This window comes from Canis aureus, chromosome 8, assembly GCF_053574225.1.
Source record: "Canis aureus isolate CA01 chromosome 8, VMU_Caureus_v.1.0, whole genome shotgun sequence".
Lineage (NCBI taxonomy): Eukaryota > Metazoa > Chordata > Mammalia > Carnivora > Canidae > Canis > Canis aureus.
This window is the reverse complement of record NC_135618.1, coordinates 20,216,126-20,745,177: the sequence shown is the minus strand read 5'-3', so window position 1 is coordinate 20,745,177 and position 529,052 is coordinate 20,216,126. Positions and strand designations below refer to the sequence as shown.

At 39.9% G+C, this 529,052-nt stretch overlaps 5 protein-coding genes, 7 long non-coding RNA genes, 1 other non-coding gene and 2 pseudogenes across 25 annotated transcripts; 7 read left to right on the top strand and 8 right to left on the bottom strand.

Moving 5' to 3' along the window:
• Positions 1 to 11,796: 11,796 nt before the first annotated feature.
• On the bottom strand, positions 11,797 to 50,288 carry EPHX4 (epoxide hydrolase 4). Of its 2 annotated transcripts, none has more exons than XM_077905407.1 (7): positions 49,996 to 50,285; positions 47,748 to 47,833; positions 37,737 to 37,894; positions 35,880 to 36,008; positions 32,033 to 32,136; positions 25,676 to 25,824; positions 11,797 to 13,352 (listed from the first exon to the last, which is right to left on the bottom strand). In XM_077905407.1, the coding sequence occupies exons 1-7, from the start codon at positions 50,224 to 50,226 to the stop codon at positions 13,121 to 13,123; spliced, it is 1,089 nt and encodes a 362-aa protein (XP_077761533.1). In that variant the 5' UTR covers positions 50,227 to 50,285; the 3' UTR covers positions 11,797 to 13,120. The 2 variants fall into 2 exon arrangements, with proteins under 2 accessions (XP_077761533.1, XP_077761534.1); XM_077905408.1 differs by lacking the exon at positions 11,797 to 13,352 and adding an exon at positions 19,371 to 19,520 and having other exon boundaries at positions 49,996 to 50,288.
• LOC144318450 (uncharacterized) lies at positions 49,575 to 60,621 on the top strand. The gene is made up of 4 exons (XR_013384350.1): positions 49,575 to 49,682; positions 52,488 to 52,528; positions 58,110 to 58,295; positions 60,165 to 60,621. It is a non-coding gene; the product is annotated as an uncharacterized LOC144318450 (long non-coding RNA).
• Positions 60,622 to 66,885: 6,264 nt separating this feature from the next.
• BRDT (bromodomain testis associated) lies at positions 66,886 to 125,924 on the bottom strand. The gene is made up of 19 exons (XM_077905406.1): positions 125,627 to 125,924; positions 113,666 to 113,799; positions 113,261 to 113,500; positions 112,183 to 112,320; positions 110,691 to 110,805; positions 100,375 to 100,547; positions 99,490 to 99,843; positions 96,283 to 96,411; positions 95,400 to 95,588; positions 94,630 to 94,799; positions 94,262 to 94,551; positions 94,063 to 94,176; positions 93,801 to 93,941; positions 86,759 to 86,817; positions 84,240 to 84,411; positions 77,250 to 77,350; positions 69,473 to 69,678; positions 68,709 to 68,880; positions 66,886 to 67,298 (listed from the first exon to the last, which is right to left on the bottom strand). The coding sequence occupies exons 3-19, from the start codon at positions 113,447 to 113,449 to the stop codon at positions 67,230 to 67,232; spliced, it is 2,781 nt and encodes a 926-aa protein (XP_077761532.1). The 5' UTR covers positions 113,450 to 113,500; positions 113,666 to 113,799; positions 125,627 to 125,924; the 3' UTR covers positions 66,886 to 67,229.
• LOC144318448 (protein S100-A11 pseudogene) lies at positions 79,153 to 79,521 on the top strand (annotated as a pseudogene).
• A 48,008-nt stretch (positions 125,925 to 173,932) lies between the features above and the next one.
• On the top strand, positions 173,933 to 368,638 carry TGFBR3 (transforming growth factor beta receptor 3). Of its 6 annotated transcripts, none has more exons than XM_077905403.1 (17): positions 173,933 to 174,237; positions 196,461 to 196,628; positions 254,655 to 254,839; positions 294,617 to 294,754; positions 314,814 to 314,997; positions 319,430 to 319,598; positions 321,798 to 321,945; positions 326,925 to 327,114; positions 329,125 to 329,459; positions 329,883 to 330,035; positions 332,463 to 332,603; positions 332,785 to 332,943; positions 337,196 to 337,495; positions 340,390 to 340,504; positions 350,370 to 350,411; positions 352,932 to 353,036; positions 365,182 to 368,638. In XM_077905403.1, exons 2-17 carry the CDS (start codon positions 196,541 to 196,543, stop codon positions 365,298 to 365,300), a joined length of 2,571 nt encoding a protein of 856 aa, XP_077761529.1. In that variant the 5' UTR covers positions 173,933 to 174,237; positions 196,461 to 196,540; the 3' UTR covers positions 365,301 to 368,638. The 6 variants fall into 6 exon arrangements, with proteins under 6 accessions (XP_077761529.1, XP_077761527.1, XP_077761525.1 ...); XM_077905401.1 differs by having other exon boundaries at positions 340,390 to 340,510; XM_077905399.1 differs by having other exon boundaries at positions 340,390 to 340,510; positions 352,929 to 353,036.
• Positions 213,007 to 225,933, bottom strand: LOC144318446 (uncharacterized). Its single transcript, XR_013384348.1, has 3 exons — positions 225,767 to 225,933; positions 222,015 to 222,201; positions 213,007 to 213,425 (listed from the first exon to the last, which is right to left on the bottom strand). It is a non-coding gene; the product is annotated as an uncharacterized LOC144318446 (long non-coding RNA).
• On the bottom strand, positions 220,560 to 221,979 carry LOC144318443 (etoposide-induced protein 2.4 homolog pseudogene; annotated as a pseudogene).
• On the bottom strand, positions 270,679 to 279,417 carry LOC144318444 (uncharacterized). Its single transcript, XM_077905405.1, has 3 exons — positions 279,181 to 279,417; positions 278,447 to 278,516; positions 270,679 to 271,697 (listed from the first exon to the last, which is right to left on the bottom strand). The coding sequence occupies exons 1-3, from the start codon at positions 279,400 to 279,402 to the stop codon at positions 271,561 to 271,563; spliced, it is 429 nt and encodes a 142-aa protein (XP_077761531.1). The 5' UTR covers positions 279,403 to 279,417; the 3' UTR covers positions 270,679 to 271,560.
• LOC144318445 (uncharacterized) lies at positions 279,249 to 284,039 on the top strand. The gene is made up of 3 exons (XR_013384347.1): positions 279,249 to 279,532; positions 280,535 to 280,742; positions 282,990 to 284,039. It is a non-coding gene; the product is annotated as an uncharacterized LOC144318445 (long non-coding RNA).
• Positions 368,639 to 382,665: 14,027 nt separating the features above from the next.
• Positions 382,666 to 382,772, top strand: LOC144319870 (U6 spliceosomal RNA). Its single transcript, XR_013385557.1, has one exon. It is a non-coding gene; the product is annotated as a U6 spliceosomal RNA (small nuclear RNA).
• Positions 382,773 to 383,547: 775 nt separating this feature from the next.
• LOC144318440 (uncharacterized) lies at positions 383,548 to 432,719 on the top strand. 4 transcript variants are annotated; one of them, XR_013384341.1, is made up of 6 exons: positions 383,548 to 383,943; positions 384,989 to 385,130; positions 418,073 to 418,132; positions 421,123 to 421,186; positions 426,603 to 426,709; positions 429,757 to 432,719. It is a non-coding gene; the product is annotated as an uncharacterized LOC144318440 (long non-coding RNA). The 4 variants fall into 4 exon arrangements; XR_013384342.1 differs by lacking the exon at positions 418,073 to 418,132 and having other exon boundaries at positions 383,550 to 383,943; XR_013384339.1 differs by lacking the exons at positions 418,073 to 418,132; positions 421,123 to 421,186 and having other exon boundaries at positions 383,557 to 383,943.
• Positions 415,008 to 417,029, bottom strand: LOC144318441 (uncharacterized). 3 transcript variants are annotated; one of them, XR_013384344.1, is made up of 3 exons: positions 416,703 to 416,936; positions 416,032 to 416,149; positions 415,008 to 415,200 (listed from the first exon to the last, which is right to left on the bottom strand). It is a non-coding gene; the product is annotated as an uncharacterized LOC144318441 (long non-coding RNA). The 3 variants fall into 3 exon arrangements; XR_013384345.1 differs by having other exon boundaries at positions 415,008 to 415,141; XR_013384343.1 differs by lacking the exon at positions 415,008 to 415,200 and having other exon boundaries at positions 416,004 to 416,149; positions 416,703 to 417,029.
• A 25,893-nt stretch (positions 432,720 to 458,612) lies between the features above and the next one.
• On the bottom strand, positions 458,613 to 463,356 carry LOC144318438 (uncharacterized). The gene is made up of 3 exons (XR_013384336.1): positions 462,904 to 463,356; positions 460,680 to 461,151; positions 458,613 to 460,003 (listed from the first exon to the last, which is right to left on the bottom strand). It is a non-coding gene; the product is annotated as an uncharacterized LOC144318438 (long non-coding RNA).
• Positions 459,384 to 499,703, top strand: LOC144318439 (uncharacterized). Its single transcript, XR_013384338.1, has 4 exons — positions 459,384 to 459,710; positions 460,776 to 460,899; positions 465,322 to 465,412; positions 497,266 to 499,703. It is a non-coding gene; the product is annotated as an uncharacterized LOC144318439 (long non-coding RNA).
• On the bottom strand, positions 484,446 to 510,706 carry CDC7 (cell division cycle 7). 2 transcript variants are annotated; one of them, XM_077905397.1, is made up of 12 exons: positions 510,553 to 510,706; positions 509,652 to 509,849; positions 501,087 to 501,170; positions 498,822 to 498,957; positions 495,555 to 495,648; positions 495,327 to 495,469; positions 493,947 to 494,199; positions 493,232 to 493,327; positions 492,306 to 492,484; positions 491,413 to 491,495; positions 489,103 to 489,252; positions 484,446 to 486,240 (listed from the first exon to the last, which is right to left on the bottom strand). In XM_077905397.1, the coding sequence occupies exons 2-12, from the start codon at positions 509,767 to 509,769 to the stop codon at positions 485,846 to 485,848; spliced, it is 1,731 nt and encodes a 576-aa protein (XP_077761523.1). In that variant the 5' UTR covers positions 509,770 to 509,849; positions 510,553 to 510,706; the 3' UTR covers positions 484,446 to 485,845. The 2 variants fall into 2 exon arrangements, with proteins under 2 accessions (XP_077761523.1, XP_077761524.1); XM_077905398.1 differs by lacking the exon at positions 493,232 to 493,327.
• Between the last annotated feature and the right edge of the window lie 18,346 nt (positions 510,707 to 529,052).

Here is a 529,052-nt window from a genome sequence, read left to right as displayed (position 1 = left end):
ATGCATCTCTAAAAAAAGTGGATTTTTCTATCCACTAACTTCTTCCTTACAAATTAACAATAATTCCATTTACTACATAACCCATTATAAAATTTTCCCAACTGTCCTAAAAAATATCCTTTATAGTTGGTTTGAATCAGTTTTCAAATGATTCAGAGGTTGTGTTTGGTTCTTATGTCCCCTCTGTCTCTTTTAATCTAGAGCAGTTTGCTCTCCCATTTTTATCTTCATGCCATTGATGTTGTAGAAGCCCAGCCAACTGAGAATTTTAAATTTTACTGTTTGTGTCCTTGTAGTATCACTTACTATGTTCATTTATACTGTACATTTCCTGCCATTGTTAGTTTCAGAGACTTGATTAGATTCAGGCTCAATTCTTTAGCAAAAAATACTTAACAGGTGGTCTATTAATTTTCTATTGCTGCTTTAACAAACTACCACAAATTTAATGGCTCAAAAACAACACAAAATTTTTCCTTCAGTTTTGTAGGTTAGAAATCCTACATGGATCTCACTGGGCTAAAATCAATGTTTGAGCAGGACTGCATTCCCTTATGGAGGCTCTAAGGGAGAGTTTCCTTTTTGCAGATTCTAGAGGCTGTCCATATATCTTGGCTCTTGACATCCTTTCTCCCATCTTCCAAACCAGCAGGCTGAGTTCTTCTCACATTGCATTATTTTGACCTCTTCTTTTGCCTCCATCTTTCCTTTACATTCAGTCCAACTGGATAATCCAGGATAATCTCCCTGTTTTAAGGTCAGCTAATTAGCAAACCTAATTTTATTTGCAACCTTAATACCCCGTTGCCATGTAACCTGACAACATATTCACAGGTTCTGGGATTAAGACATGGATATCTTTTGGGAAGGTGGAGGCAGGCATTAATCTGCCTACTACAAATGATAATTTACTTTGTATCATATTAGGGGGCACATAATGTTTGGTTATTCTCCTTTTAATGTTGCTAAAATGTATCATACATTTTCATCTGGTAGTTTATCTGTTGCTAATTCTTGTTTGAACCAACTAGGCATTGCAAAATAATTGTATAATTCTATCATTATCTAGATTCATTTGCTGGAAATCTTCCTTAAAGAAGAACCATTCTTCATCAGTTAGAAATACTGGATATCCAGAGATACATTTCACACTGCAAAAGCAGGATAAATACTAAATTCTCTTATTTAAATGATCACTTTTCAAAGAAAGGAGTTGGTACCCTCATTAATTCCAATGTGTTTGATTTATTATTTTTGTTATTTTCATGAACTCATTAATTTTTATATATGCAAAGATTATTTTTATTTATTTATTTATTTATTTTGATGCTCAAATAGCCTTATCTGGCCAATGGGAATTCCTTGGGAATTCAATGGGAATACTGGCTCCTGTGTCCTTTTGACACATTCTTTAATCTGTGATAGTTTCCTTGCTCTCTGGCACAACCAATACCAGATACCTTGTTTATTTCCCACCCCAGCTATTCCTCTAAAGAGCTACAGTTCATTTTACTGTGGAATGGTAGGTATAGGCCACAATCTGGGTGCTAAGTGTGCTCACCGATATTGGAAGGGTTGTTTCTAAGCAATACACATTTCTATAAAAAAAAAAGTTGCTGAATTTATACTGTATCTGATTCAAATTTAATATTATGAGATTTTTAGATTTTTTTGTTTTTAAACTCTGTTCTATTTTTTTTCTTTCACTGAAAAACTCTTGGCTCCTAACAACATTAACAGAATAACTTATCTATACATTCCTATAGAAGTTATCAGAGTATCATAAGATAAATATTACTAATAACAATTAGACTATATTCAATTTAAGGCATTTTGCATTATTATCATGGAAATATCAAGTTGGGTGGGTACTAAGGATGACTATTTGTGTCCTCCCAAAATTCATATGTGGAAATCTAATCCTCGGGCAGCCCCGGTGGCGCAGCGGTTTAGCGCCGCCTGCAGCCCGGGGTGTGATCCTGGAGACCCGGGATCGAGTCCCACGTCGGGCTCCCTGCATGGAGCCTGCTTCTCTCTCTGCCTGTGTCTCTGCCTCTCTTTCGCTCTCTCTGAATAAATAAATAAATAAATCTTAAAAAAAAAAAAAAAAAAAAAGGAAATCTAATCCTCAATGTGAAGGAATTTGGAGTTGGGGCCTTCAGGAGGTAATCAGGTCATGAGGATGGAACCCTCAATGAATGCGATTAGTTTCTTTATAAAAAAGACCCCAGAGGGCAGCCTCGATGGCGCAGCAGTTTAGTGCCGCCTGCATCCCGGGATGTGATCCTGGAGACCCGGGACTGAGTCCTGCGTCCAGCTCACTGCATGGAGCCTGCTTCTCCCTCTATCTGTGTCTCTGCCTCTCTGCCTCTCTCTCTCTGTCTCTACCTCTTGTGAATAAATAAGTTAAAAAAATTTTTTAATTTTTATTTTATTTTATTTATTTATGATAGTCACAGAGAGAGAGAGAGAGAGGCAGAGACACAGGCAGAGGGAGAAGCAGGCTCCATGCACCGGGAGTCTGATGTGGGATTCGATCCCGGGTCTCCAGGATCGTGCCCTGGGCCAAAGGCAGGCGCCAAACCACTGCGCCACCCAGGGATCCCCTAAAAAAAAAATTTTTTTTAAAGACCCCAAAGAACTCCTTTGCCCCTTCCACCATAAGAGAACACTGTGAGAAGACAGCTGTTTACACACCAGGGAGCAAGCTCCTATGAGACACCATTTGCCAGCGCATTGATCTTGGACTTCCCAGCTTCTAGATCTATAAGAAATAAATGTTGATATTTTAGGCCACCAGTCCCTAGTATTTTTGTCATAGCAGCCTGAAATAAGACAGGATTATAAAATATCACATATCCTGTCCTTTCTCAGGTGAGAAATGCATGGAAATGATCTCAGAACAGTATTTAATTTTTTTCTGTCACTTTCCTTAAACTTTCCTCCTCTGCTCACCTCTCCCTCACTCATCTCTTTTTCCTTCCATCTCAAAATACTAGGAAGCTAACTAATGAAATGTAAGCTTTAGGGGCCCCACTTGTACAAGCCCCTCCCAAGATTCCATTGGAAGACCCTAGAATTTATTTCCTTTCTGCAGTTTTGGGGGTATGTTTTTGTAAATTTTGCAAAGGTAAGCAATTATGCCACATTTGATCAAGACTTCCTTCTTAGCCAAGTGTCCCCTCATATAGTGGCACTGAGTGCCTACAGGCATTTTTGGGATATGGCCATAATGAAACTAAGTTGAAGATATAGTAGTTTGGGTTAGAAAGGCATATTTTTTGGTTCACAATCATTTCCATATCTAGATATGTTGTTTCTCCCTGTTCTGGTGCAGGAATGGCTTCCAGGAATATTTCATTGATTCATCCTGCATAGTGACATGAAGGGATAGGGCCCAAGGTCCCATCACATCACATGTGAAGATGTCTCATAGCAAAGGGTGCTAGAAGTATATCGGTAGTTAGGAGGTATACAACAGTAAGTAGGGGCTTCAGTTCTCATTGGTGTTTAGTCAGAGTGAAAGGGGCATTATTAGTAATGCAGAATATGCAATTATAAACACAAATTTCCCCTTTGATGAGACTCATACAAAGTAGAATTTGTCAAATTCCTGTATTTATAACTTATATTTGCAATATTAGTCAGCTTTTCAGAAATTGTACTCTGTTGTAATTTCTTTACTCATTCTGAATCACTTTCAGGGGTTCAGTTGGTTAAGCATCTGCCTTTCAGCTCAGGTCATGATCTCAGGGTCCTGGGGTTGAAGCCTCTCATTGGGCTCCCTGCTCAGAGGGGAGGGAATCTGCTTCTCCCTCTCCCTCTGCCCCTCACCCTGTTCCTTCTCTCTCACTGTCTCAAATAAATACAATCATAAATAAATAAATAAATAAATAAATAAATAAATAAATAAATAATAACTTTCATAACAAAAACAACAAAAAACTTTAAATGGCAGCCATACCATTTATAATTGTTTCAATGGTATTCCCAATATTATATCTTTTCATTTTTATTATTTCCACCAAAAGGGTAAGAGGGTTCCCCTTTCTCTATGTCCTCACTAACACCTGTTGTTTCCTGTGTTGTTGATTTTAGCTATTCTGACTGGCATGAGGTAATATCTCATTGTAGTTTTGATTTGTATTTCCCTGATGATGAATGATGTTGAGCATCTTTTCATATATCTGTAAGCCATTTGTATGTTTTCTTGGAAAAAAAGTCTATTCATATCTTTTGCTCATTTTTTAACCAGATTTATGTATTTGAGAGACAGAGTATATAAATGCACAAGGGATGGGGGAAGCAAAAGAAGTAAGAATCTCAAGTAGTCTCCATGTCTAGCCCAACATAGGCCTCAATCAAATGAAACTGAGATCACAACCTGAGCCAAAACCAAGAGTTGGACACTTAACCGACTGAGACACCCAAATGCCCCTGTATTAACTCTTCTTTAAATGTTTGGTAGAATTTCCCTGTGAGGCACCTAGCCCTGGACTTTGGTTTGTTGGGAGATTTTTTTATTACTGATTCAATTTCTTTGCTGGTTATTGGTCTGTTCAAGTTTTGTATGTCTTCCTGTTTCAGTTTTGGTAATTTATATGTTTCTAGGAACTTACCCTTTACTTCCAGATTATCCAATTTGTTGGCATATAGCTTTTTATAATGTTCTCTTATTTTTTTTTTTTATTCATTTATGATAGGCACACAGTGAGAGAGAGAGAGGCAGAGACACAGGCAGAGGGAGAAGCAGGCTCCATGCACCGGGAGCCCGACATGGGATTCGATCCCGGGTCTCCAGGATCACGCCCTGGGCCAAAGGCAGGCGCCAAACCGCTGCACCACCCAGGGATCCCTATTCTCTTATAATAATATTTCAGTGGTTTTAGTTATTATTTCTCCTCTCTCATTTTTTTTTTAAATATTTTTTTAAATTTTTATTTATTTATGATAGTCACAGAGAGAGAAAGAGAGGCAGAGACACAGGCAGAGAGAAGCAGGCTCCATGCACCAGGAGCCCGACGTGGGAATCGATCCCGGGTCTCCAGGATCGCGCCCTGGGCCAAAGGCAGGCGCCAAACCGCTGCGCCACCCAGGGATCCCTCTCCTCTCTCATTTTTGATTTTATTTATTTTGGGTCCTTTCTCTTTTCCTTTTAATAGGTCTGGCTAGGGGTTTTTATTTATTAATTTTATTAATTTTTTCAAAGAACGAATTCCTGGTTTCATTGATCTGTTCTATTGATTTTTAGTTTCTATACCATTTCTTTCTTTCTTTTTTTTTTTTTTTTTCTTATTTTTTTAGAGAGAGAGAGAGGAAGGGAGAAGGGGTAGGGGGAAAGGGAGAGAATCTTAAGTAGGCTCCACGCCCAGTGCAGAGCCCAATGTGGAACTGAATCTCACAACCCTCAGATCATGACCTAAACCGAAATCAAGAGTCAGATGCTTAATCAACTGAGCCACCCAGGTATCCCAACATACCATTTATTTCTCCTCTAATATTCATTATATCTCTTCTGCTGGCTTGAGGTTTCGTTTATTGTTCTTTTCCTAGCTCCTTTAGGTGTAAGATAAGGTTGTTTATTTGAGATTTTTCTTAGTTCTTGAGGCAGGCCTGTATTGCTATATACTTCCCACTTTTGTTGCATCCCAGATGTTTTATACCATTGTGTCTTTTTCATTTGTTTCCATTTACTTTTTTTATTCTTCTTTGATTTCATGGTTGACCCATTCATTATTTAGTAGCATATTATTTAACCTCCATGTATTTGTGGTGTTTCCAAATTTTTTATCGTGGTTGACTTTAAGTTTCTTGTGTTGTAGTTGGAAAATATGCATGGTATGATCTCAATCTTTTTGTACTGGTTGAGGCCTGATTTGTGATCTGGTATGTGATCTATACTGGAGAATGTCCATGTGTACTTGAAAAGAATGTGTATTCTGTTGCTTTAGGATGAAATGTTCTGAATATATGTCAAATCCATCTGGTCCAGTGTGTCATTCAAAGCCATTGTTTCCTTGTTGGCTTTCTGATCTGTCCATTGATGTAAGTAGGGTGTTAAAATCCCCTACTATTATTGTATTATTATCAATGAGTTCCTTTATGTTTGTAATTAATTGTTTTATATATTTGGGCACTCTCAAGTTGGAGGCATAAATATTTACAATTGTTAGATCTTCTTGTTGGATAGACCCCTTTATTATTATGTGCTCTTCTTCATCTCTTGTTATAGTCTTCAGTTGAAGACCTAGTTTTTTTGATGTAAGTATTGCTATTCCAGCTTTCTTTTGGCATCTATTTGCATGAGAGATGTTTGTCCAACCCCTCACTTTCAATCTGCAGGTGTCTTTAGGTCTAAAGTGAGTCTCTTGTAGGCAGTATATAGATGGGTCATGTTTTTTGTTTTTTTTTTAATCCATTCTGACACACTTACATTTACAATCAGAGTAATTAGTGATAGATATGTATTTAGTTCCATTTTATTACTTGTTTTATCATTGTTTCTGGAAATTTTCTGTGTTCTTTTCTAGTCCTTGTCACTTTTGGTCCTTCTTTCTCAAAGAGTCCTCTTTGATATTTCTTACAGGGCTGGTTTAAGGTCATGAACTCCTTTAGTTTTTGTTTGGGAAATTCTATCTCTCCTCTATTCCGAATGACAGCCTTGCTGGATTGAGTATTCTTTTTCCTTTCAGCATGTTGAATATATCATGCCACTCCCTTCTGGCTTGTCAAGCTTCTGTGTAGAGACCTGCAGCTAGCCTTATGGGTCTTCCCTTGCAATTTAAGTACTTCTTTTGTCTTGCTGCTTTTAGGATTTTTTCTTTATCATTATATTTTGCAAATGTAACTATAATATGTCTTGGTGTTGGCCTGCTTTTGTTAATTTTGATGAGAGTTCTCTGTGCTTCCTAGATTTGGATGTCTGTCTCCTTCCCCAGATTAGGGAAGTTTTCAGCTATAATTTTCTCCAATAAACCTTCTGCCCTTTTTTTTTCTCTCTTCTTCTAGGACTTGGGTGATACAAATGTTACTATGTTTGATGAAGTCACTGAGTTCCCCAAATCTATTCTCATGATCCATGAACTATTCTTCTTTCTCTCTATAGTTTTTTCTTCTTTGTTCAGCTTCATTAATTTTCATTATTTTATTTCCTATATCACTTATTCATTCCTCTGCTTCTTCCATCCTTATGATCATTACCATGTTTTTTTTTAACTCTTTTATTTATGTGGTAAGAGTTTCTCTGATGTCTTCCATGCTTTTCTCAAGCCCAGAGATTATCCTTATGATTACTCCTTTAAATTCTCCAACAGGCATATTACTGACAGCTGTTTTGGTTAGATCTCTGGCCGTGATCTATTCTTGTTCTTTCTTTGGGGATGGATTATTTTGTCTTGATGTTAGAAAAGCCTGGAGAGTGATGGCTTTATGAAGAAGAGGTCATATAGTGTCAGTGTCAGGCCCTTGTGCTTCAGGAAGTGTCTCTGATGTGTGCTGTATGCATTCTGCTGCTGTGTTTTGCCAACTTTATCCCTCAGGTCAATCATCTGCAGAGGCTCTCCATGCCTACAGTGGGCAGTGTTTGGACCTTAGCCAGAGTGTGGTGAGTTTTAACTAGGCATGCTCTGGTCTGCTTGTTAAATAAGACCTGATGTTACTTCCACTAGAACTGAAGCCTTGCAGAACTCTATGATCAGTAGACATTGTGTGTGGGGGGTTTGTGCTGATCTTCTGGGGGAGGGGGCCTGCTGTGGTCCTTAGGAACACTAGCCCAAGAAAAGCAGCACCAGCTGAGTGCAGGGGGATAGGACTTGGTGTAAGCAGGATAGGTAGCCAGTGTTGGTGCTGTGCTATTTACTGAAGGAGGGAAATGGTGCCAGCCAGCTTCTTTGTCCCCTGGAGAGGGGTCTCTGTGCTTGCTGCTCTTGGGGAAGCATTCCCAGAAGAGCACATAATTTCCCCTCCTGTGCTATTTTCATGCAATCTGTCTCTGGGTTCCTCACCTGCCTGGAGCAGTGCAGTGCCCATTGGCTTTATCACAGCCAAGCCTGCTGACTTTTAAAACTCCAAACTTTAGGGACATGCTGTGGCAGGGGCCTGAACTGGTCTTGTGGGGGAGGTTTACACTGCACTGGGATGGATGCAGGTTTGACCAAAGAATTTTCAGTCATGCCAGAATATAGGGGCATAGGATTTGGAGCAAAGCAGGCTAAACAGCCAGTGTCCAGATTAGGTACCCTAAGCAGGTGTCTCTGTGCCTATGCACAGAGGTAAGTGGCACATGCTGGCTCTTTTGTCCCCAGAGAGGTGACTCTGAAAATGCCACCTTTCACAGGTATGCTCCAAAAAGAGCAAACAGTCCCTCCCTTTGCTCCTTAGGTGAGCCTCAGATCATAATATCTGCCCTGGCGTTGCTTGCCTGCCTTCTCTCCAGGAGTAAGATAGCGCCTTCAAGACTATTGTAACCAAACCTGCCAACCTCTAAAACTCCATTCTTTGAGCCCCCATTGGTTGCAAAAACAAGAAAATCAGCTCCTCTCACTTCCCCAGCCAATGGCTTTGGAGAAACATTCTCCTTGTGTGTTCCCCTCTGTGCTCCACTCTCTCTTGTCTTTTTCTGTGACCATGGCTCCCCCACCTCCACAGCACTCGCTATCCATTTCTCCCCCAAACTGAGTCTCTCCACCTCTCGCCTTTCCCAGTGTGGCCTCTTCTCTCCCTCTGGTTGTGCAATTTGTCCTATCAATCCTCAGGTTGATTTCTTGGGTATTCAGAATGATTTGATAATTATCTAGGTGTGTTCCAGGGACAAGGCAAGGCTAGGGTCCTCCTACTATACTGACACCTTAACTCCCCTTATAAATAGATCTCTTATTCTCTAACTTTAGTCATGTTGATATAAACATATCTTAAGAAAAATTGGTACTATAAGATCTAATTGAAATATATATTTCTCAAGCACATTTTACATATCATAATTAAGTGCTTAAGCCACCTAGAATAAAAACTATTGTGTTTTTTCTTCAAGGATAATTTTATTTCAATCATAGTTTCTACTTGGAAAGTACATTCACTATTTTCAGGGCTGACTTTAAATTTGAATACAGCAATTAAACCAGTACTTAATGTGGTAATGAATATATAGAGGATGTCTAGAGGTGTAACTATAAATTATATAATTTGGTATATTCTGGATGCTTCAAGGCAAATTTCTTAAAGTTTTTGTATGAAATGTACTCTGAATTCTGTCCAGATATTTCCTGAGTCTGGAAATATCAAGATCTGACTCTCCAAACTCTGTCCAAAGTATAGCAGCTAACTCCTGCTCTATCATGAAACCTTCCTCAACAAGATCAAAAAGCTTAAACAACACTTGCAGAATATTTTTCAGTATCGGCAGGATTGCATAGGATAGTCAGATCTGTCACATATTCTCTGAATTCTATGCTTCCATCATTATTCCTGTCAAAGGGAGCAAAAATATTGTTCCAAGGACTCCGAAATTAGGACTTTTAAGTAATTTGCAAATTCTTCAATTCCTATAGTGGTGACTCCTTTAGGAGGAACTGCAATTGCAGTATATTTATCCAGTTGCTAATGAATATTATTCCAATCTAATTTCAGTTTCTGGCTAATTTTTGTAATTCCATTAAACTAGCTTCCATGGGTAGTTGAAGGTTACATATGAAAATCATCAGTCTATAATCTTCATAAGTGTGGTCTATCAAAGACAACCCCCAAAGCATTTGCATGTTGATCCTCAATGTATTGGCAAAAGAGATGGGTCTTTTTTTTTTCTTGGTCATTTGGTGTATAAACAGGCATAAACACAACTTTTCTTCTGGCGAAGAGCTGACTGAAGATCAACATATAGACTTAAGAACCTGGAAACCCCTGCCAGGCCTAGGTCACTGTGCCCAGTATGTTTGTAGCACCCACTACACAGGAATACCTGGAGAGAAGTCCCCTAGTTTAAAAGTGACCAGAGAGGAGCAGTTGGTATGTACTCCTTCCAAGAAAATCAGTATCTGTGGCCATGTCCTCTTGAATGTCACTTCCTTCAGGATTTCATCCTGGGTATTCTTCCTGGAATTTGGGGTCCTCTGGGATCACAAGCACAGGCCATGCTGACAGTAGGAGCTTTCCAGCCACTTGAATCTGCCTATTTTGATTTGCCACCAATGGTAACCCCACCACCACACAAGTGATTTGGTCAAAGACAGTGGAGTGAGGGGCTGTAATACAGATGAGAGGGCCTCATCTCAGATTGCTTTTTCCTTTTCACCTTAACTAGGAATGCTGCTAAACAGAACATTCCCTGAAACATGAATTTGAGGGGTGATTGCACCAGTTTTATCCCCTAACTGTTCGTGGAGTTGACTGGTCAAGCAGAACCGCCCTTGGTGGAAAGTGAGGAGAATTGGCCAGAGGATGATGAAGAGGAAGGCAGTGCAGGACTCACAGATTGGCGTCAGCACAATCCCAGTGAGGTTGATGTAGCCCAGTGCCATGGGCTGATGCGCCTCTGCTGCATAAAGGGGTTAGCCACTGCAGGCATTAGGACTTGCTCATCCTGTGGCAGAAGGTGGACTCTCACACCTTCATCTCAAAGTTCAAGGATGGCTAAGTTATGAGGCCAACTTCTCAGTGATCTCGGGATGCCAGTAGATTAGATCTGAGGGCAGCCCCTAGAGCACACCCCTTCCCCATATTCAAGTACTCTTCCTATTCACACATAATTAGAACTCTTGGATACAACATGGGTTAATAGGAAATGAGGATGTATTACCCTTAATTATTTTTTAAAATCAGAAATATTAAAAATGATAAATGGCATGATAGAATCATATCAATAGTACAATCTTTTCTGCTTTTTGTACATGTCTTACTTTTGACATATATGCTTAATAAATTATCTTCACATGATTTCTGATGTTTGTATTAAGGATATATTATATACTACTAGGAATATATTAAATAGATGAATATTAATTACAACTTTTTCATTTAAATGCCATTACCAGTAAAGTTTATGTACTGTGAGATGCTTTGGGACCTGGTAGTCAAATTCATTTACTCTCCCTACAAATTGATCTCTACAGAGACCATAATATCTCTTTATGCTAAGAGGTTTAACTGATGGCACCCTTGAGCCTTTATATGTTACAAGCACTTTCCACATGCATAGAAAATTAGAATACATCCATTAACGTTGGCCAGAATAAGCCATGGCACATTTGATTCATATTCTTAACATGAGTCCACATGAACCAGTTAGCATTCAAAACTGATGTAACAACAATAAACCTTAAAATCACCTTTGTCAGTAACCTGTTTTCAGTAAAATAAGTCAGGATTATTTTACTGGTTCAAAATATACAAAGTCCTATTTCTCCCTTTGTTGCTGCCCTTCAGAAATGATCAAGAGGGAAACATAATCCAAGTTGGTGTGAACCAGGCTCTCTTTTTTCTATACCTTGTAACATTTGCAATTCTGACAATGCTAATTTGCTAATTACTGATTTAAATTGCTTTCCCCAGAATTAAAAGTCAAATTGTAGGTTTCTGAGAGATGTTTCTATTTATTGGAGCACACCAGGTTACCAATAAAATAGAGCAGTGTATATATTAGAGCCTGTTATCTTAGTGGAAAAAGTAGAGGCTTTAAAACTAGATGAATTTAGATCAGATTCTGGTTCCAACAATTATACTATGGGCATTGGCCAACTTCATTTTCACATCTATAAATTAGTAATACTCTCTACCTTGCAATGTTATGAGGCACAACACAATGTATATAGAAAATTGAGTTTTTATTAGTAAATACAAGTTGCTTACAATACAATGATGAGAACTCTTAAGGACATTCCACTTTCTTCTGTCACTAGCAGAACTACACTTAGTGAGAGAGACAATTTTTTTTTTTTTTTTTTTTTTTTTTTTTTTTTTTTTTTTTTTTTACCAACTTAGTCTTATTTGGGAATACAGTTGTAGTCTCTAAGGAGCCATGATTTGGCAATGCTACTGGTTATCACCCATGCCAAATGAGAGCAACCCAAGACAATGAGTATTCCCTTGAGCTTGTATCAGTCTCTACTCTGTAAGTCTTCCCACTTTTATTTGTAATGTTCGTTACCACTCTTGAATCCTTGTTTAATTTAACTGCATGCTGTGTATACTTCTTACGGAAAAGTTCCGTATTACCATCTTTCCTTTATATTTCCCTCACAGTGCCTAGCAGTGTGTCAGATATGCTATTTATTCATTAAGCAAATATGTGAGTGCCTATAATCGAGCAGGCCCTTATTCTAGATGTTGTATATATGTCAGTTAATAAAACAGTAAAAAAATCTATGCTTTGTGGAGATTAGATTCTAGTGCACATAGGAAGTATAGAATTCAATTCTGACTGCAATAATGGGTCAAAAGGATATTTTGATCTTTTGTTTCAATCTCTCACCGATTTAGCTAGAAAATGAAGACAAGTAATTTGATGGATGTGCTTTCCTATTTTGTATATGTATTAAATACGTATGTGCATACGTATTAAATATGTACATATTAGGTATGTACATATGTATACATATATGTATATATATGTATTCATGAAAATCTCTACATCATCTCTTGTTAATCTTTCCAGTATAAGTAGTATTTATGGCCTGTTTTAAGAATCATATTCTTCTAATCATATTTGCCTTCAAACTCATAAATCTGAGAGATTTGACAACATAATTTTTAATGAAAAATAGTAAAATGAAAATTTATACCATTGCAAGTTTGCCTTTTTTAATATGGCACACCTAATCTTTAATATACATTTATAAAAGGCACCAGATAACAGGGCAAGAAACCAAAACTGAGCTACTTTCCCCAACTTCCTTTTTGTACCAATGTACACATTTTAAGGCAGATGCTTTTCTGTGCAAAATTCAACAGAAGAAAATCAACATCATGTTACAAGTTCGCACATTCTTAGATTTTTTTAATATCATTTGTCAGAATATTTATGATAAAGCATATTAAAACAATTTTTTCCTAATGAAGCTTAAGAGGTTGATGAACAATTATTAAAAATTTAGAGATTCATTACAGACCCCTCATAGAAGATATAGAAAAGTCAATCTCTTTTTCTGGTTTCTTCTTTCAGAAATGTCCATATCAGTTTGTTCACTATGTCAGGTTGTTCTTGCTGAAGCCAATGACTAACTTCTGACAAAATAGTCAGCCTGAAATAATTTTTAACATAAATCTTTGTGACTTCAGCCATCTCAACCTCCATAAATGCGTCTTTCTCTCCCCAGAGTAGTAGTGTTGGAATGGTCACCATGTGATGTTTGAGAGGCAGGCAGCTATAAAAACAAAACACATGGACTTGAGACTCATTGTAAAAGCTAAAATAACATTTTTCCATAATGTTCTTTTAAGCCATACATTCTCAAAAGAAGCAATATCACCACCAATGGAGTAAAAGTTGATTCTCGGGACAGTGAAAAAAAATTACTTTTTTAATGTATAAGTCATGTATATGCACATAGTACCTAAGCAGGTATTAAAATTTCATAGGGTGGGGGGGCAATTAAGCAAAAATATCTAAAAAGGCTCCTTAAGGAAGTGATGATGAAAAAATGGTTGAGAAACACTGCATTAGGCAATCAATCTATACAATAAAAAATTTAAAAGGCTATTTAAGAAAGGGCTCAATAAAATTTTTAATTGGATGAGGTTAGCAAAATTTATACTGAAGGTTGTAAATTATATATGAAATTCATCACTATGAGGAATGACTTGCTTTAAAAAAATACCAGAATTTCTGAATGGTGTAATTAGAGTTTAAATGGTGTTACTTTAAATATATTCTAAATTGCTTGTTAGATAACATAGTACATTTTATGTGAAACTGGAACTAAAAATTCAGAAAATATATATGGACTGAACTTTACCATTAAATGATACTATATTTATTTTGCAAGAAGATTGTTTTTAAACAATGTTCTATTATGTATTTTCTTAAAGAAGTATAAAGAATAAAACCATGCATAATTCCATCATTAAAAAACAACCTTTTGGTCATTTTCTACATATATAGTTGAAACCACACTATAAATAAAATGCAGTAAACACACACAATTTATATATAGTATCCATACTCAAATTTCATATTGAATTATAACTTGAAAATGTTCTCATTTCATGTTTTTAAAAAATAATTGTAAAATATAGTATAATAACCTATAAATGACTATTCTCCTATACCTGAATATTAGATTATAAAACAAGGGAATGTTTTAGGTAATGCTATAATGAAAATTTTGTGCCTAGCTCTTTTTTTGGCATTTTAGATCATTTATTTCAGCTAGAGCCCTAGAAGTGGAATTCCTGAGCTAAAGAGTATAAATATTTTTAAAGCTTTTTGACACCTACTGCTACACTATTTTTCAGAAAGGTGGGATAGTATTAATTACATATACTTATACTCTTGTTGATTAAGCATAAGAATGAACCTACACCTAAACACTCTCGAGCACTAACTTCTATTTTTGTTAGTTATCAAAACTCATGACTCATGGCTACTTGGGCCTGATAGAATGCTGCTAGAATGTGTAGGATATCACATATGTCCACTAAGGGCTTAACTTTTGACTCCCATGTATGTGGCCATCATTTGGTCATAATGCTCCCCAAAATTAAGTCCTTTGTGAATGGGTAAACTGATAGAAAAATATATTCTATACTTAATTTCGATACATGGATTTCTATGTAAACTTATAAGTCACCCAAATTCTAGAACTCGTAAAATACTCAAAAGTAAAACATTTTCTAACTTATCTGCATATTTAACAATTTATGAGCATGTAATAATTGAATCAGTAAGGTGAGGGGGAGTTAAAAGACAATTAGTCAAAAAACAAAGAAAAATATAAATTCTTCACTCATATGTGGAATTTAAAAAACAAAACGGATGAACAACAAAAAAAGAGACAATCAAAAAAACCCAGACTCCTAACTATAAAGAATGAACTGGTAGTTACCAGAAGAGAAGTGGGTCAGAGAATGGATGAAATAGGTGATGGGGATTAAGAGTATACTTGTGATAAGCACTAAGTAATACATGGAATTGTTGAATCACTATATTGTGTACCTGAGACTAAAATAATTACTATGGTAATTATAGTTGAATTAACACAATAAATAAATGTTTTTAATTTTTTAAAAAGAAGAAAGCAAGAAAAATAAAACTTCTTCACCAGATCAAATTGGGAAAAAAAGAAAATAAAAAGAAGAGCATATGGGGATCCCTGGATGACTCAGTGGTTTAGTGCCTGCCTTTGGCACAGGGCATGGTCCTGGACTCCTGGGATCGAGTCCCACATCAGGCTCCCTGCGTGGAGCCTGCTTCTCTCTCTGCCTATGTCTCTGCCTCTCTCTCTCTCTCTATCTCTCATGAATAAATAAATAAAATCTTAAAAAAAAAAAGAAGAAGAGTATATTCTTGGGTCCTGAGGTTTTAAATTGCTAAACTTCAATGAAATGTTATATGTATATATATTTTTTAAAGATTTATTTATTTTGGAGAGAGAGTGTGTGTGTGCATGATTTGGGGGGAGGTGCAGATGGAGAGGGAGAGAGAGAATCTCAAGCAGATTCCTTACTGAGCACAGAGCTGGATGTGGGGCTTGATCCCACAGCCCTAATATCATGAACTGAACCGAAATCAGGAATTAGACGCCTAACTGACTGAGCCACCCAAGTGCTCCTGAAATATGTTACATGTAAAAGAAAGTATGCACCAAAAAATTGCTAGAATTAATACATGAATTTAGCAAAGTCACAGGATATAAAATCAACACACAGAAATCTGTCGCATTTCTATACATCAATAATAAGCGGCAGAAAAAGAAATAAAAAAATTGATCCCATTTATATTTGCACCAAAAACAATAAGATACCTAAGAATAAACCTAACCAAAGAGGTAAAAAGATCTGTACTCTGAAAACTATAGAACACTTATGAAAGAAATTAAAGAGGACTCATAAAAATGAAAAAATATCCCACACTCATGGATTGGGAGAACAAACATTTTTAAATGTCTATACTACCCAAAGCAATGTACACATTTAATGTAATCCCTATCAAAATATCACCAGCATTTTCACAGAGCTAGAACAGACAATCATAAAACGTGTATGGAACCACAAAAGACCCCAAATAGCCAAAGCAATCTTGAAAAAGAAAAACAAAACTGGAAGCATCACAATTCCAGATTTCAAGCTATATTGCAAAGCTACAATCATTAAGACAGTATGTACTCGAACAAAAATAGACACACTGATCAATGGAACACAATAGAGAACCCAGAAATGGACACACAACTATATGGTCAATTGATCTTTGACAAAGCAGGAAAGAATATCCAATGGAAAAAAGAAAGTCTCTTCAACAAATAGTGTTGGAAAACCACGACAGCAACATGCAGAAGAATGGAACTAAACCATCTTCTTACACCATACACAAAAATAAATTCAAAATGGATGAAAGACCTAAATGTGAGACAGGAAACCATCAAAATCCTTGAGGGAAACACAGGTAGTAACCTCTTTAATCTCAGCCGTAGCAACTTCTTGCTAGACACATCTCCAGAGGCAAGGAAAACAAAAGCAAAGATGAACTATTGGGACTTCATGAAGATAAAAAGCTTTTGCACAACAAAGCTGTGTTCCTCTATAAAACGGGAGAAGATATTTGCAAATGACATATCAGATAAAGGGTTAGTACCCAAAATCTGTAGAGAACTTATCAAACTCAACCCCCAAAAAATAAACCATCCAGGCAAGAAATGGGCAGAAGACATGAAGAGACATTCTTCCAACGAAGACGTCAGATGGCTAACAGACACATGAAAAGGTGTTCAACATCACTCATCATTAGCAAAATACAAATCAAAACCACAATGAGTATCACTTCATATCTGTCAGAAAGACTAAAACTAACAACACAGGAAACAACAGGTATTAGTGAGGATGTGGAGAAAGGGGAACACTCTTACCCCGTGGGTGGGAATGCAAACCGGCATAGCCACTCTGGAAGACAGTATGGAGGTTCCTCAAAAAGATAAAAATAGAACTACCCTATGACCCAGCAACACAGATTCAAAGGAGCACATGCACCCCAATGTTTATGACAGCATTATCAACAATAACCAAATTATGGAAAAAGCCCAAATACCCATCAACTGATGAATGTATAAAGAAGATGTGGTATGTATGTATATATACATACACATGAGAATCTCTACATCATCTCGTGTTAATGTATATGTATATATGTATACATACATGGAATACCACTCACCCATAAAAAGGAATGAAATCTTGCCATTTGCAACAACATGGTTGGGCTAGAGTATATTATGCTAAGTGAAATAAGTCAGTTAGGGAAAGAAAAAGACCATATTATTTCACTCATATGAGATTTAAGAAAAAAAACAGATGAACATATGTAAGGAAGAAAATGATAGAAATCAAACTGAAGGTTAATGGGGGAAGGTGGGTGGAGGATGGGTTAGATGGGTGATGAGTTTTAAGAAGGGCTCTTATTGTTTTGAGTACTGGGTGTTGTATGTAAGTGATGAATCACTAAATTCTACTCCTAAAACCAATTTTACCATAGATGTTAACTAACTAAAATTTAAATAAAAGCTTGAAAAGAAAACAAAATCACAAAAGAAAGTATGGACAACATGATAGCTATAGTTCATAATACTGTATTGCATATTTAAAAGTTGCTGGAAGAATAGATCTTAAAAATTCTCATCACAAGAAAAAATGTGTAACTATGTACAGGGACAATGTTAACTAGACTTGTGGAGATCGTTTCATAATATATACAAATACTCAATCATTACATTGTACACCTGAAACCATTGTAATGGTTGAAGTCAATTATACTTCAGTATAAATAAAATAAGCAAATAAAGTAAAACATAATTTTAGGAGAGTATGCTAAGTCTCATTTTACCATGTTACTTTTCTAAACTCTGAGTTATCAACTGATGTGTAAGTATCAAGGCAGCAGTTTCCAGAGTGTTGTATACTCCACATAACTTTCGTATGTGGAAATATTTTAATACTTTAAGAAGACAATGTATAAAATAATCACACCCATATGCTCACCACCAGCTTGAGAAATAAAGCACTGCAAACATGGTTACATCTTTCTGCTGACCTTATCTTGATACCATTTTTCTTCTATTCACCCTAAGGCAGTGGTTCTCAAAGTGTGGTCAATAGAGTGGCAGCATGAATATCACCTGTGAACTTGTCAGAAATGACAATGCTTGGGACCCATCCTAGACTGACTGAATGGTGGGGTCCAGACATCTGGAGCGTGTTTTAACACGCTCTCCAGGTAATTCTGATACAAGCCATAGTGAAGAACCACTACCATAGGAGGAATGACTAGTGAATGTAGTTCTTACCCTCCCCATGATGTTTTTAAACTTTTGTTATATGTATTAAGATACCTCTCCCCCATTCCTATGGTTTCTTTGAGGAGTGTTTTTCCTTAAGCCTCCCCACATCCTTGTCCCACCCCTAAAGAGTGAGTGACATTTGTTGGTTCAGGGTGCTGAACTAGGTGTGTCTATCAAATATGTCCTGAGGGTAAGACATTCAATCTCTTTCTCCTCCTCTCTCTACCAGATTTGTGGCAGGTGACCTGAGAGGCAGGGGAAGTCAAGTTTGTTCTGGAAACCTTCTCACAGGTGATCTGTTCTAAAGTTTAGACTGGCACTAGGGAATTAGCAAGACCATTCTGTTTCTCATATTAAGCCATAGTCTTCAATCTATCCTTTATCAGTAATGAAGGTATATTTTGGTTTTCATTTGCTGACTCTTGTTTTATTTCTTAACTGGTCCAGAAATTGGGCAGGAAAAATGGGGTACTATTTGCCAGACCTCCCCAAAACAGTACATATATTTCTATAAACAATATATGGAGGTGTTTTGCATTTTTAGAACTTTATATAAATGGTCTCATACTGTACCTATTCTTCCAAACTTGCTTTTGTGCCTATTATATTTTTAATATTATCCATTAATGATACATTTAGTTCTACTCCATTTTCACTCCTATATAGAATTTCATCTTATGATTATACCACAATTGATCCATCTTCCCATTAATGGCCATTAAAATTTTTCCAATTATTTTGATAATTCAAATAATATTGAACTTATTATTATACATGTCCACTTGTGCACACAGGGAAAGGCTTCCTTACAGAATATTCCCTAAAACAGAATGGTTCCTCAGAGAGTATGCACATCTTCAACCTTATTGTCAAGTTGTTTTCCAAATTGATTGTATGCTCCAAAGCAGCATGTAAGAATTCATTTTTCTCCACACCATTGCCAACACTTGTTCTCAAAAGATTTAATTTTTCCATTCGAATGAGACTGGAATACTTTTCTTTTACCTGATGTGGTAGAGATTGCTCCGTAAAATTTCTTCCTTTCCACTACAGTGATAGAAAATCCAATTTTCATTTGGACCAAGGGCCACCCAGAATAAAGACTGGTTACATTTACCAGAATGCTTGCAGCAAAGTGAGGATATGTGGCTTATCCGACACTATGTGCACAACTTCTAAGCTGTGCCCAGTATGCCCTCCCTTCCCGTCTTCCCACTGACTGAAATGTAGACATGGTGGTAAACCATCTTGGACCACAAGAACAAAGGCAACACCCCAGGGATAGCAGAATTACAAGACATAAGGTGCCTAGGTCTCTGACCAAAGAGTGACCTAACCATTTTGATGATTTCATGCAGCACAGCCAACACACCAAACTAGACTTTCACTTGTGAGAGAAATATCTTCCTTTCTTTCTGCTACTGTTATTTTAGGTCTCTATTCAAAGCGGTAAAACCTATGTTCTATATCTGACTACTAGTAAGGCTGGGCATCTTTCATGTTATTGACCATTAAATTCCTCTTCTGTGAATCACCTTTTTATATCCTTTATCCATTTTTTTGATTGACCTACCTTTTTATCAATTTGGAGGCATTCTTTATAAAATCTAGATATTATTAATTCATGATTGATTGTGTATTGCAAATAACTTCTCCCCATCTAAGATCGCCTTATCATTTTATGATATCTTTTGATGTTTTTAATTTTAAAGTAGTCAAATTTATCAGTCTCCTTCATAATTTAAGCTCTTTGTGTCTTATTTAAGAAATCCGTCCTACCTGATGTCATGAAAATTTTTTCTTATCTTCCAAACATTTGAAAGTATTGCTTATCATGTTTAGGTTTTTTATTTCCCTAAGGTTTATTTCTTGTATAGTAAGAGAGAGGAATCTAATTTCATTTTATTCTATATGAATATCCGATTGTTTCAGCAACATGTACTGAATATTTTTACTACTGGTTTAAAATGTTCTCTGTTATAGCAAGTTCCTATATGTGTGGTTCCATCTTGAGGCTTTCTTTTCTGTGCCATTAATCAACTTGTCTAACCCAGAGTCAACAGCATATTTTATTAATTTTATAGTCTCATTACAAGCCTTAATATCTGATAGGGTTAGGCACACATCTATCCTTTTCTTTAAAACTATCTTGGCCATTCTCAGCCTTATGCTCTTCTATAAAAATTCAGAATCAGTTTTTTAAGTTTCATTAAAATTTCTTACAGTTTTGATTGAAATTTGATTGAAATTAATCAATTGAAATTGATTATAGATCAATTTGAGGGGAATCAAGAACTTTGTGATTAAAAAAGAAAACTTTGTGATATTGAAGTTTTCCAATCATGAACATGATAAACCAGAGCTAATTTTCACTAGTTTAAAACAGCAAGTCTGTATGGATTGTTAAAATACTTTTTAAAAGACTTTATCTATTTATTCATGAGAGACAGAGAGAGAGAGGCAGAGACACAGGCAGAGGGAGAAGCTGGCTCCATGCAGGGAGCCCAACATGGGATTCGATCTCAGAACTCAAGGATCAAGGATCACGCTCTGATCACGCTCTGATCCTGTTAGCACAGCCGGAGGCAGGTGCTAAACCACTGAGCTACCCAGGCGACCCTGGATTGTTAAAATATTAAAATGCTTCTCTACTGATTAGTAAATAGCTACTGCCTTGACCCTATATTCTTTACTACTTCCAATAAATTTTTAACACATGCTGGATTCAGCTTGAAAAGATTTCATTTTGCATTTCTGGATCTGTTTATAACATAGTCTGACCTATAATTTTCCTGTTTTATATAATCCTTGTACTGAAAGTTATATCAGCTTCACAAAATGAGCTAAAGTATATGTCTTCTTTTTTTTTTTTAAGATTTATTTATTTATTTATTTTCATGAGAGACACAGAAACAGAGAGAGAGGCAGAGACAAGGCAGAGGGAGAAGCAGGCTCCCCACAGGGAGCCCGATGTGGGACCTGATCCCAGATCCCTGGATCACGACCTGAGCAGAAGGCAGCTGCCCAATGGCTGAGTCACCCAGGCGTCCCAAGCATATGCCTTTTTATAATGTCTAAGTATGTTTATTAAAGAGAGGGATTCCTGTGTCAGAACTTACCTTTAAAACCACCTAGGCCTGTTTGTACGGATGGGTATTATGTTTTTGTGGATGTGCTTTAAATTAATAATTCCATTTCTTTAATGGCTATGTTTATTTATTTAGGTTTGCTAATTCTTCATGAGTCAGTTTTGGTTGCTAGATTTTTCTTAAAAACTGCCCATTTTGTCAAAGTTCTCCAGTTTGTTAACCTAAATTTATATTTTCATCTGTTATGTTTATATTTATATCTATTTTCTGCTTCATTTTTTAAAAAGATTTTATTTACTTATTTTATTTAAAGATTTATTTACTCATGAGAGACACACACAGAGAAAGAGAGAGAGAGAGAGAGAGAAAGAGAAAGAGGCGGAGACACAGGCAGAGGGAGAAACAGGCTCCATGCGGGGAGCCCACGTGGGACTCGATCCCGGGTCTCCAGGATTAGGCCCTGGGCCGAAGGCAGCGCTAGACTGCTGAGCCACCTGGGCTGCCCTATTTTCTGTTTCTTAATATTGTTTATTCATGCTTTTTCTAAGCCAATCTTGACAAAATTTTACCTACATTAATAATCTTAAAAGAATCTGCTATTGATTTCTTTGACTCTGTGGTGTCTTTACTTTTGATTGCTTTAATTTCTGCTTTTTGTCTAATTTAAATTATTTTCCTTCCAGTTTATTTTTGTTTACATGTTGCTCTATTCCTCCCTTTTCAAATTGGACTCTTAACTCACTAATCTTCTTTTCTCTCTTCTTTCCTAATATTAGCATTGAAAACCATGATATCGTTCTAACTATGGTTGTAACTGTATTCCACATGTTTTGATATTATTTTTTCTAAGTATTTACTACTTTCCATTATGACTTTTTTTGATCCATGAGTAATTTTTTAAAAATTTTTATGTAGGCTCAATGCCCAGCATCGAGCCCAATATGGGGTTTGAATTTATGATCTTGAGATCAAGACCTGAGCTGAAATCAAGAGTTGGATGCCTAACCAACTGAGCCACTTGGCATCCATGAGTAATTTTAAAAATTTTTTAAAGTTTTAATTTAAATTCCAGTTAGTTAACATAAAGTGTAATACTAGTTTCAGGTATACAATTTGGTGATGCTACACTTCCATACGATACCTGGTGCTCATCATGACACATGGACTCCTTAATCCCTATCACCTATTTAACCTTTTTCTCCACCCACCTCCCATCTGGTAACCATTAGTTTAAGAGTCTGTTTCTTGTGTGTTTGTGTCTCTCTTTTTTCCTCCTTGCTCATTTGTTTTGTTTCTTAAATTCCACATGTAAGTGAAATCATATGGTATTTGTCTTTCTCTGACTTATTTCACTTAGCATCATACTCTCTAGGTTCCATCCACATTGTTACAAATGGCAAGATTTCATTTTTTTTAATGTCTGAGTAATATTCCATGGTATATGTAAACCACATCTTCTTTATCCATCCATCAGTAAATGGACACTTGGGCTATTTCCATAATTTAGCTGTTGTTGATAATGCTGCTATAAAAATGAATGTATTCCCTTGAATCACTATTTTTTTATTTCTTTGGGTAAATACCTACTAGTGCAATTGCTGGATTGTAGCCATGAGTAATTTAAGTTTTTAAAATTTCTGGATATATGGAGTTTTCTAAAAGTTTATTGTTATTGTTAATTTTTAACTGTGTTATGTTCAGAGGATACAATCTATACAATATTGATCCTTTGTTATTGGTTAGGATTTGCTCTGCAGTCCAGTATGTAATCAATATTTGTAAACATTTCTATGTACTTAAAAATATTTCATATTTTCTAATTATTGGATGCAGGATTCTAGAATTATTCATCAGATCAAAGATATTAATTGGGTTGTTCAAATCTTCCACGTTTTTTTAAAAAAAGATTTTATTTATTCATGAGAGACACAGAGAAAAAGAGAGGCAGAGACATAGGCAGAGGGAGAAGCTGGGGACTTGATCCCAGGACTCCAGAATCATGCCCTGAGCCAAAGGCAGACAAACTCAACCACTGAGCCACCCAGGTGTCCCAAATCTTCCATGTCTTTATTATTTTTTTTCCTGCTTCACTGATCAACTTTTAAGAGAGGTGAGTTAAAATTTCCAGTAGTGGGGGGATCCCTGGGTGGCTCAGCGGTTTGGCGCCTGCCTTTGGCTCAGGGCACGATCCTGGAGTCCCGGGATCGAGTCCTGAGTCGGGCTCCCGGCATGGAGCCTGCTTCTCCCTCCTCCTGTGTCTCTGCCTCTCTCTCTATCATAAATAAATAAATAAATCTTTAAAAATAAATAAATAAATAAAATTTCCAGTAGTAATTGTGGATTTGTTATTTTTCCTTATTTTTGGTGCTCTGTTATAAGCTTAGACTTGTTAATCTTTTTGCAGCTTAGATCCTATAGCTAATCCAATTCCTAGTTCATTTTGGCTCCTTAGCTCCAAATTTTTGAGAGTCCTTGGATGAGTCTATGGTCCTGAGGAATCTTAAGGTGACAAATGAGGATGATTTCCATACCCAAGTATAATGTACTATACTTTGTAGTCACTATATATTACATAACAATTTTTAATTATGTACTTGGCCTTAATTATTCTAATGTAAAGAACCATCAGAAGAGGTCAGTTGAGTTTCCAGAAGGTTTGATGTGACCTCAACCCAGCTAGATTTACCCTATAGCAATCTAGTTCAAAACTGTCTTTCACCTTTATGTAAAATTGTAAGTTTTGACCTTCACAGGCCTGTTTCTTTTTCTCTCTTTCTCCCTCCATGCTAATTAGCAGGATTCTAGAGTTTACTCTTGGGAATGCAAGTCCTCCTAATGAACAATTTTTAGTAAAAGAACCCCAGTAAGATGAGAATATTTTCTCTTTCCTTATAGCTACTTGCTTTGTATCACAAAGCTAGCTTTGATAAAGGGATAAATCAAGAACATTTAAAAACTATCATTTTAACTCCCATTTAAAATTTGACTTGTATGAAATTACATCATTCTCTTTATTTTCCCTTGTAATTCTCTTTACCAATGTTATTTGTAAAAAACAAAAAAAATGACAATACATAGACTTGAGACAACGTTGCTATATCCTAAGAGATACAACCTGTAACCTCTGCAATGTCAGTCTGCCTTTCTATTCATTGCCCTACCTGATAAATGGGTACCTAAAAATACCTTTTAAATTAACATCTCTGTTTTGCAAAGATTTTTACATTTATACTTGTAAATTTTGTTGTTTTTGTTAGTCACAAAAGAAGGTTTGGGTTTACCTCTTCTTCCCTCATTCACATAATCTCATGACTCCTCTTGGATTTTCTATTCAAAGAGTTTGAGAGATTTTATTTAAAATAACACCCACTATAGGGGTACCTGGCTGCGTCAGTGGGTGGAACATGCAACTCTTGATCTGGGGGTTGTAAGTTCAAGCCTCATGTTGGGTGTAGAGATTACTTAAAAATAAAATCTTAAAATAAAATACACCCAGTAAAACTTTTTTTCCTTCCTCCTACTTTCAACCTTTTTTTGTCCTTATGCTTTAATTGTAACTCAATCCAATCTGATATTTAGTTGTGGGGTTTTTTTAGTTGTGTTTTTTTTTTTTTTAAGATTTTGTTTATTATTCATGAGAGACCCAGGCATAGGCAGAGGGAGACACAGGCTCCCTGTGGGAAGCCCAATGTGGGACTCCATCCCAGGACCCTGGGATCACGACCTGAGCCAAAGGCAGATGCTCAACCACTGAGTCACCCAGATGCCCTACGGATCTAGTTTTAAAAGAAATTTCAAATGAATGCAAAGGGGGGAAAAAAGCAATGCAAACCAAGAATCAGACTCTTACTATAGAGAACTGAGGGTTACTAGAGGGGAGGTTGGTGGGGAGATGGGTTAAACAGGTGATGGGTATTAGGGAGGGCATTTGTGATGAGCCCCAGGTGTCGCATGTAATTGATGAATCACTAAATTCTACACCTGAATCTAATACTGCACTGTATGTTAACTAGCTGGAATTTAAATAAAACTTGGAAAAAATAAAAATAAAATATTGGCTCTACAGGGAATGAATATTTTACTCATTCATTTCTAAAAAGAAATTATACTGACCTGAAGATATTTCGGTAATGGTTAATTGGGCCACTTAATGCTCCAGGCTGGGAGAAGACATAAATATAAGCTTCAAGATCTTCTGTTGTTAATCGACATCCTTTTCTTCCAATGCCAGTCCTTTGACTGGTAAACAGATGTTTCAAAGCCTAATTTAAATGAAAAGAATTAAAACTTTTTAGTTACCTAACAATGGACTAAACCTTTGAGTTTTGAAAGAGAATAATGGTCCGTGTCAGTGAAAACTCCTCTTCAGATAGAATACCTCACTATATACGGACACGTGAGACACATTTTACTTTCCTGGCTTTACTTTTGAGAGCTTCCCTTCTAATCCCCCATGGACACATCACCCTTATGAAGAGCAACCTGTCTTCTTGGTACCTATTCACGTTCCACAAGGCTAAGCTAAGACACTATCACCACCCTAAAGTCTTCCCTAATATTCTAACTAAAGTAGTTTATCTGTTTACTGACAAACTATCTACTCTCCTCCCCTCACAATTGTTTGAATTTTTTTTGACCACAATCCAGAGTAACAAACACCTTTTATATCATGATCCAGTCATACTCCCACACATATGTTTCCGAAACAAAAGTTTAAAGAAATATCCCTTACTCTTATTACTGTGTATAGTGATATTTTCAATTCACTTTTGTTCTACTTTATTTAAAAAAATTAAATTGCAAGCCACTAAACGGATTTCATGACCCACCAATGGCTCCTCACGTACGATTTGAAAAACATTGCTCTATACCAGCATTTCTCAAAACGTAGATCTAAATCACCTGCATCAGAATCATTGGAATTCTTCTTTAAAATGAAAATCTCTTGGGGAGGCTGGGTGGTTCAGTTGGTAAAGCATCATCAGTCTCTTGGTTTCAGCTTAGATCATGATCTCAGGGTCCCGGGATGAGCCCCATCATCTGGCTCCACGTTTAGAGGGGATCTGCTTAAGGATTTTTCTTCTCCCCCTGTCCCTCCCCCTGCTTGCCCTCTCTTTCTAAAATAAATAATCTTTAAAAAGTAAAATGCAGATCCCTTAACCCCAAAACACACCTGTAAAACTATGAAATGATTTATGCAAGGAGTGACTAATTGAAACATTATTTGTAATAGCAAAAGACTGGAAACAAAAAATATCCATCAGTGGGGGGTTGGTATGTGTTCTGAATACTGCAAGAGAAGATGGAGATGATTACATGCTATGGAGTGGCCAATCCCCAAGTCATATTTTTAAGAGGAGGGAAAAAAAGAAAGGGTGGAAAATAGTATTTGTAGTATGTTATCTTTTACATAAGAAGGAGTAGACAAATATACATATGCTTATATTAAAAAAAAAAAAGGAACAGTAAAGAAAATGAAACAAAAACAACCGAAGTGGTTTCCTTATGGAGAAGGAGGAAATAGGATGGAGCCAGAGAAACAGGAAACAGAGAACTAAGTAAGACATCTCTTTACCTTGTTTTAGAGTTTTGACTAGCACCACATAAATGTTTTTACAAAATATAAAAGTTAAGTAAACCTTTGTAGTCTTAGTTTTGCTTTGGAAATATGAATAAGAACTCATTACTTTTTTCACTTTAAAAAATATGTATGTACAGTTGCTGTCCAATGGAAAGATCTAGAAGCAATAAAAACCCAGTAACAATGATCACCTTGACACCCAGACTGTGGTTTCTAAATACAATTCCTACTAATAGAAGCCAAAGTTCCTTCAATAAATAACTAATTCCAAACTTGTGGCAGGAAATAAAAGATGAACCTAGGAAGTTAAAGAGGCAAGCTATCAATGACTGAAGATTTATGTCAAAAGGACACAGGATCCAACCTGAAGGAGTTTCCACTTGCCTAATGTGAGACAATCTTAGCATCAAAGACAATGACTGTAATTGATTGATACACATCAAATATATATTTAAAACTCATGAGCTCGGGAACCCTGGGTGGCGCAGCGGTTTAGCGCCTGCCTTTGGCCCAGGGCGCGATCCTGGAGACCCGGGATTGAATCCCACGTCGGGCTCCCGGTGCATGGAGCCTGCTTCTCCCTCTGCCTATGTCTCTGCCTCTCTCTCTTGCTCTCTGTGTGACTATCATAAATAAATAAAAATTTAAAAATAAAATAAAACTCATGAGCTCATAGTAATATGGAAAAAATACTTCATTGGTTATCATCAGAGATTTCTAGGGCATCAAATCATTATTCTGGAAGTTGTTTATAAAGGTAAAGAATGGGGATCCCTGGGTGGCGCAGCGGTTTAGCGCCTGCCTTTGGCCCAGGGCGTGATCCTGGAGACCCGGGATCGAGTCCCGCATCGGGCTCCCGGTGACCCGGGATAGAGTCCCGCATTGGGCTCCCGGTGCATGGAGCCTGCTTCTCCCTCTGCCTGTGTCTCTGCCTCTCTCTCTCTCTCTCTGTGTGACTATCATAAATAAATAAAAAAAAATTTTAAAAAAAGGTAAAGAATGAAGTGTTTATCCTGCCATTCTTGTGTGAACTGTATTTCAGAATAACCAAACAGTAGATTGGACAATTTCAGTTAATAAAAGGAAGAATTCCAGTTAATAAAAGTAGGGGGAAATGATAGAATTAGGAAATCACCATTCTGAAAATCCTAATGAAATAATGGACCTAGGCAGTGATGATCAAGGTATGCTAAAATTATTTGGTGACAAGTTGTTAGGAAATTTAGATAGGCTGACAATTCATGAGCCCCCTGTTCAGTAAAACTGAGAGAACTAGACTTTATGTGGTTCCCTGATGTGATTCATTAGGAAATACACAGCACCACCTACAAGTATTCTTGCCAAATTAAAAATCAGTCTAACTAAGCCTCTAGATTAATAACATCCATGAAGTAGGAAAAACAAAGGTTAGCAAAACAAGTTAAATAACACCATAATGAAGGAGTTAGCCAAATCTAAAATGTGGATCATTCCTCAGGACAAATGACCAAATTTCTTCAATAAAAAAATGGTGTTAACAAAGGAACTGTTATAGACTGAAAAAAAAAACCATAACAATCACATGCAGTGTGTGGACCTTGTTTGGTTCCTGATTCAAAGTGTGCAAAGACAGTTGAGACAGTCAATAGGGAAATTTGAACGGGAATTAAATGATCGTAAGGAGTAATTATTCACTTTGTTAGGTTTGATAGTGGTACTGGAGTTATGTTTTTATTTTATTTTATTTTTTAATGTTTTTATTTATTTATGATAGTCACACACAGAGATAGAGAGAGAGGCAGAGACATAGGCAGAGGGAGAAGCAGGTTCCATGCACCGGGAGCCCGATGTGGGATACAATCCCGGGTCTCCAGGATCACGCCCTGGGCCAAAGCCAGGGGCTAAACCGCTGCACCACCTAGGGATCCCTGGAGTTATGTTTTTAAAAAAGCTGGGGCACCTGTGTGGCTCAGTGGTTGAGCATCTGCCTTTGGCTCAGGTAATCCCGGGGTCCTGGGATCAAATCCCACATTGGGCTCCCCACAGGGAGCCTGCTTCTCCCTCTGCTTATGTCTCTGCCTCTCTCTGTGTGTCTCTCATGAATAAGTAAATAAAATCATTTAAAAAGTCCTTAACTATCAGAGATTTATGCAAAAGTATTTGTAGGCCCAAAAGACTCCACCCCAAGATTGCTAGAACTCATACAGCAATTCAGCAGTGTGGCAGGATACAAAATCAATGCCCAGAAATAAGTGGCATTTCTATACACTAACAATGATACTGAAGAAAGTGAAATTAAGGGATCAATCCAATTTACAATTGCATCCAAAAGCATAAGATACCTAGAAATAAACCTAACCAAAGAGGTAAAGATCTATACCCTAAAAACTACAGAACACTTCTGAAAGAAATTGAGAAAGATACAAAGAGATGGAAAAATATTCCATGCTCATGGATTGGAAGAATCAATATTGTGAAAATGTCAATGCTACCCAGGACAATTTACACATTTAATGCAATCCTTATCAAAATACCATGGACTTTCTTCAGAGAGTTGGAACAAATAATCTTAAAGATTTGTGTGGAATCACAAAAGACCCCGTATAGCCAGGAGAATATTGAAAAAGAAAACCAGAGCCAGGGACATCACAATGCCAGATTTCAAGTTGTACTACAAAGCTGTGATCATCAAGACAGTCTGGTACTGGCACAAAACAGACACATAGATCAATGGAACAGAATAGAGAACCCAGAAATGGGCCCTCAACTCTATGGTCAACTCATTTTCAACAAAGCAGGAAAGACTATCCACTGGAAAAAGGTCAGTCTCTTCAATAAATGGTGCTGGGAAAATTGGATAGCCAAGTGCAGAAGAATGAAACTAGACCATTATCTTACACCATACACAAAGATAAACTCAAAATGGATGAAAGATCTAAAATGTGAGACAAGAATCCATCAAAATCCTAGAGGAGAACACAGGCAACACCCTTTTTGAACTTGGCCACAACAACTTCTTGCAAGATACATCTATGAAGGCAAGGGAAACAAAAGCAAAAATGAACTATTGGGACTTCATCCAGATAAAAAGCTTCCTGCACAGCAAAAGAAACAGTCAACAAAACTAAAAGACAACCTACAGAATGGGAGAAGATATTTGCAAATGACATATCAGATAAAGGGCTAGTATCCAAGATCTATAAAGAACTTATAAAACTCAACAGCAAAGAAACAAACAACCCAATCATGAAATGGGCAAAAGACACGAACAGAAATTTTACTGAAGAAGACATAGACATGGCCAACAAGCACATGAGAAAATGCTCCACATCACTCGCCATCAGGAAAATACAAATCAAAACCACAATGAGCTACCACCTCACCCCAGTGAGAATGGTGAAAATTAACAAGATTAAAATTAAACAACAAATGTTGGAGAGGATGTGGAGAAAAGGGAACCCTCTTGCACTGTTGGTGGGAATGTGAACTGGTACAGCCACTCTGGAAAACTGTGTGGAGGTTCCTCAAAGAGTTAAAAATAGACCTGCCCTACGACCCAGCAATTGCACTGCTGGGGATTTACCCAAAAGATAGAGATGCAGTGAAAAACTGAAACACCTGCACCCCGATGTTTCTAGCAGCAATGTCCACAGTAGCCAAACTGTGGAAGGAGCCTCGGTGTCCATCGAACAATGAATGGATAAAGAAGATGTGGTCTATGTATACAATGGAATATTACTCAGCCATTAGAAATGACAAATACCCACCATGGGCTTCAATGTGAATAGAACTGGAGGGTATTATGCTGAGTGAAGTAAGTCAATCAAAGAAGGGCAAACTTTATATGGCTTTATTCATTCAGGGAATATAAAAAATAGTGAAGGGGATTAAAGAGGAAAGGAGAGAAAATGAGTGGGAAATAGCAGTGAGGGTGACAGAACATGAAAGACTCCTAACTCTGGGAAACGAACAAGGGGTAGTGGAAGGGGAGGTGGGCGGGGGGATGGGGTGACTGGGTGATGGTCACTGAGGGGAGCACTTGACGGGATGAGCACTGGGTGTTATACTATATGTTGGCAAATTGAACTCCAATAAAAAATATACAAAAAAGTATTTGTAGGTAAAATAATATTGCTTTTTTAAAACCTCCCTAAATATCTAATACCATATTAGGTATACAAGAAGCAGTCGATAAGCTTTCAAGAAATAGATACAACACATGACTCCTGGTTGTGCGTGTACACCAATTCCTGCACTTACTTTGTTTCAGGGTTTTGTTTACACCCACAGTCCTCCACTTCTGCTGTGTCAAACTCTCACCTGGCATTCATATTCCCTTGTCTCCCCATGGAATGTTCTCTGAAAAGAGGTATGCCTGTAGGGGTACAGGCTCTCACAAAAAATTGAACAATAACCAGGCACTCAAATATACAGGGCCTACAAAAATAACAAGCCTAATATGAGCCTAATAACAAGCCTATATATGAGGTCTTAGAAGCATGTATTAAATTTTAGCATTTGCCTATTTTTATTTCTGTATGATGAACTTTAATACATTATTCACTTGACTTACCTTTTTTTTTGCATAGGAGGAAATGCCTAACAGTGGACAGCATATAACAATAATCAATTAATGATTATTTTAAACAAATCAAATAACATAAGCCAACTTTCTTTTTCTCTTTTATTTATTTTTTTAAGTGCATCTGTCTATATTTTAGTTTTAACTTCCTAATTTTGTCATCTTCTTGGGCTCCAGTTTTTCAGTTTTATTGAGGTATAGTTGACATATAAGATATAAATGACATATAACATGTTTCTGGTATACATGATGATAACAATATTTGTATACAATGCAAAATGATCACCACAATAAATCTAGTTAACACCCATCACAATATTTGACTTACCTTGAAATCATTTATTGAGAACATAAATTCTGGGAACCATGGTATTTGGAAGAAGTAATAATGGCTGGATTTGAACAGCTGGGCAGGGTGTCGTAAAATATATTCTGAAATTAAAATGCCATGTTAGACCTTATCCAAGGAGTATAAATTACTTACTATAGAAAGAACTCCTTTTTAAGGCAATTTCACCTCTGAGATGAGAAAGAACCCACAAGTAAGCCTTGTGTATATTTCTCTTTGGGACAATTTCTGTGTTCTTATATTTTGTTATAGATATTTCAAGTATTTAGAAAATGTATAGCACTTTAGATAGAAAAGAAAGTCTCGTTTTATGAAGTCTTGACTAAGGAACAGGAAACCCAAATAACACTGCTTTCTCTCCAAGGTTATGATGATTGACCTCACACTTTTCCTAGGGTTATATGGCAAGGTAATTTTCTGTTGTTTACATGCAGATTTGAATACCTTATTCATTTGGCCTCAAACAGACACTAAAGTGTATCTTTTAGTTCATTCATGTATCTAGAAAACATTCAAGGAATATTTGAATATGTACTGTGTGTGAGGGGTTTAGCAATCAATAAGACAGAAGAGGTTCCCATTAATAAGGAACTTATACAATAAATAATCAATACTTTAAAAGATCATTTTAGATAGCAATAATACCATACAGAATATTAAAACAAAGTAATCTGATTGAGAGTAATGCTTGGGTGCTGTGGAGGGACTATTATTTAGCAGAACTGATCAGAATAGGCTTCTGTGGGGATGTAATATGTAGACTGAGTCTTAAATGGTAAGAGGGAGTCAGCTATGCAAATATCTAGGAAGAATATCCAGGAAAGGAAAGTAGGTCCTGGGCTTGGCACATTTAAGAAGCACAAAGAACGTCAGTGTGACTGGTGTATAGTGAATGAGGGAGAGGTGGCATGAGATGAGTCAGAGAGCAAAGCAGAAGCCCAGTCAATGAGGGCCAGAGGAGATGGATTTTAAGTGTTTTGGGAAGACACTAAAGCTTTAAACTGGAGAGTAGTGTAATCACACATATTAAGTGTGCATACTTGTTTCTTGTGCACTATATTTTTATTTTCTTTGCTAGAGAGCTATTTTTTTCTTATTTCTAATTTTGTAACTAACATGCTAGTGTTAACACAGTTGGAATTTTTAGAACTATAATTCTTAGGTAAGTGGTATATCATTATGCTATACTTTTTGTAAAGTCATCACTGGACAAAATTTACTCAGCCCTGCATTAAGAGATATCAATATAATTAAGGAAAAAATAGAGGCATATTAGTTGAAGATCTTATATTAATCTGACTAGGGTTGAACCTACTCTGGATAAAACAATTCCAGAAATATTTCAAGAATCTTCTTGCTGAAATGACCAATTGAAATTTATTCATTTAGCAACATCATAAAAATAACGTTTACTCAAGGATCCCAATCAATGGAACAAGCATGTAGCACAATTTTTGCTACCCAATGCAACAGAAAAATACAGTGAATCTCAGTTTAATATTTGAATTCTAAGCATCCATGCTATCACCTCAACAGAAATAGGACAGATATATATCTAAAATTCAACTCTCAGAGCACCTGGATGGCTCAGTTGGTTAAGCATCTGCCTTCAGCCCAGGTCATGATCTTAGGGTCCTGGGATGGGGCGCCACAGTATTGGGCTCCCTGTTCAGCGGGGAGCCTGCTTCTCCTTCTTCTCCCTCTGCTGCTCCCCCTGTTGTGCTCTCGCACCCTCTCTCAAATAAATAAAATCTTTAAAAAAATAAAGAAATAAAATTAAACTCCTACACTTATAATGTACAATACTTATGTAGTCATGTTCCCTTTCTTCCTTTTGTGTATCATGTTCCCAACATAGAATTTTTTCTTTCCTCGAGGGCTGCTGTGGGTCATAGCAGTACCTGAGACTCAGAAAATCTGACAAAGATAGTTAAAGAGGACTAGATTATCATTTTTGTCAAAACCAAATAAAAATGTTCATTGGTCTTTAAGCATTCTGAGGATTTTAAGAGTTCCCTTTACAGCAGAGGTTCTCAAAGTACAGCCCACTTGGACAAGTTGGGATCCACTAGACCCTTTTAAGCAATCCAGACAGTCAAAATTATTCCATTACAATACTAAGACATTATTAGCTTTTCTTTTTTGGTTGACATTTGTGCTCATGGTACAAAAGCAATGGAAGATAAAACCATTGCTGACTGAACACAAATCAGGTAGTGACACTAAACGATACTAGTAGGCATTGTATTCTTCACACTACACATTTGCAGCAAACAGATACATAAATACATAAAATTAGGTGCCAGTTTCACTTAGGAATGTCCTAGATAAAATAGCAAAAATTATTAATTTTATAAATTTCAACCTTTGCACACACATCTTTTGAACATGGAGATGAAACAGAAAGTATACATAAAGCAATTCTGTTGAACACCCACGTACAGTGGTTGTCTCCAGGAACAGCACTTCTGCAATTCTTTGAGTTGATTAGTTGAATTAGCTGCATTTTTATGGAATACCATCTTTACTTGAAAGGATGACTAACAAACTATTATCAGCCAGACTCAAGTATTTGACAGATATCTCTTGAAAATGAACGAAGTGAGCCTGTCATTTGAGGGAAAACAATCAACAGTATTTGTTGCCAATGACAAAATTCAAGCTTTCAAATGAAAATTAGAATTTTGAAGATGTGTATTTGCTACTGTGAGCGTGACAGCTTTGCAATACTCAGCTTTTTGATGAAACTGGGGCAATATTAATGAATGTAATTCTTTGATATAATAAAATGTGTCAACTTATGAATAATCTGCATAACTCCATGAAACAGGGTCTTCCAATGCATGATGATGCAAAATCATGCATGGGTAAAAAATCCATTCAAAGTGCTAGGGAGACTAATGGATTTTAATGTAATAGAGTACAAAAAGTTCATTAATATGACATCAGATTCTAAACTGTTACTAATCTTTAAGAAACACCAATTTTTGAGTTTGGTATAGTATTAAAGAAGAAAATCCACAGTTATCTGAAAAGGCTATTAAAATACTCCTCCCTTTTCCAATTACAAATCTGTGTGAGGCCAGATTTCTTAATACACTTCAATTTAAACAACATATTGCAACAGACTGCAGAAGCAGATCTGAGAATCCAGCTGTCTTCTATTAAGTCAAAAATTAAAGACGTTCGCAAAAATGTAAAACAATGACATACTTCTCACTAAACTTTTGTTTGGAAGATGTAGCCAAATCTCATTTAAATGTTATTCATGTTAACAGGTATTGGATTTATTATATTTTAAATGAATTAATATATAATTTAAATGTTTTCTCATTTTTAATTCCTAATACAGTAAATATGTTTATATATGACCTATGTAAACAAAAGCTCATTTGGTCTTTAATAATTTTTAAGAGTCTAAAGGAGTCCTAAAAGTCAAAATTTGAGAACTATGGCTTTAAAGAATGCTGTCATTCCTGATAGCCTAAGCAGTCAGGCAAGAGGAGAATTTATTTCTAGGTTGTCAAAATTCATTACTGTCAAAGTAATGTTACTGCATATTTCCCCTTTATCACTCTCCAAGTTAGCAGTAAAATGTTCTCTAAAAAAATAATAAAATTAAGCAAGCAAATATGAAGCTACAATTTCTCAGACTCTTATGGAATATTTAAAGCCAAAATATCTGACATTGTCATTTGCTAATATATTTTAGTCTTTAATTTAAAAAATACTGTTATTTAAATTTTGCTGTTTTTAATTCAAAGTGTCAGTAACCATAGCAAATTGTCACATTAGCAAAGATGTTTTAATTAAAATTTAAACTCACCTGTAAATACATTTGGATGAGGGAAGTTAATAACAATAAGCTTCATCACCATTTCGGGATAACAGATGGCGATTAGCCAAGCAATCATTCCCCCCCAGTCATGGCCAATAAGAACACATTTGCTATACCCTGAAATGAAGAAAAAAAATGTTGATGTCATTGAAGGTGGATGCATCATCACATCACATAAACTGAGTACACCTCTGAAACTAATTTTCCTATAATCTGACTCTAATTATGTATTTTATGTAGATACTGAGTTTGGTGTTTCCAAAACCTGTATGTCCGAATCACCTAAATAGCTTTTTAGAAAATTTAGATGTCCAACCTCCATTCTAGACCTACAGATTCAAAATCTCTCCCAGAAATCTATATATATATATTTTTTTACAAATCTGAAATAGCTAGCTCAGCTTTTGTCCCACGAACCTGAGTAAAGATTACACATAATTAAGTCATAATCAAGATTATATTATTGATTTGCCTAGAAAATTGCATGAAGACAAATTTAGGCCAAATCTGACTGAATTACCACAAAAGAGGAACAAAATATGGCTGCTGAAAATCAATGTCTTTCAGTCTATTTTATTGCAATCAGACTAAATGACAACACTGCATTGACACCCCCAGACCTCATCCATTTCTTTTTCTCCTCTTAGAATATTGGCTTGATCTCTGCTCTCATCAGATTACTGTAGAAAAGGCCTTTAATTTGATTTCATGGGTTTCTCACTATATTAGCTCCATTAACGTACCATGGTAGCAGCTGGGTTTTAATCAAAAGCAATGTGGTGGATTCAATTATTATTATTTTTTTTTAGATTTTATTTATTTATTCATGACAGACACACAGAGAGAGGCAGAGACACAGGCAGAGGGAGAAGCAGGCTCCATGCAGGATGCCTGATGTGGAACTCGATCCCAGGTCTCCAGAATCAGGCTCTGGGCTGAAGGCGGCGCTAAACCGCTGGGCCACCAAAGCTGCCCAGTGGATTCAATTATTGTTAAAAAATATTTACTCCCCCGCTCTCCCCACTGCCATAAAAGGAGTATACCTTGCTACCCCTTTGATGTTAGACTTAGCCATGTGGTTTGCTTGGGTCAGTCATATGGTGGGAGTATAACTTGACTTTGGACTCAGGCATATGACTTGCTTTGATGAATGTGCTGCAAGCAGAAACTTGAAATACACTTCTGCAGCTGACCTCATCATCTAGCCATTTCTGCCATTGTCAGAAGACGAAGAGCTATCACTAGGTAGTTATTCCCTTTTAGCTTGGGTTCCAGCCCAACTCAGAGGGAGAAGTCCAGCAGGACCTGTAACCTGAGGCAAAGACCCAGGGGTCGAGCCCATACTTGATCTGCATACTCCATAAGCATGTGAATGAATGAATGCCTATGGCTATAAGCCCCTGAGTTTGGCAAGTCTGTTACACAATAATGTTGTAGCACCAGCTGATCAACATAAGAAAGATAGTGCAAGTGCTTCTGCAACTTATAACATTTTTAAATGATTTAGATGTGGGTTCTGAAGAAATGAATCTTCTGAATATAAGGATCAAATTTCCAATAATTAGTTCTGAAAATAATAAATTTCACACATCAGAAATACTTTTAAAGGCAAATTTTCAAAGTCATTCTTGGCTAGTGGACTGAATAGTCGTTCTGGATGTATTATTTTCTACTTCCCCTGTAAATATTTTCAGTGGTATACCCAAAACCATGGTGACAGGATTCAAGTAACAGCTCAGGTAAATGGAAAACACCTCCTTCCAAGAAATGAAGTCACCAATTCACAATTTGTTGAATGTTAGTTCCTTAAAAGGGATTAATACTATTTCTTTAAAACTGACCTACCTAAAGAGTCTAAAATATCCTTTATATCTGTAATTAGACAGTCCAATTTATAATTCTCTCGATGAATGGGAGCATCCGTTTCTCCATAGCCTCTCAGATCAAGGGCTACAACTCGATATTCACTTTTAAATTCCCTCAGTTGGTGACGCCAAGAATACCTGCAGGAAATAAGAAACATTAAAAAGACCACAGTAGCGAATCCAAAGAGTAACATTACAGCTTTTCTAAGTGGGCAACTGTAAGAAACTATCTATTTTGAGAAAGGTTATATAGCTGTGTGTGAGCCAGAGTAAGGGATGTATTTCAAAAGGGAGCACTGACATTCTTTATAAAAATTTATTGTAATGTTTTTTACCAGCTCCAGTGGCGTGTAACAAAGGGCCAGTATCTACAGAAACTACAAAACATCTGATACTAAAACCAATATACTTTTGTATGTACTTGAGAAATTAATCTTGTAGGCTTTTCTTTTCTTTTCTTTCTTTCTTTTTTTTTTTTGTAGGCTTTTCTTAAATAATGCTTACAGCTATCAGGGAATCCATACTTACAAATGCTTCTGTACCGCAAAACCATTTGATTCTCTGAAAATATTTATGAGATGAAAATATATTTCCCTAAAAAGTAGATTTTACTCACTTTACTCCATTGTAAATAGGGCTCTGAGATTTTAGTAATAACAGTTTACTTATGGATGAAAAAGGTCAAAGATTTTTAAGAAGATGATCACTGAAAGAATCCAATAAAACAGCTGCTGAAGATAAACCTCTGTTAGCTAAAACAAAATTCTTCTGTAGAGAAGATCCTGAATGAGTATAAGCAAGTGTGATATTAAAAACATTTAAGGGGCAGGCGCCTGGGTGGCTCAGTCAGTTAAGCGTCTGACTTCAGCTCAGTTCATGATCTCACAGACTCCACATGATCTCACAGGCTCTATGCTCAGAGGGGAGTCTGCTTCTCCCTCTCCCTCTGCTCCTCCCCAACCACCACCCCACTTGTGCCCAAATAAATAAAATCTTAAAAAAAAAAAAAAAAAAGAATGGTCAGTGGGCTACAGCCAAGTCCTGAAGGCCTGCACAGGACCAGGTATTCCCTCTGTGCTTGATCATAAAACTGCAGAATTAAATGAAATTCATGAGATTTTCTTCCATGAGATTTCTTCTCTCTCTCTCTTTTTAAAGATTTTATTTTTAAGTAATCTCTGCACCCAACATGGGGCTCAAATATATAACCCTGAGATTAAGAATTGCATGCTCTCAAAAAAAAAAAAAAAAAAAAAAAGAATTGCATGCTCTCCCAACTGAGCCAGCCAGGCTTCCTGATCTATGAGACTTTCTTCTTCAAACAAATAGGATAACAAATAGAAAAAAAAAAAAAAAAAAGATGTGGATTTTTCAAAGTGACTATTTTTCAAAGTGACTATTTTGGAACTCCAAATATGCATTTTAAAAAATGAATCTGCATGCACATCTGTTCATGGAAACAGTGTAGAGAATTATCTGACATAAGCCAAATGGGAGATAATTGTCTGAAAACATTTTTGGAGTGCAATAGGCAAGGGTACACAGGGATCTCAGATATAAACCAATAGTGAAAGAGACTGCAATGTGAACTGTCACAAAGCAATAAGATCAATAAAACAAAGCATGCACTTTCCATCAACAGGTCATCAGGAAGAGTGTCAGACACATATTTGTAATAATGCATGATTACAAAATCTTTGATCTGTTATTAGGATATCCATGATTTGTGAAAATCTGCAAAAGCATTACCGATTAAGACAGATTTGAAAATGTTTATTAAAAAGTATATTTCTTAGCAAAGTCATAGCAATCTTATTAATCTTGTCTTTAGGTTGTAACAAATAAAGCAGTTGGTTTCCTTAAAGACACTCATCTGTCGACACATGTGATATTATTTTCTCATTAGCTTTACTTAAAATTTTCAATTGATTTTTTTATGTCCTTGTAACTGGAGCCTAGCTCTTCCCTCTTCGGGGATTACCTCATGCCCAATCAATAAAGTTCTACAGATTTAACCTTTTAAATATTTATTTAATCACTTTTCCTGTCCATCCCTACTATCATTACCTTAATTCAGGCCTCCATTAATGCAACAACCTATTGATTGGTCTATATGCATTTCATTCCCCTCAGCGCTATCTTATACAACACCAGACTGAGGTCGCAAAAACACAAACTCTGTCATGTAATTTCGCTGCCTAACATCTTATCTTGAATCCCTAATTACAGACATAATCTCAGACATATTGCAGGTTGGGTTCCAGACTACCACAATAAAGCAAATATCACAATAAAGTAAGCTAAATGAATTTTTGGTTTCCCAGTGCATATAAAAAGTTATTGTTTACATTGTAGTAAATTAAGTGTATAATAGCATTATGTCTAAAAAACAATGTATATATCTTAATTTTAAAAGTATTGAGGGCAGCCCCGGTGGCTCAGCAGTTTAGTGCTGCCTTTGGCCCAGGGCATGATCCTGGAGTCTCAGGATCGAGTCCCACGTCAGGTTCCCTGCATGGAGCCTGCTTCTCCCTCTGCCTGTGTCTCTGCCTCTCTCTCTCTCTGTGTCTCTCATAACTAAATAAATATAATCTTTCAAAAATAAATAAATAAAAAGTATTGCTTGTATAGAACTGTTGAGTCACTGTATTGTACACCTAAGACTAATATAACACTGTATGTTAACTACACTAGAATTAAGATTAAAAACATAATAAAATTAAAAAAAGAAAAAATACTTTAATGCTACAAAAAATGCTAACCATTATCTGAACTTTCAGCAAATTGTAATTTTTTTGCTGGAGGGTCTCGCCTCAGTGTTGATGGCTGCTGACTGCTCAGGGTGGTGGCTGCTAAAGGTTGGGGTGGCTGTGGCAGTTTCTTACAATGAGATAACAATGAAGTTTGCTACATTGATTGACTCTCTTCCCTTCACAAACCATTTCTCTGTAGCATGTGATGCTGTTCACTAACGTTTTACCCACAGCAGAACTTTTTCACAATTGGAGTCAGTCCTCTCAAGCCCTGCTGCTGCTTTATCAACTAAATGTACGTAATATTCTAAATCTTTTATTGTCATTTCAACAACCTTCACAGAATCTTTACAAGGAGTAGATTCCAGCTCAAGAATCACTTTCTTTACTCATCCATAAGAAGCAACTTCTCATCCATCAAAGTTGGATCATGAGATTGTAGCCATTCAGTCCCATTTCAGGCTCTACTGCTATGTTTAAGTCCTCTTGCTGCTTCCACCACATCTGCAGTTACTGCCTCCACTTCAGTCTTGAACTTCTCAAGGTCATCCATGAGGGTAGGAATCAACTTCTTCCAATTCCTGTTCACATTGACATTGTGACCTCTTGCCATGAATCATGAATGTTCTTAAAGACATCTAGAATGGCAACTCTTCCAGGTTTTCAACTGACTTTGCCCAGATCTATCAGAGGAATCACTATCTATGACACTATAACCTTATGAAATATATTTCTTAAATAATGAGACTTGATGCAAGGTTGCACAATGGATATTGTGTTAGCAGTCATGAAAAAAAAAACATTAATTTCATTGTACATCTCCATCAGAGCTCCTACACCAGGTGACCAGGTGCACCATCAATGAGCAGTAATATTTTGAAAGAAATCTTTCTTTTTCTGAGCAGTGGTTCTCAACAGTAGGTTTAAAATATTCAGCAAACCATGTTGTAACAGATGTGCTGTCATCCAGGCTTTGTTGTTCCATTTATGAAAACAGGCAAAATGGATTTGATATAATTCTTAAGGGCTCTAGGATTTTCAGAATAATCAATGAGCATTGGCGTCAACTTTAAGTCACCTTAATAAGATTGTCTGCCTGTCTTTTGAAACTTTGAGGCCAGGCATTAACCTCTCTAGCTAAGAAAGTCCTAGAAAGCATCTTCTTTTAATATAAGACTATTTCATCTACATTGAAAATTTATTGTTGCCACTTTCATGAATTGAGTTACATCTTCTGAGTAACCTGCTGCAGCTTCTACATCAGCACCTGCTGCTTCACCTTGCACTTTTCTGTTATGGAGATGACTTATTTTCTTAAACCTCATGAATCAACCTCTCCTGGCTTCAAACTTTTTTCCTGCAACTTCCTCACCTTTCTGAGTATTCACAGAATTGAAGAGAGTTAGGGACTTGCTCTGGAGTAGGCTTTGGCCGAAGTATGTGTTGGCTGGTTTGATCTTCTGTCCAGACCACTACAACTTTCTCCATCTCAAAAAATAAGATTATTTCACTTTCTTATCATTTGTGTGTTCACTGGAGTAGCACTTTCAATTTCCTTCAAGAACTTTTTCATAGCATTCACAATTTGGCTAACTGGTGGGGACAACTAAAGTCCCCAAGTTCCCGTTGGGGAATTTATAGTCAATATGCATTGTTGGGGATCCCTGGGTGGCTCAGCAGTTTGGCAACTGCCTTCAGCCCAGGGCCTAATCCTGGAGTCCGGGGATCAAGTCCCACATCGGGATCCCTGCATGGAGCCTGCTTCTCCCTCTGCCTGTGTCTCTGCCTCTCTCTCTATCTGTGTCTCTCATGAATAAATAAATAAAATCTTTAAAAAAAAAGAAAATATGCATTGTTTTAATATCTTAAGTATCTGGGTCTTCATTTAGATTTCATGTAGTTAGAGATTTCAAGGTAGAAATTTGACTCAAAGTAGTGTGTAGAATCCTGCGATATTTTACATTTAAAATCGCATTAGAGAGTATGCAAACATAATACCTGCATATTTCATTCTCTTATTAATAATTTAAATTGCCTTACAAATAAATTCAACTATTGATATTATCCATGAGAGGAACCAAACAATATCTTAAATATTTCTAAGAAACGGGGCAGCAGATGGGATGCCTGGGTGGCTCAGCAATTAAGCAAGCGCTTGCCTTTGGTTCAGGGCGTGATCCTGGAGCCCTGGGATAGAGTCCCACATCGGGCTCCCTGCATGGAGCCTGCTTCTCCCTCTACCTGTGTCTCTGCCTCTCTTTCTGTGTCTCTAATGAATAAATAAATAAAATCTTTAAAAAAAAAAAAAGAAAGAAAGAAACAGGGCAGCTATTATAATAAATTGCCAAAAATTCTTAAATGTAACCTTTCCAGAATTCATAAATAAATTTTTGAGCACATATTTGAATTCATACTTTCTTTGCATATTTGATTCACACTTTAAACTGAAAAAGAGATCACCCCAGAGATAGACTGATGGGCATTTCATTCATATGATATTAAACAAAATCGAACCCCTGACCCAGGAATGAAACATCTTGCAAAATCAGTAACTCAGGGGTGCCTGGCTGGCTCATTCTGTAGAGCATGCTTGATCTCAGGGTTGTGGGTTCAAACCCCATGTTGGGTGTGGAGCCTACATAAAAAAAATCAGTGACTCTTAAAAATATGACAAATAAAGCTAGCTATTTTCATCCATTTTTTTTCTAGTACCCTTAGGTAATAGCAGAGACACTGCTAAAAATAACCCCCTTCCTAGTGATTACTCTTGACATAAGAGGGCTTCCGATTTACCATGATAGCCACCTTCAAATGTAGAATATCCTTTTCCCCTTCACAACAGAGAAAAGGGCCTAGTCATCAGACTATGCTCAGCTGTGTGTACCAAGAGCCCTCCCTGGCCTCAGCACTTGAGTAATGACGAATGCATTCCATACAGCTGGTGATGAAGACAACTCAAAGAAACTGCCTGCATCAGCTCCAAATATTTTTAAAAGCGATGCAAATTGAGGTGGAGAGAGAGTGGGAGAAAAAACCATCTCCTGACAAACAACTTTATTTTGGGATAATTTAGCTAACAGTCTCAGAGATGCAGATCTTGTTTGATGTTTCCTTTAGATTTTAAGAAAGAAGACCCAGAATTTCATATTGTTTCCATGTAACATCTAATATTAAATGTCACCAATTCTCAACAGCTATTCTTAGGTGTTGATGATAAATGCAGATCATATATTGCATTTGTATAGTGCTTTTCTGTTTATTTTTTAAAGACTTTATTTATTTATTCATGAGAGACACACAGAGAGAGAGGCAGAAGCAGGTTCCATGCAGGGAGCCCGATGCGGGACTGGATCCCAGGACCCCTGGGCCACACGCTGAGGTGAAGCCACCCAGGCATCCTGCGCTTTTCTGTTTAAAATCATTTTTACATACATTGCCAATTGATGACTACTTTTTTAAAGTATCAAATATTCTGACCTACTTGGTCTACAAATAAGCTCATAATTTAATGTGTATTTAGGCAAAACTTGATTAATAGGATAATATTTACACTTAAAAGCTTAAATTGGTTTGAGATTTTTGCTTTGCTTTGTTGTTTTGGCTTTTAAAGGAGACAGAAATGAAAGAGAAGGGGATTTTGAAAAAAGAGAAGCCAAGAGAGAGACTTGAAGTGGCTTAATCAAAACAGCTTTATCCTAAACTCTGATTTTATTTGACTTTTTCCTGAATGGAATTGACTAGACTCCTAATAGGTGATAGTGTCACTCCTAACAGGTGACAGTCTGAATGGAAGGAAAGACAAAGGTTCAACATAGTGGTCTTGGTTTAGGGTATGACATAGTTAAACAGGATTCTGATTATCAGCAATCTCCATGTAGCTGCTTTACGACTCTCCCTAAACAAATGGGTAGCTTTCAGATTAATGGCCAGCAGAGCTTAGTTAATTCGATATGCTCTTTGAGTAACTGAGTTATGAGGGTTCATTGTTGTTTTTTTTTTAAGATTTTATTTATTTATTCATGAGAGAGAGAGAGAGAGAGAGAGGCAGAGACACAGGCAGAGGGAGAAGCAGGCTCCATGCCGGGAGCCCGACGTGGGACTTGATCCCAGGACTCCAGGATCACACCCTGGGCCAAAGGCAGGCGCTAAACCACTGAGCCACCCAGAGATCCCCTGTTGTTTTTTAAAAAAAAATCATAGCAAGGGTGTTCCTGGAGTAACACAACCAAGACTTAACTTTGCTAGAGCAAATGGGGCTGATGTCCAGGGACAGGTGCTGGGCCTTTCCCAGGCTGCCCCATCCACTGAAGATTAAAGGACACGTACAAGAATCACCAGGCATTTCTATTTTGCAAAAGGGCTCTTATGAAGAGTAAATGATGAGACAATGCTGTGAAAAATGTACAAAAATATTGTTCTTGGAGTGCCTGGGTGGCTCAGTCAGTTAAGCGTCTGCCTTGGCTCATGTCATGATCTCAGGGTCCTGGGTTCGAGCCCCACGTCAGGCTCCCTGCTCAGCAGGGAAGTCTGCTTCTCCCTCTTCCTCTCTCTCTCTGCCCTCACTCATGTGCTCTCTCTCTCACTCACTCTCTCTTTCAAATAAAATATTTTTTAAAAAAGTATTCTTAAATATGACAGAAGGTATCAACTGTCCTATATTAAAAGGATATCATTGTTATTGGCTGTTTCTTAGAAACAATTACCAAGTGGCTGAAGTAATTGTAGGTTTATTTTTATCTTCATGGTAGACTGTTCCACATGTAATAAAGTGAAGTTCCAGAAGAGAAAAGAGCATGGACAAGTATCAGGGTTTGTATGAGGCTGAGAGACACAATAGCTTTTAAATCTTTTCTTTCTAAAAAGTTAAATATCGGGGCACGTGGGTGGCTCAGCTGGTTAAGCGTCTGCCTTTGGCTCAGGTCATGATCTCAGGGCCTGGGATCGAGCCCCGAGTCGGGGCTCCCTGCTCAGCGGGAGCCTGCTTCTCCCTCTGCCTCTGCTGCTCCCCTTGCTTGTGCTCTCTCACTCTCTCTGTCAAATAAATAAATAAAATTTTTAAGAATTAAAAAATTAAAAAGTTCAATATCAACCACCACACCCCAACAGATCATGAATTTTATTTAGAATGATGATCCAAAATGTTAGAGTGAGGTGTTCTTACATTGTTAGCTAACTTTTAACACTCTCTTGAATGTTTCTGTAAGGTGTGAAATTTGAAGGGTGAAAATCAGTGTGTGATATCAGACTGTCATTCCTATATACTGAAGACAGCAGGAGAGGTCAGCCCTGAAGCTCAAAAATGAAGTGTGCCTTACTTTCTGATGCTGCCAATTTTAGAAGGGTAGCTATGATGTTTAAATGAGATGATGTATGTAAAACACTTAGAAGAGTGCCTGGCACACAGTAAATGGTCCGTAAATGTTAATTAGCAGGAGCAGCAGCAGAGTCAAGAAATTATTTTTTTATTGGTGGGACAATGGCCTATCTCCAAATGTCTTCATTAGTATTACTCTTAAAACTAGAATTCTACTATTACATATTCTTCATCTCCTTTAGAGTTGAAGATTTTGTATCATCCAAAGTCCTGATGCAGCTAGCTCTCAAAGAGATATAATCTCAGTGCACTTTAGCTAATACTTTATCATTGAAAGGCACTGTATCAATAAATGCATGGCGGATGCTAGTGCTGGATTTCCACACTGAGTGAATGGAAGTGAAGGAAGAAAATGACCATTTACTGAGTATTCACTGGGGCTACATGTAAGGCCTTCTGCATATTTTGACTCTCTTTATCCTCATGACAACACCGCAAGATTATTGCAGATGATTGTGCAGGATCCTGCAGAGTAAGTGATTAAGCCAGAATTCACCGCCTACATTACTTTATGCAGATTTGACTAATGCTTCAGACTTACATTTTATTGTGAGCCAATCATGTCAAGCACTCCACTAAATGAGTCCACATACATATGCCTGAATTGCACTGGGCTGTTTACCACCTAATTAAGTTGTCTCCAGATGGAAGAACATATAAAAGTTTAACATGAAAACGACTTATGTTTATTCATGCAGGCGAATACAGAGGGGAGAAAAATCTTCATGAGGGGAAAAATCTCAGAAAAAGACATCTATAGACTTTTTGCTCTGGAAAAATGATGAGGTTGCCATGCTCCAGTCTTTTCTTCAATGCCTAATACTTCCTCATGCACTAGCATTCTCAATGTATTTACTATAAAGTCTCTTTCACTGATAAAGTATTAACTAAGGTGTATCAGGATCAGATCTTTTTCAGAGCTAGATGCATTTTAAATCAGGACTTTGGATAACACAGGATCATTAAAACTGTGAAGGAGGTGCAGAATATATAATGGTGAAATTCTAGGTGTTAAGAGTGATAATAAGGGAGAAATCTGGGGACAGGGCATTACCCCAGGCCTTTCAAAAGATACCACATATCCTGCCTTGCAGTCGGCTCAGAGAATAGGATTATTTTTCATCAATTTCTTTACATTTAGTTCGTGAACTATCTCAAGATCATAGCACTGTTACCAAAAATCTAGTCTTCTTTTCACAACCATAGGCAGCATCTTTTAAAAAGATATTCGTGTTTTAAAAGTTTAATCGTATGTTGTTTTCATTTGTACTTACTTGACTCTGCGAGGTTCAAAGGAGAACAGAACATTTTCTCTTAAGTACCTAGCAACTGTATATTTTTGGTTATAGGTTTCTTCCTAATGTGAAATATTTAGGTCCTTAATTTATCCTGCATTCATATGAGCCTATTGCTACATGCACAGAAAATAGTTCATCTTCAGTCTCCAAGAGTCCTCTTCTTTCTCCACCTCCCCTTTACCTAAGGCTTCGCTCAGACCTTCCAGATAATAGGCACTCTATACATTTGGTTTCTTTTCAATTTCCTTTCCCTACCCAATGTGGCATTTGGTCCACAGTAAATAGTATAAAAACTGTTTTGTAGCTGGTTCAGAAATCTGAAACATTAAACCATACTTCTTTTAATTCTCAAAAAGAAAAAGAAAAACAAAAGAAAAAGAAAATTAACCTGGTACCATGCATTGTTCTTTAGAATAGAAGGCAAAGTGTTCCTGTGATTCAGGAACATTTGGGAAGGATAATTGGGTAAGAGATCACAAAGTAAGGTCGATTAAAAGTCATAAGAAAATGACACTGTGATAAGCCAAGTCCTTAATGCAAAATCAAAAGTTGGTTGGTAAGTTTACCAGAATTCTGGAAATCCATGAAGCAGCAGCATAAGTGGTTTGCCTCTCTCACCAGCAGCAACATAATGAAACCTTAACCCCGAATCCTGCAGTAGAAAATAGAGGGTATGGAATTTTAGTGTTATTTTGCCAAAAGTAGTGCATTTAGCATTTCCACTTGATTCAAGAAGAAAGTACACTTGCGTTATCTTTAATATCATGAAATAAAATAAATATTAAATTTCAAAAAGAAAAAAAACATGATTTATTAATAGAGTAAATTATATTTACTTTTGTCGGCATTCCCTTTATAGTACCTTCCCTTCTTGTTCTACTTACAAGGTCAATTTATATGTTACAGGCCTCTGGAACAATGTCACAATTTGTGACTTTCATCTTCCTGATGTGTCACATTTCATCTCATCCAAATTCCACAGGACATGTAAATAATTCTGATCTGAATTTATATTCCTGCCATGTTTACCTCCTAGTCACGTACTTTTCTCAGCTTGCCCGTCAAGAGCTGTGCCATCAGTTATATAATTCACACCTCCTTTTCTTATTTTTAGTTCTCTCCTTCCCACATTATTATTTTAAGTTGGGAGTTGCATGTACAGCTCCCCTTGCTTCCTGCTCATGTCATGTCAATGTATTTCTAACAGCAGAATTCTCTGAGTGCTCAAGACTTCTCTCTGCATGTGGGAGACAAGACTGCCCAAGGAAAATAAACAGCATGGGGGTGAGACAGGAATACAGCAGATACAAAACAAACTATAAAGAAGAAAATGGAGAAAAAACCAAGAAGAAAACCAAAAAAAAAAAAAAAAGAAGTGAAGAAAGAGACCAAGAACCAAAAGATGAGCACAGAGACTGAGTTTTATATCAGGTAACCCAAGCAAGAGGGTTTTCAGATGTAAAAAAAATCCTAAAAGGTCATTTAATGCAACCCCATCATTTTTACGTATTTGGAAACTAAAGTCCAAAGATATTAACATGGCTCATAAAGGTGATTGTGTGCAGGGCTGTGACCAGAACCCCATTTTGTCCTACCTTACAGGACAATGTTCTTTCCACTCCTTGGTTCTGTCTCTGGGGAAACTCTTTAGGTGTCCAGAGTAAGAGGAAAAGAGCATTACAAGGAATTCCAGATGGCTCTTTTTTCCTGCTCTTCCTCCTCAGGTTGGAACCAAGATAACTAACCTGACTTTGCCCTCAACTGCAGAATGCCCTTCCAGAAGTTCAATAACTTCTTTTATTGGTGATGAGTCTCCGCCACTTGATTGGATTTAGGGAACGAATACCTTATTGCACTTACTGTGTGCACTAGGCACTGCTCTAAGGTTTTATTTGTTGTTGTTGTTGTTGTTTTTGAAGCCTCTCGTTTTACAAATATCAATTCATTTCATTCTCATACCAACCGCAGGCCGAATAAGGATAAGAAAAATGTGCCCTTGGTCTTTTGAACTCTAGCAGCTGGACAATTAGCTCCTAATAGGAATCCTGCACTTGGTGACATAAATATCCCCTCATGTGAGGCTACTTTTGAAAGGCCTGTGAGTCAGACTGCAGGGTGCATCATGAAGGGCCATATCCCGTCACCACCTGGAGCCTCAGGAAATGGAATATCCGTGGGCTGCCAGGTGGCTTGGGACAAGCACGCACGGTTCCAGTCTCAATGCATGGTTGACATTTACTTTTTATTCCATTCCTTTGGTCTCTGGCTTCCCACGTCTGTTTCCTTGCCCACAAACGTACACCATGTATTTATTGTTTCATGCTGGTTAGGTCATCCGTGAAGGCTCCCTTCTGCTACTCTGAATAAAGTCCTATTTCCAATGACTTATTCTATTTACTCTTTCAGCCTCTAGAAGGTGGGCAAGGCAGCCCCAGGAGACAGTACAGGGCACCACCAGCACCAACTCCCTACCGCCGGTCTGAGCTCTAAAGGGCAAAAAGGTGACAGGAGAGCGCTCTGCCTTACAGGGGGTTGCGGCGGAGGGGGGGGGGGGAGGCAGTAGTGTGTCCCGAGGACCCCGCTGGGGAAGCTCTCGGGCGCTCCCGCACAGGCGCGCGCGCGCGGCCCCGACCCCTCCCGCGCCCCGCGCCCCGCGCCCCCCGCGCCCCGCGCCCCGCCTGCCCCGGGCGCCGTCCCCGTCCCCGTCCCCGCCGCGAGCCCCGGGAGCGCCGTCTCGGCAGGGGCAGCCCCGCGCCCCGCGCCCCCGGCCGCCGCGCTCCCTCCCGGCCCCGCGGGGCCCGCGCCGGCCTTCACCTTGATCCGCACGTAGCAGTGGGTGCCCAAAGAGGGGTCGTTCAGACACGCGGGAGGGTGTTCGCGGGCCGCCCTCCGGAAGGTCTGCGCGGGGCCCTTGCCGATGCTCCACAAAAGTTTGAGCAGGTGGATGGAGGCGCAGAGCCCGCAGTAGCAGTAGACCAGCGACCAGAAGAGCAGGGACCGGATCGCGAGCGCCAGGCGGAGCAGGCGGTCCCGCAGCCTCGCCATCGGGCGGGGCCGGCGGCGGGGCCCGCTGCCCTCCGGAGGCGCGCGAGCAGCGGCGCTCGGCCGGGCTGCGGAGCCGGACAGCCCGCGCGGCGGCGCGCCAGGCCCGCCACCGGTCGGCGGGAGCCGGCTCCGCGCGCGCCTCCCCGCGCGCCTCCCCGCGGGCCCCGGGCGGCTGCGCTCGGCCGGCGTCCGGAGGCCCCGCCGCGGGCTCCCGCGCTCGCGGTGCGCGCTCGGGGCCGCCGCGCCCGGACTGGGCGCGGGGGGAGAGGGGCCTCGGCCCGCCGGGTGAGCGCCCGGGGCCGCACGGCCCGGCTGCGGGGGAGGCTGGGGCCGAGACTCCCGCGAGTGCTCCCCGGAACCGCGCGCGGAACGGCCGCTGCCACACGGGCCGGGGTTCGAGTCCTCGCAGTGCCCTGGGAACTGTTGGGAGGATTTCATTAGGGCCTTTTTCTGGATCATGGAATTATGGGGGGTGAGGGGTGGGGGGTGGGGGGCAAGAGAGGCAGGGAAGGGTTTCCCTTCCGTGGGACAGATGCTGTTACTTTCTGCATTGCTAACAATCTTCTGAAGTTGTTGATCTTCAGCAAGGTTCAGAAGGGTGATCAGCCCAGCTAGGCCTCTCTGGTGCCAAAGGCAAGCCTCTCGAAACCCCTGGTCTCTTTTCCATCCCTCTAAGTTTTTCCTTTGCAAGACTCTTCCATAAATGGAATCATATAATACGTAACCTTTTATTTTTGGCTTCTTTCACTCAGCGTAATGCATCTGAGATTCCACTATGCTGTTGCATATATGGTCTCCTTTCTATTACTTGTGTTTGGTTGAATGCAGGTGTCCTATTGTTTATCCATTCTTCATTTTGAGGACATTGGAGTTTTTTTCCAGTTTTGTGGTTACGAATAAAACCACTATAAACACTCGTGTGAAATCTCTGTGTGAAGCTAAGTTTTCCTTTCACCTGGATAAGTACTTAGAAGGGGGGGGGGGGGGGTTGCTGGGTCACGTGGTAAGTGTGCATTTAACTTTATGAGAAACTGCCAAACTGGCTCCACAGTGGTTGTACAACTTTGAATTCGTAACAGCGATGTGTGAGAGTTAAGGTTAGGTTATATTCTTGCAAGAACTTGGGATTGTCCAAACAATCTTAATTTTGGCGATTCTAAGAGATATGGAGCATCTCACTGAGATTTTAATTTACGGAAATGTAAATGTGACTATAATGTGACTAATAATGTGTGACCATCTTTATGTACTTTTATGCCACTCAAATATAATCTTTGACAGTGTCTGTTAAAATCTTTTACACATTTTTTTAAAAATTGTGTTGTTTTCCTACTATTCAATTCGAGAGTTATTTATGTATTTTGGATATAAATCCTTTATTGTACATCATGAGATTTGCAAATAATTTTCCAGACCGTGTCTTTTCATTCTTATAACAGAGACTTCTGAAGAGCAGAATTTCTTAAAATTTTTAAAGAATTATTTATTTATTTATTTTAAGTAGGCTCTCTGCCCAATGTGGGGTTCAACTCACAACCTCAAGATCTAGAGTCACATGCTCTGCTCACTGAACCAGTTAGGTGCCCCCCAGATGACATCCAATGTATCACTTTTTTTTTAAAAAAGGCCTTTATTTTTTTAAAGATTTTTAAAATTTATTTATTAGTGAGAAACACAGAGAAAGAGGCAGGGACATACGCAGAGGGAGAAGCACTCTCCCTGTGGCGAGCCTGATGCAGGGCTTGATCCCAGGAACTCTGGATCACCCCTGAGCCAAAGGCAGCCGCTCAACACTGAGCCTCCCAGGTGCCCCCGCCTTTTGGGCCTTTAATGTAAGAAACCTTTGCATAAGTCAAGGTCAACAGGATTTCTTTCCCTTATGTTTTCTTCTTAAAGTTTTATGGCTTTGTTTTATTTATTATTTTTATTTTTATTTTTTTTTAATTTTTATTTATTTATGATAGTCACACACAGAGAGAGAGAGAGAGGTAGAGACACAGGCAGAGGGAGAAGCAGGCTCCATGCACCGGGAGCCCAATGTGGGATTCGATCCCGGGTCTCCAGGATCGCGCCCTGGGCCAAAGGCAGGCGCTAAACCGCTGCACCACCCAGGGATCCCTATTTATTATTTTTAAAATCTTAATTCTAGTATAGTTAACACAATGTTTTATATTAGTTACAGGTGTACAATATAGTGATTAAACAATTCTGTATATTACTCAGTGCTCATCATGATAAGTGTACTCCTTAATCCCCCACAGCTATTTCACCCATCCTCTTATTCACCACCTCTCTGGAAACCGTAAGTTCTCTAAAGCTAAGAATCTTTTTTTTTGGGGGGGGGGTAATCTCTTTTTATATTTGTTCATTTGTTGTTTCTTAAATTCCACATGTGAGTGGAATCATATGGTATTTTTCTTTCTCTAACTTATTTCGCTTGGCATTATACCCTGTAGATCCATCCATGTTGTTGCAAATGGTAAGATTTCATTCTTTTTATGGCTGAATAATATTCCAGTGTGTGTGTGTGTGTGTGTGTGTGTGTGTGTGTGTATCACATCTTTATCCATTCATCTATGGATGGACATTTGGGCTGTTTCCATACTTTGGCTATTGTAAATGTTGAAATAAGCATGGGGTGCATGTATCTTTTCAAATTAGTGTTTTCGTATTCTTTTTTTTTTAAGATTTTATTTATTTATTCATGAGAGGCACAGAGAGAGAGAGGCAGAGACATAGAGGGAGAAGCAGGCTCCATGCAGGGAGCCCGATGTGGGACTCGATCCCAGGACTCCGGGATCATGCCCTGAGCCTGAGCTGAAGGCAGATGTTTAACCACTGAGCCACCCAGGCATCCCTTGTTTTTGTATTCTTTGGATAAATACCCCAGAGTGGAATTACTGGATCATATGGTAATTCTATTTTTGATTTTTTGAGGAACCAGGTCTATGATCCATTTTGAGTTAATTTTTGTATAGGGTACAAAGTATGGATTGACATTTAAGTTTTGCGTGTGGATATATAATTGTTTTGGCACCATTTGTTGAAGAGTGTTCTTTCTCCGTTGAATTGTCTTTGTACCTTTGTTGAAAATCACTTGACATATGGGATTATTTCTAAGCCTCTAGTCTGTTTTATTGATCTTTATGTCTATATTTTCTTTAATACCACATTTGTCACACTTTTGAAAGCAGTACAGTAGGTCTATAATTCAGGTAGTATGAGTCCTTAAGCTTTATTTTTTTTCCATATCATTATTTTTAATGTCCAACGTTTATAAGATGAGGGAAAGGGCTTTCACCCCAACTCAAGTTGATAAATTTTCGATTGGCTTGTGAGTCCGATAGGGATATTTCTTCTTGTCTAATTTGGTTTCTGTCTAATTTTTCTTGTCTTGTCTAATTTTCAGGTCCTCAATGATCATCTGATCAAATGGAATTATGTTCTTCATCTTCTCCAGCTCTTTTTCATATTCTTCAATCCTGGCCTTTGAGAGAGACAAAAACTCAGCACAGCTTTTCACATCTTCTTTTTCCTCAGCATCCACCTGGACAGTGTATTTATCCTCTGGCACAGGAAACTTCAGGGCATTAAACTTCTCAAAGTCATCTACCAAGTCAGCCTTTGCCACATTGGCCTTGTTGTAAGCCCAGTCAATAGCAGGTGGTTTCTCAGGAAGAGTAGCCAACCTGGAGGTAAGCATCTCATTCCAGAATTTCAGGGAGTTGGCAATGGCCTTCTGGTTTCGGGGTATGATCTCCCCAAAAGCTACCCAGTCAATGGTTTTTAGAGCAAGTTTTCACCCAGTCATCTTGAGATGTTTCACCGACCCCGGTGGCCCACAGTCCACAGCAGCAAGGCTTAAGCTTTATTCTTTACACAAATTGTTTTGGCTATTCTACTTACTTACCTCCCCTCTGCCAAAAAAATTATTATTAGTTATTTTAGGGAAAAGTTGTTAATTGAAATGCATTGAATCTCTTAACCATTTTGGAGAAAACTAGTATTTTAATAATATTCTGTTGTTCAATTCATGAACATGATGTATCACTCCATTTTTTAGATCTTTGTTGATTTCTATCAGTTTTTCATTGTTTAAAACATACAAATATTGCATATATTTTGTAACATTTAGACCTAATTATTTATTTTTTTATTATTGTAAATGATACTTTTAAAAATTTCCAGTTGCATATTACTAGCATAAAGAAATATCTTTTTTTTTTTTGTCTTGGACCCTGAGACCTTGATAAACTCACTTATTAGTTCTAGTAGTTTTTTAAAAATATTTTATTTATTTATTCATGAGAGACACACAGAGAGAGAGAGGCAGAGACACAGGCAGAGGGAGAAGCAGGTTCCACACAGGGAGCCTGACATGGGACTCGATCCCGGGCCTCCAAGATCACGCCCTGGGCCAAATGCGGTGCTAAACCGCTGAGCCACCCGGGCTGTCCCCCCCCCCCCCGTTTTTTTTTAAAGATTTTATTTATTTATTCATGAGAGACACATACACAGAGAGAGGCAGAGACACAGGCAGAGGGAGAAGCAGGCTCCATGTAGGGAGCCCAACAGGGGATCCAATCCTGGGTCTCCAGTATCACACCCCGGGCCGAAGGTGGCACTAAACCCCCGAGCCACCGGGGCTGCCCTGAATAGAGATAGTTTTATTTCTTCCTTTCCTATATATTGGCCTTTTATTTCTTTTTCTTGTCTTATTGCACTGGCTAGGACCTGAAGTACAGTAATGAATAAGATTAATAAGAATGGATATCTTTAGCTTATTTATTCCTGATCTTAGGGGGAAAGCATTCAGTCTGTCACTATTAAGCATAATATTAGCTAAAGATGCCATTTATCATGTTGAGGAAGTTCTTGTCTATTTCTAGTTTCTGAGAAGTTTCTTTTTTTTCATAAATGGAGGTTAAATTTTGTCAAAGAGCTTTTACTTCTCTTGGGATAATCATAGTTTTCCCTCTTTAATCTTTTAATATAGTTAATTATAAAAAAATTTTCAAATTTTTTATTTAAGTTCAATTTAATTAACATACAGTGTATTATTAGCTTCAGAGGTAGAATTCAGTGATTTATCAGTTACATATACCACCCACTGCTCATTATATCAAGTGCCCTCCTTGATGCCCATCACCCAATTACCCCATTCCCACCAACCTCCCCTCCAGCAACCCTCAGTTTGTTTCCTATAGTTAAGATTCTCTACATACAGTTTGGTAGAATTCTCCAAAAAGGCCACCTAGGCCTCAAGTTGTTTTTCTAATTATTTTTTTAAGGTTTTTAAATATAATTCAACCTATTTTAAAGTTATAGAACTATTCAGGTGATCTGTTTTTTCTTTGCTGGTTTGTATCCTTTAGGAATCTTATGCATTTCATGTTAGTTGTTGAATTTATGGCCCAAAGAGCTCTCCATGCCTTTATTAACTTTTCACTGTCTATGGGTAGGTAATGTTCTTCCTTTTACACTTGACATTTGTAATTTGTGTCTTTTGTTTTTCTTGTTGAGTCTGGTTAGAGGCTTATCAATTTTATTGTATTTTTTTTTTAAAGATTTTATTTATTTATTCATGAGAGACACAGAAAGAGAGGGGCAGAGACACAGGCAGAGAGAGAAGCAGGCTCCATGCAGGGAGCCAGATGTGGGACTTGATCCCAGGACTCCAGGATCATGCCCTGGGCCAAAGGCAGATGCTTAACCACTGAGCCACCCAGGCATCCCAATTTTATTGTCTTTTTAACAAAGAAACAGCCTTTGATTTTATTGGGGTTTTGTTCTCCTTTTTTTTTGCTTTTAATTTCATTCATTTATGTTCTTATTCATTTCTTCTGCCAGATTTAGGTTTAATTTGCTTTTCTCTAGTTTCTTTTTTTTTTTTTTTTCTCTAGTTTCTTAAGACAGAAGTTTAAGTGATTGGTTTGAAATTTTTGTTCTGTTTTAATGTAAACATTTAATGAAAAAAAATTTCCTCTAAATGCTTCCACAGCAATCCCACAAATTTTAATATGTTGTGCTTTTATTTTCATACAATTCAAAGTATTTCCTAATTCTTCACGTGATTTCCTCTTTTACCATGGGTTATTTAGAAATGCTTAACATCTAGATATTTTGGAGGATTTTGCTGGTATCTTTTCATTGTTAATTTCTAGTTTAAATATGGTATGTTCCAAGAGTTTACCTTCAAAACTGCCTGTTCCTTTAAATTTGTCAAGGTTTGCTTTATGTCTCTGATTATGGTCTATTTTGGTGAATGTTCCAACTGCATTTGAAAGTTGTTATCTGGAGTGTGGTATAAATGTTGATTAGGTAAATTGATTGGCGATGCTGTTTGGGACTGTTAGGATCCTTACTGATTTTCTGTCTACTTGTTCTATCAATTGCTGAGAGAAGAATATTGAAATCTATATGTAATGATAGATTTCTTTCTTCTTGCTTGCTTATTTGCTTTCTTCCTTTCTTTTGGATCTACCAATGCTACTATTTTTGCTTTAGGTAGTTATATTTTGGGGCATTTGTAAATAAGATAAAATGAAATTTATAATTACCTCCATTTCTACCATTGTCAGTGTTTTTCGTTAATTATATAGTTATAATTTCTGTCTGGTATCATATTCCTTCTACCAGGGAACTTCCTGTTTTCTTTGCTGTTTTGTATTTCTCATAATTTTTGTTGAAACACATTTTGTGTGAGACAATAGAGACAAAGGTATATAGTTTTTGCCTGTAATTGATGTTTTCTTTTGCCTAACTTTTAGTATGGAGGTTGTGTCAATCTAGTCAGAAGTTGAGTTAGAATTGAATTTTATTATTGCTATGGTTATCTTCAGCACAGCACAGATCTCAAATCTCTCTAGTGTTACCTTGTGGTTAAGGTGGAGACTGGTTTGCTGGTGAATTTTTCTCAGTACCTGCTACATGCTCATCTTTAAGTCTTTATTTATGCTTGGTGATAAGTGATACAGACATGGCCTTTCTCCATGCTTTTGCTCCTCTGATAGCAGTAAACTGCTTTTGTTATTGAATGTTTATTACCCTGTGGTAGGAAGTGCAGAGGGTAGAGGGGCATTCTCTGCTGTCCTGTTTCCTCCCAGACAGGCACTGTGGATATCAGGATATCAGGGTATCTTGGATAGCAGTTGGGATTTTCTCAATGATCCTTTCCTGTTCCCAGTGACAAGGTCTTTCTAATGGTGTGGACCCATGATGTATTTCCTGCTCCTGTCCTAGATTAGAAGGTTTCTGTTTTCTTCCCTCCTCACTGCAGTAGATCTTCATCAGTGCCCTGTCTAGGTGACAGGGTTTGCTATTCTTCCCCCAGAAGCTTAAGGCTGGTATTCCTTAAGGAAGATAGGGAAAAAGGATCTGGAGAAACCTCTCTGTTTTTCTATATCTGGTACTATTCTCTTCCAGGCCTGCATCAGGAGAATAGCTTTCAGGCAGCCCAGGTGGCGCAGCCCTTTAGTGCTGCCTTCAGCCCAGGGCGTTGATCCTGGAGACCTGGGATTGAGTCCCACATCGGGCTCCCTGCATGGAGCCTGCTTCTCCCTCTGCCTGTGTCTCTGCCTCTCTCTCTCTCTCTCTCTCTCTGTGTGTCTCATGAGTTAAAAACAAAAAAAAAAAGAAAGAAAAGAAAGGAGGATAGCTTTTTCAGAACCTCATCCTGTCACTCAAATCCTTCTTGTAAGTACTGATGAGGTCTATACTTGAAGAAGAATCTGCACGTGGTTGCAAACTTCTTATGTGCTGTCAGGGGTTCTATATTCTCAACTAGCCCACAACTGGGCTTTCATAATTGTTACTTCTAGATGATTTCATTTGCTTGGCTTTTTTGTTTGTTTGTTTATTTATTTATTTGTGAGATAACACAGAGAGAGAGGCAGAGACACAGGCAGAGGAAGAAGCAGGCTCCTCACAGGCAGCCCGATCTGGGACTCGATCCCAGGACCCTGGGATCATGCTCTGAGCTGAAGGCAGCCGCTCAACCACTGAGCCACTGGGACGTCCCATCGTGTTTTTATTGCCACATTATATGGCATTGGAGACATCTGCCTCAGGTAAGCCAGTACTTATATCCTGTCTCTCCTTTGATGAACTTGTCTTTTCTTAGATTTCAGGTTATTGGTTACCCCACAATCTCAGCCCTCAGATTAATTTAAGAAACGTAAATTTAAAGATTTTCAGGATGCCTGGGTGGCTCAGCAGTTGGGGGTCTGCCTTTTGCTCAGGGCTGATCCCGGAGTTCTGGGATCGAGTCCCACATCGGGCTCCCTTGAGGAGCCTGCTTCTCCCTCTGCCTGTGTCTCTGTGTCTCTCATGAATAAACAAATAAAATCTTAAAAAAAAAAATTCTGGCTTTTCAGATTGTTGTAATGGTGAAGAAATGCTTTTCCAACTTTCTTTATCCCAAGTGGAAGCCTGAATTTCCTAATTTTTAAAAATTGAGATACGATTGGCATATATCATTGTATTAGTTTTAGGTATATGACATAATGATTTGATATATGTGTATATATTTTATATATATTATAAAATGATTACTACAATAAACTTTATACTTTTTTAAAATTTTGAGTATTTTTAAAATTGAAAAAAATTTTTTAAAAGATTTTATTTATTTATTCGTGAGAGATACAGAAAGAGGCAGAGACACAGGCAGAAGGAGAAGCAGGCTCCATGCCGGGAGCCCGATGCGGGACTCGATCCCAGGACTCCAGGATCGCGCCCTGGGCTGAAGGCGGCGCTAAACTGCTGAGCCACCCGGGCTGCCCTAAAATTGAAATTTTAAATGAGATGATTAGAAATTTATATGCACTCATGAGAAATAGAGAAACTGTGTACACTTCAAACAGTGTACTTTACACTTTATAATTTTGTTTATAGTGTAGCTTTGTTTACCCACCACCAAAGTCAAGTATATAGAACAGTTCTTTAACCACAGGGATGTCTCATGTTGTCCTCTTTTTCTTTTTAAGTTTCTTTTCTTTTAATATTTTATTTATTTATTTATTCATGAGAGACACAGAGAGAAGGCAGAAACAGGCAGAGGGAGAAGCAGGCTCCTCGCAGGGAGCCCGATGTGGGACTCTCCCGGATCCCGGGATCACAACCTGAACCAAAGGCAGGTGGCCAACCACTGAGCCACCCAGGTGTCCCTCATGTTGTCCTTTTATAACCATGTTCACACCTTATCCCTCACCTCTGGTAACCACTAATGTGTTTTCCATTTCCAAAATTTTGTCATTTCAAAACTGTTATAAAAGTGAAGTCATGAAGTAGGTAACCTTTTGGGATTAGTTTTTTTCACACACCACAATTCCCTAGAAATTCAAGTTATTGCAAGTATCAACAGTTCATTCCTTTTTGCTGCTGATTAGTATTTTAAATTATGAATATGCTGCTACAACTTGTTAAACACTTACCTACTGAATGACATCTAGGTTGTTTCCAGTTTTGGGCTATTACAAATAAAGCTGCTATGAACCTTTGTGGGTTTGTGATCGGAAGCTTTCATTTATCTGGGATAACCGTCCAGTAGTGCAATTGCCAGGTCATATGGCTTTGTATGTTTTGTTTAAAAGAAGTAACAACTGGTTTCTAGTGTGGCTGTATACCATTTTACACAACCAGCATTTTGTGTAGTCACTATTTTATTTTAAACCTTCCTGATAGATGTGCAGTGCTATCTCATTGTGGTTTACATTCGTATGTCACTGATGGCCACTAGTAGTGGTGAACATGCTTTCATATGTGTGTTTGCCATATGCATATCTTCTTTGGTAAAATTTTGTCCATGTCTTTTGCTCATTCTAATTGTTTCTTTTACTGTTGTATTTTTTGAGTTTTTAATATATTCTTATATACTATTTCTTGTCAGATATGTGGTTTGCAAATATTTTACTAATCTGTAACTTATCTTTTCACAGAGCAAAAGTCTTAATTTTGACAAGATCCAACTTACCAGTCTTTCATTTATGGATCATACTTTTGGTATCAAGTCTAAAGCCTTTTTGCCTAATCACGGAGCCTCAAGGATTTTTTTCTTTTTTGTATTTTACATCTAAACCCATGATCCATTTTGAGTTAACTTTTGCATACGATGTAAGTTTTAATTAAGATTTTTTTTTGGCTTATGAATATTCAATTGCTCCAGCACCATTTGTTGAAAAGACTACCCTTTCTTCATTGAATTGCACCTTTGTCAAAAATCAGTTCAGGATATTTGTGTGGGTGTCAGTTCTTTATTCTGGGGTCTACTGCTTTACTAATACCACATTTTATTGATTACTGTAGCCTTATAGTAAGTCTTATTATCATACAGAATGATTCCTCTCTGTTTTTTCAGTATTATTTATTCTAGTGACTGTGTCATTCTGAGTTTTATTTTTTTTTTCATTCTGAGTTTTAAAACAAGCTTGTCTATGTCTATGAAAAGCTTTGCTGGGATTTTGATAGGAGTGCATTAAACCAGATCAATTTGAGGGGTACTGAATCTTTCCTATGTTGAGTTTTCCCAATCTATGAACATAGTATGTCTATTTAAGTCTTTCTTCTTTAACTTCTTCCATAAACATTTTGTGATTTTCAGCATACAGATCCTGTACATTTTGTTCAACATAAACCTAAGTATTTCATATTCTTTGGAATGATTATGTTAATGTTTTTAAGTTACCATATGTTCATTAGTAATAGAGATCAGATTGATTTTTGTATGTTGATTCTATATCCTGTGACCTTGCTTAAATCATTTGCTAGTTGTAAGACTTTTTTGTATATTCCTTAGGATTTTCTACATATAAAATCATGTGCAAAAATTCAACGGCTAGTCCTTAAAGCTAAATTGATTCAGAAACTGCTCAAACATTAGTTATCAAAAAAAAAAAAAAAAAAACATTAGTTATCAAAACAAAACAACCTCCCAAACAGCTTATGGTGAAATCCTGTGGCCATTTACTTTATCTTTTATTTTTCTTTTAGAGAGGGAGAGAAAGAGAGAGAGAGAGAAAGATGGGATAGGGGGAGAGAATCTTAAGCAGGCTCTATGCTCAGGGCAGAGCCCAGTGCAGGGATTGATCTCACAACCCTGAGATCATGACCTGAGCTGAAATCAAGAGTCAGACACTTAACTGACTGAGCCACTCAGGCATCCCATTCACTTTAAAATTGTAAATGAGAATGACTAGTCTTGCTTCCATTATTTGGTACTATTTTAGGATATTATAGCTAATGAAATAAAATTTAAAAACCCAACCAAAACAATCGGAATGACTTTTCTTTTTTTTGCTGTATTACATTGGGTAGAATTTCTAGTACTCATTGAATAAGAATGGTGAGAGTGGATATCCTTGCCATGTTCCCAAATGTAGGGGAAAAGCGTCAAGTCTTTCACCATTAAGTGTAACATTAGCTGCAGATTTTTTGTGGATGCTCCATATCAAATTGAAGTAATTCCCTTGAAAAACTTACCGAAGTTTTTTGTTGTTTTTAAATGTGAATGTGAGTTCATTTTGGATTACACTGATTTCCAAATGTTGAAACTGCTTTGTATACCTGGAATAAATCACTTAGTCATAGTATATAATTATTTTCATACATTGTGGGATTTAGTTTGCTAACATTTTGTTGGAAGATTCTGGTGTCTAAGTACATTAGAGATAATGGCCTTAAGCTTTTTTCCTTTTAAATATATTGTCTTTGGTTCAGTATCAGGGTAATACTGGCTAGCCTTATAAAATGAGTTGGGAAGTATACTTCTTCCTATTAATAAAATTTGTCCTGGGGTGCCTCAGTGGCTCAGTTGATTAAGCATCTGCCTTTGGCTCATGCCATGATTTCAGGGTCCTGGCATCAAGCTCCACATCAGGCTTCCCTGCTCAGTGAGAAGTCTGCTTCTCCCTCTTCTTTGCTCCTACCCCTGCTTATATTTTCTTTCAAATAAATAAATACAATCTTAAAAAATATTTTTGTCCTTTTGTGGGGTGCCTGGTGAGCTCAGTCAGTGGAATATACAACTCTTGATCTTGAAGTGGTAAGTTCAAGCCACATTGGGTGTACAGACACCTTGAAAATAAAATCTTAAAAAAATGTCCTCTGTATCACATAACAGACCAATTTCTAGAAGAAGCATTTTCTGGAATAGATTTCCTGGAAGAGACTTAATGTTAATCCTTCTTTAAATGTTTGGTATAATTCTCCAGTGAAACCATATGGGCTTGAATTTCTTTTTCAGGAGCTTTAAAATTATCAATTGAATTTTTTTAATGATACATGGCTGTTTGGATTATTTCATATTGAAATTTGGTAGTTTATCATTTTTGGCAATTGGCCACTTATTCACATTTACAAATGTGAAGTTATTTATAGTATTCCTTTTTTTCTTCTTTTTTTTCCTTTTTATCTTCTTAATGGTTGTAGGATCTAGTGATATTCACAATTTCATTCATTTATTTCATCCTCATTTTAATAGTTTTCCTGGGTACAGAATTTCAAGCTGATAATTTTATTGAATCAAAGTCTAGTAAACATAAATTCAGCACAATTACCTGCTTCTCCCTCTGCCTCTGCTTCTGTGTCTCTCATGAATAAATAAAAACCTTAAAAAATTATTTCTAATCTAATCCCAAACAAAATTCCAATGTTTAATTTCACTCAACTTTTACAAATTGGATAAAGTGATTATGAATTTCTTACAGAATGACAACTGTTGCAAATCAGAGGGTCAGTAAGTAACTTGTGGCAGCATAACTGAGAATTCATTTAGAAAAAAGAAATCTGGTTCCCTGTCTCTTATTATATACATAAAAATGTCTTTGATCCATCTAGAATCTTAGTGTAAAAATTATCTGGATTTTAAGCACAAAAGAGACTTTTATCATTTTGATGTGGGGGGATACAATGTAAAACAAGGCTGAATAGCCAGATACTATAAAGGAAAATCCAGACATACAGCTACATAAAATTTAAAATTTTATGGAAATTTTATGGAAATGGAAAAAAAGGCCATAAATCTCAGAAGACAAACAACAGATTGTGGGGAAAAAAATGTTTCTATACCACCTAGAAAAAAAAAAAGGCTTTGTACAAACTGATAACCCAAAAGGAGGATGACTAAAGGATGTTGGTTACTAGGCAAGTCACACACCTAACAAATACAAGTTAGCCCCCTTGATATCCAGGAAGTAAAGATTAAAGTAACTGAGTACAACTTTTTCATTTGGATTAGCAAAGAATATGAGGGCAGTAATATCCAATGCTGGTGAGGATAATGAGAAAGAGGCACTTTCAGACTCCATGGAATGTGACCTGCTCTAGCCTTTTTTGGAAATGTCTTTTGGTACCTCCTATTAAAATAAAAACTACTCCCTCTGACTGTAACTTCTGACCCAGCAAACCTTATTTTAGGAGCTTTACTCTTTAGAAATAGCAATACAATTATGTAAGGCTCTATACGTGGTGTATTTACTGCAGCGTTATTCATGGTAGAGAAAGACTGGAATCAACTGAATCAATAGGGGGATCACATAAATCATGATATATCTGTTCTAATTTATGTCATGCAGCCTTCTTAAAAAGAATGAATCAAATCAATCTATATCCGTTTAAAGATCTATACAGATGCTCCTGATGCATTAAGAAAAACTCATTTGCCAAGTAACATGTATAGAGGATCATGTTTTTGTAAAAACAATCCCCTCAAAGTCCTGACATGTCAATTTTTGAGCATAAAAAGACTGAAAAATATACAAGCTTTGATCTCTCAATAGTTGGGATAGAGAGGGGGGAAACTTATTTCTACATTGGTAGTAAGATTTCTGGGCAGCATTATGGCTAACTTGAGTTTATGCTCATGAATTTGAAGTGAGATTGGTTATCATAGTTGCATGTGTTTCTGTAACCACAAACAACTTATGGGTGCAGAGGAAGCAGTCAGACTTAATAAGGATTTTTTGCCAAGTGAATACAACAAAGAAAGGAGCAATGGAGTTGAGGGTATATGCAAGGGAGTGGTATAAATAATGCCAACAAACTTGCATAAGAAGTAAGGGCATGGGGGGGATCCCTGGGTGGCGCAGCGGTTTGGCGCCTGCCTTTGGCCCAGGGCGCGATCCTGGAGACCCGGGATCGAATCCCACATCAGGCTCTTGGTGCGTGGAGCCTGCTTCTCCCTCTGCCTATGTCTCTGCCTCTCTCTCTCTGTGACTATTATAAATAAATTAAAAAAAAAAAATTCCAACCCTCAAATTACAAGGCCCCCATCCCCACCCACATCTTAAAAAAAAAAAAAAGAAAAAGAAAAAGAAGTAAGGGCATGGGGATGCCTGGATGGCTCAGCAGTTGAGCATCTACCTTTGGCTCGGGCCATGATCCTGGAGCCCCAGGATCGAGTCCCACATCGGGCTTCCTGCATGGAGCCCACTTCTCCCTCTATATCTCTGCCTCCCACTCTGTGTCTCTCGTGAATAAATAAATAATTTTTTTTTAAAAAGGGCATGATGGGGAGAGGTACTATGAAAAGCACTAGGATTAATGAGTTGTAAGGTCATGGTGAAGCCTAATGATTGTTGGAGTCAAGGGCCTATCTAGAATAAACTAGAAAAAAAATATGGGAAAGTAGTAAGAGACTAACTTGCTTGAAACTGAGACTAAGGAAAGATTTTAGTTATTGACAATGATAAAGGAATGGTTAAAGTTGATTAGCTATTAAGATAATTAGCAGAGTTCAGGGACTGAGAAGTGTCAATTTAGAGAGAAATAGAGACTAAAATCTCTGGGGAACAAGACGGTGTGAAACAGGGATGGTAAATGATTATGGGTGGTACAGTCTGGTGATCATGAAAAAGGGAAGGTGGCAGGGGTGGTGGGGGTGGTCATGGTGGTCTTCAAGTGGCACCCCAAAGGTAAGAAAAACATTAGTGAAGAAAAGAAACAGGCACTAAATGAGAGCCTGCAGCAGAGTGCCCAGGTGGTTAGAGCAGTGGTTCTCAAACTGTAGTGTGTATTAGAATCATCTGGAGGGAGTGTTCAGCTAAAGGTTGCTGAACCCTACACCCAGTGTTTCTGATTCAGTAATTCTGAAGTCTGAGAATTTGCATTTCTAAAACATTCTCAGGTGATGCTGATGTAGCTGGTCCATGGACCACACTTCCAGAACTCAAGAACAAAAAATGGGAAGAAACAAACAAAAAGTTTGATCATGTAGGGAATGTTTTGGATGAACAATCATGAATCCCAGAAAACAAAATGAACAAGTTTTAGAAACTGGAAAGTAGTGACAGATGGACAGAAAAGGGGTCCTCACAAAACAAGAGTTCAGTTAAAGACAAGTTACATGCAGTATTTCATGCATAAAACTAACAGAAGTAAACTCCACAGAAGTCAAGAGAAGACAAAAATCTTTTACTAAAAAATAAAGCATAATATAGGAAGGATCAGTTATAAACTGATTATTTTGATTGCTAAGCTGACTTCAACCAACCTACCAAAAAGTTTGTTGACTGAACAAAGGCTTAAAGTGTTAAGCTGGTTAAACAAAACACTGACAACCATAACACAGCTCTATCAGGGCTCTTCTAAATGTTAATAGGAAAACCTCCAAGTAAGCCATTATTCTTTAATATAAAATGATGTTAACAAAACTGAACTTTTTTTAGATGTAGCCAAAGCTCACTGATTCATCAGTTTTATTAGTTGTTCAAAAGGCAGCTGTTGAAAGATTTAATGTGTATTTGATAAAAATCCTTACTATTTTCATTCTCTCTTCAAAATGGAAAATTTCCCACAGATCTTAAAAGTATTACATAATATTAAAAAGAATGAGAAGGAAAAAAAAACACCTGTAATTCCATCACCTAAAGCTAATCACTATGTACACCTGATATATCTTCCTAAAAATACATATTCTAGAATACATAGAGATCTATCTAATCTGTAGATAATCTTTTAGGAAAATAACAATGCATACTATTTAGTATATACACACTAATCACTTGGTTAATAATAGTTGTAGTTAATGAGTATGACAGCTACTTTGATTCTAGCTATGTTTCATGAAAGTGTCACTATCATTTAGCCACTAGTTGATATTTTTTAAATGACTGTAGTTTAGATAGTTCAAAAAATTATATTGAGTATAAAAACAAATGAAGTCAAGAAAACTTTCTCTTTTGCTCTAAAACACACACATACACACACACACACACAGAGTTTTCACTTTAGATGGTATCATAATAGGACCTGAGTCATGTTACACTTCAAGAGTCCAAAATGCTAAAATATATGAAGTGGATACACATGATTTATACATAATTGCAACTTGAGAATGATGAAACAAAAATAATTTACAGATTTAAAGACTACATAGTTAAGTAAAAATGTAAAACATTCATTACTATCACATATGCATATAAGAATTGTATAAGTTCCTATAGAAACTTACATCATAATATTTACTATTATTTTGCTCAAATTTAACATTATCCAAACCATACATAATACTCTTTAAACTAAATTTCAATATAAATTTTGCATACAGAATCAGCAGAGAATATTATATAACCTGACAAAGAAACCAAGTATTATTTGTTAGAAGTTCAAAATATTTTAAGGCAGATAGATATTTGTTTTAAAAGTTAAAAACAACAGGAGCTGTTTTTGATACACTTTTATGTATTTTTCATTTTTAAACAAGGGTCTCTTTTGGATTTTTACTGCTTAGACAGGGACTATAATACATAGCAGACAATTATTTATAAAATAAATAACATCTGGGAATTTATTCAATTTTTAGGGATCCAAAATTATAAAATTTCCTGTAAATTATGTCATTTAGAAAATGAACATATAGCTATTAAAAATATATGTGAAAATTGTTTAATCATTTTAGAGCAAGTACAATATAAGATTGGTATCGTGGTGTTTTAAAGCAATCATTTTACCATATACATTTTAATCTTTTATATCATTCATTTTAAGTTGATGGTTAATTTAATGTTTTAATCAAAGTTGTTTTCAAACATTGTCATAATGTCACTTTGAAGAGTCATATCAATGGTACCAGCCATCTGTAGAAACAAGGAAAAAAAATTCAATGTTACTTTAAAAATATCTATGCCTTCATTAGATATATATAAAAATGATCAAAACATTTAGAACAGAATCTACAAAATGAACACAATTTATTTAATGTAATGAGTCTAATTTTCTATTTCTGTTCAAATACTGATTTTTGTTAAATTATTGTTCATGTGATAAATAAAACTTACAGCTTACACAAACACTAAATTAAACTTCTCCAAATAAGAGAAAATTATCAGTGTTGACAGACTATTAACAAGGACATGAACTGAGTATATTGTTTCATTTATCTCTATAATCAAAATAGTGCTAGACACATAAAATTATTTTCTGAATGAACCAGTATCTTTAACTATTTGAGGAAACTAAAATGCATAGCAATAAAGCTACAGGCTTTTCTTGACTCTGCCACTTACTGTGTAACCTAGGGCAAATTATTTAACCAAGTTTATTTTATATATAGGTATTTATGAAAATTAAACCAAATCGCACGTATAACACTCAGTATGTTCATTAAATGCTAAGAAGCCATTAAAAATAAGCTAAAGTAAACAGAATTCTAATTAAATCAAAAGAAATAGGGATGCAGGGGTGGTTCAGTCAATTAAGCCTCTACCTTTGGCTCAGGTCATGATCTCAAGGTCCTGGGATGGAGCCTCCCATGGGGCACCCTATTCAGCAGGGAGTTTGCTTCTCTCTCCCTCTGTTTTGCCCACCCCCACCCCACTTGTGCTCTCCTTCTCAAATAAATAAAATCTAATAAATAAGACAAAGGAAATAAATGTTTCCTATACTCTGAAGCCTTCTCTAAATGTTCATGTTGATGACATCCAAACTGACACCAATTATGAAATTTTTTAAATCTATTTATTTTTTTAAAAAGATTTTATTTATTTATTTATGAGAGACGCAGAGACACAGGCAGAGGGAAAAGCAGGCTCCATGCAGGGAGCCTGACGTGGGACACGATCTCAGGATCCCAGGATCAGGACCTGAGCCAAAGGCAGACGCTCAACCGCTGAGCCACCCAGGTGCCCCCCAACTATGAAATTTTTTTTTTTCAGCTCAGGGATGTGAGATCAAGCCCCACTTTGGGCTCTGAGGTAAGGGTGGAGTTGGTGAGGTAAGGGTGGAGTTGGCTTTGAATCCCCCCTCTTCCCCCTGCTCCGCCCCCCACTCTATCTCTAAAATAAATAAGTAAATCTTTAAAAAAAAAAAAAAGGGTTTATTTGTTTTTAATTTGTAATTAGTTAACAGCCCAGAGTGATAGGTAAATGTACCAACAATGTAAATTCACTGTCACTGAAAATCACCCTGAATATATCTTTGAACCTGTAAAAGCCACTGCTTTGTTAAATCTTTCCTTAGTTAGATTTAGTAAAGTAAAATTTACTTACTGCTTCTCTCCTCCTCCGCTCTTGCTCTTTCTCCCTTGCTAAATTACGGTCTTTGAGAAGCCAGAGTTTGTATTTATCTTGAGCTTCTGAAGACTGCTGATGGTCTTTCTGTTCTCCAAGGTACTGATTTTGCATTTTGTTTGAAAAAGATTCTTGAGTGAAGCCAAGGTCCCTTAAAGAAACAATATAGCTCAAAGTAGGTTTCAAATTCCTTAAAAGTTTTTATTACAAAGATATGTTAATTCAATTATAAGCATAAAGCAATGTTTTAGATCCCTCCTTTCATATGTTATATCATTTTTAAGTTTGACTTTTGATGTCAAATTTTGCAAAGGCAATCTATATTAACAAAGAGAAGGTTATGGAAACTAAGCAAGTATATTGCTACGTTCTTACACATAGAATGGAAACAAGACATTTCTTGAAAATAATGATGTCTTTATGATTTAGTTATATTAGTATCTTTAATATCTTAATCACTTGATAATTTCTATCCTCTTCAAAGTAGATACTACTTGTCAATTAAAAATATCAATAAAATTTACTTTTTACAATTATAATTCGCTTTGTATTCTACTAAATAGCTAAATCATGGTCACTTGACAAAAAAGAAATATATTTAAAATTACATGTCCACCATTGGGAATGGAGATTGCTATACATAGTCAATGCATGCAGACATGAATGAATACTTGAACAAAAAGAAACTGAAATGAAAAAAAGTCCATATCTCCTAGGCTCCCTTACTCCAGTAAATGACTGACCTCTGATTTTCTTGAACTCTTTTTGGTTCCTTTGTATTCTGTTCCATATGTTTCCGTATTAGTTCCTGTGTTCGAGCTTTTACTTCTTTTTCTATTGCTGCTTTTCTAAATTGGTTGAAGAGCTCATCTGAGGATTTCAGTACACCTGATGTTTTGACTGGTTTGCCTAAACTTTTCCAAGAGTCTGCATTCTTTATCTTTATATCCTAAAACAAATATATCTGATTCAGTATATGTCTACAGATGTCAACTATATACTGGAAGGAAAACAATATTTTTGATACAATAATAGATCAAATTAAGATTCTAAAGGTCTCTATGTAATCTTACTTAAAAATTATTTAAAAATATGAAAATATGACAACAGATAAGCTATTCATTAATCATTTAAGACCAAATTAAAATAGAATGCTTACCAATTATTTCAATTTAATGTAAAACATATACAGTTGACACTGAACAACATGGGGATGAGGAGTGCTGACACCTGCATAGTCAAAAGTCCATGTGTAACTTCAGACTCCCCCCAAAACTACTAATAGCCTGTGGTCAACTAAAGGCTTTAACCAATAACATAAGCAGTCGATTAACACATATTTTCTATGTTATATGTATTATATACTGTATTCTTATAATAAAGAGAAAATAATACTGAGAAAATCATACTGAAAAAATATGTTACAGTACTATACTGTATTGAAAAAAGCTGGGTTATAAGTGGACCCAACAGTTCAACTCTGTGTTGTTCAGGGGTTACTCTATATTAAGAGTATGAGAATCTTCAAGGAATATAAAAATAAGTAAAAAGATATTTATGGTCCTATATGAAAACTAAATCAAATATACAAATTATTAATAATGAAGGAAAGATGATGCCATAAGAATGACATAGTAATTTGCTGGGAACCCTCTGACATGACTTTATCTTTCCTTTCTTAAAAAGTTAACTGATTGTGACACTGTTCTTAAATGATCACGATCTAGATCAGTGCAACCCATAGAAATATATGTATTTTAAAATTTTCCAATACAGAGGTGCCTGGGTGGCTTGGTTCATTGAGTGTCCAACTGTTAGTTTCAGCTCAGGTCACAATCTCAGGGTCATGGGGTCAAACCCCACTTTGCACTCCATGCTCAGCAGGCAGTGTGCTGAGATTCTCTCTCTCCCTCTGCCCCTCTCCCTGCTCATGTCCATGTGCTCTATCAAGTGAATAAGTAAATATTTTAAAAATAAAATAAATGTATAGGAATTATATATAGAAGGTGGCAAAGGAGGAGGATCCTAAGCTCACCTTGTCCTGTTGATACAAATAGGTAACATACACATCAGTGTAAATAACTCAGAAAATGACTCCAAAGATTGGTAGACTAGACTTTGCACAGCTAAATATACAGAAGAGGCCACAATAGGGTAGAAAGGACCAAGGGTGGTGAGGAGCCAAACAGACCCACTGGACTCTCTATGAGACTGTCTGCAGGAGGGAAGGATGCTGAGCATGGGCAGGAGAAAGAAACAGACACCCACCCTAGGCACAGGAAGGTTGATGACCATAATATCTGGCTTTGGAGACCAGAGAGACTGAATTTCACAAGTTCTTACAATCAAATTAGCAGGTCTTTAACACTTGGAACATTAAAAATTAGAAGGCTCTATGGGAGAACTGGGAGAGTGGAGTCCAAATCCTTGGAAGAACACAACAGCACTGTGAAGATACAGCAATAGAAGCACTAGTTTGAAACAGCTGGTGTATATGAGAGGGAGATGTGTTTACTCCTTTCAGATTGTGTGCTGGAGATGAACCAGAGGGGCAGGAATCAATGACAGACTTCTCCAAGAACAAAGGAAGTGGTGGATGCCATTTCCCTCCTCTCACCCTCAGCTTAGACATTGGAACCAGCATGACCTCAACACTCTCCACATAACTTATTAATACCTCTTGCTCTGCCCCCATGCTTCCACAAACCTGTGCCCTAAAACTTGGTTTGCCTTGGTCCCGTCCAGTGAACTGAAGTGGCTCTTGCTGGCACTGTACTCCACCCTGCATTCTCCTATGTACCTGTCCCCTCCAATATGCTCTTGGCAGGAGAGTGATTCAAAGTGATGCCATAAGCTGGGCAGTGTTCAAGCAGCCCTGACAGGAACCAGTACCACTCCAAAGTGACCACTAACTTGGAGAGAAGGAAAGATAAACACACACACACAGCAGTCCAACTATAGCCCTGGCTGTGGGCTGGGGGGCAGACATCTAGTCCGGCTGCAGGACTCAACCACCAATGAAAGCTTATTGAGGCAAAACACAGGGAGAGCACTCAACAGCTCTGTGCTACTGCCTCTATGGCAAATGCCTGGTATGACTCAACTCAAACCCGGAGAAACTGAAGACTGGCTCACTAATAAAACTGGAGCCAAATCCTGCCTACAACAGGCAGAGAAAGCCATTGCAGATGAGGAGGCTGAAGGCAAAAGTGGCTTAGCCACAATAGGGCTCACATGACACACACAGGAGATACCCCTCAACCCCAGGTTCTGGTGAACAGGGGACACTGCACTGCAGGGCACCACAGGACCTTTTTTCGAAAGCCCAATACTTTCATGTATAGGAGACATAGCTGACTTTCATAACAGAGAAACTGACACAGAGAATTAGACACAATCAGGAGACAGAGGAGTAAGTTCCAAATGAAAGAAGAGGACAAAAATCGTAGCAAGAGACCTAAATGAAACAAATAAGTAATATGACTGATGGAGAATTTAAAGTATTGGTCATAAAAATACTCACTGGAATTCAGGAAAGGGTGGGAGACTTCAATGAAGCCACCAAAAAAGAGACAGAAAACAGAAAACATAAAAAAGAACCAACCAGAGAAACATTCAAATTATAGGAATCCCAGAAGAAAAAAAAAAAAAAGACACAGAAAAGGGGGGAGTAACTTTGTTTGAAGAAATAATAACTATAAACTTCCCAAATCTGGGGAAGGAACCCAAATCCAGGAGGCACAGAAAACCCCTAATAAAATCAATCAAGGAAGTTCACTCCAAGACACATAGTAGTTAAATGGCAAACTACAGTTCTAAAAGTTTCAGGAGAAAAGAAAACATACTAGGGAAAACCCCATAAGGCTATCAGCAGATTTTTCAGCAGAAACTATACAGGAAAGAAAAAAGTGGCATGATATATTCAACATGCTGAAAGGAAATTTAAAAAAAACCTGCAATCAAGAATACTCTATCTATCTAGCAAGCCTGTCATTCAGAAAAGGAGAGTTTCCCAAAGGAAAGTTAAAGGAATTTATTACCACTAAACCAGCCCTGTGAGAAATATTAAAGGGGATTCCTTGAATTAAAGACCATAAGTAAGAATAAGAATAGGAAGCACAAAAGCAGTAAAATTAAGTATAGCTATAAAAATTAGTCAAGGGATTCACAAAATAAAAAGATGTAAGGTATGACACCATATACCTGAAACATAGTAAAGGGGGCAGTAGAGGTGGAGAAGAGTAAAGAATAGGTCAACTTACCATCGATGTAATAAGGACTGCTACATGCATAAGCTGTTATATATACAAACTTAACAGTAACCAAGAATTAAAAATCAGTACTAGATATGTAAAAAAATAAAGAGAACAAATCCAAGTCTGTTACTAAAGAAAACCAGCAAACTGAACAAGAAAGCAAGAAAAATCAATAACAAGGAATAACTACAAAAACAACCATAAAACAAGCAACAAAATGGCAGTAAGTACATACCTATCAATAATTACTTTGAATGGAAATGGACTAAATACTCCAATCAAAAGCTACAGGATGATGGAATGGATAAAGGAGCAAGATTCACCCATGTGATGTCTCCAAGAGACTAATTTCATACTACAGACACATGCAGATTGAAAGTGAAGGGATGGAAAAGCATTTATGCAAATGGAAGAGAAAGGAAAGTCAGGGGAGCATTACTTGTATTGGACAAAATGGACTTTAAAACAAAGACTGAAATAAGAGACAAAGGACACTATATAATCACAAAGAGAACAATTCAACAAGAAAATATAACAATTATAAGTATTTATGCACCCAACATGGGAGCACCCAAATACATACAGCAGCTAATAACAAACATAAAGAAAGTATGGAATAGTAATACAATATACTAGGGGATTTTCATCCCCCACTTACATCAATGGATAGATCATCCAAACAGAAAATCAACAAACAGTGGCTTTGAATGACACATTGGATGACCAAATGGATCCAATAGATATATTCAGAACATTCCATCCTAAACCAGCAGAATACACATTCTTTCCAAGTGTAAACAGCACTATCCAGTATAGATCACATTAGGCCACAGAACAAAATCTCAATAAATTCAAAAATATCAAAGTCATGCCATACATCTTTTCTGACAACACTATGGAACTAGCAGGGAACCACAAGAAAATAATCTAGAAAGAACACAAGTACATGGAGGTTAAATATCATGCTACTACTGAACAACCAAGGGCTCAAGGAAGAAATAAAAAAAATAAAAAATATCTTGAGGCTAATGAAAATGGAAATACTACTAAATGTATGGGATGTGGCAAAAGCAATTCAAGAGGAAGTTTACAGTGATAAATGTACACATCACGAAACAAGAAAGATCTCATGTATAACCTAATTTATACATTTCTAGTTCTTACAAGGAACTAGAAAAAAGAAGAGCAAAGCCCAAAGTTAGAGAAAGAAGGAAACAACAAAGATCCGAGCAGAAGCAGTTTTATTTTATTTATTTTTTTTTTTTTTAAAAATGCTTTAAATCGCTCCTCAAGTTTTATTTTTTTAATTTTTTAAATTTATTTATGATAGTCACAGAGAGAGAGAGAGAGAGAGAGAGAGGCAGAGACACAGGCAGAGGGAGAAGCAGGCTCCATGCACCGGGAGCCTGATGTGGGATTCGATCCCGGGTCTCCAGGATCGCGCCCTGGGCCAAATGCAGGCGCCAAACCGCTGCGCCACCCAGGGATCCCCAGAAGCAGTTTTAAATGACAACAGAAATAATCAATGAAACTAAAAGCTGATTTTTTTAAAAGATAAAGAAAACAGACAGACTTTTAGGTAGACTCGTCAGAAGAAAGAGGATTCAAAAAGTAGAATCATAAATGAAAGAGATATTACAACTGATACCACAGAAATACAAAGATAAGAGACTACTATGAACAATTATATCAAAGAAATGAACAACCTGGAAAGAAACGGATAAATTCCTAGAAAGATACAATCTTCCAAGACTGAATGATGATGAAACAGAAAATCTGAAACAGACTGATTACTAGTGAGGACACTGAGTCTATCATCAAAAGCCTCCAAACAAACAAAAATCCAAGAACAGATAGCTTCACATTTTAAGAACCAATACCAATCCTTCTCCAACTCTCCCCCAAAATAGGAGAGGAACTCTTCCAAACTCATTTTATGGCCAGCATTATCCTGATACCGAAACCAGATAAGGACACACAAAAATCATAGGCCAATATCCCTGATGAACACAGATTAAATATGATACACCACATTACCAAAATGAATAAGAATCATATGACCATTTCAACTGATGCAGAAAAAGAATGGGCAAATTCAACCCTTGTTTTTTTTAAAGATTTATTTATTTATTTTTGGGGGAGGGGCAGAGGAAGCAAGAAATCCAAGCAGACTTGTGTGCTGAGCACAGAGTCCAACGTGTGGCTCAATCGCACGACCCCTGGACTACGACCCAAGGGTCAAGATGCTTAACTGACTGTGCCACCCAAGCACCCCAACAGCTGTTTTTATATGATAAAAACTCTCAACAAAGTGAACATTGAGTTAAGGTACCTGAGTTAAGGTACCTCATATAATAAAAGCTATATATGAATTAATAAAAGTCAGACATTATCAGTGGTCACCCAGATGTCCTTTGGAAGTGTTTCCCATATGTTGTCAATAAAACCTATTTTTGTTTTTACCCATGGAATAAGCTAAATACCCACTGTAGAATTCATCTGACTACTCAGTCATTTAAAGCATACCATCTTCAGATAGAGGTTTGAAACAACTATGGTAATACCCGATGGTATATATTAAACAGGGAATAAAGGAAGGATAAAAATTGGTCTCTAGCTTTGTGCCTGAAATTTCTACTTAACTGCAATGAAATTTTGGCAGATGCTAAAATAGTAAACTTTGTATGTGGGTTTGGGAGTATAGGACAGTTTTTCAGGAATAACAAAGAATAAAACAACTAGAAAGGTAGATATGAGAATGGCAAGCATTCCTCATTAAGAATGAATATAATTAAAGGCATAAATAGGGATAATCTGGAGAGAAATGAATAGTTCAGTTGCAATGAGTTATAAGGCATCTAGTTCAGATTGAAAAGTTAGTTTCGGGTCATAATGTAAAGGTGTTTAATCTTCATTCTGGAGTCAAAGTTGGAAACCAGTGGTGGTTTCATACAGATGAGTAATGTCATCAAGAGAACACATCGGGAAGAACAACGTAAGAATGTTAAAAGTGAAATGGATTAGAATAAGGAGGGTCTCAAGTTAGACCAGTTATGTTAAAAAGAGCTCAGATTAAAAGAGTAAGTACTGGTTTATGAGGTTGGAAAAAAAGGAGACATATTAGAAATAAATCAAAGAATTGTAAAATGCTGAACAGGAACCTTAGCCTCCCTCACTGGATGCTAGCAGCACCCTTTCTCCCACCCCTCCGTGGCAACTCCTAGGCTGCAGAAGACCGAGAAGTCATCAAAAATGTTTATCATAGGAAGTCAGGACTAGAAATACGTATTTGGGTCATTTACAGAGAGACTAAAACTGAAATCACCATAGTGGATGTTCAATTAGATAGAGAAGTAGTAGAACGTTCTGGCTTCTCACTGTATCAATTTTGGGAAGGATGTAACAATTTTAGAGGTCACTGGTTCCTCTGATAAGCCAAATAATAGGGATAGGGGAGCAGCTAGGCAAAATTAAGGCACTGATTCTCACCTGGGGGTGATTCCCCTCTGTCCAGGGAAGACATCTGGCAATGTAAGTGGATGCTTTTGGTTGCCACACAGGGGTGGGGGAAAGGGTACTACTAGCATCCAGTGAGGAAGAGGCTAAGGTTCCTGTTCAGTATTTTACAATGCATAGCCCTACCCCCAATACAGACTTATCCAAGCCCAAAATGTCAATAGTGCTAAACTAGAGAAACCCTGGCCTAGTGGAAAAATAAGACAAAAAGGAATAATAAAGATTTTAGAGATGGCAGGAGACCTCCAAAATAAATCTGCTGAGTGCAAAAGAATTAAGAACAGAGATGAATTGGGATGCCTGGGTGGCTCAGTGGTTTAGCACCTGCCTTTGGACCAGGGTGAGATCCTGGAATCCCAGGATTGAGCCCCGCATCGGGCTCCCGGCATGGAGCCTGCTTCTCCCTCTACCTGTGTCTCTGCCTCTCCCTCTCTCTCTGTGTCTCTCATGAATAAAATAAAATCTTAAAAAAATAAAATCAGGATAGTTGGCAAATACCAGCATTATAGAACTTATAATTAAATACATGCATGAGAACTGATGGTAGAGGGTACAGGGGAGGTGTTGCTCACAAATAACTTTTTTTTTTTTAATTGAAGAGGCCAAAGAATATTTATTTTTAATTAAATAAGCTTAGAGATCCAAAATCTCATTCAAGATAAGGCTTAAAATACCCCTTGTTCCACTTCCATATTCAATTTTAAAACCCTCCAAGATCTGTGAGGAAAAAATAACATCACTCTCTTACCTTCTGCACAGGTACTTGACATTCAGATTCTAACACTCTTGTGTCATTATCATCAGACTGATGCATCACAGTTAGGGCATTCAAATGCTGTTCAGTATCACCTAGATGCACACAGTTTTAGAACAGTATAATGAAGTGATTTCATTTTGTTTGTCCATAATTTGACATTTTTCCCTACCCACCCCACCCAGGTCAGAAACTATGAAAACAAAGTGATTAATTTTTGATATTGTTTTAACTTTGGAATATTCTTAGTTGAGGAACTGTAAAATAAACATTTTTTCACTTGAAATTTGTCCTCTTGTTTCATCTCCATTATAGTTGACACCGTGACTCACCTACCAAAATCCGTTTTATCTGTCCCTTTGGTCTAACAGTCCTCCAGTGTGCAAACTGATGCTCAGCTCTAGAGACAGGTTTTTATTAGGCCAAACCAATCATGGTAACCCTACAGACACTAGTGAGTCATTCAGGAAAGAGCAGTCTGAAGCCAATGCAGGGCTCCCAGGGAAAGATACTTCTTGGTGGCCAAATTAAAAACAAAGAAAACACAAAGAATGGAAGAACTAAGACACTAAATACCTATAATAACTAGTGAGGAGATAAGAGTACAAAATGTAAAAGGTTGGCTTGACTCTGGGGTGAAGAGAATAGACCATGTAATCCTATTTGTTAATTTTTCATACAAATATTTCACTTATTATTGATAAAGATAACTACAGAAAAAGAGCGTAAGCCTTGGTCAAATCATGCCTAAAGACTAACTTATCTTTGAACTATAGTGGTTATATATGCTAACAAAATTCCTTATATCCTTTAAGCCATCTTTTTAAAAAATTATTATTTTTTTAAATTTTATTTATTTATGATAGTCACACACAGTGAGAGAGAGAGAGAGAGAGAGAGAGAGAGAGAGAGAGAGGCAGAGACATAGGCAGAGGGAGAAGCAGGCTCTATGCACCGGGAGCCTGATGTGGGATTCGATCCCGGATCTCCAGGATCGTGCCCTGGGCCAAAGGCAGGCGCCAAACCACTGCGCCACCCAGGGATCCCTAAAATTATTTTTTAAAGATGTATTTATTCTTCATGAGAGACACACACATAGAGAGAGGCAGAGACATAGGCAGAGGGAGAAGCTGGCTCCCTGCAGGGAGCCCAATGTGGGACTCTATCCCAGATGGCAGGATCAAACCCTGAGCCAAAGGCAGACGCTGAACCACTGAGCCACCCAGGCATCCGTCCTTCAAGCCATCTTGAAGTGACTTTTCTGTCATACACAACCATGAACATCCTGATGCATGAACTTATTTGGGTCATTTCTCTTTTAATTCTCCCTAGTTCTTTTCTACAGGGCTTAACAAGTAGAGCAAGGACAGAGGAGATAAATGAAAACTAAGTTGCTATCTTTGTTAATTGATTCAAGCTCACAAAATCCTAGCCATTTACATATTGGAGGAACTTACATTTAAGCTCCTACTACCCATCAAGTCCTTGACTGATTCTCTGGCCAAATCCTACTAGTTGAAGTTGAGGCTTGAAGAAGAGAAGAAAGTTAAGTGATGGGAGTAAGCAGAGAAGAGTGAGAAAAAACAGTTACAAAGGAGTCATGAATGAAAAGAAAGTTTAAATTTGTATATCCCTACATAGCCCAATGGTACCTATGTTTTCTCCGTTCAACAAGGAATGGAAAAATAGGGAGTTAAAACTATAAATTTAGAACTATATCCATTTTGTGCTTGAGGCCAGATAGTATTTAAAAAATAGAGTATATATTACAAGAGAAGTAAACTCTAAATAACTCTCAGTTTGCTGAGATAAGCGGTGGCAATATTATTATCAAGAATTAAAGAGGAATAGCACCACCGCCACCTGGTCACAGGCTCCATGCCTCCTCCAAGCAGGTATGGCAAAAATGTCCAACCCTACTGAAACTGAGCAGTGCATCGACTCTCTGATGGCTGCTTTCCAAGTGTGCTGGATAGGAGTAACAACTGCACACTCTCCAAGACAGAGTTCCTAACCTTCATGAATACAGAACTGGCACAAAGAACCAGATGGACTCTGTATCCTTCATTGCATGATGAAAAAACTGGACCTCAACTCTGATGGCCAGATAGATTTCCAGGAATTTCTTAATCTTATTGGTGGTATGACCATAGCTTGCCAGGACTCCTTTAAGAGGTCTACATATTGCTGGAAGTGAAACTGCAGGGCTCTTGTACCTGGCCTCCAGATCACCCCTTTCCTTCAAAGCAGCCACCCAATCATTATCTCCTCCTCACATCCTACACATATCCTCAACCCAGTGTCCACTGCCCCATGCAGGGCAGTCCTGCTGATAATAAAACAATAGTTTTTTTTAAAGAAAACAAGAAAGATTAAAATGTGGGCATTAAAATAGGGAAATTCAATTTTGGAATGCTGTGTTTGACATGCCTATGTGATATTTAAGATGTTCAGTGGAGTTGTATAAATATGCATGAAGCCTGGATGCTTGATTTGTAAAAATGAGACTAGAAGTCACAGACACTGAGATCATTCAGGCAGGATGTATAGATCATTGCCTTCCAACCTTTTACATGTTCTAATAAGTAGAAATAATCAATGTATGGCAGAACTGGGTAAATGGGAAGGCTGTTCCAAGAATATTGCTATAAAGCCGAGGGGATCACTAGCTTAGTAAACATAGGCTTTGGAACATGGCTGGAATGCTCTGAAGTAAAAAGATAAAGGCTTAATGATACAACTCCGTGTTATCAGCATTTAAAGCTAGGCAGATACAGAGATATCTGTAAGGAACATTCAAAGAGATGGGATGACAAAGGAAATAGAGTGACAGAAGCCTAGAAAGTGTGTCAAGGGTCTCTTTGAAAAATGTTTTTAGGGGGATGACCCTCTGGTCCTACAAAACTTCTCTTCCTCAGACTTATGTTTTCCAACCTGTACCAGTATCTAGCCTATATTCTGAGCCACTTAAGCTTGTAATACTTTGTTATTAAAATCTAGCACATATTCAGGTTTTACAGACCTGCTCATTCTGCCCTTATCATTTTTTTCAACCTTTCCCTTTTCTTTCTTTCTATTACTTCATTTTTTTTCCCTACTACTGCAAAAGCCCTGTTGGTCTCTTCTTTCTCAGATCCTTATGGCCCAGTCCTCCAACTGGCCTATATAATATTTGTAAATTAAGTAACTTGAGGCACACCCTTTACTCAAAAAAAAAAAAAAAAATCTTCACTGGCTCCCTACTGACTATAGCATTAAGTCCAAAGTCTGTAGATAACACGGTTCTTTATGATCTGAACCTGGTGTACCTTTCCAAATTCATTCTCCCACGTGCCTATTTATCCAACCAAAGCTTTACTCACATTAAATTATCGATTGCCTAAATACCTTCATGCATGTTGTTTCCTCCATCCAAAATGCCTTTCAGTCCTAGATATATATAGATAAGTCTTACTTCTTCCTCCAATATCCAGTGCAAATGATACTTAATCTGTAAAATATACATCTGCCAAAGAGATGGGGTAATTTTGCCTTCCTCAACTCCTTAAATTTTGTTTTGATTCTTTTAGGGAACAATATTTTTTTACTTTGTATACCAGTTGTTTATTTCTCCTACTAGATACCAAACTCTTTGATTTACCTTTTCATTTGCTATGTTAATTCACAATGATATGACAACATAAGCATTTGATTTTTTAAAAAATTCTTAATATAATTGAGTGAAGATTTATAAGCTGAGAAATGAATCTGGGAAATGAAGAAGTTAAAAGGATAAGGCCATTAATCTTTTGTAACTTAAGACCAACTTATTTTAAGGAAAAAAGGCATTTTTCAGTTCATGTGGAAACGATGGCAGTAATTTTGAAATAAACTGCTAACATGTGATTCAATTTCTTAAAGCTTTTATGTACTCCTAACATTGACAAAAGTTGACATTTTGTCAAACTTTTATTAAAACTTAAGTGAAAAAACTCATTGTTTAAGAAGATTTAACTAAAACTTTATTTCCATCAAGATTAAACTCCAGAAAAGTAACTTTAGCTTTTATACATTTGCAGTTTCCCTTGGGCATTGTGCCACCTACAGTTGGAAAATGCAAAACACTTGATTCTGAAAAATTTGGTAAGTGCAATAGAATAGCCACTCTGGCATTGTCCAAACATTCACATTCCTTTTATATAATAGTCACACAAATTCCTTTTACTCACAATCACATATAAATAAAAATTTAATCCATACAATAAAATTACTCCAACAGAAGGCTTCGATTTTGAAAGCCTGACTTTCCATAGATAAGATGTTTTCTTAAAATAGGAACAAAGGACCATCTTGACTGCATTATTTTCCACTATCTACTTCTTCAGGGCTATGCCTACCAATATTCCATGAATTTACTATAATAAAAACAGTTTCTATATTATGGCTCTTTCTGATCAACCTTTAAACATGTCCAAATCTCTTTGATTCAAAAACTCAAACATAATGAAACAATGTCTCCTCATCTAACCAATAAACTCCCACCAAAAAAACGCCCCCAAAACTATTTTTCTGTTAAAGCCATAGCTATCTTCTCTACCAATAAACTTACTGGAAGACTGGTGTACATCCACATTCCATTATTTCTCAACTTAGAAAAACTGTCTTCTACCCCAATCACAATGGCTAGTAAAAAAACCTTTTGCAAAAGCAAAAAAAAACTCACACTGCCAATTTTTATTTTTTTAAGATTTAATTAATTGGGCAGCCCAGGTGGCTCAGCGGTTTAGTGCCGCCTTCAGCCCAGGGCGTGATCCTGGAGATTCAGGATCGAGTTCTACGTCGGACTCCCTGCATGGAGCCCGCTTCTCCCTCTGCCTGCGTCTCTGCCCCCTTCTCTCTCTCTCAATAAAATCTTAAAAAAAAAAAAAATTATTCATGAGAGACACATGGAGAGAGAGAGAGAGAGAGAGAAAGGGAGAAAGAGAGAGAGAGAGGCACAGACACAGGCAGAAGCAGGCTCCATTTCATGCAGGGAGCCTGATGCAGGACTTGACCCCGGGTCTCCAGGACCACACCCTGGGCTGAAGGCAGCGCTAAACCGTTGGGCCACCAGGGCTGCCCTCACACTGCCAATTTTAATCCTCTCTCCTCACTTCTCATCTTACTTTAATCCATTGCAGTATATACTCTTGTGGTATTTTTATATTCTTGTGATTTGATGACATCATCTTTTAACCTTACTTTTTTCTATTTTAACTGAGGAAGTTTTGTTTCTTAGAATTTTGTGCTTGATCTTTCTCTTCCTGCTCTATACATTTTCCTGGGTGTGTTCATTCATTATCAGTTTCAAGTAGCTTCTATGCACTGGTAATTCCTAAATTATAGTTCTCATTATATCCTGTTAGTTTCAGAAACCTATTTACGGTTGTAGATTTCCAATTAGATACTCTAGTACCTCAAACACATCCAAAGTGAGCACAACCTCTTCTTTTCTTTTTATTTTTTAAGATTTTATTTATTTATTCATCAGAGAGAGAGAGAGAGGCAGAGACACAGGCAGAGGGAGAAGCAGGCTCCATGCAAGGAGCCCAACCTGGGACTTGAACCCGGGTCTCCAGGATCCCGCCCTGAACTGAAGGTGGCACCAAACCACCCGGGCAGCCCTACCTCTTATCCTCAATCCAGCTATTGGATGATACCTTGGCAAGATATTTATTGTAACAAAGCCTATCAGCTGCACCACAAAAATATTTTTATAATTTATTCATTTCCTTTCCATACTTACTGCCTTAGTTGTGGTCCTCATAATTTCCTTCCTAAACTACAGCACTCAGCTTCCTTACTTGGTCCCAACTACTCCAGAGCATCTTCACTTTAATCCATCCTCTATATAGTTAAGCAACAACCACTTCCTAATATAAAATCAGATTTCACTATGCTCCTGTTTGAAGCTACTTGTATACAAAATAAAAGACCCAAATGGAACACTTGTATTTAAGGTAATTCATGAATTACTACATTTTCAGTTATGCTCCTGCATAATTTGAAAACTTTTTTCCACAAAAGGATGGATGTAAGTATTTCATACTTTGGATTTTTATCTTTATTTCTGGGATGCCCTCCAGTGTTGCTTTGGGAAGAGCTATAATTTGAGTTAAATACAAAATGAAATACTTAAAGAACAGTAGGGAGCTACCACTAGAAGCAATAAAGGAGTATCAAAATTTCTCTGTTCCTCCTAATCTGTGTTGTAAAACAATTTAGAAATTTCTTCTGCTTTGGAGAAACCACTGTCATTGGAAGGCCAAATACAAACCAGTGAGCAGCCTAAAGGGAAGGAGATGTGGATAAGGAACATTCATTCACATCTGCCTTTAGGTTAGACCTGAATAGTATCTTAAGGTTCAGGTACTCCTAGGCTGAGTTCATCAGTATCAGAGAATTATCCTTTGTGCCAAACACTGGCAGGAGAATCAAGATGAGACAGGCAATATTTTCACTTCTGACAAAACTAACAGACAGGATATTTAGTCAAATGAATCTAACAATATAAAATGTTCGAAGATGTTTTGGCAAATGGGAACCACTGCTAGGCAAGTATTTCTAGCCCAGGTTTCCTTAGTTTTAAACGATTTCTCATGTATATAACTTAATTTCTCTACCTATATAATCTCTATCTTTTCCATATTCCATCCTACCTTTCCAATTCAAATAAGCATCATGGAAGTTAGAGCAAAATTCTAAATCTGCTCAGAACTCAGTAGTAGTAGTAGTAGTAGTAGTAGTAGTAGTAGTAGTAGACTGGCAGTGGAAGGTTTTAATATATGGCATATGCCAATGCCAATGTACATAATCTACTTGAAAGTAAGCTGCATGTGAACTGTACACATAATTTTCTTATTCAAATGTAATGAGTATCTTAAGTATAAAGCAGATAATCTCTAACAATGTGCTTCAGTGATTTTTTCTAACCTGGAGTTTATTATTTACTAATTAACTTTTTACCTGAGGGAGGTGGAATTTGTAAAGGTGAAATGTTTTTTACACCCTGTAAATGTTCTAATTCTTGATGATTCAATGCTGACTGATGGTGATTTGGTGGTGTTTCACACGAATATGAAGTCTGACAAACAAGGGTAGTTTTTGCAGAGGTTTTATCTTGCACAGAACGCTGTATCTGTTAAGACAAAGATAAATAAAATTGTCATTCAGAGTTTTAACCACACAAGTAGTTTAACTAAAAAAATTTAAAACACAAGAGGAAAAAACATAACAATACTCTTAAAAAATGGTATTACTTAAGTTACACAAACTTATAAGGTATAATTATCCCATTCTTACAGATGAGAAAATCAAGATGTGGAAAGATTAAATGGCTTGGCCATCCTATAGTTTTAAGCAGAGTTAGTTGAAACAGATAATCTTAATAATACATATAGCCTCAGGCATGTTATTAAATAGTGCTGCTTATTTTGAAATGCTTTTCTGTGAGCTATGGAAAATAAAAACTGAGCTTTTATACCCAATCTAGAGGCTAATTCACTTTTTTTTTTTACCTCCTATCCTTACTGAATTATAGGCATAATGGGAAGAATGGGTAAAAGTCACATGATAGTTAACCTGTAGACTATCAACAAATTCTGATTAATTTATTAAGTAAAAACTAGTATAATAGCTAACACTTATTTAATGCCTATAATGTATGAGGTACTAGGCTAAACCCTTCATATAGTTCAATTCTCACAATAATCTCTTGAGTTTGGTAGAACTATCATCCCCATCTACAGTTTACAATGGGACTTAAATATAATAAAAGCAATTTACCTAGAATCTCACATCTACTCAGTTGCAAGCTAAGATACCAAAGCCTAGGTACCTTATCTACTAAGCTTTAAGTTGTAGGTAGTACAGAGATGAGTAAGACAGTCTTTCTCCTCCATCTAACAAAGGAGTTAGGGTGAATGAAAAGACAAGGCAAGTGTATGAATACCTATGCTAGCTTGAATAAAACTAATGCCCTAGGAATATTTATACCTACAATAATATAAGCCCAAGCTCAATACCTAAAGTCAAATGCTGAGGTTTAAATCAGAAAAAAAAAATCACTTTCTGAAACACAAAAATATATGCATTTATTCATATTCCTAAAAATATATTCCCTTTTTTATTATCAATGGGCATTCTGTTCCTCAGTGAGGGGCACTGAAAAAATTCTGGCCACAAGCAGATCATTAAGACAGCATTCTGTAGGTATAAAATTTCAAAACTCATTGATATAATTTTGATTCCTCCAATACCTATGACAACAGATTATGTTTCTTGTTCCCACTCAAAAGCCTTCAAGAACTCGTTCTTGCCTACCAAATCAGTCAACACTTCACCTAGGTATTCAAAATCCTCCCTATTCTATCTCCCAAGCCAACTAATCCTTTACAAATACCCTCTGTTACCACATTTCCCTGAATACACCACCTGTGTTTTGCCTCTCTTCATGCTACACCTTTAAAAAAATAAGTCCTTAATCTGAGTCAATGTAGTAACTAACCATTCCTTCCTTTTCCCTTTAGTTAACCTGTTTTAAGCATTCTCTCCTTCAGGCAGTGTATATATTCTTCATTTTCTCAATAAATTATGAATATAAATTACAGCACTAACCATGCAACCTCTTTTTTTTAAATATTTTAATTTATTCATGAGAGACAGAGAGAGAGAGAGAGAGAGAGAGAGGGGGGCAGAGACATAGGCAGAGGGAGAAGCAGGCTCAATGCAGGGAACCCAACGTGGGACTCTCTCCCAGGACTCCAGGATCACGCCCTGGGCCGAAGGCAGGCGCCAAACCGCTTAGCCACCCAGGCGTCCCTCATGCAACCTGTTAACCATGTGATTATATTTCTTCTTACAACTGAGAGCTCCCTCAAAACAAGTATTTATGTTGAACATCCCTAATCTAGTTAGATGTTAAAAATGTATAATTTAATAAAGGTATATATACTTATAATTCTATATCTGAGAAGAGTTCAGAAAATTAAAATTTAATGAGACCAACCTGAATTAGTAAGAGATAAAATTACTTCTATCCTTTCCAAAGCACATCAACTACTAATCTTAGATGTCCTAAAATTAATAGCTGGTAATTATGAGCTTCATCTTAAACCCTACCATTTTCCTCCTACCTTTAGAAATTTCACCTGACTGTGCATACCCTACCATCCTACTGTGTGCATATAGAAAAAGCAAGGCCTTCCCTCTGTATTTAGACCTCAAGACTAATTCCATACTTTTATAATTTGTTCTACTGTGTTTTATTTATAGAACAGTTATATCTTTTTAGAAAAAATGTAGCCAAACAGTTCCTGTGTTCAATATTCTTGAGGAAAACATCTTTCAATATTTAGTTGACAAATGGAAAAAGAGTGACAGCTCTTCATTGTAAATAAAATCAAAACAAATTTTATATGATTGCTACACCAGCGACATAACATACATTTTAAAATTCTAAGATAAAAAATGAAGAATTAACTTACCTTTACTAGTTCTTTAGGAGAATCATTCTGTTTTACTCCAGTAAATTTAGGAAACATTTCTGCAAATGTATATAAAAAAAGATTTCACTCTTTGGCAGCTTAAAAACTTACCATTTAAGTTATAAATGTTTTTCATATTAGAAATAAAATGGTCATTTCAAGAAAATACTTTTAATACCTTAGATCAAGAAATTATTATAGTTACCAAGTTTTGACCTTTCAATCAGTCAAAATTATAAAGCGATACTTGCTTTTTAATAGGGATATTTTCTTTTCCATATAATGGAATAAATATCCACTCGCAAATTTCAATTTGGGTTATTTAAGCAAAAAGAATAGCATAGCAAAGAGTCTGAATAAGTAATAGTTTAAAAAGGAACAAGTTACAACACAGATAAGGTTTTAAACAAGTAGGATGAACTATAGTAAAATCTTTTATCAATTAGCCATAAATAAAGCCATAAGGGACTTAATTAAAATAATTAAGAATACTACAAAGAGAAGGATATGTCACTTATCTGAGTCTTTTATGAAAAGTGAAGCTTCAATTTCACGGTAAAGTTTGCTCTGCTTACTAAACATTATAGGAAAGACTCCAAATAATCCTTTATTTACTTTCTAGCTATTTGGCAGCCTCAACTATGTAGCAAAAAATGGTTTTTACACTACCTTCTTTACCTTTAGAAATACCTTTATAGTGGACACTGGTGGTAGAATAGATATAAAAAGATCTGACATGGTGCTCATAGGTTCTTCTTAATCTTACAGTTGGTTATGGTGCTGTTCTCCCCAATCATAAGCCTAGGTCAATGTGGTAAAGCACCAAATAGGCAGTTAATGCCTTGACCCATCTCTCCAGGTCAGCATTCATGAGCCACCGGAGCTCATTTGCTTCAGGCCCCAGGGCACCAAAGCTGGTTTAACATAAAATCTTATTCAAACTTTAAACATTCTAATTTTAATAATTACCTTCTGCCTCCTGAAATGCCATCAGTTTCCACTGGATGTGTTACTGTTCTTTCCTCTCCTAAAATGTTTGATGCTGGACATTGTTAAAACTGCTAAATGCTACTCAATGAAGTGCTTTAATTTAAAGAATTCAAATATTTGAAATGACACAAACCATCTTAATGTCACTCCAGTAAGTATTATTTAAGTGTTGGGGTTAGATGGAAGGGAAGGGAAAAATACAGACAGCAAAGATTGAGGCTATAGATCCAGGTAGCTCTCACATTTAGGGAATACATTATGGTTTTGGCTTTGAACCAAAAAACAGACTTAATTAATATGATCATATACTATATGCACATCTACACATCCATCTTAACTATTCAAATATGCAGCTAAACTACATTATTCTATGATCTACATAAACTCTTTAAGTACAATAAAATATGACATACCTCATTAGTGTTCTACTAAGAAATTGAAGGGCATTATTTTTCTGATACATAAAAATAAAACTCAGAATTTTAAAAATTACCATCTCCAAATCTGAAGATAGTAGCAAAAGGAATCAAAGAATTTTTAATTGAAAAAAATCAGACTGGTAACTAGACTTATTGTAGTCACTATTTTGCAGTGTATACAAATGCTGAATACTGTATTATATACCTGAAACTAATAGGATATTGTGTGCCAATTATATTTCAATTAAAAAAATGTCAAAACCACCCAATACAGAATGTTTCATAAAAGTCTTACAGACTATGGAGAGATGAATAATGACAGACTAAAACTCAGCCTTTTGGCTTATTCTACTCTTACATAGTTGACCTTCCAGAAACATAGTAAAGTTTAAGCTGTTTATTTCTATTTATTTATGAGTTCCTGGACTTTGCAATTAAAAGGCCAACATACACATTTGTACTATTAAGCTTAAGATCTCATTTTAATTAGTGAAGAAGCCCCACGTTTTACAATCATTAATGAAATTGAGCATTATGGTGTCAACTGATTCTCTGGGGAACTGTGATAATATGCATACCTACCTTAAGAAGATCAAATCAGGTATACGTGTTATGCAAATATGCAAATGAATATTATGCGTGTTATGTAGTAATATGTTCTATTTTCAAATCTTTCCCAGAACTTCAATATAAAACTTTGATTGGGAAGTCTTCATTTTAAACTAACGCAAAAAATTCAATCATAGAATAAAAAAAGAGAGCTGCAATCAAATATTAAACCAATCCAAGAGTTGGTTTAATAGCATAACCTATGAAAGCACTGAGATGAATGCTCTAGAGACAGCAAGATAGTATGGCCTAAAAAACATAATAAGCTAAATATAAATATAATACTGTAGTGCAAAACCAGAACTTTATGCCATATAAGCAGGAAAAAAATACTTTTAAGTTAGAAAAATAAAACACACTGTGTTACTTAGTACAGGATTTAGAAAGGTAATAGGAATTCAGTACTAGGGTTTGCTACCTTATTTTGTAAGAAAGAATGTCCAGAGATGTTAAATGATTTGCCCAAACTTATGACCAAAGATGTATTCTATTGATTAAAAGAAAAAAGAAATCAAGCATTTTGCTTTTGAACTAAAAAATTTGCTTGCTTGGCAATTGTTATTGAAGCATTTGGTGCTTTTTTAAGATAAGAGAAATACCCAATTATTTTTTTGAGGAGCGAGAATGAGCGCAAACACATACGTGAGGGTGGAGCAGAGGGAGAAGCAAGGTTCATTACTAAATACACTGCTGTTCCTTTTACTAAATTATTAAAACTAGAGCTGAAAAGTGGAAACAAAAGGAAAAAACCCAAGGCCAATGGTTCTCAAGCGTGGCAGCACATTAAAGTCACCTGAGATACTTCTAACATCACATATACCTGGCCCCATTCTCCATTCAAGTTTTACAGGTGATTCTAATGTACTGAGATAACACTATTCTACACAGCCTGCTTATTCAGGCAGGAAGGCCCATATAGGACAAAAAATTTTAAATTCACAAGACAAAATTCATCACTAATTTCTAAGACTCAAGGCTCACATATGGACCTCAATATATACAAGTATATATCAAGCTTGGGTCCTTGAATTTATCACTATGGTGCTTTTGCTTTGAAAAAACTTTAACTGATGAGGATGTCATAAAGTCTTAAAAATTTATATAATTAACTCTGATCATTTCTCCTAAATGGAAAAGATTACTCTACACTGTCATTTTATTATATCCTACATTCACTAAACCATCCTTCTCCTAAAGGGGTAAAACAAAATCTAGACTTGAACCAAGTCCTTTTTGTCCTTTTCCCCTTGTGTGGAAAAAATCATATCCTTGTCATTTCTATAGAAAACCTAGGTTGTAGAACTAAAAAGAAAAATTGTTGTTTTGTTCGTATTTGTAATTCATTCATGATTAAGGAAATTTTTTAAAAAAGAACCTGTTAAAGAACTTTATAAATTTCATTCTCTGAATATTACCCTGAAGCCAATAAAAGCAAGAAGTCTAATAAATGAAGCGACAAATTAACCACTGGGTTCCTTTGTGTGTTAAATATTAAACAATTAAAAGTATAAACATTCCTGGAAAATATTCTACTCTACACTAATCAAGTATTTGAGCTTACATTTAGACAGTTCCAAAGTTGTTTCCTATAAGATTTCTATCAAAAGCATTACTACCAATGAGCTACTCCCATTTGATTATTTCTCAGTAATATTATCCACAGGACTGAATCTATTAATTATTATATTCCTCCCCTGTTATATCACTCAGGATAGCCAAAATTGTTGAACATTAGAAAACTCTCACCAGGTTATATGTATATACAAGCAGACCCCAGCAAGGGTATAAGCATCTGAAATTCACTTTATGGTCAAACCTGTCTGACAGTTGATGACATTTTGATGGTTATGAAAAAATAATTTAGGAAGGTTTTATATTTATTCCAATGTTCAATAAATGTTCTTGACTAACCTGTACATGACAATTTGCATATGCCACTGTTAATCAAGAAAATAAACAATAAAACCAAATTACAACAAATCTGCACTCAAGTACTGTTTCTACCCCACAGATATCTCGTTTATATTTTTCAAAGATTTGGGCTTTCATTCCAACTCTATTTTGGAACTGACTTAATATCTTGTTTGAAGTGTTAAAGAATTTTTAAATCAAACTTGCCTTGGAAATCACAGCTCTGCCATTTAATCCTATTTAGCAAAGCAGAATTGAGTCTGTATTTTTCAAAAGTGCATAAAATAAGTTTGAGAATACATAGAAGATAATCATTTAAATAATGTGGAATAAACAACTGCAACACAGTTTACAACACTTAAATGTTTTTCACAGATGTTACCTTTCAAACATTTCACACACACATTTTGCACATCTGAAAAGAATGCTACTGCAGTAAAGACAGACCAACTCATAATACAGGATAACTAAAGAACCATATGAGTCAATAATATTGGAGGATTAAGAAAAGTTAATGTAGAGCTCCATCCCTGATAACCAAAATTACAAAAGATTATGACTTGGTTAAGAAGACTGTACAGGCTGCTATAAAAATTCCAGAAGGCCGGTATAAAAAATAGATTAAGAAAAAATGGCTTATGACAATATCCTTCTATCAAAAAAGAATTTCTCACCAAAGCTTCCAGAAAACTTTCCTCTATTAAAATTTTGAAGAAATGAACTTCTATTCATATCTCCTATCTTGAATAACTGAAAGTCTTATTAACCAGAGTTATGGTAATAAAGATATTCCAAATGTTAAGTTTTAGTTCTGGGCGAATCATAATAAATTTTAAAGCTACAATCTTATGCATATTTTCAGTTAATTTTTACTTATATAACAGATAAAGCGTTTGCTAATATTCCTGATTTTCACAAATTGTATTTTCTCAGTAAGTAGTTCCATTTCCCTCCACCCTGAGACTTAGACTTGGGATTTGTCATCTGCTCCTTGAGAATGTCATGTACACAATTAGGAATGGTAGATGCTTTACTTATTTTTACTTTAAGTATTGCTATTGATACAATTTGACTTAATTATTTTTCATCATTTATAATCCTTTTATTTACAGTTTTTGTTGTTCAAGAAAGTAAAAAATGTTCTTAGATTACACACTAAAAATTAAGAACCTCACAGCATTTTAATGCATGCAATTGAAGTTAATATTTAGGACAGAGGTCCTAAATTCACTCACTAATTTATTTTGTGAAACAATAAAACAAACAAAAACTCAAACAGAACTTAATGCTCATTGGAGGTAGGCATTGTGTTTGCAATTTATAACAGTGTTTTCTCAATGAAGTACACAGTTTCAATGTCCATAAAACAAAAACTTCAAAGGAAAATGCAAATTCATACTATCATGTTAGAAGACAGACTGACCTTAGTGTCACAAACCTACACACTATCCATAATGTCAGCTGAAATATAAAAATGTGCTACTCTGATTTTAACAATGTTTTCAAAAACAGTCCATTATTGAAAAAGATGACATTAAACAAGAATGCCAGTCATAAAATAAAAATTCAACACAAATATGATAAAAAATTATAATTTTTTCAGCTAGAAAATTAGGGAAACATATATTACACCATTTTAAGAACACAGTGGATAATAAACCTCTTCAAGCAATGTAATTGAAAGAATCTATCAGAAACTAATTCCAATTAAAATTAAGGTATTTTTGAACACCTTTATTGAAGTACTCTGTATAGAGTACTTTTCCACTTTCCCACTAATGCTCAAGGCATTTATTAATCAGTAGTCAGTACATAATTGGATAACTCAGTTTTACCCTACAAATAAAAGACAAAGTGCTCTAACTTATTAGGCCACAAATGCTTTATTAGATGAAATTACAAATGCTAATAACAATTAAAATACTAAATGCAACTTAGAGTTTTCCAGCATTGTTTTATGCTTTAAAGTCAGATATATGGAAATAATGTATAATCAGAGCCCTAAATTAATTTAAAAATTTTCTATGACAAATTCCAACAAAAGTAATTTTTTTATTCTAACAAAAACGTTTACCACTATATACTTCAGAAATGTAAAAACAAAATGCAGCAATCAGTACCGCGTAAATGCAAACTAAACAGAACCAAAAGTGAAACATAGTGTACTTGCAAGCCAGCAGATCCTTACTACACATTGAAATGAGAGATATTCTTACAAATGGTAAGAATCCCTGATATGACAATATTCTGTGTAGGATTTTTTTTTTAAAGAGAACTGAATTTCAGGACAAACGAGAAACATCTCATTTAAAATAAAGCAAAATTTTGGAGACAAAAGTGCCCTGTATTCTGAATGTGCCTTTTGGCAGACAATAATGGAATGCCACTGCCAAGTTGGTATCCCTGGGACAGTGATTACTTGTCAATTACATAACCATCAATGAAAGAGCACGAAGAAAACATGAATGAATTAAGCTTGATACAGCTGATGATAAACTACTAAAATAATATGGTACCTTACTTTAGCATAATTGAAAATTTCTATTTGAAGTACATTTTTCTATAAATGGAAGATAATATTCTATAGTGAAGAAAACACAAAAGTGACTAAGAGTCTGCTTTAAACATTTTCTGGGATGACTGGTGTCTTAATTCAAAGTGATTATTCAATTTAGAATATATTGTCACAACAGGATATACTTTGCAACATTAGAGTGGTCTAATATATCATGGGGAGTAAAGTAAAAGATGTCCTCAAATAATTATTTTATAAAAAGAAGTGAAGATTGGAATTTTATTATTTGTTATTTTCTCACATGAAGATCTGGCATTATGTATTAAGAAGGTATCTCCCACCTTTAGTAAACTTCTTTTCAATATTACAAACCTCTAAGTCATATACATATATTATGAAGTTTCATTTTACACAGTATCTTTTTTAAAGAAAATAGTGAGATTGTCAACATGTAATGAAATAAGTGTGGCATCCAAACCATAGGTTCTGGGTAAGTGACAAACATTTCTTAAAAGTTTAAGTCTCAATAATACAAAAAAAAACAAAAAAACAAAAAACTGCTCCCACAAACAGAGGCACACGTAAAGGGCCAGCTAACCTGATTCGGAATCACTGCTGTCTGAGGAGCTCGAGTCACTGCTACTACTCTCGGTCTCCGATGAGCTGCTTGTGCTGCTGCTGCTGCTTTCACTGAGTCGGGAACCACTTCCAACAGCCTTGGATGACTGAGTTTTCTCAGCTACAAAACATGGAAACACATTACGATGCCAGTATAATAAAATAATCACAAGAACATTTTTTTTAAAAAACTGCCATCCTAAAAAACAAAAACAAAAAACACATAAAAAACTGCCACCTACATTTTGTTTGACATTTTCTAGAATTTAACTGATTATTGACATCCAGTAACCGCTTTTCCAACTCCTGTTTTTTCTGTGAATGAAATTCCTCCTTGGACTTTGTTATTTTCTTACCTATGTGATTTAAGAGTAAAAAAGAGTATTACCAAAAAGTAACACAAGTACAGACTGATTTCTACTGATACACAGTAATACATACCATGAAGCTTTAGCGGTCTTTTTCTTAGACATGCAGCAACGTACTTTTCCAGTTCTCTCAGTGTTGATGCTTTCAGTGTTTCAAAGTCTATCTCTATCTCATCAGGGTTGGAATTTCTCAGTGAAGGCTCTCTTGATTGTATTATATGAACAACTCGCCCAAGTTTATCTCCAGGGAGTTTGTTTATATCCAAGCTCAACTGCCTTTTCTCATCATAGTTCATAGGCTTAGCATTATCCTCATCTTCAGGTTTCGAAGTAAACACCTGTTGTTTCCTCTTCTTTGGCTGACTAAACAAAAATTAAATTTAGTCAAATTTATTTTAGATAATATTATTATATGAATAAGGCATTATAAATGATACTTACTTGTTTTTGGACTTTTCCTTTGATTTCATTTGCTTAAACTTTTTTCTTGGATTTTCATCTCTGCTATTAATCTTTTCTTTCTTCTTTTCCCTTTTAGACTTACTCTTTTTCTTTAGCTTATGGAAAGGTACTTGAGAGAGAACCTGTAGCTGTTGATGAACAGCTTTCAGCTGATAAAGAAAAAAAAATTCTTTAAACATTGATAGCTCTAGATAATTAAAGACATTAGAAAAAAAATGAAGGCACTCAAAAGTTAAACGTATCCTGAAATTCATTTTATATTACATTTCTGTCAGGGTCTTATTTCATTCCACAAATTCATTATTTTGAAGGCATACATTAAATCAAAATACTATCATGTGCTCAACCCATAAATTTAGATATTCAACTAAAAACAGACCATGAAAATTAACATTTCCAGATAATGTTAATTATTTTTTTCAGGCTTGAGCTCAGAGTAAGTTAACATTTTCTCACAAAAGGTAGCAATGTTAAAAATCTCATCCATAAAATATCCTGGATTATGTCGTATAAATCATTTCAATGGAATGAACTCATGATGGTGAGGAATATAAATAACAGAATTTAAAGATACATAGATATTTGGGTAGGGAAAGAATATTAAGCATTACAAATGTGCCAAGAAGTAAATGCCATAGATGCTAAGTGATCTTAATGTAACGACTTTTAATCTACAAAAAGGATTTTATAATAGATTTGCTGCAACAACTCATAAAAATACAAAAAAATTTATCAATACAATTAAATACCTGCTCCTGAAGCTTTGTAAGACGTTGAACTCGTTCATCTTCAGAATCACCAGAAGAGTTATCTTCAGAGGAAGCTTCACTACTGCTTTCTCTACCAGGGATTTTTGTGGTATCTGTTTTGATGTAGCAGACAGGCATACTCTCGATAGGTTCATCTGGGATCTTTGCAAAATGCATTTCAAAAACATCCTATAATGGAAATTTAGATTATAAAGATTTTCTGTATTTTCAAATACATACAGCAATAACACCCTTTAACAAAAGTCTCATATTTTGATAATAATTCTACTTTCCCTTGTGGTAATCACTACATAATATATACATCAAATCACCATATTACATACCTTAAACTTATACAATTTTATATGTCAATTTTATCTCTATAAAACGGGGTGAGGATGGGGGGTATTTACCAAGGAAGAAACATAAGACTCATGCTTCCTTGCCTGCCAACCATAGCAATTTTTCTCCTCTCTTCTATGTAAGACAGACCTTTCAAGTTGTAGAGAGGAGGACCTTTCAAGGATTTCTTGCCCATGACTAGTGCATCATTCCACTACCTCCCACTGTGTCAGCCTCAAAAATCTAGAGCTTTACCTTAAGAGGGACATGGACTCTAGTCAATCCTATCTAAGATATCTATTAACCCCCTCTTCACTAATATTTCCCCAATATCCTCTATGTGTAAGGCAGCCTCCTTAAAAGATTTGCAACTAATGTGTGCTATACCTCAAAAAACAACCCCCACATTTTAATACTCTAATTAATAAATTACACTTCATACTTGGGAAGTGGGGCATTCTTTATCTTTTGAGTTATGGCTCTAAAGTCTCCATACCATGTTCAGAGGAAACTCACTTTCAGAGCACAGCTATCAACTTACCTGGAGCATTCTTGCCATTGTCACTACTTCATGATCTGGAGGATTGTATTTGTAACAATTCATGAACATTAACCTAACATCTGCAGCGAATTCATATGCATCTTTGTATTCTTGGTTGTCCATTTTTCCCTAAATTAAGGAAAAATTATAGGATTCACAAATAGTATAGTTCAATAATCACTTGAAAACTTCCATTATTTATTTATATTATGAAATAGTTAAAATATACAGAAGAATACAGGTAATACCAAAAACAGATACCCACCCTCCAAATTTGACAAATGTTAAAATTCTGCTTGTTTCATATTTTTTGACTTTGAAAATATCCAGTGAAATTTGACAAGTAGAGATAAGGAAGGAGGATATTCTGAATTAGAAAAAAAAAGAAGAGGAACAAAATCACAAAAGCAGGAAAACAGTGCATTTCCAGATCATCTTAGACAAGTTTGATCTTAGGAAAGCCATGAAAAGATACATTCCTTAAACCAACCTTGAACATTTAAATGAAAGGTTTTTATTAAAATTCTCCTCTAAGTGAAAAGACATTTGAAATTGAACAGAATTAGTAAAAGGAAGGAAATAATAAGGATCAGAGCTGAAATAAAGAGACTCAAAAAAACCCAAAACGACAGAAAAGACCAATGAAACCAAGAGCCAGTCCTTTGAAAAAATAAAACAAACTTGATAAATGTTTAGCCAGATTCATCAAAAAAAGAGAGGAACTTAAAAAAAAAAAAAAGAGAGGACTTAAAATTAGAAGTGAGAGGTAATAACATATTCACAGAAATACAAAGACACTTGCAAAAACTAATAATAATAATGACAGCAAATTAAGATAACCTAGAAGAAATGGACAAATTCCCAGAAGCACACAATCTTCAAAGACTAAATCATGATGAAACAGAAAATCTGAACAGACAAATTACTAGTAATGGAATTGAACCAGTAATCAAAAAAACTCCCAAGAAACAGAAGTTGAGGACCACATGGCTTCACAAGCGAATTCTATCAAACATTTAAAGAGTTAATACCTAACTTCCTCAAACTATTCTAAAAAATAGAAAAGGATGAAAAACTTCCAAATTCCTTTGATGAGGCCAGCATCACCCTGATACCAAAACCAGACAAAAACACTACCAAAAAAAAAAAAAAAATCACAAGTCAATCAGTATCTCTGATGAACACAGATGCAAAATCCTCAACAAAATATCAGCAAAATTCATTCACCATAACCAAGTGGGATTTATGCCAGGGATGCAAGGATGATTCAGTATCTGTGAAAATCAACCAATGGGACACAACACATGGAACAAAATGAAAGATAAAAGCCATACAGTCATCTCAATAAATGCAGAAAAAATCTGGCAAAATTCAAATTTCTTCATGATAAAACTCTCAAGAGTGTGGGTTTAAAGGGAACATACTGCAACAAAATAAAGGCCATATATAAAAACCCACAGTTAACATCATAGTCGATGTTAGTAAAACAAAGCTTTTCTTCTATACTAAGAACAACAATGTCCATTCTCACTTTTATTCAACATAGTGCTCAAACTTCTAGCTGCATCAATCAGACAAGAAAAAGAAGTAAAAGGCACTGAAAGCGGTAGGGAAAAGTCAAACTGTCACTATTTGTAGATGACATGATAATGTATATAGAAAACCTTAAAACTCCACAAAAGAACCATTAGAATAAAGAGACAGTCTCTTCAAATGGTGCTGCAAAAACTAGCATACATGCAAAAGAATGAAAACTGAACCACCTTCTTATACTATACTCAAATTCAAAACAGATTAAAGACCTAAATGAAATCATTAAAACCACAGAACTAGAAGAAAACATACACAGTAATCTCTTGAACATGAGCCTTAGCAACATTTTTCTATCTCTAGGGAAACAAAAGCAACAATAAAGTACATCAGACAAAAAAGCTTTTACACAGTGAAGAATATCATAAGACAAAAAGGCAACCAACTGAATAGGAGAAGAGATGTGCAAATTAAGTATCTTATATGGGTTACTATCCAAGATCTATAAATAATTCATATGAGAAAACAAAAATACTAACTCAAAAAGATATATGCACCCCTGTTTATTGCAGTATTATATACAACAGCCAAGATATGGAAGCAACCTCAGTGTCTATCAACAGATGAATGGATAAAGATGTCGCTCTCTCTCTCTCTCTCCACACACACACACACACACACACACACACACACACAGAGTAGAATGGATGAGATCTTGTCATCTGCAACAATGTGGACTGATCTAGAGTATTATGCTAAGGGAAATAGGACAGAGAAAGACAAATAGCACATCATTTCACTTGTATGTGGAATCTAAAAAAACAAACACTCATATACACAGAAATAGTCTCATAAGTACTAAGAACAAACTGATGATTGCAAGGGGGACGTGGGAGATGAGTGAAATAAATGACAGAGATTAAGAGGTACAAACTGTTACTTAAATAAACCACAGGGTTGAAAAGTATAGAATAGGGAATATATACTCAATAATATCATAATAACATTATATATTGTGACAGATCTATACTTTCATGGTGAGCACTGCATAAAGTACAGAACTGTCAAATCATTGTATTGTACATCTCAATCATAACATTGTATGTCAACTATATGTTGATTAATTCTTGATCTTGGGGTCACAAATCTGAGGCCCACGTTGGGGGTCAGTTTACTTAAAAAAAAAGTAAAAAAAAAAAAAAGAAATTAAAAAGATAATAATTAGTTCAAAAACCCGGATGAAGCCAGCAAACAACCAAAAATTAAAAAAATGTAGAGAGGCCTGGAAACTACATAAATGCCTTATCCCCTCCAAAAAAACCAAAAAAAAACAACAAAAAAAAAACCCAAAAACACTGCATCAGAATCATGCAATTATTAAAAATATAATCTTGAATATGTAAGGAGAAAATGTTCATAATATACTAAGTGAAAATTCAGGGTACAGAGTTATATTATAATACTGTAACTCAAACATTGTGGCAAAGAACCATGGGTATGTTTGAATAGAAGAAAAAGAAAGAGATTTAAAAATTTTCCTATGACTCATTCCAGGTGATATGACTTACTAACAATTTTAATTTTCTTATCTTTTTCTGAATTAATACAATTTTTTACAATGATAAGGTTACTTTTATAATCAAGAAAAGAGGTTCCTCCTATTAAGATAACATTTACCTTAATAGTTCCAAGATCCATTGGATTTTTCACAATGTCATAGTAGTTATGGAGCCCCAAAGCATGAACATCAACAGGATTATAAAAGGGCCATGCATAGGACAAGTGTTTCTTTGCAAGCATTTCTTTAAGAATCTCACTACAGTGCCTTAACTGTTCGGTCACTTTAACATTCTTTACAACTTTACATTGTTGCTGAGAATCTGGAAAAACAGTCTTCAGCACATTTTCTTTTAGAGGTGGTGTTTTCACTGATTTTTGTTCTGTAAGTGTTGGGGAAGATTCGCCACTTGCTTTAACTACTGCAGCTGTAGGAGTTGTGGTATCTGCTTTCCTCTTCACACCCCTTGTAACCTGAAATAATTCAACAACAAAAACTATAATTACGGGGATATTCAGAGCAAGTTTTCAACCTTGCCAGAACCAAGTCTTCCCCATACTAAATATTAGTAAAGGCTAATTTCTCTTTTGTAGGTAAAATAAAATAGTTTAAGTATTTTCTTCCTAATATCCAAAGAATTGTCTTGAATAAACCTTTGAGATAAATGAAAGATATATGAAAAAATCAGTTAAAAAAAAGTTTCTGAATACCTGAAATCAGCTAGAGTATACAATTTTAAATTATCAACCCAACAGAAGTTGTATAACACACATAAAATAGGTAGTTGGGCAATCAATATTAATACTAAAAATATACTAAACTAGTTCAAATTCTACCAAGAAATCTCTAAAATTTGGTTCACATCCTAGGTCTCTGTTACAAAATATACACAGACAAAAAGATTGACTGTGGTATACCGAAGACCAATTTTCATATTAACTTAACAAAGGTTTAGTCACAACAACCCCTTACACTGAAATTTTTTAAAGCTACAATGAACTTACTTGAGCCACTGTTTGTGAGGTAGAGTTGAGTGGAGTACCTTGTGCCATGTTTGAAGGAGACATAGATGTCTCAGGAAATACAGAGGGAATCACTTGCTGCTTAAATACTTTTTCCAGTGCTTTGGGGGATTGTTTTTCTTTAACAGAAGGAACCGTTACATTATGTTGAATGCCTATTAAAGTGTGAACCAGAGTCAATATGAGTAAAATGTAAACTACTTTTCCCTTAGTATTCTACTTTAATTCACTTAGTTCAGTTTTTTAGCAATATAAACACAATATTCCCATTCCCCTTTGAAACCCTCCCATTCATACTTGTAACAGTTGTTAGACCAATTTCGATATAATACTAGAGACTCCAAACCTGCTATTAATGGTAGACTTATCAATTTTATTCAAAAAGGTGTCTGGCTTATTAAACTCACACTAATAGAGCTCTGTGATTAGTTTCAGGTAGCTGTGAATACAAGCAAAAATTTGAGACATCCTGGAGACAAAGTAAATACTACTATGTGAGGTCTCCAGAATGCTCTGTATAAATATCCAAGAACTTTAAAATTGTGACAGAGATTGAGTGACACAAAACAGATAGGAATATAATTCTCTCATCTATATATCCTTCAGGTGATTCTGCCAAAAGAACAATTGTGTATGTTCTTCCACCCTGTATGTTCCCAGAGAAAATATGACTTAACGACATTTGGATCAACATCACTCTGGAATCTATTATTTCAAAAGTCTATCCTTCTATCAAGGTAACTCTATTCTTTTAATTTTTCAAGCCAAAAACCTTGGAGTCATCTTTGACTCCACCGTATTTCAAATCTAATATCCCAATCCATCAGCAAACCCATTTGGCTCTATCTTTTTATCCAGAATCTGGTTACTATTACAAGTGGTAATCACCCTGGTTCCAGGCATCATCAATTCTCTTATTGCAAGTAGCACCCTAGGAGGCCTTCCTTCTTCTGCTTTTACATCCTGTAGTCTATTCCCAAAATAGCAAAGGGATATTTTTAAAAAGATTTTATTTACTTGAGAAAGAGAGAGTGAGAGCACGAGCCGGGGGGGGGGGGGGGGTGGACAGAGGGAGAGGGACTTGCAGACTCCCAGGGAGCCCAATGCGGGGCTTGATCCCAGGACCTAGGGATCATGACCTGAGCCGAAGCAGAAGCTTAACTGACTAAGCCACCCAAGTGCCCCACAATCAAAGTGATATTTTAAAATTCAAATAAGATCATAACCCTTCTGCTCAATGCCCAATGACTTCTAATCTTACTAAGTAAAAGCCAAAGTCCCTACGATGGCTTGTAAGAACCTTCATGATGTCTCTACCTATGCATGCTCCCACCCCCACTCTTCCCACTCTCATTTCCTATCACTACCCCCTACACTTATTTCACTTCAGCCTATTGGCTTGCTGCCCTCAAATTTGGTAAGCATAGCAGACTGTTTTCTCTGCCTGGGAGATATCCTTATGGCTCATTCTAAATTCCCTTTATACCTCTACTGAAATATTACCTTCTCGAGCCATCCTATGTAAAACAACCCTCTCTTTTGACCCCCATTACTTTCTTGTTCTCTCATTCTTATTTTTTTCCTGCCATTATAACATTCAACACACATCATATTGGTACTCCAGACTCTCCGAATTCTTAACAAACTCAGGAACCAAATAGATATGAATATATTTTAAGATAGAGTTTGTATTCCTCAATCTCTGAGTTCTCATTATCTACTAATTAAAATTTAAGAAACAAATAGATTGAGATAACCTCATATCTTTTGATAGCCCAACTGTGGCTCTTTGAACTCAAAAGCTAAACAGCAAAGCATAATGAGGAATCCTGACATTTACTTAATTTTACCAAGTTCCTTAACTAGAACAAAAAGCTCTGTGACGGGGAGGGATTTTGTTTTGATCTCTACAATATTTCTCATGCCTCATACAGTACTTGGAACATAAGAGGGCCCTGTGAACATCTACTGCATGCCAATTATGTATCAGGCTACCATTCTCGGTGCTAGGGCACAATAATGAACAAGATACATACAAAGTTTTTGTACTTGGTGAGGACATTGTCTAGTTTAATAGGGAGAAAAGCAATCAAACTGATTGCAAGTGATGTTAAGTGCTAGAATGGAAATAAATGGGGTGTTGAAAAAAATAAGGCAGAGAGCTACTATAAACAGCCAATGTAGACCTCTCTGAAGAGACACCAATTAAGATGTTACTGTAAAGATAAGAAGTAGCCAGCCAGAGAATGGGGTGGCAGTAAAAATGTATTTTAAGACAATCAGTAGGGAAAACTTCAGTGAGTGAGAAGTAGTTCAAAAGGAGAATGGAGAATTAGGCAAATACCAGATCACAAAGGGCCACAGTAGGAAGTTAGATTTCATTTTAACATGGGAAGCTAAAGAGAAGCTTTAAGCAGGTTAATGATGTATTCTAGTTTATTTTTAAAATACTGCCTTAGCTCTTGTGTAAACAACAGACCACAGAAATAATCAGGATCACAGGGAGTAAGAAGATGGTAGCCTCAACTAGGATCATTGCAAAAACAATTTGAGGGTTGAATACAACTGACTTACTAATGAACAGAATGTGAGAAAGAATCAAAACAAGGAAGGAATCAAGGACAAATTCTACTATTATAGCTTAAATAACTGTGTATTAGTACCATTTTCAACTACACAGAAGAATCTGAGGAACATCAGTGTTTAACTGTGAGCCAGTTAAATGTTAAGATGTGTATAAGACATCCAAGTGAAAATGTCCAGTGGCTTGAGGATAATAGTTGGTTGCTCAGAGAAGACTATATTAGAGATGTAAATTTGGGGATTAATAGCACACACATGGAATTTAGAAAAAGAATACCTAATATCAAGCCCTGAAAAGAAAAATCTAGTATTTTAGAGATTTAACAGAAAAGGATGATAATGCCAAGAGATACAGAATGGGAAATAAATTCACAAAACTAGAGTGTGCACCAAGAATAAAGGAATTTCAAGAAAGAGTAAGTTAAAAGGATTATTCACTGTGACCAACTGGGATTTTTATTCCTGGGTTGCAAGGGTGACTGAAAATCCATGAATCAATCAATGTGATACACTAAATTAATAATGAAAGGACAAGAACCTCATGATCCTCTCAATAGATGCAGAAAAAGCATTTGATGAAAACTTTCACAGTGTAGGGACAGAGATAACATACCTCCATCTCATAAAAGCCATATATGAAAAGCCCGCAGCGAATATCATTCCCAATGGGGAAAAACTGAGAGCTTTTCCCCTAAGGTAGGAACACAGCAGGGATGTCCACGTTCACCATGGTTGTTCAACATAGTACTAGAAGTCCTAGCCTTAGCAATCAGACAACAAAAAGAAGTAAAAGGCATCTGAATTGGCAAAGAAGTCAAACTCTCACCCTTCAAAGATGACATGATACTCTATGTAGGAATAAACCTAACCAGAGAGACAAAGGATTTGTACTCAGAAAACTACATAACACTCATGAAAGAAATTGAGGAAGAGACAAAGAAACGGAAAAGCATTCCATGCTTATGGAGTGGAAAAACAAATATTGTGAGAATGTCTACGCTACCTAGAGTAATCTATACATTCAATGCAATGCATATCACAATACCATCAACTTTTTTCACAGAGTTGAAACAAATAATCCTAAAATTTGTATGGAACCACAAAAGACCCCAAATAGCCAAAGTAATGTTGAAAAAGAAAACCAGAACTGGTGGCATCACAATCCCGGACTTCAAGCTCTATCACAAAGTGTATCCTCAAGACAGTATGGTACTGGCACAAAAACAGACGCATAGATAAATAGAATAGAGAACCCAGAAATGGACCCTCAATTCTATGGTCAACTAATCTTCCACAAAGCAGGAAAGAATAGCCAATGGAAAAAGACAGTTTCTTCAACAAATGGTGTTGGGAAAATTGGACAGCCACATGCAGAATAATCAAACTGGACCATTTCCTTATATCATACTCACAAATGGACTCAACATGGATGAAAGACCTAAATGTAAGAAAGGAAACCATCAAAATCCAAGAGAACAGAGGCAGCAACCTCTATGACCTCAGCTGTAGCAACTTCTTACTAGACACATCTCCAAAGGCCAGGGAGACACTGGCAAAAATGAACTATTGGGACTTCATCAAGATTAAAAGCTTCTACACAACAAAGGAAACAGTCAACAAAAACAAAAGACAATTGACAGAATGGGAGAAGATATATGCAAATGTCTTATCAGATAAAGGGATAGTATCCAAAATCTCTAAAGAACTTATCAAACTCAATACCCTAAGAACAAATAATCCAATCAAGAAATAGGCAGAAGGCATGAACAGACATTTCTTCAAAGTAGACCTACAAATGGCCACCAGATAGATGAAAAAATGCTCAACATCACTCATTATCAGGGAAATACAAATCAAAACCACAATAAGGGGATCCGTGGGTGGCGCAGCAGTTTAGCGCCTGCCTTTGGCCCAGGGCGCGATCCTGGAGACCCGGGATTGAATCCCACGTCGGGCATCCCGGTGCGTGGAACCTGCTTCTCCTTCTGCCTGTGTCTCTGCCTCTCTCTCTCTCTTTGTGTGACTATCATAAATAAATAAAAATTAAAAAAAAAAACACAATAAGATACTACCTCACACCAGTCAGAATGGCTAAAATTAACAAGACAGGAAACAACAAATGTTGGCAAGGATATGGAAAAAGGGAACCCTCTTACACTGTTGGAGGGAATGTAAGCTGGTGCAGCCACTATGGGAAACAGTATGTAGGTTTCTCAAAAAGTTAAAAATAGAGCAATTGCTCTACCAGCTATTGCCCCAAACATATAAAAGTAGTGATTTGAAGGAGCACTTGTACCCCAATGTTCATAGCAGCAATGTCCACAATAGCCAAATTATGGAAAGAGCCCCGATATCCATCGACAGATGAATGGATAAAGATGTGGGGGATACACACACACACACACACACACACACACACACACACACACAATGACTACTCAGCCATCAAAAAAATAAAATCCTGGGCAGCCCGGGTAGCTCAATGGTTTAGCACCGCCTTCAGCCCAGGGCGTGATCCTGGGGTCCTAGGATTGAGTCACGCATCGGGCTCCCTGCATGGAGCCTGCTTCTCCCTCTGCCTCTGTCTCTCTCACTGTGTCTCCCATGAATAAATAAAATCTTTTAAAAAATTTTAAAAGGAGTACTGGTCTTAAAAAAAAATGAAATCCTATTTACAACAATGTGGATGGAACTAGGGGGTATTATGCTACATGAAATAAGTCAATCAGAAAAAGACAATTATATGATCTCACTCATACATGGAATTTAAGAAACAAAACTGAGGATCATAGGGGAAGGGAAGGAAAAATAAGACAAAATCAGAGATTGAGATAAACGATAAGAGATTCTTAATCCTAAGAAAGAAATTTAGGTTTGCTAGAGGGGAGGGAGGTGGGAGAATGGGGTAATGGTTGAATGACACTGAGGAGGGCACATGATGTCATGAGCACTGGGTATTATCTAAGACTGATGGATCACTGAACTCTACCTCTGTAAAAAATAATACATTATATGTTAATTAACTGAATTTAATTTTTTTAAAAAAGGATGAACATAGCAAAGTTTTCTACAACCGTTATGATAAGTATTTAGCTATTTACTAATTCCTGCCTTGGCTGAATAAAATTTGATTTTGTGAGAAAAAAAATCAAAATCATAATAAAGTAACATTCTATTTTTGGACTTATGAAAATAAAATTTATATTCTCTAATCAATTGAAAAAAAAAGAGTAGCCTTCTAATGCAAATACTGATAGAGGTTAAATAAAATGAGAATAGAAAAAATTTACTTAAATTTTGCCACATCAAAACTGTAAGTAACCGTAACTGACAAGAACTTTTAAAGTAGTGTGGTTAAGAATTTTCTAGGTGATATAGTGAAGCTAGAGCTTATATTGAAATGAATTCATGAATGTATAAGAGAAAAGCAAAAAATGGAACAGCAGCCAGAAAGAAACAAGTAAAACACAAATTTTTTTTAAAGATTTTATTTAATTTATTCATGAGACACATGCGCGCGCGCACACACACGCACACACACACACAGGCAGAGACACAGAGAAGCAGGCTTCACTCAGGAAGCCCGATGCAGGACTCAATCCCAGGACCCCATGATCACACCCTGGGCCGAAGGCAGGCACCAAACCGCTGAGCCACCCACGGATCCCCAAAACATGAATTTTAAAGGTAAGATACAGGATCCCTGGGTGGCTCAGTGGTTTAGTGCCTGCCTTCTGCCCAGGGCGTGATCCTGAAGTCACAGGATCGAATCCCACATCAGACGCCCTGCATGGAGCCTGCTTCTCCCCTCTGCCTGTGTCTCTGCCTCTCTCTCTGTGTCTCGAATAAATAAATAAAATCTTAAAAAAAAAAAAAAAAAGATAAGCTACTACAGCTTGTTTACGAGTAATGAGACTAACTCTACAAAAGAGAGATTAAGGATGTTAGAAACAGAACCAAAGGAATAAAAATCCTTGACAAGGTCAAGACGGAAGAGAGAAGATCCAGGTCATGAAGGCAATGTCCCAAAGTGACAGAGGAGGAAAGGATCCTGTTTTTAGACTTTTGCTCTAGCTGATCCCTCTGCCTGGAATTTTGTTCTTTGTTCAAATCTTAACTTCCTAATGAGGCCCACTCAGAACCCATAATATGTATTTGCCTCTTTCTCTACTAGAACGTAAACTCCAAGGTGGCAAAATTTTTTGTTTCATTCATTGATATATGCCGGGTACGCAGAACTATGCTGTAGCACCTAAAAGTTACTCAAGTATTTCATCAATCAATAAGTCAACACCGGGGATCCCTGGGTGGCTCAGCGGTTTGGCGCCTGACTTTGACCCAGGGTGCGATCCCGGGATCGAGTCCCGCGTCAGGCTCCCGGCATGGAGCCTGCTTCTCCCTCCTCCTGTATCTCTGCCTCTCTTTCTCTCTATGTCTATCATAAATAAATAAATAAATCTTTAAAAAAAAAAATAAGTCAACACCAATTCAATTTACTGTACTAAATTTTAATGTTTTCTTTTTCCATAAAGTAGCAACATGTAACCACATTATTTGGACTCCCTACTGTCATAATGACAGCTTCCCTACCACTGTGCATAAAAATGACATGACTCTGGCAGTAGAATGCTCCCAGAAAAAATTAATTGGAAACCTCGATTTTTACTCCACAGCCAAATCCCACTAATCCCTCAAGGCCAGACTCAAGTTCTATCACCACTAAAGCCTTTCCCAGGTTTACCAGTGTGAATCAGTTTCCTACATTTTTGAACCAAAGCACATATATGCATAATATTCATCTGACTTTTATTATAACATTTTCTCACTGTTATTTTAAGCTATATTTACTTTTAAAGATATATCCATTTTATTTTATTAAAAAACCTCTTTTTTTTTTTTTAAAGATTTATTTATTTATTTATGAGAGAGAGAGAGAGGCGGAGACACAGGCAGAGGGAGAAGCAGGCTCCATGTCGGGAGCCCGATGCAGGACTCCATCCCAGGACTCCAGGATTGTGCCCTGGGCCAAAGGCAGGTGCCCAACCGCTGAGCCACTCAGGGATCCCCCCATTCATTTTATTTTTAAAAAGATTTTATTTATTTATTGGAGACAGAGAAAGAAAGAGAGAGAAAGAGAGAGAGAGAGAGAGAGAGAGAGCACGCACAAGTGGGGGAAGGGAGCAGAGGGAGAAACAGACTCTTCACTAAGCCTGACTTAGGACTTGATCCCAGGACCTTGGGATCATAACCTGAGCCAAAGGCAGACACTAAACTGACTGAGCCACTCAGGCACCCTATTCCATTCATTTTAGAGAGACAGAGACAGAGTGGAGGAAGAGACAAAGGGAATCCTGAAGCAGACTCCTGACTGAGCACAAAGCCCTACACAAGGCTCTATCCCAGAACTCTGAGATCATGACCTGAGCTGAAATCAAGTCCCCTGGTAAACCGAATGAGCCACACAGGTGCCCCTCAAATTTTATTTGAAACTAAAATGTAAATTAAACTTGAGAGTTAGGGTGGTAACCCCATAAAATGGGCATTATAAGGGACAAACATCCAAATACATATTGACAAACAAAGTCAAAGAAATTTTGTCTGAGGGAAACTTATGCTTTAGCAGTTATCTGATCACCCGAAAATGTAGCTACAACTTAAATATCAGGAATGTATTAAAGTGTTTTTTTAAGGGAAGCATGCTAGAAATAATATTTTAAGTCAGCAATGATTATCACTCTGCTTTAACAATTTAAATTGCATACTAATCTATATATTATCTAACTTAAAAGGGTTTGTTTTATTTTTATTTTATTTTTTTAAGATTTTATTTATTTGAGAGAAAGGGAGAGACAGAAAGAATGTGCACACAGGCACATGAGGGGCAAAGGGAGAAGCAGACTCTCCCCCCAAGCAGGGAGCCAGACTTCGTACTGGCTACTGGGAGTCCAGGATCAAGACCTCAGCCAAAGGCAGATGCTTAACCGACTGAGCCACCCAGGCACCCCTGTAAGGATTTATTTTAATTTTCTTTCAGAACCCTAGGCCTTATATTTTCAGACTTAAGTTCAATCTTTTCCAAAGGTGAGAAAAAAAAAATAAAAACTTTAATAAAAGAGTGAATATCAGGGCACTTGGGTGGCTCAGTGGTTGAGCATCTACCTTTGGCTCAGGTCGGGATCCCGGGCCCTGGGATGAGTGCTGCATCAGGCTCCCTGCAGTGAGCCTGCTTCTCCGCCTCTCACTGTGTCTCTCATGAATAAATAAATAAAATCTTAATAAAAATAGAGTGACTAGGGCAGCCCCGGTGGAGCAGTGGTTTAGCGCCACCTGCAGCCTGGGGTGTGATCCTGGAGACCCAGGATCAAGTCCCACGTCAGGCTTCCTGTGTGGAGCCTGCTTCTCCCTCTGCCTGTGTCTCTGCCCCTCTCTCTGTGTCTCTATGAATAAATAAAATCTTAAAAAAAAAAAAAAGAAAGAAAAAAAAAAGAGTGGCTATCTCACAGGATTAAGTAAAGCTTTAAGTCATGACCCATCTTAAAGATCTACCAACAAGGAAAAAAGTATACATTACCAATAAAAACAACGTTTGTAGTGGGGTAAGTCTCCTACATCCCAGCCACTTAACTTTATAAACATTTACAACCATGAAAGTGAAATATTTTCCTAACATTATACAAAAAGAAACTAACATGGAATTAAGGAATTTATCTAAAATGTACACCATGACTGATCCAAAAATAAAACATTTCATCTATGACAGGATTGGTTAACCTCTACAATAAATCCATTTGAATACTTAAGATTATTTTGTAGCTCATATTAAAATATTATCAGCTGTAAAGTGGTTTTTGTTTGGTTTGGTTTTAATTAAGAAAGAGAAAAAAGGAGGATATTCAGACTCAACAGTAACATTTCATTCTTAGCTATGGGATCTTTTGGTACAAGGAACATTGACAATTTTGGCCCTCTTATTAGTACAGTACAGATACAAAATCCACTAAAAATACTAATAAAATTAGGATACCTGGGTGGCTCAGCGGTTGAGCGTCTGCCTTTGGCTCAGGGTGTGATCTTGGAGTCCCAGGATCAAGCCCCACATTGGGCTCTCTGCATGGAGCCTGCTTCTCCCTCTGCCTGTATCTCTGGCTCTCTCTCTCTCTCTCTCTGTATTTCTCATGAATAAATAAAATCTTTTAAAAAATACTAATAAATTTATAAGTGCCTACTGTGTGAATGGCACTATATTATACTATGGCATTGGAGCCATAATCAATACAATCCTCCCTAATCTTGCATGATAGCCATCTTTCTTTTCAAAGTTTGCCTTATTGTTTAAATGGACATTTTATACGAATACAATAGGATATAGAAGGATTTTTTTTAATATATTTATTTTGAGAGAGAAACATGCACATGGTAGTGGTGGTAGATAAAGGAAGAGGGAGGGAAAGTTCGAAGCCAAGTCTGCACATAGCCTAGTGTGGGGCTCAATCCCACAGCCCTGAGATCAGGTCCTGACTACAAAACAAGAGTCAGACACTTAGCTGACATGCCATCTGGGTGTCCTAGCATATAGAAGAACTTCTGAATGTCTATCTCCTTTGAAGGATTTATTATTTAGTTCTAGTCATTATATTTATACATGTACTTACATACATTCATATATAATACAAAAGACAGAGAAAGTAAGAAAACTTAAACCTTTTCTGTCTTACCTTTCTTTACTCTTTCCTTACCACCCACAATTTGTTCTTCTTGTGGCATCTGAGATAATTTCTGCCTAAACAACTTCTCTAGAGCTTGTGCCATAAGAACAATGTCATCTCCAGGCTAGAAAATATATAAACATAAGGTTACACAATATGGTCACTGTACCAAATTTCAACAATTCAGGCTATCTTAGAAGGGCAGTGACACAGTACTCTTCGACATTATTAAACAGTATTTACTGTTTCTAAATTAAGTGTAAGAAGTAGAAGTATCAGTTCATATTTTAAATTCTAACATTCTACCCTTTTAACTTCTAAAAATGACCCAGGTAACCTTTCTTAGTACTAGAGGGTTACAATCCAACCAATCCTACTAATACGAAAAAGTAAAATTTCTACTTCACAAATAAGTTAAAACAAAACATGTTCATGGCTGTGCAAAGTGCATGATTTGACTTAATGTGATTCACTTTTCAATTAACTAAGTGACAGAATGATGCTGCAAAGCTAACTCAGTTTTTAAATCTAACTATCTGTTTAAAAGTCTTTGGCTTGCTTTATTCACCACTGATAAAAAACTAAGTAAATTACAAAGCGAAAGCCTAAAATAGAGAACACTTATTTCAAAGTTAGGTACCTTAGTCTCCTGAAGTTACTGAACTTCATTTTAAAATGTTAAATGTAAAAGTTTACTTGGAACTGTTAAATTAAAATTAAGTTACCAATGGCACTTTCAGAATCCCATTATTTCTGATATTTTAAAAAATTCATATTGGCGAAGTCTTAAATTTAAGATGGGACTGATAGTTTGGGAACCAAAATTTCTATTACATTTCAGCATCACTAGTGACTTTAAATAGATGGGATATAAGTTAAAAAATGTTTAGATATATAACAGCTTAAAAAGAATGCAGCACTCTAGAAAACAGGAATACTATTTGGAGAAAAAGCTGAATATATAAATCCAGTTTTACAGATGAAAACAAAAGTTAAAGTTAAGGTCCAAATGTCCACATATATTATCAGACAAGCCAATGCATGAACACAAATGAAAATACTACTACTGGAACATAACAGAATGTGTCAGATCTTTAAGTTAAATTGACACAGAGTTCATATGTATGTAATTTGTTTGAGTCCATACCATGCACATTTAACTAAGATTAGTATATAATAAAGTTTACCATTTATAACTGAAATGGTAGAAATATGGTAGAGAACGCTCTGAAATGATACTCACAGAAACCAGCTATCATTGGTATTTCATTTTTCAGAACATAACAAATCGTTACAGCTATTTAGGCAAAATGATGGTAAATGGATTGAATAAATACTGATACATGAAAATCATGAAATCCAGTAAAAAATAAACACTATTCTTAAAAATATGTAAAATACCCCAAATCAAGATTTGAAATCCAAAATCAGCACACTTTTTATATACATCTTCTATAAATAAGAGCAAAGAATTATTAAGTATAACATAAGGCTTACATACCTTGTTGTATAAATAACAATTTGAGAACATTATGTTGAAGTCTTCTATACATTCTGAAGCCCTCACATAATATTTATGTTCTAAGCGCTTCTTAATTGTATTTAAATCCATTGGGGTCTTTATAATGGTGTAATAATCCTACAGTTTTTAAGAAGAAATTCTAAATGTTAGTAAGAACAAATTCACTGCAACTAAATTTAAGTTTAGACCAAAATTTTTGTGTTGAGAAACTAAGCCATGGCTTTTTTTTTTTTTTCAGAGAAAATATAACAAATAAAGAATAACAAAGACAATGATGTAAAAGTAGAACTATCCTGGAAAATAAAAAGTGAAGGACATAAAGAAGTAAAACCTAGAATTTGTTGAATCTGACAGATCCAGAGTATAATCCCAGTGCCATGACTTACTAACTATGCCATAAATTACTTAACCATCCTGTTATCAGATGGCTGAAAATACCTAACAGAAGACCTAAAGTTGAATTCTATACATGATGCACATAAGTCTACCAAGAAGTGTCAAGAGCAACTTCATGAAGGTCATCTTCATGAGAACTTGCATCAAAAGGTCAAGCGAGAGCCCCCTGGGTGCCTCAGTTGGTTGGGCATCCAACTCTTGGTTTCAGCTCAGGTCACGATCTTGGGGCATGAGATCAAGCCCCATATCAGGCTCCATGCCCTGCAATGAGTCTGCTGGAGATTGTCTCCTTCTCCCTCTGCCCCTTCCCCTGCTCACACATGCACATTCTCTCTCTCTCTCTAAATAGATAAATCTTTTTTAAAAAAGTCACATTCAAAAAAAAAAAAAAAAAGAAAAGTCAGATAACACATTCTATAACAAGAAAACATGGACTATTATAATGTACCAAACTGTTAAAATAAGATTTTCAATGCTCAGAAAAATGAACTTTGTTGTCTAGGAAAAAATACTCATTGGGAAATTCTTCAGTGATACAGAATAAATTAGAGGTCTTTATTAAATTCAATATATTTTATAAGATTAAAGACTAGTTTCTTTCTTTCAGGGGTTCACAAGGGTTTTCTCTTTTACAACCAACATAATCATAAGATATACTTACCGGCAACTTTAGTTTCACAGCATCCACAGGCTGCTGAAAAGGCCAGGAAAAGCTATGCTTCCATAAAGCCTTCAGAACAATTTTTTGTAGATACTGCAGTTGATTTGTTAATCGCCCATTTTTCTTTGTATTTAGATATTCTGGTGGTGGAGGGTTAACAATGGCTGTTTGTCGACTTGACAGAGACATTGTCAACTGGGTCAAATTCTGATATTACAATGTTGCCTATAAATACATGTCCTTAAAACACAAAAACAAAACTTAGTTACCTTCAAAGCACATTTGAAATGGTTTCTATAGGAAGTAAAAAGTGTTAAAGAGTAATATTATACTTTATAGCACATCATGATTAAAACAACAAAAAAGCCAAATGATAAATAAATCCATTTGTAAACAAATACAAACCTTTGTCTGTATAGGTAAGAGTAGTTTCATTATGCCTTAGTTTTGGATGATTTAAGGTATTTCAAACTTTCACAGTATTACTTCTGCCTTTCTAAAACACAAATTGAGGTCTCAGCAGGGAAAGTCTTACGTTTCTGGTAAAAAATAATAGGAATGTTAAATGTAACAGTAGTATACAGTTACTCCAAAATAATTGATTCACTGAAAGCAGAAAAGCAAAATAAAGGATTTTTCTAGCTAACTTAAAGTGATTTATTTACTTAAGTAGGCTCCACCCCCAATGTGGGGCTTGAACTCAGGATCCTTGGATCAAGAGTCACCGACTCTTGTTTTATCAACTGAGCTAGGCAGGCACTCCTAAGGCAATTTACTTTAAAACCTATTAGAGGGATCCCTGGGTGGCGCAGCGGTTTGGCGCCTGCCTTTGGCCCAGGGCGCGATCCCGGAGACCCGGGATCGAATCCCACATCGGGTTCCCGGTGCATGGAGCCTGCTTCTCCCTCTGCCTGTGTCTCTGCCTCTCTCTCTCTCTCTCTCTCTGTGTGACTATCATAAATAAATAAAAATTAAGAAAAAAAATTAAAAAAAATAAATAAAAAATAAAACCTATTAGAAATATGACACATGCTAAATGCTACTCTTTAGTGCATATTAAAACATCTAAAAAATTTTTTAAAACATCTAAAATTAAAAACAGAACTTTGTATTTCAGACAGACAGTATCTAACATTCCTAAACAGCATTATTAAAGGATAAAAAAGCAAAGGCACTACCAAGTATATCAACATAATGAAAAGTGCAATTACTTAATAGATCATCTATTTTGAGAATAGTGTTATTTTTAGCCAATATATCTTTGTTTCCATTAAAACAGTGTTAGTTCTCAACTGCATATTAACCAGTTCTGAATCTTCAAAAATTATGATAAACAGGGCAGCCCTGATGGCCCAGCGGTTTGGCGCCGCCTTCAGCCCGGGGTATGATCCTGGAAACCTGGAATCGAGTCCCTCGTCAGGCTCCCTGCATGGAGCCTGCTTCTCCCTCTGCCTGTGTCTCTGCTTCTTTGTCATGAATAAATAAAATCTTTAAAAAAATGATAAAATATGTAACATAAAATTTACCATCTTAACCATTTTTTTTTTTTAAGTAGGCTACATGCCCAGCATGGAGCCCAACTTGGGGCTTGAACTTGCAACCCTCAGATCAAGACCTGACCTGAGACAGAGCCAGACACTTAATTGACTGAGCGACCCAGGTGCTCCTATCATCTGACCATTTTTAAGTGTACAGTTCAGTAACGTTAAGTATATTCATTTTTGACCAGTTAATCTCTAGAACTTTTCCATCTTGCAAAACCAAAACTCTATACCTACTAAATAACTCCTCATTCTCATCTCTCCCCCAGTCCTGGCAACCACCACTCTTACTTGATTCTATGACTTTAACTACTCAGGGTCTCTTATAAGTAGAATCATATAGTATTTGTCTTTTTGTGTGACTGTTTATCTTAGCATAATGTCCTCAAGATTAATCTATACTGTAGCATATGTCAGACTTTCCTTCATTTAATAAGGTTCAGTATTTCATTATATATATATACCATATTGTGTATCCATTCATTCATCAATAGACACGGGTTAACTTCCACCTCTTGGCTGTTGTGAATAGTGCTATTAACATCGGTGTATAATTATCACCTCAATAACCTATAATTCGTATGGATAGACCTCAGAAGTACAGAAGTGAGAAGTGAGGGATCATATGGTAAGTTGTTTTTTTTAAAATCTGGTACTGTTTCCCACAGCACCTGCAACACCACATTCTCACCAAGAGTCTACCGGGTTCTAGTTTCACCATATCCTCACAACCCTTTCCATTTTGTTTTTTTAACAGCAGCCGTTCTAATGGGTGTGAGTTACTGTGGATCATTTTAAAAATAGCAATGTCCGGGCACTGGAGATAAGGGTTGCAAATCCGCTTGTTTTTTAAATTTCCCTAGTGCCTGTGATGTGTAGCCAGGATCAAGAAACACTATGCTGAAATCAATTAACTTGGAGGTGATTATCAATCTTGTAATTCATCACACTTCATTACACTCTTCTCATGTTACACAAACATAAAAACTATTTTTTAAAAGATTTTATTTATTTATTCATGAGAGACACAGAGAGAGAGTTAAAGACATAGGCAGAGGGAGAAGCAGGCTCCCCACAGGGAGCCCGATGCAGGACTCAAACCCAGGACCCTGGGATCATGACCTGAGCCAAAGGCAGACGATCAACCACTGAGCCACCCAGGCACTCTATGAACTAAAACTTAAAACTCTTAATGTCGTTAAGAACAAAGATATTTTAGTCTTGCAACTGAAACTGGTTCTTACTGTTTTATAATTATTTCAAGTTGGTCTATCTTTGGAGTGTCCCAATCACTATATCCTCCCTCTTTCACAAAGATAACCACTATGATCAATTCTATCCCTTTAAATTGTGATTATTTTGACCTTTACATAAATATAGTATTTACTATATATTACAGTCTGGCTTTGCATCAATGTTATGTTTGTGAGATTTAACTATGTTATTCATTCATCTTCATTGCTGTATAGTATTCTATGATTGAATTATACCAGTCTATCCATTCTTGTTGTAACTTTTGGGTTGTGTCCAATGTTTGATAAATAACGCTTCCATGAACATGACTGTAATGAAAATGTGCTTGCATTATGTTGAGTATAAACCCAGAAGTAAAATTGTTGGGTCTGAGGTTATATATGTGTTCAACTTTAGTAGCTAACCAGTTTTCCAAAATGTACCAATTTTTTTTTTTAAGATTTTATTTATTTATTCATGAGAGGCAGAGAGAGAGAGAGAGAGAGAGGCAGAGACACAGGCAGAGGGAGAAGCAGGCTCCTCGCAGGGAGCCCAACGTGGGAGTCGATCCCGGGACTCCAGGATCACGCCCTGGGCTGAAGGCGATGCTAAACCGCTGAGCCACCCGGGCTGCCCCCAAAATGTACCAATTTATATGCACAACAGAAATCTGAGAATCCTACCTTCCCCACATTCTTGTCAATATTTGGTATCAGTTTGTTCCATTTCAGTCATTCTGGTGAGGGTATAATGGGATCTCATTGTATTTCACTGAGGATTCATATGAAACACCTTTTTAATATGTCTATTTACCACATGAATATCTTCTTCAATCACCTGTTGAAGAGTCCTACCCATTTTTCTTTTGGATTGTCTGCTATTATCTTATTTTTAGTTCTTCATATAGTCTGAATACAAAGTCCTTGTTGCGTGTTCTAAGTATCTTCTCCATGCTTTTCCCTCACAACCTCATTTTGAGTAGGTATTCTTATCCCCTCCTTCCCAATGCTAATCCATCAGCCATTACTCTGCTTCACCACTACCATGTTTGTCTACTTGTTTACAGTCTCTCAACCACCCCTCCCTCCTTCCCAGAATGTAAGAGGATCTCAATTTACAAGAGACCCTTTAAAAATTAACTTTCCTTAGCTTATTTCCTTTTCTGTATTTCATAAGTGCCTCATCTCTTTTCCATGAAGATCTTCTGTCCCCTTTTCCAGAATCTGTATTTCATAAGTGCCTCATCTCTTTTCCATGAAGATCTTCTGTCCCCTTTTCCAGAATCCTACTATTTCATTAATTATTCCTTTATTTCCATTATTGTTTCTTCTTTTATTAGGTTTAGGAAGGCTTTCCTCTACATAAAGATCATAAAATACATAATTTTATTTCCTGCTCTTCTTAAGACTACATTTTCTGCACTTAATTCTTTTTTTGTAATTAATTTTTGCTGGTATTTCTGTCTATGGATATGCTTTAGTCTGTGTCTTAAATTTTTTCCCTAAAAACACTTTTCCACACAAAAACCTGCACACGGATGTTTATAGCAGCTTTATTCAAAAATTGCCAAAACTTGGAAGCAACCAAGATGTCCTTCAGTAGGAGAATGGATAAACTGGAACAACATCCAGACAATGGAATATTATCAGTGCTAAAAAGAAATAAACCATCAAGCCATGAAAAGACATGGAGGGATTTAAATGTATATAAGTAAAAGAAGCCAATCTGAAAAGACTACATACTATATGACTCCAACTATATGACATTCTGGAAAAGGCAAACCTAAGGAGACAGCAAAAAGGTCAGTGGTTGCCAGGAGTTGAGGACAGGGAAGAATAAAAAGAGAACAGAGGATTTTTAGGGCTTGTGGAAAGCCTGTATTAGCTCATGATGATGGATACATGCCATTATATATTTGCCCAAACACTTAGAATGTACAACACCAAGAGTGAACTCTAATGCAAACTAAGGTCTTTGGGTGATAGTATCATTGTAGGTTCATCTACTATAACAAATGTACCACTCTGGTGGAGGATGTTGATAAGGGGGAGGGCAGCATATGTGGGAGTCAGGAGGTATATAGGAAATCTCTGTATCTTTCAACTTTGCAGTGAACCTAAAACTGCTCTAAAAAATAAGGACTTAGGGGTGCCTGGGCGGTGCAGTAGGTTAAGTGTCCAACTCTTGATTTTGGCTCAGATCATGATCTCAGGTCATAAGATCAAGCCTCATGTCAGGCTCTGTGCTCAGCATTGAATCTCCGGAAGATTCTCTCTCCCTCCACCCCCACCTCTTAAGAAATAAGGACCTAAAGAAAACACCTTTCTTGCTACATGCTTATTAACATAGAAAACAGTCAACCAACCAGCCGTAGGTACAAAATATATCCATCTGGTTTCTCCAACCCCCTTATGAAACTGCATTTCCAAAGATCACTAACATCTTGAAATATTCCAAAGCCCTCACTGTCTTCCTCAATTACCTTCCCAAACTTCTCTGTAGTATTTAAAATGGCTAACAACTCTCTTAAAATTCTTCTCCTAGGGCACCTGGGTGGCTCAGTGGTTGAGTGTCTGCCTTTGGCTAAGGTCATGATCCTTGGATGGAGTCCCACAGCGGGCTCCCCACAGGGAGCCTGCTTCTCCCTCTGCCTGTCTGTGCCTCTAATGAATAAATAAAATATTTTTTAAAAATAAAATTTTTCTCCTCCTTTATATCCTATATATCCTTTTCTATTTATACAACCTCCTCATATGTCCCTTATATTTCAAACCCCACTTGTCCTTGTTTTCTTGTTTCTGGTACTTTGATCAAATATCTGCACAAAATTAGTCAAATCCCCAAATTAGATTTTTGTAGTACCTATAAGATAATACTAACTAGTAAAAACTTAAGATAGCATGTATTGGGGGGCGCCTGGCTGGCTCAATTGGTGGAGCATGTGATTCCTGATTGGGGTTGAGGGTTCAAGCCTCATATTGGGTATAGATTACTTAAAAATAAAATCTAAAAGGGCGCTTGGGTGGCTCAGTCAGTTAAGCATCTGCCTTCAGCTGATGTCATGATCTCAGGGTCCTGGGATCAAGCCCCGCATTGGGTTCTCTGCTGAGCAGGGAGTCTGCTTCTCCCTTTCCCTCTACATTTCCCCCTACTTGTGTTAACTTTCCCTCTAATAAATAATAATTTTTTTAAATCTAGAAAAAAATGAGGCACCTGGGTGGCTCAGTTGGTTAAGCCTCTGCCTTCAGTTTAGGTCATGATCCCAGAGTCCTGAGATGGAGCCCTAGGTTGGGTTCCCTCCTCAGCAGGAGGTGGGGGAAGAGTCTACTTCTCTCTTTCCCTTTGCCTCTCCCCCTGCCAGTGCTCTCTCTCTCAAATAAATGAATAAAATCTTTTTAAAGTTCTAAAAAATAAAATAAAAAGGAGCCTTTATTTTCAGTTGGTTAAGTGTCCGATTCTTGATTTCAGCTCTGATTATGTTCTTGGGTCATGAGATAGAGCCCCACATCAGGCTCTGCACTCAGTGCATAGTCTGCTTGTCCCTCCACCTCCCTGTGTTTTCTCTCTCAAATAAATAAATAAATAAATAAAATCTTTAAAAAAAATAAAATGAAACAGCATGTATTGGGATAAAAGACTGTATGTCTCCTGATTAGACAAAATACAATATATACAGTACCTATAAAGGCTTTTGGCCAAAAATATGTAACAAGCTTTTAGACTTAACTTACATGTAACAGGAAATTAAAGGGCTAGGTCTTCACTGTCCTATATGACAAGCTCTAGCCACATAGAACTATTTAAGTTTAAATTAATATTACTAAAATAAAAAAACTCATCCAAATTTCAGATGCTCAATAGCTTTATATGTCTACTGGCTACTGCATGGCACAACGCAGCTATAGAGCACTGCCATCACTGCAAAGAAGTTATGTGGGACAATGCTTGAGAAAATGAAACAAAATCTTAAGAAAACAGACAAGTGTACAATATAATATCCTATAAGACAAATGACCTAAAACAAGTTTAAAAAAAAGATGAAAAAAGACAAATGGCCTTTTATACAAAGATTATATAAGAAAATGTGGAGTAACTGCTCTGAATTAAGATATAACTGAACTCAATTTATCATCCTAGATCATATTTTGGTTTGAAATCAGCTATTAAAGACGTTTTTGGACAACTAGGAAAATTTAGGAAATTATTCATTATGACTGTTGTGAGAACACATTGAAAGGTATGAGAATAGTATGGTGATTACGTAGAAAAAGATGTTTAAATCTATGCTCAACAAATTTGATGTCAATAGTAACATCTATAAAATAGGTTAAATGGTGTAGGAGAAAAACCTATATACACAAGCAAACTTGGCAAAATATTGACAATTGTTGGTAGATATATAGGTCTTCTTCGTATCTTTTTCTTTAGGTTAGAAATTTTAAGCAATAAACTTACAGTACATTGTGCTTGAGAGCTGTAGATAGACTATGAGTAAGAGCTGTGATAATTATCACTGGGCAAAGCAAAAAAAAGTTAATATTTGATAATCTGATAAGGATCTCAGAAGTATGCCTGCGTTCTTTGGCTGGAGGTCCTGGATTCTAGCTAGAGAGCTTACAATAGAGGACTAGGAATCATTTCCTTTATAAAATATTCTTTGTAACTAACTGTCTTTCTGTTCAATGTAATCTTATTTAAAATTCTTTTTAAAGTTTTTTTTTTGGCTTTTTATTCTTGGCAAATTTCTGTGTTAGTTGCCACTATTTTACTTTCTACAGAGTCTTTCTTTTATTAATTGTAACTCTTGTTCTTAATTATTGAAAAAGGTTAATAGAAAAAAACAGAAAATACCAGCATAATGGTTCAGCCACACCCTTCAAAAGATTTTCAACTTATTTGATATAATGGTGGGTCATAATCAGCTGAACAGTGTCACACTTTGTCATTTATTTAAGTGGATTGGTTACTTCAAGGTTTTCTCTAAAATCACTTACTTATATTCAAACATGATTAAACTATGGAATTATAAGTATACAGACAAATATATATAACCTATAGCCTATTCTGTCTCTGTGAAAGTCTACTGTTGTTTTGAATGTTTATGGTGAGTTGTCATTTTATTGTTACTTTTGCTTTCAAAAGTTTTTACCTGTGGATACATTTCTACAAAGACAGATAGCATGGGCAGATGAAATCTGATGTCAATAAGAATTCTATATTATTCAATGGGTGTTATATAATAATCACCCATTACAATTGCTCAAAGACAATGTACAATAGGTTAGGAAAAGTTCTGGTTTACTTTGATGAAGATAATCACATAACTAGCATCACCATGTCATATCATTCTATGGTTCCATGAGCAAATTAACTGAAAATCAAATCTGTTTTGCCCACTCAATAGTTCAATATAAAGGTAATAATCTGTAAATAATATAGAGACTTAATAAAACTTTTACTTGAATTTTAATATCCATGTAGTATGAATGGTATACAACAAAGTTTCCTTTTTCTTTTTTTGAAGACTTTATTTCTTTTATAGAGAGGGAGAGAGGCAGAGGGAAAGAGAAAAGGAGAGAGAATCTTAAGCAGGCTCCATGCCCAGCTTGGAGCCTGCATGGGGCTCGATCCAATGGCCCTGAGATCATGACCTAAGCCGAAACTAAGAGTCTAACACTTAACTGACTGAGCCACCCAGGCACCCCTCCTTTCTCATTCTTGTCCCCTAGCCAACTAGAACCCCTCTTTACTGCAAGTAAATTATTTTGTTAGCATTTTTTTTTAAGATTTTATTTATTTATTCATCGGAGGGGGGGCGTGGGCAGAGGGAGAAGCAGGCTCCATGCAGGGAACCTGATGTGGGACTTGATCCCAGGACTCCAGGATCACACCCTGGGCTGAAGGCAGGTGCTAAACTGCTGAGCCACCCAGGAATCCCAGCAATTTCTTGTGTATCCCTCTAGCAATAGTGTTTTTTATACTTAATTCATATTAGAAATTGTCCCAGGGCAACCCCCTCTATTCCTAATGGCTGCCCAGTATATCATATGAATGTGGACATATAGATATTAAATACAATGTTGCAATGAATATCCTCATAAATACATCATTGTATACATTGTATACCTTGCTAAACTCCATACATAGCCAATACCTATTGGATATATACATTTATTGATTTATTGAATTTGGTCTGGCCTTTTGGATATATTTCTATTAATTTCTAGGACAGGAATGCCTGGGTGGCTCAGCAGTTGAGCATCTGCCTTCGGCTCAGGGCCTGGTCCTGGGGTCTGGGATCAAGTCCCGCATCGGACTCCTTGCAGGTAGTCTGCTTCTCTCTCTGCCTATGTCTCTGCTTCTCTGTATCTCTCATCAATCAATAAATAAAATCTTAAAAAAAAATTTCTAGGACAATGCTTTTAAATGTGGCTACATGTTTATTTTTTTTATTGTATTTATTTATGTATTCATGAGAGACACACAGAAAGAGAGGCAGAGGCAGAGGGAGAAGCAGGCTCCATGCAGGGAGCTCAATGTGGGACTCGACCCCAGGACTCCAGGATCACGCTCTGAGCCGAAGGCAGACGCTCAACCGCTGAGCCACCCACGCGTCCCTGGCTACATGTTTAATTGCTGTCCAGAGATTATTCTAATTTATAGCCTTACCAACAATGTACAAGAGTAAAAATTTAAACTTCTAAGAAAAAAGTCATTGAAGTGTTTGTGAATATTTCAGTCATCCTTGCAAATACTTACAAACCAAAAATTTCCTGAAACGCACACACAAGCTAAAACATGTTTTTAAAAATGTTACAAGAAACATACAAGTTCACCTCTAATTCAATGCACATAAAGACACTATTAGGAAGAGTCTGATCTCTTTGGCAAAGGTTTTACGCTTTCAAAAACCACCAAGACCAATCAATTTCTTGAGTTTGCCAAGAAAAAACTTTACACAATTTAATTTTTACTAATTTAGTAGTGCAAGTATTAAATTGTGTTGCCCTAGGTGCTTACTGAAATCTCAAGGAATTGAGCTGATTAAAATAGAAAAATGTAAATTAACATATCTTGAGCCTAGAAGGCTCTTTTAGATAGAGTGAATTTTGAGTTTTTTTTTTTTTTTTTTTTTTTTTTTTTTTTTTTTATTGAGAAAGAGAAGCAGAGACACAAGCAGGCTCCATGCAGGGAGCTTGACGTGGAACTCCATCCTGTATCTCCAGGATCACGCCCTGGGCTGCTGGCGGCCCTAAACCGCTAAGCCACCAGGGCTGCCCCTTTTTGAGGTTTTGAATAAGATCATTTAAGAATTTTTTTTTTTAATTTTCCCATCATTTCAATAAATGGAAGAGAGTAAGTTATTCTGCTGTGTGGTGGCACTTCTGGTTGAACTTAAGTAATAGATCTTACACATGCAGGGAAGCAGTACAGCATAGAACTAAAGAGTTTGGATTCTGGGGATGCCTGGGTGGCTCAGTCAGTTAAGCATCTGGTTTCAGCTCAGGTCATGATCTCAGGGTCCAGGGATCAAGTCATGTGTCAAGCTCCCTGCTCAGCAGGGAATCTGCTTGTCCCTCTCTCCCTCTCACTTGTGCTCTTTCTCAAATAAATAAATATTTTTTTAAAAAAAAGTTTGGATTCTGAACACCAGATGGTTCTAGGGCTCAGAAAGGTCAAAAGCAATCCACCCAGTGTGAGCTCAAATACTGATTCCAAATCCTGCATCATCAAATAAGCTGTCTCTAATTCAAGGGAGAAAATGGTTTATTCAAAATAAAAATCAGGCTGCATTTAAAGCCAAATAGATAATTTCTAGAAAATGTGTATTCTTCACAATGATTCAATCTTCTCACCTACCCCTCCCTTCAGTCTAAAAATGCGACACCCTCCCTGTCTAAACTCTTTTCCCAGGGACTCTAGGTAACAAAGGACCTTGATCTCTCTTGCCTATATTGTCAGCATTTCTATACTAGCTTACCCTCCATATACACTTTCTCAAATCTCCTTAAAAATTCTTCTCTTGATCCTATTGTCTCCTTGTAGCCTCAATCTTCGCTCTTCTGTACCTCACACTAGAGCATCCTAAAAAATGACATTGTCTTTACGCCCCACCTCACACTCAACTTTTTCTGTCATTCCTCTAAAAGTACCCTTTATACTAAGGCTAATACCATACTTAGTTGTTAAATGGATTCTTTTGAGTCTTATCTTACTTGACCTCTCAGCAACATCTATTACCAGACTATCGTGACTCTCTTGAAACTCTTCTCTAGTTTCCAGGATACCACTTTTTTCCCCAAATTCCATTTGTTCATTTATTACATACTTATAAAGCACCTACAATAGTGCCAGGCACTGAACTAGGAATTGGGGATAAGGTCTCTTTATAGAGACTTACAAGTAGGTAATTACAACAGGATACATACAATTACTGCTTTGACAGAGATAGAAACAGGTTGCCAAGAAAACAAATAGAATCAGATTGGAAATCCAGAGTGAGTTATCTCCCTCATAATCTCATCTTCTGCTAATCCAATAATATCCCTCAGGGTTCTTCCCTTGCTCTTTTTTTAAAACTCCATCAACACATTCCTGAATCTGGAATATAAATTTACATTTACTGAATACTTAATAAGGTGTTTCTATTTTCTACCCCCCAAACCACATTTTTTTTTTTTTTTTTTTTTTGCTGTTCAATCACTTGTTACTCCCACCTCAATTGATATAATGGTGAGGTTTTGGTTTGTTTTGTAATTTACAATCGCTGTTCATGATAGACACATATATAAACCACTTGCCTAGTTCATTAAACTTCCGTTGCTACTATTCCAATGCCCAACACTGCCCCAGCCACACTCAAAAACTTGCAGTTCTTCACTGTTCCACCCCACTCTGTGCTCACACATGTCCATGCTTTTGAAAATTTTCTCCTGCTTATCAGAGCTCCTCCCGTCACTCTTCTGACCCAATTTCTGTCTTTCAAGACCCAGCTCAGTTATCACCTCTACCTGGAGGCCTCCCTCACCCCCTTCCACCCACCTGGGTCCTTCTCATGGGTCCCAAAGCACCATGTACATACTTCATCTGAATTCTTAACCTAAGCCACTATGTTGAGTTCAGGCCCAGGTTCTGCAGCACCCAACAGATGGGTAAGCATGGCCCAAGAGGTTAAACAAATGTATCAATCAAGGGTGGGACATTCCCTGTCCCAAATGAAGATACCACCCCCGCCCTCCAAAAAACCAAAAAACAAAAATGCCAGCCACTGCTAGAGCTCTGTTACTCTCTCCTGCGTTCCCCAAGTTGCAGTACATACACAATCTGCCAATCCTAGACCCAAGAGAACCCCAAAGACCATGAACGTTTTTCAGGTTAGGGAGTAGGCAGTTGTATAACTGGAACCTCACCTCCTCGCCCCAACCTCCTCCTTCCCACCGCTTCCTTGCAAAAACAAAAAAACAAAAAACCCCCCAAAAAGCAAAAAACCAAACTCAAGCATTTAAGAGAAAAGCCCCCAAAATTTTAAAAGGTTTCACTGGGGCAACAGGCTTGCAGATGGTAAGCCAAAGGAGAGCAACTGGCAGCTCACCTGGGCAGCAAGGCACGCAGTGGGCCGGCCTCCCCAACCGCCTCGTCGGTCTCAGGGCTGATGGGGGAGGGGAGAAGAGGGAAAAACGGTTGTTTCCCGCTCAGCGTCGCACGGAGCGCCCGGATCCAGGGCAGCAGTCCGCGCAGAGGCTCCGCCACGTCGTGTGAAAAACGCCTTCTCCGATCGTTCCCGCCAGCTTGCACAAGGCGAAGCGGTGCGAGGCAGCAGCTCCTCCCCGTCCGTCGCCGCCAGCTCTCGTCCTAATGGCGGCAGTCGCTGGCGGGCAGCGGCAGGCGGCTTTATGGGCGGCGGGGGGCGGGGCGTGGGCGGGGCGTGGGCGGGGCGACGGCGGGCGGCCGTCCCATTGGCCCGAGCGCATCACGTGGCCAGGCCGTGGAGCGGGATGCCCGCAAGGTGCGTCAGGTCTCGGCTCCGCAGCCCGACGTGGACTGGGGCTCGAAGGTCTTGCGAGGGGTGAGTGCACCACTGTTGAGCCTTTACTGAGCGGCAGGAACGGTGCAGACCTGGGGGTTAGGAGTAGGAGCGCCACCCAGGAGTTTACCATTAAAACAAATAAATGAATTAGCCCCGGAGGCACCTGGGTGGCTCAGTTGGTTAAGCGTCTATCTTCAGCACAGGACATGTCATGACCCCGGGGGTCCTGGGATTGAGCCCCACGTCGGGCTCCCTGCTCGGCAGGGGGTCTGCTTCTCTTTCTCCCTCTGTCCCACCCCCCTGTTCATGCCCTCTGTGTCTCTATCTTAAATAAATAATCTTTTTTTTTTTAAATAAATGAATGAATGGATGAATTAGCCCTGTGCGATGGTGGGGGGGGGGGGGGAGTAGTTCATGAGTTTTGGCTTGTGTTGTTTTTGTCCTTTTCTTACTTTTCTCCAGTGCTCCCCAAAGCTCCCATCTCTTGCACGTAGTCAATGCTCAGTGTTAGATAGCAGCTAAGAGTTGGAGCCCGCATGAGCTCATTGGGTTTAAAATGACATTCGAGCATTTTCACAGAAGCTGTGTGAAGAGAGTGATTTAGGATTTTGAGTCTTGATGACTACATCTTTATTATTTGTGGACGTGTATTAGGAAATGTATTAGAATGCATAGAAGACCCCCCCCCCCTCTCTCTCAAATAAAAAAAAATCTTTAAAAAATATATTTGTTACCTCGATGTTGCTAAATCCAAAAGTCAGCTCTTGCTAATTCCTTCTTTTCTTTTTTTAAAATCTTTTTTTTTTTTATTTTTATTCATGATAGGCACACAGTGAGAGAGAGAGAGGCAGAGACACAGGCAGAGAGAGAAGCAGGCTCCATGCACCGGGAGCCTGATGTGGGATTCGATCCCGGATCTCCAGGATCGCGCCCTGGGCCAAAGGCAGGCGCCAAACCGCTGCGCCACCCAGGGATCCCTAATTCCTTCTTTTCAATGTTGGAATTATCCGATGCTCACTCCTTGGAACTTCTCCCTATTGAAACACTCCTAGGAGCAGCACATACAGTGTCAAGGCTTATCTGCTCTTGACTCCCAAATTTACTTGTCTATCCTGAACCCATTTCTTAAACTCCAGATTGATACATTCAACTGTCCACTTGATGTCTCCACGTGGAAGTTTAATAAGCATCTTAAATTTGGCGTTTACGTCCAAACCTGAGTTCCTGACAACCCTATTTAAACTGCTCTACCCCCAGTCTTCCCCATCTTGGTACATAGCAACTCCAGTCTTATAGTTACTCTGGCTAAAAATTTTGGTTATCCCGTCTCACATCTTGCAGCCAATCAAGTTTTTTTTTTTTTTTAAGATTGTATTTATTTATTCATAGAGACACAGCTAGAGAGAGAGGCAGAGACACAGGCAGAGGGAGGAGCAGGCTCCATGCAGGAAGCCCGACATGGGACTTGATCCAGGGTCTCCAGGATCACGCCCTGAGCTGCAGGCGGCGCTAAACCGCTGCGCCACTGGGGCTGCCCCAATCAAGTTTAAAAGGATTTGATTCATTAGCAAGTCTTTGTGCCTACATTTTCAAAACCCGTTCAGAATCCAAACTAGTCCAAGTCAATATATACGTTTCATCTAGTCTTTTGCAACAGACTGATCTCCAATTCTTCTGCTTCTCCCTTTGACTTCCTTCAGACTAGTCTCAACAAAGCAACAGAATGATCTTGGTAATCAGTTCATGTCACTCCACTCAGAACTTTTCATTGGCTTCCCATTTCCCCCATAGTGAAAACCAAAGACCTTGCAGTGATCTTCAAGGTTCTACATTTTCTACCTATTGTTGACAAAGCATGAAAAAAAGCTTTGGAGCAAATAACACATACACTTAAATAAAAAATAGGTATGACTCATCGTTCCCATTCTTGCTTTCTCCCTATTCAATTTCATAGATTGAAAATTTGAACTTTAATTTACTTGCCTTAGATATCAATATTTTTATTAGCAGCCTGTCCATTCTCTTTTATTTTAATTTTTATTTTTTTCCCTTTTTTTCCATTCTTTTTTTAAAAGTAAAGTGAGTTTTTAAATTGTGTTAACAATAAAATGTATACTGTTTATCACTGGTATAAACTTGTAATTTCATTTATCAAATTCATTTAGTTCAGAAATAGCATTGAATATAATTATATATATATTCCTCATATATAACTTAAATGTGTAGAAGATCCAAATTTGGATGTAAATGAATGTGTATGGGAAACAATGAATTATCTTAATTTAATCATTTCAAATAAGAGAGATGGGCAGTAAACATGCACCCCATCTGTGAGGGAAGAAGTCATAAATTTTATATATCCTACCACAAAATATGAATCTAATTGATCAACTTAAGAAGATTTATTTATAAAATTTTTTAAAAGATTTATTTGTAAGTTTTGGTCCCATTAACTGTCAATCAAGATTTTGTAAGTAATAAAATAACATTGGAAAACACTAAAAGTTAATTTTGCATCTTGAATGCTGAAACTCTGTGACCTAAAGAATTTCTGTTAGCATAAAATATATAAATCAGATATAGTAGGAAGTAACAGAGAATGTCTCTATGAAAGGGCTATAACTGAATCTGAAAGTCCTCAGAAATTCCTAGCCCTCTTGAGTAACAAGGATGCCTGTCTGACCTTGATTGCATTTTCAGGCTCTTTATGAGAAGAAGACCCATTGTGAAGGAGTGTCCATTTGCCCAAGTTTAGGTTCCGACAGGGCTGAAGAGGGGTGTTGGTGAGTCATACACTCCAAAATAAAAATGGAGGATCAATGGGGCTTCCAATTCCCATCCCTGAAGAGAATCAGGAACTTGTAGATTCCAGCAATCCTTCACTTCCACCGGAATCAGTAACCCATTAACCCTACCACCTTTTCACTATCCCTCACCTACAGTCCCCTCTTCCCTTCTTACAGCTTTCATACTAAAGTCAATCATGATAATCCCTTCTTGCAATCACTCTCAACTCCTCTTCCTTCTTACTTCATGCTTGGCAAGATCACAACTTTTATTAAATCCTTATTCAACTTTAAATATAACCACTATTAGGTCTACATCTACTCTTTGCCCTGTAGCTCACTGTGACTAAAGGAAGAAGCACAACTGTGTTGTCAACTTGTCGCTTAAATGAAAGAGCAACCAACCACCACTGCCAGCCCCACACTCCCTAACCATTTCCCCTATCATTTTCTCCACAGAACATATAACCATCTAATACATTACAGAATTGTTTATTGGTTTAATCTATCTCTCTCTCCCTAGAATGGAAGCTCAGGGAAGGGATTTTTGTCTATTTTGTTCACTGCCTTATCCTCAGTACCTATTAGAGTATCTGGCACAGAGCAGGTGTTCAATTAATAGTGGCCTAATAATGAATAAATGATTTATGCCTAAAGACCCACTTCACCAAAGAGGAAAAATATGTAAAGGGATATATATTTCTCAGTTGAAAAATCTACTAGCCAAAGTAAAAAGTAAAAGATGGCACCCTGACTTGTGCCTGAGAAGAGGCCTGAAGTTCTCTGACATGGCTCTATATTGAATGCAGGAGGCTGTCTTGTACTGGAGTGGATTAAGGAGTTCCTAAATATTTGCTGGGGTTGTCCAACAATTTAAACAGGGTACCAGCTCTCAAATATCATTGAAATTATAAAAATTCTATGGATCTGAACCCCTATTAATTGGCTGGAAATTGACATGTATATTTTCTATTGTACTGAAAAGGCAAAGAGACCAAAGGAAAAATTTATGCATGAAACAATGACTTCGTCTTCTGGCCACTTATAGCAATTATAATTCATGTTAGGAAATTAAAGAAGAGAGCTTCATTGATCCAGTGAATCTTTCCCACATCTGAGTTCTTTGATCAGAACTAAAATAAATTGTTCAAAAGGGGGAAAGTCCCCTCTGACAGAATCAGGGAAAGCACAATAATAGTAAAATTAGTTAGAGAATTTAAAACAAATTCAAAGGAAAACAAACCTGTTTGTCAAAATTCCTCTGTTGCCTATTCATTGCTTATTCATTGTTTCTTAGGAGGCTTTGTGTTAATTTTAGTGAATTCTGGCCCCACTGTCCTGACCTAATACATTCTAAGGATACATTTCTATTGGAGAATTACACATTGTAACTCAGCCACTTCCTAAATTGTTACTGAACATAGGTAATTTTTACAGATGTACACAAAGGCTCCTCAGAAACAAATACGCAACAAAAGAATTTTAGTTAGACAAACTGGAGCACAGATCATGAAAGGGGAAGAAATTCTTGTCCATTCATTTTGGTTTATTTCCCTTTTAATTGTTTTACTGTGCTTTGAGAGATGATTATTGATGTATAGGTAAATTTTTACATGCTTTTAGTGGTAAAAAAGGATTTTGACTATGTTTAAAATGGTAAAATTATTTGATTTAAAACTTTTTATAGGGATCCCTGGGTGGCTCAGTGGTTTAGCGCCTGCCTTCAGCCCAGAGCATGATTCTGGAGTCCTGGGGTCGAGTCCCACATCGGGCTCCCTGCATGGAGCCTGCTTCTCCCACTGCCTGTGTCTCTGCCTCTGTGTGTGTGTGTGTGTGTGTGTCTCTCATGAATAAATAAATAAAATCTTTGAAAAAAATCAAAATTTTTATATAGCTAGGTCTATAACTTCTATGTATTTACTAGAAATGCTGAAGTTTGCAGTAAAGAATTAATAATGATTTTCTTTTCTTTCTTTCTTTCTTTCTTTCTTTCTTTCTTTCTTTCTTTCTTTCTTTCTTTCTTTCTTTCTTCTTTCTTCTTTCGGATTTTTTTATTTGTAAGTAACTTCTACACTCAACATGGGGCTCAAACTCAACCTGAATATCAAGAGTTGCATGCCCCACCAACTAAGCCAACCAGGCACCCCAAGAATACTTTATTTCTTTAAGAAATTTTTGAGTATAGTTGGCACACAATGTTACATTAGGTTCACATGCACAACATAATGATTCAACTCATCTCTATACGTTATGCCAGATTCACCACAAGTGTAACTGCCATCTGTCATCATACAACACTATTACAGTATCAATGCTTATATTTTTTGATACTAAGTTTTGCCAGAATGTGAAGCAATTGAAATTATAAGTGATGAGAAAGTGTGTTATAACCTATGATCTTTTTTTTTAAAGATTTTATTTTATTTTATTTATTTATTCATAGAGATGCAGAGAGAGAGAGAGAGAGAGAGAGAGGCAGAGACACAGGCAGAGGGAGAAGCAGGCTCCGTGCAGGGAGCCTGACGTGGGACTCGATCCAGGGTCTCCAGGATCACGCCCTGGGCTGCAGGCGGCGCTAAACCGCTGCGCCACCGGGGCTGCCCTATGATCTCTCAGACTAATAGAAAAAACAAATTGTCTCTCAAAACTACAATAAGGTAGGCAGCCCGGGTGGCTCAGCGGTTTAGCACTGCCTTCAGCCCAGGGCATGATCCTGGAGACCTAGGATCGAGTCCCACATTGGGCTCCCTGCATGAAGCCATCTTCTCCCTCTGCCTGTGTCTCTGCCTCTCTCTCTCTCTCTCTCTTTCTCTGTCGCTCATGAATAAATAAATAAAATCTTTTTTAAAAAGTACAATAAGGTAATATAGTTTCAGAGGTAATTAATGCTACCCATTTGAAAAACGTATATGCCTTTCTACTTTAATCATTGTTGTTGCTTTCTTTTTGATAAAAGTAAGTCTCCAATACAATAATTATTGAAAATGAACAGCTTTGTATTTTTTCACTAAAATCTATTTATTTTTTAATTTTTAAAAAAGATTTTACTTATTCATGAAAGACACACAGAGAGAGGCAGAGACATAGGCAGAGGGAGAAGCAGACTCCCTATAGGAAGCCCAATGTAGGACTCAATCCCAGGACCCCAGGATCATGACCTGAGCTGAAGGCAAACGTTCAACCATAGAGCCACCCAGGCACCCCTTCACTGTAATCTATTCAACAAATACTTGAGTATAGAATCTAATTGGTATATCTACCTTTTTATACTTTTGAATGGCATTCAAGGAACTTATTCAGTTCAGTTTTTTAAAAAAATCTTAGAATCCCAAATAAGAAGTTTCAGCTTTACGGCTTTGGATTGTGTCCCTGGGCTATGCCTGTGCCAAAGTGGCTGTCCTATGAATATAGGGAACCTCTAACCAGACTCTACAAGGCACTCTGAACAAAAAAATGAGGTCAGTAGCATGAAGGACTCTGGATTCTGACATTTTATAACCTTTATAGCCCAATATAGGTCCTTTTTAGGCTAAAAATTAGGGAAAAGGAAACTGGAAATGAGGTCATCCAGCTGGGAAAATAAACAAGAGAAGGGCAAGGGACCAGAGTTACAAGAAGGAAAAGCAGGTCAACAAATTCAGGCAATGAGGAAAGAAGAGGGATGTGATCAGAGAAAACAAACTCTCTTTGAGGCCCTGGAGGTCATGCAGTTCTGAGTGAGGACTAGGTCTGAGGTGAATGGATGAAAAGCAGTGGAAATGAAAGTCTCTGGAGTTTAGGAGCTTGAGAATGGGGAGGCAAGAGTGTCCTGAGGAAGAAAGGGCCATCTCTGCTATTCTCTTTCTAGCTATATTCATTCAATTCCTTCTATCCATGGCTCCTCTATCTCTAGTTTCTTCCTTTTGTTCACTAAGTAGACAAAAACCGTTAAATAAAGTAGCTGATGGCATAAAGTCTAGGCTTCTCATTAATACTGATTTTACTTAATGTGGAACCTATGTTGAAACACTGCAAAATCAATGCATTAAAGTGTGGGAAGCATTTCACCAGTGTCTTGAGATGCTTCACAGAGAACAGATAAATAACAGGGAATCACAGCATCATAAAATTATTCTATGCTTGATTCTCTTTCACTTATTAAACCCAGATGGATAGGTCAGGTTAGTGCTGATATGTCTTGACTACAAGGCTCAAGCAATAGCATTTAATGCGTATTCTGGGGGTTTCTTCTGTAGAGTTCCATAGATAACACTTGGAAAAACCCTGATTGTAAACCAGTCCAGTTTTTGTGTGTATATGATCAAGTAAAAAATTTAGCATCTACCCACAATATTTAATGTAATAAGTGATATAGTGAGAGTAATGCATTTGCATATGTTTGTTATTTTTAAATTAATTTTTAGATAATTTTTTCATTAAAAAATTGTTTTAAATATTTTATTTATTCATTCATGAGAGACACACAGAGAGAGAGGCAGAAACACAGGCAGACAGAGAAGCAGCCTCCATGCAGGGAGCCTGATGTGGGACTTGATCCTGGGACTCCAGGATCACGCCCTGGGCCAAAGGCAGGCACTGAACTGCTGAGCCACCCAGGTGCCCCTTCTTTAAAATTTTTTTTATTGTAGTATAGTTAACACACAATATTACATCAGTTTCAGGTACACCATAGTGATTTGACACTTCTATGTGTTATGCTATACTCACCACAAGTGTAGCTAACATCTGTCACTATACAACATTATCACAATAGCATTGACTCTATCTCTAGGCTATATCTTTTACCCCTGTGGCTTATTCATTCCATAACTGGGGGATGTAACTTCCACTCCCTTTCACCCCTTTTTGCCCATCCTCTCAATCTCCCTCTTCTCTGGCAACCATCAGTTCTCTGTATTTATGTCTGTTCCTCCCTTTTTGTTTGTTCCTTTTTTTTTCTTTTTTTTAGATTCCATGTATAAGCAAAATCATATGTCATTGGTCTTTTTCAGTCTAAATTATTTCACTTAGCATGATACATTCTAGGTCTCTCTGTGTTGTTGCAAATGGCTAGATCTCATTTATTTTTGTGACTGAGTAATATTCCAGTGTGTGTGCACACGCGCATGTGCACACATGTGTATGTATCACATCTTTATCCATTCATTTATCAGTGGACACTTGGGTTGCTTCCATATCTTAGCTGTTGTAAGTAATGCTGCAGTAAACAGTTGGGTGTATCTTTTCAAATTAACATTTTCATTATCTTATTTTCTTAAGGAAATCAGTCCTTTTTAATTTTTTTTCTTTTTATATATTTTTTAAAGATTGTATTTATTTATTCATGAGAGACACAGAAAGATAGAGGCAGAGACACAGGCAGAAAGAGAAGCCAGCTCCATGCAGGGAGCCTGATGTGGGACTTGATCCTGGGACTCCAGGCTCACACCCTGGGCTGAAGTCAGGCGCTTAACCGCAGAGTCACTTAGGCATCCCAGCACTTTCATTTTCTTTGGGTAAATACCCAGTAGAAGAATTACTGGATCATATGATATTTCTATTTTAATTTTTTGAGGAACCTCCATACTGTTTTCCACAGTGGCTGCACCAGTCTATATTCCCACTGACAGTGCATATAGTTAGTTTTTTTCTCCACATCCTTGCAAATACTTGTTATTTCTTGTCTTTTAGACACTAGCAATTCTGACAGGTGTGAGGTTGAAACCTCATTATGCTTTTAATTAGCATTTCCCTGGTGATTAGTGAAGTTGAGTGTCTTTTCATGTTTTTGTTGTATGTGTTCTTTGGGAAAATGTCTGTTTGGATCCTCTGCCATTTTTAAATGGGATTATTTGGCCTTTGGTATTGAATTGCATAAGGTCCTTATATATTTTGAATATTAACCTTTTTGAATATATCATTTGCAAATATCTTCTCCCATTTGGTAAAGGTTGCCTTTTTATATTGTTGATGGTTTCCTTTACTGGGTGAAAGCTTTTTATTTGCTTAGCTTATTTTTGCTTTTGTTTCCCTTGTGTGAAGAGGCATATGTAGAAAAAGGTTGTGAAGGTAATGTCCAAAAGAGATTACTGCCTTTGTTTTCTTGTATAGTTTTATGGTTTCAGGTCTCAGCTTTAAAGATCTAGTTCAGTTTATTTTGGCATTTGGTTTTAATACAATTCTAGTTAATAAAGATATCTCACCAAGATACAAAGATTCTAATGGAAATACACTATTATCTGCATTTACTAGGTCTTGATACTCGTTTTTAATTCAATACACCAATTTTTCAGTTTTTGTTAAGACCTAGCTAGTAAATTTCTTTTCTTCCTGATGTCAGTCAATGTTTTTGTGAACTGGGAAATTTTGCATTTTTAATATTTTTAACAAATAGTTTCAAAACACTGAAATTTTAAAATAAATCATAAATTGCATCTCCAAATCTTTTTACTATGCAGGTGAGACTTAAGAGGTAACAGTTATATCATTTTGGGGAAAAAAATTACCAAACAGTGGAAATAATTTTACACATCCACTTTCAAAATGTTTCTTCCACAGCATGAGTTCTTAAAAAGCAGATGTTTCTTCCTCATTGTATAACTACTTGTAATATCTAATCTGATTGCCACACTGTTTTTACCTGGAAAACTTAAAATGTGTCAGTCTTGTCATTTTCTTTTCAGATTCTGTTTATATTATTATTATTTTCAATATGTATTCTATTTGCAGGAAAGTTTTAAAGTCAAACTAGATAATGTGTGATTTTTCTGACACCAACAACCAGGTCTCCAACAACAGCTGGGTTTCTGGTAATTTAATTCCATTCTGACAATGTCAAGAATAAGCACAGACCCAACAGGTTCCACAGTTCCACAAGACTGCCGATACTTCAGATAAACCATTCATAAATGGGGTGTCCAGGCCACCCTCCTTAGATGCCTAATTTGCTAGAATGCCTCACAGAACTCAGAAAAACATTTTTCTTACATTTAGAGGTTTATTATAAAGGATTAAACTCAAGAACAGCCAAAGGGAAAAGATGCAGAGTGAGATATGGGGTGGCAGTTGGGGTTGCCGATGCAGAACTTCCATGCTTCCTCCTGGCAGCCACCCTCCCAACACTTTGGTGTGTTGACCAACCAGGAAGTTCTCTATACCTTTTAATGAGTTGTTGTGGAATTTAACCTCTAGTCCTTCTTCTCCTTCCTGGAAGTCAGGGATGAGGCTGAATCGCAACCCACTCCCCAACGTTTATTTTTATACTGTGTTGATATCTCTTAACAGAGATTTAACATTAGACCTTATTTATTTTATATAGTTCTCTGATATTAATATTTATAAGGCAAAGATAGCACCAAATGCATAGTTAATGGTCATGGTCATATTCCTATTAAAACATAACTGAGAAGCAGAAATTTAAGCTGTTGTTAATAGTGAACATATAAGAAGTTATAAGAAGGGGTGCCTGGGTGGCTCAATGGTTGAGCATCTGCCTTTGGTTCGGGTCATGATCCCAGGGTTCTGGGATTGAGTTCTGTATCGGGCTCCCTGCAGAGAATCTGCTTTTCCCTCTGCCTGTGTCTCTGCCTCACTCTCTGTGTCTCTCATGAATAAATAAATAAATCTTTAAAAAAAAGTTTTAAGAAGCCTAGGTACCCACACTTCTTGCCCAGCAGACCAAAATTTGGGGGTTTCTGTGGCCCCACCCACCCACCCACTCAAGTATGATAATTCCCAAAAATGACTTACAGAGAACAGAAAAAAACACTTTATTGATGCTTACCAGACTATTTATTTTTTTCAAAGATTTTTATTTCTTTATTCATGAAAAACACACAGAGAGAGAGGGGCAGAGACATAGGCAGAGAGAGAAGCAGACTCCTTGCAGGGAGCCCAATGTGGGACTCAATCCCAGGACTCCAGGATCACAATCTGGCCCGAAGGCAAGTGCTCAACCGCTGAGCCACCCAGGCATCCCTTGCCAGGTTATTTTAAAGGATACAACTCCAGAACACCCAAATTGAAAAGATGCATGGGGTAAGGTTTTGGTGGGAGAGGGGACTATGTGTGCACAGACTTCGCATGCTCTCTCAGAGCATAGTCTTCTCCCAGCCCATCATTGTGTTTATCAACCTGGAAGTTCCTGGAACCCATCATTTAGGGGCTTTTTCAAGGTTTCAGTACATAGGCACAACTGATTAAATTATTGGCCATTGGTGATTGGATTATCTCCTGACTCCTCTCCCCTAGCTGGAGATCAGGGAGGTGGGGCTAAAAGGTCTAACCCTTTCATTACCTGGTTGGATTTTCTGATGGCTAGCCCCCCATCCTGAATCTATCTAGGGGCGTCCACCTTGAAACATCTCATTACCACAGAGAAGATACTTGTCATTCCCAAGACTCCAAGCATTTTAGGAACTCTATGCCAGGAAGTGGAACAAAGACCAAATATTTAATTTTTATTATACCACAATCTCATTTTAAAAATACAAAATTTGGGGTGTCTAGGTGGTTCAGTAGATTGAACATCCGACTCTTGGTTTCTGGTTGTGGAATCAAGCTGCATGTCATTCTCTGCACACAGGAAGAAGTTTGCTTGAAGATTCTCTCCTTCTCTCTTGCCCCTCCCCTCGCTCTCTCTGTCTCCTCTCCCTAAAATAAATCTTAAAAAAATAAAATACAAAATTTACCATGCTTCTGTAAATGAAATTTTCTCCTCTAAGATTTATCCTTCCTGTTAGAAGTGAATGTTAACAAATGGCTTATGTAATAAAAAAAGTTTAGATGTAGTGATTTGTCTGTCTTCCTTTCTACTGATTCACACATTTTTATCTAAGCCAAGTCCTTTTTTTAAAAGTAGAATGATGATGACTAACATATCCACTCTAGCGTTTCTTGGAGAGTCCAAATAAAGCATCATAAATCCAATCAACTATCTCTGTACTTGGGTCTTGGTAAAATACATACATACATACATACATATGTACATACATAAAATAAAAGCAGAATGATGAATGAAATTCTAGAACAGAAAGAAGGCAGAAAAACAATCAGAAAACGTAGTTGCTTCTGTGTCTGGGGGTGGGAAGTGAGCAAGAAGTGGCATGAGGAAACCTTCTTGGGTAATGTTAATGTTCTATATTTTGATGGAGTTCAATGTGACATGGGTGTATCACTTGTCAAAACTCCATGAGTGTTCATTTAAGATCTGAACATATTATTGTATATAAATGCTACATCAAAAGAAATTAAAACTCTGAAAAATACTTGACAATAGTCAACTATACAAAAATTGAAGTATTTCGGGAGAAGTATACTGATTTTTCAAATTTACTTGGAAATGCATCAGAAAATTAGATGGATTAATGGATCAATAGAGGAATGGATAGGTATGTGATAAACAGGTATACAGAAATGTTAATGGGAATGGTAGATAGTGATATATTGGTACTCAAATTTATTTCATCTTTGCTATTTGTTTGAAAAGTTTCATAATAAAGTATTGGGAAAGATAGGCATACACACAAAAAAAGCAGAATGAATGTTTACATTGCATACCTTTTTAGGGATACAATGATAAGAAAATTATTATTTTCATGGATCAACTTTTGGGCTTCCTCTGCTCATTGCACCACATTCTTTTAAAAATATTTATTTATTTATTTATTTATTTATTTATTTATTTATTTATTTATTTTTATGAGACAGAAAGCACAAGCAGAAGGAGGGGCAGAGGGAGAAGGAGAGAAGGAGAAGCAGAGACTGACACAAGGATCAATCCTACAACCCCAAGACCATATAACCTGATCCAGATGCTCAAGAGTCAGACATTCAATTGACTGAGCTACCCAGGTGCCCCTGCACCCCATTTTAAAAGGAGGGGCACCTGGCACATATTCACCTTTAAAGGAGAACATGCAACTCTTGATCTCAAGGTTTAAGTTCGAGCCTCACATTGTGTATAGAGATTACTTAAAAATAAAATCTTAAAAAAAAAAGTAGAAAGGAAGGAAAAATGTCCATGTCCATGGATTTGAATTTTTGCTTTTAAAAAAACTTTTTTTTTACAAGATAGCAAACTTAAACTATGTACAAAATTTTTTTTAAAAGATTACCAAATTCAGGGGCGCCTGAGTGGCTAAGCGATTGAGCATCTGCCTTTGTCTCAGGTCATGATTCCAGGGCCCTGGGATCAAGTCCTGCATTGGGCTCCCCACAGGGAGTCTGCTTCTCCCTCTGCCTCTGCCTCTGTCTTTCATGAATAAATAAATAAAATCTTTTAAAAAATAAAACTTAAAAAAAATAAAAGATTACCACATTCAGGAATAGGCTTTTATTTTACACAAATTAAAAAATCTTTTTCTGGGATCCCTGGGTGGCGCAGCGGTTTGGCGCCTGCTTTAGGCCCAGGGCACGATCCTGGAGACCCGGGATCGAATCCCACATCGGGCTCCCGGTGCATGGAGCTTGCTTCTCCCTCTGCCTATGTCTCTGCCTCTCTCTCTCTCTCTCTCTGTGACTATCATAAAATAAATAAAAATTTAAAAATAAATAAATAAATAAAAATCTTTTTCTTGCTTTGTGCTGATTATAGGTATAGGGGAGGAAAAATAATTTTATCTTTACCTTTCTGTGTTCTTAGCTGAGACACTGTAATAAAATATTAACAGATAAAAACAAACAGGTTTAACAGCATGTATGCCTCATGTATGAATGGAAGATACCTAGGGGAAAATGAGTAATTTTCTGAAGTGGCTTAGAATTTAGACTTAAATATCATCTTAATAAGGAAAGGGGAAGGGGTTATGTAGGCCTCTTAGGGAAGAATAACTGAGTTTTAGCAAAGATGAATGAGCTCCTGGAAGAATAGATGGGAGGTATGATAGCTTGTGACAAAGTTTGTCAGGGATTGGTGTTGACTTCTGGTCTCCTTTCCTGTGATAAGAGTCAGCCCTCCCTGGTTGATGAAACTTCTGGGGATGGGATTTATAACATTGAGTTCCTTTTCAAGGATCTGTCTTTAGGCAGATATAGGAAGATCGGAGAAAGCCTCTCCCAGAATTTGATGTTTCTCAAGTCAAAGTAATCACTATACCAAAGGGCATATTTTAGAGTGGCATATGTTGCTCCTCTTCATAGGCTAGAGGGATAAACATGAAAGAAGAGCATTAAATAAGTTTAAATACAGTATACTCACTTTTATTAAATACATTAAAATTAGCACATATGAAAATAATAATCACATTGGCAGGTTAAAAGAGGAAAACAACATGATCTTACCAATAGATGCAAAAAAAAAAAAAGCATTTGATATAATCCAACATCCATTCACGTACCAACTCTCAGTAAATAAGGAATAGAAGATGTTATAAGCTGAATAATGTAACCCCCCACCCTGCAAAATTCATTTGTTGATGTCCTAACCCCCAGTACCTCAAAATGTGACTGTATGTAGATACAGAGAGGTTAAGTTAGAGGTGGTTAAGTTAAAATGAGTCTGGAGGGAACATAAATTGGTGCAACCACTTTGGAAAAGAGGTTGACATTATTTTCTGAGGTTGAAAATTCACATACTCCACAACCCAGCAATCACACACATAGGTCTATCTCCAAAAGAAACTGCAGCACGTCTACACTATAAAATGTGTAAAGAATGTTCATAACAGCACAGTTAACAATAGCAAACACCTGGGAGTAACTCAGTTGCTGACGGGTGTGAATGAATAAACTGGCACATATATAATGAAATATTATATAATAGATAAAATTAAGTGAAAAAAGAATATGCCCCAAATGTTTACAACATGATATTCTTTGAGGAAAATCATAGACAACTAAAAGGTACTTTTATGGAATATTTCTCATCTATCTGTAAAAACAATGAACAAACAAAACCTATAAAAAAGAAAAGTAAGGAAATTAGGTAGACAAGATTGAGGAGCATGATTTCCCCTGGAGGTGTGAGGTAGGGGGATAGGAAGGGAAGCATGCATAGATAGAACAAAGCTAGGTGGTAGGTTTTGTGATGGGGCTGGGTTCGTGGATGTTTGCCTTAAACTAAATCATAAAAGATAATCCAATGATGAGGGTGTGTCATGAAACAAGTATTATTCTCAATCCATTTCTGTACACCTGACATTCTTTAAATAAACAAAAATAATGAAAACTTGGGATGCCTATGTGGCTCAGTGGTTGAGCGTCTGCCTTTGGCTCAGGGCGGAGTCCCGGGATTGAGTCCCCCATCCGGCTTCCTGCAGGTAGCTGGCTTCTCCCTCTGCCTATGTCTCTGAGTCTCTCACAAATAAATAAATAAAATCTTTTTTTAAGCAAATAATGAAAATTTATTTGCCATACAAGACTCTTCAGTTTTTCACCTACTTTTCTCATTGATTCATTGATTCGTTCATGTTTTCAAGGACAGGAGAACAGCTTATAAACAAGGCAGAAAGGGGGCACCTGGGCAGCTCAGTCAGCTAAGTGTCTGCTTTCATCTCAGGTCTTGATCTCAGGCTCCTGGGATTGAGCCCTGCATCAGGCTCCCTGCTCAGCAGGGACCCTACTGCTCCCCCTCTCTCTGCCCCTCCCCCTTGCTCCTGGTCTTACTCTCTCTCTCTCTCTCTCTCAAATGAATAAATAAAATCTTTTTTTAAAAAAACTAAAAGTCCATTTATAGAATTTTCATTAAATAACTAATGCATTAAACATTTAGCATTCTATTAAAGCTCTTACTTAATCTCTTCATGTTTAAGATATTTGCCATGAGTAATCCCACCCTCCCATCAGACCCAGAGCAGGACCTATGTCACATTCATTTTTTCATCTCCCACAATACCAGAGTCTGCTTGGTGTGAGTTCGATATTGTTTAATGAATGACAATGATGGAAGAGTGGAGAAGTGAAAAAGAAACGAGAGAGGAAAGTGGACATAGTTGGCCTTGATTCTTTCTCCTTTCTGTGTAGGATAAGATTTGGCTTTCTGCTCACTTTCCACTCTTGCCTCTCTTGGGTGTGACTTCCTTCCACAGTAGTGAGGATAGGGGCATGACTAGCTCATGGAAAGCTGCCTTCCTTGCTCGATTGGGTGGGTGTCTCTCTTGGTCCACGAGAAAAGCCAGAAATTCCCTTCTCTCTCAGAGCTGGATCTCTCTAGTAATCTTAATAAGATTGGAAGATTGACTGGAAACTCACATTAAAAATTTCTTCCAGTTTGAAAGTTGCTGAGAGGAGATTTTAGTTTTCACCACCAGAAAAAAAAAATTGTAACTATGTGAGGTAATGGATGCTAATTAAATGTACTGTGATAATTGTTTTGCACTTTCTCTCTATTTGTGTGTATATATATATCAGATCATTATGTTGTACACCTTAGAGTTATACAATGTTGTATATTAATTATGTCTCAATAAAACTAAAAAAAAGGCCTTCTAGAACAAAAGTGACAGATATACCTTATTAAGTATGAAGAGGATGACACACCTTCATATCCCCAGATAGTTTAGTTCCATCTTTTATTTGCCAGCACTATCCATGTAGGAGTTGTATCTGACCAAACAAAAAAAAGGGGGGGGGGGATATCTTTTAAAGAGAAAAAAAAAAAGTCCAAAACATATCAATTTACAGCCATCCTCTCCCTCCCCTGTGATTTCTTACTGACATGTTCCTGGGCTCCTCTCCACCTCTTGTAATAGTGTGAACCCTCAGTGTCAGTCTCTGTGAGCATCCTGCTCAGATTTGCAGGGTGAGGATTTCTCACCCTTGCTCAGTGTTACACCCACTTTATTGATGCCTCAAATTACTGATCAGTTATTCCCTGAGGCTTAGTGAAGCTAGCCAGCCAGCTGTCTGAGAATTTACCTCAGTTCTGACATCTACCTTCTGACAGCATCAGATTCCACAGGCTGAAGGCTCAGTCCTATAAGACTGTCCCCTCCACCTCCACGTCAGAAGCTAGTCACCCACACAGGTTGTTATCTGTGCTTCTGACAGACTGGCAGTAAACCAGAGGATCTCACAATCCTTGCTTTGGGTTTGACTGCTTTGCTAGAGTAGCTCATGGAATTCAGGGAAACAGTTAACAGGCGTTTACTAATTTATTATAAAAGAATTAGGATAAAGGATGCAGACAAATACCAAGATGGAAAAGATGAGAAGGGTAAGGTATGTGGGAAGGGATGGGGAGCTTCCATGCCCTCTCTAGACATGTGTTCACCAATCTGGAAGTTCCCTGACCCCTGTACTTTGGGGATTTTTTTTTTTTTAATGTAGGCTCCACACCCAGCATGGAGCCCAACCCTGGGCTTGAACTCATGACCCTGAGATCAAGACCTGAACTGAGATTAAGAGTTGAATGCTTAACCAATTAAGCCACCCAGGTGCTCCTACTTTGGGGATTTTTCTGGAGGCTTCATCCATAGGCTTGATTGATCGTTAATTCCATGTTCAGCCCTTCTTTAAGAGAATGAGGGCGGGCTGAAAGTTCCAAGCTTTAATCATGGCTTAGTCTTTCCAGTGAACAGCCTTCATCCAGGAGCAAATCCAGAGTCACCTTCATAAAACAAAAGGCACTCTGTCACCCAGAAAATCACAAGGATTTCAGGAGACCTGTGTCAGGAGCCAGGATCAACGACCAATTATTAGAACAAAAGATGCTCCTAGTATTCTTATCACTTGGGAAATTACAAAGATTTCAGGAGCTCTGTGCCAGGAACAAGAGGCAGGGACCGATATATATTTTCCATTATCCTACATCTAACTACTTCTTCCCAGCTTGCTAATCACTTAGCTCCTAGGTCTGTATCCTTCTAACCACCACATTAGCCATGTTCTCCATGGTCCCATGAGGCTCATTCCAACCTTGGCTAATAATTTTAAGAATTCCATAAGCTCATTATCATTTTTCTGGTGGTGGTGTGCAAAAGCAATGGACTAAAACTCAACAGCCTTAGTTCTAGGTCCAGATCTGTCACTAACCATTAGGATCTTGATCTGTTTTTCCTCTTTTGTAAAATAAGAATGTTAGAGTCAATCATCTCAAATTTTCTTTTTTCTTTCATGTAACATATTAGTTTCAGGAGTATAATGTAATGGTTTAATGTTTGCATACAGATCTTCTTCAACTTAGGGCAGGATTATATTCAGGTAAGCCCATTCTAAGTTGAAAATATTGTAAATGGAATGCGTTTAATACCCCTAACCTACTAAACATCATAGCTTAGCCTAGCCTACCTTAAATGTGCTCAGAACACTTACGTCAGCCTATATTTGGGCAAACTCATCGAACACAAAACCTATATTATAATCTAAGGGCTAAATATTTTATATAACTGAATACTGTATTGAAAGTGAAAACCAGGATGGTTTATGGGTACAGTGTAGTTGTAGGTGTATTGGTTGTGTACCCTTCTGATCGTGTGGCTGAGAGCTCTGGCCTGCTGCCCAGCATCACAAGAGTGTTGTACTGCACATCACCAGCCTGGGAAAAGATCAAATTCAGATTTTGAAAGTGTGTTTTCTACATATCACTTTTACACCATTGAAAAATCATAAACCGAACCATTGTAAGTTAGTGACCGTCTGTATATTGCAAAGTGATCACCACCGTAAGTCAACATCTGTCACCATCCATACAGAATCATTTTCTTGTGATGAGTCTCTTCCAGTTATAAAACTCTGCGAGTCTCTGAGCCTAGGCATAGCTTCTTGACTTTCTTGAGTTTTGTGCAAGACCCAGGCCACCTCTCCTAGAGCCTGTGTCCCTCTAAAGCTCATACATGAGCACAGCCCATTCTCCTATAAACTGTGGCCTTGGCACCAGCTCCCCTTCAGCATTCATACATTGCTTTGCGTTGTCTTTTATGTGCATGTGTTTTATCTTCTCAGATGTTTTATATGTGCTTTTAGGGTTAGAGCCCTGTCTTGTCATCCAAACTGAACTTGCCAGGTGACTTGCCTATAGTGGACATTCAGTAAATATTTATTTTCTGCATTGGAGAGAGTATTAAAATTTATGCACCAACGCTTTTTTTTTTTTTTTTGACAATCCTGAGAAAAAGTAGCTTTGGCTTTCCTGATTTATTTCAGTGTAAAAATGCTATGCATTCTTCTTCTATAATGTCCCCCCTCCCCCACCCCTCACATGAGTTCCCTTGAAAGAGCTGTTTTTATACAAGTTTTGGGGAATTTTTGTTCTTAGGGGAATCATTTCTCCCCAAGCATTTCGTTAAACTTGTCTGTCAGGTTATTTGGTATTTTATTTTGTTTGTCAGAAGATAACTCAGAATGATTAGGTCATTCTGCTGTCAAAACCCTTCAGTGCCTTCCCATTGCACTTAGAGATCCCAATACAAAATATGAATTCCTAACCATGCCCTATACCAACTGGCATCCCTACCACCTCTCTGGCCTTGTCACCTACCACCCCCTTACTCTCTGCTCCATTGGCCTCCTTGCTGTTCTTCAATCATGTCAAACTTACCCCACCTTTAGGATTTTACCCCTTCTGTTCCCTCGGCCTGAAATACTCTTGCCCCCCCCCCCCAATATTAGCATGGTTTTCCTCTTTCACTTCCTTTAGGTTTTTTTATTGAGAGACTTTTCCTGATAACTCTGAGATAGAACACATACTGCCTTGCCAGTCACTCTCAATTCCCTCTACTCTGCTTTGCTTCTTTTCATAGAACTCATTATCAATTAACATATCTTATATTTATTCATGGATTGTCTCTGCTCCTATGATGTAAACACCATTAAAAGCAGGAACTTTGATTACTTGCATGTGGTAGTCTTGGAACAAAGTAGCACCTGACAACCACGCTCACGTTAAATGAATATATGCTGAGGGAGAAAAACAGACCTGAATTGAAAAAATGTGATGTTGGGCAGCTCGTAAATTTTAGTTCAAGTAAATTAGTCATGTAATTATGTATCTGATTACTGTTCATTTCTGCTGCATCAGTAATATAAAATTCACAGAGTCAGTAAACCTGATGAAAAATTTGATAAATTGAGATGATTGGTCCAAAGTTTCTAAAAATATCGACAAGGTTCATTTTATTATTTTGACCTTAAAACTAGGAGAGAAATTAAAAACAATTTCTCTGTTTAGCCACTAGGTGGCAGGATGTGCACACACATACTTTGCAAACGGAGGTTATTTCCTCAGGTTCACCTTTTGAGAGCTGCAATCAGTCCCTTATAGAGGAGGAATACTTCCACAGACGATACCTCACGGTGTCCCTGTGAAGTAGGGACGACAGATACTTTTTCTGTTTATTTTTAATCTGTATTCTTTTTTAAGCAGGGAAAATAATTTTTAAAAATTGCTTTTTAAGAGGCTCAAGAATAAGGGATTTGTCCGAGTAAACAGCAGAGCTTGAGCCAGAACCCAAGTCCTGGGCCTCATAATCCAGGCCTCTTCTCATAGTTTCACTCAAATTGGGGAAAATGACTTTCCTGGAAATTTGCTCCTTGGTCTAAACTTGCCCTGGTGAAAGAGTCTGAAAATACAAATCCTTTTTAGCTTTTAAAAACTAAACAGGGATCCCTGGGTGGCGCAGCGGTTTGGCGCCTGCCTTTGGCCCAGGGCGCGATCCTGGAGACCCGGGATCGAATCCCACATCGGGCTCCCGGTGCATGGAGCCTGCTTCTCCCTCTGCCTGTGTCTCTGCGCGCCTCTCTCTCTCTCTCTGTGACTATCATAAATAAATAAAAAATTAAAAAAAAAATAAAAAAATAAAAACTAAACAAACCATAAAAGCTTTCTGACCTCCACTTTTGACTTGGGATAGACCCTGAAATGCATCTTTTTGGATCTTCCCAAACTTCAAAATATATTTAGGGGGGAAAATAGTTTTTAAGTTATGAAGCTTGTACACTATGTCCGCAAACTGTCTCTGTGGGTAGCAGGGCGCCCAGTCACATGACTACTTGTGCCTGACTCTTGGAAGTTTCTGCCTCTTAAATGGTTGAGTGCTTTTGGGTGTGTTTCCTGTAAAGCGCTGGCGTGTGCAATTCACATTAGTATTAATGAGAACCACACATGCACTGAGCCCTGGATGGATCTAGAAGAACGCTACAGTGGAATAGCAGAAACTGTCACTTAAATTCATCAAATAATTTCTCTTAGGTTTTCTAAGTTTACCATAAACAACCTATTGGTGTATTCTTAGCTTAGATTTTTACTGGCAGAAACGTGACTCAACACTGAGCCAGCCAGTGGTGGAGCATGCAACTCTTGGTCTCGGGGTGGTGAGTTCTAGCTCCACGTTGGGTGTAGAGATTGCTTAAGGAAAAATCTTTGGGGCCCTTGGGTGGCTCAGTTAAGCATCTGAACTCTTGATCTTAGCTCAGGTCCTGATCTCAGGGTCATGAGTTTAAGCCTCACGTTGGGCTCCATGCTGGATGTGGAGCCTATTTCAAAATAGGCTTGAGTGAGAGTCATAGCAATAAGGCTGTGGAGCATGGCATCTTCATAGCGATCGATGGCAGAGAGATACAAATTGAGGATATGTTTTCCAGAATGTATCCATGAATTGGCTGTGAAGGGTAATGGAGAATGTAGGGCGTTGAATGCTGGCCCCCTAAAAGGTATGTCTATATCTCTCCATTGCCCCTCCCTCAAATTCCTCCCTTCTCTGCCATAGATAGCCTGGAAACTCACCACCAGATTGCCTTCCCTTACCGCCCCCCCCCCCAAACCGGTGATGGAATCTGAGCTGACAGATTTCTCCAGAATGAGAAGAAAAGTGGAGGAAATACTGGTGATACACAGCAGGTGGCTTTCCACTATCAGGAGAGAAAATCTATTGCATGGATTTGCAGCATTTTAAGGACTGTTGTGAAGTTTCTGCTTTTTCCAAGGTGATGGTTATATTCACTGCCCTGTTTATATTATTTCTCTTGTCACCATCGCTCCCATGAGTTTAGCACCAGCCCCACTGTGACTCTCCTGCAGCAGAAACACTGCAAGAGATCCCCACACCTAGCCAGACTCCCCACATCCCTCCACCTGGCCCAGACCCTCCTGTAGCCCTGTTGCCAGAGTGAGGATTTCAGTAATCCTCAAATCCTCTCTACCCTTCAGTGTCTTCCCATTGCTCCTTGGATAAAAAGTGATCAAGTTTTTCTTGATCTAACGATTGCCCGTATTTCTGGCTTCATCTCCTCTTCCATCCCTACCAGCTTTGCAGCTGAGATCCAGCTGCACTGACATTCATTCAGTTTCTCCAGCTCCTGGAGCCCCCTCCTCGCTGCTTCCTGAGTCTGGAATACTTTCCCTCCCCATCTTACCATCCCTCCCCCCACCCCCATCCCGGTACACACACATATACATGTTATATACATTTGGGGTGTGTGTATATATATACAGACACATACACATATATACACACACATATACACTGTGTACAGACATATGTGTATATATAATATAATGTTACCTATCGCTTTCCACTTATGAACATCAGTTCCCACACCCAATGGAAGGAGACAAATTCTTGCAGGCCCTCGGAGAAATGGTGCTGCTTTTATGATAGCAACTGGCAGTACTAATTTCTCTGTGACTGTCTTTTATGAAGAGAAAGCCCGGGGAAGGGTGAGGTCCCTGCCAGCATACAGACCAACCCTCACCCCAACACTCACACTTTAATAATGCACATGGCTATTTGACAGTGTGTGTGGGTTCCCTAGAAGAAGAAAGACGATAGTCAAACTCAGTTACTTCAAATAAAAAGGAGAACACAGAGACTAAGCTTGATAAAATTACCAAAAAACATCAACTTAGGAGAAGATTCAGTAACATGTCTCAACCATAGTTCAGTTGTTGTTTCTTTTGAACAATAAGTCCCCAATACGTGGCTCTAGTCTTCAGAGTGATGAAAATATGGTATACATCTGTACATTTGTTTTCTCATGGCTTGTGTTTAATTATCCACAAAGAAAAAACTGCACAAAATGTTTCATGTTTTTCTCTTTTAACTGCCAACACTGGAACTTCTGAGACCAACAGAATTGGTTGCGATCCCTTTGAAAGCTTTATTAATGTAGACAGAATATGTTTTTAATCTTTTGTATTTTGATCACCAAAATGCATTTTCTATGATTTGTTCATGCTTCCTTCTACCATATTTTAAGTAAACAAGGAGTCAGCAGTTTTACCTTGTAAAATATATTGGGCTTTTTTTTTCTTTAATGCAGAGCTATGATGATTCATGAACAAACTAAATATTAAATCAGAAGACTCTTCTATGTCTAGGACAGAAAGGAAGTCTTCAGATTCTTTGAGAGATTAGTATCTATATTCATTTAATGTAAACATTAGAGACATTCCACTGTGAAACTTCTTTCCTCTAAAAAATAATGCTGTATATGGATGCTGTATTTTTTAGGTCTTTCTATGTATTTGTAGATGTAGAAATATAAATGAATGAAAGTGCTTACTTTTTTGTTTCAATTGATATTCTGGGTAGGCAAACTTATAGCAAGAAGTGTTTGAGTAGATTGCTTTCATTTTTAACTTTTATTTTTTTTTAAGTAGGCTCCATACCCAGCATGGAGCCCAACATGAGGCTTTAACCATGATTCTGAGATTAGGACCTGAGCTGAGATCGAGTCAGTTCCTTATCCCACTGAGCCACCCAGGCACCCCTTGAGTAGAGTAATTTTATTTTATTTTATTTATTTTATTTTATTTTATTTTATTTATTTTATTTTATTTACCTTATTGTATCTTATTTATTTGACAGAGAACAAGAAGAGTAAGTAGGGAGGAAGAAGCAGGTTCCCCAATGAGCAGGGAGCCCATTACAGGGCTCAATCCCAGGACCCTGGGATTAAGACCTGAGTCCAAAGGTAGATGCTTAACTACTGAGCCACCAGGTACCCCATCTTATTTTTTTTATTAAAGATGTTTTAGAGAGAAAAAGACCACATGCAAGTGGGGGGAAGAAAGAGAACCCCAAGCAGTCTCCCTGCTAAGCAGGGAGCCCAACACCAGGCTCAATCTCATGATCCCAAGACCATCACCTGAGCTAAACCAATAGTCGGGCACTCAACTGACTGAGTCACCCAGGCTCATAAAAACATAAAAATGTGCATGAGAACATATCAAATGCTTACTACAGCTAATCTTTTACCATAATTATGACCCAGCAATTGCACTACTGGGTATTTATTCCAAAGATACCAGTATAGTGAGATGCCAGGACACCTGCACCCCAATGTTCATAGCAGCAGTGTCCACAATAGCCAAACTGTGGAAGGAGCCACAATGTACTTCGACAGATGAATGGATAAAGAAGATGGAAGAAGAAGAAAAAGAAAAAGAAGAAGAAGAAGAGGAGGAGGAGGAGGAGAAGAGGAAGTCTGTATATACAATGGAATATTACTCAGCCATCAGAAAAGACGAATACCCACCATTTGCTTCGATGTGGATGGAACTGGAGGTATTATGCTGAGTGAAGTAAGTCAATTGGAGAAGGACAATCGTCATATGTTTTCACTCATATGTGGAATATAAGAAATAGTGAAAGGGATTATAAAGGAAAAATTAGAGAGGGAGACAAACCATGAGAGACTCCTAACTCTGGGAAACAAACAAAGGGTTGCAGAAGGGGAGGTGGGAGGGAGGATGGAGTGACTGGTGACAGGTATTAAGGAGGGCACTTGATGAGATGAGCAGTGGGTGTTATATGTTGGGAAATTGAATTTAAATTTAAAAAATTGTAAAATCTTTCACCATAATTATCTCATTATTCATATTTTTCAAAGCTTGATTCCAGTTTCAGAGATCTCGTTGTCTGGGGTCTGTTTAAAGTGGAATATAAATAACTGGCTATTATCTGTATTTGCCTGAACAGAAAACAAGATATCTTGTCTTTGAGATGAATCAGTAAGAAGGGTTTATCTCAAACAAAGTAGAATTCTGACGTTAACAGTCTCGTGACATACAGGTAGTTTTACTGCAATGCCCAAACAAGAAGTTACTTTAGTAAAAATAATGGTCAAAACATATTATTCAAAAAAGGGAATCTCATCTTTTTTAACAAAAAGTTTATTTTCTAATTAGTGATCTTGACCCTGTAGAGTTAAAACCTCAGATCCTGGGATGCCTGGGTGGCTCAGTGATAGAGTGTCTGCCTTTGGCTCAGGTTGTGATCCCAGAGTCCTGGGATCAAGTGTCCCATATCGGGGTCCCTGCATGGAGCCTGCTTCTCTCTCTGCCTATGTCTCTGCCTCTCTCGGTGTCTCTCATGAATAAGTAAGTAAAATCTTAAAAAAAAAAAAAAAAAAGTAACTAAAAACTTAAAAAAAGAAAAACCCTCAGATCCCAATTTTTTTTCTTGTTAAAATTGCACTATAATCTGTACATAACGTAAATGTGTAAAACAAACAAACAAACCCAGTACTTGACCAGTCTTGCCTGTGTTACTAGGTTTTACAGAGATGTGAACCCTCTAGACTAACATCATTTAAGGATTGGAGAAAATGCTTAGAAATGGAAAATTACCCAACAACTTCTAAACATCAGGCAATCTTAGATAGGAGCCCTGATTACATTCATAAAGAACCATTTTCCATCATCCTTTTGTTCACTGGTTGAGCAAGTGTTATAGGGCTTCCCACATGCCAGGCTTTGCTCACAGTATTGAGAATACCGAGATGGCATTGGGGAACTTTTATTTTAGTAGGTAGAAGTGAAATGCTTCACATTTAACCAATCTCAACCTAAGAATAAGTCATACACTGTCAAAATATTCTCTTTATCTTCATCATAGATTAAGTTCAAGAACACCTATGGAGAGGTGCCTGGGTGGTCTAGTTGGTTATGTGTCCATCTCTTGGTTTTGGCTCAAGTTATGATCTGAGGATTGTGGGATTGAGCCTGTGTCAGGATCCCTTCTCAATGGGGAGTCTGCTTGAGATTCTTTCTCCCTCTCCTTCTAACCCATCTCCCAAGTGCACACACTTTCTCTCTCTCTCTCAAAATAAATAAATAAATCTTTTTTTTAAAAGAACACCTATAGAATAAATATATCATGATTTATTATTTTTCTTGATTTAAAAAAGTATGAAAGTTCATAATGTTAGCTCAAAATTTACCATATATAAGTGATTGTTTTCTCTGTGATTAATTAAATCTGCATACATCGCCGTAGAAAATTATGCTTTTCTCTGTTTTACAAAGGAGAGCCAAAAGTTTAAGATTACCCAGCTAGTTAGTGGCAGAGCTGATGATAGATTGTGATGTCTTAGTTGCTACTCTTTGATTTTATTAGTCACTTTATCTTAAACTTAGAGCCTCTTAGTGATCTGTTCTGAATCAAAGAGAAAAAACTGACTTTACATTTAGATTGCCCTTTGAATCCAAAATAGAGGTAGTAATCAACATTAAATTAGGGTGTAACAGGTTCTAATGATAACTAACACTCATGAAGCACTTACTGTGCTCGATACTTTCTATGGAGTGTATCATTTAGTGTTCACAGCAACAATTACTAACCCTGTCTCACAGCTGAGGGCACTGAGGCTTAGAGAAATTTAACGGCCCAGGATTCAAACTTGAGATCATTCCATGCTAGAGACCAGACTTTTAACCCATTTCTTCAATAAATGTCACCAAAAGGAAGTGGTGAGGGGGTCAGGGGAGGGGGGCAACTGAGGGTGCATGGCTTCATCCAGGACAACATCACAGGTGCTAAGAAAACCTCTTCCCCAGTAGCAAGGTCTCTAATAGGATGTGCACTGAAGTGAACTGTCCCTCTCATTCCCCTTGGATTCATTGACCTAACTCAAGGGGACCTGAAGGCAAGAAACTTCAACTGGAGACTTGCTGTTGTTGTAAGTTGGGGCAGTGAGGTGAGGGCCTGCAGTGGGTTTTCCTGCAAGGGAATAGGAAACAGTAATTCTCTGCTTGAGCCATGAGCATTTCCTAAATGCACCAGTGAAAGAAAGAATGGTTTCCTCACACTCGTTCAGTAAAATGGAAGTTGGCAGCGTAAATGCTGGCTAAAAATACATGTTGTGGACAGTAGCTCTCTTTTTTGTAACTTTTCAGGGCTTTTGGTCCTTCATTTAAGGAATACTTTCTGAACACCTGGTGTGTAAATGGTGCTATCCTAGGCAAAACGCGGGACATGAAGGCATACTTTGAAGGAAATTAGAAGTGAATCTAATCTACAATAGAGTGAATCTTAATCCAAATCTAAATGGATTTAGAAGTCTAAATAGGGGTGCCTGGGTGGCTCAGTTCGTTAAGTGTCTTGATTCTGCTCAGGTCATGATCTGGGGGTTGAGCGGGGAGTCAGCTTGGGATTCTCTCACTCCTCTCCCTCTGCCTCCTCACCCCCTACACACTCTCTATCTAAAATAAATACATAAACAAATCTTTAAAAAATAAAAAATAAATAAAAATCTAAATTAAAAAATGAAAGAGGGAGTTTACAATGAAATTAGAACATTAAGAGAAGAAACCCCACAATTCAAACATAAATCTAAGCTAGAATTATGCAGAATAGAATAAATATCTCTCTCTTAATTGTATTGATTGAATAAGCTATCCAGTGTACCTTTCTCATTTTGTTGTATAGACATAATCCTAAAGGTCAGTGATGTTACATTATGCCATATTTAGGTAAATCAGGAAGGTACTGAAACTCTTGCGATACAACTTAGTAAATATTTTGGGAATACTAGGGGAAAAATTAGATTTTCATAAAGTGATACTAGTTACTTACCATGTATGATAGGGCATATAATGTCCATTCTCCTTCAAAAGGGCTCTGGAGATATAACAAAAGTCTTTATGTTCAACTCATTAGTTACAAAAACTTTCCTCATTGCAATATTTTATTTCTAAGATACCAGTTTATTACATATTAATTAATAAGTTGATGTTTGAATGTGATGCCTTTCAGATGAGATTTTTTATGTAATATTCTGATGATTTAGAAAGACACTCTACAGTAGATTGATACGAAAGTGTCAAGTTTTGGGCCTATCACCCTTGGGAATATATCTTCAGATGGCTCATCTCATTCTTTTTCATGTTTACATGGCAAAGGATGATGGCTTTTATTCTAACCTCTTCCCCATATTCTGTGACTATTCCCTATTTGGATTGTATCAGAAAGTTTATATATATAGCATGGATTTCTTTCTGATTTTAAAAAAAAGTTGTATTATGGGGCTTATGTAAATATTTTCCTTTTCTTCCTCCCTGATCATAAACTTACCCTCACTCCTGGATTTGGAACATAACCAAGCTGAAAGATGAGATCATGTTTGCAGAGCAAAGTGAGGTCTCAGCAAGAATCTTCTAATTTGAGAGGCATCAGTATTTTATGAACTTGTGTACTGAAATGCTGGAGAATGAAATCAGGAGTTTAAAAGTTATTTTCATCCTTGAGGCTAAACAAAGAAAATAAAGTTTTCTTTTTTGCATTTTTTTTTGTATGCAAAATGACTTATTTTCTCTTGCAAATATAATTGTTTTACTTAGAAAAATGGACTCAATAGTCATTTGCTAATGCAAGTAATGCTAATGTCTTCCTTTTGTTTTATTTTTGGTATTATGTAATTTGGTTATAGAATGTTAACTTTTTTGTTCTTATTTTGAAGCTGGCTAAATTTTAGACTATTATTTATTGATTGCCCTATGTGCTTTTTTAATATGGGGAATTTTTTTCTTTCGTTTCTTTTTCATGTAATTGTATATGATTATTATTTATTAATAGTCTTATTTGGGGCGCCTGGGTGGCTCAGTGGTTGAGTCTGCCTTCAGCTCAGGTCGTGATCCTGGAGTCCTGGGATTGAGTACCACATCAGGCTCCCCACAGGGAGCCTGCTTCTCCCTCTGCCTATGTCTCTGCCTCTCTCTCTGTCTCTCATGAATAAATAAATAAATAAAATCTTTTAAAAAAATCTTATTTACTTTTGCAATATGGAAAAATAATTTCCTCTTTTTTTCATGTAATTACACACATACTATACTGCTTAGGATGCAGAACATATGAGGACAACAAATTTTTTTTTTTGCAGATGTTTACCACATGTGGAGCTTAGCATGAAGAATAAGCATGAGTCAAGAATGTCCCACCCCAATGCCCTTTGAAACATTTTTATGTGGTTCCACAAAATAGTGTATATTTTAATAGATACCATGATGGCCTTGCTGAGATCCTTGTTTTCAGCCAATCCAACTAAAACTATCTGCTGTGGACATCTCTGGTTTTTACCTACTCACTCTATCATCCTCCTTTGTCAGGAATCAGATCTTGATTTTCTTCTGGAAACTTCCTCTCCCTAGGACATGTGGTCCTAGGGGAATGACCACATTCCCTCACCTACTCTGAATTAATAAGCATCTTCTCTAAGATTTGTTTCTCTAAAATGTATAGCTGCTAGGAGAGAGAGAGGAGCTCCTTTTTTCTGTGCTGTCAAGCTGAAAGAACCACATAAGCCCTAAGCTTATGATCCTAACCCTAGGCTTCATGGAAGAAGCTCTCCGCAGAATGATGCCAACACACGGAGGGAACCAGAACTCTGGCAACATTTAGCACCATCTGAAGCTAAATCGACTCTTAAACTTTCCACTTGCTAGAGCCAATACATTCCCTTTTTCTTAAGCTAATTTGAGTTACATTTCTATCACTTTCAACCAAAAGAGCTTTGGATATTGTTTTCCATCTAGAGGTGAGAATGATCAACTCAGTACAAGCAAAAGTAACTCGTCAACAGTTCTGAGTAATAGAAAATCTTATCAAAATTTCTTTTGGATAAGTAGTAAGTTTTTGTTGGTTTGGAATACTAAATTTAGAAAGCTCAAATAACTAACATTTTCTTGTACCCTAGAGACAAGTGTTAAATAAACTAACTGATCCTAAGGATTATTCAAATATGTAATTCCAAGTTATGTCAGAGTGTCATTATAGATTCAACTTAATCACCTACATTTTCAACATTAATAGGATTATTCTATAGGAATTGATGCCAAAAGAAATGAAACCAAGGCTCTGTGCTAATAAGAGTTACAATGTATTGGCACATTCTATGTGCCAGGAAATGTGCAAAGCCTGTCATTATTTTATATTTAATTTTCATAGGAATTCTAAAAGGTAGATGTTATTATTTCCCTCTTAGAGATCAGGAATCTTAGAGAGGTTCAACAGTATGCTCGAGGTCGTACAGCTGGCAAATAGTAGAACCAAAATCTAAGCCCATGTCATTCTGATTTCAAAGCCTAGGCTGTTAACCACTGTTCTCTCTTTAAGTTTCCAAAGTTCATAAGAATTGGTTCAATTTTCAAAAATTTCAACATATTTTGGAGATATTCCTGGCTCCTAGTGGGTATATCTATGTCTATATGTAATTATATAATATGTAATATATGTACTTTACCCTAGATATTTATATATCTATAAGTTCTTATGCTTATGAACTTGTAATATAAATATATATACATATATTTATTTTTGTATCTACTATGAACCAAGTATAAGAATTTATAATTTACATGGGAGCCATATTTCAAAACTTTTGTGGATAAATCATGATTTGCCATCAGCAATTCAATATCTGAGTTTTATTTGTTTATTTATTTTGCATTATATCTGAATTTTAAATTCTTTCTCTTATGAGACAAAGAGGCCTAGGCTAGCATAGAAAACAAAACAAAACAAAACAAAACAAAACAAAACAAAACAAAACTGAGGTAACCAATCCAGAAGACTGCTATCAGAACCTGAGTTTGCTGCTTTTTCCAAGGATGCACAAATTCTCAGTAATTTTGGAAGACTTAGAAGGCATCTCTGCTGACCTAATGAGATCTTAGGCATAGCAGGCAGGCAGGGAGTGGAGAAAGCCTGGCACTTGTCCTCATCTACAACCTTCTTTCATGAGTCAAGCCTCCGGTATGGATGTGTGCTGCTGAGCCCCATTATCTGGATGTTTGACAACAACTTGTGTTCATGTCGACTCTTCATGAAACTGGGAACTGTATTGCATTGCATGTTTGTTTTAACTTCTCACACACAAACTAAGTTCAAAATGTAATTAATTGAGCCCTTATTTGAAAAAAAAAAACTACATGTTCCGTGTATTTAGAGACTCCAAAAAGATGTGAAAAAATATTTTTAAAATTAAACTAATCCAAATAGAACCGTGTTTTCTAATGGTGGAGTGAAAAGAGGTAGGGATTGGAGAGAAAACATTCAGCTTCGAGGTTCAGCTAACTACTTATTATATATGTGTTTTTGGACAGATAATTTGTAGCTCAGTTTTTCAGTAATTATATTTAGCCCAAAGGATGTTGGGAAGATTAAATAAAATAACATGCATGCAGGTACTTTGTAAGTTTTAAAGCACTAGTATTATTGTAATAGACCCTCCTAACATTGATAGTAAAATTTCCCAGAAATCTCTTGAGTATCAGGGAAACACACACCATTCATCATGATATGGTTATGTCTATAAAATTTCAAGAACAGTTGAAAAAGGCAGCTTAATATCTTTAAACACAATACAGTATACAATAGAGTCTGTAATGTTCAAATATATACAATAATATTATTTGAACGTATAGCTGAGTAAAAACAGACTCAAATCCTTGTCATCTTAATCATATAAGAGATCAAACAATTGCAAAAATTATTCACTTGTTTCATTCTGGCTTTTAAATGTAGTTTACCTTAATTGAGTATTTATAATTTTGGTTCTTACTGTGATTTCCTTTTAAACTAGAGAAACTACTTATTTTTCTTTGGAGACTACTTGTATGTGTTGCAGATAATCAAATATTTGGATTAATGAAGAGTTGTTATATAATTTTCATAAAATAAAATCCAATAAAAATACACCTAATAACTATATAAGACGATCAAAAAAAGCCCAGAAAATAAGGGTTGTGAGGATGTGGAGCATCCACATCCTCATGCACTGTTGGTGAGAATGTAAATGATGCAGGCACTGTGAAAAACAGTATAGAAGATCCCCCCAAAAATAAAAATAGAATTACCATAGGGTCCAGCCATTCGAGAGAATTGAAAGAGGATCTCAAAGAGATAGTTGCACACCTGCATTCATTGTAGCATTATTTACAATAGCCAAGTGTTGAAAGCAAATCAAATGTTTATCAATGGGCAAATGAACAAAATTTGGTACATGTATAATGGAATATTATTTGGTCTTAAAAAAGTAGAAAAGCCTGTCACATACTATAATGTGGATGGACTTGAGGACATCAGGCTAAGTGAAATAAACCAGTCACAAAAAGACAAAATACTGTATGATTCCATTTACATGGAGAATCTAAAGTCGTCAAATTTATAAACACAGTAAAAAGTAAAATGGTGGTTGTCAGGGGCTAGGGAGGGGGAGGGAGAAATGGGGACTTGTTATTCAATGAGTATAGATTTTCAGTTTTATAAGATCAAAAAGTTCTGGAGATCTATTGTGCAATAATGTGAATATACTTAACACTCCTGAACTACAAACTTAAAAATGGTTAAGATGGCAAATTTTGGGATGCCTGGGTGGCTCAGCAGTTGAGTGTCTACCTTTGGCTCAGGGCGTGATCCCGGAGTCCTGGGATCAGGTCCTGCATCAGGTGCCCTGCATGGAACCTGCTTTGCCCTCTGCCTATGTCTCTGCCTCTCTCTCTCTCTCTCTGTGTCTCTCATGAATAAATAAATAAAATCTTAAAAAAAAAGATGGCAAATTTTATGCTATGTGTTTTTCACCACAATTAAAAAGACTGTATATGTGGGCACCTGGGAGGCTCAGTCAATTAAGTATCTGCCTTTGGCTCAGGTCACAATTCCAGGGTCCTGGGATCAAGCCCCATATCAGTGGGCTCCCTGCTCAGTGGGGAGCCTGCTTCTCCCTTTCCCTCTGTTCCTCCTCTTGCTTGTGCTCTCTCCCCCACCCCTCTCAAAATAAATAAAATCTTTTAAAAAAAGGCTATATATGAACCCAGCTTAATTTGGGGGGTGATTCAGAATGCTCCTTTACTTTCCTAAGGCCTGATGGTAATTCATCTTCACACTGGAGGTCAGGAGAAGCTCAGATATTTGACTCAGATTACCAGAGACAGAGGTACAGTAGTTTTCAAACCTAATGTTTGAATTGAGGTGGGGGGGTAGGCAGCATTTCAGGTCAGATAGTTTCTTACCGTTTTTTGAGGACTAAATAGAAGGCCATTTGTAGGGCAAAAAGGCAGACAGGGGAGAAAAGGGCCTGAATATTGGTCTGGGACTCTTTCTCTGAAACATGTGACCCAGGGACAACATTCTGGAACCTCATTTTGGCAGATATAAGTCACCAGTAGAGGAAATATTTGTTGCTGAAATATACTAATGAGATGCATAACTGTTTAAATCAAATAACAAATTATATTTGTTATCTTATATCAGAGTTTTCCAAACTATGTTCTGTAGAACATTAATTCTATAGATATTACATTTTATTTTTTTTTAAATTGTTACTTCTTTATTTATTTATTTATTTATTTATTTATTTATTTATTTATTTATTTATTTATGATAGTCACAGAGAGAGAGAGAGAGGCAGAGACACAGGCAGAGGGAGAAGCAGGCTCCATGCACCGGGAGCCCGACGTGGGATTCGATCCCGGGTCTCCAGGATCGCGCCCTAGGCCAAAGACAGGCGCTAAACCGCTGCGCCACCCAGGGATCCCCTAGATATTACATTTTAAAAAGGACTCTTTAAAGTTTAGAAAATGTGGGGTTAAACATAGTCAAAAACGGGGAGTGCCTGGGTGGCTTAGTCGGTTAAGGATCTGACGTGATCTCAGCTCAGATCTTGATCTCAGAGTCATGAGTTAGAGCCCTGTGTTGGACTGCACACTGGGTATGGAGCCTACTTTAAAAAAAAAGTTATGGGCAGCCCTGGTGGCCCAGCGGTTTAGCGCCACCGTTAGCCTGGGGTGTGATCCTGGAGACCTGGGATTAAGCCCCATGTTGGGCTCCCTGCATGGAGCCTGCTTCTTCTGCCTGTGTCTCTGCCTCTCTCTCTCTCTCTGTCTGTCATGAATAAATAAATAAAATCTTTAAAAAAAAAGTTAAAAATGGGATTTGTTTTTACTCTAGAACTGAGAGACTTTACAACATTAATATTAATGTAACTGTGCCAACATTAAATATTACATGTAATATTTAATTTAATGGTTAGTATGTTGACATTAATGTTAATTCATTAATTAATATCTCTGTTAATATGTTAATGTGCTTTTCCTAATCCCATTTTACCAAGGAAACAGTCCTTGGCATACCAGTGTGAGAATGCTGCCCTCTATCATAAAAGGCATGATATTTTTGTTAGCTGCTTTCCTTAAGAGGCTAACTTTCTTTCATTTCTCCTGAGTTTGCTGTGAAGCCCATCTCTTCACCATGTGCATCACTGGGGAAATAAAGAGAAGCAGTTCAGTATTTATTATTTGAGATAGTAAAGCAATATGATGATTCAGCTTTCCTGTAACCCTAACTATTTTCTAAACAGAGAGCTTTGATATTGGACCACTTTGTTGATTTTGCAAAGGTGTCAACATGAAAGAGCGAGTTGAGAATACATATTGCAAGGTGAAAATGGTCCAGGTATAGAGTTTCTTATATGGGAAACTTCACTGTTTTGTTTTACAAGGAAAAAACTAGCTACTGCATTAGGAAATTATAGTTGGCATTATTTTGAATTCTTAGTACTAGATATTTTAAATGTTGCTGTTACTAAAATAATGACAGTTTAGAAATGGCCCATTTAATGGCTAACAGATTAGATTTAAATAATTAAGCTTGGTGGGGGTGGAGAGTGATTTCTGGGAGTATATTTCAGAATCCTAAAAACAAAAACAATAAAAAACAACCCTATTACAGGATTAAAAACCTAAATGTGAGACCTGAAACCATAAAAATTCTAGAAGAGAACACGGGCAATAATTTCTCTGACATTGACTATAGCAACTTTTGTCTAGATATGTCTCCTAAGGCAAGGGAAATAAAAAATGTACTATTGGGACTATACCAAGATAAAAAGCTTCTGATAGCAAAGGAAAAAAAAAAAAACAGAAAGGCAGCCTATGGAATGAGAGAAGATATATGCAAATGACATATCATCCGATAAAGGATTAGTATCCAAAATATACAAAAAACTTATAAAACTCAACAACACCTGAAAAGCAAATAATCCAATTAAAAAAGAGGCAGAAGACTCAAACAAAGATTTCTCCAAAGAAGACATCCAGATGGCCAACACATACTTGAAAAGATGCTCATCATCATTTATCATCAGGGAAATGCAAATTAAAACTACAATGAGATATCACTTTGCACCTGTCAGAATGGCTAAAATCAACAACACAAGAAACAGCAGGTGTTGGTGAAGATGTGGAGAAATAGTAACCCTTCTGCACTGTTGGTGGGAATGCAAACTAGTACAGTCACTGTGGAAAACAGTATGAAAGTTCCTCAAAAAGTTAAAAATAGAGGAGTGCTTGGCTGGCTCAGTCAGTAGAGCATAGGACTCTTGATGTTTAGGTTGTAAGTTTGAACCCCACACTGGGTGTAGAGATTACTTTAAAAAAAAGTTAAAAATACAACTACCTTACAATTCAGCAATTCCATTACTGAATATTTTCCCAAAGAATACAAAAATACTAATTCAAAGGGATATATGCACCCCTATGTTTATAGCAGCATTATTTATAATAGCCAAGGTGTGGAAGCAGCCCAAATGTCCACAATAGATTAATGGATAAAGAAGATGTGGTGTATGCAATAGAATACTATTTATTCAGGCATAAAAAATAATTAAATCTTGCCATTTGCTACAACATTGGTGGAGTTAGAGGGTATAATGCTAAGTGAAATAAGTCAGAGAAAGATACCCATTACACTCAGATGTAGAATTTAAGAAACAAAACATACAAGGAAAGGTGAAAAAAGACAGAGAGAGACAGAGAGAGACAAACCAAGAAAGAAAGAGACTCAATTATAGAGAACTGATGGTTACCAGATAGGAGGTGGGTGGGGGATGAGTGAAATGAGTTGATAAAGCTTAAGGAGTGCACTTGTTGTGATAAGCACCAAGTGATTAAAGCCAGGGCACAAAGAGGAAAGACATGAAAGCTTTCTGTGTAAGCTTTTCATGGTGAGTCCCTGAACGTCAACTTGGTTAGGGAATAGTCAGTGTAACAGTGTTGTATGGTGACAGATGGTAGCTACACTTGTGGTGAGCATAGCATAATATATAGACTTGTCAAATTACTGTGCTGTACACCTGAAACTGATGTAAACTTACGTGTCAACTATACTTGAATAAAAAAAAAAAATCACTTTGCGTAAGACATTAGCATTAGAAGCATTTGATTTTGAACCTAAAAAGTGGACCCATCAATCTAAGTCATTACATGAGATAATGTGATTAGGAGATAGAAGTATGAACTGTATTTTTAACTGTTTTTGTATATAATTTTATCTTTAGCAGAGCGCTATTTCTGAAATTCTTCTTCTTAAATTACCTCCTACCTTAGTCCTTACATTTACTCATTGAGCAGGTATTTATTGAGCACCTATCATTTGCCAAACACTGGGTTGAACACTGAAGGTATTTGGTTCACTATCATTTCAAGAAGTATATTTTACTTGCATTAAGAAAAAATAAAATAGGTCATTCCACATGATGCACAAAAATGAAAAAAATATTTGAGAAAATATTTTAAGATACCAGCTTAAATATTTACTTATGCCAAAATTTTAGTAGGCTTGCTTTTTTTTGGGGAAACTGGGTTTTAAATTTCTTTTAAGATTTGCTCAGTCTTAGGGGCACCTGGGTGGCTTAGTTTGTTAAGCATCTGCCTTTGGCTCAGGTCATGAACCCAGGTTTCTGGGATGGATCCTGCAGCAGGCTCCCCACTGAGGGGAGCCTGCTTCTCCCTCTCCCTCTGCCCCCTGCCTCATGCTCTCACTCGCTTTCACTCTGTCAGATGAATAGATAAAAAATCTTAAAAAAAAAAAAAAGATTTGCTCAGTCTAGAAATTGAGCACATATCACAGAGAAGGAAAACTGAGTGACTAGTATATGACAGTAACATTTGACTTTACTAGGATTCAAGACAAAGCAAATCACTTTTTAGATTAAAAAAATTGGAAAGTCAGATAGTATTAGTGATTGGACAAGTAGAATGAATGTGGACAAGTAGAATAGTTCATTACGATAGAATCTAAATTAATGCAATCCCTATGGAATACATGTTGATAGTACTTATGAAATTTTCATTGTTATACCTTTCAACCCAACAATTCCAATTCTAGTCATGCTTCACAGGCTAGAGAAATTGTTGCCCATGTAAACTGAGAGACAGGAATGAGAATCTCTTGGGAGCGTGTGGGGCATGCAGTAGGTTAAGTGTTTAGCTCTTGGTTTCAGCTCAGGTGGTGGTCTCAGGGTTATGAAATCAAGCTCCATGTTGGGCTCTGTGCTCAGCATGGTGTCTGCTTGAGACTCCGTCCCCACTCTCTATATATAATATAAATAAATAAATCATTAAAAATACTGTAGAATATTACTTAGCAATTAAGAAAAATGAACTCAGTCCACATATACAGTACAGAAGGATTTAAAAATCATAGCTTTGAATGAAAAAGCCAGTATAGATTATGTGCTACTTATGTAACATTATAATATAGACAAGTACATTCATTTTATAAAGCATAGCTCTCTGTATATAAACATACACATATGTACTATATACAAACACACATATATGTATATGTAAAATTATAACAAAACACTCTGGAAAGATACACACAATTCATGAAAGTGAGGAGACTGGGAGGTTAATCAGTCTGGATTGGAGGTGAGGGGGAAATCTAGGAGACTTCATCAGCAGTGTTTTATTTCTTAAATGCAAAGACAAAGAATTTATTAAAATGTTAACAATGATCAATTCTGGGTGTTGATACATGGGTGTTTGTTAGAAACTTTGTATTTTTCTACACCTTGAAAATCTCTTATAAATAAGAACTGTTCTTTTTTTTTTTGGAGATCAATCATCTACATTGTGCCTAGGTTTGGTAAATTGTGCACATTTCAACCCACACAATAGTAATAAATGGGTCTTGGAACAAAACATGCATAATCCTCTGCATAGCTGCACAGCACATTCTCACCAAACCAACCTAAAAATAACTGAAGAGTGAAAGTATTATTGGATAAAGGGCCCCTCAGTTGACCTTCAGGACTTTTGGATTGTCCATTCAGTTAATCTTGTCACAATCACATAATTATGAGGTTGGTTTGAGCTTAATGGACCAGTATATACAAGGAAAATACGCTGTAACCAGAACTGTGCCACATCAAAGCCCTTGGGACATGATGCTTTTCTAGTGTTTCTAGTGTTTCTACATGAGGTTTTCCTAAAGATAACAAAGACTTTAAAAAAATATGCTTTTCAGGCATATCACCCTTTCCAACTAATGTGCCTCTCCCCACGTCAAGTTATATATCCCCTCCAAATATGTTGATGCTGCATGTCCACCATATAAATATCCAAATCCCATACCATACCTTAGTGGGCTACAATAGTTTGACAGAACAATACCTATAAAAAGCAATAGAGCTGCAGAATTCTATTAAGAAGACCATTATATCCTCCTCTGGAAGATAAACTTATAAGCTAAAATACCAGTTAGTAAAAATACAGGAAAGAGAAAAGCAACCAGGCAAGGATACAAGTACACTCAAGTGTTGCTTGAAATTCCAGCTGAGTTGAAGTTGGAGTTATTTAAGAAAAGTCAAATAACTGAAGAACCAGTTTGGGAGGCTCAGTCTGTTTTTTTTTCCCCCTTTTCTTTTAAAGATACACACCACTTAGCTCTCTGGAAAAATAATGTTGAAAGAGATTTCTATCCAACAGAATGAAATCTGAGACCATCCCAGGTCAAATGCAAAGTTATAGATTAGCATTCCCAGTGAAGTTTTTCTCCCTCTCAAACTTCAGATTTTGAACAATTTTGGGCTTTGAGAAAAGTTGAAAGAGTACCTGGTGAAGTTTTGAAGATACTTGGCACAATGAGAGACTGGATAATAATTCATATGAGAAAAATCTATAAAATTTACTAATTTATATGTTAGTTTTTACAGATGTGCATGAACTCTACCCATGTATATCCTTTGTTTATGCATTTAAATTTAGTAAAATTACATTTAAGGAAAAGCAACAGAAAATTTGGTGAAGATAAAAGAGAAAAGAAAAGAAGAGAAACAAAAAGCCTTAATTAAAGAATGCACAAAATCCTCCGAAACTTGATTTTCAAAGGAGGCCTGAACAATTGGTTTGCTTGATTTTTGAAACAGAGTTGAAGTTGTTTCAGCCTTCCGTAGAGAGAGCCAAAAGGAGTACTAGGGGGACAGTGTCTCAAAGGGGACCAGAGGCAAAAAAGGAAATATGTTGTCCTTTCTCCAAGGGAAAAGGTAAGTGGGGAGGGAGGAGACTTGAAGTTAATGAATGCTTCCTTCCTTTCTGTCACACTTGGGGAGTAGCCAAAGACCCTTTATGTTCCGTTTTTTTTTTTTTTTTTTCTCTGTTAGTATTAGTGCCTTTAGCATTTCAAGATGGCCAGATAGTAGTGTGGTAATTTTTATCTCTGTCTCTAAAATTTTTATCTCTAGATCTCTAAGATTGATATGCAAAGGCATTGGGTATTATTTCTACTTTTCATGGCAGTTAACTCTCTCCTTTCAGCTAACTTTAGTAGGTACGCTTATGTGCTCCAGTCTGGGGGTTTGGTTTTTCTGCTCTGTGTTAACAGGTCTGGCTGAGATCAGGAAACCCCTTCCTCATGCTAGAATCTCTGGCTTCCAGGTTAAGCTTTAGTCATAATGCTTATATCACATGCTTGCTTCCTATCTGCACAAATCGATGCCAATTCTTCCACATCCGATGTGTTCTGCTACCTCTCAAGTCCTGGCCTGAATAACACCCAAAGCCCTTGGGTCTGTGTCTTGTTAGCCTCTAGAGGTGCATCTCTCTCAATGGTTGTTGCAAAATTTCACTGTTCTTAGATTCTCAACTGTGGGTTTCTATCTCTGGAAAAGCCATTCGTTAATTTGGTAATGTTTATGGATACCTGTTAGATGCAAGACATTATGGCAGGAGCAGGGAATACAGGGTTAATTAGGATAGCCATGGTTCCTGCCTCATGATGCCTATAGCCTAATGTGATCTTGCATAGGAAGCCTGCTCTAAGAAGGGGCCAGATTATTCACCAATGTGAACTGTACATAGAAAGTACAGACTAAGTATGTGTCTGTGCATGTATGTATGTTGATGCGTGGGAAGCAAGGTCAGAAGCAGGGAGACTAGAGTGATCACAATTGTATAAGTGAGAAAAATGGTATAGTTTAGAGATTATGGCATTTAACTGCAGTAGCAAGAGTGGGAAGTAATAATTTGAAGGAAGAGCAAACTTTAGATTTTTCTACTGAGGAAATTGATGGGAGATGTGGAGATGTCAACTAAATACATGAGTTTGGAGTTCAAGAGAGAGGCCTATGCTAGAGATAAAAATTTGAAAATCAACAATGTGTAGATACATTTAAAGAGATGATTTTAGATGATAACACTTTGAGAGAGAGTCTCAACAGAAGAAAAGGAGATCAAAGATCCTACCCTTCGATAAGCCAACATTTAGGTTCTGAGAGCAAAAGAGAGCCAGCATAGAAGGACTAGCCAGTGGAGTAAGAGGGAAAGCACCAATGTTCCATAGCCCTGCAGCCAAATAAAATGTCTTAAAGAGAGAGTGAGCTCCTAGGTCAAAGGTATTAAGCGGTTAAAGAGATGAAAAGTGAGAATTTGCCACTGGTCTGGCCACAGGGTAACCTTGGCAAGGGTGATCTGATTGGAGCTAGTTGAGGAAGAAATGGTGAGTAAAGAAGTATGGGCAACAAATGCAGATAACTCTTTTGAGGAATTTTACTACAAAAGGAGTAGAGAAATGGGGATGAGATGTATATGTGGGGTTAAGTAAGATTTTCTAGAATCAGAAACATTATAGTATGTTTGTAAGTTGATGGGAATGATATGAAAGGGAGAAATCTGAGAATACAGGTAAAATAGGAATTACTATAGGATGAAAGTCTTTAAGTAGTTAAAGGAATTAAATCTAGGGTGCAGATAGAGCAGGACTAATTCATGCAGAGTAAAAAGAAATAAATTGGAACAGAGACCTATAGACACATAAATAGGCAGATGTGGTGGTTGGAAGGTGAGGTATTTTCTTCTGAGGGCTTTAATATTCTAAGTAAAATATGAAGCAAGGTCATCAATTGAGTTCAAGTAGAGGGTAAAAGGTATGAAGATTTGAGGAAAGAGTAAGAGAAATATAATAACCTCTTGGAGAATAAGAGAGTCAACTGATAAGGAAAACACAGTAGCATTAAGAACCCATTGAGGACGGTGGTCTTAAATTTAAAGTGAGATTACTCATGGAAAAAAAAAAACAAAAAAAACAAACAAAAAAAACCAAAAAAAAAAAACAAACAAAAAAAAGAGATTACTCATGGTTGTGGACAGTGGAGAAGGGACAATGGGTTGGAGATCCCAGCGAGGGTCAGGAATTGTTGGGGCCAAGATACTAGGGGTCATGAGTTGGAACAATAAAGACTAAAGGTCAGAGAGGAATGCTTGAAACGGAGATTCAGGAGATGGAGCCGTCATTTCTGTTGAAAAGACCTGGAGAGTCTAGGCACCTGGAATAGGATGGAAGAGTAGATCACTAGAAAGGAGAAAATCAAAGACCTGAGGGCCCAGAGTTTTCCAGAGGTGGAATATATAAGACATTTTACTGCTAATTTGTCATAAATTTCAGAGGGAAGCTGGAAGGTTGAGAAAGGGAGAAAGATTGAATTAAGTTAGGGGCTGCTAAGAAGTCATATGATGATAAGAATCCAGGTGATAAGCAATGACTTAGAAGCCTTGACTTGCTTGCTTGCTTTTAGATTTATTTATTTATTTTAGAGAGAGAGTGTGTGAATGGGGAGGAGTAGAGGGAGAAGGAGAATCTCCAGCCAACTCCTTGCTGAGGGTGGAGCCATCCTGGAGCTGACATGAGCCTGACTTGGAGCCCCGATCTCAGGATGCCAAGATCACCACCTGAGCCAAAACCAAGAGGCATTTTCTCAACCAACTGAGTCACCCAGATGCTCCAGAAGCCTTGGCTTTTTTATGGAGACTAATGGAAATAGGATTGTGAGGCCCCCATAGTCTCTTACAGGAAAGTGGATAATTTATTCTTATTCTAGCTTCTTTCTCAGGACCAGTCTCTCAGACACTTTGTAGCTTTGTAGCCTTAGCATTCCTTTGTCATTGTTCACAATGTTCTTTCCATTGTCTGCACCCACTAAATCCTCAGCTCACTTTTTACCTTGCTTTGATCATCTCCATTGTTCTAGCACTTACAGTCACATTTGATAGCTAACATGTAATAATTTTCTGTTCCTTAGTTATCTTCTTATTATATTTCCTATCACCTTTATATGCATCTTTTACCTCTTAATATGGCTTAGCAAATTTCAATGAATACTGGTTGGGTTTTGGAACATAAAAGAAAATAATGTCTTCCAGAAAGCAGCATAAATTGTAAGAGTAAGCTGGGGAAACTTTAAAGGAAAGTTTATTTTATTTTATATTTTAAGATTTTTATTTATTTGAGAGAGAGTGCGTGACAGAGAGAGAGAGAGAGAGCACACAAGAAGGGAGGAGGGAGGGTAAAGGGAGCAACAGACTCCCTGCTGAGCAGGGAGCCTGATGCAGGACTCATCCCAAGATCCCAAGGCCCCCCAGGGATTGTGACCTGAGCTGAAGGCAGATGCTTAACTGCCTGAGCAACTCAGGCACTCTAAAGGAAATTTTAATTAAAAATTAATTAATGTCACCAATGTAAGGACTCTTTTTAAAAAAAAAAATTCTCAGGGACCCCTGGGAATAAGTTTCCCACTTTGAAAAACACTGACTTAAACTGAAGTCTTTATCATTAAAACAAAAATATAAAATAAAAACAAATTTCTTATTGAACTCATTAGTGAAATCAAAAGAATGTGTCTGCAGGACCCAGTTGAGAAACTCTCCTGCTTAGATTACATATTAAAAGAACAGTGAGTGACTTAAAGAAATGTTATAACAGATAATTTTGAAATGAACACATGGAAATATTCATTTTCAAAATATGTTTGGAAATGAATCTTATAAGGCCATTCTTAAAAAACAAGGCCTTGGACAGAGGAATGCTCGATATTAACAACAGTAATAACAATAGCAATAATAATTTTAAAATTTGGGTATTTTTAGGAGAGTTTCTTGTATTTGTTAAAATGAAAGCAATGAGAGTTATAATATACCCAGATGGTAATATATGTCATGGGTCTTCCTTGTCTTTTTTTTTTTTGGTTTCCCACATAAACTAACATGCCCTGGTTTGTGACTTTTTGTTTCTTCACTAGGCCAAAACAAAAGAGATCTGCAGGGCAGCTGTGGTGTGGGGGCCAGGGTGAAGTCTTCCCTCTGGAATCCCTGCTCCCTGAGACAGGGGAGCAGGCCCTCCACCCACATTCCCCTATGGAGGTAAGACCACAGGGGGTTTGCTGTGACTTGGAAATGGTGTGAGGTTTCCTGCTTTGTCAGAAGCCCTACTGAAGGTGAAATTGAAGGTGCATTGTGGGAGCGTCCTTTGAAGGTTCTGCGTGAGCATAGGAAATGACAAGTTTGCAGGACTCTTTTTACTATAAGGGAATTTGCTTTGGATTTTTATTTCTAAATTCTCTGAGGCATCCCCCAGGCCTGAATCAGGTGTCTGTTTTGGGCTCTGCTCTGCAGGCAAGACAGTACTTTTCCCCCTTCTTTTGAAATTGGCCAGCTGCAAATTTTATCAGTGAAAACCAAATTCTAATCTTGGTTATAGATATAGAAAATGTAGCTTTAGATTATGTCCTTAGATTGTGTTGATATATAAAACACCTGCAGGAATGAATTGGAACTTTATAGCAATTTTTAGAAATAAAGTAGTAAATCTGTCTGTAGTAATATGTCAACCACGCAGAAAATAGGAGCACATATTGTAGTTTGTAGACCAGTATCCTGTCACAACACTTTTGGAACATTTGGTTCATGTTCTGTCACACGTTCTTTAGGATTGTTATGCAATTGCCTCTAAGATGTTGGCTGTTTTAGGCAACCTTTAAAGTTAGGGTCCTTCTGCCCCTCTTTATTGGGGCAAAAGTAATCTATTTTTATGTGGTGGTGGATAATATTTCTCCTAAGCAAACTTTTGTTTTTATCTTTTGAAACTTTTAAAGAATTGAGCCTTAAAAAATCAGACTCTCTCTGTGAGTGGAAGGGGGCTCTCTTTCACCTGCCACAGTCCAAAGTGGACGTTCAGAGCAGATTCTGGGGCTAGGGGACCTGGCTCTGCTACCTGCTGGGCATGCGACTTTGGACAAGTTACTTAAGCTCTCTGTGCATGTTTTCTAATCTGTGAAATAAGGATACTAGAGCTATTATAAGGATTTAGTGAGTTAGGATTTGTAAAATGCAAAGCATGTGCAAAGTACTATAAGGACCTGTTAAAAAAGGAAACACCCAGTGATTTTCTAATGATATAGTTTTTCAGAAATTTGAGGTGTTTGCTTCTTTAAGGAACATAAACAGGTTAGTATGAATTTGTTCAGCTGTCTGTTAAGCAACAGTATCTGCAGATAGGTCACTAAATACGAATTCTCATAAAACAAGTGGTTCTGCCCCCGTAGGAGGGATGGTTCCTTGTGAGAAACACAGCCTTAGTAAATTACTGAGACTCTGGCTGTCAAACAGATTTATGCAAACGTGGTAAAGTGCACTGCTTTATTTTAGCCCTCTGCTTATAATTCTTTTTGAAAAATTTCAGAACAAATGACCAAGACACCACCTTGGACCAAAGGAATTTTGTATCTTATGGTGACAAATTCTATAACTTGGATACAGTCCTGATTTGTAGCCAATGAAAGGAGAGGATTCATCCCCCCCCAATCAGTTAATATTGCCATTAATAAAAGGTAGGGGAATCCTTTTATTAGAACTTTGCTGGGGAACCAAAAACGTAAGTTTATTTTAAAGCTTGGCTCAGGGCAGCCCCGGTGGCTTAGAAGTTTTGCATGCCCAGGGCGTGATCCTGGAGACCTGGGATCGAGTCCCACATCGGGCTCCCTGCATGGAGCCTGCTTCTCCCTCTGCCTGTGTCTCTGCCTCTCTCTTTGTGTGTGTCTCTCATGAATGAATAAATAAATAAAGCTTGGCTCAATGCTTTAGGCTTCTGGATTTATGAAAATAATATCACATTATTAGTATAAAGATATAAAGAGAAAATACTTCCAGACATTGTCAATTTTGTAAATACCTATATAATTTCTTGTTTTTCCATATCATCTATTTAAGCTGAACTGAACTAATTGATAGCCCTGAATTTTAAAGATGTTTTGCAAAAACCCCCACATAACCCCACAAAAACCCAACACACACACACACACACACACATCCCAAAACCCAACCAATCCCAAATATCTCAAACCTTTCATTCTGCCAATATGTAAAGCTTTAGGGGGTAGTATGCTCTGGTGGTTGAAGATTTGGGCTCAGAGCTAGATGGATGTGGGTTTGAATCCTTGTCCTCCCACTTATTAGCTATGCTATCTTGACAAATTACAAGGCCATATATGTAGTATATGTGTAGGTTTGTACACAGGCCTTAGTTTGTATATAGCCTTATAGGGCTGTGAGAAGTAAATATATTTACACGTATAGAATGTTTTTGACTCTGCTTGGCACAGGGTAATTGTTCAATAGATGTTGATAGTTACATTACTGAGAATCTGGCTCCATTGTGAATAGTCACTTCACTCTTTAAAGACAAGACACTGGGGCATCTGGGTGGCTCAGTCATCTGCCTTCAACTCAGGTCATGCTCCCAGGGTCCTGGGAATAGGGCCGTACATGGGGCTCCCTGCTCCATGGGGAGTCTGCTACTGCCTCTCCCCCTTCCCTGCTTGTGCTCTTTCTCCTTCAAATAAATAAGCAAAATATTAAAAAAAAATCATACCAGCAAACCAATAAAAGAAGTAATTATGAAAATTAAAAAAAAAGATAAAGAAAAGTCACCCCTAATAATTAAGTTACTTAGGACTTGGTTTTTTTCTCTCTTCTTCTACCATGTAAATTTATTTATTTATTTATCTATCTATTTATTTATTTTTAAAGATTTCATTTATTTATTTTGAGAAAGATAGTAAGAGAGAGCCTGAGCAGAGGAGAGAGGCAGAGGGATAGGGAGAATCAGACACTCTGCTGAGCAGGGAACCTGAGGAGGGGCTCAATCCCAGGACCTGAGATCATGACCTGAGCCAAAGGCAGATGCTTCACCTACTGAGTCACCCAGGTGCCCCCATGCCATTTTTAGAAATTAGAAAGCCTTAGAACACCTGGCTGGGTAAGTCAGTAGAGCATGTAACTCTAGATCTTGAGGCTGTACAGAATTAGGGTAGAGTTTACTTAAAAAAACAAAACAAAACAAAACAAAAAACCAACTTAAAAAAATTAGAAAGCCTTAACATGATTGATACATTTGAATGCAGGATTAGATATTCACACCCAATTCAAATGTTCATGTCTGCACTTGAAACCAAAATTTGACAATGTGAGGCAATGAATACTGTGTAATTTGAGTCTATGAGAAATCTAAGGCCTTAAATCTAGGGAGACTATATCAAAGCTTAGGCTAACTTCACCTAGGGTGTTTTCACCTTCAGGATATTATGGCTATGTATATCTCCAAGGCTTAGTTCAACTCTCTCAAGTAGTAGGTGCTCAATAAATATTGATAAGGAAGGGATAGTTCACTGAGGTTTTAAAACTAAGCCAGGTAATCAAAGATGATCTGACCTTTATCAAAGTATCTCCCGGATTCCCTCTCTATAGAAGAGAAAGAGGACAAGAAATCTTCTTGTCTCAAAGTAGGGAAATCGAGTAACTTTCCAAGTAATAATATACGCAATAGGATAAGAAACCTCCCTATTCCCTTCCAGTATATTAAGGGCCTATGACTAGAGAACTTTCAAGTTGGGAGAGGAGGTCTCCTAGGCCACGTTCCTAGTTTTAAGAGGAAAAAACCGACTTCGAGGGTTCCAGTTGTATATCTAACGGGAAGTCCAGTCTCAGAAACCTCTCAGCACACCATCATTTCATCAGCCCGTTGGTAAAACTGTGACTTAGGCATGTCTTTTAATAGAAGAGCGAGGTGTGGGCAGGAGTAACAGAGTGGGGTTCTGCTTCCTGCGTTCGTCACCCTTGCAGGGCACAGTTCACAGACACAGGTGCGCAGAGGGTGCACCTTGGTTTCCACCGCGCCGACGTTAGGCCAGCCTGGGATGAAGCTGACCGAGCTCCTTCCCTTGTATCTATTTAGTGAGCCCAGGAGTGCGTAGCGCGCTCTGCGCTGTCAGGAGGAGGCAGGACGCCCCTGGCGCCCACCGCCCGAGGCAGGATCGGGAGTGGAAAAAACAGGGAAGAATGACTGTGTACGGGGTGGGTGCTGCGTAGGCTTTGCTCAGGAGGGGGCCACAGGGTGGGATCAGCTGACTGGAGGATTTAGACTTTTTATTATCAAGACTGAGGTGACCCAATAAAACCCCCACGCCTCCAGGGACCCGGAAAGTTTGAAGGACGGAGTTTGAGGGAGCGCATCCCCGCGGCTGGCGCCCCCTGCACCCCCCGCGCCCCCCGCGCCCGGTGCCCCCCCCCCCTTGGGCGCGCCGCTCCTCTCCTCCTCCCCCTCCCTCCCAGCCCGGAGGGAAGGGCCGGCTCCGGCGGCGCTCGGGACTCATCCATCAGCCGGGGAGGAAGAGGGGGAGGAGGGAGGAGGCGGGAGGCGGGCGGCGGGCGGAGGCGGTCCCCGGCCGCGCGGCGCCCTCGGCGGGGCGGCGGCGGAGGGCGCCCTTCCCCCCGCGCGCTGATTGCTGTGGCGGCCTGCCCGTCCCCGCCCGCGTGTGTGCGAGCGAGCGCCAGCGCCCGGGCCGGCCCGATGGGGGTACTCGAGGCTCTCGGGGACGCCGGGCGGCGCTTTCCTCTCCGCGGCGAGTGAGGCTCGGAGGTCTGCGGCCCCGCGCCCGGCAGTGTCCGCGGGCGGCCCCCGGAGCTGCCCCCCTGCAGGAGGCGAAGGGCCCGGCGGGGCCGGATGGCGTAGCTGTGCCGCGGCGCTGCAGCTGCCGGAGCTCGCCGCCGCCGCCGCCGCCGCCGCACGCTGGGCGGGGACACCGGGCTCCGCGGGGCTCCGCCGGCCTCCGACTTGCGGCGGGGGGATCCGCGCCCGACGCGCCGCCTCCGAGGTACGTGCGGGCCCGGCCCCGCGGCGCCGCCTCCGCGCCTCTGGCCCGCGGGCTCCGTGGGCTCCGTGGGCTCCGTGGGCTCCGCGGGCTGCACCGCCGTGCGCGCTGCGCGGGGCTCGCGCCTGCTCGCGGCCCGGGTCGCTGCGGCCGCCGGACCCCGCGCTTGGGGGCGGCGTTGGTCCACGCGTGTCTCCGCTCCGAGGAGCGGCCGCCTGGGTCGGTGCGCGGCGCCCGTGGCGATGCGCTGTCCGGGGCGACGGCCCCGCTCCACTCCTCCTCTCCCTCGGCGGTTCCTCCCGACCCCCCGGGGCGCGCGGGCCACTTGCATGCGGGCGCGGGACGGCGGCGGGCGCAGGCTTGCTGAGGGCTTGCGCTCCTCGGCGCTTGCAGAGGCTGCGCCCTGGACCCGCGCGCCCCGGGAGCCGCGCTGCCCGCAGCCCGCGCCCGGGGGTGTCGTGGGGAGGCGCGGAGCGCTGCAGCCCGCAGCTCCGCCTGTGGCCGCTTACCCGCTACCCGGTTCGTTTGGAACGCTTCTCTTAGCATGTCCATTTGGTGAGAACAAACTGGAAGTCTTGGGCTGTTGCTAGCAGAATCTGCTTGCAGACTTCTTATTAGGGCATTTGCCCACTTTTCCAGAATCACGTAGTGTAGGGAGCCGGCGTTGTCAAGCGTGAATGACCTTGGCATAGTGGCACTTAATGGGTTCAGTTGAGAGAAGAGTTGAGAGAAGAAGATCGTTCGAGTCCCTCAGCTGTGAAAAGCGAGTAATAATGGGTCTCATAAAGTCACTGTGAGAATGGAATGACTTAACGTATGTTCAGGTACTAGGAGGGTGTCGCACGGGTGTTAGAGCTGTTGGTCCCGAGCGCACAGGTGATGCGGAAAGAGCAAAGAGGGTAAAGGATGGTAGGAGTGACAGCCGGAGATGACGGGAACCAGGCGTCTCCTGAACATCTCCCTTAGAAGAAAAGTTAAGGGAGCCGTTTGGGTGGAAAGAAGTCCCTAGAAGTAACAAAGCACAGGTCAGGACCTTTTAATTATCCTGAAATGGTACTTTAAGGCTGCTAACAGTCATTTCACTGTGAGATTTGCTATTTCTCTCGAATAGGAATAGCTAACGTTTACTGAGCCCAAACTGTGTGTGTGTCACTGTTTCCTATGCCTTTCGGACCACTTAAACCTCACACGGACTCTGTGGTTAAAACACTATCAGCCCCATTTCACAGATGAGGCGGTAGAGGTTAGTTACTTGCTCAAGCTAACACATAACTTTCTGTTCTGATTCCAGAGCTAGTTTAGTCACTGAGGAGCATCAAGTGCAGTCAGTTTTCTGTGCAGTGAGCCCAGGTGTCTTCTCCAGTTCAACTTCCCATTTTGGCTGGACATATATCCCTTGAAACAGGAATCAGGTATCTGTAATGAATTTAGGTAATGTCCTTACTGGGGTGCCGCATTACAGCTCTGAAGCTAGATCCAAGTAATTATAAACAGAACCCTGATGGGTATTACCATGAATCTTTATTCTTAATTTCTTTTATTCTCTTCACATTGTCAGAGTTACTTGGCTTCCTTAGGAAACAGCTTGGGGTTGGCACAGGAGGCAGGGAAATAATTCTTACCCCCTTAAGGGCTATTAAAATGAAATTGATTTCATGCCATTGTGTCAGTTAAAGGATGTTGCTCTGTTTCTTGGTGTTCTCTGCTTTTGGCTTTAATTCTGCATTGTTTAGTGTTTCAAGGCTTCAGCATATTTTCAGCCCTTCAGTTTGTCTTTGTCATTTGTCAACTTTAATTTTTCCTGTTTTGATGGAATCTGACCATTACATGGCAGCTTTGCTTAACAACTGTTGATCTAGCTCATGTTTTTAAAATTTTTTTTTTTATTTATTTTTTATTTATTTATGATAGGCACACAGTGAGAGAGACAGGCAGAGACACAGGCAGAGGAAGAAGCAGGCTCCGTGCACCAGGAGCCTGACGTGGGATTCGATCCTGGGTCTCCAGGATCACGCCCTGGGCCAAAGGCAGGCGCTAAACCGCTGCGCCACCCAGGGATCCCTAGCTCATGTTTTTAAATATAAAAATCACCAACTTACTTTTGAACCCCAGCACTTCAAAGGCAACCCCTGGGGAATTTATTGTTATTTTGAATATTAGCCAATAGGGGGAGTCTAACACACTATTGATGTCTATCAGGCACTTTTAAACCAGTTTTTAGGGTGTTAAGCATACATTTCAGAAATGGAAAATATTACGGCTTTATCTAGCAAAATCACCAAGTTGCTTTCTGAGTTTATGGTGGAAAACTAGGTTTAGTTTCAACTGATTACTATAAGAATGACTTTGAGGATCAGGCCTGTATATTGGATATATGTCAAGAACTTTCTGGTAACTGGACAGGTATTAAATACACATGCATGTAGTTTTTTCCATTTGTTTCTCTTAAGAAGTGAATGTAAGATAATTTTGTACACTTGAATAATATTTCAAGTTATCCAAGAGAACTGGGAGTCCAAAGAGATCCATTGTTCATCCTTTTGTAATGATCCTCATTTGTCTTTGGTAGACAAAATTGGATGTAGTGAATTTGTTCACAGGGAGGTTGGTACACTTACAATCCTATCATTATCATTCTTCATTAACATCTTCCAAATGCAAGACAATGAGAGATTGTTATCCCGAGTAAGAGCAATTCTAGGCATTCTTTAGAGGCTTATATTTTAGTAAACAGTAATAGTTCAGAAGTATCATATTTGTTTAGAAGTGTGATGTGTCTATAACACTCATTCTTGTCAATATAATATAAACATTAAGAATTAACATGCTTGGAAAAACAGTGATACTGAGTTTTAAAAAAGGTTTTCAGTCTTTGCTTGCAGTTTTTATAGGCTAGTTTCCTTGTTTCTTGTGTATCAGGTAGTTTTGACTTTATTTCATTTAACAACCTAGGGTCATATGGATCCTTTTTAAAAATAACTTTCAAATTTAGTCCCTTCTTTCTCAATCTCAGCATTGCAAAAGCTACTTCAGGGGAGCATTTTACTTAGGTTTTAATTTAGTCTTCCATACTCTAATGTAGTTTATACTCAGTGGGCAAACATTTTAATTTAGTCTTCCATGCTCTAATGTAGTTTATACTCAGTGGGCAAACACTTTTCAGCCCCCTACTCCTAATAGGATTCTGATTCCTGGTCTTGGAGTTCAGCAAATGAGCTGTCCTCTTTCAAACCTCTGATAGCAGGGGGCCAAGATGCCTTAAGGCTTCCTACGGCTTTGTCTTGGAAAGTCTTTATAGATTGACAAAATTGATTTGCTTAAAAGAAGGTATTGTCCTATTCCTTTTAAGCCTCAAAGGAATTATTAATCTTTGCCTTTTGAATGCAAACTTAGTCGCTTCTTGTAAAAGTCAGGTGACTTTCTAAAAGGCAGAATCTGAGCCTAAGGGACGGGGGACCTCAGATATCCTTTTGAGCTTGGTATTAAGAAGGTGATCACTATTGACTTCTTTAGTGCCTAAGGGATCATCAATTTCCTGGGATGATAAATCTGGGAAGATCTGACTTTACATTTTAGTTTAACAACAGAATTTAGAGGATGACTGGTAAGTACTAATATTGCTGTAACATTTTTTTTCTGGGTTTATATGCTGTCATCTTTTTGAATTGCCCCTATTCTTGATAATCCATCTTGAAAATGTGTGTGTGTGTGTTTAAGATTTTTATTTATTCATGAGAGACAGAGAGAGAGAGAGAGAGAGAGGCAGAGACACAGGCAGAGGGAAAAGCAGGCTCCATGCAGGGATCCCAATGTGGGACTCGATCCTGGGACTCCAGGATCACGCTCTGGGCGGAAGGCTGGCGCTCAACTGCTGAACCACCCAGGCGTCCCCAAATATTTTTTTGTTGTTGTTGCTATTGGACAAAAACTAATTATAATTGTCAGGTTCATTAGTTAATGAGGACAGTTTTCTTTTATCTTTTTTTGCTCTTCACAGCTATTTGAGACATGATTTTATCACTTTTATTTTGTACCTTGGAGCATTTTTCCTTGTTTTTAACTTTTGAAATCTTGAAACTTAAAAAAAGTATTAACTGCCTTTTGAAATTTGCGTAACTCAAGTAAGTAAATGTGTTTAAGGATCTTTAACTTATAAGTAATCTTGTATCACCTCTAGGAATATAGACAGTTTGGAATGTAGAAGAGCAAATATAGGTTATATGAAAAGCTAGCCTTCCACAAATTACAGCCTTTAACAATTTCTGTGAGAGCTTGTGTGGCTTTGAAAGAAAATTACTGCACTAAGATCCATGGCAGTAATTTCTCTGGTTCCACATCTTTAGAGTTAACACTTGGAATGATAACATTGTCTCTTTGTAGCATTTCATAAAACACAAGCTATTGCTAATTTGTTTGGTTTCCAGTCAAGCTGAAATAAATCCACACAGCTTGGAAGGACTTTATAAAAAATGATCTAGGTCCATTTCCTGGGATCTGTCCCTTTCTAGATTTCTTGTTTTATATCTTTTGAAATAGAACATTTGTTTGGTAAGTGACATTGAGCTTTATTTTCTCTGTTTGCAAAGTCCTTGCTTAAGATTTAGTACAGATTTCTGAGCATTTTTTTCCTTCTTTCAGAGAGAGTAATGATTTTTATCTCTCAACCAAGAAGTGTGCAATGTTTAGTGTTTGAAACAACATTTGTAAACATTCTGCATGAGGCCGTTCTGATTTGAACGTCATGCGTTTTTTATTCTTTAGTTTTCTAGGCCAACCATCAAGACTCAATAAAAGGATAAAAAAAATAATTGGGTCTATTAGTAAAAAAACTTAATAAGAAGATAACTCAGGGCATACTTACAATGCATGGTACCTTTTTAAATTGGGATTATTCCTGAAGGTCTGAAATAAGAGTCTTAGCCATCTTGATATGTCCTGCTTAAGGTGATAGAGGAAAAAGAAGATTAACACCTACATTTGTGCCGAAAGCTTTTTCAAGTCTGGCAAGAGGACTCTGAATTAGAGTAGAGTGTGGCAAAGTTCATTTTTAGGATTTATTTTTTTATTTTATTTTTTTTAAGATTTTATTTATTTGTCAGAGAGAGAGAGAGAGAGAGCCCACAAGCAGGGGGAGCGGCAGGCAGAGGGAGAAGTAGGCTCCCTGCTGAGCATGGAGCCTAATGTGGGGCTGGATCCCAAGACCCTGGGATCTTGACCTGAGCTGAAGGCAGACGCTTAAATGATTGAGCCACACAGGTGTCCCAATTTCTAGGATTTAATGTTAAGTTGTTGCCATAGTAATATTTTAGAATTAAATCTAAAATGTTATCTCTGTCCTTACTTTATGAAAAAGGATGGTAATTCAGAAGCATATACTCTCCCCATCTCTTGGACACTGAATTCTGGGAGGGGGGGGTGCATCCGAGTTGGGTGCTGTTTGCAGAGGAAGAAGCACCTGCTTGTTTGTCCTTATAAGTATATAATTCATTTCCCTGTACATGCTGAAGGTGTGGATTTTGTGTGAAATTGCAGGTGGAACATATGTAAAAACAAATTTAAGTTGATTAGTCCTTGAAAAAATGATCTTTAGAAAACAGTCTTTACAGATACTGCTAGTCCTTGGGCTTTCCTGTTAATTGGGTTGCCCTGGGAGAAGGTCTGCAGTTTTACAGGTATGATGGCTAATCGCTATTGATGGGTAAGAACACCAAATTGATCAGGTGGACGGTCCAGTGTAACTTTGGATTTCTTTTTTTAATTCTTATTTACTATTTTATTAATGGAATCTTGATGAATTACTTAATTTCAATTTAGTGTGTGAAAAGACTCCCTTTGGGGAGTATGGTTCTGTTAGCATTTTTAGTGATTTATGTGTTTTGACAGTATGCCATTGGTCTTTGGATGCAAAAATACACTGCTGCCTATTTGCAAACTTCATTTCATAATTAACTGATGATTGCTGGAGCAGAATGTGCTTTATTTTTCATAATTGGGAGGTCATTTTAAGTGAAATACTTAGATTCCAATCTCAAAGCTCTGTGTTCATGTTATACCCTAAGTACTGTTGTGCGACACTGCCTGTGTTGAGTTATCTCTCTTCTATTTTTCCTTTAAAATAAAACATACCCAAACACAAAACTCTCTTCTGAGTGTCCATAAAAAAAATAAACGTCTCATTTTGTCATATTAGACTTTGTGCAGTTGGCTGGCAAATTAACTTCAACTTTGAGGGAAAGCACCAGTGACTCATTATGTACGTTTTGCATTAATTACATTGTAAGGTCTTCCCTATCTGTGTGGGAGAAGTTTCTGATCTTCTAAATGGGCATGTTTACTATTGCTGGTCTATCTCTTTTTGTCAAAGCCTTTCTGAGCAGACAGACATCCCTTAGTATTATTATTCTTCTGTCTTTATAGAGATTGTTACTTGTCGTGTATGCATAATATACCATCTGAATCATGAAAAAATTATTTAGGGTAACAACGGACTTTGTGAAGACACACCTTTTTCTTTTGTTTCCATCTTATTCATCCATTACAATCATTGCACAACCATTGGATGCATCATGTTTTTGGAGCCAGGGGAAGGATGACCTACTTGATACATTTTGTGTGTGAGTGTGTGTGTGTGTGTGTGTGTGTGTGTGTGTTTATGCCTTTTTCAGTTTGTGGCATCTTCGTTTTATTATTACAGTGGTTGCTTTCTACCATATTCAAGATTTTAATTTCATTCAGTGTGTGGGCGAATAAAGTTTCCTGTAGAACCAGTCCTACTAAATTCTTCAAAAAAGTTCTAGAAAGTATCCCATTTAGATACCTTGCTGGGTGTAGGGCTTTTGGTAATGTTCGAATGGGAGATAATTGAACACAAAGCAGGATTCTGTTTTGCTTAACCACGGAGAAAAAAGAAGGTAGCATCTAATTCATTAGGACAAAATTCACTCTTGTGTAATAATGAGGCATTTAACTGTTTTCTTTGGAATTAAGATATATTTCAAGTAGGTATATAGGTAAAAGATTTGCAAAAGAAACTTTGCTAAGGCTGAGGTTCTGTAGTTGGCAATTCCTGTAACCCCGAAGATCCTGTTCTCTGAAGCCAGGAAAAAGCAGTCTTTTTCCAATTATATATCACAAAAATAGGGAAATTAAGCCAAGAAAAATGATCATTTGGGGGTTGGGTTGCTTTTTTGTGGAGGGTAAAGGAGAAAGTACTCTAGTTGCACATTTAAAAAAAATCTGTTAGTCTTTCAAATTTTTGGCTTTCAAATTTTTCTCAATTTTTACCTTTCTCACAATTTCTATATTGGAAATTAAGAATAAATTTGGGATTAAAAAATTCCTTCTTCAGCTTCTTTTTGTTTCTCAGAGAACAAATAGAAGAGTTGTCAGGCAGTTTCTGCTGACACTGGCTTGGTGTTTTTGGTAGAGCCTTTTCCAGTCTGAGTGGTGTCAGGTTATGGACTCCCAACATCATACCAGGTAGTCAGTGCTGTGGTTTTTTGGTTATACTTTGACTCTACTTGATTGGGCATGCGGTCCCTGCTGCTGCTCTGTTGGTGAAGAGAGACTAGGGATGCTGGTGTGAGAAGCCTAACTGGAAGCTGAATGGTGTGTGGGTGCATATGGTGTCCTCAGCACTTGTCAGAAGCACCTAGCCTTTCTGAATGCCTGTGGCTAGTTTCAGGATTAGTGGTCCTGTGAGACCCAGGTGTTAACTAAGAAATCTCCTTTCTGCTGCCAGAAGATCACCCCCAGCAGATCTTAGTTCCTGTTTCTCACACCTTACACCTCCACAGAGTATTGAATAAAACTTTCCTAATGGTACAGAACCTCTGGTAATGATGTTGTCTGTTGGGGGCCAGTGGTGTTTGGCTATTGGCTCATTTCTTCTCACCTCCGTGAAACTCCTCAGCCAGCTGCAGGCAGGCTCCCACACCCGCCATACCAAGACGTCCAAGGTGCTAGAAAAGGTGCAAGGTGCAAAATTCATGCTTGCTTCCTGTCAGCATCGCTGCTGCCCTCTCTCTCCGGGGCCTTTGCCCTTTGCTGCTTAACTCTTGTCTTTTCCCTGAGTTTTATCATCTTGGTTTCCCTGGAGTTACTGCTTCTGATTTTCCCCTTACCTTCCCCATCTCTCTTCGGGTTTCTTTTCCAGTGCCTGATCCTTAGGTGTTGGCATTCTCCAAGGTTCTATATTTTCCCTTTCCCTTCTCTTCTCAGTTTACATTTAGTCGCTTATGTTTCCATGCCTCGGTGGCCACGTCTCTGCCAGTAACTTCCAGTTTTATATTTCATACCCAGATTCCCAGCAGCTACCTGTTTGCTCTGTAGGTCTTTCTGTTAAAACCAAGTCCCAAACCCAACCTACTCTTTCTCTGTGGTCCCCAGTCTCCATCCTTCATTTCCTCTGTCAGTAAATTGCACCAGTTACCAAGCCAGGAGCCTCAGACACACTAAACTACTTCTGCTTCTTCCCTGAGCTAACACCAGTCCCACGGAGCTTACCTTTAGCCCATCTCAGCTGACCTTCTTTTCCTCATTTCCAAATCAGCATCTCACTTGCCCTACTGCATGGCTTCTCCAGTTGGCTTTTCCTGGCCTCAGCATCTCCCATCTCCAATTATTCATTCATTTTGGTTGGTACCTTCTAAAACACAGATCTATTTTCATTTCTTACATTTTAAAAGTCACTGCTGTTCCATTGTCCTTGGCAAGAGATGTCCAGTTGTTAATAAAGTAGCTTCAGACTACTTTTTCTAGCCATTTCTCTTTCTACTTCTCCCTGAACCTCACTATGCTCATACCAGAGTCCTTATGGTTTCTAGAACATACCACATGCTCTCAGGCTCCATTGCTTTTGTACTTGTCTCTCCTTTCCCTTCTCTGGTGATCTCTTGCTTACTCATCCAGGGTATCTATCTCTCTTGTCAGGTCTGTGATGAGGCTATACATAGGTCTTCCCGGTAGTGGGTTGGTTGCTTCTTCCCTTTGGCTTACTGGACTTCTCCTGCTACCTCCTGAGAACTCTTTTTTTTTTTTTTTTTTTTTCTCTCTCTCTCTGCCAGATTGTAGACTTTGCTGGAGCAGGATGGAGTCTCATCATCTTTGTATCCTGAAAGTGTGTCAGGAGTTTGGCTTATAATCTGTATTGTCAAAATGAATTCTTCAACTCTATTCTACTTCAGTTAAAGATCTGGGGAGAGGTGAAGTTTACAATAGATAGAAACTGTAACTATATAGAAAATGCAAAGGAAATAAACTCAGAATCATAGAGCTTAGGGTTATAGTGGGAGTTAGAAATAATCTTCTTTAAGTCCCCCTAAAGATGAGAACAGCCAGGTATGGGGAGGTTAGGTGGCCTGCCCACGATCATATAGCTGGAGAGTAGTTCCTTCTTTATTTCTCTGCAATATACTCTACCCAAAAGCCAGAATGGCTTTGAAAACAACTAAATTAGGACCTGTCATTCCTCTGCTTAAAACACTAATGTTCCTATCTTTCTCAGAGTAAAAGCCAGAATCCTTACAATGATCTGTAAAGCCACACACAACTAACTGTGACTCCCTTGGCAATTATCTCTTCGATCTCACTCCTGTGCTCTCTGATTCACTCACCGTGCTCCAGCTGCCTGGCCTACTTGCTGTTCCCAGAGCATGCCAGACATGCTGTCTCAGGGCCTTTGCATATGTTTTTGTTGCTTGGAATGTTTTTCTCTTAGATATCTACAAAGCTCACTTCCTGTAGGTCCTTACCCCAAACGAAACAAACCAAACCAAAGACCCCAAGTATTTCCTTTCCCTCTTCTCTGCTTTGTTTTCTTAGCATGTATCTATATCTCATATACAATTATATATTTTGTTTACAGTTTGTCTCCTTTGACTAGAAGGTAAGTTCACCAGGGCAGGGATTTTTATGTTTTGTTCCCTATTGATTGAATCCCTGTATCTGGAGCATTGCTGGCATGGAGCAGGCACTTGATAAATATTTGTTAGATGAATAAATGAATGAGAAGATTTTGTGGATTTCTTTTTTTTTTTTAATTTAATTTTATCTATTTATTCATTAGAGACATACAGAGAGAGGTAGAGACACAGAGGGAGAAGCAGGCTCCTTGCAGGGAGCCTGATGTGGGACTCAATCTTGCTACCGGGATCACACCCTGAGCTGAAGGCAGACACAACCGCTGAGCCACCCAGGCGTCCCTGTTTTGTGGATTTCTTATAGCTCCAGTTAAATGTAGGCTTATGGTATTACAAAGGGAAAACAATCAGATCTGTCTGGAAGGAGGAGAATCTGATGTTTAAAAAGCCTCATTTGAGACCTGTCATACTAGAACAGTGACCTCTTTTTAATTGATTGAAAACGGCAACCATGGTCTCCAGCCTTACAAGTGGTTTGGGAAGACTCCCAGTTTACCTCTCACAGGCTTGGGCTTGTGGTGGTTTCTCTCTGCCTGTGATTTGCCCTTTAACCCATTGGGCTGCACAAATGAAAAGTAAACATAGCATTAAAGAGAAGAGCAGGGGGAGAGGGTATAGGGCAGAGGAGCAGAATTTCCCCGCGGCCCTGACATCTTCCCTTGGCCCTGGGCCCATCCACTGGGCCACTCACCGTACCTTCCTGAGTTGCTTCAGGGCTGTGCTCTAAGGAATAGTCTGGAGACTGCCAGGCCAGATGACTTGAATTTTGCTTTGATGTTCGAATTTCTTTGAAAAGAAACATTCAGTTTAGGCCAAAAGGACAATGGAGAAAGGGTTTTTTAAAATTAAATTTGTCTTAATTTTGAAGAGAAGCTTTAACCCTTCTCAAGACAAGAATGTAGTTGAAATTAGCATGTGCTTCTATCAGTGATGCTAGTGAGGAGTCGGGCCTGGTGAGATCTGTTTTATGAAGCCAGTGACTTAAATCCAAGGGACAATAAATTATAGTTCTGAAGAAGCATCTGATTCTTGGGGATAGGGATGATGTTGAATAAAGAGCATAATTTGCATTAGTGTAACGGTCAACTCCTGCTCTTCTTTGTGATAACATCAGTGTGGGTCCTATGAGTCCTCCTCATCAGGACAGGAAGCCTACCGAAGGAAGTCGAAGGCTTAGGAGGAAGTTATTGGCCATGTACTAAGCTAACAGCAGATTTAACCCTTGGATTCCACACTATCAAATTGAAAACAAATGGTCTTGAACGGAGATGTTATCAATGACCTAGTTAAAAATCATAGCCACCATTTCCTGAAACCTGAGAACATACTAGGTAATCAGTGCTTTACGTGTTATTAATTAACTTATTTCTAATAACAATCCCATCAGGGAAATAGAATCATTATTTCTACTTTATAGCAGAGACTTGGAGGTATTTAGTAAGCTGCGCACAGCTACGCTGCTAGGAAGAGGCAGAGCAGGGATTTGAACCTCGGTAGGCAGGGGAGCAGGGTAGGGGGTCGGAGGTCCCCATGCTTTCTGCTGTCCTGTTGCCGTGTGTAGTCTGCTCTGAGAACACACCAAGCATGTACTTTCTGCAGGGCCTTTACACTTGCTGTCTCCACTGTTTGGGATGCTTTTCCTTCACAGGTTGGTCTTTCGCTCACTCTTGTGCTCAAATGCCACTTCATCTGAGAGGCCCTCTAAAAGCTTTCTGGTAACCAGTTCCACTTTGTGTGTGTGTGTGTGTGTGTGTGTGTGAGGGAGGGTCCTTCCCTCACACCACCAATTCTGACACTAGTTTAGTCCCATGAGACTGCCCTCTACTTGATGGGTCACAAGCCCAGGTTGCAGAATGGAGGTTCCCACAACCCTCTCTTTGGGTTTGATTAATTGCTAGAAAAGCTCACAGAACTCAGAAAAAACATTTTACTTACTAGATTGCTGGTTTCTTATAAAAGAATATGACTCAGGAACAGCCAATTGTAAGAGATGCAAGATGTAAGAGGCAAAGTGTGGAAAAAGGGCATGGAACTTCCATGCCACTGGGCAAGCCACTCTCCCAGTCTCTACATATTTACCAACATGGCATGGCAGCTAGCTCTCCAAACCCCATCCTTTTTTTTTTTTTTTTTTTACAGAGTCTCTGTTACATAGGCAGGATTGATTAAATCTTTGGCCATTGGCAATTGAGTCAACCTCTAGCTCCTCTCTGAAAAGGACCTGAAAGGTCCAACCCTCTAATGACCTGGTTGGTCCTTCTGGTAAGCAGCCTGATCCTGAGGTGGGGTCCAGAGGTTACCTTGATAACACATCAAAAGACATCTTTTATTCCTGTCATCACTTAGGGAATTCTGAGGATTTTAGGAACTTTGGCCCAGAAGTAGGGACGAAGACCAAATATATATTTCTTGTTATAAATCACAATATCACACTTCCATGACCACCCTATCTAAAATAACATCCTTCCTCTCAGCACTCTTTCTCCTTAAGTTGCTTTATTTTTCTTTCATAGGACTTCCGTCACTTGACACATTATGAATTTGTTGTCTGTCTCCCCCACAAGAAGGTAAACTCCATGAAAACAGTGTCATGCTTAGTTTACTGCTGTGTCCCCAGCTTCCTGAACAAGGACCTGGCACGTGGTAGGTGCCAATAAATGTTTATTGAGTGAATGAATGAAGAAAAATAAACCTTCTAATTGAGGGACGCCTGGGTGGCTCAGCAGTTGAGTGCCTGCCTTCGGCCCAGGGTGTAATCCTGGAGACCCGGGATCGAGTCCCACATTGGTCTCCCTGCATGGAGCCTGCTTCTCCCTCTGCCTGTGTCTTTGCCTCTTTGTGTGTCTCTCATGAATAAATAAATAAAATCTTTAAAAACGACAACACAATGCTAATTGATCCTTGCCTCCCTGATTTCAAAACACAACAACTTATCTCGGGTCTGATTGAATCAGACCTGCCCACTACCTAGAAGGTGACCATCTGTGCCAGGCCTGATTGGCATCTGTGGAGGAGGAGCTCCTGTTTGTAGTGGTAAGAAAATCAGACAGACCTGGGTTCAAAACCTGGTGCCAGAACTTATTGGGGTTGTTGAGTGTCTTGAAGCCTCACTTTTCTCTCTACAGAGTCAAGGATATCTGTCTTCTTGGGTTGTTGAGATGATGAAATAAGAAATTTGAAAAACGCCTTGGGTGCTCAGTAGGTGGTAGCTGAGATATTTTGTGGGGTCGGAAGAGGAAAGCAGGGTGTTAGCCTGTAAAGGAAGGGGAATGTGGAATAAAAACACTAACAACCACAGAATAATTACAAAGCAGTATGTGGACAAGTCTTGGCCGTGCTACTAACTAGCTGGGTAACGATGGGCCAGTCACTGAGCCTTTCTAATTCCTGGTTTGCTAATCTGTAAAATTAGAGGGCTGGAGTGGATGTTCTCTATTTCTGACATTCTGGGTCAGCCCTGAGTAGAAGATAACATCGAACAAATTATACACAAAATGTTAAGGAGAACTGTGTTCACAGTGGGTAGGATTAATCAGAATGGTTTTTAGAATGAGGTGAGGGGAATGAGTAGAGTTCATGGAGTTTGAGGAATATAATAGAAATGGCAGATTTTTTTTAAAGGTTATTTATTTGAGAGAGAGAGAGAGAGAGCATGCACATGATGGGACACAAGGAGGGAGAAGCAGACTCCCCGCTGAGCAGGGAGCCCCCATGTGGGGCTTGATCCCAGGACCTTGGGGTCAGGACCTGAGCTAAAGGCAGATGCTTAACTGACTGAGCCACCCAGGTGCCCCAAAAATGGCAGTTTTGATAGAATGGGCAGATCTGACAAAATTCAGGTTTTGTGTGTACCTACATTGCTCAGAAAATAATGATTCAAATATTTTTTGTTTGTGGGGCACCTGGGTGGTTCAGTTAAGTGTCTGCTTTTGGCTAGGTCATGATCCCAGATCGTGGGATCAAGTCCCACGTGGTGTGTGTGCGTGTGTGTGTGTGTGTGTGTGTGGTGGGGTGGGGGGCTTCCTGCTCAGTGGGGACTCTGCTTCTTTCTCTCCCTCTGCCTGCTGCTCCCCCTGCTTGTGCTCGTTCTCTCTCTGTCAAAGAAATAAATCTTAAAAAAATTTTTGTTTATATAAGTTATGTATTTTTTGAAAAAGATTTTATTTATTTATTCATGAGAGACACAGAGAGAGAGAGAGAGGCAGAGACACAGGCCGAAGGAGAAGCAGGATCCCTGCAGGGAGCCCGACAGTGGGACTGGATCCCGGGTCTCCAGGACCATGCCCTAGGCCGAAGGTGGCGCTAAACCGCTGAGCCCCCCGGGCTGCCCTTTAAGTTATATAATAAAAATAGCTACAGTAGTATTAGTTTTTTTTTTTCTTTTTTGCACTTAGGGTGTCAAATTGAATGTTTTTCTGAGAATACTTTCCAGTTTCCTTAAGTCATTCATACTAGCCGTGACCTATTTCAGATTTCCACAAGTGTATTAGTTGTTAGTCCATATAATGTCAATTATAAGTAAGGTATAGAATAAAAGATTTTCTTGTTTAAACTCTTCATATTACAGATGAAGAAATTAAAGCCCAGAATGGAATGACTTGTCTAAGCTTGTAAAACATGTTGATGCCAGAACTCCTGTATCTTTTTTTTTTTTTTTTCAGAACTCCTGTATCTTTGAAGATCCCCGAGATACAGGTTCTTTCTCATGTATAGCTCTTATTTGTTGGTTTATCATTTATTATTGAGAAATATTTGGATAATTCACCATCCTTTCATTCTTCCAACTGTAATATACACGATCGTGTTTTATACTTGTTACCTATTATGGTACCCTCATTGGTAGCTGATTACATGCCAAATAGGTAGACCACTACTGCTACCAGGTAGACTGAGATCCTTCTTTCTAGAGTGAACAGATGTAGGAATGCCATACCTGGAAGGAAATAATCACATAAGCATAAGAATGCAGAGGATGAGGTGAGTCTTAAGTAGGCAGTATCTAGCAATCCTGGGAAGGTTATTTTTTTTTCCCAAAGATATTATTTATTTTTTCATGAGAGACAGAGAGAGGCAGAGACACAGGCAGAGGGAGAAGCAGGCTCCATGCAGGGAGCCCGATGTGGGACTCGATTCCGGGTCTCCAGGATCACGCCCTGGACTGCAGGTGGCGCTAAACTGCTGAGCGCACACCCCCCCCCCACCCCCCTCCGCCGCTGCCCAGGTTTTGGTTTTTATACTTGATTATACTTGACAGCAGTGGGTGACCATTGAAGGGTTTCAATTCTTAATGTTTCACATGCCTCGGCTGCTGAGCCCTCTCTTTACCAAATAATATGTTAAATAGTTGAAATGTTATCTATTGAGGGATTACCCTCATTTAAGAGGCCCATAATGTTATATTGGAAGTCAGTGAGAGAAAAAATAAGTGCTTAATTGCCATTAGCAGAATAGTCTATTGCTGAAGTGTTTATTCTGAATTCATGTATTTGCAGAATCCTTGTGAATATAAATAATCCTGTGACTAAAATATTTTAGTAAATTACTGTGTATTGTACAAAATAGCCTAATGGAGGTCTAATAGATGTAGCTTTCCCAAAGTTTTTTTTAATGGCTTAGCGCTTGCTAGGGCCTAAAGCATGATGATTGGTGTCCTGAGGATATTCAGATGTGCTGACTTTTGCTGGAATAATTGCAGCTTCGTGATTTAATGAGCGCTTTTGGTGATAGCTGATTCCTCACTCCAGGCAGCTTGGTTGGTGGTGGTGCCAGGCTGAGTTCCTCAGCCTCCGGCTAAGGCCCTGAAGCTAATTTGGGAATCGAAAGGTAGAACTGAGGAGGGCCAGGCAGCCAGATCCCTGTAACTTATACCAGGGTTGTTGAGACAGTAGCTTTACCACCTTTTCAGAATAGCTTTGCAATATTATGACTATTTTTAGGGTTAGTTTCATCTTAAAAATGAAGAAACAGGGGGTGGGGGGCACCTGGATAGCTCGGTCAGTTAAGGGAAGGTTAAGCATCTTGCTCTTCATTTTGGCTCAGGTCATGATCCAGCCCCAGGGCAGGTAGGGCTCCCTGCTCAGCCGGGAACTTGCTCCTCCCTCAACTCCTCTTCCTGCTCTGGATTGCATTCTCTCTCTCAAATAAAGAAATAATTTTTTTTTTTTTAAGATTTTATTTATTTTTTCGTGAGACACAGAGAGAGAGGCAGGGATAGTCAGAGGCTCCCTATGGGGACCTGATACAGGACTCGATCCTGGGACCCTGGGGTCATGACCTGAGCCAAAGGCAGACACTCAACCGCTGAACCACCCAGGTGCCCCAAGAAATAAAATCTTAAAAAAAAAAAAGTCTGGGAATCCATTCTGATCTAAACCTGTTTTCTTGTCTGATCTGCTATAAGAGGTTTTTGTTTGTTTGTTTGTTTGTTTTAAATAATCTTTATACCCAATGTGGGTCTCAAACTTCAAACTCTGGGATCAAGAGTTGGCTTTACCAACTGAGCCAGGCAGGCACCCCTTTGCTGTAAGAATCTCAGTGTATCTTCCATGCTCTCTGGACTCCCTTCAGTCTGTTCTCCATAGGGTACTCAAGAAAATCTTTATTAATTTTTTATTGATTTTTAAAAATTTTTTTCCAGTTATATTAAAATATAATTAACACAAAGGATTGTGTAAGCTTAAGGTGTAAAACATAATGTTACATATGTATGTATAGCAAAATGATCACCACAATAAGTTTATTTAACATCTATCACCACACTTACAGACTTTTTTTTTCTTGTGATGGGAACTTTTAAGATTTAGTCTTAGCAACTTTCAGATATATAATACAATATTGTTAACATATTGTCATATGTTACATTATATCCCCAGGACTTATCTTGTAGCTGATATTTATACATTTTGACCACCTTCCCCCTCTCCCCCCACTCCCCCTTAGCCCTGGCAACCACCAGTCTATTCTTTCTTTTTTAGATTTTACATACAAGTGAGCTCATAAACTACTTGTCTTTCTCTGCTTGATTTATTTCACTTTGCATAATGCCCATGAGGTCTATCCATGTTGTTGGAAATGCAGGATTTCCTTTTTTTTTTTTTTTTGAGGCTGAATAGTATTCTACTGTGTATATTATATATATATACTGTGTTTTCTTTATCCATTCCTCTGTTGATAGATACTTAGGTTGTTTCCAGGTTTTGACTGGAACATAGGAGTGCAGGTATTTCTTCAGCATGATTTCTTTTCTTTTGGATGTATACCCAGAAGTGGAGTTGCTAGGTCATATAGTAATTCTATTTTTAACTTTTTGAGAAATCTCCGTATACATAGTACCTGTACCAGGAAAAAAATTTTTTTTTTTTTTTTGGAGTAGCTTCTATACCCAACATGGGGCTTGAACTCATGATCCTAAGCTCAAGAGTCACATGCTCTAACCTACTGAGCCAGCCAGGAGCCCCTGTACTAGGGAAATCTTAACCTAATAGATCCCACCACTTACCTGCTTAACTCTTTCTTGAACCTTATTTGTCTCCTTTCCCTTTTGGCTTTGCAGCCTTGCTCCCTCCAGTGTCAGGGACCTGTTACAGTTCCTCCAACTGTACTGTCATCCCTCACCCTTTTAAGCTTCTACTTATCCTTCAGGTTATGGGTACTTTTCCTTTAGAGCTCTTATCATAGTGTCTAATTACAAATTTGTGAGTATTGGTCTGTTTATCCCATCAAACTTTGAGCCCATGATGACAAAGAACATGTATCTTTGCTTGGCCATTATATCCCCATTGCCTGGCATGGAGTAAGCAATAACTAAAGACTTACTAAAGGAAGAAATGAAGCTTAGGAAATTAAATATCTTGCCTAATGTAACAAGTGGTGTTACTTCTAGACTATAAGCTTCATAAGGGCAGGATTTTTGGCACCTTTTTTCATCCTCGGCATCTTCAACAGTGCCTGGTTTATAGTAGTAAATATTTGTTGAATATTGTGTTTGAATGTGAGTCCAAAGATTTCTTTTAAAAATTTTTTTAATTTTAATTTTTTTTAAAGATTTATTTATTTTAGAGAGAGTGAGATGAGGGGAAGGGAGAGAAGTTTAAGCAGACTCCACACTGAACATGGAGCCCAATGTGTGGCTCAGTGTCATGACCCTGAGATCACGACCTAAGCTAAAACCCAAGAATTGGATGCTTAACTGTGCCACCTACGTGTCTTGATTCCAAAGATTTCTTATCCAAATCTAAGACTTTTCCCCTTATGCCAAATCTGTCTGAAAATAGGGATTTGGAATTACCAGTTTCTCTTTATGGTAGAGAAATCTGAGAGTTACTGTTGTGATTCAGTAAGGTGGCTTTGCTTTTTCTGTATACAGGTCTTAAAGGGCATCCAAATGTCATTAGACAAACAACAGTATCTGTTCTACATCCTGTATACCCCCTTTTTACGGGCTGCCAAGTTAGATATTGATGTCATCCATCCTGCCTGTTTTCTAAATCCCCTGAATAACATGTTGAATAACCATCAGAACAATTCCTCTACCAGCTTTTATTTAACTGTTTGCAGACTTAACAATATATTTCTCTCTCCAAAATTCACTTACATGTCAGACCAGAAACATTTTAATGATCTGTTAAAAAATAATTTCATGTTTAAGGTACCAGAAACTCAGGTGTTATTTACTATCTGAGTTTAGGGGATGGCAATTTTTTTACTGCATTCAGTATATCTCCATCTTGAAGATCTTCAAATTTGTTGAATATTTTCCTAATTGGGGGCTGAAGAGTCTTAGTGTTCAGATATGACATCGCACAGTTTGTGCTTCATTTTAGCCTTTGCATTTTCAGAGAACTTGGAGTCATACAGCATTACCAAGCATTCTTTGTTATAGTTGCCACATATAGTCCCGAAGTCAAGTCACAGTTTGTGATCAGTAGTGATTTGTGCAGAGGGTATATGTCCACATGGAAGTTCCATTGTCTGATGGCAGCCCTAGCAGACTTCTCCTTCTCTTGGGAAATCTGTTCTGAAAATTGAGAATTGAGAGGGAGAAAATGGTTCCTTGTTTGTAGTGACAAATCTGGATCTGGGAGGGAGACCCTGTCATGGGAAGACCTGATTTCTAGTCTTGACACTGCCATATTACTTTGAGCAAGTGCTGGGCTTGGAGTTTGGGTTCCTTTTCATCAGTGGAATCATGTTAATCTCTTCTAGCTTTAAAAGCTGTTATTTATCTGTAGCATGCCAATTCCTTTATTTTTTATTTTTTATTTTTTAAATTTTTATTTATTTATGATAGTCACACACACAGAGAGAGAGAGAGAGAGAGAGAGAGAGAGGCAGGGACACAGGCAGAAGGAGAAGCAGGCTCCATGCACCGGGAGCCCGATGTGGGATTTGATCCTGGGTCTCCAGGATCGCGCCCTGGGCCAAAGACAGGCGCTAAACCGCTGAGCCACCCCAGGGATCCCTGCCAATTCCTTTAATTGAGAAATTGATCTACTCCAAGTTACATTCTGATTTTAAATAATTTTGTGTATAGCTGGCTGGGTTAGACTTGTAAGGGGAAGTTAGTAATTTCTCTCGCTGGCTTTTAGCCTATTGCCAGACATCATTTTACCATTTATCTCTGAGATAAAGAGATGCCGTTTAAAAAAAAACCCAACCAACCAGGGAATACTGTTCCCAACCAGTTCCTTTTGAATATTGGTTTAACCCATGATGGTTTTCATTTGGGGAGGGAATTTTATTTTATTTTATTTTTTTTAAGTTAATCCTGCTCCTTACCTGTGCACGCTATCTGATCACTAGAGAATATGGGGCAAAACACTCTGTTTAATGGCCTCAGAAATAGACCTGGAGGAACTCTGAAATGAGAAGAATTAGTGTGAAATTTGTGTGCACGCATGCATTTTAAGTCCATTAGGCTCCCAGATTCTTTTCTGTTCATTTGTAGGTACCAAAAGTACTGATACCCTTTGAACTGGGCAAAATGACTTACACAATGGACCCCAAATTGTTATTTCAAGATCACAGAGTACCTTATTTATATTTCTAAAGGAAGCATTTAGTTTAAAAAGTCCAAAGATACTCAGGGAGTTTAGAAACCCAGGGTGGGAGTCCCTGCTGTTTGCAAATTGAGTATGATATATATAACCTTAGAGAAAAAAGAAAGAGTTTGTATTTATTTCCTCAGTTTTATTTCAGATTAACAAAGCTGGGAGCCTCGATCATCCAACATTCTTCTAGTTGTATATTAAGGTGCAGGTCTTGGCCAAAGTTGGAGTTCCACAGAATGGGAACGACATGCTTCCCTTTTTATTCTCCTCCGCCTTAGGATCCTGTCACCACATTGAGAAGATTAGACAAAAACTCTTTGCAGTTTATTTTCTTTTTGCACAAGTTACATTATGGAGGGACTTTTAAGCTAAAAGAAGAAAAACTCCCTCTTTGTTAGAAGCAGCACAGTGTGTAGTTTCAACTTGTCTTTGACTTCCTCGGAGATGTTTTAAGATCCGGTGTAAACTTGCTGTGGTTTGCCTTTGGGCATCAAACTGTTTAGCTTGGCTCTGTTATATCTGTAATTGCTGCATTTTAATAATTGCCCAATATTCTTGTCAGCAATTTGCAGTCTATATTTTTAATAGAACCTTTTGCCTTTCTTTCCACAGGTTCATTCAGACCTGGTTTAAGCCCCTGGATTAATGCTCACAGTCCCACAGACCCTCTGCAGCTGCGGGCAGGGGGTGACACAAGCTCATTAAATATTCCCACAAGCCGCGTGCTGGGTATAGTTTATGTGCTCTATAAAAATCCTCTGGGAAGCCATCTTCTTCTGAGATCTCCTTACAGGGTTTTGCTTTATGAAATTTGCTTTTAGCATTTGCTGAAATAGCATATTCTTTTGGAGAGAGTTTTCCTTATCAATCCATTCAGGAAATTTAATTTTTTGAAGGGAAAAAATAGGGTCAAATTCTCTTTGCTGTCACTGACTTTTTTTTTTAAAGACTTTATTTGAGAGAGAGAAAGCATGAGTAGGGGAAGGGATAGAGGGGGAGGGAGAGAGAATCAACCAGACTCTGTGCTGAGTGTGAGTCCCCAATAAGGGGCTCGATCTCACAACCCTGAGATCATCACCTAAGCTGAAACCAAGAATGGAACGTTTAACCAACTGAGCCAGCCAGGCACCCTGTGAAGGCATTTAAAAGCCATTTTAAATGTCTTTTCCTTAACATTTGATGCAGTAAACTAAGACCACTTAATTAGAAACTCATTTTGCCATTGTTTTTTATATTTTTGTATTGCGTCTACGAGTACCCAAACTGGCTTTGTCTCTGAAGGTAGCAAGCCGGTTCTGTAGATCGTTTCCCAGGTGAGGGTAACAAGACTGCAGTCCCTAGCTATTTAAGATAGTTCCTGGAAACTTCATGATCTTGCCTGGCTCAGCGCCTAGATGGGATGGGGTCTTTGTGCTTTTAGCCAGTTGTTGGATAACTTCTTTTCCTGATAAGAAGGAATCATGCTCTTACACAGTGCCTGGAACATAGTGGGTGCTCAATAAATGTTTGTCAAATTGAACATCTTCTGTGGGTTGTACCAGGGTCAGGAATATAGGGCTGGAAAATATACGTGGTGTGTCTAGATGAGGTAATCTTTAGGGCCATAGGAGAGATATTCACGTTTAAGCAAATCAGCATAAAACTTGTCATTCAAGCCTCTGGATAAGCATAAGGTTAGAAGTACCTCTGGATCCTCTGGTCCAGTTACCAGAGTCTTAACTGTGGTTGAGAGACAGGGAAGACTTTTCTCCTGTTAAAATGCTGGCAAACAGTTGAAATGAGATCTTTCCCTTTTGATTGTTCTTTATTTTTCAGGTTGATTCTAAGTATTTTAACTTGATCCTTGTGATGACTCCATCATTATAACATTAGATTGAGTTTGATTAGAGTTGTTTGTGTTTCTTTGTTGACACTTGGAAGTTCATGTAGCAAGTGTCATTGATTACTTTGGTGCCACAACATAACTGGTAATGTTCTATTATAGGTGAACCTTGATTTTCTTCTGTATTCATGAACATTTTATATAAAGCCAAAGATTTAAAGTATCAAAAATAAGGATTTCTTTACAAAAGTATTTGCTTTAAAAATCTTTATTAGGTAACTAGCACCCCTAGTTCAGTTTACTCGAGTGTTGTCTAGGCATCTTTTCAGATAAATTTATCTTAGACTTTTTAGAGATTCTTCATTTCTCTTTACTGTGTATTTTTGAAAAGTTTCTGCATTAAGTTTTCTTTTTGAAATATGTTTATTTTTACAGGCAACTTGAAAATTGGAAAGGATTTTTAAGGCTGCTTCTGATTTGCAAAGACTATCTACATCTGAGGCTGAAGTGACTGAATGGGGCACACTTTTGGAGAAATCAAAATGACTTCTCATTATGTAATTGCTGTGTTTGCCCTGATGAGTTCCTGTGTAGCCACTACAGGTGAGTTGCAGAATATAGATTGCATGTTCTTGTATTCTTTCGGATATATTTTCTTCAGTCTCTTTAGTTCAGAAAAATTTAGATGTTTTGAAAAATATGTTTATGCAAAATGTGAGTATTTCTGTTCTTCAGGGAAATAAAATATTTGACTACAGATTACATGTATGTTTGTCTATGTTCTATTTTACTAGGCTGGTGCTAGATATTCCAGTATCAGTGACATTACTAAATAATACTGACTAAACCTCAGTATTGAGATGGGTAGAGAACAAATATGCTGATGTGTAATCCCACTTAATTTTGTTCCATGCATAGATTACATTTATTTTCTCTCCCTAAATAAGAATTTCAAGAAAGCCTTTTTGTTCTTTATCAGAAAATAAATAGGTCTTCTACTTAGAGGTGACACTCTTGGCATAGGATACTTAGGAAGTATTCATTTTACCTATTTAGATATTTTAAGGTGTAACTTTAAAAAAATACAGAACTGTGCTTTCTGGAGGCAATCAGAGTATGAGATTGGAGATAAGAAGCAAAAGACTGGGTTGGAACATTGTTGCTTAAGTAAGAATATCTCATCCCCTACATCAACATCTTGATGTTCCCAGTCAGGGTTGCTTAACAAATTTGGAAGCTTAATTTGCTCTATTTTGTGGTAATTTGCTTTGTGTCTATTACATAATAAGCCACATGAAAGAATTTGTTGGACCAGTCCTGTAAACTGGCTGGTGTCAACAAGAAACATATTGACCTGAAAAATGATTAGCCTCTTGGTTTTGGCTATTGAATTCACATACAGATGAGATGCTAGTGATGATAATGATTGCCACTTATTGAGTGTGTCACCACAGCCAAGCATGGGCCTAAATAATTACAGAATATAACAATGAATAAGGATATTCTTATTTTGTGAGCTCACTTAATCCCAACTCTGAGGTAGGTAGATTATTTTTCCCATTTTACAGATGATGAGATGAGAGATTAGATGATGTGCACAGAGTCATGTGGCTGGGAAGTGGAGGAGCCAAGTTTTACATCTGCACTCTTAATGTCTGTGCTGTACTGAAGAAGCCACTAACAAGCAGTTAAGTCTCTGAGTCATTAGTAGGCACAGGCTGAGTGAAAGCCAGTTTGCAGAGCATGGTTTATGGGATTGGACAGCAAAATGTCCCCCTTGTTGCAAATATCTTGAGAGAAAGTTGGTAATTGTTTTGTTTTATTTTTTAAATGCCAGTGTGAATTTGAACTGTCCATTCTCTGTCAGCAGTTTCATTTTGTCTCATGATTGAAGAGTTATTTGTTTTTTAGCCTCTGTATTAAATCTGATCTTAATTAAAATCTCATTGAAAAGTTACAGCAAAAAAAGATGAGGGGGGGGGAGAGAGAGAGAGAGAGAGAGAGAGAGAAATGGCTTGATGGAAAATGTGCTATTTTGATGACGAGGTATTATCATACCTCATAGGTTTGAGGCAGAATTTTCTGCTTTCATTGATGCCTGAGATAGACTAAAAAACAACTGAAGAAGGTACTTTATGGGAAAGTGGTGAGTTTGATGGCTCTGTATACCCTTGATGTATTAGATAGTGAATCAGTTTTGGTTAAGACCTTCCTTCCTCTCTCAAGCCATTAGTAAAATATATTTTTTGAGTTGTATACATACTCAAAATTTTGCTGAGAATTAAAGTAAAATTGAGAGTAGAGTTACCAGTTTTGTGGCAGCCTGAGACAACTGACTAATGGTAGAGGTAGAGATGCTTTTTTTTAATGCTAAATTTTTATTGAAATACAATTTACAGAGAAATGTGTACATGAAAGTGTGTAGCTCAGTATATTTTCACGAACTGAACACACGTATGTGAACAGTATTAGAGATGCCATTTTTATTATTATTGTTATTTTTTTTAATATAGGAGCTTGAACTCATGATCCTGAGATCAAGACCTGAGCTGAGATCCATAGTCAGACACTTAACCAGCCGAACCACCCAGGTGCCCCAGAAATGCCCTTTTGAACAACCTATTGGCTAAATAAGAAGGGAGAAATTTTTTTTTTTTTTTTTTTGAGAAATGTTTTGTATATGCTGAATCCGGTGGCTTTTTGTATAGGGTTAGCATACTCACAAAATGCTTTTTAGGGCATTCTGATAAGTTGAACTTCAGGAAAATAATAGTAATAATAATGAATATTTATAGAGTAATGAATTAATGTGTGCCAGGCCCTGTTGAAAGTGCTTTATGTATATTACCTCATTCACCTTTATTACTGTCCTAAGAAGTGTAGGTACTTTGCTTATTCCCAGTTTATAGATGAGGAGACTGAACACAGACAGGTTACGTAACTTCTTCAAGGTCACACAGCTGGTAAGTGGCAGATTTAACCATGAACCTACTTAGTCTAGATCTGATGATTGAGCTTTTAAGTCTGTCTGTCACGAAGGGAGTATTGATCAGAAACCTGTTTAAAAAAAATGATAGTTTGCTCTGTGCTGTGTCATCATGAAACATAAAGTAAATCTCTTATTTGCTGAGTCCCTCTAAGTGCAAAGCACAGTACTAGTCACTTAGGGGTATACAAAGAAATATAAGATTCATCCCTTCCTTTGAATCTCTTGTGTGTTAGTTAGGCATGTAAAATATAACCATATAACAAACTAATCAGTATATAGTGAATACCAAATAAAAGTCAAAAGACCTCAGAGAGGTCGGAAAGGAAGCCCAGGTGGGTTGGAGTGGCTAGAGAGGGCTTTGTGGGTGTGCTCAACCTTGAGCTCTGTTCTGAAGGTCAGCCAGGAACTAGGAAGGTGAAGGCATGGGGCTGATCAGCTAGCACAGTATATGGGACATGGGTGCTTGATGAGTTTTAAAGAATGGATGACCTGAAGATCTGGTATGGGAATGAGGTCTGTTTGGAAGGAAGGATGGGAGTAGGTTGTGGAACGAGGCTTGTAGATTTCATTTTGAGGTTTGGATCCTTTTTTTTCCATTCCCATGTAGCCAAAGGCATATACTGTTTAATCTTAGAATCCAAACTATGGCCTCAAAAAGTGAGGCTGAGTATATGGCTTCATTAGCTTCAAAGACAACACCGCTTGGCATACAGGCCAACAATTTATCACGGGCTTGCTCTCTGCCAGCCAGCTTGTTTTGTCTTTATAAGACAACCCTCTGGGGCGAGTGTTAGTATTATCATAATTTACATTTTACAAACAAGGAAAGTGAGACTCAGTTTGGCTTATAACTTACAATTGTATAAAGTCCCATAACTAATAATGTCAGAGCTGGGACTTGGACTCAGGCAGTTTGGCTTTAGAGTCCAGCCCATCCCCACTCCACTGGAGCCTCCGTGTAGGAAACCCTCAGTGTGGAATGATTGAACCCCTTCATTTGACTGAGTAGCCACCAGTAAGTCATTCTGGTGAAGAACCAAATTAAACTCCTTTCGCCTTAAATGAGACATGTGTAAGTCATCAGAATGGAGAGACCTTCAAGTAATGGGTCTTCTTTATTTGCATTCTTACCTTACTGACATGACTGTGAAGCTCTGTTGTAGGGTTCTTGGTGGCAGAAGGGGTGAAAGCTGTGTAGAAGGCCTCCTTTAGATATGTAGCCAGGAAGGGCGAAGGGCGAAGGGCAGCACAGCACATAAAATTAATCTGAGTTAGGATAGTAGGCATCTTCTAGCTCTATGGATTTGCCTGGGTCTTTAGTGAAAGCCTTTCCTTCTCTGCTTGTGAAGGAGGTAGTGGTCAGCAAGCCGCATCCCAGGAGCTTCGAGGTTGCTTTGATAACGTTCATACTTGTCCTCCCCTCTCTTTTTCCTGAGTTATTGTACAGTGTGTGAGTAGGGGAGGCCCTGCTCTTGATGAACAAAAGCTGTATGAGGACCATCATGCCTCCTGGTTAGAAATTATTTTAGGTTTTTGGCACCTTGTCCTAAATCCTATAATCCCACGGGGCACCAGCGTGGCTCAGTCAGTTGAGCCACCGACTCTTGATTTTGGCTCGGGTCATGATCTCAGGGTCTGAGATTAAGCCCTGCTTAAGATTCTCTCTCTCCCTCTGCCTCTGCCCCTCCCTCTGCTTGCTCACACACTCCTTTCTCACTCTTTCAAGATAAATCAATAAAATCTTAAAATAATCCTGTAATCTATCTAAGAAAAGTGGGAAGTTTAAAACATTAAATGCTCTTATGGGCTTAAGCCTCACTAAGTTTTCACTTTAAAAATTGTTTGGCAACCTGTCCTTAAAAAACACTAACTCTGCCCCTGAGGCTTGCCAGAGTTAGCTAAGGCTGTGTTTCCAAGAGCCTTGCTAACAAGAAAAAGAGGCATACACAGAGAATTCAAGGAAATCGATTTGGTTGGAAGGGATGGACTTGCCTGCAGTCCACTGGCCTCTTGTGCCCAGTGCAAGAGGTGCTGCTGAGGTGAACTGATGCTGGCCTCAGTGCCAGTGGGATGTTGGTGGGATGGCTGTTTGCCTTATTCCATTGTTGCCATTCTGTGGCTAAATGCATCTTTTTGGAGGATTGTCCACAACCTGCACATACATTTCAATTGAGCAGATGCATTTCTTTCTTTTTTTTCTATTTTTAAAGACATAGTTTTAAAAAAATATTTATTCATGAGAGAGAGAGAGAGAGAGAGAGAGAGAGAGAGAGGCAGAGACACAGGCAGAGGGAGAAGCAGGCTCCATGCAGGGAGCCTGACGTGGGATTTGATCCTGGGACTCCAGGAACACGCCCTGGACTGAAGGCAGCGCTAAACCGCTGAGCCACCCGGGCTGCCCAAGATTCATTTCTTTTCATCTCTCCTGAATGTACCTGAAATTCCAGGAAAATAGAGATAGTTTTAGTTGGAGCTATTTTCCTGCTAAGAAAGCTCTGAACTCTTGTGTCCATGGGACAACAAGGAGAGTTATCAACCGGTTAATAATTGATTTGGAATGGGACAAACTGACAGCCTTGAGGGGAGGCTAAATTAATGAGAATGCCATTTTATATTTATAGTTTTCAAATACTCTTATGACTACTATTTCATTTGATTCTCCTAGCAGTAGTCCCGGGGGTAGGCAGGTATTGTTTTGATCATTTCCAGAAGGGAGGTAATGGGACTCAGAGAAAGTAATTTATTATAAGAAAGATAGCTCAACTCTCAGTCAAACCAGAATTCAACACTCCTCTGCAGGCAGGCTGCACCGACAAATCTTAGTCTTTTTGCTGGTGTGCTTCCTTTAGTACCTCTTGAAATAGTGGTAGCCGGCCACTCTGCTGGGCGCTATTCACCTGCCAGTTCATCTGATCCTTATAGAAACCCAGTGAGGTAGGTAGGTGATTGTCATCATCACTGTGTGTATGTGTGTTTTTTTTTAAAGATTTTATTTATTTATTAATGAGAGACACACACAGAGTGAGAGGCAGAGACACAGGCAGAGAGAGAAGCAGGCTCCAAGCAGGGAGCCTGATGTGGGACTCCATCCCAGGACTCCAGGATTACGCCCTGGACCGAAGGCAGGCGCTCAACTGCTGAGCCTCCCAGTCGTCTCCATCACTGTGTTTGTAATTGTTACCGCTGCCACCACTCCTACTACTATTGGTATGCTAGCGGGAACTGAGGCTTAGAGAAGAAAAATGTAATATATAATGAGAGACAAATCAATTTTAATGAAAGTTAAAGTGGTCATTGACAGTCATACAAGTAGTAGCTAGCAGAGTGGCCACAACTCTAGAGTTGATGCTCTTTCTCTTATGCTGCCTCAAAGGAACTGGTACTCTTTCTCTAGGACTTGCGATTAATGGCCTACGGACTGCAGGGGTGGTTCTTCCATGGTTTTCTCCTCTCTGCCAACTGAGTGATCAGAGCTGTGGTTCATAATAGTAGGAAGACGAGGAGAGTGCCAGTGGTGGCTGCCACTGGGGAACGTAAAGGGTAGAGGAGGGACAGACTTGGAGATTCCAACCAAATCCAGCAAGGCCTTCTCTTGCCAATACAGAGTCTCTGGATCCAGTTGGTTGATTTGTTTTGTGATTATTATTGTCTTTAGGTTGTTAACTGTAACCACTTTCGTATTCCATTGCTGTCCTGGATGTATAGGGAAAAGATGTTCAGGGTGATGCCAATTGGGTGACCGGCTGTGATAGTGTAAACAAGATGGTCACTAAGAACATGAGTAAGATTGTTCACAGATTTGATGTCAGACAAGTGAGCAGATGCCAGGTTTCTCTCTCCTTTGCATCCTTATCCGAGACTGTGTAATTACCACACTGCTTTTTGGATTCCTGATTTATTTGGGTTATTTAAGGGCACCAGCAATGGTCTGTTTTATAAACACTGATCAACATTTCCACCAGGACAAGGATATCTGTATGTGCTTTCACCATGGTGCCAACTTTCTATTTATCTTAAAGAGTAAAGAACTATATTAAAAGACCCAGAGTAGATAGAGTGGCCTGAATTTTATGTTGTGTTCTTTTTTGGGGAGACCATGCATACCCAAGCATGATGAGGTCCCTCCCTGCTCTATGTTTTTACGTACAAAGAGTATGCCAACATGTATGTGTTCGCATACACATACAAAGTTGGGACACTTAGCAGTAGTCAAGAAAAAGATGAATTTTTTATTAAAGAGTCCCTTGCCCTGCATGGACTTGGGTGTATGTGTGTATATGTGTGTGGGGCAGGGTGGAATAGGATATGATGTCTAATAAAAGCTTTTTTTTTTCCATTTGCAAAAGCAGTTGACTAGCTGATAGTTGGGTAACTGGCTGTGATAGTGTAAGAGAGATGTTCACAAGAACACAAGTAAGATTGTTCACAGATTTGATGTCAGACAAGTGAACAGATGCCAGGTTTCTCTCTCCTTTGCATCCTTATCCGAGGCTGTGTAATTGCCACGCTGCTTTTTGGATTCCTGATTTATTTGGGTTATTTTAGGGCACCAGCAATGGTCTGTTTTATAAACACTGATCAACATTTCCACCAGGACAGAGCTATCTGTATGTGCCCACACAGCTGTTTGACCGCTCAAAGCTTATACTTTCACACGTTGTGGATATAGGAAATGAGGCTTTCTCAGCTTGTTTGCTTTGATAACTAATCCCTTATACACTGGGGCTACCTTGAATCACTGATAGAGCTCTGAGCTTTGCGTGCTGGTTTTGGAAGAGTTGTAAGATCAGGGAGTGTTCCGGGAAGGGTTCCAACATGAGGCCGTCCATCAGGACAGCCCTCTACACAGGCATCGAGGCATCAAAGTGCTTACCCCTCTTGGAAGATTGGCCCGGACAGCATCCATGTGAGTTCCTTGCTGACATACATTTATTTAAAAAAACATTTTCTGCCAGAATGGTCTAAAAAAGATTCATTCTCAAGTCCAATATAGCCATATTTTTGTTCTCTGAAAGGACACTATAAATCAGGAGAATTCTAGAGGACTTAAAAATGCACTTGCTCTTGGAATGTTCCTTCCAAAGATTAGGCAGCAGGTGCTCTGGGGCCTGAGGCCCAGCTATTCTCCTGCCCTATCCTGCCAACTCGTAACAATCTTTAAAAAAACAAAACCAAACCAAACCAACTAAACCTAGGGTGAAATGTGGACAGTCTTAACGCCTTCAAAAGAAAATTGATTTTTTTTTTTGAAGTTATTCTCTCTGTTGGCAGCGAAGGGAACTACAATGACAAGTTGTAGTTATGGCAAAAGGAAAAGGTTCCAGCGTGACTGCTTTAGGTTCTTTGTGTTGCTTCTGTTTGTCCTTGTGTGTCTGAATAACTTAGTCCTAGTCTAGATGATAGGCCAGAACCGTCAGGAGTAACACCTCCCTTCCTTCCTACTCTTCTACCCCAGCCGGGAGGGTACTTGGGGAGCACCAGCCTCTGGGGAGAGCAGCACATCAGCTTCCAGAGTTGCCTGTGCGCTGTCGTTCCCAACAGTGACACCACGGAGCTGCAGCAGCACTGGGCTGTGCACGTTTTTCCAGTAGGCTGCATCTGGGTGTGCCAGCGTGGCTGTTCTGTTGCTGCGTGGCCAAGCACAAGGCCACCTAGCTCCCACTTACCCCTTTCTTTAGAGTTAGAGGAAAGCACCGTTGGTCATTTCACCTTTTCATTCAACTTTTAAATAGCTGCTATGTTTGGATGAGAACTCGTAGTCTGGTCAGTGAACTTGGAGTGCCTAACCAAGCCCCAGGTACTCTGCTAGCTTCTGAGGCACAAAACAGGGAAACTTTGATTAGTGCAAACAATGATTTTTTTTCCACCTTGTAACATGGTTACGTTTCTTAAAGAGTTAATTGATTTTTTTCAACAAGCATCTATTTTTTTAAGATTTTATTTATTTATTTGACACGAGAGAGAAAGAGCACAAGCAGGGGGAGCAGGAGAGGGAGAAGTAGGTTCTCTGCTTAGCAGGGAGCCTGACATGGGGCTCTATCCCCAGACTCTGGGATCATGTCCTGAGCTGAAGGCAGATGCTTAACCCAGGTGCCCCTCAATCAGCATCTGTTGAGCATTCTAGACACTATTCCAGGTATTAGAGGCTCAGCAATGAACAAAATAGACAGAATCCTTATCCTCCTGAAGCTTACATTCTAATGGATCAGATCAGAACAAAAAAATAGTACATCATTTAACAGGTTCAGTGGACAAAAAGCAAAGGCGCTGGGGATTGTTTAGTGGGGGAGTACAATTTCTTTTATTTATTTATTTTTTTAGATTTAAAGTTATTCATTTATTCATGAGAGACAGAGAGAGGCAGACACATAGGCAGAGGGAGAAGCAGGCTCCCCATGGGGAGCCTGATGTGGGACTCAATCCTAGGACCCTGGGATCACAAACTGAGCCAAAGGCGGATAGATGTTTAACCACTGAGCCGCCCAGGTGCCCCAGGGAGAGTACAATTTAAAGGAAGGTGGATAGGGGCACCTGGCTGGCTCAGTTGGAAGGGCATGAAATGCTTGATTTTGGGGGTCATGAGTTCAAGCCCCATATTGGATGTGGAGATTACTTAAAAAAAGTGGATAGGGAGAGCCTCACTGGAAAGAGCACATTTAACAAAAATTTGAAGAAGGTAAGCTAAGTGGCTGTATAGGGGAATGAGAATTCCAGGTGGAAGAAGAGCAAGTGCAAAGGTCCTGACATGGCAGTTTGCCTAAAGTGCTCAAGAAGTAGTAAGCAGGCCAAGTGGCTGCTAGAGGGGCCAATTAGTTAACTGGGGGGCAGGTGTGGGCCTGCATATAGCCTTGTAATTTTTACGCAGAGTGAGACAGAGGCGCTGGAAGGTTTGAGCAGCATAATGATATGGTCTGAAGGATGTTTTAACAGGACCCCTGTGGCTGACGTGTTGAGAATAGACTGTTGAGCAAAGGTGCATTTGAGGATATTGGTTGATGGCTGTTGTGATCATTGAGCAAGATGATGGTAGCCACAAACAGATTTTGGAAGGGAGGACCCTTGGGAGTGATATGCTTTTGAAATCAAGAATGATGTTGTGACTTTTATGTGTTCCTTCTCCTATCAGTGGAACACTGGGCTATAACCTGTTAGCAAAGATAATCACTTCTACATAACAATAAAAGCTGTATCTTAAAATAAATCATCAAAAAATCTTTTTGCCCTATTAACTACTGTTCTTGAATAATCATGGTCTTAAAAGCCTGGACCCTCTCTTCCCAGTTTTTCTTGATTGCCTAGTCTCATTCTTTTCATTCCCCAGGTAGTTTTTTCAGGATGGACCTCAGGATCACGCCCTGAGCTGAAGGCAGACACTCAACCACTGAGCCACCCAGGTGTCCCCTTTCTAGAAAATTCTTACTGTTGTAAATGAGAACTTGGTTTTAGCTTGCTTTTGAAAAAGCTCTCTTGAAAACCTTTAGGTAAACTCATTTGGGTCTAAGAGATTCTTGTGCTGGAGAGGAAATTGGTTTGAGGGAGTGAGTTCTTCAGGGATTTTTAGCTCTCCAGCTGTAAGTGTGGTGTACCCATAGAAACCAGGTGCATCTTTATGAGCTGGGGCTACACCTTGGCATAATTGTCATAGTTATTAAAGAAGCAATTTCCCCCCACTTTTTTACTATCATGTACCTCTTTTGCCTTTTCCCATTTTTTGCCTTGTGACTTAGTAGACCAAGGCAGGAGACTTGTGTGGATTCAATGAGCCTGGGGACATTGGTACAGACAACTAGGCTGAGGAGTCTCTAGGTAATGAAAGATGGTACCAGCTGACTGGATAAAAAGGGGAGTTGAAGTAGGTTATAAAGGGTTTTTAAAAAGTTAGGGTTAAGTGGGGTACACCTCATTTCTGCTGTAGCTGTTTTAGTTTTAAACTTTGGTTTCCTCACTGATTCCTATTTAATTCCTGTTACCAGACTTCATGCTAGAACTTTATTTATTTTTATTTTTTTATTATTTTATTTATGTTTTTTGTATAAAAGCTAGAACTTAAGGTTCTGGTTTAAGCTGGTTTAAGATTCTATTTCTGGGAGAGCTGAAACTGTGATTCAGTCAGCTTGGTGATGTGGGGCTCAGCATAAATAACTCCATTTTGGGCCTGTTATCTTTTTTTTTTTTAAAGATTTTATTTATTTATTCATGAAAGATGGGGTGGGGGGCTGGCAGAGACACAGGCAGAGGGAGAAGCAGGCTCCCTGGAGCCTGACGTGGGACTTGATCCCGGGACTCCAGGATCAGGCCCTGGGCTGAGACGGCACTAAACCACTGAGTTACCTGGGCTGCCCTGTTATCTTGTTTTTAACAGTCCCTTCCTCCCACTATGATCATACTCTCAGCCTGAGAAATATGATCAAAATTTAAGGTATTAGCACCCTCCCAGCTACCACTCTGAAACTCTCACAGATTATGCTGATTTTCTGTATGGTATTCCTTTGCAGGTCGTAACTTCAGGTTTATGTTCCCTTTTTTTTTTTTTTAATTAATTAATTTGACAGAGAAAGAATGAGAGCATGCATGAGCACAAGCCAGAGAAGGAGAAGCAGACTCCCTGCTGAGCAGGGAGCCCAATGTGGGGCTTGATCCCAGGACCTTGACATGACCTGAGCTGAAGGCAGACACTTAACAGACTGAGCCACCCAGGCACCCCTAGGTTCATGTTCCTTAACTTGGTTGTTTTCTTCATTTTCTGACTTTCTGGTTTTAGGGAGATAATTTGCTTGGTGGCTGGTGGCTACGAACATATATTTAAAGCTTTCGAGAGAATATAGCACACTAGGGAGATTATCATGATTATTAAACCAGGTAATTCCCAGTGTCTGGAGTGTACCTTGGAGCTGTGGTCCCCAAGACCCAAACCAATCAAAATCAAAGAAGTCAAAGAAAGATCCTGTTGAAGGAGTCACTTTCTTAAAAAAAAAAAAAAAAAAAAAAAGGAGTCACTTTCTTAAGCCAAGTGGATTGTCCATTGATATATATATATATTTTAAAGATTTATTTATTTTATATATATATATATGTATATATATATATATATATATATATAAAGAGAGAGAGAGAGAGAGAGAGAGGCAGAGACACAGGAGGAGGGAGAAGCAGGCTTCATGCCGGGAGCCCGATGCGGGACTCGATCCCAGGACTCCAGGATTGTGCCTTGGGCCAAAGGCAGGCACCAAACCACTGAGCCACCCAGGGATCCCCCATTGATATATTTTTTATCCTATATTATATATATATATGTATTTTTCTTTGAACTTAGAACCCCAAGACCAAGAGTTGCATGCTCTACCAGCTGAGCCAGGTAGGCAACCCTGTCCAGTGATTTTATGTAGCTGAGTTTCACCATCTCCAGAAGTTTTAATCCAGGTGCAACAAGTAATGTTGGACCCAGCAGAAACACCTCCTTTGCTCAGCTAAAAGATAATTAGTCAATTACTATCTTATTGTCAAGAACAACTTTGGCCATAGAGTCTAGGGATTTTTGTTGAGCAGCTATTACTTTAGCAGTGGATTCTGCAGTATTTTCAAGAGTTAAGGAGCTGACACTGTATTTATTAAAAAATGGGATAAGACACAGAGAAGATTTAACCTCTGTGCCTAAAAAGCTGTCTTTTAAAATAACATTTATTTAGCCACTGGTTTGTAAGGTTTTCTGATTTGCTTTTTCAGACCTCATCAGTGTCATGGTAGAGGGGGGCAATGAACAACATAAGTACAGCCCTGGAGCTTGCCACAAGCCCCAGGTGGTGGTCATTCTGTTTTTGAAATTGGACCAGAAAAATCCAGAGGAATGCAACAACATTTTTACTTCTTGCCCCCCTGCCAGCTTTTTTCTGGGCCTCCCAAAAATGTGTTTATCTTGCTGGCCATGCGTGTGGAGCAGTCTGGAATTCTGTGTGGCATTAGATAGTGAAAAAAAATGGAAAGATTTCCCACATGATAGAGGTTATGGGAGTGGACTCTGATTGAGAGAAGGGAATTTTGGGATGAGATTTATTTTAATATTTAGTGTTTAAACTGTTGCACATCTCTCTCTCTCTCTCTTTTTAAAAATTTGATAACAAGCCTTTGGGGGTAGAGGTGTGGAGGTATGTACTGGAAGCATTATCAGACTTTTAAGTATCAAATTAAGAATTTTCACTTATTAGAAGAAAAAATTCATTTATGGTGAATGAATTGTCTGAACTTCACTACCCTGATAATTATATAATTTGAGAGCGATGTCTGGCATACTGTGAAGGACCCTGAGGGCCTGACCCCAGCAATCCCTCTCTCCCCCCACCTTTGTCACCCCAGGATTGTGTGCAAGCATGGCTTCACTGTCACTGGTCAGGTCTCTCTCTGCCTGGCCCTCTTGAATGCCCAGCAAATCTGTGTCCTCTATTTTGCCACATTTAATTAGCTCTGGAAATACACTATCAAAGGCTGTCTGGCAGTGGTTCATTAATGGTACGGGGTGAATTCAAAAGCACTAATTAATTGTTTTAGATTATTTGCAAAGCCCATGCTGAAAAACCTAATGCCTGTAGGAGAAAGTTGGCAGAGAGGCTGTTCAGAGATTAACCTGGAGCTTACCCAGCTCAATTGCCTTTTGGAGTTGGGCCAAGAGGGGAGTTGTTTTTCTTTTGGGAGAAGTGCTTGTGGCCACATTGTTCCCTAAATTCCCAGTTTACTGCTCCAGGCTTTTGGCTGATGGAGCTCATATGGACCTTGCTGAGCTAGGGAACTCAATAGCATCTTCTAGAAGTTCTGTTTGTTTTTTGTTTTGTGAGAGAAACACAATTACTTAAAATTCATTAACTAAATATTCCCAAGGGCCTCTTCTTAGGGAGAGGAAAGGGAGCTCTAGTTTGTTATGAAATAATTCAGGTATTAGTGTTAAATGTTCAAAGGCAGCAGGATCAGGCCTTAAGTAGTATCCCCCCACCCACATTCTCCCCACCCCCACCAAAATAAACAAATCCGATTCCTCATTTCCTCTGGCTGGCTCAGGGCTGCAAAGTGCTACTACATTTGGAAAATGGTGTTCAAAAAAAGATCTCAATCTGAAATCAAGTGCGTACCAGTTTAAATTCAGGGTATACTGTATGTATGGGGGGGAGGGAAATAGGTTTCCATTTTGTATTTTGCTACATTTGACATATCTTATAAAACAATAATATCTGGAAATAGCTCGGGCAGATGAATTGTAGAAAGGTAATGGAAGATGAGAGAGATTTGAGGCTTTTTGGGCCTAGTGCCAGTGCTGGTGACTCTGAGAGCAGTGCAGTCATTTGAAGATGAAAGTAGAGGAGAGCATTTCAGACTTATCTCAGAGCCAATCAAATATTATATAAAGAGGCTATTTTCAAGGCAGTATATAGCACTGTTTGAAAACACTCATCCAGAAATCTTTCAGTCCCAGGGTCTGGCCCTGCCTCCTACTGACAGACCTTAGTGTTTTTCCCCATCCTTCTGGGCTTGAGCAGCATGTGAGTCAGTAGTTACTTACAAATCTCAGGCCAAATTGTACTTTATTAATGTGATTCAGGAGAAAAGAATTCTAATGAAAAATTTCAGAGGCCTGTGCTGGGCTTTTTCATGGTATTGTCAGATCTTCCTAAACTCAAGAAAGCACCCCCCCCCCCCCAGTCTGTTATTTCTGTTTATTACTCAACTTGGAATCTATTGGAAAAATCTTACATGAAAACTTCAGGAGAGTGTGTTCTGTCTGGTTGAGGACTTTATTCCTGAGTGCACAGTGGTCTCTGTTTACTCTATAAATGAATGAAGTTGGCTATCCTGGGACCTTGGGCAACCTTCTCCTTCTGCCTTCTCCTCAGCCAGCAGACCCAGAGTAACAACTTCAGACTAAACGCTTAGCACTTTTTGTAGGTGATTCCCAGGCAACTTGATGGAGTTGATAGGAATGTAGATCTCAGAACTGTGAGAGAGCATGAAAGATATTTTTAAAGTTGGCAGTAAAGCCTTTGAACCAGTAAGTGACTGTGGGTTTTTTTTTTCAGCTTTATTATTATTATTTTTTAGTCTTGTTGCATTTTTATTTTAGAAAGTAATTTTGTGACACAATGTCAAGACTTACTGGTATTTCCCAGGTAAGTTGTAAGATATCATGAACAATGTTGTGACTAATAGTTAAATTGATGTCTTAAATAGTGATTTTCTTTAAAAAGATAAAACAAAATTCAAAATTAACCTTAAAAAAAACATGATTATTTATATTTAAGTATATTTGAGTGAGAGAGAAAGGGGTTAGGATTGCCATTGATAGAATGAAAAGTACCCAGAATCTGTAGTGTCTTACATGTTTTGTCATCCATGAACATGGTATACCCTCCCATTGGTGTAGGTTTTCTTTAATTTCTTTCAGCACTGCTTTTTGCAGTTTTCACTAGTTTTTCTGAGACAATGGTATGTCCAAATGTGAGCAGTATTCATTATGCATTACTGTTTCATGGGAGTGAGGTTTGAGAACCTCTATTTAGAGCTATAATTCTATTTTCTTCGAACTACTCTTCATTAATATGATGAAAAATAATTCTTCCTCGGCATTTGGCAAGTGAGCTCAGTCACAGATAACTCAGGCTGCCACTAAGGTGAGTTACTGACCTGGCTGGCTTTGCTCTAAATTGTAGGAACTTAAAGTTTAGTGTGTACTTAAGAAATGTGTGGGGTTTTTTTCTTTTTTAAGATTTTATTTATTTATTTGAAAAATTTGAGAGAGAGCACAAGCAGGGGGAGGGGTAGAGGGAAAGGGAGAAGCCCACTTCAGGCTGAGCAGGAAGCCTACAACACTGCGTTCCATCCCAGGATGCTGAGCTTATGACTTGAGCTAAGGCAGACGCTTAACCAACTGAGCCACGCAGGCACTCCAAGAAATATGTTCTATTTTATTTTAAGAGCTCCTCCTTCAGAGGAGCCTGATGCTGGACTCCTTCCCGGGACTCCAGGACCACACCTTGAGCCAAAGATAGACACTCAACCACTGAGCCACTCAGGTGTCCCAAGAAATATATTCTTTACCTGGAGGTTCAAACCGGTGTTACTGACCAGGTGATAGCCATAACATCTCTTCATTGAGGTAAAATGAGCATCCTGATTCCTTTGGACTAAAGGTCAGAGTTAGGGGCAATATTAGAATCCAAAGGTTGAAAGTTGTGCGCTTTTGCTAGACCCTTGGGTTTTCCCAGCAGATTTTTGCTAGAGCATAGTCACTCCAGTGAAGCTTTCTTTGAGACTTGTAACTAAAGGATTTTGTAGAGATTTTATGCTCCAAATGTGAGGAATGCCTGTGGACTTTACCAGAGTGAATCTATTGGATTATTACATTTTTATTTAGTAAAAGTAATTCTCTACCACAGTTCATTCTTGACAGAGATTGTATGGTAATTGTGACCTTGGGCTATGAATCCCGACACAGGTTCAGGCACAGGTTTTGCTGTTTGCAGGCTGTAATTATATCCTCAGTGTCCTCACATACAAAAATAGAGATACCCGCCGTATCTACCCACTGTGTTCTTGTGAGTATTATAAATGAGATGATGCATATAAATCAGAAGGCTGTGTTTATTTTAAATGAAACCATTAAAAATAGTGTTCTTTGAAAATGTTAGCATGGTGAACATACCTACCCAGTTCCAGTCCTTTAAGTCGTAAGTCTTATTATTCAGAGATATATCTGATGCAAAAATCATATCTGATCCTGAGGTACAATTTTGCAGATAAGACAGACTCTATCAATGACCAGTTTCTTTATTTTCCTTTTGTTCTGCTCAAAACAGTATGCTGGGAGTACCGAAGTGGTATAGGGGTGTGATGAAGTTGGGAGGAGATTGTGAATCAAAAGTTTTCTTTTTTTCTTGTTTTGAAAATTTGAGTTTGAGTCCCAAGTTTATGGCTTTCAAAGCTTTTGTTGCCTAATCTAAAGAATACTGCTGATTACTCTTAGTCCATTGATTATTAGGAGATTGAAATGCATGTAGAGCACCCAGTAGTTTGTGGCACTTAGCAGGTCTTTAAAAAGTTAATCCTTATTTTGAGAACCTATATATTTTGGAAAAGAAAGAGCACTAGAACAAACTTATGATTGGCAGAGTAAGTTTATTGTTCAACTGTGTGCTCCCCACAGAGGTAAGGCAGGTCTCAGGGTATTTATTTGGGAGATGGCTGATTTGCTGTTGGCTGAGCTAAGGACTCAGGTGTCTTTGAAATGAGCAGCATCACAGCTGAAGGACTAAATCTGGAGACAGGATGGAGAAGACCTTGCTCCTCTAGAGAAAGTGAGTGGGCCTCTAGCTGGAGGTTGAAGGGTAAGCATGAATCCTCAGGAAAAGTAGTAGTGGCATTGAGGACTGGGGCTAGTGGGGAGACAGGAGAGCCCAGAAACAATAGAATGAGACCACCTAATGGTAATTTTCATTGTGCGTAGTACCTGTGGGCTTAGTCCCACCCTAACCATCCTACTAAAAATCATAATCCCTTTGAACTCCTAGTATACCCATTCCTTCTTATTTTGCTGTTTTTTTCCCCTCTTAGCACTTATCACTTTTTAAAACATGCTTATAATTTATTTGCTGTGTTTATTATTTATCTTCCCCCACTAAAATGTAAGCTCTACAAAGGTCAAGTCATTTTGCAAACACTCTGGTGTAGCGGTTGCATATTATATGAACATTCTCAAGTGGAGGGCTTTCCACATTGCCTCTTATCCTTGCTTGAATGGAATCCTCAGGGAGAGGGCAGTCCCTAGTGCCCTTGCACATAGTAAGTGATTAATATTTATTGAATAAATCAATAATTATATCCTATCTCATTCATAAAGTACAACTTTGCTAAAGTAATCTGAATCTTAATGTATTTTACTTTGGGGGAAGGAAGCAGTGTTGCTATGAAGGCTAGCCTGTGGAGACCAGGTGAGGGGTCACTGTCTTCAGATTCTTAGATAAAAGAATGTCTGAGTGACCTGTGGTGGTTGTTTTAAAGACAGGTTCTGGATCTGTCACTAAAGAATGTCTTTGACAGCAGGAAGTTATTGCTTTTTGGTAAACATTCTATAAAGCTTAGCATAAGACTCTTTAGTACTCTTGACCTTGGCTTAAGTAGTGGTGGTATATTCTATTCAGGAGCTGGAGGTTAACTCTTTAAACCAGTGGTTCTCCGGGCAGCCCAGGTCTCAGTGGTTTAGCACCGCCTTCAGCCCAGAACGTGATCCTGGAGACTTGGGATCAAGTCCCACATTGGGCTCCCTGCTTCTCCCTCTGCCTGTGTCTCTGCCTTTCTCTCTCTCTCTCTCTCTCTCTCTCTCTGTGTCTCATGAATAAATAAAATAAAACAAAAAAACAGTGGTTCTCAAAGGATGGTTATGGATCTGAAACCTTATCAAGAGGTTTATGAGGTCAGAACTATTATAAGAATTCAAAGTTGTCTTGCAACTTTGGTTAACATTGCAATGATGGTATAAAAGGAGTATTGGATAAAACAACAGGTGTCTTAGCAGGGATCGAGCAGTGCCTCACTGCCACATGCTAGTGTAAGAATGTTCTTGCTGAAGTTAAAAGCCCTCAAATACATGTCTTTTTCATATTCTGTATGAGGAAATGGGAAGTAGGCAAGTAGCACTTCTACATTCCAAAGCGCAGTGGCTGTCCTGAGGAAACACTTACGCAGTTGTTTTAATTGTGAGCTGGACTGGTCTATTTTTCATGGAATAGCATTTTCTTGGAACGAGTGACTGACAAACGATGGCTATCTAGTCTTCAGTACTTGCCAGACACTTTTTAAAAATGAACAGGTTTACAATATTAGTTGCCAATGAAAAATTTTATTTTTCAAGCAAAAATTAAAGTTTAATATTCATCATTCTGTCCATAGCAGTTTTTGAATAAATACTTTTTTGGTGAGATCGATGGAAATATGAACAAATATGATTTTTTTGATATCATATAAGAAATATGTCAATATTTTACATATTTGTATAACTCAGTGAACCGTGATTTTCCAGATGGCCAATATATGATGTTACAAAATTTTGTGTGGGTAGTAAAAGATCTCACATCTTGATAATACAGGATCAAGCAGTTGGTTTTTTTAAAACTTTGTATTTTTAGGTAATTTTGGACATAGAGAAGACTTATATAAATGGTGCAAAGAGTTCCCGTATACCCTTTACACAGCTTCACCTTGTAATAACATCTTATAGACCCACAGAACAATTACTAAAACTAGGAAATTAATCTTGGTACAATATTATTAATTAAAGTATAGAATTTATTTGGATTTTACCAATTTTCCCCTAATATTCCTTTTCTTTTCCAGGCCCCAACTCAAAATCTCACATTGCATTTAATTGTCATGTCTCCTTGGTTTCCTCCAGTTTGTGGCAGTTCTCTGTCTTCCAGTGACTTTGACACTTTTGAAGACTGGTTAGTTGTTTTGGAAAATGCTCCTCAATTTGAGTTTATCTGATATTTTCTCATGATTGCATTGAGATTATGCATTATTGAGAAGGGTACACAGAGGTAATATGCCCCTCTCAGGGTGTCAAATCAGGGTTACATAAAGTTAATGTATCTTATTATTGGTGATGTCAACCTTTATCACTCGGCTAATGTGGTGTCTGACAGAGTTCTTTGCTGTAAAGTTACTATTTTTTTCCTTTGTAATTACTCAGTATTTTGAGAGCAATGGATTTTAATCTAATAAGGTATGAAAAGTTAATTATGCAATGCAGATTCCACATCACAACTAACCTTTAAGTAATGGCTATTTAATGAGTTTAGGTAAAGTATCAAAGAAGAAATAGCTAGCTACAAGTGTATGAAAAGATTGTTAAGATTTGCTTCTCCTTTCCAACTACATATCTGTATGAGACCAGATTTCTTCATATCCTTCAACCAGAACGATGTATCACAGTAAATTGAATGCAGAAGTAGATACAAAAATCCAGCTGTCTTCTATTAAGCTAGATGTTAAAGAGTTTGCAAAAATGTAAAATGATGCCACTATTCTCACTAAACTGTTTTATTTCAAAAACAGTTATTTTTCTTTTATAAAAGATAATATTTGCATTAAGATGCAATGGATTTATTATTGTTATTGTTGTTTTTAAAAGATTTATTTATTTATTAGAGACACAGAGAGAGGCAGAGACATAGGCAGAGGGAGAAGCAGGCTTCCTGACAGGAGCCGGATGTGGGACTCGATGCCAGACCCTGGGATTATGCCCAGAGCCAAAGGCAGATGCTCAACCGCTGAGCCACCCAGGCCGCCCTATTGTTGCTTTTATTTTATTTTATTTTATTTTATTTTATTTTATTTTATTTTATTTTATTATTTTATTTTTATTTATTTAATAAAGATTTTATTTATTTATTCATGAGAGACACACAGAGAGAGAGAGAGAGGCAGAGACACAGGCTCCATGTAGGGAACCTGACGTGGGACTCGATCTCGGTCTCCAGGATCAGGCCCTGGGCTGAAGGCAGCGCTAAACCGCTGAGCCACCCAGGCCTCACTACTGGTTTTTTTTTTTTTTAATTTTTATTTATTTATGATAGTCACACACACACACAGAGGCAGAGATATAGGCAGAGGGAGAAGCAGGCTCCATGCACCGGGAGCCCGACGTGGGATTCGATCCCGGGTCTCCAGGATCGCGCCCTGGGCCAAAGGCAGGCGCCAAACCGCTGCGCCACCCAGGGATCCCAACCTACTGTTGGTTTTAAATGAATTAAATATTTTAAAAAATTTCTCAGTTTTTATTTCTGTTGTGTGAAATGTTGATAGATATAACTGACACCAACAAAATCTCTTTGGAGTCCTCAGTAATTTTAAAGCATAAAGGAATCCCAAGACCAAAAAGTTTCAGAATCGCTGCTTGCTAAAATAAAAGAAGAGATATCTTGGTATGTGGAGGGGGTGAATCTTGTCTTCTGGTCCAAATGAAGTTTCAGTGAAGGGTTTCATCTAGAAGTCTTGGCCTAGGGAACTCACTCAGTACCTCTGTATCTGTTTTTTCACCTGGCAGATGAGGGAAATTGGCCTGAGGATCTTCAGGTTTCTTTCAGTTCCCAGATTTTATGATTTCAAATAACTGTTGCTGTCAAAGATGTCATCTTGGCAGCATGGGTGTTATGGAGCATTACAGGTAATTTCTAGAGGGTGATATTTACAAAGTTAATGATGAAAAGTGTCATATCTAGGATATGATATAGTAATATTTGTGAGGCAGGGATTTGAGAGCCTTGTTCTGACTTTTTGGGCCTGTAAAATTATTTCTTTCAGTGTCCCCTTCCAAAAAATTATAGTTTTAGATCTTAATTGTTTTTTACTATACTGAGTAAAGATTTTTACTTAGGGAGTAAGGGAAAGATTTTTAATTATTCCTGAATACTTTTTTGTCAGTTTATGTGTATCACAAATTAAAAAGTGTGTGATTTCCTAGAATTTTTGTGCTATAATTTTTTTTTTAAAGAATTTATTTATTTATTCATGAGAGGCATAGAGAGAGAGGCAGAGAGAGACATAGGAAGAGGGAGGAGCAGGCTCCATGCAGAGAGCCTGAGGTGGGACTCGATCCTGGAACTCCAGGATCATGCCCTGAGCCAAAGGTAGATGCTCAACTGCTGAGTCAGCCAGCACTGAGCACCGCTGTGCTATAATATTCTGTGCATATACATGTAAACTTCTTTTGTGTGGGGATTTATGAATTTAGATAAGTTATTTTTCTTTGTTATAGGTTCCTCATATACCACTGATATCTATATTGAAACAGGCTTAGGTTGTAATATCCATTATATACTTAAAATCTTCATGAAGTTAGTTATTTGAGTACTTGTTTTAAAAAGAAAACAACTTGATTAAGAGTCTTTATACATCCTTAATATTTACAAATGTAGACTTAAAAAAAAAGCCAGCTGGAATGTATTAAGAATCCCAAACTTTGGAACTAATATTTTTCTTTTTTTAGTTTAAATGGAAGGAGACTTGATGGTTTTAGTTTTTAAAGATGAAGAAACAAAAAGGGGAGGGCAAGCCAGTAGTGTATTGTCCTATTAAGTATCAGTCTCAATCAGTTTTTAAACAGGATCCTGAATTCCTGTAAAGTAGATTTTTGTAATGGAAACTGCCACAGTTGAGGGCCAGCTCTGTCATAATCACCAATTTGGGCATCTCTGATATTTAGCAGAAATATAAATATCTAATGTACTGTGTGTTTGTTATACTGTCATAGGAAAATTTTGTAATTGATTCTGAGCCAGATTCTTCCAGCGTTTAAGCTACTACTTGGAAATAAGATTTGGAAACTGGACTAACTTTCTGAGTACTTCTACACTTTAGTAAATTATAGTAAATTTAGTATGTATTACATCTAAAAAAGAAATTCAGGATTATCTTATATCAGAAGAGTTTCATTCATCACATTTCAAAGATTCCTTTAAGTAGTCGGCTATTTCAGGATACTTATGTAACCCAATCTAAGAGGAAAATGCTCTCCAACTCCCAACAAGACAGTTTAACAGAACATAGTGCTTCAGAGCATAGATCCGAGAGCCAGCTGCCTGGGTGCTAATCCCAGATATGCCAATAAATAGCTTTGTAACCTCTGTTTGCTTTAGCATCCTCATCTGTAATATAGTATCCATCTCATTAGATTGTCTTCAAGATTTAATGAGATGTGATGCTTCATGCACTCAAAACCTGCCTGGCATTTACTAAGCTCGACCAAGCCATAGCTTTGAGTATTTGTGTGCTATTAAAATTATTGCTTAGTTAACATGTGGTATATTTTAGGTTGCTTATTTCTTCATGACATCTGAATTTGTATCTCATTAGTAACATTATCCTCAAGTAATGTTTGAGGATACGTTACATCTGGGTAGATTTTACATTCCTAAAGCACACTACTAGAGTTCTAGATTTGTGGTATGTTGGTATTTTAAGGATCCTTAGAGATTATCTGGTTCAGCTCAGCCTGATACATAAATCACCTTTCTAATATCCTGCTGACTGAGCCTCTAGCCTTTACTTGAATTTAAAATATCCCTGACCCTTGGGAAATTCTTCTTCATGTTGTGCAATCCACCTGGCTATAAACCTCCACTCTCAGTCCCTAGTTCTGCCCTATAGAGCTGCATGGAATTTGGTTAACAAATAACTCACCTGAATGGTGACAGCAAAGTAAATGGATTCTTGATAATTAAGGGCTGTCTAAAAGTGCCCAGAATGGTGTATTGATGGTACTTTAAAGTCTTTGCTCCCTGTTCGTAAAAGAAGTAAGGCTTGTATTTGTAGATAGAGTTGCTCTGAGGTAGTTGGGGACACATTTGGCATAGAAGTTTGTTCCACTGAGCCTGTGGTGGGGCAGTGAGCCTGAGGGGGAAAGGCAGTACTGGGTCTCTGGACCTCACTCTTACAACTCCCCCCACCCTCATGCATTGTTGTACAAGTCCTTTTCTGGAGGAGAAGCTTTGTGTTTAAAAGTTTGACCTGCCATATTTTCTAAATTGCATATTTCTCCTACATAGAATGGAAGTTCCATGAAAGAAAAAGAGAAGGCTGCTTACTTTGTTCACTGCTGTATCTTTAACAGCTACAAGAACTTGGGATATATAGGTGCTCAGTATTCAAATGATGGAATTAAATATTAAACACTCAAATGTGAATGTGTTTTCAGTTTAGTGCCAGGAAATGTCACATTCACTTTTTAAAAAAAAAAAAACAGCTCATACTTAATTGTGACAATTTAAAATCGGACAAGGGTTTTGACATCTGCCCCCTTCCCATATTTCATCACTTTAAAATGACAGGAGAACACCAGCCAATCACAGGCTTAATGAGTTTAATAAGTTTACCCCTTCACTTCCTTTCAGTAGCACCCAGTATTCCTTTGAAATACCAGATAGACCTGGCAGTGGCCAATAGTATACACTTCAGACTTCAAGAGTTAAAAGTTGAGGTTCACTAGCATTCGGTGTAGCAGTGGCACTTGTCCAAAACTGGTACCTCCCTATGGTTGGGGACCTTTACTTATTTATTTTTTTAAAGATTTTATTTATTTATTCATGAGAGACACAGAGAGAGAGAGAGGCAGAGACATAGGCAGAGGGAGAAGCAGGCTCCCTGCAGGGAGCCCGACATGGGACTCGATTCTGGGACTCCAGGGTCACGCCCTGGGCTGAAGGCAGGCGCTAAACCACTGAGCCATCCAGGGATCTAGTTGGGGATCTTTAAATGCACCAGTGAAAAAAATTTTTTCCCTTTAAGGAGAAGAAAGAAAATCACTCCCATCACTTCAGGCTTGTTTTTTTTTTTTTTTTTTTTTTTTCCAAGAGAGACCAAAATCTAATGTGAGTTACGAGAAAGAAGACAGTGATGGCTATACAGGCGGTGACCAGGAGCAAATGAGATTCTCCTTTATCATTCCACATCCAGTATATGTCTTTCACAAAGCAACAACAAAAATAACAGGTCCACAGAATACAACAGCCAGAGTTACAAAATCCATTCATCCAAGAGTGGTGGAAAGCAGAGAGAGGAGTTGGGAGGGCAAGTGGCACAGGGAGAAAGAAAGTATGCACATCATTCCAGGCACAGGACTGGCAAGTGCTAGAATAAGACCTGCAGAAAAACCTGTGGTCCATTCAGACTCAGCGGTGTTAGGAATCCACATACTGGTGTCAGGAATTCTCCTTTATGCATACCAGAGACAGAAGTCCCATTCCTCGGAGAGAAGGGTATACGCAGAGGGTCCTTGGCAGAGCAGGTCCTGCCTTCCCTAGTGGAGGACATGCCAAGGAAAAGAGCTCCTACAGCTTTTTTCCAATCACACCCATCCCCTCTGGGTGGCAGGTGACTCGGTTGCCTGTAGCTGCTTTTAGTCTGGCAGGAGACGGATGTGGGGATGGAAATTTCTCTGCAGAGGTTGAGCTACTCAGGGCAGACTACAGGTAGATCATCTTCTGGAAAAGTCTTTTGCTTTAAGAAAACCACCAAGGAGAAGAGGCACAACTAGGAAAAGTATACTTTGCTGGGGGTCTTTGCTTCATTGGCGCTGATACTGAACAGAGGAAAGGACGGAGAGGGGCCTCTACTGATAGTATATGAGGACTGCATGGCTGTGAGGAAAGCCAGGGCAAACCAAATCCAATGTAGTAAGGCCACCTCTTCTCTGTGCTTGACAACCGCTGGTGCACTTCAGTTCCTTTATTGAACCAATATTCAGAGCAGTGTGGTGAGTAGAGAAGGGACGTATGCAGAAGACTAACCAGCTGACCAACATAATGGATGGGAAAGAGGCTACAGACGTCCCCTGGATGTGGAAAGGAGCCTGCAGCCAAAGGTTGAAGAGCATGTCAGCAGTTATTTTGCTGACACTGGGGAATGGGTGAGGCTTCCTCCCCGATACCTCAAATGCCAGATCAGCTATGTCTTGAGACGAAATGGCATTAACAGCTTTGCTAAGCACAAATGGAGGGAGCACCCAAAGAGCCCTGAAAAATGAGATAAAGAAGAATTTCACCGATGACCAAACATCTCCATGTTGTGATGGATCACCAATAGTTTGGGCTGTTACTGACTATAGTGCAGGAATAAACACTTGATAAAACAAGAGGAGACTTCTAGTAACCATAGGTGGCTCATTCTCTTGCTTCCTTTCTGTACTCTGGGCTCTCCTCTGCGCTAGGACACTACTGCTTGTCCTCTTCCACGCTGCTCCTCTCTTGCTGAGTCTGAGCATCTAGCTTTGAGATGATACAAATTCCTCAGATTGGAGTGTGATTTCCCCTGGTAAGGTCCTGGAGAAAGGTTTTGACACTTGCAGCCATCTCTTTACCACCCAAGCTACCAACTATATGCAGGAGAGAGAAGTGTCTCAAAATCTTTCATCATGAAGGACCTGGCTGCTCCCACCCTCTGGGTTCCCACCTACCCAGCCCCTTACCCACCCAGGGGTGCTCGGCTCCTCCTGGCCCTTTGGTGCCTGGCCGGCCACCAGCTCCCGATGACGGGGCACTCCTAGTGCTGGGGCCACTACACCCACTCTGGGCATGCCTGGACCACACTGGACCGCACTGGGCCGCTCTTTCACTTGTATGTTGTGGCCCATTCTTTGTGCCTGAGCTGAAGGAGGACCTGTGAGAGGACAGAAAATGAGATCTCTGGAAGAAATATTATTAATATTATGATTATTTGCAACTTTCAGATACATTAAGAAAAAAGTACTTTCTTCAGTTTTGATATGTGAAGATTTTCTAGAAAGGAAAGAAAGGTTTCTAATTTTATCAAAGGCAGAGGTAGGTATACCACGCTGTCAGAATTGGGTTTTTAAATCAGCTCAGCTGGATAGCAGCTTTACACTGCAGCCCCGGTGATGTTATATGAGCTTAGCTCTACTTTGAGTGCTAATGAAACAAGTTGGCCAGAAATATGAATTGTAAAAAGCCATCAAAACATTACAATGTAGGAGAAAAATGTAGTGAAAATTCTAACATAGAAAGTTCAAATAGTTCCTTTATCTGAAGGCTTTAAAATTTTTTTCTTAGGTAATTTGCAAGACTATTTTAAGTTATAGAAAATATATGTAAAATTAAAATGACATTAGCTGAGAACTTTGCCCAGTTGATTAAGGAAATCTGAGCTTCCTTTTTTCTTTGGTGTTTGTATCTCTCTTTAATGTGCCAGAAGCTAAGTTTTCTATAGAAAGAGGACATATATTTAGATCAGAACTCATTGGCATATTCCTTGGGTTATCTTAGGTCAGCATTTTCTCTGGGAAGAAACACCTTTTGATTTTGGAACCAGAATGCTGGTTCCTTCCTTCTAGTCCACATACTACCCTCTCTGCACATGCGCCCTCCACCCCCCAGGGCTGGCCTTGGCTTAGTCACTTGACCCAGTCAGTAAGTCAATAACTTCATGACTTTGAGTTACTTAATATCTTTCTGTCTTAGTGTTTTCAGCTATAGAGTGAAGGTAATGGTGTATCTCAAGGTGGTTTTGAGGAATAAATATGTAAATATAAGTAAAATGCTTAGAAGAGAGCCTGGCACATAGCAAATACTCCATAGATGATAAATTTGTCACATGTGGATATTTTGAGGGTATAGAGTGGAAAATAGATTTTTAAAAACCTGGAAATTTCCCTATACAAATTCCGAGGAATATTGATCATTATCTCCACGATGACCTTAGTATTTGTAAAATTCTTTGCCATTTAGGCCACTTGCTGTGCTTCCATTTACACTTCCCTGTTCAAGGTGTGGAGTTAATTTCTAATCCATTAATCATGAACGAGGAATACTCTAAAGAAAAGCTAAATACTAACTAGTTAGAAAGTGAAGTAACTTTGAATTTTCTAAAGCTGTGCCTTTACTTGGAATTTTAACTTTGTTGAATTTCTGTGTAAGGGGATAAAAAACTTCCATTCTTAGATTCACAGTGTTCATAGGCAAAATAGAAAAAAATAGATAAAAACAGTAATTTTAAGAGGAAGCATTTTTATTTTTGTTTTTGTTTTATAAAAGATATGTTTAGAGAGAGTGAACGTGAGAGCATGCATGCTTGTGTAGTGGGGAGGGTCAGAGAGAGTCTTAATGAGATCACAACCTAAACTGAAACTAAGAGTGTGATGTTAACTGCCTATGGCACCCTCTAGGCGCCTCTAGGGGAAAAGTTTTTTTTTGGGGTTACCATCTGTATCCGATTCCATGGATGTTGTCGTAATTATCATTTTGTGTCTTCAGAGAATGGAGATTTTGAACATGCTTTTATTTTCTCCCCAATATATTGGCCATTATATTTAATAGTATTTGGGATTTTAAAAAATAGAGGTAATTAATTGTGAGGTATTTTGATGTTCAGCAGGCAAAGGAAACACATTACTTTGTGTAAACAGAGGGTAATATGGAGTCTTTGAAATCTAAATTATTGAACTATTTGCCTAAGGATAATCTTCTTAACTCTTTAGGTTTCCTCTGGCCTGTAATGAACTACAATAGTGGTTTGGGAATAACACAGAAACATCCTATATGTGAAACATTTGGATCCCATTTGGAAAGCATGATGGATGGATCCAAGTTTTCAGGTTTATCTTTGAGTTACACTGATAAATTAGTAAACTTTCATCCCATTTTCCTCTCCATTTTGTGGTCTAATTGGCTTATGGTTGGTAAAGACAGAAGCATATGTTTTTTTGAGAGAGATAAGCCTTCATTTTGTTTACATTTTAAATGATCACCATCTCTGAAACTGGCACTAGGACCAAAGAATGTTTATTACTTCCATGTTAACATGGGGATGGGTCTGAAAGATGTTAAGTGAGGTTTATGTTTGGTTCTATTCTAAGGCTTCCTTGGGCTCCAGCCAAGGTAACTTGGTTTTTGTAAGAGCCAAGAGGAACTGCCTTATAATCTCTTTTTTATAGCTGTTTTTATATTTTTATTTGAAAGCATCTACCTTGAGGATAGAAGCTCTGCTGTGCAGAGTAAAAAACAACTGTTTCTAATCTTAGCAAGAGGACAACAAGGGGGTTGGCTAGGGGTTTCCAGACACAGTTGTGTTTGACACCTGCCCTGGTTGTATCACTGGTCAAGCAGATCTTGTGGCCTTTGGGCAAGTTTGCCTTCGGAAGATGGAAACACAATAGGGATAATTTCTAATTTAGAAAGGTCTCTAGGACTCTAGTCCAGAAGGTTTTTTGTTTTGTTTTGTTTTTTTCTTTGTTGTTGTTGTTTTTTGCTTTGTTTTGTTTTTGTTTTTACCTGTGTGTGTCAGGTGGGGTGCGGTGTTTCCTGCTGTGGATGTGGGGAAAACCATGTCATACCTTCACAGAGAAGGGAGAAGGCACCTGATTGGCCTACGTGATTCAGAAAGTGTCACAGGCCCAACTCCGTATTCACTTTTCCAAGGTCCTTCCTGTTGCACTGAACTCTGGCCCTGCCCCCTCCCACCCTCTGGGGCCTGTGGAACCCCCAGGGAGGAAGTTGCCACTCCTATGCCCTTTACTCTTCCTGTGCCCTCTGGCCGAGATCTGTCCTGTGGGTCTGGGCCCCACCTGAAGTCACATTTGTATTTAGCAACTTGCTTGGTGGTTCCTTGTCCGTGCCCAGACTCTTGTGTGAGGTACTGGCTGGTGTGATTGCAGCTCCCATTGACCCACTGTTCACAGAGGCAGAGGAACAACATAGGCCAGACTATAGAACCCAAGGAAAGCTCTGGGTGACCTCTGCTATTTAGCAGCTGCTCCTAGCACCAGTCACTGTGGCAACTGGGCTCTGTTTATGAAAATGAACAGGGACCTCAAGGCCGGGACATTCACACCATGGACAGAGCTCCCCCTGGAAATACGTTGCCTGCCAGATTGCCAGGGCTAAACCAAAACAAAGACATACCAAACAAAAGTAGCTGGGGAAGTATTCTGCTCTTGGGGGACATGCACTGTGGCCTAATTGCCGGGTATCCTCCTTTACCAAACAGAACCGTGCTGGGGTGAGCTTATCTTGGTTATGCCAGAGAAAGAAGGGGGCAAAGACTCTAGTACTTGTATGGGTAACTTCTTGAGTATGCCCTTGTGTTGCACAGGGCTGGTCTCTAGCTGTGGGTTCAGAAAGAAGTTTAGTTACCAAGGATTTGACTTTTTGAAAATCTTATTTTAGGTCCTGCTTTTATGTAAACTGTAAAGCTATTTTTGGATCTGTACCTTTAGAATAGACCCTTGTCTGGAATTACTGAGTTTGGAGTTTGTCCTCTTCAAGTCCTTGCTTTCACAGTGATGGTCCAAGTACTCCGCATGGGAAATGGGGAGCCTATAGACAACTTTGAGCACACTGTGAAACCCAGAGCTTCTCGAGGTGACTGCTACGTTCTAGGTGCTTTTCCCATTGTTAGGTTTTAGGATTCTGTGGCTGGACCCTTCCGGCATATGTGTCTTTTAGCCTCATTTAAATGCTCACTGGAATACTTCACTGGGGCATAGATAGATGAAGCTCTAGTCTATATTGAAAGTTCCCAGAGTTTAGAGCTGGAAGGACCCCTAAAAATCATCAAACCATATTCCCCTATTTTAAAGATGTGTAAGTCAAGGCTAAAGGGGCTAGTTTGGCAGAGCTTGGACCAAGTGCACGGGTCGTCTGATGCCATTCCAGAGCTGCCTTCCCTGCACCATGCCTTATCACTGTGGAAGTCTGCTCAGCCTGTGGCTTATGCATCCTGGTGGAGGAGGGAGACATGGGGAGGTCTAGAGGGCTGGCATTGGTCATTTTCCAACAGAATGGAGATGTTCAGGAATGACATATATTTGGAGAAAGAGGGACTCCCATATGTAAGTCAATCTTAGCTTTAAAGTGTAAAATATCCATTCATGGGGCACTAGCCTGGCTCAATCTGTAGAGCATGTGACTCCTGATCTCAGGGTCAAGTTCAAGCCCCATGTTAGGCATAGAGCTCACTTAATTAAAATAATAATGATGATAATAATAATAATGGACCTAAAATAACCATTCAGTGCATTGAGGAGGCCTAAGGTCTACCATCGGGTCTTCTTGATCTGATGAGATGTCAAGAAATTGAGATAAAAGGGTAGAGGTGAGTGGGGTGGAGGTGCTACTGGTTATAAGTGCAATGAGAAGAACATGGGCCTAAACCAATGTCCCTTCCTAGAGGGATTCAGGCCTAGCTTTACCCCAGCAACCCATTACTCCTTAACTTCCCCTGTATGTCCTGGGGTTTGCACAGCTGCTGTACCTCATGAAGATGACCCATCCCAAGAGACCCTTCACTGCAGCGAAGGGAGTAAAGCTAAGTGTCCTCCTTCAGTACTCAGGCCTTTATGGTTACTGGGGTGGCTGCCACTGTTTGCTCATGATAATTCCTTATGAACTCTTCTGTTGATAAACCAAACCAAATCAGTAGTGGTCTTCTTCAACTGAGGATTTAAATTAAATTATAACCACAAGTATCTCATTGGTGTTCATTTCAGTGCTGAACATTTGTACTCTGGGCTGTGGATGTGATGTTTCTGCCCAGTTTTGGCTGAGATACCAATGTGAAATGTGAGTTTGCCATGTGGCAGAGTCTTTCCTCTGGCCATTTAATGCAGCTAAAATATTGACGGGGTTGATTTGTCACACTGGAGAGTTTATCATGGGCATGACTATTGGTACAGGTAAATCCTGTGCTTCACTCTGTTTGTAATCAAGGGAAGAGGCCTCCTTCTCCAGGTGTATTCTATAACTATCATGACATTTAAGTTCTCTTGGGCAAGGTATGGAAGAAGATTGTAACAGTATATTCTGTACTGGCTCTGTCAGGCTTTGGAAAGCAGACCTCAGGGTGATCTGAAAAGCCAGTATCCTGAACTAGCTGAAGCCGTTAACCAAAATGATGTCTGGACAGTCTGGAGCTGAACAGGTTTCTCTAGTATCTATTTACAGTTAGCCAGTGAGGTTAATAGCAACTGAGCTGAGAGCCAGTGTCTGCACTGGCTGTAACTCACTTGTGTTCTGGAAGGGGGTCAGAGAAACTGAATAGATTTATTCATTCAGGGAGCATTGAGTAACAGCAGCCTTAGCTGCAAAACCAGCTCTTTTCAGCTTTTTGATGACGTGCACTATTATTGTTTTTAACAGGTTGGCTTAAAAGTGAGCCTCTAAGAGTCAAGGCTTTATTCCTCTCTGTCCAACACTCACATGTTTTCTTCTAGTTTGCTGTAGTCCATTAGTAAACATTTATCAAGTGCCTACTGTGTGCCAGGAACGGTGTTATCACAAATCAGTAACTTATTCTTAGTTAATGAATGATCTTATGCAGAAGGCATACAAAGAAGCCTTAAGAAGGGGTGGATAATTGGGAGTTTTTGTGTCTCTTCCTGCTCATTCTTCCGTGCGTTCACATCAGGGAAAGGAAGTGGAAGTCAACTTAAATTAGTTTATTTTGGTAATAGCAGTTTTAGAAAAGGTTTGGAGAAGGAAATTGAAACTATTGAGAAATAGGAGGTTTGAGGATTACTGCTAGAGTTTTCCTACTCCTTCTAGCCCAGGGACTTTGTCCCAGTTACCACTGATAATGGACCCTTTTTATGTTTAACTGTCTTGTCAGTAAGTCAGTGACACATGCTGAGAATAGAAACCAGTACCATTCCATGTTGTAAATGCCAGTCTATAACACGCCCCACTGGTTCTGTTGTTGTGATTGTTGCTATGATACTTAGCATCAAATGCTAGCCATTTGCCTGTCATTTTACATCACACCTACGGGTCCCTACTCCAAGCTGCCTACCTTCCCTGGAAGCCCAGGACCTCTTCCACATGGCACCACAGGAAGTGGTGGAGAGAAAGGGACAGGAGCCTTCCCTTGGTAAAACATGGTCCTTGCTTGAGGCTGTGAAGGGAACTGTGTAAATTTTAATAGGAAAGGCCTTTATTTTGGTAATCTTTTTCTGTTAAATTCTGATTTTTAAAGTATTTGGGGTTAAGCGTAACTCTGTTCATTGTTTTTTGTTCTTCTGAAATATGTGACTTGCAATGGTAGACTATGTGCTAGACTCTGAGGGAGGAAATGAAACAGAGATGTAGCCTCTAGTCTCTGCTCCGTAGGTATTCCAGACCCATGAGGGAAGAGAAAACATCAGGTGGCATCATTAGAAGCTTTTTTAATGTAATGGTAGACAGCAGAAAATGGAAACTGGACTAACTCCATTCAATTCTGAGGTTGTTTTGCCTTTACCATAGGGTTATCTTAACTGAAGGCAGGTCTCCTGGTGGTTGTAGGAATGGTTCAGGAGGTATCAGGGTTTTGTTTATAGTCCAACGAAGAGTGATATGCTGCCTTTGGCTTTCTTAAGAGAGAGCCTCTTTCTCCAAACTCCCAGCATTCCTCTCTTTTGCATTCATTGGCTGAATTGATAGAGCACCACCATCCATCCTTAAGCCAGTCACTGGCAATGATTAATAGAGTTGCCATGATGACTTAGACTGATCAACTAGAGAATCAATCACATTGCTTACCATAGGGGTCTCCTGCCGAAATAAATGTGAGCAGACTTCCAATAGAAGAAGCGCACATCTAGTATAGGACCATGTGAGGATAAGAGGTCAAAGACAAAGTAATGGAGAGGAGGTCCTGGCCCTTGTTTGTGTTCCCTCAGTGCCCTAGACAGCTTTCTGTGGGTCCCTCTAACATGGTGCTACACTATGTACCTGCCTCTCTTTCCACTTCTAGAGTATAGCTTCTTAAGGCTAAGGTACTCTGTCTTACTCAGTATTTGTGACCTCCATACCTGGCACATAAGGGATTTGAACAAATTGAATGGAAAGATGTTTTGTATACGTGTGTGTGTGTGTGTGTGTTTTAAAGATTTTATTTATTCATGGGGGGCAGGCAGAGACATAGCAGAGGGAGAAGCAGACTCCATACGGGGAGTCTGATGTGGGACTGTATCCCAGAACCCTGGGATCACGACAGATGCTCAACCACTGAGCCACCCAAGTGCCCCTCAAATATTTTTGTGTTTAACTTTTGTCAAATATTCCTTAGAATGTTGATATTCATTAAATATTTTATAACAACTTTGAGATATAATTCACATACTGTATAATTCACACATTTAAAGTGACTGGTTACAATTCATTAGTTTTTAGTATGTTCATTCATAGAGTTGTGCAACCACCACTACAGTTGATTTTAGAACATTTTCATCACTCCAAAAAAATTCCATACCCAGTAGCTGTCGCTCCCCATTCTCCCCTTCCTCTAGCCCCTGACAATCACTAATCTACTTTGTATTTCTATGAATTTACTTATTCTGGACATCCTATGTAAATGTGATCCTATAATATGTGGCTTTTTGTGTCTGATGTCTTTTACTTAGTGTAAGGTTTTCAAGGGCCATCCATATTGTAGCCTACATCTTTTTTATGGTTAAATAGTAATGCATTGTATGTGTGCACCACGTTTTGTGTATGTGTGTGTGTGTGTGTGTGTGTGTGTGTGTGTACCACATTTTATTAACCCATTATCAGTTGATGGAAATTTTGTTGTTTCTAGTTTGAGACTCATATGAATAATGTTGCTAAGTACATCTGTGTACAAGTTTTTATGTGGGCATATGTAGATGAGTACCCTTTCTGCCTCTGATCTCGTCCCCTTCGTGTCTTTCCTCTTAATTTATGTTCCACACCACTAAATTGTTTTGTAGTTCTACACTACCATGCTGTTTCTTACCTGTAGACATTTGCTTGTGTTCTCCCCTCTGCCTGGAATATGAATATGAATACTATTACTAATACTAATCCTAATACTGGTTAACTCTTACATAGCCAGTAAGTCATAGAGGAGGCAATTGACTCTAGAGTCTTAAACACTCCAGAGTTCTTAAACATTGTGCTATATATTTTTTTCTTTTAAAATCAGCTTTATTGAGGGGCACCTGGGTGGCTCAGTTGAGCTTTTGACTCTTGGTTTTGTCTCATGTTATGGTCTTTGGGTGTGAGGTTGAGTGCCACAGGGGGCTCTGCACTCAGTGTAGTCTGCTTGGGATTCTTTATCTCTCCCTCTGCCTCCTCTGCTTTGCCCTGCCCCCCTGCTCACATGGGTGCATGCATGCATGCTCTCTCTCTCAAATAAATAACAATCTTAAAAAAAAAAATCAATCAGCTTTCTTGAAGTAAAATTTACATGGACTAAAATGCATGTATTTTAATTCTACATTTTGATGAGTTTTGATAGTGTATATACTTCTTTGACTACTACTGCAAGCAAGTTATGGAAGATACAGATTTTTTTCTGTATCACTGACCCCCTTTGCCCCAGTTCTCATGCCCCTTTGGAGTCAATATTCCCTGTCCCAGGTACTTACTGACCTGCTTCCTGTCACTATAGGTTAGTTTTGCCTGTTCCAGAATTTCATGTGTTTTCCTTAGTCTGGCTCCCTTTCCTCAGCAAAATGTTAACAAACAAGTTGTTTTATATATCAGTAGCTTGTTCCTTTTTGATGCTAAGTATATCTATTGTATAGATATATCCCAATTTGTTTATTCATTCATCTGTTGATGGGCATTTGGTTGTTCCTTTTTATTATGAAAAAAAATGGTATAAGGATTTGGAAACCTGTCTTTTTTGTGGACCTGTGTTCTATTTTTTCTGGATGAATACCTAGGAGTGCGATTGCCCTGTTATATGATAAGTATATGTTTAACCTTATAAGAAATTGCAACCCAGTTCTCCAAAGTAGAACTGATTTAATTTTTTTTAAAAAGTAAGCTCTACTCCCAACATGGAGCTTGAACTCATGACCCTGAGATAAAGAGTTGCATGCTCTATAGATTGAGCCAGCTAGGCACCCCCTCTATTGATTTTAGTATATTTGTTCTTTCCTCTCCTTAAAAAAACTTTTTTTTTGAGATTTTATTTTTAAGTAACCTCTACATCCAGTGGGGTGCTCCAACTCATGCTGAGATCAAGAGTCGCATGTTTTTATGACTGAGCCAGCCAGATGCCCCTCAACAACTCTGAAGAATTAGCTCAGATATTACCTCCTTGGAAGACTTTTTTGACACTTTGATCTTTCCCTTTTTTTGCGGTGGATTGGGGAGGTTCCTCCTCCATGTCCCTGTAGCATCTTGGTTATTAAAATTGCTCACTTGCCCATCTTCCCATCAGACTGTGAGCTCTGTGAATATGGAGAAGGTGTTATTATTTCTGTATCCCTAGCAGTTTGCATGATACCTAATAACATACAGCTAGATGCTCAGGAAATGTTTGTGAGGGGATTCACTGACTGGAACATTATTCAGCTTACCAGGGGAGTTAGGAGGTAACAGAGGTAAAACAGGCATGCAAATAACTATAATATAAAGTAGAAATTGATAAAAGTGAAGAACAAAGTCTATGGGAATTCAAAGAGAGAGAGAGATGGCTTTTAATGGGGATGGTTTGAGAGGTTAATAAGGGGAAGTAGAGTTTCAGCTGAGCCCTAAAAGATAGATTGAGATGTATAGAGATACAGTTGGTTCTCAAAGGATTTAACTTGAACTTCTGTCCTGGAAGGTTGAGCAGGTTGAAGGATGAAGGCTGTGTTTGGGCTGGTCACACTAAGATTCTCTGTTTTGGAATGCTTTGCTATTCCCAGCAGGTGCTAGGTACTAGGTACTAGTACTAGAAGGCGTTAGGGGATACTGAAAATGTTTCCTATTTGGCAGTAGAAGAATATGAATATGTTTTTTCATGTGTGTCTTTCTATTATCTTTCTAAATTCTAAGTCTTCTAGACTGGAGGAAATAAAGCTTCTCTTACTGTCTTTTCTTCTCACCCCATGACATGATAGCAGTCACATAAATCACATCATTGCCAAGCCCCTGTCTCAAAGGTCATCTCATCTCTCTGGTCCCAGACACCTGACTACACTTTTTGGCATGTTTGTCTACCTTTCTTCTTCATCATATGCTCATAGAATATTAGAGCTGGAAACTTTAAAAAATAAATACCAGGATCTCATTTTACAGATGAAAACTGACCTCGAGACCCATTCTATTGCCTGGTTAATAATAGCAATGTTAAAAGCTGCCACGTCAGTATGTGTCATATAATCCCTATGACAGCCTTGCAAAGTATATATATGTTCCCATTTTACAGATGAGAAAACTGAGGCAAAGTCTCAGATAGGACAAGGCAGATGTTTTCAGTACTGCCTGCTACTGAGCCCAGGCAAGATCCTCAGTCTGCTGGGTCATTGGCCACAGAGAAGGAGGGAATCTAGCCAAAGCCCTCACTAAGGTAGAGAAGAGGCTGTTTTACTCTGACTTCGTGCCCATACAGAAGTTAATCAACGCATTCTTGCTTTGTTTTCTTCACTTGAACAAATTTGGATGAAAATAGCACTTACCTTTTATAAGATTGTGATAAAAATTAAATGGGCTTAACACACAAGTTGAATAGACCAGGGTTCTCTGCTGCCTAGAGTACCCTAGGTGGTGGTTTCTTTGAACCACATATGATGCTGCCCCAGATATAAGACATCCAGGGCAGAAAACTAATTAACCAGTGTTGGCTTTAATCAAAATTATTTCTATGGTAAAGTACAGTATGTGTTTGTAGTTCTTAATTATATAAATACAACTGTTTTCATTATACAAGTAATACTTAACAGTATATTTGCATGGTAAAAAGTTAAGTAAGAAAGACAAAGAGCAAAGTCCCAGTGCCCATTCACCTTCCTGACCCCACTCTAGCACCACCCCCACCATAGGTAAGAACTATTTGCAGTTAGAATTTGTATCCAGTCCTTTTTCTCTGCACTTATATACATACACACATAGTTTTAGGGAGTTACTGAGTTGTATCATTCTTTACATACTTTTCTATAATTTTTTTTAAAGATTTTATTTATTTATTCATGATAGTCACACAGAGAGAGAGAGAGAGAGGCAGAGACACAGGCAGAGGGAGAAGCAGGCTCCATGCAGGGAGCCCGACGTGGGATTCAATCCCGGGTCTCCAGGATCGCGCCCTGGGCCAAAGGCAGGCGCTAAACCGCTGTGCCACCCAGGGATCCCTTTTCTATAATTTTTTTAAAAAGCTTAACAATATGTCATTAAGATGTTTCTGTCAGTACAAATAGCACTGTTTTAACTACGGTATATATATATTTCATGGTACAGATGTACCCTCATGAACATTTAGGTTATTTCTAGTATTTCTCTATTGTAAATACTATGGCAGTTAACACCTCTGCCTATAACACTGTAATACCTTTACAGTTACATTGTAAAGTTATGGTGCAATTATGGTTATGGTGTAATACCTTTACGGAGGTGTTGGCCACTTCTGTTGCCCCCCAAATCTGGCTGAGAAAATTTTGCCAAGGGCTCAGAATATTCTTATTGGGATTTATTATTGAATGATCACACCCTCTGAAAAGTATTAATTGAGCATTATGATTGTTTTCTAGGCAAAAGGTTAGTAACTACTTAATAATGTGCTAGGTACTTTCTTATGTATTATCTCATTGAAATCTTTTAACAATCCCATGAAAAATGTGCTGCTACTTACCATTTATCTGAAAGTGAGATTTGGAAAGGTTGTGACTTGTATAAAGTGATATGGCTTCCAGGAAGCCAGTTCAGAATTTGAACCCTTGTCTTCTGATTACCAATTCAGTGTCTCTTTCCCCATTGCTCTGAAGCTGGTCCATTCTCTTCCTAAAGTCTTTAAGGAGAAAAACCATAGCAAGTAAAATGTCTTTGAAATAAAGCATCATAGTGTGAGTAGGGAGAGAGCGGGCATCCTTTAGATTTGGGGTGGGGTGGGGTGCAGCCTCTATCTGTGTCATCATGCTTGGAGGTATGACTCATGACTTCAGGAGGCTGTGATAGCAGCTATACTGAGACCTTGGTGCCCGGACAGCAATGTCCTGCTATTGTGGGCTGTGGATTTAGTATCATGCTAAAAAAATAAATCATTTTTATTTATCTACACCTACAGCCTGTATGTGTAGATGCAGCTAACTCCTGGAGGCCCAACCCCCAACAGGAGAATGGCCTTTAGTGGACAAATTGTCTCTGCTCCCTTTGAGTTTTCATTTCCGTAGGGGTCAGAGATGATTATTTTCAACCTGTGGGATGCCTTAGCTCTTTGAGAAGTGGTCCCTTTGCACAGGGACAGTGGAATGGGGTGATGGTCAGAATTGAAGGGTTGTTTTGAGCTATTTGAGGAAGGATTCTGTGTCTTTGGGTTCCCTGAAGTAAGTGTGAGCAGCCTTTCCTTCCAGAGGCAAAATTAGAGCAGTTTGGAAACAAGGCATCAGTTCTTTTCTGGCAAAATGACCCATGTCCATGGATCATAATAGGAGGATCCTGTTGGCAGTTAAGTGATCAAAAATTTAAAAATAAGTTATCAAATATATTTAAGGAGGAAAGCTAAGAAAACCTGGGGGGGGGGGAACAATGGAATACAAATCCCTTATAGAGTAAATCTTACAATGAACATTTCAGCATTTTTAACAGATGTGTGCTGAAGTGTATGGTGATTCAGTATGTATATAAAAGTCACAAGCACAAATGTAGTCAACGTTTACATTAAACTTCCCACCTCCAAAACATACACATGAGAGGTCCCACTTGTGTATGTGTAATTACATCTCTGAAAACTCCCTTGGTCCCTTTTTTCTCCACCTTTCCTCAAACACATATTTTGCTTACTTCCCTAAAGATACATGATATATATGAGAGAACACAGTCCATTGCCTCACACCTCTCTGAGTAGGGTATAAAGTGTAACGCTTTGAAACACCAGGGACGCAGGTCCATCGGGAATACTAAATGCTGGTTTCCAGCCACAACTGTGCTGGAATGAAAATGGAAAACAATGAGGCATATGCAGAGTCAGCTTTTCTCTGTGTCTCAGCTCAGCAGTTTTCCTGCTGTCCTAAACTTTAAAAAAAAAAAAAAGGCTGGGGGGGGGGGGGAAGAGGAAATGATCCAGTTTTTTAGCATTTTGATATAAAATAGCTGCAAAGTTGTGGGGACACAGTGAAAAACCCAAGCTTAGTGGTGAGAAGCCTCACTGTTCTTAGCTTAGTTGTGAGGACTTTGTGTGTATGCACACAACACAGTACACACCTCACCATACACATGAAAACAAATGCAGCCGTGGATTTTCGTGGTGGCCATGGTACAAGCTGTATTTGGTCCTCATGAAGCCTGGGTTTTATTTTTACCTCTGCTGCCCACTTGCTGTGGAACCTTGGAAACACCATTTTATTCATTAATCAACTAAATAATTCCATTGAACAAGCATTTATTGAGTGCTTACCATGTACGAGGTCCTGTCCAGGGGCTGGGAAGGATTAATAAGGAAACACTTGACTCTAGTGGGTAGGGGGGATCATGCAGCTTGGTGCTGTGGTGTGTGCCTCTAAGAAGAACCAGCCTGCTGTAGGAATCCGGAGGAAGGCATGAGGCTCTGTCTGGCTGAGAGAGGCTTCATGGAGGCAGTGAAGACCATTCAGGTGAGCGCTAAGGTCTAGGTGGGCCTTCAGCATGTTGGGGACGGGGAGCGAAGACTAGGTGCCAGAGCTGGGGACACAGGAGGCCTTTCTGGGTGGCTAGGCCCCAGAAGAGAGTGGTGCTGTGTTGTGGTAGGCGGTGACTGCCAAGCTAAACTGTCCCTTGATTTCTGTGGGCCTCAGTTTCCTTATCTGCAAAAAAGGGGCAGATGAGACTGCTTTTTGTTTCTGTGTGCCAGAGAAAGAGAATATTATGCTTGCCCCATAGGATGCAAATCTCAACTGGTCCAACTGATCTTACACCTTTAGTGCTTGAAAACAATTAGGTTTTTGGCCCTTTATGAAAAGTAGACATCAGAAAGTACCCTCCACTTTCCTTCTTGTTTTTCCATTTTAGCACCATAATCACTAGGATACTATTTACTATAGGCAGGACTTATAGAGACTTGTTTGGTAAATAGGAGAACCCTAAGTGGTGATGTGTCAAACCTTCCTCACGAATAGTGCAGGAATACACATTTATGTTCTATAGTTTATATTGAAAACTTCATCAGTGAAGTATTCTTTCAAACATCTGTATATGCATCTGTAAAAGGAGAAAAGCCAAGATGGGCGGGGGGTGGCAGGGCGGAATGTGAACATATCAGGTACATTCACATTTTCTCCCTGTTATCAGTAGCATCTTTTCAGAAAGTACTGATTAAAAATGAAGGGTGTTTCCAGTTTTTTGGTTTACTTGCCTTGTAGCATACCAAGTCAAGGCTGAGCTGGGGGCTACCTTCCAGAAAGCAAAGACTTCCTTTCTGACTGGAAATAATCCTCATTTTGTTTGACCTTCAGAATACTCATGGCCTTGCTGGAATACATGGGCCAACATTTGTCCTGGCAAGGCCAGGGTGATTTAAGTTTGGTGTCTACAGATACTGCTTTATAGGCAGTTAAAAGCAGCAGGAGAAAGGTAACTATAGTAACTCAGGCATTGCATCCTTTCCGGCTTAAAAATCAAGGAGGTGATTTAAAGCAGGCAATATTTGAAAAAACAAATACCAATAATAAAATAACAAAAACACTTCTTGCAGTTCCTATTTGTCTAAATTTTCCAGAACTTTGCCAAGGTCAGAGTGTTCTTTTGCAAGTGACCTTGTCATGAAGAAGGATTGCATCTCACTTACTGCTCTGTGCTAATATCTACAATCCTCTCCTAAAGATTGTCAAATATGGACCTTGGAAAGCACAGTTACCATGACTTTTGAACAGTATGTTCTTTATGATGCTTTGTTTGTAAAAATACTATCAGATGGCTAGGGATTTGCATTAACACACTAATGCTACCTGGAATTAGACCTCATCATGATAAGTTTTTCCCCATTAAGTTAGAAGCAGAGTCCAAAGCCTATGGTGGAGTTAAAAGTTAGTGTTCTTATTTTAAAGCAAATACATAACTAGAGTTCTTATTGTATACTGGGTTATTGAATTCTTAGCAAGACCAGTAATTCTCACTACTTAGGGCCAGTTTGATTCTGTTAGATGCATAGCGGACAAGATCATAAAATGATCAGGTACTCAGTGATTCGTATGTGGTGACATGAAGATGTTTTCTTTAGTAAGAAAATCAGTTATATGGGAGTAATTGAAAATAATCATATCCTACTGTAGTTGAAGTCCTGGATTAACTTAGGGAAAAAAAGTGGTGAGATAAGTATGTTTTATTCTGCATATGTAGAGGGTATAAAAAAATGCATATAATTAAATTCCCTAATGCTTCATTTTGCTCTTGATGTGTTCTCACCAGGTAAAGCTGTGCTTGAATGTTCATGCTTAGAACATGAGTCTAAAGTTTCAGTTGAGGCCAATAGGTGGGAACCACAGTCTCTAGTGATTTTCAAAATAAAATCCCATAAAGACCCCCACAGCTGGAACAGGTGGTATGCTCACTTTAAAAAGTGAGCATTTTGGAATCCAAGAAGAATCTGAAACTGTCTAAGCACTGTGAGGATGGTTCCAATAACAGCACTGTGCACTGGCTCATTTCGTGGACTGTTAGGTGTGTGAATGTTTGCCATTTGCTCAATTATAAAAGGGAAATAGTCGATTAAAGAATAGATATAGAAAAATTTGTTATATAGTGTCTATCAGTCTGTATTTATATGTATTTGCTTAGCTGTAGTTGAGAAAGCAGTAGTGGTAAGTGAAGCTCAAGGGTTAATGTGAAAAATAATGGAGAAAAATGAGTAGAAAGAAAGAAAAATAGATGTTTTGATAATCTTTGTCAAATGTTTTTCCAAAGACCAGCCTCAGATTTAAAGTATTATGCAGATGTAGGCTTTGGCCTCTAGTAATTTTCTGATAGGGAATTCAACCTTGAGTTGAACTTTCAAATCGGTTATTTTCTTTTCTTTTTAATTACTAAGTGACCAATCTGTTGTAGTTTGTTGATCTATTTTCTCCTCTTACTCTCCTTCTGTGTTTTCTGCTTGAGCTGCTGTTTGTTCTGGAATGCTGGGCATGCACATGTAGAATTAGGGTTGCCTGCCTCTGCCTTCACCAGGAATGGAGAAAATCTGACCTGCTATTTCAATTTTCAAGTTTAATTGGACTCACAGGGGGTCTAATCCACAGTTTTTTTCTCCGTGTTCCTATTTCTAAAGCCCTCATCCTTTTATTTATTAATACTGGCATTTCCACTGCGGAGCCTTTTTTACTCCATGGTCTTTCTTAGTCTTCTTTCAGGGAGGGTCTTTTAGGATGGGTTTTAACTACAGGTGGTTTCTTTCCTTGTCAACTGATTTTATAATAAAGCCATTTAAGTCTAAACTTTTTGTTAAGTTCCAATTAATCTTTTCTATAGGTGTCTTGCTTTTAAGCTTGTAGAATTCTTTGCTATCCTTTACTTTAGTTTGCTTTGACAACATAGGTAGGATTAACCCTAGTTTTATAGGTGGCCCGGGTCAAGCAGCTTGTTACTAACAGAGCTGAGACTAGAACCTGGTTCTAACCTCAAGTTCAGCCTTTTTCCCTCTATATTCTTAAGGCCTGTTACTGTATGTTATGAGCTGTTTTTTGGAGAGAAAGAGTAGGGCAGTGAGGAGAAAGGATGTTGTTTTCTACTGATTTTTCATATATTTATTGGTAATATTTTGACTCTTCTATAGGGCTTCCTGATTTAATAAAAAACTTTCAAATCCATGATCTCATTTCTTTCATAACAATCCTGGGGATTAGCCAGGATAAGTATTATCCCTATTTTAGAGATGAGAAAACTGAGGCTTAGGGAAGTGATACGTTTTTAGTGCAGTTGGAGCCATGACCCAGATAGGGTTGGACTAAGACTAAAGTGAATGAGAATAACATGTGGCTTTTCCAGGATCCCAGGGTGGCGCAGCAGTTTAGCGCCTGCCTTTGGCCCGGGACACGATCCTGGAGACACGGGATCGAATCCCACGTCGGGCTCCCGGTGCATGGAGCCTGCTTCTCCCTCTGCCTGTGTCTCTGCCTCTCTCTCTCTCTCTCTGTGTGACTATCATAAATAAATTAAAAAAAAAAAAAAACAAAAAACAACATGTGGCTTTTCCTTTCTGTAACATTCATGGAGCTCCTGTTATGTGTCGCTTGCTGTGTTGTGTGTTGTGGATTCAAAGAAAACCTGTTTTTAAATTGGTATAGTAGAAGGTTCTTAGAATTGGAGGAGGATGCTTGGGGGTGCTTGCTTTGTTTGAGGAGATAATTTTTTTAGTATGGAGGAGGTGGTAAATTTGGAAGACTTTATGTTACAGAGCTGCAGCCAGATGTATGTTTACTTTTGTGAGTGCCTGTTTTATTTGCTGGTTTATTCATTCCTATGCATTAGGATAGAAAAATAAATACAGTTCTGTTTTGGCTCCCTGAAATAGTTTTTATATTTTCTGGAATTTCCTCACTTATTGTCTTTAATATTCCAGAGTTTTATTATGACTCATTTGAGCCATGCAATAGTAGAATAAGTATGTGTAGGCCCGTGTGAAGAGGCTCATTAAGTAATTTGGGGGAAATATAATTTTGAAGCCTATAAATGTTAATTTTTTCTTGTCTTGAAATTTGTTTCATGGATGTCAGTTCCACATATTCTTATATCTTTCAGATGGGAGAAGGTGAGAAGTTAAGAGTTAAAAGAGCCCAGTCTAAGTTTTCTCTTTGGCTCAAATATGTAGTTTTACCATAAACTACTGAAAGTTTCCTGTTCTTGTTTAATAAAAAAGTGCACTTCCATTCATTGTTTCCATGTAACTTCCTATGCTTTTTACAGTAAAAAAGGTCAAAATTTAGGATAAATTATGAGTTATCTCTGGGGCAAAGAAACAGTATTTTATTTCAGAAGAGGGCTTTAAAACGTGAGCCACTCTGAGTCTGTGAAACTGCAAAAATTCTCTGTATCTGCCTTTAAAAATTAAAAAAAAATTTTTTTTATTTTAGCATAATCATGGTTTACAAAGAGGGCAGTCTGACTCATACCTCTAACTTAAGATCAGAAGGTAGGGAAGATTCCATGTCATGACTTGATTTTAGAAAGCTGCAGATAGTATCAATGGAAGGGCTTTTTGAGTGGCTTTGTGTGTTTTCTTTGTGACATGGCACTGTCCAGCATGCAGGCTGCCCTACACTGTGTTGTACACAATGGATCATTTGTACACAACCTCAAACAGGGATGCTGGTAGCAGTGACTGATCACAGTGACAGTGTCCGCTAGCACTGGTGGGAGAGTGAAGATGGGAAGGAATAGTGATTACAAGTTCTGTTGGGCAGCTATAATGCAGAAGAATATGCAGGTGATGCTAAAATTGTAATTAACCTGGGATGTGCAGATTAAATATCTATTCATCCTGAAAAATAAAGAAGAGAGGGAGATGCCATGAGACACACACACACACACACACACATTGTGTGTGTGTGTGTGTGTGTATGTATGTGTGTGTGTACATATATATATATGACAGGAGACCTGGTCATATATTTGCTTTGTGTGTATGTGTGTGTGTGTGTGTGTGTGTGTGTGTGTGTGTGTATATATATGTATATATATATATATATATGACAGGAGACCTGGTCATATATTTGCTTTCTCCTCCTCTTGAAAAGATAGTACTTCTAAAATGCTTGAAGCCCCAGAGTAATAGAGTAGAGCCTTTAGCACAGTTTTTGTGTGAACTAAATTCCCAACAGTTCACCCTTAGTGCATATTTCACTTTCTTTGATGGCTTACCATTCAAATTAGGTTAATGTGGACAGTGTCACTAATAGTGTTGAAATTATTGTCACTAAGGTTATACAGTGTCACTTTTATAGCAGGTTTGTGCATCCATAGTACATGAAGGAAACCAAAACATTTGGTGAGTTACAAGGAAGATAGGGGTCAGAAGTCCATAGAGGTTACTCTGTAGGTGGGATGGCCCACAGCCAAGCTGTTGACTTAGTATTGAGTGTGAAAGATGATATGTGATGGTCTTGAAGTGGAGAGACAGACCTGCAGCCTGTGGAGAAAATCAGAAAGATAAAAAGTATAGGCACCATTATAAAATGCAAATATGGGACCATTTGGTGTAGAGACAAAAACTGAAATAACATACCAAAGTTTAATAAGTTGTTATTAGTATTCATAATGATAACCTCAAGTCCTTCAAAAAAATTAGTGATATTCAGGATGCTCACAATATTTAAGGTGGCCAGGAAATAATTATGTATGTAGTACATTTTATGTAGATTTCCAATAAAAATGACTTAGATCTCTTTCTTGAAAGGAGTAAAGCCTTACTTATTTGGAAGATTTGCTTATGTGGGATATCCCATTACCAGTCAGTGCTGAATAAATGAAGCATTTATTGTGTGGTGGTAAGGTGTTTTTTTGGGGGGGGTCCAGATGAAGTAAGAGGGGAAGAAGGGAATATGATATAAAACACTCAGAGAAAGAATTAATTATTACTTTAAATAATGGATTAAGCTTTCATACATTTTTCTGTGCAAATCTTGCAACAAAGTCCTTTTTGTTTTAGGAATTGGCATGCAAAGGATTTCATTTTCAGATTGACCCTTTGAAAGTATTAGAGTTCGTCTCCATGTGAGAAAAGGTGAATTCCCTGTGGCAGAGTGGTTTCCAAAGGTTCACTTGGGAGGAAAAGAGAGGAGCTAGTTGATCCAGAGTGGAAAAACACCGAAGAAAAGTTCCCCCCCAAATAACACACAGATTTCCGAAAAACAGAAATTGCTTTGATTGAATGTGACAAACTTTAAAAAAAAAAAAAAGTTAAGCTTTGAAACATCTGATGACACATCTGTTTTGAAAGGTTGCTTTGTCAGATACAGATGTGTGTTTGACAGTACTTTACTGTGTGTGAAGTTTTGTTGTGAGCATGCTCAGTAGATGTGGTTTCTGAACAGCTATCTCATTTATGTCAGCTTTAAATTTTGGGAAGAGTTTATTAAACAGCAGTACAATAATTTCTTATATTTGTCTTTAGGTTAAATGCAATTTGATTGAATTAAACCCTTCCCTTCTAGCCTGTTGTTAAACTGATAACTCTGCTTAGATTTTTTTTTTTTCAGAAATTGCTTGTTGACTCAGCATAGCAATATCTAAAACTTTTTTTAAAGATTTTTAAAAAGTAATTTCCATACCCAACATGGGACTCACACCCACAACCCTGTGATTAAGAGGCACAAGCTCCACTGACTGCGAACCAGGTGCCCCCAAAATCTGAAACTGGACTAATTGAATGGCGAGTTTTTAAAAACCAAGATCAGAAAATCCCCCAAATGCCTTTAGCAAACTAGTGCCACTTTGTTTTTTGCCTTCATACATACATTGATGTAATTTATTGGTTTAAAAAGTAAAAATAAAAAAGCTTCCAATTCTAGAAAAGATGTTTTTGTGCATGCATACCAGAGAGAATTGCCTGGACCCCTGAATGAAATTCACTGTAGAGAATATATTCCCTCTATTCCCTCTATTTTTAATGAAGCCATATAAGAAGAGTTATGTACCTATACTTTTTGTAAAATGACTCTTGAAATCACTGATCCTTGCATTATCACAGGCCTCTGAAATTCAGACTTAGGAAACATATTTTCTTATCCCAAGAGCTGACTTGTTTCCTTTTTATGAGATTTGTTTTATCTTTCATTAATTAATTAATTCATTCATTTTTAAAAAAGATTTTATTTATTTATTCACAAGAGACACAGAGAGAGAGAGAGGCAGAGACACAGGCAGAGGGAGAAGCAGGCTCCATGCAGGGAGCCCGACGTGGGACTCGATCCCAGGTCTCCAGGATCACACCCTGGGCTGAAGGCGGCACCAGACCGCTGAGCCACCTGGGCTGCCCTGTTTTTTCTTTTAATGAGGTCGTATAAACATCACGTTTTCTCTTTTACCTTGGCGACTAGGAAGCTCAGAACTAGGTGAGGTGCTCAAATGAAATAGTTTCCTTTAAGTTCTTTGATGAAATTTTTTGTCATAGCCACTTTTTAATTGCTTGGAAGCTTACATGGGTTTCTAAGCCCATTTAAAAATTTTTATTACAAGCCCCTCGATTTCCTTTCTAGAAGTAGTTGAGTATATAAGTAATAAAGAAGTATATAGGATGATATTTGGGTTGGATCAGGAACTTTCTTTTTCTTTCTTTTAATTTTTTTTGAGTATGGTTGACACACAGCAGATCAGGAATTTCTAGAAGTAGAGCCACTAAAACTGGGGACCCTAGTCAGACCTATCTTGGTACATTAATTTTGCATCTTTAGGACCAGAAGGACTTGTCTGAAAACTAGGAAGGATTGGAATAGAAGGCCTTTTTACCAACTAGTTTATATAGGCATACCTCGGAGATATTGTAGGTTTGATTCCAGATGACTACAATAAAGCCAATATCACAAGAAAGTGAATCAAATGAATTTTTTGGTTTCCCAGTGCATATGAAAGTTATGTTTACACTTAACTATAGTCCATTAAGTATGCAATAGGATTATGACTAAAAAAACCAGTGTGCATACCTTAATTTTAAAATATTGCTAAAAAATGCTAATTATCACCTGAACTTCCATGTGTCATAATCAATGATCACAAATCACCATGATAAATATAATAATGAAAAAAGTTTGAAATGTTGTGAGAACTATCAAAATGTGACACAGAGACAGGAAGAGAGCAAATCCTGTTGGAAAAATGCCGCCAATAGACTTGCTCAACACGGGGTTGCCACAGACCTGCATTTTATAAAAAACAGTACCTATGAAGTGCAATAACATGGAGTACAATATAATGTAATATGCCTGTAGAGGTCCCTTAGGCCCTGTGGGTGACAGTGAGGGCACTGATGTACGTGGGCCCCAGTTTTCCTGTAAACTCTAATATTCTGTGATTCCTAATGCAAAAGGGAGGTTGGGATACGTTAAAAGTATCTTTTTTTTTTTTTTTTTTTTTTTTAGGACACGTGCCTTAGCTGGAGAGATGGTAATAATCATTATAATTATATGATAATAAAAACGAGTCAATCTTGAGAACTGTCTTATGGGGCAGATACTATGATTATCCCCATTGTGTAGATGAAATATCAGAGACATAGAGTGGTTAAGTAACTGCTCCAGGTTACAAAGCTAAAGTGTGGTGGCAGGGCAGAGATACAAAACCTGAGCTACCAGCTTCATCGTTTGTAGAGAATTAGGGTTTTGGTTGTTTGAGGTATTCATCACCCAACAAGTATTTGTGAGCACCTGCCACCTGTGAGGCACTGTGCCATGCTCTGCGTAGATAGAGGATAAGCACAAGAAACATGCATGATCCTTGCCCTCATGTGGTTTCCAGCTAAGCAGAAGACATAAATACATATGCCCTAATAAATGAATGGCACACAAACATATGCCCAAATAGATTTATAACTAAAAGCTGATATTGGCTATAAAGGAAAAGTGTAATAGGTATATCAGGTTTATGGAGTCTCTTTATTTAGAGCCCTAAAGAGCTCTAGGCCAGGGCTATAAGCTGGGCACAACCATCCTGTTCCCTGGTCTACATCTAGCAGTTTTCTCAATGGTGCTGCTTGATTGACCTGTAACTGCTGCAGTCTCTGCAAACACCAGCTCCATATATTCTCCTGAACCTTTTAGCTTCACTGTGAAAGGAACAGCAGCACATTGGTTGTTCTTAGATTTTTCTACAAACTGTCAGCTCTGTTTCCTTCTTAACAGAAACGCTTGAGTAGCGAACCAGTGTCCCCCTTATTCCTAGCTTCCTAGATCTTGTCAGAATAGGAACAGGTGTGCCATCTTCTAGATTGAAAGTAAACAACAAGAAAGTCAGCCAAGATGATGCCAGATTACTCTCTGGATTTGGGCAATTCCCTGGAGGCAGAAATATGGACTTTTCTCACCTTTGGGATTTGTACTTCCAGAATTTGCTCAGAGAACAGGAATTTTTACTCTAATACTGCACATAGTTTTATTTTAAATCTTGCTGCTGCAGTTCTTCAAAATAATTTTTTGGGGAGTATTGGCTAGGGAGTAGTATAAGAACATCTTATCTTAGATATTTTATTAATCACTATAAAAGCTCATAAAGAAAACATTTTTCAATGGAGAAAATATTTTCATTCATTTATTTCTTCTCCCCTCAGGGGACTTAGTGTCTCTGATAGAACTTGAAATTTGTAAAGCATTGGCATGTATAGTGTCTCCAGATCTATGAACCTCTCATAAAGTAAGAGAAAGAAGATTATGGGAAGCTTAAGGACAAGGTTAAGCAACGAGTAAGTGGCAGATCTGGATGTAAAATGGCACCTCTCATGTTTCCTGGTCTAGTGCTCCTCCTGTAACCACTGTCTCTAATACAGGGGCTCTTCTCTTGCTGTGTCTAGTGGTGACTTCTAAGAACATACTTCTTCTGCTACCTGTTCTCTTCAGATTATAAAAAAACATGAAAAAACCCCACTTCCTCAGAGAGCCGCATGAGTCCCCTCTGATACTCTTGGTTGTATGGTATCTTGCTTAGATGGAAGAGTAAGTGCCTTTATAATGTGGCACTTCTCAACAGTTTGAGAACCTAAATTCTTAAAGATGCTTTTTCCATTGTTCCTTTTTGAACTTTTTAAAAACACAACTTGAACACAGGAAATTCTTCAGTATGGTTGCACCATGATTTGAACACAACAATATACAAATATGCATTGGCTTTTGGCCCAACAAGTTGGCAGTTGACTTCTTGGAAGAGGGTTAGTTTGTCAAGAGGAAGGTCTGGATTTAGATATTCACTTGGAGGATGAAACTATGATAAGACATGACTAAGGAGTCGTACTGTAGAAAAATCTGGCTTTTTCTTTCTGCCTGAGACATATGCATTATGGGTTTTAGAATGCTAGAAACTCTTCTGCTTGTCTTTTTCCTACCAAGGATAAGCTTTAGCCTTAAGTTTTATTGTTGAAAAAACTAGGTGGGACTTTGGTAGAAGGGCCTCCTTTGGATTTTAATGGTGGTGCATTCCACAGTTCCATCCCCAAAGGGCTGTAGCTCCAACCAGTTGTAATTTGAGATGGTATAAACACCAGCATATGTTGTGTACGCTGCAGGCACTCTTGAGCTCTGGCTTTCCAGGTGTTTTTTCCTGGAGCTTTGTTTTTGCATCATATCCTGGCGTTTGTCGCATTCCCTTGCTTGCAGCTCACTGGGAGCCCGGCTGTACTGGTGGCTGAGGAATCATCATGGGTGCCCTTTCCTATAGATTCTCACGTCCCGTGGGGGTAGAAGGAATTTTCAGCTCAGGGGCAGAATAGATCCTGCAGTGCCCAGGCACACAATCTGTGGGAGTTTGTCCCTCTTCACAGCTGACAACATTGCAGAATTCCCGGTGGGACAATAACAGAAACCCTTATTAGCCAATGGTGGTGTTGGAATAAAATCTCCCCACTGCAATGTCTTGGTCCCAGGCTATAATGTTACCCTGCGATTCCCTCTACATCTTTACTCCTTTTATTGCAGCTGAACACACGCTCCTCATTAGTACCTTGGGTGATATGGGGAATCTGTGTGCTGGAAATTATGTGCAATAGGTACCAGATGTTTGTGTCAACTTGGTATGCACTGGTAGTTAAAATGCTTAAGGATCCCATTTATTAAATGTGAAAATTACTTATTGTACCTTCCCCCAAACAATAACTCCCCTACGTCCAGGATTTTATTCCTTGCGTGAGGTGTGATATTAATTTCTTTGGGGACAGATTACATTTAAAGTGTGTGCAGCAAATGCATCTGTTCCCAGATGCTTCGTCTGCATTCTCTCAAGCCTGAGTGCTGGCCTGCAGCCAGTGTGGACGTGGGGGTTCTGAAACAGAGATCGGAATGCTGTGTTGTAGCTAAAGGACATAATGAAAGGGTGAGTCCATTTGCATTTTTTTCCCCTTTAAGTGGAACTGGGAATTTAGACATTGATGTGATAGCCAGATCACAGGAACATTTCCCATGTGTGCAGATAAGCAAACATTAGTGGAAAAGAGGAAGATGACATTTGGTAAAATGAGAAATGAGCTTGTGCTTTCTCATTGAGTTTATGAAGTCTTTTAAATTGACCAAAAGGTTGTGAGTGTGAGCCAAGTAGCTTATTTTCTCAAACATGAGTTAATGTGTATGTCTGACCAGTAAGTCTGTTTGTTCATGAAGCCCTGAGGTGAAGGACAGGAAAATGCTGGGTGCAAGCAGGCGGCGACTTATCACGGGAAGAGCTTAGGCCCGGAGTCTGAGAGCCCAGGTTCGAATTCCACCCTGTGCCCTACTGGTGGTGACCTTTGGCAAGTTACTTAGCCTCTAAGGAGTCCCAGGTCCCACTACTCTAAAATGGGGATTTTAACACTGTCTTTACAGCGGTGTTATGGGGATTAGAAACAACACGTGCGCAGTGTGTGGCCCAGAGAAGGTGCATGATAACTGTACTCAGGAAGAATTAAACCCTGGCTTCTCACAGGAGGTGGAGGCCCAGGGTGTCACCATATGCGCCACAGTGTTGCCTCAGGTGGCCTTGCTTTGTGAAAGAGGCCCCTCGGTCTGGGCCACCTGGTGAGTTTCTCACCACGGGGTTTACTTGTATCTGTGCTGCCTTCAGGTCAGTAAATGTTTTTACTTGGTAGATATAGCATCTTGGGGGCAAATAGGGGCCATGGGTCTGTCCTGGTGGCTGAGGAGGGTATCCTGAGAAGGAAAAACAGAGTCTGACTTCAGGGTAGGAAAGAGGGCACGTCAAACAAAACACAACACCCAGCAGGATTTGGGGGAGATCAAATTGCTTGTGTAGCCAGCAGAGAAGGATCAACTCAGCTCACGCTTTCAGACCAAGGGAAAATTAGACTTCTTTGGGAATGACCCCCAAAGAATCCTGGATGGGACACGTACTAGATGCTTAGAATACACAGAAATATCCAGATGGGGAGGCAACAGTGAGAAATGCCTCTGGAGGTGAACCTGTACGTGCCTGTCAGGAAGCACTTTATCAAAATATGAGCCCAGCTCTGTGGCTGCAACATTTTACTTATAGTGGAAATAATATCTGTTCTATCCATGTTACAGAGTTTCTGTGAGGCTTCAGGTAAAGTACCTGTAAAAATGCCACCCACCCCCCCTTTTTGGGTAAAATGTCTTAATTGTAAAGAACGGTGCAAGGTGAACAAGAGGGCGTGTTTATAGCACTGTTGCCTTCAGCCAGCCGTTTCTTATTGTATCGTTTGTGCCTTGGCTGATCCTTACTGTGGTAAAGTAGCTTTTGCTGTGCTGATTAGCATCCTCACAGAGCACGCTGCTCACTTGCCTCTTGACTGTGGGTAAGGGATTGCTCAGGGAAGGAAGGGCTGTGGGTTTCCAGTGGTGGCCACAAGAGAAACTCCCAGCCTTCTGAGGCTGTCAGTGAGAGCCTACACGAGCAGCTCCAGAGCTTGCAGGTCACCACAGAAGTGAGCAGATGAGTCAGACAGGGTTTCGGCACATGTTTTCCTGGTTTCCAAGCCTTTGTGGCTGTGAGGCGCTGCACGTGGGCCTCGTGGTGGCTGCCTTGGTGTAGTAGCTTAGGCTTGTGTGGTGTAGAGCCTGGGGGTGGGTCACACTTCCCAAGGTGGAAGCTTTTTTCCCTGGATGTGGCTCTGACATTGTGTGAGCAGCCTGCAGTGGAAGCCACTCTGAGGCCATCTCACAGAGGCATGCTGTGGCTTCAGGAGAAGGTCAGGAAGGCCGGGGCCTGACCCAGAGGTCGCAGGAGGCTGGGGGCTTGCTGATGGCAGAGGGAAGTGTTGTGTCACCTTATCAGCAGAGTGTTTGGGAGGAGAGGACAAAAACAAATTTGTGGTTCCTGCCTGCTGTGACATTTGAGGGTGGGGAAGCCCCAGCTGGGACTTGATTCTTAGCAACCAAATATGCCACCTCCCTCATCTCATGATTGATTCCTCCCCACCCCCAATACAGTATTGAAGTTTTGGCTACTGGGTAAAGAGTGAAAGGAAGAACTCTAGGGTGGAGTCTTTTATTTATATGAAATCCTGTGATTTTGGAGCATCTTGTGGTTCTTTCCTTTTCTCTCCCTTCCCCTTCCCTCATTAGTATTGGAGTGTATACTGTGTGCCAGACATTGTCCTGGGAGGAGGGATACAGCAATAAGCAGAACGATAGGCTTCCGTTCTTCTGTGGTAGTTTCAGTCTTTGGGTGTACGCAGACAGTAAACAAATAATTGCACAAATAATTATATAAGTATAAGCACATGGAGTTAAGAGAAATGAAGAGTATTGAAGAAATGAAGCATATACCTAATGTAAGAGAAGTAAGAGAAGCTTCCTTGAGAGATCTGAAGAATGAGTAGGAATTTGCCACACCAAGGCAGGGGAAAGAAAGAGGAACGGTGAGAAAGTCTTTTCGGAGGACACCTTGTATGTGGGGTCTCTGGTGGGACTAAGGTTGGTGTTTTTGATGAAGTAAAGTAAAAGTAGATTAAGCTGTGTCAGAAAAACCCATATTGGCTTGGATAAAAGTTACATGTGTTCCATATAAAAAGTTCAGAGCTGATCCACGTTCATCAAGGACCCAGGCAACCTCTGTCATATGGCTTTGTCCCAGTCAGCCTGTTGTTTCCATTTTATGGCTCAAGAAGGCTGCTCTGGACCTACCAGCACATCTGTATTCCAACCAACAGGAAGGAGGAAAGAGCAGAAGAACACAGCTCCTTCCCTTCATGAGAAAACTCCTGGAAATTGCATGTATCCCCTCTGATTATATCTTTCTTTCTTTCTTTCTTTTTTTTTTTTTGATTATATCTTTCTAATCAGAATTTGGTCACATGGCCATACCTAGCTGCAGACATTAGCTAAGACTTCTGGTGCAGTGTTGAAAAGGAGTGGGAAGAGGGGACATCCTTGCTTTTATTCCTGATGTTAATGAGAAAGCTGCCAGTTTCTCACCACTAAGTATGATGTTAGCTTAGGGGTTCTTTTTTGGTACATGCTCTTTATCCAGTTGAGGAAGTTCCTGTCCTTAGTTTGCTCAGAGTTTTTATCATGAATCATGGTTAGATTTTGTCAAATGCCTTTTCTGCATCTGTTGATATGATCATGTGACTTTTTTTTTTCTTCTGACTTTTCTTTGTCAGCCAGTTGGTGAGATGTGTTACTGATTATCAGATCAGTTGTGTATCTGGGATAAGTTCCACTTGGTTATGGCGTACAGTTCTTTTTTACATTGTTAGATTCAATTTGCTAATATTTTGTTGAGGATTTTTGCATCTGTGTTCATGAGAAATATTGGTCTATGTTTTTTTTTTTCTTGCAATATCTTTGTCTGGTTTTGGTATTAGGGTAATGCTGACCTCATACAATGAGTTAGGAAGTATTCCCTCTGCTTCTATCTTCTGAGAGAAATTGTTGAGAATTGGTATGATTTCTTCCTTAAATGTTCAATATGTTTTTGTTAAAATTGCACCATATAAAGATGTGAATCTCAGAGGTAGGTGTGAGTCTCAGTCCTTGGGTGACTGGGCAACCTTAAAGCAGTTACTTAAGTGCCTTGAACTTATTTTCCTTTTCTTAAAAAAAAGGAGTACTACCACTTTTTTATGATGGTGTTCAAGGTTGTATAGATCTAGCACTGCCCAGCCTATAGTGAGCATTTAATAAATAGGAGCAAATTATTTTATTTTTTACTACACCAGACTGTGTGTTGAATTGTTGAAGGTACCCTTACTTATCCTTGGAGGCTAAGGGTGGATAACTCCTTTTTTTTTTTTTTTTTTTTTTTTTTTTTTTTTTTTTTGGATAACTCCTAATATCTTTTCTTTCTTGCTGTTTTTGGCTTTAAGGATAGCTTAATCCTATTTTGTAGCTTATTTTTTTTTTTAATTTGGAGGCAAAAAAATACAGTAAGGAACCTCAAAAACTACTACTTTGGTGTGCCTGATGGTCAGAGACACTCTATAGGGAGTGTGTTTAAACACTGACCCCAGTGGGTCTCTGTAAAGTGCAGTTATCCAATCACTTGATAAGAGTGTGGCCTGTGCATTGGCTTTCTTTTTTTCTTTGACCTCAGGCTGACTTGTAAAGCGCATGGCTGGAACGGGTGTCCATTAAGTGGGATTTGCTCTGCCCTGGACTGTGGGCAGGACAGAAACCATGGATTCTAAGGTCAGGATTGCTAGTCCCCAGTACTGGGGGTGTCCCCTCTCTGATTCCCTCCCTCTTTGGGAAAGACCTTTTCCTTTGACTTGTTGCTAGTGAGTTTTTGCTCCAGCCCCCATGCGGCGATAAGCAGTGTGGTGATTTAAGGAAGATCCTGATGGGTGATGGTGGCATTGCCAGGAGGGCAAGTCAGGCAGATGGCAGATGTGTTTTGAGCGGAACCGTGAACCACAGGCCGGTCAGAGCTTTGCACATGCATATAAAAATGGAGCTGAAAGGTTTTTTTTTATTATTATTTTTTTGTGTAATCTCTGCACCCAATGTGGGGCTCAAACTCCTGACCCTATGGATGCTGGGATGGCAGTCAGTTAACTCTGCCTTGGGCTCAGAACATGATCCCAGGGTCCTGGGAGTTAGCCCTGCATCCGGCTCTCTGCTCAGCAGGGAATCTGCTTTTTCCTCTCTCTGCCTCTCCCCCCACTCATCCTCTCTCTTGTGCACGTGCTCTCTCTCTCTCAAATAAATAAAAATCTTAAAAAAATTCATGACTCCAAGATCAAGAATTGGATGCTCTGCTGAGACTGAGCCAGCCAGGTGCCCCTTTTTAAGTTTTTGTTTAAATTCCAGTGAGTTAACATGCAGTGTAATATTAGTTTCAGGTGTGCAGCATGGTGATTTAACACTTCCCATACATCAGCCGTGCTCATCAGGACAAGTGCACGCCTTAATCTCCATCGCCTTTTAACCCACCCCCTATCTTGAAAAGCATTTTTATTTGTGCTTAATTTGTGATAATGGCAGATTCATGGTAAGAGGCTGTGAAACCAAGTCCCCAGAGTTCAGTGTGTCCCCAGAGTTGAGTAGGAGGAGGAGACTCTGGAGCTCTGGGGCATGAAATACACTGGATGGCCCACTGCTGTTGGTGAGGGTGGGAGGGGAAACAGTAGGGGGAGCACCTGCTCACACTGTTGGCCCTACATGGGGACTTCAGGGAATCGTTTGTCCAGTACCTCCCTCTTTTGCCACCGTGACATCTTCCTTCACCACCTCTGTTTCTCAGCAGCTGGGAACAGTACAGCAGCACAGAGAGTAGCAGTGATTATTTGAGAAGGTGCATACTTCATTTTGGACCAGATAACTATTATCAGCCTAGATAATTTCCGTGAGTTCTGAAATAGACTTGGCACACCAGGCAGCTGGGTATCTGCTTTTGGTATAGCCGTGGGGGTGCAGGATTGCCTGGTTCTGAACTGCATTGGCATTTTACACCGAGGCTGTAATCCTGGAGAGTACTTTTAATATGTAGAAGTCAGAAGAACTAATTTGAGTGTTTTCAGGTCTTTTTTGGATTCCGCTTGGAAAGGTGTGGTTTAGTGGATGCTGTATGTTCAAGTCCCAGTCTCCCCAGGTATTAAATGGAGACAACACCAAATTTGTAGAGGTGTATCACTGGTTCCTCCTCCTCCTTGGATGTTCCTATCCAGCCAGTGTGTGGTGAGGCCCAAGTGGGGTTGTACCTCACATCATCACAGCAATCTCTTTCCTATATTAGCTCCCTACAGCAAAATCCAAGTCCCCAGAATGGTGTTCTAATCACCAGTCAGGGAGGGAGCAGTTTTTTTTTTTTTTTAAAGCCTGATGATTCATTTCACAAATATTTTTTGAGCATCTCTGACGTGCCGGGTGCTGTGATGGGTGCTGAGGTTACAAAGATGAGTAACCCACAGTCCAGGAGGTTACACTGGCATAGAAACTGCCAAGATGGGCAGAGAAAGCATGTGAGGATGGAGGAAGAGTACCTCTCTCTGTTTGGGGTGTTTGTTGTGGGGCAGAGTTAAGAATGGAAGAGGGATTTGGGTAAAGGAAACAAACTTAAATAAAGATGTGGTGTTAAGAACACATTATGGTATATTTGGAGCACTTGAAGCCAGTTGGGGTTGCTGGAGTGGGATGGGGTGAGGCTGGAGAGAGAGGAAGGGACTGGTCAGGAAAGGCCTTGTGCACCTGCTTAAGAAACTTGGGCTTTATTCACAGGCCAGGAGTCCTTAAGGGACAGGAGATGCTGGCAGTGATGGGAGGGGCTGGTGTTTGTATCAGAAATAACCACCCCTTGAGCACCTTGGGTGAGGTGGATGGTGCTCTCAATGGGAGGTGGCTTGAAGAGCTGAACCCTAGAGTCTCCTTTTAGGAAGATCTGCAGTTGTCTAGAGACAGGCGATGAGGACCACAGGAGGTAGAGATGGGCGGGAATAGATGTCAGAATTCAAGTTCTGATTATTAGGGAAGGGGGGGGAGAGTGAGGAAGCAGGAGCCAAGTGTGACCAGGGTTCTACTTTTTCTATTTGGGGCTCTACTCATACACTTCTCCCTTTCTGGGAGGACTTTTTTTTTCTGACCTCTGGCCCAAACTTTGCTGTACAACTCTGGCCCCAATTGCCCTTGCTCGTTATAGCGCCTTTGTATCATTCTTAAGTTTGTTCTGCTCTTTCTAAGAAGAGGGCAGTGCTTAAAAGTTAAGGGACAGTAGCTTATACTTTTTGGGTGCAATTTTAGTTGTTTAATATTTATGCATACTATTATTGGGCTTTCGGCAATTTATTCCATTTACTTCTGGCTTTCTTCTAGGAGATGGAGAAGGAATTGAACACAGATGTCAAATGGGAGGTTTCCTCCATCCAGAGGAATACATTCGTGACTTGTGTGTCTAAAAGGGAATTTAAATAATCAAATACATGTCAAAATCATCTAAAAGGAATTTAGAGAGTGGGGTTTTAGAATAGGCTAACACGCTTCTTTGCCATTTAGTTCTGAAGACAACTTACCTGGAAAGATTCCTCTGGTGGGTTGGCAGTGGCTTGATCGTCTAGAATAAGTAATTTAATTGTAGCGCAATTAATCACTATTTCTGAGGGGTTTGTGTTTGTGATTCCCCCTGCAGGTCCAGAGCCCAGTACCCAGTGTGAATTGTCGCCTGTCAATGCCTCTCATCCAGTCCAGGCGTTAATGGAGAGCTTCACTGTCTTGTCGGGGTGTGCCAGCAGAGGCACAACAGGGCTGCCACAGGAAGTGCACGTCCTGAACCTCCGTACTGCTGACCCGGGGCTTGGCCAGCCCCAGAGAGAGGTAGGCGCAGGTGCCAGCTTTCTACTCCTGTTCCTCTCAGCTTGTAAAAACACTTCTCTGAACAGAGTCCTTTTTTTCCCATTCTGGGTTTAACAAGGATGCTTATATATGAATATAAGTGGGGAGGAGGATGCAGTGTACACCTAAGAAGGATTTCAAATAACAGATTTCTCTCTGGACTGGGCAACTTAGGACTCTTTCTAGAGAGATTTTTCAGCTTAGCAACTTTCCTGGCTTCCCGTATTGGAAAGAATGTTCTTAAGAATTTCATCTTTTAAACATCACTGTGAAAAAACAAAATAAGGTGCCTTTTTCTGTAATTGTAAAATGTCTTTTCTCATCTTCTTCTGTCTTTTTCCTTTTCTTTGCTTCATCTTATGAACCTGTAGCTCCTGCAGGATGGGTCTTTGGAAATAGGAACATTTGAGTAAAGATGTCAGTGCTTTGTACAGACATGAAAAGCCCTGGGGGTTAGCTCCTATGCCACCTAGGCAGCTTCTCAAAGATAGCGATGGTCTAGGTGGTGGTGATGGTGATGAACCAAGCTCAGAGTGACTTGGTATTTCACCCGTCCTCAGCACTATTTGAAGCACTCATAGGCTGACCCCATGAAGTCCGGTTAGTATTCTCATTTTACAGGTGCGGAAATAACTCGCTCGCACAGAGTTGTCACCTTAAGAAAAAAATGGCCTCCTCTTTCCTGTGGCTCAGAAATGACCTAGATTGTGGGTCATGGTCATCATACTTCTTTTAAGATATAACATGCAATTGTAGTTCTTTCTGTTTTTAAGCTTCTGTGTGTCAGAAGTGTTTGATCAATCAAGTATTATCTCCCCAGGGAGAGAGAAACCACAATGAATCCTGATCACAGTGAAGGGTAGGAAAACTAATGCAGAATGGAATTTATCTTTGAGTTTTCTTCTGATCAAGGAAGTTAATTTCCAGAACTATTTGTTTATGTGCTTCAACCGCTTTGCCTTTTGGGGGCGGGGGTAGGAATAGGAGAGGTGAGGTGTCCAGAAGAAAAAGCAAACTGATTTTAATCTCGTGCAAGTGTGCAGAGTTGGCTCATTTCAAAGACAAATCATCTAACCTTTTCAGCTACATTGGAAATTATTGTTAATACTCTTGGTTGCTTGCCGTGGTTGCTGCAACGCCTCTTTCAGGGCAGATTTCTTTATCCTGGTAATGTGTCTTTAATTCTTAACTTATGGGGGAGATTTTGTGGTGGGAGGGAAAAGAGGAGGAGGAAATGCAGTTCCTATGAAATGAAGCCTTGCTGACTCCAGCAATTCTTTAGCAGCAATAATTACTCATTTTATATGTGCTGTCTCAGAGGAACTAAGAAAAGAAATGCTCAAACTATTACAGAAGCAGCTACAGCAAAGATTCTAGATGTTAAATTGTGCGTTGCTGTTGTTGACTGTGAAAATCGATTCAAATAAGACGACTGAAGCAAGAGAAAAGTACCTCTAGGAATGACCAGAGAGTTAGGTTCAAATGTTCATGGTGGTACTGAGGATACATGCAACTAGTTGGCACCTGGGGACATAGTGTGCTCACCGAGAGAGTAAAGAGATGGGGCCTAGAGGAGATAGTCTCGAAAATTTGCTTAAAAATCTAAACATTCTTCTTCTTTCACTTAGCATCATATCTTCAATGTTCCTCCCCACAGCAGCACGTGCCAATACTTCATTCCTTTTTATTGCTGAGCAACATTTCATTGTGTGGACCGACCACACTTTATCCATTCCTCAGTAGATGGACATTCAGGTTGTTTCCACATTTTAACTAATATGAACAATACTGCCATGAACGTTCATGGGCAAGTTTTTGTGTGGACATAGGTTATCATTTCTCTTGTTTACATACTTAGAGAAGTGGAGTTGCTGGGTCACATAGTTCAAATGTCTTTTAAAAATTGCATGAAAAAAATTGTCTGCATGGCTGCATAATCATGTGAAGAAGGTGAGAGATTTAATATTTTTCCACCCCCATTTTACCATCCGTCAACATTCTCTCTTTAATTCTCTCATGGCCCAACTGCTCGTGTTGTCCTCTACACTCTCTATACATAAAACACTAATTATTCTGATTAATACAGCTTACCTTGGCTGTATTCACTTAAAAAAAAACAAAAACAGAACAACAAGATTGCTTCTCCCTCCAGCCTAAAGTCCCCCAACTCTCTTGTTCTCAGTGGATAACTTGGTTTTTATAAATTTGCTATTATGTGGTCTGTGCTAAAAACCAGCTGATCAGTTTGGGAGGTGATGTTGGGAGGACCAGAGGTATGTCTGTCTAAACATACCTTTATGTATGTATGTATGTCTTTATGTATGTCTCTACTAAACATTAAAGGAGAATATTTTTCAAAACGAAATGAGGTCATTGTTTATAAATTAGCAAAAAGAATGCCATGTTTGCTCCCAAGTATAATTGACTCTGATGACCCAAGGTAGTTTTTCACCATGTCCTCCTTCGGTGGGAGGGAATTACCAAGTCAACCCTCTTTCCCCTAGCTTGTTTATTGGTGCAGGATCAGCAGTAAGATCTATTATAAATCAACCCTTCTCTAACATTTTACTCCATTCCTGCCTCCCAGGAGTCTTAAGGTTCTTCAGCTGAGGAGAGGCTGTTGCTTTTCCTGTGTGGAGGGGGTGACAGATCCACACCTGGAAGTAATAACCACAGCAGGTTGACAAGATTTGGGGAAACAGTTGCGCTTAAGTTAGATAAACAATTTTATAGGCCAGCAGAGAATTTGGATCTGAAACTCGCTTGCTACAGTAATGTACACAAAGCCTTCTGTAGGAAGGCACTGTTTTACCATTGGCCTCCCTGCTGGGTTCCCCTCAGGACAGCGCAGAAACCTATAATTGTATTTTTCATCTGAGACCACACCTCTCATTTGTAATCATTGGTTTTGGAAACAACAGGCCTGGAAGTGAACAGGAAACTTGAAAAAGACTCTCTGGCGACAGAGAAGGGCAGAAAACAGTAAACAGCCCTGAGAGATCAGTTTTGTGTTTCAGAAATAAGCGGGCACCGGTGTCATCATTTTCATCCTGTAAAAACCAGCTCCTCTTGCTCTTTGACTTCAAAGTAAAATGCAACATCCCCCCCACCCCTGCCCCCACCCGAGCTTGGGCCTTCAGTGTGTTTCCTGATTCCTGAGAGGGGTTACAGCACCACCAGAGGCTTGTTTACAGTAACATACTTTCATTAGTTGCTGGAATGGCAACAATTTTGTTTCCTATCATCTAATTTTTATTGTGACCTGCTTTTATGTGGTGATGTGTCTTTTCTCTTTCCGACTTATCTAATTGCCTGTTTACTATGAAAAGCTGCTGAGGGTAAGCCCCTTGTTAGCATTACCTGTGTGTATAAAAGATATAGTATTTACATTTATGTATTTGTCTTGACATTAAAGCAGCAACTGTTAATGTGTGTGTGCCGGTAACTGGCTGTATGATGGAAAGATCTGGAACGCTCCATTGTCATGGGAAAGGGACCACGTTTAATAACTTTATCCTTCAGAAAGTTCAGAACCCTTCATACTTTCATGTATTTGCTTATTCTCTGCCTCATTCTAAAGAAAGGATTTGGGATGGGCTTACAATAGACACCTCAACAGTATAAGCAGAAAACACAGAATGAAGACAAAGAAAAAAGAAAAGCATAGTTGTTAAGCTGTATGGGTTAATGTGGTTGGTACGACTGAGTATGAAATTTGGATCCACGCTTCTTGGCAGGCAGGGCCAAATGGGATGTGTGGTTAATCACACATGTGGCTCCAAGTCACTTTTACTTTGTACTTTCTCGAGGACCGTAGCATAAAGTTGTTCCTTTCCTGCTTCTTTTGTGGGCAGGAAACACCACAGTTGGGAGAGAGAGAAGAGAGTTAACACATGTATCTGAAATGCAAACTGTTCTGCTTGCCTTGCCTCTTTAACAGTTCTGGTACCCACCAAGTTACAGCAATAGCAGGGGTGGTGGTGGTGAAGCGCCTGCTGGGGCCTGGCCACCCTGCTGGCACTAGTATTATCTCTGCCAGTCCTCACTGTCAGCCAGGAAAGGAGCAAGGCTTAGGGAGGCGGTGGACGCTGGGTCTTTGGACTCTGCAGTCCAAGCTGTCCCCACACTTCCAGTCCACTTCCCTTCTACCTTTAGCTCTTGCCTTGTTCCGGGCTATGAAACCTGCTAACCACTTTTGTTTGGCTTCACCTGTTGGGTGAGCCAACTGATCTCTTACTGAGGGTTTGGGTTTCCTGCATAGGCTTGTGACAGCTCATTCCAGTGCTCCCAGTCCCTTTTCATTCCTTCCCTGGTGGCTTTGGGGTCAGTATTAAGGTGGGTGTCTTGCTGTCTTTTTTCCTTTCTCGTTTAGAAGATTATCACATCAAGTGTTAGTAATTATAAAACACAGGGAGCTAAGGAGCCCTTGCACTCTCCCGTGGCTGTTAATGGCCACAGTAAATGCCACCTCCCACCTGTCTTTCATAGTTGATGATTGCCTCCCCCTCCCCATATGGCCTTTAGCTGCCTTCACAAAAGTAACCCACCTGTTCTCTGCTTGCAGTCCATGACTTGTAACCAAACTTGCTGGAACCATGAGATGAGAATGAACACATTAAAGGACTCTTCCTCATAAGAATGAAATACTAGAGCTTTTTAAAAAATATTTTATTTATTTATTCATGAGAGACAGAGAGAGAGAGAGGGGCAGAGACACAGGCAGAGGGAGAAGCAGGCTCCATGCAGGGAGCCTGATGTGGGACCTGATCCCGGGACTCCAGGATCACACCCTGGACTGAAGGCAGGCACTAAACCTCTGAGCCACCCAGGGATCCCCAAACTAGAGCTTAAATGTGTGGGCTTTGACGTCTGATTTGGCATCTTTTTTTGCTTACTCTGAGGTGTCTGGAAGTTCAGGGCTAAAACATTTTGGAGATCGCTATGGACCTACCTACTTACCTATCTATACATAGTCTTACCTCTCTTTCAACGGTATTAGTAGGTGGACAACTTCTCTCTCCCCTTTTAGTTATTAAAATACAGAACAGTATGGGGCTGGGGGGCAATGGGCTGTCGTCTTACCTTTCCTCATCACCACTAAAAGAACTGATAGAGAATCTCAAGACTGGTCTTTTGGAGACTGCCTTTGTGAGAGTAAAAGAATCAGATGAACACTGAACAGTCGCACACTAGCTACATTCCTTCTTTGTCTGGGGGCATTTTTTCCCTCTGCAGTTATTCATGAGTGACTTTCTAATGCTAGTCCTGTGTCTGTGCAGAAAAAAATCCAAATAAGCTCAAGGTTCTTAATGTTTCAGAGATCTTATATGTAGTATATGCTTAGCAAGTGTCAGAGTAAACCACTCACACACAAACACTGTATATTGGTGAAATTTAGTTACTAAACAAATGCCTCCCATGTATAAATGCTGCCTGGTGTTTGTTTAAATGGAGGTTGTATTGGAAATCACTCCAGCCTTTTAGGTGACATTGCCTCTGAAATGACCATTTTGTTGCAGGCCTACAGCAGATATATCAAAAAGTTAAACCAATGACAAGGGTCACATTTCTCAGTTCATTTGAGTGTTGCCATGGACATTATTTCATTCATTTTAAAGACCGCCGAGTCTGACTCTCGTGTGGAATGGGAGGCCCTAAATAAATAGGCCAGTCCTATCATTTGAAGGGAGCTTCAAAGTGAAGTCCCTTCACTCGATGGAATTTAAATGATGACACCCCACTGGGCACAATGAAAGTACTAGGCCAGGACCCAATAGAGGAGTGAGGTTGCAGACAGCAAGTGACTATACCTGGCTCTTGGCTTACCGGAGGACCCTGCAGGCTGGTTTAGAACTGGCCGTACTTAGTCAAGGATGGTTTTTGACATGTTGGGGCAAGATGTTGAATCAGAAACTACAGCTAACTCTCAAGTAAGAAGTCTCCAGAAACCCAGTTTTGAAATTCTAGAAAAAAGTGAAAGCAGAAACCAGAGTGATAATAGTAAACATCAGGGTTTAGCAAACAAATGAGGACACAAACGAAGCAAAGAAATTACAACATTCCTACCAAGATGTTTGCTGGCCACATCGCTTAAACCCTGTCATTTATCACAGTGATGTCCAGATGCTGTAAAATTGCCCTAAGAAAGCCCTGCTCCTTGCCCCACTAGAGGGGTGGGGCTTGGTTGGACTCTGCCATTTTAGCACGATGTAATGCAGGGTTATGTTCTTTGCTGGCTGGAAGGTGACAGATTGAAATAGCCTTACTATTGCCTCTTCCCCATCTGGAGAAGAGACTGCCTTAACCCCGTCTAAAATGTGTCCAGCAGCAGCGTTTTCCAGCCAGTGTGGTGTGTGCCTTTATGGAGGTTAGGGTTACAACCCCGACCCATACTGTGTTGCCATGGTAACTCGTCTTGACTTTTGAAAAATTGTACCTTCGTAAAAATGTTGTTAGAAAATGTTTTTAGAGGAGCACCCTTCACATTTGAAAATGTGACTTTTAGCTTGAAGGACATTTTGGAGAGTCTTTTAAAAAAGCAATAGGCCGAAGTAAGGAGCAGGTCTACAAATCTGAGACCCAGATGTGCTGATTGGGCAGATGCCCAGCTTATATGTGCAGAGTATCCAAATCTCCAGCTTGTTCTCTCTTGTTTTCATTGCTTATCTGCTCTCTTGACATTCTGTTTGAGAATAAAAAAGAAATTTACTGCTAACATCTCTGATTTAAATACTGAAATTCTGCAGAAATGTTTCTTATATCACTTTCAGTCGTTTACCCACTGTATTCTCTGAATATTTCTGTAAAAATTAGCATGCTTAATTATTTTACTTTTCTTTCTTCCACAGAGAAGAGGCCATGAGTGAGCTTGGCCCTGCTAATGATCTCTCCACACCGTTGTATTTCTCTTATCCTTGCCTCTCTGACTTCTTGAATGACTGAACATGTGTCTTCTTTCCTCCCTGCAGCCTGACCTGTGTTCTCCCGAGCTTATCTCTGATGATGCCCTTTTGTCCACCTAATGGGATACTAGACTGGAGACAATCTAGTTTTAACCACCTGACAGAGGAGACCAGGGCCAGGGAGTGACGTGATGACTTGTTCACCGTCAAGAAGTTGGCGCCAGTGCTGGCCTGGGGTCCAGGACCCAGGGGTCCTGATTCGGATGGCACAGCTCTTTCTCCCACAACTCCTCTCCCCACTTGATTCCTCCTCAGCTCTTTTCTCTGTACTCCCTTTCCTGGCCTCTCTCTCTGGGCTTCAGGATGATGCCATAGCCTGGTTCTCCTTCTACCTTTCCATCTGTTTTTCTGTTTCTTTCCCAGCTCTTTGTTTCTCTTCCGGGTTTCTTGCCTGGGGTGTAGTCTTTGGCTTGTTGTCCCCTCCCGTCTCTTGTCCCTAAGGCAGCTTATCTGTTTTGGGGATATGGGTTGTCATCTTCATCCGAAAGACTCCCACTGCTCTTCTCTAGACTTCTCCAAGAACCCTGCCTCTCAGGTCTCCCCTCAAGCTCCCATGTGCCTGAGCTGTGCTGTGGAGGAGCAGCTATCAGGAAAGTTCCATCTGCTGTTAACCCCAGTCAGTTCCCAAATGTGTGCCTCTGGAGGACTTAACTTTATTCTCTAAACCCCTTTCCTCGAGAGTTTACTGAAGATTGAGAGACGTCCATATGGCACGTAGGGCTACTATGTGTGCCTGGCATACAGTAAACAGTTAAATGCTAGCTCTTTTTATTGCCTCTAAAACTGAGTGTAAGCCAGTCTTCTCTTTACTCCAGTGCTGGTTCTCATCCCAGCTTCCATGTCCCATCAGTGTCACTGCTACCATCCGTCTTTGAACCATCTTGGATTTACCCATCCCTTTCAAACCCTTTATTGGTCAGTCATCATGTTTTATTGACATTTCCTCTGAAATTTCTCTTGAATCTTCATGTTCTTCTCTACTTACCCTGCAGCTTTAAAAACCAGCTTCCTGGGATGGATGGTTTCAGTCTAGCTCTTCTTAAAACAATTTTCTCTACACAATACCTCATAGTTCATTCATTTACAGATGCATTCACTGAGTTATTCATTGAGAGCCTACTGTGTGCTAGGTAGACATCCCAGCTGCATTCTTACTCATGTTTATGTCTTCAGCACTTGTTGCAGATTGAAGGCAAATACATCTAATGCAGTGTGACAACTAATATGACCATTATTTGTTCTAAAATTAACAGAGTTTTGCAGGAGCCCAAAAGAGGGAGCATTATAATTCTATATGCAGGTGAGGGAAGGATTCTCAGAAGAGATCATTTAATAAAGGGCTTGAAAGTCAAGTAGAAATTTCTGGGTAGAAGAGGAAAGAGGCCCCAGCATACACAGAGGGAGAAGCAGAAACCACATGTAGAGGAAAGTTTGTTCATGTGCACAGTGTGGTGGGGAGACAGTTCAAGGAGTGCAAGACTGTGGCCTTGGGCCACATTCTATCGGCTGCCTGTTTTGTAGGTACATCATTTATGTACTATAAAGCTTTATGTACTTTTCAGCCCTCCAAAAAGAAACTTTGTCCTCATGAGCAGTCACTCCCCATTGCCTGTGGTCCTACCCCCTGCCCTAGATGACCACCAGCTTGCTTTATTTCTTTGTAGATTTGCCTAGTTTGGACATTTTCTGTAGATGGAATCTACTACATATGTGACTTCTATGACTGGTTTCTCTCACTTAATGCATTTGAGACTCATCCATGGTGTAGCCTGTTACTTCATTCCTTTTTATTCCTGAATAGTATTCAATTGCATGGCCATGTGGCTGTATCGTATTTTGCTTATTCGTTCACCAGTCTGATGCCTGTTTTTGTAAACAAAGTTGTTTTTTGTTGTTTTGTTTTTTTAGGTAAATAAAGTTTATTGGACTATAGCCATGTCTATTCATCCTTGCTTATATGTCATCCGTGGCTGCTTTCATACTCTAATGGCAGAGTTGAGTAGTGTGACAAAGCCTGAAAGATTTATGATCTGGCCATTTGCAGAGAGAGCTTGCCAACCACTAGAATAGAGGATGGGGACAGTGGGAAGTGGGGTGGGCTGGGGCTTGAAAGTGGAAGATGAGTGGAAAGGCTGCATGAGTGAAGCCTTTGGACTCACCCTATGGATCTGTGTCTCTCCAACTGTGTGTGTTATGTGAACCCTCTGCTTCAGAATCCTTTAGAGATGCTTAAGTGTGGATTCCCAAGCTTCACGTGTGATCTTTCAGGCGAATCCATTGCTCCACACCTGTTTTCCTAATTCCACCTGAACTCTTAGTCTGTGCTGAACCTTCCGTGATCCTTTACTCTTCTCCCTCTCCTGCTCTTCTAAACGTTGCTCTGAATCCCCTCTTCTCCCCTCGACCCCACTCTGTACCTACTCAGAGTATGGGATTGTGTATTTTCTTATATTATTTGCTGCTGAATCATGGTGTGTTAATCTTGCACACCCAGTTGGTGAGTGTACTCCTTAGGGGCAGGAACCAAGTCTTGAACCTCTTTTTTGCATTTGTGCATATTGGGTTCTTGAATGATACTAAGGATGTTATTTAAAGTATCACTGTAAGCCTTCTTAAGCTACTCTGCTTTTCTTTTTAAAGGTTTATTTATTTGTTTTAGAGAGAGATTGAGGGGGGCAGAGGTGGGGAGAGCAGAAAGAGAATCTCTAGCAGACTTCCTGCTGAGCAAGGAGCCAGACATAGGGCTCCATCCCACAACCCTGATATCAGGACCTGAGCTGAAATCAAGAGTCAGACATAACCGACCCGGCCACCAGGTGCCCCAGGTTCCTCCCCTTTTCCACAGTGTACCTTTATTTGATTTGCATTATATCAGTGGACTTGGTGTTTGTCCTTAGGTCCCTCTTAACCACTGTAGCTAAGCTGATATCCTTCATTTTGTATTACAGCTTTGATTTACTTTACCCAATTAAACCTCATGCTCCTGCAGTTTACTCTAAAGTACCCAGAGCTCAGTGTCAGTCTTTTCCCCAGGTCCATTTCGGGTTTTTTTGCTACATTTTTCTTTACTCTTACATTGTAGTCATCTGCTACTAAACTCATTCCTTTCTACTCTCAGCTGGGTAAAAAGCTATAAATGGTTTTTGACTCCACGCTGCTCCCGTGGGTCACTCATATGATCTGCGCCAGGTTTGAAGTTAGGCCGCTAGGAATGATCTGTCCTCTTGATGCAGGAAGGTGATTCCCAGCCAATTCTTAATATCGCTGGAATTAATTAACCTTAATTCCTCTGGTTGAGAGAGGGCATTTTACTCTACCCTGTATTGTTAAATACCTAATAACTTGATTTTTTTTATTTTGTTTTTTTGCTTAGAGATCACTTAAAATATCCCTGCCTGTATCGTAATTTGTTCCCTGTTTAATGTGGCTTTTTCCTTTGTTTACTCTGGACTCAAGTCTTTGTAGCTTGTTTTCTAAGTCAGCTCAAAAACTGCTGGTCATTGGCTTTGGCAGCCTTTTCAAGCTTTACCCACCAGAACCCTACAGGAAGTTGTGTGTCGGCCAGAAGAGTCTGTTTATTTAGAGCATGGTGTCCAGCAGAAGCAATCCATTTATGAGGGTCTGTTCTTAAAGACGCAGGAGTCTGAATCTGTGTTTGGAAGACCTGTTGCTTTGACTTCCATAGCAAATGTGTGCCCTCTCCTTGCCTTTCCAGACTGCCAGGGCTCCTCAGCTAGACTGGTGGTGATGAATTGAAATTGTCCTTTCTCTGAGCTCTTTGACCTTGTCTGAAATGCTAAAGTATCAATGCCCGGATACTTGATAGCTCTTTTTACCTCCTAAGAATGGGATTGAAAAATATTTTTTGTTAATGAATTGGCTTTTTAAATAAGTTTATTGATCACCATTTTTTAATATATATGTATTTAAGATTCTATTTATTTATTCATGAGAGACGCAGAGACATAGGCAGAGGGAGAAGCAAGGCTCCCTCTGGGGAACCTGATGTGGGACTCCATCCCAGGACCCTGGGATCACAACCTGAGCCAAAGGCAGATGCTCAACCATTGAGCCACCCAGGCACCCTGACCATTTTTTAATATTCTGATAGAATTTTGCTCTGAGTGCCCTCCTGGTTTAGAATGCTAAAACTAAGTTGAAATGGCTGTACTTTGGACTCCTGGGAATGGTTGCTCACCTACAGTCATCTGTATTGTCTGGGTTCTAGTCCAAGACATGCTACAATACTGTTTTATATTAATGGCATTTTTTCATCTAAATTCCAGAGTCCTTTGGCTGAATCTAGAATTTTTACATCCTTTGAGGGAAAGAGGCACATTGCAGGTATGATTTGGCTTCTTCTGAAGATAGAAAGACTAGATTAGATGTTACTGGGTCTGACTATGGGCCAAAGACAGTCATCCATAAGATCTGGAATCACTGCAAGAGCCTAATTCTTGCCCACAGCCCAGGTACCACATTGTGCCCATGAAAACAATTTTTCTTTGTTGATACATGTGTACACTCATATGATTCTTTCTGAATCTGCTATAGCAAGTTGGTGTTGTGGCTGTAGGTTTTATGTGCCTAGCAGTGGGCTTGCCGCAGGGTAGATACTCAATATTTGATTTGATTGGTACTGATTTAAGTTGAAACAGCATTCATTATCTTAAGAGATGAGCTCTTGGCAAGTGTGGCCTCACTCCTAGTGATGTGAGCACATGTGCAGGTGCCTTGGGAGTGAGGGAAAAAGAGATATGGTCCCTGCTGAGGACCAAGACATGCAAGGCGGACAGAAAATGGGATATCACATTTCTTAGCTCTAGCCATGCTTCATAGTGGTGGGTGGTCTTTTAGTGGTCGACATTTGGATCTTTCTGTGAGTGGAGGTTGTATTGGGATTTCTACCTCCAAATAGCTACTCAAGGGCATTGGCTTGCCTGAAGTCTTAAGTAAATTTAACCCTTATTAAGTTAAAAATAATGCACATTCCTCTCCTACTCCTCTCAATTTCTAGTAGAAAGACATGCAGGTACTGTTTTCCTTGGGAATCAGTTTCTGAAGATACAGAGGAAAGCTCAAGTCCAAGGGAGATAAAGGTCCATCTGAACATGCATATGCATGCTTTGGTGTGAGATTTATGGACATTTAGGGTGTCTCCTTTGCTTGGCACTTTGATCTCAAATTTGAGGGCCTTTCAGATTCCAAGGCAATTGAAAACTTTAATTTCTAATAATGAGTCGTGTTTGGGCGTTTTGCCTTCATCATCTGGCCCCCAAGGACTTAAGGGGGCCAATTACTCTCATTTTTAGTCTGAACACCCCCCCACACACACACCAGATTTTTATCTTTTGCTCTTGGCCAGAGGACTCAGCCTGTTCCCCACCAATAGTTCCTCCCGCAGAGCTCTGTACCCTTTAGAGGCTTTAATATTGCCCCTCTGTTGCTCTTTGTATGTTGCAGAGTATGTGTTGCTGTTTCCTGCTTTCATATGAGCTGAAGATACAGCTTTTTTTTCTCCCCTTCTCATAGCTGATTGTTAAGATAGTGAGAATGTAAGTGAAATGGCAGTGCTGCCATTGTGAACAAGTCTTTCACTGAAAAAATCCTTCCGATTTTTTGTTAGGTTTTTAATGGTGTAAATATCTAATTCCCAGTGTTTTAGTTGGAAGCTGTTCAGGTTTCCCAAATCATAAAATCTTTCAAAGTTACTTTTTCTTGATTCCATTCTCCTCCTTTGTGCATTGCAAAAAAAAAAAAAAAAAAAAAAAGAAAGAAAGAAAGAAAAAAAAAACCCAGCCTCTTTTCAAATAGGGAAATGACCTCTGTTTATTAGAGACTAGAGTGATAGGAACCCTTGACTTGCTGTGAGTTTTTCAATGTGTTTTGGAGCTGTGTACTAGGGTAATATTTAATTCTGTTTTTGCCATGTGTTTTTATATACATTTCCTAAACACTTCCCTGGCTCGGTCCTATTACTGTGTGTATGTCCTACATGTGTTTCCTATTTTTTATGACTCATACTTACGGTACTCATAAAGATTTATCCTTTATCTTGGCTCTGAGTAATGAGTCCACTTGCACATTTCCAGCAGAGATGTGGGTTGGGACTTTGGTATTTAATCTTGCAGTGTAGGCCTCTTGAAGGCCTAGTGCAGGAAGCATGACATATTCATCTGAAGGTACTACTCACTTTTCCTCCTCGAGGGCACAGCTCAGTTTTTGTGAATTTATTAATTTGCATTTTCCAAGTTTTTCCTTTCCCTTTGCCCCCTTTAGCCATTCTGCTTACAGTGAGACCACCAGAAGGCGACTAGATGTAAGGCTCTGTTCCTTTTCCCTGCTAGTAACTGTGTTTAAAGAGTTTGGTGGAGGAAGAAATGGAAATAATTAAGCTGAAATGATATCTATATTACATGTGTTAACAAACACCCAGGGGGTCTTCTTGGGTTCAAATAAACATTCAGACCCAAGAGACTATCCCAGGGCACAGGTGGCTTTAGCTTACTTAAAGGGATATAGGATAGAGACCACAGCTTGCAGCAGGGCAGCATGGTGTTCCTCCTTTTTGGATGCCTTGTGGCTGTCCATACATCAGTTCATATAGTCATCCAGAGCTCTCTAGTTGATGGCTGAAATGCCAGGAGAGCTATATGATGGTGTGTGTATGTTGCCCTGGTTTAGAAACTATATAGGAATAGTTTCCATGGTGCTATGAAGGAAATGCTCAATTTATAAGGGAAACCCCCAAATCTCTCTTCCTAGCAGGTATTTTTAAACTTTCCAACCCTAGTATAATTTTCCAGTTAGGGATAATTTTTTACCATTAGGAACTTGCCTTTTATTATAGTTGACATACTATTTTAGATTACTGGCGTTACAGAGTTAGGATAGTTACCAGAAGTCCAAATTCTCATGTGAAGGAGGAATACATTTTGCTAACTCTTTGTCCACACCTGTGATAGACTAAGTAATGGCTCCCAAAGATGTGCCCACATCCCGTTTCCCAAGATGTTACTATATGAAAGTTTTATAGAACAAGTCTTTGCAAATGTGATTAATTGAAGGATGTTGAGGTGAGAAAATTCTTCTGGATTATCCAGGTGGCCTCTAAATGCAATCACATGTGTGCTTGTAAGGTAGAGGCTTGACATTGGAGAGGAGAAGGCCACATGACTGTGGAGGCAGAGATGGGAGCAAAGGGGCCACAAGCCAAGAAATAACAACAGCTGTGAGAGGCCAGGAATGAATTCTCTCCTAGAACCTCTGGAGGAAGCACAGCTCTGCTGACCCCTTGATTTTGGCTCAGTAATCTGATTTGGCTCAGACCAGTTTTGGACGTCTGGCCTCCAGAACTATGAGAGAATAAATTTCTGTTGTTTTAAGCCATCGAGCTTTTAGTAATTTGTTGCAGCAGCCACAAACTGCTGATACTCTCCCTATGTCTCATTAGCTGAGGAGATTCTCTTAAGTTCCATGTAGTTCTCCTGCTCCCATATTGTTCACTGCTTCTGGTTTTCATCTCTGTAAAGGACACTCACTACCAGTCAGTTGCCAAGGCCAAAAACACTGGTATTATCCATGACCTCCTATGTTTTCTTAGATGTCACATCCAATCTTATTTATTCTATCATAAAAATATATTCTGAACCTTGCCTCCACTTGACCCACCTCAACACCCACCACGAACTTCAGTAGCGCCTCCGTCACCTCTTTATTTGAGACACAGTGAACTCAGCCCAGTTCCCTTCAGGGGGCAAGATCTGGAGCTAGAGTGCCTTTGTTGGAAGCTTGGCTCCACTGTTTATGAGCTTTGTGACTCTGCACAGGTTTTAATGATAGCATCTACTTCTTAGACATTATGGCAATAAAATAGTTAAAATGTGACAAGTGCTTTGAACAGTGCTTGGGCTTTAAAAAGCACTCAGTGAGTGTGAGCTGCTATCATTAACTAATAAGATCTATTCTCTTCATAGCCTTTTAAAACTTTAGTGGCAGAACTCACTAGCTGAGCTTCCTGCAGTGGCTTCCCATTGCTTTTAGAATAAAATCCTCAGCCTCCAGCACAGCCTCTCCCACCTTTGCACCAATCTCACTGTACCGCTCTTGTTTGTCCTGATGTCCTCCAGAGGCACAGAGCACACTTCTGTTTCCATCCTCTGCCTGGAGCACTGCTCCCTCCATTCATCCATCCCTACCCAGTCCTTAACCTCTGCAGAGAGGCCTTCATTGACCACCACACTTGAAATAGCCATACTTACCCCTACTATCTCCAAATACGGTTTTATTTTTTAATTTTTTTTTAAAGTTTATATATTTATTCATGAGAGATGCAGAGAGAGAGAGGCAGAGACACAGGCAGAGGGAGAAGCAGGCTTCCTGCAGGGAATCCAATGTGGAACTCTGTCCCAGAACCCCGAGATCATGACCTGAGCCAAAGGCAGACACTCAACCACTGAGCCACCCAGGTGCCCCTGTTTTACCTTTTTTTTTTTTTAAAAGGATTGATTTATTTGTTTATTCACGAGACACACACAGAGGCAGAGACACAGGCAGAGGGAGAAGCAGGCACCATGCAGGGAGCCCGATGTGGGACTCAATCCCGGGTCTCTAGGATCACGCCCTGGGCAGAAGGCAGGTGCTAAACCGCTGAGCCACCCAGGGATCCCCTGTTTTACTTTTTAAAAATAACTGATATCACCTGATAAAATATCACGATATTTATATTTAGATGTGTTTATTGTCTGTCCCCTCCACTAGAATATTTGTGAGATGTTTTATTCTATGCACCAAGATCTCCATTAGAACATACTCAGCATATAGTAAGCACTCAATAAATATATGTGAAATAAATGCTTGAATGAACAAGTGCACATGGGGATTGTAAGTTTTATTAAATAGACTGAGACTTCTTTACTTGGAAATTTTTGGAAATATATTTTCTGGAAAATCGAGTTATTGGTATTAGTAGGTTTGGTCAGTCATAAAGTAATGTTTTCCTAATTCAGGTTTCAAGATGTGGAAACAGAATGCTGAATTGTGAGTGTTAATAGAGAACTTGGTCCTCCATTTGTCAAGGTCTTTTTTGTTTAAACTTGAGCAAATCTGTAGAACTATATGAATCTCTGTTCATTCATTTGTCAATAAAAAGAGGTTGGGAAGATTGAGATCTAAAATTTCTAATATTTCAGGAAGTTTTTTTTAGTTCCTTTTTTTTTTTTTAGTCTACATTGAGAGTTAAGGTTACATTTTTAAATATAGTTAGTCCAGTCCTCCAAATTGAAAAACAGTATAACTTGCATTTAGGACAAGATGTCAATTGAAATGTAGAGTTAAAAGTGTTACTGGAATTGTTAAACTAGAAAATATCTTTAAAGAAACCCTCAACGTCCAGTGGGAACACCTCTAATAACTGAAATGTAAACTAAGAGTATCTGATGTCTTCTTATATGTGTGGGTTTCTTTTTTTCTTTCTTTCTTTCTTTTTAAGAAAACCTGGATTAAGTAGGATTTACAGATCTGGGACAAATCTGGCCTCAAAATACTTGGGAAAATGCTTTTGAATTTTGCTGCCTAGATCTTACTGCCTTGTATAATAGAAATTTCATGATTTTCCAAACAGTTCTGTTTTATCAGGACAGAGTACAAAGAATCTCCCCCTCTCTTTTATTTAATGAAATACTGAAGATTAGAGGAACTAATCATTTCAGTTTGCCTGAGCAAAGGCCCCTCCTCATGTAATTAGACCCAGGCAGCTGAACAGTTATCGACAGCAACCTTCATAGATGGTGTATCAGTGCAAAGCATTGTGGGAGTGAGGAAGGCAGGAGCTCGTGGAGCTCGTGCGTGGATGTGGGGACCAGGGCAAGGAACAACACCTGCAAACAGAAAAGACAGAGACATAGAAACAGATTATTGTCCTAAACACATATGATAAAAACTTAACCAAATAGACCTAATCAAATACAGCTGGGCTGAGATAAACACATAAGTGCTAAGGAATCAGGCATGTTGGAAGGATGTGGGGCTGGGGGGAGGCTTGTTGCTGGAGTAATTGGAGCCAGGTATGTTAGCCTGGCAATGCTTTTTGGAGGTGAGAATTTGGAGAGGTTTGAAATAGGGATGTGGTTTGGCTGAGGGCTAGAGGGAGAATTTTCCACGACTAGGGGGGAGGCTGGTAAATAACATAGAGCCAAGTTGAGGAATCTGAAATACATTGAGGACAGCATGTACCTTGGCAGCTGTGAAAGCTTGTGCCTGATAGCCTTGTCTGTTGATGTTTATGGTGGGAGAATGGGTGTTCAATTGTGTACTCAGGTCTTCAAAGCTAGATAAATTGGTATAATCTTTAACACTGGAAGAGGCAATTTATTTATTTGACAGCACAAGCAGAGGGAGAAGCAGATCCCCTGCTGAACAGGGAGCCGGATGTGGGGCTCGATCCCAGGACCCTGGGATCTTGACCTGAGCCAAAGACAGATGCTTAACTGAGCCACCCAGGTGCCCTGGAAGAGGCAATTTAGATACACCTCTAAAGACAATTGTTTGTCTCCAAACCTCCCTGCCACAGATTGATGAAAACCTCTAGCTTTACCTCCTAATCTGGTGACTGGAGCTGCCTTGGAAGGACTTTGTGGCTTTAGCACTTCCCTGGGTGCCTGTTTCTCTGGCGGCATATTCCAGATGGAAAGACAGGTGACTGAGCTTTTGTTCTAAAATATGGGAACTTAGAGTAGATGAAATGTTGTGATTAGGTATGGAATGAATGTGGTATTCTCAGGACCAGTCTTTGTTAGATTCTGAAGTCCCCAGAATTGGAGTAAAATTTGGAGAGCAAGAGCTTGGCCTGCCCAGGTTAGCCTTGCGTGAGCAGGAAGGGTAAAGAAACCTGTGAAGATGGTTGAAATTGTGCTTCCTGAGCTCTGTCTTTTGGGCCTAGTCCTTAATGAGACCTAAGTCTCAAAGGTTGGAAAGGTTGGGAAATGGCACAAGAACTTTTAGTTCTTTATTAGGAGGCCAGGTGGCTGAGGGTCAGGTAAGTAGGTGTCATTGGTTTGTCATCCTGCTTCAAAATCCAAGGACCTAGAGGCAGGAGGTGACGGTACCACTCTGATCAGGGCCAAAGCCAAACACCAGTGAGCTGCTTCCTCAGAGGATTATGGAAACTGGCATTTTGGTCAGTCTTCTCAACACCTCCACAAGGGACTTGTTTAGAACTAACAGGCATGGAAATTGAGGCTGTGAGAGGTTAAATACTCTGCCTTGGGTTGGGAGCTACGAAGTATTTGGCAAATCTGCAGGACATACTTCCTATAGATGGGGTCGATGTGCAGTGAGTAGCTGTGGGCAAGGCCGGTTTTCCCAAGGCTTAGACATTGATTCAGTCATTAAATCAATATTTATTAAACACCTGTTACTGTCAGGCACAGTGCCAGGCGTCGGTAGTCCTGACACTCCTAATCTTGAGAATTTGCCAAAGGTAGCAAAGATAGAGTGGATAGTGAGTTCTCCCCCTGCTCTTGCTCCTGTTAGATGATCTCAGCCTCTTTGCCCTCCTTAACCATGGGCTTAAGTGTCGCTCCTGGTGTTGTTTGTTGACTCAGTCAGATTGGAGGTGAATCTTTGAACTACAATGAAATAGCCATCTGGCAAGTATTACATATAAATAGCTGGGTTGTCATGTATAGGTTAAGAGCTTAGAGAGAGGGGCAGGTTGGGGCGTCCTGTTACTAACGATAGTTCTGTTCTATACAAACAACTCTCTCTACTGGATTATCTGTGCCAAAATATTACCAAATAGCTTGGAAACAGGTTAGTGTTTTGCCCTTTAGGGATAAAAAGACCACGGAGTTGAATTTGGAAAGGAATCTTGGAAAATGTTTCAATAAAACAATATATCATTCACATGCCCAAAAATTCAGCACTGCAGGGCTCCTGCTGGCACAATCAGGTGAACTTTGAGATATATTATGACTTGATCTTGAATTCTTGCATATTTCAAGTAGGCTGAAAGCTATTTTTATTTATTTTTTATTGGCAATGACCTTTTATCAGAAATACGTAGCAGATATGCTTTAGATAGAGGCCAGTAGGCTTTCTGGTAACTTTCTGTATCTACAGCAGCCCTCTTTTTCCTTCAATTTTATATAAAAACATATATATATATATATACACACACACACACGTATATATTTAAAATACATATATATGCTTAAAGACATACATATATTATTACTCCCGGTAATATTAACAGCTCAGAGTTATATACATATATACATACATATATACACATATATACGTATGTATATGTTTCTATGTAAAAATATAAATGGAGGGATTTCTCAGCATCATGTTGTGGAGTCTACCCATATGTTGGTTCATCTTGCCTTTTGTCTTTCATACATTGATTCATTTATTCATTCTAAAAATGTCTGAGTGTTTACCTTGCACAAGCATGGAGATACAGTGGTAAATGAGGCAAAGTTTCAGCCTTCAGTGCTTATGTGGGTTTGAACACCGGGTACCCATTCAAGTGGTAAGAAGGCGTTGTTAGGGTGTTTAGGAAAGGCTTCTTTGAGGTGTACTGGAACAGAGACCTTAATGATGGAAAGGAGCCCTGCACAGATCCAAGGGACTGCTAATGTCAAGACCCTCAGCTTGGAAGGAGCCTATTGGAGGTAAGAAGGCTGGGGTAGCTGGAGTAGAGTGTTCAAGGAGGAAAGCCATAGGAGATAGGATTAGTTAAGGGTCAGATCATGTGGTGCTTTGCAGAGGGTGAAGTTGTTTCTTTGGCATTTCTTATGTTTCTGTGTTCTTGTCTAATGGTTAAAAAGGCTGGCCCTGAATTCTGAAGGCTTGGGGAGCCCTTCTTTTCCAATAGCAGAGACCGGGTTCTATATGGAGCGATGTAGACTGTTCCATTAGCAGGATAAGTAGAAGCTAGGTTACTGGAATGATTATTTGGGTAAGAGTCCCAATGATGCCATAACCAGCTGTGGAACTTGGGCATGCCATTACCTCTTTGGCCTTCAGTTTCCTTATATACAACAAATACTTAGAGTAGAATATCTCTAAAATCTCTTCTACCACTAAAAATCAGTGGTTTTATTATACACAAATTTCATTTTGTGTTTTATCTCCTTGCTCCTTTCAGGATTTTATCAGTGCTGCTTGCAGTAACTAAGTCCACTGGTTCTAGTTTTAGCCCTTTCCCTATTCTTTTGCTTTTGGAATAGCCGGTAAAGTATTTGGGGGGAAAATGGCAGGAAGAAGTTTAAAAAGTGGAAGAAAAATGAGAGCACTTCATAACTTTGCACCTTGGATCCAGAGCTGGCCAGTGTGCCTAATAATGACCATTTAGCACTTTGCCCATTGGCCCAAAAGAACTCCCAGTCACTAAATGAGTCAATTTTAATGACTGAGACTTGTTTTTAGCCTAATGATTTATGCTTTAACCAAGAGCAGCCATTGGCTTTATTAAGGAGGATTATTCCAACAAAACTGTTTTTAGAACATGACAATGTAATAATGTTATTTGCATTGACTCTTTTGTTTTAAAATCATGTTTTTATTTCTTAGAAGTTCTGTATTTCAATAGAAAATAGAAAAATCTGCCAGTCTTCCTGAAATGCAGTATAAATCATGAAGCTCTCTCATTGAAAAGTATGTCTAGAAGAAATGAACAAAACCAGATAAATTAACTTGTCTTAAGACTATTATCTTGTCAACACTACCTATTTTGGTAGGCCACTATAGCTCTTGATTTGCCCTTAGAATTAGCTTTGAGTATGTCATGATTTGTTTTGCTTCTGCCTGACATAAAGGACTGCAGGACACACACTGGCCCAGAGTTAAGTTAAAAAAGGAAAAAAAAGGAAAAAAAAAAGGAAAGAAATTCTCTAAAGCGTGTTCATACTGGTCTGAAAAGTTCAATAAATTCATTTTGGAATATTTTCAGTTCTTGAAAGAAGAAACGTCTTCTCTTTTATTCTTTTGTATTCACGTTGACAGATTAAACTAAACTTTGGTCAATCTTTTAATTGAGTACACAAATCATTTAGTGTGACCTGGCATTTCTGAGTGAATGATTCAGTCACATTAGGCTAATTTTTCTTCTCAACTGTATCTATTCTAGGGATCTGTCTTAAAGACTGTTACTGTCTGTTGTTCAAATAACTATAGGCTTTGGTCTAGCCTCTCCATTTATGGTGAAACTGAATCCCAAAATAAGATACTTCAGCATCACTCCCTGCCCCCCGCCCCTAAATGAATGATATATCCAGAGCCTCACACTTAATAAAAGATTGAGAAGCATTAGTGTTTGTGGTTTATAGTAAAAGTTACTTTTCTCCATTTCTCAGGCAAGGATAATTATTACTTCTCCTTGATGGCAAACAATAAATCATGTCTGTAAATCAGACAGTCCTGTTTTCGTCCCAAAATTGCTTACCAGCAGTTTGCTTGCTTCCTTTTTCTTTTAAAGATTTTATTTATTTATTCATCAGAGAGAAAGATAGAGAGGTGGAGACACAGGCAGAGGGAGAAGCAAGCTCCATGCAGGGATCGATGTGGGACTTGATCCCAGGTCTCCAGGATCATGCCCTGGGCTGAAGATGGTGCTAAACCGCTGAGCCACCCAGGCCGCCCAACTTACTTCCTTTTTCAAAAAGAAGACCCTAGAGGTTATGACCCAAAAATTGTTTTAGTGTGTACTGGAAACTTATTGTTCGTGACAAGACTTAGGCTGGCATCTCAAGAAGACATTCCTAGGGTGGAGAATGTCAGAGTTGTTTTCCTGTAGGGATGGTAAAGGAGAGAGAGAAGACTGGCAGAATTATTTCATGTGCTGTAGAAAACTAAGGGTTGGAGGTAAGGATTTTTGCCTATAACCAGGACCAGAATTTCCAGGCCCTATGAGTTGTTCCTTGTAAAAGTGCTCAAGGGAAGTCACTCAAAGTAGTTTTCTGATTCATTGATTATTTATGGTTAAAGTATACCCCAAACTCAACATGTGTTCATTATTGAGGGCCTGTGAACTGGGAAATATCCCAGAGGACAAATTCTTTACATCTGGGAACATTGGGTTTGAGGACTAAAGTTTATTTCCTTACCTTGTGAGATATTCCTTGGTAATTCAGTAACCATACCATATAAAACTTGGAATGGGATCCAAGATGGGATTTTTTAAGCTCTAATATACATATACATATGTATGTACCTATACATATACATACACACACACACACTTTGGGCATATAAGTGAGGCAATTGAAGTGGATTTAATAAATTAATGCATTAATGTGATTTAAGTGATAACTTGATATGCCAGAAATTGATGTGCCCATTATTTATCAGGAGGCAAGCCATGGTCACATCTCAGTGAATTATATTACACGCTATTCTTTCAATTGCCTTCACTGATTAGTTAAGCTTGGCTTTCATGGCCCATTGATATCTGGCCCTGGTCTACTTTTCCCAATTTTATTTCTTTGTATTCTTTTGTACATTTCCTCAGCTCCATCTGAATTAAATGGTCCCCACACCTCTGCATGTTCCCTCCCCTGCCTTGACATTTCTCTTGAGGCTCTCCCTGCTCTTGCCACCTGCTTTCTGCCTGTTCCCCTACTTGTCCTCAGAGCCCAGTGGAAGTGCCCCCTTTTATCCTCCCACAGACATCTGGAGATGATCTTTTTGTACCTGTTAAGCTGTGAACTTCTTAAGGACAAATTTTGTACCTAGTTTGCATCTGAAGACCTTTCATTACCTAGTGGCCCAAATAAACATTTATGTGTTCTGTTTTCACAGTTTTTGCACTGTCAATATACTACCTGTATTACTATTTATCTAATTATTTTTCTTTAAATCTAAAAAAAACCAAACCAAACAAAACAAAACAAAAAAAAACCCAACTGGTTTTACCCTAACATCCTTAACATGAAATAATGTTTTTAATGCCCATAAACATGAACACATAAACTATAGGTAAAAATTTCTGATTTTTAAACCTTTCTTAAGTATCCCCATGCTTTGGGAATGATCAGTTTACCAAAGTGCCTTACACATACTGGCCATTTAGTATCTGCCAAATGAATAAATGATTGTACAAAACCTGAAATAACATTTTCTCCCTGTTAGCTTAGTAGCTTTCATGGCCATTAGCCTGGAGATAAAACAAGGAGAAACTAGAAAAGACATAGTAGGAGTGGAGCCATTCATTCCTGTCTGTGAAGCAATTAGTGTTAGACATTACTAATTACTTCCTTATGTATTGCAAACTGCTGGGCCAGTGGGGCCTGTCAGACAATAAGTTCTATAGATAGCTGATTCCCTACTGATTGATCGAGCCTCTTGCTGAAACCCCAGAAATTGTACAAGTGGAGCCCCTCTCCCCAACAGGTTCAGGAAGCAACAGTATACATGGGGTGCACTTAGAGAAGAGGAATGTGATAAGTGTGTGGACATATCACATTGTTCTAATCAAATCTCTAAATGTTCTGTTCTGGGTAATTTGAATTACAAATTTCTCCCTACCATTTTTTTTTAATACATTGTGTACTGCCAATATAATTGAGGTTCTGAGGATTTTTTCTATAATTTCTGTATAATAGGAATTGTATGTTTTTCTTACCTTTTGAGGATGTTGTAAGGCTACTCACATGTACCACTTGGAGCTCCTTAAAATATTCTGTGTATTCAAGCTAAAATAACATAGTTAATTATAATTGTATTACTAAAACTTGAAGCCTTTTACAAATTCATGAAGAAATTTGTTTCTAAGTTGCTGTATTTTGTAGTTGGTGCTTCTATATAGTATAGAAATAATATATAATTCCTTAATTGTTATTTAAACTGTGGCATAGGTTGATAGATTAGAGACCCTAGAACAGATTGTTTTCTCGTTTAGTTTTAAATGAGGTTAGATGATTTTTCCCCCTAAATTTATAGGAATTAGTCTATGTAAGGTCAGTATGGCTTAAAGTCTATTTAAGATTTTCATCAGAAAAATCACCTCTCTCTCTCTCTTTTTAAATCCAGGGTTGGGATCAACAGCTGTTCTAGCATGGTCAGGGTAACTTGATATAATGGTATACATTTTTACCCTGGTTTGCTCTTAGAGCAGATTTGAAATGGTTGTTTTGGAAAATATGCTATGACTTTATCTCTAGACCTTCGCACCGGAGCAGTTAGTTCAGCCCAGCAAATCCCTGGCACTTGATGTGCATCTTTCATAACAGAACTTTGATGCTGTGACTTGATGCCTTGAAATCAGCACAACAAAATGGTGCTTGAAGAGCAGTGTTTACTTTGATCATTTTTCAACTTCTGTGCCCTAGCCTTTTCACGGAGTACAAATTGCTTTACCAGAGTTATGAGGCTGAAGCCCACGGACTGTTTTTGTAGTCTGGTTGCTGTGGTGATTCTTAGCCTTCCATGAAACTCCATCTCCAGGGAAACAGAAACCTTTGCAGCTGTCTCAACCTTTTTGGTGCTGTATCTGGTAGAGGTCTTCACCAAGCTTGTAGCAAGCCAGAGAGTGGTCGATAGACAAATACGTGGAAACAGGGCATCGCATTCAGGACACATTGTATTATTTCCGACAAACAACTCTCTTATCCTTCTCACGAATCATAGGGGACTTTGAAGTATCTCCAAGTCTGACTAAAGCCAGAGTTCAGTGAGCCATGGAGATGTGTTGGTCATGATAATGATATGAGTAAGAACTTTGGGAGAATGGCTGATGACATTTATAATGTTGCCATGTGGGGAAGAAAGAGTGGTAGCAGAGGGGAAGCTTAATGGGACTTGTGTGTGCCCAGAGAGAAGTTGGTTTAGGAAGAGGGTTCAGGCTCAGTCCAGGGATGCCAGCAGTTTGATGTTTGCAGGATGTGAGGAAGGCAATTTTGACCATAAGTCACAGTAAGGGACAATATAGATAAGACTTTCCTTCCATAGGAACTAAGGGAATGGAAAAAAATAACCATGGTTTTATAGCATAGAAGTAACACTTAAAAGAGCGCTTACTGTATGCCAGTCATTTTTAAGTGCTTTCCACATATGACGTGTTTAATCCTTTGACATCTGTTGGAATAGGCATTAAGTATTATCCCCATGTTACAGTTGATGAAACTGATGCCCATGGAGTCTTAACATGTTCAAGGTCCCAAGCTTGTAAGTGGAGAACTGAGGTTCCAAATGACTCTGAGTCACTGCTATTAGCCACTAGGTCAAACAGCCTGTAATTTAGAAAAGAAAGCAGAGTGACCCAAAGGATCGGGTTTCAGGGGACACTGGCCAACTTGGAAGAAAACGTAGATCTTGGAAGAGATTAAATTATGCTTTGAAATGTGTTTATTGATTTGTTCATTCATCCGTTGATCATTAAATACTTATGTAGGACCTACTAAGAACCAGGTATTAGACTATGAGATAATGAAAAGACAAGTCTCAACCCTTCCTCTTAGTTTATGTGTACAAGGTTGATTTAATACAAGGCAGCAGGTGCTAGGTACTGTAACAGAAACTTCGATTGGACATAGGTCAGAAGCATTCACTGGGAAGAGCTTCCTTCTTCCTTCTGGGGGCATGATGACAAGAAGACTTCTTAAAAGGCATGGTAGTTTTTCTGTGAGGTGAACAAAATTGATCCCCTGTGAAAATACGACAATGTAATTAAAATTAAGTATGTTAATACACACCCTTGCCTCTTTCTAAACAGAATTGAGATGTCTTATTTGCTGAGTTTGCATATAGCTTGTCCTTGAGAATTTCCAGACCAGCAGTAGAGTAGTATGCCCACTTTATCAACAACTCTGGTGGGAATTGGGTCCAGAGTAACAAATGGAGAGCACTTCACAAGAAGGAAAACAGTTGGAGAAGACTGAGGGAATCCATCTTTATAGGAGAACCTTCCTATGATGCCTCAGGTGATGACTGTGCCCACAGTTTGTAACATCTGTTGAGGGCCTTTCTGTAGCTCATAACTAAATTTTTAACCATGCACAAACATACTATCAGTGCTTTATATGTTTTAACTTATTTCTTTTAAAAATTCTAAAAGGTAGATACTGTTACCCTTATGTTTAGATAAACAAGGTCACACACGTAAGAAATGGAGCTGGGATTCAACATAGGGAATTGGCTGCAAGCATCCATGCTCTCAATTATTATGCTTTGCTGATTAGTCATATTTCACTTTATGGATCCCATTTTAAGCCATAAAGTGATTAATCAAAAAGCAGTCTTTTAGATGGTGGGACCTTCTTTAGAATAGCTTGAGGCCAACAGAAGATTTCCCCCTCCCCATGAAATATCTGGGCATTCACTGTCCTAAGAGGGACAATATCCATTTTACACATCATCCATATTTTATTTCTCAGTACTGCTGGGAACCGTCTATGGTGAGTGGAAAATTAATAGAAGAAGAAACACAAATTATATAGTTTTGCTACTTGTTAACCCTGGTTAAAATGTTTGTTTGCTTAAGGATGTGGTATCTGATGATGACTTTATCAGGTTTCTCTCTTCTAGAAACAAGGATATTTTAGAATATTATCCATGTGTAACGGTCTGAAAAATGTGAGTTTTCATTGTCTTTCTTTTAGAGAATAATAAAATTTTCCTCACATTCAGAGTTAACAGTAAATTATATTTATAACAAACACAAATTATCTAACTTCAGCAATTCTTTGTGATTGCTCTGATCTCTTCTAAAGCTAGCGGAGATTTATTTGAATATTTTCTAAAGAATAATGGCTTTTTCAAAACTAGGTCTAATATTAGAGTCCGGGCTCCTAAGTAAGAGACAACAGGCTTCCACGGGCTCACCTATACCGTGACACAGATGTGACCTGCACCTACCACAGTAGTATTGTGAGCTCTATGAGATACTGAACCATACTCACTTTCCTGACAGATTTGCTCTCTCCTGCTGTCATTTTCTTTTGCATTACTGTTGACACTCTAGAGGACTTTGTTGTCTATTAAATGTATGGATTTTTATTTTTTATTTTTAAGATTTTATTTATTTATTCATGAGAGAGAGAGAGAGAGAGAGAGAGAGAGAGAGGCAGAGACACAGGCAGAGGGAGAAGCAGGCTCCATGCAGGGAGCCTGACGTGGGACTTGATCCCGGGTCTCCAGGATCACTCCCTGGGCTGAAGGCGGTGCTAAACCGCCTGAGTCACTCTGGCTGCCCAACGTATGGATTTTTAAAAACAAATTTAACAGACTTCTTTAGAGAAGAAATGAAATAGGACATGGATAAAGTGATTCTGAAAGTCTTAGGAAAAGTCTTCACTAAGGAAATCACAAAATCTAGACTCTAGGGTCAGAAGGGGTCTTAGTGCTCATCCAGTCTAGCTTATATGTGGTTTGTGGGTTTTGTGTCTAAAATATCTCTAACAAGTGGTCATGCAACCAGTCCAAGTAGTTCAGATAGTTGGAAAGGAGTGGGAGAAACCAGAAAATTCATCATGTTGACAGGCTTTGCCTGTTTCTTACACAGAGGATTGGGTTCAATTTGTCCTGCTTGCTTGTTGCCTCTCCTGACCCTTGACATCCTCTGCTGTCCCCACACAACCTGGACATATCTCAGTCTTGGTATTATATTACAATCCTCTCGCCATCTGTCTGTCTTTGCTTTGGACTCTAAGCAAATTGGTTAAAGATAGGTTGCGTCTTACTCATCTTTCCTTTGTCAATGTTAATAGAAATAATTGTCCTGGTGCCCAGCTCATCATGGGTACCTAACTAATGCAATTTAATTAAATGGAAAAAGAAGTATGTAGAAACCATGTTCCCATTTGAAGCTAACTTAGTGTGTGACTTAGCTTTGACTGTCTTACATGAAGTCCTGAGGATTGATGGGACTTTTCAGCCCTTCTAAGATAAACTGAATTCCTTGTATTATCACATGAAGGTCTTTCAGGTGGGATTTGAAACTCAAGAGTTGGTCTGGTCCAAACCATGTGGAAGATCAAATCACATTTTTTTTGGTGTGTGATAAAAAACATAGGATTTACCATTTTAGCCATTTTAAAGTGTATAGTACAGTAGCATTTGCATATTTACAATGTAGTACAACCATCACCACTATCTCATCCCAGAATGTTTTCTTCACCTTAAAAATACCCTATCAATTAGCAATCACTTTTTTTCTCTCCTACCCCTAGGTAGTGGAGATGACTAATGTGTTTTGTCTCCAGATTTGCCTGCTTCGGACCTTTCATATAAATGTAATCATACAACATGTAATGCTTTGTGTCTGGCCTTTTCACTTCACACTATGCTTTCAAGGTTCATCCATGTTATACAATGTGTCAGTACTTTATTCTTTTTATGCTAAATAATATTTCACTGTATGGGTATGTCACATTTGCTTATTTCAAATAATTTTTATGGCTGTAAAAATGGAATACACAATATTCCATTGTGTGTATGTGTGTGTGTCACATCATTAGCTGTAAAAAAGGATGAGGTTTTGCCATTTTGACAACATGGATGGATCTAGAGGGTGTTTTGCTAACTGAAATAAGTCAAACAAAAAGATACCATATGATTTCACTCCTGTGACATTTAAAAGCAAAACAAATAAACAAAAAGAAGAATCAGACCTATAAAATACAGAGAACAAACTGAGGGTTGCCAGGAGGAGTGGAGTGGATGGGAACTGGGAGGATAGGCAAAATGGGTGAAGGGGAGTGGGAGATACAGGTTTCCATTTATGGAATAAATAAATGGAATAAATAAATCATGGAGATAAAAGGTACAGTATAGGAAATACAGTCAATAGTATTGTCTGGTGAGAGATGGTTGATAACTATACTTGCCGTAAGCATAGTATAACTAATAGTGTTGTTGAATCCCTGTTTTGTACACCTGAAACCAATGTAACATTGTGTGTCAGGTATAATAAACTTTTTAAATTACCTTTTTATAGAGCAATTTGTCATTATGATGAGTCAGATTTCTTATTTCTCCCCAAACATCACGAATGGCAAGAATCTTAATTATTTCCACAATATCCTGGTAATTTTGGAGTATTTAAATTTATGATCCATTCCTGAAATATTTTGTAATGCACCCTCCCTCCCCACATTCTACTTTTCCCATTTTGGCTCTACTTATTGCTTATTAGAGGATGAATCAGAGCTAGAATGGTGAACTGATAGTTTTCCTGAAAATGAAAAGTAGAATGCTAGCAGCTCTTGACTTAATAGGCATTTGGGACTTAACTGAGTAATGAAGCAGAGCTTAAGCTGTTTGATCTTGGTATCTATTTGGACCATCCAGACTTTGGTCAGTCCTGGAAAATTTCTTTAGAGATGTATTATGAAAGAGTAGCTTGTACCTTCTCCATTTACAGGAGAAACTAAGCCATTGTAATATTTTCAAACTCTCTTTAAATACAGGTGCTCTAGCTCTGCCTTACATACTTAGTATCCTGAGTAAAGTTCACAGAGTAGAACCTTTTTTTCCTTTTAAGTATAAGAAGTGAGATTATATGTAAAAAGTTTAGACATCGTTACTGTTTCCCAATGTTAAGGCAGCACCTTGTATTTCCCCAATGTCAAATAGGGGAAATAATTTTATTCACTTGGAAATGAAATGTTGTTATCTCTTTTTCTTTTTCCCTATACATTCACTAATTCCCAGTAATATAAATTGATTTATCAGGGCTTAAATTTGCTGACTACACATAAAGTCTTGACAGGATTACAGTATCTTCATTATTGGGAAAAGAATGACTGGATAGTATTAACTTTATACCTTGGAAAACGAATGGTTTGTATTAGAATTTGCTCTTGTTTCATTCTGAGATAAAATCCATTCCTTGTTTCTGCCGTGACACTCACTGTTGATTTACCTGTAAATAAATGTCAACAGGACCACTCTTGATCCAAATAGGAAACATTGTTCAGACTTCTTGTATCTTAGATCTTTTCCTTTATTCTTTTAGTTATTTTCCTTTAGGTTATTAATAAGTGCTGAAAGCCTTTTTATTTTTAAGATCTTTAAAAAAAAAATTTATTCAGAGACAGAGAGAGAGAGAGAGAGAGAGAGAGAGAGAGAGGCAGAGAACACAGGCAGTGAGAGAAGCAGGCTCCATGCAGGGAGCCTGACGGTGGGACTCGATCCCGGATCTCCAGGATCACACCCTGGGCCAAAGGCAGGTGTTAAACCGCTGAGCCACCGGGGGATCCTCTGAAAGCCTTTTTTAAAGATATAGAGAAACTTTAATGAATTTGTAACCAAGTATCCTGCTGTTTACTGTAGCTTAGTCCTTTCCAGTTAGAACAAATGTATTGAACTATTTTTAATACTGTCTCTGGATGCCTGGGTGGCTCAGCAGTTGAGCGTCTGCCTTTGGCTCACTTCGTGATCTGGGGATCCTGGGATCGATCCCTGCAGGGAGCCTGCTTGTCTCTCTGCCTGTGTCTCTGCCTCTCTCTCTGGGCCTCTCATGAATAAATAAATAAAATCTTAAAAAAATACTGTCTCAAGAAAATAGGAAATTTAAACTTTTCAGTACTGACTTTAGGAAGATATTCCATCTTAGACACTTATCAACTATAAGGTGCCAAATTCTGTAGGCATATTTTGGCAACTTTCTGTTGTACTTAGGCAGAAGTACTAGACTGTAATGTAAATACTGCAAACTGCATTTGCTCTATTGGCAATTAAGCTGTCCTGACACAGTTCATTGCCTAAATTAAAAGCATTTAAAATTCCATGCCCCTGAAAGATAGTGGAACATTCAATCAAAGAAAATGATGTTTTGTTTTGTTTTGTTTTTCAGGAAAAATACTCCTAAAACACAGAATGATAACATGTTCTCCCCACTTTGGCTTCTGGGTTATTTCTCCCTTTCTCAAGATAAGCCATGTAACATTGAAACTAAAGTTCCTTTAAAAACATTTCTACTTAAAATCATAACCTGGCTGGATGAGACCAGAATACCCTTAGGGGGCCAGTACTGTGAACTTCAGGAGTTGTTTTTGTTAGAACTTTCAAAGGAAACCAGACTTCACAAAATTCCCAAGGTTTTTCCACCCTGACCAGAACTTAGTTTCCTGAGAGAGTACTTTGGTTTAATCCACATATCAACCGGGAGCCCCTGGAGTTGAAGGAATGATTGGTCCCATCTTTGCTAATTCAGTGACTTCTAGAAATACAGAAAGTATATTTTTGCAGATTGCCAGAGCTTTAAAGTTCTCCTGACCCTCTCTCCACTTTCCTGTTTTGTAATTCTACATGTGTATGGTGCTTGAGTACAGCCAATTCACTTGGATGTAAAATGCAACCAACACCATTTTGAGTTCTATAGTGCATTTGATCATGAGAACAGTGAGCATTCCTAAAGCTTTTGTAGAGGAGACAGAGGAGGATTGACATCAAAGCAACTCAGACAACTTGAGCTGGCAACGTAGGCATCACAGTTCATAAAAATGCTTGTTGCCCCATCCCTGTGGTGTTTTACTACTCCCCCCACCTTGTGCTAGCTTCCCATTATCTTGCTCACAACTCAGCCCCCTTCCTTTCTTCTTTACCTTTCCTTTTCCAGAAGCGAAGTAGTTCCTGCCTCTTAATCCTATAGAATAGGCCAACACCCCAAGTTAAGGTGGAGTGGGAAGGTAGAGCAGGAAAAAGAGAAGGACAGTGAGAGACATTGGTTCTACTCCTAGCATTGCCACTCTCTGGCTATATGACTTTGGAAAAATTCTTTACTCTAGTCACCAATTTCTTCATCTTTGAAATGGGAATAATTAGATGATTAGAGCAACTTCTGATGAGAGTGATGAGAGCAGCAAATCTTAACCCAGGAGAAGGACCCATAGGACCTGCCTATTGTCTCTTCTTAGAATACAATAATGATGGCTGTAACTTCTGTTCCCACCACTATTCCTATTAACATCAGAAACACAAATGCAGTGTTTTGTGAAGTCCATGCCTTGATAGGTACTCCTTTCCAGATTTCACTTTCATGCTAGAAAGGTGACTCTCTATGCCCATTCACAATTCCTGACCAGCTTCAGGTCAATATACTAGGCCAGGGGAATCCAGGTGCCATCCTTTTATAGAGCTTAAAGCATCATAAATCACAGCTTGAACACCAGTGCATTTTGTCTTTATTGCTATTATAAACTTACTAACTTTAAGATGGTGCTTAAACAGCAATCTTTATTGAGATCTGTGATAGCAATTGGCAGGTGGAAATGATTATTTCAGTACTCAGATCATGTGAGAATTGGGTTCTTGCTATGCCTACTTATTAAATTCACTCCCATTGGTCACCTCAATGATTTTCTTGATTATGCAGTTCTGTTCACCAGAGTATTGACAAGCTGGCCATTATGACATCCTATTGCTATAGTCAAATGCATGCCAAAATACAGGTTTATTAAACAGTTAAGTAGCAAAAACAACTTCAAGCCCATTGTGAAAAGTAGAAGTTGAGAAGAAATAAACTTACATAGTCCAGGGACATCTGGGTGGTTCAGTCGATTAAGTGTCCAACTTGATTTCAGCTCAGATCCTGATCTCAGGGTTGTGATCCGGAGCCCCACGTTGGGCTCTGTGCTGGGCATGGAGCCTGCTTAAGATTCACTCTCTCCCACAGCACCCTCACCACCTCTCATGCACATGCATTCTTTCTCAAAAACAAAAACAACCCCCCCCCCCCCACACACACACAGAAAATAAAATCGCTTGATTCCACTAAAAATTTTTTTTAATACAGTCCATAGTTATATGGTAGTATTAAAAATAATAAAATGTTTGGAATGGGTCTGTTTACTAAGTGTGATGGAATATAAAAAAACAGACTTTTTTTCACATTAATCAATGTGCAAATATTGAGTTCCTTCGATTTGTCTAGAGTTCTCATTTTTTAAAAATATTTTATTTATTTATTCATGAGAGACACAGAGAGAGGCAGAGATATAGGCAGAGGGAGAAGCAGGCTCCATGCAGGGAGCCCAATGTGGGACTCGATCCCAGGACTCCAGGATCACGCCCTGGGCCGGAGGCAAACGCTCAACCACTGAGCCACCCAGGTGCCCCTAGAATTTTAATTTCTTTCTTTTTTTAAAATATTTTGTTTATTCATGAGATGCACAGAGAAGAGAGGAGAGACACAGGCAGAGGGAGAAGCAGGCTCCATGAAGGGACCTCAATGTGGGACTTGATTCCAGGACTCCAGGATCATGCCCTGGGCCAAAAGCAAATGCTCAACTGCTGAGCCAACCAGGTGTCCCTAGAATTTTAATTTCTAACTATTCTAGCATACTTCATTGGCTAAGTGAAAAGTGTTTGAAATTCTCTAAGAGACAGGAGAATGTTTGGTCAATTTTTTTTTTTCAATCTTTGTTATTTATTTCTGAGAAGGAAAACCTGCTCCAAAGGCTTTTTCACATTTTATCGATTTGTATATTCATAACTATCAAAATAATTTCTGTGTGTGTGTGTGAATAACTTATTCTTCCTTTTATTTACTCTTTCAGAAAAATCATTGACTGCTTGCTAGGTGTTCAGCTCTGTGCTAGGCCCAAGAATGCAGAAATGAGTATGACTGTTTCTGCCCTTGAAGAATACCTCGAGGATTTCACAGTATAAGGGATGGGGTGTGTGTATGTGTGTGTAAATGACAAACATCTAAACAGATTATTGCAGTGCCATGCAGAAGTAGAAAAATGAGCCTGGTCTGTAGGAGCACTGTTGAGCTCCAGTCCTGCCTGCAGATAGGAAAAGATTTCCCTGATCTTGAGCTGGACATTCATGTGTGTCCAGGGGCTGGCAGGAAGGTGCTGCAGGCCAGAATCCTGAGAGGCCCTGGTGTGTTGGCCTCCAGTACGATATTCAGATAGCAGATACTTACACTAACGGATGACGGAACAGTACCTATGAGTTAGACTCGCCATCAGCAATGGCCTGCTGAGGGCTCCTGCCACACTTTTGCCCCCAATTATGCCCAAATCCAGGGTCTCTTTTTTCCCTACTTCTCTTCCCCATAGCGACTGGACTGTGGGCTACTCTGGGAAGGGAGGGCCAGGGTCTCTGGAATCCCCTTGCAACTCTCCCAGGACCCTGTTAGAGGGCCATGACCCATAGTTTCAGAAATATTCTTCTGTTTATATGAGCTCTTGCCCCTCAACCCCCAACCCAAATTTAGTTCCGAGTATTTTTCCAGAGCATTCAAAATATAGAGCAGAGACGGCAGGCTTATTTCTGCATCAAATTTCAGACTTTCATTTTAGGTTTTTTCCCCCCTGTTTTGTGGTCATAATAGATTATTTTCGGAAGCTCCCAGGGAATCCTGAATCCTGTCCTTGTTTGGGGGAGGAGGAATTAGTTTTAGAACTGAGTGGCTGTATCCCTCTCATCATGTTAAATGGTTTCAAGACAAAACCATTGGGGAAAAAGAGCTCTGTATCGTTTGCCACAGCAGTGTGAAATCCCTGACCCCAGTGCTGCTGAGACCAGAGAGAATGATTGGTGGACTCTCTGGGTGAGGGTGGAGACACTTAGGGGGTAGAGATTCCTTGAATTCAGTACCAACTGATTGATGTTTTTCTATAAATTCAAAGAAATGTAAAAATAATCAGGAAAAATTTTAAAAGCTCCACATTCACCCCTCCAAGAATATTTTAAGGGAGTCTTTTTATACCAATTCCCAAATGGCAAAAGACAAGCGATGGCAAATAAAATGTCAGCTGGAGGGGTTCCTTAGACTGGGTACACTTGCAGCTACTAACTACTATTTCCTGCTCACGGCAATGGGTACGTTTCAGATTTGAGCTCCTAAAAGCCATATTGCTCAAATAGAAGTGAAATTGGAGTTCAGTGTGGTACCCCAGCATACTGAAATAGACTTGTGTCTCATTGTCCGGATGTCTGTGTGACTTAGGGTGCTATGAGATCCAGATTCAAGATGTCTGCAGTTACTACCAACAGTGTTGCTAAGAGGATGTCTCCTTACCTCTGAGTAGGGGATAGATGATGGCTATATACAGAGCAGGGTGTGATTTCATGCTAGAGTTCTTTTCTTATCTGTCTTCTTAGTAAACTGATTGTTGGATCATCCATTTCAGAGCATTTGGTCTGGTTTTAGAGAACAGGAGTCTCTCTGGTAGTGTTTTGGATGACTTCATTGTTTCATGGGTCCACAGGGACTGTTACAAGAATCAGAAATGTTGAAATGGAACCTCACTGACACGTTAGCAAAATCAGACAGCTGTTTAACTCTTATATCAGTTGTTTTGCTCGCTTTGCTTATGTTTATTTTAACAAACCCCAGGAGTCGGTGTGTGTGGGGGGGCCTAACTAATAGGAAATTTTTGAAATCACTATGTTAGAAATATCTTGCATCTCTACTCGGAACCCTTAGAAATGCAAAACAATTTTCATATGGCATCTTTCCATATAGGGAGGGTTTTTTTTTCTTTCCTGTAAGTATATAATTCATTTTCATAAAGTGATTTACAGAGTTTGAGACAATATGTAGTTTTTGCTTATCAAAGATAATTTTTGGAAAACTGAGAGGTCTTCACCCTAACAAGGTTCAGAGAAAATTGTCCTTGTTGTTTTCTGGTGATAACATGGGCAAGGACATTCTTCCTAAATGGGAGATAGGAAGTTTGTCTTTCCACCCAGAGGCTTTATGCTCCTTAGAACTGGCCTTGATTTTGGTCAAAATTGTATTCAGATTCCCCAGGCAAGTACTTAGAAAAGATTTACTTTGAGTTTTACTTTTTTTTTCTTTATAAAATAGAAGAAATACATTAATTACATCTGTAGTTTGTTGAAGGACACAGATAATCTCAGAAGACCTAGTATAAATAGATGTCATAGAACAGATTAGCCTTCCATTAGCTCAGAACCAATGAGCTTTTCCTCATTTAGGGGAAGGATCAGCAATGTATGAGGGACAGTGTCTACATATGGGATGTGATAGATTAGATTTACTTGCATTTTCTCATGCCATTAGGAAGACTGAAATGCAGGACTATTTGAGACAAACATGATGAGAGCAGAACTCTTAGATGAGGCTTTATGGACCACTTTGCAGTCAATATGATTTTAAGAGGTCACTGAAACCCCAGAAACTGCATGGACAAGTGTTTTACTTCTGAGTTGCCATCCATTAAGTTCTTTCTCTGAGAGGTTGACGTTAAAATCAGAGGTATGATCTCTAGTTTAATTACATGGAGTCATTTTGTTTCTATTTCTGCCATTAGAATGTTCTTGTTCTACAGTGGCCTCCTTAACCTTGGTTAATGGGTACTTAATCTGGAATTCATGGGCCCTACAGGGAATATATTTTCTCTGACATTGCCTGCAAAATGTAGTGTGCATATGGGAGTTTTTGTGTGTGGTGAGAAGGCTCATCTCTTGCAATAGGTTCTCAAATGCTTTGTTACTGCCAAAGATTAACACAGAAGCCACCAATTTAGAGACTAGTCATTGTTCCCTCATTTGGGGGTGCATCCCCTTTGGTTTCATCAGCCTTTCCAGTCACACAACCCCTAGGTTTAGTTTGTTATTGCTCATGAAGCCCATGGACTAAGTGGTGACTCTTTATGTAAATTTAGCACAGAATTGATCCATTTGGATTGCCAAGCTGGGAATCATCAGATACCACTTGTGTTATTTCTCCATGGCCCACTTCTTTGCTGCAGTCTGCCTCAGCTCTGGTCTTCAGACCATGATCATGGAGCAGTGATCTACCCATGAAAACCTTCAGCATGTTCTTATCTTTGTAACCAGTCTATCCTGAGCTGCAGTTGGTTCTAAAGAGGATTTTCCTTTCCTTTCCTTTCCTTTTCTTTTCAGCCTGAGAGAAAGTAGGCACCTGAGCCAGGAATTCTTTCAGAGGTATTCCGGGTATGTTCTTCCCATCGTTTGGGGAGATATAAAAACCTTCATTCTTTTGTTGGTTGTTTTTGGTTGTCCTCTTGTCTTCCTTTCAGCAAGATTTATTCTAGTAAAGGAAGGATGCTGAGAGACTGGGTGAGTGGGTGCTTGGGGGGACTCTGTTCCTGCCTGATGATCTTTTTAAAAAAGTATTGAGTGTTTTTCTTCTAATTTCCCAATCATAGTGTGAATTTTTCTCTGCCAGATGGTTTTTGGGGTTTTGCCTGGGCCCTGTGTGCCAGAGTCGGGGATTCATCTTGGCCAGACGCTGCCACATATTGAAGAGGGAGCCGTTTCCAGGAAAGCTCAGAGCTGTGGCTCCTAGAAATCTTTCCTTGATTGTGTGAGCCAGGCCTCGACACTTTTGACCATCTGGAAAATTTTGGACCCCGGCACCAATATCTGTCTCATACACATTTTTCTTTTCATTTCCTAAGTTCTCTTTTTAAAAAAAGTTCTTGTTCATTTGAGATATATGTTTATTGCTATTTTATCTACACACTTCAAGAGCGGTATGCCTGAGGGCAGCAAAGAAAATCACCAGGAAAAGAGTTGATGTACCCTCTGCGGATACACGTGGCTATTCTTTGTGCCATGATGGGGCTCGATAAACAGTTTTGGAATGAGTAACTCTGGAAACTTTTTACTGACACATACTGTTCATGGCAGAGTGTTTCTTAGCAATTTTTCAGGTACTCTTGAACAAGTAATGATTTCATCTCTCTTTAATTCACTCTCCATGGTGTGTGCTTTCTGAAGTGTGCATCTCTCTGTTGATGCTACATACAGTTTGACTCTTTGCCCCTGCTCTGTTTTGGCAGCCTCTCTCATTTACAGTGGCCATCAATTTGTTTACTTCTAGATGCAGACAGCTGTGCAAAATGCCGTGACGTAGAGTTTGTACAACCAAGCAATGTGTTGTTATGCTATAGCTGTACTTGACATCACTGTTCATTAGTACTCTACTTTTAGTACTTTGCATATGCCAAATGTAAAAAGTGATCCTAGCTGTATTGCAGAAATAGCACATGATAGTATTGCTCATGTTTTAAAATTTTTCTGTAAATTAGCTAGCTAAGTCCCTTTGAACCAAGTAACATATTCAGCCTTTTTAACTTTTTAGGTAACATAAATTGATGCATTTGCTGTGATAAATCTATCATTTAAACAAGTGTCTAGTACTCTGTTTGAACACAGTATTTTTTTTTTTTAAGATTTTATTTATTCATGAGAGAGACAGAGAGAGGGACAGAGACACAGGCAGAGGGAGAAGCAGGCTCCATGCAGGGAGTCTGACATGGGACTCATTTCCGGAACTCCAGGATCAGGCCCTGGGCCAAAGGCAGGTGCTAAACTGCTGAGCCACCCAGGGATCCCCCTGAACACAGTATTAAAGTAAGACAGATCTTTGCCCTATGGAGTATTTGCAGTCTTAGAGATTAAGACACACTCAACAGTTAATGAGTGGACATGGTATGTAAATACCATAACGTAAATTATTAACAGAATGAAGTGCTTTTGTGGTATTGGAAATTAGAAAATTAAATATCTAGTTGGTGCTCACTGAGTACCTACCATGTGCTGAGGCATGGGTATTGAAAGTAAAGTTTGTTGCCTTATTATCAGCGACCTGAGAGGCTACTGTGATAAGTGACATCGGTTTCATAGGCAGTCCCTACAATAAAAGGCAGAGATACATGGAGATCAAAGTGGACCAGCAGCCACTGGAAGACAGAAAGCAGTCCAGCTTTGAGTGCTCTATCCCTAGTGGCTATTTAGACTCAGATCATAGATCTAGGCCATTTAGTCCTCCTAAGGATTAGGCCTGAGATGTTCTGTTATTCCCAGTGTATTACTCGATCTGTGTCTTGCCAACTAAAGTCATTTTTTGTGCTTTCCCTCTCATCACTCTCTGGTGCTCTTGAGTGAGTTCAACTTTTTAAAATATGTGCTTCTTGGGTCTTGCCTCACCCTCCTATAGAGAAAGCCAGTATGAGACAGGCTTATATGAAAGCATCTGTTCAGTATTCCTTTGGCACTCTTTTGTTTTTCTGTGTTCACGTTAACCTACCTTGGCTGGTGTGCTCCCAGAAGATATGGTGGGACCCACTGTTTCCAGCTGTCCTCGTAGATGCTTCCTGATGGTATTAACAGTGACAGTGGTAACTTACAATAGTCCTTGATCTGCTGTCACAACTGGTCACAGTTTTCTTATCCAGGCTTGTGGTTCTCTTCCCTGTTTTTCTTTTTTTTAAAGTAGGTTTATATACAAATCAGTTTTTATTCTTTGTGTTCTCTATGCTTCACTTTTTGGAAAACCCCTTCCAGCTAATAGCTGGGATGATGAAAGCACTGGCAGCTCCCCTTGGCAGCCCCCTTTCCCTTAGCTTTCGGCACTTTTCTTTGGCAGAACTTGCTTAATTTTGTAGAGGTTGGAGCTCACCTGGAAGAGAAGAAAGTGCTCTCTCTGGCAATCTGGAGGGATGACCTTCTCCCAGGGGATTCGGTATCCCACTTTTTACCTTAATCATTTGCCTTGAAGGAGAGGACAGTCCTGAGGGAAGGTAACTTGTGTTCTGCTGTTGCTAACTTTGAGAAGAAAAAAAAAAGTGCTCTGTTTATTTGTGTTCCACTATTACTGGGAGCTGAATCATATTTTGGTTGAGATTAGTGCGGGTTGAATTACACAGGGTAGCCATTTTTGTAGTAAAAAAATGACCAGATATTGGCAGTATCATCGAGTCCAACCTAATATATCTTATCCATAGAATCTGAACTAACTACAGCTTCTCTTAATGAAGACGTGTGAAAAAGTATTCCAGATGCTGCGCTAAGTGATTTTTTTAATGGAAAGCCACTGTTAAGATTTCTTTCTGTTCCTTCCTAGGTCACTCTGCACCTAAATCCCATCTCCTCAGTCCACATTCATCACAAGCCTGTCGTGTTCCTGCTCAACTCTCCACAGCCCCTGGTCTGGCATCTGAAGACAGAGAGGCTTGCAGTTGGGGTCTCCAGACTTTTCTTGGTGAGTGTTTGAAACTCTCCCAAAGTGTCCTTAGCATAAGGATACAATGGTCCCAAAACTTTTACAAGTCTTTAAAAAATTAAGGCTTATTTCATTGAAACAATACCAGAGTCCATAGTGTGTTAAATTTGAAGAATGCTCCTAGTGGTATTTGGATGATGGAGATAAGCAGTCACAGAAGACAAACACTGCAACTGCACATGGGTCTCTATGGCTGGAGGGTCCAGTCTAGTTTTCATGTTAGAGTCGGACCTGCACTCATACTCTGTGTGGCCCAGGCTTTGGTCTCAGTTCTGAGACTCCTCTGGTGGCATCAAGAGTAATGTAAACATTGTAAATAGCCACTAGGTGTGTGGTCTCTGGCCACAAAATAAATACACACAAACCCATTCTATTTGTATATAACACAGGCCTACATTCTGATATGAGGATCTGTTTGTTGAGAAAGTGACACAGAGCGTTCCAAAATGAAAACATTTGTATTTTATAAAAAAGCTGGAACCCAGCTCTTGTGGAAAGATCCAAATATTACCTACTATTTGTAAATCATGTCCTTTTGAGTTTGCCAGAACATTCAAGTTTGCTAGTTGTGGAGAAATTGATGGGTTGTTTGGATGGAATTTTTGGGGTATGATATCATGTCTGATGATGAGCAACACTGCCCTTCATAGTGATAACTCATGTTGTCTATTGCTGGAGCTCCATGCTAATGTCCTTAACTGCAGAGCCTTAGGCTTTTAAACCTCTGCTCCAGAGCATCCAGAACAAGAAGAGGACTTAGTTAATAGTCTTTCTTTTGCATAGTGAGCAAACTTTGCCTAATTAGTGACTGTAAATTCAAGTGTATATTTTCTTGTCACTTGTATTTGAAGAATACTTCTAAAAATTCAAGGTACCTATTGAATAAAGTAGAAGCCCATAATCAATACAGCTAATAAGTAGATAGATAAAATAGTAAAAAGAGATAAGAGACAGCCCTTCTTTATTGTAAAATGCCAATCAATAATAATAGAAAGAATGGTGGAGTTAGAAATTCCTGAATTTGTAATCATCATAGTGAAAGTTTTTTGAGCAAGAGTCTTCAAAATAAGTTAAATTTAAGTAGGGGCACCTAGATAGCTCAGTTGGTTAAGTGACTCTTGATTTCTGCTCAGGTCTTGATCTTAGGGTCGTGAGATCAAGCCCCACATCAGGCTCTGTGATCAGTGAGGAATGCTTGGGATAATCTCTCTCCCTTTCTCTCTCTTTTTCTTTTCCTCCCTCCCCCTGCTCATGTGCTCTCTTTCTCTCTCTCTGTCAAATCAATCAATCAATCAATCAATCTTTAAAAAAAAAAGCTTAAACATAGCAAAGGTGGAGGGAGTTTGAGGAATAGTACATTTACATAGTCTCAAAATACTTAATAACAAACGAAAAAACAGTGCATACAGTGGAGATATCCAATAGAACCTCAACCAAGTGATCACAATTAACATCAACAATATGGTACAGGTGGACATGGTATGCCTTTAAATGTGATAACCTGAGAAAGAATACAGTATCATTTATGTTGTATTCTGGCCCAACATGCACCTAACCTGAATCTAGTCATGAGGAACCATTGGACAAAATCAAATTGAGTGATAGTCTTTCAAACCTTGGGACATACTCTATAAGCTCTTACCCCAGACTGGCTCTTTCATACTCATAATCATTGTCAATCTCCTGTAATAAAGGTATTTGTGATAGTAATTGTAATGGCTTTTATCATAAATTCTTATGCACATTTAACCCTTAGAATGCTGAGCTGTATTGTCCAATACTGAAGGCACTAGTTATGGGCAAGCTATTTAAATTTAAATTAACCAAAATAACAAATATGTTGGGGTGCCTGGGTGGCTCAGTTGGTTAGGCATCTGACTCTTCATTTCAGCTCAGCTCATGATCTCCGGTTCCTGGGATCAAGGCCCGCATCCAACTCTGCACTCAGCACGAGTCTGCCAAAGATTTTCTTCTTCTCTGTGCCTCCCTCCCCATGCTTGTGTGTACACACGCGCTCTCTCTCTCTCTCTCTCTCGTAAATAATGACATTTTTTTAAAAGATTTTATTTACTTATTCATGAGAGATACACACAGAGAGAGAGAGAGAAGCAGGCTCCATGCAGGGAGCCCAACACGGGACTCAATCCCGGGACTCCAGGATCATGTCCTCGGCCAAAGAAGGCACTAAACTGCTGAGCCACCAGGCTGCCCAATGAAATTTAAACACACACACACACACACACACACACACACACACACACACACAAATATAGTTCCTTTGGCATACTAGCCACACTGCAGATATTCAGTAGTTGTCTGAGGCTACCACCCTGGGCAGGTTATGAGAGAGGGTATGAGCAAGGGCTTTGCCCACCCTCCTTTGAATGCAAGTAGTAACTCAAAGCAAATTATTTTATTTCTCTGAACCTGATTTTCCTCATTTATAATATAGGAAAATTAACAGTCCTGCATCACAGGGTTGTTATCTTGATTAAATGAGACTACATGTAACATGTTTAGTACAGTGCCTGATCCTATTCATAGACGTTACCCTCCTATTGTTATGACTATTTATTATCAGAGTAGAGAACACTTGGGAAGGATGTTGAATTTATATTTCTAATTATAAATGTCTGGCTTGGCCTGATGGAGATTGAAAGGAGTTCCTATTTCTCTGGGCTACAGGTTCAGATGTAAAGTGGAGGCCACACATATCATAGTTGTACTGGTCACTGTTGAGATTCTGCATGAACCTACCACTCCATGAGTTTTAATAGATAGTATCTTAGTTCTAATCATTATTTATTTGCTTTAGTTTTGTTTGAGATATATGAGAATTGTTTCTGGAGCATCAGTTTAAAATGTACTAACAATGACACAAGGAGATGGCTTTAGTAAACAATTTGACATCACCCCTATTTGGAATTAATGCCATGGAAGGAAATTGCAGATCAAACAATGAACTTAAAATTATCAACACAGGGGAGACAGCATTGGGGGAAGCCAAGGATTTAAATTTGGGGACCCTTGAACTCTGCTGAAAGCCCCAGCAGGATTTCTTTAGGGAGAATGGTTTTCTCCTATCTGCACATTTCTTCAAGGTGGAACATCTGTTGTTTCTAGAGGTTCTCAGGTCAATGGATGAGTGATGCAAGCTCTCTCACAAGCTAGGTAAGTCTCTCTAGGAGAAAGAGTGTGTGAAGTGAAGAAGGCAAGGCAAGTTCTTCCCTTGCTCTGTGTAGCTGGAAAGGGATTTCAGGGTCTGCTTATCCTCTGGACAGCTGTTGCAGCAGAGGGATCTGCTGCTAGATGGAAAACCAGTGGTGAATTCTGTTTATCCATTTATAGTAGTTAAGAGTTAAAGTTTGGAGATAAGATAATTACATTATTTTATAAACACTTCAGAAGGCCCATGGAATTTTCAGAAGCTGAGGCTTAGCCATCTCCATCACTGTCTTCTTCCAAGTTATCAAGCAAGTGCAAGGTTGCAGAGGATGGGGGGAGGGGGAAGAACGGCGCAGGGGGGGGGGGGTGGAGAGAAAGAAGATGAATATCTCCAGCAGACTTCCCACTGAGCACAGAGCCCAACACAGGGCTCAGTCTCACAACCCTGAGATCACAACCTGAGCCAAAATCAAGAGTTGGACGCTCAACTACCCAGGGACCCTAACAGGCAGTCTCTTGATTCTTAGTATAAGATGTATATATAAGCATTACTGTCTTAGAACTGTCTTTACTTCCCAGGTAGAGTTACAATACTAAATGACTTTGGGTTTTTTTTGTTTGTTTGTTTGTTTTTGTTTTTGTTCTTGTTTTTTTTTAAGTAGGGTGGTGAGAAAACTTGAAGCAATGATATCTTCTCCTCTGTTCAGGATGACCTTTTAATTTAACTTGACACATCTGCATTATTATAGCTACCCAGATTTAAAAAGAGAGCCTTTCATAATTAGTTAACAGGGACTAGTCACCCATGGGAGTGACTAAAGACATTATACTTTAATAGTGTCTGATATATGTATCTGGCCTTTTCTGTCAAATCATTCTAGTCCTTCTTATGATTTCACAGTATAAGCAAGAAGGAACAGGTCAGGCAGGGAGAGAGTGGGATTGAGTTTCATCTGTGAGTGCCGTTCCTTTATCTGGTTGTTTTGGAAATGAGAGTGGAGTGAGGAGTGATTGTTTCATTGTCAAGTAGTGAGTCTTTGAGTATGAGTCTCTCACACACACACATACATCCTTGTGTGCATGAATGACGGAGTTGTCACAGCTGTATAGATTTTCTTTTGTAGGGTATATGGATGGCCCAGAGGATATTGAGTCGTTAGAGTTGTCCCTCAATGCAATTAGAAATAGGAATAACCCTAGTCTCTCAGTCTGTCATGTTGAAATTACAAAGAAAAATCTCTTAGGAGGACCACAAAAACTCATTCTTATTTATGCAGTTATTTCCACACTGAAGAAAAAGCATAGCGCAACTGGGCAATAAATGTCTGAACTGTCAACTTGAGTTTGCTTAAAAAGAAAAAGAGATTGGACAATGCTAGATTGTCTTTAGAAATATGCTACAAAAAAAAAAAAAGAAATATGCTACAATTTGAATAGACATTTCAGTAAAGAAAAAACACGAGCGGCCAAAAGCACATGAAAAGATGTTCAATTTCATTAGTCATTAGGTAAATGCAAATTTAAAACCACAACAAGATTCTACTTCATACCCACTAGGATGACTCTAATAAAAAAGGCAAATAATAACAAGTGTTGTTGAGGTTGTAGGGAAACTGGAACCCTCATGAATGGCTGGCAGGATGTAAAATGGTGCTTTAGAAGACAATTGGCAAAACATATGTCTACTGAAAAACTTGCCCACAAATGTTCATAGCAGCATTATTCTTAACAACCAAAAAGTGGAAACATCCAAATATCCATCAACTGATAGGTGGGTTAAAAAATGTATATTTATGCAGTGGAATATTATTTGGCCACTAAGAGGAATGAAGTATTGATACATAGCACAACATGGATGAACCTTGAAAACATTATAAGTGAAAGAAGCTAGACACAAAAGGCTACATGTTGTATGATTCCATTTGTTTCCAGAACAGGCAAATCCCTAGAGACAGAAGTACGTCAGTGATTACCAAGGCTGGTGGGACATGAGAATGAGGGATGACTACTAATGGCATAGTGTTTCTTTTGGGAATGGCAAAAATGTTCTGGAATTAGATAGTGATGACTGGACTACAACTGTGATTATACTAAAAACACTGAATTGTACATATTAAAAGTCTGGATGTTATAATAGGTGAATTATATCTCAATTAAGTTAGAAAAAAATTTGCTTCAGCACTCTTTTTAAAGATTAAGGTGTAAAAATCAGTGGGACTGGATTTAAAAATGTATCTTTTTACTTTATCCCATGTATCTGATTTCGTTTGGTTTTAATCTTGTTTTATTGTATTTTGAAACTGAGTGCATCCTCCTGCAAGGTCTACAGACACAGCCTTGGGACAAGCAGAAACTCTCAAGACGAGACATGAAATGTCTAATCCAGAGGCCTTGGCCAGCCTTTTAATGTCAGGCTTAGTTGTTTTACGTGCTTATAGGGAAGAAAGGCATCTCAGATGAGGAAAGTCAGAAAACAAGCAGCAACTTCTTCCAATTTCACTCGTTCTTAGGATTACTGTGCTGCAATTTATGTTTTCCAGACATTTACATTAAAAAGAAAGAAATGTATGTATACGTGTGTATGTTTGAGTAGAGGTATGGAGTGGGAGAAGATATTAGTTTCTAAGGTAAGATTTCCAGAGTTAACAGATTTATAGGATGCCCACTAAATTTAAAATTCAAATAAACAACAAATAGTTCTTTTTAGTATGCCCAATACACTATTTGGGGCATACTTATACTAAAAAATTATTCATTGTTTATCTGAAACTCAAATTTATTTATTTATTTTTAAGATTTTATTTATTCATGAGAGAGAGAGAGAGAAAGAGAGAGAGAGAGAGAGGGGCAAAGATACAGGCAGAGGGAGAAGCAGGCTCCATGTGGGAAGCCCGATGTGGGACTCGATCCTGGGTCTCCAGGATCACACCCTGGGCTGAAGGCAGGCGCTAAACCGCTGAGCCACCCAGGGATCCCTGAAACTCAGATTTAACTATCTGTTTTGTATTTTATGAGGCAACCCTGCTCAGAGGTAACTCAGGTTTTTGTTTCTGCTGAACACCCTGGCCTGCGTATCAGGAGGTCTGAGTACTACGCAGTAGTACTGCCACTAACTAGATCTGTGGCATTGGACAAAATCACTTCACTCCTAGGGTCTCAGTGTTCTTATCTCTGAAGTAAGGAGGTGGTACTAGCCAGTCTCTAAAAGTCCTCCTGGCTTTCAGACTCTATGATGCTTTGATAATACGGCTGCTAGATATTATATCCCAATTTAATTGGAAACAGAAAATGGTAATCTGAACACTGCCTCTTCAGCAAATCCAAGTAAATATCAGGGCAGGGCAGCTGAAAAAAAACGAGAGAAACCAAACACTATGCTATTGGCTTTGGAATAAAAACAAATCAAAATTTAATCCTAATGAAAAATGTAAATTAATACCAGGAATACGCTTACCATTTAAAATCTAGTTTTGTATTTCTGAGAGGAGGGGGAGGGGTGGGTGAAGAAGCTGGTGTTGCCAAAATCTGGTTTATTCCTTTTCCTTAAACTTGGGGGGAAAAAGATCTAAATATTTTGGGCCTCTGCCACCAAACCACAGGCAGTTCTCTGGTCTGCACTGCAGTTTGGATGACTGACAAGGCTCAGTGAAAAACAAGTGCTATTTGTTTTCCTGTGCCCAGTATTTAACTGGAAATCAGAAGGCGAAATTTCCAATCAGTTGTTAAATAGCCCCAGATGTGTGCTTAGCTCTGCTCTAGGAAGGGACATGCACAGCCTATACCACGGCACATGTCCATGCATTCCTTTTCATGACTCCAAGTGATGTGTAACCGAGAGTTATATCCAAAAATGCCCTTCAAATAACTCAGACATTCAAGTTTGGTTGTGGAGGAGGGAACTTTAAAAAAAGTTACTGTATCCTCCACTACGTCGCATTTAAAAATCTGGAAATGATTTTTTTCCTTTTCTAAATTCCTCCTTTCCCTTGTTTGGCAGTTTTCCCCACGTTTAGAAAAACATGAGATTAGCATACCTGGGAGCCTTGTTCATTCATCCAACACTCGGTTTGTAGTGCCTGCAGGATGTTGGGAACTGGGGCTACGTATGGAGGGTTCCAGAGAGAAATGGAGTGGACCGCCTACCCTAGAGGAGCTGCCTGCTAGAGATGGTGAAGAGATTGGGAATTGCAGTTCAGTGTAAGAAGAACCGTGGTCGGATCCTGAAAATTGGGGAAGATGAGAATCATCTTCCAAACGCAATGAAGGCAGCTCCCTCTGTGAAGCTAACTGAGGTGCAGCACGGGTCAGGGTTGCAGACACGAGCGCAGCTTTTTGCTCAACTGGAATTGCTGCTCCTATATCGTAGGAGCGTATATAGACTAGGGATTTAGATACACCATTTTGGATTTTCCAATGAGGCTTTCCCCAGATAAATTCTCTCTCAAAGGCAGATTAAATAACTCAACATTTCAAGATTGGTTCTTCTTCTTTCTAAAAAAACGTCTCTTGTGGAATGAGTCACTGTGCCCTGTGGGATATTCCAAGTGGTTGTGTACCATGCATTTTTGTTCCAGAGACTGCTTATCTGTTGGTTTTGTGGCTTGTCTATAAGAGCCCTAATTGTAAGGGGCCTGATCCTCTCATGAACTAGGGTCAGTCAACTACCATATTTCCTAGGAACGCGTTTCTGGTCCATTTGTGGTAAGAGAGCTCTTCCTAAATGTCACTGTGGCAATTAGAGCATTGGAAAGAGTCCAGTTTCAGCTGGTAATCCTGGTTCAGAAAGAGTTTCTTGGAAGACTTCCTAGGATTTATCTTACTTGCTGGGTTCAGGCTTGTGAATGTTGCCAGCAAGTGGCCCCTTGGCCTTACGAGGTCTGCCTGGGTGTAGTCTTCCTTCTGATCAAGACATCCTGTCCTGGAGGGTTCACGCAAGCGTAGACTTTTCCTGGCTCTGCTGGACTTGCTGTGTCATGTCTGTGTGCAGGCCTGGGGCCCATCTCTGTGAAGGCTTTGGTTTCATTCAACAAATTGAGGTTAAATAAACTCGATTTCACTGAGGGGGGAAGGCTGGTTTCTTCGTGTAGAGTTCCATTACATGCTGTAGGGCGTTAGAGTCTGAGGCTCATCTGGCAATCTGATGGATCTGCCCTTCCCAAGCTTTGGGCAATTATATCAAACGGTACATCGCTGGTGCCCTTGGTTAATGTGGTAAGCAGCCTCCAAGGGGCTGTTTGGTAGAAAAAGTGAGTGTTTTGTTAAGGGAGGTTGCAGAGTATTTTTTCATGTAGTAGGAGGGAGAGAAACTTGTCTCCTGGGAGATTGTGGTGAGGCTGTCTAGAAAGCTCGTGGCTGGGCCTTGGTCCTCTCAGGCCCTGGGCTAGCATTCTGCACAGATGGCCTGCCCTCCTCATCTCTGACGGGGACTGTGTGACGGCCTGACTCCTTCCCGGGCACAGAGTCCTTGGGTTTACTTGAGGCAGCCCAATTCTGGCACTTCAGACGGCCTTCATCCAACCCCTGGCTTAGAAGCTGATTTCTGCAGGAGAAGAAAGGGCCTCTTTGGCCTTCCTTTTTCCTTTGCCCAAGGTAGAATGTGTATCCCGAGAACGGTTTTTTTTTTGCTGTTGGTTTTTGCCCCTGGTGGTGACGCTGTATCCTCACATGGCCTCTGAATGCCATTGGGCCAGGGAGTCCTCTTCACTCTGCTTCTGGCTTGTCCCATTGGGGGTGCTGAATGACAAGGCTGTGATCCTAGGACACAGAGTATACCTAGAACTCAGGGGCTTATCCATCTGCCTCCTCTGCTAAAGGCCCACAAAAGGCCATTTGATCTCTAGCCCTTCCATGTTTATCACAGAGAGCCTGTTCTGGGCATTGTATAGTTTCTGGCTGATATAGGCTGCTGGGTAATGTTCAGAGCTACTGTTTGGAGCCAACACTGCAGTGGTTATTATCTCCAGTGTTCTATTGCTAGGAGGCTAAGGTGGGGCTCTGTCTACCCAGCTCTACTGATTTCTTGAGAGTAGCTGACTACTCCATGGTAGTGCAGTAGAAATAGCTCTCCAATGGGCAAGAAAGTCTGTGGTTCTGTTGTCAGCTTTGCTTTCTATCAGCTGTGTGGCTTGGGCAGATCCTGTAGCTTCTCTGACCATTAATTTCCTTGTCTATAAAATGGAACTTAGATTATCCATCTTGATAAAGAGGAACTCTGTAAAGGGAATTCTGAGAACCTCTTTGGAGCCAAGCACTTGTAAAGTTCCATTTGTGCCCTTGAACCTGGGTTGCCAGATTGGATGTAACTTAAAAGAATCTTCCCTGGTGAGGGATTTCCCAGAAGCACATTTGGAGAGCAAAAACAGATTGAGGATCCTGGTAATAGTAATAATGTCAACGTTTTATTTTTTTCTGGAAAAATGCCCCCCTCCTTTTTTTTAGAGAGAGAGAGAAAGAGCACATAAGGGGAAGAGGGGGCAGAGGGAAAGGGAGGATCTTAAGCAGGCTTGGCTTGATCTCACAACCCTGAGTTGGTCAAGAGACGCTCAACTGACAAAGCACCCAGGTGCCGCTGAAAAATGCCCTTTAGATGGCAAGTGCACTTTAAATTTTGGGTCATGCTCATCCTAAAATCCTGAGAGATGGATGAAAAAGGGTAAATTTAGGAGTCTGGAGAGCTCATTTTATAAGACCATCGAGGGTCCCTGTGTGGCCTCAGGTTCTACTTTGGAAAAGTCTACATTATACAGCAGTCATGCTTCATTAATTTGTTAACCTGGGTAGACTGAGTCTGTCTTTCAGGTGGAGTAACATATTTTGCTCCTCTTTGTATATTCACATATACTATCATTTTTGTAACATTACCATGGGAGATAAGAGTATTGCTTTTTGTAGTGGCTCACGTTCAAGTTTGTGCATGTTTATATTCAGAGGGGCAGCGTCTCAGAGCTTTCTTCTTGGACATGTGTAAACATGTTGGGTGTTAAGAACAGAGGCCAGCTTCAATCCTTTAGTTCTTTATGTTTCAGCAAAAATTAAAATTAAAAGCAGAGGGTGACCATCATGAATGTTTTGAGAAAAAGTGTTGAGTGTTTTAATCATTTTAGTAGAAGAAAGTAATCTGGTTGTAGATACAAAATAAAAAACACCCAAGAATTTTTAAATGGTTGCGTGGATTTGTGTTTCTTGAGTATACCATTGGCAGATACCATAATCACATGGCTCATGAATATGTAGCATTACAAATTATGACTGTAGGTTAGTGGGCATGGAAATTATTTCTTTAAAACAAACTTAAAAAAACATTGAGTCATGATATATGGTTAATAGAAAACATGTTTCAGATCACATTTCATATCACGTGGCTTTGGAGGAAATAGGCAAGCACAGCCCTCCCAGGAATTGGGTAGGGAGAGCATGTGATTTTCCTCTTTCAGAATATAGGGTTTAGTCCTCATTTGGGAGGTAAATATTTCAGTACTGTTCCAGTATTTTATGTAAGTTTGTTTTTACTGGACTTTGTGCACGGAATACACCAGAGCATAACCTCAGTGCCTTTCTGTGTGGGGACTGTTATGAGTTCTAGGACGCATCTGCATAGATCCTAATTACATATAAACCTAAATTCTAGAGAAATTCCTATTTTACTGTATCTATGTCCTTTTTTCCTCTAGAATGGAACTAGTAAATACTTGACACAGCAGGTGTTTTGGAAATACTGTTGAATTTTTCTTTGCTTTATTTGTTTTTCTTATTTTGCTCTATTTTCCCAAGCATGCAACTCCAAAAAGAGATTTGTGTGCACAGGAGTCAAGGAAAAGGAGTAGTAATCGTAAAAGCTGGGGGCAGGGCAGGACAAAAGACAGAGAGGAGATGGTCTTGATTGTCCGTGCTGCACTTTCACCAATGCCAAAGTCATGTGAATGTGTGAAGCTGGGTGTGAGAGCAGAGCAGAGCAGGGCAGCCAGCCCCAAGGAGCTAATACAACCTGAGTAGCAGGCACTCACCCAACCAGTAACTCAAGCTCCAAATGGACCACAGCTGAGATATAGGGTTTGTTTGTGTGTGATTCCTGGAATAGATTTTCCTTGGGGATGTCAGCAGGCTTTTCTTTATCTTTGGGTAGCTGTGGCTCCTCTGATTTCACAAGGCCCATTTCTTTCTTTTTAGATGTGCAAGATGATGACTCCATCCATGACTTGGTCTTACCCTCTCCCTCTTGGCTTTTTTTTTTTCTTCTTTCTTTTTTTCTACCAGCACAGAGGAGAGGATTCTTGCTTGATCTGTACACAATCCTGTTCATGCTTAACAAAGATTATTTGGAATTTAAGTAATATTTGTATCTACAGCCTAGAGCAGTGATCTTCAAATATGTATTGGAATCATGGGAGTGGTGGGAGGAAGGTTATAATGCAATTTCCTGTAGCCTACATTCCTACTCACCCTGGAATCTTCAGGATGATTTTACTGGCCTAAGGATCACACTTTGTGAAGCATTGAGATTGAGGTGGCTTCTTGACATTGATTTATGTTCTGAGACCAGATCAAGAAGCAGAGGGATAGGTGGATATTATGAGTGTTTCCTTAGAGTCATATTGGAGGAGATTCTAGAGCAGTGCTGACCAATAGAAATAAAATGTAAACCACAGAGGCAATTAAAAAATCCTCCATTAGTGCATTTTAAAAGGTAAAAGAAATAAGTGAAACTGATTGTAATGGCATATGTAATTTAACCCAGTATAACCAAATAATATCATTTAACATGTAATCAATAAAAAAATTGTTGAGATTTCTTTGCTTTCTTCTTGTGCTATATGACACAGTACAAAGTCCGGTATGTATTTTACATTTACAACACAAGTCAGTTTACCTAGCAGTATTTCAAGTGTTCAATGGTGGCATGTGGCTAGTGGCTACTATACTTGACAGCTATAGACAAGTACAGCCTGCCCTGAGCCGCTGGCAGACACATGATTGATCATCATGTTGACTCCTCCTCCTTTCTCCACTACTTCTGTATATGAATGCCCTCAGAATCCTTCTCCATTACAGAAATTTAGGCAGGTAGTACCAAACGGTTGGACCTCAAGATCCATTCATTCATTCAACAAACACTTTTTGAGTATCTTTGCTGTGTACAACACTATTTTAGGTGCACAGAATACCCTCATGAACAGGCCAAACGAAGATCCCGGCCTCTGAAGAAGCTTACGTTCTGGTGGGAGGAGATAGGCAATAAGTATAATAAATAAGTAAATTATATGATAGTTTGGTAGGTGACTGTTCAATCTAAGAGCAATGAGAACATGGAAAGCAGGTTGTTGGGGGGGGATCAGAATTGTTAGAGTGGGGCTGCTGGAAGGTTGGATTGTAATTTTAAATAGGCCCCATGAGAAGGTAACATGTGAGTGGCCTTAGAGGAGGGTGAGGACAAACTTCAGATGAGACTTCTTTATCAGGACCATTCATCTGGGAGCATTCATTATGAGGTGAGGGCAGTGAAGCAGGAGGAAGGGCCCAGGACGAGGGGAGTCCTTAGGGTATAGCACCACCCTCTGCAAAGTTTCTCTCTCCCCCCTCACTGAAGACCAAACCAACTTGGGGGAGGCCCAGAGGGATACTGTGATGCAACCACCAGGCCTCTGAGTCAGCTGGTGTGCTGAGTTAAGTGCTAAAACAGAAAACCTCTGTTCCAGGAAAATGGTGACTGCACCCATCAGCCAGGATTTGTTCACTTCACTTGGGCTTGGGAGATAAATCTTGAGGCTTCCGTGGATCTGCTTAGGACTTTAAGAGTTAAAGCTCAAATGCAGGTGTGGAAACAAAAGAGCTGGTTGCCTCTTTGGCTTTTTTCTTGCTCTTTTTGGACAAGGTTGTTGAATCTGATCCAGAAAAAATAATAAACTTGGCTCTCGTTGCCTCGCCGTAAGTTCTTGTAATAAAACTCCCAGCACTGGCAGATAGAGTAATGTTCTGCTCTTTAAAACAAAATCTGGTAGCATAACCAGAATCTAAAATACAAATGTCCTGCGTGGTTGAAGTAGGGAAGAGCACTCAGGAGAGGAGGCGGCCCAGTGTGCATCTCGGCTGCCCAGGGCTTGTTAGCAATAAAGTGCTTCACGTTTGCCCCTTCAGCAGACGCTTGCTAAGGATCAGGATTCTTGTAGCTCAGCCCTCCATTCATTCCCACAGGAAGATGTTTGTCATGTCAGAGGACTGGGTTTTAATTAGCAAGCAGGAGGAAAGTTCACTGAATTTTGGGGGGAAGACATGGAGCTACTGAATGATTTAATAATTGGTTTTTAGCTGGAGTTATTGGGTGAAGAAGCAAATCATGGGGTTTCAAGGTTGGCTAAAAGATCATTTCCTGGGCAATGAGGGAAGTAAGGAGTTGGGGTGACAGGAATAGAGAAATTATAGCATATCCTTTCCTGTAAGTAACAGAGTTGAGTTCTAATCAGCAGGCAATTAGCAAGTCCCTGCTTGGTGCCAAGCTGTGTGCCAAGCCCGGGAAATTTGAAATGAACAAGGCACTTTCTTGGCCCTCAAGGTGTTGTTCTTTTGCCAGTTTTGCTGGTAAATGGTCACAGTACATGGGAGAGAGCGGCTAGACCAGAGGTGTGACAACTTGAGGAAAGGAAGGGAGTCTGCGAAGCTTGGGAAGAGCAGTGCAGGTGGGGAGTAGGATGTAAAAAGACTGGGGAGCCCGAAGCAGCAGGATGAGTGATTCCATATGGTGGGAACCTGGGGGTGTGATACGAAGTGGGGCCGGCAGAGGCCCTCTCTGGTCATATGCCATCTTAGATGCTTAGATACTGTCCTGCATCATCATGTGTTGACTTTTTTAAGAATGATCTCTCAGGTGCCAGGGTGGAGGAGGGAGACAGGATTAGCAGGTCAGAAGATATAGGAGGTGACTGTAATGGTTGAGATACAGGTTGATCTTAGGGCCAAAAGTGCGGTGGTAGGATGGCAAGGTGGAGAATGTGGGATAGAATCAATAGCTTTAGAAAGTTTCTGCCATTTTATCCAAATATAAAATCCTTGTTCTTAACATTTTTAAAAACAATTCCATATTCCTTCATGTCGTCATTTTCTTTGTAATTGTGATTGTAACTCCTCCTTGTATGAGAAAAGGTATTTGTTTTTTGTTATTCTCCTTACATCTGTGTTCTTCCACAGACCTTAACCCAAGCCAGACTCTAATAAGGGGACCATACCATGAAGATGAGACTGGGGGGTAGGGCCCTGACTGTTAGAGTGATGACAGTGATAGAGCTTGTCTTTATTTCAGCAGGACTCTGGACAGGTTCTAGCATGATGCCCTTTGAGATAAGATGAGGGCGGTTCTATGGGGTTACTTTGTAGTGGCTGAACAACCCGGGACCCCAGCAAGTGCTGTTTAGCATACTTGGGTTAGCCCTGGGGTGTACCTGCAAGTCCACAGACCTTAGCCTGGTCTTATTCCACTGCTCAGGGATTCAGATGAACGTGTAGAAGACACACATAGGAAATACAGCGATGTTGACAGCTAACAGAATAAAGATGTGTTTGTGTTCTCCACAAACTTCAAATATGGGTCTAAGGAATAAATATAAGACTTTGTATTTGTATGAAAGAGGTACTGGTATAAGGGAAGGATGTAAAAAGCCTCACCCTGATAAAATAAAGACCTGGGTATTTAGGTGCCACCATCTCCACCGCCCTGCTCTGAGCTGCCACTTGTTCTCCCTGGGTTTATCACAGAAGTTTACTCCTGCTCTTGTCTCCCTTCAGTCTAGACTGGCCATAGCAACCAGAGTAATTCTGTTAAAGCACTTGTTAGATGTTTTCATGAACTCTCAGTGGTGAGCCATCTCACCCAAACCGAACGTCACAAACCCTTACCAGCACGGTAAGGTTAGGTAAGGTTGGAGCTCCTGGTCTCCCTGACCTCTCTGACCTTCTTAGCTACGTGTCTTCTCCCCCAGCCCAGAGCCCAGTGCTCCAGCCGCACTGGCTCCCCACTCCCACTCCCCATTGCCAGACCTCCACACTTGGTGTTCTCTCAACCACAGATGCTTTCCTTCTGAAGTCTGCAGAGCTTGCTCTCTTTCAGGACTTTAGCTACTCAATGACTTTCTCAGTTGGACTTTCCCCTTGACAGCATTAAACCTTCTCCTCTTCTCTCTCCATAGCACCTCTTAGGATATTACGTATTTTACTTAGTTATTTTACGCCTCTGACTTCCTTACCAGACCGTAATCTCCACAAGGATATGGAGTTCTGCGTGCCCCCTTCTGTACTGTTACCCCAGCATCTCCAACAGTGCCTGGCCTAGAAGCTCAATAGATACATGTCACATGTATTTTTAAAGTATAAATTAATGAATAGGAAATAACAGCAGGGTTCAGCTGATAGAAAAGCTAATGTGATTTTGGGCCTTATTGTGTCCACATAGGTGTAGAAAGAGATTTATTGTAAGGAACTGACTCACTCGATTATGGAAGCTAGCAAGTCCCAGATCCAAACAGTCTGTCCCAGTTTGAATCCAAAGTCCAGGAGGCTATTACTGAACCATGAAGAGCTGATGTCCCAATTTGAAGGAGACGAGTTTGTCAGGCAGGAGAATTTTCTCTTAGACAGGGAGGGGTCAGGCCTTCAGCCTATTGGATGAGGCCCACACACATGTTAGGAAAGACAGTCTGTTTCACTTAGTCTCCTGATTTAAATGTTAATCTCATCCACAGATACCCTCACAGAAATACTCAGAATAATGTTTGACAAAGTACGTGGGCACCCTGTAGCCCAGTCAAGTTGACACAGAATTAACCATTATGGTGCATCTGTCAGACCGCACCCCAAACACCAAGCCTTGTCCCAGGCACCACATTTCAGAGCCCATGCTGGTTAAGATCTGACAACCACAGTATCTGGGGAGGACTTGAGGGGGCTGGGAATAGTGCCCTGAGGATCTGAAGTCATGATCAGGCTCAAATGACATCTTCAGACATTTGAAGGCTTGTCTCATGGAGAAAAGAAGAAGAAATTCCTGGTCTGGAAGGCATAGCTCAGATGTGTGGGTGGAAGGTAAATCTTACAGATAGAACCGAAATCCACCTTGGGAGCTAGTGAGGTCTTCCTTCTGGCAGGGTTAGTGCCATACAGGCCAGCTATGACCAGGAGTCCGAAGTCTCCAGTTCTGGTCTTGCTCCAGTGCTGATTCTCTGACCTTGGGTAGGCCAGTAGCTTCTCTGAGGTTTCTTCGTCTCTACTGTAGAAATCATAGTAGCCTAGCTCTCAGGTCATCCCAAGAAGCAGATGGAAAGAACATTACCTTCTAAAGCTTGGTGGGGGTTGGGGGAGGCCTTTGTCGGCGTCCAGCTTTGTCGGAGCCAGGAGAACCGGTGGTCCGGAGGAGTGCTGACTAACCCCTAGCCACAGCAGGAAATTTCCACTGACCTGCAGTCAGGGACACTTCACTGCCTCTGGCAGCTTTGCTTTCTTCTTATTGGAATGTGCCTGAGGAGTGGCAGTTAACTCCTTTTCCAAATTCCTCAGCTGTGAGCGTATGAACCTAGTTGCCTCTGGCCCGAGAGAGAACGAGAACGCAGACCTGAGCAGGGTTGACGTGGAGGGATCAGCCAGGAGTTGCCCCTTCTTGAGGAATCTGCTTTGACGTAGTATTGCTCTTCTGTGACTTGAGGGTACATTTCAAAGTTGCTCTCTATTTCTTCTCTTATTTACACTGTATATCCCACGTTCCACTCTGAAGAAACACACTCTGTGTAAAATGTTTAAAACTCAAGTGCTTGATTTTATGGCTGTAGCATGAAGGAGGACAAAAGGAGTGGAACCTCCGGGGATGCCTGCCTAAACATTCAGGACGGTGCTGGCAGAGCGACAAAGGCCTTTGCACTGTTGTGGGTTTTTTCGGTGACAGCCTTGATAAAAATGACTTTTTAGCACAAGTGCTTTTCAGTGAAAAGAAGATTTTACTACAATGCTTAAGTCATAAAACTCAGATAAACCCTGAAGTTCAGTGCTGGTGAGTTGCAAAGCCTCGGAGGATTTATATGTAGGTTGGCATGGTTCTTGTTTGGCAGGTAAATGGTTCAGGAACCTTTTCTTATGCAAGGCATTGTCAAAACAAGGTTGAAGCTGAACAGTCCCCACTGGCTTTGCTTTATATAAAACTGGCATCAGGACCCCACCTCATTACCCCACCTCATAGCACTTGGTGGCACCTGATACATAGTAGGTGTGCAAGAGGTGGTAACTAATGAAGAGGTCATGGCTTATGTCCAGCTTAGTAATGATTAGCTCTGGACTTCCCGAGCCAATACAAACCAGGAAGTTTCTCTTATTATTTATTAAGTGCTAAACAGCTCAACTACTAATATAGAGAGGGTTGTCAGTTTAGGGATCCAATCTGGGGATCCCATAGATGTTTGAGTGTTACTAACATTTGGTCAGTTCAAAGTATAGGCCAGGATTTCTCAGTCACAATAGTATTAACATTTTGGATAATTATTTATCATGGGGGCTGTTCTGTGCATTGTAGAATGTTTAGCAGCATTCCTGGCCTCTCTTCACTGGATAGCTCCTCCTTCCTGGTTGTGACAATCACAGATGTTTCCAGACATTGCCAAATGTCCCTTGGGGGACAAAATCACCCCAGGGAAGAGCCACTGATGTAGAGAAAGCTGCAAGGTACCCACGCTGTCTCTGACCTATAATAATGCTTTTTAAACTATCGGGTTACTCAGTACCCGCTAAGGTGGGGCTTCTCAACCAAGGCTGACCTTTGGAATTGCTCAGGGAGCTTTAATATATCCAATGTCTAGGTCCCATCCCAAAGATTCTAATTGGTCTGGGGTGTAGCCTGGACCTAAGGATATCTGGAAGCTCTTAAATGCTTCTACTTTTCAGCCAAGAGTGAGACCACAGCATTAGTAGGTCATGGAATCAATTTGGGGAAAAACTTCTTTCCTAGCGTTTAAAAAAATACAGTAGTACCTCTTATCTGCAGTTTTGCTTTCCATGGTTTCTGTTATTGGTGGTCAACTGCAGTCTAGAAGCAGATTATCCTCCTTCCAATGAATTGTCAGAAGGTCAGTAGTAGCCTAACACTGCACCACAATGCCTATGTCATTAACCTCACTTCAACTCCTCATGTAGGCATTTAAAAAAAAAAAAAAAAGATTTATTTATTTATTTGAGAGAGAGAGAGAGAGCATGAGCAGAGGGATGGGCAGCAGGAGGGGAAGAGAATCTTGAGTAGCCTCCTCGATGAACATGGAGCCCCATGTGGAGGTCAGCCTCATGACCCTGAGATGATCTAAGCCGAAATTAAGAGTCAGAAGGTTAACCAACTGAGGTATCCAGGCACCCCTCATCACATAAGCATTTTATTATCTGACATCATCATAAGAAGAAGGGCAAATACATTAGAATAAGACACTTTGAAGAAGACAGACCACATTCACATAGCTTTTATTTACAACATACTGTTTTAATTGCTCTATTTTATTAGTAGTTACTGTTGTCAATCTCTTACTGTGTGTAACTTCTAAATTAAACTTTATTATAGGTATGCATGTGTAGGGAAAAAAGCATGGTATAGGGTTCAGTACTGTGTATGGTTTCAGACATCCGCTAGAGGTCTTAGAAGATATGCCCCACAGATAAGCGGAGACTACTGTACATGTATATAATTGAATAGAAAATATTAGCTCAATAGTTAGGGTAAGTACTATTTTGTATGTGCATTAAGCCTGAAAATACTGCTGTAAGTAATAGAACCATGAGCAAAATCCCTGCCCTCACCTGCTTTTAGTCTGGTTATTTATAATCCTTTCAGAAATTGTTTTGCTTTTTGTTAATGACAAGTAGTTAATGTGAAACTTAATACATTTGTAGTTGTGTGACTTGGGAATTTATGAACCTTTTTGCTGACAATTTGAGGTTTCACCCTGACATTAATGAAATCAGTTATTTTTATAAATGCTAGCCAATAAAGATGACATACATATTTTCACCAACTAAATTTGATTGCAGTGCAGCAGCAAGATGATAATTTTCCTCTTTTTGTATGTGTTAATTATATATACCATGATGTGCTAAGTCAGCAATTGTCTAAGTACATCAAGCAAGAATGTGGTACTTGCATAAATCAGCCCGAAAGTTTTATTAGGATCAGTTCAACAGCCTCATGACTTCATTATCTATGGGTTTTGGGGGGTTCTTACAAAATAAACTATAATATGCATGCATCTCACTTCTAGGACGCAGTGTAATGTGGTAGAAGGCTGGCAGTCTCCAGTCATTTTTCTTATCTCAGCATTCAGGAGAACATAAACCCTACAGGCATTCCTGCTGTGTATCTTTGGTGGTGACTGTTGGTAGATGCTGCGGTCATGGAAGACCTAGAAGTCAAATGTACTTCCTAACAAGGCTTTGGATTGCTTGCCTGATCTTGAAGCCCACAACAAGCCCATGACAACACTCAGCTAAGGCTTTCTGCTTGATTTGAAACTCATTACTTGAAATTGCTTCAATTTAGATATCCGAAAGAACAGCAGTGATAATTCTTATGATAACTCACAATGCACTCTGCAGTCTCTCATCCCAGAGTTCTTTAAAAATTCTTGGAGGTGTCCTGCATCATTGGTAGCTTTGTTGTTTCCTAAAAGAAGTAGCCTTGGGACTGTTTCTTGAATCAGCTGCTGAAAATAGAAAATTTTGAAAATCTGCCTTTATAACAAAGAGAAGAGGTTAGATTGACAAAAATACCCATTGGTTGTCTGATAAGTGCTTTCTCTAACGATAATTCAGCCCCTGGTGACTGTGTCACATTAAATATGTATGTTCCTTTATTCTGTTCTCTTTCCTTTAGGTGTCTCAGGGTTCCACGGTCCAATTTTCATCAGGAAACTTCTCTTTGTCAGCAGAAACAGAAGAAAGGAGCTTCCCCCATGGAAACGAACATCTGTTAAATTGGGCTCAAAAGGAGTACGGGGCAGTCACTTCATTCACTGAACTCAAGATAGCAAGAAACATTTATATTAAAGTGGGAGAAGGTAAATTGTATGTGGTTTCAGTTAATGACTGATTTATGGAAGTCAGTTGTTTTCTTTTCAGAGACCAGGTGGTTAGGGCAAGGAAACTTAGAATTATAGAATGTGGGAGCTGGCAGGGACCTGAGAGATCGCTGGACCTGCTCCCCTCACACACACCCGCTCTTACCTTCTTCCTTCTGAAGACATAGGCCTGGGATCAGCTAAGCAGGCAATGGGGAGCAGCATGGTTGGGAGAGGAGATTATGGTGTAGGGTTTAGAAGATCTCCACACACAGAAGTCAGAAGCGAATGAAGGGTGAGAATCTGAGGTGAGGGACAGGAGGTGATCTTTAATGGCCTTCGGGAAGAGTTGCCAGAATGAGTCAACGTTTAGGGCGTCCTCTTACCTGTTGATCTGCAAACACTGGGAGCCAATGTTAGTTAATGGTCTTGAAACATAGGTTAAATTTTGGAAAATCGCAGAGGAAAAGTGCTTGAGTATATTTTTAATACTCATGCCAGTTACGGGGACAAATTATTGGAGAAAGGAACTGTGTGGCCTTGATAAGAGATTGCCCATTTTAATTTCCTTGCCTTGCAGAGGGATATAAATATCTGGTAACTCAGCTTGAAGGCCCATTTTTAAAAATAACTTCTTTCATCATTATTTTTAGTTGAGTATATTTGGAGCCCCCATAAGTTACTAGAAATAACAACTCTTGTGAATGAGTTCTTGTTATAGTCAGGTGATTGTATGAAAACTGCATGTTGGGCTTCAGCGTCCATCTGCTTTCTGTTGGATTCTACAGCAGTTGTCACCCCTTCCACAGACAGCATGGCAGCACAGCATGGGTTCTCAAATGCTTGTTCCCAGCCTATTCTTATATCTGGGCTGTTTGACAGATGTAGGGAAGGCGGATACTGACGTTGGAGTCTGTGCTATTTGCAAATGCCACAGCAGGTGCTTCTCCCATGTAATCCTAGGAGAAAACCATTATTAGCCTCACCAGTAATCCTAGGAGAAAACCTTTATTTCCCCCATTTTACCGAAGGGTTAGTGGTGGGTTAAGCTAGCTTGCTAAAATTTATGTTCTTAGCAAAGGACGAAGCCAGAATTCAAGCCCAGGTTTCCTGACTCTTGAATCTAATGCTTATTTCCTGATGCCCTAAGGTAAGTTTTACTTAGCCAGGTAAGCGCAGCCTAAAAATGCAAGTAGGCACCTGGATGGAGAGACTTGTTCAGAGCACAGAGAAGAGTTTTAGATGAGTGTTAGATCTAAAAAGTTGAAGTTTGTTACTGAACTCAGGGTGGTCAGGTAGCTATTAATATAAGTCAGGTCCCACTGGAACAAAATGAAAAAAACCTCTTTTACTGAAGGTTCTAAGCCCTGCCAGGGGTCTGCATTTCTGAAGCAGAATTCTAGTAGCATGAAAGATACTGATTACCAGCAACCTCCCCCCAGGAATTTGTTAGAATAAGAAAATGTATTACAGTAACATTTAGAATGTTGAGCTGTTCCCTTGATAGTGCAAGACCTTTTATGCAGAGCCATTTGCCTGCCTTGAGAGTGAGGGTTTAAGGGTTTCCCCAGGGCCACACACTTGAGTCAGGGAAGACCTTAAAGGACCTGTTGTCCAGTCTAGTAAAAACTGGTGACTCCTTAGTAACACCTTTGGAACCCCTGAAACTTGATTCCAGCCCCCCAGTTGGGTAGTAATCACTGGTGAACAGCATGGAGAAGAGCAGTTGAGGGAAATGATAGTCCTTGATTAGGTTGGTGGACTACAAGGTGATGTCTGTCACCGTGGATCAGGCTCCACTGAGCAGGACTCATCAGCCAGCTTCCCAAAACCCAACTTGTCTCCACTTAGCTTGAGCCCAGGGATCCCAGGCCATGAGCCTCCTCTTCCTGTATCCCCAGTGGCTCTCAGATGTGGTCCCCACCCCAGCAGCAGCCTCATCACCTGGGAACTTGTTAGAAATGCCAGTTCTTGGGCCCACCCAAGGAGAGCTGAATTGAAAACTCTAGGGGTGGGGTCTAGCCATCTGTGTTTTAACAAGCACTCCTGATGATTTGGACACATTTGAGAGCTACTGCTTTCACCTGTATACCTCAGTGGAAGAATTGAGGCATTTCAGTTCTTATCCCAGCTGGTCTCATTAACTGTGAGACTTCAAGCAACCCCCTGATTTGCCACTTAGGCCTCAGTTTCCCCAGCAGGAAAACGAGGGGTTTGCATTACCTCCCAGGTTCCCAGAGTATATCATTCTAGGTTGCAAAGTCATTTGTCAATCCTTTCCTAAAATACAAATAAGCATGTGACTTTTCCCCCCAAAACTTGCCAGGTTTCTGCCCGGGGATTCCCCTTTGTGGTTTCCTTTCTACTTGGCAGTTAGTGTAAGTTTTGATGCCAGGCATGTGGAAGGTCGTTTGGGGGAAAAAGAACTCATACACACACATGTGTACACAACAGAAAGTGATCAGCTTATTCAACTCAGTGACAGTGGCATCTGGGACTTGAGCCTTTAATAACAGCAACTTTTAAACAAACCTTTCCTAGTGGCTTAGGAGCGTCACAACATGGGTGAGTTTTTTGTTATTTATCTCAAATCATTGTTGGTCAATTCACAAAACCCATACCGTGTGCCCTCTATATGCCAAATGCACACCAGGCACACCTGTGACCCGGATGGCTCTAGGCCATCATCCCAAGAGGGTCGTAGTCTCTTGAGTTCCAGACTAGTTTGTCCCTGACCCATACACCCCGCCTCTGATTCTTGAAACCATTTCAGTCTTACCACCCCAGTATCATTTTCCGTCCTGTGATCTGGGGGAGGCATCCGCAGGGCTGCAGCTGCGCGGTGTGCATTCCCCATCTGTTCATCTGGCAAAACCTTCAGCAGATGTGGAGGGGAGGCTATAGAGCCCTGGCCTCTTCGCTCTGAGGGGGTGTGTAGGGAAGAATGCAGAGGGAAGACCCTGCATGCTGGGGCCTCGGGAGCTCCTCTGGTCCCCTCTGGTTTAGGCCTGGTGTTGAGGGCACCATGGCGCCCAGAGCTATGATGGCTCCGTGTGTGCTTTAGACTTTAGCACCAGGGAGGCGATGCAGGCTTGGTGGGGGTTGGGATCAGGGTGCTATCAACCCAGTCTTGGACCTCCTGGGCTGATTCCTCTGTCCTCAGTGAGACCTGCATGTGAATTTGAACCCCAGCATCCTGTCCATTAAATGAAAAAGGCAGAAGTTTGTTTCATTAAAGTGCCAGGGCTCTGATTAATTATCCCTTCTGAAAAAAGTTTGCTACACCTAGAACTTCCTTGACACTGGTCCCAGCTGTCGCACTGCCAGCAGTTTCAAGTTCTGTTTAAACATTTAAACCGCTGGCTGGAAATCCCATCAAGCACAGTGCTGTGTAAACGGCGTGTGCTGTTACAAGAGTATCTTCAGACTTTCGGTACTTGTATCACTTGCCCTGGTGGAGGTGATGAGCAGCCCTCAGCACCAGGAGATGATGTTTGTGAAAGCACCTTGCAAACTGTGAAGTGTTGGAAAAGCATTAGTCATCTGTGTCAAGGTTGTGAGAAAGAGTGAAAGTCTGTCCTCACCACTTCCCTCAGATTCCTTTCAACCTTGAGATCTAGAGTTTGTGAGGAATAAATAGGGAATGATTAATTCCACATAGCAGGCCAGGGAATCAATTAGGTGGTTGGTTCTCCTATCCATTGAAATAGCAGACATCCAAGGAGGAGCATATCTGGGGGATAGGATAGATCATTGATTCCAGTATTAAGTATGCAGGCTTTGAAATATCTATTGGATTTTTCAGTGGGAGGTACTTGGTCCCCCAAAGACAACACAGCTCTGCAACTCAGAAAAGGAGTTATGATCTAGGTACAAGTCGAAGCCCTGGGAATGATTGAGATCGTCTAAGAATACAAAAGGATTGAGGAAGGAACTGAGTTCTTAGCCTTGGCTTTATATCAGGATCAACTATGGAGCTTTTCAAAAAGAAAGCTTCCTAGATACCCCCCTTCCCTTCCCCAGATCTTCTGAATCAGAGTGTCTGGGATGAGGTCCAAATAGGTGGGTTCTGGTGTGCACCAAAGATTGAGGATTGCTGGTGATTAAAGAATGAGCAGAGGAGGAGGAGCCAAGGAAAGAGATGAGATAGGTCAGAGAAAGTGGATGAGGACGAAGCAGTTATCACAGAGACCAAGAAAGGAGAGGAATTAGACCAAAAGAGAGTGCTGGAGTTGGTCAGCTGGAGGTCCCTGGTGACCACGGAGGCATTACAGGGGCAGTGGTCGAGGAGTTAGTTCTATAGCACTTCCTAGGGCTTGTGGTTCCCTGTGTTCTGCACTTGCTCACCATCCGTGTCACCTTCTTTCCTTCAATTCTGGTTACCATATAGCTCTGTGGTTTGATGGATTATCCCGTGCTTCTTTACTTTCAGATCAAGTGTTCCCTCCTACATGCAACATAGGAAAGAATTTTCTCTCGCTCAATTACCTTGCTGAGTACCTTCAGCCCAAAGCAGCAGAGGGTTGTGTGATATCCAGCCAGCCCCAGGATAAGGAAGTACACATCATTGAGTTAATTACCCCCAACTCTAACCCTTACAGGTGAGTGAATGTGTGTGTTCTGAACTGAGAAGAGATGAAAGGGGTGCCTGGGTGGCTCAGTCAGTAAAGCGTCGAATTCTTGGTTTCCGCTCAGGTCATGGTCTCCCGGTTATGAAATTGAGCCCCATATCAGCTCCATGCTCAGCGCAGGATGTGCTTCAGAGTCTCTGCCTCTCCCCTGCCCCTCCTTCTTCTTGTATACTCTCTCTATAAAATAAATAAAATCTAAAAAAAAAAAAGAAAGAAAGAAAAAGAGAGATGAAAATAAAGATCTTTGCTGACTTGAGAGAGGTACAACCCTACCTGTGTAGGAGGGAGGGAGCCATTGATGCTTTGGGTGAATTAACAGAAGTTTTGAAGAAGGAAGTGAAGGCACCAATGGTGTATTTTATTTTCTGCATCTGTGTCTAGATGTCCTTCTAGATGAGTTCCTGAAGCCTATTCTGAACTTCCAAGCACTAAATAAAGGACAAGATTCCTCTTGCTCCGTCATTATCTCCTTTGACTGAAGTTATCTCTGATAAAAAATATATATATAAAATACGCCTTATTAACATAATTATAATTTTAATAACATTCTGTTTTTAATAAAATTCTATTCCTAGCATCCTCAGAACACATTTGCAATCATACTTTAAAGCTCTGTGTGTGCGTGCGTGTGTGTGTGTGTGTGTAGATGTGTAGGTGTGGCCCTTCATCATGACACACCAGAGAGCCATTAGATACAACCTGCCTCCTGCTTGTGTTCTTTTCTCCCTCTTCACCCTCAGCTTCCTGCCCCAGGACTAAGAATTTAACTCTCCTGTCAAGAATGATTAGGAAATTAAAAAGAGAATAAAAGAGGAAAAGTGGCTTTCTCCCACTGTAGCCTGCATTCCTGTGGACTAGTAATTTAAAATGTAAATTTATATTGTAGAGGGATTTCAAAATTAAAATTCTAATCAAATTTTACTTTCAAAAGTGAATAAGCTACACATCAGTTTTGGGAAGATTCCATTCTGTCCCACATGAAGGATTTTGTGGAAAATTAAAAGGGAATGGGAATAGAAGCAATCTGGCAAATGTGCTTAGATATTAAGCCTCAGGCTTCATTTGAGTATATCATTCATCATATGCTTTACAAAGTGTGTAAAACCAAATGGAAAAAAAGACTTTCCTTTAAATTCAGAATGACAGAAATGTTATTGTTTGGTTAAAAAAAATTCTCTTTTGTACTGAATTCTTAGAAGTTTGGGTTCTGTTCATCAATTTTCCAGTAATCACTTGGTTGACCATCTGTTTTCTTTATTTTAATAACTGTATATCCAGAAGTTTGGGAAAGTAAATGCAGATACGATTCTGTAGCAAATGTTAATGGCTTAAGCAAACCTTATATAAGTCAAATTCTCCAGCTTTCAGTCTTTTATTTTATCTGAAGTGTCCTAGTTTGTTTTGTTTTGTTTTTTACTACCAGGCCTCAGTCAAATTCTCCAGCTTTCTGTCTCTTATTTTATCTGAAGTGTCCTAGTTTATTTTGTTTTCTTTTTTTGTTTTTTAAATATTTTATTTATTTATTCATGAGACAGAGAGAGAGAGAGAGAGAGAGAGAGAGGCAGAGACACAAGCAGAGGGAGAAGCAAGCTTTCCTCAAGGAGCCCGATGTGGGACTCGATCCTGGATCCCGGGATCATGCCCTAAGCCGAAGGCAGTCACTCAACCACTGAGCCACCCAGGCATCCCTGTGTTTTTGTTTTGTTTGTTTTACTACCAGGCCTCCCTCCTCCCTACCACCTTCTACTCCACCAAACTGGCACTTACATTTCTAGTTTTGAAGGATTTTGAGCATATAGTAAATTGGAAAGTTACACATTGAAAGTGTTGAAGTTTGAAAAACAGTAATTCTGCTTTAAAAGTAAACTCCTCTGGTTGCCCAAGTCCATTTGAAATAGTAGATGCATTAAGTAACCATTTTTTTTTCCCTAAAGAAGGAGAAAAATTTTAGTGTCTAATTATCAGCAGGCATATTTGTCTATTGTTATGTAAAACCATTTTGTTTTGTGTGCACTAACAATCTGTTTTGCACATGTCATTTGCCTGGGATCAACTCCAGCTTTTTAATCAACTGGCCAGACACTGGAAACATGAAGACTTGGAAGAGAGGAGATAGTTGCAACTTTCTGGCATTTGGGTCCTAACTTTGCCTTTGTTTTCCATTCACAGTGCTTTCCAGGTGGATATAATAATTGACATAAGACCTTCTCGAAAGGACCTTGAAGTGGTCAAAAATCTCATCCTGATCTTGAAGTGCAAAAAGTCTGTCAACTGGGTGATCAAATCTTTTGATGTTAAGGGAACCCTGAAAGTTGTTGTAAGTTGGTTGAGTTTTTCTTTGTTTTGATGCATGGTACCAATTTGAACTGTACTTAACACATGTTATTTTTGTGGAGTTTCTGCTTCCCTGAGTTCTCTCTGTTATTTTTCACTTTGTAAAATAGGCTGCTCCTTGGTTTCTCCTGACAAAGTCAGACAGTGGTGGTTAAAAGCATGGACTCTGGGGTCAAGATCAAGATTTGAGTCCAGACTCTGCCATTTACAAACTGTGGCCTTGGGCAAGTCCCTTAACCTCTCTGGACCCTGTTGCCTCATTTGTGAGATTCCTGAAGTGTATGAGTGTAGTTTCTAGTCAGAGTAAGTGTAAAATAATGAGCACAATAGGGCCTTTCATGGTTGACAGTCCTGTAAGGGCCTCAGTGTTATGGTACTGAATATCACCTCTTATGTTGAGGTTAGGTATTAGGGAAGGTGTGGAAAATAGGGCTGACTCCAGCTCATACTATTGACTTTTGTTTTTGAGATAAATACATGCTATTGGCATGTCCTTTTGCTTGCTTCTAACTTCTGAGAGAGAAACACTGATAAATCAATCTTAGTGATAGAGAGGTCAGTGAAGTGATAGAGGAAAAAGTACCTGCAGCCTATTCCCTAAGCATTGGTTGGAATGATAGGCAAATAGGTAGTTTCCTGAAAAGTTTGATGTTGATATTTAGTAAAATAAAAATTTTCAAGATTTATTTATTTATTTGAGAGAGAGAGAACACGTGTGTGAGTGGAGGGCAGGAGAGGGGGAAGGAAAGAGAGAGAGAATCTTAAGTCAACTCCACTCTGAGTGTGGAGCCTGATGTGGGGCTCGATCCCATACCCTGAGATCATAGACCTGAACTGAAATCAAGAGTTGAATACTTAAGCAACTCTACTGTCCAGGTATCCCAAAATGAGTCTTCTTCACATATGTTTAGGGAGATAACTCTTTGACAGAGTATTACACAAATTACATTGAAAGTTTAAGAAAAACTCCCCCCTCCTCATTTTTAAGAAGATAATTACCTTAGCATCTCTTTTGTAGATTCAGATTTTTGTGCATTATCTTTTTAAAAAAATTGTCTGCTTCCTTTTTCTGTACCTCCATTGAATCAATTGGAGAGAATTTTACATTTTCAGTATTTTGCGGGAAGGGATGCCTTTGGTTTGGTGTTCTTTATTTGTGGCACCTTTAATGTGATACGGTAGTCAACAAAGCCAGTGCTCCCCTAGGCAACATCGTGTATGAGCACTCATCAGAGGCAGCAGGCAAAGCCATGAGCATACACATCTTAATTTTAAAGTAATTGTTTCTGGTTCCTGTGGGTTGGTTTTTTTGTTGTTGTTGTTGTTTTTAAACTTTGAGAGGATCCAAATAAACGATCATGTGTAAGGGTGATACATTAATTTGGTGTTAAGAACAAAGCCCAGCCATGATTTTCTGAAGTCAGAGCTGTTTTGATTGCTTTCCCTGGCATGGCATGAGGGGTGTTGGTGACCTGGGTGTCTACATCATTTGCTGCCTGGCACACCAACTAAATGTTTTTAATTTCAGAATAACAAAAACAGGAAAGGGAATCATGCTTTGAAAGGCAAAAACATACGGTACATTTTCATTCTCTGCTGGAGTTGTGTAAATGTTCTTTGGGTCCTGACCCTTCAGTGGCTCTCTCTGTACCTGAGCATGTGTTCCTGGTCCATGGCAGTCCTGGAGTTCACTTTGAATGTCTTCACTTTTCATTTGAATAAGAAATGCTACAAATGAGATTGCTCATCCTAGTGCAAGATCTGTTTATATTCCCCTCTTTGGCTGTACTCCTGTTTCAGGCCAATTTTGGACAATGCATGACAACATTACTAAACAATTAGGTAATGTTGCATGATGTTCTTTTTTATTCTCCCAATCAGTTTCATGCTTTGTGATTTCCTAACTCCCAGTCTCAGATGTGAATTCTGCCTGTTGTGAGGGAAAGGTACCTGCTACCAAAAAAAGAGCATCCATTCATGCCTACAAAGGGGAAATGGTTTATAAACCATTATAAACCATGCCCATAATATTTTCTTTGGAGGCAGCCTGATAGAGTGGAAAGAACCATGGCTTTGGTGCCTGACAGGGCTGGAATCAAATCCCATTTCTGACTGTCATTATTCTTAGTTGATAGTAGGGAAGCCAATGGACTTCAGAGTCTGTAGCCTTACCTGTGAAATGGGTATGATGATAGTAGTCACCTTGGGAGTTCTTGTGAGGCATGGCAGAGTTCATTCATTCATTCGTTCGTTCACTCATTCAACATTTGTCAGGTGCCTACTGGGTATTTTCATCTAAAGTATTTGGCCCACTGTGTGCATAAGGTGAGTTCTCAGCCATACGTGCTACTCAACTCCTATGCATCTCAGGCTCCCCTCTCTAATAAGGGAATAGTACTAGCTAACTCCTACTTGAGAGGAGAATTAAATAACACATGTGAAGCTTCTAGCACAATGCCTGCCATTAAAAAAGAGTTCATCTTCCTTCCACAGGCAACTTTTCAAAAGTTTGTCTATAGGAACAATTAACTTCTCTAAACAAAGTGAATACCAGGATGCCTACTAAAAGAATTGTAAGGAACTTGATGGCATAAATGTAAAGAAGAGCCCATTAAACATGAGTGGCATGTGTGTGCATGTGGGGAGTGGGGCATGGTCAGAATGCACCCTCCAAATGACAGAAGGGTCCAGAGATATGCGAAGGGCAGTACTGTGGACGAGAATGGGAATACTAGAAGTGTCCACATTAGTACGCCCAGCTCTGGCTTTGTCTTCAGGTCCTTTTTGGACCATGCATAATCACATTTTGGAAGAACCTCCAAAACATAAAAGAATAGATGGAAGAAACTTACTAGAAATTTTTTGTTGTACTATTTCAAAGGGTCTTAGCACTTCAAGGTTAGTGATAGCCAGCTTGTTCTTTAAAAAGACATTTTAATCCCAGTTGGGAATATGCATTACACCTCTGACCTCTCAGACTCTCCCCCTGCACCATCAGTTCTGGTGCAAGTGTGTGGGGGGGCAGGGGAGGGGAAGGAGGGAGGGAAGTGTGTAGACTCTCCCTAGCTCATCATCCTTCACAAAGATGTGGCTGAAACATGGTGGTGGTATTTGGAGACCCCCTTGAGCACCCCCCATTTGGAGTAGCTACACCGAAGCCTTGGAAAAGTCTGAGGTCTCCCAGAAATACAGGATGAGGAATTTGCTCATTGCTAGGAAGGAAACAACTTGCCAAACCTTGCTGTTGTACAAACGTGTAGATAGATTTCTAGCCTTGTAAGTCCCGAGGTGTAATCAATATGAGTTGTACTGACAGCTCGTAGATTTAATGTGGAAAGGTGTAAACAAATCATTCCATATTGGTACGAAAAGGACAGGTGGCAGTTGTGATGATAGTCTTCTGGAAATACAGTATTTTCTCAGCTGTCCAGCAACATGAAAGACCAGGGCAGATGAGGCCAAGCAGTACTGTGTAGGCCAGTGTTGCAACTCCAGCCAATCAAAACGACATGCTGCTTTAAAAGGCCAGAAGCTGCGCCTAAGAAACTAGGTTTTAAGAACTCATTGGGTTCTCTTTATCTCAGTTTAGTTTCGTTTAGTTTTTTTTCTTTAACCCTTCCTTCCTCTAAGGTGTTTTCTCTGAATCAGAGTAAGAGCTAGAATATTCCAAACCTGGGAAACTGAGTTTTTCACAAATGGCTGCGAAGCGTGCTTAAAGCTCTGTCTGGTTCCTTTTTATGCATGATTGTGACTGGCCAGTCTAGCAGTTTTGGGCAAGCACTTTGGGTAACAGAAAAATACACTGGGGGAGATCCTTTGAGCTTTGAATTAAAAATATGTGTTCTCAGCCAATATCCCACAACCAAAGAGGCCAAGAGAACTTAGAGCCTCTGAATCTTCTATAGTTTTACAGTGGGAAAGGATTAATATTTAGTCATGTTATGGGCAAACAGAATGGGAAACAAATGGGGAATTTAGGAAAAATGCTGCATGTATGTAGGAGAAAATAATTGGGCATGGAAATTAAAGTGATTTTTATACAGCATGAAAATGGTCTAATCTGCATGCTGGAAGAGCTTTCCAGCCTTGTTGGAACAGTTGTTGGAAATGTGGTGCCTTCGCTTGGGTGTCTCCTCTGCAGCACTCAGCTCCCGCACAATCTGACCAGATCATTGCCCTAAGGGCCAGGTGATGTGGAAATGTACTATCCATGTCTTGGTTACTCAGTCCTTGGACAGATTTCTATCATTCACTTTTAGTTTTGTGACTAATTACCAAGTGAAAGCTTGTATTGTTAGATAAAATATTGCTACTTAGAGGGACAATAACTTTAATTAAAGTAATTAATGTTTAACACATAAAATCTAAGCATATTCAGTTAATAAAATTGACAGATGAATACAATTACAGGGTCACTAAATTGATCATAAATTATAACTGAAATATCCACACTGGTTATTTCACCATATGGAATTTAATAGTTTACAAAGATGAGATGGTCTCCACAGTGAAGTAAGTAGGTTGTGCCTTCTTTTATTTAAATCCAGGGTACAGGAAATAGAAGCATGGGCATATTTTTGGCAGCATAACATGCACATCTATTTACTTTATACATCATTTTAAAGAAAAATAAGGGCAAGTTTGGTATGTATGTGTATATAATTTAAACATTATCTCTAGCAACATTCTAGGTATACTTAGTGTGTAGCTACTTAGTGATCTTTGGGTTATTTTTATCAACATAAGCAACCTAAGTGGTATGATCAAATGCATGAATAGATTTCTTTTAATTCGCTATTACAGATTTTCACATCAGTGTCCTTAGCCCAAGGAAAATAAGAATCAAAGAATAAATAGTTCCTTCATATACAATGTAGAATCTGTTTGTTTCAGATATTTAATTCTTATTTAAAGCACTTTTTACTTTTAGACTCATGAGTGAAATTTTGCTGTTATCTTCAGGCTCCTAACAGTATTGGCTTTGGAAAAGAGAGTGAGAGATCCATGATAATGACCAAATCAATAAGAGATGACATTCCTTCAACCCAAGAGAATCTGGTCAAGTGGGCTTTGGACAATGGCTATAGTCCAGTAACATCATATACAGTGGCCCCTGTGGCAAATAGATTCCATCTTCGGCTTGAAAACAATGGTAAGCATGACTTTTTTTTCCCTCTGAAGTAAAAATATCCACGAAATGAGGCTTTCCGATGAGAAACTCTCATTTCAGCTTATATGGTGCTGTTGTTCTGTTGTAAGTTTTTTTTTTTTTTTTTTTTTTCTGTTGTAAGTTTTGATGCTTCATTTGACTGCATTATAAAGTGTCAGGTTATCTAGAATTGTGATAGATTATTTTGAGGAAATGATCTTGGGTACAGATTTTTCAGTAACCGAGTTAATTGCATGTTGGAGAACTTTGTCGTACATCACATAATTCACTGTGATTACCTTAAGAACAAATTAGCTTGGCTTCTTCTCTCAGAAGTGTCTACTAAGCACTTACAGTGGAGGTACAGCTGCTCCTACTGCAGGGGAGAAGCCCTAGATTAGGCTGTATCTTACTGGACAGTAGTCACCAGGCGCTTCTCACTCTCACCCAGAGGGAACACAGGAGTTCTTACCCCAGTTGGATGGAGCAGAAAGTAGAATATTAACAGATTCTTGAGCTTTTTCCAGAGCATTGTAGCTAGTGAGATTCAAATGGCAAGTTTTCTGATCTCTAGACTTGTTCCTCACCCCAGTGGTACTGCTACTGAGCATGAGTACAGGCCATTTATTATTCACCATTGGAAGAGGAAGTTGGTTAACCTCTGAGTCTCAGGTTGTTCCTCCTCAGTAATATGGGAGAAAAAAAAAAAATAGGCCCTACCTCAAAGAGTTGTTGTGAAGATTTTTGTCAATGTACAAATGAGAAACCCTCCAAAGCTCTGACTTCTTTTGGATCCATACAGCTATGCCATCTTTTTTTCCGAAAGATAGTATTGAAGGAGGATTAATGTCCTGTGGTCATCTGTATCTGTATTTCCTGCTCCCACTGAGATGGATTGACCTTAAGCATTGGCTTTGAGACTGAATATAGACAAAACTGGGAAAATTTTTCTTCCCTGAATTACTGAAAATAGGACAGAACACTGAGCATTAATTATATGGGAGTATTTCTCTCCCTTTGAAGGAATAAGTGTACCTAAACAGCTTTTTCTTTCCTTCTTCAGGACAAGGTTCTAAAAGGCTAAGGTGCCCAGACACCTGTCAGAATTAAGCAGGCAAAAAGGAGGTAGCAAATAATTAAAAAATGCCAGTATTGTTTCATGAAATCCTTAGAGAAATTATTTTAAATAATCTCTAGATTCAAAGGAGATATTTCAATGGCACTTGAAGAATATTATTGTCCCAATAACTTACTCAAATCATAGATTTTTATAGCTTGTAGGGCCTTAGAAATTATCTAGTCCAACGGTTCTCAACCTTGGGTGTACATTGGAATCATAAAGAGAGCTTTAAACATATTTATGATTAGGCACTACTTCAGACAGTCTGATTTTTATTTGACTTGGGGAATAGCCTGGGTATAGGGAATTTTTTGTCTCCCTAGTGATTTTAACGTGCAGCCATAAGAGAACTACTGACCAAATTCAACCTCAATTTTTTTTTTTTTTACATTTTTTAAATTTAAATTCAATTTGCCAAATAGAGTATAACACCCTCAACCTCAATTTTTAAAATGACACAACCAGGGGATCCCTGGGTGACTCAGCGGTTTGATGCCTGCCTTCCACCCAGGGTGTGATCCTGGAGTCCCAGCATTGAGTTCCACATCAGGCTTCCTGCATGGAGCCTGCTTCTCCCTCTGCCTGTGTCTCTGCCTCTCTCTCTCTCTCTCTTTCTCTGTCTCTGATGAATAAATAAATAAAATCTTAAAAAAAAAATGACACTACCAAGACACAGAGAAATAAGCCACTGGCCCAAAGCCACTCAAGCCAGTTAGAAAGACCACAAGGACTAGAATTCAGGCTTCTGGATCCGCATATCCTTCATACATTGCTTGTTAAGAGTAATTTTACACATGCGCACTCTGTGTTAGTTCCTCTTGTTCTTCTAATGATGATGATTGTGGCCTGGCATCAGGCATTGATGATGTTTTGCTTTCTTCTGTCACCATCAGAGGAAATGAGAGATGAGGAAGTCCATACCATCCCTCCTGAGCTACGGATCCTGCTGGACCCTGGCTCCCTGCCTGCCCTGGAGAACCCACCCATCCGGGGAGGAGGAGGCCGAAATGGAGGTTTCCCCTTTCCTTTCCCGGATATCTCCAGAAGGGGCCAGAAGGAAGGGGGAGAAGATGGGGTCCCTCGGCCAAAGGACCCTGTCATCCCTGGCATACGACCGTTTCCTGATCCCAGAGAGCCTGAGGAGGTGCAAGGGAGTGTGGATATTGCCCTGTCAGTCAAATGTGACAATGAAAAGATGATTGTGGCTGTAGAAAAAGATTCTTTGCAGGTCAGTACAGTTTCTTAAAGGAGAGAAGAGAAAGCCACCTCTTTCCCCATCTTGCCCCAGGATGTGTTAGCTATTTCCTTCTAGCTCTTTCACTTTTGAACTCTGGGGACTTGATACTGTTTTCTCAGTTGGATGGACTCATTTCCCCTTGGCTGTGATTCTTACTCAGGTCCTGTTGTTCTCAGTTAAGGGGGGGTTCCAGATCCATGTGTGTCAATATTTTGGTATTGAATTTCCAAGGCCAACAAACACAATCCTTGGTAGGTTGGGAAGAGGCAAGCAGGGAGGGGGAATGCAGGCCTCCCGCAACCAATACTGTCTGGGAAGACCAGGGAAAATGGGAAGACTGGGAAAACATGTTCCCTGTGTGTTGCAGAACTGCTTGTGAACCCCCCTTTACCTTTTTGGTGGTGGTTGTTTCAGGCCAACAGCTACTCAGGAATAGAGCTCACCCTGTTGGATCCTACCTGCAAGGCCAAGATGAATGGCACCCACTTCATTTTGGAGTCTCCCCTGAATGGCTGTGGTACTCGGCACCGGCGGTTAGCCCCAGATGGTGTGGTTTACTATAACTCTGTGAGTGTTCTCCAGAACAAAGCTTGGCCACTTGCCAGAGTTTTGTTGGGTGTTACCTTAAAATTAGCCTTAACATTTCTATGACAATGAGCAGAGGCATATATCTCAGGCCTAAACAAAGCTAAGCATCAGTTCTCAACAAAATGGAATGTACTTTAACCCTGAGTCTACACAGTGGAGCCAACCAGCTCTGTGGTCTCTGTGGCCTCATTTGAGTCTTGTCCAGAGGTGAGAGTACTTCTCCCTTCCTCATGAGCAAAAGAACCAAGAGAAATCCAAAAAGGGCCCTCAAGAAATTATTACCAAGTCTCTCTCCACTTTTTGAGAAAGATCCTAAATTGAAGCAAATCTGCCTTTGACGTTACCCAGAGGGAGATTACATAGATTCCCCCAATGATAATCCACTGCCAAAGCTAACCTACACTTTTCAGAAATCATTCTTGTCAGCTCATTCATCTAAATCGTTTTTCTTCAGATTAATAAGCCTATTCTTGCAGAAATACACACTAGGCAGTGAATACTGAAAGAATTTGAAACATGAAATTTCAAAAGAACTTTATAGTGTTAATTTTGCAGTTCAGGTTATACTTCAGATGGTAAAAATAAGGTTCAAAAACCCCCGGGCCAGTTTTGGGTAGATACACTTGCCCTTCGGTAGATACACTTGACCCATCCAGAGGAAACACTGGAGATCAGGTGCTCCATCAGTGTGGCTCATGTGGGGACTGACTCTCCTATGGGTGCAAGTTTATTATTCTTCAGACTTAGAGTGTTTGAGCTGGAAAGAACCTTAATATGATCTCATTCAACTTCCTCATTTCACAGGTGAGGAAATTGAACTCCCAAGAGTTAAGAGACTTGCTTAGATTCAAAGAACTAGTTAACGGCCTAGCCAGGACTGAATCCAGCTTCCTGACCTCTCATCCACTGTCTTTCCCTGACACTAGGCTGGCCCAGCTAATCTCCCTTTGTTACTGGAATAATTTATTAACCTTTGACCTCTATAGTGAACACCCTCCTGCCAATTCCAACAGTAATTTTCTTACATTATCCAGTTTTTCCAGATATAAGGAATGGCATACATTACTGATATACTTAATTTTGGAATTTTAAACATGACTAAATTAACACCAATAAGAAGCTATGGTAATCTGTGGGTTAAGTAAAAAAAAAATACCATTTGCCTCAAAAAAGAAAAGTATATCCTAAGCCCTTAAAAATCCCTTTCTTCTCATGGGTTTGTGTATGTATATGTGTGTGTTATGATGATGATATGTAGCGTAAGCAATATTCTAGGTACTTGGCTTCAATTCCATCAATACTTTGTTCTATGGAACTGGCAAAGAATGGAGAGGTGGTCTTCCTACATTCTCTTCCCATGCTGCTTCCTTCAGTGAATATTGTAGTTGTCCCAATTATAACTATTTGTAGCAATTTTCCAACTTACCATATATTTTTGTTTTGCAACATATTCAAATATCTAATAGGCCTGTGAAACAAAACCAAACTAAAAATATGACTATTCTATACAGCAAATAAATTAGGACTTTATTTATGGAGTTATGGTTCTCAGGTGAATTTCTCATATTATTTAGAACTAACCTAGGAATAATCATTTCAACCAATGTTAAGGTAGACTGTCACAGATTAAAACATGATTCTTTCCTACATTCATACACACCATACACAAAGAAGGGGGGGGGGAGGAAATGAAGAAAAAGAAGAGTACAGAAAAAAGATGAGGATATTTGTTCATTAGTAAACATTGGGTACTTTGTTTCCAAGTCAAAGTTTCTACAAATCTCTATGGATATGGATACAAATAAGAAAAGCTCCTTGAATTTGCCCGCTCTTAGTATTTCCGAGAATTTTTTTTAAAGATTTTATTTATTTATTCATGACAGACACACAGAGAGGGAGAGAGGCAGAGTCACAGGCAGAGGGAGAAGTAGGCTCCATGCAGGGAGCCCAACGTGAGACTCGTTCCGGGTCTCCAGGATCTGGCCCTGGGCTGAAGGTGGCGCTTAAACTGCTGAGCCACCCGGGCTGCTCTATTTCCTAGAATTTTCTATGTAAAGAGAAGCCCCTAACAAGAAGCCCCCATCCCCTCCAATGTAGATTAGTCTACTGACAACCCCATTTAGCCCCATTTCAGTGCCTCATGTTTTCCCACTGTTTGAAACAAGTCTTATTTTTCACAAGGAAAAATGCATATTTTAGTTTAGGTCTTAATTTGAATGTATGTTGGGTTTCTCTTTATTTTTATCTCTTTGAAGATAAAATCCTAAGAAAACTTGGAGTCTTTTTTTTTTTTAAGTCAGATTTTCACTTTGCACCTGAATTATTACATGGGTGTTTGTGTGAGGTAGAACCAAATCACGTGATTGGTGTTTTAATGACATTGTCTGTGCTTTCTTTGCCTTTTAGATTGTGATACAGGTTCCGTCACCTGGAGATAGTAGTGGCTGGCCAGATGGTTATGAAGATTTGGAATCAGGTGATAATGGATTTCCGGGAGATATGGATGAAGGAGATACTTCCTTCTTCAGCCGACCTGAAATTGTGGTGGTACGTTTGTTTGCAGCAATTAGTTTATGAGAATGTTGTCTTTTTGGTTGGCTTTAGTTGGGAACTGTTGGGGGCTGGGGGAGTGGATGTTACAGACCAAAGCCTACAAAGTGCCAGGGTCTTCACCCTTCTTTTGACTGTGATTTATCTCTGTTTTTATTTGTTTATTTGTTTTCCCCAGTTTAATTGCAGCCTGCGGCAGGTGGGGAATCCCAGTAGCTTCCAGGACCCACCCAATAGAAACATCACTTTCAACATGGAGCTATACAACACTGACCTCTTTCTCGTGCCCTCTCAGGGGGTCTTCTCCGTGGCAGAGAATGGACACATTTATGTTGAGGTATGAGACCTGGACATTAGCCTTGTGCTTTTAGATTAGGGCTGAATTGTAGTAGCTCCTGGGGCAGAGGCAAGCTCCTGCAGCAGAAGACCTCATTGTGTTTTTCCCCACAGCCCGTAACCAGCTCTGGGTGAGGGCTTGGCTCAGAAAATGCATCCAGGTGGATTTCTGACCAAAGCAAGACATTGCGTGATTAACTACACGGGGATAGTGTTTTACAGACGAGTGCTTTTAAAAAATTAGTTGTGTGAATTCTACTAATAAAGCCTTATTCTTGCTTGTACTTAGCTTGTCCTTCCAAACTACAGTTCAGTAGTTGCAGTGTTAGAGTTAACCAGGAATATTTCACCCCACCTCACACAGTATTTTTTAAATTGAACACACTTCAATGAAATGCTGTGTGCTATCCTGTCTCATGAAAATTGAGGGTTTGTTAGATCATTATCTAAATGTATCTATAAATGTATTAAACTGTTTCATATGCATAATGATAATGATTATGCATAGCATAAGTCTGTGGAATAACTATAAAAATATTAGGCAGTGGTAGTAATAATGAAATAATAACAGCTAACATTTATTGCAGACTTATTTTGAGCCAAAGTTGGTTGTAATTATTGTAGTAATTCACTCTTCAAGGCAGTCCGATGAGACTAGTGATATCCCCATCTTAGGGGTGAGGAAATTGAGGCACAAACTTGTCTAAGGTCACACAATTAGTAACTAGTGGACTTCAGAGTAGGGTCCATACTCAGGTTGTTTGGCTCGAGAGCCCACAGTGTTACCCACTAGATGCGACTCTCATTTATCTCACAGTGCTATTGAAAGGGGAGAAAATGTGACCTCTTAGCAGTGCAAATATCCAGATTCAGATTACATTCTAGAAAAAGATAAATATCCTTATGGCCCTCAGATGTCTGCTGGTCTTACAGGAACATCCTCCTCTGCTGAGCTAGTTTTGGGGCTAAACTTCAAGCTTATGTTTTACTTCACTATAGGAGGAGTGAGAAGCTTATGGGGTCAAAATGGAATACTTCTATATGTTGAAAGTGACTTCAGAGCACATATTTCTATTTCAGAAAGATAAATAACTATCACATGTGTTCTGATTCTGGGATAGAGCCCAGTGACTCTAGACATTTTCCTGGATCTCTCCTCTTTTTTGATTCTCTGTTTTGAGAGATCCTCTCTTTCTTTGGGTATCCTTTCTTTCTCCATGGGGGGAAATATACTGCTTTCTACATGCTGTTCCTAATTATAGATCTCTTCTTATCCAAGATCATTATTTTCTTCTTGCATTTCTGGCTGCACAGTCCACATGTGTGCATTTGGGCAATGACTCTCAGTCATGCCCTAGATTTTAGGGAGCCCTGCCTAATTGCAGTTTGTTCTTTTCCAAATGTGTACCTGGCTCTGCTAATTTATGGCTTTGCTGCTTTATGCTAATCAGTGACCAATCATCCTCCTGTATCCTACCCTGGGTGTTTTGGTTTTTCTCCCCAGTCCACCCAATGCTGGATTACTTAAAATTCTTTTTTTCTCCTTATTTTCACATTTATATCTTTTCATATATCATCTATATTTTTCAAAGTTAAATTTAGTCAAAGACACGGTCAAATGATGAAAAAGAAATGGACTGAATCTTTTTGATATTTTAAATATCAAGTGTATTGAGGAAATTTGAGGAACGTGGTATATGTTTTAAAGTTGTTTAAAACCACCTAAATTAGAGAATCTGTAAATATTTTGCAAAATAAGGTAGCAGCCACACCCAATCTTTGTTTCTGTTTGAACTCCAATGCTGATACTTAACTTACTTATTTAAACAAATAAAACTCCCTGAATCGCTGACTTGGTCTAAAGAACTATTTCCAAGTTTCTACTCTCAGCTGTCCTTATGACACACCCCCAGAATCCTGTTCCTTCTAGACCATATTTTTTCCTTTAATCCAAGACATTACTGATTTTGCCAGTGGTCATCTTTGGGTGATAGTTGGTCACATAATGGCAGCTTTTCTGTTAGTTCATTTGTCTTGGGGTGTTAAAAAGAAGTGTTTGTAAACCCCCAAATTTAAATCTAGAATAGTACTATTAATTATAGCTGTCATTTATTGACTAGCTGGGAACTGTATTGTTTGCGTGTAATTGTGACTTACAGATCCTCGCAATAACTGTTTCTAGTAGGTATTGGTATCCTTATTCTGTATGGGAGGAAACCGAGGTTCCGAGTTCACAGAGCACATGATTTCCTGGGCTTGTCTCCCTCTAAGACCTGTAGTCCTTTTACAACTCATTTCCAGGCCTTTTTTTAATTATTATTATTTTTTAAAGATTTATTTATCTGAGTGGGGGAGGGGCAGAGGAAGAGGGAAAAGAATCCAAGTAGAGTCCAACGCAGGGCACTATCTCATGACCCTGAGATCACGATCTGAGCTGAAACCAAGAGGCAGCCACTTAACCCACTGCACTCTTCACCCCCACACCATTTTAGAGTAGAAGACTTGGTGATAATATTTTTTTCCTCTAAAACAACTTTTTGGGATACCTTAGAGTTTCTACTATTACATGCTTTCTTTTGAGACTAGAGGAAAGATTTGCATTTCTAAGTCTGTTTTTGCATTGTGGATTCTGAGTTCATGTAAAAGGACACTTTTTAGTAATAGATACATGTAATTTGCCATCTTTCCCAGATAAAATATATCATTTTTCAGAAATATTGCCAAAATAGTGATGTGTGAATATTTAGAGTCCCAAACACTACTTTCGGGAAAGATTTCCCACCAGGTGTTCTCCCCGGACCTCATGGTGGGTTTGGCTGACCCTGTGGCTACTGTGAAATAGTAAAGAGAAAATAGACTTCAGATTTCAAGGCCTAGGTTTAAGGCTTGGTTTTATCCAGTGCTTCTGAGGTAGGATTTTGAACAAGTCATCCATCCTGTATGTTCAGTTTTTCCTCCATTTATAAAATGGAGATGAAACTATTTAGCTCACGAGTTATTCCAGAGGGATTGAGCCTGAAGGCACCACAAAGTGACATGATCATAGTCATCTTCATTGCCGAGTGTCTTGTAGTTAACCAAGTAGGAATCTTTCAAAATACTGCTGTGTCCTCAGAGCCCCATGCGATGTCAGGGGTTTCCCCTGGGTTCTCAGAATGGAAAGTGTGTTTATATCTCCACGCCTTTTGAAAGGATGCTGGGGCTATTGACTTATGGTTAAGGACTAACCTTATTTCTAAAGTGTTTAAGTTTATGCTGATCCTAAGTTTAGTCAAGGAATGAGGCATGAGGGGAAAGCAGTTCATGCAGTGATCCATGTGTCACCACATGGAGAATCCACTCTGGTCTGGGATTTTAGCTGAGTTCAGGACAGTTGAGGTTTGAATTCTGTTTATACTTGGCCAAACACCACTTCCTGTTTCTAAAGAAAAGAACCTTAACAAGGTTTGGACGTAGCCCATACAAATGTTTTGTAAGAGGGGGAAGTATAATGAGTTGGAAACAATTCCAGATTAGATTTCCCTTAAAATACCCTTGGGCTTAAAGAGCGAAGGGAGAGTACTTGGCAAGGCTTGGTTTGGACCTGTGAGCAGCTAGGACACTTTGCCAGGCTTGTGATCGCCACCAGATTGCACGGCCCCAGACACTAAACGCCACAGGCCAGCTCTGCCTGCAGGCCTGTGAAGCAGGACTTGAGATGAATCTGTAGCTGTACCGCAGTGTTTTAGGCTCGTTCTGACTTGTGGCAGTTTAGAAGTTCAGTCCTCTCTGCCTACGTTAAGTAGAATCTGCCTCTGTACTTTATTTTTTGACTGGTTTTGAAAAATAGCTTTTCAGGTGGTACACTATTAAGATGTGATATAATAGTAGGACACTAGGGGCTTTGCCTGTTGGTATTTCATTTATTTTGGAAAATCCACTTTAGGTGCATGCTGTGCTTTTATTTTTATCTCCCAGAGGACTTATGGGGGGTTGAAGAGGCTTTATTCGTCTTATATCAGAATCTTCCAGACTGACATTTGAACTAAATAATTCACTGTCATCACCCACACCAAGTTTAAATGGAAAGCATCTTTTTTTTTTCCAAGAAGTCTGTATTACTTTTGTAATTAGAAAGAAGACTGTATAAATATGTTATGAAAATAAATCAGTGTCCCTCATCAGAAGCGCTGAGTTGGTCTGTTTTACCCTTATGCCTAAAGTAAAAGTGAGATGCCAGCTTGGTTCTGATTGATCTTTCTGTTCTCTTGTAGGTGTCTGTTACTAAGGCTGACCAAGAGTTGGGATTTGCCATCCAAACGTGTTTTATCTCTCCATATTCAAACCCTGATAGGATGTCTGATTACACTATCATTGAAAACATCTGTCCTAAAGATGAATCTGTGAAATTTTACAGTCCCAAGAGAGTGCATTTTCCTATCCCACAAGCTGAGATGGACAAGAAGCGATTCAGCTTTGTGTTTAAGTCCATTTTCAACACCTCACTGCTCTTCCTACAGTGTGAACTCACATTGTGCACCAAGAAGGAAAAGGACCCCCAGAAGTTACCTAAGGTTAGTGGGCCTTCATCCATCTCTAGGTTATTTCGACATTTTTAGGTGAGGCAGTGACCTACCAGAGAAGTTTTATCACGAGTTATTGCAGGTTGAGGTTTTTGGTTTGGGAACTGCCCAATTGAAGTAATAAAATCTGTGTTAGCAGGGAACCATGAGTTTTATGGAGTCTTAGAGAATAAATCCTGATAGTATGACTTTTTTTTTCCATGCATGCTACTTAGTAGTATCTTACAAATGATAAATCAAGACTGTTTTCCATTGAGAGAAAGGTCTGGCTTTATCTTTGCAATTCAGATAGTGTGTGGTGCCAAAAATACAGAGAGCTGAAAGGACAAGTTCAGTGTGAGGATTAATTTTTCCAGGTCCCAGTGCAATTTGTATTGCAATTGTTTTCTGACCTTCTCTGGGTGAATTATAAGGTTGACTTGTCTCAGGAGGACTTCTAAGGGAAACTAACAAATATTTTAATTTTTCTCAGCTTTGTACTGCTTCATCGTGTTTGCCTCATGTCACTCCCCATATTGAACCAGTACATTCTGTTGCCACAACAGAAATCAGAACACTTTGACCTTGTTGGAATGGCTGTGTAGGGGGGAATCTGCAAGGTTAATTACCTCTTGAGTTTGGCTTTGTGCAAGAAAGGTGTCTCTGTCATAGTTTGTTTCTGTGATCTGCCATGGTTATGTATAATTCCATATGTGCACTTAATTCTGTAGCTGTCTCACACAGTGTCAGCTGACATGTAAAACTTCTGTAGTCACATATCAATATTTGAAACTAATGGCTGAGCAGTATCAATAAATGTGTGCGTGGAATTCTCTCTTAATACATAGGTCCTAAGAGATAGGTATACAGGGAGCAGGAAAGATTACATTATTATTATTATTGGATAGGTTACCATTGATCTGAATGCTTTTACACTGTTATATTCCCCTGGGCATCCATTCTCCGACAACACCAAAGAACATTTTATACTGTATATGAAAATGTAATAAATCTGATTGTAATCATTTGGGAGCATGAATATATAAGATGACTTAGACTATGTTCTATAGGTTGCGTTTGGAAACATTGATGCCTTAGCCTTGTAGTCATTCACTTTCTGGTGCCCATTAGTGAACTGTGGTAGAGAGTCATAGGGAAACTTAATGCTTGGCTGTGAGACACAGCTGCTTCTGCAGCGAGAGGATGACTTTTAGGTGTTAGGAATCTTGGGAGGATAGGAGTCGGGGCTGGCAGTTATGAAGGGTCTTTACTATGGCTTTGGTTGTTACCTCTATCTGAGCCTGGCTTGGCACCATCCAGCATGGTAGTGTGTGAGAATTAATCTTAATGTTTCCTTCCAGAACATTCTAAGGAGAGTTCTAATTCCCAGTGGATGACATGGGATGTGACTTTAATCCTAAAGTCCTTATTTAAACCCAAGGCAAGAGAAAGTGGAAAGGGCATGGGGACTGAGAAGGAAGGCCTGCTGCTTACTAACCACTGGAAGCAAGCCCCCTGACCCCTCAGAATCTGCATAGCCTCATCTGTAAAGTGAAATAATAGTACCTGGCTTCCCTCAGGAGTAGAGGAGCAAATGAGACAGTAGATTTGACAACAGTCCACAGTTTATGGAGCAGTGGCTTCAGATGAGCTGTTGACAACCACAGAAGACAATGGTTGTCTTCGTGTTTACTGCTTATAGTTAATATTTCCACAGTTCTAGTGACTTCTCAGTGCTTTCTATGATGGGAGGCAGAGCCAAAGAATCTTTTTAGGAGTTTTGAAAGATCATGGAGTCCAGCCCTGCTCTTAGCTGATGAAACTAAGGCCAGAGTTAAGCTGTAAGTTGGGTGTAGAATTGTTGACTCTTACTTATGAAGAACTAATAGCAAAGTAAGAAGGCTTTTTCTAAAATGCACATCTTTTCAATAAGGAGGCCTTTCCACAGACAATCTTTTGTTTCCCTGTACAAGAAGGCTGTTGTAAAGGCCTTTCTCTGGGTTTTGAGGGAGAAGAAGTAGTTGTTTTCTTCTGATATGTTGCTTAGAGCAGCCATGACAATAAGGCCAAAAGACTGCTTTTTTGTGATTGGAAACTTATTAGCTTTGGGGAATGGCTTGCTATAGACCTTTTAAAGGATTGATATATTTCTTATAAACAAAATCAAGTAGATGTCATTTACATTGGAGTTTCACCTATTGATGAGCATAGATAAGGAACTTAAGTTATTTTAAAGAAAAAGGTACTGGAGCATGATGACACTATTAAAAAACAGGTATACGAGGCTTGGGCATGCTAATTGTAAGTTTGGGGCCTTAAAATAACTGGAGGCAGCTTGTACACACCTGAGTACAACCCCCCTGGGGCTCCAGTTTGGAACACTATAGCAGACAACCCTGGAAAGCTTCATCCTGAATGAATGTATATCAGGATTTAAAAAACCAAACAAACTCGACAACATGATTATCTTTTTGGACAACAAATGTAAAATCTGTCGCTTTCATAATGCAGCACACAAAGTTTCCCACAATCACAAATCACAAACAGGAACTATTTATGTGAAGCCAGCTTGGTGAAGGGCCAACACTCATCATATAGTTTCTTTACTTTTCAGACTAAATAACACTAAAACCTCTAGTTGTTTTGTGGGAATATGGGGAAGAAAGGCAGTGTTTATAAGCCACCTAGTGATATTTGAATCTTCAAGTACAGCTGAGAATATCCTGGGTATGCCACTCTATCTCCCAGATTATTTATGGTTCTTTAGAAAACACCCAGATCTCCTGTTTTTCTGTGGTAAACAGCTGTGGGCTGTCTGATAAGAGGCACAGGACAACTAAGCAGGCTGAGCTGGTGCAGGCTCTTCAGAGTGACCCCTGACCCTGTTTTGCTCTGCCCCTCTGCAGTGTGTGCCTCCAGATGAAGCCTGCACCTCACTGGATGCCTCAATGATCTGGGCCATGATGCAGAATAAGAAGACGTTCACCAAGCCCCTTGCTGTGATCCACCAGGAAGCAGAAGGTAAAGGTGTGTTTTTGGAGGCTCGGTCAGAGAACAGGGGCCTGAGGGCTGTTCATTTTAAGAAGCTCCAGTAGTAAAACTAATAAAAAGAAGCAGCAGCTCCAATACTGTAAATCAAAAGTACAGTTGTATTCAAAAGATACGTTAAGGGCCAGGGCACCTGAGGAGCTCAGTCGGGTAAGCATCTGATTTCAACTCAAGTCATGATCTCAGGGTTGTGGGATTGAGCCCCTCATTGGGCTCCTCACTCAGCAAGGGAATCTGCTTCTCCCTCTCTCTCTGTCCCTCCTCCAATCGTGTGCTCTCTCCCTCTCTCAAGTAAATAAATTAATTAAATATTTTTTAAAAAGATACCTTAAGGACCAGTTAGTAACCTTAGAAAAGGGTTTTTGCTAAATGAGCCTTTAAAAAAAAATTGGGGTCTGCTCTCCCATGTGGCTGGGTTATTAGTGATATGCTTGCCAATAATTTCCTCTTAAATGTTAGATCAGCTTCAAAATTGTCCCTATCCCAATGTCACTCTCTGTTGCTGTTCAGATATACTCCTCTAGTATGCAGGAAAGGCTCCGAGTTCTTCCTCACGTGCCGGGATTGAACAGGCCACAGCCCATCTTTCACGATCTATTAGCAGTGTTTGTACTGAGGACGAGCAGTCTCCCAGGGCTGTACCAAGATCACAGACGCCATTGGGGAGGGTGATGCGTGTGAATACCATCCATCCTATGTCAGAGCAGAAGAAAGGTTGAAAACCACTGTCCAAATGCATATTTGTAGTTCAGGTCTTAGAATTGTACACGGTCACAATTGTTACTTGAAGCCAAATGCTCTTCTTCCTACATGCACAGGAGCATTGGGCAGTCTGTACTTTCTTTCAGAGAAGAGGAGGGATGCGTCCTAGGAGGTGTGGCCTCAGGTGGTCAGGCAGGGCAAAGCCAGACCTTGTGTTGGCACAGTCAGCCAAACCAATAGAGAAGCAGAACTGAGCTCCAGGAGGGTGTTAGCAATGGACCTGGGGCTCTGTGGACCATGGAGAGCATCCAATGGGGACTGCTGAGTGCATGGATGAGCAAGAACACATCAGGTGGCTGGTAACATCTGAAGAAGTGGAGCCAAATGCACATTTGGACTCTCTGGGCAGCTACATTTGTCACTGTCTAGAAGCATCCTATGACTACCTAGAGACATTGTCTAAGGGTGCTGGACTAAGAGAAATCTGGGAGAGTAAAAGTGGATTCCTAGGCTCTGGGGTTAGATATTTCAGGGCTAGGTCTCCAGGCCTACTTCCACCACCCCAGGGGGCAGAGGAGGAGCACAGCACTGGAGCCTTGATAAAAAGCCACCAAGCATCCTGTCTCCAGTTGATGAGCATTTGCTGGGAGACCTGCTGGGTAGAGCCTATACCAGATCTAGGCTTGGGGGCAGCCCCGGGATGGCGTTTCTGATCTAAAAGCATTGTTGGATTCGGCAAGGCAAGGCATCGGAGGCTAATAGCATAGGCACATGGTACCTAATAGAGTAAGAAGCATGTGGACGCTGTCCACTTTCTTCTTTGGTGGAGTGACCTTTGTGAAAATCGCAGTGCCATTCTTACTGACCTACATGGTGGTGGCATCTGACCTTTTCGTGGGAGCAGGCTCACGTTGCAAAGGCAAGAGAGTATAGTGGGGAGGGTGCTGATTTAGAGTCAGGAGCCTGGGGCACAACTTTTAACTTCCCTTGCTAACTGGGACTTGGAGATCTCGCCTTCTGTCCTTGACTTTCATTTTCTTTATCGGGAAAAGGAAGGGTTTAGACCAGATGGCTTCTAGAGACTCTTCCAGCTGTTAACACTCAGCTGTCCTGTTTGAAGAAGCAAAATAGTTTTTAATTCATTTCCCAGCCATCCTGAAGGTGGTGTGAAATGTACGCATTAGATGTTCATTAGTTTCTCAGTAACACTTTTTGTTGTTGCTGTTTTACTTTGATTGATTGGGTTTCAACCATCTGAAACAGTGTACCAGCCAAGGTCTTTCTTTAAATGGATTGCCCAGTGGTGGGTGGCTGGCTCAGTTGGTTAAGCATCTGACTCTCGATCTCGATCAAGTTCAGGTCTTGATCTTAGGGTCATGAGTTCAAGCTCTCCACTGGGCTCCATGCTGACTATAGAGCCTACTTTAAAAACGAAAAAAAAAGGGGATCCCTGGGTGGCTCAGTGGTTTAGCGCCTGCCTTTGGCCCAGGGCACGATCCTGGAGTCCCGGGATCGAGTCCCACATCAGGCTCCCAGCATGGAGCCTGTTTCTCCCTCCTCCTGTGTCTCTGCCAATCTCTCTCTCTATGTGTATCATAAATAAATTAATTAATTAATCTTTGAAAAAAAATAAAAAAAACGAAAAAAAATTAAATGGATTGCCTAAAGAGTTCCCCTGTTTATTGGATCCAGGAGAAAGAAATAAGTAAATTAATGAGGTTGCAAAGTATATCACAATCCGGCAACAGCTGGCTGCATTTTGTACTGTGAAAGTGGTTTAACAATAACAACCACTACCTCATGCTCCATCTGTTACTCTTACCTATTTCCAGAGATGTAGTTTTGCGGGTAATTGATGGCAGCAGCTCGCTTTTTTCTATACCCAACGATAATTGGGCATTAATATTGCAGTAGTATAACTTCCAGTAATTCATTCATGATTCTTTTAAGTTTGGTGGTATTTTTCTAAGTAATTCCTCTTGTAAATTAGGTAATTACTTTTGTTTAAACTTAGTATAATTATCCTGAAAGTTCAGTGTTCTTTTACATAAAAGTTCAAGAGGAAAGTTTTACCAAATATCAAAGCAGTTTCACGAGATTTGCTAATAGAGAGTGGACTTTAGTGGAGAAGTGTGTGGTGAAGAAAGTTCATTGTTTAGGTTTGTTAAACAAGTGCAGGTTGGACTACAGGCCAGCTTCCCAGGGGCTGTGTGCAAATGTGCTTTTTAACTGCACTGAATGAGGTAAGTTTTCGGGCAGTTTTCAGCCCTGACTCCTCCCAGCTTTTGTGTTTATTTTCTTTTGACTCTGAAATCATTTCTCCATGATGCTTTCCCTCTGCCTCTCAATGAATTAGAATAGTTGAAATGGGAATGTGACCATTTGCCTAATAGCATTAGTTTATTTGAATAATAACAAGGTCATTTATTTGAATAATAACAGTGTCCTGAACATTCTTCCTGCCAGCTTTGTGTGTTACTATTGTAAGCCACAGATATTATAGTATCTCCAGAAGTATCTCTTACTGGGATGAATTTTGGGGTAAAAATTGTCCAACCAGTGGGATGTTTCATTGCCCTTTTAATCACACAGGTACTCTTTGAAGGCTGTGTCAAAGTTCCAAGACTCCATGGTCATTTGGTCCACCTTATTTCTCAACACTTCGGTTTTCTGGGGCAACAGCAGATAATGTCTCTGGTTATCAGCTTTACAGCCAAGCAGAGAGCTGCTCTGTAGCTCCCAATGCCAATGGTGTGGGCACATTTCAGGTTGTGTTTCTTCCTTCTGTGGACAGAGAATAGGTTGTCAAGACTAAATAATTCTGGGTCCCTCCTCTGGGCCATCATTTTTTCTTAATAAAGATTTTATTTATTTATTTGAAAGAGAGTGAGCAAGAGTGAGAGAGAGAGAGAGAGAGTGTGTGTGTGTGTGTGTGTGTGTGTGTGTGTGTGTGCATGTAATCACAAGCCAGGGAATAGGAAGAAGACTCCCACTTGAGCAGGGAGCTCCCAGGACCCTGGGATCATGACCTGAGCCAAAGGCAGGCGCCCAACTGACTGAATCACCCAAGCGCCATTTTTAATGGAACTTGCCTGAGCATCTGCAGCACATATCCACCATCTCAGTCCCTTGGGAACTGGCATTGGGTTAACACTCTTTTATTGCCAAAATTTGCAATAGTAGATGATGGTGCTGGTGGTGAGGATAGTCATGGAGATGACAAAATGATTATCTAACATTTACTGAGCATTTACTCAGTACAAGGCTCTGTGCTAAATGCTTCATGTGGATAATCATATTTAATCTTCATAGTCCCTCTGTGGGGCAAGTACAGAGCAAGATTAAATAACTTGACCAAGATCACATGACATATAAACAAATGATGGATCTGGGATTCAAATCCAGGCTCTTCGATTCCATAGTCTCTGCCTTTCTAAACCCTTCACCTTTTTGTAGGCGGAGATTGATTCTAGTTTTTAATAAACTACAAGCAATGTAGGCATCGGTCTGTTCACACCCTCTTCCCACCTCTTTCTCCTATTCATGCCATACATATCATATTGGTATTCAAGTTGACACCCAAATACTCTACTGATTGTGAACTGAAAAGAAGATGAAGAATTTTAGGAAAAAAGTCTGTTCCCCAAATGGTAAGATGTTAGAAAACATGCAAGTTGTTTAAGAGAGTATTAAAATTTAGAAGTTCTGTGACTTTGAATCATAACTCACAAAAAAAGCCCAGAAAACATGAATAGTTTATGCACATTATGGTTGATGGCAAAACAATTAAAATAGTTGAGGTAATGCCATCCTACCATATTTTCTGAAATAGTTTGAAGTATAAGCATGTTAGTGCTGTTTGCTTTGGATGCCATGACCCATTTTTGTGGCATTTGAGAACACTGGGGCTTACACAATAAAAATGGCTATACCACGTCAGTGATAATTTTTGCAAACGGTGAAAGGGAAGAGTAATCATTTTTCTGAAATTTAGAGCACATATAAAAAATGAGTGAGAAAGAACAATAAACATCATCCCAAGTTTGCCATGATTTATGTACAATATGTAATTCTTAGCAAGTTAAATGTTCAAAATACTGAATTTCCACTACATAACTTTTTAAAAATAAGTGTGCTCAGGACAGCACCTGGCATATCTTGGGCACTCAGTAAATGTTAATTTCCTTTCCTTCCTCTTAACCTCTCAGCCAAACTAGGTTTTTGGGGGAGTAGGGATAGAAGGGGTATGAAAGGGAAAGTTGTGAACGTCAAATGGAAGTTAATCCAAGAGAGGCGTTACCTTTCTGGAACACATTTGATTTTTCCAGAACAAAAATACTCTAATGCACCCAGCCAGGTTTTGTCCTCAGGCTGAGGTAGAGATGAGGGGAAGCTGAGTGAAAAGATGGTAGAAATGTTTAAGGGACAGATTAAGACATTCAGTCTTTATCCAAGGGAGACTAGATAAAGACTTTATCCAGTCTTTACCATCAGGAGTTGTTACTTTGGAATACACACACATACACAAATATATGCAAAATAAATATACACAAAAATAAAACAGTAGAATGAACTCCCATGAATCCTCCTTCTGGTTTCAGCAGCTACCAGTTTATGGCCAAACTTGTTTTATCACTCTCTGTCCCTGGATTGTTTTGAAGGAAATCCAGACATTTCATCTCATCCATAAATATTCTGGTATGCATTAAAAGTTAAGAACCACCAGAAGATTGGGGCACCTGGCTAGCTCAGTTGGTGGAGCATGCAACTCTTGATCTCAGGGTTGTGAGTTTGAACCCCACATTGGGTGTGAAGATTACTTAGAAAAAAATAAAATCTTAACAAAAACAAAAACCCTTGGATAAGGAACCTGTGATCAGATCATTTAAGACTACCCTGAAAGCCTCATGAAGGTTGGTTTTAGGGAGATGAATGCAGTAATAAGATATGTATGACAATTGTGGTTATTCCAAAAACTGTTTATCAGTACCTGCCATGTGCCAGGCATATAGTAAACACATCATCCTGTCTTTAAGGCCTTCACAGTGTCATGCAAAGCTTCACAACCTTGACTCTATTGATGTATTGAGCTGGATAACTCTTGTTATAGAGGGCTGTCCTGGGCATTGTAGGATTTTGAATAGCATTCTTGGCCTCTACCCACTAGATGCCCATAGGAAACCCCTCCACTGCCCATTGTGACAACCCAATACATCTCCAGACATTTCCAGATGTCCTGGTGGGGTACAGGGGGGCAAAAATCACCAGGTAAGAATCACTGATCAAGTGGAAGGATACAGATAAGTGATGACACAATTGCAATGAATGTCATAAATATGGAAAGAACCCAGAGAAGGGGTTTGTTTACAGTGAAATTAGTAAAAATTATATGTTAAAAGAGGTCTGCACAGAGGCCTCCTGAGTCTCCAGCTTATTCATCTTCCTATCTTTCCCTCTTTGCCAAACACCAGTAGGTTTGGGGACCAAGTAGACACCTTGTTTGTCTGTGGGCCTGCTCGATCCTACCGTGTTTAGGAGAACTGAATTGAAAGCTGGAGGCTAAAAGCTGTGGTCAGTTACTCATGCATAACCCCAGAAATATCCTGTTTATGAAAACCATGCCTAACCATCTGAGGAGGGAAATTTGGTTCTAGAGGCAGACCGAAATTTGCTCAAGAGTACATGAAAAGATTTAATTCAGAATGTTGATTATAGTTTGTACTTTCTGCAAATGAATCTTTATTGTTAACATTCTCTGCACAGCAATAGCAAGGGCTCCTTTCTTACAGTTTTACCCTTAAACCAAAAGTAAATATTGCTGTGTTCCCCTGCTTTCCTTTCAGCATGCCAGCTCAATTATAGGGTTCCGGTGGAGATCAGGCTCCTTTAGTCCTACACAAGGGTTATTGGGGGGATTTTTGGAAGAAAAAAGGATAAAATCCTATAACCTCAGTGCTGGAGCTTGTACTTGTTATTGTTTATGGAGGAGCTTCACCCCCAGGGGAAATAAGCAACAACTGTTTCTGTTTAGCTCTGAGAGGAGGCCCCTATTTGGGGTGGGGGAGAAGGATTAGATCATAGCCTAAGTCCATTAAGAATTTTAAAACAATGCCATCCATCACACAGGCCTTGCTCTAAAACCCACATTCTCACATGTGAGGTCTCCTTAGGGGAGAGTCATTATTTAAAACCACTTAGGGATTCTGAGTGACAAAGTTCAGCCATGGGCGGTTGATTGGATGGAACTCTTCCCAGAAGCGTGTATGTTTCTCACATGATGAACACTATAGAGACCTTTAAATGCCTTTGGACTTAGTTCAGTGAATCAAACCACTGCTTCTTGGAAGTAGAATTTTGTGGTTAGATACCCCCCACCTCATAGGGTTCTTGGGAGTTTAAAAGGAAAAAATCTAAGCAAAGGCTTTTTGTCAGTTGTAGAATCCTACACACGTGTGTAAATGCAAGGCATCACCATCATTATTTTATCGCTGCCAATAGGCTGAAGGGACCAAACTCCACAGTCTCTTGTGTTCACTTTGTAGTTGGTGATGTTCTGCATACTGAAATAGATTTTCTTAAAAACACAGTTATTTTAATTTTAGTAATTTTATTTAAGTACAACGTGAACATATCCTCATCCTGGTACCACCACTTTGCACAGCTCTGGGAAGCACCATTAAGTTGTGGTGGCTGTGACTCATCTGGTGGCATTCCTTCCTCTAGAGCTGGACCAGCACACCCCACAGTGTAGGCAGCCCAGCTGACCTGGTTAATCCTGAGCATTTACAGGCCTATGTACCTTCTTTATTTTTATAAACGTGACCTTAAATGCTGCTTGTTTACTCAGTTTTTTCACAATTTCTTTTGTTCCAATGTGGATTCCAACACAAGGTGTGTGTTCTCCTCCTTTATTGAATGAAAATGGAGATGAAAAGAGACGTGCTAAACACTCGCCACTTGCAACTGTAAAGAGCAGGGGTAGAGTCTATACCAGGACTCAGCACAATTTTTCTATGAAGGGCCAGAGAATGAGTGTTTCGGGCTGTTCACACGTTCCCTGCCCTGACGACTCAATGCTGCTCTTGCAACATAGTGGTATCAACAGTATATAAATGATGAGCATGGTCATGTTCCAAAAAAATTTTATTTATGGAATAGGTTTGACTTTCACATACTTTGCATATGTCATAAAATATGAATCTTTTTTTTTAATGTCAGTTAGAAATATAAAATATACCCTTAGCTCACAGGCCATACAAAAGTGAGTTTTAGGGCCATGATACACTACCCTGTGGTCTGTGCTGTTCTCACTGTGAGTCACAAGTAGCTTCATAATCAGTGCTCCCCTGCTATAAGGACAGAGTGACACTCCCCAGTCATGTAGCCTACTAAGCAGAATCTGGAATTTGGGTTCAGCCCCTGCCCTGATGCTTTCCAGCTGTGACCTTAGGCAAGTCACATGATAGCAGAGTCTCAGGATGCTCATTTGTAAAATAGTGATAAGAATTTTTCTGCCTCTCTCACAGGGCTGGTGTGAACCTCAAATGAGACTTGAACACAAAAGCATTACAGAAATGTCACAATATACAAACATTTTTATATAACCTTATTCCAGGCTTCCTCTGTTGTCTCCCTTGTCAAGAAGTACATCGCCATTCTAATCATCCTTCACTGAACATTTCTGGCAGGCCTGTCCCATGCCAGGCTGAGCCCTGCGATATACAGATGAGTAAGAACTAGACCCCACCCTCAGGGCAGACAAGAATCTAGAGAATTACGATGTGATGGAGTACATGTACGACAACCAGGGGATGAATAAGCAAAGTGGGTAGAGACCGACCCTGCTGGGGGGGAGGTTGGGCCAGTGGGAGAGTCAGAGAAGGCCTCCCAGTGAAAATACCAAACAAACCAGGTCAGGGGAAGGAGGGTGTTTCAGGGGATGCATTGCAAAGTGTGAGGACCTAGACCAACATGGAGAATTTGGGTAGCTTAAATAACTATGAGGAGCCCAGCTTGGGTGAAGGACTCTTAGGATAGGAGGCTCCCGACAGGTCGGAAGAGGAGGAAGGCAGAACTTTGCGTGCCACGCTGGAGTTTGGATTTTTTTTCCTGTAAGTGCAGGAAGTCATGGAGCAATTTAATCAGGACGATAACATCATCAGCTTTGGGCTCTGGAAAATTCATGCTGGGGGAAAATATGGTGGAGGAAATATTTGGGGCAGGGGCAGAGACAAGGAAACCAATTAGGAAGGCTCTATGATAATGCGGATATGTGATGAAAGGAGCTGAGGGGCGCCTGGGTGGCTCAGTTGCATCCAACTCTTGGTTTCAGCTCAGGTCATGATCTCAGGGTCCTGAGATCTCCCTGTCAGGCTCTGCTCAGCACAGAGTCGGCTTGTCCCTCTGCACCTTCCCCTGTGCACATGCTCAAGTGCTCGCTCTCACTCTCTCAAATAAATAAAATATATTTTTTAAGCTGAACTGTAGGATAATAGCATTAAGGAAAGAAGAATAAAGACACTTTTACAAAACTTGTGTACTTTTTTAAAAAGATTTTACTTATTTATTTGAGAGAGAGAGTGAGAGTGAGAGTGAATGCAGGAAGGAGAGGGAGAGAGAATCCAAGCAGACTCCATGCTAAGCTGAGCATGGAGCTCAGTCTCCCAACCCTGAGATCATGACCTGAGCCAAAACCAGGAGTCAGATGCTTAAGCCACTGACCCACCCAGGTGCCCCACAAAACTTGTGTACATTAAAAGAATTTTTTTGAAAGTGGAAAAACATGAATACACTGGAGAAATACAGTATTTAAAGGTATTGAACCCCCTTATAAATAAATATAAAGGTATGCGCGCACACACACACACTGTCAGACTCACATTCCTTAATTTGCCTTCAAGTTTTCTTCAAATTAGAGAGCCTATTACAATTGATTGTTAACGAAGTACAATGCTTAAAATTTCTGAAAAACCCATGTTACAGTTTTGACATCTAAAGAGAGTAACTGACAAAGCTTTCACAGAGTTTTAACAAATAGGACGGTGTCAGTCTCAACTGAGATTGTGATGAACTTTTGCTTAAAACTTGGTTTCTCTGTGGAATGCACCATGATTTTTTTTTTTTTTTTTTTTTTCAGAAACAGGTCCAAGCTTTAAGGAACCGAATCCAATTTCTCCACGTAAGTCTTTATGCATCTATTTCGAAAGGAAGCCTCCTGGGCTTTTTATAAGAATGAGTTGGTTATGGAGCATTTGGCAAACTTTGAGTTTTGATAAGAAGACTTATGCTCTCATTCCCTGTCTTCCCCCCCCCACTTTTTTTTTTCCATAATCTGGTACTTTTTCCTTTCCTCTGTCCTTCCTTCATCCTCTCTTTTTTTCCTGGCTGCCACTTTTAAGGATGAATTTGCTGACCCACTGGCATGTGTGGCCTTCATGGGAAGGCAGTAACTTAACCTAGCTTTAGAGAGAGTTCGTTATTTGCACACTTATATCAGTTGTGATCTAAAAGCATGAATTTAGGGGTGCCTGGCTGGCTCAGTCGGTTGAGAGGCTGCCTTCAGCTCAGGTCATGATCGCAGGGTCCTGGGATCAAGCCCCAAATCAGGCTCTTTGCTCAGCGGGGAGTCTGCTGCTTCTTCTCCCGCCTGCTTGTTTACTCTCATGTGTGTGCTCTCTCTCTCAGATAGATAGATGATAGATAGATAGATGGAAAGAAAGAAAGAAAAACAAACAAACGAACAAACAAACAACCTTATAGCTATGGAAGTGGTTTGCTTTACATCATCAACAGTAGCTCCCTGCTCAGAGAAGCAGTGCTAAGAGAACTAGTTGCTGTGTCTTCAAGACCATCTCTTGTCCAAAGGGGTGGGGGGGAGGGAGGGGTCTATGAGAAAAGGGGAGGAGGGGGAGGTTGTAAGAAAAAAAGAAAGAGACCAACTACTACAAAATAATGCATTGAGGTTTGAGCCAATTTTATCACTTTGTATGGAAGAGAATTCTGACCAGAAAATACTTAGGTGCCTTGCCCACAGTAATAATTGGCATTCAGGCAGGACTAGAACCTGGGCTTTCTGGCTTTACACCCAGAGCTCTTCTAGATGATGTGGCCTTGTGGGGGAGAACCTGTGCTTTTTTCCTTCCCTGAGAACTCTGTGTTAGTCTCCATGGCTGACCTCATCACATACACAGAACAGCCTGGCGAGTTCCTTTACGCAAAGCACTAAACTTTTCTAATGAAGTGTCTTATTTCAACAATATCATAGAAGAGTATCCATGAGCCCACAAAGGAAGACTTAGGGACATATTTCTCTCATACTTTCCCAGCCTGATTTTCATAAATGACATCTCCATTTTTAGAATTTCAGGGGAGTTTTAACTAGAAACTTTCAGTCATGCCCCAATTTTGCATCTGTAAGCATAGAAAGGCAAATCATCTTTTAATATCTACAGGCTAACTTAAGTTGAATTGATGGTTTGGTTCAACTTAACTTTTGGAGTTCTTCCCAGTTCATACTTCCCTCAGGATCCCCAGACCTTTTACAGACTTTTTTTTGTTCACTTCCTACCTTCAGCAAGTGAAGTGGTTCTATCCCCATTTCCAGAAGTTAACACATCAGAGGGATATGTCTAGAAAAGTAGCCACCAGGACTTGGAAATTCCAAAATTCCAGCATCTTCACTAGCGTGGCATTCTCTCCTGAGCCCTTACAAGTTCTGGGGCTGCCTGGGGCGGGAGTTGGGGAGGTCACATTTGTCTATACAACTAGATCTTTTACACTGAAGTGAGATGAAAGGCAAAGAGATTTAATTTATATAGAAATCAGCTGGAGTCACTTCTGACTCAAGAGGAATGGAGAAATGGAATTGAAATACTGGGGAGATTCTATACTTTAAATTTATATTTAAAAAATAGACAGCTCAGAAATTTGATTCTCCTGAAAACCCCTGTCTCTTGGAAACTGGTTTTAACTTCTTATAAGTGATTCACAGAAGGTAGTTCTCTTAAATGAAAGGAAATGTTCTATTTCTGTGGCCTGGAATTAATTTCAAATATAAACATCTTTGCCAAGTGGAGGAACAATTGGTTCTATTTATATGTTTTGCTGACCATAAAACTGACATCATTTCACATCGAGAAGTATTTCCGTCCCCCTCATAGAAAGATCACGATTGGAAAAGTGTTAAAAAGCAGGTTGTTTAAAATGACACAATATATAATTGTTAAGATGGAGGGTTTGATCTGAGGGGACCAGTGAGATGTTAGAATCTATAGGAATAGTTGATCCTTTCCTTATGTTTCTTCCTTGTCACCCCTTTTTTCCTGTTACCTCTCACACTTGTAAATGTCCATGAAAATGTTTTTGTAGAGTATTTGAACTGTGTTTTCTTGTCTCGTTGTTGGAAGTGTTTGATGAGTAAGAAACAGTGCACCACATTTTGGTAATGGGTGCTTACTTCATTTTCCAAATAATCTTCAAACTGAAGATATCTTGGAAATCTGATCATTTCGTTTTTTCTTTTGAGAAAAAAAAAGTGTGCAAGTTTCAAATACATTGCAGTTGTTTGGAACTCTCATTTTGTCCTCATTTTCTTAGTCAATGCCCACCTTCCTGACAGTGTTTGTGTAAGAAATACAGAATTGCAACATCTGGTGCAGACTCACTGAAAGTATGTATTGGCTTCCCTTCCTTATAGCAGTTTTCCATGGTCTGGACACCCTCACTGTGATGGGCATTGCGTTTGCAGCATTTGTGATTGGAGCACTCCTCACAGGGGCCTTGTGGTACATCTATTCTCACACAGGTGAGTGTGACCATCAAGTATTAGTTGGTGTGTGTCCTGTGTGTCTGCCACACAGCAGACTTTTCAGTGTTTTGTTGCATGGATGAATGGATGGAATAAGGAATGAGAAAGAAAGGTCATTCCCGCTGTTTGTGCATGTACATATTTGGCATCAATTGGGTTTTGCAAAAATATAGTTTGCTTTAAGCACCATTAGAAAAGGAATGTTTAAACTATGTTAATTGCAATTGAGATGTTGGTGAAGGCTGGCTACTAATAAAGCTATTTTGTGGTTAGGGTTTAATTAAAGAAAATTGATGTAGACAAACTAGAAATATAAACCCTTCCCTCAAAGCTAAAGACTTCAGCACAGACATGAATAGGCAGGAAGTGAGAAAGGAAGCTAAGATTTTACTACTATATTTGCCAGGAGGCTGAGCACTGTCCCTAAGAGTCCCCAGTCTCAATGGCTTAAACCAGAATTTCTTGATCCTTTTAAAGTCCATGCCATGTCCTCTTTGATAAGCATAAAATTCTCGTCTTTTCTTCTATAAAGTTATTTAAATTTTTAAAATATATTTTCATGAGTTGCAAACAAATAGAAATAGTGAAAGCACTTTGTTTTGAAGCTGTGTTCCTCATCCAGCAAAATTCTGATGTGCCCCTTCTCTTGCCCTTCCCCCCTACTCCTGAGGTTGAAACATTCTGGCCTGAACAGAGAATCTGTTCGCACCCCAGCACATAATGCGGACCTGGCAAGGGGAGTTTAGTGCAGTGGGGAAGAAACAAATGGACTGCCCTTATGTTGCTTCTTTCTTAATTTCCTTGCAGATAGATATAGGGAAGAAAGACATTTTAGGGTACGTCTAATGAGCTAGTTGGGGTTTTATGTCCTTGAATACTTACAGTTTACACTGTAACCCAGGTAAACTGTGCTTGGTTGCTGAGAGGCCAGCGACAGGTTCAGCCCTTCTGTTTAGAATTTCATTAATTTTCCATTGAACCAATGAGTGCCATGATCTTTGGCTTTACCTTGGGCCATTCAGCCAGACAAGCTGAAAAGATGACTGCTTTAAAAGGCAGAGAAGCACAGAAGGGCACTTTGAGAAGTCATATCTTAATCCTTACCAGAACTCTCACTTCAAATATTGCATCCTCCTACTGAATCATTTTAGATTATGGCAAGAGAAGAGATCCTTTTGTGCCTAGCATAGAGAAGTCACACAATCCAAAGCAAAAGTTAAGGAAAGTGTACTTGTGGGGCTTTGAGTCCTCAGATTATTATTCCTAGTCAGTGATGTTTGAATGAGGTATATTTCACATGAGAGAGAAAATAGGAGTCTTAATCTCAAATGTCATGATTCTGAGGATATACAAACCTCTGTGAGTCAGCTTGAGAATACTCTTCCTCGCGAACAATTCATACAAGCACCAGAAGGGACAGCTTTTAGCAGAGTAGCATTTTAGAATAAATAATATTTCATAGGAATACTGACACATTCAGATCTCACACCAGCCTCACAATCTTTCCCCAATCTCCTGCATGGCTATGAGGCTCCAGCGCTGTTGGCAGCTTATGCTGTATATTGGGAATGAACTTGAAACTATGCCAAAAAAACTCTGTAGTCCCGAGGGTTTTATATGGGCTGGTTATCCACCTATGCTTAACATGTGCCTGCCCAGCCATGACTAGCCTTGGCCATAGAGCTACACCCTCAAGCCCTGAGAGTTCATCTCAGGCCAGGTGAGGCCAGGTCAGGCAGGAGGGCTACCACATGGCCCTCACTGTTGGCACACAACCCGCTGAACTCCCTCTGATAATCCCAGGCTCTTGTGTGCTAGCCAAGCTCACAAACCTGATAAAAAAGCAAAGCATGGTTTTATGGCATTTATTGCTCTGCTCATTAAATTCCAAAGTTTATTGTTCCTGCTCCCTTCCCCCAACAAACCAGAAGGGGAGGAGTTTTTACATTTTGTTAATAGAGAAATAGGTTTGGAAATAGATTAAAGGAAAAACTAAAAACCCTTTCTGTTCTGGCTTCCAGCAATCTAAACTATGCTGATTTGGAAGTTAAAAGGTTTATAGACACTGTCATTTGGGCTCCACCATCTGCTAGCATTACATATGATACAGCTTCAGAATGACTTTTTACTAAAATGTGTAGCCTCTGGTTCATTTTAAAGACTCTCTGAAGGAAAGCCAACATCATGTAAGTGTGAAAGAGGCTCACTTCCGAGCTCGGTGGTACTATCCTGTCCAGAACTCCTTCAGTTTTGCACCTGGATCAGCTAGGCAACAAATTTAAATGAAAAGAGATCATAATGCAGGAGCCCGTGGAGAGAAGTTTGTGTACAAACACAGACTCAGTGCATTCAATTTCCACAATAATCTAAGCTGTGGAACTCAGACCTTATATGGTATAATTTGGGGGTTCAAGTTAGCATCTGCCTCTGAGTCCAAAACAATCCTTAATTTAGACAGATTCTCTTTGATTATGCTTTCCCTTCCATCTGAGTACAGAGCACAAAACCAAGTGATGTGTTTGAATTGCGGCTCTCTACCTACATACCTGGAATGTGTGTTAGTCTAAGGAGCTGAGTCTCTACTTTTTCATATCATAGGTTTGGGCACCACGAAGGATACTTCCTTAAAGCTCTATTAATCCTATTCTGTTTGGAAAACTCAAACTTACATTATCTATTAAGATTTTGCAAAGAGGAGGAGCAGTTGGAATGAGAATGGTTCTGGAAAGGAACCTTAGAATCTTCATGTTCCTGAGAGCCTTGCTAGTCCATGAAGGGTTTTTTGGGGTGAGGGGTAAAAGTATTTACTTTTATTTTGTAGTTAAACTTTTTAGCCTTTAAACTAGCCTACGGCAGTATATGCATAGAGTTGAAAGGCTGAAATAGTTCTATGAGACTTGTTATGAAGAACATGAGTCCCCTACTGCCCGAATCCCTTTTCTCTCTCCTCAGAGCACCATTTTTTACTCTTAACAGATTTTTTTGAACATTTAATCCATGTATCAAAATAACAGTATAATATTGCTACTTCTTGTCAGTTTTAGGTCTTTTCTGTCAACCTCCTACAAGGGAAAATAAGAATTTAGTTCTTTTTTTTTTAAGCCTGTGCCCCAATTATGCATTCATGCCTCTGACTGCCCCCCGATCCCCACCACTCTAACAGAATTATACTGAAATTTTGGGTAGGCCAGTATTTACTGTTTACATTATTATGACTACCAAAATGCTAATCACACTTTAGCTATGTAATGCTATGTAATATTATTCCTTCTACATGATATTTTTTGTTTGTTTTTTCGTTTTTTTTTTTTTGAGAGAGAAAACATGTTGGCAGGGGTGGGTGTGGTATGCACATAGAGAGAGGAAATCCCGAACAGACTCCTTGCCCAGCATGGAGCCCAATGTGGGGCTCTTTTTAATTTTCCCTAGAATTAATGATTATCTCTACATACACATAGTAGCTTAGTTTTCTGTATACTTCTCACACTAATTCATCTGTTGGCACTCTGTCAGTGGATTCGGTCTCCTTATAATACATTCAGATATTCTTCTGATTCATTTCCCTCACTCCATCTTTCCTGGAGCCTTCTTACCTGTTCCTGTCTGAACTGGTTGCCCTTTATGTTTGGACACTGCTGTCTTCTTATATTCTTTCACCACTGTTCTGGGGGTTCCCTGCACTTCAGTTCTGAATGGCCTGTATCATGTTTCCCACGTCTTCGTCCTTTGTTGAAAGGGCACATAAGAAGTAAATATTTGTCATACCTGTCATATCTGAAAATATCCTCAGTTTATACAAACACATGGTAGACAGTTTGGCAAAGTGTAGACTTTCAGGTCATAAATAATTGTCTTTCAGAATTTTAGAAGCATTCCTCGTTGACCTTTAGCTCTGAAGATTGCTTTTGGGAAACTCAAAGCCATTCAGATTCCTGGCCTGTTTTTTGTTGTGGTTTGGTTTGGTTTGGTTTATTTTTTTATGGAAGAAATTTTGTGATAGTCCTTGATTTAGGTGTATTTTCATACATTATGCTGGGCGTTGAGTCCTTTCAATCTACAAACTCATGTCCTTGAGCATTAAGATTTTTAGAATTATTTGTTTTCTCCTGTTTTCTGTGTTCTCTTATTCTAGAAATCCTTTTAGAGTTGAACCTCTTGGGGCACCTGAATGGCTCAGTCAGTTAAGCATCTGACTCTTGATTTTGGCTCAAGTCATGATCTCAGAGTCACAAGATCGAGCTCTGCTTGGGTTCTGCACTCAATGGGGAGTCTGCTTGAGATTTTCTCCCTCTCCCTTTACCCTTCCCTTCTCTCTCTCAAAAAAAAAAAAAAAATTAGGGCATCTGGGTGGCTCAGTGGTTGAGCATCTGCCTTTGGGTCAGGTTGTGAGCCTGGGGTCCTGGGATCAAGTCCCACATCAGGCTCCCCACAGGGAGCCTGCTTCTCACTCTGCCAATGTCTCTGCCTCTCTCTCTGCGCCTCTCATGAATAAATAAAATCTTTTTAAAAATTAGCTTTTTGAATGATCCTCTTTCTTTTCTGTTTTCTACTTTTTTCCTTAATTTCTAAGAGATTTCTTTATCGTTTAGTTTCCTGCTGAATTTTTAAATACAGCATTCAAAATTTTAAATTCTAAGACATTTTTCCTATGAATTAAAAATATATGTCCATTTTCATCTCATGGGTATAATATCTCTCTGAAAATGCTAATACAGGATTATTTAAGAATGAGTAAGTTCTGAGCTTGTGGCTCGGAAATAATGATTATGAATTTCCCTTAAGATAATCTGGCTGGGCTTTATTGAAGAACTCTTAATAACACATCTTTAGATCTTTCTCTTGAGCTCATCAGGTTTTCTATAAAACAGGTTTTCCTATTTTCTTTTTTTTTTTTTTTAATTTTTTTTTTATTTTTATTTATTTATGATAGTTACAGAGAGAGAGAGAGGCAGAGACACAGGCAGAGGGAGAAGCAGGCTCCATGCACCGGGAGCCCGATGTGGGATTCGATCCCGGGTCTCCAGGATCGCGCCCTGGGCCAAAGGCAGGCGCCAAACCGCTGCGCCACCCAGGGATCCCAGGTTTTCCTATTTTCTAATTGGAAACTATAGATCTGGGGATCACAACATTCAACGTACATGACATTCATTTAATCCTCTTTCAGGTGGGTTCTCTGCTCTTAGCTGCCCTGGTGTTGGTCAAATTCTGTTTCATTTTCTAGAGAGTAAACTTCCTGTCTTCCTCCTGATTGAGGAAGGGCAGGGTCCTCCCACACAGAGTAGAGAAGGGGATTCAGGGAAATTTCACTGCTCCTTATACAGGAGTCAGTTACCTCCAGTGCTTGCACCTTCATGTTTACCCTCTCTTTTAGGGTATCTGATGCCATCATTTCTTAAGTTGTTGAGGGTTCTAACTTGGTTGTTTTTCAGCTTTTCTTATGTTGGCTTAGGTTCTGGCTCTCTTAAATCTGCTAGGTCACTCACCCATTTCTTCCCCAGCTTGTCTCCACTCCTGGTTTTTCTTTTTTTTGGTCGGTTTATGTCTTTTCATTTTGGTGAGATTTTCCTCCAAGCCTCTCTGTGGGTTGCAGTTTTGTACTAGCTAATGTTTCAGTCTCTTGATATCCTAATTGTAATTATTTTGGTAGCTCACCCCATCATAAGAGTGAACTAGACTACTTGAAGTTTAGAGAAGTTTTCAGTTGCTATTAATCCACTCAAAAATTGTGCCTCCCCATTCTCCAAGCTAAAAGACTTTCCTTTTCCAAACAGATTCATGCAGGAGGATGGGTTAGATGTTGTCATCATTTATCTTCATTTAAACTTGTGTTGCGGCTCCTGAACAGAATTACTCAAAGTCTGATGATAATAAGAAGAAGAAAAAAGAAAGGGGGTTCTGGGCAGGGGGAGGGGGCACCCTCCATGTACCTGTATAGCCCTTGGACTTGAAGCTCTAGTTCAACTGTTAGTCCTCTTATCTGAGCCAGATATATTAACCATGTTTCCCTAACCCCTACTTTCCCAGGGTTATTGGTAAGAATGCTTAAGCAAGAATGCATGTGAAAAGTCTTCTGAACTCCCAAGTCCTACAAAAATATAAGATACTGAAGGTTTCTCGGATGTGTAGGCAGAAAAAAAATCTAAGAGTGGAAGGAACACTGCATTTCACAGAGCAAAATAAATGCTGAAGTCTCGAATTAAGTGTGCCTGTCCCTATCCCTCAGGCTTCTCTTCAGCAATGCTTAGTTGAACATACTTTGTGTTCTTAAAGCAAAAGTCAAACACACCCTTAGGTTTACCTGAGTCAGGTCAGAGTTTTTAATTAGGAGCATCTGTGGAGGCCTCAAATGTTTCTAGAAGTCTGAAGTTTCTTCAGGCTCCCAAGTTTAGTCAGAAGAGAGAAGCAGCAAGACAGATATGACTAAAGTAGAGAGCGAGAACTCTGGAAAACAGTGTAGAGGGTCCTCGAAAAGGTGAAAATAGAGCGATTCCATGACCCAGCAATCGCACTACTAGGTACTTCCCCCAAAGATACAGATATAGTGATCTGAAGGGGCACCTGCATCCCAGTGTTTAGAGCAGCAATTTCCGCAGTAGCCAAAGTATAGAAAGAACCCAGATGTCCATCAACAGATGAATGTATAAAGAAGATGATGTATACATCTTTATATATATATATATATATGTATATATGTATGTATGTATGTATATGATGGAATATTACTCAGCCATCAAAAAGAAGAAGAAATCTTGCCATTTGCAATGACATGGATGGAACTAGAGGGTATGATGCTAAGTGAAATAAGTCTGAGAAAGGCAGTTATCATATGACCTCACTCATGTGGAATTTAAGAAACAAAATAGAGGGTCCTAGGGGAAGAGGGAAAAATAAAACGATGAAATCAGAGAGGGAGACAAACCATAAGAGACTCTTAACCATAGAAAACCAACTGAGGGTGGCTGGAGGTGAGGGGTGAGGGGTGAGGTGTGGGGGAGTGGGGTAACTGGGTGATGGACATTAAGGAGGGCACGTGATGTGATGAGCACTGGGTATTACATAAGACTGATGAATCACTGATCTCAACCTCTGAAATCTAATACACTATATGTTAATTAATTGAATTTTAATTTAAAAATGTAAAAAGTAGGGGTCAAGAGACTTAAGTCCCAGGGATCAGAAAAGATGCAACTGGAACAGATGGGAACACACCCTGGTGTGACTGTAAAAATGGTAGGATCACTCTTTGCACCCACATGCGCAGGTTAAGTTAAAGTAAGATAGCTGCAAGGGGTGCCTGGCTGGCTCAATTGATAGATTACGCAGCTCTTGATCTTGGGGTCATAAGTTGGAACCCCACATTGGGTATCGAGATTACTTAAAAATCAAAATCTTTTTAAAAAGAAAGATAGCCACAGAAAACCAAAATGCAGGTGCAAATAGGTTAACCATACTGCAGGAATATAGAAAGAAAGTAATACGACATTTTGAAAGGTTTTAAATTCCTGCCTTGGGGGGCACCTGGGTGGCTCAGTTGGTGGTTAACAGGTGGTTAAGCATCTGCCTTCAGCTCAGGTCATGATCCCAGGGTCCTCGGATTGAGCCCCACGTTGGGCTCCCTGCTCAGCTGGGAGTCCACTTCTCCCTCTCCTCCCTCTGCTTGTGCTCTCTCTGTGTCTCTCTCTGCCAAATACATAAATAAAATCTTAAAAATAAGTAAACCAATCAATAAATTGCTACCTTGGAATATTTTCCCCTTTTCTCATAAATTACAGCAACATTGAATTTGCCCCTCCTACAGAGTTTGCCTGCAGAAGAAAAGTCTTGTAGCTTAAATTTTTGAAACTGACACATAGTGATTGAAAATTTCTATAAACCAAAGGTAGTCTCGTTCACTCTCCTTACAGGAGCAAGCTTGTTAAATAATTACACTGAGGATATCAAGAGATTGAGACATTGATTGGTACCTAATCGCAACCAACACATAGGCCTAGCCGACAGTATCTTTTTCTTTCCAGCATCAAGTAATATTAAATCTGAATCACCCCCAGGCATATGGTTTTCAATCCAATGCTTAAGTATCTTCCAAGAAAGAGATTCCGTAAATTCCCCTTATAACTAACCAATCCCCATAATCAGCAAGTTCTTTTCTCTGTGACCTAAATCCTTATTGCTACCATTTAAACTCATTTCCTCATGTTCTGCCCTCAAGAGAGATAAAGAACAGCTGTCTGCTCTTCTTTATAATAATCCTCTTTGGGTGATATTTGCAAACATTCTCCTTTGGGCTAAATGATTGAGATTCCTCTCACCTTTTTTTTTTTTTTTAAAGATTTTATTTATTTATTTATGAGACAGAGAGAGAGAGAGAGGCAGAGACACAGGCAGAGGGAGAGGCAGGCTCCATGCACGGAGCCCGAAGTGGAACTTGATCCTGGGTCTCCAGGATCACACCCTGGGCCGAAGGCGGTGCTAAACCACTGAGCCACCCGGGCTGCCCCCTCTCACCTTTCTTTAAAATTCTTCTGTTGCTGCTTCCCTATAGAGCCTCTCCGTGTTATTCACATCATGTTGTGATGAAGTTTCTTCCCCCCAAAAAACCAAATAAACAAAAGTTTCTTCCCCACAACCTGCCATGCTGAAAGATACAGAGATAAGAATTTGGTTGTAAAGGAGACTGCCAAAGAGGTGGCAGGAAATCAGATCTGGACAACTCCATGCCAAGCTAAAGAAATAAAACAGATTATCCTTTAAGAAATAGAATTTTCTATTTCTGAAAGCATCTTTGGCAATAGCTCAGCTCAGCCACAGGCAAATATGCAAGCTGGGTAGAATTAGTTCTAACACACCCTTCTCTGAATGCTTCCTCCCCCATCTCTCTTCCTCAGTGGGGTTTGAAATCTTAGGAGCAAAGTGTGAAGACTGAACACATTTCTTTTGAGGGCCAGCTATGATGTTTATGAGCAAAGATCCGTCCTTGAACTCCTTACATTTGCTAAGTGGGCCTACTGTGCTTCGTCCTGAGGTCCTCACTGCCCATCTTCTCTAGAAGTAGGGTGGTTTTGTCTGTCACCCAAGGAATGTGTTAGAGAAAGTCAGTGCTCCAAGAAATTGGAGGTCACTGTGATAGAGAAAACCAAAGGGCTCGTCTCAGAAAACCCAGGGGAACTCCACTGACTTTTTAAGCAGAAGCATCTGCACATTAAATTTTGTTTCTCATGTGACTTTTTCTGTAGCACCATTTCCATTTGATAACGAAAAACTTTGTCTTAATTTCTCAGAATGTAAAAGTTTTTAACAATTTGGTTATATTGAGAAATCTCAGGTCTTACATGTGAAAGCAGCCATCATGGTAGAAGATATTTTCAGTATTTCTGGGCAGATTCTCAGATAAAGATTCTCCTTAACTTGGCACATTGTTGGCTCAAAGTCAGATGATTTTTTTTTCTAATTTTTTTCCCCTATCGTATAATTGACACACAATGTTACAGTAGTTCCAGGTATCCAACATACTGATCCCACAAATCTATACATTCTGCAGTGTTCCTCCCCAAGCGTAGCTCCCATCTGCCAGCATATAACAATATTTTGAAGTCAGTAGACTATTGGGTTAGGTTGACTTGTCCACCATGGTGAAATGCATCCTGCAATTTTGAGTATAGGCTTCTTTGTTTTGTTTGAGTGTTCATTTTGGACAGTGTTTTGCATTAGCACAAGAGTTTCCAAAACTGGAAGTTGAAAGACCTTTTTAATGGGCACTGATTAAAATAAACTGGCATGGCAACAAATTATATTTGGCAAATAGACATCAGAAAGCAAATATTCCGACTTCCTGGGCAGGGAATCATACTGGCACTTTTCCCGACTCTGAATAATCAAGCACATGTCCAGTTCTGGATGAGATACTTGTTCATTGTCGATAGATGAGGCAGGGCCATCTTGCTTTAGCTGGTTGTCAAGCTGAACAGATGAAGCCCAGGTGAGCCAGAAGGGGATAGTGGAGTGCTGATTCCTCCTGCTTTTCTGACGTATCCTCTATTTAAATGGAGAAAAGATGTTTTAAAATGTGCTCCATGCACAGCCACATTAGTGCTTCTAATTGATAACATAAGGATCCAGCTGGGTGTGGATCAACATGTGGGTTTAAGGGAGCTGAATTTTTAAATATATCACGAGTTGTTCGGGTCTCAGGAGACTTTTGGGTTTTTTGGGGGAGGTTTTTTTTTTAATTTTTTTATTTTTTTGGTGTGGTTTTTGACATTAGAATAGCTGAGACTTGATTTCCTTCTAGAAATAAGCTCTCACTCTGGGGAAAGTGAATTTCTGGCAGAAAGTCACTGTCATTGAGGCAGCCTTCCCCATCTTTAATTACATCCATCCATGCAGGGTAGAGGGCAGTGCTGGGGAGGGTCCAAAATATAGATTGCCTAAAAAAAACAAGAGTGAAAATACAGTTTTTCTGCCTCTGAGGAATATTGGCCCTCTCTCACCTCTAGCCCACCAATCCCAGAAGAAAAGATAATCAGAGGAAATCCAGCACAGGCCAAATAATGCAGCAAACATATAAATGCCCCGAGGTTGATGCAAAAATGTGTGTTGGGTTGTGTGGTTTGTAAAATGGGTGACAGAGAAAGCTGTAACCAGATGCAAGGGCATGAGCCAGTTCTACATTTTGCAGAGCTGCTTTTTGGCAGAGTCTTTTGAGGGGCCCCAGAAAAGGGATGGAAGTAACGGGCTAAGATCCTGTCCTTGAAGAGCAGAGCCTTTGCTCTGTGAGCTTTGTTTTAATGAAGCGGCCAGAGGGCTGCTTATCTCTCTGGCTGATAGCTGTGTATTTCAGCTTGACAGGAAAGAGGAGGCTCATTCATAAACAGACCTGGCCCTCTGGGGCTTCCCACATTGCAGGGCGGACCAGAAGTTTATTAAGTTTATGCTGTGACTTTTCAGAGAAAATGCAGTGTTTTTCATTAGAGAGCGTTGATCACTTTTCCCTACACAAAGCCATTTTTTGAGGGCTGCCCTGAGACCATTTTCGCTGAAGAAAAGGCTTAGCTTTCGGGCCTTTCGCAGTGCTAAATGCAAACCATGTGTGTGACCCAGGGGTTCCTGCTCCTCCAAAGCACTGCACATTTGGCAAAAGGAATGGGTTTAGTTAAAATGCAGTGGGATGTGTAATGAAAAGTGGGATGCTTAATGTGTTAGGAGGTATTCTCACTGCACCCCCAGTAAACTGCAGGGTGGAGGACGTCGTTCCCTGGCAACCACAGTCCCCCCTGGACGATCAGCTGAACTCCTTGCCCGAAAGGTTTTCCTGAGAATGGACTTGTCCGACCTCCATTTCTCAGGTGGGTTGTGTGCTTGGGCCACACAGCTCTCTCTGCTGCAACTATGGCAAAATCCAGACTCACCAACCCCATGTGGAGCAAGTATATTCAGAAAACGGCCCCCAGACTTCCAGGCCTCCCTTGTCTCAGCCTAAAGGTCTCACCCTCCAAACCCCACGGTGTCTCTCTAAGAAGGGCTAGGACTGTGTTTCCTGAATACCAGGCCTGGGCTGTTGGATCACATTGTACAAATGGTGGTGGTTTCTTCAAAGGTCCTGGGCACTGAAATCCTGGGGACTCCGTGTCATCTATCATGGCCTTAGTCACTAGAGCTGCCCATCAGTCAGCTTGAAACAGTTCGCTTTTCGCTACGCAAGAGGTTTTAAAAACAAGAGGAAACTTTTTTTTTCCAATACAGAAATTTCTTATTAAAAAACTTGGAGGCCAACATTGAAAGCATGGTTTGTACACAACATTTTTGGAAGAACAAAGTGAATACAACCAAATATATTAAAATGGTTTCAATTACCGGCATTGACACAAAATTAGTGCAAAAAAAAAAAAAAAAAGCCAACTACAATTGCACAGATAGTGGCTCTTGGATCTTGAAAGTGAACTTGATCTGTGACCTCTCCCATTATCCAAGTGAGAAATGAGAGCTTGGGCTTTTGTCTGTGGTTGACTGTGATACATGGGACTCTTCTGTTCCATCGGAGACGAAAATCATAACTAGCCTCCTAGCAGACGTGCCCTGAAGTGATCTTGTCAGGGATGCACTCGTGTAACCCGCGTCTTTCTTTGTCCCTTGTCTTGAACCGCAGGGGAGACGGCGGGAAGGCAGCAGGTCCCCACCTCGCCGCCGGCCTCGGAGAACAGCAGCGCGGCCCACAGCATCGGCAGCACGCAGAGCACGCCCTGCTCCAGCAGCAGCGCCGCCTAGCCACCTGCCACCCCCGCGACCAGGCCGAGGGCCCAGCCACGTGTCCACGCTTGCCAGCCTTCGTCGCGGTGCCCTTGTAAAGAGAGGGAATGTCAATCTAAAGACCACCTGTTGTACTCCTCCCCCCCCCAGGGCTAACACCCCCACCCCTGGACTTCTGTGCCACACTAGAACTCCCGGGGGGAAGCCACGGTGGTGGCCTTCTCTGCCAGCCCCGCACAGGCTTGGGGGGTTTTCAATGTGAAACACATGCCAGTTTTCAAAATGCTGCTTTGTCCAGGTAAGACTATCCATGATCTGGGGGCCCGGAGACTCACCCTGACTCAAGGAGTTGGTAAGAGGATAGTAAGCAGACGGTAGGACCAGTGAGGAGATCTGGCCAAAGATTCTGGTATAACCGAACCAAGATGTAAAACGAAAGGAATACTTCAGGATTTCCTGTGTTCCTTCACGTCTAATTTGCACCTTCTGGACGCACACTTCTCACTTTGCTGTCACACCCTCTCGGGGCTGATGTTGTGGCTTGATGGGTGCTGCCCCCAGGGACCGCATCCTGACACGCATCACAGCAACATTCCTTTCTTGTGCCCTGGGCCAAAACCAGTGCTGATGACTTTATCAGCATTCCCCCTTCTCCCACACCCGCACACCGACTGCAAAAATGTCTTAATGCAAGTTCTGTGATTTCTTGATAAGCCTAAAGAAATTGAAAATAGCCAAAATCTAGGACTGCAGATTTGTGCCCATTTATGACCTTGTGCTCTGAAAAACTAAATCGGGGCAAATGTAGTTTTAAAGTAGAAGAGGAATTTGCACAGTAATATATATGCAAGTATAGGTATAGACTATGTCATCTGGCACATTCGTTTTCTCAGTTAAAAAAAAAAAAAAAAAAAGAGAAAATTCATTCCCCTTTTTAAAATGTCCTGCGCCTCAGAGTTGGAAGTTATTCTTAAATGTGTTTGGGAGAATGAGTGTTTCCACTCAAAACACGTCAACCTTTTAAATAGACCCTTTTGTGAAAAGCAAAGCTTTTGCTCGTGCATTGCACGGCAGATCCTGTTGGATTCCGGTTGGTTATCTGAACAGTGTCACCAGTTCTGCCAAGAAAGTGCTGAGATCTAGGAGAGGGCACTCATGTGGACTGCTTTAGTTCTCTTGCCTTAAGTATATTCCGAACTCAAAAAGGATTTGAGGTGGATTTTATTAAAATGGAATAATATGATGCCACTTTGCAGCTAAAATAAGCTCAACTGATACCTCTGTGTTAAAAAAAAAAAAAAAAAAAATGCCAGAGGGAAATTTCCATGCCAATACATTTACTACTGAGGATAGCTTCACTGCAAATAAATATTAACCTTTTTCCAGAATTCTCCCCAAAATGACTCAGAATCCCACAAACAGAAAAGGCCAAACCCTGCCCACAATATTCATAAACAAATCTCACTGCCCTTAAAATAAAGAGTTGTACCTAGTTCTCTGAATGGAACCCTAAGTAGAAAATGTTGATGGCACCCAAGACCTGTAGGCAGTGTCTGTCGGGCACATGAGTCGGTGGAGATACTGGGAGTCATTGATATGATACTGATAGATCATACTAGTCGCTGCTAGGACAGACCTATCACCAGTCATAGAGCAATACTCTGATTTGAGAAGTGTAGATACTCAATCTGGATAATATTAACCAAAACAAATTACTTGAGAGCTAAGATTTCCAGGCTGTCTACATTGATTTCTTGAAAATTTTGCAGATTGCCACATACAAATGAAGATAGGAGATTAGAGAATTTATTTCCTTCAGTTAACTTTTTAACACAAGGGTATCAGAGTGGAGGACTTAGATGATGCTACCTGTGTTTGAAAATAATGCGCTTTGCCTAACCTTCAGCAGAATGTATTGTTTTAGCATATTCTATGTATAAAAAAGTTTAAAGATGTCTTCAAAGAAGACTAGAGTCTTTAAGTCACTTATAGCTATATTTTACTACAAAAATTTGTGTATAAAGATATATTTAAGTGTTTTCGATAAATTTAAATTACTCCATATGAAATGTTTAATTTCAGTTACTGTGAATTCTTTTGATCAGTTCTTTGCTGTTTAAAAAACCCTTTCCATCCTGTTAAAAAGAAAATTAGCCATTAAGAGGTATTAAAAGACCCAAATCTTCAGATGGACAGGGTTAAAACACTTTTTGTGATTATATTTAAAATGTATATTTTTGAGAGAGATGCTACATTGCCAATGAGTTTATAAATAATTTAAAATTAATCTACAAATTTATGGATGCAAATCAAAAGATTTTAAAAGAAAAAAAACAATCACCTTTTATTTGTTTGGATCTTACTGTCAGTAGTAGTATTCAGATCAAGAAATCCGTGTTGGTAAACCTGATCCCATGTTTAATTGGAGAGTGGACGTCAGTAAATATCTCAGAAATATTTCCAAAGAAAGTGTTATCTCCCTAGCTTCGTATTACATTTCCAGTTGCTTCATACTTCACAGTTTCAGTACAAAATACAAGCTATACTTTATAGCAAGTTCTGCGATTGTCTTTAAAACTGTTGTTATATTCCAGTTAAATGCTTCTGTCTACAGTCTTTTCTTACTTCTGCAGGCTACATCCTAATTCACAGAGGCCGTTTTGTTTTGTTTGTTGTTCAAGCTAAACCGATTGTTGAAATGCTCTCAACACCCAAGGCAGAGGGTCTAATACCCTGTAGCTTCTCACCACAATTACTCTGTATTTTCAAAGTGAGAGACACCTCTTCTGTTTAAGCTGTCCCTGTAGCATTTTCTACACAAACAAACAAAAATGGTCTTTTCCTTGTCTGTAATAAGATTGTAAACCCATTTTCTGTGTGTGTTCTGTAGTAGGCATGATTGTGGGTGTGTGGGGCTGCGCACATGCGTGCCAGTCTTTTCGTACTGTAACTACCTCATGGCGTGAGTGATGGTTGTACTGCCGGTTGTGTTAACAGAGCAAGTTTTGTTGGGCGAATTGTGTGTGTGTGTGACCTTTTTTTCCTGTTTGTTTTATCTGGGGGTTGTTCATGAAACTGACAGATGTTTTTCTAAAAAGGACTATTATCAGTTTCCAAATACAATACTTCTCTCTTCTGGTTTTTCCTGAGTGAGCCTGATTTTGTTGCTGTTTTTCATCTATCAGGGTAAAAAGAGTACCCTTGAAAATCCCTGTGGCCAGTTTGAACACCCCTGTTGTATTCTTTTCTCTGTTCAATGTGTTGGCGATTTATGAACATGCTTAGATGTATAGTTTTGATAACCACAGTTTTCAGTCCTTTATCTGTGCATAATAAAAAAGATATATATCAATTTATTAACGTGTGTCTCGTTTGTCATCATTAAATTCTACCCTCAGGATGATAGAACTTTTTCCTTGTGGCTTCTTTTTTTTTTTTTTTTTAAGATTTTATTTATTCATGAGAGACACAGAGGGAGAGCCTGATATGGAACTCAGATCCCAGGACCCCAGGATCATGGCCTGAGCCAAAGGCAGACACTCAACTACTGAGCCACCCAGGTGCCCCTGCCTTGTGACTTCTGAATTGTTCATTTGTTCCAACTGTGTTGGTGTGGAGTCAGGACTGAAGAGCCTAAGAGAAAGAACTAACTCAGAGCAGAGGGAAAGAATGGATAGACTAGAAGAAATGACACCAGGAGCTGTCACTGTCTCGGAAAAATGTGGTGGGAGACTCAGAAGTGGATATCAGCCCCTGAATCCATTCCTGGCCTTTCTGTCAACCTCCTAGAACCAAGGGCTGAGAAATAATAGTATTGGCATCTCCAAATAACCCAGTGCCACTTCCAGCATTCTCTATGGATCTGGATACCATCACCTTATAGCTGCCTAAGCCAGAAATCTGGAAATCTAACTTGACTCCTCTTTGGCTTTCCACCACCAAATTAATAAGTCCAAGTTTATTCAACCTCTGGAGTATCTCTTCCTTCAAACCACCTACTTATTTCTACCCCTACTGCTGTTACCCAGAATCCAAGGCCCATTATCTCTTAAACTACTACAACCACCTAACTAATATGCTGACTTCCAGATTTGCCCCCTACTAACACCTTCTCCACTATGCAACCAAAAGAATTGAGAAAAGGTTCAAATCATGTCACTTTCCACTCTAGCCCTTCCCTCCACTTGCTTTCAGGATAAAGTTCAACCTCGTAGGCATGGCTTCAATGGAATAATCTGCCTACTTTCCCAGCTACTTATTTCATCTCTCTGAAGCTCAAGTTCTTTTTAAATAAATAAATAAATAAATAAATAAATAAATAAATAAATAAATAAATAAATTTATTTATTTATTTATTTATTTATTTATTTATTTATTTATTTATTTGAGAAAGAGCACGCAGAGGGAGGGACAGAGGGAGAGGCAGAAGCAGGTTTCCCACTGAGCGGGGAGCCTGACAAGGGGCTTGATCCCAGGACCCTGGGATCAGGACCTGAGCTGAAGGCAGCCACTCAACTGACTGAGCCACCCAGGCGCTCCTGGAACTCAAGCTCTATGTGGCATATCCCCCACTAGACAATTATATCATGAAAACAATAGCTTGGATTTTTACTGTTAAGGATTAAATTATGGTATTGAATATATGTTTACAAACTGCCCACACATGTCCCTACCTTCTCCCCTTTTGAGAATTAGTGAGTTAGATGGTTAGAAACAGACACTCAAAATGGTCATCCCTCCCCGCAGTACCTCCTACAGGTAGGTGCCCACACAGTGGGAGCAGTGTGAGGAGCGTAAGCAGCATTTCACTCCAGTAAGGTTGAAGCCCTTGTTACAGATGACAGTCCAGCCATTTTCAGTACCAAGATTTTGTCCTGGAGCCAGCACTTCTCTGAGGACAGAGGGAGAAATTGGCAGGTCAAATGATTTTTCTTCCATTAAACTGTCTTTTTATCTACTGTGGCAGAAACTTAGGCGATGCATAGATGAGCTTCAGAGAGTCTATTAAGTACCTGAAATTGTATGTAAAATTTTGCATGGGTGTGTCAGAACTTCGTGTTTGGGGAGTTTTTGGTTTATAGCCTTTTTTTTTTTTTCTTTTTAGAGAGAGACAGAGCTAGTGAGTGCAGGGGTTGGGAGAAGAGGGGCAGAGGGAGAGGGAGAGAGAGAATCTTAGACAGTCTTCATGCCCAGTGCAGAGCCCGATCTCACGACTCTGAGATCACGACCTGAGCCAAAACCAAGAGTCAGACACTTAACTGACTGAGTCACCCAGGTGCCCCGGGCCATAGCGTTTTTGTAGTTGCATCTTCTGAAATGTTTTCTTGCACACACAATTAACATGCATGTATAAAATTAATACAAATAATACATGTAGCAGAGGAAAAGCTCCCATAATCCGCACTTAGAGGTAGTAATACTGATTTATTGTGTGTATTCCCAGTCATTTCCTTGGTCATATCAACATGTACATGTCACTCTAATGCATAAGATCATAGCGTTTGTGACTTGCCTTTTGCAGATGGCATATCTTCCTATCAGGTTTTATGAGTAGTGATCATCACTTTTTTACTAGACTTTCCTTAAGTTGCCAAAATAAAATATGGTCATTTAAGGTAGTAAAATAAAACAGTGCTCTTGTCCAGGCACCTCCTTGGAGGAAGTGATGTTAACTGCCTTTTTTCTAACTCAAATATATGAAGCGTGTTCACAGATGGAGGAATTTTTGTTTTGTTTACTAAAAATGGGATCACAATATACATACTCTGAAACTTGCCTTTTTCACTGAACATGGTCCTCCTAGGTTAATAGATATGAAGCAAATTCATGCTTTTAATGGCTATATAATATTTCATACAATTAGCTAATTTACTAGTGATGGACATTTAGAAGTATTATTTTTAGGGTTTTGCCAAGATCCCCTGTTCCATTTGTTGTCTTTGTATACATGTCCTTGCATTCTAGTGTGCTAAAGCAAAATGACCATTGTCACAGAGAAACTGACAGATTCATCATCATCGATTTTAACATATTACTTATAGAAGTTGATAAATCACAAAGATTTGGATATGGAAGATTTGAACAATGCAATTAAGCTTGATCTAATGGCCACACACAGAATCCTGTACCCCCAAACTTGAGAATTTGTACATACAGGATATTTGTAAAAATTGACTACTATTAAACCATAATGGAATTCTCAGCAAATATCACAGAGCTTAATTATACTGGTCAAGTTCTTTAACCACAATCCAAATAGTTCAGAAGTTAATAAGAAAAGGATAATTTAAAAATATTCAATACATTAAAAATTTTTTAAACTTCTAAATAATTTAGAAGTCAAAGTACTCTTAATAGAAATTAGGAAATATGTAGATTTGCAAAATAATGAAAATACTCCTCAAACATTGCATCCAAGTCAGTAATTTATGAGAAATTTATACTTGTAAAATGCTTATGTTGGAAAAAAAAGAGAAACATTGAAAATGAAAGTATATCCAATGTAGCAAGTTAGGAAAAGTGCTCTAAAGTAGTAATTACTTTAAAAGACTACTAGAGATAGACAAAAATTGAGAAAAATAAGCACATGCATTAGGAATGAAAAGACAAAACAAGATATTGCAGAGATTTTAATAAATAAGGGATCAGCATAAACAACTTCATTCTAATAAATTTGAAAACTTACTATGTGGTGATGTGCTGTTGCGGGTCCTGTTGGGGGAACAGAAACCACACTGGATATTTCAATATAGGAAATGAACATAATGAATTGGTTAAGCGAGTGTGCCTGATGGCTGAAAAGGCAAAATGGGAACACCGAGGTAACGCAGAATTAATAAATGTAGGAAAAATTACCTCTTTAAGGCTGAAGATTGTCAGAACTTGCAGTGGGCAGGGGTTTGCTGAGTTCCAGCACCAGAAGGAAAGGGTAGAGAGGGCACTGGGAGACCAGAGCTTAGTATATGGCAATAAATGATTTCCTGGAAAAACTAATTTGCCAAAAACAATTCAAGAAGCAACAGAAAATCGGAAAGATATTTAATCATTAAGAAAATCAGTGATTAAAAAAAAAAAAAGAAAATCAGTGATTTAGGGGCATCCGCACGGCTCAGTTGATTAAGCCACCAACTCTTGATTTCAGCTCATGATCCCAGAGTACTGGGATTGAGCCCCACATCTGGCTCTGCACTTAGCAGGGATTCTCCTCCCTCTCCCTTTGCCCTTTCCCCCCCTCTCTAAGATAAATCTTAAAAAAAAGGAAAGAAAAAGAAAAAGTCAGTGGTTTAGAATCTACTCATAATGAAACAGCACAAAAATAAGAAAACAAAACAAAACAAAACCACTGCCAAACTCAGTTGGTTTTACATCTAAATTCTACCAAGTAGTCAAAGAATCAGTAACACCAGATCATGATGAATCTTTTATTTGGGGGATGATAAGTCAAAAGGGATGAGTTTTTTAATATCCATACCTATTACCACATTACTTTCTCTAACAGTTATAGCAAATCACACTGCCACAGCCTCCTCATCAGCACTCGGCATGTTGAAACAGAACTTGCACTCTGGGCATCAGACAGCCTGGGTTTGAATCTTGGCTCTGCCATTTACTAGCTGAGCTATTTCCTTAATTTAAAAGAAACCTATTTCTCAGCATTATCAATATTAAATGATATAAGTCCATATACAAAAAGTTCAGTATATTATCGACTAATCAATAAATATCATCTATTATTCTTACCAGCATTACATATTTTGTATTTTGCCAATCTGATAGTTGAAAACTTATGTCACATTATTTGAATTTGTATTATCTCCATTGCCAGTGAGGTTTTTGGTTTTTTATCCAGTAAGCGCTACACCCAACATGCACTTGAACTCACAGTCCTGATACTGAGTCACATGCTCTACTGACTGAGCCAGCCAGGTGCCCATTGCCTGTGAGTTTTAAGTTGTTATCATATATTAGTCTTTTCCAGGTCCAGAAGTACATTAACATTTCCTTTGCCCATTTTTCTACTGAGTTGTATTTTACTTAATTATTTCTATATTAGTAATATGATAATGTCACACATCATATATGACAAATATGTTTCTAATCTATGGTGATCTTTTAATTCATTCTGCTTATAATGAATACTGCCAAAATAAAATGTTTAATTTTATGTAGTTGAGTATTTCTCTTTTCCTCTTGGCTTCTGGGTTTCCTGCCTTGCTTAGGCTCTAAATCAAAATATATGCTAATACTTGTATTAATTTATTTTTAAAATTTAAATCTTTATTCCATATTATTGTGATGGTATGAGGATAGGGGCCTATTTTTGTTTTCTTCCAAATGATTACTCAATTCCACCAGAAGCATTTATTAAAAAGTTCATTTATTTCCCATTGGATTAAGATTTTGTAAAAGAGTGGTGTGAGTGATCTGGCCTTAGAAGATATTAACATTTAGCATAAAATCTTATAATAAAAATAGTATGGTAGTAGAATAGGAAGAGTTAAATAGATTACTAAAATAGATCATCAGGAATAGATCTAATTCATTGGGACCATAACATATGACAACTAGTCATAGTTTCATTCGAGTCTTAAAGGATTCCATGACCCATAATAAGACACATAGGTTGTCTAATTTTTGCTGTGAAAAAACAGATCTGGTTTTTTCCTGTTCTTTAAAAACATTTAGGAAAAAAAAGTGTTAGCCCACCTGGCTGACTCAGTTGATAGAGCATGCCACTCTTGATTGTGGACTTGTGAGTTTGAGCCACATTGGGCATAGAGCTTATTTAAAAAAAAAAAAAAAAAAAAAAAAAAAAAGGAGGGCACCTCAGTGGCTCAGTTGGTTAAGGGTTCAGCTCTTGATTTTGGCTCAGGTCATGATCTCAGGCTCATGGGATCAAGTACAGCATTGGACTCCATGCTCAGCAGAGAGTCTGCTTGAGATTCTCTCTTTCCCTCTCCCTCTGCCCCTCTGCCCACTCATGGATGCTCTCTCTCTCTCTCATTCTCTGTCAAAAAAAAAAAAAAACAAAAAAAGGAAAAAGAAAGAAAAAGAAAAAGGAAGTTGTCTGAAAAACAAATATTTGATTAATATTGGGTCTACCTCAAACTTCTCATGGTTCAACATGGCTGAGCCATTATTGATGTTACTCTAGTGGGCTGGAGGGCAGAGCATCCAGCCAAAGAGGATTGTTTTTAAGATGTCACAATTTTTCTTGTTAGGGTTTTGACTTGCTTGGAACCTGTAACCCCTTCCTTCTTCCTTCTTTCTGTTTATCCCTTTTGGAATGGGAATTATTGGAGAGGAAAAATAAATTTCCCTCTACCTTTCTGAGTTCTTAGCTGTGATCCCTGTAATAAAATATATACCAGAGGGAAAAAAAACACATTTATTAACATGTGTACCTCATCTATACATGGGATATACCCAGTGAAAAGAGGAGGTGGCCTTAGAATTCAGGATTAAATGCCATTTTATTTATTTATTTTAAATTTTTATTTATTTATGATAGTCACACACAGAGAGAGAGAGAGAGAGAGAGAGAGGCAGAGGCACACACAGGCAGAGGGAGAAGCAGGCTCCATGCACCGGGAGCCCGACGTGGGATTCAATCCCGGGTCTCCAGGATCGCGCCCTGGGCCAAAGGCAGGCCCCAAACCGCTGCACCACCCAGGGATCCCCTTAAATGCCATTTTAAAAGGGAAAGGGGAGGAGAGTTAATAGGCCTCTTAGGGGAGAGCAAATGGCTTTTATGGGAGATGAATAGACTCTTAGAAGAATAGATGAGAGGTATGATAGTGACAAACCTGGGTGTGGTGTCAATTTCCAGTCTCTCTCTCCCATGATGAGTCAATCTACCCTGATTGTTAAAGTTCTCAGGAAGAGCATTTAGGATAATTGAGTTCCTTTTGGAAGATCTGCCTTTAGCTAGAAAAGGGAGACTTCAGAAGTCCCTTCCCGCATGTGCTGTTTTTCAAGTACTTACAGCTCAAAGTAATCAATGTACCAAAGTGGGTTATTTTGGGGAATGGCATGTTCTGAACTCCGACAGATTCTGGGTGGCATAGTCTGCTACCCTTCAGATTGTCTACCCTATGCCTGTCCCACAACTGTACTTTGGAAGCACATAACTTGTCTGGTTTCACAGGTTCACAGCTGGAGAAGAATTTTGCCTCAGGGTGAATCATACTTACCTCCATTCTCATTCATATATGATTTAGATGATATTTAGATGAGACTTTGGACTTTAGAGTTGATGCTGAAATCAGAACTTTGGTGGCTGTTGAGATGGAATAGACATATTTGGCACATGAGAAGGACATGGATTTGGAGGGCCAGGGACTCGATGTTCATCTCCTTCCATGTGTTCATATGTTGAAAACCTAATCTCCAGTGTGATGCTGTTTGGAGATGGGCTTTTGGGAGGTGACTAGGTCATGAGGATGGAGCTCTTTTAATGCCATTAGTGCCCTTATAAGAAGAGACAGAAGAGAGCTTGCTTCTCCTCCCACTCATGTGAGGATGTAATGAGAAGACAGACATCTACAAGCCAGGAAGTGAGCTCTCTCTCACCAGATACAGATCTGCAAGCTTCTTGATCCTGGGCCTCCAGCCTCCAGAACTATGACAAAGAAATATTGTCGTGTAAGCCACCCAGTCTGTGGTATTTGATATAGCAGCCCGAGTTGGCTAAACATAAATTCATTTCTGTTACTCCTCCTCTTCCTTCCCTCCCCATAAAGGCTCATGGAAAAATTAATATCAGCTAATCAAACAGCATTAGTATTTATTTCTTCCAGCCACTTGTGAGGTTATAAAAATTCTGTAAAGTGAAGAAATATTACTAGATAACATTTTTAAGACAAATGCAGAAGTCTTTTTTGTTCCAAAACAAGCCAAACCCATTTGGCATTGTTTTTCCCTAACACGATATGTTTAAAAATGTGCAAGTGACTGGTTTAAATTTTATAGATGCTGATGGTCTAAAGTTTGAGTTTGGGCATATTGGCTGCATTTGTGTCTAAATTTCTCTAAACTTTTTCAGAGGAACTGAACACTGCCCTTTATGCAGATTTAATTTCACACATATAATCAAGCTCATATGATATCACCTCTCCATAAAATGTCATAGCTCAAATTGATTTTTAATTATCTCCAATTACCGCCTCTGAGATTTCATTAAAAAAAAAAAAACTTTCAAGTAGATCCACATGACTGAAATGAATTCTTTTTTTTTTTTAAGATTTTATTTATTTATTTGAGGATGGGGTGCAGAGCACAGGGGGAGGTTAAGAGGGAGAAGCAGGGATCCCTGGGTGGCGCAGCGGTTTAGCGCCTGCCTTTGGCCCAGGGCGCGATCCTGGAGACCTGGGATCGAATCCCACGTCGGGCTCCCGGTGCATGGAGCCTGCTTCTCCCTCTGACTGTGTCTCTGCCTCTCTCTCTCTCTATCATAAATAAATAAAAATTAAAAAAAAAAAAGAGGGAGAAGCAGACTGAGCCACCCAGTCACCCATGAACTCTAAAAAAGAAACGAGGATCAGGAGTGTGCATACACACACACACACACACACACACTTACATCTCAGCCATTTTCTGCTTTCTTTTTTATTAACATATTCTCGATATTTTCTTGCCCCAGAATATGATCTTTTATAGACTATAGCACACCATCTGTACAAGAAGGATGGGCAAGGACAAGAATGTCTCAGCTTTAAAACCCAACTTGGTTCCTTCCACTTGACCGATCAAAGATCCAAGGCTGAAAAGTCTTCATAAGTAATTTGGGTGGAGCAGCTTATGCTGGTCTGTTACTCATCCTGGTTCATAAACTGCCTATGACATAGTTCCTGCAGAGAACACAGTGCACTGGACAAGAGTGTTGAAATAATGCTGAATTTCAAAAAGAGAAAAACACATGGATTCTGTTTGGTGAAGGGAAGGGTAGAAAGAGTGAAGACCGAAATATTGGTATTAAAACCCAACCCAGATAATAAGAATATACCCTAAAAGTAGAAAACAGAGCCTCAAGTCGTTTCTTCATCAGAAACACAAACTTGGGGGCACCTGAGTGGCTCAGTCCATTAAGCCCCTGCCTTTGGCTCAGGTCATGATCTCAGGGTCCTCAGATGGAGCCCTGCGTTGGGGGGTCTCCGCTCAGCGGGGAGTCTGCTTCTCCCTCTCTCTCTGCCACTCCCCCTGCTTGTGCATGCTATCTCTCTCTCCCTCAAATAAATAAAAAAAGAAACACTTCTAGAGTCACAGGTCTTGATTCAAGATAAGTACAACATCTGCCAGGGAGTCTTTCCATCAGGCAATCTAGTTATCAAACCTTAAGTGAAGAGGAAAGGTGAAAACAAAACCTTCTTAGCCTATCAATTAGCCTTAAAAGTAGAAGCATCTGCTGGAGCATCCAACGGGACTCCAGGGAAGTCCACTGTTCCTCCACCACAGTTCCAAGAGAAGGTAAATCAGCTGTTGTGAGCAAATGGCAAAAATGACAAATCTTTGACCCAGCCAGCCAGTCCCCATTTTGCCTGCTTGATTTTTCCCTTTCAGTATATTCTCAGAATGCCAATGTGTGTGATAGAAACTCTAGTTACTGCAAGGAAACAGTCGCAGGAAGTGTAGGAAGCAGGAGAAGTATGTCATAGAAAGAAGATTTGGTTTCAAGTCATTTCACACCTGTGGGTCTGAGCTGACCTTCAGTGAAGAAAAATGGAAGCAACTCTTAGGAGACCCACCTACTCTGCAGGGGAGAGCCCTCCTCCTGCCCCCTGCCCAGGGCTCCCTTCCTACCCACCTGCAGGGACTTCTCACCCTGTTAACATCTCCTCACATCATAAGGTCCTTCGTGGCTCTGCTGGTATACACCTTTCTCCATAGAACCTTTGGAACTGCCCCATCTGTGAGTCATTTTAACTCCTTTCTGAGCTCTGGTAGCACCATTGTGCACCCCATTGCTCATGGCACAAGCCTCTTATTTTCCTTATTTTCCATCAGCAAGTGCTGTTGACCTCACTTCCAAAACACATTCTGCTGCTCTCCTTCTGCACCTCAGTCTGATCTAACACATCCTGGCCTCTCACGTAGACCACTCCTCACCCCCGACTCCTGCCCCACTCACAGACCTCTGTGTCCCTCTTGTCCCACTACAGTCTGATCCTCATGTGGCGCTAGGCCATTCTCTTTAAAATATGCTACATTTTGTCAAACCCTCATGTAAAACTTGACAACTTCCCAACACACTTAGAATAAATTTCAAATTCCTTATCAAGGCCTTAACGGTTCTTAGCTCAGCCAATAGGTTTTCTTGTTTATTCATTTTTTTGTCGTTCACTTTTTTAGTTTTTAAGTTTTGAATAAAAATAAAATTCAGGGGCAGCCCTGGTGGCGCAGCGGTTTAGCGCCGCCTGCAGCCCAGGGTGTGATCCTGGAGACCCAGGATCGAGTCCCACATCGGGCTCCTTGCATGGAGCCTGCTTCTCCCTCTGCCTGTGTCTCTGCCTCTCTGTGTGTGTGTCTCTCATGAATAAATAAATAAAATCTTTTAAAAAAATAATAAAAAAATAAAAAAATACAATTCAGATGATTTGAAAATTTAAGTGATATAAAAAAGTATGTACAAGTAAGTCTGGCCCCTATTCCTGTGTCTTCCCAGTTTATTTTTCACATAGGCAATCAATTTTACAAGTTTTTCAGGTTTCTTAAAGAAAATGCAAGCAAATGAGATTATCTCATTTTCTCCTTTATCACATACACAATGGTAGCACACTGTAGGTGTTCTGCATTTGCTTTTCTCACTTCATATATTTTGTTTCCATATCAGAATACAAGGCAGTTTCTCATTCCTTTTCTTTTCTTTTTCCATATAGAATTATTCTGTGGAAATATACCATAATCTGTTTCACCTGCCCTTTTTGGTGAGCACTTGGTTTATTTCTTGGTTTGTTGAATAACCTTTTAAATGAGGAATTCAGTTCTTCAATTTGTATGGTATTTGTCTTTCTCTGACCAACTTATTTTGCTTAGCATTATACTCTCTAGATCCATCCATGTTGTTGCAAATGGTAAGATTTCATTCTTTTTTTTGGCTGAGTAATATTCCTCTGTGTGTGTGTGTGTGTGTGTGTGTCTGTGTGTCTGTGTGTGTAGACCAGATAAGAAGATGTAGACCAGATCATCAATTGATGGATAATTGAGCTGCTCCATATTTGGGCTATTGTAAATAATGCATAGGGGTGCATATCTTTTTGAATTAGTGTTTTCATATTCTTTGGGTAAATATCCAGCATTATTGGATCATATGGCAGCTCTATTTTTAATTTTTTGAGGAACCTCCATACTGTTTTCCACAGTGGCTGTACCCATTGCATTCTCACCAACAGTGCACATGGGTTCCTTTTTCTCCACATGCTTGCCAACACTTGTTGTTTCCTGTGTTTTTTATGTTAGCCATTCTGACAGGTGTGAGGTGGTATCACATGGATCACCAGAGAAATGCAAATCAAAACCACAATGAGTTGTCACCTCACACCTGTCAGAAGGAAGGTGCACCATTTGACACTCCTGTCAACAAAGTCTGTTTTCCCATAGCTGCACCAACTGAATGCATCATCCACATCTGGTATTTTAGTCAACCTGTTGGATAAAAATGGTCTCTCAATGTAATTTTAACTTGTATTTTTCTTATGAGTCAAGCCGCACGTCTTTATACATATATAAAGACCATGTATTATTTTGTGAACTGTCTGTTCTGCCCTTTGCCTGTTTTTTTCTATTGTGTTGCTGTCCTTTACCTTTTCAGTGTCTAAGAATTCTTTACATATTAAGGAGATTAGCCTTTTTATCTGTGATTATCTTGGCATTCAAACCCCTAAGGATCTGACCCCTCCTCATCTCTGTCCTCAGCCAGCATCACTCTCCTGCCCACCTGCTATGCTCTAGCCATGATGTTCTGTGAGCCTTTTCTTGCCTGAAGGACTTTATGTTTACAGTCCTTCTGCCTGGAATGCTACCCCACCCCCCATCAAACAGCTGGCTACTCCTTGTTCTTCAGATCCAAGCTCAAGTATCACATGGGAAAGGCTTTCCCCAGATCACTCAACCTACCCAGCTTCTCCCCATCACATCATTCAGGCTTAATTCTTTGTGTAGCACTCATTCCTCACTAATATTTTTCATTTGTCTTAGTTTGTTTATTGTCAGTATCTCCCTATCCAGAATGGAAGCTCTAAGAGAAACAGGGTCTGTCTTGTTCATCACAGTATCCCCATATCTTTAAACAGTGCCTGGCACATGGTAAGCATGTCATGCAGACTGGGTAATCAATGAATACTTTTCTCCTTTTCTTAGGCATTTCACATGCCTTTACATTGAGTGTTATATGTCATATCCCATGGAAAGGAGATAGAAAGTAACATTTCTTTAAGCTGCCAATAGGTACCAAACACTGGACTAGGTTTCATTATATATCTCATTCAATGCTTCTGGTCACTCTGAGCTGGTTGGCATTATGTCCATTTTTATCAGTAGAGAAACTGAGACTCAAATCAGCCCCTAAGGAAGTTGTCCAAGATCACATGGTTTACACATGACAATCCAAATGATGCCAGCTAATTTCAAAGCTCATCCTCTTCTTTTGAGAATTCTCTTGTTTTGTGGTGTGTAAAATTTACTTGCCCTCAAAACTAAATGACCCCAGCGTGCTATATATTTCTATATTTTTCCTGGAAAAGAGTAAAGAAACTCAAAGAAACTCAAAAGATACAAATACACTAATGTAAGAACTAGATAAATCCCGGTATAATTCACTAAGTCACAGAATATCAGTATAAAATAAAATAATGGCTGATGGTGCAGGCCCAGTGACTGGAACATAAGTAGATATTTGATAAATATAGCCTTCTTTTTTTCTGGGGGAGATACTTGAAGCCAAATCCTGTTTTAAACTCATTTAGTGAACTAGTTATTTAAAGGATTCCTGCGGTAAATCCTTTTCCAAAGCAAAGGGTCCTTTTGTGAAATGCATAAACTCCTCCTAATCTTTTTGTAAATATAGATTTTTATATATTTGGTTGGCTTAGTGTGTTCTGTGAGGAATTTGTTTGCTAAGTTGAGTGTGGGTGTGGATGTGGATGTGTATTTGGGAAATGGGTAAGGAAGAGGGGTTTGATTGTGCCGTGTCATAAACCTTGTTGGTCTGGGTAGAAGCCATGAGGTTTTAGAACTATATTTTGAATGAGATAATAAGACAATAACAAATACAAGATCGGAAATCCCTAGACTGCAAAAAAGAGGCAGCTGATGTACCAGTTTCTGCTGCTACCTGTTGCCCCCTGTGATTCTTTTTTAAATATTTTATTTATTTATTTGAGAGCAGGGATGAGGAGAAGGGCAGAGAGGGAAGGAGAATTGGACTCCCCGCTGAGTGGGGCTCAATCCTAGGAAGCTGAGATCATGACCTGAGCCACCCAGGTGCCCCCCAAAAGAATACTTACTGAGCATTCAGTATATGTCAGGTGCTGGGGACACATCATGAACAGTAGACCTGCCTTTAGAGAACTTGTATTCTGGAGGGGAAGGTAACCAAATAAGCAAATGCTATGCAGAAGAATAGAGCAGGGTAACAGTGGCGGGAGTAGGTTAGGCTGGTAAGAAATACCTTTTGGATAAGGGGAGGGGACACGTACACAGAGCACATTTGGGCAGAGACCCAGAGAAAGTGTGTGTATGCTGGGTGGGGGTGGGGTAAGGGTATTAACTCTCTTTGAGGAAATAAGGACTGCAAAGGGCTGAAGGGAAGCAGTATTGTTGGGATGCTGAGGACTGGCAAGGAGGCCATGTGGCTGGCATGTTTGGGTAAGAGAGAGCATAAGAGAGGAAGTTAGAGGTTGGAGAGTGCCAGAGCAGGTAGTCTTAAATCTTGGCAAGGACCTTGGATTTTATTCTGGATGAAACAGGAAACCACTGGAAAGTGTTGAATTGTAAGATATGATCTTACATTTTAAAAGGATCATTCTGGCTGTAGAGAAGAAACTGAGATGAGAAGACAAATGAAGTGGCTCTTGGCAAAAGTACTGATGAGAACTGTGGTGGTTTAGGCCAGGATAGGAGCAGCAAAGTTGGCAGAAAAGGGTCAGATTTTGCACACACTTCTAAAGAAAATCTGATAATATATGCTAAGTGATTGGATGTGGTTTATGAGAGAAAATGCAAAATCAAGGACGACACCAGTTTTCTGGCCTGAGTGATTGGAAGAATGGAAGTGCCCTTTCTTGGTAGGAATAGAAACTACATTGGTAGGAAGGGAGGTGGTGAGATTTGGTGGAGAACTCATAGATTCTGGCAAAATGGAACAGATAGTTGTTAAAACCAATAACCAGTGCTCGCTTCGGCAGCACATATACTAAAATTGGAACGATACAGAGAAGATTAGCATGGCCCCTGTGCAAGGATGACACGCAAATTTGTGAAGCATTCCATATTTTTCTCTATCTCTATCACAAATAAATAAATAAATCTTTAAAAAAATTTAAAAAAAAATAAAACCAATAACCAGGGCCAAGCGACAATACACTCCTGGCTTGGAAGTTCTGGGCCTACGAAGGGAAGAAAGGAGCTGTAAAACCTGGTCAGCGTGTACTGATAAAAGCTGGGAGAGCGTGGATGGGACTGGATCCTGGGAGTGCGAGATCAAGGGAGGGATAATGGGCAGAACCTAAGACTGGATGAGAGTAAGCGTGTTAGCTTTCTATTGCTGCATAATAGAACTACCACAAACTTAGTGCCTTAGAACAATACACCGTTCTATTTCTCACAGTTCCTATCGGTCAGGAGTTCCAGTACAGCTTAGCTGGATCCTCTGCAAAGCTGCAATCAAGGTGTCAGCCAGGGGTGGGATCTTACCAGAAAGTTCAGCTGGAGAAGGATCCATTTCCAAGTTTACATGGTTGTTGGTTGGATTCAGGTCCTTGCAGACTATTGTAATGAGGGCCTCGGTTACTTGCTGGTTGTCTGCCAGAGGCTGTCTGCCAGAGGCTACCTTCAGTTATTTGCCTAAGGCCCTCTCCTTAATGTGGTTTAAACATGGCATCTTGCTCTTCAAAGCCAGCAAAGGAGACCGCCTTCTGGCAAGATGGATATTACGATCTTATGCAGCGTAATCACATGTACCCCAGCACATGCCTGGATCACACTCAAGGGGAAAGATCACCCACGACTGTGAATACCAGCAGGCGTGATCATGGGAGTCACACTCTCTTGCCACAGGGAGTTTATCGGTATGGGAGTGTTCTCCTATGATGCAGCATCTGACACCCCACAAGGGCCCTGAGCAGTAGGGCTAACATGCCGCTCAGAGAAGGCAATGTCCCAAATTAAGTAAAGTCGAAATGTCAAAACTGCTGTGGCAGATGGTGGAAGAGGGACCCAAAGGCTCAGAGCAGCTGGTGTGCAGGAGTGGCTACACTATGTAAGGCTGGAAAACCCCACAGCTCTCTGTGCTTCAGGAGGACCCAGAGGACACTGTGTTTAACCCAAGACATAAACAGCACACTGGAGAGAAGCTGCTGGATGTCTGCCTCAGAGGCTATGGCCCTAATCAAGGCGTAAAGGAATTGGCTTGGACACCGGAAGACACGGTGGAAGTGGTGAGAAGCAGGTAGATTCTGGAATGACGAGATTGGGCAGGTTGAATGTGGGGTGTGAGAGAGGGGTCAAGAATGACTCGGGGGCCAAGCAACAGAAGATGGAAGGTATGTTTTCTGGGATGGAATGAACTGTAAGGACAGGTGCTTTGTGGGTGCCAAAAAACAAAATTCAACTAAGTGTCTTAATTAGCTTTATTCAGTGATTCATAGGTTAGGCAACATCCAGTCTAGAAGATAGAAAGCTCTGAGGAGCTGCACAAAATGAGAAGTATAGGCAGAAGGGAGCGGGAACGAGGTACAGTGGGCAAAGAAGCAGGTTGGTTGTTGCAAGGTGACTTTCCTTTCAGGGATGGCAGGGGTGCATAAGGGAGATTAGCTAGTGCTGATCAGGCGATTCCTGATTGATTGGTTTAAGATTCCATTTCTGGAAGAGCTGAAACTGTAATTAAGTCTTGGTTTGGAGATGTGGGGCTTATGCTAAGTAAGCAGCTCCATTTTGGGCCTCTCGTTTTATTTTTAACATAGGGGAAGTCAAGAGTTTTGTTAAGCATTTGGACAGAGAGGTGAGAAGGCAGTTTGATACATGAGTTTGGAGTATAGGAGCGGTCGGAGTACAGAGATATTAACTTAGGAGTTATTAGCTTATGGGTAAATGGGCCATCTGTGGTATTAGAGGATATCACTTTAGGGATTAGGTGTAGAGAGAGAAGAGGTCACAGCCCCCAGAGCATTCCAACATTTGGGAGATGAGAGAGATGAGAAAGAAATGAGAGAGAGAGAGAGAGAGAGATCGACAAGGAACAAGCAGGGAGGGACCAGTCCATAACAAGGAGAGCTCCTTGGCATTATCATCCGATGTCATAAGCTTCAGAGCTGGAAGCTTCAAAGAATAGTGAGAGAATGTAGGAAGAGTAAGAGCAGCTGAGTGCTCAGGGTGCAGCCAAGGTTCAGATATAACAAGGTCTGAAGGGAGGGATTCGAGAAGAGTTTAGGCATGTAGGGATTTTATGGACGATAAATAGTGAGATTCCTCCTCTCCTCCATCTCCCGTTTCAGGCCACCAAAGAGATTCCAGTAATTTCCAGATCATTGCTCTCCTGCATCTACCCTTATCTTCCCAGGAGAATGCCTCAGTCAGGCTTATTCCTGGACTTAGTTAAAGACAAATTCTGAAGACAGGAGAGACACAGACCAAAAGGTAAGGGGATGGAAAGGATTTTTAAAAGGTAAAAAAAATTAAAAAATTAAAAAAATTAAAAAGGTATTAAGTCCTATTAAATAGGAGTGGAAGAGGTCATGGGAGTGAGTTTGAGGCAGGGTGGGGAATGGGATTGTTGGGAAAGAAGGGGAGTGGGGATTTGGTAAAGGTCTAGATTAATTTAGGTGATTTAGATTCTTATGAGACTGGAGGGGATTGGGTTAGAGAAAAAAAGAGAAGTCCTGCAGGGGTTATGAATTGGACTCTCTTAAATATCAAGACACGAGGAATAAATGAAAGTCCTTCTCAACAATTTCTTTGTTGGACTGCACTTCTTGAATCCAGAAAGATTTGGGGCTGGGGCATGTGGGTATTGACTAGGGCAGGGTTTAAGGTAGATAAAGATACCTGGACCCTACCTCATGATTCAGGTCAAGGTTCTGGTCCCCTGGAAGATGTAAAAACCAGATAGGCAATCCTTACAGAATAACACCATGAAAGGCTTATCCAAGCCCGTTCATTCATTCATCTATCCATACATTCAATCAATCAGTCAATCAATTCCTAGAATGTCAGCAGCACCAGGACCCAAAGACTATTTCATTTTCTCTTACATCTCCAACAGACGAGTGTTTATTCATTCATCCCACAAACATGTGTTGTCTGGTGGCTTATGCCAAACTCTGTACCAAACACTGCTTTATGCCGGTGTATCAGGTAGGCATCTTCCTGTGCTCCCCTTAGGGATCTCACTCTGTATTGAATCCCAAATGAACAAATACATTTAAAATTACAAGGTGTGGTTTTGATAAATGTGGAGGAGATCCACATGTTGAGCTAAGTAACACAGTAAAGAATGACTTGAATTAGACATCATTTATGCTCAAGCTTGAAGAATGAGACATGGCTGCTCATGGTGGTGACAGAAAGTATATTTATTTTTTAAGCAAAGAGAACAGCATGCGTGAAGGACATTAAGGACCTGAAGATCTTGATAATTTTTGGGGAGCTAAAAGAAAGCCCACAGAGTTATTTACTGCTAAGAAATAAGAACTTTAACCAGGTCTTATTGACGCTTTCCCCCCAAATGCTCCTTTAGAATACATATTGACAAATGTTCCATAACAAAAAGTAATCCCAGCAATAGGTTTTCCTTTAACATTGAGAAAATATTTAATATTTGTAGTACTTAGTCTATTATTTGCCTTTTAGTTTGGTTTATGGTATTTATCAACACATTGAAACTAATCTTTTTTCTTGGATATTGTCATTTTTATCTAACTTTTCACTAATGGTTTCTGCCTTTGGGGTCATTCATAGAAGGGCTTCCCTATCTCAAAATTAAATGATTACTTATGTTCTCTTTCAGGACTTTCATGATTTCATATTTTACACTTAAATCTTTAATTCATCTGGATATTTTCAGATGTGTGGGTCTTTTGTTTTCATTGTCCCTCAATAAAGCAGAATGCTTTTCTTTATACAAGTCCCTCATTTCTTGTTATATTAATTACTGGACATTTTAAATTTTGTTGTTTGGTTGCTACTATGAGTGGACTCTTTTTTCAATTTTATTTTATAGCTGGTTATTGTGGGTGTTCAGGAAGAAATATATATATTATATATATATATAATATATATATTATTACATGCTTTTTAATAAGAATATTGTGACCAGTCACTTGACTGAGATCTCAGTTCCATAGTCTTCCAATTGATTCTGGTTTTTCAAAAGTTAAAATTTGCAAATAACAAGATTTGTTTTACTCTGAAAGGCTTAACAGTGTTTCTCATGGTTTTAATTGCATTTCTTTGACAACTATTGGAAGTGGACACCTTTTCAGGTGTTTATCAGTATTTTGTTGTCCTCTAGTGAACTATGGGTCCGCATCCCTTGCCAGTTTTCCTCTTCAATATTTGTAACGTTTTTATTGATCAGATATAGTTACTTGAAATTCATTTCTATGTTAAAAATAAGTTCTGCCTAGAGAGGAAGAGTCACCTGATGTCAGATGTAAGTGTTAGTACCAGAGCAGTCTAGACATGCTGAGAATCATTGCTGGAAGCCACATGCCTGCAAATTGACTTTCTGTCCATTGGTCCTTAAAATCCAATGGGAGGTGGGTAAGTGACCAATAAAATAGGCATTCGGAGTAGGGGATGTGCTATCCCAATTCTGCAGCCAGAACTGTGGTTGGCCCCAGCCCTCCCCCACTGGGTCCCTCCCTCCCTGCACACCAGGTGGTCTTTCCACTCCCCACCGCCCCCCTCCGGGTTTGAAGGGATTATTCAGGATCAATATTTGAAATAGTTGTATTTTTTCTTCACTGGAGTTAAGTTTATAAGCTTTTTTTATTTAACCACCAAACACCAGAAATAAAAATCTGGAAGAGAGCCAGTTTGACTCGGAGCCAGTACACTTTCTCATAGCCAAGCAGTTCGCCCTTCATCCTCGTTGTTTTTTCCCCTGAGTTACAGACATTTCCTTTCAAAAGCTGATTCCCCCAACTTCTCAAATTCTTCATCCGAGTCGTTCAGTCCCCAGATGATTTCCAGAGATCTTGCCCTCCCAGCCTGGCTGGCCCCTGACACCTGAGCTGTAACTGGGGCCCAAGCCACATGATGGGCTGGAGCTCTCAGGCTCTTGGGGGAGCTTTAATTACAGTTTCTGCAAATGCAGAACCAAGCCCTAGTCAGGGGGCATGAGGGGGTGGGGAAGGAGCGAGGGGGGGTGGGGGGTGGGGGGGGCAACCAGAGCATCTGATGCATCTGAAGGCCCGTGCATGGAGATATGCGTGTGGGGGTAGTTTTGTTCATACCAACCTGTAAGGGCGGCAAGAAATCCATGCACAGTTTATCACTTATCAAACACGTATTGAGCACCACCTGTGTACTGGGCACTCTCCCAGGCACTGGTGAACAAGACTAAACCCCCTGGTGAAATGGCTTCCCCAGGGGGGAAAGACAGGCCTGAAATAAATAATTCCACCTCACAGATTCAGTAATTACAAGTGTGAAAGTTTTCAGGCAAGTGGGAACGATTTCATGGCCTAGCTTTGAATCTTTTGAAAGGATTCAGAGGAAAAGCAACAAGCTGGCCCCCAGGGATTTTTGGTGGCAGTTCCTTTCTTAGGCCGCCCACATTTAGGGGTGGGCCATCCTGAGCAAATGGAGGCCCTGACAGGAGAAGGGAGAGGGGAGGGGGAGGGGAGGGAGCCGCGGGGCGTCCAGGAGCTGCCTCCCCCCTCCCTCCTTGGGAAAGTATCCGGAGGTACAGCCCGGCTGCTCTCATGACCTCTCACTTTGGGGAGGGTCCGCCGGCCGGGCCATCCCCGTTGGCCTTGGAAGTCAGCTCTGAGTCAGCTGTCGGTGACCCGCAGGGTTAGGGCTCCTCCCCTCGTCTCCCCACTCCTTCATGCTCCCAACTCATGTTCCAGATGGACTCAGCTGGCAAGTGTTTGAGACGTGTCTCAGCATCTTGTGATGTGTTCCTGAACCTCAGCCCCCATGTGGGGTGAGTCACTGGCTCTGACTTGCTCCCTGCTGCTATTGGCCCCTTCTTCCTGGGTCCTGGGTCCACAAACCCAAGCCCGTCATCTGAGAGCCATCTGATCCCAACAAGTCCCTGGGGGCAGGCCTGGAGGGGACAGCTCTGCAGTGAGGCATAGCTAGCCTGGGTGGCCCTGCCCTCCAGGGCTCCTTTTTCTCCCCCTTTCCCTTTACATTGATTCTGTCTCCCAGTTCACTTGTTAAGGGATGAGGGTAAAAGCATCCTCCCACTGGATCCTTCTTCTCAGCTCTCTTCACCGAAATTTCGTGGTACCTGGGCCGTGGGACTGAACACAGCTGGGAATGCTGCCAAGGCAGAAATCTTGCTGTTCTATTCAAAGGGGTGAATTTCCTTTCTGTCAACTTGGGGCAGGCGTTGAGTTGATGAGATCTGGACATGAGAGGAGAGGGAGTTATTATCGTATGGCTAAGAGACTGGATTCAAATCCTAGTACTCTCACTTCCTAGCTGAAAGGCCTGGGGCAATTTTCTGCACCTCGATTTTCTCATCTAAAGGAAAATATAAATAAGCACCCAATCCATAAGACATTGTGAAAATAAAATGAGATAAAACATGTACAGATTTTTAAGAAATTCCTAAAATATAAGTATTGGTAGCGATGCTGTTGTTCATATTACAGGCTCTTTGCAAAATTCCTTTTTGTAAGTTTTTGCAATGTCAGGTTGGTAATAATGATTTTTTTTGTGTGGTCTCCCCTTTTCTGCCTTTTTAGGATCAATATCCAAAATAGCTATTCTGACATCTTCCCCCCACCCCCCATTTCTGCCAACCCAGATCAGTTAGCACTTGGTTATGCTGATTCCGTTGCTCTTGCACCTCTAGGCTCTGGTTCATCAGGGTATGGGTGAAGGCTTGGATAGACTCCAGGTCTTCTTTTCTCCCCAGACACGAGGGCTTGCCTTCCATGACTGACCCCAGGGAAAGCCTGATTGAATCATCCATCCATTGATCCATTTATTCCACACACACTATTGAACATCTACTATATGTCAGGCACTGTGAGAAATACTGGTTCTAAAATGATGAAAAATGCTCAGTTCCTATGCTCAGGGAGCTCAAAGTCACAGGCAATGATAATCCTGGTATTTAAGTGATATTATGAAGGTAGATGTGAGGTGCTTTGGATACACCGGGGAGGTATCTGGCCTGATGCTGGGTGTGGGGCTTGATGGTGTTCTCTGCTGGATTCCACAAGATTAGGAGGATTTGGCCAGATGAAATGAGGAAAGGGCATTCCTAGCCAGGAATACAACATGTGCAAAGGCCTGGAGAGGAAAGAGAATGCTCCTCAGAACTTGTTGTGGCTTTAGTGGCCTCTTCCAGGAAGGGGGAGGAGAGCAGAGTCTAAAGGTGGGATAGGAGTGTGTCAGGAAAGCGTGGGTGCTACTCTCTAGCTTTTTCACTGATGATTTGGATCTGTCAGATATACCCTATGGTTTCTCATTTCTTAACAGGGGCGATTTCATATTCGGAATGGTGAGACCTCCAGCCACCCACCCTCCCCACCCCTCAGCTCACAGAACTCCTGCAGTTGGGCTTACAGAGACTAAGCAGGAGTCAAGACAGGAAATTCCTAAAATATAAGTATTGGTAGCGATGCTGTTGTTCATATTACAGGCTCTTTGCAAATGGTGCTAAAAAAATGGACTTAATTTTAATAATTTTCACATGACCTATAGGAAGTTGAGATTTCTATTTTCCATGATGTTATGAATATGTGTTCACACTTCTGGTTAAACACAATAGATTGAATACACGTGTTCATCTTCAATGCCTTGTACAGGAAATTCATCTCTAGGGAGATTGTTCCCCCCCAACAGCCCCACCATACTGGGATTTGGGGGTTCTCAACTAAAAAGGCCAGCCAGTTGCCTTATCATTTGTATGCAGATTACCAGGCAATATACCTCACCTGTGGTCACATAGCTTTTAGTCAGTTTTTTAGTGCCTTACTCTCAAATATGGTCAGAGTCAATGATGATACTCACATACCCGGGGATAAACTCAAACTGAAAGACAGTTATGAAAGCAGGTAAATGGCAAAAAGAATATGGAGGAAACAGAGAGTGCAGAAAGCAAAAGGAAACCAAAACCCAAAACCTTTCAATGTCCTCAAAGGGGTAATAGATGATATTGCATTAATGAAATGAAAAACAGATGCTTTAAAAAGGAATAATTAAACGGAATTAAAAAAAAAGTGAACTCTTGTTCATAAAATGCAATCTGTAATAAAAGATGGCAGAGTGGGACAGGTCTCTGCTCCACAAAGTTATTCTGGGCTCGGAAAAGACTTTGCCAACTTCAGTGCATGGCTTCCAACGTCAGCCTGGGGAAGAGAAAGAGGATCTCTCTAGAAGGTTTTACGGATCAGCTCTGTAAGTGATGAGCATCATTTCTGCTTACATCCCAACAGCTAAAACTGATAAACCAATCAGCTAGCTTTGTGTTTGAGAAGAAGGATCAGTTTTGAGGGCCACGTTGAAGTGACTGCCACAGGAAAGGCTGAAAAGAAAGTCGAGGAAGCTTCACAGCAGGCCTGGAAGTTAACTAGTCTGGATTGAAACAGGCAGATGGAAGTTTCCAGGAAGGAACATCTGTAGGAAAAAAAAAGGAACTGAAAAAATATCAGGCATTTAACTAAAAAAGGAAGTTGAATTCGGAGGCTTTTACAATGCTTTTGTGACTGTAGGAAGAAATTACGGTAGTGAAAAATGAGCAACGGATAAAGGGGAGGAAAGTACTACGTATAGAAAGAACGGTGAAAGAAGGAAATGTAACCACGTTACATTGCATAGTAAGAGGAAAACTAGTGCAAAACTTTATTTTGGAAGGATGGAGTAGGATGGAGGGTAATGAGCAATAGTGCTAAATCCTCACCTTCTGTAGAAAAAGTCAGTAGATCACATGTGAAAGTATAGACCTGGGAGGTAGCAATATAACCCTACTGGTTAGAAATATGGAAATAAATACTATACAGACTCTCAGATAACACTTAAGAGGAAGATCAAGGAGATGGGAAGGCATATGCAGGGGACTTCTGTGGTTGTTGTTTATAAATCTTGTAATATGATTTGACTTTTAAAACCTTGTACAGGTGTCACTTCCAAAATAATGACAAAAAGTCCACAGATAGAATGAGCTTCAGGCATGACTGGATTCAGAAACTCATACAAAGTTATCAGGACTCAATTTCTCAGCTTCGCTTTCCCTGTATTGGCTCTGTTTTTTAGTTAAACCTTCTGCATGGGGCATTGGACCTCCTGGCCCTGGGTTTTCTTTTCCTTCGATCCTTCCTACCTGCCTTCCTGCCTCCCCTCCTCCTGTGCCCCCTCCTTCTTTCTTTTTTAAAAATTTTTATTAAAAAAAATTATTTTTAAAGATTTTATTTAATATTCATGAGAGACACAGAGAGAGAGGCAGAGACATAGGCAGAGGGAAGCAGGCTCCCTGAGAACCCCGGAATCACGACCCCAAGGCAGATGCTCAACCACTGAGCCACCCAGGTGCCCCTCTTCTTTTGTAATTAAAAAAGTTTTTAACTGTGGTTAAAAACATGATATTTGCCATCTTAATCATCTTAATTGTACAATTTAGTCATGTATATTCACATAGTGTGTACTCACATTGTTGTGCAACAGATCCCCAGAACTTTGTCATCTTGCAGAATGGGAACTCTATACTCATTCAGCAACAACCTTTTATTTCCTGGCTCCCACCCCCACCCCCACCTCCTGGCAGGCACCATTCTACTTTCTGATGTTTTCTTACAGTTTTTAGTGCCTACAGAAGGAAACCTCACTTTCCTGATAATTCTGACAAAATCCCAGGATCAGGTTCCATTGAGCTGACCAGGGCTTGGCCAGCATCCCCCAAACAAATGGCCTGAGGGTCAGGGGTGAGTGGGTGCCGAAGCAGTGCTGTCAGTAGAAAGGACTGGTGCTCTGAGCAAACAAAACCAGCTGAGTCCCCAGGAAGTACAGGGCCTGGCAGGTTGTGGACAGCAGGTCCCCCGCGGCTTAGGCCCTGCCTCATTTAGAGGTTTACCTGTATTTCCATGACCTTCCAAGTAAGCAGGATGATCTCAACTCTCCATGGAACTTTTTTTTTTTTTTTTAAAAAACCTCTTTGGCATAAACATTTTTAAAAAAGATTTATTGTTTGGACAAGTTGAAAATCATAATTATTAGTAAGATTGACTTTCTTTGAAAATGTTCATTAGCTATGTGTATTTTTTATTATGAATTGTCTGTTCGTACTCTCTGCCCATATTATTAATGGACATTAATAATGGGCATTAATCCCATATTATTAATAAATGCACTTAGCTGTCTCAGTTCCAATAAAGATGTAAAAACACATTTAAAAAAATATTTCATCAAACCCTGTACAGGACTTTAGAGAGGACCTAGTAGTGTGATTCTCATTTTACAAAAAAGACAACTAAAAAAAAAAAAAAAAGACAAGCATTGGCAAGTGAGGTGTCCGGCAGCTTAGAACCCTGCTGGTGGTGGATGAAGGAACAGAAAATTCAGTTTGATCCTCCACCTGTTAGATCGTGCTGCCTCTTCGATCACTCCGCAGTCTGGTTCCCCCAAAGTCACATTTTCTGCCTCATTGACATGTTCAGGGATTACAGAGAGCCCCTTTGATTTTCCCACAGTTTGCAGCGTTTTTAAAAGAGTGAGGATAAATAGCGGAGAAGGTTTTAAGCTAATTTGAGGCCCCTTGTGACCTCATGCTAGCCTCTTGGCATCCCCCCAGCAGCACCTTGCAGCTAGCTGGGGACTGGGCTGACTCTGGCCATTTAAATAATACAAGTTACGGTAAAAAAAAAAAAAAAAAGAAGGAAAAAAAAAAAAGGAGATTATCCCTGAAGGCCTGTCAAGGAATGAGAATGAACATTTTGCAGCGGGCAAGGGGCTGGCATGCTGCAGGGGGAGACAGGGAACCCTGCCCCGTGCCGGTGGCTCGGTGGCTCGGCGTCGCGCGTGGCCCTCGCGCCTTCCCCGCTAGCTCCTGACCGCGGGAGATGGAAAATTCCCTGACTGCCAGGAGGCGGCCTGTGCTCCTCCCGCTGTTCTCACTTAGCGTCAGGGACGCGTCACTGTGTGGGTCACAGCAGATGCAATTTGTAGAGGAGTAACTGGAAGGTTTAGAGTTTCAAAATGTAAACTGAACTCTAAGGACTGTGAGGCACGGGGCAGGCTTTTCTGTCGCAGAGGAAATCTCGATGTCCAGAGTAAACTGAAGCAATTGGGTTTTGTTGACTCTAAGTTTCAAGACTAATCAAGTATCTACTATAACTTGGAAGGCTACCCGCTCAACTCTGTATTCTTATCGGTCAACTTTGTGTTTCTTTTTTCCTTGACAGTGTGCACCACTCAAGCCATAATAGGCCGGGCAGTTGCCTCAGTTAGGCTGCTGGTGGGAGGAGAGTAGAAGAATTTTTTTAAGTGTGGAAAGAGAAGCTTGCAACTATTTTTTTTTTTATTTTTAGGATTTTATTTATTTATTCCTGAGAGACACACACAGGGAGAGAGAGAGGGGAGGGGGGAGCAGAGACACAGGCAGAGGGAGAAGCAGGCTCCAAGCAGGGAGCCCGACGTGGGACTCGATCCCGGGTCTCCAGGATCAGGCCCTGGGCTGAAGGCGGCGCTGAGCCACCCGGGCTGCCCAGAAGCTTGCAACTATTGAGGGATGGAACTGGAGCTTCAGATGGTCTTCACTAAAAGCAAAAGGGGCAGGTTGGAACTAATAGTAGTAGGTAGAGCACTTGACATGTATCAGGCACTATAGGGCATCTCTGTATTATCTCATGTCTTCCTCCTAACAATCCACCAGGCAGGTACCATTATCTTCATTTCACAGATGAGGAGACCGAGGTTCAGAGTAGTAAAATTACTTACCCAGAGTCACACAGCTGGACTGCTTGGACTCCGGGAATACTCTGGATATACCTTACTCCTGAAATAGTGATTGGCAGACAGTAGGTGCCTCTGCAAAAACAAGCTGGCTGAATGTATAAAAACTTCATGCCGCCTCGGCCTGCGTCAGGGTGAGCATTCTGAGTAAGCCAGGGAGACCTGAAAGCTGCATTTAGATGGCCTTTCGAATCTCTTAGAACCTCCTGTTCAAACTTAGAATTTCTTGGATAATTGTCACATTAATGCCCCCTCCTTTTTTTTAGCAGGATAAAAATACATATTTAAGAAGTGGTGATTAAAAAAAAAGAAGTGGTGATTACTGTGGTTATCACAGAGTTATTTTTAAGAGTGAAAAGAGGGTAATTACTGAATGTCCAACAGTAGGGAGTTGGTTAAATAAATTATGGAAACGCCATGATGGCATACCACATGGCATAAAAACACATTATTGATATACTGTCCAGGGGAAAAAGCAGGTTACAAAATAATATGTAGAGTGTTAGCTCAGTAATGTATATACATTTATGCATAGAAAAAAGTCTGAAAGAAAATACATTAAGGTGTTAATAGTACTTATTTCTGTGTGGCAAGAGTATAGGCAGTTTTAATTCTTGGTGATGTTTTAAATTTTTTTTTTGAATTCCCTACAACTATAAATTTTAATCAGAAAAAACAATAACGTCATTTTTAAAAAGCAGTTATCAAAGTTTGATTCTTGTTTATTTATTTATTAAAAAAAATTTTTTTAAGATTTTATTTTAAGCTATCTCTCCACTCAACATGGGGCTCAAACTTACAGCCCTGAGATTAAGAGTCACATGCTCCACCAACTGAGCCAGCTGGGTACCCCTGATTCTTGTTTTAAAATTAAGATATGAGGAGCTCCTGACTGGCTCAGTTGGTGGAGCATGTGACTCTTGTGATTCTATGTCTATATATATATATATGTCATATATGATATTATTGATGATATATCAGAAATATTACTCATTATCTCAAAGAGTTGGTATGAGGATTAAATGGGTTCTTATATATATTTAAAGCAGTTAGAACAATATTGTCTATGTTTGTTACTATTATTGTTATCTTCATTACTTTTATTGATAAAAATTCCCTCAAATTCTCTTATCTAATCTCTAAAAATGCATAGGCAGAGGTGAACGTAGGTCAAGCATTTTAATGCCTATTTATTTGGGATTCTAGTCCAAATATGTGTCTAAGATATACCAACAGGACCCCCGGAAGAGGCTCACCTGGGCTTCCAAGGTTCACCATCACTGTCACTAAAGTAACCAGATTTGGTGGAAACTCAAGATTGATTTTGTCCTAAGTTATTAACCAAATTAGCCCAAATCTAAAGTTAAAATGAGGAAAAAAATTGAAATATGGGGGAAAGAGACTTCTGTCTTAACTTTCAAATCTCTTTCTGCTCTGACCCTTGACCTCACTGTGTCCTCCAAACATAAGCCACCTTGTGAAACTGAAAATCTGTATCTTCTCTCTCACTTTTCATTCCTCACCCTCCTCACACCCCTTCTCTCAGGCAGCACCCTCACTCTCCCCTCCAGGCCCAGCTTTAACCACTGGCGTCCACACAGATGAAGCCAGATTCCACACCAGCCTGCACCAGCCCTGACCCCAGAACCCCCTGAGGTCCTGGGAAAGGCAGCCTGAACTCGACCCCACTCAGGAGGTTGAGAAGTGATGGTGAGATGCCCCCACAGGACCTGCTCCCAGGCTGGCCTGATCCTGGCGTGGGGGCTGGGACTTCCTGCCCGGAAGCACTAGGCCTGGACACAATGGAGGTTATCAGTCACCATCGGGGGATCAGGACCACGGTGGGAGCCCACTCCTTAGTTTTTGGTTTTCCAGGCCTTTCCTGTGTGAATCTTTACTTCCGTGGAAGCTCTTGTTTCGGTCTTTTCCAAGACGGAAACCCTTCCCCCAGCTTCCTACCCCTCTGTCATCATGGGTCAGCTACCTTTCACTTCCCATCCTTTCCAGCTTCCGGTCTAAGTCAACTTAAAGTGATAATTAACAGAGCCGAGGTAGGGACAGTGTTTTCACTCTTTCTGGTCTTTTTTTTTTTCTTTGTTGAAATTATGGGTGAAATTGATATATTAACTGAATTGGCTTCCAGGATGATGATAATAATTCCATCAACTCAGCAAATTAATAAATTATACCTGTATTGAGGTTTAAGTTCTTCATCTAAGAGCTTATTTTGGGCTTATTTAACAGTCCTAAATAGGCAGGCCTTTCTATGTTGCTAAAGAGCAAAAGGATTTAAAAAAATAAAACGATACAAGAAAACATTTTAAAGGAGGCATAATTTATCATGTGCAAGTCTTAATAACACAAACAGAATTGCTTTTAAAATTGATGTTGCAAAATACTAGCTATCATTTACTAATACTTACGTATCAAGTGGTTTACTCATGTGAGCTCATTTAGTCCTCAGGACCACCTATTTTATAAATGACAAAATTGATCCTCAGAGAGGCTGAATAACTCACTGAGATCACTCCGGATATAAATGTCAGAGCTGGGTTTTGAACGCAGCCTGTGTGACCACAAAATATGTGTTTTTAACCCCACACTGCACTGCTGCCTCCCAAAGAAGCTGCCACATTCAGATCTAGCAGCAATCCCTACTAGTATTGTAGTTTTCGGGCATACCTTTAGGTCTGAAAGCTTGTCTCCTGTCTCTACCAACCCTGACCTCAGCTTCTCAAAACTCACCACCCTTGCCCAAAGGACTTTAATGGCTCTAAGTTCAGAAAAGATGATAGTATTTGTTTCCATAAACACTTCTATATTTCAAATGAAAAACTAAATCACTAAGAGAGTATCAACAAGTTAAACAATGGTATGAGTTTCCTGATATGTATCTCTGTGTATGTGATAATATATATGATAGGATAGCAGAGTCTTTCCGAACAATTCTTGGGTGGTTCTGACTTTTCTAGAATATAACCATCTGCCTACTGGGTAATTGGGTTTTGCCAACTTTTACTTCTCAAGTAGGATGTGGAAAAAGAGAAAGCACAGTAAAAGAAAGGAGGGGAAGTAGACGGAGGAAGAAAAGTGCATTTGCTCAGAAATGGAGTTGTGAGAATAAAACCAACAAAGAAAGAGCTAGGCCCCCCCTCCCCCCCCCCCCCCCCCCCCCGGTGATTCCTGAGCAGTCTTCACTCTGTCCTCTCATGTAGGAGAGTGAGCTGCTGTGGGATGTGAGGCCCCACAGGGGAGAAGGAGTACCCACATCTGATGGACCCCCAGAGGGAGGCCTGCTCTGACTCAGTGGGGAGTGGGCCAGACTTGCACCTCCCTGTTTTTACTTAGTTTCCACCGAGACCCATTGTACAATGACTCAGATGACCTCTCACTGCCTTCAAAGTCTGAGGAATTGTCAGTGCTTGCTCTAGGTTAACACCCCAACAGTCAATTTAAGTGATTTAATTAATTTTTATGACATCCAGCCAGCCTCCCTGAGGGACGGATCCCTGAGGTCATGATGACATGGATGCCTGTGGCTCCTCAGATCTCTGCAGTCTCTGTGGTCTCCACAGGACCTTGGGTCACATTCAGGACCACTGGTTGTGCTTCAAGGAGCAATACCCCCAGGATATGGTCCATGTGAGAACCCAAAAGGGAGGATACTGAGCACTCCTCAGGAAAAGATGGCAGCTATGCAGTCAGAGGAGCCATCTATCGCACCCTTGGGTGAAGTGACCTCATGCAAGCAGGTGCCTCTGTGGTCTCCACCTGAAAAAAAACAACTGTGGGTCCCATTAGAATCCTATAAAAGCCATGTGCTTGGGTGAACTCAGAGGGTTACCAAGGGAATCCAAATTTATCTTCCAAGAGATTTCCTAGAAACTTCTGAGTTTGGGCTAGGGAGTCTTCTTCCCATGCCTCACATGATCTGCTCAGGGTTTGTGAAGTTCACGGCCTACGAGCCCTGGGGTGACTCTGAGTGTTGGAGAAGCCCTGCTATCCAGCAAGTCCTTGGAGGTCATGTGACCTGGACAAGGAAAATGTCCAGTCCTGGACTCCAGTTCTGCTTCATCCAAGTAAATGGCTTCATTTCAACCACGATGAGGAAATTTGGCTTACTCTGTGAGGCCTGCTTTGTCAGCCAGATGCAGAAAAGTTGGATGCCCAATGATGTCGACTCACTTGGGTCTCAGGCTCAAGGGTGGCCCAGGGGTGAGGTATAGGAAGGGCCGCTCCCATGGTTACTGAGAACACTGCCGCCTCTGCTTTCCTCCTCCCTTCTGTCTCCTGGCGCCCCTTTGGAGGTGGCCCAACACCACCTTCCCCTGTCTGGGGTGAGCATGAGGGGCATCCCCCCTGGGTTGGCTGGCTCAGCCCAGCCCACCATCTCAAAGTTCAACACATCCATTATTCAACACCAGGCTAAGTGCTTGCGGCTGAAAGAGCCCTCTGCCTCCTTCCCCGGCCTCCCGGCTAAAAATGCTCACTCACACTAGACAGGGGGTCAGTGTGCTGTTCTTGACAATTAGTTCCCGAGCCCTGGGATTCCTTGTTCTCAGTTCTGAGGTCAGTACAGCTCCAGATGGGATTAAAAGTAAAACAGGAAAAACATGGCTTGGAAGATGAAGGAGATTTGTCCCCGCTTCTCTAGATGAAGAATAATTATAAGGACACGGGCTGGTCTCTAAGAATTCTTTGATTTAAATAATGTGTGCTTTGGGAAGTCATTATCTTTTCAAAGGTTAGTTTTCACTGCCCGGAGGAAGGTGCTGTAGCTTCATTTAGCAAATGGAAGCATTGGCAAATAGAGGTAAAACGATTTCACAGCTTCCAATAAGAAATAAAGACTGGACTTGCAGTTCCTTATAGTTTATCATTCTATCATATTCCTCCAGGAGGAGCCCAGGGGACTGGATGGGTCCTCAGTTGTAATATGTGTGATCCCAGATGATCGATGTCAGGTTTGTGGCAACATACAGCGAAAGCTTTAAAAATGAACTTGGACCTAGCAGCGCCACTTCTAGAAAGCTCTTCTGGGAAACTGATGAGAGCTGTGAGCAAAGATACTGGTAATGATGTTCATCACAGGGCCACTTATGATACCAAAAAATTAGACATAGCCTGAATGTTGAACAATAGGGAATACATAATTGTGATTCATCCATGATGTACCATTGAAAATGATGCTGTGGAAGTATATTGTCAAACAAGCAAGGTATTGTTAAGTGAATGAGGCCGTATGTGTAGTATGACCCTAGTTTTAGCTTTTAAAAGGTGTCTATGTCAAAAAAAAAAAAAAAAGAAAAGAAACAAAAAGAAAAGATGTCTATGTCTCAGAAAAATATTAGGGTGATATTATTCCTGGGAAGTTTAAAGTTTTTCTTTATGTTTTCTAAATTCTCTGCATTAAATATGTGTTTGTTCTTACTAAAAATATACAGTACATGTTACAAAAACAGTATTCTAGAAGATAACAGATTGTAAGTCCTGGGTGAGAAAGAGCATGGCCAATTGCAGATCTTACTCAACAGCCCTAGCAAGGACCTGGATAAGTCATTTAATTTGTCTCCTAGGCTTAAAGCTTCTTCACCCGCCCATCACCCAGCCTTGGAGTGAGGCCACAGACTCCCTGGGACCTCTCAGAGTTTAATAGTTTTATGAACACTGTATGTTAGGTACTACTTGCAGGTTCCATACATTACCTACCATGACATGCGTAACAGGAAGTGTTATGACACTTATAATGTCATGTCAACTAATGACAATAATAATAGCTGATATTGATTTACTGGTTTCTATTTACCAGGCACTATGTTAAGCATGTTAACATCTATCCAATCACGTTTATTTCTCCTTTATTGACTCCTCCCTTTTTCTCACATGTCCCAGTGGATCTGTCAGCAGTGGATATTGGGTCAATTCCTCCTTCACAGTATGTATAAATGCTAATCATTCCTCACCACCTCCTCCACAGCCACTTGAAGCCACCTGCTTCTTTTGAGCCTGAACACACTGGGCCTCCCAATTGGTCTTCCTGCTGCAACTTCTCTGCAGTCTTTTTCAACAGAGCAGTGTGTTAAAATGTAAATCACATAATTTTAGTAATTTGCTCAAAATCTTGTGATGTCTCCCCTTTCTGCTCAGAAGAAGAGCCAAATCCCCTATAACAATCTATAAGGCTCTATGTGATCTTTCCCACTCTTCCTTTGTGCGCCCCGAAATAAATCACCTTACCCGCTGACCTCATCATCTTTTATCCTACATCCGTATCACTTAGCTTTGTTCTGAACTGGCTTTCTTTTCTTCTTTTAAAAATATACATAGTTTCGGGACGCCTGGGTGGCTCAGCAGTTGAGTGTCTGCCTTCAGCTCAGGGTGTGATCCCAGGATCCAAGATCAAGTCCCACATCGAGCTCTCTGCAAGGAGCCTGCTTCTTCCTCTGCCTATGTCTCTGTCTCTGTCTCTCTGTGTCTCTCATGAATATATAAATACATCTTTTTAAAAATTTATAGTTTTAAAGGTATAAAATGTGGTGATTTGATATACTTACTCATAGTGAAATGATTACTACAGACAGGCTAATTAACATATCCTCACCTAGTTGTCATTTTTTAAAAAAGATTTTATTTATTCATGACAGACACACAGAGAGAGGCAGAGACACAGGCAGAGGGAGAAGCAGGCTCCATGCACCGGGAGCCCGACGTGGGATTCGATCCCGGGTCTCCAGGATCGCGCCCTGGGCCAAAGGCAGGCGCCAAACCGCTGCGCCACCCAGGGATCCCCTAATTGTCATTTTTTATGTGTGTGATGAGTGCCCTTAATATCTACTCTCTTGCACATTCCCAGTGTTCAGTACAGTTTTACAAAGTACAGTCAACATGCTTGCATACTACACCTCTATACCTATTCATCCTATATGATTGCAACTTTGTGCCCGTTGACCAGTACCTCCTCATTCTACCCTCCTCAACTTCCCCAGACCTGCAACCACCTTTCTACTCTATGATTCTGTGAGTTTGATCTTTGTTGTTGTTGTCGTTATTAATCCTACATATAAGTGAGACTGTACAGCATTTGTCTTTGTCTGGCCTATTTCACTTAGCATAATGTCTTAGAAGTTCATTGGTGTTGTTATAAATGGCAGCATTTCCTCCTTTCTTGGAGCTGAATAATACTCCATCGTGTGTGTATGTGTATGTGTGTGTGTGTGTGTATCTCATATCTACTGTATCCATTCATCCATTGGTGGATTCAGGTTGTTTCCAAATCTTGGATGGCACAATAAACAAAGGAGTCCAGATATCTCTTCAAGATTCTGATTTCATTTCCTTTGGCTCTATACCCAGACGTGGGGTAGCTGAATCATATAGTAATTCTATTTTTAATTTTTTGAGGAATCTCTATACTGTTTTCCATAATGGTTGTAACAGTTTACTTTCCCATCAACAGTATAAAGAGTTCCTTTTTCTCCACCCCTTTAGCAACAGTTGCTATCTCTTGTCCTTTTAATAATAGTCATCCTAACAGGTGTACGGTGGTATCTCATTGTGGTTTTGATTTGCTTCTCCCTGATGATTAGTGATGTTGTGCACCTTTTCATACATCTTTTGGCCATTTATATGTCTTCCTTGGAAAAACGTATATCCAGTTTCTTTGTCCATCTTTTTTAAAACTAGGTTGTTTTCTTGCTATTGAGTTCCTTATGTATTTTGAATATTAACCTCTTAGCAGACATATGGTATGAAAATATCTTCTCCTGTTCTGTAAGTAATCAGTTCTCACTTTTGATGGCTTCCTTTGCTGTGCAGAAGATTCTAGTTAAATAGAGTCCTAACCTGTCTATATTTCCTTTTGCTGCCTGTGCCTTTAGGGTCATATCTAAAAAAATCATTGCCTAGACCAATCTCAAGAAGCTCATCACCTATGTTTTCTTCTAATAGTTTTATTGTTTGAGGCCTTACATTTAAGTCTTTAATCCTTTTTGAGTCGATTTTTGTTTTTTTGGGTTTTTAAAATATTTTATTTATTTATTCATGAGAGACACACCAGAGAGCGAAACAGAGACACAAGCGGAGAGAGCAGCAGGCTCCATGCAGGGAGCTCTATGTGGGACTCCATCCCGGGGCTCCAGGACCACACCCTGGGCTGAAGGTGGAGCTAAACAGCTGAGCCACCCGGGCTGCCCTTGAGTTGATTTTTGTATGTGGTGTGAGATAAGGATCCGATTTTATTCCTCTGCCAGTTTTTCCAGTATCATTTATTGAAGAGACTGTCCTTTCCCCACTGTGTATTCTTGGCACTTTTGTCAAAGACCAATTGACCATAAAGGTGTGGATTTATTTCCGGGGTTTCTATTCTGCTCCATTGGTTTTTATGCCAATGCCATGCTACTTTGATTACTATAGTTTTGTAGTATATTTTTATATTAGGTAGTGTGATGCTTCCAATTTTTTTCTTTTTGCTCAAGATGGTTTATTCATAGTCTTTTATGGTTCCCTATGAATTTTAGGGTTGTTTTTCCATTTCTATGAAAAATGCCATTGAAATTTTGATAGGGATGCATTGAATCTGTAGATAGTTTTGGGTTATATGGGCATTTTAGTAGTACTAATTCTTCCAATCCTTGTGGTATATCTTTCCACTTATTGTGTTGTCTTCAACTTATTTCATCAATATTTTTGTTTTTAGTGTACAGATCTTTTACCACCTTTTTTTTTTTTTTTTTTGAGAGAGAGAGAAAGAGAACACATACATGCATGCAGGGGAGGGGCAGAGGGAGAGGAAGAGAGAGAATCTTAAGCAGGCCCCACACCCAGTGCAGAGCCTGATACAGGCTCATTCTCATGACCCTGAGATCATGACCTCAGCCAAAATCAAAAGTTGGATCTTAACCAATTGAGCCACCCAGGCACCCCAGATCTTTTACTGTCTTGATTAAATTTATTCCTAAGTATTTTATTTTTTGAAGCTATTGTAAATGGGATTGTTTCTTTAATGTATCTTTCTGATTGTTCATTGTTAGTGTATAAAAATGTCACTTATTTTTGTATATTGATTCTATATCCTGCAATTGTACTGAATTCATTGATTAGTTATAATAGATTTTTGAAGGGGTTTTTAAGATTTTCTATATCACGTCATCTGCAAACAGATAGTTTTAGCTCTTCTTTTTCAATGTGATGTCTTTTATTTCTCTTTCTTGCCTAATTGCTGTGGTTTGGACTTCCAATACTATGTCGAACTAGGGTGGTGAGAGTGGGCATCCTTATCGTGAAGGAAAAACTTTCAGTTTTTTACCATTGAGTATAGTATTAGCTGTGGGTTTGTCATATATAGGTTTTCTTGTGTTGAGATACATTCCTTCTACGTCTAATCTGTTGAGAGTTACTATCATGAAAAGGTATTGAATTCTGTCAAATGCTGTTCCTGCACCTATTAAGATGATCCTATGATTTTTATCCTTCATCCTGTTAATGTGGTCTCTCACATTTATTAACTTGCATATGTTGAGCCATCCTTGCATAGGGATAAATCCCACTTGATTATGATGTCTGATCCTTTTAATGTGCCACTGAATTCTGTTTGCTAGGATTTTGTTGAGGACTTTTGCATCTATGTTCATCAAGGATATTGGCCTATAATTTTCCTTACTTGTAGTGTCCTTGTCTGGCTTTAGTATCAGGGTATACTGGTTTCCAAATGAGTTTGGAAATGTTCCCTCCTGTTTAATATTTTGGAAGCTTTTTGTATTAATTTTTCACTAAAAGTTTGGTAAAATTCACTGGTGAAGTCATCAGGTTCTAGGCTTTTATTTGCTGGGAGGTTTTGATTACTAAAGCAATCTCCTTACTTGTTATTGATCCATTCAGACTTTGCTTTCTCATAACTGGTAGGTTGTGTGTTTCTTGGAATTTACCCCTTTCTTCTAGGTTGTCCAATTTGTTGGTGTATAAATGTTCATGGTAATCTCTTATGAGCCTTTGTATTTCTGTGGTCAGTTACAATGTTTCCTGTGTCATTTGTAATTTTATTCATTTGAATCTTTTTTTTTCTTAATTATCCCAGGTAAAGGTTTGTCTGTTTCATCTTTTCAAAAAACTGTGTTTTATTTCTATTGTTTTTCTAGTCTCTATTTCATTTATTTCTGTTCTAATCTTTATAGTTTCCTTCTATATGCTAATCTTAGATTTAATTTGTTCTTCTTTTTCTAATTCCTTGAGATGTGAAGGTAGATCTTTTCTTCCTTTTCTTAATGTAGGCATTTATTGCTATAAATGTCCCTCTTAGGACTGCTGCATCTCATAAATTTTGGTTTGTTATATTTCCACTTCCATTTGTCTTGAAATATATTTTTTAGATTTCCCTTTTGATTTCTTCTCTGATCTATTGGTTATTCAGATGTATGTTGTTTAATTTCCACCTAGTTGTGAATTTTCCAATTTTCCTCTTGTTCTTGATTTCTAGCTTCATGCTATTGTAGTCAGAAAAGATAGTTGGTATGATTTCAATTTTCTTCAACTTGCTAAGACATGTTTTGCGGCCTAACATAGGATCTGTCTTGGAGAATGTGTCATGTGTGCTTAAGAAGAATGTGTTAGATGATTTTCTGTCTGAATGGTCTATCCATTGTTGGAAACGCGATATTGAAGTCCTCTACTTTTAATTATGTTGCTATTTATCCCTTCAGCCTGTTAATATTTGCTTTATATATTTAGGTGCTCCAATTGACCCCTTTATCATTACATAGCAACCTTTCTTTCTTTTGAAAGTTTTTGACTTGCGGTCTATTTTATCTGAAATAAGTATACCCATTCTCCTCTCTTTGGGTTGCCATTTGCATAGAGTATCTTTTACCATCTTTTTACTTTTGGTCTATGTGTGTGCTTAAAGCTAAAGTGAATATCTTATAGGTAGCATATTGTTGCTATATTGAACCTATATTGTTGTTCATAGTATTCTCTTACAATCCTTTTTGTTTTTCAAATCAGTAGAGATGTCTCCTCTTTCATTCCCCACTGGAGCTGCGATTTTGTTTTAATGCAAAGATAATGTATAACTATAGAGCCTTGAGATATTTTTATTCAGGAAAACCAAGTGTCTGGAAATTAGTAAGATTTCTAAGGGACTCATTTAAGCTATGGAACCAGTGAGATGACTTACCTTAATGAGGGTTTGTTCCTGCAATGCAGGCTTCAATTCCTAGAAACTGTCCTGCAGACTGGGAAAATCAAAGGAAGTCTGACTTTCCTGGTCAGAGAGAGCATCTCAGTGTATCAGGAGTCTCATGACATGACCAGAAAAGGCATGAATCAGCACACAGAGCAGCTGGGAATTATCTGACAACATATGGAAACATTTCATGGGTAGAAATAATTTAAAAAGGAGGTTAAAGTTGTCATAAAATTAACCATCCTTATTCACATCCATGGTAAAATCTCGAAGGCCAGAATTCACTAACTCCTTGTTGCTTTCTTGAATTGTTTTCAGAAAGGCAGGTTAGAAGAAGGAAGGAAAAATCTTAAGGCTTCTCAATTTACACAAACCATGTAGCACAAGCAAAGCTGTTAATTATTAAATATCCAGCTAGGATTGATAAGCCTTTATTTGGGAATGAGCTAGAACATGTAGGAGAATGGTAATATGGGTCTAAGAATTGTTACTGATTAGGGGATATTCCAGTGCATTCAAAATATAACCGTTGAAGTTGAATGTATTACCTATTTTTCTTATAATTGCACAAATTAAAATTACCTATTCCTATCAAGTATGGGAAAACCAGGTTCTAAATCAGATATGTCATTCTGAGCTCTACCATAATACCAAAAATCAAGTGTTAGCTCCACGAGGGCAGATTTTTATTGTTTTAGCTGATAACTGTCCCAAACAGAGTGCTTTGTACAATGTAGGCGCCCAATGAATAGTTGTTGAATAAATAAATGATTAGTAGTCACTGCCTATCACTAAGGTTCCACTGTAAATAATAATAATGGAAACCGCCTTTTTGTGGAAGACATAGCATAGTTCAAAGGCAAAATAACCTCTCCTAGCAACTTCCAAAACGCAGCTATAAAACGCCCCCTGAAGGATTAGTCCCCTGAGTAATGAAGCACCCAATTCAAGGTTCCAAAAACTCAGCCTGTCGGAAATATCAGAGTCTTAAAACAATCATGTTTAAAAACACTGTTGTTTTAAGGATTTTCTTTGATTTAAATGTTGTTTCTCTTGGAAACGGCTTGTTATTTTTCTAAGCAAGTTAGGTCATTAAACTGGGCATACCGGGAAAAGGGAAAATTAAAGAAGACATTTTAAAAACAGAAACTATGGTTACTTTATTGTATATGTCTTGACAGAGTTTCTGCTGCCTTACATTTAATTTTACCGATAAATTCTTTTTATTAAAAATAGATTGAAAATATAATTTGAAATAAGTAATTTTAATAAGATATTTAATTGTACCCCCCAATGGTGTTAGCATGAGGAGTAAATGTTCTAATGAATATAAAGTACCTGAAATATACAAGACAACCATTAGATGTAGGATGTTTATTACTCTTGTGGTGGAGCCTATCCTTACTTAACATTTTGATATTTTTTTCATCATGTATTTTCTAAAGGTAGTTTGATTCTTTAAAACATTGCATTAAAATATTATTTGTCTTGATTACTAAGTTTTTGGGTTTCCCTAAATATTGTGCCTGACTGAGGCAAGTTCCTCACTTGCCTCACCCTAATCCTGGCTCTGGTTGGTGACTCTGTGATCCAGTGATGATTTAATCAATGTGTACCAGGTCTGAACCCCTTATATAGAAAACTGTTCCACCCTTGACCTTGTGGAGAAGCAGTATCATAGGAGTCATTTTGTGTCAATGACTACAGTTCTCCATTCTTTTTTTATACATATATTTGAACTATTCAATTGTATTTATTTTTTTAAGTTTTTATTTTAATTTAACTAACTGAGTTAACATACAGGGTTACATTAGTTCAAATGGCCTCCTTAATCCCCACCACCTGCCTATTTCATCCCCCACCTACCTCCCCTCTGGTGACTATCCGTTTATTCTCTCTAGTTAAGAGTGTGGTTCTTGATTTGTGTCTCATTTTTCCCCTTTGCTTGTTTTGTTTTTAAAATTTCACATATGAGTGAAATCATATGGTATTTGTCTTTCTCTGCCTGAATTGTTTTGATTAGCATGATTTTCTCTAGCTCCATTCATGTTGTTGCAAATGGCAAGATTTCATTCTTTTCTTTTCTATGGCCAAATAATACACACACACACGCGCGCGCACACACACACACACACACACTGCTTCTTTATTCATTCATCAATCAATGAACACTTGGGCAGCTTCCATATCTTAGCCATTAGAAATAAGGCTGCTATAAACATGTGAGTGCACATATCCCTTTGAATTAGCATTCTTGTAGTCTTACAGTAAATACCCTGTACCAGGGATGCCTGAGTGGCTCAGTGGTTGAGCGTCTGTCTTCGGCTCAGGGCGTGATCACACAGTTGCGTGATCCCATAGTCCCGGCATCGAGTCCCACATCTGGCTCCCAGCATGGAGCCTGCTTCTCCTTCTGCCTCTGTCTCTGCCTGCCTCTCATGAATAAATAAATAAAATCTTAAAAAAAAATAAGGTAATTCTATTTTTAGCTTTTTGAGGATCCTCCATACTGTTTCCCACAGTGGCTGCCCCATTTTGCATTCCCACCAAAGTGCAAGAGGGTTCCCCTTTCTCTACATCCTTATAAACACCTGTTGTTTCTTGTATTGTTGATTTCAGCCATTCTGACAGGTGTGAGGTGATATCTCATAGTTTCTTTAGAGATTTATTTATTTGAGACTGAGAGAGAATGAGTAGGAGGACCAGAGCGGGAGGGAAAGAGAATCTCAAGCAGACTCCACACTGAGTGCAGAACCTGATGAAGGGCTTGATCTCACAATCCTGATGTAACAACCTGAGCCAAAACCAAGAGTCAGACGCTCAACTGACTGTACCACCCAGGTGCCCCTCATAGTTTTGATTTCCATTTCCCTGATGATAAGTGATGAGCATCCTTTCATGTGTCTGTTGGCCATCTGTATGTCTTCTTTGGAGAAATGTCTATTCATGTCCCAAGGCCCTGGGATAACGACCTGAGTCAAAGGTAGACATTTAACCAACTGAGCCACCCAGGCTCCCATCAGTTCTTTATATATTTTGAATACTAACCCTTTATCAGATATGTCATTTGCAAATATCTTCTCCCATTCCATAGGCTTTTAGTTTTCTTGTTTCCTTTGCTGTGCAGAAGCTTTTTATTTTGGTGTAGTCCCAATAGTTTGTTTTTGCTCTTGTTTCTCTTGCCACAGGAGACATGTCTTGAAAGAAGTTGCTATTATAAAACTAAGCCAATGAACAGTGAGGGAAAAAAGCCAAATATCTTTATCAAAATCTTTATTATGCCATTAGGTATGATCCTGGGTAGCCATGATAAGCCATAGACATGCCAAAGATATGAGGGATTTAAAAGAATGAGGTGGCTGGGTAGCTTAGTCAGTTGAGCACCTGACTCTTGATTTCAGCCGGGGTCATGATCTCAGGGTCATGGGATTGAGCCCCTGTACCAATCCCCTGCACAAAGCCCTCATATGTAGCTCAGTCTGCTTGTCCCTCTCCCTTCTGCTGGTTGCTTTCTCTCTCCCTCTCTCCCTCTCTCTTTAATGAATGAATAAACAAAGCCTTTAAAAAAAGAGTAAGCAGAGGAAGCCAGTCAGCTTATAGAATAAAATGGTGCAGTAATTCAGAAAAGCAGATGCCTGAGGAAAGTGGCCTCTGCTCCTTATAGATTTCTAGTTCCTGGTTCCTTTTCCCATGGGGCTCAGCCATACTATAGCTTCTGCTCTTGAATTCCTATACAATTCCTGATTTCATGATACCTCGTGTTCATCTTTAAAAATTGATTCTTCTTTTCTTAAGCTAGCTCCAGTTAACTAGAACAATTAGCTGTATTTGTTACAGTCAGAATCTGCCCAAGTGGAGTGGCCCTGCCAATCTTGGAGTCAAATGATATTCTACATCTCATGGAGAGTTGAGACCCTTGTAGGAAATAGGATGTCAGGTGATCAAAGCCAATTTGATTTGCCCTCTAGGTACAAATACACCAGGAGAGAATTAAAAGCAGTTTTCCTAAGAGGTTTTGACAGTAAATAAGCAGAGCTAATAGTTTGCCACGACAGTTTCCTGGGGAATATGTTGATCTAAGAAGTAAATATGGTCACTGACCAATCAAGTTGACCTACAGGCTCTGTGTGCTAGGCCAGTGTTCTTGCCTGAGGGGGTCTTCCATTTTGAGTGCTATAAAAGCAAGGTAATCTTCCATTTGGATAAAGATGAAAGACTTGGAGGATTACCCTTTTGCCCTTCATTTACCACAAAGAATAAAGGCTTTCTAGGCAGGATGAAAGAAGTCATTAGGAAAGAAGCCAGGAAAAGGATTCCAAAAGAAAGTGTCAAGAAACTAGCTATTGGGGGGAAGTTAGAACAGAAGTGAAATAGAGAGAATTTGATGCCTGTGGTAGGACAATTCTCTGAGGACCAAGTTGGGATTATCTGAATGCATCAGGGGTACCAAAAGGAGAGGAACCAACTTGGCAGCCTCAGTGTGGGAGATCTTGTTAGAGCTAGAAGATAAAAATGTTTCTCAGGGAAATCTGGATTGGGAAAGAATATATATTTATGCTTTACTGCTGAGAAGAGGGGGGAAAACCCACTTTGCTCTTTCCAGGAGCATGTGAGGTGGTGCCATGTACTTCCAGAGTCAAGGAAGGTCATGTTCTCACAAAACAAGGAACAGATATGACAAAAAGTGAACACAAGTATCTCTAAGTTTAAAGAAGGAAGTAATACTCAACCATGCCCCACCACACAGAAAGAATCAACTTAAACAATTTATTTTATTAGTTTTTTTCCATGCATTTACTGAGCTGAGCTAAGAATATATGCTGATTTTTAGGTGCCATTTAATTCAAGAATATTCACAAATCACTTAATTTAGGAAGAGGCATTTAATGATATATAATGTCTGTCCCCAGATGATTTATTGTCTTTCTTCATGAAAAAAAAAAAATTCCAACAAGTTAGGTCATTTAACACGATGCCTAAAGACGCATAAAAATAATTTCTCAAGTTCTTTAGCAATGAAAAAGTTCATTATGTCATTCTTTGCAATACTGCTTTTGTGGAGAGGGAGAGAAAAGACCTTTTGTTTAGTAATTCTCTTGGCACAGGGGCTTCACTATGTAATAAGCTTAGCCATTGTTAGAAAAATCTAGACAAGAACAGCACCAGTTATTGTTATAAATGATCATCAAACAAGGCAAGAGATTCCATATGAACTGTAGGTTAAAGGATATGGCTTGAGAAATATATTTCTTGGTACTAAGAGAGGAATAGAGCCAGCAGAGGAATAGCTAAGTTAACACTTTAGGGCTGTGTCACTTTGGATGCGTTTTCAACTGTAAGTGACAAATTTCTGACTCATATGTATTAAATAATACATATAGCATGACGGTGCAGGCCCAGGTTTGGTTAATTTAGTGAACCAATAATGTCAGCAAGGACCCAGATTCTTCACACCTTCTGGCTTTGCCTTCCTAGGTATATTGGCATGGTGGTTAGGCCAGCTCCCCTCGCAGCTGTGGAATAACGAGACATGGCAACCAGGGAAGAGGAGCCTGTCTTCTAGTGGGTATCTCTATTTAAGAGAGGGGAAACTCTTTCCAGAAATCTCCACCTACAGATTCCCTTATGTCTTATTGGGGTGAGGGTGGGGGATTACGTCACACGGCCATATCTAAACCAATCGCAGACTGGAGGTAGCCTAATCACAGTCCAAACCCTGTGTTTGGATATGGAATTAACTTTCTTTGAAGCCCGTGGCTATGTAAGGAGTTGGAGATGAGCAAATTCGGGGTGATTTTGGAAAGGAGGAAGGGAGCTGTTGGTTGTCACCAACGATGTATCTCACAAGGGCTGAGTGGCCTCTGAGCTATACAAGGTCCCAGGTGGCACACACAATTTACTGAATTTTTTAATATGGTTCCTAACTGTGAAAGGAAGTCATGCTCCTATGTACATGTGTGTTATTAATTTGATTCTTTTATCAGCTGGTCAGTGCATGTCTTCAAATAATGTCCAAGAAAAGACCATGGGCTGATCTATTTTCTGAGTCCTTGACTATCTGCAGGTGTTCTTCTATTGCCTTTATCATTGATGACATAGTTAGATGTAAAATTATAGATCATAATCCTTCCCCATCAAAAGTTTATAGATGTGGTTGTGTTGTTTTCCAGTAGTTAGCATTGAAGAGCAGTCAGAGATTGGACTAATTATTCTCCTTTATAATTAAATTATTATTATTTTTAAACCTGAGTTCTGAAGGATTCTTTATCTTTTCAATTTAAAAATGTGCTCAAGATACACCTAGATGTGGGTCATTTTTTAAAAATTTTATCTAGGGTATAATGAGTCCCATCAGTCTGCATACTCAAAGGATTTTCATCACAAGAAAGCAATTTTTAATTATGTTGGATTTGTCTCAGTTTCTCCTGTTCTTATTGTGCTTATGAGGTGGAATCATGTTTCTGTCCTCTCTCCACCATTATTTCTTCATTCTGTTCCATATCATAGAATATCTCGGATATGATCTTCAGAACATTCACTCACTTTTACACAAGATGAGTGCTGCTCTTTATTCATTCCAATTGAATTTCATGCTATATTTTTTGATATGAAACTTATGATTTCGGTATTGTTAATATTCTTAATTATCTCGCCTATCTCTCCCTGCTATTCATCTCACTCCATTGTCTTTGCATCCCATTCTTTTCTCTGTGACTATATGGCACCTCTTCCTAGAAGCTGTGTCTTCTTACATCTTTCTGAGGATATTACACAGTTTTCTAAAAATGTTTGCTGGTTCTCTGCAGGAGGTCATTTTCAGAGGAATGTTCCTCATCTGGTCTTCTGTGTAATTGTTTTTCGTGTTTCCAATGACAGTTTTTCTGATTACTCATTTTTGAATGAAAAGACAAAAAACTAGTTTCGGATTCACCCACAGACAGGGTGTGTAGATTTTATCTGGTCCTGTTGATTGGACACTTGGGTAATGATGGAATCTTCTCAGATTTATAGTTTGATGAGAATAGGTGTCTGCCCAATTCTGATCATTCAGCTAGCATTTAACTAGCATTCCTATAGCATGGCTCTGCTGTGCCGAGTTCCTTCCTCCAGGTCTTGTTCTATGATGTCCTCCTCACTGTGTATAGCTACGGAGCATTCTTTCCATACTCAGCAACAGCATTTTATTTCTGGGGCTATTCCTTCGAGAATCCAATGCACCTGGCATCCCCCCACCCCCACCCCATCTCATATACTTCCTGAATTAGTCTCTGAATGAATGTTGAAAGATGAAGATGGCAAAAAATATTTGAATCAACTCAAAATCTAACATCTACATGGTAAAGGGATAACTACCAAGTTTCTTGTGGTGTAGACTCCAGGTCTCTGAGTAGGGGAATAGAGTAGTCAGGAGGAACAAAACTTCTTTCCACTTTCTTTTAAAAGGTCAGAGAGCCTCTATTTTTTTCTTTTCTTTTTTAAGATTTTATTTATTTATTCATGAGAGACACACAGAGAGGGGCAGAGACACAGGCAGAGGGAGAAGCAGGTTCCTCATGGGGGAGGCTGATGCAAGACTCGATCCCAGGACCCTGGGATCACAACCTGAGCCAAAAGCAGACATTCAACGACTATGCCACCCAGGCTTCCTAAGCCTCTATTTCTTGAGAAAAGGCAAGACTGTTAGCCAAGTGTTTTTTCCTGCTCATTTAAAAAAATGTAAGTAAAAATTCCTTTTAGATTTTAGCAAGTGGTTTTATTATGTTGGTCTTAGCTTTTGGTGGTAAATGGGATTTTTATATTTGTGTCTTCCTGGGTACTTTAGAAAAAACTTAGGCAAGTTTCTACCAGGGCAGTGAGTCTGGTGCTGTTTAAAATTAGAAGTAAAAAACAAATGTTTTAGTTGACCCAAACTGAGTATAAGCCAATAATGTACTTGGCTGCTAAAAAAGAGGGGGGCGGGTGACAGCTATCTTAATACACAAACCAAGGTTCGAAGTATTCTCACTGCATTCTCTCAGATGTAACTGGGAGTTTGGGGTCCACTTATGGCCCCTATTATTAATGAAACTGTGAAGCGTTCTTGATAACTAAGAGCAAGTTCACACACAGATAACTAGGATGCTAGAAGTCTGTGTATCATGTTGATGGAGTAGAGTTAGTTAACTTTTAAAAAGAAATGATGTGGGCAGGGAATGGACTGACCTGATAACTGGGATAAAATATTCGAACGGAGGTCATGAGAAAGGGATTGTATTTATTCTGCTTTGCCCGGAAGAGCAGAACAAGGATCACTTGGAGAAAGCTACCAAAAGGTGGATTTGGGATCCCTGGGTGGCGCAGCGGTTTGGCGCCTGCCTTTGGCCCAGGGCGTGATCCTGGAGACCCGGGGTCGAATCCCACGTCAGGCTCCCGGTGCATGGAGCCTGCTTCTCCCTCTGCCTGTGTCTCTGCCTCTCTCTCTCTCTCTCTGTGTGACTATCATAAATAAATAAATAAATAAATAAATAAACAAACAAACAAATAAATAAATAAACAAACCAAAGGTGAATTTGGCTCAAGGTACAGTTGGCTGGTGGTGGAGTGGGCACCTCATAAACAAGACTGTAAACTGCCTGGCTCTTTCCAGAAGATCCTGGTCAAGAAGATCCTGGCTGATCACCTACCAAGGAAGCTGTGAGAGAAATTCTGATGTTGAGTCAGAAGTTGGGTGATCCTGTGATCCACAGTTGAATGATCTTGGTTTTAGAGTTTCCTCCTTGAGGTTTGTGTCTTTAAGGTTGGACGAATGACTTGGTTTCTCCCCCAAGGAACTCGCTGAACAGTGAGACCTCGGCTGCTCCCGACTGGAGCCCGTGCAGATAGAGGCGGCCCCCGGGAGGCGGGTTCACTCCGGCTTGGGCCCGACCGTCCGGTCCCCACCCCATAGCGGCCCACACTGCTTCAGAGGCAGAGCAGGGACGGGAATGGGAGCAACAGGTGGCGGACACGTAGTCCTCACCGCGGCCCCAGGAGGCTGCGTCCCAAGGAACCCGAGACCAAAAGGGACCAGACAACTTGCCAAGAACAAGACGACATTGATTCGTGGAGCCAGCGGAGGCCCGCGGCTCGGTGTGACAGCGCTCGTGGAGCTCGTGGAGCTGAATTCGCATTTTCTAACGATGCACTTAGTCACCCTTGACATGGCAGACATACAGGACATACAGGACATACAGAATAAAAACAGCTATTTTTATTTGGTCTTGGAGTGACTGGGGGGGGCGGGGACAGCGGCCCGGGGCGCTCCGGCTCCATGGGCGAGTCAGGGCTCGGGCCCTGGCCTGACTCCGCAGCTCACGCCGACCTCCTGGGGAGCAGAAGCACCTCTGTCCTGTTACTGGGGGTTGCTTTGTTGCTTTTGTGCTCCTGAATAAGGCAGGAGCGCGGACGGCGTGACCGAGCCCATTTCCCGAGGCCCCGCCCCCCGCCTGCAGGTGCCACGGCTCCGTCCACGGGCGAGCCCCCCCAGCCCCCCGCGCCCCGCCTGCTGCTGCCCGGGGGGCCGCTGCCGTCAGCGTGGGCAAGGCTGGAGCTCGTCTTTTCCTTTCCTCTTGCAAACAAGACCGCCTCCCGTGGCCGTGCTGTTGGGCTCCCGGTCCCAGCTGCATCAGGAGTCGGTTCCCGGAAAGCGGCCCAAGCAGGGGCTCTCCACCGCGTCCCGTAATGGCAGGGTTCACGTCATTTTCCATTGGTTTTGGACCGTGATGCACAGTCCTTTGGGGATGTTCTCAAGTTCAGGCTCCTTCAGAGCCAGGAGAGAAAAGCCCAACAGCAAAACAAGTGGAAAGTAAGAGAATACTGGCCACGTGGCCCTGAGTCTCCTCTGAAATGCCTGCTCGTTTCTGTGTTTTGTTTCTGGAAGGTTATAAAGGGTCTTCCTAATACTGGGTCTAATGTTTCCCCCGCCCCGCCCCCGCCCCCGTTATCAATCCTCCTGGCCTGTCTTTGAATGTTGAACACCGCTGAGCACGTCTTTTCTGCTTGAGGCTGCTTCTCCCTTGATCTCCGTAACTGTTTCCTTGCCCACCCCTCTTCTTTCCGTAGCTGAGCTGAGCATCCCGCCTCTGTATCCCCTTTGCCCTGCCATTCCCTTTCAAACTGCTGTTCCTCAGGGGGCCTCTGTGGTGAACCAATCTTCAATAACAAATAGTTCCAAAAATCATAATGGCTCGATCATGAAAGAAGTTAATTTCTTACTCATGTATTGGTACACAGTGGCTTTTCCTGTTGGCAGGTGGATTTCTTCCACCTGAGGCACCAGACTCCTCGCTCTATGGCTCCACCACCCCCCTAGACTCGAGGGCCTCACTGTTACCTGTATCCCGCCAGACAAAAAAAAAGGAAGAGAAAAATGGAGACGGCATATCTGATTTAAGGCTTTGGGCTGGAAGTGGGGCACCTGGGTGGCTCAGTTGGTTGAGTGTCTGACCAGCTTGGGTCATGGTCTCCGGGTCCTGGGATCCAGCCACATGGTGAGCCCCACATTGGGCTCCCTGCTCAGCGGGCAGTCTGCTTCTTTCTCTCCCTCTGTCCCTCCTCCCACTTGTGCTCTCTGTCTCTCCCACAAATAAATAAATTCTTAAAAAAAAAAAAAAAAAAAAAAAAAGACTTTGGCCTGGAAGTGACAGACATCACTTCTGCTCATTCTCCATAGGCGAGAACTAGTCATGTGGCCCCTTCTGGATGCAAGGAGGGCTGGAAAATACGGTTCATGGCTAGGAAGCTGCTTCCCCAGCAACAAGTCTATCCCATGGTCGGGAAGGGGGACTTTGGTATGCAGCTGGCCCTCTCTGCCACAGCCTTGGAGTTCTCTCACCAGACTGACCCTTGGTGACCTACTCATCCATTTCTGTCATTTCCTTCTTTACCTCAGGATTCATGACTCTGAAGTCTCCATCTCCCCATCTTTCCCCATCCAAAGCTGGCTCATTCTGGCCCTCCCCAGTTCTGTCAGTGGATCACCATTCTTCTGGCATCATCCATAATCCTTGCTTTTCCTCTGGGCTCCCAACCAGTGCCTTCCTGAGTCCTTGCTCATTCGTCCTTTCTCCTGACTTCAGCCCCCTACTTCTCTGATCTCTTTAGAATGCTTTTGACAGGCTAATCTTTCTAGAACACTTTAATTATGTCACTGCCAAAAATTCTCTTTAAGAACCTATGATTCCTTGTTGCCACTTTAGAACCATGAAGCAGTTTTAAATAGCAACAGCCTATAAATAAGACAGCTTATTAGGCAAAACAGTTATTTTTTTTAATCAGGGCAAGTCGAGTTCAGAGTGATGAGGTATAACAACTGACAGACAAGGAAGCAAGAAATCGTAATTCCATCTTACCTTTTACCTCTAACCAGATCTCTGAGACTCCATTTTCATTTTGTAAAACTAAGAAGGTAGTATTTTTCCTATTTGAAATCCATGCACAGACAATCTCTTCTGGTTCCTTCCAGTACAAGGATCAATGATTCTAAAAATGCAAACCCCCTCCCTGCCTAATTTTTTAGGACCCTCCATTGTTTTTTTTTTTTTTTTAAGATTTTATTTATTTGTTCATGAGAGACACAGAGAGAGAGGCAGAGACATAGGCAGAGGGAGAAGCAGACTCTCTGCCGAAGAGCCTGATGAGGAACTCGAACCCAGGACTTTGAGATCACGTCCTGAGCCAAAGGCAGATACTCAACCACTGAGCCACCCACTCACACCTTCCTAAATGCTTTCTCTATTCCGTCAACCTGTTTCCTCTCTGTGTCCCAGACATGCTGAGCGTAGCCTGGGCCCGCATGAGTGCCGTGCTGCTTCCCCTGCCCAGGATCTCTTCCCCCTGCTCTCTGCCCATGGAAGGCCCACCTGTTCCGTAGGCACTGCCAGGAGCCGGCCTGGGCCATCTTGGAGGATTTGAGGCATTTAGAAGGACACGGCCACCCCACCTGACCTTGCCGCTTAGGAGCTCTGTGACCTCAGTAACACATGTAAATTTTGCTTTGTAAGATGCCCTCTCTATATAATTTAGCCCTCTGATTGTTTCGTGAGTTAGTTTTGTTTCCCCAGGTAACTGGCTGGCTGGTTGATGATTGATCGATGGATTGATTGACTTCATCAGTCAACAAGCCTCGGCATAAGTTTGAACCACGTGAAGTTGCTGATAAATTTGACTGCTTTTGACCTACAAAGAAATGGCAATTTCCTATGTAAACCTAATAAGTATTCTAAAAATATTTTGTTATTCTTTCCACTCAACTTAGTCCAATTCTCCAACGCAGGGGAATCCAACATCTGGGATAAGAGTCAAAATTCTGGTGGAGGTAATTGTTACTTTTTTTTTTTTGCTGATCATTTTCTGTGCTGTGATTTGGGGGGGAAGAGCTGCCCCCAGAGGAGTGGCACATTGTGTCTCTCTCTGAGGTGGGGCTATGCTTTCATGTGCACTAGACCAAAGGCCTGTGGGATCTGTAAGGACAGATTTGAGGCCCAAGTCTTGGCCACTGGCCCTTCCTACCTTAACTTTTCATAAAGGAATTAGAGTCACTGAGTGAAGACCTTAGGAACCCAGGTCCTTTCCTTGTTTCCTGTTGGTCCCTAGGATTCAGCGCTCTTTAGAAATTAATAACACAGTCACTCTGCAGCACATGAAGGGTTTTGGCAGGGGAGATAGCATGAGTTTTGGAATCAAATCCTATCTCTGCCACTTATTAGCAATATAAACTTGGACAAGTTACTTAATTTCTTGAACCCTCAATCATGTTATCTGGAAGAGGGGGATGAAAAATGCTTGACCAATCTTTTTGGTTTAGAACCCCTTCAGATGTTTTATCTAAAATGCTTGCCCTTTTTACTGCAACAGCCCAAGGCTAGTGACTAGTTCAAGACCTGGGCTCGCTCTTTTCCTCTTATCCAAGTACTCATGCTCCCCACCTTCCTGGGCTCCTCCTGCACAAAAAATACTAAAATGAGATTTCAACATAACATTGGGTTTTTTTATTATATGATTGTTTATTACATGGAGCAAATCAAGTTCTAGAATCATATTGGGAAAGGCTACTTACCAGCCAGAGTCAACAGCGACAGCCTGACCTGTTTCTATACGTGATAATTATTCAGTGAAAATTTGTAAATGTCGGGCAGCCCGGGTGGCTCAGTGGTTTAGCGCTGCCTTCATCCCAGGGCATGATCCTGGGGACCCGGGATTGAGTCCCACGTGGGGCTCCCTGCATGGAGCCTGCTTCTCCCTCTTTGCCTCTCTCTCTCTCTCTCTCTCTCTCTCTCTGTGTGTGTGTCTCTCATTAATAAATAAATAAAATCTTTAAAAATTTTTTTGTAAATATCTATTATTTCACAAATGAAGCATAGAAGCTGTGGCTATTCTTCACATACTAGAGACAGGAAGCTGAGGAGCAGAAGTGTGCATGGAAGCAGAAGCTTCCATGGGTCAAGTGTGGGGGTCTCCTGAATCCCAGGCTGGGATGCTGACCGCAGGCCATCCTCCTCCCATGGTGCATGGCCTCCAGACTCCCTGGACATTGGCCCTCCCCCTCACTCCCTCATGCCATCGCTTGCCCTGGCAGAGAACACTGCCAAGTTGTGCTTTTGCAGAGGAGGGAAGGCTATGATTTATCTGTTCAAGCACTCCTTCATTCATCCTGATCTTGTTGTTGTTTGGCAGAGCCAGAAAGTAGGGCAAGTCCAGGGTGTCACTGGCATCTCAAGCCTCTGGGATTTCCTTGTGGGCCTCGGAGCTGAGAGATCCCAGAAAGTCTAAAGCTTTTCTACCATTTGCCTGTAACTGAGTTTGATGACATGGGTTTCTTCTAGGTCCCCCAGATGCTTAGAGTGGGTCCAACTTACACTGGAAAGGATCCAGCAGGATCCCAGACTGATCCACACCCATAATTCCCGGAGCTAAGTGACTCAGGGTTTCAGAAGATACCTCTGTGCTAACTCACACATCCTCCCTCCCTCCAACCCCTGCCCTGCTCCATGAGGAAAGTGTATTACACATGAAGGGCTGTGTCACCTGTGGGCTGGGAACAAGTTCTAGGCCTTCCCATCCAGCTTTCACTTAAATCCTGGGGTTCACAATGCAAGCTGGCATTCTGTTACCCCGTTTCCAGCCAGAGTATAATGACATCACCACAATCCATGAAGACTCCTTAGTGGGTCATGATGTCCTTGGCCACTCTCTCTCCTTAGCCACTTTTAAATGTGTTAACTAAAGGAGAGAAGAAGCGTTGATGGTATATATGGAATGTGGGGTAAAGAAGGGTATCTACACAGCCCAGGGGCTGACCTGCAGGAGCCTGTGGACTTGGCTCTCAGTCACACATTGAACAGGTGTGCACACAGCGACCTCAGTCCAAGGGTCTTTCTGGGGCCAGTCTCTATGCTCCAGACCTTTAAGCTGAGCCCTGTTCCAGTCCACCAGTGACACAGCCCCTGGTGAAACAGCCTACTCCCCTGGGGGTGATTTCGCACTGAGGAATCTTCTGAAGCCTTGAGTCAAAAGTCACTGCCTCAGCCACAGGCATCTCAGAAGACGAGCTTCTGGTTTCAGCTGAGCACAGGCTGTGGACACCGAGAACAAGCGTGTTACCCAGACAAGGGGAGGGCCCTCTGTTCAGAAACGTGCTGACAGTAACAGACATCCCTGCTGCAACTTTTTAAGTGGAAGAGCAAATGCCGTGTGCGCAGAACCCTGGCAGTTTGATGATTTCCAAAGTTACTGTTATTTATATATATTTACATATACATTTATATATAGTTTACATATACGTTTTGCATGTTCTGAGGTGGATGCTGCAGGGCACAAGTTTTGGAAACAGGCACAAAACTTTTAAGCAGCTTCTCATCTTTCATGTACATGTGCCTACCTTTGGCTCACAATGTATGTTTACTGCTAGATTTTTGTTATATTAATAAACCACAAGTTGATGTAAATGTCCATTTACAGAAGAACGATTAGGTAAATTGTTATGCAATGGGATAATCTCTAGCCATTAAAAATCAGACTAATGACATAAAGAAGTACTTAAGATATCTTGCTAAGTAAGAAGAAAAAGACTAAAATATTATATGAATTGCATTTTGAACCCCTCCCCACATAAAACCAACAGAGAGCAATGTATAACATGGATACATTTTTATATACTGAAAAATACTAACCTGATATATGCCAAGATTTATGTAGTTATGTCTCCTCTTATGTTTTTCTACAGTGGTTATGTATTAATCTTATAATTAAAAAATGTTATTGCTTTCTAAAAAGGACACTTAGAAATTGTTTATTTTGGAAACTTAGGGGGAAGACTCTGGATCTTCTACCAACATACGCAAACTGTGCACTGAAGTCAAGTGCTGATGACGTGAGTTGAGTCCAGGGGATGCAGGCCAAGGATTGTCGGTCACAGCTGCAAACTTCCCCTTCATATCCTTGAGCTGATTAGTCCCCAGATCAACCAATAAAGTCAAGTCATATGCTTTGTTCATAAAGGCAGCATAACTCACATTCTTTGTTTTAAAAAAGATGTTACTTATTTATTGGAGAGAGACAGGGAGAGTGAGCACAAGCAGGGGGACGGAGAGAGGGACAAGCAGACCCCCCCACTGAGCACGGAGCCCAACGTGGGGCTGGATCCCAGGACTCTGGGATCATGACGGAGCTGAAGGCAGTCACTTAACTTACTGAGCCTCTGTAACTCAAATTCTTTCTTTTTTGTTTTAAGGATTATCATTTCTTAATGTAAATTCAATTAATTAACATATAGTGTAGTATTAGTTTTAGAGATACAGTTCAGTGACTCATTAGTCTTATATAATACCCAGTTTTCATTACGTCATGTGCCCTCCTTAATGCCCATCACCCAGTTACCTCATCCTCCCCACTCCCTCCCCTCCAGCAACCCTCAGTTTGTTACCTAGGATTAAGAGTCTCAAAATAAAAAATAAAATAATTAAAAAAAAATAAAAGTCTCCTGGCTGCCTGGGTGGCTCAGTCAGTTCAGTGTCTGCCTTTGGCTCAGGTCATGATCTCAGCGTCCTGGGATTGAGTCCTGCATCCAGCTTCCTGCTTGGCAGGGAATCTGCTTCTCCCTGTACCCCTCCTCTCTGCTTGTGATCTCTCTCTCAAATAAATAAGTAAAATCATTTAAAAAACCAGAGTCTCTATGGTCTGTCTCCCTCTCTGATTTCTTCTTGTTTTATTTTTCCCTCCCTTCCCCTATGATACCTGTTTTGGTATGTGAGTGGAATTATTTGATAATTGTCTTTTTCTGATTGATTTTTTTCACTTAGCATAATACCCTCTAGTTCCATCCATGTCATTGCAAATGGCAAGATTTCTTTCTTTCTTTCTTTCTTTCTTTCTTTCTTTCTTTCTTTCTTTCTTTCTTTCTTTCCTTTCTTTCTTTCTTTCTTTCTTTCTTTCTTCTTTCTTTCTTTCTTTCTTTCTTTCTTTCTCTCTTTTTTTTATGGCTGAGTAGTAGTCCATTGTATATAAATACCACCTCTTCTTCATCCATTCATCTGTCAATGGACATCTGGACATCTGGGCTGTTTCCATAGTTTGGCTATTGAGGACATTGCTGCTATAAACATTGGGGTGCAGGTGCCCCTTCTGATCACTACATCTGTATCTTTGGGGTAAATACCTGGTAGTGCAATTGCTGGATCATAGGGTGGCCCTATTTTCAACTTTTTGGAGGACCCTCCACACTGTTTTCCAGAGTGGTTGCACCAGCTTGCATTCCCACTGGCAGTGTAAGAGTGTTCCCCTTTCTCCACATCCTCGCCAATATTTGTTGTTTCCTGACTTGTTAATTTTAGCCATTCTGACCTGTGTGAGATGGTATCTCATTGTGGTCTTGATTTGTAGTTCCCTGTTGCTGAGTAATGTTGAGCGTTTTTTTTTCATGTGTCTGTTGGCCACGTCTATGTCTTTTTTGGAGAAATGTCTCGCATCTCACGTTCTTAACCTGCACTGTAGCGCAGCCAGTCCTGTGAGGGGCTGCTTCCCTGCCATGCTGCCCCTCTCTGCCTGGAGCTGGTCCACATTTGGGGATAAGCAGGCAGAACCTGCTCAGGAACTCCAGCACCTGCTGGTAGCCGAGCTCTGCTTGCCCACATTTGTACCCTTAGAGCAAAAGGTCCTGTTTATCCTCACTCAAACACCCTAACCAAATGAACCCCAAGAGCAAGCTGGAAGGGTAAAAGGAGTCACAAGATGGCAACATGTGGCTAAAGGTTTCGGAAAAGGTGGGATGGCAAGGTGCCTTGCGAGCAGGAGGGGAGAGATGTGGGGTTGCTGCTGGTTGTTTTCATGGTGTCCCAGGTATCTCTCACATCAGCTGAAAGCTCTTCTGATCCATTGACCACATGCTGGCCATAGTAAAAATCCCACTCCTTTGCCCTCCTAAAGGGATAAATCATATGGTCCCATCCCTTTTGAATGTCTTGGTGTCTGAAGGATTTGACCCTCTGAGTGACTTATGGAATTTGACTTTTGAGAGTCTAGAGGGCACATGAGTAGTGCAGGTGCTAAGTGAAGGTAACAAAAGCAAAAAAAAAAAAATATGCCACTTATTCATTCATCCATTTGTTCATCTAATGCATATTGGTTGTATAGCACTATGTGCTCTTGGGTTACAGCAGGGAACATGGCAGATGAGGACCTCATTCTCGTGGAACTGGCATTCCAGGATGATGCGAGAGAGATAATAAGTAGGCCAATAATAAATTATAGTGGTAAGTGTAATAAGGAAACTATCCCATCAAGATGTGATAGAGAATACCTGAGGGCAGGGGTGCATGGTTCCTGTAGAACACCCACAATGTTCATCAGCGGCCTCGGAAGGGAGAGAGTGAAATGATTCTCAGTAAACTGTGAGAGTGTCCTTTTGTTGGGTGTGTATATGTGATAATTTAGCCTAAGATCACTTAGACCTTTAGCCTAAGTTTTTATTATCCTTAAATTTGTCTCACTTAATGGTAGGGAGGACTCCTGGGGTCGATTTACATGTGGGCCTTTCAGAGAATGGAAGGAGGTCGAAGAAGCATCAGAGTCCCATTCAGAGGGAGAAGAAAGCAGGGATCAGCCACGATTATGTCCTATGCCCCCATTCCCCTGCCTCAGAGCCCAGCTGGATGAACTGCTGTCTGAGCTTTCTGCGGAGAGACTATAGACTTCTATCACTGAGGACTCGAAGAGACACAGGGCCACAAGCCGTTCTGATTGTGTATGGCTGTATGGCTATGCGTCCAGTATAATAAATGCTCAACCATGCTAATTATCATACTACTTTTTAAATGACAAAATATGAGACAGAATTGGGGAGAGCATTCCATTCAAAAGTGGCCAGTGTGGAGGTTCCTGGGCATCTGGAAGGCCTGAAGCTCTGGGAGGGTCCAGGGCCTCTTCACACTGTGTAGACATCAGCCTTCTCACAGGAAAGCCACTCTAAGAAGACAAGACAGGATGGCATCCAGGGGCAGGATGGGGGCCTTCCCCGAAGGTGGGAAGAGGAAGAAAAGAAGCCATAGGAGGAAAGGAAAGAGGAGCTTCCTTTTCCTTTCAGTCCTTTGTTGTTGTTTTTTTATTTTAATTTTTTTTAGAGAGATTGAGAGCGAGTGTGAGTAGGGGAGGGGCAGAGGGAGATAGAGAATCTCAAGCAGGCTTTATACCAGCACGTAGCCAGATGTGGGCCTCTATCCCATGACCTTGAGATTGCTACCCTGAGATCACAGCCCTAAGATCATGACCTGAGCCAAATCAAGAGTCAGATGCTTAACCACCTGAGCCACCCCATGCCTTCCTTTCAGTCCTTCCTATTCATCAGTAAGCTGAAAGCAGAGTGCTGGTAGGACACGTGCAAAGCAAAATGGGAAATAAAAACAATTGTGTTAGTTTTGTGCAGTATCCTACTGCTCAGTAAGAAGGAGGTACATAGGCGTACACAAGCTATGAAATACAAACTGCATAACCTCAGTGATTCTACATGAGTTAAATGCTTTATTTTTGTATATAAAACAGGCATTGTGCAATATAGAGATCATGGTAAAATCCATGCTAATAATAATGTTAATTTTTTTTTATCTGGAATGCTCTATAGCAAATAAAAAACACCTTGGTGAACAGAGACCACAGATGAAATGAACAAGGTTTATATTTTACTACTTTCAAAGGCATTGTTTTTTCTCTGCTTTTTAAGTGACATTTTCATCTTGTACTGGGGCCCACAAATTAGGGAACTGGCCCTGGCAGGGAGTCTATGTACATGTTGCAGGTTTAAAAAAATTTGTCTGTGTCACCATCTTTGGACCCCAGGGGAACCCTCGGACCCTTTCTCACCTCCTCCCACCCAGGAAAGAGATGCTCGACCTCCTGACGGAGCAAAGATGCAGTGGGGCTGGGTTGTCAGAGGGACCCTCAATGGGGAAACAGCCTGCCCCCTTTGTTTATCTTTCCTTTCCTCAAGAATGGGAACATATAGAGGGCTAAGATGAAGGTGCCATTCACCCTCAGCCAGATTTTCACTAAGGCTCTAGATCTCTCTGTAGCCTGCAAAAAAACCTGGCTCCTCCTAGCTCATCTGAAGACCATCTGGGGGCTTGTGGCCAAAGACAGTTATCAAGAATATAATTTTTTCCCACGTGTGTATTTGTATGGATAGGTGTCTGTGAATCTCCTTTAGGGCTTATCTCAGTAGTGGAGGCTCAAAGATGTGAGGTTCTGAGTTGGGACCCTCAGCCAGCACCTCGGTGCCAACCGTGGGGTCAGCTCTCAGAATCCATCTCCCTCCTGGGAGTCTGTGGGGTGGGCTGCGGGAATGGTAAGGGGCTGGGGGTGGGGGTGGGGGCAGCACTGGAAGGATGGCCCTGCCCCGGAGAGCGCCTCCTCCCCCTTTATTCCCCCTCCAGCCCCCCTCCAGGCAGGCAGGATGTGGGGACGTGAGCTGCCCTACTGCTAACAAGTGAGTGAGGACAGGGGAATCAATCACTGCCGCCAGCTGGGTGACACCACCGCAGGCCTCCTGTCAGCACCCTGGCCTCCCTCCTACCTGGGCCTGGCAGTGGGGAGTCTGGAGGGTCCTAAGCCAGTGAGATGTGTGCCAAGGCAGGCCCTTTCCAAGGCTGCAAACTGCTCCCAGGGGTTGAGCACACTGGGGGTTTGTTTGCGCTGCTTTGCCTACTCCAAAGAATCAACCTCAGCAAACAAACCCTTACAGAAGACCGAGCTCCTGGGAGAGAAAGGAGCTGGTTAGAAATGCAGCACCTCGGCTTCATTCCAACTGGCCCTTGCAGGTTTATCTTTCTATGGTGCCATTTTTTGGTCAATGGGAAATCAAGGACTATTAATTCAATGTCTATTATGTACCTGTTCTGTAAAAGAAGAGGCTATTCCAGGAGATGAGAGAGACCAAGAGAAGAAAACCCAGGGAACATTTGAGTGGCGGGAAAGTTTAGCCAGCATTTAAGAAAATGAATAGTACAATTAGTTAGAAAGGATAAGGGGTTCTGGAGCTTGGACTTTAATTTCTTGGGCAAATGGGAACCATGAAAAGTTTTTTGGCCGCAGTCAGTTGCTTTTGAGGTATGACATCCATGCGGTAAACTTCATCCTTTTTGGCATTCTGACATTTGCAAATGCATATAGTCATGTAAATACCACCGCAACCAAGCTACAGAACATTCTCATCATTCCACAAAATTTTCTTGTCTTTTTGCAGGAAACCCTTCCCCCATACTAGCCCCTTATAAGCACTAATGTGTTTTCTGTCTTTGTAGTTTTTCCTTTTCCAGATTGTCTTATACATGGAATCATACAACAAGTAGATTCCTGAGTCCAGCTTCTCTTACCTGGAATACCACACCTGAGATTCATCCAGGTTTTTGTAAGTCAATAGTTTGTTCCTTTCTTTGCTCACCATTATTCTGTTGTGTAGACGTGACACAGGGAGTTCAGCCACTCATCAATTGAAGGACTTCTGGGTTATTTCCATGTTGTGGTGGTTATGCATAGACTCACTAACAGCAGTCGTGCACAGGTTTTTGTGTGAACGAATTTTCAGTTCATTTGGGCAAATGTAAGAGTAAGATTGCTATGTCAAATATAGTGTGTATTTATCTTTATTTAAAAGACAACCTTGCCAAACTATTTTCCAAAGTAGCTGTAATATCTTGGTTTCTCCCCAGCAGAGTATGGGAGTTCCAGTTATCGTGCATCCTCACCAGCACTTGGTATTGCATTTTTATTTTTAAGTCTTCAAATAGGTACATTAAAGGTTGTGGTTTTAAAGTGCATTTCCCTAATGACTAATGCTGTCTTTCCATGGGTTCATTTGCCTTTCGTATATGTTCAGGTGAAAGATCTGTTCAAGTCCATTCAAGTGACATGATCATAGTTTTGCAGGAGGAAGATTGTCCTGGGAGCAGGGCACAGCCTTGCTGCAGGACCAGTGTGCCTGCATCTCCCATGAGCTTGTTAGGAATGCAGCACCTTGGCTGCATTCCTACAGGATCTCCGGTTGGCTTGTATGCATGTTAAACTTTGAGAAGTGCTACTGTATAAGAATAATTGGAGGACAGGAAAAAAAATGTAGAGATTAATTGTTGTAATACAGAGAAGTGAGAGAGGCTGAGCAATCAGAAGGTCAAGGAAGTAAGAGTCTACATATCTCCTGCTGACCTGCTCCAGAAACCCAGCTCAGAGTTTGAGTTCCTGGGTTGCACTGCTGGATGTAGGCCCATGTGCTAGCAGTGAGGGCCTTCACAGGGAAGCATTCCCTGGAAGGGCCAGACACCCCCTTAGGGCCTCCAGTCACAGCTGGTGGGACCAGAGCGTAGGGAAACCTGTAAGGCCAAACGGCAGTTATTCCAGCCAATACCGACAGTGCCTGTGTCGGCACTGGATAAGAGCAGAGCACATGGATAAGGCTCTGCCCTCCGCCGAAAGTTCATGGTCTAGATGAGGGGACAGACACAGTTGCTGCTCAGTAGGGATGAGTGTCACAACAGAGATCTCTATAAAGTTCTGTGGAGTCTCACCCTCAGCACAGCCCCGCGAGGTGGGGACTGTTATGAGCCTCATTTTATGGGAAAGTATCTACAGGCATAGGGGATTCAGGAACTCACCCTAGCTCTCATAGCCCAATTCCCACTTGGTCTGGCTCCAAAGCTTGTGTTCTTAACTGACCATGCGCTAATGAGCCAGGGGCTGTGCAAGAGAACCCTGCGGAGAATGATGCAGAAACCAGTGTTCCTGGCCCAAACAGCTCCCAGTCCTTGACTCAGCCCTAACTTCGCCCAGAAGGAGGGAAGACGTTGAACAGATGTCTAGACAAAGCCTTCTAGTTCCCCATGGAAGATTCAGGCGTAGGCTGGAGGCACAGGGCTTCCTTGTTTGCTGCCGAGCTGCCCTCCTTGGTCAAGCCTCTATGGTCATCCTCTGCTCCCGCCACCACCTTTCACTGCAGGCAGAGCTGCACAGTGTCAGAAGCTTGGCTCTCCTAAGATCCCACATAACTGTGGATTTCTCCTCTATCTAAGGAGATAAAGCCAAAGACAGGGTTTTGCTATTTCTCAGCCTCCCCTGACAGCATGGAGGCCTGTGCATTGTAAAGATTTCCAAATAGCAGCTCTGCTATAGTTTTTGAAAGTAAACCTGGCAATGTGGGTGGACGTGACCCTCAGGATATCTTTGTAAAGCCCTCATGCCCCCTTGACCCATTAGTTGAACTTTGTAAGCTCCCTGAGTGCAAGGACAGAAATCCCTTTAGGTTCCTCTCTCAGTGCTTTCACGCTGTGCCCGCCTAAGACAGACGTGCGAGGAATGTTGGCTGTGCTGACCACCTTAGGGTGCTGGAGCGTGGGGAGGCTGTGGTTCAGAGGAGTGAGGCGCACAGCCTCTGGAGCCAGGCTGCCAGGCTGAAACTTTTTTTTTTTTTTTTTTAAGATTTGGTTTATTTATTCATGAGAGAGAGAGAGAGAGAAAGAGAGAGAGAGGAGCAGAGACATAGGCAGAGAGAGAGAAACAGGCTTCATGCAGGGAGCCTGATGTGGGATTTGATCCTGAGACTCCAGGATCACACCCTGAGCCAAAGGCAGGTGCTCAACCGCCGAGCCACCCAGGTGTCCCAGCCAGGCTGAATCTTGTCCTTGCCCTTTACTAGCTGTGTGATGTTAGGCAAGTAACTTAACGTCTCTGGGCCTGAATTGTTCCTCTTAAGATGCAGAGTCCCTCCCTCTTAGAGATGTTGTGAGGCTTAAATGAGTTGTTACAAGTAAAGTCCCTAGAAAAGGAGCCCATGGTAAGCACAAATAATAAGCGTAGTGGAAGCCAGCCGTCTTTGGAATTAGACCTGGTTTGAAATTTCAGCTCTGTTCCTTTCTTTGTTTATAATTTCAAGCAGATTACTGAGCCTGAATTTTAGCCTCGACCTCTGAAAGATGAGGACAAGAGCTTCATGGGAGGTTGAGAGAGAGGATGAAAAGCTGGCCCAGTACCTTCCCGGAGTAAGACTGTGGCAATCACTTGGGTTCTTGTTTCATTCTCTGCCTGAATGGAGGGTGAGAAGTCATGGCCACTCTCTTGTTGGCCTGGTGAGGTGCCCTTAGCTCCGTCCAGGATGGAATCATGATGCGACTGGGGGTTGTGGGCAACTAGGCAGCCGGGCCGTCCAGAGAGAACCTAACACTCCTAGGGCAGAGCTCGCAAGACCAATTCAGTGGGAGGCCTGGAGAAAGACGAGCAAGATAACTCTGCCCCAGAAAGTAAATGCAGAAATTGTGGCAGCTGCACAACCCCGAGGGAGCAGCCAAGAGAAGGCTGGATGGATGCCGGGTGGCCTCCCTGCTGTGGTCACCCAGCACCTCTGTGCATCTCTGCCCTTGGCAATCTGCTGGCAGCAGCTCACTCACTACCCGTTTCCATGTTTTTCAGGCTCCATACAGACAAATCTGTGCCCTTTGCAGAGCTCATGGACAAAGTCAGAGAGTTCCAGGAAAGTGGAGTCCAGAATAAGGATGAGGAGATAAGAGCAAACATCTGGCAAAGATCAGTGGAGAAACCCTGACTCTTGGTGTAAATACCGCCCAGGGTGGCCAAGGACACGGTCTCCCGGGTTGTTGTGCAGTTGGCCATGGGTGGGTGGTCTGATGAGGCCTCTTACCACCTTAGTCTTCTGATGCACTGCCACTGTCACCATAGCAGTGGGGTCCTATCACCCTTCTGGAGACAGTCATTGGAAGCCCCTGAAGGCAGGGTGTATGGGACTGAGGGGGTGGGAGCTGACTCCAGAGAGGCGGGCAGGGCGGGATCCAAGAGGGTCTTGACGGCAGAGCCAAGAAACCCGGCTTGCATTCTGGGGGCGACAGTCAGCCGGTGATGGACCTGAAGCAGGGAAGCTGAATGATTTGATGGCTGTTTTAGAAACTCCTTTCATGGCTGTGTGGAGGATAAGCTTCTTGAGAAGATAAAACATTGGCTTATTTTTTTTCTTAAATATGCTATGTATTCTAAGCAAAGCCTAAATCACCGACTTTGCTTTTTTCCATGTAGTTTTTATTTGATCTTTTTTAAAAGTTTACAGGAAACTTTTATTATCATAAGCCTTTGATGGTGCCACCATGTGAAACAGGCAGAGAGAAATAAAGAAAAGAAAAAAGAAAGAAAGAAAGAAAGAAAGAAAGAAAGAAAGAAAGAAGAAAGAAAGAAAGAAAGAAAGAAAGAAAGAAAGAAAGAAAGAAAGAAAGAAAGAAAGAAAGAAAAGAAAAGAAAAGAAATAAAGCAACCTTGCCAAACTCATAAGTGGGTTGGGGCACAACCAGGAAGGATTTCACACAGTCTGGATTCTCAGGATTGTGCTCTCAGGAGATCCTGTGGCCATCCACCCACGCCACCAGGTTCACACTTACCCTCCTAAAAAGTGACTTGGGACTTGAGCACACCCAAGCTCTGGAAATGTGGCTCTGAGTCCAAGTCTCACATTAGACATTTGCAGATCGCTGCCTCAGTTTCCTTCTGTGTCCCTGGGTTCCCGTTGTTCATGTTTCTCAGGGAGTCTCCTCCCAGTTCCTTCACTGTATTATAAGTGTAAACATAGTACCAAAGTTGGCCCTCAGCCCAGTGTGGGTCCTCAGGAAATGTGAGTGGTAAACAACTGTTGAACAGAGAAGTCGGTGCTGACTGCCTTCTCCTCTGGGACTGCCAGTGCAGGTCTCCCTTTACCATGAAAATTGGCCTCAGCCCCATGAGTCTGGCAGCAGCGTCATAACTGGCTCAGAGCTGAGGTTCTGCTTTGAGGTCCACCCACAGCTTCTGTGTCCAGAACACACCCAACAGGAAAGATCTGTATATAAAGGATGTTCATGAAACTGCATTTATGGTGTACCGTGGATTTCACAGAAATGCTTCTGTAATTTGAAGTGGAAAATGGTGTGCCATATGCCACTTGAACTAACCGGTCTCGAGCTCTATCCGTGGTATTCCTGCAGGTAACCTAATGCATCGCTGTGCTTTATACAAAAGGCTTCTGATTTTTGCAATGACAAGCAGATGTGCCTCTGGACAGTCTTGTACAGAATATGCTGCAATCCTGTATCGTACTTCGCTTCCAGTCTATACCTCATGCACCTACCCTTGAGGCCTCGGAGGAAAGAAAAGCAGGTGAAAACCCTCAGGTCACACAAGTAAACAAAGTTTGAGGTTTTTAAACAGTATGTTGCTGGACTCAAATTGGACTTTAGGCTAAGGGGAATGAGCAGTGCCTTTAACCACAACCCGAGGCTTCCAAAGAAAAGTAAGGCGGGCTTGAAAGGAATCAAGCTGCAGGCAGGTTAGGACTTTTCCCAAAAAGAAAAAAAAAAAAGGAAATCTGTAGTTTTTGAAGCAACAACTAGTGACATATTCCCAGTTAGTTTAATAAAAGCACGTTTAAACCAATCTCAGAGACAGGCTTAAAACACATCCTCACCAGAAAGCAGAGATGGGTGTGGGGAAAGGTGGAGGTCACTTGATTTTCCCTCAGAGAATGCAGTGTGGCCCCAACAGGATACAGCATTTCCCTGGTTCTGAATAAAGCCCTGAGCAGCACAGCTGGTGCCATATTTCACGATGACGCCATCTGGGCTCTGTTCTTAATGCTCAACACCCTCATTTTCTCTAAATGAAACACTAACCTGGAACCAGACAGAGTTTACAGGAAGACTCACAGTCTGCTCAGTCCTCAGTGGGAGGGGGTGGCAAATAGTGACTACAGGTGGCAAAAATCCGGGTGGGAGAAACACCCTCATGTGTACCTTTCAGAAGTCTGAATGTCACATCCATATTATACTACAAGCCTCTCCTCTATCTTGAATTTTTAAAAGCCTCTGAGGCCATCTTTATATTTCCAACCTGTCACTCACGTGTTTTGTTTCACTATCGGATGTATCTCTATTATTAAATGGTCATTTCTTAGCTTCGTTTCAATTTTTCCATTTTACCCCAAGCCCCCTTCTCCAGGCCAGGCAAGGACCCCAAATCATCAATTATTATCTCAGGGAATTCTGGAAAAGCTTAGAATAATATCCCTTACGATCACTTTCTAGAATCAACATTTAACAGCAAGTCTGAATATTTCTTCCTTTTGCCACAAGAAAAAAATAATTCACTGGAGAAATCACGTTGCCGATGAAACTGCAAAGAGTGCACAAAGTCAAATGTCCCCCATAAATCTTACAGCTGGAGAAATGAGAACAGCTTCCCTAAAAAGGGATGAGGCTAAAGGGAATTGTGTTATCATGTTGAGCCATGTTTATAAGATTCAAGTTTAGGGTGAACATAGTGATCAGGATAAAACCAGCTTGCTAACTTTGTTTTTACATGTATTTGAAAAAGTCAAATAAAGAAAAACTAAAAATTTAGAGAGGGCTGGAAGAGTGGTTTTTTTTTTTTTAAAGAATGGTTTTCTTTGCCCAAATTTCTAATAGTTAGAACTTATTAAGTTGTGAAATTGATGTCTGAAAAGTTACATGTTAGTTTAAACCAGGCTTGATTTGTGCAATGTCTTTACCAACTTTTTATAAGTACCTGTTCTTCCCCCCATTTATCATTGTATCATTGGCATTTTTCCATGTTATAATCTTCTTTCCTAATTAGCTTTTAATTTAGACATTAATATTCCCAACCACTAAATGTACAATACATTTATTATTCTTTTTGGTTTCTTCTAATTTCTATTATAAATAGTGCTGTAATGAACATTTTTAGGGACTTTAGCTTATACCTCTAGAAATAGAAATAATAATGGATTAAATAGTATGTACATCTACATGTGTCTGGATATAGTTTGCTATATAGTTTTTCAAGAAGATTATACGTAGTTATCCAGTCATTAGTAATGAATGAGAAACTTGTTCTTATCAGGGTATTAAGATGGAAAATTTGCTCATTAACAGCAAGGTCATTTACCTGGAAGCTTTAAAATTTTTAGGAAGTCAAACACGGCCATCTTTGTGTCTGCTTTCTTAAACTGCTTTTTGCTTAGAAAGTTGTAACCTTTCTCCTTCAAGAGCATTGGATTTGCAAATGTAGGGAGGGCAGGATGCTGGCTGAAGCTGCACCCCAGAATAACTACATCAAAACATCTGGAACTGGATCCTGGGGCCCAGGTGATTGCTATGTGCATCCAAGTCTACCATTGGGATAGAAGGTGAGGATCAAAGTCTGCTTTGAAAGGGCCAAATAAGAAAAGGTATTTGAGGGACATAGAGGCAACAGCTTCCCTTTCGTGAAGTTTGATAGAAGACCAAGAGATGAGGAAGGTGGCTTGAAGAAGCAGCAGTGTCAAAGAAAGGTACTTTTAACAAGAACCAGGTGAGCTGCATATGTTTGAAGGCAGAGGAAGGATTCCATGGAAAGGGAGAGAATGATGTGAAAAGCTGAGAGAAAGATGAAGAAAGCAGGAATGACGGCAGGATGTTGTCCTAGGGAGAGGAGTCCGCATAAGTTAAAGGGAAATTATTCCTGCTGAAAGAGATGTGAAGGAGAGAGTGTGGGGGAAATGCAAGGACATTTTGAGGTGTGGAAGTTTGTGTCAGCTGGCCCTGATCTTTCTAGAGGTACAAGAAACTCCGGGGAGTGGGGTCAGAGCATTGAACCACTGTGGACAACCACTGCAGATGGAGAAGGCCAAAGAGGAAGTAAAAGCACCTCGTACTAGGTACGGCCAATTTGGTCCACTGGTCAACAACATTCCTGATGAAAGTCCCTATTGAGAAGGGACAAAAAAACTAATGACTAAAATTAGGGTTGGAGATTATTAGCTCCCATCTATTGCATTATCCCTGCAAGTGTGTGCCTCTGAGCTGGCTGTATACGTAGTGTCAGCCAGGGTTCAGTCAGAAAAGCCAAGCCACCATGCAACATATATAATGATATTTCTTAAAATGTGGGTTAGAACTGAAGCAGCCGTAGGACCTGGTGGAGAAGTCTTCCTAAGACTGTTGCCTCTGCACGTGGCATTGGGATTGAAGTCACTGTAGGGCAGCAAGGGATGAGAATGGGATATGTAGTGAGGGAGAGCAAAGGCAAACTGGAACTCCTGAGGACAGCTAGTGCCCACATTTGTGTCCCTGCTTCCGGCTATGAGGCTGTGGGTGACCTACAAAGGCAGCTGGTGCCCTTGTCAGGCCTGCATGAGTACCTAGCCCAGGACCTGAGGGAGATGGTGCCCCTTGTCAGCAAAGTAGGCCAGCAGAGGCCTGACGACACATGGGAGCTGCTGGGGTGCCTGGTGCCACCAGAGGCCTTGGGAGCATGGAAACAGCTGCCTCATTGTTGTCTGCCAACTGTCATCAGACCCAGACGGTAGGGAGGCAGTGAGTTCTGGGAAACTTGACTTCAGTGTGCTGACACCTTACAACCTTACCATATATACACAGTCCATGTTCCGAAGGTGTTTTTTTTGTTTTGTTTTGTTTTGTTTTGTTTTTAGAGAGAGAATGGGGAAGGGGCAGAGGGAGGGAGAGAGAGAGAAAATCTCAAGCAGACTCTCCACTGAGTGCAGAGCCTGATGCAGGGCCTGATCTCAGAACCCTGCGATCTTGGCCTGAGCTGAAATCAAGAGTCCACTGACTTAGCAGACTGAGCCACCCAGGCGCTCCCAGAAGTGTTTTAAAGCCCTCCACAGGCCCATGCAGGAATCTGAGACATAAAGTAGACTGCAAGCAACATTTGGGTTTTATAAGAGCAGAAACACCAGCCCAAAGGTTATAATTTGGACCCAAAGTCACATCTGGGGTTTCCACTGGAATGATGACATTTAAAACTTACTCTTCTGCTCCGACCCAGGAGGAAAGGCCCCCTCTCCGCCGGCCGCGGCCTGCGCGCCAGCGAATCTCTTAGCAGCACCGCTTGGGTCATTGCAGCAGGGAGCTTGGGGCCCGGGGCATCCCCAGGGTTTTAAGAAATGTGGCCTTGAGTGAGCTGGCTCTCATCTCGGCCCCCTGGAGCCACCTGGGGGGAGGGGGTCTTGCACCGGCGCTCGCCCCTCTGCACGCGGGGGCATCGGGTGGGAGCAGCGGCCGCGCACCTGCAGCCCCGGCAGCGCCCCGGATCCCCCTACAGCGGCTCACGCAGCTGCGGTCCAGCGAGGTCCGGCTCCACCTACCCGTGTGCGCATCGCGGCCTGGGGCCTCCTGCGGGCGGGGGCAGGCGGGCTGAGGAGCCAAGGCCCCCGGGTCTGGGGGGCCCCCGGGTCTGCTCTGGCGTGGGCCGGCCTGCTTCCACCACGTGGCCTAGCCCCCCCGCAGGGAAGCTCAGGTGGCCCGGAGGGGGGACGCCTGGCCAGACGCACACCTCGTTACAACACACGTGCGACCAGGCTACGGTGCAGAGAGAGCCGTTTAATAGGGCCTGGGCTGGAAGGATTTCGGAAAATGTTCTTGGAACCGTTGAAAGGCTGGCTTCCCAAGGCCTTGCTCCAGCTCTCCGTTTCTTTCCTCCTCCTGGGCTGGCTTGTCCTTCTTCCCTCTTCTCTGTGCTTCATCCTCATTCCAGAAGGGTAAGCAGCCCCGTGTTTCCTGGGCCCAGGCCTGCGGTGGGAGCTGGGGCTACTGAGAAGACCGGGGCCAGAGCAGGGGCCAGGCTGTCGGTGGAGCTCTGCACCCAGAGAGAAGGCGGGGCTCCTGGTGGTCCTCTTTGTTCTTGAGTTCTCCATGCTCTGCCCAAATGTCCTCTTTCCATACCTTTTGCTGCCACTAGATTGTCTGAAGAAAGGGAGAGCCTGGAAGCTGCTATAAACCTTGAAGTCGTGCTCCTGATGGACATCTCTGGGCCCCATCTCCCGGGTAAAGAAATCATCCTCGGATGCCAAACTCTCTAACTTCCCGACTCCCCAGAGGCACCCAGAGTAAAGTTTCAGACACCTAATCACTGGCCGACTTTTAAGTAAGGCCTCTCAGCTGTGCTGGCCTGTTAAAATTTCTGCAATTCTCTTAAAACACGAACACTTCACTTTCAAGGCTCTTTCCTGGTATTCACAGTTTTCTGGGCCTCTTGTGCTAGATTTTGCTTTTGCATTTACTTTCTCTCATGCCCCCTCCATGCCAAAGCTTACAAGATGGCCAGAAAGTTCAACACAACTGGGCTCCCAGGCTGAGAGTCGAATTGATCGTCCACCCGTCCCCTGGTATCACACCTGTCCTCCCAACAGCAACCTCTGGTGCCCAGCCCCGCTACCCAACCACCCGAAGGTGCCAGTTGCGAGGGAATTGGAAGCAGCTGTTAAGGGAGGGGCTTGAAAATGCTCACGTCATAGCACCAGATCGCCAAGAGGACACTGAGCAAAGTGTGAGAATCCTCTGAGGGTGAGGGTGAAAGTTAACAATCAGGTAAGAAGCCTTAGAAACTAGGTGCCGAGAGAGAGAGAGAGAGAGAGAGAGAGAGAGAGAGACTGTACACAGTCTTTCGGAGCAGCACGTCGCTTATCTGCACTGCCTTCTGGGTGCTTGCAGCGGGACAGTTTGAGGATCTTGGGGGTTTGCTGTCAGCCTGGTAACCAGAATGCTGCCCTTATGTTATATAGCAAGTCAGAAAAGTGGGGGTTAGAGATCCCCCCAGATTACTGGTCCCTGGACCAGCAACATCTGTGTCATCTGGGAGCTTGTTAGAAATGCTGGATCTCGGGCTCCATGCCTGGTCTGCGGAAACAGACTGCATTTTAACAAGATCCCCAGGTGATCTGCATGCACATGGCCATTCGTTGCAGTTTTATGGCTAATGAAGCCCTGTCATAAACATAAAACCCTCATCTGAGGAAGGCAGAGGGAACTGAGGATTTGAGGTGAGTGACTAATCTAAGGTCATATAGCTGAAACTAGACATTGCTTACCTTCTACTGGCTTGGAGTCCTTTCTCCGGTCTCTCTTTGTATTCTGGCAACAATCAAGAAAGAATCATGGTTCACAGGATACTTTTGTCGAGCTCTCACCTCATGCCAAACACTGCTCTAAGTGAGTTGTTAATCTCACTAGACTCATGAGGTGGGACTTTTAGTTTTCTCATTTTTCAGCCAGTGAAGTAGTGGAGGACCAGAAGCAACTAGTGTATTCCAGACTCTGTTTGAATTCCCCCCCTGGAAGTTGGGTTTTGGATTTCCCAGCAGTGACTGGGGAGCCTCAATGAACAAGAGGATGACCCATAAATGGGGACCTAGTAGTGAAGGCTTGGATAAGTCACTTCACCATCCCGCACCCAAAGTGCTGGCCCGCCTCAGCCCAACCTGCTGTGTGGCATGTTGGGATAATTTCCAATAACAGCTGTCCTACAAAAATTTCTGAGAATGACTTAAAAACCCTCCTCGCAGCTGCATCACACCCTTCCAAATTTAGCTGGCAAGAGGATACCTTTAAAGAAGAGAAGGTGGTTGGGTCTGGAGTATTTCCTACAAACCCCACACCACAGACTGAGTTAACTGCCAATGAATCAGGAACATATGGTACTCAACAAGCTTCTCTCAGAATGCGCACTGTTTAATAACCTAAGGAATCACAGTTTTTCAAAACATTTGGGGTTTGTTAGCAAATCCAGGCCCTCTAAAATCCAGTTTGAAATGCACTGTCAAACATGCCACACTCTCCAGGGCCAGATTAATGCATCTTTGTTTTATCCACAGGAGATTATTTCCCAATAGTACCTTTTGGTGATTGTGACTTAGAACGGGGTCTGAGTAGGACCAGGGTTTAAAAGACACCTGACCAATTATGCTGAATATATGCAGCTTAAAACGAATCACAAGCACTGCTTTAGTCACAGTGCAAAAGAACACACACTTGCTGCTTCTATTTTCAGAAAATTAATGAACGATTTCAGTTATGGCAAAACAACCCTGCAGACAAGGGTCAGTTTGCTCTTTTAATCAAGAAGCCTTGCCAAATATTTACTAAAATAGGGCAGACTCCTTGTAAAAGTATAAATAGTTTTGTTTCTTATTTAAAATAAAAAGGTCCCTAGCACCTTATATGGTCTGATCCTTTGATGGCACTCAAGTGTTTTTATAGTAGGATTTCCATTGTGGTCTCTGCTCAGGAAAAAAGAAACAAGATTGCAGCACGAGGTCAGAGAAAAATGATGCTTCACATAAAAATCTGATAGGAAACTCTGCAGAGTAAACTGTGAGTAATGTTGTCTCGAGAGGATAAAGCATGTGGTAATGCACTCAGACTCAGTGAAGGCCAAGGTTTCTATGGCAGACTCAGTTGGTTGCTTACTCAAGATCTACGCCTCCTTCTTTCCTCCTCCCTGATGTGACTTTGCTCAGTTAAATGCCTCTCCCCAACATGATTCAGGGGATGGTCTCCATGGGTAAATTCTGTGTAAACTAATCATGGGAGACCCCTAGAAACAGGCCCATAATCCAATTCTGTCCAATAAAAGGTTGGAGATCTACTGAAGGGATTTGGGGAAAGATTTCCTTGCCCCCAAGAAAGAAGAGTAAGGAGAGACAGGATGCTGTCATGTTTGGATATGATACTTGCAATGTGGCATCCATCTTGCTCTCAGGCAAGGGTAAAACTGACACAGGGGTTGGGCAAGACAAAGAGAGTCAGGGAGACCTGGAAATGAGCCCTGACACATCCCATCTGGAGCCCACCTGTCTTTGGGGTTCCTGTTATGGGAAATAACCAATATCTTTATTGTTTAAGTCAGTTTGGGTTGGTGTTTGCAGCATTTGCTGCCCAAAGCATCCAAATGCATCTACTATTACGCTGTCCCATAAATATCACCTCACCTGTTGTGTTGGTTTGGAAGCCAAAAGGCTTCCAAAAGGCTAATATTTCCTCCTATGATGTAACACAGAGGTTGTAGGTTAAGCAATAAGTCAAAGTAATGGTTCTGTACTGGTTACAACTTACTTACTTTCACCTCCCAAGGTAGGCAGGTCCGAGTGGTATCCTAAAAGGCACTTCCTATAATAAAGGTAAAATTGAGTCAATAGTACATATGTGGCTCTGACTGGTTGAGTGGATCTCTTCATCCTCTCTCATGTGTTCCCTTGTAACAAATTGCTGAGAATGTCAAAACAGCTGGCGGGGGTCAGAGCTCATGGTGGAGGTCATAGTGTAGAAAGTCTTACTGGGTCACTTAAGAGTTAAACCTCTGGCTGAGGCTGCAGGGACACCTTGAGCTACAGATACAGAGGTTTGCTGTCCCAAACCCCATTTGAGATCTCAAGCTCAAGTTTTAGAAAAACAACCCTTTGCTACATGTAAAAAGTAAAAATTAAGGATTTTCATTTATAGTCTGGTAGTATTTATGCCTCTGATTGCATGCTGTACCAAAAATAGGCTTCCAATTTTCCCAAACATAAATTTCATTTCAAATTGTTCTTTCTGCCTAGATTCATATATTTACAGATATATTCTATATTTTACGTTCAGCATGTCTTTCTCCCCCCCCCCCTTTATTATCTCCATTAAAGGTCTTTATACAAATATTCAAAAGTAAAACAATGGCAATAAAAAGAGTCAAGGGGAATTATAAAAGCAGTCTCTGCCTGTATCTGATGAATGAAAAAGCTTTTTTAAATTATTGGCTTATTGCCTGAATTTTGTTTCCTTATATCTATGAAGACCTGGTTGAGCACTCTCCTTCAGATCCCTCACGTGGTTACTGAAAGTGCTGCCAGCTCTAACAAAGGAAGGCAGGAGGCTAGACTCCATGAGGGTCCCTGGTTCTTAGATTATAGGTTGGAGGAACGATGGGTAATGCCCAACCAAAGCGAATCTGGAAATATTTTTCATTAGAAGTTAGAATACTAAACTTTGCTCCTATAGTCACTCAAAATTATTAATAAAATGGGAGTTAAATTCTGTGGAGGACTGCAGTGGAGGTCGTGAGAACCTATTGGCTGATGAGCAAAATTCACAAATCATAAACCAAGTGTTGATCACTATTCTACGTTGATAAGTTCTTACAATGGCAAGGCTATCTCTGGTTGTGCTGACATTTTGGCACACACCATCACTCTTCAAAGACTGTAAACAGTGCGGTGTGAGCTCTGTTCAGAAAGAATTACTGCTCTATAAAGTTAGACACTGAGAGCCTTTTCATTTCTTCTCATTCCTGGAAAGGTACAGTGCCTTCCTTGCAGACGTTGCTCTGGGCAGCAGGATGCAGACATGAAAACTATACTCTGTAGCAGGCACAGCTTGACCTCAGATTCATAACCTTTGGACTCTTCCCTTTATTTTTTTTTAAGATTTTATTTATTTATTAATGAGAGACACAGAAAGAGAGAGGCAGAGACACAAGCAGAGGGAGAAGCAGGCTCCATGCAGGGAGCCCAATGTGGGACTCGTTCCCGGGACTCCAGGATCAGGGATCAGGCCCTGGGCCGAAGGCAGGTGCTAAACTGCTGAGCCACCCGGGCTGCCCGGGACTCTTCCCTTTAATGTGAAATCCAAACACAAGGCTCCAGAACTCTGATAACACAGGCCTTTATCCATTGCATTTGTTATAGTTCAAGCAAAGACAAAGTGACATGAGCCTAGCACCACAGGGCAGCAGGCTTCCGTGATAATCATGTCATCTAAAGTATACCTCAGTTTGCAAATGGTTTTCCAAACATTGTCTTATTTGAACCTCTCAATAATCCTGGTGGAACTTTATTGACAAGAAAAGCAGAGATGACATCAGATGGCTCAAATTACTTGCCCAAGTTCACATTTGGAGCAGAGCTGGAGCTTGAGTGAAGCTGTCTTACTCCAAATGCAGTGCTGCTTCCATGAAACCTTATTGTCTTGAAGAATGCAGCATAAGAGCAGTATTATGTAGTTGGGAAGAGCACAGTAGGTCTGGGTTCAAATTCTAGCCGCACTACTTACCGGCTCTGTGAACTTGGAGACTTCCTAAGTGCCCGCCTTGGTTTTCCATCTATAAAATGGACATACTAATAGGTACATCACAGGGTTTCGGAGCTGAATGCATTTAATTCATGAACAGCACTAAGTATAATCCTTAGTACAAGCACAGTACTTGGCAAGTCCTCAGTAAATAATAGTTATTTTAAAAAACAAAGTGAAGGGCACCTGGGTGGCTCAGTCGGTTAAGCATCTGCCTTCAGCTCAGGTCATGATCCTGTCGCCCCAGGATCAAGCCCCACATCAGACTCCCTGCTCTGTGGGGAATCTGCTTCTCCCTCTGCCTCTCCCCCCTGCTACCTCAAGTGCTCTCTCTCTCTCTCTCTCAAATAAATAAAAACTTAAAAAAGGGAAGAGTAAGGTTTGGTTGACAACTTCAAGTGCAAAATCCCATTTCTGTGACTTTTCACTCTGTTGTTGACTGTGTTAGTCAAAGATGTCCTGTGAGTTCTAGTTTCTTGCCTCACCAAATGAAGGCAACAGGGGCTTCGTTGGAAAACGTGGAAGAACCATCTATCTGAACTCTGTCTTTAGCACAGGGCTCTTCACTCTGTGGTGTATGTGTGGGTGCATGTGTGTGTGTGAATGCACACGCACTCTAGGTGTGTGTTGGGAAGGAAGGAGGAAGAAAGGAGTGAAGGACCCTGTATCAAATGTACCAGCTTTCCCTTCACGTTAACACTCACCCAGCACCTAGCCGAGGAGTTTCCAGGGTGGGAGATTAAAATCCAAAGGAGAGTGGTGACATTTGGAAACTGCCACAGGTCTCTTGGAAAACACACACCAACAACAGACAAGGCTGCTATTGATTTCAAAGACTTACTGATTCTAGGATCGCAACAGTATGATTTGGTAGTGAGATTTTTAAAATTTACATCATTTGTTTAAAATACTATAAGGCACATACAAGTGGAGTGAACCACAATATTCACATTACGGGGCAGGAACGATAATGTGTGGAGAAAGCCAGCACAGAGAAGAGCCTGTTCCTTATTAACCACACTGAATGAACTGGACATTCAAAGTAGAAATGGTTTACTGTGTACCAGATAAACCACACTAACCGAGGCTCAGGAGGGGGCCAGTTCCAGGTATTCAGAGTCCTCTCTCCAACCCTTTTAAAAGTAAATTAAGCAACTCTTTGCTGGGCTGCACAAAAAACAAGAAAAATACAAATTCCCACCCAGGGTCAAAGTGATTCTTGCAGTAGAACAACGTTCCTTAGGGTTACACTTGGCCAAAGGGGTCACAACTCAGGCTCCTGAAGTTATAACTCTTTATATTCAACGTTTAGTTGTTCCCAAAAAGCCGACCATCTCTGGGGGTGGGAGGTGGGGGTGGAGGGAGTTGTTTCTGTGTGGGCCTTCAGTTCAAGTGTTCCCACTCTACATCTACTGTCTGTCTGACAGCTCAGGCACTTGTATGGATTCTAGGATCCCCTTTCCTGCCTCTGAACTCACATGTATGGTCCCATGGTTTCTTTTCCCAAAAGTGGATTTTGATTTGGGCCCTCTAACCTCAGAGGAGCTCTAATAACATGGGCCTCTGCATAACACCTGGATGGATGGGCAGCCTTTGTCAAGCCACCAAAAAATGTTTCTGTTCCCATCCTCTGCTGGAGCAATGAGAGCCTAGGCACTTTAAGATATGATGTAAGTAAGAAGGATCAAAGGGGGGACTACTCTAGCAATTTAAAAATAATAGTTACTTATGATCCAGTCTCTTTCATCAGTGTGATTGTTTTGTTTGGGGGCAAATTCATGCTCAGGGACTGAGCTTGTCTTTGTCAGCAGTTTATTTAACACAGTTTCAGTACAGGAATTTTGCAAGCCAATAGTATACAGGATAATAACTCTTAATAAGCCACTAAAGAAATAACACGCTGCAAATTAGTGACAAATTAATCATTGTTCCAGGCAAGGGGAGATGAAAGGAATACAGTCCAAATTTAGTGCAGGTGTACTGTGATAGCACTCGGTACTCATGAGCATGGCTTCGCCATCTAAGAGCAATTGTCCACCTGCCAGCAAAAAAGTGAAAGTCCCGTGTGGCTGGAACACATTGTTAGGAAACTAAGCCACCCCTGCCTTCATTCCTTCAGTTTGTGATTTAGTCAGCTGCTTCCTCCATACTTGGTAATGAGTCACATAAACCCAAAGTCACAGCTTTAAAAAGCCACCTAACCACAGGGAATTCATTTGTACTTATAATTTCAGACCACCTTCTTTCTCTTATCTGTATCTGCCCACAGCTGCATCCTGCTCTATTAATCACAACTCAGTGTTGTTTTAAACCAGTCTTTCTTTTTAGGGAATTATCTTCATACTTAGCATGCGCTGAGATCAGAAATTACATTCTCTATTTGGTTAGAATTAGGCCTCCCAGTAACCTAGGAAATTAAGTGGAGCCCTGATCCATCACATGCTACCTAATCTAAGAAGATGCTGTCATATTCATATCAGATGATGGGCTCAGGATCCCAGTGAGAGATCTGCTTTTTCCTTGGTACTTTTGTTGGCAGTCTGAGTTAGCCAAGAGCTAATGGAAAGACATGACATGTGAATTAATCAATACAGCTGTTTTTTAAAGTTTAAATCATTAATCAGCAGCTTCCCGTGTAACGGACAGAAAAACAACCAGGAGGTGTTCTCCATCACTAATGCAGTAAAATTAAATTATCATTGACTCTGTGACCCCAGTACATTCTTGTACATTTTGAATGAAATAGACTGCTGATATTTATATGTTTCATTTAGTTGTCAGTAAGTTTTATATTTCCCTAACAGCTGGGCAAGGAGCAGACTATGCTTTTTGTTTGTTTGTTTGTTTGTTTGTTTGGTCTATAAGGAAAAAAAGGTGAGGAAAGAGGGACTAGGGACCAAAGCTGACTTTCAAGCCAGCTGTGTTTCCTCTTGAAGAGGGACCACTGATGAGGTGGTGGTTTGTTTAATCTCAGAAATGTAAACAGAAGGAAGCCTGTCACAATTAAGTTAGAATTTAAGCACTAATTAAGTCTGATGAAGCATAATGGAGATTTAGATTTAGTAAATATTGGTCCCAAGTGGCTCTACTTTCTTTGTATGTCTCCAATTAATCTTAATGTAAACTGAAGTACATGTGTTCTTTTCAAAGTAAAATTCACTCATATCTGTATTTTAAGAGAAATGAGATTGGAAACCACAGGATTACATTTCCCAGGAATGTATATGAGAGACCACAGCCTTGGAGCGGTGTTATCTATTTCTGCACTATTGCTGGGAGCCCGTCATTTCACACAGACCAGCTACAGATCGCAAAGGAATCCTGGGTGAGATTAAACACACACACACACACACACACACACACACACACACAAAGTCTTACATAAACTGGCCCAAAGTGGTATAGACTCCAAGATTTTAAGATCTACTTTTTAAAGTTGGTTGCATAACTGGAATAGTGTGTTAAAAATCTTTGAAAAAAATTCTAATTAATCTACCAGCAACTACAGCTCCCCTTTCAGTCTACCTCTGTGATGGCTAACTGAAAATCCAGATTGCCTTTGAGGGCACGGAGAAATAAACAGTTCCTGATACTTCACAGAAGAGGAATTTATTTAATGCTGCTAAGGGAGTTTGTGATTGCCCAGCTTACTTTTAGGCCATCTATTTCATTAAAAAATACATTCTTGTTGAGTAAATTAACCTTTAACTTTTGTTTTGATGTAAAGATGATATCCCTATATTATCTTCTTCAGGTTTTATTATTGTTTTTAAACAGTTGGCATCTGAAAGGGAAAAAAAAAGAAAAACCAACCTTCACTTAAAATAAGTAAATGATTTTCCCAAGAGAAGAATTTTGTCATATGAATTAGTGGATAGACCAGGAAATATTTTGGTAATGGAATGTATGGCATCTTAAATTTTGTATCAGAATCACAGACCTGGAAAAGACAATCCCCATCTTCTGAGCAAGGCTATCCCTGGAAAACATTAGTATTTTTCTTAACAGTTTGATAACCAACATAGAAATCAAGAAAGTAAATTAGCTGGGCTACCCATTTTGTAGGTGAGAGGACTGAGGCTTCCTCTGTGAACCGACAAAACTGATGACAGCGTAGATGAGATCTGGAAGGGATGTTGGAGGAGGAACCAGCAAGAATCAGCAAAGGGTGGGATGTGGAGGAGTAATCAGGGATGACTTCTAAGTTTCTGATCTGAACAGTTGGGTGGGAGGTGATGTCACATCCTGAGATGGAGAAGACTGGGAAAGGAATGGGTAGAGAAGGTGGTGGGACACAGGGTTCTGCTGTGGAAGACATCTCAGATGCCTATTAGCCATCTAGATGGAGGTGTCAAAGAAGTAGCTGAATAGGTGAATCTGGGAGCTCAAGGGAGCTTGGGACTAGAAATAAAAAGTGGAGAGGATTAGGATGGAGACGAGAAGCAGATCTTGTCTGTAGGGAGAACTTCTAGAAGGAAAATCAGAGTTGGAAGACTCATATTTTGAGCTGCCTTAGTGAGTATCTTTATCATTTTGTTTAGAGTTATAAATTCCTGGAATAGCAAACATACTCATGTTCAAACTATGGTTCAACTATATGGAGAAAAGTATATTCTGGGGTCAAATGTTAATGAATTCTGGATTAATTGTTTTAGGATTGTTTTTAATCATTGCAAATCTGGAGCTGACTCTATTCATATCTTCGCATCCAGTAGGAACTAGGTCAATGAATTTGACAAACATTTAGTAAATGGCTTTAGAATTAGATATCCGAGACCTGGGTGCTAGTTGTGCCACTTAATTACCTGTGCTTCCCATAGGCAAAGAAATTATGGTCTGAGCCTTGAGTTCTGGAAGTATAAAATGTCCCTGGGAGGATTGACACAATTTAAGGTAAACACCTGGACAATTCCTAGCACACAGTAAAAGCTCACTAAGAGGAAACTATTATTATTTAGATAAGGCATGCTCTCCCAGGGAACTTCTAATCTGGTGAGAGGACACAGACACAACCAGGGAATGCCAGCGAGAAGTTTCCAAAGTGAAAAGATCTGATGTGAACAGAGATCTCCTTAGAATACTTTCATCCCCTTCCTGGAACCATCAGAAGGATGGTTCCAGCCTCCTCTGCTCTCCCAGGTGGCTTGAAGCCAAATGGCACCCCAGCACTAGCCCTTGGAGAACTGTTTCTGGCCACTGAAGAGACACTGACTCTCAGAATCTGGAGCCAAGGGTGGCTGGCAGGCCCTCTCTCAGTCCCTGGTCCCTTCCTTCCCTTGGCTGTTCCTGCCCTCCCCTTACCTGCCTGAATCTCCTCCCCATTGGACCCTTACTGTACCCCTCCCAGAGTCATGTCCCTAATTAGCTGCCTCATTTCCCTCTCTAGCTTGGGGTTTCCAATAACAAAGGCCGTGGCATCCCGAGGACGTGTTCTTACTGCTGTGTTAGGGTCCTTCCAGCTGAGCCTGATGTAACATCACCTGGCCTGGAGATGCTGAGCTCAAATGAGATCTGGGTTGAAACTCCTGTTGCATGGTTTACTCTGGTCTAAGGTGCCATGATACTTTCGCAGGCATGGATTTCCACCCTTAGGATGGCAGGGGCTATTTGTCCTTGCTGAGTCTGGCTACTTGGTTCATTGGTCTAATTCACCATGGATCTTGAAATGTTTCCTTCTTCTGTTCATATCACAGCAGCTTCAGTAGCCAAGGGATCAAATCTAAGCAGGAGATGAGATGTGTACTTCCTGCCATAGACTTGCCCTATTGGCAGCCAGTCTAGCTACAAAGGCGAAAGGCAGAATTTAGTACAATGCTTGGTATATAGTTCAGCAACAGCTCAGTATCCGGGGTGCTGGATCCCAAGGCACAAGGCAGGGGGTGATCAGTTTCTCCAGGGATTTATGGAATTGAAGAATAACAACAGCAACAACAAAAATGTATGAATGTAAAATGTTGTATGCTGGTAAACAACATCTCATTCGTTTATGTAAAGCATAAATATTCTGTGCAAGTTTCTAAAGTATTTTAAAGTGGTTACTTTTTAATTGATTAACCCAGTGCTTCCATCTATTAATAGTCCTCAGCTTTGCTGGGTTTCTTTTTACTTCTTACTCTGATCTTTCTAATTTCTACCTTGAGCTTGGAAATCAACAGGCATCTCTGTGTGCCAAGGAACTGAGGTCAAGCTTTGCTTCCTCCTATCAGACAGGAACTGTCAAAGATCTCAGGTGGTCAACAGGGAGGGACAGGGTGTCCTCAGGGAGGGATGGAAGTGGATTTACTGAAAACGTAGGTGTAAGCGTGGAGACTTGGGATTCTTTTAAGGCCCTGTATCTGATTTTGTCTTTGTAATGTTGCATTGTTTTTATTTATTTTTTATTTATTTATTTTTTGCATTGTTTTTATTTTAAAGGGACAGAAATGTTATGAGCTTGAGGTCTCACCAAATATGAGTCTACCTTTGGGAAGAGTGAACTCTCTCTAGGGTCAGGCAAAAAGCATCTCTGGCTTCCTCAGGGCAGCCTGCCCCTGGGGCTCAGGGGACTGAGCTATGAAACTGTGATGGGTATAGTTGCCGTGTCAGAAGAACGCACGGCACTGACCAAGGGCAGTGTTGGGAGAAAGGTCCCAGGGTGCAGAATACTGCTGGAGAAACCTGCATGACATGGGGACATGACACCCATCTCTGAGGACCAAATGGGCATGTCCTGGCTGGCTCAGTCAGCAGAGCATGTGACTCTTAATCTTGGGGTCATGAGTTCAAGCCCCACATTGGGTATAGAGATTACTTAAAAAAACAAAAACACTCCTCCTCCCCCCCCCAAAAAAAAACCCAAAAGGAGATGTTTTTGATGGAGTGCTAAAAAAACAAATTCACATAAAATGTGGGCTGTGAGGTAGGGCTGATATCCATCTAGTCTCCTAAGGGAGCAGCGCTAGTCCTCCTGTCTCCCTGAGCTTGCCCCAGCGTGACCCGGATCCTCTTCATTTGGGGGACTTATGTTTGGGGTTCCCTGTTCTTTGCATGTCCCATTTGGGGTTCTTGTTATTGCTGTACATTTTGTGGTTTCTATTTAATCCTAGCTGTTTCCCCGGGACTCTGGCCAAGTTCCTAGATCCATCCTACCTGCATGGAGGGAAGAGAATGTAAATAGTAATAGATTTCGAACAACATTGTAAATGCTTTATGGACTGTGTGTTACAGGGAGTAACTGAGCTGTAAAATTGGAATTAAATCTGTGTGTTTACAGAAATGTGCCAATTGTAAAACCTCTACTTTCTAAATAGAGCCTTTGTGATGCAGAGCTTTGGGTATATAGAGGGTGGTTCAGGACTGGGGACTCCAGGACCTCTCTGGCAGCCTCCTATGAGCGGCTGAGACAACATCTTGGTCCCATTTTCCCCACAGTCCTTTGGAGTAACTCTTCTTGGGGGGCATGCTGCTTCTTCATCGAGTCTGTAATGCATTCTTTGTTAAATATCCCTCACATACACTCTTCCATGTGCACAGGAAATGTCCCTCCCTCTGAGGTGAGAATGGTGCTGTCAACACTCCTCTTCAGAGGACATAGGCTTTATGAGTGATAGTGATGAGCTCCACCAGCCATTGTGGTCTCCGCCCCCTTTGCTGACAAGCCAGCTGGAAATATCCTTCTGAGTCACTATAACCAAGGCAGGAGAAAGCAGCTGTCTTCCTTCCTTTCCTTCCTCCCTCCATCCTTCCCTCCTCCCCTCTTTTCCTTCCTCTCTCTCCTTCCTTTCTTGCTCTTCTTCCTTCCTCTCTTCCTCTCCTTTCTGAATATCTGCTCCCAGACTCTTGACTTTGGTCATGTAGTCACTAATTGGCTCCATAAGCCAAAGAGGATTCCTCCAGCTGTTCTGGGCTCAGAGTATACCCCCCAACACACACACACACACACACACATCAAAGGAGTAATAGGAGAGGGAGGTAGGAGGGGAGATAGTTTAGAATCATAGAAAAGTCAGACAGTCTTAGCTTTGAATCTTGGCCTAGACAGTTACTGGGGAAAGATCTTGGGCAATTCACTTAACTTCTCTGAGCTGTTGTTTCTGCCTTGGAAACATGATGGGGATAAGAACTTTGCAAGTGCGATGTAAGAATTCAGATCCCACATGATAGGTACACATGATAGGTACAGGGCGGGACACATTGTTATCTGTATGATTTGGACAACTATTCACAATATTTCCTATGGTCTTTAAGAAGGAAAAACCCAGAAATCAGTTATATCATTCGATTTTTTTTATTTTTAAAGTTTTATTTATTTATTCATGAGAGACACAGAATGAGAGAGAGGCAGAGACACAGGCAGAGGGAGAAGCAGGCTCCACACAGGGAGCCCAACGTGGGACTCGATCCCGGGTCTCTAGGATCATGCCCTGGGCTGAAGGCAGCGCTAAACTGCTGAGCCACCAGGGATCCCTCATTCGGGTTTTTAGTGGAAACAGATTGGTAGGAAATAGTGAGTCAGTATTTCAGAAATTGGCATAAAGCCTAAGAAGGTTCAGTTCAGAGACCATTTTGGACGGGTCTTGGCTCACAACCCACTGAAGACCAGCCCATCAAAGTTCATTCACTGGGAGTCAAATTAATGAACTAGAATTGAAATAGGAGATGTTGGGGCATGGCAGATAGCTAAGTGTCATTCTACTATGGGCTCGTGGGCGCTAAGCATTCTGGAGCAGGATTCTGAGATGCTCTGTCAGTGGAGTATGTACAGTATGACCTGGGGGACACCAAAAATCCTGCTCCCCCATCTCGAGTGTTCCTCCAGCAGTTGGTACGTTACAATCATGGCACCCTGTGTTCAGAAATGCCCAAGCAACAAACTTCCAGGCACCCTTTTAGCACCTCTAAAGTTTTTTAATTGAAATACAATTGCCATATAATATTATATTTGTCTCAGGTGTACAAAATTGATTGATTCAATACTTGCATATATTGCAAAATGATCACCCCCTAAGTTTTGATACTTGCCACCCTAGAGTCCAGGCTGTCCCCTGGCACTTGTGCTCTGCATCTTTCCCAGCTTCTTCTACCATCAGATGTTCATCTATATATTCCATTTGCTCTCAGCTGACTGTAAATGACACTAGGAAGCCACCCGGCAAACCACTCCCTGTAAAGAGATTAAGGGGTAGCAACAAGAAATAGCGCTATTATTTTGTACCAACAATTTTACAGAACCTATCTCTAATCTGTATGAGAATTCTACATGGTGTTTTTTTTTTTTTCTTAATACTATTAGATGAAGAAACTGAGGCTCAAACCGGTTACTAATTTGGGCAAGATTGCACATCTAGTCCATGGTGGAAGTAGGATCTGAACTCAGATTTGTTGGAAATGTTTTTGAAGTATTCACCTCTGTATTGCCTAAAATCAAGGCTGTACGAGGGCTGGTACGGATACCTGAAGAGCAATCGGTGTAGTTACTACGGGAGGAGGAACTGATATTGTGGTGGCAGGTGTAATGGCCATTGCAAACTCTGTACCCAACCTTCAGTTCTCACACTTGAAGGGAAAATTTTTTGTTCCTTCTGGGTAAAGATCTCCCTCCTCTATTTTGAAGCCCAAATGTGACTAGTACTCGACCAAGAAGAGGTCAACATGATGATAAGCAAGGGGGTATGATCACTGGGCATTAAGAGGGGCAGCAGCTGTTTCAGAAAGGATATTGTCAATGTGGGATACAGGCAAGCCACTTGGTCCTCAGGGAGTGGCAGGGCAGAGAGTAAAGACATGTGGCAGCAGGGAGGACTCTCAGAGCTATGTTGGGCAAATGTGTGTGCCATCCTGGGGGACTGCAGAGTCCGATTCCCAATTAAGTTGGGACTACTGGTAGGGGCTTCTGTCTTGGTGGCGCCAACAAATTGTTTGGTTTACCCAACCAGGCAAGAGACTCCCGAGGACTCTAGGGCATTGGATGGATAATACAGACTGGTGATAAGTGGGAGGGTGCCGTTGTTAGAGTGCTTGGGTCAGATCCTGAATTGGCTGCTTATGAGAGTATGTGTTTGGGTATGTTGATATATCCTTCTCACCCCTATTTCTTCATCTGTCAAATGTGAATAATCATTATACCCAAACTTCACTAGGATCTTCTGAGGATTAAATGGGTTAATGTATGAAAATACTTAATAGCCTTGCATATAATAAATAACCAGTAAACATAAGCTTTTAGTAGGATTTTGGTTTCTTCATGTGGTATAGCTGTTCTCAACTGGGGCCACCCTACCCTCACCCCCAGAGAACATCTTGAAATATCTGAAAACAATTTTGGTTGTTACAACTAGGAGGGTGAGTGCTACTGGTGGCCAGTGGATAGAAGCCTGGGATGCTGCTAGACATCCCACAATGCATGGGATGGGCCCCTACAAAAAAATAATTATTGAGCTCAAAATGTTAATAGTGCCGAGGTTCATAAAAGCCAAACCATGTGGATTTTCCGTTGTTTATGAAGAAGTTGGTGAGGCATTTGATCCAATAGGAGACTGGAAAGAGTTGGATTCAGGAGGTTAGCAAACAGCCTCTTCAGGATAAGTACGTGGAGCTATGAGTAATCCTAAAATTTTCCTTTAGCATTCATTCATCGGCTGCTTGTATTATCAAGCGATATTGGACAACTTTGACCCCTGCCCTTTTATCTTTTTGGCAGAGAAGATCACCAGCATTCTGAAAGACCAGTGAATGGCAACCAGGAGATAAAATAGGCCATGGTAGTTCCTGAGGTTCCATAGCACTGCTTGTGTTGATGGAGGTCCCCTACAACCAGTGGTTTTACTCGTTATCCTTGCAGAGGACTTTATAAAATCCTATTTGCATTACTTTGTTCAAGACAGTCCCTTTACAGGAATCCTGCTCTGTTCTCCTTGCGTCCCAATCCTCAGTCTCTTGACTATTAAAATTGAACATTTTATTCATCTTGTAGGGTCTGCTTCACACTTTACCTCCTCTAATGTCACCAATGTAGTTGGAAATTGTCTCTCCCTCCCCTGAACTTCTCAGTCATGGTCTGATCCCACCCTGACCTAAATGAGGTTGCCTGATAGCTGTTGAGGGTGAAGACTATCTTTTTCTTCCACACATCTCCCCAGGTTCCCATGCTCAGGCTCAGTTAAGCAAGTGCTTGAATGAAGGGATAGTCGTATGGGGCCCAAGGGAATGCTCCATCACTGCAAGCCAAATGCGAGTCCAGTACAAGTCTGGGAAACCTGTGCCCAGGCCCACTCCTCTGCTGTGCATTTCTGTGGTACCACATGTCTCTCTGATGAGGCCATTTTCTCTTGGATTTCTTGGGAAAAATGTCCCCAGCATGTATGATAAAGGTCACCCCTTCGGGCAGGGAACTGTCCAGCTGAATTTATGTTTCTACCCTCAGGGACCCGGGAGCTAAACTGCAAATAGGGTGGGACCCAGAAATAAGAGAAGATTGTGGTGTGAATGTCAGCAATTTAGAGCACTGGGCCCTCTGCCCCTGATGCAGCCAAAGGGCACTGCCCACTCTCTATAGGACTGTTGTTAACAGCCAAAGGGTGTCCTGCAAGTGTCAAAGGAAAGTTCACATTTCCATGGAAGGCCCAGAGGCCAAGGGAGAGGTCAGATGCGTCTGTGGGGCTTTTGTCTGGTGGTTCTTTGTTAAAACCCACATGTGGGCCTATTTTGCTCTCGCGCATATCTGCATGTGTTTCTGGGTGGATGGGAATGCTATGCAGCTGGACCCGGAGTAATGGTTCCGGCCTACAACAAGATCGAGGAGGAGCCCTTTAGAGCAATTCTGCTCTCAATTTCCAACTTGGCAAAAGAGACTGCATATTCATCTCATCAAGTAAGGGGAGAGTGAAGGGCGTTGCCACCAAATTCTTCTCCCTTCCCGCATGAGCAAGTCAGGAAGGAAAAGAAGTTCTGACTGTGTTTTTCTGTAATGCCAATTCATGGTTTAGGTGTGGGGAGTCCAGCCTTGTGCCTGGTAGTTACACGGTACATGTAACTGGTACATGGTAGGTGTTACTTCCTCACCTGTATTATAGAAAATTCAAGCATATATGTATAAAGGCGGAATATACAAGATTTCAGGCATAAAAAGAGGTACTCGTCATTCAGCCTCAACATTTGTGAACTCATGGCCAATATTGTTTCAAATACCCCCACTCACTTCCTCCACCCCATCTGCATTATTTTGAAGCAAATTCCAGACATCATAGAGTCTCTTCTATAAACAGCTCAGTAGGAATCTCTGAAAGAGAAGGACTCTTTAGGAAAAAAACAAAAACAAAAACAAAAAAACAAAAAACCACATAGCTACAATTCCATTATCACATCTAAAAACATAGCAAGAAGTCCTTAGTTGCATCAAATATCTAGCCAGTGTTCAGATTTTAAGTTGTCTCACAGTCAAAAAATTTTAAAGTTTTTTTAGTTGATTATGTTCCTTATTTTATGTCTTTCTCTTCTATTTTTCCTATAAATTGTTAGTTGGATCTTAGGCTGCATCAGCTTCAGCTCTGATTTTTATTTTTTTGGTAGGACTGCTTTATACATGTGCTTTTCTCCCATCAGGAAATACATAGCACCTGGCTTCTCTCTTTTTGTGATACTGGCAACCACCGATGATCAATTCCTAGATCCATTAATTCATTAGAAGTTGCAAAATGGTGATGATGATACTCTAGTTCTCCATTACTTCTTCCCTTATTAGCTGTAATGCTTCTATAAAAAGAAGAGAAACTGGGGATCCCTGGGTGGCTCAGTGGTTTAGCGCCTGCCTTCGGCCCAGGGTGTGGTCCTGGAGTCCTGGGATCGAGTCCCACATCGGGCTGCCTGCCTGGAGTCTGCTTCTCCCTCTGCCTCTCTCTCTGTGTGTCTCTCATGAATAAATAAATAAAATATTTTTAAAAAGAAGAGAAACTTCTCATCTACTGCTTGGTTAGCCGGTACACCCATCAATGTAGGAAAGGCAAGATAAAAGCTTGATTTTTTTTCCCTCATATTTACCACTGATTTAAAAAAAAAAATTGAGTCACGGCTGACTTATTTCATTTGGCATAATACCCACTAGATCTATCCATAAAGTCTCTTCATGCAATCCTAGTAGTTTTCGATAACTTTCTATCTGGTGTGACAAGATGTTCCAAGCATATCTTGTGCATTTCCTACTTTAAATCTGAAATCAACCGTTTCTTCAGAGAGCCATGTACCTTTTAGTGGGAAATGGTGTTGCTGGAGCTCACTCAGGGCAGCAGGGTGCCCTATGCTAACTGGTCACTCATCACTTCTTGGCTTTTTCAGTAGACTGAACCAGGAAATTTATTCATTTCTTAAAATAAATATATCATGAGTTCATACTACTACTTCCAATTTAAAATCAGGATCACAGAGATTCTGCTTAATATCTTCCAGTCATACGTTTCCTTTCTCCCAAAGTTGAGAATTTTCGTTTTCAAAGACAAGCCTGGTTTTCCAAAAATCCCATAATTATGCATTTGTTCTATTGTACAACCTACACATACACACACACCCTCAGAAAAATTAGCATCATTGCCACCAACTACATGATTCCTGAAAAGAGTTTAAGCAGGTTTTCTTCTTGCTCTTGTAGTTCTTACTGCCCCTGAAGTATGGCCCCCCAGGGACCTGGAGCCAAGCTGAAGTTTTAAAGTCCCATGGAATAGTTCCTTCGTGTGAGGTTGTGCAAACCGTATTCACATTTAGGATCACTTGTTTCATTTTCTTTTCCAGGATTCCTTTTTAATAATGTAATTTAATAAAATACTCACATGGTTCCAAAGTCAAATCTATAAAATCCAGTATATTTAAAGTAGTCTAACTTCCATTTCATATCTCCTTCACCCAGTTTTCTCCTATATCTTATAGGCAGTCATTTTTAAAACTTTATGATTTAGTCTTCTATTATTTTTTTAAATGTTATGCATACATACAGACACCCAAATGTACACTTCCTTTCTCAGGTATATACACAATTTTCTCAACTCTGCTTTTCTTGCTTACTATGGTTTAAAGGCCTTTCCACAGTGGTGTATAGAAACAATTCTTCTTTTTATTCCTTCTTTCAATAGTAGGTATTTGAGTTGTTTCATCTTCATTGGCAATAATAATGATCTTGTACACTTTCTTCTTTCTTCTCTTTCTTTCTGTATTCTCAACAGTACATCTTTGGAATAGATTCCTAAAAGATGGGATTACTGGATACAGAGTAGTTTAAACAAAGTTGTTTAACAATCTCAAACTTCAAGAAAATTTGCAAATAGAATACAAAGAACATTTTTTTTTCTGCGCCATTTGAGGGCAAGTTGTCCCATCACCAGTGAATACTTTAGTATGTTTTTCCTATAAACAAAGACATTTGCCCACCTAACACAATACAACAATCATAATCAGGAAATTAACAATAGCCCATACTACCATCTAATCCTTGGATCCATTCAATCTTTGGCAATTATACTTTCTTTAAAGCACAAGGATCCAGGGAAGAATTATACATTGCATGTAGATGCCCCATGTCTTTGTGTCTCATTTTGGGACATGTCTCTCTTTCTTTTCTTACCTTTCATGATCTCAGTATGTTTGATGATGACAATTCAGTTATTTTGCTGTATGTTCCCCAATTTGGGCTCATAGTATTGCTAGGTTTTTTAAAAAGGTGTATTGTATTAATGTTCATCATGTTCTTCTTAAATAGCATCAGGACCTTGAAGGAGACAGTTGGAGAAAGAGGAAGGGAGAGAAATATCTCTGGGAGAAAGGGGCCCGTCCCCTGTGAAAATGTGTTTATCTCACTGTTCGCAAAGGATGAAGGCCTCTTTTAATGAAGGGGAAGGGGAGCTGATTCCCCAGGAAGCTCTTCCAGATAAGAAATCTGTGGCTCTGAAACTTGTTTGCTTCTGCCTTTTGTATTTCCTTAGTTTCCTTAGTTTCCTCCTTAGTTCCAGTAATATTATTTATGGGGGGAAAAAATCCCAGCTTTGTTTCAGCTGAACGAAGGGGGAAAGGATTGGTCAAAAACCTGGTGAAGAAGGAGGGCCAGGGATCATGGATCTACCTTCTTTAGGAGTCAAACTCAGCAACTGGCTTTTAAATACAGATAGAATAAAATCATGTATGAAAGGTACCTAAACACAGCAAGCACTGGACGAGTAGCTGCTGTGTAGACAAGAGTGCCTCTTTCCTCCTCCCAGGGCTCTGCTCATCCCCTGCTACATAGGCCCTACCCTCTTGGAACTGTCAGCGCTCCTTCCCCATGGGCCTGGGGATGCCTCCTGGATGGGGGCTGCGAACTCTTATCAGAGCTGAGCAAGAGGAAAGGCATGTGCTGAATAGTATCACATTAACATGACTCTCAGCTGCTTCCTTCAGACAGCAGGAATCTTCTTCAGAAAGAAAATGGGTGAGGGCACAATTAATATGGGAGTAGAAAGGGGAGGGACCAGATAACCAACTACTTGATCCTTTGGTGTCCAGCAGCCAGAGTAATTTCATTTAAACTAGTGGCACCTGGGTGGCTCAGTGGTTGAGCTTCTGCCTTGGGGTCGTGATCCCTGGGTCCTAGGATAGAGTACCCCCATGGGGCTCCCTATAGGGAGCCTACTTCTTCCTCTGCCTGTGTCTCTGCCTCTCTTGCTGCATCTCTCACTAATAAATAAGTAAAATATTTTTTTAAAAATTCATTTAAACTGAACTTGAGGGGGTGCCTAGGTGGCTCAGTCAGTTAAGTATCTGTCTTCAGCTCCTGTCATGGTCCTGGAGTTCTGGGATTGAGGCCAGTGTTGGGCTCCCTGCTCACCAGGGAGTCTGCTTGTCCCTCTGCCCCTCACCCCACTCGTGCTTTCTCTCTCTTGCTCACTTTCAAATAAATTTTAAAAAGTCTTTTAACAAAATTTTTAAAAAGGGACACCTGGGTGGCTCAGTGGTTGAGCATCTGCCTTTGGCTCAGGGTGTGATCCTGGAGTCCAGGGATCGAGTCCTGCATCGGGCTTCCGGCATGGAGCCTGCTTCTCCCTCTGCCTATGTCTCTGCCTGCGTCTCTGCCCCTCTCTGTGTGTGTCTTTCATGAATAAATAAATAAAATATGTTTAAAAAATTAAAAGAAAATCTGAACTTGAGAGAAGGAAGAGATGGGAAGTTGGAAAGTTAAAGAACTTGTGATTGGTTTCCTTTCATAGCCGATGCAGGAGCTGTCAGAAGGGGCCCAGGTTGGCTAATGCTCCCAGGAGCCCCTGCAGCTGGAATCCAGCCAGGCCCAGCCCTAAGACTCTACATCCCGAGCCCGCCTGAGAGCTTGGCCGGGCAGGGAGCATTTTACCTTAACAGTATCTGTAAAGCCACTGTTTTCTTTTCAGGCAACAAACAAAAAACAAACTGAAAAGAAAACAAAAAAAGGTAAAATCTGAGTGCAATCCAAGTGTTTGCCCTGCTTGCCAAAGATAGAACAGACACAATTTTCCCTTGGGAGGGATGCTGAGAGTTTGGGGGATGGTTTCTGTATGTGCATTTAATCGAGTAGATCCCTCAAATTGACCAGAACCCCCAAAGACCGAGTCCTTTTGTTACCTGATAGAAACTCCAACCCACTCATCAAGGGAGATCAAGGAACACCTTCAAACAACAGCTTTGAGATAAACTCAAAGACTTAAAACCCAATACTTGCTTGTAGAAATTCTATGTATATTCCACACATTTCATACGTTGGTCTTTAAAATTCCCTGTTTCTGATGAAGTATAGTTTGCAGATCACCACTCATCAGGACGTCCCTATTTCCCTATCCTCCCCCACTTTTTCTGGACAAAGCATTATTTTAAAACTCTCCAATTATTGGTATTTGGCACCAGTAGAAGCTCTAAATAAGAGTTTTTGGCATGTTTTTGTCTATTTGTGTATGATTTTATGAACTGGGGGGAGAGAGCACAATTTGACAATGGAGCTTCTAGATAGAAAAGATTTTGTTAAAACAATTGGAATTTAAAAGCTCTTTTTGCCTTGTAATGAGTCCTTTGAAAGATAATCCGTTTGAGGCCCAATGGGGTTTCTGAGGAAACATGCAGCTTTGAGGGAAATACTCTCTCTCCCCCCTGGTCCCACAAGTGCACATTTCTCAACCCGGAGCTCTAGCTGGATCGCTCTGCTTCCTGATGCAGTAATCAGATATTTTGGTGAAGGAAATTTTAAAGCCTAATCATGCTATAGTGAGGAAGGTGGGATTTCTGTCCTTGCATGTAACTCAAGGGCACGTTTTTCTCAAAAACCAGGTATTACCCTTTTGGCTTCTCACAAGATGTCCAGCCCATTAATGTGAAAGAGCCCACAGTCCCTGCCCTTGGAGAGGTAACCATCCAGAGTGGAGGAGAGGCAGCCAGCCAAATAATTTACACGTGTGGTAATTGCAGTAAACTTTTATTACTGTTGTCAGTACATTTGACACATTTATTGCATTTACTGAGCCCAGTGCCTGGGGACGCAAAGACAAATACTGAAATTTATCAAATCTATGCCATATAGTACAGTCACGCCATTACTCTTTTTTCTCCCTCCCCCCTTTTTTGGACTCACCAAGAAAGAACAAAACACTGCCAATTGTAATATAAATGCATATTGATTCCAGACATGCTAAAGAGTTGACAATCTGCATTTTAGAATGAATGAGATGCAGGAATCCCTTCCAGATTCACCCAGTAGACAGCTTGGGAAATGATCAAAAAAGCAAGGAAAGGAACAATGTGCTAAGTTGGTCCAGAACCAAGAACACCTGATGCTAAGAGGAAGTTAGGTGGGCTTCACAGAGGAGGTGAGTTTGAACAAGGTCTTGGCGGACGAATAAGGATTTGCAGGTGGAGGAGACAGGGCACTTCAGGCTGAGGAAACTGTGCATTGGCTTCAAATACGTGTCTTAATTTAAGGCTCACAGGAACACGTTAGGTTTTATTATTACTCCTCTTTTACAAGGAGGAACCGGCACAGGTTTAGTCATTTGCTCATTTCCCAGCTGGTGATCAAGAAATACCAGCTATTGCTCTAATTTTGTTCCAATCATGTGGGGATAGCTGTGCTATTCAATATGGTAGCAACTAGCCACATGGACTATTGGGCCACATGTGGTCACTTGAATTGTGGCTAGTCCATGCTGAGATGTATTATAAATGTAAAATACACACCAGATTTTAAAGATTTAGGTGCCAAAAATATGTAAAATATTTCAGTAATATCTTTATATTAATTACGTTATGACAATATTTGGGGTACATTTGGTTAACAACTATTAGTGCCAACTGTTCTTATTTTTTGAAATAAGCTTCCTAGAAAAATTTTTTTAATTTTATATGTGGCTCACATTATATTTCTGCTGGTCAACACTGTTCTAGAACAGTCTGCTTGAAGTGGCGTGGTGATCAAAGGAATGCAGCTGCCCCCATGTTCACTACCCTCTGCCTCTAGAGTCTGCTGGGCTTGCCATGCCTCACATACTGACGCCTCACCAGGTAGGTGGCTTGCCCCGGGGTGCCACAGCCATTAAGTGGCAGAGCTGGGCTTTGAACCCGGGCCACCTAGCTCCAGAACCTGCCTTTGAGCTCCAGAAATGTCATCTCTTGGTGACTTTGAGTGTGAGGTGGGGGGAGGGGTGCTCAGCTTGTTACCGTGTTACTGTTCCCCTCAGGAAGCAGGCACATGCATGTTTCCAGAAGGCCTCTGAGTAGCGGGTGGAATGCTGGGACCTCCTGGCGCCAGCTGCAAGGTCTCCAGAAAACAGCTTCTTCAGTCCTGAGCCAGGCTCCTGCAAGAGTGGGGCACCTGGGGTGTTACCTGGAGGGCCACCAGGTTTTGGCCTGTGAGGCTAAGTCCTGAGCAAGGATCCAAACTCCTCCACACCCAGGACCCCCACATTCTAACATCACTGTTTTAGCACCTGCCCCATGGACTCTGAAGCTGGCCATCCCCAGCTTCCTGGCCCTTTCTTGTGTGGCCTACAAGTCCAGCTCATCCTTCCAGACCTAGCTCAAACATCACCTGCTCTACAGCTTACCCTGACTCCCCACCCTGGGGCAGAACGTGTCAGTCCCCTGTCTGCTCCACGTTGCAGTTGCCAGCGTCCAGAGCCCTGGCCCTGCCTGATGGCCACCCCACCTGGTGGGGCATCACCCTACTTGTCCTGTCCACCTGGGCAGTGCTGAGGTGGTGGCATCACCCTGCTTGTCCTGTCCGCCCGGGCAGGGCCACGGAAGTGTGGCACACACGCTCAGTGCCTGCTTGGAATGGAAGGGAGTCGAGCCACACCTTCAGCCAACCGAAGAGACCGGTGCGCCCCGCACGGACACCCCTCTGCGGGTCGTCAGGGAGGCCTGTTAAAAGGCAGGACTGCAAGAAGAAGTGAGGCGGCGGGCAGCAGCTACCGGCTGACCTCTGAAGTGATTGTTAGCGAAGCAAATCATGCAAGGGAAAAAGCAACTCACCAGCACGATTCAGCGACGGGGCGCATTCCCGGGACACGCACGTTGGTTTTACTCCCAGGCTCTTAATCCCTGAAATGCAATCCGTCTCCCCCACAGGTGTCGCACGCTCCGATGTCTCGGCGTTGGAGGCACAATCAGGGGCCCGGAGACACCTGGAGGCTTCTATGCTTGATTGCTCCACTTGCTTCATTTGCTTCTCACAGCAGCCTCAGAGAGTGAAGTAAGTTTGGGGATATTTTCGTTTGTCTTAACATTTTGTCTCATGAATTAATCACTTGTGACACCTTCTCCCATCTCACGTGGTTTGGTGTTTTCCCTTCAAGTCGGCTACTGATGGTCAGTGCTTGGGACTACATCTCGCGGTCAGTTCTCGTGTCTCCCCACCACAGCCAGAGGCTGATAGCAATGACTAGGTGGCAGGTGAGACCTTTAAGATGGCAGTGAGGCCCGGGGGATGTGCCTGTCACTGGCCCTAAAAAGTAGTTCCGAGTCAGACCCACCAGCTGGTGCAGCATCTCTGTGATTGTCCCCCCTCCCCTCACTATTCTTGCAACAGCAAAGTAAAATTGACTTTGGTTCCACAAAGGAAAAATCTGACCCCCAAGCACACTGTTATTCCACCCCAGGATCCTATCTTATCCATCACCTGAAATATTATTTTGCATTAAAATTTCAGCTTTTTAAAAAAAGATTTTATTTATTTATTCATGAGAGACACACAGAGGCAGAGACATAGGCAGAGGGAGAAGAAGGCTGCCTGAAAGGAGCCTGAAATGGGACTCGATCCTAGGACCCCAGGATCACGACCTGAACCAAAGGCAAACACTCAATCATGGAGCCACACAGGCATCCCTCCAGGCTGATTTATTTTCAGCTAAGAGGATAGATTAGACTATATACACAGCTTGAGATAGGAAACAGTTAAGCCCTACATGGAGTCTTGCTGAGGCTGTCCCAGGGGAAAAGAGGGGCCCATTTATCAGTCCTTGGGCAATGGGTTGGTTCTTCCTCTACTGTCATTTCAGAGAATGTGTGTTCCCTCTGGCATCCTGGCTGGCCCGGAAGGTCACTGGAGGCTCAGGGTGCCACAAATGCAGGATTGTTCACTCTCTTTGGCTGGGGAAGTGGGCTGGAGACCAAACTGGCCTACAAACTCAGGTTTCCCCATTTCATTTCAAGAGTGGCCAACTTCAGGGCCTTAAAAACAGGTTTATGGTAACAGTAGGAGTGATGGTGAGGGGAGCCAAAGTCAATGCCATCAACAGGCCATGATGCCTTCAGAATAATTTCCCAATTTTGAAACAACTACAGAGTGATTGCCAGAGTAATTCAGAGGGGAAGGGGAGATGGAGTGATTTTGGCTGGCAAGGTTGTATGTTGAAATAATATAAAATAGTAAAAGGAATTCCCTAGGGATCCCCAAATTGGTCTATTTTTTGAATATGTGGTTTTGGTTTCTTATAATAATTCTTGGGCATACTGTGAATTAATTTTTTGTTAATTAGCTAGTCAATTCAACAAATATTCATTGTAGTTCATGCTTTTTCCCCCTGTAAGACCTTAGGTTACAATATACCCATCCCTTCTTCCATCCAACCAACAAATACTTATTTAGTACCTACTATTAATCAGACTTTGTGTGACCCCCCCCCCCCCGCCCCACAAAGGGGATCATAACCTAACCTAACTCTTAGGAGAGGAGCTGGGTACAGTAAGGAAGACTTCCCTGTGGCAAAGACAATGCTTTTAGTTCACCAAATTTCATGTCATTTACCTCTCCCCAAACACACAGGAAAACTATATTTCCTAGACACCCTGAGAAGTGCTTCTGAGGTTGGGACTATGTGACTAGATTCTACCTATTAGGAAGGAGTAGAAATGATGTATGTTACTCTCAGGCCTGGCCATAAAATTCCTTGTCCAACCATCCAGGGTCTCACATTCCCTTCTGTGGTGAATCCAGATGGCATCAATATAAGATGCAAGGGATGTGGAACCCAGAGTCACCACTTGGAAAGCGACAGGACTGTAGTGTGGAATTTACTGGTTATAACCTAGCCTCACTTTCCTTAACTTATGCACACCCTCTAAACATAAGGATATATAAGTTTAACACTGAAAGAAAAGGAGAAATTATCTAGGCTAAGTCAGGTAACAAGACCATTTATAATGATCTTTTTCTAGCTAGGAAAAAAAAACATATTAAAAAAACACCCCAACTTACCACACAAAATGTCTTGATCTCCATACCAAAGTCTTGAATGAACCCCAGGTTTCTATTTGAACTGGGGATAGTGGTTGCATTCATCAAGATTGTAGAAATTTCCTGAATAATTCTAATTCACCCTTTAGAAAGTTTTAATACAACTGAAGAAGGTAACAGATTAGCTAAAAGAATCACTTTCTCATCACAAAAATGGATCATCCAGTCCTTGACCTCTTGGAGTTTACAATTTAATGAGGTGGAATAGAGGCGAGCAGAGAGAGAATACCAAATTCATTCAAATCCTAGAGCCTGCACTTAGATTTCTTTCCCCTCCTAGAAAGGCTGCTTTTGTCACTTGCTTCCTCCTGACAACTTGATATAAAGCAGCCGTCCAATTATTCTCTACTGAATCCACCGTTCTACTTCTCTGTGTAGTGCTCCTGACTATCTGACAGTTTTCTTTTTTTATGAATTTTGTTTATTATTGGCTGTCTCTTCTCACTAGAATGGGGAAAAAAACAGTGTTCAGTATGATCTCCAGGAAGCTGAGCAGGGGCTAGCACATAGTAGGAGTGCCATACATGTTTACTGAATAAATGGATGACATGTAGCCACACAGGAGCAAAAAAACAAATTTTTTACCTGAAAACAGATTTGCAAATATACTAAATGGCCAAGATTGGGATGCCCTAAATGAGAACGGTGAGGTGGCTGTGTTTATCATTTTGTATGAAAGAGAAACCAATGTCAATTGGTATCAAAATTAAATTTTCTCAGAAGATACACAGGAACAAGTCAATTCCTGGAGAAATCCTTCTTGACAAAGTCCCAGAGATGCAATGGTTTTGAATTTAATGTTATATGTATGCATTAAACCTCTTTTTTGCATCATGTCTTAGATAATTCAATGCCCAAGATATAATTTTTGCTATAGATGCTGAAAGAAGCAAGAACTGTTTCTCAAAAGAGACATGAATTCTTTTTTTTTTTTTTTTTTTTTGAGACATGAATTCTTGAATTTGGGCCTCTTTTCTCTCTGACCCAACTGCTGCGGATCCTGAGGCAAGGACATTTCAGGGCTCAGTTATCAGGAAATCCTAAGAATATTTAGTGTGCATACTCTATGACCTAACATTGTCTTCAATCAATTAAAATCTCAGTTTTGAAAGTCATGTCCAATGAGTGTAAAGACTGAAAGGATGTGGTTGCAATCCTGAAGTTAGAAGTTATAGCCAGGAAATAGGTCAAGGAAAAAAAAAAACCTGCCAAATCAAAACTGCATGGAACTGGGCCTTCCAAGGACTAGCTGTGCTGGTTCACCAAACAAGATGGACTCCTCAGGAAACCACATGAGTGGGCTCATCTCAAACCAAGCTAACCAGCCAAGCACTAAAGAGGGTCTACACAGTAATAACTTTAGTAACAGGACAACTAACATTTACTGAGTGCTTACTGTGTGGCAGGCACTCTGCCAAGTGCTTTACACACATCATCTCACTTAATTCTTCATGACATGTGCCAATGAGGGAGGGATTAGTAATTTCTATTTATAGGCCAAGAAAAGGTTAATTAATTTGTCCAAGTACAGACAGATTTTCCTGACTCTAAAATTCAAGGTTTTACCCATAACCTCTCCAACTCTCCAAACTTAACATTCATTGTAATTGTCATAAAGATGGAACACTACTAGAGTGGCGGAAAACAAAAACAAAAAACCAAGCAAGCAAACATGAGCTCTGAAAACATAGATATATTTCATCTGAGTCTTCTTATAACAAAGAAGATCAAAATGTGCAACTCAGGGGACAGTACGAGGTGCGGTGGAAAGAGGAAAGCATGTCAAAGCCTCTGTGTCTTGCCTCATTCCTGTATTAACCATTGGTATAACTCCAGATCCCCACTAACCTGCTCTCTGTTTCCTAGTCTTTAAGACAGGACTGATCTGTACCTTGTATTTCCCAGTCCCGAGAAGCTTTCTGAGAGACCTAACAAAGGGAAGGATTCTAATTTAGGTTATCTAAACAGTTTCAATCCATTTCAGTCTCCAGAATCTTTTTTCACTATCTACTAGGTATACAGGAAAAAGAAATGTTGCAGTCGAATCACAATACAATCAAGATCTCATCTGCACTACAGGAAACCTAACTCATTCTTTGTGGCCTATACTGTGCTTTTTCCCTTTAGAGGAATAGAAAAGGGAAAGTCTTATGATCTATGCTGAGGAGGCCGCAGGAGGTAGGTTGGAAGAGGGGGTGGACACCAGCTTCTCACCTCAGAGCTGTGGTGGGGAGGCAGCCGGCATAGTGTGGCAACCCATAAAACACCAGGAGAGTGGATGTTGTGCCATATTTGTCTGCTTAAATTTCTTCGACATTTTTATTATCTTCTGTACAAATCATAAAGCTTCAGGATGATATTTCTTTGGCATTTTCTCAGGCAGAAGTCTTGAATCCACTCCATATATGTTATATTCAGACAAGATGGAGAGGGGCTTCTTGGTCTGGCTGTCTGTCCCTGAGAGGCAGAGGTAAGTGGACTAGGGGCCTATGAATCAGGGAGACTGTGATCCCCAGAGGGGCTGAGAGGTCTCAGAGCTGAGCTTGTAGGGGCTCTGTGGTTGAAGGATGGAGCCCAAGCAACGCTCAGAACAATGCTTCCTTCCTTCCACAAGTGTTGATTGTGTGACGTATGTCCAGGCACTCTCCTGAGCATTGGAGAAACAGGAACGAAAAGACCATCTTCTATAGTCCAGTTTAAGACAGACTTTTGAAGCAATGAGACTTGGCTTAAATTTTGCCTGTGCCACTAATTAGCTGTGCCTGTGAGGGTTACTTGACTCTGAGTTCAGATTCTTCAACTAGAAAGTAGGGACAACCTCACAGTTATGATTGTGACAATTACATTCAATTCTTTAAGTGAAGCACTTATCCTGGTCCCTGACCTGGAATAAGGGCATCCATGCAAGGCTGTAAGAGATAAGGATTGTGTCTTGGATTCACTTGGAATCCTCAGTGCCTACCAGAGTTATACAGAAGGTACTAAAAGAATTATCTGTTGAAGTTTCAAAAGTTAATGAGGGAGTCAGATTGGAAGCCAGGAAGCAAACTAAGATTCTAGAACAGGATGAAAAAGTCAAAATGTCAAGAGCTAGAAAAAAACAGAAACACAATGTAGGAACTGAAAATTCCTGGGGGAGGACTCTGTAGGAGGCAGTGGGGATATGGGTCAGCATGGAATAAAGGGTTATGGGAGATACTGGTGTCTCATCCTCAGACCCACAGGCTGTTAACAGCCCTCCTGTTTCCACAAATACACCTTGACTCTCTTCTAACAACCATAGACCTGCTCTGAAATAAACAGCTCCCCTTAGGAATTTCCACTTGCCTTTTCCACAAAACTTTTTCTTTGGGTTAACAGAGTACAAACAGAAAATTATCTGTCAATCTAATGAACATACTTTGGTCTCCATGCGGGGAGAGGCATCAGGGAACCTGGTAGTTCTGAGATGGAGGGCCTGTGGAGGGTAGTAGCTGTACCAGGTTGGTCCAAGGAACCACTCTGGATATTTCCTTCTGACATCCTGGGGTTTGGTTTTGAAGCATAGGTGAGGCTTTGTGGGAGTTGGTGAGCATCATCTGGGCCAAGAAGTGGATGAGCTGCTGTACAGGAGGGAGAAAGAATAATCTATGACTTTCAATTAAGAAGTAAGATTTCAGATCCTTTCAAAGCCCTGACAGGTGAAAGAGATCAAACGTGTAGGGAACTGGACTGGATGGTATCAGAAAAGAGAGGCTTGAGAGAGAAGTGAATTTCACACTGAATTTTGTAGGAGATAATCCAGGGGGATCAGTGCAAATGAATGAAGGAGGCTGCTGAGTTGAGGGATGGAAAGATGGAGGCATGGAGGCAGGAAGGACAAGGTCGAGGAGCAGCCTCCCCAAGAAGCCATCAAGTTGGAAAGAAATACCTCAATCTGTCAAGGACCTACAGGGCGCTCTTCCCTGTTAGTTCCCAGAGCGAGCCCCCAGGGCACATCCAGCAACCAGCTCACATCCTGCCTTCCACACTGTGATAGTCCAGCAGTACACAGTGCCTGGGCTTTTGGAGACCTTCCCACGGATATTATTTTGATCATTCTTGCCCAGCAGTAAAATAACACCCAACTAATGAGTTGCCAACTGCGAACTGTTTCCACCAACTTCCTCCCTCCCGGTCCCAATTCCCACCTATCCCAGAGTGGCCCTGTGCCTTGATTTTCCACACACTTCAGAGCAGGGTCAAGAGCAAGGCACATTCAGGGCTTCTGGGGAGAGAGGAAGGGCAGGGAAAGGGTTGCCTTGCTGCAAGACAAAGCTGAGTGAACAACTGAGTCTTTGCCTCGTTGACAAAGGAGAATGAGGGACGAGTGCCAGGCTAGCTTGAATTGACTGGTGAAAAGTAACTTTTGTAATTCACGGCCCTCTGCGTGTTATGGAAATGCTGGCAAGGCAGAGAGACAGGCACAGATTTTGCAGGCAGAAAGAGCATGAACCATGAGACAATTCTGGGTGCCAGGGTCAAGAATGGGGTTTCCCAAGGGCATCAGAGGAGCCTCTGGGAGGCCAGAACTGTCAGGGGAGGGGCTTGGCTACTCCTGCAGGCCTCAGCATCTCTAGCTCTCCCAGCACCACCTGCTAGGCTACAAGGCCTGGCACCACCCACTTCTGTGATCACATAGGTCAATGTTAGCCAATGCAGGATGGCCATCACAGGGTTCTGTGGGGAATCAAGGGGAGGTGGGAGGCTGTTCTATAGAGAGGGAAGACACGAAGAACAAGCCAGGGGTAGTAGGAGGGAATCCAGTGCACTCCATGTATCAGTTGGTCAACAAGGCATTACTGGGCTCAGCATGACAACTGGATTTTGCTCTACTGCTTAACTAACTGATGGGCCTTGAGGCATAGATAGTAAATAACTTAGCAGTGAAGTATACTTAAGACTTGCCCCCATAGCCACTACCAGAACCTCAAAGAAGAAGTTGATAGATGAAATTGAAGTTCTCATCAGTTTTTGTGGGTAGATCCAAGCCAGAGATCATGATTTAGAACAAGCAAATGTGAAGTTTCTCACAGCCAAGTGGTCTGGGAAAATCATACTAATTACACAGCACAAACCTGCTGTGAACTGAATGGCAGTTGAGTACAACTGTGGCGAGGTGGAGAGCTCCCCATGGGCCAGTGTGATCGGGAAAAGTTTTGTGGAACTGGAGCCAGGTGCTGATGGAGAGAGATGCAGGCTGTGGACAGGCAGAGGAAAGTGGGAAGGCATTCCAGGAGGGACAGAGCAGCATAACCAAAGACCATGAGATAAACATGGTGAGTTTATGGTGCTTTAGAGGGATTAGGCTGTTTGGGTTTAGCAGGTGCTCTCAAGAGCATGGGAGAGAAGAAAGCAAAGGCAGATGGAGTTTAGAAAAAAGCTCATTGCAGGACCTCACATTGCCTAGGAGGGTCTCAGCTGTCACAGTCTTCTCCTGAGACTCATCTTCAGCTCCTTTTGGCATTTCAAGAGATCTTTCAACAGAATTCCAAGCACTTTAGTTGATTTTTAATCTTCCTTCACTGAACCCTATGGAAGGGGGCCAGGAAAGCAGGTGCTACACTGAGGTACTAAAACTGGTGCTGAGAGGAAAGTTCAAGAGAGAAATGAGTTTCAAAAGTCTTTCAGGCATGGAGCCAATAAGGCAGGAGGAGATGCTGAGGGAACACCCTAAGAAAACAGAAAGGCTTTAGGCATAGGACTAGTTGTAGGAGCAGGAAACGGCTTTAAGACAGGGGGCAGGTGTTGGGGAGAAGAGAGATGACAAGAGTCTCAGGCCACTGCTAGAAAGTTGCTGTCCTGAGATACTGGTTATCTGCAGTACCTCCTCCTTTCTAGAAAAGGCATCAGGGATCCCTTTGAAAAGAGACCATCCAAGATCTGTCAAAAGGGCATGACAGAAAAAGACAAGAATGTTTGTGTTCACCACTTCAAGTGACTTTTAAACAGGAGATCCCTAGTCAGTACAACTGAGTAAGAAAAAGACATTGAAAACTGTACACACAGATTGGAGTGGAAGAAGTAAAATGGTTCTTATTTGCAGGTGACTGCTTTTGTATATATAAAAGCCTAAAGAATCTACAAAAGTCTACTGGAACTAATAAGCAAGTTTAATAGAATTGTAGGATACACCATTAACAAATGACCAAACAATGAACTTGTTAAAATTCCATTCACAATAGCAAAAAATATTTGGCTATACCTTTAATAAAAGAAGTCTAAGATATATATACTGAAAACCTCAAAACATACAGTGTAAACCTTAATACACTGAAAGTAAAGATGAGACAAAGGTAGAGATATACCATGTTCATGAATTGAAAGATTCAATATTGTTAAGATAGGAATTGTCCCCAAGTTGATGTACAGCTTCAACATAATCACACATCAAAATCCTAGCAGGTTTTTTGGGTAGATTTTGACAAGGTGATCCTAACATTTATATGAAAATGTAGAGGATCTAGAGAAATCAAAATAATTTTGAAAAAGAAGAACAAAGTTGGAGGATTTATTATAAAGTTATAGTAATCAAGACAGTGTGGTATTGACCTAAAGACAGGCATATAGATTAATGGGACAGAATGGACTCCAGAAGTAAAGCCTTACATTTATAGTCAGTTGATTTTATCTAAAGATGTCAAGGCAATTCAATAGTCTTTTCAATAAATGATGCTGAAACAATTGGATATCCACAGAGGAGGAAAAAAAAAGGAGAAAATATTTGTAAAACATATATCACATAAAGGACTTTTATCCACAATATGGAAATAACTCTTACAAAAAGAAGATAAATTGATTTTCTTAAGTGCACAAAAGATTTGAACAGGCACTTCACCAAAGCAGATATACAAACGGTCATGAAACATATGAAAAGATATTCAAGATTAGTCACAAGGAAATGCAAATTAAAAGTACAATGAGCTGCTACCATCTACACTAGAATGGCTACTATATCAGATTAACAATATCAAGTACTGGCAAGGATGTGGATAAATTGAAACTCTCATACATGGCTTTTAGAAACATAAAATAGTACAGCTAATTTGGATAACAGCTTGTCAATCTCTAAAATGTTAAATATATGTTTCGCATATGACCCCACCATTCCACTCCTAAGTATCTACCCAAGAGAAATGATGACATATATCCACACAAACCCTTACATGCAAACTTTCACAGCTACATTTTAACAGCCCCTGAGGGGTAGCAGAATATGCCACCCCAAAATATGCCTCTTTGGCATAAGGATTATTTTAAGAAACATCAGACATGGGAGAAGTCCTGGAAAAGGCAAATTTACCCTTTTGTAAGGGAAATTTACATTTATGAAAGAAATCTCCATTTGTAAGGAGATTTCTGTACCAGGAAGGGAAAGATGATTCTAAATCACAAGAGAACCTTATTAGTGTAGAAGGCACTGACCTAAAACTGAAGAACAAACCTTACCCTGTTCTAACCATGCTTTTTTCTAGTAACCTCTCATAACTGCCTCTACCCCCACACTCCCTCCCCACAGACAACTTTCTTCTTTCTTTAGCTGAAAATGGTATTTCAGCTGGAGGCTGAGACCACCTCAGGGAATTACCCATTATTCCCTGGGTGTCTCCCATGTATACTTGAGGTATACATGTTAATAAACTTCTGTTTGGTTTTTTCTTATTGATCTGTTTTTTTATTCAGGGGTCTGGGCCAAGTAGTCAGAAAAGTAGAGGGCAAATGATTTTTCCTTCCCTCTACCCCAAACTGGAAATAATCAAATTACCCACCAGCTAGTATGTAAATAAACAAAATCTGGTTTATCCATATGAGGGGATAAACAAAAAGGAATGAACTACTGATATATGCAACAACCCAGATGAACTTCAAAAACATGCATCGTAGAAAAAGTCACTCGGAAGACTAATTTTTGTATGATTTTGTTCATATGAAATTTTTAGAAATGGTTGAAAGCATAGAGATAGCAGATCAGAGTAGAGGGGGAAATGGCAATGAACTGTATAAGAATAGGAGGGACAATTTCAGTGGGATGGAAACATTCTAAAACTGGATTATTATGATAATAGTGACTGTATGAAGGTTTAAATTCACTTAAGTAATCAAGCTGTACACATATGATGGGTGAATTTTATAGTATGTAAATTATTCTTCATTAAAACAAAGGACAGGGAGGCTCTTAGGTCTTTGGGGAGGGTGTGTGTGTGTGTGTGTGTGTGTGTGTGTGTGTGTGTTACAGGAAGAGAGAATACCTATGGGAGGTGGTTATGGATTTAAGTGCAGTGGAAAAACACAGGGCTCTGGAGCCAGACTGCTGGGCCTGAATCTGGCATCTACCACTTACTACCTGTATGGACTTGAGACAAATTACTTAACCTCTGAGCCTCCATGAAGTGAGGCTAGTAGTAAATTCTAAGGTAGTTGTGAGCATCGTAGGCAATGTATGTAAAGTGCTTCGGCCAGAGTCTGACGACATAGTAGGTACTCACCGAGCGAAATTTCTAAACCAATTACTTCTACAGAAAATTCAGGGCTTTGTTTTAATTGTAAAATTATGGGCTCTCTGGGTGTACTATAGCGGAATTACAAGCCTCTCACTGACCCGACTGAACAGCCTTATTAATGAAGCCTGGGACCAGGAACCAAAAGCCTTGATTCCCAGTACTGGCTCTACCATAATCACACCATATAACTATAAGGGAGTTTTTTAAGCTCTCTAGGTTCCTAAAATAAGCCCATTTACCAAACAGGGTTGCTAGGATGCTCCAGAAGTCAGAGCTTACTGCCAACATTAAAGATGTTCTGTGTAAGGTCATAATGATAGCACAGGGCACAGAGTGGGGCTGGGGTCCATTGGGGGAGGAATATAGTCTGGCCAAAGTCACTGTGCCTATGTGCTGGGATATGTGAACACCAGCCTAGCAGGAGGCCATGGAAATTTTCACAAACCAAAATTGGCATTTGGAGCTGAACCGAAAAGCTGTGAACACAGGATGTTGCTGAAAATGGTGCTGGGCAGGGCTGCTACCTGAGGTTTTGGCAGGCTTTACCCCCTGCCAGTTGATTGCAGAAGGATGTTGGACCATCAGGAAATAGGGATTTGAAATGATCCCACAGGAAGTGTGAATAACAACAGAAGCAACAAACAGTCAGCTAGGCCAGGTCTGACAGGGGGTTTTTGGGTTGGGAGACAAGTGAGCTCTCACTTTCTTCAATCCTTGAGGAACTTCTGAGGAGCCCATGTGGCCCTCAAAGATGGCTTTGTAATAGATTCCTCCGCTCGCTTGCCCCTCCTCCATTAATACCTCCTGAAGGAGCAGAGGGAAAAGTAGCAGCTTGAGGGGACAACTCATTTCTGGCTCAGGACCCTGGCAGTCCTCCATGTCACAGTCTGTAAAGGACACCTGCTATATTTTTGGATGCCTAGCACATACTCCTATTTTTTCCTGGTAAGATCCTGTGGATTCTTTTTTTGGGAATTTCCTCTCCCCATTATGTACAATATTGGTGGGACTGTCAATACAGGTATGCTGCCCTCCTCTGGCCAATTAAAGTCTCCCTTGTGGATTCTGAGTTGAGCGGTGCTGTTGATAAGAATGGAACTAAGTCTGTTGGAGAGGATATGACTCCAGGCCCTCACTCAACCTTTACATATACTCACCTCTGCCCTGGTTTCTTAACTCTTCTCCTATTTTGTGAGCCCTTGATATCATCCCAATAAATTCTGTTTGGCTTAAGTTAGCTGTGGTCCATTTCTATTTCACAGAACAGACCTAGAGCATGGCAGTGGCTCTTGTTTGGGGCAGTTTTCACAGAGGATGCACCTGGGGAATAGAAAAAGCCCAGCCTGGGTCACCTACCATCAGCCATCCCACTCCGACTCTAGCCATGTGGCCACAGGCAAGCTACTAAATGCATCTGAACCTCAACTTCTGTAGAATGGAAATACTATTACTTTGTAGAACTATTAGGATGAAATGTTATTTATTTACTCATTCATTTAATATTTGCTCATAGCCACCATTTTCTTTATATTCTGTGAGGATCTAGAATAGAGAAGTAAACAAGACAGGCATAATATAGTCCCTGTCTTCATGGAACACACACTTCTAACAGGAAGAGAGACAGTGAACTTAGGTTTACAAGTCTGATGATGTTATTATATACCGTACAAGGCATTATGAGAGTGGTTAATAAGGGGATTCAAATAATCCATTAGACGAGGCACCTGGGTGGCTTAGTGGTTGAGCATCTGCCTGTGGGGCAGGGAGATACAGGGAGCCTGCTTCTCCCTCTGCCTGTGTTTCTGCCTCTCTCTCTGTGTCTCTCATGAATAGACAAAAATCTTTAAAAAAAAAAAAAAAAAAAAAGAACCTATGAGAGGGCCACATGTGGAAGGGCCTTAGGAAATGTGACTTCCTTTCCCCTTTCCCTTGGTTTCTTCTTCATCATGGGGACTTCACCACTGAATGAATGAGCATCACCATGTTCTTACAGTAGAAGTAGGACACTCTAGAGAGGTCCTGATTAGATTCTGACTATTGTGTCTGTGGTAGAAGTTGGAAGCCACTGACCCCAACAGGTGGGCTTACCCAGGCATAAATGGGGGCCAAGGTTAGGAGGATGGCAAAGGGAATAGGAAGGCACTTACACCCTTAGAATCGACTGCTTCTCAGGCCAACAAGGTCTGGTAGGAGTCAAGGTGGAAGAGGTATGTGCCTCAAGGTGGTACTGACAAAACAAGAGCAGGCAACTGCCCTGTTCTACTAGGTACCTACTTTCTAGCATTATAAAGTCTCAAAATCCATACATTTGTTAGAAATGATTCATTAAATGTTAGCATGAGACAAGACCTTAGAGAACACCCAGAGAGACCCTTCATTTGGAGATGAGGAAGCCAGTGCTCACAGGTATTAAATATGTTTTCTGTGTCCTGAGTGTAACCCTGTGACACCTTTGCTAGGCAGTGAAAGAGACTGGTTCCTTGCTCATGTGGACAAGTCTGGTAGATGTGCCTTCTGACAAATAGTCTAGGTTAGCCTCCCAAGGGGCAGGGACAAAGGGAGAGCTCTGTGCTATATGTTAGAGAGGGACAAAGATAGGAAGACACAGTGACAAGGGTTCTTCTGACATAGCCTGGGAGTTGAGACACCCACAGTGCCATATAATCACACAAGGCAGCAATACATGGGAACTGCCTATTGGCCATGGTCACACAGATGTTCTGGTGCCATTCCCCTCTTCACATCTGTGAAACCTTCCTCATCATTTCTGGCCCTTTTTTCCCACATCTCTTATCGGGGTGCCTTCTCAGACACCGATATCTATTCTTCTTCTTCTTCTTTCTTTTTTTTTTAAAGAATTTATTTATTCATGAGAGACACACAGAGAGAGAGGCAGAGACACAGGCAGAGGGAGAAGCAGCTCCATGCAGGGAACTGGACGTGGGACTCGATCCCAGGTCTCCAAGATCACGCCTTGGACTGAAGGCAACACTAAACCACTGAGCCACCCGAACTGCCCTATATCTATTAATAGTAATGCTATCTTCCAATCATAAAGGCTTGAAATATTGGAGTTAGTTTTTACTCCTTTCTTCCCTTCCTCCCTACATTCTGTTAGTCACCAGGTCCTGTTGATCTGATTCTTAAATTCTACCTCAACCTTTCCAAAGACATCAGAATAGGATTTCTGATATCATGCTCCTACCCAAAGTCCTTCAGGGTGCTGCAGGAGAATCTGTAGGATGAAACCCAAACTCCTTGGCTTAATGTCTGTGGTGCCTCATAATTTAGTCCCAACTCCCATTTCGTACCCCCAGTGTCCTCCTACAGGAATGTGTCAAACATGGCTTTTTGCTTTTGAGGTGGGCGGTTATTTTGTGATTCTTTGACATCTGGGCCTTGGTGACTCTGGAAGGACTGTCCTTCCTCGGGCTAGCCAATTCCTAGAGATAGTAAGCAACTAGCCCCAGAGTGCACCTTTTAAAGGCAAACCAGGGGCATCTGGCTGGCTCAGTTGGGTAAGTGTGAGACTTTTGATCTTAGGGTCATGAGTTCAAAGCCCATGTTGGGTATAGAGTTTACTTTTTAAAAAAAAGGCGGGGGGGGGGGGGAGGGAACGCCTGGGTGGCTCAGCAGTTGAGTATCTGCCTTCGGCTCAGCGTGTGATCCAGGAGTCCCAGGATCGAGTCCCAGGATCAAGTCCCACACTGGGCTCCCCGCAGGGAGCCTGCTTCTCCCTCTGCCTGTGTCTCTGCCTCTATTTCTCATGGATAAATAAATAAAAAAAAATTTTTTTTTAAAGGGCAAACCAGGGTATCTGGCTGGCTCAATCAGTAGAGCATGCAACTCTTGATCTTGGGGTTGTGAGTTCAAGCCCTACATTGGGTATAGAGCTTACTTTAAAAAAAAAGGCAAATCAACCAATCCAGAGCCCACACCCCCAAATGCCTTCTCTCTCGCTCACCTTCAAGGATACCATTCCCCTGCCTGAAATACCCCTGGGCCAGCCCCTATCCCCTTGAGCCCACTAAAATTGTTCCAACTAGCCAACTCTAAACCTTACTCTGTCTTGCCCATTCCTTCCCATGGAAACCATGGTAAAGGCTCTTGCCCATGTTTTACTCTGCTCTTGCTTGCTTGGTGCTTCCCCATATGGCTCTCTATAACGTGGTATGCCCTTTCTCCCGGGGTTGTGAGTATAACTGTCTCTTTCAGGGCAGTCTTCTCCTAATCTTCTAATCTTTGGTTGGCCTGCCATACCTAAATAATAATAAAACTTATACTTTAAAACAAGGAATCTGGGTGCCTGAGTGGCTTGTTCGGTTAAGTGTCTGCTGTCAGCTCAGGTCCTGATCCCAGGATCCTGGGATGGAGTCTTGAGTCTGACTCCCTGCTCAGAGGGGAGTCTGCTTCTCCTTTTCCCTCTGCCAGCTGCTCTGCCTGCTTGTGCCTCTCTCCCTCTCTCTGTCTCTGTCAAATAAATAAATAAATAAATAAATAAATAAATAAACAAACAAACAAAATCTTTTTAAAAAATTAAGTTAAATTAAAAAAAATAAAACAAGGAATCTCATGCCCCACAGGAGCTCTCTGCTTCCCAAATAGGAGCCCTATGCTATTTGTCATTCTCAGAATGAACGCCCTCTGCCATTTCTGCATCTTACAATTCCACCCATACTTCAGTGTACTCTCACCAGCATTGGTTTGGATCATTGGTGACATAAAGATGAATGTGAGGTTTATAGTAGCATATGACTTGTATTATAACACACAGGAGGTAGAAGGCAGTGGCAGGCTTCAAAGCCTAGCAGGCTTTTTCTTTGCCCTCCCTGCCCTTTTAAAGATTTTTAAATTTATTTGACAGAGAGAGAGAGAGAGAGTACAAGTGTGGGGGGGGAGGCATCAGAGAGAGAGGGAGAAGCAGGCTCCCTACTGAGCAGGGAGCTTGATGCGGACCTCCATCCCAGGACCCTGGGATCAGGACTTGTGCCAAGGGCAGACAGACGCTTAACCAACTGAGCCACTCAGGTACTCCTCTCTGTGCCCCTTTCTATCACTGCATTGGCTCAGGTCCTTTGAGTATGTGCAACAGAAACTAAGCCTAGCCTATGTGTGTGCAAAAGGGGTTTCCTGGAAGGATGCTGCATAGCTTACATAATGGAAGGAGCTGAAGGACCAGGTCACAGGTGAAGTGGCCTATCCCCAAGGCCAGTCCTGGGGATATAAGTTTGACTCTTCCCTTAAGATCCTAGTCATTAATAGGACTAAACTCAATCCCTTTAAGTTTTAAATATCTGGAAGTAAAAATTTGAGGGACCCTATGTGATCAGGTGTAAGCCCTAGATCAAATGTGGGGTGTGTTTGGGAGGGGGCAGGGTAACAACACTGATATGATCACTGGGGGACCCATCCTATGTATTGAGAATCCCTCAATTTGAGCATATAGCCTAACTTGAGTCTCCTACAGCCATCTTTCTAGAATTTAAATACTAAATTATCCAAATCAAACTGGGTAATAGAAGGCTTGGATGAAAACAGCTCCAAAGCCACTTTAACCTTTTCACCAAATGCCTGCTCAGGGTAAAGCACTATGTTCGACACTGGGTGGGGAAAAGGATGAGTTTGGAATGTGAAAATCAATAAGACATGGCTCAAGGATGAGATAAGCACATAAATCAGGATAATGCAAGGCTCTCAAAGAGGGAGAAAGTCCTATGAGATTTTCCAATATGGAGAGAGTCCCTAAAATTTATATCCAGAGGAAAACCAAAAAAACTAAAGTTCAGATTTTCCTTCCTATTGCAACATTATCACATGCTGGAGAAACTATACATGACTCTACATGGAAAGAAACACAATGTTCTTATTTCCACCTACTGCAGCCCAGCCGCCAATTCAAACATCTGTCACCCCTTAAATGTGCACTTAGGGAAGCATCAGGTTCGGGGGGTTCATATGCCACTGCCAAGCCCCCATTTCGATGAACTGTATAAACATGGTATCTGGGAAGGAAAAAGGGAATTGTCAGAGGACTCCTGCCTATACTCCTATGAAGGTTTCAGATGCCTGTTCCATCAGGGAGACACTTCTGTGAGCACAGACAGGGAGAAAAGCCCTCGAGCATTCTTACTGATAGGATTCAGGACAGAGTCCTTTGCTGATAACATCTCTGTACAAAGAGAGTTTGCCACAACATTTCATAACTCAAGAGCCACAGGCCCAAGGCCACGCTGTTGCAACATATTTGGCTCTATCTCACGTTGTGGTGATGAGAGAGTGAGAAGAATGTAAACATCTTGGTCCCATCAGGATCATCGAAACAATCTGGCTTTGTTGAGAGTACCAGGTGTACCTCATGGCTCTACAGGGTCAGGGAAAATCAGTTTAGCATCTGATGTAGGGTGAGGAATGCCATGGCTTCTTCACTGACCACCAGCGCTTTGGCTTGTCTTTAGTCCGTGGCTACAGGAGGAGGCAGGGGCCATGGGGACGCGCAGGAGGGGCAGGCTGAAGAAGCAGGTGAGTGGGGAGCCGCAGGTGGAAGACGGGTACATGTTTGGGAGTTGGGGGAGTTGTTCAGCCTGGTTTTCACTGCAGACACGGAAGAGAGGAAGCAAAACAGAATCAGTGTTACCATCAGCAGTAGAGAGGAGGGAAATGACCAGTTGAGAAAATGAGCCACTCAGTATTTCTACAGGCACACAGCAGGTCAGGCACTGCTGTATTTTCTTCCCCTTGGGAACTTAGGAACAGAAAATCCTCCAGCACTTGTACTTATAGACAGAAAAATATATCAGACATCTCCTCACCCTTAATCCACACACTTCATCTCTAGAATGTGGGGTTTTTTTAAAGCTAGGTGTTCAGTTGCCACCCCTGGGTCAGAAAGCTTAGAATACTTTTGTTTGGGGGCTGATAATAAACACACAGATGCTGTTGTAGCAAAAAAAAAAAAAAAAAAAAAAACTAGTATAAATAGTAGCCCTGCCACCATGTCTCCTCCTTTGCTTCACTGAGTTCCTCAAAAACCAATTTGCTTCACTGTAGTCATACTGCATACATGAGTGTATGTTAAAGTGATGTATGCTCATTTTTTAACAAACATTTATTGAGCCTTCACTATAAGATACAGTGGTGCATAAAATAGGCACCAAATCTTGTCATGAATTTTACAATCTAGTAGGAGATACAAATAAGAAACTGATAATATACGCTGTAAATGCCACACACAGAAATGACCGGAAACTAGAGGGTGTTGTGGAAGTAGCCATCCTTACCATAGGGTTTTGACTGTCCATTTGTCCAAAGCACTGTTCTAGATTCTAGAGGAAGAGATGATAAATAAGTAAACTGGGAGGCTTGTTTGAGGAGAAAACTTTTGAACAGGATACAAACGATGAGCAGGACTGGAGGATCAGGAAGGAAGGGCATGAGGCACTGAACTCAAAATGAGAGGTCAAAGGCAGCTTCCTAAAGCTGGTGATGTCTGAACTGAGCCCTGAAGGATGAACAGGAGTTATTCAGGTAATCAAGGCCAGGGTTTAGTGAAGTATTCCAGGCAAAGGGAGGAGGATATGAAAAAGCCCAAGAGAGAAAGAGTACAACATATAAGAAATTTGTGCCTGGAAAATGTGAGGGCAGGGTCGGTGATCATTAGCCACTGCCCCCCGCCCCTCCTTTGCCTGGCAAATTGTTTTTATTGTATAAGGGCCATTATTTTTGTGTATGTTCTTTTCTGTTTTAATAGCCTTACTAATACACTAGTCCAAACATGTCTGGACAGCTGATAGAACATGCCAAAGGAACTCCTGCCATCTGGTGGATAGAACATCATTATGCATAGAAAATAAGTATTACAAGTGTCAGGTTCACAGAATCCCAGATTATGGCAATCTTCCACTCACTGGTTTAAAAGCCCTAATAGCAAAAAACAAACAAAAAATGGTTATGGAAAAAATATGTAAGAATATTCTTAGACAAGAGTCCCCTGTAGAGGGGGAAATGTAAGGGGAAGAAAGGAAGGAGGGAAGGGAAACAATTACGTACTGTGTCAACATTACACTTAGGGAGTATGTTCTCATTCATTCCTCTAAACGAGGAGGTAGGTATATAAACCCCATTTTATAGCTAAGCAAAGCAAGGCTCAAAGTACAGGGAAGAGCCAGCCTTGGCTGACTCCTATGTTATGCTGCCTCCAGACAGGATTTATTTTTAATTGGTAGCAGATGAGTAAAGGGGCATTGGTTCCCCAGTTGTTACATCTATGCTTGTTAACCTCAATGAAAATATTTAAGGCCTCCTATGGTGTTTAAAAAACATTGGAAGACTATCCATTTTACTCAATAATATATGCATCAGATGGTTCACAAAGCAGGAGAGCCTTAAATGCCACATTATAGCGGACATATTTTTGAAGCTAAAGAACTAGAACACATTTCTAACAATTTCACACTACTTAGTTGAGAGACATTCTTAAAAATGCAATTTGGATGCAGAAATTTTGAAATTCACAGAACACATCAAGGACTAGCATTTTTGGACCTGAAGCAGTCTCAGGAAAATCTGAGATGAACAGGGTTCTATGTGTATAAAAATGAATCGCTTTAGCAAAGTATAATCAAGTGTGTATATAATGCTTTCCCATAGTACTTTATGCATACTTACAAGTCCTTAAAACAAATTGATTTGATTGTTATGGCTCCTGGTACATTGTAGGAGGTAAAAACACAACTGTAATAATTATGAAATTTTTGCTCACTTGCCTCTTATAGAAGGAAGTGAAAGGTTATTATAGACAGAATGTCGCAGCTGTTCTGTCTCCACTGCGGTCAAAGCAATGGGAATGGTACACCAGCAAAATGGAGTGGAGGGAAATTAGAACTGATATGGCTAGAATGGGGTGGAGTTTTGGGAAATTAGGAGAGGGAAAACAGCATAATCCTATAGATGTTTAAGAATAAAAGGGGTTGGGGCACCTGGGTGGCCCAGTTGGTTAAGCATCCGACTCTTGATTTCAGTTCAGGACATGATCTCTGGAGTCCTGGGATCTAGTCCCATGTCGGGCTCTGCACTCAGAGGGAAGTTTCTCCCCCTCCCGTTGCTCATGCTCTCTTTCTCTGCCTCAAATAAATATTTTAAAAAGAATAAATGGGGCTGTTCTTAGGCTAAGATTGTCCTGGTGGGGTTTGGAGATTCCTCCTGGTGTCCCAGTCAGCCCCTTAGTTTTGACAGCGTACTTGATTCTCTAAGAAATGTCGGAGGACATAAAACAGTCTGTACCTTTCAAAAATTTATAATCTGAGTACAGGAAATCAAGAAAATGGTCATTTGAATTAGACTGATGAGGAAAGGTTTGGCAGAAGGAGGAATGTGACTTCTGACTGCCTATCAAGAACACATTTGGGATATGCAGAGAGGGAGAGGAAGCGCAGGTTACGGCAACTCAAAGCCAAAGAACTCTTTAGGGCTCTTTTGAACCTACAGCTTGACGTCAAAATATTGCTTTCATTTAAATTACATATTTTTGGGGGGTGGGCACATTCTATTCAAAAGAGCTATGTAAAAAGGAAGGAGGCATTTCATTTTTATGTCACTCCCTACCAAATAAATTGTAACAAACTAAGGAGAAGAGGCAACCTTATAAGAGAGGTTTTTGGCTTAGTATCTTGCCAGAAAGGCAAATTAATTAAATATAACTTAAATGTATTCACTTAGCAAATATTTATTGAGCACTTGCTCAGTAAATGCCAGGCTTAGTTGTCACACAACATAGGAACAAATAAGAAAGATGGTTCCTCACACACAACAAACAGATGCAAGATGCTGTCTATTTTTAGACATAAAATTGACAAGTTTTGATTTTATGAGGAGTACCCATTTCACATGGCCATTTATCTGTGGGGTTTCAAAATAAGAAATTAAAATGACAGGACACTCACAACACCAGGCATTCATTTCACAAACCTTGGGGGAAAAGTGTAAAGATGCATTGCTAATACTTGTCTAAAGATTACTCATATGTATAGATACAGTGGGGCTGGTTTTGTTTTTAATCAGAATATTGAGTGCTGAATATAATTCAGCAACATGCCACAAGAAATAAAGCAACTTCTGCGTAAAAAGCATTAAGGCAGTTAGAAAAATTTGGAGGTGGCTGGATTCCCCACCACCCTGCTCCTTTTGCTTATGGACAGAGCTAAAATAACAAAGCGAGGCTACACAGCCATATATCTGCTTCTGATTTACTTAGTCTTGTACGGGTTGGAACCATTTCTAATCTTCAGAGAAGTTAGAGAAGGTATTTATACAAAGGATGAATACATATTTAAATATACACCTATAAAAACATACCATCAGTAGAATGTAGGTAAGGAATACATATACAAATCATGGTTAAAAAGAAATTATCAGGTGATGGGGACCTGGATGGCCCAGTCGGCTGAGTGACTGACTCTTATTTTGGCTCAGATCATGTTCTCAGGATAGTGACATGGAGCCCCACATTGGGCTCTGGGCTCAGCATGGAGTCTGCTTGGGTTTCTCTCTTTCTGCCACCCCCTCACATATGCTAAAATAATTTTTTTTTTAAGATTTTATTTACTTACTCATGGGAGACACAGAGAAGCAGAGACAGAGGCAGAGGGAGAAGCAGGCTCTCAGTGGGGAGCCCGATGTCAAACTCGATCACAGGACTTGGGATCACACCAAGCTGAAGGCAGATACTCAACCACTGAGCCACCCAGGCGTCTCTCTAAAATAGGTCTTAAAAAATAATCAGGTGGCGTTTCCATTTTCTGATCTGTGAAACTCATTCCCCAGCTGACATGTTATTACTGATTTCAGGATCTCTAAAGCCCATCCCCCTTGATTCATCTTGGTTTCCTACTAGAAGGAGTGATACTCGCCTTCTCTAAATCTAGACTTAGAGATGAATCTAGAAGTTATTCTCTATTTTCCTTTATATGATGGTATTAAAACTAGTGCTAACCCTGTTACTTTCCTCAAAGAATTGCTTCAGTAGGGTCTAAGGTGGAATCCACTTAAGGGCTGGGATGGTGTATTAAATTTGAAAGGGCATTTTGCGCATGATGCATGTTTAAATCAGAACTCTAAACCACTTACAACCTTTTTAGTCATCTTCCTTGCCTTGCAAAAGCTATGTACACACTCACCCCATAACATTTTTGCTTATCCTTTTGAATTCTTTTCCAGACATTATTTTGTTAATTTTTTAAAGGATTCAAAACAGTGGTCAAAGGCAACTTTATTCTTTTAATTGATTTTCTTCTACTGAAGAAAAAACTTTAGCAGGTCACATCAAGCTTAAACTATTTTGCTATCACTTTTCTGACTTCATTTTTATAATCTTCTCACCCAACCTGTAACTGCTTTCCTAAGATCACAGCCTTTTCATTTCAGATATCTAAAATGTCATTATTTAGTAAATACTTGCCTTAGCACTGACCTTTGTGGTTACTTTGTTGAAAACCTTACTGTAATTTGACACAGCATTAAGTACTTCTGATTACTTATCTACTACATGGGTGATAATATCCCCCTTTCAAGAAAGAAGACAGTTCAAACACAAAATTTGACAAAATTAGGAAATGGCAACCTCGGTTCTAAGAACAAAGGAAAAAATCTGAATGGGGAGTTGACATTTCTGCCTTGTGTTAGGTAGTGTTCTTTAAAGACCACAGACAGCACGCACAATGTAGGCGGAAACAATACATCTGCAGACACTGGCAGACAGCATTACCCGCCAAATTTGGCCACAGTTTCTTAAGATAAATAACTTTTCAGTGACGCGCAGGGCTGAAATTACATAAACAGCAGAAATTACTAAGACCTAAGCCTACATGTCTTGTGGGTTTCAAGACTTTACGCAATCGATATTCTGACATCTGTAACACCATTTTGTCCCTAAAATGCTGATGCCAGAAACAAGAGATTAACATCACTTGATGACTTTCGTTCAGATTTTGAGACAAATTAAGTTTAATTCTTTGGAATAATCATTCTTGAGCCACATTTTTATTTAGGTCATTAAGACAACCATAATCATTTCCATATAAGGAAAAGTTTCATTAAAAATGCTACAGAGCTGCAGCCTGTTTCAAAAACCAATACTTGTAGCTTGTTATATTAATAGTCCTAAATGTCTAAGGCTTATTAAATGAAAACACCCTTAACAGTTTTATCTCAAGAGTCTGAGCAATAAGAATTTTAAAAAGCTGACAATGAAAAATAGCTGAATATTCTGGGAACTTCCATAATAATAGGAAATGGCATTAACTAGTTACCTTCTTAATCTTTCCCTAAAAATGACTTTTTTAACTAATTAAAAAATTTTAGGGCAATATCTGCCATTAAAAAATGGTGTTTAGAAGGCTGAAAGACTTAAAGAATATGCCTATGGAAGCTTCTTGCTAATTTCTATCTATATAGCACCCAACACTGACTCAACATTCTTTAGGGAGATCGAAATTCCCTGAGAACTAATTTACAACCCTGAATATCTTTTAAAACATGGGCTCCCTTTACCTTCCTCCTCCCCTTGCGTATCAGCCAAGTTCTGTTCTAACAGTGATATTAATAAAAAGTTCAAACAACCACCCCGAACACTAAACTTTCTTAGAGAAGGTCTCCTGCCCTCTACTTTTGGTAGTTAAATTTTTCTTCCTATTACTTTTCTTAGAATTTGTTAACTTGATTGTGAAATCACACCAAGAAATTTTTTTAGTTAAGTAAATACTTCTGATTACTGAGATGAGTTACTGCTTTACTATTTGTTGCAATTTTCCTATAAATGGGTCAATGAGCACCTTTTCTATAAAAGAAATCAACCTCCATCTTTCATATATTAGTTGAGCCACTACTGCCTACTATTTGCTGGAGAGAGCACTCCTCAAACTCAGAAGGAAAATATTTCCAGTGATCAATACTTTTTCTTAAAAGGGTATTTTTCAAATGAGTAGCTGGACATAAAAAATATAAAATAACTTTATTAAACATACAAATTTAAGAACATTCAAGTTTTTTTTTAAGATTATATTATGAGAATACAGAGCATATTTGTGGCAATGGTTTCTGTATATAATATACTTACCATATAGGGTAGGTGACATACTTACTTGAATGCACAAAATAACAGAATGTATGTTCTAGATCCCTAAGCTGTTTCTACACTATACTCTATCCCTACTAAATGGGAAAGTTTTCAGCAGATCCATATCCCGTGACTTATTTCTCACAGAGAGCATTTGATATACTGTCATTGATATGTATCATTTTGGAATATAGTAATACATAAATCTCTATCTCTGGTCCTCTTCTACTTTGCGCACTTATCTCTCTTTCCAACGCACCCAACACTCTAGTAGTCAATCTTCCTTGAGCAGGACCAACTTATTTATAACAGGATACAGAGATCCTGATGACTCAACACAGAGGAAAAAATAACCAATAATATTCTCAAGGCTGTATTTACTTTCCCTTTTAGCAGCTACCTAATTACACCTAAGATGGTGAGAAAAAGAAAAGCATTTTGGACTATCAGCCTTCACCTTGGTTCTGCAGCTTCCCTTTAATCGACCAGTGTATGCAGTGAGTTCCCAACTGTAAACACATGCAATATTTAACAAAGTACCCAGAAACTCTGTGGAAAGCACCATATTATTTCCAAGGAGAATGTGTTATGTGGGGATGGAGAAAGTGGAAAAATCAAGAGAGAAACCATTAAGAAAAACATGGCAATTCACACAAAAATGCTTTAACAAAATACTTTGAGGATAAGTTAAATTCAATTTTAAGTGATATTACCTCCAACATTTTCTCATTAATTGCTTTTAGTGTTCATAAAAGGTATAATATATGCCTCCAGAAGAGGAAATTGATCTCCTTTACCTACAGAATGATTAGAGCATCAGCACCGGGTTGAGTTTTCTAGAAGTACACATAGCCATAACTTAAAGGAACCAATAAAATAACTCTTTTGACTCATTTAGTCCTGATCACATCTGTTAATTTTAAGACTTACACCTCAGATTCCTATATACTAGGGTAAAACAGTTGCTTTTTCTGCATATGGCAGTGACAAGTCATTAGGGAAGTGAAAGATCTGATTCTACTTGGGTAGATCTTTTTTTTTGGTACTTGGGTAAATCTTACTCAAAGATCATGTATGTAGTAAGCCTAAAGAACTATCCCAGGTGTCTTTAATCTTAATCCATATTTTAGAATCTGCCAAAGAGCAAATACTAAAATTTTAAAATAAATTATTTATCCTGCCCTGGTCTCTAATCAAGAAGTTATAGCTCTTATAAGGAACTCTTTTTCACCTGTCTCATAATACACAACAGCAAACATTATATGAAGAACAATCATCACAAGCTCATATCTTTAAAAAAAGGATGCAACAAAGCCTCTTCTGCTGTTATTCTTGAAGCTGGATTTAGATCTAGAAGTTTATCAAGAAGGTCATAAGCTTCATCAGGTACCTCATTCCAGCCTTCTAAATTGGCAGTATCCATATTCAAACCACGCCCACAGCTGTTACTGTCCCCTTTACACAGTGAATTCCCTGAGGGCAGTGCTTGAGGTGTCTGTATAAGGTGAGAAGCTTTATGGTCAGTCTTCTCTGAAAAACTTGGGTCATGAGAAGCAGGCCCTTGTGTATCACTTGTTAATTGGGGAGTGTTAGAATCGATACCTCTGAGCTTCTCACAGAGTTTTCTCAAGTCTTGTGCTGGGACTTCTTTGCTACACAATATTGATTTGCCTGAAAAAGAAAAAAACACATGTATTTAATATTATTTGAAAATATCAGAAGTCTCTCATGAGAATCATGCAAGTCCAACCATACACTTTGTGGATCTATTTACACTATATAGAGATAGAGCACCACATGCTAATATTTAAGTTGTGTTTTGTACTACACAGTTGAAGACCAAATCAAAAGTAGGACGTACTAAGCAGAAAGCAGTGACTTACTAAGCTATGTAAGGGATTCACCTGACTGCCTAATTTCTTCAGCTTTACAGTGTCTTTCTGTAATCTGTAATCAGCTGCAGCTCCCATTCCTTCTCCCCCTTCCATACTTGTACATGCCTCTGGCTATGTGGCTCCTGTTTTGCCTAGGATCCCCTGCACCTGGGATACTCTAACTTATATCATCTTAAGAGTTATATCTGTGAAGCCTGACACTCTCACAGAGTTGAACATTCTAAACTTCTATTGTACCTATGAAATTTTTTTACTTTCATTAGCCTGTATTGTAACTGGAGGTCTGTTTCACCTACATTATGAGCTCTTTGAAGATAGGGACTATTTCATTTACATTTGAACCACCAAAGCCTGGACAGTGTCTAGTACACAGTAGGCTCTTAGTTAATGTCTGCTGGACTGGACAAAAAAAGCAATACTCAGCCTCTCATGTCATTGTTCAGATATCACATCCTTACAGATGGTGTCCTTGACCAACCTCTGAAATAAGGTGAGTCCTCTTCTCTTCCTTTCCCCTTTTATCTTAATACCACTCGTCTGACAGATTTGTCTCCCCCACTAGAATTTAAGCTCTGTGAGAACAGACTCAATATTAGTACTTGGGCCACATCAACTCCCAACAAATGTTTATGAATGACTTAATAAACCAGAGCTCAGTTTTTAAAAATATAAATGTCTCTGAAACAATTTGCTGACAGAATTATTTTCAGACATGGGCAAAAATAAGCATACAAACAGGCAATACTATATTATCTTGGCCTTATTTCCTTTAGACAGAAATGTGGGAGCATCTGAGTGGCTCAGTCAGTTAAACATCTGCCCTCAGCTCAGGTCATAATCTCAGGGTCCTGGGATCGATCCCCATTTGGGGCTCCCTGCTCAGTAGGGAGTCTGCTTGAAATTCTTTCCCTCTATCTCTTCCCCTACTCTCTCTCTCTCAAATCTTTAAAAAATATATTTTGTTACAGACTACATGTCAGGCATTTGATTTAGCTCAAGGTTTTTCTTCTGAATGTGACAGAACTCAACAAGTACTTGATGACAATCTACAGCGGGGTCAGCTCTAGGAATTAAGGATAGGGAAGCAGGTTATACACAATAGAAGTAAAAGCACTCCCACTGTTAATCTGAAGCAAGTCATTTCTTTGGGTCTTAAAGAACTGTAACTACTGAAGTTTTGAGTCCTTCTGTATTAAGCCCAAAGTTATAGTAAGATTGGACTGAAACAGCTGCAGAAGTCCTACTAATAAAACTAAGACAAGTACTACCTGCCATTATTATTTTTCTAAGATGAGAACAAGCATTACAATGATAAGTCTTTAAAAGCTCTTGCCTACTATTGTGACATTCACACTGGGATGTTTTCATGTCACATGTTGTGCTTCCATTGTTGATCCTCATTTAAAACTTTGACTACAGAAAGGGGAGATTTAAGCTCTTCAACAAAATGTTTTGGTGTTCGTTCTCTGATAAGTTTTTTTAAAGATTTATTTATTCATTCATTCATTCATTCATTCATTCATTCATTCATGAGAGAGACAGAGGGAGAAGCAGGCTCTATGCAGGGAGTCTGACATGGGACTCGATCCCGGGTCTCCAGGATCACGCCCTGGACTGAAGGCTGCGCTAAACTGCTGAGCCACTGAGGCTGCCCAGTTCTCTGATAAATTTTATGTTCATAAAATTCTCACGTTATTCAGTAGTAGATAAAAAGTTTTCTTGTCAGTTGAGAATAAACATGTGTAAGAATACAATTTCCAAAGTCTCAATCTTGCCTTCTACTTATGGTCATTTATTTTTGTATGTATGTACTATTTCACCCTATTACCTCAGATAAAATTTTCTTATAGTAGGTACAAAAAAGCACCTACTTTGGAAACTAGGATTTCCAACATATGCTTACAAGAATAACTCCATCAGCAAAGGTGTTCTCCTCATTTTTCTTCCTTCCTACCCTAAGGAACCTAACTAACACATATTTTATTATCTTCCCTACTATAGTCCTTATTATGCTGCATCATAATTAACAGTTTACTTGTCAGTATAGAGTAAGATCATTTAAGGCAGGCCCAAGAACACCTGATGCTTAATAAATATACAATAAACAAATTAAAACATACTATTAAAAATATTTATGTAATGAAGTTAAATTATAACTATAGGGAGTCCCTTATTCTTTTAAGATTATAAAATTGAACTTTAAATATTTATTTATTTATTTTTTAAATTTTTATTTATTTATGATAGTCACAGAGAGAGAGAGAGGCAGAGACATAGGCAGAGGGAGAAGCAGGCTCCATGCACCGGGAGCCCGACGTGGGATTCGATCCCGGGTCTCCAGGATCGTGGCCTGGGCCAAAGGCAGGCGCTAAACCGCTGCGCCACCAAGGGATCCCCGGACTTTAAATATTTAAATAGCACTTTGTGCTTGGTAAAATTAAATGATTATATAGAAGTGATGATAAATTATTTTCTTACACAATGCAATTAATTTTAGAGCATCAGAGAAATTTTGTATCAAACACCAGAGAATTTTATGAACACAGAATATGTTTATTTGTAAAGAGAACTTCATCATAATTTGATTTATAGAGATAATAAAGGCATTTGTTTTGTTCTAGAATATAAAACTGCTTACCAAAAGTTTTAGCAGCTTGGATAGTTTCCCTGGATCCACGAATTGTCATAATTTGAGCCAAGGCAGTTAAATCATCACTTGCTTTATAAAATGGATATCGCCCACTAAGCAAAGAAAGGAATATGACACCTGCAGACCACATGTCAATTGCTGTAACAGAAAACAAACTTTAAAAAAAAAATCCCAAACCTGTAATTTTATCACCAGTAGTCAATGTTATATCCATAGTTCTCAACCTTTGCTGTGCAAATTATCTTAAGCCTTACAAAAATTCTGATGCCCAGGCCTACTGTCTGAGATTCTGATTTCATTGTTCTGGAATAGAGCTCAGGCATCGTACTTCTTAAGTTCCTCAGAAGATATAGTGTGATACCAGGACTGAGAAACACTGGTCCAACATCTTTAATACAGAATACAATGTCTTCTTCCTTAAGCAACATGTTAGTAACTTTAAAGGATATTTTATCATTAGAAAACCATAAATAGAAATATTTTAGAAGATCAAAAGAAATCCAAAAATAGCTATGTGGGAAAAATCTGGATGCTCCTCAAGAATTACATACCATAGTGAAAGTGGTTCATTTTAGTGAAAAATATTGAACATTAGAAGCTTTTCTTCAGCCAGGTGCTAACCCTGACTTCTGCTATAGAAACTTTAATCTCTAGAATTCTGGCAGTTAACATTAAGACCAGCCCAGGCTCATGTTAAGAAAATTTCTCTTAGGGACAGCTCTTCTAATTGTTGACCTCCTACTATCACCAAGTTATTTGCTCTCTATTGCCTTGGCCATTATATCACCTGCCTTTCCAAGCCTTAAGGCTAAGGTTCCCCAAAGTTCCAATCTCCTCTTCCCCTGTACACTCTCCCTGACTGACTACATCTACCTCATGGCTTTAACCATCTTTTCTGTACTGATGACATTCAACTGTATCTCCAGCCCCAACTTCCCTGAGCTTGACTTTTATTCTATTGAACATCTCTATCTGGGTGTCCCACAAGTATCTCAGACCAATTTACACCCTAATCCACCTTATCTTTCCTTGTAAACCAGTTACTTATTCTCCACCTTAGTCACTGATACCCATTCAAGTCCCCTAAGCTAGAACTCTGATAAACATCCTGGATGTCTTTTCTTTCACCACTCAAAACCCAAATCCCATATCCAATTATCTACCAGGTTCTGCCTTTCCAATCCTTCACCTTTCTTTTTTCTTGTTAATGATGCCCTCATTCAGGCTTTCATCATCTCTTATCTGGACCACTGCAGGCCACCATTCTCCAAAACCTATCCTCTCTGTACACCTACCAGAATGATCCAATTAGAACATAATTATTACCATGTCTCTCCCTTGAATACTTTCCAACACTTAGAGGATACAGTCTAAGCTATTTAACATGTGGGATCTAATCTATTATCAGGTTTCTCACCATTCCTTCACTTCCATCTTACATTCTAGCAACACTAAACTTACTGTTTCCTATATGACTAGACCATTCTGTTTCTTGAGATTCTCTGCTCATGTATCAATGCCAACCATCCACTCCAGTTTACATTCTCTTCTCAGAGGTTCCCTCTTCCGTGAACTTCCTTCCATATTCCCGTCAGATAGGAATAGTTAGGTGTCCCTAAAATACCCTGTATAAAGATTTATAACCATCCTCAACAGGTTATTATTATTTGAGAGTAAGTAGATACTTTCATTCATTTTTTTGTATCACTAGCAAGTATGGAGTATACACAGTGGATTAATGTATTTCTTTAAAGTCCATAATCCAAGTGAATGACAGGATTCATTTACTCAATGAAATTTTTCCTGGGTTTTGGCTCCATGATAACTTTTGTAGATTATAAAACTTTTCCTTTTTCAAAACTCCTTAATGCTACTGTATTATTTTCACAATAACAAAGAATAATTTTAATCAAACACACAATCATGTGCCTCATAGAAGACTTTTGGGGTGTTGGGCAAACAGATAAAATGCTACAAGTCTTAAGTTAGCAAAGACTACTAAAAACTGTTTTTCTTCCACAAACAAAATTCCTGGAAAAAATCTTCTTGTAAATAGATAAGATGTAATCTATAGGAAAAAAATTCTTACCAAAAAAAAAAAAAAAAAAAAAAGGCTACAGTAGGAGTAGAGATTCTCATTAATAACATGATCTCAAAAATGAGCCTGCTCTATTGCTAGAACGACTTATATAATTTATTAAAAGCACAAAAACCTTAATAGTAAAACAAAGTTCATAAAATAAAATATACCTAGGATAACCAGTTCTAATTGGGTTCTGTATTTCTAGTGCAACATACCTGTAGTTTGATTGGGGCACTTTGTCAAAACTTCTGGTGCTCTGAATCCTGGTGTGCCCGCCCTAGGGGCAACCTGTTGCCGCCTTATAATGACGAAATAAGATTTTCTAGTTACGTTAGAGTTTAATTATTTAAGACCAAAAAGTAACATTTATTGATTTATTTCACAGTAAATTCTGCCTTGATATCTATATAGTTATTTATAAAGCAAATGATAATCCAGTGTAATGAAAATCTTAGATTTTGTTTCTACTGGTCCCTCCCCTCTACACCTTGCAAATTACCAGGCCTTATTCCAGAAAAAATTTAAGGTAACTTCCAGGTATAAAAATAGGTAGTAGATGATAACCATAACAGAAAAGCATAATACAACAGAATTTAATACAATAGAATTCAGAGCTATAAAACTTCATTTCTATTTGGAGTGATATCAGAAAATTTCTGATCTACTTAGTCTCTTACATACTTGAGTTACAGGCTCATGAAAGCTCATGCAACTTTTCAAAGAGAGGGAGGAATTTATGGGGCTCAGAGTAGGAAGTGGGAGTGAGAGACACTATTTGGTTCTGGTTATTCTACATAGGTGGGGATAAGGAAAGAAAACAGAAGATTAAATCAGCAATCAAAAATGTACAATTCTAAGGTTCCAAAATAACTATCCCTGCCTCCACCAAAATTCTATGCATGTAAGAGCAAATGTGTTTTTCAAAGAGCATATGAATGTCAAATGAACAATACAACAGATATCATTTTCTCTTCAAGGTACCTCTCCACATCAGTGTCTGTGTTGTTCCTTTCCTTACACTAAATTAACTGCCCACCAAAATCAATGCAATTTCTAATCCTGTCTGGCAGCATGCTGGTGATTTTATAGCACCATCAAAACACATTACCTTGAAAGGCAAATACTGCAAACTTTATCTGTTGCATAACAGTCACAGGTCAGGCTAGCTGGGCAAGAACTGGCAGTTTTCCTCATCACACCACTATTCATAACTTTTGTAGAAATAGCCTTCTTTTTTGTCGCTAACTTTCTAGATAGTACATCCATAGTCTTTGACTGCTTCATAAGCTGTAAAAGAAAAGTCGTATTTCCTATTTTCATGATGTTTAATATGATGTCTTCAAATGCTAGTACGGCAAACGTAAAATTGCCGAATGTGCTGTTGGATTTTAAGTGAAGAGGTGTCTATTGAAGTATTTAAGATCTTTTTAGGTTTCTCTGTTGAATAAACATATTAAAATTTGCTAAATAGTCCTCAATTGGTAAATACTTGACTTACACTGTATTAAAACTTCTCCTGATGTTACAAAAGTATAACATAGTTACGTTCTAGTGTCTAACTCCATTTCAGAACTGTAAACTGCACAATTACATTGGCTAAAATCAGAGTTTTGTTGCTCACGCTATCTAGCTGTTATAGGATATAAGTCAATTTAAAACCAATTAACATTGATTACAATTTCGTAAACTTTACAAACATCTTTACATTATCAACTGTGTGTCAGAAATGTGTTAATTATTAGGAGCTCGCATTCTAGCCAATGAGAAAAAAGACTTTAATATTCTAAATGATCCTTTAGAAAAGAGCAACAATAGTTAGCTAACCAAAAATGATGAAAAATTCCACCAGAAAAGTTCAGGAAAAAACTGGAGAAAATAAAAGTGTTGATAAGATGCTCAAAGCACTAATACCTTCTGCCACAGCAAAACTCTACTTTTAGAAACTTAGTGATAATAAATGCTCAACTACCAATCCCTAAATTCTCTTCAGTGTACGACTGACTGATGATCACACTATTAAGCTACATTACTTACTTTCACTGCAGGGCTCTCATGTGAAATGGAGCTGTGTATATTGAAATTTCTTTCTCCAAAAACAGAGCGCTGGACAGAAAGGCCTACAGATCCCTCCTACAATACCAACAAAAACAAGGAAAATAAGGATTATATCTGTAACACTTTCTGCCAGCTGTACTCTGCCAGTTTTGAAAGAGTTAAGTGACATGAAACAAAAACAGCTGCATCCAAGTCATTCTCAGGCACCAAAACACTTCTGTGAAAGGAGAAAATAGTCTAGACAGAACTCTTAACACCCATACAATGTTATCAGAATCCACAAATATATATAACTAAAAAACTTAAAAACCACCTGCATGGATGTTACAATTTTGCTGTGCAGCTAAAATGGAGATAGACACTTCAGAATTTTTCTCCTATAACTAATGTTTTCTTTTAAAAAGGACGAACGACTGTTTTGAACTTTATAACATGCAGGGAGAATTTGTTATTTTCCATATTTGTCACATTATGTAATGACAGAGACGTTATAAATCTACCAAGTAATTTCAGTTTTGAAATGGTAAAATGATCCATTATAAATCTTAGTGGAATCTAATCAATTTAATATGCAACAAATGTAAAAAAATTTTTTTAATTACAAGCATCATCCTGGTATTATATCTCCCTCTGTTGGATAAAGCAGTACATTTCTAAGACCATATTAGTATTTAAGAAATAAAAGAGGTAGAACCTTTCCATCTTTTCCTTGTTTAATCTGAGTTTGTGCATTTGTGTAGGGCCTTTTAACAGAAGTTTTCATGGTGGGCTGCTGATCCAATTCCTTAGGTGCTGCTGGGCCACTCAATGAAATCTTGTTTCCTGTGATTACATGGGATTTATTTTGTGAGCAGCTTTCCTGCTGAGCTTCAGACTGGACAAATTTGAGAAGCTCTATTTTCGTATCATGGGTTCCTTGGGCCAAACCAAAGTCTACCAGTGCGTACCTAAGACAACAAAAAGTAAGCATCTTTACTTCTTTGTAACCACTAAAGCTTAGTAACATTGTAATATGCTCAAGTCATATTCATACAAAAAGTGTAATTCTTTAGGGGATCATTAAGAATGTATAACATTCTTGAAAAAAGATTAAAAAATGAATTTATAAAGAAGGTGATGATTTAATAGCTAACTAAGCTTGAAAAGTAAGGAATGATATATCCCACACACACACAAAAATCTTTCTCTCCTTTCTCCAATGCCCTGTGCTGACAAGGCAGACAAGGATTGCGGGATAGAAGCCCAATCCTTTGTTCTCTTACAATGGCAGAGATGGCATCACAGATAATTTTTAATTAAATACGCTTGAAAGAAAAATAAACTAGATTAAAGAAAACTAAAGGGAAAAGTCAGAAGTATAAATTTCAAGAAGTTATAGTTCTGTACTTCCTACCATATAGTATGATCCACTGTATATTGAATAGTATTTAAGTTAGGTATTCAGCTTACAATGCCTCTATCAGCATAACACACACACACACAACATATAATATACATAAAACACAACTTTAGTGTTGAAACAGGAAATTGGCTACCATGACACCCAGAAATAAGACAAATGTGAAGGTCGAAAAGGCCTAGACCTTCTCTAAGTTGTTTTTGTTGTTTGTTTAAGATTTTATTTATTTGACCAAGGAGGGGAGAGAGAAAGTGTGTGTGTGTGTGCACGCGCGCACAGGTAGGCAGAGCACCAGGGAGAGGGACAAACAGGCTCCCTGCTGAGCAGAAATCCTGATATGGGGCTTGATCCCAGGACTCCAGGATCATGACCTGAGCCAAAGGCATACATTTAATGGACTGAGCTATCCAGGTACCCCCCCCCCCTTTCTAAAAGTTTCTTTTAGCTAAGTTCTATTTTCACTGAACTATGGTATATCTAATGATGTACACTGCTTTACCAATACAATTTTATCTTTTATTCAATGTATTTCCATTCCCCAATCACAATGAAAATTTGAACAACAACAAAAAAATCTGTCATGGCTGTTGCAGTATGTTCTGTATCTTCGAGATGAACCCCATAGCACAAATTCATTCAAGTTATAATTATTTTCTGGTAACTTTTCATACTTACTTTTTCAGGCGCCTATTAAATAAAAAATTGCTGGGTTTAACATCACGGTGAACAATACCAAACTGATGAATGCGTTTCAAAGCTTTGAACAGATTAAACATATATTCCCGTACTTCTTGAAAGGAAAGAGAATTCAAAATGTCCTAAAATAAAGTTATGAATAAGGTCATAAAATTGTTTTCAATTAAATATTTAGCCAATAAGAATTAAGGAAGTATTAAAACCTACCAAAAAAGACTCATGCTCCAGATATGGCATAGCAATAACCACATGATCATTTTTCCTAAAGCAGTATTTAACTCCCATGACATTGTCTTGCCCCCTAGTGGAAAAATGCATAATGAACTTTAGAGAAAAGGTCAAACGAAACTTTATGCTCAGTTTCTTTAAAAATGAAATTCTAGCAATGCATAAATAATGCTAGAAAACTACTTAAAACCACCAATTGGTGGGATAGTATACATGTTTATAAGTGACTTGTACAAGATAGTTTTTTTTAAAAAGCACCAGTTATGAGGTTACTATAATTCAAACATCAGAGAATTAAGAGTTTTAATTGGGGAAGTGGCAGAATGAGGACAACATAAATAACAAGAATGAATTAATAAGCTTTAGTAGCCAATAAAATAGTATTAGTAATAAGTAAGTTGATTAAAAAATTATAGCTAACATTTATTGAGCATTCACTATATGTCAAGCTTTGATCTAAGCAAGCATTTTACGTTTATTAACTAATTCACTTAATCCTCACAACAGCCCTATTGGGACAATGCTATTATTATTTCCTCCCCCTGTGTATAAAATGGAAATTGAGACACAGAGAGGCTTAGGAACATTTCCAAGGTTACTAAACTAGTAAGTCATGGAGGCAGGACTTGAATTAGATCTATGCTCTTAACCGCTCTGCTATACTGAATCATAAAAGATAGGGAAAATAGGGTAAAGTTGACTTCCATGGTTTTGAGTCCAAGTAGTAAAACATGGATACCAACAAAATATGTGGAAAAAAAGCATTGAAAACCAAGACATCATTCTAATAAAAATTTCTAGATAAAGAATACATCTTATGTGAGAAGTGAGAGGTCAGTGCCAATACTTGCAGAAAAGTGATACCTAAAGGCTCTGAAAGATTTGAGAAAAAGAGAAAATTTGAGTCTTGGAAAAGTCTCGAGTTGGAGGGCAAAATATGGAAGAAGGAGCAGAAAGCCCAGAGAGAGATGCCACCCAGGTGAGGAATTTTAAACAAAGTAGTAAATAAATAGTACGGAGGTCATGAGAATAAGGACTGAGGGAAGGCTTTTAATTTGGCAAAGAGGAATTAACTGGTAATTTTTCAGAGAGCAATTTAAGTGGAAAGGAAGAGGCCAAATAGGACTTACGGAGGGAAAACAGGATACAATAGAAGCAGAACATACAATTTGCCTGAAATATCTGGCAAAGAAAAGAAGAAAAACCAGTGTGGGAGCTAGAAAGGAAGCAAGACCAGATAAAGACTTTTTTTAGCATGTACTTTTTTGAAGTACATGGAAAGGAAAAGTGGTAGAGAAAAATATTTATGGAAAAAGAAACAATTTTATTCAGGTGACTAACTAGAATGTATGTAATTATGTCTTAGAGAGGCCAACTCATCCTCCTGTCTTCTCTAATATACAGAAGGGTGAAACAAAGAAATAGGCTTGTTCATTCATCCAATAAATATTTAGTATTTAATAAATAATAAATACAATTATTTGGTAGACACCATGTTAGATACTAGGAATGGGAAGGTGAATTAAAATTAATGTGGTATCTGCCCTCATGGAGTTTACTATCTAATGAACAATAACATATAAGGTAACATGACAGGTTATAAGGGCTTTGAAAGAGATCAAAAGGTGCTGTGACACTAACAAGTGAATCTAATTTAATTCAGAAGACATCTTTGTTTTTTGTTTTTAAGTGGGCTCCACTCTCAGAGGAACTCAGGACCCCGAGATCAAGATCCATGCTGAAATCAAGAGTCAGATGCTTAACTGATTGAGCCACCTGGGTGCCCCTCAGAAGACATCTTTGAAGTGGTGCCACTCCTGGTCAGATCAGAAAGAATAGAGGTCAGCATGCAAAGATTGGGAGAGGTCTTACTGGGGAACAGTATGGGTAGTGAAACTGAGATGAGAAAGCGTGAGACAAATTTGAAGATACTAACACAGAGAAAGGGAGGTGGGAAGAATGGCATAGGATAAGGTTGGATTTTTTTTCCCCAAAGGACACTGGAAAACCATTAAAGGATTTTAAGTGATGGAACTAATAGTATACTATTTATATTATATAAATACAAATTTTTAGATTTTAAAGATCACTCTGGCTGTTTTGTGACCATGGGATTTAGGGGGAAAGAAAAGAAGGCTATTTTAGTAATCTAGGATTAGTCTGAGGTGTGGTTGAGAAGACAGAAAAACATGGATAGGTTTTTAGACAATATTTTGGATCCAAAATGGCCAAGATTTGATAATAGATGCTGAGATGAGCAGACAAAAACAGGCTGTTGCAATAGGGGTTTTTTGGGCGAAGGAGTATTAAAATTAGTTTACAGAATATTAGGCTTGAAATATTTATTAGGTACTCAAATAGATGTCAAATCAGCAGGTGGGTGTATACAAATCTAGAGGTAAGAGGTCTGAGGCAAGATATATACTTACAGGAATCATTACCATACATTTAAAGCCACAAGGAAATACAGAGAAGAGTTCAGAGCAAAAAAGCCCAAGATCAGGCACCAAGAAACTCCAACATTTAGATATCAGGTAGATGAGGAAGAACTGGCAAAAGGATATTAAAAATGAAAGGCCAAATAAAGCACAGAGAAAACAAGGAGTATGTGGCAGTACAGAAGTCAAAAGACGAAAGACAATGGTTCAAATCAAAACACTGCCTAGGGTTCATGTGAAGAGAAAAGACAAACCTGGCAAAACGGAAGTCCTGGTTAACGCTATCTAAAGTAGTTTCAGTTTAGCATAGAGAACAGCAGATACTGTGAGTAGTGAAGGTAGGGTGTGGAAGTGAAAACAGTGTATGTAGATCATTTTTGGGAAGTCTGGCTGGGAAAGGCAGCAAAGACAAAGGAGCAGCTGGAAGAGGGATGACAGTAGAGGGAGGAGAATGACCTAGAAGAGTGAGATCAATGTGGAAGACATGCCAGATATTTCTGTTGTTCAAAATAAAGTAAGAGATGAGGCTGTCAATGGCTGGGGAGATGTGAAATATGAATTCACTACATTTTAAAAAATATCTAGACCATGGTTTATGATCTGGCAGGATAATTAGAAAAAGTGGTAAGAGAACAGGAAGTCGAGCTTAGCCCCAAGGGTAATCCACCCTAAAATTATAAATTTAATTAACCATTCCAACGTTACAGGAAAAGTGCTACCAAATTGCAAACACCTGACTGAAAAATGTCTAATTCATGGATATTCTCATATATAGCCGGTTCAATTAAAATATCTTTATATTACCTACCCAGCCACTGTTAGACACTGAAGTTCAGCTGCAATTCTTATAGGATGACTTGTTGGAATTAAGTGTTTTAGAGCAATTTTCTCTTCAGGTCCTACTCGTAACTGTGCTGTGGCCAAATAAACAGAGCTAAAAGTGCCTGTAAAACAATTTATTAGATTTTTCAGTATTTGGTTTCTTTAAATGCTAATGAAATGATGCTAAAACAGATCCTAAAAACTGTTTGGAACCCAAGTTATCCTAATCTATCATTAATATATTTAATTATATTAAACATAAAGAGTAACAACATTTATAAATATATCTTTCAATTTTTAATAAATTCTTACTGTTCTCAGTTCTTTATAGGGTATGTTAATTTACCAAAGCTCTAGAGTGAATCTGTTTGCCTGGGATAGCACAACATATTTCCATGGTCATGGGCAGCCCAGGTGGCTCAGTGGTTTAGTGCTGCCTTCAGCCCAGGGTGTGATCCTGGAGACCCAGGATCGAGTCCATGTCAGGCTGCCTGCATGGAGCCTGCTTCTCCTTATACCCCGCCCCTCTCTCTCTGTGTGTCTCTCATGACTAAATAAACAAAATCTTAAAAAAAAATTTCCGTGGTCATAATCCATTCTAGTATTTTTCTATAATACTGTCATTTGAAATGACTTTAACATTTGGATATAGGTCTATTAGAAGCAGAAATATTTATAGGATTTGGGGGAAAAGACAAAAACACCTATGCTTTTAAATTTAGCATTAAACAAAACAAAGGAGTTGGTGGCCAGTTAAATTTGAGAAATACGGAGTTAAAACAAATTGATAAATTTTTTTTTAATTATTTTATTTTATTTATTCATAGAGACAGAGAGAGAGAGAGAGAGAGAGAGAGAGAGAGAGGCAGAGACACAGGCACCATAGAGAGAGCCTGACGTGGGACTCAATCCCGGGTCTCCAGGATCATGCCCTGGGCTACAGGCGGCGCTAAACCGCTGCGCCACCAGGGCTGCCCGATAAATTTCTTTCCTACAAAAATTTCCTACAAAAATTTCCAGAGCTTTAATGTGTTTAAGTACATCATGAGGGCAGCCTGGGTAGCTCAGCGATTTAATGCCACCTTTGGCCCAGGGCATGACCCTGGAGACCTGGGATCGAGTCCCACGTTGGGCTCCCTGCATGAAGCCTGCTTCTCCCTTTGTCTGTGTCTCTGCCTCTCTGTCTGTTTCTCATGAATAAATAAATAAAATCTTTAAAAAACAACAACAAAAAGTACATCATGAATAACCAAAAGGGAGCTATATGTAAGTACTGTATTTTCTAAACTTAGACCATCCTCCTGTCTTCCCCCACTCCAGGAATAACTATCAATTTGTTAGGACAAATGGATTCCAGAACAGAATTTTTGAACACTAAGTTAGTGTTCAAAAAAGGTAAGGATAAGATGTAAGGAACTACTTCTTGCATCCCAAATCATCTCATCTTCTAATTCTTCTGCTCCCAATGACCTAGGCTTTTCTTATCTGATACTTTTCATTGTGAAAAGCAATGAAGTAATTGGAAGGTTTTTGGGTTTTTAATTAGGCATTTCCCAACATAGCCATCAAAAACTTTTATTTGATGGCTTCACCCTTCATTCAGCCAACAAGACTGCCAGTCTCTTAATGACATTTATTTTAATACTGACCATCTTTTTTTTTTAACTTACTTATTGGCGAGGGTAGAGGGTAGGGGGAAGATAATCTCAAGCAGACTCCCCACAGACCCAGGGGCCCAGTGTAGAGCTCAATCCCATGACCCTGAGATCATGACCTAAGCCAAAACCAAGAGGCAAACGTTTAACCAACTGACCCACCTAGGTGCCCCAATACTCTCTTATAAATATTGTACCACTTTATTTTCATCATTTTGCCACCTTAAGTTTCATAAATGTTTCAACATACAGTTCTATCTGACTATAATGGAGAAAGGAAAAGTCTTCCCTTGATCAAACTCTCCCATATGCATTTAGAAATTTTCATTTTTAATAATTATCATTAATGATATATTAGTATACCAATACTTTTAATAGTATAACAGCATAAGGATTAAAACAGGACTGTTCATTTTACTGTAAATACTTATTCTTTCATTCTTTCCAGGGAAAAAGAAAACCTGATATCATAATTAGTAATAGGACCATGTTCTTAATATTTTTAAAAGGATATACTTTTCAATAGGAAATAGTAATGAAAATCAAGATTATACAAAGGAAAAGAAACTTATAAATAAAGTAGATCTCTAAGTTACCTTCTCCAATTTTGTCCTTAATCTTAAACAGATTACCAAGCTGTGGTACAGCTTCATAAAGCTTCTCGATATCTTTTTTAACACCTATCAAGGAAGAATTTATAGTTATAATTAATGAGTGTATTTTATACTTTATTAAAATAAACTCAATGAAATAAATTCTAAAACAAGAATAAATTACAAATTAAAACATAGCTATAATAAATCTTAAAATCATGGTAAAAATATTTAAAACCCTGTTAGATTGCTATAACACACACACCTTCTTGAACAAACAGGTAAAACTGTTAAGTCCTAGAATCACACACATCGAATTTTTATTACTCTGGAATTAAATGCTAACAGATACACTGCCGTTGTATAGAATACAACACAATAAAGAAGCTAAATTTAGGGATCCCTGGGTGGCGCAGTGGTTTGGCGCCTGCCTTTGGCCCAGGGCGCGATCCTGGAGACCCGGGATCGAATCCCACGTGGGGCTCCTGGTGCATGGAGCCTGCTTCTCCCTCTGCCTGTGTCTCTGCCTCTCTCTCTCTCTCTCTCTCTCTCTCTCGGTGACTATCATAAATAAATAAAATAAAAAAAAAAATTAAAAAAAAAAAAAGCTAAATTAAAAAAATAACTAAACAATTTGTCCTGCGATCACTAGATGGCATGACAAGGACACAATGCAATCTTTTTGAAAATATTTCTCTCTCCCAAAGACACAAAATCTTAAAAGCTTGGGAAAGTTTTATATATTGAATAGTCATAGTATACCTTCAGAGAGAAAAGTCTACCAAACTCTCAGGAATGTTAGAAATATTTTTAAAGAATTGTCCCAATTTAGTATCCTCTATCCTTGAGAGCAAATATGATAAATTTCTACTTTTAAATAAATATAAGCTCTCCACAAAAATATACATGTTTAAGAATAAGGAGAGGCAGTAAAATCAGGTGTGATAAACTACTGGATATAAAAAGAAAGCTACATATTTAAAAGCCATCGGATTTTATTACAACATCTAAACCAATCATCAGCTACTTTTTAAGTTATAATAATCTGAATAGTATATATAATGGTTTAAGACGCTATCAAATCGCTTTCACCTGTATTATCTTTTCAGATCTTCACAATAGCACTGAGATAATGGCAGAACAGAAATTATCCTGATTTTCAGATAATAAAACCCTATTCAGGGAAGTGAAATCATTTGTCCATTTAATAAACACTGTATTTTAAAAATGCTCAGTGATGGGTAAGTTAAAAAAAAAAATTTGGTGCAGCCCCTCTTCTCTTAGAGCTTAGTCTAATTGAAAAAAAGATTAACCTCACTCTGAATACAAAACAGTAATTGTAGTAATACAGGCAATGCACATATTACTAGATAGCAGGAGGGGGAGGGGAACAAACACATCTGAAGGTACCAGGAAGCTTCAGGGAACAGTTAAGCTGTGTTTTGAAGCACCAAGTAGAAAAAGTGATGAGGAATTTTAGGAAGAAAGAACTACGTCTGCAAAGACATACAAAAGGAAAAAGACATGGATTATTTTCTGGGGAGAGGCAGGTGAGGAAGTAATGAAATTCAATGTGGCTGAAGAAGGGAAAGACAGAGAATGCAAGTGAAAGCTATGGAAAACTTTTAAGCAGAAAAATAAGTAGAGGATGAATTTGAAGGGAGGAAATACAACATTAAGACCTGGAAACTAGAGGTGCCTGGGTGGCTCAGTTGGTTAAGTGTCTGCCTTCAGCTTAGGTGATGATCCTGGGGTCCTGGGATCAAGCCCCACCTACATCACTAGGCTCCCTGCTCAGCAGGGAGTCTTGCTTCTACCTCTCCCTCTGACCTTCCCCGCTGCTTGTGCTCTTGTGTGTGTGCTGGCTCTCAAATGAATTAAAAAAAAAAAAAAAAAAAGAACTGGAACTAAATAACAGGCCAAGAAGATCTAGTCCAGTATTCTTTCAATCCATCTTATATCAATCCATCTAAGCATGGGAAGAACTAACTTTACCATCTACTTCACAGGGGAACTGGAGAAGCTTCATGAGTTTCATTCAATACCAGAGGCAAGAATATAACAGTAATTTGTTATCAGTCTGGGAGATGGGAGGCTTAAATTAAAATCCTGGCTCCAATATTTAACAGGCAGCACACAACTTACTGCTTTGAGCCTTAGTCTCTTCATCTACAGCGAAGGGGCAATAACTATACCCATGCCACTGACATACTGTGAGGATTAAATGAAATAATATACCCAAGAGAAGCTCTTAACACAATGCCTGGCACATAGTAAATATTAAATAAAAGACAGTGGTAATTCTTAGTGCTGTAGTTATTATTTCTTCAGCACTTTTGCTTTTATTATTCCCTCTACTTGAAATCTTTTTCCCCAAATAGTTTCATGTGGCTGGCTCAATGGTCAGTCTTCTCTGACACCCTAATTAAAATACCATTCCTCTCATTACTCACATTACCCTGCTCATTGTCTTTGGAGTGCTTATCCACTATAAAATCGTCCTGTTTGTTTGCTCTCTGCCTCCTCCCACCAGAATATAAGCTCCACCAGTACAGTTCTCTGCTTATATAATTTACCACCGTACATTCAGCTCCTAGTTAGAACAGTGCCTGCCATGTTTGTTCAATGAATAAATTATTACTATCATTATGGGCACTGAGAGCTGTAGGGAAAAAAAACCCCAAAGTTTAGAAGTTACAAAAGAGTGAAGCCAAAGACAGTAGCAACCACTTACCAGCTACCACACTACTTCACTCTAAAAACCAAAACCAAGGCCTGGGGGAAAAGCCAGCTTTCTAGCGGTCACAGTTGCCACAGTCAATTGCAATCTTTCCTAATGAGTGTCAATTCCAACCAGTTTCAAATTCCAGTGTCACAGGGTAAAATGATATGTTCAATTTTATATTACACTTCCTTGATTCTGAAACACATTTTAAAAAATCTGAAATTGGGATGCAACCTACAATTATTGTTGGCCAGCATCAAAACTTACAGAACAGGTATTAGTACCTTAAAGAAATCCAAGAAATCATAAAGGAGCATTCACATTTAACCCTTACGAGCAAATGGTTTTAGGGAGACATGGTAAAGGTAGTGAAGGAGAAATCAAACATAGGTTAGCTCCCTGTAATTGAGCTCCCATTAAGAATGACTCTAAAAGGGAAGCCCAGGTGGCTCAGAGGTTTAGCGCCACCTTCAGCCCAGGGCGTGATCCTGGAGACCCGGGATCAAGTCCCACGACGGGATTCCGCATGGAGCCTGCTTCTCCCTCTGCTTTTCCCTTTGCCTCTCCCTCTGCCTGTGTCTCTGCCTCTCTCTCTCTCTCTCTCTCTCTCTCATGAATAAATAAACAAGTAAATCTTAAAAAAAAAAAAAAAAAGGCTCTAAAAAGATAAACTTCAAAGAAATTCTGCATCACTAATGTATAGAGAACAATATTGTCGGGGGGGGGGGGGGGGAATAGGATATCAAAGAGCCTGAGTACAGGGGATCCCTGGGTGGCTCAGCGGTTTAGCACCTGCCTTCGGCTCAGGGCGTGATCCTGGAGACCCGAGATCAAGTCCCACGTCAGGCTCCCTGAATGGAGCCTGCTTCTCCCTCTGCCTGTGTCTCTGCCTCCCTCTCTCTCTCCGTGTCTCTCATGAATGAATGAATAAATAAAATCTTAAAAAAAAAAAAAAAAAAAAGAGTCTGGAGTACAAAAATGACTCAGGAGAGAAAGATGTGAAATATTCGTATTCCTTTTTTATTTTAATTCCTTTTAATGTAATTTAATTAATAATTTAAGAATTATTCAATTAGATCTAAAAGAACTCTTTCAAAAAGTATAAAATAAAAAATTCTAAGTGATAAGTAAGCATTGTGTTATAGTATAACTGGCGGCATTTCTTTTTTTAGCATTTTTGCATAGTACATAAAATGGTATATCTAACAATCAATGGTATTTGTATATGATGAAATATGTTAAGAAGCCTGTTTGTAGTCTTTTTATTACTAAACATATCAAATTAATAAAGTTTGTGTGCATGTTATATTGTATGTGTATATATGATCAATACCAAAAGCTTTGTAGTAGTATGATAAAGAGTTGTATGTCTACTATTTTCATGTGACTATTTAAATTTCAGTTAAAATTTTAAAAAATTAAAAAGTTCCTCATTCACACTAGCCACAGGTGACAACAAAGAGACATTTTCATTATCACAAAAAGTACTATTGGAATGTTGATATAGAAGAAAGCCTAGATTCAATGGTTATCACTAAACCACATTAATGTCCAGTTTCTTAACCTGCAAACAAAAGGGTCATATTAAACGAACTTTACTTCCAAGTCTACTGAGTTCCGTATTTTGGAACTTCCTTCTGTAGTAGCATGAGCTGGCAGTCAGTGGTAGAGATGCTAGTTAACTACTAGAAATCAACAGAGAGAGATTTTATGTAATAAAGAACTACTGTAATGCACAAGTCATGTGAATGACTATGTAGCTCAATGTGCTTCCAAATCACTCACTACTAACCTACTATGTACTTACCTATCTTTATAAAACCCAAAATATGTTTGTATTAATTTCCAGTCACTACAAAACAACTTTGACATTTTTAAACAACAGTAAAACTTTCTGACAACCAAACTGAAGGCAAAATCCTCAATTCTGAAATGGAGATGAGAGTAAACAGCAGAAGAGAGCATTAATGTTAAACGATGGAAAATACTAATGAAGACAGATGAATGAATATATACTCTGAGGATTAGGGCAAGACCCTGAAAAGTCTATAAGCCAAAAAATTATGTAAATGCCTATTTTTTTTTAAAGATTTTATTTATTTATTCATGACAGACACAGAGAGAGAGAGAGAGAGAGAGAGAGAGAGAGAAAGGCAGAGACACAGGCAGAGAGAAGCAGGCTCCATGCACGGAGCCTGACATGGGACTCGATCCTGGGTCTCCAGGATCACACCCTGGGCTGAAGGCAGGCACTAAACCGCTGAGCCACTGGGGCTGCCCTAAATGCCTATATTTTAAACATAAAGGTCTAGGCTTCTGCTTTGAAATTTTAAGTAAAAATTTTTTTCCTGCTACATAATATACCCAAATGGCTTTAATACAGCAAGAGCCTCCTTATACTCCCTGTTTTCATCATTGCTGGCCTGTGTCATCTATTTGTAACACAGCCAGAGTAATCCTGTGAGAGGTACATCATTGTATCACTATTTTGCTCAACCCATAGGAGCTTAATAACTTGCTTCATATAAAAGCTAAGGAACTACCTCTTCTCCTCACACCTCTCTGTCATCACTCCCGTCACCCTCCAGCTTGTAGTCACAAGGACTGCCTTGCTATTCCTAAATGCTCGGCACACTCCCATCTGAGGGCCTTCTCCCTTGCTGTTTCCTCTGCCTGGAATGCTTTCCCCTACATAGCTCTCTAGCATCTTAAAGTCTTAGGTCAAATGTGAAGTCTTCTGTGACCAATTACACTTATTAAAAATCACAATGGCCTCCTCTAACACTTCCTATCTCCACTTCCCTTCTATATTTTCTTCACAGTACTAACTACTTTTGAACATACTATTTCTTTTATTGTCTATCTTTCCCTTAGACAGAGGGCAATGGTTCTTTTCTGTTGTATGCACTGATTTATCCCAGTACCTAGAGAAGTAATTGCACATAATAAACATTTAATATTCATCATATAAATGAAATGTTTTCAATTACCAAGGAGTAAAACTGACATTCTAGGAACATATGTGATGCTTATTCTGGAGCTTCATGTACTGCCTGACTTACATTCCTTAAACTAGGAAGATCATATAATTTAGTCCAAATTGAGGCACTCTTTGAGAGTGAAAATGGGGCACTAATAATAATGACAGTGTGACAATAAGCATAAACTGGATCTGTCCCAGGCATATCATATGGCACCTATAACCTACTTCAGTAGTATGAGCTAAGAGCATCCATATAACACACCAAATGCATGCCTTATGGTATAGTTCAATAATACAGAGGAACATAAACATTTAATACCATGCCCAGTACTTTGTTCGTTGGAGCATTTTTCTTAATAGGAAAAAATGGAAAATTGAACTTTTGTTCAATAAAAAAGGTAATTAAATCATAGCATACTATGCAATGAAACATTAGGCAGTTAACTTAAATCAATCTGTAGATTATTTAAATATATAGGAAGTGTTCAGGTTATATACTGCTAATAAGGATTAGGAATAAATTGGTTACAATCCTAATTTTTTTTTTTTTTATGTACCGCTGTATGAAAGGAAGACTAAAGGACTGTAACAAAATGTAACAGTGGCAATATTTGTATAGTGAGATACTATTTCCTTATTTTGGTTTTCTATACTTTCTAAATTTTAAGTATAATTTTTATCAAAAAAAGCTATACAATGTTGACAAATCTCCCAAAACAAAAGATCATTATTCATCCATTACACTAAATATTTTACTTAAATCCTTGCATTAGGGCAGCCTGGGTGGCTCAGCGGTTTAGCACCTGCCTTCAGCCCAGGGCCTGATCCTGGAGACCCGGATCGAGTCCAGCATCGGGCTCCCAGCGTGGAGCTTGCTTCTTCCTCTGCCTGTGTCTCTGCCTCTCTCTCTCTCTGTCTCTCATGAATGAATAAATAAAATCTTAAAAAAAAAAAAAATCCTTGCATTAAACCACTCATTCAAGTATTCTCAAGCACCTACTATGTGCAACACACTATTAGGTTCTGGGAATATAAAGATGTATAAAAAGTTCCCACCATTCAAAAGTTATTCCATCAAGGGAAAGTAAATCATATTAGATCATGAAACAGTTATGGGCCTGGATTTTATCAGCTTTACTCCTGACTAAAGCTATTTTTTGATATAACCTTAGCTTTTACCAAGAGTCATTAAAAAAAGTTATGACTAAAATTTCAGGATGTTTTATGAATTATCAAAGATACTGCCTATAAGGTTCAATACTGTTACATAAAAGCCACAAAACTTTAGCATTTTAAGATTGTTCTAGTAGCAGTGTACCAGATGAACTGTAGGATGGAAAAGAAGTGAAAGCAGGTAGTTTAGATATGAAACTTCATTGCAATTCAGGAGCAAAGTGTAAGGGAATGAATGACTGTAGTGGAAGTGGGAATGGAAAGAAGCAATGCCAAACATATTTAAAAAAAAAAAAAAAAAGATAAAGCTGGGTAACTGAATATGGGGAAAATTACAATTCTAAGTGAAAGGGCAGCCCGGGTGGCTCAGCGGTTTAGCGCCACCTTCAGCCCAGGGCGTGATCCTGGGGTTCTGGGATGGAGTCCCAGCATGTTGGGCTCCCTGCATGGAGCCTGCTTCCCCCACTGCCTATGTCTCTGCCTCTCTCTCTCTCTCTGTGTGTGTGTCTTTCATGAATGAATGAATGAATGAATGAATGAATGAATGAATAAAATCTTTAAAAACCAAAACAACAACAAAAAACAAATCTAAGACATCTCTAAAGTTTTAAGCATAGGTAAGAGGAATAATAGCGGCTTTCATTACCAAAAATAGGAACATCAGAAAGGGTACTCATTTTGATACCAAAGAAGAGTTTAGTTTTAGTCAAGAAGCAAAAGCATGTAATGTCATTTTTCCAGGGTGTTGTTAAAATCTATTTTGGATAAATATATGTCATGGATAGAAGGTCAAAAGTAATATCTTTTGGGCAAGCACTAAATATGTTTAAAACAAAGATGGAAAAGAAGATTTAGCTACCTTTTAAGGGGAAAAAAAAAGGTCAATTGGAACTCCACTATTTAAGGAATATTTATTAAATGCCTGTTATGTCCCAGACACTCCTAGAGGAGGAATGAAAGTGTGTATTTTAGTGTATAAGATCAGGTCTCATTTGCACCTCTCCTTCTCACTTCAGGGTCTTGGTTAGGGTCAAACAACACTTCAGGATGTTACACGGAGATACAGTGCTTTACTATTGCTACAACCATTTATTTTTGTCAGTGAATTCTGCTTTTCAATATTTTAAGTGAAAACCCCTCCAACGATGACTTCTAAATCCAAGTTTAATGCAATACAGTGTGTAGAGATAAGAACACAGGTCTAGGAGAAAAGAAATTTTAGTTTGGGCATCAACAACTGTGTTGTTGGATAACCACCAATATTTAGACCTTAGCAACATCATCTGTAAAAGGACATGGATGGACTGTAATCCTAAAATGCACTCCAATCCTAAATCTAGATCTCAGGATGCTTTATTGATTTGTTGTTTTTTTTTTTTTTTAAGATTTTATTTATTCATGAGAAACACACACACACACACAGAGAGAGAGAGAGGCAGAGACACAGGCAGGCTCCATGCAGGGAGCCCGACGCGGACCCGATCCCAGGTCTCCAGGATCACGCTCTGGGCCACAGGCAGGCGCTGAACTGCCGAGCCACCCAGGGATCCCCCTGCTTTATTGATTTGTAAAAAATATTCCCATATAAACATACAACTCCCTCTACCATTCAGGAAGTTCCTTTTTAAGGAAAAATAATCAAGATGACAGAACTGTAGCCTGCACGTCCTTGGAATTAAACACCTACCTGGTAGTTTAAAATTCTGCTCATGTTTTTTTAACGAGCCATCCACCTGAACCTGGTCACGACGCCGGGGAGAAAAAGCCATTGGTTGATCCATGTGAATCCCCAAAGACGCCTCCATCACAAAACAAGTGGGATGCAAAATGCCAGCCAAGGGGTCATGTCCACAGGGGGAGCAAAGCAGCTGCGAAAATTAGAATACTGGAGAACACGAGAAGTTTAAATCACTCACTATTGAACCAAGCACTAAAAGACGCCACTGTCCCGCAAGGGGCAAACATTTAAAAGCGCCCCATATGTGTAAATCCCCAAAGGTGGGAAACCCGTGGGCTATTTCTAAGGATTCCATTTGCTTCATTTTCACCTTCCAGAAACACAGGCAGGGGGACGGGGGGGGGGGTACTGTCCTAGTCAGGGGAGCCTCCTCGGCGGCGGCTGGCGGCAGGGGGCAGGTGCTGGGGGGAACTGAGGCGACAGAGCCCGGGGCCAGCCGGCCGGAGGGCGAGCGAGGCCTGGTGGGGCGAGAGGCTTGACCCCGGGGAGAGGGCTGAAGGGGGGACTCCTCAAAGGGAGCGCCAAGCGGCCCGGGGGAGGGCCCATGCAAGCCGATGGAGAACTGATCCGACTCTGGCCGCGAGCGCCGAGCAAAGAAAGAGAAGAGGGAATGAATGGGCTCCTCCGGGGAGGGCGGGCCGCGAGCTCAGCCCGGAACGACCTCCCCCCTCAGACCCGAGAGCGGACGGGGTGCGTAGCGCGCAGGCGCACGCCTTTCCCGCCGCGGGTCTGTGGGATCCGAAGGAGCGGGGTGGGCTTACTGCGCGGCTACCACACCGAAGTCACGATCCAGAATTCGTTTCTAATCCCTCACAATCCCGCGCCATGGGACAAGCCGTCGGAAACTCACAGTTTCAGGGAATACGACTTCTGTGGCTCCCCAGATGCCCGGGTCGCCGCCTCCAAGAGCTCCCCACCTAGCGAGTCGGCCAAACGCGCCTGCGCAGCACTTCCCGCCTCGCCGCTTCGAGTTGCTCATGCGCACTGCAAAGCGCTCCGAGTCGCGGAATCGCCGGCCGGGCGCTTGCGCAAGAGGGTTGGGTTTCCTCCCCTAGGCGGTGGTTGGCTGGCCGAGCGGTTACGGAAATAAAGCCCGGGAATAACTCTTTGCTTTAAAAAATAAATAAATAAAAAATTCTTTGCTTTAAAAAAAAAAAAATTCTTTGCAAAAAAAATAAAAAAGAAAGAAAGAAAAGAAAGAAAAGAAAAGAAAAGAAAAGAGAAAAAAGAAAAGGAAGGAAGGAAGGAAGAGAGAGAGAGAGAGAGAGAGAGAAAGAGAAGAAAGAAAGAGAAGAAAGAAAGAAAGAAAGAAAGAAAGAAAGAAAGAAAGAAAGAAAGAAAGAAAGAAAGAAAGAAAGAAAGAAAGAAGAAAGAAAGAAGAAAGAAAGAAAGAAGAAAGAAAAAGGTGAACAGTACGGTTAAGGGTCCAGCACTATTTTCAGGAAAGGTAATTCAGAGACAGCAGACCCTCAGGTTCTAGAAAAGAGCAGATCCTGACCTACCGTGGTCACACTAGATGCTGGGCACATACTATGAATTAAAGGTGGTCACTTTCCTGACCCCATGCTTCTCGCTTCTTTTTGTGGAATGCCCTACTTCATTAAAACAAAAAATGCAATTGCTGGTAGTGTATGACTCTGTTGCAGAAATGAGCCCAGCGACGTTCAAACATTCGTTCAGTCAGTGTAGGTTTTTCGAGCCCCCCTGGGCTGTAAGGCGGATTTCTAGAGGATGGGGTTGCCTTGCACCCGTGAACACCACAGAAAAACACCATCCCCTTGGGAAGCAAAAGTCCAGTAAGGAGGCGACAGCAGAGAAATGAACAAATGAACAAATTTCTTCCAGATATTGCTGAGTGTTCTGAAGGAAATAAAGTAGAAGGATGTGTTAGTGACTAGAAAGGAGGTACCATGATGGGACCAATAGGGAAAGAGACTACCAGGCAAAGGATAGAGAAGGTGCAGAGGTAGCAATGAACTTGGTATGTTGGGGGAAGTGATAAGGGGAGGTGTCAATTCACAGAACATCAACATCAAACAAAGCCACTCTATGACCATGATAAATCAAGACAAAAATAAAAGTTATTTTTATCATTGTATCTGTAATCATACCTGAACATAGGCAAAACATACACATTGTATGAGCCACAAAATGAGCAAACATTTTCTTATCCTGGCTAATATGAGTGACTGCTGCTTCCCCCCCTCCCCCAATTATAGTCTTAGCCTCAGCCCAATAGATAATACTCAGTCCTTCTAGATAATACTTATTAAAATATAGTTATAAAATTACTCCTGCCTCCCTGTAGGTTTCAATCCAAATCAAAGCCCTTTTCCCTTGAATCCTTCCCTAGTCATATAACAAGTCCAGATTTCTAACGCCCTCTTACTGAAACGCCCAAGGTTCTCCATGGTGTATATTCTCACCTACTGAAACAATAAACCCACCTTGCTCAACAATAGTTTTATTCCCAGTGGTCTTTGGTCAGTGGCATTGACAATAATCAAGTCTGAGAGACCTATTATACAAATGATAATGCCAAGTAAACAGATGGATATATTGGTCTGATTCTAGGCTGGAGACATAAAATTGGCAGTTATGAGTTTATACATGAAACCATGAGATTACCTAAGCAGACTGTAGACTGAGAACTGAGCTATGAGAAGCTCCAACATTTCAAAATTGGACAGAGGATGAAGAGCCAGCAAAAGACTGAGAAGGAACAGCCTGTGAGGTAAGAAGTTGATGTCATAGAAGTCAAGAGAAGGAAGTTTTATAAGTGAAAGGAAGTGGTCAACTATAGCAAATGCTGCATGGAAGTGGTGAGGACACAGAAATGATCAATGGATTTGGCAACATGGCAATCATTAGTTTCTGGCAAGAATAGTTTCAAGGTGTAGTAGTGAGGTAGAAAGACTGAAGAACAAAAGATGAACAAGTGTGGACATGGCTTCAGGTTTTGTTTCTTTGGTTGGTTTCTTGGAGTTATTCTGGTGGGGCAAGGGTGGGGGATGAAGATCAGAGAAATAGGATGGTGAGTGGGTTAAGCAGACCAAGGGAAGGTTTTTGTTAATGTTGTTGTGTTGGCAGATAAGTGCTTATTATGGTAGGGGTGATGTAGTACAGAAATTGTTGATGTTAGAGAAAAAGAAAATACCTACAGGAATGGAATTATAGGGGAGAATGAAGGAATGGATCCAAAGCATAAGTGGGCCTTTGAAAAGAACCTAGATTTCCATCCTTTTTAACAAGAAGGAAAAAGCAGAAGATGAATTCAGATGCAGATGTTTGTATATGGGTGGGAGAATAAAGTAGTTCCTATTAGATGACATACATTTTCTTAAGAAAATGAGATGAGGTCTTCAGCTAAGAGTAAGGCAAAAAGGGGGTAAGAAGAGGGAGGAGTGAGAAGACCAGAGATATATTTTGAAGTGAAAAGGAGAACTGTGGAAAGATTGTGATATTGTCAGCAGGACTAAGTGCCTATTTTCAATTTAAAGTGAGTCCAGATTGGCATGGTGGTATGATTTTCTCAATGAACATTCAATTGAGAGAAAGCAGATATGGAAAAGAATGGTTGGATTTTTTTGAGGATGAATACCACAGAGGGGCAAGTGAGGGTGTTTACAAGGAAGTGATTGCTAATGAAGTGTCATGGAATCTTTGGAAGGCAAGAAGAAAAGGTTATAGGAAGGTGATAGATACTGATATATAGATTGACAGATTGATATATAGATTAAAAGTGCTGGGAACTATGGATTGGAACTCTCTCTGTAATCTAAGAATTGGTATAATTGAATTATGAGGTTGTGTTAAAAGGACAGAACTAGCTGATGATGCATGGAGTCGTGAAAACTGGGATTTCAGAGAATCCTGTTGCATTCAAGAGGGTAGTTAACTTTGCTGGAGGAAAAAAAAGATCTGTTTTGGTGTGAAAAGATTGTATTGTCCTGAGTCCAAAACCCATGCTCAGGCCAGGGAGATATCAGTTATTTTGCCTAATCTACATTGTCCCCAAGCAATTAGTAACACCCCTTCCTCTGGGTTCCTTTAGTATTTTATGCATGCTGCCATTTCAGCACATAGGCATAGGAAAGAAATGAAGAATCTGGGCTCTACCACAGACATACTGAATCAGAATCTTCAGTAAAAGAGCCTCGCCAGGTTATTTGTATGATCTCTAAAGCCTCAAAGCACTGTTTTAGAACACAGATTCTCAACCTTACCTGCACATTAGAATCTGTGCTGTTAAAATTCTAAAGCCCAGACTCTACCTCAGATCAATTACATCAGAATTTCTGGGCATAGGATCCAAACATCAGATTCTTTTAAAGCTCCCCACATTTCTAATGTGCAATAGGGTGAAAAACACTAGTTTAGATTTGGTCACATTAATCTGTAAAGCTTGTTATCATAATCCTTGCCAAAGTTATTTCCTCTCATTAATCATATAATTACTTCTGTAGTCTTTAACCTCTCCTTTGTATCCTTTACACTTTAACCTCTCCTTTGTATCCTTTACTGAGTGCACAGTAACTACTTATTTGAATGACTATATCCTTTGTCTCAAATTGTTTATAAGCTGTATACTAGCCGTGTAGTTTGCATGAGTTACTCAATGTCTCTGGTACTGTCTCTATTTCAAAAATGTAAAATGCACAAAATGCTTGTTTGGTTTTGCTCGAGGGATTGACATAGATAAAGTGAGATAAGACATGTAAAGTGCTAGCCTAGTAAGCCTTTGTTAGCTCATTTAATTTATAGTCGGTATTTTTTTCCTCTTTCCCTATGTCCTATTCCCAGTGCTGCCCACAAGGTAGAGGAATAATAAATGGCTGTGGAATTAATAAACAATTAGAGTTTAGGTTTTATTATTTTAAAAATTTTTTTTAGAGAGGAAGCAAGGCAGAGAGTGGGGTAGGAGGGGCAGAGGCAGAGGAAGAAGGAATCTTAGGCAGGGTCTACACCCAGCACAGTCTGATGCAGGGCTTGATTTCACAGCCCTGAGATCATAACTTGAGCCAAAATCAAGAATCAGATGTTTAAACGACTGAGTTATCCATGAGCCCCTCGAGTTTAGGTTTGTTTGTTTGTTTGTTTAAGAGTTTAAGTTTCAAATGGCTAGTTGCATATTTATCTCCAGGAGCAAATAGAAGATGGATTGTTTTAATGATTGTTGAATTTAATTATAAAATTCAGATTAATAATACAAATGGGCATATAACTGACATTTAATTATTAAATAAACACTTAACAATTGTTGACTTGTGGGTTGAATTAATAGTTGCTACTTAAGGATATTTTTTTTTTTAATTTTTATTTATGATAGTCACAGAGAGAGAGAGAGAGAGGCAGAGACACAGGCAGAGGGAGAAGCAGGCTCCATGCACCGAAAGCCCGATGTGGGACTCGATCCCGGGTCTCCAGGATCGCACCCTGGGCCAAAGGCAGGCGCTAACCTGCTGCACCACCCAGGGATTCCCCAAGGATATTGTTAACTGTGTAACCCTATGTAACTATGTAGAGTCAGACCAGTGCCTTCACTATTTTTCCTTCACTGCATGTTTTTTCCGCCTCTACAGGAGTGTGTGTGTGTCTTCTGTTTGTATCTATGTATCCTCCAAAGTTAGTGAAGATTCCATTTCTCTAGTTATCCCAGCTCAGGATCTGTCCCTTTCCTAATTCATGGTTAACTCCTTATGGACCATCTACAAGTAAACTTCACACGGGCTGTTTTGTTTTCTACTTAACTACTGAATAATTCCATTCTTTGTTAGATTTCTGTTCATGTTCTCTGAAGTACATGCTCTTAGGTGCATTTCATGTTCCAACTGACTGCAATCTTTTGGAAAAGGACCTTGTCTTCTAAGGATGTCTTTTATTCTTCATAGCACTTAATTCCATGCTAACTGCAGAGTGTTTTACTAATGCTTTTTGCAGTCATCATCATCAACATGCACTGAGTTTAAGTTTTTATTTTATTTATTTATTTTTTAAAGATTTATGTATTTATTCATGAGAGACACGGAGAGAGAAGCAGAGGGAGAAGCAGGCTCCCTGTAGGGAGCCTGATGTGGGACTCGCTCTCAGGACCCTGGGAACACGCCCTGAGCCGAAGGCAGATGCTCAACCACTGAACCACCCAAGCGTCCCTAAGTTTTTATTTTAATTCCAGTTAGTTAACATATGGTGTTATTAGTTTCCGGTGTATATGTATTAAGCTTTTGATCCTATGTAAATAAACTCATATTCTGAGGGAGTTTGTTTATTCGGTAGTAATGAAGGATAGTCAGAAGAAAGAGAGGCAGGGATTAGGGGCCCCCCTGCCCCAAGAGAAAACCACCCTTAAAGGGATTTTATACCACCCTGGAAGGACCCTCCCCCTTTTCCCCTGTGATAGGTAGATGACAAAAACCTGACTGGGTGACAGGCACATGGAGGGTTAATCAGATCAAAACAGGGGTGCCTGGGTGGCTCAGTCGGTTAAGCATCTGCCTTCAGTTCAGGTCATAATCCCAGAGTCCTGGTATCATGCTCTGCATCAGGCTCCCTGCTCAGTAGGGCTCTTGCTTCTCCTTCTCCTGTTTGTGCTCTCTGTCCCTAGCTCTGTCTCTCTCTCTCTCTCTCTCTCAAATAAATAAATAAAATCTTTATTAAAAATCAAATTAAAACAGCCTACCAACAAGCCTATAAAAATCCTTAGACTTAGAAACTCCAGTGGCAACCCTCTCAGATCCTCTCCCTCTTGACAAGTTTTGTACCATCACTTAATACTATCAATAAACTCTGCTGCCTACCACTCTTCGTCTGGTCTACCTCTTCAGTCTTGGAAATGGTGTGACCCAGAACCACGGGCACTAAAGGAACAGAAATCCTGTAACGGTAGGTTGTTCTCTTTCCTCCACTTATACAGGAGACAGTTAAGGATTATCAAGAAGGGGAAACAGAGAGTTGGGAGACTTAGAAGAGACAGAGGCAAAACCCACTGAAATGGGAATCTGGAGGTAGTTTTTAATTTCAAAGTCATGAGAAAGCTCTTCAATGATTTTAGGCAACTGCTATCAGGAGGGGGTTAAGGGTTCTTCAGAGGGGGACAGCCACATTGGTAGGCCCTATCCCCTGGAGGAGAAGGTGGAAGACTTCAGTGGAGAAATGACTAAGCAGTGCTTATGGGAAGACTGCTTCCCAGGCCTGGTGAGATGCCCATGTGCTGTGGACAGGAGCAAGGTGAGAGCAGGTAGACTGGACAATGGGACAGTGGGCATCCCATCACCAACAGGTGGTCTCCCCAGTGCTGTGGTGCTACATACAACATCTCCCCGGAATCTTTGCATAATTCCTGCCAGGGTTTGAGGGGATACAGAGAATGAATTTCCTACATCTCAGCAGAATGATGTCTCAGAGGCAAATTAAATTGGATTTAGGTAAATAAATGCAGCAGGGTTTTGAACAACTGTGTTAGAAGCCAAACTTGCTTGATAAATTCACACAATAGCAGGTGAGTCAGGACTTATAATTCTACTCTTCATGTCCCAAAGCCTGTGCATTTTTCATTGGAAGAGTGAGCAAGTTAGAAGGACAATTAAACCATTGTCTACTTGGGCTGGAGCATGGGGTGCCATATGGCTCCAAGTACTCCCATGTTTATCCAGTTGTGTTAAAAACCTTTCCCTGTCAGCAGACCTCTTCTCACCTTCTACCCTTTAACACAGCTCCTTCTCAAAACCTTTTACTCCTGAGTGCTTTGTAAAGCAGAAATTTTTATTTGACAGATAAATCATTTAGGGCTGTCCTCCAAGGTGGCTAAGAGTGAATTCTATAGTGTCAGAGTCACATATTCTGGAAAAAGGAATAACCTTTATTGGGAAAAGTTTTTAGCTAACGGTTAGCAGGAGAAGCCATGAACCTCTTGTTACTAGTGAGATTACCGGTTTGTGCTGCAGCAAAGGTTATCCTGCCCTCCTGTTGTTCCCCTTTCTTATAAGAAACACATGGGGATGATCTTATTAGTGGGATTCAAACTATTTGGACATCAGGCAATCCGTGTTTAGATGCTAAGGGATTACAGACAATTTATCTGGGAAAACCAGGTACCCAGCAGGTGGAGACTTGAGGCAGTTGGAAATTTGATTTGGGTGTAGTCTCTCACTCTAGGAAAAAAGCAAGGAGTCCCTGTCAATTATATTGTTAACTCAGAATAAATTCCCAGCACAACTTTCAAAGAATTCTATTCATTTTTCTTTCTCTCTGTGGAGGCACCTACCAACAGGAAAAGTTATTGGAAGTCTTATCCCCTTCCTACTTTAAAAAAAAAAAAAATTCTTTTTTTTTTGAGGATTTCTCTCAGGAAATCCTCAAAGATAACCTATGATATAAAGTAAATATATAGCTTTTGAATATGAACAGGAATTTTCTCTTAGGGCAATCGCTATAGATTTAATGCTTCAAGGGGCCCTCCATTCACATGTTGGTTTTGAGGCCTAATCCCCATTGTGACAGTGTGAAAAGGTGGTACCTTTGGGAAGTGATCCTGAGAGTGATTAGTGTCCTTATAAAGAGACCCCACGGAGCTCCACCATCCCTTCCACCAGGTGACGGCACAACAAAAACGGCTCCTGTCTATGAACAAGGAAAATGTTCTCATCTGTCTGGGCCTTGATCTTGGACTTGCTAGCCTCCAGAAATGTGAGAAATAAATGTTGTTTAAGTCACCCAATTTGTGGTAGTTTTGTTATAGAAGCCTGAATGAATTAAGACAAAAATAGGTACATGAAATAAACCATGTTATAAAACAAAATTCTGAACATTCATTGTAAAATATACACAGGACAAAACACTGTAACATTTCATGGGGAAAAATATTTCAAAAATATTTAAAAATTAAAGAGCTGTCTATCCTGAATAGACAATCCTGAAGCTGCAGTGGAATAGCAAGAATTTTTGGAATATATAAATTGAATGAACCAAAGTTCAGTTTCTCAATTAGTAATGCAAGAGGGAAAAATAACTGCCTTGTGGGAATGTTACACAGATTACATAAAACATATAGAGCTTTTGGTAGAGCTCCTAGAAGACACTTAACATTTTAATTAATTTATTAATTCAGTAAATATCTTCTCATACTTCTTGTGCCTAGCAATAGAATAGGTCCTGTGATATGGAGATGACTAAGAAGAGGACTCCTCTATTAAGCGGCTTGAGGTCTATGTAGGGGTTAAAGTAGTCTGTTTTCATATTCATCCTTCATGAGCTGGCTTATAAGCACCTCTTTCTCAAGGAAGCCTCACCAACTGAACAAATTAGGTCTTTAGGTGTATGCTTCCATAGCACCCTGTACTCTTTCTTTTATCACTTTTGTCACAATTACTTGATAGTGTTCATCTTCCTCATTAGACTTGTTATCTCTTATAATAGGGACCAGGCCTGTCTTGACCATGCACTCTGAAGCTAGATTGTCAGGGCAACTTACTTACCCTCTCTGAGATTCAGTTTCTTCATTTATACCATGATGATAGTAAGGGTATCTATTTCACAAAGTTGTTGCTCAGGTAAATTAATTAATAAATGTATATTGTTTAGAACAGTACCTGGCAGTACTCACCAATACCTCACCAGTACCTGGTGAGCTGTATGTATTAGCCAGGAAGACAAAGATGATGATGAGATTCCCTAGTGCAGTACCTGACATGTATTAAATAGGTCAGTAAATATTTGTCAAATGTTACTGAATCTTGTCAAATAATTGAATAAGTAAAACGGAGTAAGTGCACAGAAAAACAGGTTATTAACTCTGAATCAGAGATGTTTTTCTAGGGAAATTGAAGTTCAAGCTGAGTTTTGAAAAATTAATTAAGTTAACCACCAGGTGAATAGGGGAAGGAAGGGCATTCTCTTAGCCATTGAAAAAGAACTGAAACAGACAAATGTGTTCAAAGAATTATAAGTTGCTTAGTAATATTTCAGCACAAATAGAAAAAGATTGAAGAGAGATGAGCTAGAGAGTAGACACAGACCTCAACATGAACCTTCTTGCTCACTATTCTCAAAATGGGTAATAGCAAGCTAATAAATGTGTTAAATGGGGGGAAGAAAAATATAAACTTCACTTTTATTAAGATCACTTTGGAGAGAGTATAGAAAATAAACTATAGAAGAAAGAGGCTATAATTGGGTGACCTATTAAATAAATGTTTAGAGTCAGGAGGAGCAAGAACTTGAAATAGATGACCTGAAATGGTCTCTTTTTGGAAAACCTTCATTCTTTTTGTGTTTCCTCCTTCATGAGGTTTTATGTTGTATACAAGTCATTTCTATTTTGTTTGTTTGTGTTTATATCTCCTTGAGGGATGTTGAAAGGAGAGCAAGCCTCTAGTTTCCTTATGAACTAAACGGTGTACAAGAAAGCAGGAGTAGCAACGTTGTTCTCATCATTGCTGACCTGACCACAAGAATGTTGTTTTTAGTGTTGCTAATGTAGTCTCTTTTGCAAGAGAAAACAGTTGAAGCAATATTAACTAGGTCAGCTATTCTGAGTGAATGTAGGAACAAATTAGCCAATGAAAAACACTTCCCTTCTTTTTATGTAGCCATTTTTGGAGGAGGTAGATTAGTGAGCAGTGAGTCTTCTAGGGAGTAGGGGTTGGGAAGGGGACAGACAGCCTGAGCCCTAGACACAGAAGGTGCTTCCTATGTGTGTCCTGCTTTGTCCAGGTGATGGATTGAGCCTCTTGATTCTACCTTATGGGAAGATGAGAGTCAATAGCAATCAAAGTATGCCTTTTCTGCCACTTAGTGTAATATCCTCAAGGTTTATCCATGTTGTGGCATGTGTCACAATTTTCTTTCTCAGGCTGAATAATATTTGATTGTATGCATATACCACATTTTGGTTACTCACGCATCCATTGGTAGACATAGATAGCTTGCTTCTACACTTTAGCTATTGTGAATAATGTTGCTATGAATGTGGGTATACAGATGTCTCTTAGAGACCTCACTTTCAATTATTTGGAGTATATACCCAGAAGTGGAATTACTGGATTATAGGGTAATTCTATTTTTAATTTCTTGAGGAACTGCCGTATAGTTTTCCACAGTAGCTATCCCATTTTACATTCCTATCAACAGTGCACAAGGGTTCTAATTCTCCACATTCTCATCAACACTTGTCATTTTCTGTTTTGTTTTGTTTTGTTTTGTTTTGAAAGAAGATCCGTCCCAATGGGTGTGAGGTTGTATCTCATTGTGGTTTTGACTTGCATTCCCTAATGATTAGTGAAGTTGAGCATCTTTTCAAGTGCTTGTTGATCATTTATATCTTCTTTGAAGAAATGTCTGTTCATATCCTTTGCCCATTTTTTTAATTGGATTTTGTTTTGCTGGATTTTAGGGACTATCTATGTATTCTGATTGTTAATCCTTTATCAACTGTATGATTTACAAATGTTTTCTTCTATTCTGTGGGTTGCCTTTTTACTCTGTTGATAATGTCTTTTGATACACACAATTTTTTCATTTTCATAAAATCCAATTAGTCTGTTTTTTCTTCCTTTGTTGTCATATCCAAGAAATCATTGCCGGATCTAATGTTGTGAATATATGTCTTTGTTTTCTTCTAAGAGATATAGTTTTAGTTCTCATGTTTAGGATTTTGGTCTGTTTGAATTAGTTTTTGTATATGGTTTTAGGAAAAGTTCAACTTCATTCTTGCATGTGGATATCCAGTCTTTCCAGTAGACGTCAACTATATATACATATATAGTTGTACATGTATATACATATATATTTTTAAAGGTTTTATTTATTTATTTGAGAGAGAGAGAGAGAGAGAGCACATGTTCATGAGCAGGGGGAAGGGCAGAGGGAAATGTGGGACTCGATCTCATGACCCTGAGATTATGACCCAAGTTGCATTCAAGAGTCAGAAGCTCAGTGGACTGAACCACCCAGGCACCCCAACCTCAACTATATTTTTTAAAATGTCTTGCTCAGGGTGCCTGGTGGCTGGCTCAGTTGGTTAAAAATCTGACTTGATTTCAACTCAGGTCATGATCTCAGGATTATGAGATCAAGTCCCAAGTTGGGCTCCACATTGAGTGTGGAGCCCACTTAAGATTCTCTCTTTCTGTCCCTCCCTCCCCCCACCCCCCAAAAAAAGAGATAGAGAATTTTGTTCAACATAACTAGCACATAAATGGCTCAGATTAAGTTAATTTTAAATTCAATTTGAAAGTACAATTAATTCCATACTCTATTATTGGAAAGAACATACTGAGTTTTGTCTTATTATTTTGTGGCATAGTTTATTTTTTTAAAGATTTTATTTATTTGAGAGAGAGAGAGAGAGATTTAGTGAGAGAGAGAGCAAGCATAAGCAGGGGGAAAGAGAGAAGCATGCTTCCCGCTGAGCCAGGAGCCTGATATGGGGCTCCATCCTAGAACTCTGGAATCATGACCTAAACTGAAGGCAGATGCTTATCTGACTGAGCCCCCTAGGTGCCCTTTGTGTCATAGTTTAAAGAGATATAATTCTCTTAGGAGTAGGTGTTGTTGGGTTTTTTTTTTTAAAGGAAGCCAAGCTGTGTAGTATAATATCATCTTGTTGTCTTGTCTGTCTGTTCATCTGTCCATCTTTGTGGTACCTGTGGGTAGTTATAACCCAGTTTCAAAATTAAAATTATGAGGGGGTGCCTGACTGCCTCAGCATGTGAGTCTTGAGCTCCATGTTGGATGTAGAGATTACTTAAAAAAATAAAATCTTAAAAAATAAATAAAAATAAGAACAAGGACCTTTGTACAAAATATCTGGAAATCTAACAAGGAAGAAAAAAATATTTATAGGATAAAATAAATGTGCTGTACTTGAAGGTGACTGCAGAATTTTTCACCTTAAAACATATAGATTTCAAACATTCTGGGATAAATCTTGTCATTCAGAGAGTCATAGGACCAAATTCATATTTTTAAAATTTAAATGCAAACTTACGAAAGCTGAGTTTTGTTTTGCTTTGTCTTTTGTTGTTGTTGTTATTATTTTTGCTGTTTTTTCGTTTTTTATTCATTGGGCTCCATGGTAAAGTAAAATACTAGTAGGACTGGGAGGTCAAGGAGCAAATTCTGTGATGTGTCAAGTTTCATCTCCAGGCACTGAAACTCTGTAGCATCTGGTACCACTCTGAAGTAAGTTGACAATTTCAGTTTAGCCTTTAATGGGAAGAATATTCACTCCAGTGAAGTCATAAAGATTTGACTTCCAAATTGCTTGTTATCTTTAAAGAAGATGATTTTTAAAAATCCCTAGAAATTCCCAGGTTCAGGGCCTTTTTCTTGCTGCCCTTTTGAGGAAAAAGAAATACACTGGAGAGTAAATTCTTAAAATGCTATATCAATATTGTATGGAATTTTTAATATTTCTGTATGTTTTAAAATTCTGGATTAAGACTATAATTAGTGGGGATCCTTGGGTGACTCAGCGGTTTAGCTCCTGCCTTTGGCCCAGGGCACAATCCTGGAGTCCCGGGATTGAGTCCCACGTCGGGCTCCTGGCATGGAGCCTGCTTTCTCCCTCTGCCTGTGTCTCTGCCTCTCTCTCTCTCTCTTTCTGTCTATAATAAATAAACAAACAAATAAATAAATCTTTAACAACAAAAAAGACTATAATTAGTAAACTTTTATTTTAAAAACTCAGAGGTAAATGTCCATTAATTTTAAGATAGTTTATCAAAATATAGTTTAATACAATAATGTTAATTGGAGTTCACTGCTAGTGATTTTTCAGGTGTAGAATAACTTTTTTCTTTGCTTTAGGTTTTAAATACCAGATTTTATCCCTCCAAGAAATTTTACAGTTAATTTGTAAATCCCTACCCCTCCCCCAAATGTCCCCAAAATGTAATTTAAATTGAAACCACAGGCACAATTTACTCTTAAGCTTTAAACATAATGATGAACTTTAATAAGTTTGCTTTCGGAGCATCAGTGGTCTGTGAATTATACTCTGTGGGCCAAATCTAGTTTGCTGCTTGTCTTCATACACATAGCAAACTAAGAATGTTATTTTTACATTTTTAAATTATTGAAAAAAAATTCTTTTGAAAAAAATTTTAAATAGTAGTTTGTGACACCTGAAATTTGTATAACTTGTATAAAAAACAAATTTCAGTGTTCATAAATAAAGTTTTATTGATACACAGCCACACTTACTTGTTTATGTATTGTCTGTGGCTATTTTTACCTTACATTGGCAAGGTTGAGTAGTTGCTACAAAATTGTGTGGCTCATGAAGTCTAAAGTATTTACTATCTGACTTCTTATGGAAAAAGTTTGTCAACTCCTGGATTATCAAAGCAGCTTGTATTGTAGCATGAATACACAAATTAAACAAATGTCCCTAAGGAGTACAGGACAAATTTTTACGATACATTAAGTCAGCTACTTAATGTGGGAGAAAAAAAGGACACAAATACTTTAGTGTTATTAATGACAACAGTTTAGATTTATGCCTAGTACTTTCTAATGGTAGTTTCTTTTTCTCGACAGGAGAGCCTCAATTTATCCTCTTCATGTGAGAAAAACACAAAAGGCAACATTCAACATTCTTCAATAGTAATGATTGTTTCTTAACAGTTTTAAGTCCTATTTACATTGTTACGCATATGTCCTAATACCTTCTCTCCTGCTAGCCACATGAAAAAAAAAATGGAGTAGCATATGTGTCTTAAAATTTGGAGAATATTAAAGTAAGCGCCTGGGTGGCTCAGTCGGTTAAGTGTTTGACTTCAACTTAGATCATAAATCCAGGGCCCTGGGATAGAGCTCCCTGCTCAGTGGGGAGTCTGCTTCTCCCATCTCTCTCTGCTCCCTCTTTTGTGTTCTCTCCTGTGTGCTCTCTTGCTCCTCCTCCCCCCAAATAAAGTCTTTAAAATAAGTTACATCATAAACTTTAAAAGTAATTTTTATGGAACCTCTTTGGAAACCTGGAAGTTCTTCAAAAAGGGTAAGAGTGATCTAAGAATATGCTGTAGGGAGCAAAAGAGGACCCCTTGCCTATTAGCCATAGCTGAAGATAGTGAGCAATATGTTGAGAAAGTGGCTGAGGGTGGTAACCAAATAATAAAAAAGAAGGAAAAAGAGAGGCTCAGGAATTAAAATGATTGATGACCTCTTACTTGTGATGTATAAAGCATAATATCCCAAATAAACAGTAGTTTAAAGATTAAAATAAAAATCCTATTCTATTTTTAGATCCTAGAAGTAGATAACTGGTTATATAAAGACTCATTTTCTATATAACAAAAATCACATCTCCATGATCTATGCTAGGCTCTAGTATCTCAATAATTCTGGTAAGGTGCGGCACATCTGGAACTTGTCAAAATGAGTTAACTTTACAAGATAGTTCCTTATAGCAAGACCCCTGGCCAATGCCTTCTTTCCACCGCATTTCCACTGCAGTTTACCCATGGATAATCACTATGAATATGAAAAATGAAGGATAAGTTTCCTTAAACTTTACATTTTGCTTGAACAAAGTGAGCACTTTATTGCAAAATTGGTCTAAAAACCAGCATTCTAATTTTCATGCCTTTTTTTTTTAAAACTTGAGTAGGCAGTTATAAAAACTAATGTGTTCGTGGGATACACCCATTTCTCTCTTCCATGCCATTTTGTAGTTATCATTTTACATTTGCTCTTTTTTTTTTTTTTTTTAAGATTTTATTCATTCATGAGAGACACAGAAAGAGGCAGAGACATAGGCAGAGGGAGGAGAAGCCCACTCCATGCAGGAGCCTAATGTGGGACTCGATCCCAGTACTCCAGGATCACGGCCTGAGCCAAAGGCAGAAGCTCAACTGCTGAGCCATCAAGGCATCCCCATTTGCTCTTTTTTCAATATGAGATTAGGAAGTCTTAGAAATGAATAGAAGTGCTAGAAATCAATAGAGGGACTAAACATTCTTCTTACCACACCTGAAAAGCATTGGTATTCTGTTAGGACCCGGAATCCCAGACTCTTTACACTAAGTAGCTTAGTCCCAAAATAATAACTCTTCACATATTCTGGATATTAACTTATGGGAAAATAACAATTGCTAAAGCCAAGACATGTAAGATACTCTCTTTGTCTGGGTTCTCCTAAGGCCAATAACATTTATTAAACAGTGTAATTCCAGGGAGCAGGCATACAAAGCAGGAGAGAGGAGAAGGCAAGGCAAGGATGTGTTAAGGGGTTGGCTACCCCTATGGATGATTGGTACATGATCCTGCAACGATCCTCTTTGAGAGCTTGTATTGTAGATATACATTATAGAACTTTCCACTGAGGTTAAAAGAGGAAGGAAGTTTATATCCACTGGTTTCTCTTCCCCATTGATTACCTTCCTTTCCTCTTCTGGATTGCACATCCCAGAGCACTGAAGGGGATCTTCTGGATGTTCTACACGGGGGTTTCGGAGGTTCCCTAGAGCAGTTTGGTTGGTTGGTTGGTTGGTTGGTTAAATTATGCTTTGATTTTTCAGAAGCAAAAATGACAAGTGGCAACTTGCCTTTGGAAAAGACATTAAAGAATATTAGAGTAATAAATAGAGACAATAGCCTAAGAAAGACTATTATACAGCTTGTAAAGAAACTCCTTTTATTTTTTTTGTTTTTATTTTTAAAAATTTTTATGTTTAAATAATCTCCACACCCCTTGTGGGATTTGAAGGCACAACCCTGAGCTGGAGTCAACCTACTGAGCCAGCCAGGCACCCCACAGAGATTTAAATAAATCTCAGAATATGCTTTTAACTAAAACAATAAAACACAAGGTTAAACACCAACAAAAAAATTGTATAGAATCCATAAAATGAAGAAGGAAAAAGGAAAATCTGGAAATCTACATACTGAGAGTTTTCTGAGAAAAGCAAATAGGCTCTCTTTCTGTATAATCTCAGAGAGAGAGAGAGACAGAGAGACAGAGAGAGAGAGAGAGATCATTTGCAGACTCAGCCCTCCCAGACAACTGAAAGCCCATTTTGATAGTATATTAGACTATCCCATCTGGGTCCAGATTATTCCAGGTGAACTGTAGTGATTTAAAATAAATTGCTTAAAGTATTTCTTTTTTATTTAAAAATAATTATATTACCTTAGTAGCAGGAAGAATAATTTATATACATATAGTATCTTTTTTGCAAAACCTGATACAAACATATTGCTAAGAGTGCTATGTTCAGAAATGAACATCTGGGGCAGCCTGGGTGGCTCTGTGGTTTAGCGGCGCCTTCAGCCCAGGGCCTGATCCTGGAGACCCGGGATTGAGTCCCACGTCAGGCTCCGTGCATGGAGCCTGCTTCTCCTTCTGCCTGTGTCTCTCTCTTTCTCTCTCTCTCTCTCCCTGTGTCTCTTATGAGTAAATAAATAAAATCTTAAAAAAAAAAAAAAGAAATGAACATCTTACTGGAACAAAATAATCTCTTTTATTGCGGGGGAACGAATAATCTTAAAGAAAGAAGCACAGAAAATAAAGACAGACTGTTATGCTGATGGGTCAATTTTCTATAATTCACTTATGTAAATTAAGTCTATTGAATATAGTCTTGGTATGAAGCATAAAGAAAGATGGAAATGTCCTTTGTTTTTTCTTTACCCTAAATATAAGATTTTACATAGGAAAACTCAACATAGGGATCCCTGGATGGCTCTGGGGTTTAGTGCCTGCCTTTGGCCCAGGGCGTGGTCCTGGACTCCCGGAATCGACTCCCACGTCGGGCTCCCTGCATGGAGCCTGCTTCTCTCTGCATATGTCTGTCTCTTTTTCTGTGTCTCTCATGAATAAATAAATAAAATCTTAAAAAAAAAAAAAAAAGAAAAGAAAACTCAACATAGGAAGTTTTTGTTTTTTTTTTTTGAGAAAATATGTTAAGTATAAGTTGTACACATTAGTAATACTTTATACAAAATTGTTCAAACTGGGATAATTTTGAGAGCAAAAGGAGGCGTCATTAATAATTATGATGGGACAACAGGTATAAACTGGCATTGTTCCTGGAAAACTAGAGCATATGATCAAGGTATAGCTTATTGAAATTATCACTTTAATATTCTCATGTAAAGTAGGTAGGTAATTTTAAAATGCCTCACTGCTCTCCACAATACTTTAAAGCTACACAGTACTTTGTTCCAGTTTTTTAAATCTTTAGATAACCTCTAACTTAAATACACAGCACCAATAATGAGACAAAATGGTGTTAATTTCATTAAGTTACATTAACTAAAGCTGTTAACATTTAGCTTTGTGGCTGATCAAGATCGGACAATAATATTTTTTTCCACTACTAAAGTACTTAGAGTTCGGGGAGATGAGTAAATAAATATATAATGGTGTTTTTTTGTTTGTTTGTTTTTGTTTTTTTGTTTTTTTGTTTTTTTGGTTTTTTTTTGAGAGAGAGTGTGAGGTGGGGAGAGCACAGGAAGACAGAGAACCTTAAGCAAGCTTCACCTGGGCCCAGCATGAAGTCCAACAAAGGCGCTTGATCTCACAACCCTGAGATGATGACCTGAGCTGAAATCAAGTCTTTTGCTTAACTGACTGAGCCACCCAGATGCCCCTAAATATGTTATCTGGAATGAATTTTTATTGAAATCGATTAATGATCATATAAATTATATTGTAATACATTTTAGAATAAACTTTAGGATACAAGTATATGATATTTAAGGTTTGGGGAAATCATCCTATGGAGTACAAGTATGCATGTGAAATGAGGCTTTTAAAGTAAGAGGTAGTATAGTCTAATCCTGTGCTGCCCAGTATGGTAGCTCCCAGTCATTTATAGCTACTGAACACTCAAAATCTGGCTAGTCTGAGTGGAAGATGTACTGTAAGAATAAAACACACACTTATTTTGAAGACAGTTCCAGAAAAGTGAAAAACCTCAATTTTTTACATTGAATACATGTTGCAATGATAATGTTTTTGATGTATTGGGTTAAACATATTACTAAAATAAATTGCACTTTTAAATGTTATTTTATTTTATTTATTTTATTTATTTTATTTTATTTATTTATTTTATTTATTTATTTATTTTATTTATTTTATTTTATTTTATTTATTTTTTATTTTATTTGGGGGAGGGGAGGGACAGAGGGAGAGGGAGAGAGATAATCATAATCAGGCTCCAGGCCCAGTTCAGAGCCTGAAGGGGGGATTGATTTCACAATTTCGAGATCATGACCTGAGCTGAAACTAAGTCAGGCACTTAATCCATTGAGCCATCCAGGTGCCCTTTTTACTTTTTTAAGCATAGCTTCTAGAACATTTAAAATTACATATGTGACCCACATTATATCTCTATTGAATTGTGC

Excerpts from the sequence above, each read along its gene's own strand:
- TGFBR3 (XM_077905399.1), top strand. The coding sequence starts at position 196,541 with ATGGGGCACACTTTTGGAGAAATCAAAATGACTTCTCATTATGTAATT. Across the intron at positions 314,998-319,429 it reads TTATATTAAAGTGGGAGAAG|ATCAAGTGTTCCCTCCTACA; the intron begins GTAAATTGTATG and ends CTTTACTTTCAG. Across the intron at positions 332,604-332,784 it reads GCCGACCTGAAATTGTGGTG|TTTAATTGCAGCCTGCGGCA; the intron begins GTACGTTTGTTT and ends TGTTTTCCCCAG.
- EPHX4 (XM_077905407.1), bottom strand. The coding sequence starts at position 50,226 with ATGGCGAGGCTGCGGGACCGCCTGCTCCGCCTGGCGCTCGCGATCCGG. Across the intron at positions 47,834-49,995 it reads ACTGCTACGTGCGGATCAAG|GATTCGGGGTTAAGGTTTCA; the intron begins GTGAAGGCCGGC and ends TTTCTACTGCAG. Across the intron at positions 13,353-25,675 it reads CATTACCGAAATATCTTCAG|CTGCCTGCCTCTCAAACATC; the intron begins GTCAGTATAATT and ends TTGTTTTTATAG.
- LOC144318444 (XM_077905405.1), bottom strand. The coding sequence starts at position 279,402 with ATGTGTCCTGAATGCGATGCCCTGTTTCCACGTATTTGTCTATCGACC. Across the intron at positions 278,517-279,180 it reads GCTTCAGCCTCATAACTCTG|CTTGAATACACAGAATATTT; the intron begins GTAAAGCAATTT and ends ATGTTATTTTAG. Across the intron at positions 271,698-278,446 it reads CCTTACAACATCCTCAAAAG|GTGTTGTTCCTTGCCCTGGT; the intron begins GTAAGAAAAACA and ends TTCTGTTTGCAG.
- CDC7 (XM_077905397.1), bottom strand. The coding sequence starts at position 509,769 with ATGGAGGCGTCTTTGGGGATTCACATGGATCAACCAATGGCTTTTTCT. Across the intron at positions 495,649-498,821 it reads CAGTGTCTAACAGTGGCTGG|GGGGCAAGACAATGTCATGG; the intron begins GTAGGTAATATA and ends TTTTTCCACTAG. Across the intron at positions 491,496-492,305 it reads TGCAGTATTTGCCTTTCAAG|GCGGCAACAGGTTGCCCCTA; the intron begins GTAATGTGTTTT and ends CGTCATTATAAG.
- BRDT (XM_077905406.1), bottom strand. The coding sequence starts at position 113,449 with ATGTCTCTGTCAAGTCGACAAACAGCCATTGTTAACCCTCCACCACCA. Across the intron at positions 100,548-110,690 it reads TAAGGAAAGAGTAAAGAAAG|GCATTCAACATAATGTAACG; the intron begins GTAAGACAGAAA and ends ACACTTTAATAG. Across the intron at positions 68,881-69,472 it reads AGAGTTCAAGAAAATCAGAG|GGACCTTGGCTTCACTCAAG; the intron begins GTCAGTCATTTA and ends TGTTTCTTTAAG.